This window comes from Thermobia domestica, chromosome 4 (assembly GCF_964235325.1).
Source record: "Thermobia domestica chromosome 4, izTheDome1.hap1.1, whole genome shotgun sequence".
Classification (NCBI taxonomy): domain Eukaryota; kingdom Metazoa; phylum Arthropoda; class Insecta; order Zygentoma; family Lepismatidae; genus Thermobia; species Thermobia domestica.
The window spans coordinates 295,892,023-296,374,477 of NC_137457.1; the positions used below are offsets into that span (position 1 = coordinate 295,892,023).

Consider the following 482,455-nt stretch of genomic DNA (forward strand, 5'->3'; position numbering starts at 1 on the left):
CATTTTATGCTCCTTTTATTAATTCAATTATTTAGCATTAAAAAATAATAGAAAAATGATAATTTTGTCAGACAAAATATTTTTTGTTAGGAAAAACCCTTTTTAAAATATTTAACCAAAACGGCTACATTTACGTAGAAGGTGCTAATAACATAATGTGTAGAACGTACTTAGACCTTTCTTTTGAAAAAAGGAAATTTAAAATTGAATGATTAGGAGCAAAGTTATAAAGGGTTAAGCGAGCCATGACTCATCGTTTTTCCCTACCCCCTCCCAGTCGCGGGTCTGACATGTCCACCATCAATTTTCTCATTCCCTACCTGATAAGGAATAAATTGACATCATCCACAATACTCTACCATTAAAATTTAAACTACGGACGTAAATTCTTTAACCTTTAAACTACGGAGTTAATTTATCTTTAAACTACATTTAAAGCGTTTTCGTAAGGGTTTGCAAAGAAGTCCACTTCTTCACTCCTATTTATCGGACACATGAAACGAAAAGTGTTACAAAAGTTATTGTAGTACCATTTCGAAATCGAAATATCCGTAGTTAAGACAAGAAATAGGGTATTTTGAAAACAAAATATCCCGTAGTTTATAGCTTAAATTGCACACGGGATACTAGAAAACCCACTAAGTGGCCTTCAGGTTGCCCCAGAAAGTACAGTGTGTCCAACATACAATGCAATCCGAAGTTTGGGATAGTAGAACTTTTGAACCTGAAGCGATACACAAATAATGGTTATACCAAAATGAAGCTTTGTTCATGCATATATTTTTAAACTAGGCAGCAACGATTGAAGTGCACCAGGAACCACACAGTGTTGCCAGATGTAACCGAAGGTGTAAAACACAGAATTTTTTTTTGCAAAACATGTAAATTGAGTCATAACTCATAAGTATGGATGTTCTGTCGTTAATTTTCAGTTTGTTTAGTTGGAGTAACTTGTAAACTATAGAGCAGAAAAAAGAATTTTTCATTTCCACCGATAACTAATCGGATGAGGCCTCTGTAAGGGGGAACTAGAGAAATCGTCGTTTTCATACATTAACACTGAATTGACAACACTCCTGATGTTTCAATGCATCAAAAGATGTGTTAAGGATCTGTCTACATTATGCAATTCCTGAAAACAATGAAAAATAAACTTTGAAATTATCATGATAAAACTGTTACTTACATGAACCCGGCAACCCTGCAAAGACATAATGAAGAGCTTAAAATGATGAGTAGCATGCAAGGTAAATATGGATAGAACATTGTCAAAAGCTTTCAATTAGCCATCTCCTTATTATAGTTTTTGAGATATGTTGACGATTTCATTATTTTTTTTCATTGATTTTCCGTTGGCTTTAATGTTCATGTTTCATGATTTTCTTTTTACTATGTTCCATCAATTTTAGGACAATTTGCTTCTAGAATATAGAATCCACATAGTCTCTTCTATGTTTAAGCTGAGTTTTAGCATCATCCTCTTTTGGTTTTTGAGATAAGTGGAGGTGTTATTTGTTTTTCTTTGATTTTCCATTGAAATTAACATTAATGTTTCGTGTTTTTTATTTTTATTTTATTTTTACCATGTTTCATCCATTTTAGGATAATTTGCTTCTGGAATATAGAATCTGCATCTATATCTGAGCTGAATTTCAGTCATCTTCCTCAAAGTCTGTTGCACATCATTGCAACCGGAAAGGCCCTTTTAGGGTCAATCAGATCGAATCATAACATGATCCATTATACAGATGGCATAGGCCTTCGAAGTATGAAATAAGCTTCCCTTTTCAAGCGGTTAGGGGTACGCTACGATTATGATTTTCACGAAACTGATTTTATACTAGAGCCTTTTTATTTCAAATGTGTTCCTGGTAGCGCTGTTGTCATTGTGTGTTTTTTCATAGCTCCCTCGAAAGAGGAGGGATGAGTTGCTGTGACCGAAATCTTTCAATAGCAGGATGCGGACAGGATTGTGACATTGAATTATTTCACGGGCTTCACTATGCACGTCTTGTTACCCATTATAAGTAGCCTACGATCTTCACTCACCAAAGCAAACGACTAAATGATAAATTGGCAGCACAGCTGAAATCATTCGTTTCTTTCCCCAAAGCAAAGGGAAGGTTTGCTCCCAAAGAGGGCGCTGGGGGTGCGGCCGATGGTGATCAGAAAAATGGAAACACCTGTAGTTGGCAACACGTCAGATGTATGGGTTGGCAGTGGTGTCGTGGCGCCCGCAGCGCCGGGCCGCTGGTGGTGGTGTGTTAGGTCGGTCTCCACACTACGTCAGGCGCAGTGGAACAGCAGTGTCCAGTGGCTGCAGCAGACGGAGGTAGTGTAAAATGGGAGACCTCTCAGATTTTCAAAGAGGGCAAATTGTTGGTGCGCGGTTATGTGGAGTGAGTGTGACGGCAGTGGCTACTGTGTTAGGTTGACAGTGTTGAAGGTGATGACGGCCTACACAACACACGGGAAAACCACATCGGGGAAGCGGAACAGTGGGCGGAAGAAAATCATGAGTGACAGGTCACGCCGGGTATTAAAGCGCATTGTCACGCAGAACCGTCGTGCCACTGCGGAGCAAGTGACGTAGGAACTCAATCAGCACCTCCCCCACCCTGTTCCGACAATCACAGTCCGCCGCGAGTTACATCACATGAACTTACGGGGTCGTGTTGCACTGGCCAAACCGCTCATCAGGGACCATAACGCTTTCGCACGCCGCAAATGGTGCCGCGACCATGCAACTTGGACCGTTGAGGACTGGAAACGTGTGATATGGTCGGATGAATCATCCTTCACCCTATTCCCAACCACGGGCCGTGTTTATGTGTGGAGAACGCCCAAAGAAGCTTATGATCTGCAGTGTCTCCGCCCAACTGTGAAACATGGCGGCGGCTCGGTGATGCTGTGGGCCGCCATATCATGGTTTTCATTGTGTCCTGTGGTCACACTTAGCGGACGAATCACTGCCAACGATTATGTCGCAATTTTAGGAGACCACTTGCATCCTATGGTCCGGATGTTGTTCCCGGACAATGACGCCATCTTCCAGGATGATAATGCACCCATTCACACAGTTGGCGTTGTTGCAGCGTGGTTTGAGGAACATCGGGATGAAGTTCAACACCTCCCCTGGCCCGCCCAATCCCCAGATTTCAACATAATTGAACATCTGTGGTCCGTCTTGGAGACACGACTCCGGCGACGATTGCCACCTCCATCCTTTCTCACAGAACTGGCCGATGCCCTGCACTTGCTACCATTCACGACCTCTATGCCTCCATCCCACGTCGCATCAAGGGTGTTCTGAAGGTGAAAGGTGGCCCGACACCATATTAATCTGGTAAGTTGCAATTTCGTTCAGGTGTTTCCATTTTTCTCATCACCATCTGTATGTTTCACATATTTTCCGAGGGCACACTTGAAATAGAAAGGTTCTAAAAATATATATATCATACTACATTCGTGTCAATATGGTGTTTTAAATACAAATTTCTGCATGCTTTAAAAAAAAAAAAAGTTGAGATCATTGAACTGCGGAAAAACTTTTAGTTCAGAGAAACTTAATTGTGTTAAACAGCAAACTCAACGACTTTCCTTTTTTCCAGAAGAAGAGCAATACTTTGTTTAATTGTGTATCCTTTTATTTACAGAATAAAAAAGAACTGTACAATATAGGTCTGACAGCAGTCTCTGAAAGTTTTTGAAAATTTCTCAATATATTTAAATAGCATAAATAAAACGTAACAAAAACACTAAAATTGTAGCAACTCATGTAATACCAATAAAATACAGAATTAAAACACAAACACAGGCCTTAATTCAGCTTTTATTATGGTACAGTACTTTTTTAACAAGCCTTAAGCTTTACCTACTCAGTTATCACAAATATTCATGATAATAGAATGATTTCATTATTGTATACTGTCTTACGTGTACCTCTCATACTTTGCAAATAGACTTTATTCGGTGTTATTTAAAAAAAAACAACACCGAACAATGATGCAAAGAAACGGTACTTATTAATGACATTACTCCATTTGTATATTTGATCACCACCAAGTTACATTTCATCGCAATTGGATGAATATTATGCTTATATGTATACAGTTACCATACGTAAATGTACAGGTCACATGCACACGCACACACAGTATCAATAAAAAATACTGTCTTTTTTATTATTTAACACTTCTTTGATCGAATATTTTCTCGTTAAAAATACAACCTCCAAGCGGCGTCCCAATACACATTACTTGCAAAAACGGCTTATTATTAGTAATATCAATGTTAAAAACGTTCCTTTTTTTTTCTTAATTTACTGGGTACAAATCACCTTGTAACACTGGCAAATCAACCTCGGCATATAACAAGTTTTTTCATTCTTTTTTTTCTTACTTTATGTAACTGTAGACAATCCCATTTTATAAACATATCACGTGTGTAACCAGCAACGGAAAAAAAAAATCGGAAACCAAAATCCATCTATTCTTCGCAAACATACTTTCATTTAACAGGCTGTTTAAAGGCATTTATCACTTCAAAATGAGTGTAAAGATTCGCGATTTGGTTCTCAAAATGCAAGGTTCGTTGCACTGGAGCACCTAGTCGCCGCAGAAGATCAGTAAAAGCTTTCTCTTCTTTCCGTATCCACGGCCGTCGTTCGTCATGCACTTGATATGGAGTCACATGAATGTGAATGCGGATACCTGTAACATAGGAACAGTTTCATATAGTTATCATTTCTCCATTACTACATTACCATGGTCATGACTCTTTACAGGTAAAAAACACAAGACATAGAACATACACGGTTTGTCCGCCAAGTAGTAGAACTGTTTTTTTTCGCCAAAACGTGGTGAAGGAGGGGGATGTTATTGCGCTGGTTGGGTGGCAGGGAATCTTAGCTACCAGCACACCAGTCGCCAGTCGTTCGAAACTTTCACGGAGTGTAGATCGAGTTTAAGATGAACCCCTTTCAAGGTGCCTTGTCATCTCCCCAATGAAGCGTTTGTTAGACCAGCGTTACGCTGTGAAGTGCTGCGTCAAACTGGGTAAAACTGCGAGTGAGGCCTATGACATGATCAAGATTGCTTATGGAAGTGATGCCATGGGCCGATCAAGTGTTTTGGGGTAGCAAAATTTTTTCGGGAGGGAAGAGAGCAAGTTGAAGATGAGCAACGGTCAGGATGGCCTTCAACGCCAAAAAGTAAAAAGAACTTAGTGGAAGTGCGAAATATTTTGATCTCTGACTGCAGATCGAGTGTGACGATGATATCAGAACAATTAAACTTACCAAAATCTATTGTGCAAGAAATTGTGACCGAACACTTTGGGATGAGAAAAGATTGTGCAAAATTGATGCCGAAGGTGTTAACCAAACATGACATCGCACAGCTTCTCCAGCCACCCTACAGCCTAGATGTCGCTCCTGCAGACTTCTTCCTCTTCCCCCGATTTAAAAGGGTAATAAACGGACGGCACCACGGCCAGGGTTTAGGCCATTCAAGAGGCCGTAACGAAGGATCTGAAGAGCATTCCAGTTTCTGCCTTCCACGGAGCCTTCAGTGATTGGCACACTCGCTGGAAACGCTGTGTTGATACAGAAGGGGGCATATTTTAAAAATTATTAAGTCGATGTGTCAATTTTTTTTTTTTTTTTTTTTTTAATTCAGTCCTACTCTTTTCGGACAAACCCAAAACATACAATTCATCCCAGATACGCTGATACGAAATCAAAATAAGTTTTCTCCCCACCACGTTCACGTACGTAGTCGAATAAACATGAAGTTTGGTGTTTCTCTGTGCACTATCAATCTCCACACACAGGGATATACGGGGAGTCTAAATACAGAGTGACTCTCCCATATTTTAAAGGATAATAAAACAAAGTATTGCAGATAGAAACTTGTTTTATTCAAAAATATAAAATGATACTGAGAACAGTTTGTCATTACTTTGTTCTGCAGTGTGTTGAGATGACACAATTGACAATTCAATTATTGTCAATAATATCCAATAAAACCATCAACTTTTTGATTGGGCGTAGCGCTGTCAGTAGAGGAGCGACAGGAGTGGGGGCTCGTTGCTACTGCTCATCACTCTCCTGTTTTCAGTCGTCATTATGGTTTGGGCAAGATGTTATCACGCGTACGCAGTCGAAATGATTTTCAAACGCAGCAATTCTGTGATTATACAGTGCAAAGAGCTTTTCGCTTCAAGTTTACTATTCTACGTAATGAAAATGTTCGTGTTCGGAAGACTATTTTGAAGCGAGTCGAGAATTTTCGAAAACCGGATTCAGCGCTGAAAAAGAAAAAGAAAGAAAAAAAAAGTAATTTGGCCGACCTAAAAGTGCTCGTATGCCTGAGAGTATTGAGGCTGCGTAACAGTCCATTTTGTAGTCCCTAAAAAGTTCTACAAGGAAGCATACTGCAGCTGTTGGGCTTTCTAGGAAGAGTGTACGAACAGAACAAGCTATTTATGAACTGTTTTCAATACCATTATATATGTTTGAATAAACAATTTTCTATCTGCAATACTTCTTTGCTGTACGAGTATTAGCCTTTAAAATGTGGGATGTTTTATTGAGTTACCTTGTATGTATAAAAAAATAATTACAAATTTCAAGATAACACTAAATATTTTAGAATACTTTACTACATTAATCTGTATTCGTGATATAAGTAACATTCTTTTAGTATAATTGAAAATATTGTTGTACATTTGTTATTAATTTGGTAGTCGAGGGTTGATATGTTGGAATGGCAAACTATGACAGAGTTGGGAACTGACAGGGTGCTTTCTGAATTCATGTGATCATTTTGTCTTAATACGCAATCAGGAGCGTCATTTAGGAGGGGCAGGAGGGGACAAGTGCCCCCCGATGAGTTTGGGGAATACATATACTTTAATCGATTGTCTACTAATATACTAGTACAAAACGTGAAAGTCTTATGTCGGTGGTGCTCTTGCCCCCCCCCCCCCCTTCCTCAAGCGAAGTCTAAAATGACGCCCCTGTACGCAATCCAAAAGTAAATTCAATCCGTATGGTTACTATGAACGCATCAGCACGATATGACTGAAATTAAAGTGAAATGAAATCTTTGAGTTTTACGTCCCACGGTTATGCCGGTTAGGCTAAAGGAGACGGTGAAGAGGGAAATGAATGAAATGGTAGAACGAAGAAAGTGGAAGAACCCCGACAAAACCCACGACCACGATGTTTGTCCACCACAAAGTCCACACGGCGCGAGCTTGGATCGAACCAGGGACCCCAAGCACTAGAGGTGAACGCTCTACCACTGAGCCATCGCGCTCCCTGAAATTAAAATGATTTTTTAAAAATAAGTATCGTGCGACCTTCTAATAAAATGATATTTTAAAATTAAACTTTCCTTTGAAGGACTAAATATGAAATATGCTGCAAATAAACACTACAAATAATATAGTATGTATACAATATGTACGACAGTATAAATAATATTTACATATGCTAAATTCATAATAAACTTTGCACGTGTCAAAACTATAGATATTTGTTTATTCTATCGCAGGGCGCAAAATTTCAAAGTCAGACGCCCTCGCCAATCCAAAGAAGATGGTCGCCTGTACCTCCCACGTACAAATTATGAGAGTTTATCTCCCCCCCCCTCCACCACAAACACACACAGCCTTTGGTTTGACAATTAAAGAAAGAGATTACATCAGGCAGGGGTAAAAGAGGATCTGAAAAGTAGGGGAACGCTAGGTAGCGGCATGACGTCACACCGTCCCCCTGCCTATCTTTGCTCATTGTAATTTTTTAGGAACTGGGGGACGCCGTACATATTTTTCGGAGGGAGGGGAAGGTGTCCCCCCGCGTTTCCCTGCACTTTTACCCCTGACATCAGGGCATAAAATTTCAAAACCAGACAATTAGATTCAGGATAATCAATTCTGAATTGGACAGTTCATATACTGTACATGTTAAAAATATCTTACCTTAAAACTTCACGTTTGTGTAACTCTCTCTCTGCACTTAAGTACCAGTTATCGATTACGGTTTTTGGATCGAAGTCTTTAGGTGAAGGGCCTTGATGGAAATTGTCAGCAAATCATCCAATGTGTCAGTCTTCAGTGAATTTCTTTCGGCAATCTTGACTTTGTTGAGACTGCTGAAGCCTCTCTCACATGAAGCAGTACTCACAGGTAAAACTGCTCAAAATGTCACAATTACATGCAAATTTGGGAATCTCGTAATGAAGTTTTCGATTGAGGGTGGGAAAGGAGGGTCAAATTATAACGTTATGAAGACTTCACATTCCGTGGTTTCTTTCACTCAGTGACAATTATTTTCGTGCAAAACAAAAACTGCACAGCCCTGTGAGTTAAGGTAGAAACTATTCCTACTGAACATTGGTCGCCAGCGTCCAATTTCTAGTCGCCAATGACGACTTGGCGACCGGAAATTTTGCACCCTGCTCTATCGTATAGAAGACTCTTGCTTTGAAGTCTGAAAGAACGATATACATAATTGATTTGCTTACAACTTCCCCAACTCTTAACTCGTAAGCAAGCACGTGGGGGTACGGTATACCCCAGCTAGATTTTCTCGTTATTTTCAATACACGTTTATAGTTACACAGTTGTGACAGTCCGTACCTTCCTAAAATAAAATGAATATTTCACTGTCAAGGACGTCATTCTTTGAGAAGCTATTGAACTGTGAAAGCATTCTAAAGTAGCTCGGGGTAAGGTACAGCATACCCCCACGCGCCTATTTACGTTTGTGTGTGTGTGTTTTAAATAGGTTTAACTTCTTTTTCGTTTGAAGTGCAAATTTTACTAGCGATAAGATTAATAGCACCAACCTTTGTGGTGTACTCAGTTGTATACTATTATGCTTTTCGTTAGCACGAGACTTAAAAATATTGTATGAAAAGGGACAAGTCCGCATTCGAAGACGACTTCATAATGCTCTGAGGTCTTATATGAGGAATAGATTTTGGATTAGAAATTAGATTTCTGGGCTTTCGGCAGCTATGGCTATATTAGCCCGTCACGTATGAGGAATGACGTTCTTCGGAAATCACAATATCCGAGGAAAGAGATGAAAGGACTGGAAAAGGAAGAAAAGGAAGGAAGCAGGCTGGGACCTGTGTTTGGTAGCATAACGCCATTTGCCTGGTGCAAATGAGAAGAACCCAGGAAATCCTCACGTCGACTGGATGGCCTGAAAAAAAAAAAAAAAAAAAAAAAAAAACCTTTTACACGACCAAGTGTCCTCACCGGGAATAGATTTTGGTCGAGAAGCCTGACCAAAAATGAAAATAAAAGTTTTATGTTCCACGGTTATGCCCGCTAGGCTAGAGACGATGATGATGAGAAATGAATGAAATGGTGGAATGAAGAAAATGTGAGGAAACGGGAGAACCCCAAGAAAACCCTGGCACACGGTGTTTGTCCAACAAATGCCCGCTAGGCTAGAGACGATGGTGATGAGAAATGAATGAAATGGCGGAATGAAGAAAATGTGAGGAAACGGGAGAACCCCAAGAAAACCCTGGCACACGGTGTTTGTCCAACAAAATGTTCACTTGGCTTGAACGGGGATCGAACCAGGGATCCCATGCACCAGATGTGAACGCTCTACCACTGAGCCACCGCAGCCCTAGCCTGGCCAAGAGAAAGATGAGGTGAACATATGACGAAAGTGAGAACACTTAAACAGTAAATGCCCGAAGAAATATGTTTGTCTCACATGAAAAATGTTTGTGATATTTCCCTAGGTAAGTGAAAGAGAGAATTCCTACGTACATACATGTTTCAAAGACTACTCACGTGCAGCTATTCGTCTTGACTATTTTTTTTATTTATACAATTTCTTATGTTACTAAATGTGAAGCTCTTTCATTAAACTCTGTGCTTTGATTATTGAAATAGTTTCGTAAAAGGTATAATGAAAATACAATATTACACATGAATTTGACTTCTTACAATTCGTATTATCATTAGTACTCCTACTATTAATACTTTTACTATAATAGCAACTAATAATAATAATAATAATAATAATAATAATAATAATAATAATAATAATAATAATAATAATAATAATAATAATAATAATAATGTGTATATCAGAGGAAACATTTCAGGTTTCTAATACAAACGTAGTATGAAACTACCTGTAAGAAAAAAAAGGAAAAAAAAAATCTCATATTCCGAAAATTGAATTTTTTTCTAAAATTAACATTTAAAATCATATCCAAGTATAAAATTAGATCAGTTTTTCCGACTTTGACGACACACCCATAGACGTAAAGATAATAACTTATAAAATATGGCTTTTCTCTAAAGGTAAATTATAGACTTTCAGTCAAGCACCTATAGCATCATCCCTATTTATCCTAGGGTCATGCTTTGTACCTCAATTTCTTCAGAGTAGAACAGCCTTTCAAACGGTATAATTCACATTTCCCTACCACGTATCTGAGGCGTGAAATTTTGAAGACAAATAGGAATTTTTTGTTTAAAATATATCCCCCCTTTTTTATTTACTTTTTCCCCCTCTGAACCCCCTGTGTTAACGCAGAGATCTGAAAAAATCTATAAAAAAATACTAAGATGCGCACTGAATGTGTGTGCAAAATCTCAATCTTCTAGGTGCAAAAGTAAGCGCGCCAAAATATACTCAAAATAGGTCTAACAAAAAATTAGTTCCATTTAAGTTATGACGTCATAACACCCTATGTCTCGGCGCAGAAAGGCATGAAACAATACGTAACATGGTCAACAATGCCCCCACGTTAAAAAAAAAAAAAAAAAAAAAAAAAAAAAAAAAAACGAAGTAAAATGCTTTATTAGTACTTTTTTAATCGAATAATGAAGATACTATCTTACCGTATAAAAATTCAAGAGATAATTTATAAGGGATAATTACCGCATTTTTTTTTTTTTTTACTTCCAAAATAATATTTTTTGAATATTACTTCTATCGTATCTGCATAAACCAAATAGTGAAAACATTCACAAATGCGAGATATTTACATTTTGATTTTTGAAAGTTATACTATTAAAATTTTAACTTTTGTTATTCATTCACTCAACAGAAAATGCTTTAAATATTACCCTTAAAAATATCTAATATTTGATACTCCCACGCCCCTACTTACGTTACAAAATATGGTGCACTTACTCAAGTGTTAAATTAAAGAATCACCGAAGTTAACTTCGTGACGACTGAATTCTTATTTCTGGTAATTCCGTTACAAATACGAGTAATTGCTTGTTTTGCAAGATTGTTATCGATTACGAATTAAATTATTATTATTATTATTATTAATAATAATAATAATAATAATAATAATAACAATAATAATAATAAATAATAATAATAATATCTGGTACTATGTACAGTAGTAGACGCTAAATATTATTGCAAGCTATTGTGGATTTTCGTCGTTCTTGTGATTTCCGCTCAGAATTTCCCTCAACTTTCTAACAAGTTTTCAACTAATTGATGTTATCCTTTAGTTACATTTTGTCTATGTTTAGTCGAAATAAGTTGAAAGAATACAAAGCAATGTATTCACTTGTCCTTTTATTATATTTTTTCTTCTATTTTTACACTTTACTGCAGCAAATATTCCAAACTACATTTCTACATCTTACGGAAGTGAACCTATCAGGGTGTCTACTCAAATTCCAAAATGAAATTTCGTGACCTTCCCAAACCATAAAGTTTTGAAACAGTCTGAAGAGCGAATTTGGGTGCGAATTGAGCTAAATTTTCATGCATGCGATAGAAAAGTGATTTGCTTTCGATTTGGTAGGGTCTAAAGTCGAAAATAGAAATTTTTGGTGGTACATGTTATAGAACAAAATTTTCCAGTCTACACCATATTTCTCCATATATATATATATATATAAATTGTGACCTAAAAGCTAAATTTCGTTATTTTTTCTTGACTTTTATGACCGTTTTCTGATTTCGTGACTTTCACGACCGATAGACACCCTGCTTATTTTTAATTTCGATAAGGTTTTCCCCTATATAAAAAGCTAATTACAAATATATTTTTATTTCAAAATATCTTTTCTAAGTTTGCTGCTGGATAGGCGAAAATGTTACGTAAATTTCCGCATGCCTTAGCTTAATTGATATATATATATATATAATCTGTTGTTTGTATCTGTTAAATTGGAGATTCGTGAAAGTCGTTGTTAACTACTGTAAAGGTTCGAGACCGAAGTGCTATATATATTGTACAAATATTTGATTTATAAATCACTGTAAACAACTAATTAGAGGTTTGCATATACGAAAAAGAAAAAAAGACGCTTGGCGTAACGGCCCGATTTGTGGGCCTGAGCCGCTCCACGCCATCTGTTAGCGATTGGTGAAACTACGTCCTGCTTAGCGACGAATGAGTGGTCAGCGCACTGCTATCGCTAACCAGCGTATCGAGAGCTTTCTAGACCTAGTAGCCGTCACGTGATTTCCCAGTTTGCCTCACGACGCTGAAAATTGAGAAAGCACCGGCCGAGAAGTGAACCCGGGGCGATGTGGACATGATACCAACGTTGCATATACGAGACGTATGCCAAAGAATAAGGGCTAATATTTTTTTTATGCGAGGTTGGCAACACTGATGAAGCTCAGCATGCGCAGAAGCATGCCCTAGTATTCTGTGCTTGCAAATGAGATAGAATTGCGAACATGCGTGTACAAGTAAGGTGAACTGGCTGTCATAATATAAATCCCGCCAAATGTGAAGTGAGATCTGCTAAACGATTTCTGGACGCCACAGGACAGAATGCAGATGACACCAATCGGGAATTGTGTACCATTTACGAAATAACAGTAATGAGTGAAAGGAAGGTCAGGCAATGGTACAGAGAGTTTCGGGAAGGACGTCCAAATGTTTATGAAGATGAGCGCAGCGGAAGGCCTAATGTTCAGAACGATCTGGTGAAACGCGTTAACGAAAGTGCGATCCAATCGCTAGTTCACAATGATTGAACTCGCCAACAGTTTTAGAAAAGCCTCCGAAAACAGTGCATCGAATTGTGACTGACCAGTAGGGTTATCACAAACTGTGTTCGTGGCAAAAATGCTGATTAAGGGGATGAAACATCGATATCGCACGTCGCTGGTTAGTCGAAACAGTAATCAATGCAACTGCGGCACTCTGGTTCTCCTAAAGCGAAGAAATTCAAACAAACATTATCAGTTCACAAACTTTACAAGTAATGAACTCCAACCACACTGTGTCACCGTGTCTCAACGGCAGTTATTAGTTGCATTGCGAGTGCACTGTTCCCTCCCAGGGTGCAATTAACACCAGTCCATAAACAATAGCGTGTGGAGTATTGTCGCAGGTGATGTGTCTCGATTCTGCATTACGACAGACGACCATCATGTGTGTGTGTGGTGGCACCGGAAAAATAGGTCACATCCAGCCAATATTGTGGACCGTCCACTGGCGTTACTCATGGTATAACAAGCCATCGCTATAACTTTCGGTCACCTCTCGTGGTCATTCGCGGAACCTTGCAAGCCCGGTACAATCTTTCACAACAAGACAACGCTCAGCCACACACACGTGTGTCTAGAGACTGCCAACGTCATGTTGAGGTGTTTCCCTGGTCAGTAAGGTCACCTAATCTCTCCCCAACTGAACAAGTTTCGAACGGGCTTGGACGCCAACTCCGCGCCACTGCCGATCTGTAAGGTCTCGAGGTGCAGTTACAGCAACTGTGGACTGACTGACCACAGACAACAATACAACAACTTTACGACCCAGTTCCAAGGCGCATCAACGCATATATCAATGTCTAAGGAGGTGCTACACCTTACTGATATAATGATCCAAACTTCTAGAATTACTTCACTCGATGATTTTCAATGAAGTCAATGTAAACTAGTCAAAGTGTTATTGACAAAGATTCCAGCGAGGATCTAAACAATATAAGCTCAAATTTCCACTAGGACAGGTCGTTAGTACTGCCTATTCATTTATGTAATATGTATCTACATAGCGTCCATTACTGAATAAAGATACTGATCTAGTTCGGATACATAAAAGCGTACGTACGTAATTTTTTTACCCTAATATTTGCTACTTAAACAATTCAAAATAATATTTAAAAACCATCCAGTAACAAAACCAGACTTACCTAGCCGCGTAAGCGTTTCCAACAAGCTCCTAGACGTAATCCATGTATTCTTTCCACCAGCATGACCTCCATCCAACCAGTACATGTCACTTATTCGAGAAACCAGTTTCATCATTGTATCGTCATCAGGAGTCAGTGTTTTGATGTAGTGAAACTCATAAATGAACTGATTTAACACAACACAGCCTTTGCTGAACCCTATCAAAGTAAGCTCAGCCTTATCAAGATTGATATTCTCCTGCCACCACAATGGCGGAAGGTGCTCCTCCTCTCGCTTTTCACACTTTGGTTCTTCGGGACCGTTCTCCTCACAATGAGCATCTTCCCCTAATTCCCCCAACTCCGCCACGCCTTCGTCCACGTGCGACGCCTGTCTCCGAGAATCGTCTTCTTCCTCCTCGGGGCATTTCAGCGAATGCGACGTTTGTGCGAGGGGTTCCAGTTCCGAGGACGGCAGTGAGTGAATTCTCTGGGAAATCCCTTGCAGCAGGCGCTCGAGGTGTTGGAGGGCGTAGTGGGTAGGTGTATGGTCAGGGGCTCCACAGTTATTGCATGGAACAAAATTGTCATAGCAACTAAATGTCTTGTATTCCATCCTGCAATGAAGGAATGTCACATGATAACATAATTATTGAACATGAATTACGCACAAATAACACAGGATTTCTCACTGAACAATTAATTTTTCCTGCAAGTACACACAACTTAAATGTGTCTTCATCTGCCTATTTAACGAACTATTTCCCTGACTTATATGCCAAATGTTTTTTCCTGAAAAACCAAATGATTGAAAAAGTTCTATCAGGATGACCAACTTTGGAAACAGAAAGTGAAACTATCTTTCGGCAAGAACACTAAGATTTCATTTCACTAACCTATGGATGCATATCTAGCATCAATTTGCCCTTGGACATTTTATCTCATATTTTTGCTCAAAATAGTATATATTAAACATTTTACAGCGAACAAATGTTTCTTGATTTCAAATATTATAATTTATTAAAAACCTTGTAGATAAATACTCAGTATTCTCGTCTTTGATAAAGGGGAACTTTACTTCGATTTCCGGAAGTAAATGTGCGGTTTACACTCCACGTCAAATTCTAAGTCCATGTCTCATGTACAAACAGTAGTGAAAAAAGTGCTAAAATCACTGAAAAATTTAAATCACTGGACTGGTGAAGACACAAACCCCAATCATCTGCTTCTCAGAACCTGTTGGCTTAGTTCAGATCATAAGAAACATCGAACACAGACAGCTGATCGTGTTGCTGGTATTTCAAACGGTTGAGCATCCGTACTGTAAGAGGAAGATAGAATTCTCGCTAGTAGTTCGATCCTAGCCCATGTGAATTAGTGGAGGCCATAATCATGTCTGTAGATTTTCTTGGGGTTTTCCCATTTACTTCCATATTCTCTTTCCACAATTATTTCATAATCACTGAATTTAACTAATCACCTAGGATTATCATTTCATTTTTTAAGATGTAGTCACATAACTGTCTTGGTTCTTCTGTTCCAATCCTATTTGAAAACTAATGAAAGATATATATTTTTAATGAAACTTCACATACATGTAATATCATACATTACTAATACTTTTTTTTTTTTTTTTTGTACTTCCAGATAACTAAGTAGAGGACATAAATAGCAAAGAAAAACAGAAAGAGCTGTTATTGAATTCTCGCAAAAACAGAATATCCAAGCTTCGGTGATCCAAGAGGCTGCAGTCGGCATATGGAGAAGGCACAATTTTACATTAGCAATGTTAAAAGAGGGATCAAGCTTCGAAAACTGTAAACCTTGGTAGCGGATAAACATTAACATGGCAGACTAGTAACCACATTAACGGATGAAAATCGAGAAAAAAGAACCATCATGTGACCATACAAAAGTTGTGTAACATCTGAATGCGAATAGAATGTTACAGAAATATTAATATATGAGTTGATGTAAGGTACTAGACGTAAGTTGAGGTAAGGTGAAAGAACTTTCTACTTGGCAGTGCTGTTCTGCATTTGAAACAGGAAATACCGTCCCCACAGTGGCGTAACGTTCAAGTTTGCAAGACGTGCAGTGTAAGCGGGCCCGCATCTCCTTTTTTGACTGAGAAAGGCTAGATTCTGTATTACGATGCTTTTTTTTTTTTTTTTTTTTAACTATAGTTCTAAATGTGCATTATGGGAAGAACAGAGAAATTAATAAAATGTTAAATAATTCCGTATTTTATTTTTGTGCTGATTTCGGTGAAGTTGATAAGTATGCCCAACAGTCTCAAAAACAGACCAAACCGCAGATAGAATATGAGTTCTTTCGCGCGCGCACTGTTTTCCTTTCCCTCAGTGTCGCTATACGTAGCAGATCCAACATGAAAAAGCAGAAGATATAGCTACTATGAAAAGCTGAAGTATAGATGCTGCTTACGATGCACAAAACTATAACAGGCTTAACATTTATCCTCATTCCATCCAGTTCACAAATTTAAAATCAACCCCTCATCAATATTTTTCACTCTCGTGTAATTAACTTTTAATTTACTTTAGAAAATAACTTATAACAGTGAAAGGATGTCACTGGGTTTTTAATAACAATCTTACTGCGTACAGAAGTGATAAAAATGCATGGTCACTGAAAACTGTGAATTTCTGTTCTCTCTCATTAATAATTTACCCGCTAAATAACTGAATAATTTCTACACATAATGTAACTTAATAATGATATAATGAGCATTAATAAGCATTTTTGCCTGCTGCAATAAACTGGTATATGCCATCCATTCAATTCCTAGAAATTTTCATTACAGTTTCAGGAGATTCGAAATGTATTTTTCCAGGAAGACCCGCTTATTAAACGTTACAACACTGAGTAGTCAGTAATACCAAAACCCTCCTACAGCCCTGACTTAGCCCCATTTGATTTCCTACAGCCCTGACTTAGCTCCCCTCCCCACCCACACACACAAACACAATATTTCTGAAGGAACATTTTCATAACGTGAAGACATTAAAATTGTTGTCAATGAATGGATTTAAAAACAATTTCCGAATTTTTCCAAAGAAGATTTCAGCATTAGGTTGAAAGGTGATAGAAACGTGTCAAGCACAGGAGACTAATATGAACAGCCAGCCTAAATAGATATGCTACATATATACTTAAGATATATATTTCGACCTACTGTTAAGATTTTTTTTTTTTTTTTTTGGACAAAAGTGAAACTGTTTCTCATTCCTCCCTTTAGTTTCTCTCAATATTGTTTCTTGTGTTATACAGGGTGATTACAATTAAAGTTCTACTTTCAAAATGGTGTAAAAAAGAACCACTGGTCAAAATGACTTCAAATTTGAACTGAATATACTTAAAGAAGTGGAACACGGTATGGCATAAGAAAAAGTTCTAAAGTGTATCAATAGATGGAGCTGTAAGCGGTATAACGAAAGTGGATACGACTACAAGTGACATTTTGAACCGAGATGCGACGGCTTTGGCATGAGTTGCACATTAAAACAACTGTACTGTTCAATGTGCATGATTGTTTCGGTCTTGTGACGGAAAAAATGATTTTTCCCATCCAATGTGGTACACCTTGCCGTGATGGATGGGTCTTCCACTAACAGTACTACAACTGTTGAATGACTTGGAAGTCATTTTTTCCGTCACAAAACCGAAACAATCAAGCACATTGATCAGCACACTTGGTTTAATGTGCAACTAATGCCAATAACGTCGTATTTTGATTCAAATGTCACTTGTAGTCGAATCCACTTTCATTATGCCGCTTACAACGCCACACATTGATACACTTTAGAACTTTTTTCTTATGCCATACCGTTTCCCCTTTCTTCAAGTATATTCAGTTCAAATTTGAAGTCATTCTGACCACTATTATTATTATTATTATTATTATTATTATTATTGACTATTATTCTAGCAATATTATATTATGAATATTGGATAACGTATTTTAATTTGGAACGAGTGGCTGACAGGAGAAAACTGACTGAATCTGTATTTGTAGAAAAGTTACTTGACAACCAATGTACCTCAGACTATATTTTAAAAAATGTTGATTTTAAAGTTCCAACATATGGTACAAGGGTAAAAATTTTATTGCGACCGCATAATAGAAAACATATTTTAATCTGTAGGATTTTAAAAAGTTATAATGAATACATATCTTGAAATATGACTTTATTTTAGAATTTTAAATATAAGTTAGTAGTTTTTATTTTTTTACTTTTAATTTTTGACACTTCTTTGTTTTAATAATTGACGTACACTACACTGTCAGTGTTTTTATTATAAATAATTTATGTTATAGATGTACTCATAATTTTATCACTTGTACTATATATTCATTGCTAAAATAATGTAGAATAAGACAAAGTGCTGTATTTTAGCTGTTCTCAGCACGTAAAAATAAAGTTTATTATTATTATTATTATTATTATTATTATTATTATTATTATTATTATTATTATTATTATTATTACAGTATTTGGGAAGTTGGACTTTAATTATAATCACCCTGTATTATTCAGTGGGTGCTCATACAGAGAAACTTCCTTTTGTGTATTAGTCCCTTTCTATGGTTTCACTATTTACTTACCTGAACACAAACGAAGTTAGCATGTATCAAACACGTGGGAGAATACAGATCGTTTAAAAAAAACAATGGTGAAGTTTGTTACTGGATAAGATAAACAATTTGTTATGATACATATGTATGTAATTAAATAAAAGGTACGGATCACCGGGTATTGAACTTTCTCGCTCGCATTTCTTAAATTACAATAACTTTACTGTTCAATATTTATTTGTGAAACACGAACAGCCTTATAATAGGTGTTTTCGGAAAACTTCGTTTGAAGAGAACTCACCTTAGATACTAAGACATTCCTCATTTTGAGATTTAAAAGTCACTGGTTCATAAGAACAGATGACAGACATTTTTTTTTTTTTTTTGAGCCGAGGATTAAGACATTCCTCATTTTGAGATTAAAAAAAAAAACTAAAAGTATATAGTAAACAGATCACCTCCAAGCATCAAAGACTATATAGGAGAGTGAAATCATTTTAAAATAGAAGTGACAACATGTTTTGTTTGTAACGCGGATAGTTTTAGAAAAGTGAAAACGAAAATCATTTCATAAACAATCCTAGTTTCAACTTTCAGTTCCGCAAAAAGTAGAAATGAAAGTGCAAGGAAACTACTATCTAAACCTTAGACAATTTAGTTAAATCGTTCAAAGATCTATCAACCACACGCCTCCTAGTGACTACTCGCGCTTACTCGAGACGGGATCAGTGACTTCGGAAAAGTGCTGTGTAGATTCTGGTTGCAATGGACACCATAATATTGTAAGTACGCTCACAAGAACTCTATTGGTAACCTTAGTGAAATTCACATCCGCGTTACAAACAAAACATGTTGTCACTTCTATTTTAAAATGATTTCACTCTCTTATATAGTCTTTGATACTTGGAGGTGATCTGTTTACTATATACTTTTATTTTTTTTATTTTATTTTTTTTTTAAATCTCAAAATGAGGAATGTCTTAATAGGTCCACTTATTTGACGAATACGAATCCCCTGACTTCTCCAGGTTTTCAAAGTGACGGTTTACAAACTTTCAGTTTATATATTGTAAAAAGGCACCTATAAAAAGATTTTTCCCGATCAGGGATTTCCTGACCTACTATGCATGTACATGTATATTTTCGTCGACAATAACGGTCTATGCATGCTCATAGACGACAAATGACGAAATGATGTTCCGAATTGATTCTGGGTCTTAAGTTGCAATACTAGGTCTAATGCTGTATCCTGTAAGTATTTTGGTAAAATTTCCTTCTTTTTGGCTGGTGATCGTGACTGCTTGGTTGCCATGTGATCGAACAACATAAAAAATCTGTCTGGGTCCTCATGCACGTGTCCTGAATATTTCGTAAGATGAGGCATGCTAAAAGACATATTAGATGCACCCTGTCAAATTAAAATTTGTATTGTTCTTTCCTCCTGGCCTATATGTTATTTACCAGATCTCGTTTCCGGCATAAAATCGCACTCAAAGAAGGTGAAAAAGAGGAGGAAGAAGAAGAAAAAATAGAAGTTAGAAAAAATTTGGCACTAACTTAATTGATTCTGTGCCTGTTAAAAAGTCAATAAAAAGAGCGTCCCGTACAAAACTCCCGTGCCTATCACCATGAAATGTTTTGTAGAAGAGAGATATAACGGTCCGAGTGTTTTTTTTTTCTTGGCCAATTTTATTACAAAATTTCTAAATACAAAATGTCTTTGAACTACAAAGATTACTAATGTCTTTTCTTCTAAGTGACCTGGATGAAGGAGGAAGGTGTTCTATATGGTGCCCCTTCACTCAAAACAGTCTCCAAATCACTTGCAGGGTTTTGGTGAATCTTATAGGAAAACCCCCTCAGTCCAAAGCAGCTTCGCGAGGTTGGTTATGGTAAGGATCCCTTAGTCCAAATCGACCTCGGGTTAAGGTAAAGGTTTACCCCTAGTCCAAAGCGACCGCGGAGCATGTGTTGGTTTATTTGATCAACGGTCAGACTGATGCTCGCTTCCTCCGTGGTACCTCTTTTATGTGTCCTCTTCGGGTGGCTCGTCTTCTTTCGGTTTCCTTCGTGTGGCTCGTCTCCTTTCGCTTACCTTCGTGTCTTCCTCTTTAGTGTATCGTCTGCTTATTTGTAAATATTAGCATGTGTCGTCTATGAGCATGTGCTTGTGTTGTGATGTGGGGATCCTTACAATATAGTGTATGCGTAGGTAGAGAAGTTTTGAAAAACAAACTAATTTATTTTACAAAATATTCCTTAACAAACAGTCTCTTGTTGAAATATTTTTTAAAGCAGAAATATTAAATCATTGGCTCCAGTTGCAACAGTTATCTCTTTCAGGTATTTCTGATCACATAACAAATATCTATTGTAGCAAAATAAAGGTTAAAACAGTGGGTTCTGAGAAGTAAAAATTTGCTGACTTTCCTTGGCTCTCCAAGGTTTTTCCAGTTTTTCATGAAATTTCAAAAATTTACGAATAAGTTGAATTCCCTGACTTTTCCAGGTTTTCAAGTTGGCGGGAACCTTGTTAGAGTACATTACTTTTTGTAGCTATTTTCAAGAGAAATGAGTTAAATGAAATGATATCTTTTGAGTTTAACGTTCTATAATTATGTCCTTTAAGCTAAGGGAGACAATGATGAAAGTAAGTGAATGATGATGGAAGAATTGGTGGAATGAGAAAGTGGGAGGGAACGGGAGTACCCCGAGAAAACCCACAAGAACGATGTTGCCCACCACGAACTTTATGGCCGGGGATCAAACCAGGGAACTTAACGCGCCAGAGGTAAGCGCTCTACCACTGAGTCACCGCGTCCCCCAAGAGAAATGAGTTATGCCATATTGTAAGGCTCTTAATTAAACACTGATACCTGATATAGAAACGAAATTTTTAGAACCATCTTCGAGAAAATAGTAACTTTCGACTCAAACCCTACCCCCTTATTTTGGGGTAGGAAGACATTTTAAAAAAACGTCCTGAAAATCTTGAACGTTTAAAATTTGATCCGGAAACCTTGAACGATATGGCCTTTAGGCGAAACACCGAAACGAACGGAAGAGTAAACGTACAAAAATCACTACTTCGACATGCAGAGTCATGTAACGTGTAAATCCGTTGAACTCTTGAATTAGATTTATTTCGCGATCACAACTTGTTTCTGTCCTATCGTCCCTATAAACATGATCTTACATGACTAAACCTGCTGCATTACGGAAAAGTTTGTGAGATATTAATAACAGCTCTTTAATGTTGGCACAGATAATCAAATTCCTGCCATACTGGCAGTGGTGTAACAAATCCCTTCGGGGCAAGAAGATATTGTGGAGTCTCCCCAATAGGTGAGATCTTTTGTATATTTAACAGATGAAGTTTGATGCACAACAGACACCCTCTTATCATTCAATAACAACGGGCTTCCTTAATTTACGTATATCTGGTATCCTACTTCGTTCTGGAGTATCTCCTCGGGTCTCCCTTGCTGCAGCAATAACTGGTCCGCCCCTTGTGTGAGCCATGAATTGGTAACACCATTAAAACAAAATAGATCAGCCCACTTTCGACAAAGACATTTTATATATACACACAAAGTTTTTATAATTATTATAATAATATATTGATGATCAGTTTCAGCATCGTTTCAGTGATCCTCTTGCTATTTTATATTTACGAGGCTAGTCTAAGCTGGTTGTCTACAAGGTATTTTGAAGTCTACAATGCGAGCTGATTTGATGGTTTTATTGTTTAGATGATTTTTGCAATTTGAACAATAGAAGGAAGGAATGTCGAAACAAGTTTGCTACTAATACGAAATTTTATAATGATATCTCACATACACAATGTAATTTAAATATTCAGTAACAAGTAATTAATATAAGATTCAAACAGCCGATATGGGTGCCGGGTTCCTGTATGTTCCACTGCTTGAATCGTCGACTGTTACGGCTCTGCATATCCGACATAGAATGTCCGGTGTTATGACCTGCAATGCATGTGCTATACGGACACAATCCTAGAGCCACTAGCATGGTCAAGAGGCCAAAGGCATTAGATTGGCGATCGAGGATCGAAATCTCACTCAGGGCATATTATGTATTGTTTTTTCGCAGCTTCAAGGGCACAACCGAACTACCCCCCCCCCAAAAAAAAAAAAATAAAATAAATGAACGAAGGTCCTGGAAGGATGTGGATAATGATGATTATGTACATTGTTTTTAATGAACCTCAACAGGAAGAAACTGTATGGCGTCAGATACAACGAAGGATGTAACTGCGGAAGTACGTGATCGTCAATTGTAATACCCCTGAACAGGGATTCCATTTATTTGACGACCATGAATTCCCTGACTTTTTCAGGTCACGATTTGCAAATTTTTAGGACTATTAGAAAAACAACTATATTTCTCGCAATCACAGTTTCTTTACCTGCTATGCATGTACATGTATAGAGTGGGAGTGTAGCTAGAGAACTTTTGCAAAACAAACTAACTTATTTTACAAAATATCCCTTACTAAATAGTCTGGTAAGAAAAAGAAAGTTCTGAAAAGTAGAAATTCGTACCTAAATTCCCCGACTTTTCATTTTTTTTTTTTTTTTTTCCATCAGGATTTCCAGGTTTCCCAGATCAACGCCGAATGGTCTCTATGGAGTTTACATTGGAATTTTGATAGTGATTTGTCTGAATTTCCATGACAAAGATAGTAAATATTTCGTGACCCGCGAACACTATCATTTACGGTGAGATATAGACTTTTTTTTAAATCGGCCTTCACCACCTCCACGGCTGTCCAACCCTCTCTTTTTATTTTTTAAATACAGTATAAGCTTGCTACTCATAAACAAGTACAAGCACACGTATATCATAATTTGTCCTATCTCTTTGATTATTTATAACCACCAAACTTATTTTTTTCTTCTGTAGAATTTGAACTTTTTATTTATTTAATTTGTTTTTTTTTATCACTTGACGTTTTAACACCTTTCAGCACTCTTCAAGCTTCTTTATTTCTCAAGATAATTTTTTTCTAACAATGTTTTTTTTTTTATTTTTTAATCTGTTTAGTGGTCTGAGGTATTCTTCATATTTTCTGTGGCAAGTTGAAAAATAAATAAATAAATAAAAATTTTGTCTCTTCTGTGAAACAAAGCAATTTCTCTGACTTTCGGCGTACCTTGAAGCAATTCTCTAACTTGAAGGTCAATGTGAACCCTGTTCTATGATTTGAAGCTATGTCCTTTCAGGAAGCTATGGCCTAAACACACTATCAATGGATGAGTCAAGTAATTTCTGCACTTTCGGTGAGAACGAAAGTGCTAGGTTTCTAAAAGTGGTATTCTTAGTTTCAAACAGTATGGTAAAGAAAGCATAGGCCGGTTTATGATTCAGATATATCTTAAAGCCATACTTTTCCTAATGTTATTAACCCTACATCTCTTCATTGTTTAAAGTTTCCAGGTTTGGAAATGTAAAAATAAATAAAAAATAAATAACGTTTATACGTCAATATAAAACATAATTGCTGGAAGTTCTTCATATAGCACATTTCTTTGAAACCCACTGGAAACAAATAACGCCGCAAATGCTGAAGGAAGTACCTTACACTCATGGGCATTCGCAGGGAAAGAGTGTGTGGCCCTCAAATGAATCAGTAATTTGAATTAAATTTCCGAGCACGAGCTAGTTTCTGACTCTCGAATAATACGTATTTCTTTGGGTTTCCAACTTTTGTGTTTAAAAGTACCTGATACATGATACTAGATGATTAGGAAAATACAAAAAACATTTCTCATTTTGCTGAAAACTGTGCCAGGAATACTGGAATTATAGCATACAAATCAACCCCTCGGCAATTCCTTTCCACGTCCTTCTATACCAAGCTGAACCTTTTATGCCAAAAGACCATAAATATTTTAAACAAGCAGAAGTATCACGTGTACACCATGTGAAGGAGTTTGGTTTGAATGCCGTGATATATTCTCAATTATAACTGAAACCGGAAGTGCTAGTAATTTCTTTAACACTTTCGGTTTTAGTAAAGAGTAGAGACTGAATATATTCCTAGAATGCTTAATTGATTTCAGAAAACCGCTTCTCGCTATCTATTACAGTTTTTACTCTATAGAGATCAACATTAAAACCGCCACTTCCGGTTTGAAAAGAGAATTAAGAGGGAAAATGGTACCTATTCTTAGAACACTAATACTACTTAAAAAAATATTGCTTCTCGCTATTTCTTATTGTCTATGTGGATCAATATTGAAACTGAAAGTTGTAGGGGAATTCTATCATTTGCAGTTTCATTAGAGTGATAGGAACGGAGATTAAATGTACTCTTGAGACGCGTAATCGATTGTAGAAAACCGTTTCTCGCTATCTATTACTATTTTTGCTCTATAGGCATTACGTTTAATGCCGGAAATAGTTGAAATTCCGGTTTGAAAAATCATCTCCATCAGCGAACTCGATTCCTAATTCAGGGTGTCTACTAACATTCCAAAATGAAATTTCGTGACTTTTTCATGACCTTTTCTTTACTAAACCATAAAATTTCGTATCATTCTCAACAGCAAATTTGGGTGCGAATTAGGCCGAATTTTCATGCATGCGATAGAAGCATGCTTTGCTTGGGCTTTGGTAGCGTCTAAAGCCGATCATAGATATTTTTGGGGGTGAATTTTGATGTTTTATAGAACAAAATTTTCTAGTCTGTACTTATATTTGTATAGATAAAAAAAATATTCCTGACCCAAAAGCTAAATTTCGTGACTTTTTCTTGATTTTCGTGACCGTTTTCTGATTTCGTGACTTTTTCTTGACTTTCGTGACCGTTTTCTGATTTCGTGACTTTTTCTTGACTTTCGTGACCGTTTTCTGATTTCGTGACTTTCGTGACTGACAGACGTCCTGTAACTTTAGACTCTCAACATCCTGTCCAAGATTGATGCTGATCCATCAAAAGTAGTTCTTAAGATTATTTGTCTCCTGAATAAACAGGATACATATATGAGGTGTGTTCAAAAAGTACCGAACCTTTAGTTGGCAAAAATACATTTATTGATTTGGAAATTCGAAACACTAGTCCCCTTCAAAGTAGCCTCCTTAGTAAAGCACACACTTCTCCCAGCGCTCCCGCCATTATTGGAAACACTTCTGGAACATAGTTTTTGGAATGGTGAACAACCATGCCGTCGCATTCCGCGTTATGTCTTCTCTTGCCTCAAATCGGGTCCCTTTTAGTGGCATTTTCAACTTGGGAAATAACCAAAATCCACACGGAGCCATGTCGAGTGAGTAGGGCCTGTTTGCATTGTCCAGCATGTCCTGTGCGATGTCCAGACGCCATTGCTTCTGCTCCATTGTTAGCAGCTTCAGTACAAATTTTGCGGACACTCTCCTCATGTGCAAATTCTCGTTCAAAATTGAATGTACCGATCCGATGCTTACCCCTATATCGATCGCAACTTCTCGGACTGTGGTATATCGTCCTGCAAAACCACAGTCCGCACTTGTCATTCCGGCTTGTTTAGTGCCTATGTGAACGTGGTTCACTGTTCAGTGATGTGCAGCTATTTTTGAGGCTGCTTCACCACTCCTTTATGCGTGAGGTGCTCATGATATCGTTCCCGAAAGCCTGTTGAATCTTGCGAATGATTTCCGGTTGGGTATCGCCAAGCTTTAGGCAAAATTTGATGCAATATAGCTGCTCAAGTTTTTCCTATTATTTTACAAAAAAATTGAAATCCGACGACCGCTCGCTACACATCTTCATTCGTTGGTTAGATACTTTTTAAACTCACTTCGTATATAAAGGAGTATTGATAAATCAAACTCCTTAAAAAATGTCTTTTACTATGAAACAATCTTGCTAACGCCTATGGTCATGTTTAATCCATCCATATGGCCTGGCCTTTATTTTCATGAATCGCGCAAGTCAAGGGCGTAAATAAAGGGGGCAAGCCATCAGGGGTCCTCAAATCATGAAGTGGGACATAGAAAGGGGCTCCACACCACGCTGTCTGCGGGAAGGCCCCCAAACGTTTAGTTTCGCTACTGGCGCAAGTTATACAAATGAAACATTATTACAACGCTTATTTTATTCCCTTATAAAAAACAGCCATCATTTTTCCAAATACTATGTGTTTAAAATGCTCATAAAATGCTTCGTGTGGAGTGTTGTAGTGTATGGGGCAGAAACGTGGACATTACGTAAAGGTGACGAAAATCTACTGGAAGCCTTCGAAATGTGGGTGTGGAGAAGAATGGAAAGAATTAGTTGGGTCGAGCGGAAAACGAATGAGAGAGTGTTAGAAATGGTGGGTGAAAAAAGAACACTTTTAGATATTATTAGGAAGAGGAAGAGAAACTGGTTGGGACATTGCCTAAGAAGAGATTGTATCATGAGGGACGTCCTAGAGGGTATGGTGGAGGGAAAGAGAGGGAGGGGGCGAAGGAGACTACAATTAATGGATGATATTAAAACAGAAAGATCATACGCGAAGACGAAAAGGTTAGCGGAGGACCGTGGAGCATGGAAGCTTCTCAGCTGCTGCAAGTGACGTGCCAATAAAGGCAGAATACCTATGATGATGATGATGTGTTTAAGACTTACAAGAAATACAAGACTGTTTGTAATCTAGTGATAATACTTGATTTTACTATGGAATATATAATTTCATACACTAAATTAACAAAACACACAATAGATGGCGGTTTTCATTTCTTACTGGCGATACATTATTATTTATGCTCCTCGAAAATTAATTTAGAATTTGCACTTTAACTACTGAAACAAAACACTTTAAGCAATCTGGAATAAATTTACAGCTTGACATGAATTTGCACTACTGAAATACAAATTGCATTCAAAAGGTCGATTTTCTTCTTCTCGATGTCTGCTCTTGCAAAATATACTATTATTTGAAAGGCGCCAAACTTTGACAACACTATAAAGATTAAGCACATGTGCACAAAGTTCTTGCAGAATCCTTCAATATCCCGATGTTATTTCTTTGTCAAGCTGCAAATATACCTATTTTATTCTGCAGTAAATTTTTACAAAGTTCATGAACCACATGTTATTTAAAACGTATGATATATTATTACACAATATTTATTTGAACTGAAATACGTTTACTGAGACAAATTCTCATAAATTTCACAAAAATTCTTTTAAAAAAATGAACCCTGTTTACCTTTATAATAGAGCAGTTTAAATATTTACACATACGTCGCACTAAAATATTTCAGAACTGTCATTAAAATATTTTGTACACAAAAAATACATCACTTAATTCACTTGCCTGTTATGGTCCCCTTCGGTAGTAAGAAAGCCCATGAATGACGCTAGCTTAGGAGTAGTTGATCTAGTCGGAAGGAACCATGGTGTATAATCAGTACATTGGCCAAAACGCAGTTTACAAATAATGGGAGCTTTCCCAACACACATACACTAACTTCTTACTTCTAACAAGTTAACACTAAAAAGCAGTGGCGACTCTTCGGAGAAGTGAACTGTAAAAATTGAAATGTTATCGCTGTGGGCGGGGAAGGAAGACTCGCCTCTGTACTAATTCTGTATACAAAACTGGAACATCGGGTGAGCTTTCTTCTCTTCGCTGGTGGCGATAGGATTTTGATTTTTGCCGGTATGACTATCCTCTAGAGCCGCCACTGCTATAAAGTGGCTATAAAGTCTAAAGCCAATGGTTGGATGACATCACCCAGTTGGTAGGTTGGATGGGCACTACGCTCACGATACCTCGATCCCGTGAACCTTACCAATTGGACGAATTTTAAAGTTTGGATTTTTCACGTGTTAAAATGAAATTCTAAAAACAAGATTGAACGTTACACAAGGTGTGCTAAGGAGAATGGCGGCAGACGTGTGAAGCATTTCCCATTAAGACGCTGTGCTCTTCTTTCACTGACTTAAGACTTTATAGCCACCCTATATATATATCATCAAGTGGAATCAAGAACTTAGATGTTAAGATACACTTTCAAAATATGTGTTAAATGAAATCAAATTATTCAATAACACAAGAGAATTAAACAACATTTTTTCGTCAACGACTCTTTTAGAAGAAATTTTCGTCGTGTTTTTTCATTTTTTTCGACGATCGTTTCACTAGTTAGTTCCTAGTATCCTTAGGAGGCACACTTACACATTAGATAACCATCTTATGTGTTAATGAACTCCTAAAGATATTAGTGCAACAAATAGAGAAACGAATTAGCAAATCTACATGTTATGGCAATAGCTAATCCATGACTGTGATAGCTTTACTTCATCGCACCCGGAGTTTAAAAATTGCGAAATTAGTACTTGTGTAGATTTCTATGACAACAAAAGCATAATAAGCTGAGTGGGTACGTAGTCTGCTATATCACTATAACAACATAAGAATAAAAACAAGAGATGTTTGGAACTCGAGCAATATTTAACACGTATGACAGTTATTACCTTGGTCACAGGAATTTTGCCACGAGTATCTAACTAGAATATCTAGTAATTTGTCTTTTTATAACTTATTAGTAACATTTTTTTTTTTTTTTTTTTAGGTTGTTAATTGGGAGCTCCTTATACTGTATGTTCATGAAGTATGATTTGCAAAACCAATGAGCCATACGTTATTCACGTATTAACATACTAATACGCGTAATAACGTATCAACATACTCTACTTAAGCCTACATAAGTACTAATTCAGGTATCTCTCTACCTTAAGTACAATGAAATAAAGGCTATTTGTGTCACTGATTGCCTACTGCCGTAGCACACACACAAAAATACATGGCGTTACATAAATGTGTCATAATATTTTGGGGACAGATTCCTCACACCAAAATAAGAAGAAAAAAAAAGTTCATATGGACATCTGCTCAAAAGTGGATAGTTTCGGAGTTATAGTGTGCCAAAAACGCGGAATAATTAAACATTCATAGCTCTACTACTATGGGACCTATCGTAGTCCAGTCAAGACATTACTGAGGAACTAGTATGTAAACTATCCGAATATCCATGTTTAAGGTTAGTGTAAAGGGACAAGTTTTGCCGATAGATGTCACGACAATCTTCGTATCACTCCCATGTATTTTTTACCTTTCACGAAAATTTACAATTTCTTTTACAAATTTCAACCTAGAGAGTTCAAATTTTTTAGAGATGGATCTTCATAATCTATCAAAGGGAACAATCCGTGCCGATTTTTTATTTAGAATTTTGTTCATTGTTGAAATTGCTTGATTGTTGAAATGGTTATCTAAATCTTTAACAATGGAACTGTTTCAACAATAAAGAAAATTCTAAATAAAAAATCGGCACGGATTGTTCCCTTTGATAGGTTATGAAGATTCTTCTATAAAAAATTTGAACTCTCTAGATTGAAATTTGTAAAAGAAATTGTAAATTTTCGTGAAAGGTAAAAAATACATGGGAGTGATACGAAGATTGTAGTGACATCTATCGGCAAAACTTGTCCCTTCACACTAACCTTAAGAATGCTCCAGTATTTGCACACCAATTTTTGGAGAGGGAGGTGGAGAGTGATCAAGTACTCCAAAACAGCTTCTTTAAAAATGATTGTGAAAGTATCGGAGGTTCTGAAAGATGGATACATGGACAGTTCACATACCAGTTGGTCTGTGATGTCTTGACCCGACTGCGATAGGTCTCATAGTAGTGGAGCTATGAACTTTTAAAGTTCACTTATTTCATGTTTTCGGCATCCTATAACTCCGAAACCATCCACTTTTGACCACAGGTCTACATGAACTTTTTTCTTATTTTGATGTGAAGAATCTGTTCTCAAAATTATGTGACACATTTACGTAACACCCTGTATAATCTATTCCTAGGTGACCTAGCTGAAATTAACTCACTTCGTATCTTTTCTAGTTTTTTTTTTTTTTTTTTTTTTTTTTCAAACACGTTGCAATTACCACAAATTTAATTTCTCTGCAAATTTTAAAAACATCTACATTATCATCTATGGTTTTGATTCCGTTTGATCTAGCGTTATCTTTCTAGCTATAAATTTTATTAAGAAAAAACAAACTAAACTCAGCTCTTGTTCCTTTAAACAACAGTTTATTTATCACAACTCTTTATCAGCAATATAAATCAGTAAATAAACTAACACAACACAATCATCATTTAACTATTTTATATGTGTATCAGCTGAGCGTTACTCTACAATTGTTATGTCTTTAACAACGTTTTTACTAGCCTTTGAAAACTTTTACTCTGAAGTAACAAAAAGATGTCGTACTAAGCTACTAATAACATTAACTATATCGAATCTATTTCGTTGAAAAATACTTTTCTATAATGATGAGGGGAGGAGGAGGGGGAGGAAGATTAACTTTAGTTTACAAATCATATTTATTGCCTGCATCATACTTGCGGAGAACTATCCATTTCAAGTTCTACTGTCTGCAAGTACATTGCTCTATCTTAGTCATATCACCCTGTCTGGATTCTGCATTCTTTAGTGTTCTACCGGGCTCACTGGTAGAAAACTGCTAACTTTAATTTAGGAAGTCACTTCTGAAAAAAAATCTACAACACAGACATAAAGATAATTCTTGATTAAACTTCTATTGTATGAGGTGTGGGACCTTTCGATACGGTGTTCGACACGAGAAACGGAGGGCCAGACATAACCAAAATGTAAGGTATATACTAGAAATCTATCTAGGTATTACAACTTTTACCGCAGGCCAATAAGTCACATTTGCTATTCTAAGGGAAAATAAATTTGCATCACGAGAATAAAGCCTGGACATGATCTTTTATTTAGACAAATACTAGTTCATTGTCACCTTCCCAAAATTTTCTACCCCTCGATCAAAATTCCTGTTCTGATATATCTTTATAATATTCGCTTCGCTGTTATATACTATTAATTCCATCATATTTAATTCTAACAAAGAATTGTGGGAGTTCATACAGACAAACAACAAAAAATTCAATACTTCTCTGTTATGAAATATAATTTAAAATTTCGTAAAATGCAATCATCTGCACATAGTCTTAACGAGACACAAAATTAAGCTTTCCTGTCAGGGAAGGTATTTCTATTATAGAGACAGAAATAAATTTTCACGAACAAACGAACTCCAATAGTCCTTTTCATTTATTCGAATTCCAGATAAAACCACAAGCAATCTACAGGAGAAATGATATATATTTGCACAGAGAAATGCAGAATTCAAGCATCTGATAGAAACAAAGTACATATGGAACCAGTGTGTAAAATAAATAAATAAAACTATACAATATGGCTTATAATACGCCAGCCATTTTGGATATGAACTGAAAAACACCTTCAAACCTTCCTTCCGAGTTAGATCGAGTCGTCGTGTCTCCCTCGTAGTTTGTAACAGTGTATCGTTGGTCATTCATATTGTAACTCAGATTTTTGATGCTGTACATTCTGGTGTAAGAAACTGTTGTGAAAGATTTTGTATTCTGCAATCAACCCAATCTATCTGTTTCTTTAATACTTGCTTTTTTACATTTTTGCCTCTCCTTTTCCTTTTTCTATCTTCAGTTATGCCTTTTTGCGCTTTCTTCCTTTTAATGTTTGAAAACTAGCTTACCTAAACTTACTTTTATACCGAAATTTCCAGATTCAGACGCGTCATATTGCTTTTCTACAAAATAAAAGGTACAGGGTCATTACACTAAACTTTCTCCGAATCAGAAAATTGTTATTACCAACATATTTATAGTACACGAATTTCCGACGGGACAGCACTGAAATTGGAACGCATTATGATAGTTCGGATTCCAGGGAAGCAATATATCAATAAACAACACCAAAATCTATATACGTGGGTCAGTCAAAAAGTTAGTTGCACTCCTTCGTATATGTTTTCGGGCGAAGGCTATTTTGATGAATGTGTGGCAACACTGTAGATATATAGCTGTACGGTGTGACGCAGCGGTTTTCACAAGGCAAGTGGAGGTGTTCTGATAATCAGTCATAAAAATGTCTCGATAGCTGCAAGTACGTCCAAATTGGAAATGCGTGCACTGATTCGTTTTTTTGTGGGCAAAAAGGTGTAACTGCTCTGAAATTTTTTGGCAGTGTGTATGGTATGGTGAAAGTGCAATGCATGAAATGTATGGTGAAAATGTAATGTCACGTCAAGATATTTCGAAGTGGTGCAACGTACGGATGTACAGATATTGACGATGCTGAGGGATGAGTTTAGGTGGGATCACCCTCCTTACAGCCCAGACCTTTCACCGTGTGACTTCCATGTGTTTGGTCCAATGAAAGACGGACTTTCAAAGCGACGATACCATTCGGATGACGAGGTGAAAGCTGCAGCCCAAGAATGGTTATCGGGCTCTGGACAGGATTTCTTTGCAGAAGGCATAGAAAAACTTGTACCACACCTCGACAAATGCTTAAAAAACGGAGGTAATTACGTTGAAAAGTAGACTGTAAATGGAACTTTACGATACAAATAAAGTTATTATAAAACGTCTATCCTGTTTTATTTTCTTAAGCAGTGCAACTAACTTTTTGACTAACCCTCGTATATACCAAAATGAACGTGACTATGTTTGTGACTTAGAACCACTCGACCGATCTCGATCAAATTTTCAACATTGATGAGGTTCGAGCCTGGGACGGTATATATATATCATTTCACCTTGACGGTGCAACTTAGGGGAGGGGGAGGATATATATATATGATCGAAAATGACGGATATCATTGTCGAATTTATAGTTTTCGGGGTCGCTGAGACGAACAATGACGCTTCCGTGTCGTTTAAATAGAAATTCAGCCCCCATTAGTACTCCTAAGGGCGGAATGGTGACGTAAAAATAACTGAAAATGACCAATATCAGTGACGAATTCATAGTTATTGACGCCCCTAAGTTGATTTGTGACAGTTTTGGTGCCCTTTATGTCCAAAATGAAATGAGGCTCTATGGAAAGTGGTGCAGTCGTTCCCACTCTAATTCTTCAATTTTGTGTCTTATTTGCGTGCTGAGTGAGGGGGGGGGGGCATTATTGTCAAGAAGAAGAGACCAGGTAGCTTATCCCTGAAGATGAGATCAGGTTCCTTTATATAAGCGACGTAGTCCCCTACCAAATGGTGATGATGTGAAGAGAGTGCTAAATAGCCAGAGCCCTGATTTTTTGCAAAGGGTTTGGGCAAATTTGGTGCAACGGTGAGACAAATGCCTGAATCTCAATGAGGATTATGTACAGAGATGAGAAAGGCCGCACATACACATGTACGTATAGATTACAAATGTATCTTAAAAAGTAAATATTTTACAGCTTAGCGAAACTTATATATTGAACGAGCCAGTACTTTTAGTCCGTCCGTCCGTTACTTCACACGATGACTCCTCAACGAAAACTAATTTTTGAAATGGAATGAAATCTTTAAGTTTTACGTCCCACGGTTATGCCGGTTAGGCTAAAGGAGACGGTGATGATGAGTGAAATGGTGGAATTAAGAAAGTGGGAGGAAGCGGGAGAACCCCGAGAAAACCCACGAGCACGGTGTTTGTCCACCACTAAGTCCACACGGCGCGAGCTGAGATCGAACCAGGGACCCCAAGTACCGGAGGTAAACGCTTTACCACTGAGCCACCGCGCCCCCCAACTTATTTTTGAATTCTGCTTTATACAATAGGGCGATTATCTTAACTGAGTTCGGTAATGAAGTCAATTCGTTTGCATCTTTACGGGTAACGATGACTTTAACAGTGGTTATCCATAACCCGTTTAAAAACTATAAGTGCTATGCAACTATAGGTTCTATGCAACCTATACATTACCCAAGATATGTGGGTTGCCTGTAATAAAAGGATATACAGCTTTTCTTACTGCAAAATGTCCCTCCGAAAATCCCATACAAGGAATCGCGTGATTCTCTTTACTGTCTTTAGCAGAATTATTTAATAGCAATTCGGAGATACTACTTGGGTCACTTCCTTGTCTTGAAGTTCTTCACTAACACTCAAAACAATTGGGGAGAGCGTAACGAAGATCTTTAACCATGTTGAGAATCCTTTTCCAAATAACACACTGATTAACTGACTGTTTTGCGAACTGTCATTCATGTGCTATCATGCATGAAGAAATCATATTTTGAATATTCAAAATACGGTTTTCTTATGGAATCAAAGGCTACAGCCCAATAGCTTATTTGGTAACTGTCAAATATATTTTACTAATATTCTTCCTAACGAAAATTAAACCAGACAATGTAACTGACGGGTAATAATATTTGAAATTAAAGCTACTAAACATACAAGGTATTTCAAAATGAATATCAGGGTTTTAAGGCTCCGTAGTATTTATTATATTTAACGAACAATTATAAACAATACATTACATGCAAGAGCAATTCAAACAGTTTTTGATTCAAGTGTTCAATGTGAGAACCATTCGTCAAACGGCATACATCGAGTAGATACGTGAGTTCTTCCCAAACCTTGATCAGTGTGTTTGGAGTAATTGTTGCAATAATTGCTTGAATCCTCTTTCTTAAATTTCTCAACCTTCTTAAAATTCTCCACATAGACATCACTGGAATAGCTAATGCACGACTAGCTTTCCGAACTGATTTCTTGGGGCTAGCCGTGAAAGACGCTCTCATTCGTTCAACACGTTCTTCCGTCACTCTTGATAGTCCCGTATTCTTCCCTTTGCACAGACAGCCGTACAATCTACGGATGTTATTATCACTTGGTGGATTGCAATTGAACTTAATACGGAAAGCACGTTACACTGTTAAGTACAGATCCAGGTTTTGCAAAATGTAAAACACAAAAAGCTTTCTGCTCATTAATCGCCATCTTTGCTACTAGTGCTTTCTAACGGCAGACAGAGAAAACAGTGCATGCGCATGCGTGCGTACAAAACTGTTTGAATTGCTCTTTCCTTTTATGCATTATTTATATTACTAAGTTAATTGTAATAAATACTACAAAGTCTTAAAACCACCCCGAAATTCATTTTCAAACACCCTGTGCTATTCTACAGGCACATATTATTAAATTGAGAAAAAAAGACAACTTCGAGTCCATAATACTGTTCCCAATTCCTGTTTTCGATCTTCTCGCAGCAATATAACCATGTCAATACGATATTCTTTCAATAAATAAATAAACAGAAATAAAAACCCTAAAAGCTACTTATCATTATAACATAACATGTTTATAGAAACCATATTACGAGGGGAAGTCAAAAAGTAAAGGGACTTGAGAAAAGGTACATTATTCTAGTGATAGAAAACTGAAACATACATTATTTTTCTACATAATCTCCTTTCACTTCAACGCACTCTTCCCAACGTTTCACAAGTTTTTTTTTTTCCGTCGGGAAAAAAGTGTTTTGGTTGCACCTGTAACCAATTTTGCACCGCATCAATGACTAGCTGATGGTTGACGTTTAAATTTATTAACTTCTGGTGATGATGGGTGTTTCCGAACTATGCTCGCAGCCGTAATTTCCGGTTCGTGACTATGTACCCAAGTTCCATCTACAGTAACAATTTGCTGTAAAAATCCATCTCCCTCGTGACGATAAGGGGCCAAATGTTTAAGAGAGATGTCCAATCTTTGTGCTTTATGCTTCGCAATAAATAGTTGTCACCATACTGCGCTTGCATTTGACGAATAATTTCCGCAGATTTAACACCTTCCGCAAACAAAAAGCGAATCACTACCCTCATTTCCTCCTTGGTGCAGATCGACAATGAAGCTGTCATGTTTAACGGTCTGCTACACTCCAACGACTAACGCGGGAATAAGAGTGACACGTTGCATAGAAAGAAGTGTTGCAGATGACACTAATGCAGCGCTGGATACTAGCAGTGTTACCAAATCATAGTGGGAGAAATTGCAGGTCCCCTTACTTTTTGACTTCTCCTCGTATAGAGTATTTTCTGATGGCAGAATTAACTCTTGATTTGTACTATAATACAGTAATTTGTTTTGATGTTTTACTACAGAATGTTTGTGAAAAATGAAACAAGACTACAGCTAAGGCAATGAAAACACAAGACTGGCCACGTTATAACAAAAGGTTCTTCTGATTGGGAATTTGAACATAACATCTGAATCTTTACCTGAAGTAGTTTAAACAGAAGACTAGTATGAATTTAAACCAAAGCACTGTCCTTTTCAGTTAATTTCAGGGTACATCAACTTATAAACATTAGATGCTTTTCTACTCATTTCTGTCTATTGTTCTGTTAAAAAAATCAACACGTAAGTATTTCGTGTGTTAGTATCCGCATTTACTGCTAGATTTATCCCATGCCGCTATCGTTTATAGCGGCAGCAAATCTGATTTGTATTCATCTGTCATTCTATTCCCAGGCAGGTTATTTTTACTGAAAGTCTTCATATCACTAAACTCGAATGACACATTCTGACAATTAAACATTGAACTCCCTTCTTTATTTACTCTTTATTCAGTCCTAACTAAAACTACGAGGCGCATCCAGAAAGTGATTTTCCCACGTTAGCTGAGAAACCGCATGTTGCGCGAAGCGACTGCGTGCACGCGAGAGAGTAATGTCCTAACATGGCGCATGCGCCAGCGGAACTTCCCTAGTGCTCTCAGTAGCGTCTGGCAGTGGTTGAAGATGGACGTTCCTATTTCAGCTCCTGCCACGTGTTAAGTGCGGGCAGTGATAAAGTTTTTGAATGCACAAGAGATAGCGCTGATTGAAATCTATCGTCAGCTGTGCCAGGTCTACGGGCCTAACGTCATGAGCAAGCAGTTCCCGCAGATTTCCCGCTCCTTATTGCACACCATTGTTACAGAGCGCCTGTTGTTTAAGAAGTTTGTGGCAGGTGGGTGCCGAAGCAACTGACTCCAGAACACACAGCAAGGCGCATGGGGCACTGACATTTTTGTAACGATACAGCTGACGATGGATTTCAATCGGCGCTATGCCCTGTGCATTCAAAAACTTTATCACTGCTCGCACTTCACATGCGGCGGGAGCAGGAATAGAAACGTCCATCTTCAACCACTGTCACGACGCTACTGACAGCACTAGGGAAGTTTCGCTGGCGCATGCGCTATGCTAGGACCTTACTCTCTCACGTGCACGCAGTCGCTTCGCGCAACATATCGTTTCCTAGCTATGGGACGTGTGAGGAAGTTACCTCGTATATAAGATAGTCCTATAGTTTAACGTGTAATTGGAACCAAGCCCTCATGTAAAACATGGAAACTGGAAGAATGTGTACTAGCAATCATATTCCCTCATTTGCTGATGTAGCAAAATGCTCAAAAGATAATCAAAATTACCGGCACCTGAAACCGAAATCAGGACTTCTGTATGAGAGTTTTAGTACACATTGGTCTAAAATTTCTCCGTTTCGGAGATATACAATGGTCCTTCACATTTAATCCAACTTTACATACGTTCCCAACTTAACAGAATATAACAGAACATGGTTATTACCTTTATCTACACAATTCCACATATGTATATACAGTCAGCGACAAAAGTTCTTTCCGTTTGATGAAATTAGTTCCGTAAATAACTTCAGAATGGAAGGATAATTTGAGTACAGTTTTCAGTAAAATAAAAAGAATGTAATTTTCTATACGTTACCACTACCGTTATTCCCAAAATATCAGCCATACCACCGTTATTCTCAAAATAAATTTTACCAAACGGTAAGAGCTTTTGTCGCGGACTGTACAATCAATTAAAAATTGTACCACTTAACAACAGTTTAATGAACTCTGTGACTAATTAACTCGAATAGCCCTAGCATTAAAGATATACAGTACCATATACACCATAGAAAAAAATCAAAAGATGATTAATATGTAATTTGTACCAGTAACCATGAACAATGACAGAATTAATAATAATAAAAAAGATCACTCCTGGAAATTAGAAACCCGATTTTCCTCTTGTCACGTTGTTGCAATATCAACTGACATTTTAGTACTACGACAAGTCTTCTGTATTCAAGTATTTGTATATTCTGCACGTTAAAACTTTTCCAACCAAAATATTCAACCATGCGAATTGCTCCTATAAATTACTAGCAGACAGCTGGTCAGCTAGTTTCAGGAATGAAGTGCTAAAATAATATCAGCTTGTCTAGAAAGTATTGAGCCTTTGGAAGTCAAAATCGAAATTGTATTTATTGTGACTTGAGTATAATATTATGAACCCACATATGTACCATTTTATTCGATGACATTCTACTATTCTTCTGGCAACACCATAGCCCCATCGATATAGAACTAATTTCTGGGGTTTCCTGCCAAAGACTGTGATGCATGGTTTTCACAGGCTTCCTTTGAAACTAACTTAACATCGTTCAAAGAGTGATACAGAGACCGAAGTAGATTAAAGTTTGACGGTGCTAAATCCGAGCTATACGATGGATGCAATAAAACTTTTTAGTAGAAGTTCTCGCATTTTCTGGCGGGTTGTTAAAGATATATATGTGGCCCGGCGTTGTCAGTGTGGTATACGAAACACTTTTTGTCGATCAGTTCCGGCATTTTCTTTTGAATTGCCAGGTGTACTTGCCCTAAGTGTCGACAGTGTTAAGTTTGAGTCCCGGCGGTAGCAGCTCGCGTTGCGTAATGCCGTTCTAATTTCATCAAACGCACAACATAACCTTCCTAAGTGTCATTGTGGGCTTTGCCACAGACTATGAAGCTTTTCCTTGCTTCGACCCGATCTTTTTCGCACATTGTTGCAGGTTATCCACTTTACACCTCGGAAATAGCTCGAATTCGTTATATTTCAGTAGAGATAAACAGTTGACGAAATAAATGTTTTTGCGTCAGATCATGTGACATCCAAACTTCGAGTTTCTTTTTCTAGCTAACTTTTTCCAAGTGGTTTTAACACTGTTTCGTGATAGATGTTTCGGCCATTTCCGATGTCATGACCTTGTAACGGACCATTCTGATTCTGCGACATTGATTCTTACAGTTATCGATCGTGTGTTTTGTTAGTATTCCACGATGTAAAAAAAAAAAGTGTTTGTCTGGATATGTTACCAGAATTTATTATTATTCTATACTGTACAACCGTATTCTAAAGCTGTACCGGGTACTCACCCGTTCGTATATTTCATTGGGTTGTATTCCTCAGTTAAACAATTTGATTTATAAATAAGAGAAATTAAAGATAAATTTAAATTATATATAAATTGGTTATCAAGAACTACACATGACTAGACATCTTTTTAAGTTCCAATATTTATAAAATTTTAATCAGAATTTAGCTACAGTAACAAATGTGCATGTTAAAATTTCCTTATCAGTATGCTGTATTCTGATTATATGTAATTATTTATATTTTAAACTTAAACTATCAATATTGCAAGTGGTGTCGAACAGTGCATGAACGTTGATGGCTATAATTGCTTCTCTTAATCGGTGCTTGCCGTTTATAAGTATGGGCAGCTGAACTTAATAGCATCAAAACAACCGACGAGCGAAATTCGAAAGAGGAAGGAAAGAAATAGTACTGTGTAAAATAAATATTCTATACATTTTGGGATGAAATAATTTAGTATCAATATTTATTTAGGAATTACGGGAGGAAATTTTGAATGTTAAATATGTTTCAAGGGAATAATGCTCTTACAGAGATGAAAATTCTAGTTTGTTGATGGCTCGGCATTAGTTGTTAGGTGTGACGTATGAACATAATATTGAGTAAATAATCTGTTTATGCATCGGGACGAGTCCTGCTATTATTCGATTTAAGCTAAAATTACATTTTGGGCCATTTAACCTATGCAAAATTATTGATTGGAAATTTTGATAATGACAATAGAAGCAATGAAGTAACCTGAGTGGGACTTCGTACATGAATTTAAGTCTAGATTATGGACTTTACAGCAAGATGATAATTAGATTGTAATAGTGTAATGTGGTGTTCTGACACCGACAGATAATTTTTATCAGTCATGGGAATATTCTGCAGACACAACGAGGAAGTTTATTTGGGACTCAAACGGTGCTGGATGGTATAGCTGCATTATAAGGTAATCCCTAACCAATTATTTACTTCACAGGAATTCTGATAGCTGCAGTGGGAAACCCAGGATGACTGATTAATACGATAGATTGTGCAGTTGTTTTTAAATACAAAGGTTTCTGTCTAGTTTCAGTGGTGGCACTAGTGGCAGTGAAAAGTAAAATTAATCCTCGATAAAGAAAATTCCATAAGTTAAAAAAAAAAAAAATCTTGTGCATTTGAATAGTATGATGATGATTAGTAGCTAAATACCGGTAGCGTCATGCACTTCAGGTTCATAGTGGGAACGTCTTATAGCTGTAATCGCGTGACAAATACAAATTCTCGATTTTCATAATAATCTAAATGCTTTGATTGATTATTAAATTTTGTAATTAATGAATACTAACGTACGAAATAAGCTTCGACGGTACCAGCCATTCACAGTTGCCTGCCTCAGAAAACCTCTATTTTGCTATCATACAGCTCATGCAATATTTAGAAATGAACCAAGCTAAGAAATACAGATAATATCGTTGCTATCATATTGTCTGGTTAGTAGTGTTTGTTGTGCCATGCTGAAAATTGGGATCTATCTATAGTCAGCTCTTAGTATAATGCAGTGATGAATGATTTTATTTTTAAGTTCAAGCCAATGCCTCACATTCCATATATGTTTTTGCATGTAAATATATCATCCTTTTTTTGTTATTGAATAATTATAGAATTTTCATGCTACGTAATATTTATTCGGAGAAGTAAATAGAGCTGGAAATACTGGTGTATTGTATCGCCAATGTGATAAGTCCATTGCTCTGCTCCTCCTTAACTCAAGATAATTAAGTTATTATTATTAATAATAATGTATGTGTCATTTAATTTTCGTGTGATGGCATGGCTGATATAAAACTTTGTAATATTCGTTAGAACAAGCAAGGATAGCGTAAGATGACATTTAAGCTAATCATTTTTTTACAGACACTGCAAGAGTACTCTGATGTAGAATATCCCTGTTTCTTAGTAGGCGCTACTTATATTACTAATGAATAAATTTTAATAGAACGATCCAAAATAAAATATGTAAAAGTTATTAAAAGAAGTTGATGAATACCAATGTAACTTTATATGTATTAAGTTTAAGAACGGAAATATGAAGGTACGAGCTGCTTTATTGAGGCTAAACTCACTGTCTAGGCAACTGTCATGTATATGCGATGATGGAGGTTTCTTTGTTATTTCTGAAACAATAAATAGTTTGAACAGGCTATTTTCGTTTAAATTTAAGCATAGTTACAAATTACTAACCTACAATACAAGATTTTTTTTTTAATTTTTTAAGATGAGAAAGAAGTAAAGATTTAATTTCACTGATGGGATCGTTGCTTAGGACAAGATCCTGGTAACTTCTGATCAATAAGTGAGATTTTGTTTAATGTCAGTATATATATATATATTTAAATAATGAATATTATAAAATCATATTAATTTTTCTTTCTGAACATTGGCAAGCATTTTCCTTTCTTTTTCCAGTCATAATTATTTAATATATTTTTTATTATTTATTTCTCCTTTGGAATAATAATATTATTATTACTGTTATTATTATATTCTGTCGACCAGTAAAACAACTAAAAAATTATTGGTCATTACAACCTTACATGCCAGTTCTGCTTGACTTCTGCCAAAATATAATCCACTTTTGGTGCAATTAGTCGCTCACTGCAAGGAACATCTTCTGACCCCCTTCTGGTAAATCATATAACTTGAAATTTGGGAAACTGATCATCCCGTGCGCAAAAGGCTCAATCCTTTTTTGACAACCTGATAATGAAATTACTTAAGTCACTGGTAGTTCAGTTGGTAGAGCAATCGTTCGCAAAGACGAAGATCGGAATTCGAGTCCCTAAGTCCAGGAGTCAGTTTCTCTTTTAAATTATTTTTAAATTTCTTTATTCCATCGAATTCCACCATACTTTACCCAAAATTACAAGTATCACAATTCTTACAAAACTGCATACGAGAACCCACATCTTCACTTTGAATATTTAGAATATAATCTATAAAGGGAACTCCATACGCACATCTCGGAGAAATGTCATACTAGTAATTTCGTATAACTTACTCTAGATATATGAATACGGGTATACTATTATACCATGTTAATAATATTAAGTGTTATTTGGGGCCGAAATTAATTTAATCAATTTCAGACAGTTGTATCCCAAAAATAAAGTTAATTTGGATTTATATTTACTAGCACATTTTTCGTTCATCTACGATATTACTGCTGTCATATCTAAAATCTGGGGTTGCGGTATCTCAGTGCTAGAGCACTCACTTCTGTGCGTGGGGTTCGTGGTTCGATCCTAGTTCCAGCCAAGTGGTCTTTGTGATGGACAAGCACAGTGTGTGTTGGTTTCCTAGGGGTTCTCCCGTTTCCTTCCAAATTGATTATTTCACTATTTCGTTCAGTATGATCATCATCGTCTTCCTTAACATCGGTGCATAATAATGGGACGTTAAACTAAAAATGAACTAAAATTTGTATATTTTTCCCTACCCTGTATGCGTTACAAGCATCCAGGTAATAGGTAAATTTGATTACACGAGATCAGCTATCCGAAAGTAACTGAAAAGGAGTGTAGCTCATTAAAGAAGATTTGAACAAGACACAACTTCAATACATCCTCATTTTTTATTTATTTTTTTAATCCAAAACCATATTCTGAGCTATTTTAAAACTTATGATATAAACATAGAGACATATTTAAGTAAAATATTTTGCTCACCTCGAAGGTCTAACAACGACGATATGGCTATCTGGGAAAAAGGAATGAAGAAGTACGGCTGTGCTTTCTAAATTCCATTTCACATAGTTCTTGTTGTCCCTGTGGGTTTCCATGTTCTCAGGAAAGTCCTTAAGAAAACAAAAATTCATATTAATTACCGGTAAGGTTTCCACCAATTAACACTTAGTTCCATTTATACACTAGAATGGAAAGACTCTCTACCAAAAGTGAAATTTCTCCAGCACGAACACATGTCAGTTTCAATATGTTATACCACGAAAGTTTCTACGAATTGTTGTCTAATTGTTGTCTAATATAGATGCATGAAAATGTTTTCTCCTGTGAGAGAGGTCTTTTCTGGTAGAGTGGTTCATCTTGGAGAGCGGATTTGATGCAAGGGTGCTAATTGTGTTTTGAAGACAGTTTTAGTGAAAACCGTTTTGAAATCAGTGCAGTGGTAACAGTACTGCAAGTAAAAAACAGAAATAACGGTTGGTGTTGTTTATAATTTCGAGATCTTCCAACAATGAGTGCTAGTTCAACGGAAACTTTCCAGTTATTTTTCAAATCCGAATAGATACAAGTTGAATGGTCACCAATTCATTGAAGAAATTTAAAATGGAACCTTGAAATCTGCCAAATTGCAAAAACAGACTACGAGTTCTTTATCCTTTAACTCAATTTCGAAATATATCCATTCAGCAAAGATTTCAACAATGAATTCCATTTAAGTAAACGAATATTACTAGCCAAAATAATATGGACAAGTTTGACAAAAGTGACAACCCACTAATGAGGCTATGCGATGCAGCATTATATAATGAAAATCCGACCAATATTACAAATTTTGACTCTACCAACGCTACACAGCACAAAGCTTTCACGCTAATCCAAAGTACAAATACAGGCGATAGTTCAGATGTTCCAAATAATATATCATGCTCTCACTGCAACAGACATTTTTTCAGCCAGAGAGGTTTAGTGATTCACAAAGGCAGATGCCATCATAAACTTTCTAATAACACACTATCATCCAGTAAAATAGTTCTTGATGGCATAGATTTCAATTCTGAAGACTCTATATCTCACTTTGGTGGTATACTCGCTCATCTCAAAGCCAACATTCCAGTTCTTCGCCGAGTCCCTCGAGGAGCTAGATTGGCCGTAGCAGAATCTCTTCAAGACATAATACAAAAGGTAATGAGAACTAACAATCTTGAGTCTTGGACAGAGCTTTTCCTATACCCATATGCAGTACTCTGTATTCCACCACATTCCGAAAAAGTCACCAATCTCACATCGTGGGTAAAGCAGAGAGTCAGGACTTGGTCAGAATTGCATAGGGATGCTCTATCAGCACCCTTTATGCATACGTACAAACCTCGTCAATCGCCAACATCCAACTCATTTAATATCAAGACCATCGAACAGAAATTGGCAGAGGGAGACGTACGAGGAGCAGTGAGATTATTATCTTCCGAAGATATTTTAACTACTCCGGATAAATCAGTGCTGGAGTCCCTTAGAGAAAAACATCCTGCTCACACTCATTCATTGAACTTTCCTGAACCTCCCGAGACATCCTTTACTCTTACTAAAGTATCAGCATTAGAATTCACCAAAGCTCTTAAATCGTTCCCGGCGGGTTCAGCAGGTGGAATGGATAATCTCCGTCCAGCGATTCTAAAAGATCTTATTATGATTCAAGATTCCGAGACGAAAGAGCGCTTAATCAACTCAATCTGCGAATTATTAAATCTGGTAATTTCAGGAAAATTACCAGCCGTAATAAATCCGATTTTTTTCGGCGCTTCACTCATCGCGCTAAAGAAGAAAAGTGGTGGCATTCGACCAGTAGCAGTGGGAAATGTGTGGAGGCGACTCTCAGCTAAAATTATATGCTCCAGAATGCGAGAATCATTAATTGATATATTATCCCCACACCAGCTAGGAGTCTGCGTGCCCTACGGAGCTGAAACTGCAGTCCATGCTGCACGAATGTATTATTCCTCTCAACATCCCCAACCTAAAGCTCTACTTAAAATAGATTTCAAAAACGCTTTCAATGAAATTAACCGAGATTCAATGCTATCTTCAGTTAAAAGCCACTTCCCTTCTTTCTTTCCATATATATACCAGAGCTACTCACAACCTAGCTACCTTTTTATAGGAGATAATATTATCCTTTCACAACGTGGAGTTCAACAGGGAGATCCACTAGGTCCTGCTCTATTCGCATTAACTCTTCACCCTATAATTAGAGATATTAATACTGAGCTCAACATTTGGTATTTAGATGATGGCACTATAGCCGGAAACACTGAGTCAGTATTACATACTTTAGATCATATACGCACACAAGCAACATCGATTGGATTGTCTCTCAATTACTCGAAATGCGAAATTGGCTTTCTAGGAGTAACAAATGCTGAAACTCAAAATCTATATGACAGATTCAACGAGACGGCGCCTGGAATTAAATTATTAACATCTTCTAACGCCGAACTGCTAGGAGCGGCTCTTACACCAGACACAAGGAGCAAGATATTACTGGAAAAGATTTCATCTTTAGGTCATCTACTTTCACGCCTTTCCAAACTTTCTGCACATTCAGCATTTTATCTCAGAGCATCTTTCTCGATCCCAAGATTGTTGTATTTTCTACGTTGTTCCCCCTCCTGGAGGGACGATAATCTACTTGAGAAATTCGACTATGCTCTTAAAACAGGATTGGAGAATATTCTTAATTGTACCCTCAGTGATGAAGCATGGCTACAAGCATCACTACCAGTCAGAAATGGAGGTCTTGGAATACGTCGCGCCACGGATCTGGCTATCCCGTCTTTTCTGGCCTCTTTCTATAGTTCAAGACAACTGATTGGAATCCTCCTTCAGAGAGAAGATGAAGTCACTAACCCGGATGTGCAGGACTGCATAGCCAGATGGTCAAATTTAGTTGGGTCAGACCCCCGGGCTCCCGAAAGTCGAAATAATCAGTCGGTCTGGGACGAGCCTATCGTGAATTACCGTTTGGATTCATTATTGCAGAATTCTAATAACATCGAAGATAAGGCCAGATTACTTGCTGTCATGTCCCCTGAAAACGGAGCATGGTTTCAAGCGCTACCTTCACCTTCTCTCGGCCTACACCTAGACAACGAAAGCTTCCGTGTGTCCGTCGCCCTTCGACTAGGAGCAAATATATGCGAACAACACCACTGCCCAAGATGCAACGCTTTCGTAGATAAAAGAGGTTTACACGGTCTGTCATGCAAAAGCAGTGCCGGCAGACATTCACGCCATTCGAATGTGAATGACATCATTTTGAGAGCCTTAACATCCGCAGGGGTGCCAGCAGTGAGAGAACCAATTGGGTGCAGCCGTTCAGACGGAAAAAGGCCGGATGGCATGACTTTAGTGTCCTGGAAGCAAGGAAAGTCGTTGATTTGGGATTTCACTTGCTCAGACACTTATGCGCCCTCCGATCTGCAATTTTCATCGACCAAAGCAGGACTTATCGTTGCACGAAGAGCAAAAGAAAAAAGAAATAAATACGTTAATCTCCTAGATAAGTATTGGTTTATTGCAATAGCAATTGAATCTAGTGGTTCCTGGGATCAAGAGGGCGCAAAATTTATTAACGAAATTGGCAAGCGTATATCCATTAAATCGGGAGACACTCAAGCTAGGTCTTTTCTGGTTCAGCGCATAAGCATTGCCGTTCAGCGAGGGAACGTGGCCGCTATTATGGGCACGTTACCCACTGGTAAAGAATTAGAAGAGATTTTTCTTTTATAATTTCTGACGGCGCTTAGTACACTAGGAGCATTGAAATTTGGAAATAAAGTTGGAGGGATCTAGAATGCATTTGAGCCCCGAGTCTTATGGGAGTTAAAGCGTCGGTCAATGCATTATACAGAGCTATGTTAACCAGAAGAAAACTAATTCTGGTTTTCCCTTTCTCAGCAGAGAGCACAGTAGGCCAAATGCATCGACCTCCATTTGAATCAATATTATTATTTTAAATATTTGTAAACAATCATATATTCAGCCGAGGTTTTCATCTAAGAATGTCGGAAAATTAATTGTTGTAAAAACGTTATATTCAAATTTCTGTTTGTTTCTGTAATTTTAAATTTTTAAATAATCATTGATTTTATTAGTATGTAAAAAATAATAAACAGTTTAAATTGTTGAGAAAAAAAAATTAATAAAACAATTAGGTACAGATGAATAATAACCTAACCAGTTAACATAATAAAGTTAGAACTTTAAGAATTATACGAAATTGTATAAATTTTAGTCAAACATCAATCACTTGAAAGTATTGCAATATTCACTGATTACGATGCTCTTAATAAGTTTAGTTTCACTAAATGTCTTTTACGTATTTTAGGCGAACTATATAAAGTGCTTCGTGTGGAGCATTGTGCTGTATGGGTCAGAAACATGGACATTACACAAGTTGCAGCAAGTGACCTGCCAACAATGGCTGAATACCTGATGATGATGATGATATACACCAGGGCGCAAAATTTCAGTCAGACGCACTCGCCAATCCAAAAATGATGGTCGCCAGTATCTCTCCACGTACAAATTATTAGAGGTGTCTCCCCTACGGCCATTGGTTTGACAAAGAAATTGATTACATCAGAGCACAAAATTTCAAAACCAGGCAGATAGATTCAAGGTAATCAGTTTTGAATTGGACAATTCATATATGAAAATATCTTACCTTAAGACTTTACGTTTGTATAACGCTCTCTCTCTGCACTGAAGTACCAGTTGTCAATTGCAGTTTTCAGATCAAAGTCCTTAAGTTTTTAAAGAAAGGAGGGTCGAATTACAACGTTGTGAAGACTTCACTTTCCATGTCCGTTGTGAAGACTTCATATTCAATGTTTTCTCTTACTCAGTGACAATTATTTTCGTGCGAAAAACAAACTGCGCAGCCTTGAGAGTTTAGGCAGAAACCATTCCTACTGAACACTGATCGCCAACTCTAAATTTCTAGTCGTCAATGGCGACTGGAAATTTTGCGCCCTGATATACACTATTCCATTTTCTTTCTAAGAGTGAGAAAAGTAAGTGTTTTATCACTCCTATATATCCCACAAAAGCGAGGATGAAGACTGACCATGTGGTAAATTGTGATTTATTGCATTTTCCCAACTTCTGGAAGATAGATAAGGTGTCAGAAAAAAGTAAAAAAACAATGATAAAAGTCGTGAAACAAAACAAAAAAGAAAAAAGAAAGAAAGAAAAAATATTACATAAGACGTGATTCCTAAGTAGTGTGTCGCGGAGTCCCATAGGGTGTGTAGCGAAATTTTAAACTTTTAAATTATGAAGCATTTAACTTTTAAACGCCCATTGACACAAGTGCTGCGTCGGGGCTTTAAACCTCAATAGCTCAGCCCGTAATTAAGAGTCTTCATCCCGGCGAAATTAAAATACCGCTAATTTTACAGTAATTACGTGATATCTTCAAATAGATAAAAGATAATCGAAATGTGGAACAAGAGCGCCCTAGATAATATTATTTTACATAAGAAACCGTTATCACGACTCACTTATCTGCTTTTTATTTCGAGCCATTTTGAAAATCGGCATTTATTTTCGCGTTTCTAAACAGCTGAAAACGGAAAGCCACTAGATGACTTGTGATAATGGTATCTCACGCAAAATAATATTGTCTACGGCGCTCTTGTTCCATATTTCAATTATCTTTTATCTATTTGAAGATATTACATAATTACTGTAAAATTAGCGGTATTTTAATTTCGCCGGGATGAAGACTCTTAAGGTAGGAAGATGATTTTGGTATCAATGTATTCCTTAAGGATGCAGCTTTCCGTTGGTGTGCACGTGGGGGTACCACGGCGGGGGGAGAAGCGTAAATGTCATGTTTTTTTCAACAGTTTTTTTGGAGGGAGCATTCCCTCTTGGTGGTATACTCATAAAATTGGTATGTGAAACAATGAAGTAAGCCACTACATAATAATATCCTGTATATGTACTTTTTGCTTATACGGGGAGAGTAGGGAGGGGGCAAAGTTGGACAATTTTTTTGGAGTTTCAGTGTTTTGAAGTAAATTACATTTATTTTTACAACAAACATCAATAACTCAACCCCTAATTAAGCTAGAAAGATGATTTGGTATCAATGTATTCCTGAGGGATGAAGCTTTCCGCCAGTACGCATTTTATGTATGTAAGGATACCACAACCGAGGTGGGAGGATGAAGTTTTTTTTTTTATTTTTTTCACCAGGTCTTGGGGGGACCATTCCTCCCCCTTTTTGATAGGCCCATAAAAATTGGTATGTGAAGCAATGAAGTAGTCCCCTACTTGATAATAACCTGTATGTGTACTTGTTGCTTATAGGAGAAGGACGGAGAGCAAATTTGGCTAATTTGGTTGCCTGAGTCCCGCAAAATCATTTTTATCATATTTTTAAAATGAATTTTGCCTCTTCTTCTACGAATAAGACGGAAATTGCACGAATGTTACATTGTTGCAAGCTGTGGTCTATAAGCTTTCCAACGATGTATGAATCACGACTCTCTAATAATTAGGGGGGGTCACCAGAGCACCCAACATGAGAGTCTACGGTTTTGTTAAAATCGCCGGCGGGCTTCTAAAGGTTAATAATTAGTAAAATCGATTTTGAAACAGACTGTACCAGTTAACGCCTCCAGTTGCAGCAAAAATGTTCTATACTATACAGTCACTAATTTAGAGAAACATAGTGCCTTACACTATTATAATTTTTATTATTATTATTATTATTATTATTATTATTATTATTATTATTATTATTAATAATAATAATAATAATATAATATCAATCAAGTGAGTCGCAATGTTGTAAGTATTTAGAAAAGTGTTTTCAGTAAAAAAGAAAAAAAAAAAAAAGAAAAAAAAAAAAACGCTGGAAACCAAAGGTATAAATTAGACTCTAAATAGTAAGTTATTTTATTGTACAACTGAGTGTGTGCGCACTTTTGTTTCATAGAAATTTTGTTATCGATTTCTTCACTACGGAAAAACTGTTCACATAAGATGGTGCTAACCTGTATTCAAGACTCAGGAAGACCTGAATTCTAAAAGTAGAAGAATGATGCCAACGTACTAAGATAATGATATATGCTATGTAATCTGATACATTTTCTTACTTATTTACAAACCGTAGTGTTGTAGTACATAAGAGTTTCCATTATTTTGTTAACTATCTGTGTATGTTTATATTCAAATATAAATTTTAATAAGTAGCAGTGTCACGTGCACATCATGTGAAGGAGTTTGGTATATATGAAGTGATATTTTCTCAATGGGAGTAATATTTTGCCAATATTGAAACCGGAGTAGCAATAGAGTTCTATCATTTCCGGTTTTAGTAGAGATTAGAATGCTGATGGAACATATTCCTGGGACGTTCAATTCATTGCAGAAAACAGCTTTTCGCTATCGAAAGGTGTCCCATAAAAATGTGTTCAGCCTTTATTGATCTATCACTCATATAAGTTTTATTTTGTTACAAAATGTGTAAACGATTTGCAAAAAAGGCTAATTTACTCCATAATGTTATTACCTTTTGTTAATTTATTCTATTAGACAGATCAATATGCTAATAGAAGTTAAATGCATGTGTAACAGCCAGTTAAGTGTGAGAACATTTTTATGGGACATACTGTATTACCGTTTTTATCATATAACGATCAACATTAAAACCGGAACTAATTCTAATCCGACGATCAACATTAAAACCGGAACTAAATCCAACACTAACTAATTCTGGTTGGATTTTGAACTTTTCACCTTCTACGTCTTGGCTAAAATTGATGGAGATCTTCAAACAGCTCTGGAGATTTTTTGTTTCCTGGATGGATAGATGGACACACACACACACGCATGAACAGACAGGGTAAATACAAGGGTTAGATTTTTAGTAATGGCAACAACGGTATATCTTGAGAAGTAGAGTACTTACAAGGTTCGAAGTTTTACCAGAATTGTGAATCACGCGTTCCCAGCCATTTGGAAGCCGCTGGTTGCCGTTGGCAGTGCCTAATCTCTGGATAGTGCGGATGGAGCGATCGGTCGCCCGGAGGAGATCATCAACTGTACGGAAGCGTGTCTCACGAAGTGGTTCCTTCATCTTCGGGAAGAGGTCGTACAGAAATAGTCGCAGGGACTTAAAACTGTAGAATATCTGGAGTGATACAGCACTTCCCAGCCCCAACGATGCAACAAATCAGTGACCGCACCTGCTGAATGTGCTCTTGCATTGTCATGCAGAATGATGGGTGGGTTCGTCAGGAAGTAGCGTCGTTTTCGTATTACAGCTGCTCGCAGACTGTTTTGCAAAAAATTGCAGTAGTACTCTGCACTAATGGTGTGCCCTTGGGGGACGGTATCGTTTATGATTACATCATCCCAGTCGTATGCAATAATGCGCATAGCTTTCACATTGGTTGGGGTATTCCGAACTGTTGTTTTTCTCGGTGACCCAGGATGACGCCACTCGTTTGATTGCCGTTTCAGCTGTGGTTCATATACTCTGGCCCAGGTCTTATCAATAGCAATGATCCGCCGTAAGAAGGCCTCACCTTCACGTTGATACTGCGCCAAGTGTGTTCGAACGGCATCATATCGCAATCACTTGTGTTGTTCAGTCAGATCATGTAGAACCCACCTTGCGATTTTACGCAAACCCAGGTTTTTCTTCAGAATTTTCAGCACAGTAGAATGTGTTAGTCCTCTATCGTTGGCCAATTGACGAATCGTCGTGTTCCGACCCGCTAGCACTAAAGCGTTCACGTTTTGCACATCATCTTTACTTACAGGAGGATGACCGGAGCGAGGCATGTCTGTACAGTATGGTAATGCACTTGCACCCCAAACATCTTGCAATACTTCGTAGCACTGTTTTGCATTCCTACCTCTAGCGTATTCAATTTTCAACCAGCTCCTCTGATCTTGCTTCGTAAACATGACTGTATTCCGCGAGCACTCACGCAACGTGACTCTAGTCCCCGAGCACTCACTCATAACTGCCTTCTAACTGCTGACGCTGCGCGCGCATGGAGGGAAAGGCAGGTGAGTTCATGTGCTCTGAGGGAGGGTCGGCATCTAACCTACCACTGATATGAATTATAATGGATTGCTTTGTTCCCGAGTATATGTATAGCAATGTTGCCATTACTAAAAACCCAACCCTTGTATATAAAGGAGTTTTGGTAGACAAACCCCTTAAAAATTAGAATTAAAACTATTTAAAGGGTACAAGGGAAAAACACGCTAAGTCCAAATTACATGATTTTGAAATATTTGTCCCCTCAGACAGCTAAAGGCGGCATCTTAACAACAGTATAACAACAATGCGACGTAATAGCTTGATCCCATTTTCTAAACGATTAAAGAAACTCCACATAAGGAAGAACTCGCTTTGTCCATGCTATAAAACAGTTCTCCCCAAAAATTTACGAAATGTGACTTAGCGTGTTTTTCCTATGTACCCTTTATTTGTTTTTACATGATTATTTACAAAAAACATGTCCATTCTTTCTAAATACTACTTCTATTTAGCGTTTCAACGACAGTGTGTATGTCACCTAGATGTTCTGAAAAGAGAACAAAATAAGATTATTCTTATACGAGAGTTAAGTCATGTCGTCATAACTTTTTTTTTTTTTTTTTTTTTTTTTTTTTTTTTTTTTTTTTTGAATGGGACATAACACGACAGATCGAAGATACACATTCGAAAGCTTATGGCATGTAATGTCGAGTGGTCCCACCAGATGGTATATGTGATTAGAGCTGCATGTCCGAGCACGCTCCGAAGTTCAGTAGGTGAGCGACAGTGGTCCGGAATGGAAGATATGAAGAGTGAACAATGTGTGGATTCTTCCACAACCACCATACATTCCTGATCTTAGTCCATGCCATTATAATCTGACCCCCAAAGTGGAACAGTTATTGCGTTTGAAGTGATTTGCTAACAAACTAGACATTGCGACAATATTTCGATGCGAGATAGCTCACATTTGGGCTTCACATAAAGCAGATGGTATTCAACGCCTTCCACATTGCTGGCAACGGACCGTCGATGAACTTAAGAGACTACTTCGAAGGTTGCTAAACATCAAGGGTAACTTGCGAGACCTGTACTTTGCAAAGTATGTGTATGCAGTTTTATGTAACCGTTGCTTATACCCAATGTTGTCCAGCTGTGTGGTTTGCTCGTTCCCCACGAGGGCCTCCTTCATCCAACCTTCCTCGGTATATCTTCGATCTGTCCTGTTATGTCATATTCGAAAGAAAAGAAAATAGTTGCCATACTTTGACTTAACCTTCGTATTTGCAACCGGAATAAAGAATGCGTTCTCCACTCAAGGTCAAGGCTGAATTTCACCCAAAAATAACGAAAGCATTAGTAGAAAACAGATAGACGTATAACATTTAATATTGCTAATAATCACTAACTAAAGAGACTTCTGGAAAGTTTGGGGTAGAAAAACAAGAAGGAACGCGGAAAAACACTTGACAAATTATAAAAGTTACTTTACCAATAGTTTTCAAATATATTTATGTTTACAATAACAAATCTTATATTGGAAATACTAAAAGGCACATGGCCATCAGAATTACGGAAGATATTAGCGATATTGAAATGGACTTCCTACTTCAAGGTTTCTACGTACTTGATAAATAGTTTTCATGACACAAATTTCAAGCCTTTGAAAAATCAAACTATAATACTGAAAGTAATGGAGGGCGTTTACATTAAAGAAAAGTACGAATTAGTATGTTTTTAAGTAGGAATTAGAGTGCTCTCAGGCCTAGGATATTTCCTGTTACTTTTGCCTTTTAATTTTCGGTTTTCGTTTATTCCTTTCACATGCTGAAAAAACTGCTTTTTCAGGAAATGCTTGTTAAAATTGAATGTTAAGCTTATTTTTCTTTAAATAAATTCTGAAATGTCCGTTCTTCGCACGAAAAGAATAGACTAATTTAAGCCCCATTCTCCCTTTGGACATGAATTTAAATAAAGGGGTACTGACAAAAACACGTAAGATAATGAATGTATTCTTGGCAAACATTTTTGTATCCTTTATCCACTTAGGATACGACCTTTAATCAATGTGACATGACAGAAATAGTTTGAGGCAGGTACTACCAGATTCATCAAAAAAGTATACGAACACACTTTGAACTGTCATAGAAAATATATTTTCCAATCTACAAGATTAAATTTATGGGAAGAGTAATGTTGTTTCCTCATCAGGTGGCAGCACAATCGTCGATCTAGGTGTTCAGGATAACATGAACATGGCGGACACACATTTAAGCTTTTAAGAGTGGAAGCAGATATTAAGCGGTACTGTAAGTTTGAGAATGTTGCTGTGGCTCACAATGGAGATCCACCTTTAAGACTAACAATTACACGTCTACGAGACAAATTTGAGGTTCATGGAACAGTGTGTGGCGTGCAGAAATGCACATACGGGCGACACACCTGCAAGTCCTGAATCGTAAGTTGTGGTGCTGGAACTCTTTCAGCGCTCGTCTCAAAAATCTTTCAAGGCAAGAGTGACGTGAGAGCGGTGTAAATGCTAGTAGTGTGCTATGCATACTGAAAAAAAGGCAAGTTTCGTGTGTACATTCTAAGGCTGGTATAACAACTAAGTGTCGACGATCCAGATTGCAGGTTAGAATTTTGGGAATTGATTCAGGAGATGGTTGTACGTAAACCAAGATTTACGGGTAGCATTGTTTGGTCGGATGAAGCACAATTCAAACTTAATGGAACTGTTAATAGGTATAATTGTGTCTACTGAGCTGAAGATAATTCCCACATTACTCTTGATACGGTTGTGAATTTGTCTGGTGTGAATGTGTATTGTGGTTTCTCTTAGGGACCCAATTGGGCATTTCCTTTTTGACGGTACTGTAACTAGAGGAAAGTACCTAACAATGCTTGTTGATTCTATTTTCCCGGCCATTCGTCCAATGATGACGTCGTACGGTAATGAGTTTTATTACCAAGATGCGTCCCGCCGCACTATCATAGGAATGTGCGAGCATACCCGGATCAAAATGTATTAGGCCAGTGGATAGAACACAAGGGACCAATCGAGTTTCATCCACGCTCCCCAGATCTTACGCCACTCGATTTTTTTTATGTCGCACACACTGAAAGATTAGGTGTACTGTCGTAAATCACGGAACCTGGACACACTTTGGGATGAGATTCAAACAGCATGCGCAGAAATCCCATTGGGCACTTTGGTGCGAAATACGGAAGCGGTCGTGACTCGTACTCACAAATGTATAGATGCTGAAGGTCGCCATTTTGAACATTTACTTTAAACACCACTTGGAACATTCAGTTTGACCAAAATGTACGCTTATTATTCAAATTAGACTGCAGCATCACTTTTTCCAAAAATTTAACCTTGTAGGATCGTAAATAAATTTTCTACGACAGTTCAAAGTGTGCACACATTTTTTGACGTACCCGTATATTCTAAAATTCATTTCAAACAGGCCAGCCGTTGTCTTGTCATTCGATCACACCACAAGATCAGTTTGATGTGAAATACGGAAGCGCTGGTGACTCGTACTCAGAAATGAATCGATGCCGAAGACCACCATTTTTGAACATTTAGTTTCATCACCATTTGGAACATTCAGTTTGACCAGAATGTATTTATTTATATATTAGATTTGTCCAGATAGTGCAATGAATACCAAATTAATCACATGCAAATGGAATTTTTTTTCATGAATTATACCTAATCAATTTCTTCCCGTGTACTAGTTTCCGGTATAAGAATATCTTACTATTAGAAGTTGTATAAGAATAAATAGGTACTAACTGACTGAATTCGAATTTCCCTGAGTTTTTAGCTACATTGCAAGATTAAAAAGAGCTCGATTGCATTTACCTGAACATCTCCACCGAAATATACAACTGCAGTGCTTCTCTCTGACCGCGTGGATGGATGACAATAAATTACATCGTTTACTCGTCCGTCGTAGCCTGTTACACCACGCAATCGAATCGGACACACTGACGGTGGAGTCCCAAGCATAGTCTGAAATAATAAAAACAACCAATGTATTAATTTTACACTATCAGTGTATGATGGAAAAATAATATCCAAAGATGAGACACATACTAACTGTTAAATCTCATTGAGTTAAACCAAATTATATGAGTGAATGTAGTAATTTCAGGGGATGGCCCGAAGGAAAATTTTCTCCCGGAGCTAAGACATTACCCATGATATTTCTCTGATTGTTCTCAACCTGGGTTACCAGTATTTTAACAGTACTACTTTCACAGTCCATGCACAGTATGAACGTGAAATAAAAGCAAGGATAGGAATGGCGAAAGAAGCCTTTAGGAGGAAGAAAATAACTATTTTGTGGGACCTTGAATAAAGAGTTAAGAAAAAGATTCATAAAATGCTTCGTGTGGAGTATTGTTCTGCATGGGGCTGAAACGTGGACATTACGCAAAAATGAGAAACGTCTGGAAGCTTTCGAAATGTGGGCGTGAAGAAGAATGAAGCGAATCAGCTGGGTCGAGCGGAAAACGAATGAGAGGGTGTTAGAAATGGTGGGGGGAGGGCAAGAACAATTTTAGACATTATTAACAAGAGGAAGAGAAACTGGTTGGGACATTGGCTAAGAAGTTGTTGTTTCATAAGGGACGTGCTAGAAGGTATGGTGGTAGGGAAGAGAGGGAGGGGACGAAGACTACAATTAATGGACGATATGAAAACAAAACAAAAAAAAAAAATGTACGTGAAAATGAAGAGGAAGACCGTGGAGTATGGAAGCTTTTCAATTGCAGCAAGTGACCTACCAATAATGATGATGAAATCAATGGGCTAATAAACAAATATGGAGTAGGTTTTCAAACACCCTTAAGTTAGTAATATTTTACATTATTTTATTATATTATTATTATGATTTTACTAATTTACATATAACTTCAAAATGGCCCAAATACCTCTGATAAATATAGAAAAATCATCAATCTCTCTCAAAAGCTACTTTATAGGAAAGTTCTCTTTTAATGTTACAGTATATATTGATACGAAACAGTAAACAAAGAAGAGCATAAAAATTACAATCAGGTAACAAATTAAGAGTCTAAAAAATAATGGAAACGCATATATTCATGATTAGATAGCAATTGATACAACAAATGTCCTACTCACCCCAAAACACAAACAGAAAAAATATTTATTAATAATTTTACATTCAGCTTTCAAATTAACACGAATTTCAATATCTCGATCTTGTGTTGTTTTTAAACAATGCATTAAATATCAGGTCCTTATACATGAAATGCCGGATATTGGAGGTGACGTAAGTTGGATATTCTCAGAACTTCATCAGGTGGTGCCGATGTATCAGAAACTGATTAGTACGTGTCTCTGCACGTTACTAAAGAATCAAGTGCTAGCATGTTGTGCTGTGTAGTAAAGAGATAACACGTACTAAGTCAAATACACCTCCTTTTTCTTTAAGAGTTTAAACTTACCCACAACCCAGTAGAGGCAGCGAGAAACAACAACAAAGCATTTAGATCTGATACAGTTAATGAACGAACCCGAGAGCGATAGTTCAAAAAAATTCCGATTCGTCGATATGACTATTGAAAATGAACCTCATTGACACGTATGAGTAGCTCCATAGAATGATAAGCACTAATGGAGTCAAACTCTCGTCAAATTGTAAGAAGTATGGCAATGACTTTATTTCGGGCATCTTCAACAATCTGGAAAAATCAAGAAGCTCAATAAGTAGGTTCCCTATGGGCTCAATGAAACAACACATGACGTGCTTCATGCAATTGTGTCTTTCTCAGCTCTTCCCAAACCGATATCTTCCGCTTTTGCACTGGCATGTGACAAAAAGTTATACAATAATTGTCGTTCTACACAATGGCTAAATGGTAATGAAGCCCCAAAATACATGCCGAAACCAGCTCTTCATTCGATTAAGATAATGGTATCTGCTTGGATTTGTGCTGCTGGAATTATTCACTATTCGTTCCTGAGAACTTGTGAAACAATGAATGCTGAGAACTACAACATCCAATTTTGATGGACGAAATTAATCAAAAATTAAAAGTAAAGCGGCAAGGACTGGTCAACACAGAAATTAAGTTTCACTGCTTTACGACAACGCGAAGTGCCACATGGCAAGAACAGTACAAAACCTACATATGAACGAGACTACTATCACATTCGCCATACTCACTAGATCTCGCCAATCAACCGTTTTTGGCGGGAAAAAGTTTCACCTATGAAACAATTGTTATAAACTCTGTCAGTTTAGAATGTACAAAGTGGCCTTAATGCATCAGTATCTTTAGAAATGTTTCGCAAGTGTATATGAGCTAATAGTGTTCATTTTTATTAATAACTACCAAATTACTATTGTCTGATATTTCATTGCTGAATCCGACATTTTGTGTGCAACAACCTACAAAACATCTGACTGCGCTGATCTGTTAAGAAATTTTACTTTTAGAGTATCTTATTCAAAAACAAGAGACCAAACAACAATGCTCTGTTGTCTTGTGATACAGCTGAAACAAATATTCTAATGAAATTTCCTATATGGCACCTTTGTGCTTCCAATACCAGGGTTCGTAACTTCAATTAACCAAAATATATTTTGGGCGATAATACGTTTGCGACAGTTGAACGCATTAGGTTAGTTTATGTACTTTGTATATCAATATTGTCTCTATCATATTTATATCAGACTATCTATATATTAAAATGCTACGTTTATATATTAATCGTCAGGAAAAGTTTATATGTTCGAAGTCAATTCTTTTGATAATGATATGTCGGAAACCACAAGCTCTAGAAAGATGCCATTTTCATTGATTGATTGCAAATTTTGTGTAGATAGTTCAGTTCCAATTGAATATTTCTTAAATGACCGTTACTTCTTTATTACATTTTTAGAGGTACAATGGAAGTACTGAAATTTTAAAAAATAAAGCATTATATCCTACAGGTTACAAATTCCAACACCACACATTTGTTTAGGGGGTTAGTATATCTCTCCGGCGTTTGTTTCATGGCCAAATGATAATGAAAAACGAAAGATAACCCTTTCTCCAGTCTAAGATGAATCTTTATCGTTTGGAGTGTTTTGCCTAATGAACACCATACATCACTGACATTATAATTAATTGTGTGTGTAATATATTTACTTATTACATACTGCAAGCAAGAAGAAAGAAAACACTGATCATACATGAATCAGAAACACCAACCGCAAGTAGGCTCAAATCTTGCAAATGATGCCAGGGCTCATAGTGGTCTGGTCTCTTGTAAATAGTTGAAAAGTGACCAAAAGCACACGAAAAAGTGACCAAAATCCCATCATGCCATTTTTTTCCTTTGTCAATTTCTTCATCACCTCTCTGTTGTTTTGTTTCATCTTTTCCTCTTTACTTCTTCTTTTTGAGCTTCCTCCTTTCTTAGGTTTTCTAAGTATGCGTTGTAGTTACGGTAAGCAGACTTAGCATATTTAAGAAGCTTCTGAGTAAGTGGAAACAGTTCTGGCCTATTTCTGAATTCTTCATCCCAGACATTATATTTAGCTTAGCACTGAGAGTTTTCAAAGCCATGCAATATTCAAATTCATCATATACTCTTAAGAAGAACATACAAGAAGCATAACACAAGACGAACATGATGAACCACACAAACACACACACAATGTTGAGCGGGGCGTTAACTATTACGAAAGAAAACTAGAAAACTAAAAGACTATTATGATAGAAGACAGAATAGACACAGAAGGGTTCTCAATCCCACCTTAAGAGCTTAAACCTCCACCAACCATCCACTGTGCTTTAGAAAGAATAAAAGCTGAAGTGAGAATCAAGCTGACTGTTTCACATGTGGAAGCAAGTACTGAAGCTTTCAAAAGAGTAATGAGTAATAAGTTTCTGCCTTTTTTGATTTATTTTATTTTTCTTAGAAAACTGCCAATGCAAAACATAAATCACACGAAAAAGTCACTTTATCTCCCAAAAAGTAACTCTTAGTGACAAATTTGAAAAAAAGTAACTTTTAGTGACCAAGCTGAAAAAAAGTAACTTCTAGTTAAAAAAGTGACTCGCTATGAGCCCTGCAATTACTTTGAACACTTTAGTACTACAATAAATATTTGTAAATCTATTCCTTTCAATACTTACTAAGGATTCTGAATTTGTCTGCCTCCAGAATAAAAAAGGTACAACAACAGATAAAACTGACCGTTTTATGTTACGAACAATGTTCATTCAGTTGCTGTCCTTTCTCCTTTACAAGAAGAAACAGTTTCTACGATGGAACTCCATCTGAAACGAAAATTTAGAAAAAGAAAATAAGATCAATATTAAAATCTAACTTACTTGGTATCTTATTGGCTATTTACAATTATTATTATTATTTATTTAGTTTTATTTGTACATATTTCTGGTCATTACCGCCATCTACCGCCTTAAGCCCGTCACGTATGAGGGAAGATGTCTCTTGGCGAACACAACATCTGCGGAAGGGAGAGGAAAGAAACTACCTAGAACCTGCGTGCAGGTATCGTGTCTTCCGATAAATTGTGTATTATTATAATTACAAATTTTGGAATACAACACATTGGACTTGATTCAGTGAAAATATAATCAATTTTTATTTGAAATTACGAACTCTAAATTATCATCGTCAAACCAATGTTGAAATTACATTTTAATTTTCATTTCTTTCAGTTCAGTAAGAGTTCAGTTAAATTATAGACACGGAAGTATTACTATTTTCTGCTGTTTTGTTTCTTCATGTATATTTCTTAATTAATAAAACAGCAAATTGTTTCCTTTATCCACATTTCTATCATCACCTTTTTTTATGGTCAATCTATGTAGTTGTTTGCACTTATCATCGACGCTGTAATTTATCGAACTGGAAGGAAATTCAAAAGTTGGAAGTATGAAATTAGGTATGTAAACTCTTAACTAAAAATAACGTGTTAAAGTGTCTTTGAAAAATTCTGCTTCTAAGGGAAGGAAAGGGTGTAATAAGTAACTCAAATTTCCTCTTTTCACTATAAAAAAAAAAAAAAAAAAAAAAAAAAAAAAAAAAAAACTCAATGTAACGATTTATTAATTTGGAGATATGATATTTGGTATGTAAACTTTCAAATTAAAAATAAGAGCATCCATTCTGCTCGTAAAGGGGACAATTTCTATTCTATTCAAGCTATTTCTACAGTATTTAGATTTCCGGTTTTATATTTATGAAACTAATATTTTGCCCGCGCGAAGAATTTGGCACTTTTGCTAGTAATTAAACGTACATACCGTCCCTTGTTTAGTTCTCCAGGTAGTTTTGTACTAAACATACTACATATTTTATTTAGTGTTGCAAACTAAGGATGCTACTACAGTAACATAAATATCAAATTTTCGGAAGGTTCTACAGTAATAAAGCAACTGATATTTTTATAAAAAGGCCTTGTGTCCATCTTAACCACAAATTAAACATAACTTTCTTACAAGGATTTCAGTTGGAATAGTAGTTTGAAGAAGGAAGTGATATACTTCCGAAACTGTAACATTTAAAGAATATAGACAGCCTTGTAAGAAAGTTATGTTTAATTTGTGGTTAAAGCAACTGATATGAACAAGGCGGTACATATCTAAAGTAACTTAGTATTGAATACTATGACTACGATACGACGCATTTCGAAAAATACGAACAAACTAAAAGAAATTGAAAATTTGAATTTTTTATACAAGCTTTGTTTTGAAAAAAAATAATATAAATATTGTAACTAAGAAGTTAGATGGTTTTCCAACAGACAAAACAATCATAATGCCGTTTAGAGCAAATTGATATTTTAAACCGTTGCGAAGACATGATAAACATTGCTAATATTTGCAACTCTGCTTAAAACGACGATTTTGTAGGGAATGTTTAAAATGATCGTTGCTTTCTTTTGCATTTACGTATAACAGGGCTCATAGGGGTCTGGTCTCTTGTAAATAGTTGAAAAGTGACCAAAAGCACACGAAAAAGTGACCACATAGTGATCACTTAGTGTTTAGTTTTAAAGTAGATTTCAAATATGTAATAACCTGATGTAGTGTCATTTGAATAAATAATAAAACTATATTGAGATGGCAAGACTGTTAATCTGGTGATAATATCGAGTATGTCAAATTTTTTTCCTCCTCCTGATATTTGCTTGAAACAAAATTTTAGTACATACATATATATATAAATTGGGTGTCATAAAAGTGTTCTGGAATGCATGGTGTGACTTTTTGAGTCAATGGTTCAATACAATCGGACAGCTTGTGAGATTTGGTATTCTGCCATTTCCGTGGTTCAGACATCTTTTCCCGCCAGTTTTTCCAAGATTATATCACATCACACTCAATGTGTCTTGTGGTCTGCTCGCTTTTAGAGCGTACATAAGTTCAATGGCTTAAAAAACAGTGCAGATGTCATCGAACACGTATAATGACAAAATGACATGGCAGGGCATGTTCCTGCTGGAAGATCTCAGCGTGCCTCACACAGGCCACGACAAAGAACCCACGTAGATCGTTGTGCCAACTGTCAGCCGGAAACACATCCCTTACAACACATGTCAGAGGATCGTTCAACGATATTTCTAGATATTTCGAGAGCACTCTGCATACAATGAATGATAGCACACAGCCTACATGTGAAATATACCATAGGTCTTCCGCGTATTCTGACTGATGTAACTTTTACATTTATTAATTTGGTGCAATATTGCTTTTGCATGATGTTGATAATATTTTGAAGACGAAGTACACCAAATGTCATAATCCTATCGCTATTATCTAATTTACTTATAATTAATTACATTTTTTTAAAATCCAGACAGGAATATTAATAGTTGTCTTAAAGGACATGGGAACGGCATGGCAGCTCTGTTCGATGATAGTATTTACTTACCAGAAAGTGTATATGCCCTTTCTCCTTTCAGAAAGACACTGTGTTACCTATCACTTAGATATGTTGACAAATTTTTCATACCATAAATGGAGCAAGATACTCTATTACCAAGCAGCATCATTACCAAGAATCTATGGATTTGCACAGATCATGCAAGAAATCCTCCACGCTACACACACGGCCTAACTTCCCCACCAAATATGACATTTTCCGAGTCCACCATGGTGGACATATGGAGGACTGACTGACACACACAAACATTCGTGACCTAGGTTTCTGCTCCGCACCAAACGGACCACCGTATATATATGTGTATGTATACAGGGCCGGATTTAGGGGAAAGTACCAGTGCACATGTAACCCCCTTCGTTGTATATATACACTATCTAAAATGAGAAGCTAGCAGTGAAAATAATAACCCTTTTCGAAACTTTCTGCCGTCATGCTTGCATTTGGGGCTTAAAAGAAAGAGAAGTTTTACAAAAGCAATAGCTTAAGTCGATTTTCTGAAGGATGAAGGAAAAAGATTCACCAAGCAAAGCAATATAACATTTGTCAAGTAGGGAAGAAAACAGAAGCCAGAAAGAGAGAACAATTTTTCCTGCACATCACTTGCGACCATCTTTAAAATACCCCTCCCCCCGCTTTGTGTATCAGCGTTGTCAGGTGTAAAGAATATTGTCACAAGTCACTTTGAAGAGTTTCAATGAGATTGGTTATTTCGGTACTTATGGTGCACCCCCCCCCTCAGAAAATCCTGGATCCGACCCTGTATGTATATTTATAAAATTGACTCAACCCGTTCCTAAACGAAACTCAATGTTCCAGTTACTAATAATTTAAAATATTATGTTTACTGTCTCGGCTCAGGTCTTTTCCACGTTTGAGTAAAGGCTATTCAAAGAAAGGTGGGTGTGAACAAGTTTGTTTGTGGAGCATGCCCGTACATCGACCATCTTTTTCTTTCGTTAAACAAAAACTAAAAAATACGGAGGAAACCCAAATGATCATCTTTGCTGATCTCTTCGTTTACACTGGGCAATTCGCCCGCGTACTTGCTTGTTTCCGACGCTCAGCTACAAGAAAGAACCCGACGTAAAGCGTCTCTTGCCAAACGTATGTGAGATGCTTTATGACAAATTGACAGCTTGAAAGAGCCATATGACAGCGCTACAAACGCCAACACACAGCTAACCAGTTACATTACAGAGCACAAACAACATGCCGCACTATCTTTTTATTTTGTTCCACAGAAATGCACTTTAACACAGAAGTACAATCATTATTTGCAAATTTCAGAAAGAATAGTTAATATTTTCATAGATTGTGGTTCCCGGAGCACAGTTCGTCCTATAAGACTAAGAACAAGAGATGGGGTAACATAAATCTGCCAACTCGGTTAATATTCAGAATTAATTAAACTTACAAGATGACGTCCTTTTTGGAAGATCAAGCAAGAAAATCAAGCAAGTTAATTTACAATAATTGTCATATAAACATCAGGACACGAGATTTAGAGAAGGAATAAATTCTCTATATCTAACAGGACTATATTCAGTACTGTCATTCAAATCATTTGAACAATCGGTTCTATGGTTAGTACAGTACGCAGTCATAGTACTAACATTATTACTATGTGATTATATTATGTACTAGCCTTCGGCCAGCTGGAGACCGCCCGCACACCCCTCATTTATTCGGCCTACGACCTCGCACTTCTCATATCCCTACGTATCTCTAATTTTAAGATAGCCTTATCTTGAAATTCCTTATTATAACAATTGCAATCCCTACCATTTTTTCCCCCTTCTAAGGAAAACCCTTGTAAGAGAAATACACATAACGTAATGTGGCATATCTACACTATGTAATCTATTTACGTTAGAGGAACAAATACAACGGAATGTGGCGGAATTAGAAAACGTTGAAATACGTCTTTGATTATTTTAAAAGTTTAAATACCAATTTTCATGCCTCTTATCTTAAGGGAGCTCGAGATATGGCAATTTTATTTCAACAATTGCAATCTCAACATTTTTTTTCTCCCCATCTTCTCTTCCTCTGTAAGGGAAATATTTTAAAAGAAGCTGAAACACGTATTTAATTATATTTTAAAATACACTAAAACACGTACTTAAATTATTTTAAATGAAAAATCTAAATACAAAATTTCATGTCTCTAACCTACGAATTTCGAGATACGGCCCATACAATAACAATTGTAACCCCATCCTTTTTCTTACCTCATTTTCTCCTTCCCTCCTTGGACAAATATTAAAAAAAAAAAAAAAAAGTCTAATTCTTTTAAATGAGAAGTCGAAATACCGAATGTCTCTAATCTTATATCAATTTTCATGTCTCTAACGTTTTTATTACGAGATAAGGACATTTCAAGATAATCACCAGTTCTCTTTCCTCCCGTCCTCGAATTCCTTAAAAAAAAAAAAAAAAAAAAAAAAAAAAAAAAAAAAAAAAAAAAAAAAACTTCCTTAGTGAGACATTACATCACAAATCCCACGCCGTGTCTAAAGTTCCTAAGTTTCTATTTGGTCTAGGAATTAATTCGTGCGGGTGGACAAGAGATGGCGCAACGAACGGAGCGTCCCACAGTTCCGTGTATCCACACATGTGTTGCAAACCCCTGTCATCGCGTATCGTTCGTAGTATAGGGCAGTGGATTAAAGCGTCAACAACACCAGTTTGCAGTTAAGTGAACATGGCGCAATTTGTGCCTGATAAAGTGTTTTTGCGGGGTGTCCTGCTGCATTACTTTAACATGCAGAAAAGTGCGACTGAAAGTCATCGTATTTTGGTGGAAGTGTATGGTGACCAGGGACGGCACTAAGGGTGGGCGGGGGTGGGCGACCGCCCACCCGATGAATGGCCTTGCCCACCCATCCGCCCACCCCAACAGAAATAGAATAATGAAGGTGACATCCTGTACTTCAAAAGCAATAGGTATTACTATTGATTGTAATGTAATAGGTTCAAGGACCCTGTTTAATTCTGCAATGAACAATGCTTTTATTTACAAACATAATTCCAGATACAGCTGAACGCCAATTTACACTGGAATAAGCAGCCTTCACCCTATAAGTGAACATTTCCTCTCATTTGAGAAAATTGAACCACTTGCACGTTATTATGGATGTGATGTCGACAGTGTAGAGGCGGAAATGAAACTTCTCCCGAAAGTTTTGAAACGTTATGAGGAGGGAAAGCAATGCAAAATTACCTCCGTGTCTCAGTTTACTGAAGTGATGGATCGTTTCAAAATTGCTTTTCATAAAATTCACAAATTAGCCGTAATTGCTGTCACCATTCCTGTATCTAGTACACCATGTGAACGTTCTTTCTCGTGTCTTAGGCGGGTTAAAACATATCTAAGAAATCGAATGGCAAACTGTCGCCTAAGCGATCTTTGTTTCCTTTCAGTAGAAAGAAAACTTGTAATAAATATTGTTGTAGAGAATGTGGTAAAATTATTCGATGTTGGACAGGACATACCAATCAACGCAATGCACTCCATTAAAGTGCAGGTATAAAAGTTAATTGTAAGCTTGTTCGTACCATGTGATCAGCCCTTCATAGTTTAAAATATATTGTTGTTTCTGTGGATCATGATGAAGTTTTGTTAATTGCTACTTACTTCTTTATCCAATTTATAATTGTTTTATTTATTTTTTTTTCAACTTGAGTTTCAATTTGAAAGATTTCTGTGTAAGGCATGATCAAACAATTATGCTGTCGAATTTCCCCATTTCTTTTAGTAACATAGATCTTTGATGTTGCATATAGCGATCACGTCAAAAAATCTAATGTGCACAAATTAAGGATATAGAGAGAAAATATAAATGATTTATACTTTTTTGTCTCTTGCTTTTTTGTAATAAATGCTTCAAAGATAAAAATGTTTGCAATAGCCTATTTTATTCCTGTTTTACTTTACTTACTTATTGTGTATTTTATGATATTAACGAAAGGTAGAATATTATCTGTTAGTCTGTGTTGTTTGAACCTTTTTTTATTTTTATGCATTCATGTGCATTGTTGGAGGGAGAGAAGGTAAAGCTGTCTTGAACTTCATCGACTACACAATACGCGCCGTTATTATTGTTAAAAAAAACTGGAAGTAGAGGTATTGTGTCTGCTACGCGGAATTCGGTAGGTCGAGCATATAGCCACGAACTTCCGCAGCCCATCCTAAGTCCTGCATTTCTTCAGTCCCACCAGGCGAATGCCGGAATTGTACCTTCTATAAGGCCAAGACACCTGTTTTCCACATCCTTGTCTAGGGATGCGCACGAGACGAGTCGAGACAGGATTTTCCTGACAAAATTCGAGTCGAGACACGGCTCTTCCAATAGTAAAATATAAATTTTTCGAGTCGATACATCACTTTTACAGCACATTTTCGAGACGAGACAGCCACAAATCTTGTCTCGTGCGCATCCCTATCCTTGTCCCTCCCCTATTTCGGTCTGAGCCTTAGCTAACTAAAGAGTTTAAAGATTAAAGCTTAATTATTGTCCAAAAAAATGTCTACATTGCCCAGTTCTTATTTTCATTGTCCGCCCACCCAGCAACTAGGTCCGCCCGCCCCATCAAACATTTCTGGCGCCGTCCCTGATGGTGACCATGCTCTAGCTGAGCGAACGTGTCAGAAGTGGTTTGCACGGTTTAGAAGTGGTGATTTCGGCTTGGCAGACCAAGAGCGAGCTGGACAGCCAAAAAAATTTCAAGACGAAGAATTGACAGCATTGCTCGAGCAGGATTCGTGTCAAACGCAGGAACAACTTGCAGCAGCATTAGGCGTTGATCAAACAGCAATCTCCAAACGCTTGAAAGCCATGGGAATGATTCAAAAGATGTCACATTGGGTTCCACATGAATTGAAAGACAGAGACGTTGAAAGACGAAAAACCATTCGCGAATTGTTGCTGCTTCAACGACAGCGCAGAAAGGGGTTTCTGCATCGAATTATTACGGGTGATGAGAAGTGGATCCATTACGAGAACCCTAAACGAAAAAAGGCCTAGGTGAACCAGGTCCATCACAACCAAAACGAGATATTCACTGTGCAAAGGTTATGCTGTGCATATGGTGGGATATGAAAGGTGTGGTGTACTATGAGCTGCTGCAACCGGGTGAAAATATGAATGGAGAACGTTATCGACGACAATTAATGCGTTTGAAGCAAGCTCTGACCAGAACACGACCAGAATGGGAGAACAGACATGATAAACTTATTGTTCAACATGATAACGCTCGCCCACATGTCGCAAAACCGGTCAAAACCTATTTAGAAAATGTCGGATGGGAAGTTTTACCCCACCCGCCGTATTCACCAGACGTTGCTCCTTCGGACTACTACTTGTTTGATTGCATGAACAACGATTTGATTGGACAGCGGTTTACTTCTTCAGAAGATATCGAAACATGGGTCTCTGACTGGATCGCTTCCAAGGATGAGGACTTCTTTCGCCACGGAATCCGTACATTGCCTGACAGATGGGCGAAAGTGGTGGCTAGCGATGGACAATATTTTTCTTAAGGTATTTATGTATTTTGTGTTTGTACTACAGCTTCAATGTGTGCGTACCAACCGCACGAATTAATTCCTAGACCAAATAGCTTAAGTAGTTTCGCTTGGGCGTTGAACAGTCAGTCAGTCAATACCTTTTTTATACGAAGAGATTTTGCATATTATTATTTGTAACAGGGACTGCCAAGGGAGGCCATTTTCTACCTACTTGTTAAGATTAAATATATCTTGCAAAAGAAAGAATTAGAACATCTCCCAAAAATCTACAATGACTGAAGTGATCAGTACTCGGTATAAGACTAACAGCTATTTATTATACTGCCATCTAGGAATGACATTTCTAAATGTCAGTCACATCTCCTACCAACGGGGAGGGAAGGGGGTACTTTGTGCCCATCAACTTAAAAATGCTAATTTATGAGATACACTAACGTGAAACTCTCACAAAAAAAGAAACCCGCCAAAATTCAGAAAAGGCGGCGGGATACAGCTATTTATTATACTGCCATCTAGGAATGACACTTCTAACTTACCAACGACGGGCCTACCAAGCAAATTTATGAGACACACTAACGTTCTATTTGCATCACCGTAAGATATACACTTTAGATAAATATGTTGAGCATTTTAAAGAAACGAGTAGAAGAGCAAGTGCAAAAAACATACTGTGGTGGGCATAAATTACACCCCCCCCCCCCGTTGGTAGTGCAAGGGTTAAGTTATGCAGCATGCGTATATTGACACTTCCGTGAAATATGCCTAGGATCAAAGAAGAGATTAGAAAGCAAATAAAAGTTAACTTTTAGAAAACATGGGGGTAGCTGCTTTTTTTTTTTTTTTTTTTTTTTTTTTTACGAGGAGGAAATTCCTTTTACCTGTAGCTACATCGTTCATTAAACCGAATGTCCGTTCTAAATTCGCGGAGCTATAGGAACAACTTTATTAGAAAATTAAAGTGTCATGTCTCAACTATAGCATACCCTTATTTGTTTTTTTAAAAAAAGTTGGAAAGTAAAAACATACATACTACATTTTTTTAAAGTAATACTAGAAAATTATTATTTCGTACGTATTGGTTCTAGAGTAGCGACAACTTTTACAATCGGTTCCGGAACCTCCGTCTGGCAATCTGTTTAAGAAAGAAAAATAAACATAACTCAATGTGTCATATTGACAGTATCTAGTCTATTTAAGTAAAAAGGAATAAACAATACAATGTAACACCCAGCCCAAGCCAAGTTGGCCTTGTGGTGGACAAACACCATGTGCGTCAGTTTTCTCGGTAGTCTCCTGTTTCTTGCTACTTCCTTCTTTCTATAATTATCATTCATCTCATGACCACCGTCTCCCTTAGCATCGGAGCATATCGTTGGATGTTAAACTAAAAATAAACAATATATTGAGGTTTAAGGGGAATAAGCATAATACTGTGTTGCATACCGACAGTCTTGTCTAGCTAGGTAAAAGAAATTAACATAACGTAATGTGGCATATCTACACTGTGTGATCTATTTACGTAAGAGAAACAAATATAACAATGTGGCATATCTACACTATATAATCTATTTACGTAAGAGGTATAAACAACGCAAAGCAGCATACCGATACTATTTAGTCTATTTAGGTAAGATGAATAAACGTAATGCAATGTGGCAAATTGACACTCTATTTAGGAAATATAATGAATATAACGCAATGTAGCATATGGACTATCTAGTCTATTTAGATAAGGGGAATGAACATACCTCAATAAGGCATATCGACGCTATCTAGTCTACCTTACTATACTTCATTGTATACAATCACACATACACACACACACACACACACACACACACACACAAAATCCATATCTAATACACGTAGTTACTTTGTCAATAACTAAGACGTAATTTAATTTCCAGTAATCAATTTTAATTTAATTTCCTTTGACACAGTGAGACTGAGATGTGAGAATGTAATTTACTGTAAACTGCCGAAAGCTCAGTAAGTAAATTTGTTTGGATTTAATTAAGTAGCATACAGGATAATATATCAATTTTGCAAGGTGACTAGAGCGTAAAACAAAATCATCATCGTTTTTATTTTGACGCATTTTTACTGCGATGAACTGCTGTATTGAGAAACTCTATTTCCGCCGAGAAATGTATACTCTCGACGAAAGTTAACAACAACGATCTTGCGTCCCTCTTTTCGGTGTCTCTGAATGTCTACCTCAGAGTATTTGATTGTTTCAATTTCAATAAGCATTCTCGATATTATGTTGTTTGATATCTTCCTCGTTTCTTTATCGTCGAATAGTAGGTTATGTATGACTTTCTCTGGACGCACACTAGCTATACACATTCTAGAGGTCTGCACGGGCTCGGACCGAACCCGCAGGCCTAAGCCCGACTCGGCCCGCGGGCCGGCCTCCGGCCTACAAATCATATATCACTTCGGGACCGGGTTGGGCTCGGGCCCTGAATTTTTGAATATACAACCATATTTTTCGGGCCTAACTTTGTGAATACTGTACAACGACATATATATTACACCGTTCTTTCTGGAGAATTTTTAAAGTACAACTTCAAAAATTAAACTTCTAATTGCTGTAAATTTTGCGTAAATTATTAAGTTTCTGTAATTCGGGCTTATTACGGGCTCAGTTGATTATCACACGAGCTCGGGCCAGACTCGGGCCTAAATGCTAAAACATATTTCGGACTCGGGTCGGGCCCCACATTGTAAATTCACGGACCGGGCCGGGCCCGGGCTAAAAATTCCGATCCGTGCAGACCTCTAACACATTCCCAGATGCGTGTGCGATTCTACACGTAGTTGCGCATTATTAACTCCGCATATGTCTGTTGCTAAAATATCTGTATTTAAAACAAAACAATATTTACAACGTGCAATGAAAGTTTTCTCCCGCACAATCGGAAATGTGTGTTTCTTATACACCGAGAAATACAGAAGTTGGTCCACATTAATTTATGGAAATGATTTTGTGTCTCCTACGCTAGGGCGTAAAGCCATATTTCCACCAGCCGTTGTGCTCCATATGACAACTCTGACTATAAACTACAGCCCGACACCGAAGTTTCCATTGAAGTAGGCTTCTGTTCACAGAAATCTGATCAAGTTTGGACCACTCCTCCTTGCAAACTTTCCACAAGCCAGTCAATGTGCGTGGGCGACGTAAGGAAATCGCTCGCTTTAAACACCTGAAAGCACAAAAGTCCATTAGTGCAGCGTCGGGAGACTTGACAGGGATGTCTGAATATGGGATGGCATGGATTCCAGTTTTACGCGCTTTGCGGGCCATGTATGCCACAGTTGTTCGAGCCATGTGGCTGGCTGCTTTGTCTTGATGACTGAAGACTTTCGACACCTCAACACCATACAGCGACGGAATATGCTGTCGGTATAATGGCTCCAGAACGTGTTGTTGATAGTATGCTTCATTAATTTTCACATTTCGTGCAACTCTATGCAGGGGAAGTTTCCCTTTACGGCAAAAAAAAACCTGCAACCACCATGAAGCCACGGAGAAAACTTTCGCGGCACGTGCGGATCCAATTGGTATAGTCCTTGGTATTCTTGGGATGATAGTAAATGGCTCGAATCCGCTTGGAGTTTAACAAATAGGTCCAGGCCTCGTCTAACGTCACCACATATTTCCATTTGTCACCCGCTAAATACTGTTCATAGATCCGTTTGCAATGAACCCTGCGTTCCCGGATGTGTTTGGCCGTGAGTATGTGAACACGTGGCTTATGCTTCACTTGCAGTCGTAAATCCTGGCTGATTATCCTCTGCACAGTTGATTTGGATCTTCTAACACTCCTGGCAATGTCTCTTTGTGGCGACGGATTCTCCTGGGTCACCAACTTCTGCACTTGTCGAACCGCATCCATTGTACGTTTGGGACGGGGGTGTTGTCTTCGTGCCACTGTGCTCACACCCGTTTCCTCTAGCTGTGTATTTTTGTTGCGTTGAGTACATTGGCAATACCCTTCATGGAAATGGTGAAACCCTTGGACGAACCCTGTTTCACAATTCCACTGTAGCTGTATCTGATGCCGGAAAGAGCGGTGATGTACCCCTCCCAGAATGGTGTCAGTTTTGGAGGCATTTTACACTCGGAGCACTTTACTTCCTGGTACCGAATTCTCCACACAACTGGTTTTTGATTGCTCTGCTGTGCTTACAGTCTGTGCGATTCTAGCGCCCCTGGCGGACGTTCCACTTCGTTTCCATAAATGTGGACCGACCTTTGTATGGTTTAAAGTCATAAAGTAATCCTCGTAGAAATGAATCCTTTTCAATTTATGTTTTTAACCGACTTCAAAAACAGGACGAGTTCCTCAATTCAATCCATTTACATACATGTGAGTATGTTTGCGCATAGCTTCGGCATACAGGGTTTGCCCCCAAAATAAGTACAATGATGTGTTCCCACCGACAAGGACGACTGGAGTGGGGTGATTTGTGATGGGAAAGGTAGGGGGATCTTGTGAAAGCAACACGATCCACGCCGGTTGCCTGCGCGCCTTTATCGTGTCTGGATCGCTCTTAGACTGACTCCTTGCTTGACTTCACGATGGCACGTTCAAAACAAAGATATGTGATCACATTTTGTGTTAGGTTTGGAAAATTGGGTTCGGAAACCATAGTTATGATTAAGACGCTTGCGGGGACGAAGCAATATCCCACGGAATGGTTTTCCGCTGGCATATGATGTTCCGGGAGGGCGGAGAGGAGGTTGCCGATGTGGAATGCCCTGAACGTCCATCAATGACACAATGCAACGAAAATGCGCAAAAAGTGAGAGACAAGACCAATTCCGATAGACGGCTGAGTGTCAGACTGTTAGCAGAAAAGTGTAATATCTGTTTTGCGAAAACGACAGTGCAACGCATTCTTACATAAGATTTAGCCATGTGAAAGGTGTGAGCCAAGAGGGTCTCCAAGATACCGTCAGAACATCAAAAGGCTTTCGTGTGACAACCTCGCGTGAACACTCGCTGTGAAAGTAACTAACGGTTTTTTTTTTTTTTTTAAGATAATGTGGTTACATGGGTCTTTTGAGTACAACCCCGAGTTACACACACAGAATTCTCTGCACACACAAACGCAAACAAGGATGTGATGCTCATCATTTTTTTTTTTTTTTTTTTGACCCAAAAGACGTTATTTACAAGTAGTTTGTGCCGCAATGACAGACAGTTAAGTTTTACGTTTAAGTCCTCGAAAAGCTGCGGAAAAGAGTCAACGCATCAGAAAAGAGATCTTCGCGAACTGGAAGCTTTCCCACGATAACGCGCCGTCCTACACCGCCTTCCTCGTAACCGAGTACCTGGTCAAGCACAAGGTGGCAACCCTACTCCAGCCGCCCTAGAGCTCCGATTGGGCACCACCGGACGTTTTATTTTTCAAGAAAAAAAAAATGAACTTGAAAAGCAACTATACGTCAAAGAGGCCGTAACGAGATACCTGAAAGAGATTCCAGTCGACGCCTTCCACGAAGCGTACGACTACTGGCTGAGGCACTGGCGACGGTGTGTCGATGCACAAGGGAGCTATTCTGAAGAATTTTTACTTATTTGTACTTTGATCTGCATTGAATTCAACTTATCTTTTGGGACACACCCTGTAGATGCAGGATCGATCTTGATTCATTTTTTAGTTTGAAAGAGTACATCTTGCCCGTGGTTCCATATACATTTCTTTAGGATCTGATAGTAATCTTTGGAGGTATATTATGAAATATATCAACGAACGCTGTGATATATATATATTATTATTATTAAAATTCTTATTTTAAAACGTAACTGTGTTCGAGGCTAGCATATTTCTTCCGAACAGTAGTAACTTTCTCCAAGAACATTATTTTCATATCTTACATTCTTAAATCTATTTTCCTCCACAGCTTACAAAATGTATACTGTAGCAAAAAGAATGCACATCTGGCAATTGTTACAACCTGTCAAATGTGTAACCAAATTATCTACACACACTACGCATATATGCATGCACATAGCATGATGCTCTATTCAATAAATGGTGTCATTAATCCGACATATGTTAAGCTACATAGTCTTTTCAACTTGGAACAACTTCTGAAACAACAAGGAGAATAGATATGTTGTTTATAACGTCTGGATGAGCTTCTTATTCAATTAAAAAATAGAGGCCCAGTCTTCTCATCGACAATGTATATATGTGTGTATAAAAGCGTCTTTGTGCTCGTGATTCTGTCCATACCTTCCGCAACACGTGCGTGCTCTGTCAACTACCGAGTGGAAGGAAGGCATCATTAAAACGGCATGTTTGGTTATATTTAGCCCAGAATGCTACGTTGCCTCACTGCAACGGATCAACTCCAGAAAATTCTACCATCGATAAAAATTTTAAAAGTGTGTTCTATCAATCTCACGGATCTTACTAGACTAAAATGAAGTCTTCACGCTCGATGTTTTTGAATCTGTCCCAAAATCATTGTTTCAATCATGTTTTCGCTAGTACTCCCTCTCCCATTGAGACAGTGAACTTACAAGAAGAGTATTGGGATTATTAATAAAACTGTTTTCTAAATTCCCATTATTTCTCTGTTGTAAATGCTCTATGTACACCTGAGTGGCTCTTTGCTTATTCTGTACACAGCAGACTTGGAATACTTCTAGGCAACTGCAAGGAAGAAAATGAAAATGAAATCTTTAAGTTTTACGTCCCACGGTTATGCCGGTTAGGCTAAAGGAGACGGTGATGATGAGTAATGAATGAAATGGTGGAATGAAGAAAGTGGGAGGAAACGGGAGAACCCCGAGAAAACCCACGCACACGGTGTTTGTCCACCACAAAGTTCACTTGGCGGGGGCTGGGATAACTGCAAGGAAGAGACTCTAAGGGATTTCGAAATGTAAAGAGTATCTTGGAAGCTCCTCACGCTAGACAACCCAAACGGTTGTACTGTTTTCTAGACTACATATCGTTTAGCTCGTGCGAAAGATCGACTCACGTATCGACTGTCAACTCTCGTGTGCTCGTGTCAACTCTCTTAGTATATACTGTCCAATTTGTAAGTGAAACACAAGTGGACATATTATATGTATTATAGTTTTTGGATATAGAGCCTTTATTGTATTTTCTACAACTACCGGTACTCTCAATTGTGTAAGTGAATATTTTATTACTTATATGAGACACATGTGACATTCTGGCTTGGCGACGTTATTTCTCCCAGGCATATTTCCCAGAGCTGCCCAAGCCCTTCCCGAAGCTACGATTCCCACAGATTTCTGTAAACTATTTCTCCTGACTTCGCCTGACTTTTTTCCCTTACAAAAGTTTAATTTTTCCACTTTCTCGTAATCCCAGTAGTTTAGTTAGATGTCTTAACTTAAAAAGTGAAGCACTAACTACCTATAAAATGGGTCGGCCTAGAAAACATGCGTAACCATATTATATATATTTAATCGGTCTACGCGATTCGGAATTATACGTGAATATATAGCTATACGGTATTAAGACTATCAGCTGTTAGGAGTTTCGTGGTCTAACCCCAGAGGATGTCATTAGATCCTGATAAAATTCATGTAACACTTGCGAGAAAGCTGTGTCGCAATTAATGCGCGGGGGGTGGGGCAGAGCAAAAGGATGTATTTTTAAGTTTCGAAGATTAACTTTATGTTAGGATGTTAAAATTACGTGATGTTAAAAAAATATGGTGTTGCAACTATATTTTATCTTTTTATGTGAAGATGGCAATATTTGAGCGATTATTCAGTAAACTAAAAGCTAACAAAACATTCACTGATCAGCCAATACCTTATGATCACCCACTACTTTTGGGCAGACGTAAGAACCACGGGGCACAGCAGAACCACTTGTTAAATGGTGACAGGGATCTCACTCAACATGTCGGTGTAATGCTTGTGTGTTGAATGGGGAATGATGGCGATGTATCCGAGTTTAATAGGGTGGTCAGACGGCTGGGAATAACATTTCGAAAGAAGCGCGACTTGTCGGGTGTTCGCGGTCTGCCGTACTTTTCCAAAGTTGGGGAAAGGATAGTGAAATAATCAACAGACCAAACCACAAGAGGTGGGGCGGCCGCGCCTCATTAAAAATGTCGGACGTCGTAGACTTTCGAGGTTGGTACAGTCCGCACCAAAAAACTTTCAATATGAGCCTGTAAGGTTATTGTGAAACTACGCCTAACAGCGCATGGAATCAACATAACGTCTAAGTGGCACGAATCACAGGGCTCATAGTGGTCTGGTCTCTTGTAAATAGTTGAAAAGTGACCAAAAGTACACGAAAAAGTGACCCAAAGCACACGAAAAAGTGACCAAAAAGTTACCAAAATCTCATCATGCCCCTTTCTTCCTTTGTCAATTTCTCCATCACCTCTCTCTTTGTTGTTTTGTTTCATCTTTTCTTCTTTACTTCTTGTTTTAGCTTCCTCCTTTCATAGGTTTTCTAAGTATGCTTTGTAGTTACGGTAAGCAGACTTAGCAGATGTACCGGTAAGAAGCTTCTGAGTAAGTGGAATCACTTCTGGCGTATTTCCGAATTTCTTCATCCCAGATATTATATTTAAGTTAGCATTGAGAGTTCTCAAAGCCATGAAATAATCAAATTCATCACCTACTCTTAAGAAGAACATACAAGAAGCGTAACACAAGACGAACATGATGAACCACACAAACACACACACAACGTTGAGCGGAGCGTTAACTATTACGAGAGAAAACTAAACGACCATTATGATAGAAGAAAGAATAGACACAGAAGGGTTCTCAACCCCACCTTGAGAGCTTAAGCAACCACCAACCATCCATTGTGCTTTAGAGAGAATAAAAGCTGAAGTGAGAATAAAGCGGACTGTTTCACATGTGGCAGCAAGTACTGAAGCTTTCAAAATAGTAATGAGAACATCTTCCTGCCCTTTTCCATTTATTTTTATATTTTTCTTAGAAAACTGCCAATGTAAAACATAAATCACACGAAGAGGTCACTTTACCTCCCCAAAAAGTAACTTTTAGTGATAAATTTGTAAAAAAGTAACTTTTAGTGACCAACTTGATTTTTTTTTTTTTTTTTTTTTTTTTTTTTTTTAAGTGACACGCTACGAGCCCTGGAATTACGCCAGAAGAAACCTCGGCGTTCTCCCCTATACACTTATTTTTGGAGTAAAAGAATTTGTCGTTTCACAATAAACTGACATGCTCATGTTGCAGGTTTTTTGCTGCGGACTGTACAACAGGATAGGGCAAAAACTATGACACAATTAACACTATAGCAGACTTCAATAGACTATAGCAGTGAACAAGACACGAATGTGTCTGAGCATGCAGTTCACCGTACGCTGTTGGGCCTTTTTATCTGACGCCCCACATGTGTAAATGTTAACCGCACGGCATAATCGATAACGACTGAAATGGACACGCGTCAATCATCATCGAACCCAGAGCAATGGCACAACATTGCAAGGTCTGACAAATCAGGATACTGCCTTTATCACATTGATAGCCGGGTCAAAATCCGCAGTCAGCTTGTCGAACGTGTAAAGCAGAGTGACTACAGGCCGGTGGTGGCTCCCGTCTGATTTGAGGAGCCTTCACATGATCACTCATGACTATGAGTTAGTGCGTGTGGAGGGCACCATAGCGGCTCCTAGCTGTCGGCAGGTCATTGGTGATCACGTACATACATTCATGTCGGTTGTATTTCCAGCTGGGAATGGAATCTTTCAGCTGGTCGATATCACAAGATCATCGTTGTGCAATGGTTCGAGGTGCAGTGTGATGAATTTAAATTGCTGCAATGACTCTGAAACTCATTTGATCTTAACCCAATAGAACACCTTTGGGATGTCATTAAACGTAAAAGACTCATCGACCTCTTCTGTGGAATTTATGGTAACTGACTGATATGTCTCTGTAGATATGGTGTACCATGCCCCCAGTCACCTACCAAGGCTTATTTCCACTCCAAAGGACTTATTGCTGTCCTGTGATATACCAGGTGGATATACCAGATATTCAGTAGGTAGTTATATAATAGTTGTGGACATTTCATGCGTTAATTTATTTCAGAAGAATAGCCTATTTCTCTCAAGAAACTTTTTTGTTTCATTTAGTTGCTTCAAATAATAATTATTATCATTACTATCATAATATGTGTGTGCGTAATATGAGCAAGTAGTGACTGACTAGATGGAACATCCAATGCCAATATGCTCTCTAGAAATTTTACGTGCCCTTTTGATATTCTTTGCGGCCAGGCCCATGCATTCTTAGTTACGCTACTGCGAGAAAAACTAAATCATAATAATAATAATATTAATAATCAGTACATTTGTGTTGACGTTATGTGTGAGCATGCACACAATGAAGTCGGTTAATTATGATATTAACACTATCAACCGTTAAGAAGACTTTTACTTACGTTAGGATGCTGATGCTCATACCATACACGTGTCACGGATCCATAAATTTGAATATTTTTTCCGAAAAAAATATTAACATTTTGGAGCTCTTATCAGGGGCCCAGGTTCACACAGCTGCACAAAAAGTACCTCGAAAAGTACTCGTTCCATCCTATATATTTGCCATGTTTGATTGAAATACAGTTAGTAGGCTTGAAGACTTTTAAAAATCGAATTATACACCTCTATAGAGCATGTAGAAAATTCCATTAAAATCCTCGTACGGTAGAGAAACCCTGTTAGACATGGAGTTGTTATGCAGATGGTTGCGTTGGAAAACTCCGAGTCCCCTTAGCACAGTGGTGATGTCAGAAATCGGGCCACGGCCATGAGGCCCCAAAAAGGGATCCAGGTGTTTTGGGCACGGGTTTCTTCTATACGCCTATTAAACATGGAGTTGTTGTACGAGGGTGTGGCGTTACAAAGGTTCGGGTTGTCTGAGCAGAGCAATAATGTCAGAAATTGGGCTCCGGATTCGTAGCCCCGGAAATCAGCTTTAAGATCCGGACCCAATTTCTGACATTACCTTGAGCTCAGACGACCTTTCCAATGCCACCAACATCGTCCAACAATTTTATGTTTAAAAGAGGAATAGAAGGGACCCGAGCCCAAAACTTCAGGACTCCATTCCTGGGGCTTCAAGGCCAGGGCCCGATTTCTAACATCACAACTATGCTCAAGGGACCATAACATTTCCAACGCCATACTCTCGTCCAATAACTCCATGTTTAATAGGCAAATAGAATTGACCCGAATCCAAAATTTCGATACCCATTTCTCGGGCCTCGGATTCTATTTCTGACATCACCGATGGGCTAATGGTACCCCGACCTTTCCATTGGCACCACCCGCATCCAAATATTCAATGCTGAATAGTCGAATAGAAGGGATTTGAGCCCAAAATTTCAGGATCCCATTTTTATGTATTCGGAACCGCGGGCCCGATTTCTGATATTACCACTATGCTCAAGGAAACAAGACCTTTCCAATGCCATCAACTCCGTTCAGCAACTTCATGTTTAATAGACGAATAGCAGGGACCAAAAGCTTCGGAACCCCATTTCTGGGATCTCCGGTTCCGTATTCCATTTCTGACATTATCGATGTGCTAACGGGGACCAAGATATTTCCAACGCCACCACCCGCGTTCAAGACCTCCATAGTCGAATAGAAGAAACCCGAGCCCAAAACTTCGGGACCCTATTTCTGGAACCTCTGGGGCTGGGCCCGATTTCTGACATTACTACTGTGGTCAAGGGACCCGGACGTTTCCAACGCCACTACCTGCGTCCACCAACTCCATGTCTAACACGGTTTTCCTGACGTAGGAGAGTCGGCTCCATGCTTTTTTGCAACAACATGACCTGCAGAAAAAGAAAAAAAGTTGTTCCTATGTAAATGGTAGCATGTGATATAAAGCGCAGGAGGGGAAGTACTTACAATTTACAGTTAAATTATCACATCTGGCCGTGTATTACCAATTATACAAGGATTTTAGAGATCTGAACCATAGAATTAGTTTTGCAACACTCGTTTCCGCCACGTAAACTGGAGGGTCGTCTCACACAGAAATAAAAAGCTACATTTATTAGATGTGCGTGGTTGTTACTAAACTACAATAACGAGCAATTCAACTGGACCCATTCTAAGAAACATATTGGATGTAAACAAACAAGGTAATTTCATCACTTTGCCGCTTGCTTTGATTGAGTATCTAACGCGTTTGGGTTTGATGTATTGAAAAATCGGCGCTACAGGAAGAAACTATGTACATGCAAATCAGTTTCTTTTTCTTTTAAAAATAGTTAATTTCCACAGTCGTGTAACACTTTTCTCTTCGCAGTATTTTTTGCTTTGAACACGAAACTTTTTAAAAATACATTTCTGAGCACAACTATACATTAATAATATAGCATTATTACCAACAAAACACTGAGCACTCTCGTGTTTCAAATCATATGTCATGTTGTAGGTCTATGTCTCATATGGCCTCGTTGCTGAACGAGACACTAAACTCAAATCCAATCCAATCTATAACCAATAAAATCCTAGAACACATGTATTTGTTTACATCACGTACTAAAGATTAGAACGAGGAATTAGATTTCTGGGCTTTCGGCATCTATGATCATGTTAGCCCGACACGCATGAGGGATGACATCCCTCGGTGATCACACTATCCGAGGAAATGGAAGAAAGGATTGGGGGAAGAAGGAAGAGGCCGGGGTGTAGCCTATGTTAGAAACTAGAGATGATGGAACCGGGTTTTTCGGATCCAGGTCTGGAACGGGTTCTGAAAACCAGATCTCAAAGAACCAGTTCCTCGCGGGACCGGTTTCGCCGGAACAGGAACTTTGTGGCCATCCCTACACTAAACCCGAGCTGCTAGCAGGCTGGAAACAGTGTGCTAGATGAAATGGTGGAAGCGACAGGCAGGCACCCAGGCGGCGGCCGCTTGTCTCATTTGGCTAAACAAACGGGTAACTGGCAAACTCATTTGGCTAAACACCTACTTTTTTTTCTGATGGGCACAAGCGAGTCTGGGAGGGGAAGGCACAAGCGCATGGATCTCTTTGCAGTGTTTTAAAGGTGAACTTTGTGCCTCCTGTACGGGTCTTTGGGGGCTTTCGGATCCAGGTCTGGAACTGGTTCCTAAGATCCAGTTCTGGAACCGGTTCCTAAAATTCGGTTCTGGAAATGTGTTTTCGGAACCAGGTCTGGAACTGGCTCTGAAAATCGAATCTCCAAGAATCAAACTTTGTGGACATCCCTATTAGAAACCGTCCCAGCATTTGCTTGGTGTGAATGAGGACAAGAAAATCTTACTCAAGATGGCTGGACTCAAAAAGCTTTTCATTTTTTTGAGCGAAAAGGTTTTCTTTCACGTCCATTGTTGTTGAACGCGCACACATAACTGCTTCTACTATACAGGGCGTCCTGACTCAGTCGTTTGTTGACTTTTTTTTTTCTAATTTAACGTACTTTTTAACCAAATCCCACCAATGATCAAAATTTACAGAATGATCAAAATTTCAACGAACTACGGTAACTCATTGTTGCCCATTCTCCAAACTTAAAACAGCGTGAATCCATTTCCTGACATGAACTTATTGTTTCAAGAATAGGTTCAATCTAGATTTGATTGAAACTGAAAAATATATTAACACACTTCCGGTTTCAATAGGACTGATTTCCATATTGCACATTAGATAGTAGATAGTAAGAAACGGAAATGGTAAGAAATAACGAAAATTAGTTTCATAAACAGTAAAGCCCCGATTATCTACAAGTTCTGCGAAAAAATTTTAAACGTGACCCAGTCACGCTCAATTATTATTTTTCATAAATAGTCGCTAGGAATAACACTTCGCATGCAAATAAGTACTGTATGTGCTAAATTATAAAAATACATTGCACTGTAAAAATCAATATTTACAACAATTGTGCACGCTTCGAAGTGCAAGTCTATTCTAATAAGCAGAAACCTATTGTTGTAAGGTATGAAAAACGGGAATTGGAAAGAGTGATTTGCGTGGTAGTAAATTACATTCATTGTTCACTGCGAAGTAAGATCGGGCGGGCGACCACTGGAGGGTTAATTACGAACCTAAAAAAAATATGCCCACAACCGGGAAAGTACAATTGGCCCTACAATGGAAGATCGAAAATTACTAACAAGTTTATTGTGCATCGTAATCCTATAGGCCTTCTCGGAATTTGTGGATGAGTGGCAGGCTTTTGCTGTTCTCTTTTGGTCATGGCTTTCACTTTCTCTGATCACTGACCTTCACGACCCGGGCAATACAAACAATAAAACAGTTTTTATGTTGAATACTGTATTTTCTTCGCGCTTGCACCTCATTTTTAGTTTTTTTTTGGGGGGGGGTTATCCGTGTTCGCGTTTGTACCTTGTTTTTAGTTTCTTTTCGGGTTATCCGTGATTTTTCGCTATCTGCAGTGCCCTTGCCACCCAATTCTGCGGATAATCGTAGCTTTACTGTATAGCCTATAGATTGAGCATAACTCTATGACTTCTGGTTAGAACCTTTGACCCTTGTAATTTAAAAATTTACCTTAGTTTCATAATGAGAAACGACACACACTTATTTCTTTCTTGCGGTGGCTCAGTGGTAGAGCGTTCACCTCTGGTGCTTGGGGTCCCGGATTCGATCCCAGACCCCGCCAAGTGAACTTTGTGGTGGACAAACACCGCGCTCGTGGGTTTTCTCGGGGTTCTCCCGTTTCCTCCCACTTTCTTCATTCCACCATTTCACTCATCTCTCATCATCACCGTCTCCTTTAGCCTAACCAGCATAAACGTGGAACGTAAAACTTAAAGATTTCATTTCATTTTTTTTATTTCTTTCTTAAAGAAACAAGAAAATGTCATCCATGGAAAGCTGGGTTTTAAGAATGTCAAGTGCAATACAGCATTCCACAGGAACCTAAAATTTCTTTAGTGCAGAAAATCACTTTAAACAAATCTCCTACAAAAAGAAAACATTGAACAATGTTTGCTTACTTGCTGTTATTCCTGGAACTCTGTCTTTATTGTCAATTGCACTTTATAAGAGAATGTGTTGACAAAGTAAATATTATAACAGGCAACCAACCACCCGGCCGAGAAACAATTCTGCTGAAGTACAACAAACGCGAGATCAATCGTAGAGCCCAAAAGATCATTTTCTTTTTATACTAACAGCATCGAATCTCTTGATAGCAAGTGGGCAATACTGAAAGAAGACAACAAAATGTAGGCCATCAAATGAAGTCATTTACATTTGTGGGTGTGGGCAGCTCTCCAAAATTTCTCTTAAAAAGTTTCTCTTTCTTTGTTTTGTGTTTTAGAAACCACATGACAACTGTTTTGCTCACCCGCCGACTAGTATGCAGACGATTTCATTCCTACTTAGAGAGAGAGATTACAAGGTTCGGATTCCACAATTACTCTTTTCTTGCCATTTAGTTTGAATTTACAGATTTAATTAGCTTTTCATCTAATGTCAAATGTAAATGCTTACAAAAAGGGACGAAGGAAACCAAACAGTCTTAGCCTTAATCAAGATATGATCCCAGCATTATGTAAACCAACTAATGAAGCACCAGAACGTGTGGTTGAATATTCTTCTCTGGATAGCGTGGCCAATGCATCAGCTTTCTGTCTTTTTGGTACTTTGTTTCATAATAATAATAATAATAATAATAATAATAATAATAATAATAATAATAATAATAATAATAATAATAATAATAATAATAATAATAAAGGGGGACGGTGGCTCAATGGTAGAGCGCTTACCTCGTGTGTGGAGTCCCTGGTTCGATCTCCGACCAAGTAACTTTGTGGTGGACAACATTGTTAGTGGTAAGTTCCTTGTTTTTCTCGGGGTACTCCCGTTTCCACACACATTCTCATTCCACCAATTCTTCTATAATCATTCATTTGCCTTAAGAGGGCTCATCCCGGCGAAATTAAAATACCGCTAATTTTACAGTAATCATGTGATATCTTCAAATAGATAAAAGATAATTGAAATGTGGAACAAGAGCGCCCTAGACAATATTATTTTACATGAGATAGCGTTATCACAAGTCACCTTCTAGTGGCTTTCCGTTTTCAGCCGTATACAAACGCGAAAATAAATGCCGATTTTCAAAATGGCTCGAAATCAAAAGCAGATAAGTGAATCGTGATAACGGTATCTCATGTAAAATGATATTGTCTAGGGCGCTCTTGTTCCACATTTCTATTATCTTTTATGCATTTGAAGATATCACATGATTACTGAAAATTAGCGGTATTTTAATTTCGCCGGGATGAAGCTTCTTAATCATCATCTCCCTTAGCCTAAAGGACATAATTGTGGAACGTTAACTGGAAGTTTTACTTTCCTTTTCATTTCATAAGAAGAATGAGATTTTTTAGTTTAACGTCCTACGGTTATGCCCTTTAGGCTAATAGGGACGGTGAAAGTGTATGACTGTGAAATCAAATTTTCATGCTCTCCCACCGGGAATCGAACCTAGAACCATGTGTACAAGTGCATGCACTACCCACTAGACCAGCGGGGACAACTAAGAAAAAGAAACAGCAAACGTCTCAGTACGTGCGTCACGCTAATAGATGTTGGTCCCTGCACTATCGCTTGTCTGCCTGACGCTAATATATGTCGATCGCTAATAACCTCTCCCCCTCCCCACCACAGTACCACGTTATATGCACATCGTTTTTGCTACACACATCATATAGAGCAACAATTATGCTTCTGGACCAATCCAGTGAAGATATATCTTGTCTTATATGGAACCGTTCTGAAAATAAATGAAAATTTACGTTAAAAAACTGACTCAAAAAATTGGCCAACTTTGCCCCTTCCCTCCTTCCCCCATATAAGCAATAAGTGCACACACAAGATATTACCATGTAGTGGACTACTTCAATGCTTCATATACTAATTTTTATGAGTGTACCCCAACTGGGGAATGCTTCCCCCCAATAAACCTGATGCAAACCAACAAAAAAACACGATCTTTACTTTCTCACTTCCGCCGTGGTATCCCCCACCCCACATGGATAAATTGCATATAGGCGGAAAGCTTCATCCTTTAGGGACACATTGATACCAAAATCATCTTCCTAGCTTAATTAGAGGTTGAGCTATTGAGGTTTAATGCCTTAACGAAGCAGTTGCTTGAAGGGGTGTTTAAAGAACCTAATTTAAAATGACAAAACTCCGACGCGAACATGCTAATTACTAGAAGTTATGCTATTCCAAACACTGCACTGGAAGTCACTACAACGATTATTATTATTATTATTATTATTATTATTATTATTATTATTATTATTATTATTACGTATTCTGCCTTTTGGCAGGTCCTGGGACTAATGAGGGTTTTTTCCCCTTTTTTCTTGATTTTAATTTGGGGTCTGGAAAAGTTTCTTCCACATTTCTCGATTTTCAGCTGCTTCTTTTAACTCCTAATATTTTCTTCTATCTTTCAAATCATTGATCACTTGGGTTCTTCTTCTTCCTATTCCTCATTTTCCTTTTATCTTTCCTTCTATGGCGGCACGAAGACAAGTTCTTCCAATCCAATTGGCCTTTCTGCGGAGGATGATGGCCAAAAGCGTCCTCTTCTCTCCTATCTGTTTTAAAACATCGTTTATTACGCTCTCTGTCCATTTTATCTTCTGCATCTTTCTCCAACACCACATCTCGAAGCTCTCTAAATATATCTTCTTTAACTTCCGTTAATGCCCAAGTCTCTGAACCATACAGTCCAATGGTCCATATATAGCACTTGACCAACTTCTTCCTTAGTCTAATATTAAGGCTGCTGGTTAAGAGTGGTCTTTCTTTGTTGAATGCTTCTTTGGCTATGGCAATTCTCGACCTGATCTCTTTGGTGCAGTACGCGTCTTTCGTCAAAATACTTCCCAGATATTTAAAATGATCGACCTCTTCAAGTACTCTTTGTTCTACTCTGACCCGTAAGGGCGCATTTCCACGGGGCATTCCATGACTCGATTTTTCGATGTTGAATTCCATTCCATATAGTTTCCCTAGTGTCAACTATTTTGTCAATCATCTCCTGTAGTCTTTCTTTGGTTCTAGCTAATAATAACCGTATTATCTGCATACCTGATCTTGTTCCGTCAAGAACGACGTGTGATATCGGAAGCATTTGAAGAAGGTGAGGTCACTACCACGAAGTAAGTCGCCACTACGGGGTTAATTTAAAACATTTCATTCAAAAGCTTTGTTGCTAAAATTAAATTAGAATTGATTGCATATATGAACTGCAGGATCTGTAGCTTTGTCTTCGTTGGAGGATTGGTTGGCTTCTTCAGAGAAACGATAGCTACTGATACAAGCAGCCAAACGGGCGATAACTCATGGGACGATTATACTAGAATGTCGCATCATCCTCATAATATTTCAGGCCATTGATAAAACAATATTTACTTATTTTTAATTTTTAGTTTTCCCAAATATGCTACGCATAAATATGGCAAGTCTTATGGATTTGTTATGGGCGTCGGTCCATTTGTTGACAGGTACCAGATTAAAAACAGTATGAAAATGAGAGAAGCGTTTATTTGGAATCGATTCACGTTCTCACACTATGTTTCATCTCCCCTTTGATCTTCTATTCAAACCAGAAGTGTACAAATCAACCACTTCCGGTTTTAACGTCCATCACCATTGAGCAATAACGGTCACAGATAGCGAGAAGCGATTTTTTTGGACTTGTTTCAACGTCCCAAGAACAGATTCAGTCTCCACACACATTTCTACTAAAACCGAAAGTGTAGTAAATCCACTATCATTTCCGGTTTCAATAAAGCTCCATAAACCAAAAACGGTAAAAGACAATGAAAAATGGCGTTTTTTTTTTTTTTTTTTTAACGGATTGAGCGTCTCAAGAATAAATTTCTTGACTTCTATCCCTCTATTCAAACTTGGAAGTGGTGAAAATCTACAATTTTCAGTTTCAATAGATCGCTGACGTGAAAAACATTAATAGCAAGGAGTAGTACTTTGATATGGATACTAACTAACTAACTAACTAACTCTATGGCCTATGGAACCCGGAGGTTTAATGCCGCGTTCACAAAAGCTCTCCACTGACTTCTATCTTTAGCTAACTGCATCCAGTTTCTACTTTGTATTCCAATCTCTGCTAGATCCATCTTAATATTATCCTCCCATCTGCGCCTAGGTCTTCCTAATGGTCGTTTTCCGATTGGTCTTCCAGTCAAGACTTTGAAAGCGTTTCTACTTTCTTCCATTCTAGCTACCTGACCCGCCCACCTAACCCTCCTAGACATGACGACCCTAACAATGTTGGGTGAACCATATAAATTATGTACTTCCTCGTTATGAAGTTTCCGCCATTCCCCATTCCCGTTCCTCTTGGGTCCGAATATTCGTCTCAGGATCTTGTTCTCAAATACTTTCAGTCTATGTTCTTCCCTCAGAGTAAGTGATCATGTTTCGCAGCCATACAGAACAACAGGCATGATTATCGTTTTGTATATTTTAAGCTTCAAATTCCTCGACAGAATTCGCAACAACAAGAGATTTTGAACCGAATAGTAACACGAATTCCCTGCTTTTAGTCGACATTTAATTTCTCCGTGAATATGGATACAGTACGTCAAAAATAAATTCCATCCAAGACTTTATTTCTTTATTACTACCACTTCTGATACCAATATTGATTGCCATAGGAGGAGAAAATCGGTGAGGAGATAAATTTTTGTTATGCATTTAGAATCTCAAGAATAGATCTCAGTTATTACTCTACTGAAACTGGAAGTAGTAAACACTAGTACAACTTCAGATTTTATTATTATTTCCAATATATATTATAACTAGAACCGAAAAAGGACTACACGAGATGATTGACAAAATAGTTAACACTCGAAAACTATAAGAAATGGAAATCAACATCGAAAAGTCTAAAGTTATGAGAATATCCCGTGGGAACGCGCTCTTACAGGTCAGAATAGAACAAAGAGAACTTGAAGAGTTCGATAGTTTCAAGTATCTGGGAAGTATTTTGGCGAAAGACACTTATTGCACCAAGGAAGAAGTTGATCGAGTGCTATATAAAGAGTATTGGACTATATGTTTCAGACTTGGACATTAGAAAAGTTAGCAGGGTTGGCAAAAACCATGGTTTTTATTGAAGAAAAAAAAAAAACATTTTTTTGTGGTTTAAACCTGGTTTTTTGGTTTAAACCACTTTTTTTTTTTTTGTTTAAATAATTTACTCTATGTATTTATATTAGATATTGACAGAAATTAGTTTGTTTCACCTTGGTGTTATTATGCAACAACAAGGTTATGCTGGAAGGGGTCACATAAGCTCAAAGCGGAATCCAAACCGTTTCTCGGCTTACATCCGAGAGAAATTGTCCATTTGGACACGGAACCGGGACTAATTGGTCACAAATGCGATTGCCGACTCACTCACGAAGGACTGACTCCTGATAAAAATATGTTGTACTGATCTTTACATAGGACTAGTTTGTAATATAATTGTCAAGATTCATTTCAGAAGGGCAAAAAGATAAAGAGTTACACAAGTAAAAACATTATACAAAATTACATATAAATCGGGAAACTTCCGCTTTAGCCATTGGGAAAATCCTGTTATTACTTTAAATGTATTTGTATGTAAAATTTTAAGGTCAACGTATCATAATCACTACGCTAAAACTGAGATATTAAATTACAAATTTGGTATGTAGATATCATTCCATAAAATTAAAACAAAGTCGAATCCAAGCTGATGTTGGAAGCTACGTAGCCAGTTGATAAATTTTGCTAATTTCTATCAATATATTTAAGCAACCTTGGCTTCTTTATAAAACAACAGGCATTCAGGCAAGTAGAAATATATAATTTGGTTTCGTTTCGTATTTTAGGCTTAACATTCTTGTGAAATACCAAGGTTATCACGGAGAAGACTTTTGCTTAGAGGGACACCTCGAATCGCTACTTGGTTTTACATTTTAAAGATGGGTTGTAGTTCGACGGAGAATTGAACACGGGACCCCTTGATTAAAAAGTGAAAAATAGATAAACGTAATGCAGATGGTTTGTTATGTGGAAACGTCACCATGAACTTTACACGATTTAAAGCATTTTTTGTTCTTTTTTTTTTTTTTGATTAAACCAGTTGGTTTTTTTGAAAAAAAAAAACAGCTGATTTAAACCAAGGTTTAAACCAGCCAACCCTGGAACTTAAAGAAGAAATATTTAGAAAGCTTCGAAATGTGGTGTTGGAGGAAGATAGACACGATAAAATGAACGGATAAAGCAACAAACGAAGGAAGGAGAGGAGAGAAGAGGAGACTTCTAGCCACCATCTTTCGTAAAAAGTCCAATTGGATTGGACACATCTTGCGAAGAAATTGTCTTCTTTACACCACCATAGAAGGAAAGATGGAAGGGAAGCGAGGAATAGGAAGAAGAAGAACACAATCGATGATTTGAAGAATAGAAGAAAATATTGAGAGTTAAAGAAGAAACTGAAGATCGAGAAACGTGAAACATTTTCAGGTTCAAACCTAAATAAATAAATAAAAGCCTCATTAGTCCCAGTACCTGCTAAAAGACGGAATACTTAATAATTGTAAGAAATCACACAATCTTCTTTGTTTTGCGTTCAGCGTCCAAAAAACATGTTAAAACATCTCTAACGTTCTCTCTCTTTATTGCGACCGGAAGCTATAGGTCCACTACTTTCGACTGAATTCGCATTTGTAAGTCTATCGTTGTTATACATTAGTTTTACGAAGCTACTGTCAAATCCTTATTTCATAAACATTAACCAGCTAATCGATAATGAACACTATAAAATTAAGTTACTTACCTAGTTTCACAGTTTTGTACTCAGTAGTTTTCTTGGAAACCTACTAAACAATCACTGAAGCCTTGTCCAGTTTCAAACTTAAGTGTGATACTCATCAAGGATCTACCTTTGTTTGATAACTCATGTATAAATTCACAGACACCCACAACATTATACTTTGTTTCGAGTATCAATTAAAAGTTACACACAAGCCCTGTAACTATATCATAACATAAAATAGAGAAGAAACAACTTATCATCTACGCAAATACTGAGATCATTGACGATTTTTGTCAGTTCACACGGAATTTCTACACAACGGTAGTTCCTAATGTTACTGCTATAATGAAGAATCTCCATGGAATACTATTTATTTAATGTGGGTCACATAAAAGTATGCTTTATTGCAAAACTGCGTGTAAATATTTTTAACCCATTTACACTTAAAATTTGACGTATCTTCAGCACAACTGAAACTCTTTCACGATCAATGAGATGCTTTGAGCACTTACTTCTGACAACACGAACAATGATAGGAGTGGAACAGTTAATATCGACGACCTGGGGGATCGTCCCGTTTATAACAACCCACGGCTCGCAAACGAACTTCCTCCACCCACTTACTCAAGTCTCGCTTGATTTCTCTCATCTTCACTCGAACTTCTTCGCGCATCAAATTGTAACACATGGCAATTAGGCCCATCCCAAGAAGCAGATAGATAAAGTTTATTACTAACTTGGTCTGATTACCATCCCGTGATTCAAGAATGTTAGCGCCAGGCACAAAATCTCCGATTCCAATTTTACACAAACTTGTTACACAGAAGTAAGAACTATCTAGGTAATTCCACTTCTCCCATTCTGCAAACATAATCGTGCCTGTCATAATATAGCCAGCCATCACCCAAAGACACGCTGTGGAAGGAACTATTATTCTAGGTGGCTCCTGTACTTCCAGCTCATCATCGTCGTCATCGTCTTCGCCTTCTTTTGCAATCTTCCGGCTACTCTCCAAGCTACACTGATAGAGTTTTGTATACAGCCACCGAAACGACTGAGCTAGCACTTTTCCCATATTCATAAAATACAACACATATAGCGGTATCCCAAACAATGCATAGAGCATGGTAGCTACTTTTCCCCAGTTAGAACGAGGCACTAAATTGCCATAGCCTATCATTGTGAAAATGGACAAGGAAAACATTAACGCTGCTGGGAAAGACCACATTTCTTTCACAGTTTGTCCACTGTAACCCTTTTTCATGGATCGCACAACGCCGTTTTGAAATTTTTCGAGGACACGATCAGCAGCTTGTCTCCATGTCGTTTCATTAAACACATTCTGCACGGTAGTAATATTCCAAAGATCAGAGGCACAGCTCGTCCTTAATTCCTGCACTACACTGATCTGTTTATATTCTTCTTGGGTTTCAATAGCGATAAACACCCATGCGCCCATGATGGCATAACACACCACTAGTCCACCTACACCAACTTGTGTGCACATAAACGCCACGACCTTTCGACAACAGTCCTTGACCTTTTCCCGCGGGTCACTCGTAGTTGACGATGACCCGCGGCTCCGAACAGAGCTTCTCATCCCGCGTACCGGTGCCCGTCCTCGCTCCGGTGCCATACCGACCGAATCGCCCGCGATCAACCTCACTGATTGAACACCTTCCCGTCGACTGTTTCAAGAGAACAAAATCAAAAATAGACGACGAGACGCACTATTTTGAGGAGCGGAGGAGTTCACTCGATGAAACTGAGTCATGAAACGGCAGGTGTTGCCATATCCTCTTCCTCTGGCATTACTGGCAGTGTGCTAAGTGTCACGACAAGTATTCCAAATTCGCTTTGCTTTTCACGTGGGAATTCGCAACACAGAATGCCGATGGCACCAGATAAATGAGAATGGAAGAGAGAGAGAAAAAAGTTACATTAATAAGAAAAAAAAGTATAAATTAGTAATAAAAGTCGAAGTTGTGATTTTGCCCTTTTTATCTCAGCTAAATTCGATTTTCTTTTTTCAGTAACTTAACGAAATGGTATTTGCCCTTTTTATCACAGCTAAATTCGATTTTCTTTTTTCAGTAACTTAACGAAATGGTATATTACCTCAGCAGTTTTTTGTAACTTTATGGGAAAAAGATTTCAATAATCCATTTTCTTTTAATAATTATTTTTCTTTATCTACAATTTGTGATGTAAGAAGTTGCGCTTCTGGAAATAACTGAAGCAACCTATTCGTGATAACCATTTACGTTCCCTTTCGACGCAGAACTGCGTGGTCCTTTCTAATCTTTCTAACACATTACTAAAAAAGGTTTATCGGGACGAAAACAAAACCTTACAATCTACCCTGCATCCCTATAGCGTTATATTTTTCTGGCTCATTTTTTTTTGGGGGGGGGGGCGGGGGGGATTACAAGGATATCTTTCCTATTCATGCAGTTCTGTCTTTGGACGTTGTACTCTTAGGTTAATATCATTCTTAACTCAAAGCTCTTAACCGTTTACATTTAACACTTTTAGTTCTCCACCAACCACCTCAAAATCCATACCGTATCTTTACACAATTGTTAAAAGACTTCGTTATACAAAAGATAACTGCTAAGGCACGTACGAACAGCTATTAGCCTCTTTATTATTAGTTACCGAGACGCACTAAGACGACTGCTGTTTATTGTAAGGAAAAGAAATATCAGTTTAACGTCCAACGATTATGCCCCTTAGGCTAAGGGGGACGGAAGTTTTCAGGCAAACGAATGATAATGGAAAAATTGGTGGAATGATACTGTGGGAGGAAACAGGAGTGCCATGAAAAAACCCACGGACACGTTGTCGTTCACCACAAACTTACTTGGACGGGGATGGAACCAGGGACCTTATGCACCAGAGATAAGTGCTCTGCCACTGACCCACTGTGCTCCCCGTTTATTGTAAGGAAATGAAATGTTTCAGTTTCACGTTCCACGATTATGCCTTTTAGGCTACGGGGGATGGATAATTAAGGCAAATGAATGGTTATGGAATAACTGGTGGAATGAGAACGTAGGTGGAAGCGGGAGTATCCCAGAAAAATCCACAAACACGACGTTGTCCACCACAAACTTACTTGGCCAGAAATCGAACCACGGACCCCACACACCTCACGTAAGCGCTCTACCACTGAGTCACCGTGTCCCCCCCCCCCACAACGTTTATTGTAAGTAATTCTCGTTGTGCTCTTGTCTTTCACAAAAAAGAAAACAAAAGCATTACAAATCTCTTCAGCAAAGACGTATACGCTGGCGCATGTTTCCTTTTTATAACTAGAATATAAGAATATCAAACTCTTCGAATATCACGATATAGGAAAACTCCATAGTATTGTTGGATATCAAAAACGTTATCCTGAGTAGATATTAAAGAAGGGCGGAAAATGTCAGTGATGTGATAAGCTCTCAATAAGTAAAGTAACTACGTCGGCTGTTATTTAATGTCAGTTTAAGATACTATGTTCCTAAATTGTGGCTTAAACTCTATTATACACTAGCAAATGCTCCCACGTATTATTGTGGAAGCATTTTGCGTTTCTCGTTCTGCACATTTCATATAGAATTCACCATGAACATCTTAGTAAACCACTGCCTTTTTTTTTCTTCCATTCTATGTCAAATATCTAAAAACGCTGAAGTACGGGTTTAACTATTTTAAATGCCTCCACTCTTTAAAAACATCTAAATAGCAAATGAAACATCTAAATAGCAAATTTCATGTCTCTAATGGGAGTTGGAACCTAAAAACGCTAAAGTACGTGCTTCATAATTTTAAACTAGCGCTGATAACCCGATTCGCTGGGTTGAAATAAAAACTTTAAACGCAAACCTCCTATGTCATGTGTTTAGTAAAAATTTCAGTAAAAATTAATTACTATTGTGTGCTGAATTTGGATTTAAACGGCATTGAAAATGGTACTATTCATCTCAGCGACCTCGAAAACTATGGATTCGACACTAATATCAGTCAATTTCGGACATATATTCCCCTCATCTTCCCCGCAGTTGCACCGTAATTGAGTGAAACAATCCCAGGCCCGAGCTTCATCTGTGTTGAGGGGCCGCGTGGCTCAGTGGTAGAATGTTCACCTCTGGTGCGTGGAGTCCCTGGTTCGAGCACAGCTCGCGCCAAGTGAGCTTTGTGGTGGACAAATAGTGTGTGCATGAATTTCCTCGGGATTCTTCTGTTTCCTCCCACTCTCTACACTCCATTTAATTCATTTCTCATCATCACCTTCTCCTTTAGCCTAGCTGGCATAACCGTGGGACGTAAAACTCAAAGATTTCATTTCACTTTTCACATCTATGTTGAAAATTTGATCGAGATCGGTCGGGTGGTTCAAGAGCTATTAAGCCACAAAGGTAGTCACCTTCATTTTTATATATTTTTCTGTATCCCTCCCCCCTTCCTAAGTTGGTCGTCAAAGTGAAATGATAAAAAAAAACATCCCAGGCCCGAACCTTATATATGTTGAAAATTTGATCACGGTCTTGTGATTCAAGAGTTATTAAGATATATATATATATATATATATATATATATATATATATATATATATATATATATATATATATATACCCCACCCTAAGTTGTACCGTTAAAGTGAAATTATAAAAACAATCTGAGACCCGAACCTCATTTATGTTGAAAATTTGAGCGAGATCGTCTTCCTTTAAGAAGTGCGAAATCACAAATATAGTAACTTTCATTTCTATATATATATAGATAAAATGTTTAAGACAAATTTCATGTCCCGTAATTTCGAGAGATTCCCAGATACGGACATCTTATCATAAGAACTGTAGTCCTCTCCCTTTCCTCAATACCATTGTCTTCCCTTCTTGGTCAAATAAATAAAAGGAAAAAAAAACTTAAACAAGCGTTTAATTAACTTATATGATAAGCCCAAATACCAAATTTCATGTCTCTAACTTTAAGAGATTCCGAGATATGGGATATTGTAATAATTGAAATCATCTTCCCCTTTTGTTGTCTTCTCTTTTCTTCATTTCTAGGCAAAATATATACAGTAGGACGTCGATAATCCGAACGCGGTCCCTAGAAGTTTTTTACATTTTGTCTTAGCGCTAGCGATAAACAAATAATAGGGTTGTCCATTTTCCTTAGCCTATACAAGTTAAGTTTTAAGTGTGAGTTACAAGAACTGTGTAATTTAGTGTACATGCAGGTTCCTCAAGCCTATACAAGTTAAGTTTTAAGTGTGAGTTACAAGAGCAGGTAATTTAGTGTACGAGCAGGTTCTTCACAAACATTAAATTTAAGTAGCCTTACGTATGGTATTATAATTACTGTATGTACTGTATAACAACTGTATTGATAAAACAGCATACCGTACAGTATATTTAAGCCTAAATGACATTTTCTTGGTCATTTTCGAAAATCCAAACAATCTGAAAATCCAAACTACCTGTGGTCCCAATTAATTTGGATTTTCGACTTCCTACTGTATATTTAAAAAAAAATGCTGAAACATTTGTTTAATTGTTTTAAATGATAACTCCATATAGCAAAATTCATGTCCGTAACCTTCATAGATTCCACGATATGGACATTTTAATACAGGGAAGTCACAATGATGGACTCGATTTCAGAAAGTTATTCTGTGAAGTCCAATACATATGTTATTGGAGATATGTGCTAAGAAAAGTAAACTGTCATAGTTTTCTTCACACACGTCACATGCGTTCTAACCAGGGGAAGATCCAGGGGGGGAAGCGATTTCCCCCCAGAAGAGGAAACTCTCTTATTTTATACATATATAAATAAAACCCATCCCAAAGTTTGGAACCCTTAAAAGTAGCAGTATAACAACCCACCGCCCCCTCAGAAGTCGGCCCTGGATCCGCCCCTGGTTCTAACTAACCTCGCGTAACACGGCACATACCAAGCCGATCATCTATCTCCTGCTAAATCTTTTGTAGTATGTTCCAGTCAATATCAGCAATTCATTTCATGGTCGCTCCTGACTCTTAACGGTAGAAACCGGAAACACTGCGTACTAACTGATCTTTGAAAGTTAATCTTTCGAACCACATACAGATGGTGATCAGAAAAATGGAAACACCTGTAGTTGCCAACACGTCAGATGTATGGGTTGGCAGTGGTGTCGTGGTGCCCGCAGCGCCGGACCGCTGGTTGTGGTGTGTTAGGTCGGTCTCCATACTACGTCAGGCGCAGTGGAACAGCAGTGTCCAGTGGCTGCAGCAGACGGAGGTAGTGTAAAGTGGGAGACCTTTCAGATTTTCAAAGAGGGCAAATTGTTGGTGCGCGGTTATGTGGAGTGAGTGTGACGGCAGTGGCTACTGTGTTAGGTGTGCCGCGTGGGACAGTGTCGAAGGTGATGACGGCCTACACAACACACGGGAAAACCACATCGGGGAAGCGGAACAGTGGGCGGAAGAAAATCATGAGTAACAGGTCACGCCGTGCCACTGCGGAGCAAGTGACGGAGGAACTCAATCAGCACCTCCCCCACCCTGTTTCGACAATCACAGTCCGCCGCGAATTACATGACATGAACTTACGGGGTCGTGTTGCACGGGCCAAACTGCTCATGAGGGACCATAACGCTTTCGCACGCCGCAAATAGTGCCGCGACCATGCAACTTGGACCGTTGAGGACTGGAAACGTGTGATATGGTCGGATGAGTCATCCTTCACCCTATTCCCAACCACGGGCCGTGTTTATGTGTGGAGAACGCCCAAAGAAGCTTATGATCTGCAGTGTCTCCACCCAACTGTGAAACATGGCGGCGGCTCGGTGATGCTGTGGGCCGCCATATCATGGTTTTCATTGAGTCCTGTGGTCACACTTAGCGGACGAATCACTGCCAACGATTATGTTGCAATTTTAGGAGACCACTTGCATCCTATGGTCCGGAAATTGTTCCCAGTTAATGACGCCATCTTCCAGGATGATAATGCACTCATTCACACAGCTGGCGTTGTTGCAGCGTGGTTTGAGGAACATCGGGATGAAGTTCAACACCTCCCCTGGCCCGCCCAATCCCCAGATCTCAACATAATTGAACATCTGTGGTCCGTCTTGGAAACACGACTCCGGCGACGATTTCCACCTCCATCCTCTCTCACAGAACTGGCCAATGCCCTGCACGAGGAATGGTGTAAAATTCCACTTGCTACCATTCACGACCTCTATGCCTCCATCCCCCGTCGCATCAAGACTGTTCTGAAGGCGAAAGGTGGCCCGACACCATATTAATCTGGTAAGTTGCAATTACGTTCAGGTGTTTCCATTTTTCTGATCACCATCTGTATCTCACAATAGTTTATTAGATTTCACACAATAAACTTCTGAAATCGGGTCCATCATTTTGATTTGCAATTTCCACATCTATTTCTTCCTCCCTTCCCGGTCGAATTTCCAAAAATTCTTCCTCAGTCGTACCTTCGCCACAAATCTCATGACTGTCCAAAACTTTAAGTTTCTACTTCACGTAGTTTGGCCTGGGCATTGGTCAGTCAGTCACTCATTCACTCAAGACTTACACTTATAGAGATGTCCACATCTGAGATTTCCTTAAAGATGAAAGAGGTGAAATATAATATTTGGACTTCTCATTTAAAATAATTACAGCGGTTTTTTCTTTTTTTTTTCGCTACAGCGTTTTTTTGATCACCTACAAGCAAAGAAAAAGATGAGGTGTTCGAATTTCGTGAGAGATTTCTACTTCAGAGGAATTTTATATGAAAGACGCAGAAGAAGCAACACAAAATATTGCCCGCGCATTAGTACATTTATGCACGAAACCGTATATTGCCTTTGTAGATTGTTGTATAGGCATTAAGTTTCTTTCTGAAAACTACTGAACACTTTTAGTTGCAATAAGGACTTTTTTTTTTTTTGAAATATGTACCTTTTACCCTCCTCTATCTTCTAAATTATTGATCCTATGAAAAAATGTATAGAACTATGTTCATAGGAAATTTAATGTAGTTTAATTTTGTTAATTAAACGTTCTTTAGCTAAAGTCCATTGTTTTGGAGATCTTTAAGGAAAACTATCTTTTAACCTTCTATCCATCAGTCGCCGACCCCCAACCCTAAAGGATTTTTACTATATCGTTTTGGGAATTTCTCTCCATAACTGTGCCAAATTTCAAAACTAAACGATTTATGTTTTCTATTTTCCCTTCGTTGAACTAAAATGGGCCATGATCTGACCGATCTGCTTTTCGTTGGCAACAAAGTATAACTGGTAACTATACAACCCACACTACTGTGCCCTATAATTGGTTGCATACCCTATACGGCGTAAAAAATGCCCTGCATCTCGAAATCCCTGGGGAGCAAAAATATCTAACTGTAAGACACAGGCAATCTGGAATAGGCAACGTTTGAAGTTTTGACGTAGCTTCCACAGCTAAAACGCCGTAGCTTTTCTTTCCGCTTCCTGTCTAAGTTTTACTGGTATTTTCAAGGTACGACGTGACCTATCTTCCTAATCAAAGGATCCCCACAATCCTTATGGAAATTGGATTTCGGTGTAATTGCTTGAAACCGTGATGTATTGTAGATATTGTATTCCTGAGAAAAAGTCTCAATGGGCACAGCCATCAATCACTGACCGTTTGGGCACTCAGGGCTACTTTTTGAAAAACAGACGAAGACACCGATATTTTGGATTTTGGTTAAAAAGACTGAAACCGTGATATGTTGTGTATTGTGATTCTGAGAAAAAGTCACAATGGACACAACCACCGATCACTGACCTGACCGTTTGGCCACTATAGGACCACTTTTTTAAAAAATAGCTGAAGATACCGATATTCTGGATTTCGGTGAAAATCACTGAAACCAAGCTATGGTGTAGATATTGTTATCCTAAGAAAAAATCTCAATGGGTCACAAACAGAAAGATTGTCAACCCTGTTTCTAACAAACAGAAAGATTGTCAACGTTGTTTCTAAGAAACAGAAAGATTGTCAACATTACTTCTGAGAAACTAAAAGATTGTCAACGCAGTTTCTAAGAAACAGAAAAAAATGTCAATGTTGTTTCTGAGAAACAAAAAGAATGTCAACGCAGATTCTAACAAACAGAAAGATTGTCAATGCTGTTTCTGAAAAACAAAGATTGCGAACACATGATCGATATTATGAAAGACTGTAATTCTCTTTAACACTTTCGCTCCTGGGTTTATGCATTTATTACAATTTCAGTTTCCTGGCACTTTACTGCTTTCTTATATTTAAAAAAAAAAAAAAAAAAGTATCAGATAAGGAAAAAAAATAGACAAATAGAATGCATAGCAAAAAAATCTTTTAAACATTAAATTTGAAGATGAATACAACATGTATTGATATTGCTACAATACTGTTTCAAACAAACCCTTTTTCACTTGCATTTGTTTGAAAGATAATGAGGGGGAAAAAAATACAAAAACTGTTTTTTGTTTATAACATTGGTCAAACTGTTAAAAAGTTCATCTAATAAATTGTTTTCATTTATATATATAAAAAATGTAAGATCAGATCTAGACTCGGGCTCCGTCCTGTTATGAGGTACTACAAACCATACTCGGGCTTAGGATTGAAAAGTGTTAATGTGTAATTTCCGTCAAAATATTTGCGATGCGGAAGATTTGAACTCAAATACTCTCAGTGTCGGTCGAGTTTATATTTCAGCTCCAGTGTTAGTTTGTGATACTGCTAAAAGTAATTTTAGTTACTCAGAATCCGAACTGAAAATCTACGATACAAAGTTTAAAAAAAAAACTAAAACATCTGCCTGTTCTATATTAATGTCACATTTTTTTCTTTCGCTCTGTTGCTAAATAAAAACCAAAACCTCGGGAAAATAAAAAAAAAAATGACGTAACAATGAAACCAAAGAGCAACACAATTTTTCTGTCATGAAAACAGCCAGAGCCATACACAAAAGCTGCTTTTTTCTTCGCTTACAACTCTTTTGTCATTTCGCGCACGCAGTAAACAATATCGCACACACTTAACAGACATAACCTGGCAAGACACAGCCTTCAAGATGTCAACATAAAACGTAGTTGTTTTCAGAAGGCAAAGAGGAGTTAATGGTGACCACAGGGTCATATCTCTAGAAATAAAGAGGGGAAAGATAAAAAGCTAGACGCTCAGGGTCAAGCACAATTTCTTCGCCTCTGCTGTGTTGGACACCTCAAATATTCATTAGTGTTGCTATACTCTGGAACCAAGATTATACTAAAATCTGTCGTCAAATTCGATTTTTGATTTAAACACTGCTCATTCTAGCTATGAAACAACGTTTAACTTACACAAAATACGACCAAAGCAAATACTCATCGAATTTGTGTTACTGTTTCGGCAATATACGAGGGATGATCGAACAACATGTATGTCTTGGTGCAAGTTGAGGACTTCGGATTTTGATCACGTATACCCGAGAAACAAACATTAAAAATGGCGATTCCTCTTATTTGGTCAAGAGTAGAAGTGATGTCAGTGTCGTGGTCCCTGTAGGCCAAAAATACTACTACACTGTTAACATTTATTGGCAGATTGTAGAAGTGTATGGGGAGGGGAGGGCTAATTTCAAATGAACGTGTAGGGAAGTGGTGTCGGCTTTAAAGAAAGACGGATCAATATTGTTAATGACAACCCTGGACACAGCTAGACTCAGTACTTAAACCACTGACGTTACGCTTGAAACGACTAGAGCACCCCTTCTACAGCCCTGACCTAGTTCCAGTAACTTTCACCTTTTACCTGTTCTAAAGCAAAAAATTTCTGGCCACCATTATCTGGCATGTGATTATGCCAAAACCGCTGCCTCACAGTAGCCACGAAAACTTCATGTAGATTTCTATGCAAATGGTACAGAAAACTTTATCTGTCGTTGCGATAAGAGGTTGAACAAAAACTGTGATTACATCGGGGACTACTAATGAGTGACCTCTATCATCAGGTGTGTTGATCTTCCAGTTATGTCTCACACATAAAGCCATAATAGACTTTGTAACCTTTTTTCGATCATTCCTCGTATCTTTGCCTTAATCAGATCCATTATCTGCAGTTCAAATTTTACTGCATCCGGTTATTACTAGTTAATTTACTTCGAAAGATCGACAACTGTCAAAAAGAAAATGAGTATCATCGATATAAAAAAAATGGCGAACAGATTTCGACCAGGTCAATTCCAAACTTCTGATAATTCATAAATAAACGGGGGTCAACTGGAGGAATCGTGGTCTAACTCTCTATACACAGAAAGAGAATGAAGTTGCGCCTAAACCAAAGAGAAACTAACCGTGTGGAGATTCGAAGAGGAATCACACAATAATGTTGTATGGGATCCCAATTATTCAACGTTTATGATGAATGCAATATGAAGGAAGCATAACTGGAAGTTGGAGATTTCAAGATAGGGGGGGGGGGAAGATCATTAAAACATCAGATATGCAGATGATGCGGCTATTACAACAAGAATTGAAGAAAGACTACAGGAGATGATTGATAAAAAGAGTTGACACTAGGAAACAATATGGAATAAAAAACAACATCGAAAAGTCGAAAGTCAGTAGAACATCGTGGAAACACCCCCTTATGGATCAGAAAAATAGAGAGCTTAAAGATGTCGATCATTTTAAATATCTAGGAAGTATTGTCACGAGAGACGCTAACCAGATCAACAACTGCCGTAGCAAAAGAGGTATTCAACAAGAAAGGATCACTCCTAATTAGCACGCTTAACATTCGACTAACAATAAGAAAGAATCTGGTGGAGTGCTAATATACGGAATATGAGATTGATTGGTTCGGAGACTTGGACATTACGAAAGTTAGAGAGCTTCGAAATGTGGTGTTAGAGGAAGATGGAGAAGATAAACTTGGCGGAGAGAGTAACAAAGATGCTTTAAAACTAGTAGGAGAGGGAAGAACGCTCTTTTAACCAGCATCCTTCGACAGGCTAACTGAATTAGACACATCTCACGAAGAAATTGCCTCTTTTTATACCGAGAGAGAGAGAAGGAAAACGAGTAGGAACACGACTTATCAATGATTTGAAAAATAGAATAAAATATTGGGAGTTAAAGGGGAAGTTGAAGATCGCGAAACACGAAAGAAACTTTTTCTAGACCCTAACACAAGGGAAAAATTTATTAGTCCCAGGACCTGCTGACAGACAGAATACGAGGTGGTATCAAAAAGTTTCGACTATTACTTTAACACACCAACAGATGGCAGCGCAAGGTTGCACGCACCGGCACAGGGAGCACCGACTTTCGTAAGTCAGTGTGCCAAGAGACATCGTCCTATGTACATCGGGAAGTGTGTGGTTGGTGCTATTGTGACCATATGTATTACTACGTCTGCGATTTCATCATAGACAGCAAGTTACAACAACGAGCGAACGTGAAATTCTGTATGAAACTGGGCAAATCCACCACAGACATGCTTGATATAATTCTGCAAGTATACGGCGAGTCGTTCGGGGTATTCTGATTGGTACGCGAGCTTTAAGAGCAGAACATCACTGGAAGTCGACCAGAGACCAGGATGACCTTCAACGAGCACAACACCCGAAAATGTTAAACTATTTGGCAAGTTATGCATGAGGATCGTCGAGAAAAATCCACAACATGGCTGCCATTGTCGATATGTCATACGAGACAGTGCATGCAATCTTCACGTGTGATTTGAACATGTGTTGTGTTGCCGCTGTCCTCTGGCTGCTAGCACATGAGCAGAAGGAACACTGTGTCAGAGTTTGCCAAGAACTCCCGTCAGCGTGACGTGGATGACCCGTCCTTCGTTTCAAGGATCACTACCGGTGACGAAACGTAGGTGTACGGCTAAGACTCTGAGAGAAGACAACCATCTCCACGACCGAAAAAGGCAAGGCAGGTTCACAATTCGACCAAGTGCATGCTCATAGTCTTTTTCGAAATTCGCGGCATTGTGCATCACGAATTCGTCTCCAGGGCTAGACTGTCAATAGCGAGTTTTATTGGCAAGTTTTACAGCGTCTGAGAGAGAGGACATTCGGCCAAAGCGACTGGATCTGTGGCGCGCAAAAAATTGGCTGATCCATGACTAAATACACCCTGTTCTTCTCACACGTGAATTTCTTACCAGAAACGAGATGATCGCACTTCCGCACCACCCTACTCACCAAATTAGATCCTGCGAGCTTGATAATCTTTCCGAGGCTGAAGATCCAGCTCGAAGGTCGCCGTTTGGACACCATTGCAGAGATCCAGAGCGAATCGCATATTATTCACACGCTTCGAAAAGAAGACTTTTAGGGCATTCTAGAAATGGAAAAAAAGCTGGAAGCGCTATATTGCCGTACAATGTGACTATTTTGAAGGTGATAGTGTGTAAACGTAGATAAAATACTTTCTTGTAAATAGAATTAGTCTCCAAACATTTTGATACACTTTTTCTTAATAATAACTAACTTTATAGCCTATGGAACCCGACGATTCAGTGTCGCATTCACCTCCTAAAACCAGAAGTCAAAAGAGCTACATGCGACAATGAGTAAACAAACTATTAAAATGATACTTATGACGTTTGCTTTCTCGTTTGATTTTACTGTACTTCTGGTATCAAATCAATTTATGAATAAAAATTAAATTTTTGAAAAGAAAAAAGTATTATTTTGATAAAATTTAACAATTAATATGGAGCGCGGCAATTCAGTGGTGCAGAGCTCACCTCTGTAACAGAGTGCGATTAGTGGTTCGATACCAGATTTGAGAGTTTGTGAACATAATATATATGTGACTTGTAAGAGTTACGTAAGTTTTCCATGAGGACACACGAAATTAATTTCTTATGTCTACGTCCCACGAGTATGCCCTTTAGGCTAGAGGGGACGCTAGAGACCTGCACGGGCCGGGCTTGGGCGGGCCGACACTGATTTCTCTTCAGGTCGGGCCGGGCTGGGGCCGATTAATTGCAATTCTTTAATAATTACTGACATTCGTTAAACGATAATTAGAATAAAGGCAAACGTTGATGAAGTGTGCCCGTGAAAAATATTACAAAATGAAACTTCGAAAATTTATCGCGCCCGGGCCGGGCTTGGGCCAAGAATTAAAAAAAAACTTATCGGGCCGGGCCTGGCTTGAGCCAAGAATTTAAAAAAAAATATCGGGCCGGGCCGGGTTCGGGCCGAAAATCTCCAAAACTTTTAGGGCCCAGGCTGGATTGGGCTCGGGCCGAAAAATTCGGCCCGTGCAGATCTCTAGGGGACGCATGCTTAATCAATCATTATGAAAAAAATGGTGGAATGATAATGTCAAAGAAAACGGGAGAACCCCGAGAAAAGTCACAGATACGATGCTGCCCACTGCAAACTCACATGAAAGGGGTCGACTCCTCGCAACAGAAATGAGCGCTTTTTTCCACCGAGTCACCGTACCCTCACGAGGGTATATGGCAGTAGCCGCTTGCCGGCTATAGCTACAATGGAAAACCTCCCATCTGAAGAGTAATACGTAATACTAAAATAATAATAATAATAATAATAAAATAAAAAAAATGAGTTCACTACAACATTTTAGAGCATTTATTCCATCCCCCTATATCTATAGCTCAGTGAGATCCAAACCACTACTTGAGTTTGCATAAGAAGCAAGTACTCGCATGAGAAAGAATCCAGGACCACGAGAGCAATTGCTGAGTTGATTTTGAGTTTAACGTCCCGTTCAGCAGCGAGGCTACATAAGACGTGGACCTACTGATTAACGTGGAATCCGAATTACATGAGCTCCCGCCGGGAATCGAACCCGGGTCAAGAGCAATTGCGTTAGCTAGTCGGCTACGAAGTGCCACTGAGGCAAAGTGTATCAGTTCATTCATTACATGAACGGTCATTGGATAATGTGCACATTCTGGATATTTGCGTTTACTCCAATAATCAAAATATTACTTTTAAAAAAAACTAATGAATAAGCTGAATAATGCTCGATTTGGCCACACTGATGCTGACGCGGGAGGATCGAAAATTCCTTTGGCAACATTGGTAGCGACTACTGCCAAGTTCGTTAAATGGTGCATGTATTAACCTGGACAGGTTGACCCATAATGTATTCTGCTCCGACGAGGATGGTAACATTTCCAGGCTGAACGAAAAACTCGCATCGCAGACGTATTTTCAGCTTTGAATAGCATATTAATCATCCGCGACTAACGAAGAGAACACAGAAATAGTAACAATAATGGATGGTAGTGCAACAATACAGAAGAGAAACTAAGTACTTAGGCATTTCTTACGTACTTACAGGAGCTTCCCTTCGACATAAAGACAGATTTCGTCCTTTTATTTCAATTACACCGAAATGCTTGTCTTGTAACCCGTTAAGAATAACAGTTAAACCGAAGAGAAAATAAAATACTCTCCTTCTCTGCTGTAACGCCTAACCATATGATGCAGAGTAAATACTTCCTAGTAAAGAGCGTGATTCATATGTTGCACATACACATACCTAGAATAATTTAGTTTACTGTTCGTTAATGATCAATGGGAACTATTCCGTACTAAGCAATTTGTTATCGAAAATAACACTAAATAGCTATGAACTTCTGAATCTACAAAGCAAAAACTTCCCTCCTGTCTGTTGCGTTTTAGTACAGGGGGTTGTACGGTTTATATCGCACCGATATTCCCAGTATACTTATCCTAGAGAAGCTGTGCCGTGTCCTATCGGGCCACTAGTATTACGGACTATCGCCCGACACCGCAATATCACTCACAACAAACCAAGTTGAAGGATAGGTTTAGGAATTCCATCCTATTTTTTCCCCTGAAGTTACTCTTAAGCCAGTGAAATTGCGGGGCAACAATTTTATCATGCTGTTCTACTAGTCCAAATGCGTAAAAGTCAGCTGGCTGGTGTCAAAGCTGTTTACAGGAATGTCATGAAAGCGAATAAGTAGATCCCCGTTTCTTAGGCCATATCATGATAAAACCAGAGGGTATATAGCTGAACGCCTTGGCCATGCAAATCCGCACTACAAACGGGGATAGACTGGGGTAATGGCGAACTCCTGGAACCCAGATATCATTTACGTTTCCGATTTGGTCCACCGTATGTACATTCATGTCAAAAATTATTGTCGCATGTCTATAAATATGTTGTTATAGGAATATAATTTGGTAACGAATTCGTCCGGTATTTCTTATAATGTTAGTATATGTATAATCGACAAAAACATGTATGTGGAAAATTTCATGTCAAAAGAGCAGTAAATAAGAACAATAAAACGATAAAAAACTTTCTTGACTGTTTGGCAAAATTTTGGTTTACTCATTCTAATTTTCGTATTTATAATTCTTTTCCTATGAAATTTACCACAAATATACATTTCCCGATTATATACATAGTATCGGTATTAAAAGCACCCTGGAAAATCATTATCAAATTATAATCTTACAAGAAGATAGTTATAGATATGCGACAATCATTTTGGACATGAGTGAACCTGCAACCATCCCTCGTAACCATATCCGGCGACAATCATGATTTTCCACAGGAAACGTTTTTGATACTGACGGTAAAATTCGGTGTGCGGCGAACCACACAAAGCATCTCAAGTAATACTTTCGCTGATACCCACAAACTGGTCCTTCTGTTGGTGAATAATTCTGTATAGGCCCCATTTGTGCTTGACTGGATAAGATATCTTTAGCTATAATCACTCCACTGCCTAAGGCATCTTCATGACAATTTCCCTAACTGCTTGTACGAAAAATGTACGTGAAAAAGAGCACAATTAAATATCTTTCCAATGACGGTTGGATTTCGGCGGCATTGTACTAACACTAGTACCAATACGACACTTCCACTACTAGAGTTGAGACACTACACTGATAACGACGCCAGTTCCATGGTTCTGGCGCAACTATTAGGCTGATGCGAAGGAAACAGGCATAGGCTACAGTTGCGTCATTTTGATATATACAAAACGAAAACTATACTACTTGATTAATCAAAACAGTCGCCGTTTGCAAGAACACATTGTTGGCATCGTTCCGCAAAGATTTGATTCCGTGGCGAAAAAGCCTGGAGTTTGCGATGCGACCCTGCACCGCTCGATCATGACAGAAGGTTTTCCTTCTCGAAAAGTGATCGAGATACTCGAAGAAGTGGTAGTCACTGATATATATATATATATATATATATATATATATATATATATATATATATATATATAAGGGAAATGTGGTGAGTGAGAAAGGGTTTCATGTGAGTATGTATTTACCGACAAGTAAAATTCCATGTACACTGCGAGTCAAGTCGAGCCGACCCTGTACCAGCCCGGCCATCAAATATAACACTTTATATTCCTTTGCCCAAATTTGGTTGATCGGCCAGTAGTTACCGAGAAATAAAGTACTATACACACACACCTGGAATGAAATTATAAGCTCCCGTATGCTACGCCGGGAGCTAAAAATAATCTGAGAATGAAGAATTTAATTGTACCCCCAAGATAGCGACTGTGCGTAATGTAAAAGGGTGATTTTTTTTTCAACTTCCGTTACGCTACCGGAAAAGAACCATGTGAAATGAAACGGGGCAAAAGATAAAGTTGTTCACTGGATTCGTTCCCCACCCGATAGACAGACTGTCACGTTTAATCATTGTGGTATAGTGAGATTACAACATATCAGACGCAATCGGAACGCCCAACAAATATGACCACATGACATAATTCGATTGCTCCAGGCAGAAGGGCATAATACAAAATACACTGAGAATTCGTCGTCGAATGAGTGAAGACTACGAGTAGGGATGGCCAGACGGATCCCGACCTCGGATATCCGGTTCCTGGATCCGGCCCCAAGTGAATTCGGATCCAAAAAGATCCGGATCTGACCATCCCTAATTACGACTACCAGAAGTTTCACACAGAATGTCATGTGTATGGAATTTCATATACATGGCTCTCCTGTCCAGCGCCGCGTGCATGATTTTCCATACACAAACAATATATTTCACTTCTGTTTATTTCATAAGTGTGTATACAATTACATACATATAGCGTGGACGTTTCATTTCATTTGGTTCTCCGCTAGTGGCTTAGTGTAGGTTGAGAAAAAAATACCCCTCGCATTTTTTGATTAGCGATTGAAACGATAGCGGATATTTATTGGAAAGAAGAACAACCCAAACTAAATGGGATTGGAACACGACAAAATCGAATGGCGAAGTTATTTCTGCAACAATGAACCTTCTGGTTTATTACGTCGTAGTCAGATATTTTCTGAGAGTGAACAAGAAACCATGTTACACAGAATGTAACCTCTCCCAAAGATATCTCCTTTCAAGTTTATCGTGAAAGCTGTATATATTCTACAGACACTGCGTAAAAATAGCTTTTCAGGGCACTCTTTTCAGAAGTTTTATGTAGGTAGATACTAAACACCTCAACAGAAGCACTATAAACTCTATATCGCGAAGCTTTGATACTGACACGTACTCCTAACATCTGGCTGCCTTGTATCTTCCTTCGGGGAATCTATCTTCGAAAGTCTTACAATATACAAATACATAAACCAGATGCTACAAAGATACAAGGAACCTATAACCCATTCATACTCATTTTAGACTTGTCTGTTGCATATCCAAGTTAAACTATGAACGGTAAGTTGGATTCGTCAAGAATAAGATTTCTGACAAGATAGCATGTAGAAAAAGATAGACACCAGAGAAGGTGTGGGGTCAATGAAAACTTGACCCACGATCCACCACCCAGCATGACCAACTCTGATCAATTACCCACCAAAACACGTCATCATCAACTCTGACCCCATGATGCACGCCCTCCTCTCCACTGACTAAAGAGTTTACACTTATAAAAGAACAAGCCTGTGAAATGATCACTAAACGGAGTTTCAATTTCTACAGTCAATCGCTCAAGCACCGCTCTGTTACAATACCAGTGGATCTGACCTTTATGATATAAAATAGTAAAGTGTTTGTTATGGGCCATATTACGATGAATTTCAATTTGATTGCCATATATAATTATTTTCTTCTTGAATTACAGGTACTTTACAGTGAAAAATAGGATGAAATTTGAAAGTCTCAAATCAAAATAAAGTAGGCCAACGTAAAGAAAGGAAAAAACCTGTAAAATTCGATTTTGATTTGATTTTAACGTCCATTCAGCAACGAGGTTATACAAGACGGGACCTACTGATTTACGTCGAATCCGAATCACATGAGCTCCCGCCGGAAATTGAACCCGGGTCTCCCATGCTAAAGGCGCGTACGCTAACCGCTTAACCACGAAGGAGTTCCTGTAAAATTCGACTTTCTCTCGAAAGTCAAGTATTAAGTTCTACTGCTATTATTACAATTATACATATCAATATCCAAATGTGCCTGGAGTTCCTTTTTCACTTAGATCAGTGCCAGACTGGCCACGTTCGTTACTTGGCGATTGCCAAGGGCCCGAGACCCACGGGGGCCCCGCAGGGATCACGAGGCGCAGGACCTGTAGGCCTTGGTCCAATTTCTGCGATCGCAAATGCATTTTGAGTCTTCCTAACAAAAAGGTTGCGGAAGTCTAAGTTCGTCTCACCAAAAGAAGTTTTCTCGCCCCCCCCCCTCCCTTGCTCATATCAGGACGGACCCGCGAGCCAGTGAAACTTCCCTCTACCTCAATGGCCTATGAAACCTGGAGGTTCAATGCCGCGTTGACAAAAACTCTCCACTGACTTCTATCCTTAGCCAACTGGATCTAGTTTTTACTCTGTATTCCTATTTCTGCGAGATCCATCTTAATATCGACCTCTCATCTGAGCCTAGGTCTTCCTAATGGTTGTTTCCCGATTGATCTTCCAGTTAAGACTTTGAAAGCATTCCTACTCTCTTCCATCCCGGCCACATAACCTGCCAACCTGAGCCTCCTAGACTTGATGACTAACAATCTCTGGTAAACCGTATAAATTATGTAGTTCCTCGTTATGAAGTTTCCGCAATTCCAATTCCCGTTCCTCTTGGGTTCGAATATTCGTTTCAGGATCTTGTTCTCAAATACTTTGTCTACGTTCATCCCTCAGAGTAAGCAACCATGTTTCGCAACCATATAGAACAACTTCCATGTATTTAGTTTTCTCTGCATTTACTTCTAAACCCATGTAACTGCAAGCGTTTAATAAGACCTCTTCATTTCTTTCTATTGTTCCCCTATCATCCCCTAATAAATTTACATCATCAGCATACGCCATAACCTGGTGATTTGGTGATTTCATTGGTTGATTTCACATGGAATGTCCCTAATCAAACTTCTTTCCACACTTGACGGAGTATGTTGGTTGTTATGGCTTGCAGTGTACGTATTAGCCGGCCACGAACATTCAGTAGATGGCAACGTAAACTGTTTTTAATCAACTCCTGAATGAATGAAAAAAAAAAAAAAACTCATGTCTGCGGGTCCAGGAAACAAGATGGCCATAAGAGATTGTGGTGAATGGGAATCCTTATCACCAACTGCAGCATGATGACGTACACTCATGTCCAAAATGATTGTCGCATATATATAACTGTCTTCTTGTACGAATAGAATTTGATAATGATTTTGCAGGGTATTTTTAATATTGAAACTATGTGTATAATCGGAAAATGTATATTTGTGGTACATTTCATAGGAAAAGAATTTAAAATACGAAAATTAGAGTGAGTAAAACAATGTTGCTAAATGGACAAGAAAGTTTTATTTTCGTTTTATTGTTCTTATTTACTGCTCTTTTGCAATGAAATTTGCCACATACATGTCTTTGCCGATTATACACATACTGTACTAACATTATAAGAAATACCGGGCGAATTCGTTATCAAATTATATTCCTACAACAACATATTTATAAACATGCGACAATAATTTTGGACATGAGTGTACTTTAGGAAACCATTATTTTGAGAACACCTTTTCCTGAAGAAGTCATATGTTCCTTCCTAGCAGTGATAACCGAATACAAGCACAAGCAGTGGTCTGAATTCCACATCAAGCAGTAGGATCCGTCATGTATATCAGCTTCAGTACTGAAAAAGTACGATAAACTTCAATCGCCCAATCAATTACCAGAGAAAGCCGTAGCTGTCCAGCTTATAGGGGTTTTAGTGTAATAAAATAGCCCATTTCTATGTAGTTTATAAAACGTAAGATGGAGCAAGGAGCCTACTCTAAAATCGAATCTTAAATTGAACGTGCAACTTCTATTGCCCGTAGGCTAAAGGGGATGTTACAGTACGAGGTGAATTTAAGTTATAATCAGGATGGAAAAAAATAATTAAAAAAAAAATCATTTCTTATTGATTTTTGGATTTAAATCGATTTTTTATTTAAATCAAATCTTTCTCCTCGTATAATACAGGTCGCGAACTGAGGAAAAAACATTAGGAATTAGTATTAAACATTAATTATGCCATTTACGTGAAAGTATTCGGGTTGAATTTTGAATTAATCCCCAATCGTGAACTTATTTCTATCCCAAACAATGTTTCTTAAGCATTAGGGAAAAAGTATGGCCAACGTTTATCAACATGCACTTTTTTTCACAGAAGTTACTGATATTTGGCAGGGTATTTTTAAAAAATCGGAACAAGCTTGCGGCACGAAATACATATAAAATACAAAAATTTCGCCTGAAGTTATAAAATTCAAATTTTTTTTTAAGTTTCGGAGAGGGGATCGGACCACTCTAAATACGCCCCTATTATCTGGGAACAAACAGAAGCGCACACAAAAGAATTTTCGTCTTATATGTCGATGGTGATTTCCCCGTTGGAATAGTTAACGATTTACAAACCCTATGTTACGAAGAGAAGAAAGCAGGATTCCCCGTTACCCGTTCAAAACGGGATCATCCTCTGCATGTAACACGCATTTTCATACTGTGCTGTACACACATTTGAGTCTCACTGTACTATAATTATTATCTTCCATAATCGAAATAACAGAACGGAAACGGAGTTTCACTTATTTTCACTTGAAATTAATTTATTTCGGAATTTGAATTAAATCAATCGACCCTGGTTATAACACCTCAATTTTTTTTTTTTTTTTTTTAATGGTAACATAGAAACGTGTGCTTGTTTTAAAATACTCGAGCACTCGTTGTCAATGCGTGACAGACATGGCAACACTGTACGGCACACAGAATTCTAGGAGTAGCAGTGAGAGTGATGACTGTATTTGATACTTATGATACTCGTAAAATGGTGACGTTTTCATTACAAGAACAGCGTATAATCCAGGGTTGGCAAAAACAATGATTTTTATTGAAAAAACAAAAAAAAAAAAAACGGTTTTTATGGTTTAAATAATTTGCTCTATATATTCATATCATATATGGACAGAAATAAGTTTGTTTCGCCTTGATGTTATTATACAACAACCGGGTTATGCTGGAAGGGGTCACACATAAGCTTAAAGCGGAATAAAAACCGCTTCTCTATTATCGAGTTCCTGAAAGGTGTCCTCTGACAGATAGCTACACATGTTGTAAACAAAACGAGAGGGAGGATTGTTCGCCAATCAGAGCAGTATTCTTTCAGGCTGTTGCTAGGCAACGAAGGTCACTGACCGCGCTGTTGCCAGTAGTTGAGACGACTTGTTAAAAGTCTTAAGTTTGTCGCCAGAGCTGCTGGTTTTGTTGTGGAGCCTCTGGCAACAGCGCCTACAATACTCCACGTGCTCTAACCAACTGTGAGAAGCGACCTTTCCTTGCACACACTGTAGTTACATCCGAGAGAAATTGTCCTCGATTTGAACTCGGAACCAGGACTAATTGGCCACAAATGCGATACGTCTGCCGACTCACTCACGAAGGAATCCTGATAAAAAATACGTTGTACTGATCTTTACATGCTTCTTAATGTAACTGTCAAGAGTCATTTCAGAAGGACGAAAAGATAAACAGTTGCACAAGTGAAACCATTATAGAGAATTACATATGAACAATTTCGAAGTACTACGGAGTACAGAAGAACTAATTTAGTTCAAGTTAGTTAACAACGACTTTTATTGGTCCAAATTAAAGAAATACACCGACTTAATTTGCATATCAATAAGAAAAGTGAATAAAGATACGAATTATTTGAGTCCATTTTGGCTCAGACTCATTTATACATAAATAGATACCAAAGATACTTCTTATTTCACTAAATGCCTCTCGTGGGGTCTGTATGAACCCCCCCCCCCAACAAACACACACACACACAAAAAGTACGGCATTTTCGATTTATTTTATCAATAGTAAACATTGAAACGAAACAATATTTAGAATTTTTTTTCTATTGCAATTACATAACAATAACAACTACAAAAAAATCACAAAATAAACATTTATAAACTTATAAAAAAAAAAAGTAGCTTTTGTAGTATAATCTTTTTGAGTAATGAATGAGGAACTTAGGTCTGAATATAATACGAATAATATACGGGAGTGAAACGGGATAACCCACAAATGTGCGTTCATCAAGATTTTACAAACACACTTTTACGAACATTTTTTTTTTTTTTGGTTTAAACCATTTTTTTGTTAACAGCTGGTTTAAACCTTGGTTTAAACCAGCCAACCCTGGTATAATCATTCATTTTCTCCAATTGTGTTGTATGACACCGCTTGAAATTTATCGCCAGTTGAGTGAGACATATGATGATGGTGTCATCGATGTATCTAATGTGCGTTCGTGGGTGTGATAGTTCAAAGAAAGCAGAACGTCTCGTAACAACAAACCAAGACAATATCGGCCTCACACAAGCCTGTCTGACGACAGTGTGCACAGATCCCACGGAAATGATAACTTTCGAGACGATGTGTTCCACACTCATTTGGCGTTTCTCCAAAACAACTTTCTCCATTCGTTCGATCATGTCGTCCGACTGGCTTGTGCGAGACCGAGATTATATTGGTTTGTTGTCACACGATGTTCTGCCTTCTTTGAACTGTCGGACCCATGAACGCACATTATACACATCCTTGACACCATCATCACGTCTCATTCAACCGGCGATGAATTTCAAGCTGCGTCACACTACGCAAATGGAGAAAATGACGAGTATCATAAATATCAAAAACAGTCGCTGTGTCACACTACGCAAATGAAGAAAATGACGAGTATCATAAATATCAAAAACAGTCGCTGCGTCACACTACGCAAATGGAGAAAATGACGAGTATCATAAATATCAGAAACAGTCGCTGCGTCACACTAAGCATATGGAGAAAATGACGAGTATCATAAATATCAGAAACAGTCGCTGTGTCACACTACGCAAATGGAGAAAATGACGAGTATCATAAATATCAGAAACAGTCGCTGTCACACTACGCAAATGGAGAAAATGACGAGTATCATAAATATCAGAAACAGTCGCTGCGTCACACTAAGCATATGGAGAAAATGACGAGTATCATAAATATCAGAAACAGTCGCTGTGTCACACTACGCAAATGGAGAAAATGACAAGTATCATAAATATCAGAAACAGTGCTGTGTCACACTACGCAAATGGAGAAAATGACGAGTATCATAAATATCAAAAACAGTCGCTGCGTCACAATACGCAAATGGAGAACAGCCCACCGCTGCTCCTAGAATTCCGTGTGCCGTACGGTGTTGCAATCTTTGACACTCATTGACGAGTGCTCGCGTATTTTAAAACAGCAAGTTTCTATCTGTTACCAGTCTGAGAAAAAAATTGGAGGTGTTACAAGTTGAATACACCTCGTAATTCCTGTAGAGAGAGGATGGTAGAATGAAAAAGGAAGACAAATACGAAGTTACATTTATTTTAGTTTAACGTCTAAAATTATGCTCCGAAGCTAAGGGAGACGGTGGGGATGATGAACGAAATGATGGAGTGTAGAAAGTGAGAGAACCTCGAGAAAAACGATGCACACGGAGTCTGTCCACCACAAAATCCAGTTGGTGGTAAATTAATTGACATAGTCCACCATAAGCTCAAATGGTCTGATACCGAACTCGAAACCCCCAGCACTAGAGCTTAACGTTATATCACAGAACCACATACCACTGGATCCTACTTTAAGAATCCTATAAATAAATTTCAGCTGACAATCTGCAACGACATACTTACAGTCTAGAGCGAAAGTATTTGTTTTCAATTTCTTTGTACGCCTGATGATAACGGTGAAGACAATCAAATGTCTAAACATACAATGAACAACCTGACGATTACCTGTTAGAATCGCAGTCTAAATACTATTTTAGACACTCAACCGGAAAGTCAATTCATCACAACCCAGATACGTCGTCAGTGTTACTATTTATTCACAGAGTTTACATATAATTGTCAACATGTTTGTTAATTTCTTCTTAGCCGGTGGCTCGAATTTCTCTCTTGAAGAGAGAAACGAATGTTTGTTTTGACTGTCTAGTCGAATGAACTGTGATCTCGATTCGAAGACGATGGAGAAAAAAAAAAGCAAAGAAAAAAAAGTCGTAAGCTATAGAGTGTCAACATATGCGTATTGCAATTTGGTTTCACCAGCTGTACAAACGTAAACTGTATGGCAGGTGTGCCTTTTTATTTTTATTTTAAACGCAAGAATTATAAATAGAATTATTTTCTCTAGTTAATACATTACTATCTTACAGAAACAAAGTAATCCCATTAATAACAATACAGTGGAACCTCGCTCAACGGATATCCCCTTATAACGACCACCTCCATCCAGTGGTGGATTTAGACGCTAAAATCTGGGAGGGTGCAGCAAGAACCCAGACTATGATAGGTATATCATGAGTTTAATATGAACTTCAAAAATATATAATAGTTTAAATTATTTTTGTTACTGAAAAAACTGAGAGGCCCGGCTAAATCCGCCACTGCCTCCATCATACGGATAGCTATTTTCTGTCCCAATAAAATAGATGTATTGTCATGTATGATTCCATGTTAAATCAAAATAATTTTCAAATTCCACCTTGCCTGCTAGTTTCAGATTAAATTTGGTACATTTCTTGGTATCACGGGAAAATGACAAACCCTGATATTTCAGATTGATACGTGAACTGGTTTCGAAAATTACAGGTTAGCAAAGTTATTAAAAACTGCGTCACATTTGTTCGATTGGCATTTGCTGTTAACCTAAAGGACCTCAGACATTGACTAAGGTGTCAATTTAAAGCTTATGAAAAGAGCTTTAAGATAATGTACCAGTTTATAGATTTAATTTTTTCTTTTTCGAAACATAAAAATTTTGAATCTGATTTTCTCAAAAAAAAAAAAAAAAATCAACAAAAAATATATAAAAACATTCCAACTGCTATGAATGTATCTCCAAAATTTTATTTGGGATCAACATGGGATTACCTGTTACAAGTTTCTACTTTCAAACTGGAGTTAAAAATCCCGTTAATACGTTTATCACAAATATAATCGAAAACATAATTTGGTAGTTTACATGGAATAATACAAGATAAGATGTGATTCAGGTTTATTGTCCCAAATTTTGAGTTGGCACCACTGCGAACAGGAGCAAGGAGTGAAGGCGCCATGCGGTACGTGACGTTTGGGCGCCGCCGTTTGGGCGTGGACGTTTGGGCCCCGCCGTTTGGGCACTGGACGTTTGGGCGCGAAGCCATTTGGGCGCCAGACGTTTGGGCGCAAGTTAAATTAAAAAGTCATTATGTTAGGCGCTGAGTACTAAGTTCGAATCAAGATATCACAAGGTGTCTACTGCAGGGATTTATTTGTAGCCAGGGAATTCCCCCCCTTCTAAATTTTGATTCCCTGTCTCTAGGTTTAATTCAGCCTTCCCAGCCTGGGAAGATATTTTCCCCGTTTCTTAAGCTATAAACTCTTTTGAAGTGCAATGATTCAACTTCATGTTTTAGTAGCGATTCTTTATTTTTTTCAGTATGTTTATTGTTGCGAGTTATGTTGGTCTTGTTTATAAAATTGCTTTCAGTTTCTTCTGCAGAGTGTAAGAGAGGCTTTTCCAACTTAAACTTACAGCATACTGACGCTAGAAACCATTTATCTGTAAAAACCCTGAAATCTCTTCTTTCCATAAACGTTAATGGGCCAGGCATTACATCTTTCAATGCAGAAAAGTATGCCTTCAGCTGGATAAAAAATGGACATCATATTGCTACCGACAAACCAACTAAAAAAAGACGGTATCCGATGTAAACTAACCTCCTATTGCTTCACTATTCTAAAGTGGGATACGCTGAGAAAATATTGTTAATTTCTAAAGACAGAGTTAGGTAACACGCCGTAAGTCATGCTTCAGCTTAACTCAAGGTGAAATCGGCAGTCAATCCTTTCTCGTTATTTTGTTGTAAAAACTAAATATGGTAGGCTACAATGGCTGTTTCAATTTCGAGAGTAAAAGTGAAAGAAAAGTTAAAGTATTTTTTTCCTAGATAGCATCATATTGGTAATTGTTTAATAGATGCTCATGATTCTTCGGAGACTAGATTACAGTCTTTGTTCAATTCTGGATTCGTTTTAATACCAGTATGTTTTGTTGACCAGAAGTTTATTTTCAGCAGAACAATGCTAGGGTCACACACCCCTGAATCTAATTTTATTAAGTAGAAGGAGCAAGTGCAAAAACTCATTTATGATATGACGAATGACATTTAATACCGTCTTTCCCCTTCTATTTAATAAAATCAGGTTCAAGTGTATGTGCACCTATCACTGTTCTGCCCAAAGTAAACTATTACCTTTTATCATATTTATTGTTAGGGTGAGGAATTTGGTTTTCAAAGACCAAATTAGAACGGACTAAAGAATTATTTGTCATAACAAAACTGTTTTACGTAGGAACGTGACACTTGTTACGACAAGTTGTGCAGATTGCAATGTAACTATAGGGCTTTTACTGGATGCTGCACACTTGTCTTCAGCAGTAGGATGAAAAGTAGCAAGGTAACACATGTAAACTAATTTACCTAACCAAATCTTATCTAACGTAACTATCCATATTTATCATAAAATTGTTTTTAAAAAGGTAAGAAAGGTAAAGAATTTGGGGACCACCTATCAAACTAGTACCATAATTTTAAAGTAGATAGGTTTAAAAATAACGTTGTCCCAACCCGACTGTAAAGTTGTTCTTTTATACGGTATACAATCTTGCATAAACATTCCCCCCTTCTACAATCCACAAATAAATCACTGGTCTACTGTAGTGGAAGTCCTTGAATTATACTGGATTTTGTTTTACATACTAGAAATACTGAAATTTGAAAATCCTAAAAACTGAATTAACAATTAAATTTTGTGAATTTAAGTTTCAACCAAAGTTAAGTATGCTTTTTATTTGACAATTTTTCAAGCCAAAGGTAAGTAGACCAGACTAGACATGATTGACTGCATTACGTACATAGTGAACCTATTCCATTAGAAAAATTAAAGCAGGACTGCAACTGTAGTTATGCAATAAGTGTGAATGTCAAACACATTTCTAGTGGCTAAATGACCAATATATGTACACTTAACTATTATGTTTCACTTTGAAATCGTTCTTTTTTTCCTTTCGCCACTTTCTTTAGTGCACATTAAATGCTTACAATGGGACGAAAAAAAAGTGTGTTAAGTTTCGATTTTTATATTGGAATGTTAATAAAAAAAGTGATACCAGAAATACAGCATACTACAGTTCCTAAACTCAATGTCTTAGACACCCTGTATTAAAAGCTTTCCCTCAACTCGATTAGGATTTAGGATTCTTAGATTTCTGGACTCTCGGCATGTAAGGCCATTTAGCCCGTCACGTTTGAGGGGGCACACTATCGGGGAAAGGAAAGGAAGAAAGGATTGGGGAAGGAAGGAAGCGGCCTGGACCTATAAATTAGGTACCACCCCGGCATTTGCCTGGTGTGAATGAGGAAAACCTCATTCAGGGTGGCCGGCCTGAAACAGCGTGTTACACTTTTTAACCTAGTGCCCCTACCGAGAATCGAACCCGGGACCGCTCGCACCGAAGGCGAGAGCGTTAGCGACTACGCTACGCGGGGCCACTTCTCTCAACTCGAGTGCGCGGAAATCTTTTATTGGTAGTTCTTTATTGGACTTACGGAAGAGAAGAGTTTGGCAAACGCAATACGAAAGAAAGCAAATTTTAATATTCATAAGTATGTAATTATTAACTTTTATAAAAAATACAAAAATTAAATCAATATATTTTGATTAACATTAAGAAAATTATTAACAGTTCGTCTGATTCCGTCATTTCCTACTTTCTTATACAAAAATTAGATCAACATTAGATCAGAAGTACAAGAATCGTGAACAAGCGTAAAATCAATCCATGACGAGGTTAGGCAACAAATGCCACAAACGCATTAAACTATTTAATTTAGATGAATAAATAAGATAGAAAATAGATAAATTAGGTGAGATAAAGATAGAAGTGTAGGAAATGTATATATCTTGATTCGCGCTTAGTTTTCAGTGCCTAGCTTACTATATATTACGTAAATTGTGATTTTTACTATGTATCTCGCGCCCAAACGTCTGGCGCCTAAACGGCTTCGCGCCCAAACGTCCGGCGCCCAAACGGCAGCGCCGAAACGTCCGCGCCCAAATGGTGGCGCCCAAACGTCCGCGCCCAAATGGTGGCGCCCAAACGTCCTGTCCCGGCGCCATGCACCCAAATTGTGCAGTGACCTTGAGTGTTTGATAGGCAGTACGGTTCACATGGGCAGTATGCCTAAATCAAAAGAGACGGAAAAGCAAAATATTGCGATTGCCAGGTTTTTCCAGGAGCAGAATTGTGATCGTCAGGTGACAGTGTCTTACTTCAAAGAACAAGGTGTGTGTGTGTGAGAAGGATCAACAGAGTTATTAAACGATTTCTTGACACTGGTGAAGTTCGATACAACACAAATTCAGGGTGAAGTTCGATATAACACAAATACAGCATGTAACCAGAAGATGGTGGAAAAAACAAAGAAGGTGTTCGTGAAACAACCAAATCTGTCAACGCGACAAGCTGCTCTAAAACTAAACATTTCGCAAGCATCAGTGATGAGAAATCGGAAAACAGCTGGAATTCACTCACGAAAAAGACAAGACAGTGGCAAGAATACGAAAAGATGAATTGGAGAAAGCAAAGAAAAATTGTGCAAAACTGTATAAGAAAGCCATACCTTCGGGAGGTAACTTTTTCTTTATTATCGATGATGAAACAAAAGTCGAATGGGATGCTTCAGAGATGAATGCTAATGAATATGTCTCTATTGTACCAGGGTGCCAACCCCCTCTGGAAGCCATGATAAAACCGAAATCCAAATTTCCAAAGAAAATGATGGTGTGGCAAGCACTGACACAGGATGGGAAGCTTTCTCCAGCGTTTGTGACCGACAAAACATTAAACAGTGAAATGTATGTATCCAATTGTCTACGAAACATTTTGTTGCCATGGATACATAGTCTGAACATTACCCAGTCCATTTGATTTTGGCCGGACAAGGCATCATCGCATTATGCTCAGATCACCGTGCAGTGTTTGGAGAACAATCACACCTCATGTGTGTCACGAGTTGACAACCTAACGTCTGTGCCACAGTATAGACCAATTGAGCGGTTCCGGGCTATGGTGGAGAGAAATGGTTGCTAAAAAGCCTCTTTGCGAGAACATAACTCAATTTAAGCGAAATTGGACCTGTATTTCGAAGCAGGTGGCTGCAAAACACGGAAAATGCCTTTATGCCAACTTCAAGAAGAAGCTGTGCGTGGAACGAACATGATATTGCCGTGTTGCATATTGACCATAAATCTACCCATCACGCATTTTACGAGCTAAATAATTTTTGAGAAGTCCCTCATAATGATAGGCTATCGGTGGTTCATTTCCTTCTGCATAAAGGCAAGGAACAGGGCTAATGGGAAAAGCACCAGTAGCTAGCCGAATGCCCACGTGATAGCTTCAAATTACTTCAGCAAGCAGAAACGAGAAGATGAATTAGCAATACAACCGTGATCTAACTTGGACCAAAGTAAACTACGATATAATCGAAACAATATGATCAGCATCTCAGTATGTAGACCGAATGGCATTCGTAACACTTGTGGTGTCAGTGGATGATTTACTTATAAACGAACTATCAGTCCTGAAAAACAACTATGAATGCAAAGCATAGTCAGCTTTTCAAAAAAAAAAATTGAAACAAAATATACCTGTTGCCTATATTGTAAGTCTTTTCTTTTTTCTATTAGTTTAACGTCCCACGAATATACACCGATGTTAGGGGAGACGGTGATTATAACGGAGAATGAAGTGGTGTAATCAAGAAAGTGGAAAGAAATAGGCATGGCGTTTGTCCACAACGAAGCCAACTTGAGTAACCTGGGATTGAATCAGGGATTCCACGCATCTGTAGTGAGCGTACTAACACTGGTCCTTTCGTAGACTTTTTTAAAACTATTCCTTCATAATACAGAACGCTGCACAAAGCTTTCATTGGGATTCTTAGCAAGCCACAATGCATCCTTTGTCGTGTACTTTAACCCCTTCTGTAATTCAGATTTACATTAGTTCATCGTCACAGAAATAAAGTCTGAAGAGTTGCCTCAAGGAAGGATGGTCAATTATTACAGTGACGGAGCAGTTTCACGTTATACAGGGTGACAATAAACTATAAGAAACTAAAGCGTCATAACCTCTGAACGGTTCGTGTGATGACGTCCATACTGCGTGGCTGACCACAGGGCACAATGGGAATTCGTATGCGCATGCGATGAAGACCACTGTCATTTGTATGGGTTCATCAATAAGCAAAATTGGCGCATTTGGGGACTGAGAATCCGCATTTCGCAATGGAGAAGTCTCTCCACCCTGAACGGGTGACGGTGTGGTGTGCAATATCCAGCCATGGAATAATCGGTACGATATTCCTTGACGGCACGGTGACTACTGCACGATACCTGACTGTTCTGGAAAATGATTTCATGCCCATTATCCAAAGGGACCCTGATTTCGACAAGATGTGGTTCATACAAGACGGAGCTCGACCCCATCGGACCATGGGCGTGTTTGACGTCCTGGAGGAGTATTTTGGGGATCGCGTTCTAGCTCTGGGGTACCCAAAGGTCACTGGAAGGGAACTCGCTTGGCCGCCATATTCCCCGGGTCTGAACCCATGTGATTCATTTTTGTGGGGCTATGTTAAGAACAAGGTGTACAGAAATAACTCCAAAACCATTGCTGAGCTGAAAATGGCTATTTAGGAGGTCATAGACAGCATTGATGTTCCAGCCCTTCAGCGGGTTATGCAGAATTTTGCTCTTCGTCTGCGCCATATTATCGCCAGAGATGGCAGACATATTGAACATGTCACAATCTCAATCTGAATGTCTGTAGTGCCGTTTACATGTGCAATACAGTTTGTGTACTACGTAGTTTGTCACTAATTTCCGTTTATTTCATACAGTTCAAGTGGCACTTTTTCTCTTCCAATCACAAACAAACAAACAAAAAACTCATGTGATAGGACACGCATAGCAGTGAAATCAATAGCAACAAAGATCAGCATATACGCTGATGTTATTTTGACAGCGCATCAAACATATCACTGGGTTACGTAGAACATAAGACGTATCACGTTTTGTTATATATCATATGAAGGTGGAACAACAGTACTGAAGACTGTCCAGCAACAAAGATATACGAGGGCCAGTCAAAAAGTTCCCAGAATGTTGTTATTAGTTCTGGCACTCGTGATGCAATCACGGTAAATCTTGGGTAATACAGTCCCTAGGTTGCCTAATTCTGAATTTATCCATATGACGACGTCTTAACAGGCTGTGTACGAGCAGTGTAGCTTCACGGAGGAGTCTGTGATTAGTTGGGTAATTTCACAGATCGAGCAACACGTAAACATCAAGTTCGTGTGCAAATTGGGGTTCAGAGAGTTGAAAATGAAATGATCCCACGATTATGCCACCTAGGCTAAAGGAGACGGTGATGAGAAATGAATGAAGGAAGTGGAAGAACCCCGAGAAAACCCACGCACACGGTGTTTATCCACCAAAAAACTCACTTGTCGCGAACTGGGATCGAACCAAGGACCCCATGCACCAGAGAACGCTCTACCACTGACCCACCGCGCCCTCTTCAGAGAGTTTGATAGCCTAAAACAGTTTAGAACCATCGGATGTTTGGCTCTTTCCAAAGCTAAAAATAGCAGTTTTCCGCTTCGCCAACGTAAAAGAAATTAAAATTAACACGATGGCTGAACTTCGGAAGATATCAAGAGGTCTTTCATCATTTCCACCAATCGCAGCTGGTGTTGAAGAACAGACTTTTTTTTTTTTTTTGACAGAGTATTAGGTACTTAATAACAACATCAGATGATCAAAAATGTACTAAGTCTATTGCACACGAGATGGCGTTAGTGTCCTAAATTTCAGAGTATAAGTCGCAACGAGTTAGGCACAACCTTATTCTAAAGCTGACAGTTCAAACTAGTAGATATGCAAAAAGTGGCTGGAATTCGTATAATTAAAACGAAAGGTATTGCGTCGTGAAAATAAGTAAGCTTTCGCAAAACCGCTACATCTTACAATTTTATCTCCATAAAAACGCAAATGCTGCGCAGACCTGGGTGGAAGATTTTTTGCTATTTATGGGCATGGATCCTAGACATGATCCAAATCAAGCTTGAAATAAACAAATTGACATCCGTGACTCTTATGCAGCCTTTCTGTGCATGTGCTATAGACAAAAGCAGATGTATTATATCAAATAATGGCAACTTTACTTTTACAGCTACATTATATATTTAAAAAGAGGATATTACTTTTGGCTGTCTCATTTTATTGGAACTATTTTTAACATACTTCTTAGGAGTCCAACTTCGTAATAACTTAAAGAATCAATAGTAAAGAGACCAGCAACAAGAATTTATGTATCTGGACTCGGTTACCTTTACAATATACGTTCCAGCTGCACATCGATACGTAAGCCGCTTTTAAAAGAATGTAACAGGGTAGGATAGGGTCGCGTTAGCTTAGAGTTAGGGAAGTTTCGACTCAATTTGTTAACATTAATCGAGTGTAATGTCTTGTGTTTGCGTAAGTATACAAGCTGGAGAGGCCATTGTAAAGTTTACTTGTGGGCTCTAGTCTTTTGCTCGACAAGTTTAGTACAAGTTGATGAGTTGTTTTGGCACATGTTTCGGCAAGTACTTCATTACTGATTCAGTTATTCGATTCTTTGATTCGGTTCGTTTGATTCCGTTTTGAGAATGAATCTGTTCCACAAGAAACATCACTATGTTCAATTCGCACAGAATTATGGGTTTCGTTTATGACACAGGGTTGTCCGTCGTGGTGTTTGGCGGGAATTTCAGAGTTGAGATGTGCGTTTTGTGTGTGATGATGTTAGGTTTACGTTAATGTTGGATTAAACGTGCTATTTGATGACACAACTAAGAGTTATAGTTCTTCTTTAAAGGTGGAATGTTACTGTGTCTGGCTGGATAAATTATTGTAGCGAAGTTTGCTTGGGAGCTGTTCTTTAGACATTCAGTGGGCCTCATTGCTGCCGAAGATACAACCTTTGAAATAGACAAGGCACTGTTTGGCCGCAGGAAATAATACGTGGGAGGAGTGACAAGAAAAGTAGTTTGGATTATTGATGACGTTTGTCACAAAAAAAAAAAAAAATGTCACCGGTATGGTTTATTTTGACTTTCTTTTTATCTCCCTTAGTTTTGATATAAATAATAATTGTTGGGGGAAGAAGGGTAAATGGCGCTTGACTGCCTCAAGGGTTCAACATGCGGTTTCTAGTCTACATTAAGTATCCCTTTTGTGTTTTTGTAGTCTGGGTTCCGTGCATTACTTCACTTCCTTCAGTTACAAAAACTGATATAACAGTTAGTTCTAGGTTTTTATAAATTTTGTAAACTTTACAGGAGTCGGACAATATGATGATAACTGGTATATTTTTTCTCTTATTATTTTGAACATTGCATATTTCAAGTTTTGATTAATTTACTAAGAGATGTAGCATTGTACTCAATATTCATTAAGACATAACGCAATGCTGTAAATAATTACAGAAAGAATTACACCAAGAACCACCACAATATTTAACTGATTTGATTCCTGAGGAACCACTTCTTCGGAAGATTATGAAACTTCCGAGACTCAGTTTCTTAGAAATCGATTTACTGGATCAATTGTCTAAAAGTATAGACTTGCTCAATTTTCAGCATATGCCTGCGGTTAATAGTCTACCAACTACCGCTGGAATACGTTGTCTTCCTCACTAGCTTTGCCCTGCCCTAAACTAGATACACACACACACACACACACAGAAAGCTTATCTTTCTTGATCACTGGGACTGGCACAGGTGCGTCTTTTTCGAAGATCCATTTACTTTTAGTTTCAAGTCTCTCGACTATGCTTCGATGCTAACAGAGACGGTTATTTTGATAAAGGGCAAAATGGTGGAAGGAAACAAGAGAACTAGACAAAACCAATGTACATTCTGTCCACCACAAAGCCTTTTTGGCGGGAGGTGGGAACGAACCAGAGACCTCATCAGAAGTAAGCGCTATATCATCATATCACCGCAGCTCCACACTTTATTCTCATTAATAAAAATCTAATACCTTGGCGAGTTCCACATGTCTGCACAAGCTAATTTATGTGCAGTCTTTCCAAACCCACCGGGTCTGAGCGAGGAAAGGCAGGTGAGTAACACAAATTGTTAGGGCACCGAAGACATAAGATGAGCTATTTACGATCGATGTAAGTAAGATAGAAGTTTGCTGAGCGTAAGTTATATTCCTTTAGGTCAGGTAAATAATATGATCACCCACTGCCTTCATGCAACTGTAAATTAACTTACAACGAAGGTTTAAGAAAGAAATATTAGGTCGTACGTAAGACAACTTTAAATGGCATTGGTATTTGATGTGTAACGAATATTATCACACACTGATAATTATCTTCATGTACGCATATAATTTTCGGCATATATTCCGAAGTTGGGCGTCCGGTTTCGTCAAGTTTTTTCACTGTTATCTCCTTTCCACACTTTCTGCAATTTGTTATTAGGTTCATTAATCCGTGCTCTTCACAAACTTTTAAAAGATTTTGCTCGTTATCAATGTATTCCTTCACAAATGTTAAAACTGCTAGTTCATTGCCCTTGTACATTCGCCATGTTGGTAACATAAATGCTAGTTTCTTTCCCACAATGCAACTGTTCGGTTACCTTGCGCCAAGTAGTTCCCTCCGCTCGTCATATAGTCCCATGTTTATAACCGCTTATGTGTAACAAATAAACAAATTTTTCGAGACTCTTATATATTATCAATCACACAAACGATCAAATTATCCATATATTTCCTGTAAATTTTAAAAATTTCGCTGGAAACGGACGCCCAACTTTGGAATTTAACCCTAATTTTCGTGTGGAAAAGCAATTTCTTAAAGTAGATTAACCCTTAGGCCTGCATTATGTACGTTCCAATTCCAGTAACAAAACCATAATTATGAGTCTTGTGCCCACAGATTCTCAATCTCCGTCTTAACACCTCGGTACTCAAGTTTCTAATTTTGATGAGAGGTGACAAAAGAACTGACACTGCACTTGTCATACTTCCGAATTTCCCTATCGTAGTGTTTACATTATACTGTACGTGTAGTGTCAGTAATGTATGCACATAAAAATATTGTTTGATCCCACGAATTTGAAAGAAATGTCCTAGATCATGGATCATTGTTCACAATATTAAGATTTTTACTTGTAGCATAATCTATGCTAGTAAACGATACATACAGATAGGATCATTGTAAACATACACAATGCAAATAATTCTTCGCAAAACACTTCGGTACTCACCGTACAGAGAGCCAGTATTTTATTGTCCTTTCAAAAGTACTTAAAACAATTAACAAGAAATTATAAAGTCATCCTTGACCATACTCAATATGTATTACATTTCTCCTATCGGCCACCATTACATACACACAGATTACTGACAACGTCACAGACAAAATAGAATTTCTACGAACGTGAGACCACAAAAGTATTAACTTCATTCCGTTCAGTTCACTATCTTCACCCACAAGTTTGACTACAAACTAGAGAAAAACATAAAGTGCCTCTCAATGTGAATATCCTTTCTGATTCATATAAATGTGAAAGAAAATGAGGACTCAATTTATGCTATACTAAACTGGATGCCAGATTGACATTTCTTTTAAAGTGTTCTTCAAATAATGATAATGTTTACTTTCCTGTCCTTTCTTGAGGATTACATAATACTGACGTTCCGTATCTATTTACGTAAACTGATAAGTTTAAATGTGCAGGTATCATTCCTACTTCTTGACACAAATGCTTGCCTCGGAGAGGATTAAGAATGTCATTCTTAAAGGAGGAGTTCCATTACTTGGTACAGATTAATTTAAAGGTTGCTTACCTATTATGATTATGAGTACAGCGATGTAACTTATGACAGGGGCGGATCCAAGGGGAGGCAATCGGGACGATCGTCCCCCCAGAAGAGGAAACTTTCTTATTTTATATATATATATATATATATATATATATATATATATATATATATATATATATATATATATATATATATATAAAACCCATTACAAAGTTTGAAGCCCTTAAAAGTAGCAGTATGACTACTCACTGCCCCAGAAGTCGGGCCCGGATCCGCCACTGACTTATGCCATAGAAACTACAACACAAAAAACACTAACTAACTTTTGGTAGGTGGACACTCAAAAGCGAGAATAATATCTAACCATACAAAGTAGAAGTACAGCAGAGAAAACCTTGCGGGTTGCGTCCGTAGGAAGAAGATGCGTCAGCAATGGTGGGCATACGCATAAACGAGGCTAGTGGAGAAGCGCTTTATATGGCATAAAATCAACATATCTTTCATGTGGCACAGTTTAGCGACAATTCAATAATCACTTTGTACACTTCTTTCATATAACATTTCATGAAGTATGGGTTCCTTATGAAGTATGTGTGGTAAAGAGCACTATTTGCATTTAATATTTCTATCTTATTATATAAGTGAGAGGTGAGATCCCGGTACATTTCGAGTATTTATATTTTGATCTTCCAAAATAATATAACACATTTCTTCCGTAAATTTTACAGATCCGTGTTAACCTAAACTCGGACAGCACCAACAAATACCTACAAGTAAACTGGAACAACACCAATAAATTATTGATTTCTAGAAACGATATTGATTAATAATATTTCTGTCAGAGAAGTTGATACTTTTGCACTGAATGTTTTCAAATTCCAGTTTTCTCCTATGTATTATCACAATATCCCTTCTAAAGTTTCTAAATGAACAACAAGCAATCATTCATACAATTTCACGATTTTATGAACAGTAAAAAAATCCAAATATTGATTTATCATTTTACTGTAAGATATCTACTTAGTTACCTTTTTAAAAATCGATACAGCAGTGCAATTTATTCTTTTAAAGAAGATTTTTTTAACTGTAGGCAAAAACACACACACAAATAAGGGAATTTGAGTATATTTCCCTTATGACCGTCAACGGGTCAACAATAAGAATGATATCGAGGCGGGACTGTATATAGTCTGTCTCTTCTAGGTTCACAAATAACGAGCTGCGTCTCGGTCTAGATAATTTCAAACTAAATTGAAATTCAAAATATAAAAGTAATATCATCAATGCTATCCTATTCTATGGAGAACTTCTCTTAGCAAGAAATGTTGTCTTACTGCTTTGGAAAGAGTTTCATAAGGAAGGAGTCTCATTAGTTAGCCTAGATTGAAATCAGGACGGGCATATGCCTTAAATACAGCGTGTGGACATATGCCTTAAAATCGAGTCCTAAAAGCACGAACCTACCTAAAAACAATACAAACCAACTTTTGCTAAGTGGTCATTGAAAACGAGAACGCCACCTAACCCGAGTAAGTGAAGGAGCACAGAAGGGAGGGCGCGTGGTAGCAGGATGGTGGGTTTATACATAAACGACAGCGTTGCAGATGGGGTGATCTACCACACCACTCTTTTCACGTGTCATAATGTTATGGTGCAGCTGTTCGACTTACTTCATACATTGGTACCGGTAATTATCCAGTCTGTTCGCTCTATTCTTCGACTATCTTTATCCTTATGTACATGATACACCTTCAAGGTATGTCCCTTAACCTTGGTATGCTTAAGCGTGTGACCCCAAGCTTACACCTAGGGAGTGAGAACATCCACTGCGCGACCATACTGAAGTCATGAATACCTACCAGTTTATTACTTGTGCAGTTGGTTCTATTAGCAAGTCAGAACATTCTATGTTCTGCACACATGGCGTCCGAGCATCATAGCCAAATTCACACCTTGTCAGTGTGAGTGCTAGCTACTACATCCCAAGGTTTAACCACAACTCGGCAGAGTTCAAACCAGCCCGAGAGCCCTAGGCGCGCCCGAGGGCCTTGATCGTTCCGGTCCTGTCTACTTCTATTGTTCAATGGCTACCGCCTTACGTAAAGGTACTGCGATACTCCCGTATCTCATCCTTGATCCAATGGTACGTGTTAGATCATGAGTTTGATGCCAGCCCTTCTCTTTGGAGAGATTCCTCCCTTCCTCCGCCAGAAAACTAGCATCAGCATCTTTCTCCAGTCGCCGTTCAGTCTCCCTTCAAGCAGTAGATTGATATCCCCCTCCCCCGGTAACATCGCCCAAGCAATACCGGACTTCCTCTATTTACGGTAGAAGTACACCGTACATTACCAGAGCCAATGACTGTTGTACGCAAGTGTCCAAAACTTAAGCATAATGACCGTGAGAGTACATAGGGCAAGAAGAACGTAAATAAGTCATACGAAATGGAACCACCATACTAACATAACACAGGTAAAGGCTACAATAATATGGAACAGGCCCAATTTGAATGGGGTCACAAAACACAAGCTCAAAACTTGCTACCGAAATACACATACCACAAAAGCACTGTGAGACGCACTTGCGCCATCGAAAACAGGTTAGAATGGGATATGATCACCGCAAACAGCCATACATGTCTGGCAACGAGGTTTCATAAACAAGATCAGGTTGTTGAAAAACTCTTGGGGTAGCTGGTTCCACTCCTCACGAAGAGCAGTAAACTGCTCAGGGTGTGTCCTGGAGGCGGCTGGCGGGTTCCAACATGTCTTTCTAATGCGTCATAAGCATGTTCAATCGAATTTAGGTCAGGAGATCGCGCTGACCCCTCGATATGCTGGATGTCCTCCGTCTCTAGGCATTCTTCCACTAGTTTGGCTTGATGGGGACAGGCATTGTCATCCATGAGTAGATGCTGTGGGCCAACTACGCAACTGAAAAACCGTTCATGGGCATGCAGAACCTTGTTTCTATACCTTTGGCCATTGATGGACGGAGCATCGAAGATATGCAGGTCAGTATGACCATTCATCATAATGCCTGCCCAGACCAGTACGTCACTACCACCATACCGATTCCTTTCCACATGGTTCTAGGGATGTAAGCGAATGTCCTGTTCGCGCCAGATCTGTTGCGATAGGAATGAGAATTGTATCGGGATTCATCCGTGAACAATACGCGACCCTATTCGCTTGAGGTCCACTGCTGATGTTCTCGACACCATTGTAAACGGGCCATTTTGTGTGCCTCAAATCAGTGGAATGCATGTTGCTGGTCGTCGGACGTACAGACCACTGGTTCTCAGTCTCCGGTACACAGTCTGGCGTGACACTCTCACCCTGAGGCGGCTGCAAGCTCCGCTGCAAGACCGGAGTCTTGCAGGCAAGGTCCGGTTCCAATGCGCTGTTACGGATAAATATCGGTCATGTTGTGGAGTTGTCACTCGTGGACGTCTTCCACCGGCCTACAGTTGATGTCTCCGGTGTCGATAAACTGTTTCCACAACCTAGTCACGACACTTTGTGGCACATTGATGGCTCGTGCTACTGTTATCTGTGTCTTTTTCCAAGCGCCCGATGATCCGGTACAAATGACGTCTTTATGCCATATTCCATTAATCTATTGACACACTCAACTCAGCAGCAACCTCTGCTTACTACAACACTCCACTCACTGCACACATCGAGTGTGCCTATATCGAATGCAAAAAAAAAAAAAAAAGAAAAAAAGAAAAAGAAAAAAGAAATGAAATGAAATTTTTGAGTTTTACGTCCCACGGTTATGCCGGTTAGGCTAAAGGAGACGGTGATGATGAGTAATGAATGAAATGGTGGAATGAAGAAAGTGGGAGAAAACTGGAGAACCCCGAGAAAACCCACGCACACGGTGTTTGTCCACCACAAAGTTCACTTGGCGGGGGCTGGGATCGAACCCGGAACCCCAAGCACCAGAGGTGAACGCTCTACCACTGAGCCACCGCAGCCCCTATATCGAATGCAAGCACTATTGTTCGATTTCCTTCCGTAGGGGACCAGTCGGGCGTTTGTTATAGCTGGTTCAAACCTCCTCACAAGCAATGCATCCCTTCCACCACAATTCCTATGCTCGAGATGCTCTTCCGGACTTTACACGCAACTTCTTGCAATGTGCTTAAGTTTCGGACACTTGTGTAGACCATCTGCGAACAGACATGTTCATTTAGGAGTACGAGAACCTCCCTGCCAGTCTTCTACAAGTAATACGGGACTACCTGTCTTCTACATGTTTAGGTACTATGTATACATTGTAGCTAAGTTATTTTCCGAACTCAATGGTATATATGGGCCACCATTTGAGAAGGGACCATCTCACCCTTCCTCGGTAGCGTCGTCCAAGCAATACAATACTTCTACTTACGAAAGACGTATACCATACATTATCAGACCCAATGGCTCATATTGACTGTCTCACTTCGAAGATAATGGCCATTTGGGAGTGACGAATTCCCTGGTAGGGTCGTGGGTCTTGTACCCAGTAAAGGAATGAAGGATTGTTCCCACTACTTCTCTTACTCTTGCTCTTGATACTTATATCCCATTCCGGACATAAGAGCACGCACTTAACGCTTATTGAGTGCTGAACCACATTATCCTCCCCGTTGGCTGTGGATCTGCTTCACTGGCTACACCACTATTACTCTTACATACGCGTTGGGTACCACGTAATCTTATCTTCTGGAATCAAAGGCTTAACCCAATTGCCTATTTCGGAGAGTGTGAGCCGTCACTTCCACCGGTAGGGAGGGCAGTTTACACTACCAACTTCGATAAGGCCGTGACGAGGTCGTACCTATCCTCCCAAATAAAATGGCATGGATTAGCTACCATTTGGAGATCCAGCCGCAGCCTTGATTCCCCAGTACATACACACGTACTCAAGAACATGTGACCTTCCCAATCCCCCTCAAGTTGAAAATAGAAAATGGTTTCGAATGCGATTAGATCTGGTGAAGATCTATCTGTGTGCCAAAGTTAGTGGATCTACGTGATCCTTTCTATGAGCAAATCTGATAACAGACACAGACGAAACACTTGAAGATGCACCACATGCCAGAAGACCAATATATGTACACAATGAAAATCTTCAGGCAACAATTGAGGCGAACAGTGATCAGACATGTGAGGAACTGAACCACAATTCAGTGTGAGTGGAGAAACCATTCGGCAGCACCTCCATCAGCTTGGGAAGCCCTACAAGTTGGGTCGATGGGTCCAACATGATTTGACTCCGGACCAGAAGGCTACGCGAGCAGACACTTATGTTTCTTCACTGTCTCGTCTGAGGAAGAAGCCAAATTTGGACACAATGTTATCATGTGATGAGAAGTGGGTCCTGTTCGAAGCTCCACGGCGCCGTCATCATTGGTTAGTATCCCACCAACCGGTTCCAAAACAACCGAAACCAGCACTGCACCAGAAGAAGATCCTCTGTGTGTTTCGTGGACTGCTCACGCCATAGTGCATCGGGACCTGCTACCAGCTGGTCAGAAGATCAATGCAACTGTGTACTGTCAGCGGTTAAGCTGTGTTTAAGAAAAACTCAAACTCTGGAGCCAGCACTTCTGAATCGCAAAGGGAGCCCCCTGTTACAGTACAACGCTAAACCCTACGTGGCTAGGATGACCCGGGACACCATTCTACGCCTTCGTAGGGAAACACAATTGCATCCGCCATATTCCCCGGACATTGTACAGTCCTACTATGACCTGTTAAATTCCTTGGATCATCACCTAAGACAATACCAGTTAAGTAAGGGTGTGAAGAACTTTATCCGTATTTGCCTGGATGTCTTCAATTGCGTCAAATCTCTTCCCTTTCAGAAACAATTTTAATTTACGAAACAGGTAGACGTCGGCTGAGACCAAATCAGGGAAAGTGGGGCAGATTGTGGAAGCACAGGAATGTTGAATTTGGCCAGAAATACCTGGATTGATAACGTATAATGCACCTGCACGTTGTTGTGATGGAGGACGCAATTCTGGTCTTTCTAGAGGGCAGGCCTTTTCCTCCGGAAATTTTTGTGCATACGCTGAGACACTTTTGTAGCCTTGTTTTGTTTGTTGGGGTGTTCTTCAATGTTGAAAATTTTCTCTTCAGAAAAGAGAATTGATCTGTCTTCTATCCGCGTACCTCTGAAGCAGGGCCTTGCACCTCACCTTCTTGTTTGCTTTCAATGAAGGAGTTAGGAAATGTCCCATTGATCGGCAGAAAGCACCTACCTTAAGTTCACGTCTGAGTATCCTTGACATTGTCCTTTGCGGAATGTTCATTTCCCGGAACATAATTTTTTGCTTCCAAAGGAATTCGACAAATTCTCCGCCTGACAGCCTGAATGGCTTCTATTGCTCCGCGGTCGGCCTGTCTTTAGCGGTCACGTACCAAGGAAGTCTCATAGTACCTTGCTATGGTCCGATACACAAATCTCAGTATGATTTTCAGATGTTGGAGCAGTTTGAAAAATCTTCGATGCTTTATGACCACACTTGTGTAATGCAATTACAGCTACACGGTTCTGTTCCTGGCCCTACTCCATTAATACAATATCACGAACCTGCAAATAAACATGTATTAACAATGAACAATACACAGACTACTGAGAGGAGTGAATTCACTAAAGTCTATGCGGTATAAACGCTCGGTTCCGATCTGCAACTTTTGACAGTATTTATGGCCAGTATATATATATATATATATATATATATATATATATATATATATATATATATATATATATATATATATATGAGGTAATTAGGTAATTTATATTTTAGTAAATGCTGGCCCAATAGCTCATGGCTAAATAATTTTTTTAATGCTAATTTGATGTCTGGTGTTGGCCAGGGAAAGGCTCGGCTTGACTCGTTTTGCACGTGGCACTTTATTTCTGGGATATGAATGACATTCGGTGAGCAAATAGCCTATCGCCTAAGAAATAAAGATCACTATTTGTTGGCTGGGCTCGGCTCGCATGTATATAGTACTTTACTTCTCGGTAACTACTAATTGTATCTCAACGAAATCCGATGAGCAAGTACGCCATTGCTTAAGGAACAAAGATCGCTATATGCTATAGCTGACTCGGCCAGCCTTGTATGTGGTTCTTTATTTCTCGGTAACTACTGACCGGATCTAAATCAAAAAGTTCGACCAAGTTTAGCCCCAATTTCATCTCCGCATGAATATACCCGAATATGATTGCAATCCATAGCTTCCGACGCGTAGAACACGCCTGTAGAGGAACCAGAGTGGTCAGATGCACCGTTCCTGACAAGTAAACCTTACGTTTGGGTGAATCGAGTTGCTGACTGAGACACATATGAGAAAGTAGTACTAAATGTGGTCAGTATTTCAGTGAAGTTGTAGGTGCGAAGCTCCAGGGCCTTAGGAGATACAGCTACCAGAACATCACATGGAAGTACAGAATAGTCTTCATACAGTTGGAGGTAAAAGCTCTGTAAGACCTCTTGTAACGACAAAAGGTGAATAACAAATATATGGGTACATATTAGGACTAGGGGGAAGACATATAGTAAGGGTATACCTGACGGCGGCCATATTGAAATCCGCCATTTTGAATTAAGGTTAAGTTTTTAAAATAGGAATAGGGTCATGTGATACATGATTTAAGGCGCAAATTTAATCAGAAGAACAATGGTGACGTTAATTTTGATTTATGCGCAATTGGTAAAAAGTTACAGGGAAATTAAATATTATTGCAGCATATGTATTAGTCCTTTAGCCCACCTTGTAAATTTTATGTTAATGATAATAATTAAATAAAAAGCAGGTGAATAAATATTAGGTCTATAATAAGAGTTGCCTTGATGGCGGCCATGTTCAAATCCGCCATTTTGAATCAGACAAAAGTTTTAAACAAAACACATAACAGTGACACCTTATTAATAGCAAATTTTACCATAAATCCAACGGTATAACAATTTTTGCTTTATCATTAACCAGCATTTGTTATCGCATAAACAAGTTGCTAATTTAAGGAAAAATGACCAAAGTGGAATTGAGTCATAATTGAACTTGGGTCTTTCTTCCAGAAAAGTCCTCAATTAGTACAATCAATATGTAGTTCAGAAAAGAGTGCATGACTTGCACAAATGCTCTGCTCACAGTGAGCACACCTAACAAAGGCAATCGAGTTACACTTGACACATTTGTCGTTAACAATTCCGTCAAAGCAGTAGTCGTAAGGAACGATCCAACGTCCAGGTTCTTCATTCAAATATCCAGCCTGATTGAAAGCGAATCGAATCATATTGCGAAAACGAGGAGCACTGAACTGATAATTGTAAACGACTGAAGTTGTATGAACCTATCACGATGCCATATGTTCACGTCACTTTCTGTCTTTAATGATAAAGGAAAAATGGTTATACCGTTGGATTTATGGTAAAATTTGCTATTAATAAGGTGTCACTGTTATGCGTTTAGTTTAAAACTTCTGTCTGATTCAAAATGGCGGATTTGAACATGGCCGCCATCAAGGCAACTCTTATTATAGACCTAATATTTATTCACCTGCTTTTTATTTAATTATTATCATTAACATAAAATTTACAAGGTGGGCTAAAGGACTAATACATATGCTGCAATAATATTTAATTTCCCTGTAACTTTTTACCAATTGCGCATAAATCAAAATTAACGTCACCATTGTTCTTCTGATTAAATTTGCGCCTTAAACCATGTATCACATGACCCTATTCCTATTTTAAAAACTTAACCTTAATTCAAAATGGCGGATTTCAAGATGGCCGCCGTCAGGTATACCCTTACTATATGACTTCCCCCTAGTCCTAATATGTACCCATATATTTGTTATTCACCTTTTGTCGTTACAAGAGGTCTTACAGAGCTTTTACCTCCAACTGTATGAAGACTATTCTGTACTTCCATGTGATGTTCTGGTAGCTGTATCTCCTAAGCCCCTGGAGCTTCGCACCTACAACTTCACTGAAATACTGACCACATTTAGTACTACTTTCTCATATGTGTCTCAGTCAGCAACTCGATTCACCCAAACGTAAGGTTTACTTGTGAGATATCGCGTTCCAAAGGTGTGGGATGCCACGAGATGGCGCCAGCATCGAGGTTAAGATCGACGTGGCACTTTAGTTTATGAAACCCAATCAGATCCTCACAGACGCGGACTGGGCCGCCCGGAAATTTCCGGATGGGCCCTGCCCTCTGGAAAATCACTTAAGATGTTGCTCGATTATTTACGACTAATTCAAAACTTTGTTCTCGTTCATAGTAACCAGTGACGTAACTGAAGGGCCAACAGTGCTAGCGAAGGGGTGCACTAGGGAGAGGGGGCCCCTGCCAATCCCTAAGCCTTGTTTGTTGAAAAATCAATAAAACAATTTTAAAAAAAGTCTCAAAAATACATGTGTTACTAACTCGAAAATGTAATCTCGTCCATAATTTATGTATTCAATAATGTGATTGTAACAGATAACATATAAAAAGTGTGGAGCTGATTCTCCTACGGTAAGGAAATTGTGTTAGACATGGAGTTGTTGGATGCGAGTGGTAGCGATAAATAATGGTCCCCTGAGCACAGCGGTGATGTCAGAAAACTGGACCGAATCCCCAGAAATCGGGTCTCGAAGTTTCGAGCTTGGGTCCCTTCTATTCACCAATGAAATGTGTAGTTCGTGCACGTGTGAGGTGGTAATGAAAAGGTCGTGGACCCCTGAGCACAATAGTGATATCACAAATCGAGTTTGGGGCCTGATGTCCCCAGATATGAGGCCCCGAAATTATATGGTCGGGTCCCTTCTATTCACCGATGAAGCGTGGAGTTTTTTGGACGTGGGTGGTTGCATTGGAAAGGATCGGTTTCCCCCTGAGCACATCGGTGATGATGTAAATCTGGCCCGGGGCTCAAAGCCAATAAATCGGGTCCCAAAGGATGTTTATGCTATATTCTCCATGCGTTTTGCTCACAAAAGTAAGTATCCTTATTATTCTGCCTCAATGTTATTCAACCGAATATTACAAGACAATACTGCATGCCAGTACACAACAGCGCGATATGTTTGATATCGAACAGAAGGGACCTGAGCCCAGACATGTGGGATCCGAATTCTTGGGTTTCGGGCCACTGAACCGATTTCTAACATCACCGTTGTGCTAAGACGACCCGGTTCTTTCGAACGCCACAACTCGCGTTTCCTAACTCCACTCTTTCCTTCAGTAAGAGAATCTTCATGGAATATTCTCCATGTTCTTATCCAAGAGTAGCAAAGATATAACAAAGTTGTGGAAATTAACAGGGCATTAGACTGGAACAATTTCTCTTTTAAAGTTTGAGTCGATAGAGGAAGAGAAATAGCAAGATGGGGTTTCTAATTCGGTATATCTAACAATAGTGCACGAATATTGATGGGGCCCACTTGCGAAATATTGCGGGGTGTTGGAGGTATGCGATCTAGTTACGCTACTAACAGTAATATTAAAAATATAATGTGAATTGTATTTATGCGTGTTATGTGGAATAATTCATCCTAGGGTATGGACTATATAGGTCATATGGGTCTTTAATACGAAGGGTCCCCCGAAGCAAACAGGTCGCGGAAAGATATTACAATTATTAATGATTGTCGTAACTTGGAACCCGATTAACGATGAGCTTTCTAATATTTTCTTAACACTTCATTCCACAGCGATTAGCAGTAAAACATAATCTCACACTTTCCAATCCCTAGAAAATAGTCTCGAGGTTTTGACTACCATCTAAAACCTCGAGAAGTTAAAAAGAACAGCACTCATTGTTGTAAACGAACTTGTTCGTTTTTTTAAGATAGAATTGAAAAGGGTTAAAAAAATAAACTCCACTATAGCTAAGTAAACACTATTTCGGAGTATTCTACAGGGTGCGGCAGAAACGACTAAGCAGTTTCTATCGATTACTGCGAGAGCTGTGGTGGGGGTAGGCAGTTGCACGTGGTCTGCCTTTGTTCAGTCGTTGACCCCATTTCAGTAGCTAATATGGTCTGGACCGGTGCATATCGTGGTTTAAACGTTCGCGCTTATTATGAAAACAACAGATCTGTGATCGCTATACAACGAGCTTTTCGGCGACAGTTCAACATTCCACGCAACAATGCCGTTTTCATCTTAGTGGGTGCGTGAATAAGCAAAACTTTCGCTACTGGGCTGAAAGTAACCACCGAATTATTCATGAAACACCGCAACATTCTCCTAAAGTGACAGTGTGGTGTGCCATATCAGAATTTGGCGTGGTAGGTCCTTACTTTTTTGAGGAGGAAGGGGTGTCCACACGTCATGTTTCAATGTTCAAAAATTTTCTGCAACCCAGAATGGACGAGATTGTTAAAGAACATGGACTGGGGGACTTGTGGTTCCAACAGGATGGGGCTACAGTTCGAATTTCACTTGATGTTTTGAGAGAAATGTTTCCGGGACGCCTCGTCTCTTTGAGGGGTGATGTCGAGTGGCCTGCGTGGTCACCTGATTTGAGCATTTGTGACTACTTTCTTTGGGGATATCTGAAGGAAAAGGTTTTCAAAAGCCGCCCTCACACCTTTCCAGAGTTAAAACAGCGGATTATTGACGAAGTGAATGCCATACCCCGCGATGTGTGCAAGAGCTACTTGAAACTTCAGGGATCGTCTACAACAATGTATTGATGCTAACGGCCGCCATCTTGAGGACATTATTTTCAAAACTAAATGAATGTAAAATGGTATATTGTACTAAATTAGAAAATAAAAACATTTTTTCTCTATATAACCAGATTTACTTTTTATTGCTCCTTAAAACTGCTTAGTTGGTTCTTCCGCACCCTGTAGTTGTTTGAGTACAATTCCGTTAGGTTTGCGAACCAGTTAACTGTTAGAACGTACTGTACGTAAATAGCGGCATATTTGTGACGCCAAAATTATGTTCTGTATGCGGTACTCTAAGCGTAGAACTTTTGCATTTGGCGAATTTGGTTTTCTTTAAAATCTGAAAGCGATGGAATCGAAAAAGGGTACCCGATTAACACAAAATTGAAAGAAAGAAAAAACCAGATATCAGAAACGTAAAGAAGCAGAGAATAATGCACTTATCGCAGCTTGAAGTGATCCAAGGCAGTGAAGACTTCTTTTTCTATCAACTTCTGAAGCTGTAAAGATAAGTTTTATATCATTCATTTATTTGAATTTGTGGGATGTCAGTGACAAAGCAATTTACCTCAACAGAAATAACAAGGGCCAGTGCCCACGTTATCCACGGCCAGTGCCTAATTAATCCGCGTGGAGGCCTCCTACTCGAAAAATCCCCCCAGAAAAAATAAGGCCCTTGAACATCATTCTCCGGAGTATGTCCTTGCACTCCCAGTCCGCCTTTGGATCCTCATCATCAGAAGCATTTTCAATGCGAAGAGAAACGTTGGACAATCCATGACCGGGCACAACAAACTCATGGTTGGAGCCGTAAGAGAAGTACCAAATGATGGTGGCCACGTGTGAACAACATCCTACTATACGTACTCCAGACTCACACGTTCAGTAGGCAATGAGTCGCTCTACCTGCCTCCGCCTTATCCGTCAGCACAAATGTGTAGTGCTCGGTTCGATTGCGACATCTCTACTTCATTTTTGCCTTAACCAGTATGGGCTCCGCAATGTCAAAGTCGCTGACATCAATCTGAACGCCAAGATAGAAACAACAAGTTTGATACGATACGGTGTTATGTCTGTGACCACTATAACGTGTTAGCTTCACACTTCATACCCTCGGGGTGTGAAGAGGAAATCTCGCACCTGTACCTCGATAGTGACGCCATTTCGTGGCATCCCACATCTCTGGTACGCTGTATCACAGAAACGGTGCATCTGACCACTCTGGTTCCTTCACAGGCGTGTTCTACGCATCGGAAGCTATAGCTTGCACTCAAGTTTGGGCAAATTCATGGGGAGATGAAATTGAGGCTCCAGGCTAATATTTCGTTGGCCGCACTCTTTGGAGGGAAAATAGCCCATGGTCAAATGAATAACAAATTAACTATATTTGCTGGCCTGGCTCGGCCAGGAGACAGGCTTTGCTTGACCCGTCTTGCATGTGGTACTTTTTTCAATAACTACTGCCTTAGGAACCAAAGATTGCTATTTGATAGGCAGGGACAGGCTCAGGTCGACAACGGACGCTGTGTTTCACAACATTTCATGTCGGAAGCTTTTGAGTTCAGTTTCCCTCGGCTTGTTGTTAAAGATAGTTTTCTACATCATCAACGTTCTCCTGATGACACTGGAAGTAACCATATTATTTGAGTCCGTCGTAGAAACGGTTGAGATAGCAAGTCATAACGAAGTAAGGTAATGGAACATAAAAAGCAGTATTTTAAACAGAAAGACATTATATTTGGTACAAAATTTTAAATTTATTCCTAATTTCCTTTATATAACTTTAGTTTCTTAAAATGCTTCTGTACCTCCTCTTTAGCATATGGTTTTACAACTAGACAAGTAGGAATGTTTTCCGGCTGTTCAATCCACAGTTTATGTTTCACTCCAGCTTCTTTAAGCTTCGCTTCTAGATCATGTAGGGTCTGTTCATTTGGAGCCTGAAAGAATAAAACAGGAAACAGTTGTATATTTACAATACATACTAGACACTTAAATGATATGTCAGACATTTCGAATATTTTATTTAAAGTACTGGCCGACTCAAATACATTTCTATAGATATATACATAACAAGTAGCAGTCTCATTGTGTATTTCACTGATGGAATTTAGTGATGGAAATTTCCATTATAAGCACATAAAAATTAAAGTTTGGCTTTTTAACTGCTCAACAATGGAAGTTCCCTTGCCGCTGTCTGTCCATTTTCCGCATTTCTCCCTGCTCATCACTTCCCAGCAAAATCTATGAAGTACTTGAGTAGAGAATGGAGGCGGATCTAGCCCTCCTCCAGTTTTTGAGTGACAAAAACAGGCATCGGAGCGTCTAATCGCATTGAAAATAGCTATTTTGTAGACCGAATGAAGCACAAAAGGAGACTCCGTAGACTAAGTAAAGCAAAAAAAGGAGACTTTGTAGACAAACTTGCCTCTGATAAGGAACTTCACACATCAACTTTCAGTCATAAGTTAGAAAGTGTAACATTTTTTAATAGTGATTTACCCCTACCAAGATGCCGGTTAAGATTAAAAATAATATATATATACAAATGATTAAAGATATTTTTAATTTTCGAACATATATAAAGAAAGCTGAGGGACAACTCAGCTGTAGTCTTCAACAGAACAAAGCTTTTATTTTTGGTCCTGGATGTGCATTGGCTTTTTTCAAAGATATAATAACATCATTATGATTTGACATCTCAGGAACATTACGTATAATATGTGTAATATCGTACATAACAAAACCATTGCTCTTCGATAAATTTTACTATATCTCTGACTGTGCATTAGTGATTTACTACCAAGACGCCGGTTAAGTTCAGAAATAAAAAATATATTTATCTACCTTCCAATCTTCACAAATGATCCAAGGTATTAATTTTTGAACATACATAAAGACAACTCAGCAGTAAAGACTTACAACAGAACAAAGTTTTTATTTCTGGTTCTGGATGGAGATTGGCTTTCTTTTTTCAAAGATACAATAACATCATTATGATTTGACATCTCAGGAACATTACGTATAATATGTGTAATATCGTACATAACAAAACCATTGCTCTTCGATTAATTTTACTATATCTCTGACTGTGCATTAGTGATTTACTACCAAGACGCCGGTTAAGTTCAGAAATAAAAAATATATTTATCTACCTTCCAATCTTCACAAATGATCCAAGGTATTAATTTTTGAACATACATAAAGACAACTCAGCAGTAAAGACTTACAACAGAACAAAGTTTTTATTTCTGGTTCTGGATGGAGATTGGCTTTCTTTTTTCAAAGATACAATAACATCATTATGATTTGACATCTCAGGAACATTACGTATAATATGTGTAATATCGTACATAACAAAACCATTGCTCTTCGATTAATTTTACTATATCTCTGACTGTGCATTAGTGATTTACTACCAAGACGCCGGTTAAGTTCAGAAATAAAAAATATATTTATCTACCTTCCAATCTTCACAAATGATCCAAGGTATTAATTTTTGAACATACATAAAGACAACTCAGCTGTAAAGACTTCCAACATCACAAAGGTTTTATTTCTGGTTCTGGATGGAGATTGGCTTTCTTTTTTTCAAAGATACAATAACATCATTATGATTTGACATCTCAGAAGCATTATATATAATATACCTAGGTACTTAAAAAAAAAAAAAAAAAAAAAAAAAAAACTTTGCACTTGGGTAAATTTAAGTTCTTTGACTGTCCATTAAAAATCGATGTAATTAGAGCATTTCTATTCTTTTCAACACTTTTCTGAAGAGCTTGAACGTTCTTGCGCTCTTTGCGTTCCTCTTCTTTCTATGACATGACACCTTCCAACATCCCTTGCCTCCTTCAAGTTCCCTTTTTTAAGAGCCTTCCGAAGTCTATTTGTGGCTTCACCAAGCAGAGAATTTGCAGATTCTTTGGTCTTACTATACTTCCGCTTCCTTTCACTAAGGTGGCTTTAAATTTATTCTTTGTTCTTCTTAACATTTCTTGCATTTTCCAGCTTTTGTTCTGCTTTTTTCAACTTCTCTTTCTCTTTTCTAAGCGCGGCACTTCTTTCCTGGGCTAGTTGCTGTTCTTCCAGAAACTGTTATGAGCACTTTGACCCTCTTTTTAGAAATTGGAACGAGATGAGGCTTGTCATAAAACTTTAAGGCATCTTTTATAATCAAAATATTGTTTAAGGCTCTAGAAGACATCTGAGTCTCTTCCTCTGTCAGAGCATTTTTTGATACTGAAAATCTCCTTTCAATATCTGCATTACCATGGAACAGGCAGAGTGCAGCTTTTATTACTTTACTTACTAGAGGAAATTTTGGTGAACCATCCGCCTTCTTAAGTCCCATAAAAAGAGCCCAATGACTGTCAATACGTGAAGAAGTAACTTCACTTCCAGCAGGTTCATGCTCAAGCTGCACGCATTTCCATTCGTCAACAAGTTGACCATCTGGCACTGCTACAGATAGTGCTCTTGCTACAGTTCTGATGTATCTGCAGTTACTTTATGATTTTCTAGCCTCAGGATTGAGAAATGCTAGTGCTCCTTTAATGTAAACAGAATTAATAATTGTATTTTGCACCAAATGTTTACCATCTGAAATATAATGTGCTTGTACATTTTTTAAGAAATGATGAGCATCCACTTCTGGTAGTTTAGTTAGTTCTTTTCTTGTTTCCTCTGAAATGACAATTTATTTTAAAGACAGTAAATTATCGGATTCAAACAACCTACAATTGGTCCAATCATATGATGCTGACTTCACTTCATTAACAGCAGCACATTTAGACACTCTGCTTGCGATAATTTCAATGACGTCTAATAACTCTGCATGTAAAGTACAAACCAGCGGAATTTCACTCTGAAAACGATGTGTAAATTTCTCATATAACTTGGCAGAAGACAATGTAAACTGCAACTGAGCTAACACCCCAGGCTTCTTGAGTAGATCTACAATTTTCCTCACAGACTGCTTGTCCAAAACAACACTTTTCTCTTTGTAGATGGAATATACTTCAAGAAGTAATGTTATACACCAGTCCTCTGTTCAAGTAATCTTTTACATATTTATTACCTTGTATTTATGCCATTTTCTACTCATGATCATTGTTATTTTCTTTTATTTAATTACTGACATTTTCTAGTACATTGACCACAATCCAAGCAAATGACTAAGTAAGGATAAAAAAAAAGATATTGTTTTTTCAAAAATAGAGACATAGACTTTGGCAAAAAAAAAAAAAAAAAAAAGGATATTTTTAGATGAAAAAGAGACTCCTGCCTGCAAAAATAATTTAAGCCATTATTTGTATATTTTGAAAGTTTGTAGTAAACTTATGATATACCTATCATAGCTGGTTCTGGCTGCCTCCCCCCCCCATAAGATTTTACCTTTTAGAGCCGCCACTGCGGAAGTACAAATTTAAAATGCACACCGCCTCGTCTCTTTTCAACGATGCATTTCCCCCTTACCTTTTATTCCTCATTCGGAAACTTTAATATTGCAACGGCAACCGACTTTTATTATATTTAAGATTTACTAATGGCCTGATATTTTGCCAGTTAATATTGAAACCGGAAGTACTAGTAATATATGACTTCTGGTTTTAGTAGACATATTAGAATGGAGATAGAATATATTTTTAGGACGCTTAATTGATGGCAGAAAACAGCTTCTTTCTATCCATTACCGTTTTTACTCTACAGGGATCAACATTAAAACCGGAACCAGGTGATTTCGGTCAGTTCCTATTCAAATAGAGGGTTAAATTTATTCTTAGAACGCTAAATCGATTCCAAAGAAACCGCTCCTCGCTATTTCTGATCGCTTTTGTTCTATGCAGAACAATATTGAAACCGGAAGTTGTACTGGATTTCTATCACTTCCGGTTTAACTAGAGTTGAGAATGGAGATGAAATGCATTCTTGGAATGCTTAATCGATTGCAGGAAAATGCTTCTCACTGTCTATTACTGTTTTTTGCTCCACGGTGATCCACGTTAAACCTGGAAATCCTTGATCCGCTTTGAATACAGCTTTCATTTAAAAAAAAAAAAAAAAGTTTCGACTCTTTACATCTTGGCTACAACTGCTAGTGATCCACACAGAGACTAAATGTACTATATAAAGTAATTTTTGATAAACCAAATTCCTTAAAAATAAAGTACGGAAACTAGCACATCCTAACCCTCGCACTACCAACGGAAGGAGGGGGGGGGGGGGCATTATTTTGGCCCACCAGTGTTTTTTAAATTACTCTTCTAATCGTTCCTTTAAAATTGTAAATATATATATATATATTGCTCAACATGTTTAGCGAAAGCGTGTACCTTACGGTGGTGCATATTGAGCATTAGTGTGTCTCATAAATTTGCTATTTTAAGTTGATGAGCGCAAACTAACCCCCCTCCCATTGGTAGGAGATGTGACTGACATTTAGAAATGTCACTCCTAGATGGCAGTATAATAAATAGCTGTTAGTCTTATCCCGTGTACTGTTCACTTCAGTCCTGTAGATTTTTGTGAGAGTTCCTAATTTGTTTCTTATGCGGGATATACGAGGGTAAGTCAACTGAAAACCATAAAAGTAGAAATAAAAATCCGCATATGGTGCCAGTGAGCTGTAAGTTGGCATGCCTCTTTACGATAGTATGCCGGATGTCTCCTAGGTGGCAGCAGCCGGCAGATGCACAAACACCGGCGCAACAGCAGTTCCAAAATGGCAGCCGCACTAGCCACATCCACCAGCGAGGAGCAGCGTTCTGTGATTCGGTTTTTGCGAAGTGGAGGTGTGAAACCGATTGACATTTTTAGGCGAATGAAGGTTCAGTATGGAGATGCGTGTTTGTCACAGCCACAAATCTATGAATGGTGCCGCAAATTTGCAAATGGTGTTACGTCTGTGGCCGATGCTCCACGCCCCGGCCCCGACCATTGCAGCCGTTGATTTCCGACCGATTTCCATCTGTTTGGTCCGCTCAAAGAAGCAATGGGCGGCAGGAAGTTCCACTCCGATGAAGAGGTACGCAACGCGGTGCACGAATGGTTGCGCCGTCGCCCAAAAGACTTTTTTTTTCCGCAGGTATTCAGGCTCTTCCGAAGCGCTGGCGGACTTGCATTGAACGAGGAGGGGACTATGTTGAAAACTGATTTACTTCTATACCCTGTGTGACCAATAAATAATATTTAAAACAATAATTATGGTTTTTATTTGACTCCCCCTCGTATTTCAAATCTTAAGAGGTGGGTACAAAATGACTTCCCCCTTAGTAGTCCGTGTTACAAAAAGTACCTAGGTAGCGCGAGGGTTAATGTTATGAACTTGCTTCTGACAAAATGCATGCTAATTAGTCGGAAATATACTCATGGGACCAACGTAAATATTGTACTTATTATTACTAATATAGAGACAGTAAATAAATTTATATATACACCCTCCATTCCAAAAGAAACCGAACTTTTGAAAACAAATACCACTAGTGCCATCTATTGTAATATTTTACTGGTAGATGGCGTAGTCCCTCATTGACAACTGGTATAAATGTCATGACATTTGGATGCGCGGCAACAAAGTTATTGCGTTTCAACTGTCAGTGTGTTGTGTACATCGGTCGGAAAATGAGTTTCAAACAACGAGCGCAATTGAGTTTTGTGTTAAACTGGGTAAAACTTTTAGTGAAACGCACCAAATGCTACAAAATGCATATGGTGATGAGTGTCTATCCCGTACGCAAGTTTACGAGTGGTTCAGGCGATTCAAATCGGGTAGAGAGACGCTGGATGATGACGAAAGATCAGGCCGTTCCAGAACCGGATTATCGGAAGAAAACATCGAAAAAGTGCGTGAATTCATCAAATAATAACAAAAAATCGTCACAGACAGTCACTGGAGAGTTTTACTTGGGCGTCATGAAGCGTTTGCTGGCAAGAATTCGTCGTATTCGGCCCGAATATCACGAAATCGGCAGTTGGACTCTTTTGGACGATAATGCACCATCACATCGTTCGCGACTTGTAACTGAATTTTTGGTCAAAAATCACATTATTCGGTTGCATCATCCGCCCTATTCACCAGATCTCGCTCCGTGCGATTTCTATCTGTTCCCGAAACTGCATTTGGCGATGAAAGGAAAGTGGCACGCATCGATTGATGCCATTGAGAAGGCGACGACCGCCGTCCTAAAGACCATTCCAATAAAGGACATGGAGAAGTCGTTTGACAACTTGTTGGAGCGTGCAAATATGTGTATCGATGCAGAAGGGGAATACATTGATTAATAAAAATGATTTGTTCCAAAATGTACATTGCTTTTTTGTTTTTTTAAAAAGTTCGGTTTCTTTTGGAATGGAGGGTGTATATGGGCTGTAAATAAGGTAATGAGAACGTAGTATACACATGTTATTCTTAATGGGCATTGACTATTACACTGCAGCCTCTCGATATACTCTTCCACCGTATGAGTGAAGGTTACTATAATTAAGTAAATAAAAAAAGTACTATTGTTTTTTTAGAAGTCTAATATGTTGCTTTAGTAGTCTAATATTGATCGATTTCTTGATGCCATATTTTATATTATAAGCTAGTATACTGTAAGCAGAAAATGTCACGGAAGAATACACATGCTGTGTAGACTAAGGTTGATTAGTATGTGGTTGTCAAGTTAAACAAGTTGTTGTCAAGATAAACAAGATATAATGAAGATTAAAATATACAGGGTGTCTCAAAAGTACCCTGACATAAAATAACTCTGTTATTATCTGTTACAACAAAATGTAAGAGGAGAAACCGTCTCCAAATACAATATTTTAAATCTAAACTGAAGGATTTTTTTTTTTAATCGGATGAGCCGTTTGGGTTGTACACTCTTTATGTGCCCAATGTTAAATGAAAATGCAACGTTACAATTTACCTGGACCCGCAAGATATAAACGAATGAAGTTACTGTTTGAAATAGGGGCTGGCAATCGCCACGTTAGCGTAAAGGACAGTAACTTCATTCACTTTTGTTGTGGGTCTAGGTAAATGGCAACGTTGCATTTTCATTTAACATTGGGCGCATAAAAAGTGTACAGCCCAAACGGCTCATCTGATTTTAAAAATTCCTTCACTTTAGGTTGAATACATCATATTTGGAGACAGTTTCTTCTCTTACATTTTGTTGTAACTCTGATAACAGTTACCCTATGACGGGGGACTTTTGAGACACCCTGTATGTCGTAAGGTCAAAGAATAAAAGGAATAATTAAGTATATGAATTGAAAAGATTCAAAATGTGTATATTTCAAAAGATTAAAAAACGCGGGTACGATTTAAAGGGTAGAACAGTGCTTAAAGTGAGCCGGTATGAGCCGGTTATGCATCCGAAAGTTAGAAAATCGGCGGGTATGGCATACCGGTAAAAATAACTGATTTAAATTGTAATTTGCATGTAGAAGAAAAAACGGATTTTACACATAGAAATAAGTAGGACGTAGCATTGTCATCAAATGTATTTGTACTATCTAAGATTTCGTTGTTGATGTTTCGAAAGTAAATAACAGTTCCTTATCACCCTATTCAATGGCAGAATTTGTGTTTTTGATTTTTTTAACATTTGTGCGAGCAATTCCCCCTCCCTCCCTCAAAAAATTTTGCCGTACCGCCCACCTAAAATGTTTAACTTGGATCTTCCCCTGTCATTGACAAGATTCTTTTCTAAATTCAAAATTATTCTTTTCACATTGTCTGGACATCTGTGTTTTCAATTATAAGAAAATCAATGTTGACCACGAGACAAGCCGAGACCAGAAGCTTTTGAAAATGGAAATGAGATTAAAATGAGATTAGAAAGAATCATTAAATACTACATACTAGAGACGAGACGAGAGTGCCTACGAAGCCTTCAAAACGAGACGAAAAGAAAACACAAGTACAACGGAAAACAATATTCACTGAATAGTTTTTTAAAAATATTTATTTCTGTTAGGCTGATGATAATGGGGAGTAAAATATTTACATATTTGTTCTCACTCTCTCTCTGTGTGTGTGTGTTTCTATAGATTTTTCACGTCAAAAATGATACAAAAATGTCACAAGTAGAGATGCTCTTTAGGGTTCTGTCAAAATTACTGCTCTAATTGGTCATATTTGTTCCATACCGTCACCTCATCTGATGTCACTTTAAGCACTGGGGTAGAATAAAGAGTTTTTATAAAAGTGAACACGTAAGTATGATTACTGGTGCTATACGATTACGGGTAGTTTAAGATAAGTATAATTGAAAGCTAACAATAGTCAAAAACTCCCTTTTAGAAAAAGTAACAACCTTATACACATTACATATTTTATTAAAAGTTAACACATACAAAATAGCTTTTTAAATGTATTATTCTTATTACCAGATTTATTCTTAAAAATATGGTAAATAAATGAATAATCACACGACTGCAGATGTTGCACTAGTATTTGAATTTGTAGCATATTTAAATAATTCTTGTTTATAGTATCACTTTATTTTTCTCTCGTAGGCTTTACCCATCTTTATTTACTTAAGTAAAATAACCAATAACTATGCACATAAACTTTTCGTTTTAAGAATAACAACCAATAATAGCAGAAAGCAAAATAAATGTTACAAATACATCTTCAAGCATTGAAGTTTTTTTTTCCCCTACTTTTGAAGTAAGAAATCACGCGAGTAAGGGCGATCGGGGCGATCTGTCAAAATAACACCGAATTTCACCTACTACACGAATAAAATCGCGAAATATTATTATTCTGTTATAAATCAAAGTGTCTCAAGAGCTGAAAAATATAACGGAGATGAAGAGAATCTCGTCTTAAGAGAAACTGAAAGCCTACATTTCACTAAAAGACATTCTGAAGGGATCTTTCGAGGAAAGAAAAAAGAAAGAAAGAAACAAGTTAACCTTGTGGAAATTGTACAGAAAGAGTTTGCTGCTTACGCTATTCAAGCAATATTATTAGCTGCCTCGAATGTAGACTCTGAAAGATTTTGATCGGACTACAATAGTGTGATAACAGTAAGGAGACCAAAACTCTTAAAACACTGTCCTTCGAGAAGTAAGGACAGGAGAATAAAAACTGAATGAGGTATATAAAAATATATATCCACCTGAACAAATAATTTATTTATTCATTCATTTTTGTAAAAGTGCAACTCTTGCTTGTAAATGTTTCTTTGTGGAGTTGTGAATGGGGAGGGAATATATTTTGTTTATTTGTAAGCAGATTGCACAAAATATTAAATTATATCCTGTGTAACTGAAAGGTTTAAAATGATTTGTAAGAAGTATTTATCCACATTTTCCTCAGAATTCATGTAAGAATCGTGATGAATTCGTACTCACTGATTGGCTAGTTGCTTGGTTAAAGTGAGCTTTTTAATAATAATAATAATAATAATAATAATAATAATAATAATAATAATAATAATAATAATAATAATAATAATAATTGTAAGATCCACGGATGATTATTTCTTCGCGAAAAATAAAACCGAATTCAGGTACATAATAAAATTGAATTTAAGAGGAAAATAAAACGAAAAGTTCAGATCAGTACTAATAACTAATGCAAACTGGCAGCTACAGCAGTAGTCATTTGTTTATATAGAGGAAGGATAATATAAAAATGGACATTAGGAAAGTAACTGATAGTCTGGTTTCGTTTGGGACGCGATAGGTCTACTGACGGGCTTTGTCTTTGAGAAAATGAACCTGGGCTTCCTCAACCCATAGAATTGGTATGTAACTTAATGTTATAATAGGATGAATATCAGTTAATAATAATAATAAATCTACTCACCAAACCACCTTTAACAATTAGATTCCTACGTTTCAACGGCCAAGTGTCGTCATCCTCAATGCGCGTTTATATATATAGGACATCACAGTATTTGTAGAACTAAGCATTCTGATCAGTTTCCCCAATTGTAGAAGTAGTGTTAATGGATATTGAGAAAACAAATCAAAATATGTACTTATCCAAGCTGCGTGATATCCTAAGGAATGCAGACTAAAGATGACGAAAATTGGCTATTGAAACATATGAGTTGAACTGTTTTTTTATTATTTATTTATTTATTTATTTTATTTTATTTTATAAGTGTGTATTTTCCGATTAGTTAGTATGTGTTCCAACATGCTTTAGTTGTTTTGAACTAGAACAAATTTGCAATCGGGAGCCGCGGTAGCTAAGCGATAGAGCGCTCACTACTACTAGGATTTCCTGGTTCGATCCCAGCTGCCTCCATATGAGCTATGTGGTGGACAAATACCGTGTATGTAGGTATCTCGGAGTTCTCCCTTTTCATCGCACTTTTTTCATTCCGCCATCATGTACTGTCTCTTTTAGTCTCGGTGCATAAATGTTGGACGTTAAACTCAACTTAAAAAAATAACAACTAATACAGACTAAAAACTTCGGTTTCTCTGAAAGATCTTTTAAACAAGTTGTACACGTAATAAGCACCTTCTAGCAATACAATTTGGTCGACTCTGGAAAGAGGAGTATTTAAACACATCAGTAAAAGCACACGGAGCCCTCATTGTTAACAAGTAATAACATGAAAATGGTGGAGCTATGAAATGAAATTTCTCTTTCTACATTTCATGGTTATGCTCTTAGGTTAAGGGAGACGGACGATTAATGACGGTGAATTATAATAATACAATTGGTGGAAGGTGAGTAGGGAGGAAACGGGATAAAACCCAGAGTCCCGATGTTATCTACTCGAACTCACTTGGCCTGAGGTCGACCAGAGACACCTACCACCTGAGGTGAGCGTTTTACTTCCGAGCTACCGTGCCCTCATGGAGCTATGAAGATACGACGAAACTGTTTTAGGTAAGCTACTCTTACAACTCCACTCTAACACATTTTCAAAAATCCTTATATTCATACCCTTTAAGATTATTAAGATAGCCGTAAGTACCTCTAAAACAACTTTATGCATATTGTCCAAGTCCTTCAGATATTCTTGTGTAACAGGATCATCATGATACAAATGTACAACAGCAGAGCATGCGTGACAGGCTTGGGCAATCACCGCTCCAAGAGGCCACTTCAACGCTGATATTAAATCGCCACGTACCACCACATACTGAACCAAAGAGTTTGCTGCCATTCCTGAAAATAAATGTAAGAATTAATCACCTTCTTGAACTATATTGCCAATGCTAAACCACAAGAATTTGTGAAATCTTTAGTTCAAGGTACAGCAACATCTGTTGATAAATATATATTTTATATCGATTCTGAATCTACGCGCGTACTAAAAAAACGGTTTTTGGACCATTTTCTCGGAAACTCAAGTGATTACGTTCATATTTCATAAATAAAAGTTTCAGTACTAACTTTGCAATATAGCATAACTGATTTGTCCTGAAAGCATGAACAACGAATAGTTTATCCTTGAAGTGATTTTCTTAAAACGACTTTCTCAAAAATGACTCAGATGGTTTTGTTCATACTTCACTAATAACCTTATAATGTTGCGTAAATCATTTTTCACGAAAATATCCACTAGAGATAATGGGCCTTATTCAGAGTTGTTTTGACGCGTGATTAGTGTCATACTAAAGGGTTCCACTAACATATGTTTCCTGCAGTAGTCAGGCCTTTAGTATGTCGCTAATATTACATCAAAACGACTGTGCATAAGGCGGAATTTGTTTAATTATTTACAATTTCCTCAAGTGTGACTCATACGATTTAGGTTAATATATTATAACACACAATTCATTAATAACTCTAATATAATATGGCGCAAAACTTTTTTTTTTTTTTTTTTTTTTTAATTTTAATGAAAAAGTCCACAAAGCATAGTTTACTTTTGAGACTGAGTTTTCTTTGAACAAGGTTTTCCGAAAACGTACTTTTGTTGTTGTTGTTGTTGTTCTTGTTATCATCATCATCATCATCATCATCATCATCACCACCACCACCACCACCACCACCATCATCATCATCATCATCATCATCATCATCATCATCATCACCACCACCATTACCACCACCATCATCATCATCATCACCACCACCACCACCACCACCATCATCATCATCATCATCATCATCATCATCACCACCACCACCACCATCATCATCATCATCATCATCATCATCATCATCACCGTCATTATTATTATTATTATTATTATTATTATTATTATTATTATTATTATTATTATTATTATTATTATTATTATTATTATCTGTTGATGAAGGTTGTTATTGAACATTCTTACTACAAGCTCTTGCTTAGTTCAATGATTAACGCTCGTGCCTTCAGTACTGAAGTCTCACGTCCAATTCGCGGTGCGACTTTACAGATTTGCGTCTCACGATCCGGCATTGTGACGCAATTGGAGAGGTGCCTTAGTTGAGAGGGGTAGAGGTCGAATCAGTCAGAAATAATTATAATGCGCCACGAAGAGTCAGGTCGCGGACCGAAGACAAAACAAACAGAGGCAATTGTTTTGACCGCCGAAGGTGCTGGGGCCGGACATACATACAGCTAACAAAAATTTCCGTTTTTTGCACGGGAAGAATATTTAAGGAACATAAAACCAGAAATTTGAATACTGTAGAAATTCCCTCCCCCCTTTTAGAAAACACTGAAATAGTGTTCACTCGTTTTTAAAAGGAATGCGCCTAGGTACTAAATATCATACCTGCAACTTCAGCAAAAGCTAAAATTTGGCACTGTATGAATATAAAATCGGAAATTAGAATATTACATAAATTTGCCTCCCTCCCCTTCAGAGGTGGATTAACAAACGTTTTCCCTTATTTTTAATGAACTGCACACATGTTGATTTTCACAGACAGCAAATTCTCATATTGTGCAATTTCCGAATAAGAAATCGGAAATTTGAGTGTTATAGAAGTTATTCCCTTTATCTCCTTTCGACGCGGGATTTTCAGAAATACTGAAACACGCATTCTCTAATCTTTAATCAAGATTTTATACTCAGAATTTCAACACTCAAACTTAAGCTAATTCTCAAAAGAGCACTTTCTGAATAATAAAATGTAAATTTGAATGTTGTAGAAAGCTTCCTCTCGGAACAAAAATTTAGAAAACCCTGAAACACAAGTACGCGTTACTTTTTAGTTAAAGAGTTTATATACCGAATTTCATGCCTCTAAATTAAGTGAATCTGAGTAGTTTTTGAACAAGCAATCGGAAATTTAAAAACTGTCTCACTTTTAGTTTAGTTTTTTATTTAATTTTAAAGGGGAGTTTGAATATCGAATTTCACCTCCCTAACTTCAGGAACTGGTGAGATACTCTAGAACTTTAACGTGTCTTTACTTCCCTGATTTCTTGTCCCTGTAAAAATAAATAAATAAATAAAAAAGTTTGTAGCTTTCTCTTTATTTCTCCCTCCTCCCTATGGGTTAACAAAGGATGGTATTCAAGACTGGAAAGTTGCAAGTTGGAAGCGAATCGTCAAAAATGTCGACCCTGCGTAACTCGGAAAAGACAAGAGCAAAATCATAATTATATGTATGTATGTGTATGATGGCCCCCAGCTTGGAGCATCTATCTTCGTCTATGTCTGTTCCTCAAGGAACTGAACGGAACAAATGTCCTGGTTTCTCTTCCAAACATAAATTATCATGTATTTCACATTCCAAGAGAGGATTCTTGTCTCAATTCTGTGCCCAAAAGTAAGGGATTCAATTGCTTTGGCAACATAAGATGTAACGCAGTGTTCAGGAAACCTTTTTCTGCTTGCGGCATAGCAAGAATATTTTATGACTCAACGCGGCACACCAAAACATATTAGGTCTACATGACATTATTAATATAAATGTGAACTGTAATTAATTTATTACTGTTATCATTAGTATTAAACAGAAATCAAACCTTGCATTTATTAACGATTTATTAACTAAATTAAAGTGTATTATGACAAATAAAGGCATTAGATTTAAACTCCATATATGAAGTAATTCTACTGAAGAAAATACACTTTTCTATTACTATTAAAGTAAATAATGGTACTCATACCTTCAATGTGGTACTTATGCCTGCTTAACTGCAAAAAGGCCGTCTGATCCATGGAGAAATCACTGACAATGAAAGTTTCATTTGCTCATGGACGGATCTGAGCCTTTTCCTCTTCGCTGTTTTAATTTCAGTCAAGGTCGAAAAGCCCACTTCACACAAATATGTAGTTGAAAATGGCAATAACACATTAACTACCATATCGGACGTAGCCGGGTTTCACTCCTTACTATCAATCAAAATGTATCTAAAGGCATTTCGGGAGGCTTAAATTTTAATGTTCTATCGGCTTTTAAATCTGAGTGTTCTTGTACATTGACTGGAAGATGTTCTGAATTCACAGCAGATAGATCACGAACCCAGTCGAATTCTTGAACACTCCCCCCCCCCCCCCCGAAATATGTTTCTGAATTTCTGCTGCAAGATTTGTAAACGTTTTGTTTTTTTTTTTTTTTAAATTAAGTCGATCATTACTTTATTATCGTCAGCAATTGGCCAGACGTTTGGAAACATCTCGAACGATCCATTTGTAATCCTCTGTACCCACTCATAAATCCTTCAATCTTATCCATACCAGTCAGCACATTTTCGTTTTTACCGTGCATTTTTATGTTGAACTGATTCAAGTGCACGAAAATATCGGAAAGATAAGCCAGCTTAGGTACCCAATCACTATTTGCAAATAAATCTACCAGGGTTGGCTGGTTTAAACCAGCTGGTAAAAAAAAAAAAAAAGAAAAAAAAAAAAAAAAGAAAAAAAAGAAAAAAGAAAGAAAAAAAACTGGTTTAAATGAAAAAAAGAACGAAAAATGCTTTAAATCGTGTGAAATTCATGGTGACGTTTCCACATATCAAATCATCCGCATTACGTTTATCTACTTTTCACCTTTTAATCAAGGGGTCTCGTGTTCAATTCTCGGTCGAACCACAACCCATCTTTCAAGTGTAAACCAAGTAGCGATTCGAGGTGTCCCTCTAAGCGAATCTTCTTCGTGATAACCTTGGTATTTCACAAGAATGTTAAGCCTAAACATACGAAATGAAACCAAATTATATATTTCTATTTGAATGAATGCCTGTTGATTTATAAAGAAGCCAATGTTGCTTAAATATATTGATAGAAATTGGCAAAATTTATCAACTGCCTACGTAGCTTCCAATATCAGCTTGGATTTGACTTGGTTTTAATTTTATTGAACGATATCTACATACTAAATTTGTAATTTAATACCTCAGTTTCAGCGTAGTGATTATGATACGTTGACCGTGAAATTTTACATACAAATACATTTAAAGTAATAACAGGATTTTCCCAATGGCTAAGGCGGGAGCTTCCCGATTTATATATAATTCTGTATAATGTTTTTACAGCTCACAGATGACGAGAAGAATCCTAAAACAGGGGAAAGGTCAACGACACGGTCAGATCCATTTTCGGTTTTTGAGGTGTGGTCTATACTTAGATGTCGTCTGCTACTCCGGGTAGTAGTCTGTGTGCTATTCCGTGGTGTCATTTGAAACCCCTGTGCGAAAAGTGGGCGAGCCCATACCTACGTCACATTACTTCTGCTAGGGTTCCCCTCGTCATCTGTGAGCTGCACTTGTGTAGCTGTTTACCTTTTTGTCCTTCTGAAATGACTCTTGACAATTATATTAACAAGTAAGCCTCTGTAAAGATCATACAACGTATTTTTATCAGGAGTTCTTCGTGAGTGATTCGGCAATTGCATTTGTGACCAATTAGTCCCGGTTTCGTGTCCAAATGGACAATTCTCTTGGATGTAAGCCGAAAAGCAGTTTGGATTCCGCTTTAAGCTTATGTGACCCTTTCCAGCATAACCTTGTTGTTGCATAATAATACCAAGGCGAAACAAACTAATTTCTGTCCATATCTAATATAAATACATAGAGTAAATTATTTAAACCAAAAAAAAACTGTTTTTTTTTTGTTTTTTTTAAAATAAAAACCATGGTTTTTGCCAACCCTGAAATCTACATACTCTTGCCCTTCAACATTCAAAAATGCACGGCCCTCCTCTTCAAGTTCAAATATTTGCGTTAACACTTTTCCTCGTGATAACCACAGTACTTCTGTATGCAGAAGGAGTGTAGTATGCTCTGAGCCCATTTCCTGACACAAAATGGAAAATAGCAGCGAATATAGGGGTCCTGATTTGATTATTTTCACCATTTTTATTACTTCGTCCGGCACAACTTTTAGAGAAGATGGCAAGGACTTAGCAATAATGGTTTCGCGACGAATGAGGCAATAATCACATCGTATATCAGAATTTGCTTTGTACACTTTAGCCACAAATCCTTTCACTCGGCCTGTCATAGAAACGGCCCCCTCTGTACAAACACTAAAGTAGTCTGTCCATTTTAACTCGTTACACGAAATTATTTCCTTACCAGTGGCTCGTTTAGGAACTTCTTTGGAGGAAAAAAAAGGAAGTTACGATTACATCTTCATCGACACAGTGAATGTAGGCAAGAAGTTGTGCGTAGCGGCTAATATTAGAAGACTCGTCGATCTGAAGTGAGAACTCCTGACTGCTGTTGACTTTTTCCTTTATAATGTCTTCATGTCAATAATTTGGCGACTAATATTGTCAGTAGAGAGAGGAATTTTTCAGATTTCCCTCCTAACAGTTTCTGACCAGGACTATTTTTACCATTTCTTTACAAGTAGGTATTAACAACATTTCAGCAATTTTGTGTGATTTCTTTGCTTTTACAATAAGTTAGGCTACCTTATAACTAGCTTCCTGCATTTTTTTCTGAGACATGTACTGTAGCTGTCATTTTTTTTTCAACAACTGAAGAAAACAATCAGCCTTTACTTGTTAGAGAAGAATGTTTTGTTCGTAAATGTTTCAATTTACTAGGAACCATAGCAGCATTACTGAACTTTTCACCACAAACGATACACTTTGGATTTACACTCGTCTTATTACTACACCAAAAAAACCGTACGATAAATAATTATCACTACACTGACCGTACCCCAGTGGTGCCCCCCCCCCCTTATGTCCATGACGCACCCCCCCCTCAATTGTCTACCCGTAGGTGTTCTTCCATGAAAAAAATCTCCTTTTCGATTAATTTTTACACTCCTCAAACGTATTTATACAGATTTTTAACCGCCCCCAAAATATTTCAATGACGCACTATGCGTCATAGCCCCCCTTGTGGGCACCCCTGCGTACCCTAATTTCTTCTTTTCTTTTCTATTTTTTTTTCCTGGATCAATACTGCACTCATGGGCGAAACATTCCGTACAAGGAATTTGTCCATCTTGAAAAAATAAACAAGTTCACTAATAGTAACAGAAAATAGGGCTTTTTTTCCGAAGTAGGACATCCGCTTTCGCCAGTTTTTTCGCTGTCATCTCCTTTCCACATTTTCTGCAATTTATTATTAGGTTCATTAATCCGTGTTCCTCACAAACTTTAAAAAGATTTTGCTCGTTATCAACGTATTGCTTCACAAGTGTTAAAACTGTTAGTTCAAAGCCCTTGTACATCCGCCATGTTGATAACACAGATGCTCGTTACTTTCCCACAATGCAACTGTTCGGTTACCTTGCACCAATTAGTTCCCTCCGCTCGCCGTACAGTCCCATGTTTCTAACCGCTTATATATAACAAATAAAAAGATTTCTCGAGACCCTTATATAATAACAAGCACACAAACGATCAAATTATTTATATCTTCCCTGTAAATTTTCAAAAGAATACTACTTACTAGCAATCAGGACTACTTCAGATCAAGCACAGATAGAACTGAGATAATTGTAAGAAGCGGAACCTATGCTCTTCGAAAGAAGTGACACACATATGGTACCGATTTCCTTTAACTCATGTCTAACAATGGGTGGGTGCATCGATACAGGAAGAACGTAATGAAGTTGAAGTTGACAAAAAGAGACAAATACCAAAACATAATAATAAACTAATAAAAGACAGAGAAAGTTTTGCTAGTTCTAGTAGTTTTAGCGAGTGTATAGAACATGCGCTATCTAAAGAATCACAAATCGCAGTAATGTACAAGTATGTAATTCAAGACGTAAGGCAATGTTATACCATATGTAGTCAGTGCTTTTGCTATCCTTGTCTATGTGTACACTCACCCTCGCTGAACTGGCTGCTCCCTACGGACGCACCTCTCGTTACTGCTTGAGCTCCTATGCTGAGCTCCTAGGGAAGGTTCTAAAATACAGGTCCCCCCATATAGGTAAGTAGCTAGGTTCGTTCCTTTCTATACCAAAGTTTAATATTCAGTTCACCTAATGTTGCGGAGCGAGCGTTAGCGAGTGGAGGCGCGTTAGAGCCCCGAAATGCACGTTGTTTTCTGTCTTTATTACAGCTCAATGGGAAGGGGGACCTGTGTTCTAGAACCTTGCCGAGCCCCTACCCTGACTCGACTAGATGGCATTCGAGCTTTTTTGTGCCCACCTAGCACAGGTTGGTTGGCGTCTTTTACGCATTAGTTCTTAAAGTAAATCCTCGTAAGTACATTTGGGATCAATTATACAATACACACTCTAGCTGCGCATCGGTAAATAGGACCGCTTTAAAAGATTAGAGTAGAGTAGACTAGGGTAAGGTTGGGTTAGCATAGGATTAGTAATATTTGAACACATTGTTAAAATTAATAGTGCAATTAGTCGTCCCTACGTAAAAAAAAAAAAAAAAAAAAGAGCGGATATTGTGAAGTTAACCCAAAAGAAGTATATACGCAGTGAATTTATGTATGGATCCCTACATTAAATCAGCACCTAATTTCCTCAGATATTACGTTTTTCCTTCCTCTGACGTACATTTTACACGTTAAAATTTTAAATATTGGCTCCAATGTTGTTCAACTGCACCTAACAGCACAGAAAGGACTAGTTTTATCTTCGCAAAAATGTATGAACTTGCGATGGGTAAAAATTACAAGACACGCTCCAGCTGCGCACCGATAAGTAGGGCCCTTTTAAAAAGTATAGTATAGTAGAAGACCGTAGGGTACAGTAGAGTAGAGTAAGATATAAATAAGTAGCGTAGGGGTTAGGAACGAGTTAGCTTAAGGTTAAGTAAGTTTTGATCCATTTTCATAAAATTATTAGTGTGTAATTTCTCGTTTCTGAGAGAGTATACCTGCTGGAGCGGGCGTTGTAAAGTTAACCCCTTGCGATAAAGAAAATCCTTTCAATTTAAGTCATTACACATTAGCATTGGTGGGTAAAATTACTATATAAAATAGCCCTATATTCCAATACAATATACACACCATCTATTTCAGCCTGCCGGGTTCTTGATTCTTCTTCTTCTAATAAGTGACGAGTAAAAAACATCACTATTTCACTGTCCTAAAAAACACGTTTAAATTTTCTTCTTCTTCTTTCATACTATTAGACTAACTTTACACTATAAGGCAAGTCCTAGGAAATATCTTACGATTTATCTTCAGAAAAAATGATATGGCATATATCGTAAGAAATCTTAACACTTTGTGCCATACACATGAATAATTTTCCTATCTGACCGAATGACATTTTTCAATATTATGAAATAGTTCTATTTAATAAAAGTAAAAAATTGATGAATTCCTATGCTAACTATATTATACTGATATTAATACCGGGCGCTATTTTGTTTTATTAGATACCTCTAACAAAAAAAAGTATAAATATCAGAAGGGTGCTGGTGTATTTTTGACTCACCTTCTCCCTCCTTTGTATGTACACTCCGCATCAAAAAAATTGCGACAGCTAAGGCCGTGCAGTTAGGCCACCCAATATACAACTTCTTATCCCATAATCGTGTCAGGTAAAGAGACCCCCCTCTCTCTCCTCCTTTCTTCTCTCCGATACTAAAATCAGTTAACAACATGAGAGCAATTCTGATTTCAAACTACACATGTATTAGCTTCGATAAAATGAAATAACAAAACTGAGACGAAACAAGATTCATAAGTTAATGTAGCAAGAAACTGAAACACACACAATAAAAAGTTGAAACCAATGGATGTCTATTACACAGATATTCAATAATGAAGCAGAGAGAGAGAGAGAAAGAAGAAAAAGAAAAGAGATAACAGATAAACTGTAGAATTCAAACGTAGTAAGAAAAGAACCTAACATTATAAAGTTCCGTTTCCAGAAATCCAACAGTAATAGAGAAATAACGTTTTTCACATATTTTTTCAGAACTATTCGAATAGGCCTATATAGAGTATGCTTTAAACATTCATTATGTCACATTCATAATGGATAGCATACTCAATTTCCAGTAGAACTGTAGATCTCCAAGACACATCTAGGATAATGTCAAAAGTTTAACACACATGCTTTGTTTCCGCATGGTTCGATTGCAAATTCGGTAGTGTTCATTGGACGTATTGATTCAAAAACACATTCTAAAATACCCAGTCGATAGCGTTGGTAATATCCTACATTTCAGACTACTAATGCAAACTGAACAAACAAAAAAAAACGAAAAGAAAAAGAAAGAAAGAGAAAATTGAAGAATGCTATTTTACTGCTAAATTTCTCAGAAATACCCTATATTAAAAGTCCAAACTGTACCATAATAAAAAATTGCAAATGTTCGAAAGGAAAAGTTTATGTTCCTCATAGATGTAGCATGTTTCAAATTTCAACGTAAATAAAACACATTGAATTATAGGGTGGAAAAAATTTTGTGTCGAACTAGTATAAATAAAATTCTCTTTTTAAATAACCAAAGAGATTACCATTTTCTAGTCTTTTCCGAAGATTTATCTGTTACGAACATTCAGCATTGATTTCATCTCTTCCGAATATAACGTAATTTGCGCAGATAGAATGAACACGTTAAGAACTCAAACGGATCATCGTGTCAGTCGGATGATGTAGACCACCATTGGGTCGAAGATTCAAATCCGTAGTGACCCGGTAATTCGACTGAGACTCGGCAATCCAGAGGATAAAAAAGAGATTTTACTTATTCCTTTGCGTTTAAACAGTATTTCTGTCAGAGGTGACCAGGACGGGAGATGTTATTTCCAGAGCACGAAAAACCTGATGCCGAAGTTCCCAATTAATTAGATTCTCCAGACCAGGTATATCGAGCTTGTGCTCCGTTTTAACTTTGGAACGTGTGTGCGTAAGAGAAAGAGGGGGAGAAGTGAAAGAAGCAAAGGCAGGATGGGAAAACTTCAAGAAAGAGAGAGAGGGAGGGGGACGAATATAAATATGAAACATACTTATTATTGCAGTGTATGATGTAGAACGCACACACTGTTTATTCGAATTCTCGCCAGTGATGCTTTGTAAGTTCTCCATCAGAAGATGAATCTCTGTTTATAGCCCTTATTTTATGCGAAAAAATCATACTACCTGATGGGGAATTGAACCAAGATTTTCCATTTGGAAGTTTAGCACGCTACCAATACCCCACCGATTGCTTTAGTCAAACTTTGTTTAACAAATGGTGTAGTGTTTTTATCTGAGAACGATAACACGAAAAGTGTATACTGCAGATCAATGATGTCTTTGGAATATCCTGGTAATTCTCTTGCTCTATCCCAACCAACATTCGTAAATCGATTCTATCATGATAGAGGTGTTTGCTTCCACATTCTTATGTATTGCTTGTCCAGTATGATAAGGCGATTCTTCACAATCACTTTGTAAAAAAACTTACTTTGGCGTGAACAGGATTTTAACCTATGTTAAATAGCTGTATTATTCATAAGGCCATTACGTTACCCCTACACTATTGGGCCAGCTGAAGTTACAAGCCAAATATTACTTAGTTTAGCCTTGATCTTTGGAACGAACCAAAGTGCACAACAAAATTCATTTATTCGACGGTCTAGAGAGAAATAAAAGAAAAACATACAATCCAGGAAAAAATAGAGAAATAAAACATATATTGCAGTAATATCGCCGTGCAAATTAAAAAATACGTGAATAATAATAATAATAATAATAATAATAATAATAATAATAATAATAATAATAATAATAATAATAATAATAACCTGGCATCACAGCCCCAAACTATGGTCTGCCAATTGACTTTCTGCTGAGTGATGTGGGGTGAGCACATTGATACCGACGCGAGTGTTACTGAGTTTCTAGGCCTACCAGAATGATTTGAGTGATGTATATGATCAGCAAATTGACCCCAATGCGGTTATTACTGGATTTCTAAGGCTAACACATAGTTTTCACTTGAGTAATGTGTGGTCAACCCATCTACTCTAACGTAATTGTTACTGGGGTTTCTAGCAGGAGCGTCATTTAGGGGGGCACAGAGGGGCATTTGCCCATTGAGTTTGAGATTTATATAGATTTTATCAATAGAATAGTAGTAAGTCAGTGAAAAACCCGAAATTTTACTTATACCAAGGGGTCTTGCCCTCCCCAAGCCAAATCTGAAATGACGCTACTGGTTTCTAGGTGAGTGATGTTATCAGCACATTGTTACTGGAATCTGATTCTATCAGATGCTTATATTTAAGTGATATGTGGTCAGCACATGAACCCGAACGCGATTCCTACTAGGGCTTCCAAGTATAACAGATGGCTTTTAGTTGAGTAATATATGGTCACCACATCGATCCGCAACGCAGTTTTACTGGATCACTTACAAGAATGGTTATAGTTAAGTGATGTGTGGTCTGCACATTGATCCAATTCCTGTACTCTCTCTTACTTTTCGCCTGGTTTGGCTGCAGTGAAAATTACATGGTAGTTACGCTTTGTCTCCTCACTGAACCTAGATAACATATTGTTTATGGGTTGCATCCACCGATTGTACTTGTTCCCATGGGTTGACATTACTATTGGAACGGTAGGGGGCGAAATTCTAGGTTGCAGGGGGCGTAAATAAGGGCTCCGCAGACCTCGCAATGTGGGTACCCCCAAATCGTGAAGTTGGATGTAGAGAAGGGGCCCCACTCCACACTGTATGCGGGAAGGTTCCCAAGGCTATCCTAGTTTTTACTTGCCGTTCTCTGATTGCAGTGGTGCCCACCCCTCCTCGTGTCCATGACGCACCCCCCCTCAATTGCCTATCCGTAGGTGTTCTTCCATGAAATAAAAACTTTTCGATTTATTTTTACACCCTCTCAAACATATTTATATATATTTTTAACCCCCCCCCCAATATTTCAATGACGCAGTTTGCGTCATAGCCCCCCCTTGTGGGCACCCCTGCTGATTGTCTGCTATTGTTTCTCAAAACTTCTCCTCCATTCATTATATAGGTAAAATCGTATTCGCGCGTTCACATCAGTGATGCCAATCTCAAATATTATAAAATCCCATCTCGAGAGGCAGAAATCCCCACATTGATCTTAAATTACAAAATTAAAATTTACAAAATAATGAAAAATGAGACTATTGTATGTCACACATTTTCTTCAATATATGAGAAAGCTATCCGTTAATCCGTTTTGATCTTCTATGTTTATCAAGTAGTTGATGAAAGAGACAATTGAAAATGTTGGTGAAAACAAACACATTTTGTCCTCAGGATTTCGAATTTACGTAATTCTTTTGTATCATTATATTAAAATGAACGTAAGGATACTAGAATAACATTAGTATATTCTCCTGCGTTTTCTGTAGAACGTTTTTTGGTTGTTTCTCATTTTGCATTTTACTTTTTCCCCGTTAATTACATTATTTGTATTAAAAAAAAAATACCAAAACACAGTTTACACTTCTTGAGCTTGGTTTTTGAGAATTACAAGTTACTTCGACACTTGCATGCATTTTCCGGTAACCAAATTTAACAATTAACACTTATTTTACGATTATTTAGGAGTCATTGGTCTATTTTCCGCACATAGAGAATTTTGTTGCTGTTGATGAAATATCCCACATTTCCTTGAATTGCAACGTGAATTCCCTTTATCCCCTCTCTAGAAATTAATGTAAAAAAAATCCCATAAAACGAAATTTTTCTCATGAGTTAGTATGACTGGTTCACATATGAGTTTCATTTCGTATTTAAAATAATACAAATCTTTATACGCTTTATGAGATATTCTAGTAATAAAAATAATATTTATTTCATTATTCAGAGTTACAAAGTAGATTAATTTTCTTTCACTTTTTTTTTTTTTTTTAATATATAGATTGATTTGTATTTCGATGTGAGTACGGATAAATGTTTACAATAGAATGATGTATTGACAGATTGACAGTAAGTTTTATCTTCAGAAACATGTTATTCAGCAATGAAGCAGTAGCGTAGCGTGGTATTCCGAAATGGGGATGCCAAAGTTAGTCACTTGTGCGATACAATACTACTAAAATCAGCAATACATAGCTATACCGATAGGAAATATAGGGTTGTAAAAAAGATTAGGGGGAGACCCCCTAATTGGTGGCCTAGTGGGGCATACAGAAGCAAATGCGTGGATTACGTTGGAAGCCAATAAGCAATTGTCTCAGCTTCTTCTTACCACTACCGTGTGACAAGAAAACTCGGCCCCGCTGTTGTATGAACATTGTTTCCAGTATAGTTCCCTTTATTTCTTTCTCGTGGGCAGCTTCTTTCTCCGCATACCATACTTCAATCTCGTTCTTTAAAAAGTCACCCGTAGAAATGAAGGGAAGGGGCAGATTTGAGGAGGGCAGATTTGAGGGAGGAGGGCATATTTGAGGCTTACTCTGGGGGGAGGGGTGATGAAACTCATATTACGGTAGATGAATCTGATTTCTGAGGTGAACCTATTGTATATTATATACCAGGCGATGTAGATAAAATTGTGATACGTATCAAGTGTCGTGAACACATTCTGAAATCTGAATACATGCATATTTATAATTGATATGTTTCTATTTACGCATCCACAATGATCCACATTAAAATTTTAGAACACTTGTTTTGTAATAATATAAATAATGACTTCCCCAAAACTATGAAAGAAAATCAACTATGTGTGGCGCAACAATACTCTTATTTGAGTGCGCTCGTACGTTCTGTACAGAAACTATAGCTTAATTCAAAATAGATAAAGTTGGAAATACTTGAAGATATGCCAGCGTATATCTAAAGCAAAATGTAGAGTTGCATGGGGTGAAGGGAGTTAAGAAAGCAAATAGTTGCGCATGCCTACTCCACAGAAAGCAGACGAAAACCCCGCTTCTTGCAGTAGGTCTGGATGCCCAAGGAACATAGCATACGACAAGAGGAAAGATAGAAAATGTGCATCTGAGTGACGCGTATGCGTAGGTTCCGCTTATCAAAGTAAGGCGAGAGAGCATATCCAGAAGATTGCAGTGGAAATAATTGTGATAATTACAAGCAAACAATTTATATACAATGAAATACGTATTTTTTCTTATTAATAGGGGATGCCGGGCATACCGGCGTTCCCTTACGCTACGCCACTGCAATGAAGCAGGGTCGGATTGAGAAGCTGTCGGGGGCTCAGTCATTAGGATGGCGCACTGCCTCTAACATAGAGACATTTATTACATTTATGCATATTCTATGTAGATCAACTGGCCGATCAACAGTAATAGTATATAAAGTCCTAATACAAAAATATAAGCAGAGGCCATTTAAACGCTCAAAATGTAAGTTTCAAAATCACATAGTTTTATTCCATTATACTCAATAAAATATCTACAGCAAACATAAAGTGATGACCTTAGAGGTCAAAGTTCTAACTGACTTTTGAAATAAAGTTTATTTATGCCCAAGAAATGGACTCTTCACAGTGAAAGTGGACTGCAATGAGGTTCACCTTCTAGTTTGCATATTGTGCTGCGGAGAGTCCTTTTCTGAACACAAATAAACCTTATTGGAAAAGTCATGCACAACTTAGATCCCTTGTATTTTTGGGCCCTCAATTGAACTGTCTGAAATCAGAGAACTAAATGCATTTTCAAGCTATCAGCAACCACGAGTGAACTATGTATATATATGTAGATACAAGATATAAGCAGTGGCATAACTTATGTAGGGGCGATGAAGGAGTCAATTTACTCCCATTTAGCACTCTCGCCATTGGAAGGGCCGTACTTCAGGATGAAACTTACTCCATATGATTCAATACAAACATGAATGTATAAATGAAGCACGGAACAAGTATTTAAAAAATACCAAAAATATGATCTCAGCTCTTTTCAGTAGAATGTCTAGTGTTAAGGTCCCCAGAAATAATATATACACACAGGCTTTAAGTTGTGACGAACATTGTTCCCTTTGAGAGCCAAAGGGACTTAACTGTCGAATTTTGAAATTCTTGTTTCTGAGCTATAAGGACATGTATCATGAATTGAGTTTCGTTGTGACAGAACTAAACTTGAATTGTAACTTAAACATCGTTTTAAGAGGACAACACATTAGAAAATATTGTGAAAATACAACCCACCACATTTTTAAAATTTATTTTCTCAAAAGTACTAAAGAAAAGCTTTTACGCCCCTTTGGCTCTCAACCATCAATTTGTGAAGTATGTAATGGGCCCCTTATACAATTTTCCACAGAACTCAAAATAATAATATGGTGCTGCTACTGTACCACCAACTGAACAAAATAAATTTCTTAAGATAAAGCATAAATTAAATCTGGGCCCTTAGAAGTATTATAAATACTAATTAAAGTTTTAAATTCTATTATACAATCACAAATTACATATTTTTAAAGGAAGGCAGCTCTATATTATTCTAGAGGACCGAAATATTAATGCTTGGCCCCGCCCTCGACAAGAAGTTACAAGTTACGGAGCGGTATGTGAGGCGTTCCGGGTAGTAAGATCGAACTCAACATCGGATCATTTTCTTTACTTCCGAGCAACGACAGAAGACAAAATTTTATAATTTTAAGATTTTCTTTCCCGAGGGAAGATTTTTGAATATTCTTCTTACTTCCAAAAATTAGGACAAGTTACTGAAGGATCAATTAAAAGAAATAAATAATTGCTATTTTCCTAAAATTAGCCCTAACGATTTCATATATAGGTCTATCAATATTTCATTGAAAAAATCCTTTACTGTGGTACAAGTAATTTCTCTTGGAAATATACAGAAAGGGAAGTTTACTTGTAAAGGTGAATTTTTCTGGACAATTTTCTCAAACATGAGTTACTCGATTTTGTTCACACTTTATAAATAAACGTTTTATTAACAACCAGAGAATATGGTGCAAATCATTTACCCTGAAAAAAAATATACAAGAGGTAGTTTACTCCTGTGGTGAGTTGTTTTCTGGACAATTTCTCAAAGAAAATAATTTTGTTGATATTCGTATTTTTTAAAATTTAAATCGATTTTTCTGTTTAAATCACTTGTACTTGATTGTTTAAAAACGAAATACAATTTAAATAACATTCTTTTCTCAACGGGTAAACTAGGGGGATGTCAAGTTTCCTGTATTATGTGATCTTAGCATAAAAACGAAATCGGTGGTTCCCTGATCTTTATAATATGTTTTATCTACGGTGTTTCTCACACGAGACAGTTACTCAGTAACAGTGCATTATTGCTCTCCCAACATATAAAATTAGACAGTGACATTGATCTTTAGAATTCACTTCACAGTAATTAGACGAAAGAAATATAATTGAATCAGTAGCTTTGAAAAGCCACGAGTCAGAAAATTTAGATTTTGCTTTAATGCAACGTTTTATTTATTTATTTTGGAATACTAATTGCTCACATGTTATTTATTTCGTAAAATGACAAGAAAACTTACTTTTTCAAACAGAGGTCGATCATTTCATGTCTATCATGATTTTCAAAAATTAAACAGTTTTTTTGATTTTCTCATAACTTTACTATCTGACTCATGACCTTTCCAAAATTACTGATTCAATTATGGTAATCTTAGTACGTGTACTTCTTTTTAGAGCATCTTAATCAATAAAGAACCGAAGTAATGTGCACACATGTAGAATATGCTACTATTTTTAAAACTACAAAAAAATTTACATTGTATTGAACAGAGAGTAGGTCAATGTAAAGTAGTTCTGAACACAATGTAAAAAGAGTAGTTTTTAAAAGATATTTTAATTTTTTTTTATAACTTTTTGTACTCCTTTCATCGTAAGTTTTCTAAAATGAGTATCAATATTTCTTGCTTTAAAACTTTAAAATTATTCGAGGTGAACGTTTATATCACCATGTATTGTGTGTGAATATAAATAATTGATTTAATGTTATCTGCACAAAGTACGACGAAAATAATACCGTAATATGTAAGATCTTTTAATAATGAAATCTTTTAATAAAGAATGACTTTTTGTTTTCAAATATATTTTTCTCATTTTTCTAATTATTTACGGTGTTAACATCTAACTGAAATGCCCGTTCTTAGCACGGGAAGAATTGGTTTATGACAAATACAGGGTGTCTCAAAAGTCCCCTGACATAGGGTAACTCTGTTATTATCAGAGTTACAACAAAATGTAAGGGGAAAAACATCTCCAAATATGATATTTTTAGTCTAAAGTGACTGATTTTTTTTTTTTTTTTTAAGTTGGACGAGCCGTTTGGGCTGTGTACTCTTTATGCGCCCTATGTTAAACGAAAATGCAACGTTGCCATTTACCTCGACCCACAACATAAGTGAATGAAGTTACTGTCTTTTACGCAAACATGTCGAGGGCCAGTCCCCATTTCATTCAGTTATATTGTGGGTCCAGGTAAATGGCACCGATGCATTTTCATTTAACATTGGGCACATAAAGAGTGTACAACCCAAACGGCTCATCCGATTTAAAAAAAATATTTCACTTTAGATAGAAAACATCATATTTGGAGACGATTTTCCCTCTTACATTTTGTTGTAACTCTGATACGTTAGGGGAGTTTTGAGACACCCTGTGTATGAATTTTATATTTCAATCCTCTCTTCTACCCATTTTTCGATTCAAAGTTCTAAGAATTAACTTGAGGGGAATGCTCTTAAACTGAAGTTAGTTAATATATTTAGATTACTATTTATCTGATTCACTTTGATTCTAATGAGTCCGATCATCATGAAATAAATATATATTTATTTTAAAGAGTTACGAGTCCTCAATGCAATTTTTTATTATGGCTCAGGATTGAAATAAGGACAGCGTCATAAATAAAATGATTTTCTTTCTACAAGATTCTTTTATTTCATATATCATTTTTACATTTATATATATATTTGCACATTTTAAAGACTTATATACTCGTAAGGATTTTCAGCACAAAATTCTGAATTGATTTACAACTTACGTCACAATTCATAGAGTACAACTCTTTGAGTAATCTTCACTATAGTTGCCATATGCAACTCACAACACAATAATATATTTCTTTTGTACACCATGGAAAAATGAATGTTGCCAAGTCATAGCAAAACTAATCTCTTCTAACAGTTTTTTAGGCTATATATACAGTATGTAGCAAATGTAAAATTTCTTTTCGTGATTCCAATTCCAGATGTGGAAATATTCTTTAAAATTATCAAGGAAATAACATGGAAACTGAAGCTGCTTGGAGACTTGAGGATTTTAGAGAAATAATTTATTTATAATTTTTCCTGCGTTTATTGTTATTAATTATTATTATTATTATTATCTTATACATAAACGAACATAAAAGTTACTTATAAAGTATGATTTTTGGACTTGCATTAATCTTAAATTCCAAAAACATAAATTCAAGACAATGTCATAACTTATGCAAGCACGTATAATAAGTCTGTGGTTAATTTGACCATGTAATTTTGTACTGGTAACTTTTCAAAAATTATATCATAACGACTTCCTTATCATTTTTTTTATTTTCTCGAAGTTTTTGTATATTTTCAACATAGTTTTATTTTCTTATGTAAAAACTAAAGCTTTTGGTTTCCGATACAAGACTTGCTTTTAATTCTTAATATTTTAAAAGCAATTTGTTGTTTTGATCTTCGGAGTACAACTAAGCTGCTTTGAAGCGCCAAAACTTAAAATAAATCAAGGATTGTAAACTAAAATGGTTATATCTTGCATCAGACACGATTTTAGTTTACTGTCAATTCAGGTATTAACATTCTTTGTTTATAGTAACTGAATTTAGCCTATGTTCTTGAAGGCTTCGTGGCAATTCAACCGTACTTGAAAATTATTTACCAAGCTTTCGTTGACTATCTTGTCTTTATTCCCAAGATTTCTACTGTCAGATAAGGTGAGTCGTTTTTTGTTTCAGATTACAGGAGTTGAGAGCGTCGTCAACTTACTTTTTTTTCTCGTGGTGCTCGTGAAAGTAGTAGGTCATCGTAAATGCATTGGAGATCAGCGCTATTTGGGATCACCTACTTGTCTTTCATGAGCCCTTCAAGAAGGAGGGAATCAGCTACGCTCAACTGTCATTAAACCATGCAACAAATCATGATCATTTTACAGCTAAAAACTTTAAAACAGATGCAATAACCTAGTTAGCACGCAATAACCTAGTTAGATGCAATAAGTTTCAAGTATAAGTGAATGCCCGCGAAGACTTCTATATTTAAATCGCCGTATAAACGTATATTCCTTCATTATCTTAATTTATACTTTGTATTAGCTTTAAAAATGTAATTCTTAAAAGGATATTTCAAAGAAAATGGCTAGGAAAGAAGGTTAACAGAACTTAGTTATTTTTCTAGACATTTTTTCTTCAAAATATTGCAGCAGAGAAATTTTTTCAATATGACATAATTAATCCGTAGATTCGTACTATTTATTTCAACGTTTCCGTAAACTTTTACTGAATTCTAACAAAATTACTAGAAAAAATGAAGACACCAACATGAAAAGTAATGGATTGATTAGATTATTATCTGAAGACATGTTGAGTATATATATGTCCATATCTCTAACATAAACTTTTAGAAAATATTTTATTGTTATTAGTGTTATAAAAATTGTACAGTTCTAACGTTAATATTGACTCCTTTTTCCTAAATTCTCTCCAAAGTATAGCTTAATCGTAAACATAGTATTCTTTTTGAATTAAAACGTGAGCTTAAAGGAAACTTTTAAGTTACCCAAACAGTAATGAGATAAAAATGATTGTGGTTCTTCCGATTAAATTGACAATAATTTAAACAATCAGCATGATGTTGTTTCAGGGAAGTTATCAAAGTTGGACGAAAATATGCAACTAAAGAACATAAAAAAAGTATAAGTATATTAAAAACAAAGTCATGGCCTGTTGTAACCTCCCTGATTATTTTCTACATATATTACATTTTCGTATGTGACTGCTTATTATATGGATTGTGACTCTAGTTTATCAAATTCCGAAGTTTGCAAATTTTCAAATCAATTTGGATTAATTGCAAGAACATAAGTTATTAAATTAAAGAAAACTACAATTAAGGTGGATCACTAGATGTTCTTGGTGCTATGCTAAACGCTGCTTGAATAGTGTGGCATTGCCAGATAGTGTCGAGTGTTTACTGATGCAGTATCATAGAATTCTGCTTAGATACTTACTGGAAACATTAGTTTCCGATCCTTACCGCAATTCCGCTTCTCGAACTGCAACGCTAGAATCCAGGAATTTTCTTATTGTGACTACTACAGTAAACGTACAAATTTGGCAAGAACGCAATATGGCATTCTCCGCAAGTTTCGTCTCAAAATCTATTTTCTTAAATGTAAATTAATATTTAAAAAAAATATGAAACATAACACGAAAAACGGTCAAACAGTATATCTATTTCGTGATAAGATTATTATTTTAAAATACTTTACACACACAAATAAACATTTCATAAAACAGAGCACTTCTAACAGCAAGTGCCATCTTGTGTGCTCATTGTAAAACAAATCAAATATTTTCTTTTATTTGTTACATTTTTTCGATATCAGGAGACACAACTAAATGAATCAGTGCCTTGTGCTGTAGCTGAAACAATACTCTACCTTATAGTACAATATTTATAATATGTAACGTTTCATTGCGCCGTAGTTAAGGGAATGAGCTAAAATATGTACTGACTTCCGGGTGGTGATCCACCTCAATGAAAAACTGGATTGACATGAATTTTGTTATGATCATATTTTCAACAAGTAAAAATAACAGTTCAAAAGATTTTTTTTCTGGAAATACTTTTTAGATTGTTATATATGTTTTATTCAGCTTTTGAAAAAATAATGGACGTTGCAATCTTAAAACTAAAGTATTACCTATCCTGCAAATACATTTACAATTTTAAAATGGAAAAATCAGTCTTTTTTCTGCTTCGCATAGATATATTTAAAAACGTGTACAGAGGATGATTTTGGATTTTAAAGTATAACAATAAAAATATGTATAAAATACAAAGCAGCTAGATATAATAATATGTTTGTATTATTGCTCTATTTGCCACTCAGCTGGAATTGGATATCACGAAAAGAATAGATAAAGTCATAAATATATATATATATATCATAATATACTTACATATACACAGTATAAACTCACAGTGTTCAACGACAGTTTATAGTGTTTTTAACACTATATATGGTTTCGAAAACCAGAAATGTAATAGAGTATCCCAACGGCATATTAACAATATATATATTTTTATCGTTAAAATTGAAGTTGAGCAAAGGCACAAATGTACCATGTTCTTGGAAGATATGTATCGAGAGAGATGCAAAGCATCGTGAGATTAAAATACATATTATATATATTTTTTGTTAATAGAATTTTCCTTAGAAACTATTCAATTCATAACTTGGCAACAATGATGGAAAAATAACTTGACTATAGTACAACGTATTTGCTAAATTCACTTTACTTTCTTGGATAAAGACGGAATAGACAAGTACACAAAATGATCAGACATAATTCTATATTGCTTCCATAAAATATAAAACAGTAATATCATAATCCACTATATTCATATGATAACCATCATTAATGTATACGGATCCAAAGTTATTTTAACTATTGGTAAATGTTTTGATTAATAATTACAACCATTTATAGGACAAAGCGCACTAGATATGTTTACCTGCTTATTTATGTCACATGAACTATTAAATTACTTTGTCAACTTAGTCTTAATGTGTTTTTCTCTTAACAATATTGTTAAATGTCAAATATGTAATTAAACTAATCATGAGATCATCATCTCCTTTAAGAAATCGTATAGTTTATATTTCCTTTATCACACCAAGCTTGTTTCAGGCTCTTCCCATTTTAGTTAACAAAAACCTGTAAGTTTGCAGCAAAACATGAAACAAGTTGACATATTTGTACTAACTAAAAACACGTGAGTACACGAGGATGAAACATTGAGAAAATATATGAAACATTTATACATTTATAAATTTCATTGGAACAACATAACACTTTTATGGCGTGTTCTACGGTTTATGTAACATTGAAATGTCATCTTTAATAAAATAGGGAGTGTATATATATATATATATATATATATATATATATATATATATATATATATATATATATATATATATATATATGTAGTGAGTGTGTCTATTTGAATATTTTCAATACAGTTCGTAGTAACTTGGACAAAACCATGTTTTCTTTACGTAACAATACACTCAAGCAGTAGTCTCAATTTCGAATTTATTTACGAAAGGAATTGTATAGATAGACAGCCACTTTGGTTAATCACTATACGATGTCATGTGTAAGCTAACTTGCCACGACACTTTTTTTTTCTTTACTTATTAAGTAAATCACAATATCGCAAAGAATAAAGTTTTAAACTCATATATTCTTTGTATTATTGTGATTGACATAATAAGTAATAAAAGTAAAAAGCGACGTGGTAAGTTCGCTTACAGATGACATTGTACAATGATAAACCAAAATGGTTGTCTATCTATACAATTCCTTTCGCAAATAAATTTGAAACTGACACTGTTGTTTGCAAGTCCCAAGTTGCTACGAACTCTACTCAATAGACACACATTCACTCCAAAGTTTTCAGAAAGGGAACTGTATAGGAGGATACTTACGTTTGTCAATCCTTGTAGATGTTAAAATAAGTGCAACTTATTTTCTGGCTTGACAATAATAATAGACATTACTTGTAACTCAATGTGAAACAGCTCTGTAACAGTTGAAATCAAATTTTCTCGTTTCACGGAAGAACGTATTATCAGGAATTTGGTTTCAAGATTTTTTACTTGTCCCGACAATTTCTATCTTTTCAACATATTTGAATTAAACTAACTACCTACTACTTTGATTGGTTGCATTAATATTTACAAATAATACCTAAAGTTAGCAATTCTAAAAATAAATAAATAAAAATAACGTGTAAACGAATATCAAGCATTCTTCTGAAAGAAATGTTGCTGTCTTTACATTGTAAGAAGTGCAGGATTATATCTAATTACTAAAACATAAAGTATAAGCAGCAAACATTATCAGATTCTTTATGATTTTAATTTATATAACAATATATATTAATCAAAAACCGATTTTGTACATACATGGGAAATAAATTTAAGAGAATATGTATGAAGTTATATACAAGAAATAACAGAAAGAATATATTGGAGAAGTCACACTCTAATTAATATAGAGAAGTACAAAACCATTTCGTATCTATTCTAAAGAAACATGTATTGACATTTATGGAACTTCAGGTGCTTATTTTAGAGGACAAAATGTTATTCCCTTGAACAACACTCATTATATAAAACCCCTTTCCTATGAATTGATCAATTTAAATATATTACCCTTCGTCTAAACTTAAATCCATTGTTTTGTAAAAATAATATAGGAAATACTTATCTACTCCAAAATTATTGAAAATAGAATTTTAATTTGAGACAGATAATCGACTTGGTATTAAACTTATAAGATATAAACTGAGGGATTCGGGTGTAAAACAGGTAACCCACCAACCGAGTGAAGTCTATAAAAATCACCTTGGTTTGAGTGAGCGCCGTAAATCTTTCATTTCAAGTGGTTAAAAATTTCGTCAATTGATGGTATAGGTGACTACATAACGCATGGGAAACCACAACGTGTTTGAAGTAAAACATGGAGAGCCACAATCAATATGGAAGAAATAGTGGACAACGTGCGCACATCCACAAGCAATTTATCGAATACGGAAGTAGATTCGGCGATGTATACTGTTGTTGATGACAACGATGAAGATCCTGACTACGCTCCCGAAAGTACTACAAATTGTAGCAAGTAAAACATGGAATATCGTGATCATATTGTATGAAAACGCTACCCTGTGTGCAAGAAATTACACATGGATCTGTTACAAAAGCCTACAATTATCACAGACAACTAAAGCTTGTTACGTTGATACCTCGGAGTGATTTTGCACCTTAACAGACTTCCTCAACTCTAAGTAGTAATATAATTCAAGTAGTATACCAATGTGGCACACTTTTGCTCATTTGTGTAAAACATGATAAGCCACATTTTACACTCACGTTAAATGCAAGAAGCGGTTTAAAATTGTGTTCATTGCAAATAACAATAACTTTAAATGTCGTAACTTGAAAGGAGAAATACCTGATGTTATTTCATGTTTATATTATTTTATTTGTATGCTTACTTGTTTACTTTTCAATACAGATTTCCACAAAAATTAAAATTCGATGTTTTAGAAATCTCACTTTTGTGAATTGTTCAGTTTTACACCCAAACATCTCAATTATTTGTTTATTGTTTATCTAAAAGAAATAATTAGTTTTGAAATTTATACACTATAAATGATATACAAATTTAAAAAATCGTAAACAATAAATACAGACTAGGCAAACAAATCCTGACAAAAATAACCTATATTCAGTGCTGCCCACTCATGTTGGGGCCTTAAAAAAATATTATCCTTTAGACGTTCTTGTCAGTCAGCAAAGTTTCTTGCCTTAACTTTTCAAGATTTCAACTTACAAATATCAATCTTTTACCCTTCTTTATTCCATATTGTAGGCAACCCTGAATTATCAACAAATAAACAAATCTATCCATCACGACTCTGGAACTCACTAAAGAAATAATAAACACTTCTGACCAGAGTATATACACTTGTTTATTAAAAACTAAATTACAGTGTAACGGTTTCGACAACTTGACGTTGTCTTCATCAGACACTGTCGAAACCGTTACACTGTAATTTAGTTTTTAATAAACAAGTGTATATACTCTAGTCAGAAGTGTTTATTATTTCTTTAAATAAACAAACTTTGCAGTCACAGTTTGTCAAACTTCTTCAAGGGTCATATACTAATGATCCAATTTCTTGAAAAGAAATGATGGAAATTAAGTCGTCTCGTGTTGATATTGATCCCCGATAATTGTTTAACCAGTGATGTTAGATATATTTTAGTTTAAATTGCTTTAGAATACAGACTATATTCTTTGCAAATTTGTCAAAGCCATCATATTGTTCACCCAATGATGATTTTGGATTTGGCAACTTGCCTATTTCTCGATTACTACTATTGAATTTATCTCTTCTTGCAAGTAATGGCGTCATCAAACTCTTTATAAAAGACATGAGCCTTCGCAATTGGGAGCAATGAAGATGAAATTGTTATTATTATTAAACTAAACACTGAAATGAATTAGTTTTTTCAACACATTGCTAAAGTCTAACACAAAGAATGAAAAGTAACTGAATGGACTGCGAATCAAACCCGGGACCTCCGGTATACCAAACCGATGCGTTAACCACTACATCACTTAGTCCGCTTCCCAGAACGGCCACTCACTCTCTCACTCTCGAGGTCGGTGCTGGGAGTGGCCGTTCTGGGAAGCGGACTGGGTGGTGTAGTGGTTAACGCATCGGCTTGGTATATCGGAGGTCCCGGGTTTGAGTCCTGGTCCAGTCAGTCACTTTTTCACTCTTTGTGTTACAATTTACGCCTATAGAGCATTAAGTCTGTAAAATAAAAAAGTTAGTTTTTTTTCCACCTTTCATTAGTATACATTGCTAAAGTATTTGTTTTGAATTTTGATTTATAGAACAAAACGTTTAAATTGAGAGTTGTAAAATAAATTTGTAACTTTCCATCATTTATTCCGAAATAAGCATGATATAACAGATTCTTTACAACCTGGATAAAAAAAAAAAACGAAAATAAGGTAGGGAAAATTATTTTTCATGCAAATTAAGGATCATATTTTCCAAGTGAAACTTCATGTAAAAGCATCAGATGTGTGGAACGCCACCAACAAAGGTACCTAGGATATGTCATGTATACACCGTCAGTGGGAATACTGCGTATCACAATGCTTAATCTTGAGGGAAGAAAATATCGAGTATAACTTATCCATTTTTGTATGGACACTTTTACCTCACCTAATATTCATTTCAAATATTTATCAATAATGTTGAACAATAATACTATTAAATTCATTATTATTATTATTATTTTGAAATGAACTCAATAATTACATATATAAATCTCTTTATAACCAACAACCACATCTACTCGAAGTTACCACACTTGTAATAAATTATTGATGACGTCATTGCTTGCAGAACCGAATGATTAATAAAATGTATGTATTTGGATACATTCATCGTATTATAGTTCTGAAGAAGTAACAACACTGGTGAAATAATCATCAAGTATCAAGTTTCTTTCTCTAAAATAAACAAAACACAAATCTTCCTCTTCTGTAGAAGAACTTGGATTCTCATCGTATATTTCTTTTATGACAGATACTTCGGATATCTTTCTTCTTTTGTTTTATCAGATGGTATGAAATCGAATTTCCTAGTCCATCCTTCATAATGTTCTTGTGGTTCTTGAAAACAGACTTCATACAAGGATATGAACAAGTGGATTATTTTGAATATGAACAAATACGATGTACATACAGCATGTATTTTGTAAGTTTCTATTTATATATACTGCACGATCTGATAGTATTGTTAATATCATTATTATTACTTACACATTGGGACTAGAGTGCAATTATTACGTCTTCTGTTTCTTTTCTTTCCTATCACTATATCACCTTAAATATGTATATTTCATCTTCAAAAAAGTTTTTCTAGGTGTAATCACAGAAAAAAATAATTAGATACTGAAACTAACTGCTAGAAATAACTCTCAGCAACATTTGTAGGTCACCTCACTCTCCCGGATGGAGATCTCAAGTGAGAACGAATATAACCCGTTCTATAATCCACGACGTCCCTGCGGTGTCCATTTTGATTTGCATTATGGCGTCGACTCCACCTGCAAGAAAGTCTCTGTTGCAAAACAAACTAGCTGATTTAAACAAACACACACACAAGACAAAGTGTCGCTGTGAAACAGTCGCAATAAATAGGGTAAAACATAACTTGGATTTGAATGTAAGTTTTTAATTTTATACGAAGGACGTTCCTAACACTTATTGCTCCGAAACTACCTATCATCGAACTTTGCTGCGATTATTGTAGAATCAATTGTGTATACGTCAATATATATATATATATATATATATATATATATATATATATATATATATATATATATATATATATATATATATATATATATATATATATATATATATATAAACAACTTGACAGATGATGATATCTGTGGATTTTTCTTTCAAAATTGGATCGAATGATGCTTGCAATGTGTTCCTTTCAACAAATGTCTTCTTACTTATGTGGTTGTAAATGAACACGTGAAATAAGATGGTAAATCAAAATGACCAGCACAGAAAAATGTATACACGTTCTAAGAAATAAAATCTCTATTCAGAGACTGTACGATGTCTCTCTCAACTTCTCAAATAAAAACGTTGCAAACTCGTGCCTCCATTTTTACGTTGAGCATCAGCAACATTTGGAGCTTCCAATATCACTTTAAAATACTCCTATGTTCCTGGAACAACAATCTTGCCTACGCCGCCCATTTTGATTCATTATATTATGTCACATGTTGCTTTTACAGTTATGTGAGTAACGATATCTGTTGAGGGGAAACCATACTACACGATGGTAACATAATTTAATCCAAATTCGAGAAAATTTCACGGATTATATCTGTTTAAACGTGTCAACATATTTTTGATGAACTGTGTATAATTCTGTTAAATATATACTCATCTAATTTTAAAGTACTGGTGAAAGAAAATATTGTATTATCTTATTTAATATGTTTCCAGTTGGAATAGTTGTTTCCTATAGTTTCTTCTCGGTTCTCGTAATTTAAGTCAATAACTTTTGCAGTTCTGAAATCTCTGATGAAGATAGTAGTAGTTGGTGAAATAACTAGTAAGGTAATCCAATCATTCTTTCACTTGAAATTAGATGGGTTTATATATATATATATATATATATATATATTATTCTTCGTAATAAACCTGTAAAATTGCTCTACACCTGTGTAACTTGGACGATATTTTCCAAGAATGAGCAAAATGTACCCGAATTACATATAAACCCAATGTTAAGTCAGTTTACCAAGTTATAATTTTACCTTACTTATTAATTCACATAAACAAAGCAAGCACATATTCACTTTTCGTCAGCTTGAACAGTACTCACTACATAGAAAGAAACGAGCGGGAAACTTCTACTACAAGGGAATCACTTGCTAAATAAAGGAACTGGGTCAATTACAACACATAAACATACGGTACGTCATAATACCACAGCTCCTAATCACAGTTTGAACAAAATAATAACAAAAGGCACAACATTGACCATAACAATAAATAGCAGTGAGTATCAACATGCAATTACAGACTAATAGTGCATTGCTGCTCACGATGCTACCTTTGTTGGAATCTGTGTGTAGGTGAGTAGGTGGACTGACTTTACACTTATATTGCTTTGTGTATTTACATACTTTTTGTTTTCTTTCGCGTTTCTATTTATGGTGTTTTCTCCCGCTTTCAACCGTGAACTTTGCGTTACAATAATTATTAACGTACTTTTACTTACATGGGTGGTAGTATACACTGCTATAATGGCTCCCATGACATATGTATTTACTGTTGATAGCAGATTGTACAAAGTCGGATGTTAAGCAAAATGTATATTTCTTAATGTTAGAGGTATTATAAAAATGAACGTGCTGAAGTTCATTTGGGAGAGGGTATACGCTTTAATTTAAGCAAAGGGTAAAAAATGCTCTTACACGGATTACTATCATATTTATACCAAAGGTACCTCATATTCAATGATAACTTTGATCAGAAAATCAACTCCAAATTCCTTCGAATTTCGAACTTATTGTTGCAAATTCGAAAATCAAATATTGTTCATATTTCGGAAACAATTTGAGTTACGAGGGTGAAATAAAACATGATTACACTTTGTTGAGAATTCGTTTCCAAGATATAAACCATTTTTAATTTTTCGAATTTTCAACAATAACTTCGAAATTCGAAGGAATTTGAACTTGATTTTCTGGCCAAAGTTATCCTTAAATATGAGGTACCTTTGGTATAAATATGATAGCAATCAGTGCAAGGGCACTTTTCATCCCTTTATCCAGCTACAACCTTTATTTTACCTATTTTGCTCTATATTACCTATATTATCGCTTAAGTGTCGAACATTAGTTTTCTTTAAATTTTCTTCAAGAACAACAGAATATCATTTAGATAACCTTATAGTAGGTGAGTAACTACGGGTGGCTGGACTGGAAAATCTCCAGGGGCTCACAAGATGAACATGGCCACCTGTGATGTGGTGAAATTTGTATTTATTTATTTATTTTCATGAAAGTATTCTTAACATTAAACAAATTAAACTCATAGTTTCATTTCCTTAATTACATCAATGCATGCTATTATGAAATCATAAATTATTAGCGCTAATAACAAATGCATAAATATCTGTCTTATGTGTGGGCACGGTCATGTAATAAATAATGGAATAATGCGTAGTATGCCTATGATAATTATGTCATGATAATTACAAACTTTAAAAATAATCTATCTGAGGAGTACAATATGTCCACATAGACTGAAAGAATTAACACTTTTTTTTTTCATCTAACAGTCCTTGGCTACGTAGCTGGACTTCAAAGAACTAATAGGAAACTTTACCAAAGTTAGAGTAAGAGGAGGGAATTTTAAGTTATGAAAAATGTTATAGATTTTTACATTTATAAAAACATTAGCATAAAAGTAAGTTGTATATATTTTGCATATACAGCGCATTATGTATAAAACTAGCGTCAATTACTCACTTTGCTGAGTTAAAATAAGGAAGTTTAGTAATATGTTCCATTAGTCACTTTATACTATTGTTGAAGCGCTCTCTGATATCGGTCAGTTTCGATCATATATATATATATATATATATATATATATATATATATATATATATATACTCCCTGTACCCTAAGTTGTACCGTCAAAGTGAAATGATAAAAAAAAAATCATCCGAGGGCCGATCCTCATCTATGTTGAAAATTTGACCGAGATCGGTCGAGTGGTTCAAGGGTTATTAAGTCACAAACACAGTCACATTCATTTTTATTTATATTGATAGATTGCGTATTTCTAATATGCAGGATACAAGGGCGCCCATGTTGTAGTTTCCAAGGGGTGCAAGTATAAGTTTCAAATATAGTTTCAAATTTTGCTGTCACTAATGTAAAAATTCTATTGGGTTTTCGATATCCTGAAGTACAATTTCTTCTAGGGGGGCAAGCACCCCACCTTGCCCCCCTTGATGGAAGCCCTTGGCAGGATATAAAAATAATTAAGTTATTATAAAATTTGTAAGGATAATAATTGTCTGTTATAGCAACCAGAAGAGAAAAGGGACTCTTAAATATTTGTCATGGGCTGGCAAGCCGCTACTAACACCCCCTGCTACTTAGATCTCTTTTTCAATAAATTTGTCTGTCGCTACCAAAAAATTTCAAAATATCAGAAACAAACACTGTCAAAACCAAGATTAATTTCCATCGAAATGCATGGAAAGAACGTTGCCGCAAGAAATATAAGCGAGTTGTTTCCGATAGTAAGGACTTAAAGAGAGATTAAAGAGAATTGGGCAAGTGCTCAAAGATGAAAATGTACCAATCCACATGCTTCAAATATGCTTGGGTTGCATCCGTGAAAATATAGATTGTTTTAGATCTTATAAAAGTGTTGCACAAAGTATTATAATAATTTATTTATAAGATATATGCATGGAAAAATTTCTTTAGAGGAAAAATGTTTTCTATAAAGAACGATCAGGCATGTTTCTAGATTTGAATAATTTCAGTTTTTGTATATCATTAGAACTTCATTGTTTCGAGTTACACTCTAGTGCCTATTTTGCTCCCTAGTCTTTGAATTGAAAGTGCCTATTCTCTATGCTTTTACTGCCTGAACACTTGATCTCTAATTATAACTTTCGGATGTCAAAATTCAGCCAGAATAAAACCATATAAAAACATTATTATTCAGTGAGAAAAGAAATTTATAATGATATATAACATTAGTTGCCCAATCCGTATGAACTCTGTGTGAAGAGTGAGATCAAAGGTACAAGATGGTGTTTGCCATTTGTCGATTCTTCAGGTACGAAATAAATAAGTATCGTGTCTAGAGTAGTCTACAACATAAATAACTTGAGTTTTGAGGGTAAAGTACATTTGATTATAGATAGTGCTGAATATTGTCTCGATTTGCCATAACAATAAATTGCTCATGAAAGCGCTATCATAAGTCTAATTAAATCAGTGCATCTCTACCGAGTGGCACATCTCTACATCTGTTCTACATCTTTGCCTAACAAGAAATATAATCCAAGAAAAACTCGGTAAATGTCTTTAGCGATTTGATTTCACTCAAATAACGGCCATAGAAGAGATATGGAATAACACAGGCAACACGACCGTACACCAGCCAACAATCTTTTCTCTAATTTTACATGTATAGTAATGATCAGCGATCTTTTAATTCCACTCTTACTTGAACCAATCAATACAAATAAAACATATTTTCTGGCCTTTCGGTAACGTGAATCCATCTTATAATAACTAATGTGAACTATGTGCAAAGAGTTCTATAGCTTGCAACAGCACGTACTGTATATTTAATCTCAAAATATAATTCAGTTACTTAGTAAACTATTTTCAACACGATATTTAGTTAGTTTACAGCAGAAAGTATCGAAAAATATCAAGAAGTGTCAAGTTAAGCAAGTGTAGACTAGTGGTTAGCTTTCTCACAACGGAGCTGGAAGATTTAACGTTCAAATACAGCAGCTAGCCATCCGCACTGAAGTTTTTTCAGCTTTTTGTCTCTCAGTCTCACTATGCGAATGCGTAATCTCGAAGTTAACTGTTTTTCTAAGTCTTTACAAATTTATACAGTTGTCTCAAAAGATATATATACCATATTCACTAACCTTTCCTTTCAATAATTCAATAATAACTCAATAAAATAGTATTATTCTTGACAATTATAAGAATTGACAATAACTGATAAAAACAAGTTAGAATAAAATAAATTCACCGAAGATTTTGATTGATTAAATATTTTTCCTTTGTGATTAAGAATATTAATATTTCAAGTGTTCTCTTGAATGTGTTAGGAAAACAGAAAACTTAAAGTAATATATATATATGACATGAGAAGGGTATCAGATAACAGAAATAAACATAAGAAATGTTGAATATTTTTTTACGTTCCCTTCCAGAAAAACTTTCTACTAAATCAGTGTTATTGAATCTTCAAGTAACTTTAGTAAATTGTATTGGTTACATTTACGTTGAACAATTTGAAATATTCAGAACTAGGATACTTAGAATAAGTTAAGATAGAAGATCGCCCATTATTTAGTCGAAATCTCAACAACCAGTTTATTAAATAAATCAACAACATTTTGTATATTACTGAAAATATTCTCTAATTGGAAAGAATTACAAATTAATGTTTCAATATTTCGGCAATATCAAATGTCCTAAATATTGAGATATTAATGAGTAATTCATTAAGTTTGAAAGAAATCATGGAAAAGTTACAAAATTTGGAGAAAATTATTCAGATTTCCTAAATATGATGTGAATAATGACAAATTCCCTACATTCGGAGGAAATAAATTCTCAATGTTTGAAGAAGAAAAGATTAAATCTATAAATCTGGTGGAAATAATGAAAATTTTCCCAATTTTGTAGGAGGATATAAACATTTACATACTATAGATTAATTCATCATTGTCTGGTAATCATCTAGATTCCCCCTCATGATGCTATAAATAATAAATAGTTAGATTTTATGTTTGAACAATTTTCATCTCTGTCAAGATATCCTAGATGTACAATAGTAACAAAGTAAAGAATATTCAAATCTTTGAATAGGAAAGTAACGGTGTATTCAAGTAAAAATGATGATTGTATCTTCTAACTTATCTTAAAATTGACATTTGGGGATACAACGTTGTATTTATTGAAACTTTCGACAACGATATTTTCGACAATCATGGTGTTGGCTTCATCAGGAGGTGATCATCATCTTCATTTTTAACACATTCTTACTTAGCAAATTGTCATATATGTATATATTTCTCCTTTGCTCTAGTTGGTTTTAACTAGTTTCAACTTGAGAAGTCTTGATTTGTCGAAAGTTCTCATATTTAAAGTAAGATTAAATAAGTCAAATTCCCAAAATTCGAAGAACAAATTTAAAAGACTTAAATGTCGACAGAACAATACTAAATTCTCTACAACTGGAGGGAAAATATTTGAAAATCTTTAATTTTGATAAAAAATAAAGAAAATAGTTAAATTTTGTCGGAAACAATACAATATTTTAGAAATTTGGAGAAATAATGTTGAACTCATCTCTTCAATATCATTGGACATCTTTATCAGGTTGCATAGCTCTAAAACAAGTGCCCAAATTTCTTAAATGTTAAGTAGTACGTATACCAACCTTTTTTGTAAAAGCTCTTGTCTTAAATTTTAATTTTAACGACTACTTAAGGTTATATAGAAAAGAAGCAGTATAACTTATTCTGATGAAGTCAGTAATAAGGAGAGAAAAGATTATTGGGAAAACGTTTCAATGAACACGACAATACACCCAAATTTATTAACCTCTAAGACAAATTTAATAATAATTTCGAATTTTAAACCATACTACATTAACGTTTCGTCAGCTAGGAGGAGTCTGGTAATCCTAAGACAAAATGTGGTTATGTAATGGAATTCTTTCCTTACCGTTTCTTTACAGTAATGGGATTCTTTCCTTTAAAGTTTCAAATATCTTAGTTCTTTAAATTTGCATTACAGTTTTCTGATGTTTGTTCTTTTGAATTTACTGGGGAAAAATTCACAAAATCTATAAGGCTTCTAATGACATGTGATACTGAATATACAATGTACATATTATTATTATCATTAGGCGTTGTTTCAATATTGATTAGCAGATATAAAATTGAATAGATAACTCATATCTCTTGCTTCAATGGTCAATATCTATGGACGACACAAACATGAAGCGTCAGAGACACATGCATACAGACAGACAGACATATAGGGACATGCTACAAGAGGGACGTTTTCAGATGGTTTTTCTAAATCAGGCTTTTCTAAATTCTCTAGCAAATCAACGTGCAACTACTCGTTAGTCATTCACAAAGAACCGTAAAGATACCAACCATGAAAATGGGTATCTGTGATGGAAGGCGCGAAATATATATATATATATATGGGTTTATTTTTTTATTCTATTGAAATCAATTGTGGTATATGTGATTGTGTAAAGGATATTCGTTTCGATGATGATTACATTTACTACACGTAGCAGATCATTCACATGTCTTTAGTCTAATTTAATAACGATTTTTTTTTAAATACTTGGTGAAACGATTAATAATATGAAATTAAATCAGAAATTTTCCATACTAACTCCAACTTTTCTTTGAACAGCACTGTTTTGCTATCAGCTCAATTTATGCACACGAAGAGGTATATCATTTTCGATATTCTTTGCCGGTCAGGGTTGTCAAATTGTTATTTTATTTCATTTAAGATAATAATTATATAAAGGTAACTTCTTTACTGCAAAACTGCATTTCATTATATTTTATTATTAAGCAGATCTAAAGTTAAACTGCCGGCGGAGGGATACGAATTACATATATCCTGTAAGCCTACTTTCTTATTCAAACACAAACTATGTGTTCTCTTTCTAGTTTATCGGAAAATCAGAGCAGCTCTTCTTAAAAGTTCAAGAAATAATACCGTCTTAATCACACGCGCAATATACTACATTATACATGTTCTTCATTCCATTTATATGATTTAAAACACAACAAGACAACCGGAAACGTCGACTATAGTTCATTTTGCTCTGTAATGCTTGTTAAAGTGTCTCCACTAATTTATATCTACATAAAATATAGCAAAAATCAATCCTTAATAGAACTTGTTGTGACGGTTTGCAGTTTGTCTTCCTTTCTTAAGTTGGTACTCTTCTATTGAAGTATCTTGTAAATTTACCTGATTGCACTAAAACGTTTCTCTGTCATATGGAAGTTTGTGACTGTACCATTGACAGATGGATAAATGCATTACTTCAGCTGCTTTTGCTTTGAAACTTGAAGAGAAAAATGTTACCAATCGAAAACGGTAGCTAGAGTATCTTTAATTTTGTATTTATGACACATGGTAATATGAACTAGACGTCAAACTTTGCTCTTTTTCTTTCTTTCTGATCATTTTTCTTTTATTTTAATTATTTATGATACATGTTGATATAAACTAGACGGCGAACTTGGCTCTTTCTTCTTTCTTTCTGATCATTTTTCTTTTATTTTAATTATTTATGATACATGTTGATATAAACTAGACGGCGAACTTTGCTCTTTTTTCTTTCTTTCTGATCATTTTTCTTTTATTTTAATTATTTATGACACATGTTGATATAAACTAGACGGCGAACTTTGCTCTTTTTTCTTTTTTTCTGATCATTTTTCTTTATTTTAATTATTTATGACACATGTTGATATAAACTAGACGGCGAACTTTGCTCTTTTCTCTTTCTTTCTGATCATTTTTCTTTTATTTTAATTATTTATGACACATGTTAATATAAACTAGACGGCGAACTTTGCTCTTTTTCTGTCTTTCTGGTCATTTTTCTTTTATTTTAATTATTTATGACACATGTTGATATAAACTAGACGGCGAACTTTTCTCTTTTTCTGTCTTTCTGATCATTTTTCTTTTATTTTAATTATTTATGATACATGTTGATATAAACTAAACGGCGAACTTTGCTTTTTTTTCTTTCTTTCTGCTCATTCTTCTTTTATTTTTTTAAATATGATCTGGATGATTGATCAAGATGATCCATAAATTCAAATTCCTTTCAATTTATATTTATTTATGTTGTGTTTTGCAAAACCACGTAAATACTTATGATTTTGAAAAGTATTAATAAAATTAAGCGGAGATTATACTGTTAGACTTTCTAAAGATATAATTTTCCCTTCACCATCAAAACATCTGTGAAACATATAATATTAATAGCTTCACTATACTTTTGGATGATTGCAAATACATGAACTGTGCATGTATAATCATTAACTTGAAAGTATATTTGTGTTGATTTTAATTTAAGTACACGGGAGAAAGCGGGGAAACGACAGAAATTGCTATACATGTAGTCATGAAGGTACAGGGGAATATATATACGGAGAAGTCCATTGCGAGGGTTTTACACTGATCAAACACTCAACTGGGAACACATTGAGGATACAAGTAACTGGTTTTCGTACGTTCTTGGCTTACCTGGTGCTGTGACTCAACAAGATCAGGGTTCTGGAAGAACAGAGAGTCTCGTGACCTGGGACTGCCCATGGGGACTTAAACACATAAAAACAGGCAGAAGGAGGAGGAGGAGGGGGCGGTGGCTTCAACCAATCAATTAGTTGAGTTGTAAATCTGACTCCCGAATAGAAACACGAGTGCAGCTCTGAAAAATGACCAATATCATTTGCTATCGTAGCCATATCCCAGCCAAAAGTGCCTATCATGTCACTACGTTTCGGTAAAAAGTAAAAAAAATTAAATGTTTCGACATTGGAAATTACTCCCTAAACTTCAATATAGAAATACATTTAGATAATTTATAATAATTGTTTAAAATGTTTAGTAAAAAATTAACGCTAATATATTACAATATTCTTTCTAAATAAAAGAGAAATTGTAATACTTATTTAGAAATTGGTGTACAATATTTATTTTTGTCATAGAATAATACATTGTTCCCAAAACAGATAAATGCGTACTTATAGCTGACAACGAAAACAACGAAAACTTGTTGTGGATTTAAGTATTTTTAAGAAAAAAAAAATGAATTATGACGGTGAAATGTAATTTTAAAATACCCGTTTATAAGCTTACTTTTATATGTTCGTATATTTTAGAACAAGTTTTAAATATGTAGTTTCAAGTATATTTAGATATGAGGTTTAGTACATTCAACAATTAGAAAGTTAAAAAAGGTGTAATTACTTAAAATTTCAGAACTTCATGAAAACAAAGTCTGAATTAATTGAAATATTCCAGTAGTTTATGAAGAATTAAACAAACAGTAAAAGTTTATTTTTAAACATTATTAAAATAAAGCAAATCTTTAAAAGATATTACATTAGAAAGATTGCCTACAGAAGCTACATTGAATTTAGAATATGTTTTGAAATACACAGATAAAGTAAATTGTTAGAAGAGAACATCTACACGCATATTAAAGAATCTAGTTTCGATTTTATGAAAATATGGAAGATTTTCTTTTTATTCACACCTATGAATTTTTATAGACTCTTCTAAGTAATAGATTGGCTTAAGATCCATTTGTCTCAGTCGTTATAGGTATAGTTTTATTATTTGAATTTTATAAGTTAATTGGATTACATATTAAACCAGATTCTTTTGTGTTTTCTGCTCAATACAAAACTTTTTACTGTAGAAAAGAGGGTAGTACTAAAGACTTTTTTTTGGTATGACGTTGATTCGTGCCTGTAAGTTATCCCATTAGTACTTTGAATATTTATTTAGTAGAAGATCCTTAGCAAATTATGTAAATATTATGCTGTACACTCAAAATTTGAAAACATTTTAAACATTTAAAATAATACTGTATCATGTAATTTTGATCTTTGATGAGAAAAAAGAAAATGATCACAAGGAAAGCAATTATAAATAATTTAAGTTTAAATATCGGGTTTAGATATCAATGAAAACTTAAATTGAACTTATCAATGTATATGAACTGCAAGGGAAATGAAGTAAAATAGCCTCTTTTCGATAAGAAAGCATAAGAAGTTATTCCTCCGATCGCAACAAAAACGTTACCCAGGAATAAGTCTGGATTCAAGGCTTGCTTTTTTATAATTTTCGAAGCTAAAGAAAGAACAATAGAAAATCATATAGTATAAAATCACTTATATATTTTAATAGAGGTAAATATAATGGTAATTTCACTTGGTGTATCTTAGTTCCTTTTGGCTGTCGATATGGATACCAAAGAATGGATTTTTTTTTACAATTGCTCATAACTTGAAGACTTTTTTTTTTTAAAAAAAAAAGCAAATAATGGCAGTGATAATATTTGACTATTTGTTTTACTGCCTGCCTTTATGTGTTAAGTTTAAAATAGAGTAGCCATAATGTTATAGTTAATAATGTGATGTTTTTTTTAAATATAATCTATTAGTTAATATATTAGCTTCATTACAATTCTTTTTAAAAACTAATTTAAGGTGTATACAGATGATAAAATACTATTTGCTAGTACTAATTTCTAGAAACGCAGTGCAAAGTTAGAAAGTAAGATGCAACATGTCAAAAGAGTATAATACTTCAATATAATCAATAATTAGATAAATATAATAGTAATTTCCTTTTAAGTTGTATACTGAATATACAGGGTGTTACATAAGTGTGTCACAGTATTTTGGGAACAGATTCCTCATATTAAAATAAGAAAAAAAATCATATAGACCTGTGCTCAAAAGTGGATAGTAACATCCTGTAACACCCTGTATAAAAGGAAATTATATAATTTCGAGAATCTGTATTCGATATGTATTAATACATGAGGACCAATTATACAATTATTATAATTAGAAACATTAAAGTATTTCATGGTCAATTATAAAAAGTGGATATTAAGGAAGATAATATTTTCGTTTAACTTGTGCTGAATTTTCCTCGTAATTAAATCATGAAATTAATTTGCTTTTAATTGCAAATTTATAAGAATATTATAGTAGTTCTGGTGGAAAGTCTTAATATAGTTTTACAATAATCGAAAAAAAAATATATGTAAGATCTAACGACCGGCTTGCGCATTTTAAGCTACAAAAAATTACAAAGTTGTTTGAATTGGCAAAATATGATTCAGAAAATTACAGATTCACTAAAATTAATTAATTATGACCTTCGCAGCTACGTTGACCGAAATAAAAGATCGTTCCCCTTTTTTAAAAATATATAAATTATCAACACAGGAAGAAAATTGATTTTTTATACTCATTAACTCTTATCCGGGCAAGCTATTTTTGTAACGTAGACTGCAACTGGGGCCTTACCAACTCTATTAGCCTTACCAACTCGATATGTTCATAACTTTAACTTCGACTAAAGATAGAAGAATTCAGAATTTTATGTCATCGAAATATTTATGGTTTTTAAGAAATTCGAAGAAAAATATGAAGCTACTGGGCCTGGGAGGCCCCGGTTGCCCGGATAAGGGTTAAATATGGAGGTAAATGACAATATTTTAGAACCCTTGTATGACATGTTGCATGCATCTTTGTTAATTATCTACTATCCATTTCTTTCTGCAAGTTGTTGTTGAATAATATGAAGTGAACAATCTGCTATATCTTGTGAGATTTAAAGTGCAGGCAAATTAAAAGTGAAAAAAATATGCATTTTCTTTTCTGTACATAAATCTCATATATTTATTTCTTTGTGCTCAGTTTAAAAGCAGCTGTGAATTTAATCTTGTGGAAAACAGAAATATGAGTAATCAAAGCTTTCCTTTACGTTATTAGAATCTTAGTACTATATATATACCTTACTATGTTATACTCAAGTCATTGATTGATAACGTGGGAAAAAAAAGTATCTACATAAATGTTAAAAATACAAATTAAAAGTCTGTAGTAGTATTACGTGATTCATGACAACAAGAATTATAACTTATTTCTATAATTTTACCTCAGTATAATATTAACAAATGTTAAGAATAAATCATAACATATGTAAGTACAAAGTTGAAAGTATAATTTCTAATTCTGTATGGTGTTTTATTAGTGTTCATTGTATAGAGTATGTGCAAATAGTGCTCCTATTGCTTTTAAGGCATCTCTAACGTAATGATAACAGTAAAAATGTTTGTATGCTGAAGTTGAACGATATCAATTATTATTATTTTTGCTTTTTTGTGATAACCATTTATGTTTAAAATGTCAGATACTATGAATAAATCGAGTGTTTAACAAATATAGTATATGTAAAACTTTTAGATACTATGAAAAAATAGAATCTTCAACGTCTGGATTTTTTTTGAAAATAAAAAAAATATAATAAAAATTGCTTCTTTAATTATACGCGTTGAATGATCTTAGTGGAATCCCAATAAACGTCTCTCATTTTTGTTTGACCACACTTTATGTACCCTTTTATCGGTCCTGGTAATTCCTGACATACTAAAAAAATACAATTTTCTTTTGCTTGTTTTTCATAAGTGAAAGGAAATAATGAAATGCAATTTACCACAATCATAGATAATGTCATTCTATAACAGAAAATGCGAACCTGAAGAATCTCTAGTGTTGCCATCCATAGAAATTACAGTGTTGCCAGAATAACATTTCCTCCAAAATCTAAGTTAAGGCAGAGACTAGAGGAACGAACTCAACTGCGTTTGATTAAGTAGCATGTGCTCTTTGAATCCTGTGAAATACTTTTTAAATAATAGTTGTATTTAGTTTGTAATAAACAAAATAGTTTTAACATACAATTAAATAATAATGTTATTTAAAAAAGTAGTTCACAGGATCCCAAAATAACATGATACGTAATCAAATGTAGTTGAGTTCGTTCCTCTAGTCACTGCCTTAACTTGGATTTTTAGGGGAAATGTTATTCTGGCAACACCGTAATTTCAATGGATGGCAACACTGAAAATTCTTCAGGTTCATATTTTATATTGTAGAATAACATTATCTATGATTGTGATAAGTTGCATTTCCTCCTTTCACTTATGAAACACAAGCAAAAGAAAAATGGTAAATTTTGTTATGTTTCAATTTAGAATTACAGTCTTTGGGGCTGTACCTAAGAAACATATCACGATTGCTCGTCCATGTAAGTATAGCAAGAAATTTCCTACAATTAATATTTCTTTTCTTTTAATCGCTACCCTTTAAAGCATCCCTTGTAATAGTTTGAGAAGCGATATAGTTTACTTTTTAGAGAATAAACTATTTCAGCACACCACACACACTATTTGAACACGTTTAGATTTCAGTTTTATGGTGTATAGAAAGTACCACCCGCGAGTTTTTAACATCTATATATTGTCTTGATATTGCTAGTACTTGAAGTGTTACCACTACCCCAATCCTAGTTTTGCCACAATTTAATGCTCAAATTTGCTTATTTCACAGTAAACGTTAAATCGGACTTTATAAATATTGGGCAACAATTTAAACATTCCATGATTAGTAATGTTTTGACAAAATTTTTCGCGAAAATGTTTAGGCATAAGATTGAATCCATAGAAAAATAATGAAAGCCATATCTTTATATATTTGTTGTTGAAAAATCGCCTGAAGAATCGGCTGTTATTGTTGGAAATGTGTCTATAAGGCTACGGACACACAACGTTACGGAATACTGGCACATGCCTCTATATAGAATATTGGTTGCTAGGATAGGTACTGTGAAAACAAATCATGTTGGATTGCAATCAGATCAAGATAGATTAGGACACATGGAATCTTGCATGTTCTCTCATGTAAGGGAATCTTTTTCTCTCGTTATGTTAATATGATTATATGAGAATTAATTGGAGCACGATTAGAATCAGAAACTCATATATGGAATAGAGTAATAAATATCTCTTGAGTAAAGTGTGTTGATGTTTAGTTTTGTACAGATGCTTAAGCCTGACTTAGAGCTTAGGAAGGTACTCTTATGAATGCTGAGGTACTCGGTTGTGAATATAAGTTAAGAGTAATTTGTGGCACAGTCGCAGATTAAACGTTCCCTGTCCAAAACTAAGATTGGCTTAGACTTAATCTAAAATTGACGGTTTACAAAGTGTTTGTTTTTTTTCTGGATAATGGTTATTATATATTTAAAATTGGTAATTTTGATTAAACTACTCACCGAGGAAAATCACATATTTTACTTTAAAACTAATAACGTGTTACTGTATCGCCAAATATTTACTTTGGCTCCATCATCCAGATAAAGCCAAAGTGGAGAGTTGGCGAAACGGTTGCACCTTATTAGTTTTAAAGTAAAATGTACTGTTTTTCTCAGCGAGTAGTTTAATCAAATTTAAGTCGATAAATAAGGAAAATACTAAAATTCTTATAATTTGCCACGAAAATCAAATTTAAAGTTTCTGTATTTTTAAGTCTTACAGGTAAGCACTGCTTTTACTTATTCTTACATGAGAAATGAAAAATCCCAATGTAATGTAAAAATCTTGTGAGTAAAGAGCACGTTAGATATATTACATCCAATCCTCTTTAAGTGAAGACTCTATTCAAAAATTAGTTTGTAAGATTAAATTCTATTCTGTAAAATCAGTGCATACAAATTTTAACATATGTTCTTTATGACATTAAATAGCACTCACTCTAAGTATCCAATGAATATTAAAAAGAAATAATTGATATCAAGCATACTAACATGTTTACTGTTTGCGATACTATAATGATGCCGATTGAATTTGTGATACAGTGGTTTTTGTGTTCAAATTTTCTATACTAAATATGCATAATAGACATATTAACTTACCTAAACCTATTTAATACTTACTGTAGCACTTACACTTCTCTCACATGAAATCTAGCTAGAATATCTACTTTAATAATACTATGAAATTTTGGAGATAGATTATAAACTTTAAATTAGAAAAAAAAATGTGTGTATTTATATACTCACTATTTCCAATTTTTGTTAAGTTTAAAAATCCACTTAACTAAGTATAAAGTATTAAGAAAAATTAAACAAGAAATTGAGAATAAGATTGCATTAAAGAGAAATATATATATAGATATATATAATTCGGAAGACTGTCATTAGCTTTTCTAAATGATTTTAAATGTTTATGAATGATAAATATGGATTTTTAATTGAAATTCCGAATAGATCTATGGTTCCTTTTTGAAGATAAAATCAGTTGTTGTGATCAGTTTACTAATGAAACCTTTGTATTCTTTAATTATTACGTAGAATCACAAAGATTGGCTTAGTTTATTTTTCTGTTTACTCGAGTATATTATATTTTTAGATATGTGAATCTATAGCTACCTTCAACACCCAGTGTCGCATTCAGGCTTTTATTTATGAAGTTCAAAGCACACTTACTACAGGAGTATTTCAAGAACTTCTGATAATGTTCTGAACATAATTGTACATTAATTTTTCTTCACAGTTGTTGGCAAAAATCTGTTTTCAATTCCTGTTTGCAAAGTGCATCTAGTGGTCAATCTTGCTTCACGGAAGGTCAACGGTCAGATTCAATTCGACGTTCACAGGTGGTTATATACTCAGAAAACGGACTTCTGTGAATAAGGTGTACTGAAACTTAATGCATAATGAGAGAAAATGTATCAAGTATCTTGGTTGATTCCTTGAAAAATAGACAAGACACAATTTCATTTAACTTCACTGTGCTTTTGTTGAAGAACCAGTGTGGGCTGTATTTCTTCTGCGAAAGAGTACAATTATATACCTTAATTTTACAGGAGGTAGTATTCGAAAATAGTTTAAAATTATACGAAGCTGAAATTGGTGTGAATTACGTATTCATGGCTCTTTGTATCTAATACTGTGTGAATGCTTCAATTTCGAATTACTAGAAACTATTTGGAACCATAGAATCTATCCGGAGTGGGTTGCTACAGAATTGTAATATCATTTGAGCATATTGTGATTACAATATTACTAGGATTCAACTATCCTTTTATTGATAAGAATAAAACGTTAAAATATTTTTATGAAATATTACATTAGCAGTAATTATTCTATTGATGTAGAACCACTGACAATAAAACAGTATATTTTATATAGAGATTGCATATAAAGTTTGTTATTTACTGAAAAGACCAGTGGTAAATTTAGGTATCTTGCGGTCCTAAGTAATGTGTGGCCAGAGGGCCCTGATCCGCCACTGCGCCCACCTGTGAAAGCTGTCCATTAATGAACGCGTTCCAGCATATCTTTGGCAGTTCTTTTTATTTATTTATTTATTTGTTTGACACAGACTGTTTTATAGTACACTTACTTTTTAGTATATACTTAAAGTATCTTTGAGTCAGAGTTTTGACGGTATACACCTACTTCTAACCAGTGTTGAATGTGAACTACGAACTCGTTTTGAAATAAAATTTAGGTTTGCTATTTTAGAGTAATAATGAAATGTATCAAACCAAACAAAACATAAAACACTACAATAGTAATTTTACGATAATTGTTTCAAATGTTGATAGTTTCTTTTTTTCTTTTGCGGCCCTAGTCAGTTTGCTTAGTCGGAAAACCGACGTTGGAAAAGACTTCCAAAATTTGATGAAAACTATGTATTCCAATGTCCCTGACTTCTTCCGCCAACCCTAAGTCAACACGCCAACTCCGGTCCGTGTTCAAGGTATAGAAAGAGTTCGACTATCAACTTGATCTATACCATGCTACCGATCAGATTCAACATTTGTTAACTAAAGCCAATGCAACTTTGAAATCGGATAATGTATATATGAACCTAATACGAGGCTAATCCCAAAATGTCTTTTTTTTTTTTTTAAGAAATACAAAGAAATGTTTATTTTCAACTATGCTTTCATCATTTTAAAGCTTATACATTTATCTATTTTAGAACATTTATCTATTTGTCATTTCGGTCGATGCATTTTTACAAGTACTGTGGCAGTTTTAATATGTCCATATCATGTCATATATACCAGTTCGCTTTTACATGTTTGAGGAAGCATTGAACTTCATCTTCCACCTGCTCGTCGTTGCTAAAGCGCGTTTCGTTCAAACTTTTAATTTAAGAAACAGGTGCTGGTCACTTGCTTGCTCAATCTTTACGAAAGTCTTGTCGGAAATTGACGGCTCTTCCTGGCCTTTCTTCGTCGCGAATTTCAGTACTACTGGCTGCAGCCTCTCTACACCACTTGCGAACATTTTCGTCATCCATACACGACTCGCCATACACTTCCTTCAATTGGCAATGAATTTGAATCTGATTAACACGTTTTGCGTTTAGAAACCGAATAACTACGCGAAATTCACACTTGGTGGTAGCGCCAACCGAAAGCTCTATTACAAACGGTTACCAAGTCAAGATTGAGCGTCCCAGCGAGGTGCGCGCAGGCTTATTGAAAGTGGGAGAAACAACGAACACAACAGTACTGGCAACAGCCGCACGAAAGGTTTACCTGCGTCTCCAGCGCTTTGGATACATTACTTTCGAGATTATTTTTGTATTTGTATGAACTTAGACACTCTCCCTTTTGAACTTTCATTCAAATACAATTAGTCGTTTTCAAGCTAACACTTTGAAATTCGCTTTAAAAAACTTTAGAAAAACGCTGTATATTAATTGTATCATCATATGATGATTATGAATATTATGTTTCTGTTCAGGCCCGTATTTACATACAGGCTACATAAGGTGTAAATTGGGTGGCCTAACTGCACGGCGTTTGCTGTCAATTTTTTTGATGCGAAGTGTACCTCAGCACGACCGATTTTTCTTGTTACAATGCTATGTGGAGCAGAGCGTTATTGCATATTGGCTGCCAGCGTAATCCGTATATTTGGTTCTGTACGCCCCACCCCGTTTCTGATGTTTCAATGTAAGCGGACGCGGCCATATTATTTAGGCCTATACTGAATACAAACAAATAAAGAAGCATGGACACAAAATTTTCTTGGGTCCAAGGGTGTAAAATACCTAAAATACGGACCTGTCTCTATTGCAACAGTTCATAATTTTTTTTCGTTTTGTTTCTTTTCAATAAACTACAGTTGGAATCCTGCTAAAAATAAACTCTTACAATCATCTTCAACATATTTCAAATCCTTTAGCAGCAAAAGTTTATACATTTTTTTGTTGTTGTTGACACTTCATTAAGAAAAAAAAACTTATATTACTGCTAGCACACACAACTGAATGTGAAATATTTATTTTAATCACTATTGTATAACATGCAGCTACAAACCTGAGTAATCGTGTGATATAATCTGGCCAGTTATCAGGAAAGAGCACTAGAAAAAATCCAATGGCGATTAGAATTATTCCAGCTAATTTCATTCCTTCAAATGTGGCATGATATATCACCACATCTAAGCCTGAAACAAAAACAAAGAAAACAAATTGTTTTTTCCATAGTTCAATGTTTCAATATATAATTAAATCTTTGTCACTGTCGGCAGTAGATGTGTCACTGTTACGACTATGACAAAGGAAAAAAAAAGATGAAATCTGCTATAGTAACCGTGACGACTCGTGAAGTCAGTGCTCTACACAAATCATAGAAGTGCTTTACTTCGTGTGTGATGCATCGGAAGAATTCGGTATGATTCATGGAGCTGCCTTCCGAGCGCACACTTGAGCAGAAGCACACCAATAATGTTACTAAACTTAGAAAACATGGCGAACAAGTGACAAAAAATAGCTCTTAAAGAACTATAACACGAACACGAGCAATTATTGGAATTAATCAGTAACAATAATAAAAGAATAACAAAAATTTTAAAAAATAAACAAAACGAAACTTTGCGGCAATCTAACAACACTGTACCCTGAGGCACGTGATACCTCCCAACATAGAGTTATCATGTTGAAAATTTTCGAACGCCCTGTATAATAATGTAAAATAATATATAATATAGGATATGTAAGGATGTAATGTTGTCATTTAATTTCTTGTAATATTAAAAGGTAGGATTAAGTTAGGACGTGCATTAAAATAGGTTTAGGATATTATTTCGTATTTAATGTCTATGTTTTGTTTATTTCTATCTTAATTTCCTATATTTTTTAATAATATTCTGCTTATTTCTTTTATTTTCATCTGTAGAACGCTTTTCCTATCTCCAATTATTCTGAAAACTCTGTCAAAATTTTCTTTAAAATTTTATCCAAAAATTATTCTTCATAAATTTCTTTAGACTTTCAGCCATTTTGATAGAAAATCGTCAAGATTCACTCGGTTTTGGTGCATCATCTTCAATCTTGTCTTGTGTGACGTCAGTAGCACAGATTTACAGAATTATTTATAATTGGTCGCTTTCCTTTGAACTCTATGATAATTAGCTCATCTTCAATCTTCAGACTGTTACGTCACATTGTTGTCGTACTGTAATGGCGTCAGCCTAAGAAAGCAATCCTCTGTTATCGCCCGTCAGATATTATCGACATAAAGTGATAAAGAAAGCCGCTCCCGAACGGATTTTTACTACTAAAAGATCTAAAAAGGTTCGATTGCAAAATTTGCGATAATTTTTGCGCTATTTATTGAACGGAACGGAGCGAATAGCGAGGGGAATTAGTGAAGCGAAGCAGCCCAATGTTGTAAGTTGTCTGTATGTATTATGGACGAGGTCTGATTTCTGCAGAATAGGATCCTGATTTTTTTTGGAAGAACCGTGATAGTTAATGGCCTTTTAACTGGTTCAAAATGGACTGTATGTTGTGGAAGATGTGAGTGATAGTTGTTTATTCTGGAACTGTGAAATCCATCACAAAAATAAATAAGAATGGTTAACCGGAACGGGTACCTGTAAGGACAACATTGGATTCTGCTTGCATACAAACTCATCCGAACTGTAAGTAAGTTTTCTTTATTTCTAAAGTGGTTTCAAGCGAAGTAACTTGGTAGCCTGGATTTATGGATATTTTCTTTTAACCTCGAAATTCACCAAGTTATACCGTTGGAATATGGTGTTTAGTGAAACATAATATAACTATGTCTTCGTAAATTCCTTTCCCGTAGGATCTACACAATTACTGAGACAATATGTGACGGCTTAGGCTTATCTATAAAGGGGGGGGGGGAAATAAAAGGTAGAGCAAATACTGACGGAATATACATGCAAGTGTAAAATTTTCATTTAGAGTGACTATCGAAATTCCTGTTATTCAAAGAAAGCAAAAATCTTGTGAAAGGCTATATGCAGTATTCTTTATTATTGTTGTGATTTTTTTTTTAATTTGGCTATGCATCATTTGGCTGTACATTAGAACCACGCTAAACAAATAGGATAGGAATGACGTTCTCCGGTATAGAACATATATTCAACATATTTTATTCTTTTAAAGTTTTTTTTTTAACCTTAACGTATCCGTGAAGTATGAGAAAGAAACCGAAGCTGTACTTTGATAAAAGAAGCACGATGGGTCGTTTTGTCATAAATTTCCGATAGGGGCAATTGGTTTTCTACACCGTGCGAACATTCATATAACTTTTTTTTTTTTTAGTAACAGAATCTCATTAAAAGAAATGTGGCCTGGACTGCCAACCAAAGCGTTTTTACGTTATAAAATAAATTTGTTGGTGTGAGTGTGTAGTGTGAATGTGTTTTAGGTTAGTGTAGGTTAAGGATTTAGTGATTTCATATGTATTTGTAATAAAATGTGTAGGCAAGAAATGAATAAACATAAGAAAAGGGGTGCCTAGTAATTGTAGCTGCTGTGAACAGCTAAAACGTAAGATTTTTTTTTAAATGAAAGATATGAATGCCAATGAGAGGCACTTTCCTTAAGATAGTCGAGAATGAGTAACTATTTAATAAAAGTAATAAATATTGGGAATATGTGAAATAAAATTTGAAAGTCATGAGAGTATGTGTGCATGTGGTATTGTAAAATGGTTGGTCACGAATTGTGACACGCACGGTAAAATGATTCTGTAAAGTGTAATGCGATGTATGGTTGTGCCCCTAAACTCAATGTAAACAGTCTGTATAAAGCTTCGGTGAAACAAGTAAAGCCTCAGGTTAACAATTATGTTTTATTCCATATAACAGAGATACAGTAGAGTAGAAATTTGTATAGTAAAACATGATTTAGTCGAGATCAATAGTGCGTCTTCCTATCAATCCGATAATGAATCATCGAGGGGAAAATGATATGAGTGAAACGTTACGGGGAACCCATCAGTGAATGTCACGAATCCTGAGATTTATTTTTTTTATTTACTTTCCCAAATTTTTCGAGTTTATTTATATTTTTTTTCCGTTGCGCAAACTTCATTTAGATAATACACTTGTAGGGCAGGTCTTCTGAGTTCGATCCTTTCTCCCATGACTATGGAGCGAGTGAGTGCATCCCCGGTTGCGAGCTATTCTTCTGTGATGGCCACATAGACTTGTAGCTGGTTAAACTGGTGATATACTCAAACACACCTTGGTCCCGAGAAAGCGAACATCTGAGAACAACAGTAGACACGAATACATACATAAACAAAACAAATATAGAAATAATTATTTTACTAACACACGGGCGCCGATTTCTCTGTAAATGTGGGGGGACCCATTCAGATGCAGAAGGTATATATATGATAATTTTAAGGCAAATTGCATTCAAATTATGCCAAATATTGTATATTCATAAATACAATAGGGGGGCCCACATGAGCTTTGGAGGGGTCCGGGCCTCCTCGCCCCCCTTCTCCCAGGATCGGCGCCCTTGTCCTGAGGAGATGTTTTTCGTACAGCGCGAGAGACAACACTGACAAAATTTCATGGATGGGTTTCTTTGACGACCCGGCCACACTCTCGCGTTCTATTGGGTGGTGAAATTGGTAATCTATGTACAAGCTTCGACTTCTTACGATCACTTATAGCTAAGTATTTCTTTACATATACAATACACAAATTAATAAACAATCTGTTTTCAGAAGAATAAAAACTATTGATTTATTATTGGCAACTAACGAAAGACTTTTTAGCGCCACAAAAAGTATTTTTTTCTCGATTTTCTCAAAGTCTGCGCATGAGAATTTTCCTCAAGCATGTTATTTTTTTCAGCAAAATGCCAACTATTGACAGATCTATCTATCGTCTCACTTTGGACGATATTAGAGTTAAATAAATGTTAAAATTTTAGAGTTAGTGATAATTTCGAGTTATATCTTATTGATCATACTGCGTGCTAATGTCATAATATGTTAAGTAAGTCAAATACTTGATAATTATATATGAATTTATATTTGTTAGTGATTGTACTAAGTAAGAGTAGCTTTAAGAGGCTCCATCACGCCGAAATTAAAATATCACTAATTTTAAAATAATTATGTGATATCTTCAAATACTGTAGATAAAAGATAATCGAAATGTGGAACAAGAGCGCCCCTAGATAACCCTTATCACGACACACTTTTCTGCTTTCGATTTCCAGTCATTTAGAAAATCGGCGTTTATTTTCGAGTTTCTAAATGGCTGCAAACGGAAAGCTACTATAAGTGAAAAAGTTTGTAAACAGAACGCTGCAGCCTAGTTGTTGCGCACCTAATCCTACATTTCCCCACTCCCTTCTCCGCGACGATGATGTTTTGCAGTGTTGCAATCTGGAGGGAGCGGAATGGTCTGAGGATTTTCTACGACATTTGAGTGTAAATGCTGTATATTGACTGCACTAAATTTTTAATGCATTTTAATATTTTCTCTTTGAATATTAAATGAATTAAGTATGATTAGGGGTATTCCTTACCAACGTAATATATGAATTAAAAGGTGGAAAAGTTCGCAATGAATCTTAATGAAAAATAAATAAATAAATGATAACAGAAATCACCTTCTAAATGTTTTCCATTTCTCCTTCAGTTTCACTCTCCCACTCATTTGAGTCTGTATCGGCCGATGAATCTGAGTCTGTATCGGTTTCACCAAATCTAATTATCAATTCATCTACACGCTCACCCATAAGCCCGTCTCTTTCAAAGTAAGAATCTTCAATTTTTTTCACGTGTTCACAACATTTTACCCATTTCTGTGGTGAATATTCATTAAATAACTTTCTTTTCATCCAGTGAATCGGAAATGCATTGCCTTGCTTTGCTCTTGATCCCCCCCCCACAAGTTCAATAGGATTTAAGTCTGCGTGGTAAGGTGGAAGTCTTATTATAGTGTGCCTCGTGTTTATAAATTTCTTGTCAATCGCGTATTGTTTCACATAAGGTACATTTTGAATTCTTAAGAAAAATTGTCTTTTGTTCATTCTCCACAATGTATTTACTCTATTCTCCGCTTCAATTTCGGTTTCGTTTATAGGTTTGTCTGTCGCTGATAGCCACTGTATCATGTCGCTTTTAAGTGAAGACATAGATAGTCTTTTATTGATTTGAACATTGTGATAACTGGCATTATCAACGACAACAACGCTGTTTTCGGGAAGATTAGGAAGTAGTTTTTCATCGATCCATTTTGAAAAATTTCTACTGTTCATGTCATCATGATAATCTCCACTTTTTTGCTTAGATTTGAAGAATAATAGAGCATTATCAACAAACCCAATTCCCCTCCTGCATGGACAATAATAAGACTTGGCCCTTTTCCAACAGTTTCTGTTGCACCTGTTTCACTCTTACTTTGCCAACACGCCGGTACTGAATGTGATGCGTGAATGTAGGTTTCATCTCAGGCCGGGCCCGTGAATTAATAATGTGAGGCCCGACTCGAGTTAGAAATATGTGAGACCCGACTCGAGTTAGCATTTAGGCCAGACCCAAGGGCGCCGATTTCTCTGTAAAGTTGGGGGGGTGGCATTCAGATGCAGAAGGTATATACATGAGGATTTTAAGACAAATTGCATTCAAATTATGCCAAATAATGTATATTCATAAATACAATAGGGGGCCCACATGACCTTTGGGACCTCGAACGTATAACTAGGGTGATAATTAAATCAAATATTTTAATTGCAACTATGCCAAATATTTTGATCCGCACTTCTGGAAGAGGAACTAGCTGAAATAAAAGAAATCGTTGAACAAAGTTTTCTCTACTAGTTATCAGTTGTTATAGTTTTTTTTTTTTTTTTTTTTTTTTTTTTTAACACAAGTTGTATGTTCGGTCTTGGAAGTTGAATAATTATTCATTCTTACTCAGAAGGATGGGGGGCGCAAAATGTTAAACATTATAACACTTGAGACATAGTTTGTAATAACAATAGACTGAAAGCAGCTTATTTGTTGTCTTATATTGACAAAAATACTTTTGTCAACTCGTCTCATTGAAGTAAGACAGAAATATTTCCCTTTCAGAAAGATGCGCCCCCCGTTCTGTATTTGCCCCTGGTTCAGTATCGTAATGTTCTAGTAGGCTCGGCTGTCAGTTCAGTCTTTAATGTGGAATCCAGAAAATTAAGTCATTTGCCTTTTGGTTTCTCTTCGTTATAAAGCTTAATAACGAACATACGCAGAATATACTACCGTAGAATACGAAGAGCTACCACCGCAACGCATTTTCAAAAGCGGGATTAAATGAAATGGACCACTGATATGAAAATTACGAGTCGATACTGTAGGTATAAGGCTACACGGTAATATTTGTCATTTATTTTAGCAGGTGATATTTGTTGAAGCATAAGTTTGCTGAGTTAGTATCACTGGTACTTTCAAGGCCAGATCAGTGGATGGAAGAGTAGTGGGGAGGGTGGTGGAATACGAAGTGCTTCGCAGCGATCTGCGCATCTTGGTTTGAAACTTGTCGAGTTATAGGTGACTCATGATAACGGTATCTCATGCAAAATAATATTGTCTAGGGCGCTCTTGTTTCACATTTCGATTATCTTTTTTATCTATTTGAAGATATCATATAATTATTGTAAAATTAGAGGTATTTTAATTTCGCAGTGATTAGGCCTCTTAATGTAAGGTATTGGGTACAATAATAATAATAATAATAATAATAATAATAATAATAATAATAATAATAATAATAATAATAATAATAATAATAATAATAATAATAATAATAATAAAGTTAATGAACTAACTCACCTGCTGACACTGGTACAGCTGTGATAAGGCCCAACGTGATAAATAAATCGTATGTGACTGCAACTCCAAAATTGCCCAATAAATTTGCGGCTGAAAAGAAAAGAAAACTCAATATTCTTTAGTAAATATAGGCAAATTTTAACAATTTGTTTAGAATAAAATGATAAAATACAGTGTTTAAAAAGACGAAGAGTTTGGCTGGTAAACAACTGTTCACCTACGCTGAAGTGAATATATTTTTAAATTTCAAATGAAAAGTTCTGAAATACAGTACACAGTTAAAAATTGTGTCCTACCTAATATTGGTTCTACGCATCAGGACTTTCATTCGCTCATATCATTTTGTTCAGCTAACTACGATCCATCAATTGGTCTTTGGATTTTTTTTTTTTTTTTTTTTTTTTTAGTAAACGCTAACAACATGGTAGAATTGAGCTAAAGATTAATTCACACAGAGTGCGCCGTGCCCCATGCCATCCCCTGCCATGCTCTCCGTGCCACGGCCGCGACCAATCACACATACCAATGCCGTGTCGCTACTGATTTCTATACCATTCCCCTTGGTTCTGGTCAACTTCGTGTCGCTTCGTATGCTGCAAAGAAAGCCGAAGGATCGCAGCCGAAAAGCCACGACTGGGTTTCTCTTCAAGGCGGCTTATCGGGGCACGGCACGTCATGTGTGAAATAAAAGAGACAACACAATGATTATTCAATGTCAAAATCTGAAAAGAAACTTCGGTCGACACGGACGGGGAACTACACACTAAGTGTGAATCAGCCTTAATACATTTAAAAAGTTTAAGATTATCAGTAGGGCAACTCAAAAGCATAACATCAGAAGCATAGTTAGTACCTTGAACATGGTTGTGGTTGTCTAAGGGTCCAGAAGAAACTAATTTTATAAGCATAATTTTAGAAAATAAGGCATAAAGCATAAATTAAAATACAGGGTGTTCATTTATTATGTAGCCAAAATCCACTGGTGAAATTCTCACACCTAAACAATAAAAAAGTCCATATGAACATAGGGCGAAAAACGCGTTGTTTCAAAGTTACGAGATGTCGAAATCGAGAAAATTGTAACTTTGACGTTGCCTAGCTGGAAAACTATGAGAGATATCAAGGGAGGTTAAAGGACTGTTAGAGGAACTAGTACCCTGTTAATCTAATTAACCATGTTTCAGAGTTAGGACGTGTCGGCGCAACGGAGTTTATAGAGGGAGCTGCAGTATAGGTTCCGCTCTTCCACCTCTCTCTCTAAAATCATGCACGCCAGTATAATCCAACTCTGTAACTTGGCTATTTAGATAGACAGTGTACTAGTTCCTCTAATAGTTCTTTAACTGCCTTTGATATCTCATAGTTTTCGAGCTAGGCAGCCTCAAAATGACGATTTTCTCGATTTCGGCATCTCGTAACCTTGAAACAACGTTTTTCGCCCTATACTCATATGGACTTTTTTATTGTGTAGATGTGAGGATTTCAGCAATAGATTTTGGCTACATAATAAATGAACACCCTGTATATAGCACAATTCTTTGCAATTAACCAAGGAGGTGGTAGTGGAAACGAATAGACTGAGAATGATATAGATAAAGCTGACTAACTTTTCATTCGTAACCTATTTTAGTGTGGTGTATATGTATGTTACTTTAACAAACTTCAAACAAGTTTTGCAGCATTTGGCTTCAGATATGCTGAATAGCGAAGGTGATATTATGTGAGTGAAATTAGTGGTATTGTACATAGTTTGTAAACATCTTAAGTCAGTTACTTTCTCCGGTACAAAAATCATGTGTACAAGAATTGTATATATGATGATTCGAAATGTACAAAAAGCGCACAAGAACTTCACACTATATTGTTATGTATACCTCTTGAACGTGAGCACTTTCTGCACTTTTTGGTGGCGTCTTTTACTTTCCCTTTTTGTATATATGCACCGCTAAGGCGCACCCAAGTGATAGAAAAAACTGACTCGAGTAAAGCATATCTCTTTACAGGGCATTAAATAGAAAGTTCATTAAATATGAAAGAAACTGGTTGCATAAAATATTAATAAATAGATCAAGATATTTAGAATATTTAATGTATAGTAAATATTATACACTAGCACTTCATTGATTGACTTTTAAAATCATTTTAATCATGTAGATAAGTATGAGTATTAATTGTTCACATTAGCGAAACACATCTGCCGCCATTTTGATGAACTCCTATTCTATTTTCACCATGATTTTGTTGTTGATAATTCTAGAACATTCTGGAATATTCGATCAATAATGATTTGTGTAGAAAGAAAAGCAACATTGAAATTGAAAATAAAGAGATGCACTCATTGTCGTTAAAATTTAACCCACTTTTTTAAAAACACCGTTGCTAGGGCGTTTTCTCCTTCTAGGTCTCCTGCTGGTCCAAACCGAAACCTTCTTCATGGATGGGAAATACAGGGCTACAATACCATATAACTCCCATCAGACTCCGGGTCTTGGTTTCGGAGCCTTTGTGGCACGCACGGACAAACCACACTTACTTTTATTATATATATTGATTGATTATACACGATTAATGTAAAACAATGATTGAAACTAACAATAAAACATAATAGAGCATAATTTGGAAAATGAAGCATAATTAAATAAAAAATAAAGCATAATGTCGATTGCTCTAGTTATCAGCATAAAAAGTTTTCAACGTTGAACTATTGTTATTACTAGATTTCTTTTATAAGTAGATTAACATATGCTTTTGTATTTTAAAAAAATAAAAAAAATAAATAAAAATATTCCAAAAATATAAGATGGAATATTTCTTACCAAGCGACAGTCCACTAGCTCCGAGCAACACTTGCCATGGCAATCTCTCCCACGAAAATGTTTCCACCCCTGTGAAGTACAAAGTCAGACACAGAGGCCACAGACAGGCAGCGTTGAATAAACCAATCAGAGAGAAGAACAAAGACACCTGGCCGTAAGTAGCTTCACCAATCACTTTCTTAAACAGCACCTGTACAGCAGAAGAGAAAAAGAGAACACTGTAGATTATACCAGAGAAAAAAGTTACAAATAATACCTTGTGTTTTTAAAATAGTGAACTGAGATGTGGATTAAAGGCAGTGGAAACTAGGTATGATACTCTAGTTTTTATTAAAGAGTTTGTTTTACTAAAATTCCTTCAGATTTGCTCTGTCTGTCCCCGTGTCCGTCCGGGGGACAAAAATGTTGTAGGACTTCCTGACGGATCACCATCAATTTTGGCTAAAGTGTAGCTGATGCAGATGGTATACGAGGTGTATGTCAAAAAAGAGTCGATGATTTTTACGCTAGGTTGGCAACACTGATGAAGTTGAACATGCGCAGAAGCATGCTTTAGTATTCTGTGCTTACAACAGAGATAGAATCGTCCGAGTTAAGTTGTGTACATGCGAGTAGCAGTAATGTGAAATGGTTTCCGTGATTAAAAAAAAAAAATCCCGTCAAATGTGAAGTGAGATCTGTCACACGATTTATGAACACCGAAAGACAGAATGCAGCTGACATCCCTCAGGAATTGTGTATCATTTACGGGCTAACAGTAATGAGTAAAGGGAAAATTAGACAATGATACAGAAAGTTTCGGGAAGAGCATTCAAATGTTCATCTCGATGAGCGCAGGGGAAGGCCTAGTGTTCAGACGGACGATTTAGTGGAACGCATTAAAGAAAAAGTGCGATCCAATCGCCGGTTTACAAATAACTGCATTCACCAAAGAGTTTTTAGGAGTGTCCAGGAACATAAAATTGTGACTGATAAGCTGGGTTATCAAAAACTGTGGGAGAGGTGGATGTCACAAATGTTGACAGACACTCACAAGGAGCAAAGAATGACAGCTGCACGTAATTTTTTGGTCTGCTGGGGGGTGGATGGATATGGCCTCTTTTCTCCCATAGTGAGGGATGAAATCTGATATCATATGCCATTGAAGAGTCGAAGCAGTAGTCAATACAATAGTGGCACTTTTGGTTGTCCTAAAGCTAAGAAATTCAAACAAGCATCAACAGTTCACAAAAACATGGGAACCGTGCTTTGGAGTGTGATCTTGTGGAATCCTTGAAACCAGAACGAAGAATTAAAGCAGATCAGCAGATATCTATTGCCAAGCCTCAATAATCTGCGAAGTGCCATCCAAAATCGACGAGAGGAATGGTACGCTCTGGAATTCTTCTGATCCATGACAACGCCTGCCCACACACAGCTGCTCGTATGGTTGAGACAATTCAAAAATTTTGATGGGAGCTGTTCAATGATCTCCCTTATAGCCTGGCCTTACTCCACGTGATTTCTTTCTTTTTCTTTATCTGAAAAAGTTTTTTTTTTTCATCAAATCGTTTTCAACGATAATGAAGTACTCAAGATCAGTTCTAGACTGGCTACACATTCAGGTGGCAGATTTTTACGCAGGTAGTATATGGAAGCTTGTGCCACGTTATTAGAAATGTCTGAAGCTTCATGGCGACTACGTCAAAAAAATAGTCAAGGTATGTACTTGTAAATCAGTTGCAATAAATTTCTTCTCCTATCATTGTCTTGTTTCTTAAAACAATATCGGCCTTTTTCTTTCACATACGCATCGTACTAACAGAACAACCTTACAAATCTCACTGCGAGATCCTATGAAATGAAATGAAATCTTTAAGTTTTACGTCCCACGGTTATGCCGGTGAGGCTAAAGGAGACGGTGATAATGAGAGATGAATGAAAATGGTGGAATGAAGAAAGTGGGAGGAAACGGGAGAACCACGAGAAACCCACGAGCACGGTGTTTGTCCACCACAAAGTTCACTTGGCGGGGGCTGGGATCGAACCCGGGACCCCAAGCACCAGAGGTGAACGCTCTACCACTGAGCCACCGCGCCCCCCGTGCGAGATCCTAATAACCAGGGGCGTCATTTGAGAAGGGTAGGGGCAATTGTTTCCCTTTAACTTGAGAAACATATGCTTATTTTTATATAAAAAAATCTATACTAGTAAAAGACGTGAAAGTCCTATGTTAGTGGACAATCCTTGCCCCTCCCCCTTCCTATGACAAAACGTGAAATGACGCCAATAATTCTTGAATAAGATTGCATGTTCTTAGTAGAGACAACAATCTTATCAACATTTCGTAAAACTCGCCTATTATAGCTGATTTCTCATGTTACGCAATAGCACTCCACTCAGGCTTAACGTCAATTCGGCTGCCACACTGCATAATATCACCAAAGTAGTATTAGTATCAATTTATTTTTACTGATCATGATTGTTGTAATTGACAGTACTTGTTGAATATTAAGTAACTTGACAGCTTAGGATTATGTTTCGGTCTTTGTTTTTGTTTGATGCTGGTAGGTATAGGTCTATACCAGCGTCTCCCAACCGGTGTGCCGTAGGAATCGAAACAAAATTATTAATTTTATAGCAATCAAATTGCAAAACGTAGGGAAATATATATATTTGTATTTCACATTACTATGAACCTCTACTATGAATCTACAATTTCAAGTTTCATACCAGGTTACTGTTCTGTACATTTCTAATGTTGAAAAAAAGTATTTGTTATCATTGTTATGACTATTATTGCTTCTTTACTGTTGCAGACTATTTCGTAACTTGAAAATTTAAAATATCATTCAATCCTTTTGATACTTTATCTACATTTGTGTTTTAAAAATACAACAGATTTGTTTGTTCGTTCGTTATTTAATAATCTTCCTTCTTAATAAAAGGCTGGATACAATTTTTAAAAAGAAAGCGTATTTTTAAAACCTGAGTCAAATATTTCATAGCAATTGTTTTCTATTTTTAAATTAGAATGAAAAATAAGCATAATGATTTACCACGGGGATAAGCCAGTGATAGAGCTTTCTTCTCTGTGAGGAGGAGATCAATAATCACAGAAAAAATATCTCTGTGTTTATATTTACAAATAATAGTATCTATAAGTGTGCCGCGAGAATTCAAGTAACACCCGTAGTGTGCCACAAGTTGAAAAAGGTTAGGGAACGCTGGTCTATAGAGAGGTGGATCCTGATGGTTCAAACCTCCTCCGCGATCCCGACTTTTCTGGTAATGTCTAATTTTAGGGGTGATTTTACAAATTTTAATATAATTTATCTTCATATTGAATTTGAATCTCCCGAAAAGCATTGGACCTCCTCTCTCGAAATAAATTCTTGCGTACGTGACTGACGATAGGTAATATTGTATTTTTTAATTAAAGAGTTATTGTATCACGAGACAGGCTCGTAGCCAGCCCAAAAATTTAGGGGAGGCCCGGTAGAAGTTAGGGGAGCCCGACCCAATCATATTAGACTTCATCACCATATTATAGTTAATTTTCAAGCCTACCGTGAAATTTTATGGGGGCCAAAGTTTAGGGAGGCTCGGCCCCCTTGCCCCCTGTGGATACGGGCCTGTCACGAGAAACAATTTTCTAAAACGATATCAAAAAGTGTTCTTACCTTATACACAGCGGAACCTGCAGCAGCTGCCGCTGCGAGCAATACGCCACCAAGCGTTGGGCTTCCTGTTATTCCATCCATGTAGGCGAGAAGCGCTATACCAGTATCACACATAATAACCGCCATTATCTACAAAAGAAATTACGAAGATAATAAAAAAATAAATAACAGTAAATGAAACAAAATGAGATTTATCCTTACTTTTGCAATAGAACACACTCGAAAATCAAGTAAGATAAAAAAAATTGTCAGTGAACAAGCAGAGAATTGTACATCAATCTCACGCTTGTAAGGTTTCTCTCGATATAGGTTCCAGCAACCGGATATCGAACATGGGACCATTCGTAAAAAACAAAATTCCAACGTAAAATCGAATTTCTTTTTTTCTTGGCATATGAATACAAATGCTCGAAAAGAAGTGCTACTGAAAATTTAAAGATCTAACTACAAGCTACAATTAGCTGTAATATCTTCTGATTTACTGGTACAGTGCCGGCAAAAAAATCTTTATATTATGTGACAAAAAAAACTTTACATGCAAAATGTAAGAGGAGCCTGATGACGTCAGTCATTAGCGCACCACTTGCAATCTTCTCCCCACCAGGATCCTGCCGCCTACAGTCGGACAATTTGCCCATGCCGACCAGATGCAGCGGTCGGATTGCCAGCGCCGGAAACAGGCGTCTTTCCGCGCGATTTTCGACCGCGACTAATGGTTACCTTGCCGAGCAGTCGGTAAACAGCCGGAAATGAGCATTAAATGCGCCGGCGCCGCCGTCGGAAAGAGGCCGGCATAAGAAGTCGGCAAAGGGTCGGAAAGAGGTCTTTCCGACTGTTTTGCCGACTCTGACGGTTGGCAACAGTGAGCAAAGAGTCAGCAAAGGGCATTGTATATTACGATTTTCGCCTGCTTGCCGCCTCGGCAAAAGATCGGAAACTTTGAACAAGTAGATCGTCGTACCACCATGGACGGGTGACGGCTGCCTCCAGCGGCCCGCCACCGTCGACGGCGGCAATCCCTCTTTCCCACCGCGACTTCCTGATGGGGCCCTTACCCAGCAGAAGCTCAGTGTGTCTCGTGGCATTGTACGGCGAAATAGTTCTTTTCTTTGCTCTGTGCAGCTAGATTTTTGTATAAGTTCTTAAAAGTTGGTGGTCTTATAACTTTGTTCTGATTACTCACAAAGGGTCGTAAAAAACAGACAATGGCAGAGAAATCCCGGGCCTTAACTCCTCTGGAGAAAGGTGATTCGGTAATTGAAAACATTGGGGCAAAAACCCGTTAAGTCCAAAAAGTGAAAGTGTAAAGGAGATAGCTGCACAAGGATTTCTCGTCGTCCGATTTTCTTCAAACTTAACACATATATACTAGACCGAAAATAAATCGACACGTATTTTTTTGTTTCTTTCGAAAAATAATAAGTTAAGGGTGGCAAAGGACCACTTTTCAAAAAACGATCTCCTTGACTAAGAGGGCCACATTAAAGAAACAAAACTCTGCCGGTGCAAAGATGACTTTAAAGTAGGAAATACGGATTTTGTCGTTTTTGTGAGAAAAGAGTTTCAGGGGGCAATGGCTCCCTTTGAAATGACAAAGGACCCTGCACAATCCTTACGGAAATTAGATTTCCGTGGAATTGCTTGAAATCGTGATATGTTGTAAATATTGTGTACCTGAGAAAAAGTCTCAATGAGCACAATCAAAAATCACTGGCCATTTAGCCACTACAGGGCCACTTTTTTTAAAACAGCCGAAGATAACGATATTCTCGATTTCTGTAAAAATGACTGAAACGTAATATGTTGTAGATATTTTGATCCTGAGAAAAAAGTCTTAAGGGATATAACCACAAGTCACTGACCGTTTAGTCACAAGAGGGCCACTTTTTTGAAAACAAAGATAACGATATTCTAGATTTCGGTAAAACTGAAACCGTGATATGTTGTAGATATTTTGATCCTGAGAAAAAGTCTTAACGGACATAACCACCAATCACTGACCGTTTGGCCACTACAAGGCCACTTTTTTGAAATCAGCGGAAGATAGTGATATTCTGAATTTCGATGAAAATGACTGAAACTGTGATATATTGTAGATATTGTGACGCTGAGAAAAAGTCTCAATATGCAGAACCACCAATCACTGACCGTATGGCCGCTACAGGGCAATATTTTTGGAAAGAGCAGAAAGTAACGTTATTCTGGATTTTGGTAAAAATGAATGAAACCGTGATATGTTATAGATATTATGACATAACCATCCATCACTGACTGTTTGACCCTATAGGGCCACTTTTTACAGGACGGATAGGGATTTCAAGAAAACTGTGGCGGCCCTAGTACCCATTCTAATTGCCACAGGGACAAGAACTATACCTAGTTGTAAAGGTTATGGAACGCAGATTACAGCGAGCTAACTTTTGTGTCCATCGTGCTATCGTAGAAGAAGAAGAAGAAGAAGAAGAAGAAGAAGAAGAAGAAGAAATTTTTTAAAATGAGATTTTTTGTTTTTGAAATTTGCCAGAAGCTGGCAACACTGTTACTTGTGATACGCAGGAAAAATATTTTCACGTGTACGCTCAGGTGAATCACGTACATTGGGTACAATCATGTAAAAGAATAAAGGGCGAAAGTTCAATACCAAGTGAGAAAAACATTCCAAACGTGTGTCCTACGAGAAACACCCTCTACATATATTTTTCGAAATATTTTCGTCTACCCTGACGCCCCTAATCGTCACAGAGATACAAGCAATACCTCGTTGGAAAAATTATGGAACAAATTCCAACGAGGTAACTTTTGTGCCCCTCGTGCCCAACCCGTAAAGGAAGAAGAAGAAGAAGAATTTTTTAAAAATTGAAATAAAAAATACATTTTCTCGAAGTTGGCAACACTGTTATTTGTCGTGCGCAAGAATGGTCATACACAGGGTATCATTAGTTAGGATGTTTATTTATCTTTATTGATATCACTTTTTATGCTTGTATTTCCTTTAGGGGTAGAGTCTGTCTTCCCCAAATGCTAAGGGGGAGGGGGAACTAAAACATCCAACTTTCCCCCCTTCCCTTCCTCTGGTGGACCCCCGATATGCACTAAATGCACACCTTTGAAAAGTGTGATTCTTTCTAAAGAGATAAACACCCAAATCGTCTATTTAGGTTAATTAGGAGCGAAGTGATGGAGGTTTAAACTGCTGCCTCAACCCTTGAGCCGCTCGTCCTGTAAAAGTTAAATGAAACGGTAACGGTATTCTGGATTTCGGTGTAATTGCTTGAAACTGTGATATATTGTCGACCGTTTGGCCACTAAAAGGCCACTTTTTTGAAATCAGTAGAAGGTAACCGTATTCTGAATTTCGGTTTAATTGCTTGAAGCTATATGTTGTTAATATTGGATCCTGAGAAAAAGTCTCAATGGGCACAACAACCTATCACTGACAACTTGGTAACTACGGGACCACTTTACTTAAAACAGCAGAAGGTAAGGATATTCTGAAGTTTTAGTGGAATTGTATGAAGCCATGAAAAGTCCTATCCCACAACCCGGAAAAGGGATGGGGAGAGTAGCGGCTAACAATTTAAGCATAGACAACATTCTGATGTTCATTTTGTGGAACAAAGGTAAACCTTGGAAAGCCCTAGACATTTTTCTCAGGATTATGACATCTACAACGTATCACAGTTTCATTCATTTACACCGTAATCACAAATATCGTTATATCCGGCTGTTTTCAAAAATCTGAACCTGTAGTGGCCATACGGTCAACAACTGATGGTTGTGTCTATTAAGACCTTTTTCTCACGATGAGAAGATCCACAACCCATCACAAATTTACTCATTCTTGCAGAAATCCAGAACATCGTTATACTTGGCTATTTTTAAGAAGGTAACCCAGTGGTGATCAAACGATTAGTGACTTGTGGTTGTGTCCATTAAAGCTTTTTCTCAGGATGACAATATCTACAACATATCACGGTTTCTGTCATTCTGACCGAATCCAGCACATCACTATCTTCGGCTCGGCTGCTTTCAAAAAAGTGGCTCCGTAGTGGCCAAACGGTCAGTGATTGGTGGTTTTGCCCATTAAGACTTTTCTCAGGATCACAATATCTGCAACATATCGCAGTTTCAAGCAATTACACCGAAATCCAGGATATCGTTATCCTCTGCTCTTTTTTAAAAAGTGGCTCTGCAGCGGCCAAATAGTTAATGATTAGTGGTTGTGCCCATTGAGACTTTTTCTTAGGTTCACAATATCTACAACATATCACGGTTTCATTCATTTTCACCGAAATCCAGAATAACGTTACCTTCTGCTGTTTTCAAAAATGTGGCCCTGTAGTGGCCAAACGGTCAGTGATTGGTGGTTATGTCCATTAAGACTTTTCTCATGATCAAAATATCTACACATATCACGGTTTCAGTCATTTTTACAGAAATTTAGAATATCGTAATATTCGGCTGTTTTCAAAAACGTGCCCTGTAGTGGCCAAACGGTCAATGATTTTTGCTTGTGCCCATTGAGACTTTTTTCAGGTACACAATATTTACATTATATCACGATTTCAAGCAATTCCACGGAAATCTAATTTGCATAAGGATTGTGCAGTGTCTTTTGTCATTTCAAAGGGAGCCATTGCCCCCTGAAACTCTTTTCTCGGAAAAACGACAAAACCCGTATTTCCTAGTTTGAAGTCATCTTTGCACCGGCAGAGTTTCGTTTCTTTAATGTGACCCTCTTAGTGAAGGAGATCGTTTTTTGAAAAGTGGTCCTTTGCCACCCTTAACTTATTATTTTTCGAAAGAAACAAAAAAATACGTGTCGATTTATTTTCGGTCTAGTATATATGTGTTAAGTTTGAAGAAAATCGGACGACGAGAAACCCTTGTGCAGCTATCTCCTTTACACTTTCACTTTTTGGACTTAACAGGGTTTTTGCCCCAAAGTCTTCAATTGCTGTATCCAGAGATCTTGGAATGTCAAGGGAGAGAATTTATCACCTAAACTTCTAAAGCGTGAAGAAATGTTAAATTCTTCCATAACCACTGTAGAATTGAAAAACAAGTATCCTGAGCTATTCCAGAAAGTCCCAACTAGGACAATTCGTCACCGTCTGCAAAAGGATCTGGACTTGCTAAGAAGCCTCTGCTCACAGCAGCAATGAAGAGAAAAAGGCTTGACTTCTGTAAGAAATATCAAGATTAGACATCTGAAGAGTGGAAGAAAGTTATGTTTAGTGATGAGAGCATTTTTAGGTTGATCCGGGTTGGATCCAAGATGGTGCACTGTCCGAGTACTGCTTCACAGTATGACCCAAAATTTACAGTTAAGAGCATTAAATACCCTGATTGTGTGATGGTGTGAGGTGCATTCAGTGATAACAAGGGCAGAGGAGGTTTGTACTTCCTTCCCAAGAATGAAACCATAAAGCAAGCAATTATATTAATGTTTTGGAAGAACATTTATTTTCTTTTTGGGACATTCATGAGTGTGATTATTTTATGCATGATGGGGCCCTGGCCCACTTGTCCAAGGCAGTGCAAAAGTTTCTCAGTGATCATAATATTACTCTGTTAGAGTGGCCAGGTAATTGTCCTGACCTTAATCCAATCGAAAACGGCTGGAACGTCATGAAAAGCAAGGTTCAAAAAACAAACCAAACAACATCAATGATCTAAAGGAAACGATCAAAACACTGTGGATAACAATGGACTTTACACACTTCGCCAGCCTGGCTGAATCAGTGCCTAAACGACTGCAGATGGTGATACAATGTAAAGGTGATATGACAAATTACTAATTGTAAAGTATTAGCCACAATAAAACACTTTAATATTATGAATTTGTAATGATTTTTAATTTGTTCCACAATGATTTCTGATTTGTTTCAAGATTTTTTCCGGCACTGTAATTTCTATTTCATTTCATTGACTTCGTGTGCTATCACATTTGGCACGTTTACTTATATATACACATGATTGTGTATGGTGTGTTTGTGTGTGTGATAGTTCTAGGTGCATGTTTTTTTTGCCTTAAAACAACCCCGTTCTTCTTTATATCTGAGGACCGTGGTAACTCAGTGGTAGAGCGTTCACTTCTGGTATGTAGGGTCTCTGGTTGGATCCAAACTCGTACCAAGTCAACTTTCTGGTGGACAAACACCGTGTCAGTGCGTTTTCTCTAGGTTCTCCCGTTTTCTCATCCCACCACTTCATTCATTCTCATCATCAACGTCTCCATAAGCCGTATCCGTGGGACGTAAAACTCAAAGTTTTTCAAATTTTGTTCAAATTCTAAGCTAGTTTGCTATGAAGAAAATAGCGGGTAAAAGAAGCACAAGTAGGGAAACTGAAAACAAGCATTGCTTCCACTTGTGGATATACTAATTATTAGTAATAGTGTTTCAAAGCTAAACGCCCTTTTTAAGTTCCCTCCCCACTTGTGTAGTAGCTAACGTAAGTGCCTTTGCTGCACGCGATCCTGAGTTCGATTTCCAATAAGAGAGGACAAAAAATTTAATTTCACAATCATTCGCTTTCATTAATCATCTGTCTCGTTTAGTCTAGAAGGGATAATCGTGGGAAGTTAGACTTTAAAAAAAAATAAAAAATGCCCTTTCAATTTCCGGCAGTGTGCGAGTGGAAGTGAGCTCTCAGTTTGGTTATTTTCCCGTCTCCCCTGACAGAATTCGTATGCTACAATACCTTATGTATATGCAACCAGCATTTCGTAATGTTATTTTGGTCACATAACATTTCAGGCGTTTATCGATTGCAAGTTTCTCGGGTAGGTATTCTTCCAGAAGGCAGGTTCTTTCTTACGCATTTGTCTAGGGCAACTAGGCAGAGTCACAAAATTAATAGGGTAGAGATATTGTCTAGTTCTTTACCTTATAGCTTTAAAAGATATATAAAAAATAGAAATTTGAGAGCTAGAGTGAAAAATTGGATTGTAGGGATTCCATGAAGGCTGAATATTATGGCTTCCTCTTGCAATCGCCAATTAACATATTATAGACGCGCGGTGGGCTCTGTCCCTCATTGAATTAACGTCCAGAAGAAGGACAATGAGTATAGCATTCTCTCTTTTTTTTAAAAATTTCTATAGCAAGTTTTGTAGTTTTCAGAAATGGTTTTTAAAATGAAAGTTTTTCTTTTCCTACACATTTTGGGAAAGCTCCGAGAAACCTCCGTTTGCTGGAAAAAGCAGTTCGTCTGCAAAGTGTTAAGAACTCTACGATAAAGGCACTTTGATTGAGTGTCAAGAAACACGACTTTTGACAGAGGTCATAAACAATAGTAATCTAGTGCGTAGGGTCCGTGGTTCGATACCCGGCGAAGTAAGTTAGTGGTGGACAACATCGTATATGTAGGTTTTCTAGGGGTACTCCCGTTTCCTCCCACTTTCTCATTCTACCAATTCTTCCATTATCATTCATCCGTCTCCCTTAGCCTAAAGGATATAATCGTGGGAGGTTAAACTGAAAGATTTTTGACCTGCATAATAGAATAACATTCCAAAACCATAAATGAAGACGATACCCGCTTTTGATGGCGGCTGCTACGATTTATTCTATATTGAACTTAAAATTGTAAACTTACTAAGTAGGTTCGCTGTTTCTTTTTCTTTTAAATGACAATAAATAACAAAACTTGATGAAAACATTTAACCAACTTCTTTTTAAATTCCGTCAATTTAATATTGCGTTCATGTGATACATTACGAAAGTACATTCTTTACATACATAATGCACTTTCATAAAGACGATGAATTTCTAAATTGTAGTATAAAGCCATCAAATTTACGACATAGAATACTGCATCCTACTCAACTTTCATTTCTAACATAGATCATTCATTCAATTTTATTTAATTTATTGAACAAATTCCCAGATACAGCGTAACTTTACCATTTTACCACAGGGAAATGTTAACAAGCAGGAAAAACAAAACAACACTGTCAACAAATAGTGCAAAAGTAATATTATTTCGCCAAAATCGATTAATTCAAACATCGAAAAGCTCGAAAATAAAGTCAACATCAGTCGATAAATGATTATAACAGTTCTATGATTGTCAACCTAGAACGGGTATTGTGGAATAGGTGGATATTCCGGGTTATGCGGGGAGGGACACATAAGAATAGTTCCTGAAGTAATGTTTCCGATCTTAAATTTCCATTAACTATTTTATGAAGAAATTTCAGGTCAGAGTTAATTTCTACGTACTCCTGGAGTCTGGATATTAAGATATAGCAAGAGTTCTTCTTTAGGTAATATTCGACGTGCGGGAACACGAAAATGTACTACAACAATAAAGACATTGAGAATAGAATCAAGTTTAGAGAGAAGTGTAGGTGCTGCCATGGCCCATGTGGGAGAGCAATATTCGATCTTGGGCAGTATTAGAGTTTTTTTTAAATAAAAAGTTGCTAATGATGAAACAGTGTATAGTTAAGTAAATCGATAAAGAAACCCCAACATGCTCATTGATTTCTTATGGGGCGTTTACACTTGGTCGATTTAGTCGCACGGCTAAATCGACTCGCTGCATTTGCGACTAAATCGAAGCAACTAGACCGAATGAGATCGATGGATGTGTTCAATTGTTTCAACCGAAATTGAATGCTGCTTGTCGACTCGCTCTCCTCTGGTTGATTAGAAATCGACTGGCAATTTTAAAGACGTCCAAGCAAAAAGTAATTGGTACACTTTGCGGTGTTATAGCAGAAGAAAATAGAATCGACCACAGGAAATAGATCGTTCAGTTGTTAGTCGATTAGTCGCTTTCGATCAACAAGCGATTAAGTTGAAGTCCTGTTTACACGGTCGATTAAGTTGAAAGTGACGTCAATTCAACTGAATCGAACGCAAATCGACTAAGTGTAAACGCCCCATTAAGTACTGAGGAGATGTGGTCAGAGAATATAGTTTCGAATCAAAGATGACACCAAGATCGACTAACAGAATGTGTAATAGGTGAATCGTTGATGTAGTATGTGTAGGGAACAGGATACTTTTTCAGAGTAATGGTAATACTGTCACATTTCTTGCTGTTAAGTTTCAAGTGTCACATTTTACACCAGCCTATAAGATAATTTTGTCTTCATGTAGGGCAATCGTTTCATGGGGACACCATATTCTCTGTATAACTTACAATCGTCAGCAAAAATCAGGCCACTAGGATGAGCTGATAAGTGTGAGTAGAAGTCATCCATATATAGGACAAATAGCAGGGCCCCAAGTACACTCCCTTGAGGCACTCCTGAGATCACGGGCTGGGGGTTAGAATTCGCATCTGAAAGAACAACTCTCTGTTCACGGTCCTTCAGGTAGCTGGTGATTAAAGTGAGAATTTTGCCATGTACAGGGTGTCCAATATACAATGCAACCCGGAGTTTGGAATAGTAGAACTTTTGAACCTGAGGAGATATACAAATAATGGTTATATCAAAATGAAGCTTTGTTCATGCATATATTTTTAAACTAGGAAGCAACGATTGAAGTACATTAGCAACCACACAGTGTTGCCAGATAAACCGAAAGTGTAAATCATTTTTTACAAGTAACGTAAATTGACTCATAACTCATACGTATGGATGTTCTGCCGTTAATTTTCAGTTTGTTTAGTTGGAGTAGTTTGAAAACTGTAAAGCAGAAACAATAATTTTTCATTTACACCTATAACTAATTAGATGAGGTCTCTGTAAAGGGTAACTAAGGAAATCGTAGTTTTCATAAATTAACACTCTGAATTGGCAACATTACTGATGTTTCAGTGCATCAAAAGGTGCGTTAAGAATCTGTCTACATTGTGCAATTCTTGAAATCAACGAAAAAGAAACTTTGAAATTATTATGTTAAAACGTTTACTTACATGCTCCCGGCAACACTGCTACTATCATGAAACGAGTTTTCAGCTCAATAGCGATGCTGGAAGTGCCCGCTGTTTTGATTTAAACACTGGTTCACACGTTTCACGATGTTGGAAACAACTTTATGAAGAGTAGAAGTGTTAATGTTCTCAATGGCACTGCAAATGTTCAGTTTCCAGGTATAGTTCTAGAATTGTTCTTATATACTTCTTGCTTTAAGCAGCCCCATATAAATTAATAGCAGCGTTGCCGGGTGCATGTAAGTACTTCGTTTATACTTATTAAAATATAATCCCTATCTTGAATCATATAGTATGGACGCTACTTTAATTTTCAGTTGGGGGCACGGTGGTTCAGTGGTAGAGCGCTTATCTCTGGTGCATCAGGTCCCTAGTTCGATCCCCGGTGAAGTAAGTTTTTGGTAGACAACATCGTCTCCGTGGGTTTTCTCAGGATGCTCTCGTTTCCTCCCACAGTTACATTCCACCAATTCTTTGATAGTCATTTACTTGCCTTAATCATTGTCTCCCTTAGCCTAAAGGGCATAATCGTGGAAGGTTAAAGTGGACTATTTAATTCCATTTCATTTTCAATTTTCAGTTATAATTTCTAAAGTTTCTTTTGAGCGCGCCATACATAAATATCAAGAACAGCACAACAGATGTCCCTTCTCATCTATTAACGTACTCAAGAACTCTCGTACAGGCGCGCACCCAGAATTTTTTGTTGGGGGAGGTCCATGCTTTGGGGGTCCAATAAGCCAGGATTTCGTAATAGGGGGGTCCATGACGAAATACTGTGGTTATCATACCAAGGGCTCGATCCATTTAAACTGTTTTGCTGGCAACATATATTGGTTTGTTTAGCCAGGATTTTGTAATGGGGGGCGTGACATGATATACTGTCGTTACACACCAGGGACTCGATCCATCTAAACTATTTTACTGGCAACATACCCATATTGGTTAGGACAATAAAATGAGGATACGTATATTAATAAGTATTTTAATAACCAACTATGAAGAAATCTCGAATAAAAGAATATTTTTTTAAAAGTATTGAAAAAGATAGTCTTCCGAGGTCATTCAAACTCGGTTTTTCTTGTCTTCTTTCTTGTTCTTTTTCTTATATTCGTTTAATGCCATCAAAGATAGCAACGAGATCTCTTTCGGTAGTAAAGACATCCTATAAAACAGATTAGTGTTGCCGCGAAATTGAAAATTTCTTGTGACAAGTGTAACTGGAATCTGTGTTGCCATGCTTATATTATTGGTGATTGGGGGCATTTCTTAAGTTCTACCTGGGAGTCTATTTGATAGTACCGGTTTATCGATCGTCATTTGTAGTCCATAGGATTAGTATGGAGCCAGATGGAATTCGGAATGCTCCGTTACAATAATATCTGTTTTTAACTTGACCTCCCCTCCCGTTTTCCCCACACAAAGCTCCCCACAAGAAAGAGTATCCAAACGCTTGCTTTAGCTTTTTATTTTTAACGCTGATTCTTCTTTGTATCATTTCTTTTTGTTCCATCCTTCCTTAATTTATTTTCATCTCTGGTTTCGAAGGGGCGGGGGCTCCGTACCCTCCGGACCCACCCCATGGCTACGTGCCTGTACTACGTCTATGTAGTATTAAACGGGTATTATTCTGCACCTGAAAAGGCGATAAATAATTGTAAAATACTTCTATTATGTTCAGAAAAATGATAGAACTAGAGTGTTTTTTAAATAACAGAAAGACTACACATGAAGTGTAAGATCAAATTTTCATACTATATCAATCATTTCCTTGTTAAACAATGATAGTTTTAATGAGAAAGTGTACAGCGGGGGACACTTCTAAATGGTACAGCCATATGGAGATTTACGGCAAGAGTGCTCCACCAGTTGAGTCCAAAGTATTTGCTGGAAGTATTGCAACCAAATTAACTTTACAAGAAGGCGGGTGGCATAATCGCCAGGCAATGAAAATTCCCGTACACTTGGGTGAAATTCCCACTACCGTCTACAGCATCATTTCTCCAAAATAAAATGAATCTTATACGTGTAGTTCTTATGCCAAATATACTATTTGTTATTCGTCCTATTCGTGAAGATAAAGTGCAACAACAAATAAAAGCCCAGTCCTGTTGCTGTTGAAATGAACTCTCTTTAAGTCGTTTGATCTGAAATGACTTTACAGAACCTAAATAAATATTCTGTAACTTCAGGGGGGGGGGTAGGAAGAGCAAAAGCTCCCCTCCTACAGTATGAAAACATATGCTTTTAATCAAATGCTTAGCGAGAGTGAACCCATTGGTATAGCGTTTTTATGATTTGAAATCTTGCTCCCAAACCATATTTTGTCATAACTGACAACATAGGAGAACGTGAGATGCAAATATGATGAAGGAGAAATACACTCACATGTGCAAATTCAGAATTGGAGACAAAATGATCGGATAGCATCCATATTTTGTCGAAAATTTTGATTTTGTAAGTAGACATGTAAAAGCTCACCCGAACTTGAGAGCATCCCATAACCAATTGCTGAATTCAAGTGGAGAACTCAGTTGAGAGCATCAGATGATTACGGAGGGAGAGAAACATCTTAAGATATGGGGAACGAACAATGGAAAAAAATACCAACTTGCCTCGACCGGACTCGAACCCTAAACCCCATGATTACGAAGCCACGCCTTTGCTCACTCATCCACGGAGCCACACAGAGTACCACGGTCATACGTCAGGAAAAGCGTTCGTTACGACCAGTGATTTGTTTGTAGGGGGAAGCTAGGGAAATTCCCCGTCTCTAGTTTTTCTTTCCTTGGCACTAACTTAATTACTGTTGTCCCAGCCTGAGAAGAATATTTTCCACCACTCTAGAAAATTTCCTAACAATTTGCATACATTTTAAGCAACATAAAACATTTATTCATCGCTGTTCTGCATAATTATAATTACACAAAGGAATTATTTCCAATTCTATGAATTCCCGTACCAGGTAAACAGAAGTACTGAGTATGAAATTCTATATCTCGCGAATAGTTTTGCAGAAAATACCTAAGCTAAATTTTCTATTGGGAACAGGGAGAAGCACACACGCGGGGCTTAGGAAGCAGATTGCGCCCATAAGATTTGTTTTGGTCAGTAAGGGACATAAATTTACATTCAAATGGCAAAATCACACGTTTAATTATGCTATAATTTTACTTTTAAGAACTCCAAATGCGTAGAACGAAGGCATTCTTTTTTGCTTGGAAGAATAAAATTATGGTTGAAGGTACTACACATTCCTTGCTACCGTATCGCGATTTAATTAAATGTTTTAAAAGTTTTTAAAGCTCAATCCCTAACCAAATTGATAACTACATGATCTATCTCTTTGCAGTTCACTTAAAACACTATAGAAATATCGTAAAACCTAATAAAAGGAAAAAAAGTTATTTCACAGCGTGAAGCTTACGATTAGTACCATATACTTATAGCGTAGATTGTTCGTATATCTTCTTTCGTAGCTCATTGGATCCGTATAGAATTCCCATTCCTGCGACCCGTGTTCGAATCTCCGCGTCGCTGTTTTTTATTTTTATTTTATTATTGATCAGGTAGGACTCCAGTAGAAAGAAACATATGGTTACAGTTCAAGGTGTGATTCGATATTCTGCAAGTATTTATTTATTTTTTTCTTGTCAAGCGAAAAATTGAAGTAGAATTTTACATGCGTAAAACTTCTAAATTTGACTGTTAATAAGAACTATGAATAAGATTACAGCTCAAAATAAATTGCATTCACTTCAATTGTAGTCCATAATTAGCTATGGTCAAGGAAATGGATTTAAACTGTTTTGTGTGTGATCAGCACATTGACTTCGATCATCCCTATTTCTGGAACTAAATATCACTAATTTTTTTTTTCGTTTATATATATAAAATTCTCATCCTTTAGTCCTTAACAAAACAGAGATTATTGTTCAAACTGTCACTATGGGATTACATTTCATTATATAAAGAAATTAAACTAATTATATATATATATATACTTTAAAATATCGAAAATAATATGCCAAATATTATGAACAATTTTATAATAGAACTAAGCAATGTTTTATAATACACTAAACTGAATGAAATACAGGGTATTTGAAGTTAGCGATAATATTGCCAGTAGATTCTGAAATACAAGTTTCTTGAACAGATAGGGACACTTCACCTTGAAATATACACCTTGAATTTGATTCTCGATAGAATCTGAAATATGTTAAAAACTTTAAACCTTGAATAACGCAACACAAGTTTGAATCCCATGCTTGTAATTGTGTCGTTACAAACTCACTCTTTTTATATAAATCAACCAATCTAAAGCCGGATCTTTATTCAAAAAGTATTTTCTCCTTTACGTATATTTCAGGGAGAACATTTAACGTCAACTTTTTATTAGCAAATGTAGCAACTGATCCAATTGAATAATGCTAAAAATAGCCTACTTCGCTTGCTTGAACTTATCTTTCGTAGAAGTTCATACATCAAATCTTTTTTTTTGTGTGTGTGTTTCTTGTTATTTTTTTTGGGGGGGGGGTTCTTAGGTTTCTGAATACTTCGGAAGATTTTAACAGAATCCTTGTAATTATACATTTATGTTTGCTCTGTTTGATATGAAAAATAAATATTTCTTATGAAGAAAATGGTCTGCAGAGCTCTTTGTAGAATGTCTGTTATTAGCTGTAGTAGTTGGTTTTACTTTAGCGTCCCATTCAGCAGGGAGGCTATATAAGACATGGATTTACAGCTTAACGTGGGATCCGAAACCATAGGCTTCTACTGAGAACCGAGCTCCGTTTTTAGGGAAAATATCTAACCACAGTCAGTTCCTACCCGTTGGGGTTAGAACATACCCTATTATTATACTGGTATTTGGAAGCAGTGATAATTGGTTACGGATTTCGTGACCTGGAACAGACCTGGATACGACGACACGTCGTGATACGCACGATGAAATTGTATGATGCTGTTAAATATTAAAGTTAATGCATCATTTTTATATCAATAAATAACTTAAATAAAAAAGACAGTAACAATACTATTAACGTATATCTACATAGTATATACATTAAAAATATGTTGTCTATTATAGCGAAAAATGGCTGAACCGTTTGAAATGAATTTTATTGACATAGTTAACCTCTAGCTTGGACTAGGTTGTTGAGATCTTGCTCGGGAGAGTACTCCCGGTAGTAGTAACTAAATACACGATTCTGATTGGTTGGCGTTATCCGTAATCTTGCTAAATAGCCTATACCTATGTATATAACAGAAATCATACGCTTGTTGCTATCGGTCCTCGTGGCCGTGTACGCTAGCGTTGTAGGCTGGTACCAAGAATTGCTTTTGGCGTGAGTTCAAACCCGGCCGAAGGAAATTTATATTTTTTTTAAATCGTTCATAACACTTTTTTCAATAAAATATGATGAAAAAGTACTCAAAAAGGAGATCTGCTTACTTTTGGGGAGATAAGTAGTAGTGATAGTAGTAGTACAGCAGAAGCGAAGATATATATATAACTTTCCATGAAATCATGAAAATAAATAAAATGACTTCCAACTCTATTCAGAAAGTAGGTATATTGGCACGTGTCGAGCCGAGTTGTTTGCTACGCGACGTTATGCCTTCAGGCAAACTTCTGGCTATCGACTAGGTAAGTCTTAAGGGCCACTATGAAGAAAGAAAGAAAGAAAGAAAGAAAGAAAAAGGTATGCTTATTTCATGGGGAGAACAAAATATAATAGTCTATCTGCTCCTTGACATTAAGTGTTTGAAACCAATGCTGTTATGAATATCCATTTTTCTAATTTCCTTAGGAGACTAAAGAGAAACGTTAATTCTCCTATATATGAAAGAAAAATATATATCTCATATATCACACAGATAACGAAATAAAATAGCATATTTATCTACGCCTTGGTGTTAAGTGCTTTAAAATTGTTCAGAATATTTTCCTTATTCCCATAATAAAAAGAAAAAATGAGAATTGTTAATTCCCATAGAAGAAGAAAGAAAAATATAATTATATTTATTAAACAAAAAGAATAAAATAAAATATATTTAAAATATATTAAAATAAAATATAACTAAACTACGTAAAACATTTACTCCGAATAGTCTCTAAGTAATTTGTAGAAAATTGTCAGAAATAATGAGCATAAACTATCAGGTCTAGTTCTAAAAGTGTAGCAAGTGATTGTTCTAAACTCAAGTAGAATATTCATTCTGCTTCATTTAAATAATAGTCATTTTACAAAAATAATGATCTTTTGGCTGTATCGTAAATATTTTAGTGAATAAATAAATAAAATACATATGTATAATTTAATAATCGCAACTGGATAGTTGATTCTGTGGGTGAAGATAATGAATATTACTACAAACTGTTACAAAGGTGGGGGCCGCAGTGGCCCAGTGGAAGCCGGTGGGTGTAGCTAAGCAGCTTGTAGTGTTGTCAACGGCTCGGCTCACGACTCAGTCACCTCAACATACCGAGCCGGTTCGAGATCCATAAAAGTGATTAGATGCTAGTACAATACGAAGTATATGTTCTATAAGCCTTTCCCACAATTCTACTGCTTGGGGCTGAAATCAGTCAATACTGAGGAAGTTAATTATTCGTCCCTGATTGAAAACTGTTCCGCGAAGACATCTTTAAACAAATCCCATTTTTATGGAACATAGTGAAATTGATCAAAGACAAGCGCTACAATTCGACTCAACTGACATTTGTGTGTATGTGCGGCCGTTTGCCTGTTTCACAACTATCTTTTATTGTTTTGGTTTCATTTTAATGAAAATTGGCTTATGGTTTCAACTAATAATCCTATTGTTTTGGATTTAACTCTATCAAGAATAAGGGGTGAAAGCTAAAACACTCACCCTTTGCACATTCACATATATAACAATTTTGTGTTATAGGCAAAACAACTGAAGATCATTTGATTAGACAAAACATAGGCTATTTTTACTTTAGGCCATCCGCATCATTCGAATTTGTTGCGGGTGAAATTGGCAATGGATAAGCGCGTAAAAGGGACCAAGTTCCTCTGAACTTCGAAACTTGGTTATTTAAATATTATAATAAAATATGTTTAAAAATAACTTCCACCATATTGAGTCAATTTGATTCAAGATGGCGTATGTTTTCTTTGGGACTTCTCGATCATCCCTATTAAACGAAGTCAATTGGGGTCAAGAGAAAATGAAATTAACTTTTTTCAGTTTTACGTCCAAAGATTATGCCCTGTAGACTAAGGGGGACGATGATTGAGCGATGTGAATTATGATGGTAGACTTGATGGAATGATAATGTGGTTGGAGACGTAAGTACGCCGGCTATCAAGAATTAGAGGTTGAATTACTTTACCCTACCGTTTAAAAATGATCCAGTATAACTTCTGTAAAAAGTGTTTAATTTTTAAAGAATATGGTGCAAATGTAATTTGGAGTTTATGAACAAGCCACACTTTTAGGGGTAAAATCAGTCAAGAATGACCAATCGCCCCCTCCCAATCATGTTCCTTTACAAAATTCCAAATATTGTTTTGTAGGTTCCCAATTAACTTCGCTGTTTGGAATTATATTTGCCCAATAATAAAGGAGTAAATTTCATTCCTCTTGTCATGTAACACGAAATATTTCGTGTAAATTAGTTTTGTGAAACATAATGTGTTTTGTTTGAAATTAGAGGCATAAAGTTATTGTTTTGAGTTGAAGTTGGAGGGAAAAAAAGGTGAATTAATTTCATTTCGAGAAACTGTTAGCATTTTCTCTCCAAAGTTCCCATTTTTCATGAAATAGTAGGTATGTTTTCTTTCAGGCTGTAGTTAGGTCTATTGTTTATGCTGTTATGCATGAAAGTTGGGAAAATTAAGCCAATTTCAAGATTACATTTTACGATAACTTCTGTGCTTTTGTTAAACCTGATTTCATGAAGCAACTTTTTTTTTTTTTTTTGAAAGTGTAAGAACTACTATTGTTGGTAGGGACTGAAACTGATGAAGAGAAAGATAATGTAAATGTAAAAGTTGAAACGAAATCCGCTCGCTTCTTTAACACACAGCACAAGTAGTGTGAAAAAACGTTATTTTGTAAAGAAGAAATAAAATATATAATTCTAGCCCCAAATGTCTTTTGGGCATTAACCCATTGCTGCCCCTTGGCAACTTAAGTTGCCACGGCAGTTTTTCGTCATAGCGCAATAACTCATTTATTGGCATTGCTGGTTTTAACCGTAAAATAATTTTGGAGTCTGTTTCGTTATAGCATTCTTGCATTTTCTTTGTATAATATATTAATGCGAGGTTAGCACTGTTTTTTGGGTACAATGTGTTTTGAAGAGAAAGACTCAACTGGATTGATTTGAAATACTACAGAAGGAAGGATTGAAGGTCTGTAAAGGAAGGATTGATTTGATTTTAATAGGTATGATTTTCCAGTGTATTTTCTCCTTAAAAATTGTAACTTTTGAAAATTTTCCCTTTTTTAATATGTATATGTCTGTTGGCAAGTTAAGTTGCCGGGCTAAAAAAACAAGAAAAAATAAATATTTTTCAAAAATATTCTAATATCTATTTTAGAGTACTATTAAGACCAAAATGCGAAAAAAACGTTTCAAAATACCAGTGGGAAATTCTGGGCACTAATGGGTTAATTAGGAAAAAAATAAAATTAAAGCTAATTTTTCTAAAAACGAAATAAAATATTTAACTTTAGCTCCAAAGGTCTCTTGAACATTAATTGGGATGAAAATAAAATCAAAGTTGAATTTGATGAAGAAAACCTAAGACATTTAATCCAGCTTCAAATGTCTTTTAGGTTAATTGAGAACAAAAATGAAATGTATAAGTTCTTTACCATTGAACAAAAGAAGAAAAGATCAATAAAAGGCAAATATTTGGAAATGAAAGAATTCTAGTATTTTGTCTAGTCACCTTCTGCTTCTATAACGTCACCCAAACGATTAGGTATACTAGCTACAAGATTCGAGAATATAGTTGGATGTTGTTGGATATTATTCCAGAGTTCTATTACATGTGCCTCAAGAATTCCTTTGTTACGGTCTTGTTGACGTTCTTTCCATTCTTGAACCATTAAGGCCCAAAGATGTTCTATGGGGTTAAGGTCTGGCGATCGAGGAAGCCATTCTATACATATTAGCTCTGGATGATCTTCCAACCATGCTTGAGTTTGCGTCGAGGTATGAACACCGCTGTTGTCTTCCATAAACACGAATTCCTCTTGTTCTGGAAATTTTTCGTGTAGAGACGGAAGCAGTGTATCCTCCAGTACTTGGATATAAGTCGCACTAGTCATTCGTCCAGGAACAGGAATAATCTCGCGCGGACCTTCAGCTGTCATATAGCCCCAAAAATGAGCTGAAACTCGTCTTGAATGTTCGGTGCGAATGACATGTTGTGGAAGTATCGTGTCCCGCGTGGCCTGTATAATATCATTCTCGGTTGCAGATCAGAGAGGAACACCTTCTCATCAGACCAGATGACGAGATCCCAATAGGCTTGTGAAAGACTCACGTTCTTCTTAGCCCATTCTGAACGCCTTTCCTTGTGGTAATCTGTCAAAATAGTTCTCATAGCTGGTTGTGCGTGATGGAGTCCAGCCGCAGTAAACCGTTGCCTTACTGTCTTATGTGAACATCCTAGTTCAACAGCTTTGTCTCTCAACACAGACACTACTTTAGTTCTAGGCACTTTTCCTGATACTGGAATCACAAACGAAATAATCCACAGGATGTATGAATGTGAAGGCATGTAATAAGGATCAGAGTAATATTATGGGTTGATTTATTTATTGATGCATGTTCATTGTGGGTATTATTAATTTTATTTTTGTAAACAAGCAAGTTACTACCCGCAAATATAAATATAACTCTAACTAAACTCTTTTTCTATTTTTGAGAAAATAATATGACGAGTGTGGATCTTTTTATTTGTTTTTGGGTGTGAGACTGTTGACCAGGGTGAAAAAAATCATGATTTTTTAAAAAATATATCATTTTTGATTTTTTAAAATTTATATCGATTTTTTTTATTTATATCAAAACTTTCTCCTCGTATAATACAAGTCGCGAACTGCAGAAAAGACATTAGAAATTAGGATTAAATGTTAATTATGTCATTTAGGTGGAAGTATTGGGATTTAATTTTGAATTAATCCCCAATCGTTTACCTATTTCAATCCCAAACAATTTGTCTCAAGCATTAAAGTAAAAAGCTTACAGCAACGTTTATCAATATGACACTTTTCTTTTCGCGAAAGTTACTGATGTTTGGCAGGGCCATATTTAAAAAAAAATCGAAACTAGCTAGCCGCACGAAATACATATAAAGTCCATAAATTTCGCCTAAAATTAACTAACTCTATGGCATATGGAACCCATAGGATCAATTCCACGTTCACAAAAGCTTTCCCTGACTTCTATCCTTAGCCAACTGGATCCATTTTCTACTTTGTATTCCTATATCTGCGAAATCCATCTAAAAGTTGTCCTTCCATCTGCGCCTAGGTCTTCCTAATGGTCGTTTTCCGATTGGTCTTCCAGTTAAGACTTTGAAAGCGTTCCTACTTTTTTCCATCCTGGTTACATGACCTGCCCACCTGAGTCTCCTAGACTTGATGACCCTAACAATGTTTGATAAACCGTACAAAATAAGTCCCTGCCGAGATTCGAACGCCATTTTTAGAAAAAATCCATCTGATCACAGTCAGTTCTTACCCGTTGAGGTTAGAACAGACCCTATTATTATACTAGTGATACTGGTGGTGGAAGCAGCGATGAAACTTTTTACGAATTTCGTGACCTCGAAGCAATCACACTCGTGTCCCGGTATGACCGGAACATACCTGGAGAGGACGAAACGTCGTCATACACACGGCGAATTAAGAGAACTTACATGTTTTCTGCTGGTCTAGTGACTAGCGCGTGCATTTTTTGCTCTAGTAGTCTTGTGTTCGATTCCCGTTAAGAGTCTATTAAAATCTTACCTTAACTAGAATTTACTTTCATTAATCATCCGTCTCCTTTAGCCTAAAGAACTTAAACGTTGAGAAAAGTATATGGGAAAAATGTTAGAAAGATTATACATGCAAAATCGAGGTTCAGTGTTTTGTAAGCTATTGACAAAATAATAGAAAGACAGGAAAGAAAATCTCTTGAGAACTGAACCTGAACAGCATTTTAGCATTCATGTTTAATTTGCTACTAACGTGACACATTAAATTCAATGTAATATAAATATTATACACAAAATTTGCTACTTGACTGTTGATAACATAGAAAATGCTAGGATTGTTAAACATTAAACATAACATCTCATTGGGGCGCGGTGGCTCAGTGGTAGAGCGTTCACCTCCGGTGCTTGGGGTTCCTAGTTCGAGCCCAGCTCGCGCCGTGTGGACTTTGTGGTGGACTAACACCGTGATCGTGGGTTTTCTTGGGGTTCTCACACTTTCTTCATTCTACCATTTCACTCATTTCTCATTATCCCCGTCTCCTATAGCCTAACCGGCATAACCGTGGGACGTTAAACTTAAAGATTTCATTTTCATAACATCTCATTTTTTATATCAAGAAGTAACTTAAATACAGTAACAATACTATTAATCTTCATCTACATAGTATATAAATGAAAAAAATACGTTGTCTACCATAAAGAAAAATGGCCGAACCGTTCGATATTAAATTTATTAACATAGTTAACACCTCGGACTGGATTGTTGAGGACTAGCTTGGGGAAGTAATATTCCCAGAAGTAGTAACTAAATACACGGTTCTGATTGGATGGCGTTATCCATGTCTTGCCATGTAGTATACATCTAACATAAATCAGACAATTACTGTTGTCGACCCTCGTGGCCGAGTGTGCTAGCGCTATAGGTTAATAATGGGAAACGTTTATGTCTTGGGTTCGAACCCGGCCCAAAGGTAGTTGCTTAATTTTTTTGTTATCTTCATAACACTTCTTTCATTAAAAATAGATGAAAATAATACTCAAATAGTGATTTATTTACTTTTGTGCAGAAACGTAATAATAATAGTGGTAGTAGTAGGAGTAGAAATAGTAGGAGTAGGAAGGGTTAGAAGCTTAAAATTTATGATATAAATTTTTTGACCAACTTAAACAGCTAGCTAGCGTAACGCGCGAATAGCAGGCTAGGGTAGCGCGTGAAAAACGTACTTCGAGAGGGTGTTAAAACTTATGCCAAAAATAGAATATCTAATACCTGTCAGATGAAACTTTATACATAAAAACCTTATTTAAAACGAGTGGTATCAATAAACAACGCGGAATACGTTAATATTGAATATCTTAATATTGCTAGTTAATATTGAATATTCAAAGTATTTACAACTGATTGGCACATTTCTTTTGTTTTATGTATAGTAAATATATGATGAATTAATATTTCACTTATAGTAACAAATGGCTACATTATTGGTTGAAGCAAAACACAAAAACTGGCTCCAGCAGGAATCAAACCCAGGATCTTTTCCACGAAAGAAATTGATCCTCGTATCTCTGCAACGCCGTTACTTGATAACTTCACGCGTCGTGTTATACATAAGGCGAGTTGGAATCTTTAAAACGCTTTTTCCCACTATATCTGGCTATTGCGCTCCTCCAGTTTGTAATATTAACACCTTAAATTGTATATATAGTGGCCCCGAAGTTAATTTACCTTTCCCCAAGCTAGTTAACTCTAGTTGGGCGTTTCTCATGTTTTTTTTTTTTTCATACAATACATGTTGTAAGCGAGGAAAGGCGTATTAAAAATATACTTCAAAGATAGAGTTTCTGACGAATCACTCATCATAGGAAGATGAAACTCGGCATTTAAACTCTTTCTTGCAAATCTGTGACCACATGGTCCATCGTTTTCGGAAATCCCAACTCTAGCAAAGAAAACAAGGCAACTGCTGCAATCAAAGGCGCCTATCATGGGGGATCCGGGGGGCCCGGGTCTCTGCAAAGCTCATGTGGGGCCCCTGCATTGTATTTATGAATATACAATATTTGGCATAATTTGAATGCAATTTGTCTTAAAATACTCATATATGCCTTTTTATCTGAATGACCCCCAAATTTACAGAGAAATCGGCGTGCTTGGCTACAGTATCTTCATTTCCAATTTTGTGTTCATAAACTGGCCATGTGAGTAAGCATTTTAGCTATTTCAAATAAATCTAGATGATATTTAGCAGCTGGATTCACTTGGATCTTTTTCATTCCTCTCCGATTGATATGCTATTTTATTGGGAGAGTGGTTTCAATATTTCGCAAATAATATTTCCATAAACTTATTCTTCTCGTTCGAAGAATGAGCATTTCAACTAGTTCGTCTGACCTTTAAAGATTGCTCCAGCCTATATTTTTAAACGAATTGTGTATTCCATTTTTTGATGTTTTAGATAATATTTACGGGTCTTTTGAACCTGTATTAGCGACCTAGAAGCACAGTTTTGGGAAACTAAAAATCAAGTTTAATTATAGGTCACAATAGTTGAGCGAGTGATCACGCGGATTTGTGACTTTAATCTATTTTGGGTTACATGGAAATTGCTCCATGCATAGCATGTAGATTAATAGAGACATTTCACAATTCACAAACCAATCATCTATCCTCAAATTGACAGTTCTAAAACTGATCAGTTGGTTTATTGGTAGTGGAACATCTCTTTCAGCACCGAGACTATATGATACATGGTTCTACAACTTAACTTGGGATCCTAACCTAAATTAACTCCTATCAGGAAATGATCTCTTGATAGGGTTGATTTTATAAATGTTACATTATTTTCATTCTCACGTGAGTATTCCCAAATAGAATATGACCATCCAGAATACATAATGTCTCTGCACTCGGCATGAATACTAGTTTATTAATCATATTCTTATTAAATAGTGAACGTGATTTCTTCTTTCAACATACTGAAACATCTAATAATAAAAACAAAATATACTAATATTGTTTCATTCCTTTTCTCTTTCTGTTTTCACACAGACCAATATTTCTTTGATAAGATTGTGTGTTTTTTTTAAAGTATGCTCAGTTCCTAGTTAAGACAGAGATAAGACAGATACCTGAAAGCGATTCACGTTGTACTGCTTCGGATGCCACCTTGCATATTCAATTACTTACATATTTAGTTTCGGATGTAAGCTTATTTTTATATTTTATTAATACAAAAAACTAGAACACCGTTATTTTTAATCTACCTACTTATAGGTAGAACCATACTTTCAGCCTTATATTATTATCTTAGACAAGAATAAGAAAAAATCTAACAGAATGAAACCATATATAAAACTCTAACACTACAAGTAATGGCTGTTCCTTCGGCGGAAAAAAAAGAAATAAATACTACAAGTAATGGCTGTTCCTTTGACGAAAACCAAAAGAAAATACTACAAGTAATGGCTGTTATTTCGGCGAAAAGAAAAAAATGTGCGCTTGACGAAGATATTCGTACACGGCTCAGCTGATTGGTAGGTTAGAACGTTACCTACTACTCCATATACTCAGGACCTTGTTTTCTTGCTATATACTTTAAACATTCAGCTTGTTATTTCCGTTTCTGTCGTGTTACCATATAACGGTTTCTCTGCTTTCCCTACTTGTCAAATTATTCGTGTTATTTGTTGTGTAAATTGCATTTTCAAAGGTAATGTATTTTGTTGTTTTACCAGGATCCACAGCTTTAAAAGTTTTAAAGGTCAATTACATTAAGCGAACTGATTTTCTCATATCTTCCATCCCTTCAAGGGGCAAGAGATACTATCCCAAAAAACATGCATTTTCTTATGAGACACAGAATCTCTCCTATCTATGTAGCATGCAAATCAGTGTGGAATTCATTAGAGGAGGGGAGAAATCTCGCTAACAATTTAGGCACCCTTTTTCTGATAGGTAGGGGAGAATGATAAATGTGGGAGAAATTTCGCCCAAGCACTTGGAGGGATGGTCACCCTGGGCCCAGAAATGGGGCTGCAATTCTTAAGTTGGCAAGAGCTGGCCAAGATCCTCAGTTCTCCCTCCTCTAGAAAATCAGTAAAGAAAACATTGGTTACTACTGTGTTAGTTAAGTTTTATTTGGAAGAACTAATTGTCTGCTGAAAACTAGACAAAAAGCATAGTTAATATTCAAAAATGGACGAAACATGTGATATTTGTGAAACGTAAGAGAGAGAGAGAGAATTAGCCTGCACATAATAGTGTCCCTCCGTTACAAATTTAAACAAAGGAGCCTTCTTCGTTAGGTTTCTTAGATGAATGGTTAGCGTAATGAACTTGTGCGCATAGAGTCGCGGGTTCGAATCCACATAAAGCACATTGTTTCTTTTTTTTTTTAGCTACATTTATTTTGAGCATTCCACAAGTTCTGTTGAGACTTATATATAGTCTCAGGCAATTTGAGCCGAATTTATTTTCAAATATGAGACTCAATGTTTTTCTCTTACTTGCAATATTTCAAATTTGATATCAAATCTTACAACGTTAATTCCACTCATTGTCCCAAGTCAGATTATGATGAAATTTTGCACAGCGATGACTGTGGGGTGTTAATACAATACTCCATTCTTACTGTAATATGTTTAAATATAGTGCGGTGGCTCAGTGGTAGAACGTTCACCTCTGGTGCTTGGAGTCCCGGGTTCGACCCCAGCCCCGCCAAGTGAACTTTATGGGGGTACGAATACCGTGTGCGTGGGTTTTCTCGGGGCTCTCCCCTTTCTTCCTACTTTCTTCATTCCACCATTTCATTCATTACTCATCATCACCGTCTCCTTAAGCATAGCCGTGGGACGTAAAACTCAAAGATTTTTCATCATCACCGTCTCCTTTAGCCTGCTTGCATTTTTGCCGATCAAAAAAGTTTCGGCATTCTTGCCAATTTTGATTTCGAGTACAGAACCGAACCAACCCCTGCAGGGTTCTAACCCGTTCCTACTACTACTAGTACTAGTACTACTATTACTACTACTACTACTACTTTCTTCGTGGCTAAGCGGTTAGCGTACGCGTCTTTGGCGTGGGAGACCCGGGTTCGATTCCCGGCGGGAGCTCTTGTGGTTCGGATTCCACGTTAATCAGTAGGTCCACGTCTCATATAGCCTCGCTGCTAAACGGGATGTTAAACTCAAAATCAACTCAACTCAACTACTATTACTACTACTTTTGCTGTGGATATATACAGTACAAGGGCAAACTTATTTCAATGAAAGAAGTTTAATGAAAATTTTTAAAAAAATAATCGTTAAATCACTTTTTGAATATTATTTTTAACCTTACTTTAACGAAAGAAGTGTTATAAAAAATTTTAAAAATAATAAACTTTCCACATGCAGGAATTGAACCCACGCCGAAAACGATTTTTATAACTTGCATGTTGCGCTAGTCCACTTTTTTTTTTTTTTTAAATGAAAATTTATTGTAACTCAAGAATCAATTACATTGAAGCGGTTAGGCTTTTGGCACAAAGAAAGGAAGTTACTAGAACAATGAGTTGGCTATAAAATTTGCAAATAGCTTATTACGTACATCCTTTGCTAATTTGGAGTATTCTTTTTGTAAATACTGTACATAGAAGGCTCCCCCTGCTTCTAAGTTGGAATTAAAAATATATTTGACGGTCGTTCCTATATACCAATTGACACTATGTTGTTTACTAACAGGATAAAAACGATAATCAGGTCTTAAAACTATGCTAATATTTATATTGCGTTCCGAACTACGAGTAAGAATGGCTAAAAAGTGACGTAACTGAGACCAGATTTTTGTGGATTCCAGACATGTCGTGATTCTATGAATCAACGTATCTATATTGTTACATCTATTGCAAAGAGCATCAGGACTAAAACCATATTTGTTTCTCTTTTCTTTAGTATCAATAACATTATGGACAATCATAAACCAGATAGATTTGCTGGCAACACACAAGGTCAAGTCATTGATATTGGCCCAAATATTGGACCAATTACACAAGTACTCATCTAACACAATTTTAGGTGGGACATATAATCTAGTCATTTTAAAAACATACAGCTGTTTACTACTTAAAGTTTTAAAATCAAAAAGCTGCGACAGATATATATAATCACACAAAACAGTTTCCAAGTACTTACAGCTTTGAGGGAGATGAGCCATACACAGGGGTAGACTCCTCTCTGTTCGTGCTAATACGTAAGTGAGCAGTTGTTGTGTTACACTATTCGCTTCGTCTGTGTACAAGGTCATTGAGCGAGTAACATACAAACTTGCAGCTTTTTCTTGCACATTGAACAGACCGATGCCACCTTGTGAATGTAAACAACACATTACATCATATTTAACACGAAAGACCTGATGTTTCCATAGAAACCAACCACATAAACTTTGAATTTGTTTTCCTATGAGTTGAGGCATAGGTAATACATTTGCCAAATACCAGATTTTGCTTAAGAGATAAACATTTATAAATTTAGCTCTAGAATATAAACATAGATTTCTGGATTGATTTACATAACCTGAATGACGCAGTGTGTTTACAATATTCGTATAGTTATGATCAATAGTGTGCATTATGTTTGAATAAAAGGTAATTCCTAAAATTTTGATACTGTCGGCCTGAGGGACGGTATCTATATCATTAAAATCAATACTATTGTTTATGTTTAACATATGCGATTTACAAACATTTAATCTAGCCCCAGATGCTACCTCATATTCACGAACACATTCCATCATGAGAGAATAATCTAGTTTTGAAGAGACAAAAACTGTTACATCATCTGCATAACTAGCCACTTTTATAGCAGGGGTAATAATATTTAGACCAGTTAGGCGGTCATTCATAGCATATAACAGGGGAGCAAGGCTAATAGCAAAACTCAACATTGAAAGGGGATCACCTTGTCTTATTGAACGTTTGATGGGAATGTTGTTGGATAGGTGACCGTTAACATTTAACTTCGTATGAGCATCTTTATAAAAATATTTCATCCATGTAACAAATTGTTCATTAAAACCGAATTTTCTGAAAACAGACCATAAGTACGAGTGTTCAATATTATCAAAGGCGTTTTTAAAATCTAAATTTATCAGAGCCGCTTTAAGAGCGCAATCATTACAAATAGTAATACTATCTCGAATAGTTAATAAAAGGTGATAGATGGTTTTCTGTTTAACAGCCACATATTGCAAATTTTGTAATAACTTATCCATGTAGTCCTGTAGTCTGTTTTTAATACATCTACTAAAAATTTTGATATCTGTATTAAGAAGGGATATAGGTCTATAATGGCTAACATTAGATGGTTGAACAGTTTTAGGGATAAAGACCGTGACGGCTGGATTAGGGCGCTTGATAGTCTCTGAAGCAAAGAACCATTCATTTACAATCAATGTTAGTGTATCGCCCATTATATCCCAAAATTTAACATATAAACGGCCAGAGATAGAGTCGGGCCCAGGAGATTTTCCTTTTTTTGCAGCATTTACAGCTCTTTGTACTTCATTTTTAGTAAACGGAGCACATAAAATTTGATTGTCTTCATCATTTAGCACTGCAGGCACACTGTCAAGTAATTTATTTTCGCAGCCGGTAGCAGCAGCGACTCCAAATAACTGGTAGTAATAATCATACAGGGTGTTACGAATATTGTCCTGAGTAGTTTGAATGGAGCCTTGAGCATCTGTGAGTGACGTGATGAGTTTCCTCCGTCCACGTTTGGCTTCTGTTAACACATGTGTAAGAGAGCATTGTTCTTCTTCCGGAAACCCTGGAACTTTACTACGTAACCTAATCCCTTCCATTTTCTGTTTATGGAATTGTAATAATTTGGCTTTGTATTTACGTACAGAGATAAGGGCCGAGCGATTTGTCATCGCTTCAGTTTGTGCCTCTAATAGACATTTATAATAGAAATTATAAAGTTTTCGCTTATCAGCATAAATTTCAGAGGAATACCACCTACAAAAGCTTCGGATTTTGTCCTTACAGTATTGATTCCACCACTCAATATATGTTTTAAACCACTTCTTTTGTTTAAGCCAATAAGCCCACTTTTTAGAAAAGAGCTGACAAAATGACTCATCATTGAGCAGACTTTCATTCATGTGATAATATCCCCGTCCCCGAGCAATCTTCTGGTCATTAATTTTAATTTCCATTATTAAACAGAGATGATCAGTGAAACACGTGGGATATCGGTATACTGAAACAACCTGGGATTTGAAGTTATCATTTACATAAATCCTGTCTATCCTTGAGCTCGAAGTTTTTGTAATAAATGTGTCCCCCCTTAAATCTGGGTGTTTGAAGTCCCACACATCTACCAAAGACAAATTCTTTACCAATTCATTTAAGGTAGGGCAATAATGGTAAGTTGGTTCTGTTGTGTGAGTTATACTTGAATTATGATCTCCGCCAAAGATAACATTATTTGGGCCACTAAAAAACGGCGCTACCTCATTTGCATAAAAATTATTCCGTTCTTTTCTATTATGGCTTCCACTGGGCGCATAAACATTGATTAGAGTGATATCATTAACCTGACCTTTGATAATTCGACCATTAGGATGTAATTCTACATTTGTAAGCGGGATGCCTTCTTTAACCAAAATTGCAGTACCAAGGCTATTATATGTACAATTATTATATACATTATATGATGGATGTACGTTTACAATCTTTGGACCAACTTCTTGGAGAAAAGCTACATCTATTTCAGATTTAAGTAGAAAGTCATTGAGAGCTTCAAGTTTGACTGGCGATTGTATTCCGTTGATATTTATAGTTGCTAGTTTTAAGATAGTACACATAAATATTGTTATAGGAAGTTGTCTAATGTTAGCAACACACTTCATAATACCACACCACTATTTGGCTGCAAGCACTGTGTTTCTGAATGTTTAGGTAGGAGTAGAAACTGTGGGTGACTCACCTGAAGAAGGAACTGCGGTATCAGGTAGATATTCCGTACTCACTAATTTAGCTACAGACGACCGGGTGATCCTAGGTGATACTTCTAAGGGTCCTTGATCCGTCTTCTTAGGTTGTTTTACTTGAGCTATAGCCGTTCCTGCTTTCTTCCGTTTCTTGTCTTGGGAGGCTTCCTGGGAATTCCGGGCATCAGATCCTTTTTTCCCACTAGGACAACTCACAGGGGGGAAAGGATGATCTTTTTCCTTGGACTGAACTGGACAAATGGGACTTACAGAGGAAACTTCCGATACACTATAGATGCACTCGAGCTTCTGATCACCATCAACAACACTACTGGAGGAGGAATCACTGTCTATCAAAAGCGTCTTTCTATCTTGTTCAGTGACAACTTGATGTTCCCGTGGAAAATCAGACTCAGCCAGTGAAGAAGCACCATGTAAAGCTGGAGGGGCTGCAGATGAGGTCCTGTCCTGACTATCACTAATATCCTTGGGAGAGACGTTTTCCTTAATTGCTCCGGAACATGGTCGGCTAGGAACACTGTCTTTTGGCACTATCGGAGTAGTGTTTAGAGAACGGCCCTGTATCACAGGGGTAGTAAGCTCAGTCATTAACTTTGGAAAGTCAACATCTGACTTTAAAGTAGGCAAATTAGCAGGTTTAACCACATTAATTTCTTGGGTTGGCGAAACCCGAGAGCGTTCCTTATCACTTTCAGTATGTTCCATGGTTGTTGTTGAAACAAAGGCCCGTTTTTGACGCTGAAAACATTGATCTTGTAAATGATCTCTAGATTGGCAGTAATAACAAGTACGGTCCTGACCGAAATAAGTTACTAGGAACTTCTGGTTACGAATATCCAGGAAGGACGGTATAGGTTTAAACAAATACATAGTCACGATCTTTCGTCCAGATCTAACTTTATAAATATGAGTATCGTCATAAATTTCGTCTTTTATACTTTTACATTCTCCATAGATAGACAAGGCACGCGTGACATCAGTATCACTATATTCCGTGGGAATAGCATGTATTCGCACATAGGTTAAAGGTCGATCAGCTAATTCTAAAGTCACGGGGTATGTTCCACTATCATCTTGAAATTTAACACTATCACCATGATCTCTTAATAATTTGTCACACAACAAGTCAGACAATAACTTAATATACACACATTTACGATAAATATCCAACTCAATACTCAGTATTTGTTCTTCCTTTAACTTAAACGTAGTTTGAATAAACTCATGGATTTTTATTGTGGACGGACGGTTAGGAATCGCACGAAATCCTAATTTTAATGTATTGACACGTTTGATAGACATTTTATAATTCTAAATAAACTCACTAGTCACCACTAAACTGAAATATATTGTAATCAAGTCAGCGTAAATTCCAAGCAAACACAAAGTACACTGGGCGCATTCAATGCCTCTCGCACGATACGACACTGGACGGACGACCAGCGAAAGACGTGTTACCTCTTGGGCAGCTAACACGCGAGTCTAGTCCACTCGGCTATGAAGGCCGACAGCAGTTACCGTTTACTTTGTTATACGTACGGCGTGACTCGTGATGTCGTATCTGTATCGGCCAATCAGATCAGAGGAATACTGAAACGTTTTTGATCCGTAAATGTGCAGCCTACTTGGCATAATCGTAGGACATAAACCTGCAAGATTTCATTTTACATTATGTATTATGTGATTCAAGGTATGTGTATTCGCGACGTAGCTTATGTGTCGATCTTTTATCCCACCTTTGGTAATCGCGACTTAACTTGTATTATCTTTCGACTCCCCTTGGAGACACTCCTGCGATCGCTCCTGAATGGGACTAGTGGAAAATGATTATGTCTCACAATGTAGAATAAGTTTTCATCCGAATAATATTCATCCATATTTCTTTTGTTATTCCTACAAGTCTTCTACTATCAGTCTTAGATATAAAAGCACGTAAACTCCTTCCTAGATTGTACGCCTAAATATCTGCTTTATAACCTTGATTTGCGCTGTTCCTCTCGAGCACCATCCCATTTTATTGCGTTATCCGCACGAATTAAAACTTCAGTGATCATTAATTGACATTATTGCTTTTATACAATATTCATATACATGATTACGGATCGCTTGTTTAGATATCTTCGTCAACAGGGGACAGTCAAATTTAGTATTGTAGAAGCTCTATCTGCTACGTTCCGCGAAAGTTTATTATTATTATTATTATTATTATTATTATTATTATTATTATTATTATTATTATTATTATTATTATTATTATTATTATTATTATTTGTGGTTTCTTGCTCTGTACGAAAGTATTTCAACGAAACTGCTGCTAATTACTGAGAGTATTCTTATGATAGTTGACCATAATAGGGCAATGGTGCTCAGTAGCTACACATAAGACTTGTTTTATGGCAATGTTGCTTTGAAATAAACAACCTGTATTTTGTAACCAAAGTAGAAAAATACTTTAAAAATTACGAAATTATGATCAGGAAAACATGGTTCAACCATAAAAGCAAACTAAATATTTTAATGGTAATGCTATCAATGCTTGCCAATTAAAGGGTTAATTAGTCGAATAATAACAAGACTGGAATAAATTTTATACAATTATTGTTTTTAAAATCAATTCCACTCAACTATCTTTTCATTTCGCTTCCGCCCAGAGATGCTTACAAGGGAGTTTCCAATTCACATTACGAAACTCCGCGACACATTTGATTTATATTCGTCACAAGTTGACAAACTTAACGCACTATATGCCCACAAACATAATCACAGCACTTGTTGCCTCCAAATTGCAATTCACGCGGAATCGTGTAATGTTTTTCTCTCTTATAAACATGAACAATGTCATAAGCCTCTAACTAAAAATAAAATAAAAGAAATAAAAAAAAAGTCCAGGCCGAGAATAGAACCAAGTACTATCGTAACCTGAAACCAGCGTTCTAACTACCTGAACACGAAACAACTATTTCAAAATGTCCTTGTTTAATTATTTACATTGAGCTGAACATTTTGTTTGACCAGCATATTCACTATTTATAAACTTCTTCTCGAACTTTTTTTTTTTTTTTTTTTTTTTTTTTTTTACATTCTGCGAATTTCCACAATATTATATTTCATGTAAGAAGAAAAAGAGGGGGAATCATTTGATGTATATTGGACACTATTATTCATAACGTGTTATGCGTTGACCTTGTTAGGCACGTTTTGGAAACAGAGTTGACTATCATAGCACAAACGCGTTGTGGTAAAACACTTTAAGTTCTGCGTCTAGAAATGAAACGAAAACACCAAGCACAAGAAAACAAATACTATGATGAAAAAGCTTCATGATTTCATAAAATAGCAACGACCTTCTCGCACTGCATCTCTTGAGTCTCCGTGTTTTTGTCAAGGTGAGGTGTAGCGTAGTGGTTAAACCACGTGGATTCTATTCAGTAGATCGAGGTTCAAATCCTCAGTGGGGTGTTCATACTTTTTTCCAAAGTAGGAAGTAACCACATTTGAAAATATTTGCTTCCCAATGTAGACATCCCAAGAAGAGTTCATAGCTGCCCAATTCCACAATGTAGAATATAATGCAATTGCCCTCGCCTCTCACATACACCTTACTTTGTGGAATTTGCATTGTGGATATTAGAAGCCAGTCATGTGGCATACGCAAAGTAGCCCCTAGAATGCTGAAACTAAGAATTAAGCTTTCACCATAAAGCACTGCAAAATGGCCGGAGTAAGTTTGATTACTCGTGGCCGCATCGTGGGGCAGTGGGAAGGAGGAAATTCAACCAGACAAATTGCAAGTCAACTTGGTCTCAATTTGAAGACAGTAGTGTTGTGGATTCGGAGATTTCAAGAAGAAGGAGAGGATGGATTGAAATCGCGACGAAAAAGGCCGACAAAAGCTACAAACCAAGAACAAGACAGACAAATACTTGAAGAAAACAGGAGGAATCCTTTTCGACCGGCCACTGGAATCCAAAGAGACCTGGGTTTGGGTTGTAGTGCTAAGACGGTTAGAAGAAGATTACAGGCCGCTGGCATACGCCATTGTCGAGCTGCTCGAAAGGTAAGTTATATCAGGAAAAAGTTGTATTTTTTATGTTGATTGACAAAATACATACTGGGTATAACAGTATACATATTTATTTATTTATATGTGAGCATTACCGGTAGCTATGGATAACGTCCCTCGGCGAGGGATAATGTTTCTCAGGATTGAGGGATAACGTCCCTCGGCGAGCACACAATTCGGAGAAAGGAAACGAAGAAAAGAATGGGGAGGGAAGGAAGCGGCCTGGGACCTATATATTAAGTACCATCCCAGCATTCGTCTTTTAGGAGTGAAAGAAATCTCACTGAGGATGGCTGGCGTGAAAAGCTGTTACAACTTTTCGATCGAGTGACCCCACCGGGAATCGAACGCGGGATCGCTCGCACCAAAAGCAAGAGCTTATACCTCACGGGACCACCTGAATACATTTTAAAATGCTTGGGAAAAGATTCTACACAGGGAACATGCATAATACTTACCTTTCATTTTTACTACTGAAGCTCAGCTGCGGAGCTGCACATCTTTGGAAACGTGGGAAAGTTAACTTTGTTTCCTTAAAATGTGTGAGTCGCAAAACTGATGCAAGATTCGATCGTAAAGGAAAGCATTCAGTGGCGTAGCACACTCCCCCCCCCCCCCCCCGCAGAATAAAGAGAAGGGGTCCTAGTGGAAGTAAGGTTGAAATTTTACTTCTTGACATCTTTACTCGTCGCAAGACTTCACCCTCCACGCATTTCGGGGATTGTGGAGGGTTGCTCCTATGCCACTGAAACAATAATGCTCTATCCAACTACCGGTACGTAAGACAAAATCATGTGATACGACGGCAAATGGGATTCCCGAAAAGCAGCAATCGAATCACGACAATTCAGAAAATGAAATCTTTAAGTTTTACGTCCCAGGGTTATACCGGTTAGGCCAAAGGAGACGGTGATGATGAGAGATGAGTAAAATGGTGGAATGAAGAAAGTGGGAGAATCCCGAGAAAACCCACGAGCACGTTGTTTGTCCACCACAAAGTCGACATGGCGCGAGCTGGATCGAACCAGGGACCCAGGGTGAACACTCTACCACTGAGCCACCGCGCTCCCTACACGACAATTCAGAGTAGCATACTTAATCTCCTGCTTAGCCAATTTGCCGACATTACAAATGATGTCGCTTTACATCATTAGGTAGAGAATTTTGACTTTCCGATCAGCTCTGTGACTCTTATGCTTGGAAATATGGAACTCCAAAGATCACTCTTTTCACGGCGGCGGCGTGGAGTTCCGAAACCTAACCTTAGTCGCAAATATATATATATATATATATATATATATATATATATATATATATATATATATATATATATATATATATATATATATATATCAATAGGGTTGTTAACGGTAACGGAACCCAGAGGTGTAAATGGGTTCTACTGGGTTTCGGTTCTGATACCGTAACCGAAATTCACAGAACCTATATTCTCCGATAAATTGTTATCTTCTCCTTTGCTATTTGGATAGCGTACGCGCCTTTGGCATGGTGTCCCAGGTTCGATTCCCGGCAGGAGCTCATGAGGTTCGGATCCCACGGTAAGCTTTAAGTCCACTTCTGATATAACTTCGTTGCTGATTGGAACGCTAAACTAAACCAACCTAAGATAGTTTCGTTTCTAGAACCGAAAGTAATACCTAGGTATTTCTGAGAGTGTCGGTTGTGTTTCTGGAATTGAAACGTATTTTGTAACATAAATGGATTTGGGTTTCAGACCCAAAAAACATTTTTCGACGAATTTCGGTTCTGATTCTGGATCCGTAACCTTATTTCTTAGATAAATGGGTTTCAGTTCTGACAGCGAAAGCCATTTATCTGTGAACATAGGTTTCGGATTCCATAACCAGAACCAAACTTCTGAGAAAATTTAGTTTCGGTTCCAGAATCAGGATCGATATTTGTAAATAATAGGTCTAATTATAATAATAATATGATCGTTCTAGAACCAAAACTGATTGCCAAGAAAATTCCATTTCGGTTCAACAACACAATCAGATCTTAACAGACAAACGGATATGAAACCGTTTTTATGAAACAACACTTTCCAAGTGTAACACACTGATTTTGATAAAATGTGGCATGTAGATACTTCACATGAAATAAATGAATAGTTTTTTTGTTATTGCGAAAAACGGTTAGGGGGGCCCCAACCAAACTTTTAACGCACAAAGTTAACGCACAAAAGGCAAGACGACGTTGACCGAATTCAACGAAATTGTGCAAAGATATTGTAGATGTAAAATAATGGAATATGTTTCGTAATTTCCTGGAAAAGCGGTTGGTTGGGGCACAGGCCCCTCCTAACATTTGATCACGAAATATAAAAAGTGCTACTAATTGTATGTCATAAATGGTTAAGGGGCATGGAGAATTGCAACGAAACAGTGTAAGAACAATGCGGAAACTATAAAAGAATAAACCTACGTGATTTTTTCCGCGGATAAACGGCGTTAGAGGACAAAAGCCCCCACCCAAACGTCTTAAATTTGACGTCCAAAGGCAAGAAAATGTTGACCGAAGTGAATACAATGGTGCACGGACGTTGTAGACGTAAATGAGGGAATAAGTGTTTCGTATTATTCTGGACAAATGGTTGGGGGGGGATGCAGACCCCTCCAAACAGTTGTGCATGAAATATTGACAGTAATAATACGTATACGTCAAAAATGCCTATGGGACAAAGAGAATTGAACCGAAACAATGTGTAAGGACAATACGCAACAAATAAACGAATACGTATTATGTAGTTTGTGCAGAAAACAGTATGGGGATTAAGGCGCCCTACAAAAAAGTAAATATTACCGCAGAACTGCACGAAAGAGTGAGGCGAAGCGAATGAAATATTGCACAGATATTGTAGTCATAAAAGGAGAGAATAATTGTTTCGTATGTTTTGGAACAAAACAGTTCGGTGGGGCACAGACCCCTCCAAAAATTTGATCACGGAATATCAACAGTGCTATTCAAAAGTGCTTAAAGGACACGGGGAATTGCTACGAAACTTTGTTGAACAGATGAATTAGAAAGGTAAGCAACTACAAGTAGTATTCTTATAAAATGGCGTTACATTTTCCTACTTGACACAAATGTCATTGATAAGAACCACTGTCGTCATTCAAGACAAAACCTTATTTTACATCTACAGAATCTATGCACAATTTCATTCGCTTCAGTCGAACGTTTCTTGTGTTCCTGCGGTAATATCTCCTTTTCTCAGAGAGATCTTGGCCCCTACACGGTTATTCTGTACAAACTAACAAAATACGTATTCTTTTATTTGTTGCATATTGTCCTTACACTGTTTTGTTGCAGTTGTCTATGTCCTATAAGCACTTTTGACGTATACATCTTACTACAGTCGATATTTCGTGCTCAACTGTTTGAAGGGGTCTATGCCCCACCCAATCGTTTTTCCAGGAGAACGAAACAGGTATTCCTTTATTTTACGTCTGTAATGTCTGTGCACAATTTTATTCCCTTCGGTCCACTTCTTGCCTTGCGGACGTCAAATTTAAGAACTTTGGGTGGGGACTTTTGCCCCCTATAACAGTTTCCCCGCAGAATATAAAAAAAACCGTCTTCGTTTAGTTTTTGCGTATTGTAGGTACACATAGTTTTGTTGTAATTCTTCATGTCCTGTAGGTACTTCTGACGTACTGTTATTAGCACTTTTAATATTTCATGATCAAAAGTTTGGAGAGCTCTCTGCTTCACCTAACGTTTTTTTTTTTTCAGGAATATACGGAACCCGTATTCCTCATTTTACGTCTATAATATCTCTGCACACTTTTATTTACTTCGTTCCACTTCGTCTTGCCTTTAGGGCGTCAACTTTCAATTCTCAAGACAGTGGCTATTGAAGAAAGCAGTGCCATTCAATAGTAATAGACTGTGTTCTCTATTAGAAAATTAGAAGACTGAAATTGTAAAGATACAAAACGACTACCATGGGGGGAGTGTACACTTGTTTCACAGTAACAATTATAAATGTCCATGTTCTCATACACTTTCGGGTCCTATAATACAGTATCTCAATATTCAATGCAAATGTGATCAGCTTCACTAATAGCAGTGAATTTTCTCTTTCGTTGCAGGTGTCAATGGATGATCGTCACCGGGCAAGAAGATTAGAATTCGCCCAGCAACACGTAGGAAACAACCAGGATTACTGGAACAGTGTTGTTTGGAGTGACGAAAAAGTATTCTACACAGACGAAAGAGGTTCGCTTTTCGTCTGGCGACCAGGCAATGCAAGATTATCCCCTGAATATGTTTTGCAACAACAAAGACAAGGAAGAATATCCGTGTCTGTTTGGGGTTGGATGAATGCAAATGGAGTCGGAGACTTGACCGTGACAACTCCAAGGATGAATGCCGAGGAATACACATCAATCCTGGAAACACATTTACTGGACAGTTTTAGAGCAATATATCCCCAAGAAGAAGTACCCACATTTCGTTTTGTTCATGACAACTCCAGTGTGCATACTGCTCATCAGACTAGAAACTGGTTATTACAACATCCAGAAATCGACGTTTTGCAGTGGCCACCAAAATCACCTGACCTGAATCCCATTGAAAACCTTTGGGCCATAATGGTTAGAGAATGGGATCCAGGTCAAAGGAATACAAGGGCAGCATTGGTGGAACATGTTTTCGACGTGTGGGAATCGCTGCGACGTCGCCCCGGAATATGCAGCAGGCTAGTTGGCAGCATGCGTCAGCGACTGCAAGACGTTTTGGATAACGATGGGTGGTGGACACATTACTAAGTTACAACGATAATGTATATTTTGTATGTCGTTCTAAGTATTGTTTCTATTTACGGGCAAAAGTGCTATTTAAAAGGCACAAGCTGTTAAGAAGAAGAAGAAGAAAAGATATAATTTTAAATATTTTGTATTATATCGATATATTTCTTGTTTTTCGTTGCTATGACAACCTGTTTATTAAGTTGATATGGTAACTAAGAAAGATAGAACGAAGAACCATCTTGTAGGAATGTGATTGTTCATTATTTCAGTGTGACAAATTTGATATATAGTACGAAATATATTCTGAAGTGGATACTCGTGGTGTAATTTTATCATAATCTTCCGTAGTATATAAATATTCAATACACATTTGGAATCAGAGAATGTAGATTGTGGCGCTTCTGATTATGAGAAATGAATGAAATGGTGGAATGAAGAAAGTGGGAGGAAACGGGAGAACCCCGAGAAAACCCACGAGCACGGTGTTTGTTCACCACAAAGTCCACACGGCGCGAGCTGGGATTGAACCAGGGACCCCAAGCACCGGAGTTGAACGCTCTACCACTGAGCCACAGCGCCCCCCGCATAATTTCCAATCTATATACAAACCTATGATGTCAATCATGCCTGAAAGACCTCACGCTTTCATTTCTATTGACTTGTATGGACATCTTCCTCGAGCATCTAGTGGTAATACTTTTCTTTTTACTGTTATGGATGTTTTCACGAGATATTTAGTGGCGTATCCTTTACGAAAAGCAACTTCGTCTGCGTTTTGCATGTGTACATACCACATTGTGGGCCAATTGAACATACTTTGTGTGATAATGGTGGACAATTTCGTAGTAATTTACTTATTCGTGCGATGAATAATGCCAACATTAAAGTACATTTCGTTACTCTATACCATCCAAGTAGCTCTATTGTTGAAAATGTTCATCGAAATCTTGGTATGTTATCTCGACACTGTTGTAAAAACAAACACACAGATTGGATTAAGTATGTGACGGAAATTACCTACTTTTTAAATTATTCAGTTTCCGATACCTTGGGAGTTGCTCCGGCGAATATTCATAATGAAACTAATTCAATAAAAACTCTAAAACAGCATTTTAATGTTAAACTTAATGAGAATGGTGAATTGGGTTATTCACACCTTGTCAGTATGGTAAGTCTTCGTAGAACACAATTTCTTTTGAGAAAGCAAAAGATCGAACGTCAAAAGACAGGTAGATCCAAAATTCAGTCAATGATCTGGTTTTTTTGAGGTTACATCCACAAAGTGATGCGTCATTGAAGAGAATTTATAAGTTCTGCGATTTATATGCTGGACCTTATTTATATATTACATAAGGTAACCCTAAGGTTTTTGAATTAAAGGATGTAAAGACTGGTAAACTTTTGGGTTTACGAAATATTGACGAACTAAAGTTATGGCGTCCGTCAAAGAATACCAAAAGTAAATGGATGCATTTAGTTGAAAAATTAGTTCCTACAGAAGTTTTATCTAAAATCAATATAGATAATATCGAAATTTCAGATAAATCCTTAGTGTAATCATTTCTTTATTGTGTGATCATTTTTTGTGATATCAATTAGTTTTTGTTTTGTTTCACTTTGAATATTGTTATGATTTCATTGTAATATTTATTTCGTTCACATTCTATGCAATCACATCTATACATTAATACAAATATTGTTTATCAAAGTTATGTGCTAACTATGCTCGAATGAGTGAAATAGGTTATGTTATATTTTAGTTTACATCAACTTTATTGTTAACAAGTATAAATCGTATTGAATTAAAGAATCTATTTAGGACCTAAATAATTAAAAAACTTACCACATTTGAATGTCTTACTCATCGATAATTTTATAAAATTAAAATAAAATTGATTAATGGACAAATATAAAAATGTTATTGAGATAAAAATGAAAATAATATATTATTTTATGAATTGTAATTTTTATATGTAAAGACTATTCAAAAAGTAAGGTAACTATGTATATGAAATGTTTAACGGTCCAGGATTTTTTCTTCAACTGTAATCAATTTAAGGTCCTATAGTTCGGGAGCCATACATACAACGATAATGTATATTTGGTATGTTCTTCTAAGTATTGTTTCTATTTACGGGCAAAAGTGCTAATTAAAACGCACAAGCTGCTAAGAAGAAGAAGAAGAAAAAGATATAAAGAAATAATTTTAAATATTTTGTATTACATCGATATATTTCTTGTTTTTCGTCGCTATGACAACCTGTTTATTTAGTTGATATGGTAACTAAGAAAGATAGAACGAAGAACCATCTTGTAGGAATGTGATTGTTCATTATTTAAATGTGACTAATTCGATATATAGTACGAAATATATATTCTGAAGTGGATACTCGTGGTGTGATTTTATCCTAATCTTACGTAGTATATAAATATTCAATATATATTTGGAATAAGGGATTGTAACGGAAGAAATAACGTTACAAAGTAGGGTACGTGTGAAATATCTTTGTTAGTTTTTTAATCTATAGAAAGTTGTTGTGACCTGCTTTTCAGCAAGTCACAGCATTGTTTTTACTAAGGTATTGATATAAAAGTGTTGTTGAATTTAACCATTTTGGTGCGCTACAAGCTACAGTACGGTATATGGATACCAGAGTACACAGTGAAAGTGCAGTTTGATTTCGTTTCAGTTTGTAAATTAATTCAATTTAGTTTCATTACATTTACTACGTTTACGTTTATTAGTGCGTAATTAGTCTGAATTTATTTGATTAACTAGTCAAGTATAGTATAGTTATGCAGTGATCAGGAACAGTAGAGTTCCATATGTATGCAATTTCTTGGCATATTGGATATAACACTAAAAAGTGTGAACGGCGTTATGATTAAAACGGAATGTAGTATGCTATTCTATATAAAAATGGAAGCAGAAAGACATAGAACAATAGATAAGGGAACTTACAGGGTCCTCAGATCGATTCATTCTGAAGATATATTTTTTATTTTCTATACAACAATTCAAGTTTTTTTTTTTTTTTTTAATTATCCAGTCATCCGAGAAAAGAAAATTGTGTAGAAGCACATTTCACTTTTGTATTCACATTATGAATAAGAAATATGATCATTTCTTGCAGTTCAAACCGTAGACAATAAGTTACTAAATAGTGTTTTTTCGGTCTTTTTATAAACAATGTCCACTGTGTTGTCGTCGGCAGAGCTCTACACTGTAGACCTTAAAGTCGCAAGATTTTGAGGAAAACAGCGTCCATATTATTATTATTATTATTATTATTATTATTATTATTATTATTATTATTATTATTATTATTATTATTACTAGAATGGCAAAAGAAGAAGACATATAGTCGAAGCTATTGATAGGAACAGAAGAGATATACTTTATGCTAGATTCTTTTTTAAGTTTACAAATGAACGTAATAATGCTACATTTATGGATTGACAGCTAAAATTATTAATTTATGAGAACAAGAAATGGAGTATAAATATTTGCTAGCTGAATTTTGTTTCTCTTTTCCTAGATAGGATGTGTTGATTTTGAGTTTAACGTCCCATTCAGCAGCAAGGCTATATGAGACGGGAACTACTGATTCACGTGGAATTCGAACCACATCAGCTCTTGCCGGGAGTGAACCCGGGTCTTTTCGTAGATAGGAAGGTGAGGTGACACCTTGAAAAGAAATGTTCTTGTGACTAGAGTTGTATGTTCGATCACTATTTGTAATTTGTGTTATCCCTTTAATGCTTTATAAACGTTGCATTTAGCGTTGAAGATAATAATAAATTACTGGCGAAATCACGTGTAAAATTCGAAGACCGAGTTAATTGCGTAATTTCGCACACAGATCGAGGTAACGAATCCACAGTAATGTGCGTATGTCTCTTGAACAAACAAATCAGTTTCTCTACTCTGGCCATCCTGCCTCGTAGAGTATGCGATAGCAAGGTGGTCTGAAGATCTTGTAGTCCACGAATCGACGCAGAACCATTTTCATTTCTTAAGCACAAGTAGAAAAAAAAAAAAAACGGGAATTAGGATGCATGAAGTTTACAGCCAACAAGTAAGACCGAACCAAAGGTATGGGCCATTTCGTGATTTGTTTAAAGAAACAATTAAAATGGAAGAAAGTTATTTTGTCTCTGTCTAGGAACAGAGTATAAATAGAAAACAAACTACACTTCTGTCCCGAATTTCTGTCGCATGTCTTTCAAAATTACATAAATAGAAATAACTCTCTTTCTTATGATAGAAAATGTTAAATGTCTTCTTAGAAATATGCAAAAAAAAAAAAAAAAAAAAAAGGACACCAATATTTTCCAACAACAAATTATGGAAAAAAATTAAGAAATAAAGACATTATAATTAATAAAATAATTCTCCGAAACTCATCTACAAATTTTAAGTTTCGTTTTCGTAAGCGTCGCAAACGCGCGGCGAAATTTGCAGAGAAAGAAAGAGGAAATTTTATGCTTTATTAGAAATACAACGTATATCTTTTATAACGTTAGTTACTATATATACTGCACTGCTCTAATAATAATAGATATTATACATTTTATACGTAAACAAACAAATAAAAGAAAATAAGCCATAAAAGATGGGAAGCGATCAGGCAGTTTGTAGCAGTGATTTTCTAATATGCGTTTTCTAAGAGACAGAACCTTAACATACCTTCCTCGAGTGGACGGTTAGCGCACGCTCCCCGAGTATTTCGTTTTTATTCATGATCATCAGTTCGAATCCCCTACGCTCCCTTTTTACTTTTTAGAAGAGATTGGTTCTGTCAATTTCTTAAACAGCGATCTTTTGTTCTAATAAGGTTGCTTAGTATTATCGTCTTCATTCTAGTTTCTTTGAATATTTCCAAATAGTCCAGAATTACGTCCTTTAAATAAAGTATTACAATTATAAAGAATTTTATAAAAAGGAAACTTCGTTTTTAATCATTATCCTAACCGGAAATAAATATTTGAAATGGTTTTTAACATATGACTAAACTTTAATGAAACAATACCTAAGTAAAATATTTACTCCGAATAGTCTCTGCAAGTAATTTGTAGATAATGGACGGAAATAATGAACAATTAAAAGTGTAGTAAGCGATAGTTCTAAACCCAAGTAGAATATTCACTATGCTTCATGAAAATAATAAACATTTTACAAAACTAATGATCTTTTGGCTGTATCGTAAATATTTTAGTGAATAAATAAATAAAATACATATGTATAATTTAATAATCGCAACTGGATAGCTGATTCTGTGGGTGAAGATAATGAATATTACTACCAACTGTTACAAAGGTGGGGGCCGCAGTGGCCCAGTGGAAGCTGGTGGGTGTAGCTAAGCAGCCTGTAGTGTTGTCAACGGCTCGGCTCACGACTCAGTCACCTCAACATACCGAGCCGGTTCGAGATCCATAAAAGTGATTAGATGCTAATACAATACGAAGTATATGTTCTATAAGCCTTTCCCACAATTCTACTGCTTGGGGCTGAAATCAGTCAATACTGAGGAAGTTAATTATTCGTCCCTGATTGAAAACTGTTCCGCGAAGACACCTTTAAACAAATCCCATTTTTATGGAACATAGTGAAATTGATCAAAGACAAGCTCTACAATTCGACTCAACTGACATTTGTGTGTATGTGCGGCCGTTTGCCTGTTTCACAACTATCTTTTATTGTTTTGGTTTCATTTTAATGAAAATTGGCTTATGGTTTCAACTAATAATCCTATTGTTTTGGATTTAACTCTATCAAGAATAAGGGATGAAAGCTAAAACACTCACCCTTTGCACATTCACATATATAACAATTTTGTGTTATAGGCAAAACAACTGAAGATCATTTGATTAGACAAAACATAGGCTATTTTTACTTTAGGCCATCCGCATCATTCGAATTTGTTGCGGGTGAAATTGGCAATGGATAAGCGCGTAAAAGGGACCAAGTTCCTCTGAACTTCGAAACTTGGTTATTTAAATATTATAATAAAATATGTTTAAAAATAACTTCCACCATATTAAGTCAATTTGATTCAAGATGGCATATATTTTCTTTGGGGCTTCTCGATCATCCCTATTAAACGAAGTCAATTGGGGTCAAGAGAAAAATGAAATTAATTTGTTATTGGGAAACAGTAATGAAACTAGATAAGAATTTCATTACCTGGATCCGGTATGACCTAACAAACCTGAAGACGATGGAAATGAAAGTGTCTAGGACACAGTTAAAGAAGCCCTAACCGTTCCTATTGATCTAGTGGGTAGCGTGTGCGCCTGTGGTTCGTGTAGTCTGGGATTTGATTTTCGTTAGGGGATCATTAAAACTTTACTTCAAGAAACATTAGTTTCGTTGATGATCCGTCTCCTTTAGCCTAAAGGACTTTATCGTGGAACGTGAAACTAATTTTTCATTAATGTTCATTTTTAAGTTTTAAATGGAATTATAACAACACGATTCTGCTTTCTCTTCTTACTAAATTTATATTTGCCTTTCTTGTTTGATGAGTGTGTCTGTGTGTGTCAAAACATTGCACTGAAAGATAACTGCAAGGTCTGTAAGAGTATAAGCGCTTGAGAATAACAGAAAAGATAAGTTATTTGATTTTAAGGGATTGTCAAAATTCAATCAAGCGAGCCAGTAAAATTTGTCTTGTATAATGTACGGGGTGGGGAACGGGGGTTATTGCTACACGATCCTAATTAAATGGTCAAAGCAAGGAAGTAATTTAACTGTTTACAATGAATTTTGAACATGCGTAGTTAACACGTGGATTGACTGGAATAGCTTTTATCATTCGCTGTTTTTCTGGGAGAGGAAAGGGGTTTAAATATTTCCCAAATAACATTTTCGTACACTTATTCTTCTCGTATGGAGAATGGAAATTGTAATTAGTTGGTTGATAATTTTTAAACTGATGTGAACAGTGAAAACGTGCTTTGAATATCCAGACGAATGCAACTATGTGTCTAATCATTTTTACATATTTATTTTTAAACTCTGGGTTTACAGTTATACTCAGTCAATAATTTTAAATTAATTGTTGATTCTATTTCATGAGTTTTAGAATATATTTAACTATTAGAGATGCGCACGAGACAAGATTTGAAGCTGTCTCGTCTCGAAAATGTGCTGTAAAAGTGATGTCTCGACTCGAAAAACGTATATTTTTCTATTGGAAGAGCTGTGTCTCGACTCTAATTTTCTCAGGAAAATTCTGTCTCGACTCGACTCGTGCGCATCACTATTAACTACTTAGCCAAGCTTATATTAGGGACCCATAGGCCCAATTTTTAGAAGCTAAAAATCTGAAATTTAATTTTAAGTCACGATGCTTCAGTGAGAAATCAACTTTTATATCCAGCATTGTGATTCTCATTGTGGCTTTTTTAATTGCAACGCATCACGGATCACACCAATCACTTTCTCATAATACTATGAGCTCTAAGACTGATGGGTTGAATGGTTAGAATTTTAACTTAATTTGCAGCACCGAGACTATATGATACATGGGCTTACAGCCTAACGTGTTGTCCCAAACCAGATAAACTCACACTGGAAATCGAACCCAGGTCTTCCGCAGCGAACACTAAGACAGAGCGTACTTCCATTTTTTCATTTATCGTTGCATAATCATAAAATGTTACATTTCCTCTGGATCTGACACGAACTTTTCCAGGTATAATACAAGGTTCCAGGACACATACGGCCTTTAATGATAATAACGCTAGTTTATTAACCATATTTTGGTTAAATACAGGACATGGTTTATTTTTCCAACATGCTTAAAGATCTAATAGACTGACGCGGATAGCTCATATTTTTTTCTTCCTCTCTTTGTTCTCACAAACAGACCAATATTTCATTGACATAATGTGTCAGAACTTAGTAGAAGAAGCAAAATGCTTCACTTCACAGGTAAACCAAAGACAAGACACGCATTTCAAACGACCTTCAGGCGATATTGCTTTGACTTTCTTTGCCTCTAGCGTTTAGTGATGATTCATTGAATAAGTAGTTGCTTACTACTGAAGGAAATTTCAATGGGTGAACAGGAGGGTGGATTGATTTAAATCAGTCTGATTTAAATCACGAACTTAATCAAGATTTAAATCACTTGATTTTTTAAATAAAAGTCGTTGGTTTAAATCAAAATCCGAAATAAATTAAAGTGAAAATAAGTAAAATCCCGTTTCTGTTCTGTTATTTCGATTATGAAAGATAATAAGAAAATACAATGAGACTCAAATTATGTAAGCACAATATGAAAACGAGTATCATGCAGAGGATGATTAGAGAAAATCCCGTTTTGAACGGGTAACGGGTAAATCCTGCTTTCTTCTCTTTGTAACATAGGGTTTTTAAATCGTTAAAACTATTCCAACGGAGAAATCATCATGAAAATTTAAGACGAAAGTTCTTTTGTGCCCACGTCTATTTGTTTGTTTTCAGGTAATAGGGTCGTATTTAGGAAAGCTCGATCCCCTCTGCGAAAAAAAAATAAAAAATAATAGAGTTTAAAACTTCAGGGGAAATTTATGTACTAAATACATAGAAGTTATTCGGGATCGTAATACGGCAAATTTTGGATGCGTTAAAAAAATAATAATTCTTTTGATAAAGTGAATACTTTCAAATATCTAAGATCAATATTAACAGACGAAAACGATATTCACGAAGAAATTAAATGTCGACTAAAAGCAAGGAATTCGTGTTATTATTTAGTTCAAAATCTCTTGTCGTCGCAAATTCTGTCGAGAAATTTGAAGCTTAAAATATATAAAACGATAATCATGCCTGTTGCTCTGTATGGTTGCGAATCATGGTCGCTTGCTATGAGGGAAGAGCATAGACTGAAAGTATTGGAGAACAAGATCCTCAGACGAATATTCGGACCTAAAAGGAACGGGAATGGGGAATGGTGGAAACTTCATAACGAGGAACTACATAATTTGTACGGTTTACCAAACATTGTTAGGGTCATCAAGTCTAGGAGACTCAGGTGGGCAGGTCATGTAACCAGGATGGAAAAAAGTAGGAACGCTTTCAAAGTCTTAACTGGAAGACCAATCAGAAAACGACCATTAGGAAGACCTAGGCGCAGATGGAAGGACAACTTTTAGATGGATTTCGCAGATATAGGAATACAAAGTAGAAAATGGATCCAGTTGGCTAAGGATAGAAGTCAGGGAAAGCTTTTGTGAACGTGGAATTGATCCTGTGGGTTCCATATGCCATAGAGTTAGTTAATTTTAGGCGAAATTTATGGACTTTATATGTATTTCGTGCGGCTAGCTAGTTTCGATTTTTTTTAATATGGCCCTGCCAAACATCAGTAACTTTCGCGAAAAGAAAAGTGTCATATTGATAAACGTTGCTGTAAGCTTTTTTCCTTAATGCTTGAGACACATTGTTTGGGATTGAAATAGGTAAACGATTGGGGATTAATTCAAAATTAAATCCCAATACTTCCACCTAAATGACATAATTAACATTTAATCCTAATTTCTAATGTCTTTTCTGCAGTTCGCGACTTGTATTATACGAGGAGAAAGTTTTGATATAAATAAAAAAATCGATTTAAATTTTAAAAAATCAAAAATGATATATTTTTTAAAAATCATGATTTTTTTTCACCCTGGTCAACAGTCTCACACCCAAAAACAAATAAAAAGATCCACACTCGTCATATTATTTTCTCAAAAATAGAAAAAGAGTTTAGTTAGAGTTATATTTATATTTGCGGGTAGTAACTTGCTTGTTTACAAAAATAAAATTAATAATACCCACAATGAACATGCATCAATAAATAAATCAACCCATAATATTACTCTGATCCTTATTACATGCCTTCACATTCATACATCCTGTGGATTATTTCGTTTGTGATTCCAGTATCAGGAAAAGTGCCTAGAACTAAAGTAGTGTCTGTGTTGAGAGACAAAGCTGTTGAACTAGGATGTTCACATAAGACAGTAAGGCAACGGTTTACTGCGGCTGGACTTCATCACGCACAACCAGCTATGAGAACTATTTTGACAGATTACCACAAGGAAAGGCGTTCAGAATGGGCTAAGAAGAACGTGAGTCTTTCACAAGCCTATTGGGATCTCGTCATCTGGTCTGATGAGAAGGTGTTCCTCTCTGATCTGCAACCGAGAATGATATTATACAGGCCACGCGGGACACGATACTTCCACAACATGTCATTCGCACCGAACATTCAAGACGAGTTTCAGCTCATTTTTGGGGCTATATGACAGCTGAAGGTCCGCGCGAGATTATTCCTGTTCCTGGACGAATGACTAGTGCGACTTATATCCAAGTACTGGAGGATACACTGCTTCCGTCTCTACACGAAAAATTTCCAGAACAAGAGGAATTCGTGTTTATGGAAGACAACAGCGGTGTTCATACCTCGACGCAAACTCAAGCATGGTTGGAAGATCATCCAGAGCTAATATGTATAGAATGGCTTCCTCGATCGCCAGACCTTAACCCCATAGAACATCTTTGGGCCTTAATGGTTCAAGAATGGAAAGAACGTCAACAAGACCGTAACAAAGGAATTCTTGAGGCACATGTAATAGAACTCTGGAATAATATCCAACAACATCCAACTATATTCTCGAATCTTGTAGCTAGTATACCTAATCGTTTGGGTGACGTTATAGAAGCAGAAGGTGACTAGACAAAATACTAGAATTCTTTCATTTCCAAATATTTGCCTTTTATTGATCTTTTCTTCTTTTGTTCAATGGTAAAGAACTTATACATTTCATTTTTGTTCTCAATTAACCTAAAAGACATTTGAAGCTGGATTAAATGTCTTAGGTTTTCTTCATCAAATTCAACTTTGATTTTATTTTCATCCCAATTAATGTTCAAGAGACCTTTGGAGCTAAAGTTAAATATTTTATTTCGTTTTTAGAAAAATTAGCTTTAATTTTATTTTTTTCCTAATTAACCCATTAGTGCCCAGAATTTCCCACTGGTATTTTGAAACGTTTTTTTCGCATTTTGGTCTTAATAGTACTCTAAAATAGATATTAGAATATTTTTGAAAAATATTTATTTTTTCTTGTTTTTTTAGCCCGGCAACTTAACTTGCCAACAGACATATACATATTAAAAAAGGGAAAATTTTCAAAAGTTACAATTTTTAAGGAGAAAATACACTGGAAAATCATACCTATTAAAATCAAATCAATCCTTCCTTTACAGACCTTCAATCCTTCCTTCTGTAGTATTTCAAATCAATCCAGTTGAGTCTTTCTCTTCAAAACACATTGTACCCAAAAAACAGTGCTAACCTCGCATTAATATATTATACAAAGAAAATGCAAGAATGCTATAACGAAACAGACTCCAAAATTATTTTACGGTTAAAACCAGCAATGCCAATAAATGAGTTTTTTCGCTATGACGAAAAGTTGCCGTGGCAACTTAAGTTGCCAAGGGGCAGCAATGGGTTAATGCCCAAAAGACATTTGGGGCTAGAATTATATATTTTATTTCTTCTTTACAAAATAACGTTTTTTCACACTACTTGTGCTGTGTGTTAAAGAAGCGAGCGGATTTCGTTTCAACTTTTACATTTACATTATCTTTCTCTTCATCAGTTTCAGTCCCTACCAACAATAGTAGTTCTTACACTTTCAAAAAAAAAAAAAAAAAAAAAGTTGCTTCATGAAATCAGGTTTAACAAAAGCACAGAAGTTATCGTAAAATGTAATCTTGAAATTGGCTTAATTTTCCCAACTCTCATGCATAACAGCATAAACAATAGACCTAACTACAGCCTGAAAGAAAACATACCTACTATTTCATGAAAAATGGGAACTTTGGAGAAAAAATGCTAACAGTTTCTCGAAATGAAATTAATTCACCTTTTTTTCCCTCCAACTTCAACTCAAAACAATAACTTTATGCCTCTAATTTCAAACAAAACACATTATGTTTCACAAAACTAATTTACACGAAATATTTCGTGTTACATGACAAGAGGAATGAAATTTACTCCTTTATTATTGGGCAAATATAATTCCAAACAGCGGAGTTAATTGGGAACCTACAAAACAATATTTGGAATTTTGTAAAGGAACATGATTGGGAGGGGGCGATTGGTCATTCTTGACTGATTTTACCCCTAAAAGTGTGGCTTGTTCATAAACTCCAAATTACATTTGCACCATATTCTTTAAAAATTAAACACTTTTTACAGAAGTTATACTGGATCATTTTTAAACGGTAGGGTAAAGTAATTCAACCTCTAATTCTCGATAGTCGGCGTAGTTACGTCTCCTCCCACATTATCATTCCATCAAGTCTACCATCATAATTCACATCCCTCAATCATCGTCCCCCTTAGTCTACAGGGCATAATCTTTGGACGTAAAACTGAAAAAAGTTAATTTCATTTTTCTCTTGACCCCAATTGACTTCGTTTAATAGGGATGATCGAGAAGTCCCAAAGAAAATATACGCCATCTTGAATCAAATTGACTCAATATGGTGGAAGTTATTTTTAAACATATTTTATTATAATATTTAAATAACCAAGTTTCGAAGTTCAGAGGAACTTGGTCCCTTTTACGCGCTTATCCATTGCCAATTTCACCCGCAACAAATTCGAATGATGCGGATGGCCTAAAGTAAAAATAGCCTATGTTTTGTCTAATCAAATGATCTTCAGTTGTTTTGCCTATAACACAAAATTGTTATATATGTGAATGTGCAAAGGGTGAGTGTTTTAGCTTTCACCCCTTATTCTTGATAGAGTTAAATCCAAAACAATAGGATTATTAGTTGAAACCATAAGCCAATTTTCATTAAAATGAAACCAAAACAATAAAAGATAGTTGTGAAACAGGCAAACGGCCGCACATACACACAAATGTCAGTTGAGTCGAATTGTAGCGCTTGTCTTTGATCAATTTCACTATGTTCCATAAAAATGGGATTTGTTTAAAGATGTCTTCGCGGAACAGTTTTCAATTAGGGACGAATAATTAACTTCCTCAGTATTGACTGATTTCAGCCCCAAGCAGTAGAATTGTGGGAAAGGCTTATAGAACATATACTTCGTATTGTATTAGCATCTAATCACTTTTATGGACATCGAACCGGCTCGGTATGTTGAGTTGACTGAGTCGTGAGCCGAGCCGTTGACAACACTACAGGCTGCTTAGCTACACCCACCGGCTTCCACTGGGCCACTGCGGCCCCCACCTTTGTAACAGTTTGTAGTAATATTCATTATCTTCACCCACAGAATCAGCTATCCAGTTGCGATTATTAAATTATACATATGTATTTTATTTATTTATTCACTAAAATATTTACGATACAGCCAAAAGATCATTATTTTTGTAAAATGACTATTATTTAAATGAAGCAGAATGAATATTCTACTTGAGTTTAGAACAATCACTTGCTACACTTTTAGAACTAGACCTGATAGTTTATGCTCATTATTTCTGACAATTTTCTACAAATTACTTAGAGACTATTCGGAGTAAATGTTTTACGTAGTTTAGTTATATTTTATTTTAATATATTTTAAATATATTTTATTTTATTCTTTTTGCTTAATAAATATAATTATATTTTTCTTTCTTCTTCTATGGGAATTAACAATTCTCATTTTTTTCTTTTTATTATGGGAATAAGGAAAATATTCTGAACAATTTTAAAGCACTTAACACCAAGGCGTAGATAAATATGCTATTTTATTTCGTTATCTGTGTGATATATGAGATATATATTTTTCTTTCATATATAGGAGAATTAACGTTTCTCTTTAGTCTCCTAAGGAAATTAGAAAAATGGATATTCATAACAGCATTGGTTTCAAACACTTAATGTCAAGGAGCAGATAGACTATTATATTTTGTTCTCCCCATGAAATAAGCATACCTTTTCCTTTCTTTCTTTCTTTCTTTCTTTCTTTCTTTCTTTCTTCATAGTGGCCCTTAAGACTTACCTAGTCGATAGCCAGAAGTTTGCCTGAAGGCATAACGTCGCGTAGCAAACAACTCGGCTCGACACGTGCCAATATACCTACTTTCTGAATAGAGTTGGAAGTCATTTTATTTATTTTCATGATTTCATGGAAAGTTATATATATATATCTTCGCTTCTGCTGTACTACTACTACCACTACTACTTATCTCCCCAAAAGTAAGCAAATCTCCTTTTTGAGTACTTTTTCATCATATTTTATTGAAAAAAGTGTTATGAACGATTTAAGAAAATATATAAATTTCCTTCGGCCGGGTTTGAACTCACGCCAAAAGCAATTCTTGTTACCAGCCTACAACGCTAGCGCACACGACCACGAGGACCGATAGCAACAAGGGTATGATTTCTGTTATATACATAGGTATAGGCTATTTAGCAAGATACGGATAACGCCAACTAATCAGAATCGTGTTTTTAGTTACTACTACCGGGAGTACTCTCCGGAGGAAGATCTCAACAACCTAGTCCAAGCTAGAGGTTAACTATGTCAATAAAATTCATTTCAAACGGTTCAGCCATTTTTCGCTATAATAGACAACGTATTTTTAATGTATATACTATGTAGATATACGTTAATAGTATTGTTACTGTCTTTTTTATTTAAGTTATTTATTGATATAAAAATGATGCATTAACTTTAATATTTAACAGTATCATACAATTTCATCGTGCGTATCACGACGTGTCGTCGTATCCAGGTCTCTTCCAGGTCACGAAATCCGTAACCAATTATCACTGCTTCCAAATACCAGTATAATAATAGGGTATGTTCTAACCCCAACGGGTAGGAACTGACTGTGGTTAGATATTTTCCCTAAAAACGGAGCTCGATTCTCAGTAGAAGCCTATGGTTTCGGATCCCACGTTAAGCTGTAAGTCCATGTCTCATATAGCCTCGCTGCTGAATGGGACGCTAAAGTAAAACACACTACTACAACTAATAACAGACATTCTACAAAGAGCTCTGCAGACCATTTTCTTATATGTTTCTTTCTACTGGAGTCCTACCTGATCAATAAGAAAATAAAAATAAAAAACAGCGACGCGGAGATTCGAACACGGGTCGCAGGAATGGGAATTCTATACAGATCCAATGAGCTACGAAAGAAGTTATACGAACAATCTACGCTATAAGTATATGGTACTAATCGTAAGCTTCACGCTGTGAAATAACTTTTTTTCCTTTTATTAAGTTTTACGATATTTCTATAGTGTTTTAAGCGAACTGCAAAGAGATAGATCATCTAGTTATCTATTTGGTTAGGGATTGAGCTTTAAAAACTTTTAAAACATTTAATTAAATCGCGATACGGTAGCAAGGAATGTGTAGTACCTTCAGCCATAATTTTATTCTTCCAAGCAAAAAAGAATGCCTTCGTTCTACGCATTTGGAGTTCTTAAAAGTAAAATTATAGCATAATTAAACGTGTGATTTTGCCATTTGAATGTAAATTTATGTCCCTTACTGACCAAAACAAATCTTATGGGCGCAATCTGCTTCCTAAGCCCCGCGTGTGTGCTTCTCCCTGTTCCCAATAGAAAATTTAGCTTAGGTATTTTCTGCAAAACTATTCGCGAGATATAGAATTTCATACTCAGTACTTCTGTTTACCTGGTACGGGAATTCATAGAATTGGAAATAATTCCTTTGTGTAATTATAATTATGCAGAACAGCGATGAATAAATGTTTTATGTTGCTTAAAATGTATGCAAATTGTTAGGAAATTTTCTAGAGTGGTGGAAAATATTCTTCTCAGGCTGGGACAACAGTAATTAAGTTAGTGCCAAGGAAAGAAAAACTAGAGACGGGGAATTTCCCTAGCTTCCCCCTACAAACAAATCACTGGTCGTAACGAACGCTTTTCCTGACGTATGACCGTGGTACTCTGTGTGGCTCCGTGGATGAGTGAGCAAAGGCGTGGCTTCGTAATCATGGGGTTTAGGGTTCGAGTCCGGTCGAGGCAAGTTGGTATTTTTTTCCATTGTTCGTTCCCCATATCTTAAGATGTTTCTCTCCCTCCGTAATCATCTGATGCTCTCAACTGAGTTCTCCACTTGAATTCAGCAATTGGTTATGGGATGCTCTCAAGTTCGGGTGAGCTTTTACATGTCTACTTACAAAATCAAAATTTTCGACAAAATATGGATGCTATCCGATCATTTTGTCTCCAATTCTGAATTTGCACATGTGAGTGTATTTCTCCTTCATCATATTTGCATCTCACGTTCTCCTATGTTGTCAGTTATGACAAAATATGGTTTGGGAGCAAGATTTCAAATCATAAAAACGCTATACCAATGGGTTCACTCTCGCTAAGCATTTGATTAAAAGCATATGTTTTCATACTGTAGGAGGGGAGCTTTTGCTCTTCCAATTCCCCCCCCTGAAGTTACAGAATATTTATTTAGGTTCTGTAAAGTCATTTCAGATCAAACGACTTAAAGAGAGTTCATTTCAACAGCAACAGGACTGGGCTTTTATTTGTTGTTGCACTTTATCTTCACGAATAGGACGAATAACAAATAGTATATTTGGCATAAGAACTACACGTATAAGATTCATTTTATTTTGGAGAAATGATGCTGTAGACGGTAGTGGGAATTTCACCCAAGTGTACGGGAATTTTCATTGCCTGGCGATTATGCCACCCGCCTTCTTTTAAAGTTAATTCGGTTGCAATACTTCCAGCAAATACTTTGGACTCAACTGGTGGAGCACTCTTGCCGTAAATTTCCATATGGCTGTACCATTTAGAAGTGTCCCCCGCTGTACAAATGTATGTTGAGTTGGGAGGATTTTTAGAGTCCGGACCCAGTGGATTTAACGTGAATGCGCCCCTACTCTCGTACCAACAATCATAGGGTACTAACAATCACGCTTAGGCTTTACTTGAAGAAAAATTGAATGGAAAAAAGATTACGATTTTTTAGTTTAGAAAAGTTGGATCAAATCTTCCATGTCACATGAAAATGACATGTCATTTGTAAATATACACGAACAAACTAGAGTTGGGTGAAACATTTTAATGTACTGGATGGAAAAATGGACGATCTCTAGTGGCCTTCAATTGTTACTTAAAGATGGGGCCGCGGTGCCTCAGTGGTAGAGCGTTCACCTCTGGTGCTCGGGGTCCCGGGTTCGATCCCAGCCCCCGCCAAGTGAACTTTGTGGTGGACAAACACCGTGTGCGTGAGTTTTCTCGGGGTTCTCCCGTTTCCTCCCACTTTCTTCATTCCACCATTTCATTCATCACTCATCATCACCGTCTCCTTTAGCCTAACCGGCATAACCGTGGGACGTAAAACTCAAATATTTCATTTTTTGTTACTTAAAGAATATGTATTTAGTGCTTTGGTCAAGGAACTCAATAGTAAATTGTATTTTATGGATTTCTCAGAGAGGAGTAAATTATGCCACAGATCGAGTCTTTATGTTTTACATTCTTATGCAGCTGAAGTCATCAAGAACGGGAACTTACTATTAAAATGTGCTCCGAATCACGACCGGGACTTGAATCCAGTACACTTGATGGCTGCACAGACCAATCAACCCTCACATTCAAGGCCATTTCCCACCACACTATATTGCCTTCAATACAACTGGATTATAGGACCACGCCATCTGCTTTCTATAAATATGTCACAGATGTTGTTAGTTATTCTCAACTAGCAGAATACCCGTTCTTTGCACGGGGAGAATACGTTTAATTTTGACATAAAGCAGGAGCGTCATTTCAGATTTTGCTTGGGGGGCAAGACCCCTTGATATAAGTAAAATTTCGCGTTTCACTGATTTACTACTATTCTATTGATAAAATTGATATACATCTCAAACTCAGGGGGGGGCAAATGCCCCTCCCTGCCCCCCAAATGACGCCCCTGAAAGGGGTGAATTTGGATTTAAACGACATCATAAATGTCATTGTTTATCTCAGCGACCCCTAAAACTATGGATTAGACACTAATACGGTCATTTTTAATCATTTTTACGCATCTCCCCTTTCTCTACCCCAAGTTGCGGGGCTGAATTTGGATTTAAACGGCATCGGAAGTGTCACTGTTCATCTCAATGACCCCAAAAACTATGGAATAGACACTAATATCAGTAATTTCCGATCATTATATATATATATATATATATATATATATATATATATATATATATATATATATATATATATATATATATATTCCCCCCCTCTCCTAAGTTGCACCGTCAAAGTGAATGATAAAAACCATCCTAATCCCAAACCTCATCTATGTGGAAAATTTGATCGAGATCGATCAGATGGTTCCAGAGTTATTAAGCAACAAACCTAATCACTTTCATTTTTCTATATTTTTATATATATCTCCCGTCTCGTCTCCTAAGTTGCACGGTTAAAGTGAAATGATAAAAACCATCCCAGGTTTGAATAATATGTGACAAATTTGTTTAAGATATGTCTCGTAGTTCAAGAGTTATTAAGTTTTATTTATTTTTATATATCTTCCCCTCCCCCTACGTTGAAATTATCAAAACCATCCCATACCCGAATCTCATCTATGTTGAAAATTTGATCGAGATCGGTCGAGTGGTTCAAGAGTTATTAAGTCATATAGTCACTTTCATGTTTATTTATATAGAAGATTGATTAATAAACAAAATTTAATTTCTGGAGAAAAATGCATCTGGGTTATTCAAGATTTAAGGTATCGAATGTCTCAGATATGAAAAGTTATAGTAATGAATAGTCTATCTATGTTCTTTGTTCTAATGATTTTATATATCAAAATCTCAGGCTAATTAGTATTTAATCTGTTTAACTGTATTTTAAAATACTAATAATTCATACTAATAAAAGTGAAGGAAGCAGTAGCAACATTAGAACGCAGAAACATTAATAGGGATAGTAGTCTTCAACTCAGCCAAACATAGTTACCCTTCATTGGAAGAAAACGTAAACAAAACAAACAATCAGTGCTTGCCAACCAACCTAGTCAATCAGCCAATCACAATTGAGGCCATAGACTGATGCTGATTGGACGTCAGCATTGACCAATCAAATTACACCCTCTTCCTGCCAGAATCTACATAATAAAGGCTTCTGTTTTTGGTCTCTGGAAACGAGAACAATGTTGTCGGTTCTCGAAACATTGGACAACGTAGAATTCATCTGGCTGATTGCCAAAAGCAACTATATTCAGCAATTAATTTGAGTGTGAAGAAAGAATAATAATAATTTACTTACTCTAACCCCTACAAATTGCTCGTGGAGTATCACCCATGAGAGGAGATAAACGAAGGATACGTTTGTAGCGAACAAAGCCATTACGTCCGTCGCCTGCAGAATTCTCAGCGAATGGATATACATATAGTTGGTCGCCACCCATAGCAAGCAGAAGAATGTACATCGTGTCATAAAGCGAGCTGAAAACAAATAAACACATATAAATTAATATTGAAAGTAGATTGAGAGTCGTTCTCAATCAGCTTTTAATTCAGAAATGTACAATATTTATTATTTTATGTTTACTAAGTACATATAAATCCCAACCATAATGTCTTTGGTCATTGGCTGACTTCTAACTATATGATAAGACGGTTACAAATTCAAATGACGAAGGCGATAGCTAGAAATGATTCATTCTCAATCAACTGTTGTAAGTAGTTGCCAATACAGTGCTGCTTTAGATAATAATTTCTTGCAAGTTTACTGTCCTAGACATCAAAACATTGCTGTCGGGCTACATCACCAAATATATTACCACATGTTGTTACAAATAACAATACAACAGTATTTACAACTGTCAGATATCGTTGGTACGTATCGAAACAAAAAGATAAAACAAAGAAATATAATAAAATACATTGTTTCAACTGCAACTCTGTGATTTCAAACGACTCTAAAAATATTTAGTATATTTATCGTATATTAAAAATTTGTATATTTTTTTTATTGACAAAGTCTAAAATTTAATTTGGATCTATGTTTTTCAGCTGAAGAATCAGTTGATCACTTAATTTATTAAGTCACGCTGTCTTGTTTCTGTTCAAAGATGGTTCCCGCTGGAGAATAAATGTGCATGCGCACCGTCCACTAAGTCGTAAATATTGTCCAATTTGTTGGCAATGGTTGTAGCAAGACGGAGCTAGGCCGCATACAATTAAAACTCTCCTGGCCTTATTCTACACAAAATGTCATCAATTGTGTAATTTCAAGTCACTAAACACATTTCTTTAAAATGGGTGAGAGTAGTCTCCAACTAGCTCATATTTAAACACATGTGGCTATTGGAATATCCACTCATATTAATAAACAAAATCACGGCATAGCACCAGTAAACAAACGACAGATTCCATCAACACCCATGGAACACGAAGAAGATACAAAGAGATACAAAAAAAAAAGACCCATTCGATCCCTCCAAAAGCTCCGATTCCGAAGACTAACTATAAAAACGGACACCTCAAGGCAGAAGACATAAATTGTTAACTGGTCATCCCCCTATCTATCTCTGAGTTGCCACGGGCAAGAGATAATCCCTTTTCTCCGGACAAGAAGTATCCTCACCCCAGGACGGTAGCCAGCCCAAAAATGTAGGAGGGACTGAAGTTAGGGGGGCCGATCCAACCATATTATAGTTCATCACCACATTATAGTTCATTTGCAAGCCTACCGTGAAAATTTTAGGGGGGACCAGCGAAAATTTAGGGGGGGGCCTAGACCCCCCTGGATACGGGTCTGCCTCACCCATCTCCGAGCTGCAACAGGCAAGAGATCTTACCCTACCTCTGAGCTGCAATGGGCAAGAGATTTCTTTAGACTCAGCTGCAACGAACAGGATCATTCTTAACCAGCAAACCTCAAAATATCAGAGTCGCAACGGGCAAGAGGTTCAATTGTAGAGAGAACTTTTAGAGACTTGATTATTTGTAATCGTGTATACAAACTGTATAATCATCTTTTATAATAAAAAGGTGAGAGAAAGGCCTGTGTACCGTTACGGTACCGAATATTAGACTCTTTCTTGTGTGATTTCCTAAAGTATAGTTTTAAAATGAGAACCACAACCACTAGATGATTTGAAAGTAAATATCGAACAATGTACTGCAAAATGTAGTTGCACAATCCTTGATCAGGTATTTGATAACATGTGCCACCTAATGAGAGAAGTGAAATATCGTCAAGGTAGTCATTTCGAACATGTTTTCCATTAAACTATGGATTTTTCTCTAACAGATTATGCAGTTGTTTGTGTGTAGTTATAATAAATATTTTAAACTGAAACTTGAAATCATATATTTTAGTTGAAATACCCTGAACATTACTGAAATAAATGAAATTACTTTTCCATAACAAGTTTCCCAACACTATCTTGTTTATCATAAATGTTACAAATAACTATTTCAAAAAGCTGGTTGCATTTCTTTTACAAGGGAATCACGTTTCTTCGATATGCCATTCTCATCGTAGTTTAAGCCGAGTTTCTCTATTAAACACAAGATAGGATTTTAGTTAGCTTTAGATATTTTATGTCATTTTGCGTATTTACATTGTTCTTAATTTTCATATACTGTATTTGCCAGCTGATAAAATGCACCTTATTTTCTGTGTTAAGTTCAGAAACAATTTCACTACATATGATAAAGATTTTTTTTTTGTTTTTAAATAATTATGAAATAATATTTTAGCAAGCAATACGTGTGGAGTTACTAATGTTTAACTAAATGTAGAATCACATACGAGTCTGGAGATGGCTAGAGTGCAAGCAAGGGCGCCGGTCCCGGGGAGCCGGGCTCCCAAACCTCATGTGCCTCGCTCCGCATTGTATTTATGAATATACAACATTTGGCATAATTTGAATGCAATTTGTCTTAAAATATTCATATATATCATCTGCATCTGGATGGGCCCCTCCAAATTTACAGAGAAATTAGCGCCCTTTAGTGCAAGTACGTCTAGAGTAACACACTGTAACGATAAATAGAGTGATAATTCAAACTATGGTTACTGTGTCACTGACTTGTGAATACCTAAGTTGATGCTGTACACTGGAACGAAGCAAGGAAACATCAAACGATACAAAATAATCGGGAGAACTTGTTGAAATTGAAATTAATTAAAATATGTATATCGACATACAAGACATATCCCAGTTTTCGGAGTTATTCTTAAAAGAAAAACGCGTATCTTGCCCTATGCCAGCAAATACGGTAGATATTCTGTTTGGTATATCCGATATAGGTGACAAGCTCGCTTCTTATTACATTCTTGAGAAGATCATTGTTTCAGAACAAAACCTTTCAAAAACTAAGAAGATAGTAAGGGCGACAATAGTCAGACCTACGAACAAGTCCGTATTTAGGTATTGAGGAAATACATGGACTCAAATTTTGCATCCCTCCTTCCTTTATCCATTCAGTATGTGGCTAAACAATATGGACGCTTCCGCTGACATTGAGTCACCAACAGCAGGTTGGGCTTACAGAACCTAATGCATGAATTACACTGACAGCCAATAAGCAATAGCCTCAGCTCTCTCTAGCGCCAATAGCGACGTAACGAGAAAACTCGCCGGTCACGTTGTGGTTCAAACATTGTTTACAAGAGTATAGATCTCCTTTAAATTCACCTGTGTCGTCCTATCCCCCCCCCTTCCACATCCACCAGAAGCAACGAAAATACGTTACTTCGTTTGTGTTACATTTGTTCTAATTTGTTCCATAGTAACAGAATTTGTTCTGTTATCCTCTTCAAGTAAATTGACAATCAATTGTAGGGGAGGGGGCTAGAACGACGTTGTCCTGCCCCCTTCCCCCTACAACATTGAAATCATTGGTTACTGTAAGAAAGTAGGTTAAACCGTTTGTGCTTGATTTGTTCTAATTTATTCTACAGTATCAAAGTTTGTTCGTTCTTTAACCGTTTTAGAAAAATAAAGAAAAATAGTTATGGGGGAGAGGACGACATCGTTCTAGCCGCACCACAATTGATTGTCAATTTACTTGGAGAGAATAACAGAACAAACTCTGTTACTGTGGAACAAATTAGAACAAATGTAACACAAACGAAGTATCTTAATGTGTTTTTGTTGCTTCTGGTGGATGTGGAGGAACCAGGACGACAAAGATTTTAAATTTACTTGTCGATAGCCTCTTTCTCCGCATACCATACTTTAATCTTTTTTTTTTTTTTTTTTTTTAGTATGCCACCCTTTGCTTGTGCGTATATAAGGGCCTCCCTACAAAGTTTACAAGATTATTATTTTTCTTTTTCTAACCTCAACTAAAGATTGTTAAGGAATATGAGCAACCAACAAAAATACTGAAATGAATATGAGGAATTAATTACCTGCTGTGAATCCTTTTTCTCGAAAGTTTCTCACGCTGTCACTCAAGATGGCGCAGGCAGTGGTTTTCTCGGAGCGTGATGCAAATCGGCAAATAAAATAAAGAGGGAAGAACAAGCAGGTCCAGTTGGTGCAGAACCACGTCGTAAAGAAAGGGGCATCGTATTTAATTTCCTAGAATGAAAATCAATCTTACACCCTCTATTCCAAAAGAAACCGAACTTTTGAAAACAAATATTACCACTAGTGCCATCTGTTGTAATATTTTACAGGTAGATGGCGTAGTCCCTCATTGACAACTGGTATAAATGTCATGACATTTGGATGCACGGCAACAAAGTTATTGCGTTTCAACTGTCAGTGTGTTGTGTACATCGGTCGGAAAATGAGTTTCAAACAACGAGCTGCAATTGAGTTTTGTGTTAAACTGGGTAAAACTTTTAGTGAAACGCACCAAATGCTACAAAATGCATATGGTGATGAGTGTCTATCCCGTACGCAAGTTTACGAGTGGTTCAGGCGATTCAAATCGGGTAGAGAGACGCTGGATGATGACGAAAGATCAGGCCGTCCCAGAACCGGATTATCGGAAGAAAACATCGAAAAAGTGCGTGAATTCATCAAACATAACAAAAAATCGTCGGTGAAAGTTATTGAAATGGAATTAGGCATTCCTCAAACAACCGCATACCGCATTTTGACCGAAGTTTTGGGCCTTAAGAAGGTTAATTCACGGTTTGTACCACACAAACTCACCGAAGACCAAAAAGTTGATCGAATTGCGCATTGCAAAGACATCGTTAAAAGTGCTCGGCAGGATCGAAACTTCTTGAAATCGATTGTAACTGGTGACGAGACGTGGTGTTTTGAATATGAGCCCGAAACAAAGCGGTAAAGTGCTGAATGGAGAGCGCCGGATGAAGGAACACCCTAAAAAAGTCGCTTGGTGAAGTCAAAAGTTAAGGCGATGCTGATTTGTTTTTACGATTCAAAAGGAATTATCCACAAAGAATTTGTTCAGCCCGGCCAGACAGTCACTGCAGAGTTTTACTTGGGCGTCATGAAGTGTTTGCTGGCAAGAATTCGTCGTATTCGACCCGAATATCGCGAAATCGGCAGTTGGACTCTTTTGGACGATAATGCACCATCACATCGTTCGCGACTTGTAACTGAATTTTTGGTCAAAAATCACATTATTCGGTTGCATCATCCGCCCTATTCACCAGATCTCGCTCCGTGCGATTTCTATCTGTTCCCGAAACTGCATTTGGCGATGAAAGGAAAGTGGCACGCATCGATTGATGCCATTGAGAAGGCGACGACCGCCGTCCTAAAGACCATTCCAATAAAGGACATGGAGAAGTCGCTTGACAAATTGTTGGAGCGTGCAAATATGTGTATCGATGCAGAAGGGAAATACATTGATTAATAAAAATGATTTGTTCCAAAATGTACATTGCTTTTTTGTTTTTTTAAAACGTTCGATTTCTTTTGGAATGGAGGGTGTAAAACGTTTTACTACTACGAAATATTTACAGAGACAAAAGTGCATTATAATTAGCGTGGCTACTATCATACATGTTAATCTTCATTTCATTTTATTTAGGTATGTACGAGGTAAACACATGTTTTAACTATACAGGTGACCAAGCACAATTCTAATCTTCTAATAATTAAATAGAAGATTAACTAAGCCAATTAAGTTAGCTTCGGGATAGCAAACTGAAGTAACTTCACTGTAACAGGGTGAACCATTTACCTTGAAATACTCACGTAATTTTTAAACTAACAAAGAAAAAAACGTTGAATTTTTTTATACGATATAACATGCAGTAGGAAATCGGCATACTTTACAATGCCAAAAGATTAACACTGTTGCAAATCCAACTTAAAGTTGTATCTTAAAATAGCACTGACTTCAGAAATATTATACATACATACGAGGTGTGTTCAAAGAGAAATCGAACTTCTGAAATAGTGCGCCAATCGGCAGAGAGAGAGAGCGCTGCGGCAACTTGGCGCACCTAGTAGCAGGTTTAGACAACAAGCAGTCATTTGCCTCGTTTCGCTGTGAACTTTGATTGGCGAGCTACTACCGCGGAAATGAGCACGTGCATAAGCTGTTCGTCGGTTTAATGATACAATGACAATGAAAGAGCTTGAAGAACAGCGTGTGTGTGTGAGAGTGAAATTTTTCTACAAACTTGGCAAAACGTTTACAGAGACATTTCAATTGCTTTTCAATTCATTCATTGTCTCCTCGTCCAAAAACAGGACGCATGAATTGGTTAAAGATCAAGATGGTGATGGTTGTGTTTTTTGATTCGAAAGGCATTGTCTATCATTAATTTGCATCACGTGGTCAGAGCGTAGGCAAACAATTGTACCAGGACATTTTAGCGCGGCTGAGAAATGTTGTGCAGAGGAAGAGGCCTGAATTGTGAGAAAAACAGACTTAAATGGTGCATCGTTACAATGCGCCTACTCAGCTTCTCTCCTCATCTGCAATTACCTGGCAAAACATCAGACTCCTGATGTGCTCCACCCACTCTATTCTCCGGACCTAGCCCCAGCAGACTTTTTCCTGTTTACAAAACTTAAAATCATTTAGGACGGACGTCGTTTACAAACCATAGAGGACATTCGGAACAATGAGACAAGAGATCTGCGCACCATCTCAAAAGGTGTGTGCCAGGATGGTTTCCAAAAAGTGACAGAAACGTGGAGAACGGTGTATTTCCAGTAGAGGGGACTACTTTGAGGGGCACAGTGCTTAAAATGTTGTACAATGAGAAATAAAAAATGTTATAGCAAAAGTTCGGTTTCTTTTTGATCACACCTCGTATATACAGGGTGAGCCACTGCATGCCGTCTAGATCACAAGGGTCTGTCATGTAGTTTACCATGAGTCATTGGTCAGTTCACGTTCGTATTCAAGCGGTGGACGCCTTTGTTCGCGAGAAGAGTATTGTTGGTGCTCAACGGAAGCTGCGACGGTGAGATACGAAATCCAAAAATAATCTTACATGCCCAAAACATCTCAGTCTACTTTCTTGCAGTTTTTATACTACTGGTCTTACCTTTACTGCTCCCCGGGTCACTTCATTCTTAATCCTATCCTTCCGCGTCACTCCATACATCTACTGCGACATCTTCATCTCTGCAACGTGCAACTTCTATTTCTCTCTCTTCTTTATCCAACATTTCGTTCCATGTAATATAGCAACTCTCACTACTGTTTTGTAAACTTTTCCTTTTAAGGCACATTGGTACCCTACGGTTACACAATATTCCTATCACTTCTCTCTACGGCTCCCAGCTCTGTTGTTTGCATAATCTAATTCTGGATTTTCTCCCTGTATTGATTCCAAGCACTTCAATTTCTTAGTCATTGCCTCCTTTTCTTCATCAGGCATTTTCTTGTATTTTCGATTACATTTTTTCTGAAAGGACAATGTAAATATTCTGTTTTGAGTTTACTAATTCTAAGCCCTTTTGCTCTCCAATGCTCTTTCAGGCATCTAATTTCTCTTGCAGTGCTGCCTTGGTCTCTCTCATCAAAAAGATGTCATTCGCAAATAGTATATTCCAAGGTGCTAACTCTTGAATATCCTTTTAAGCTCATTCATCACAATTAAAAAAAAAGTATGGGCTAAGACTAGATCTGTGATGCAGTTCCACTTTAAATGTGAACTCCCCTGTTATTCCACACGCACTATTCACTTCTGTGCTATATCCATCATACGTACCTTGAATTATACCCTTCTGACGCCTGGAGGAAATCGCAATATGAAGCACGAGGAATCTTAACTGCTGTCTAATTGCACAACATAAGGCGCTTCTGCTATTGTTTGTCTGACGGAAGCACAATTTGAACTGTAGAAATTACCCTACAAAAGATTTCAACTCAGCAAAGCTCGAGATAACCGCAGGAACGAACGGGCAAATGTTGTCATTTTTTGTAGATCTGGCTCTACACGGGGTATCAGGAGGATACAGACGTATGTGTTCGGAGTACACTTCTTCAGTGCCCACCAAATAACATTCCGTGGCACTCTATCATACGCTTCCTCTACAGCGATGAAAACCGCATGAAAGTCTTTCTGATATTCTCTATACTTTTCCATTAGCATCCTAAATGCAAATATTGCATTCGTTGTCGACCGTTCTGTCATGAAATCAAATTGTTCGGTCTCTTCCCTCAATCTTGCTTCTATCATATTTTCCCAGAGCTTCATTGCATGGCTCATGAGTTTGATTCCCCTGTAGTTGCCACATTCTTGCACATCTCCTTTGTTTTCAAAAACCAGCACAACGTAGCTGCTTCTCGATTCTTTTAGCGTATTTCTTGTTTTCAATATCGTATTACAAAATCGAGTAAACTAGTCTACTCCTTTTTATTTAAACTTTCCTTGCTTCGATAGGGATATTTATTCAGTCCTGAGGCTTACCTCTACCATACTAACAGGCCAAACCAGCTCCTGATTTGTGAGTAGATTTTCGTAAGTTTCACTCGAGTTTTCTTCAGTTTAAAAAGTTTCTGGAAATAGTCCGTCCACTGCTTCTGTCTCTTCTCCTCACTCGTCAGAGCCTTGGTTTCATTCTTGATGCAGCCACGTGAGAATTATCTTTCTTTTGCCTCTCTCTTACCTTCGAAAACTTTTATATCATTTTTTCTTTCTCTTTTGTTTTCAGATTGTTGAACAACTCATCGTATATCTATACTAACTGCCTTCTTAGCGTTCTCCTTCGCTTCCTTGTAATTCTTCAAGTCTTGTTGACTGCCAAAGTTCTGCCATTTCTGCCCTTCCTTTTTTCCTTCATAGCTCATTGAACTTTTTATTTCATCACACTTCCTTACCAATGACGTCTCTTCCTTTTACATCTTCCAAAACTTTTCTTACTGTTCCCCAGAGTAGACTTTGGTCCACTCCTCTTCCATGTGCATCTCCTTTATTTTCATTTGCAGTACATGCTAGGCGGTAATTTCCTTTCTAGTCTTTTCAGCACTTGTCCCATCTAGTTTCCATCATCTTGTTCGAACATCATTATGTTTATTTTGTCATTTTCCTACCTTTTCCTTGAATTAGATATCGGCTACTACGAGGCAGTGTTCCTCCGTTAGACTCTCATCTGGTATTACTTTGCAGTCCTTTGCATCACGCACGTTTTGTCTCCTCCATAAGATGAAGTCGATCTAAAACCCTGAGGTGGCACTCTTGTATGTAACAAGGTGTTCTTCTTTCTTCTTATAGAAGGTATTCAGGATAGCAAGATCATATGCTTCCGCCACTTGTAGTATGTTCTTATTTTCCTTGTATTTATGTTTCAATCCATGTCCTCCATATATTCTTTTATATGTCCTACGTGTCCATTTAGATTCCTGGATAGGACAAACCTTTCATGTAACGAACAATTCTGCAGAGTAATATTTAGCTTCATCTAAAATTATTGTTTTGTCTCTTCCTCAAGCCCAACTTGTGAGGCACATGCGCTGACTATATTCAAGATTTCTCTCTCTCCTAACATGAGATTGACTATAATAATTCTGTCAATTACTCTCTTTACGTCCACTAATTTCTCTTTCGTATTCTTATCCAAGATAAATTCAACGTAAATCTTTCTGTTGTCGTTCCCCATATATATAAGCTTATTTCCTACTTCGTTTGGTTTTGGTCCTTCGTATTCTTATCCAAGATAATACCAACGTACATCTTTCTGTTGCCGTTCCCGTGTATATAAGCTTATTTCCTACTTCGTTTGGTTTTGTTCCTTCGTATTCTTATCCAAGATAATTCCAACGTAAATCTTTCTGTTGCGGTTCCCCGTGTATATAAGCTTATTTTCTACTTCGTTTGGTTTTGAACTTTTCCATTCAGTCTCTTGGATGCATGTTACGCTTATTCTTCTTCTTGTCAACAATCTAATAACTCAGCTCCTACCTGTCAAGGTCCCGACGTTTCACATTCCTATTTCTATCTTCTAATATTTTTGAATCCACTTCTTTAGCTCCTCCTTTCTATTGTTAAGAGGTAGCCGTCCCTCACTTTTCACGGTTTTAAGATGATTGGCTCGCTCGTCGCGATTGCAAATAATTACCAACTTTACTTAACCTTTTCGCCCTTAACTTAAAAGCATTTTATGACCCACAATTTTTCAACCACTCTCGAAAAATATCAGGTATTAACTATGAGAATAATTAAGGTTTGGATCAAGCTTTAGTGCTGCGAAGTTTACGAGGCTGCCAAGTTTCAAATTTATTTGGAATTTAACGTTCATTTTAGTGTCAGAAACGTCGACCTAGTTTGGCGTGGGATCTATTATATAGGATCAATTTTGTTAAGTGTTAAAACAAACAAAATTTATATTTTAAAAAATTTAGTCTACTTACATATACGGTATGAACTGAATTTAAAAATTTTCTTTAAATAATTATAAAGGAATGTAATGTTTCAATGCATACAGGAATAAAAATGACGGAAAATATGACAATTACTTATATAATTCCCTATAAATAGTAGATAAAGTTATTTATAAGTCATAGAGAACTACAATAGTTTCCAAGGTAAGAAGTAGACGGAACATCTGAACAATTAGTAGTGCTAACCAAATTTTCTCAAACAAATGTTCGCCATGCAGTCTAGAACAATTTTCTTTTAGTTTCGCAATAAATGTATTACATGCAAAGCATGGTATCACGAAGAGTGTCACACAAAATATTTCACTGCTACTTTACCTTATCCGCGTCGTGTGGAAGGAAAGGTTTCGTGGTGTTTACGTCGACATCCGAGATGTGCTCTTGCAGAGCATCGGAACCGAGACCAGAGCCCAAGTCCTGATCCGTGGGGTCGGGGTCCGGGGGAGTGATTCTCACCAGGTACAGGTACTTGATGAAGTGAGTGGCGCCCACCCATGACGCCGTCACACACACAGTCACACATACACCACAGTAAATCTAAAAGAGAAAAAAACGTGTTATTAAGAGAAGTCACTCTTGTTATATTATATTTAATTATGGTAATAGTATTTTCTAGCTATATCAATAAGAAATGAAATGAAATGAAATCTGTGAGTTTTACGTCCCACGCTTATGCCGGTTAGGCTAAAGGAGATGGTGATGATGAGTAATGAATGAAATGGTGGAATGAAGAAAGTGGGAGGAAACGGGAGAACCCCGAGAAAACCCACGCACACGGTGTTTGTCCACCACAAAGTTCACTTGGCGGGGGCTGGGATCGAACCCGGGACCCCAAGCACCAGAGGTGAACGCTCTACCACTGAGCCACCGCGGCCCCCTATATCAATAAGAAATTTGTCGAGTAATATAGAACTTTTTGAGAAATCTAAAAAGTCCTCTTTTTAAAAGTATGTTATATGTTAACGCTACTGGTAATGAAAGTGGAGGCCGCAGTGGCTCAATGATAGATCGTTCACCTCTGGTGCATGGGGGCCTAGGTTCGATTCCAGCTCGCACCAAGTTAGCTTTGTGGTGGACAAACACCGTGTGCGTGGGTTTTCTCGTAGTTCTCCCGTTTCCTCCCACATTCTTCATTCCACCATTTCATTCATTTCTTATCATCATCGTCTCCTTTAGCTTAACCGGCATAACCGTAGGACGTAAAACTTAAAGATTTCATTTTTTCTGTAATCGAAGCAGTGAATCAGGACACTGAAATCAATTATTCCATTACTTGTTCGTACGAAGTTACTACGGCATCAGCACAGTATATAAACCTTATTTTGGTCAACATTCATTTTCTTCCTTAACTTCCACGTGTTAAAAACCATGATAGCGTTTCAAGGATACTAGTATGTTAGAAGAGAATGGAGGTTAATCTATATAGTATTTGCTTTATGTATTGATAAAGGAGTATATAAGACAGATGTAGAGACAATTTGTCTATCGTATGTTTGCTGTATAACTAAAGTGATAAACTTATTATTCTGTCTTGTAATGCCTAGATCAAAGAAATACCAGGGTAGATTGTTTCATTATTGATTCCTTCTTTTAAGGTTACCTGAGTGTTTAAATATATCTTGTATTATGGATTATTGATTGTTTCTAATTAATTTACGTGTTATCAAATGACTACTGTATCATCAATGACATGCAACGACATGTTTTCGCTACGATGTAATAATAATTTGTTGTTGTTTGTCGAAGTTAGATTCTTTTGTCAGTCCCAAGTGTATAGGAGACTTGGATTTACAGTCAAAGGTAGAATCCGAATCACAGTAATACTTCAAATTTCAATGCTCTCTCACCAAGGATCGAACCCGGAACTCTGTGCACCAAGGTTGTATGCACTAGCCATTAGGGGCCGGTGGGCCTAAGAGTGACAAAAATATTTGAAACTATTATTTATATATTTTTGAAAGTGTATAGTCAACGTTGCCTTTTATTCTTTATTGGAAAATTTTTGAAACACTAGATATAGTTTCAGTGCAGTTTTGTGTTGTGCGATGTGTGAAATAATACTTGAGGTCTACCTGTCAATGTCCAATCTAGCCATAATATCCATCGGGAGAGAGTTAGGTTGGAAACTTCTGAAGGACCCATTAAAAATCGTAAACTCATGATCAGTAGCGTAAGCAGAAACTTATTTCGGGGTGAGTTCAAACTCAAAATGAGAGTATTTTATATTAAAATTCCTAAACTTGCCCCTAAAATTAGGCTAAACTTACATAAAAGTCGAAATTTCGGGGGGGGGGATCCGGAACCCCCAGGACCCTCCCCCTGCGTACGTCCCTGCTCATAATATACCTATCGTAGTGTGAGTTCTGGCTACCCTCCTCCCCAGTTTTTACCTTCTAGATCCGCCATTACAAAATCATTAATTAAATGAAATCTTTAAGTTTTACGTCCCATAGTGGTGCCGGCTGGGCTAAAAGAGACGGTAACGTTGAGAAATGAATGATATGGTGGAATGAAGAAAGTGGGAGGAAACGAGAGAATCCCGAGAAAACCCACGCACACGATGTTTGTCCACAACAAAGCTCATTTAGCGCGAGCTGGAATCGAACCAAGGACGCCATGCACTCACTAACACGGATGAATGCAATAAAGTTTTAGTAAAATATGTAGTGCTATTATGAAAGTAATAATTAAGTCTTTACCCTTATTTAGATAATTCTATACTTCCATGTGCGGGAGTTAATGGTATAAAGAACACCAAATTCATTATTATCACACGGAGAAAAATGCATAATCCAGTCTCCATGTAAATGCTGTTTTTACCAGGTTACGCGCATCACCACATTAAGTAATGTTGTCTCATCAGTACTACGATCTACACCACCGTCCAATGAAAAATTTGTATTGCGGGACCACCATTTCAAATCTAGAATTAACGCCATACTCATTCCGATGGTGGTAACTTGGGTATATAATGTTGTTACTACCTTCCTACGAGTGTCCCCTCTTGGTTCTTTCTAAATCTGTGACTCCCTACCTTACGAGAGTAATAGTTTTTAACACGAAATCAATCATGTGAATAAAATTAGCCAATCACAGCGAGTCTAGTTCGACGCGAACTCCAGACTTGGCATGGTGTTCCCACCTGCTGTACTTTTATACATGAAATTACATTACTTAAGGAGCGCACCCGCGTAAATACGATGTATCCACACGGAAATCCTAGTTCTTTTTTTCTCAGTGCACACAACGTGCATGAGGAAAACTTGTTTTGATCTACCACCTAATTCGTAATGAATTCTAGTTGCTACCTTATGGGTAGCCAGCCAACTATGATTGTTAAATTCTTTTGGGACAAATGTAGCCTAGGATGCGAAAAAGATTAAGTGAAACTGAGTACAAAATCTTTCGAATTAACGTTCCACGATTCGAGTTGAGTTGAGTTGAATTTCAGTTTAGCGTCCCTTTCAGCAGCGAGGCTATGTGAGACGTGGACCTACTGATTAACGTGGAATCCGAACCACATGAGCTCCCGCCGGGAATCGAACCCGGGTCTCCCGCGCCAAGGGCGCGTACGCTAACCGCTTAGCCACGGAGAAGCTCGTTCCACGATTCGATTATGCCCTTCAGGCTAAGGGAGAACTTGATTAAAGCAAGTGAATGATGATGGAAGAATTGATAGAATGATAAAATGGAAGGAAACAGGAGTACCCCGAGAAAATCCACGGACACGATGTTGTCCACCACAAACTTATTGGGCCGGAGATCGAACCAGGGACCCCACGCACCAGAGGTAAGCACTGTACCACTGAGCCACCGTGCCCCCCGAAGCTGAGTAGAGAAAACAGTCTGAACTTAACCCGTCAACGCCCAATGCCATCTACAGGTGACACTACTTTAAAGATGTCTTCTTGTTCACCAATCGTCCACCAGATTGTCCTAGTGAAAAACAGTAGCACTAGCTACTTATTGTATATATGTTGCATCACCACACAAAAAAAGTTTCGAAGTTGACATACTGTACCAAGAAGAAGACGCCTTTCAAGTAGTGTCACCTGTAGGTGGCACTGGGTGTTGACGGGTTAAATCAGCAAGAGCGAAGAAATTGCTTAGTAAGACATACAAAATACGATACTTTTCCAAGTTGCTAAAAATGATAGAAGTGGTGTTTTCGAAACCAGTGCAAATACATCTTCAGTGCTGTGTGACGTGACTCCTACTACTAGCTTTTGCGATAGTATGCAGAAGTGTAACATGTAGTCAAAGTAACGACAGTGATGCGTATGGAACTGAAATAAATAAAATTAGTAATAATCCGGTATTCTGGGAAACAAAGAAAGTAACGAGAAACTACTTAAATATTCATTCTGTGAAACAGAATTTGGATTAAGATTTCAGATACAGTACTCTGAGAAAAATCCGTTATCCGGACTACGAAAATCTGTACGGAGCATATGTTATCCATCTATATATATAAAAGAGAACGTACAAAATCCTTTGTCCGCTCATCACGCTAATACGGCTGAACCAATTTCTTTCATTTTTGGGGGGTTATTAGGATTTGGACCCTAGATGGTTTCTATCATATCACTTTAATTTTTAATTACCAGTGTCTTGAGATAATTGACCATTCAGGTGTCCATTACGTACAAATCCTTTGTTAGTTCATCATAGGTATAAAAATAAACGTATTTATATGCAACCCGCATGACCGTGTGACTCGGCGGGTTAACATAAATGACAGGCGCTATAATGTTAAAATTTACTGCAATTTGAAAGCGAAAAAGTAAAAATTATCTAAGTAACAAAGTTTATTGCGTTCGGGGGTGACCGCAGCGAAGCGGGGTGAACGCTGCTAGTATGCTATATACGAACTGCAGTTTTCCAGCTTAGATATTACATCATTCCGCTGCAGGATATCTGACATCTAACAGTCTTCCATACATTACATACGTGTATGTATGTTACGTACGTCAACTGTATGTTATATACGTCCATCTGTATGTGAGAGCCTTACCGCCTATATCCAGTTCTTTCTTTCATATGGAAAATATATGTCCATCTGTATGTGAGAGCTTTACCGCCTATATCCAGTTCTTTCTTTCATACGGAAAATATATGTCCATCTGTATGTGAGAGCCTTACCGCCTATATCCAGTTCTTTCTTTCATATGGAAAATATATGTCCATCTGTATGTGAGAGCCTTACCGCCTATATCCAGTTCTTTCTTTCATACGGAAAATATATGTCCATCTGTATGTGAGAGCCTTACCGCCTATATCCAGTTCTTTCTTTCATACGGAAAATATATGTCCATCTGTATGTGAGAGCCTTACTGCCTATATCCAGTTCTTTCTTTCATACGGAAAATATATGTCCATCTGTATGTGAGAGCCTTACCGCCTATATCCAGTTCTTTCTTTCATACGGAAAATACATGTCCATCTGTATGTGAGAGCCTTACCGCCTATATCCAGTTCTTTCTTTCATACGGAAAATTTATGTCCATCTGTATGTGAGAGCCTTACCACCTATATCCAGTTCTTTCTTTCATACGGAAAATATATGTCCATCTGTATGTGAGAGCCTTACCGCCTATATCCAGTTCTTTCTTTCATACGGAAAATTTATGTCCATCTGTATGTGAGAGCCTTACCACCTATATCCAGTTCTTTCTTTCATACGGAAAATATATGTCCATCTGTATGTGAGAGCCTTACCGCCTATATCCAGTTATTTCTTTCATACGGAAAATATATGTCCATCTGTATGTGAGAGCCTTACCGCCTATATCCACTTCTTTCTTTCATACGGAAAGTACGTATAGATGGAACACTTATACGGAAAGCATTATAAATCATACGTTTTTAGTCATACGTTTACTGCAGGATGTTACGTATAGTCATATGTTCAGTCCAAAACTACAGAATTTACGCATGTAACCTACGTTTTTACGTATACCACATACGTCTTTTTTTCTTTGTGTAAAAGGCAGGACGGTGACCGCTGGAGTAAAACTGGCAAAGGGATGAGAGGGGCCGTTGCCACAGCCAACCCCCGTTGCCATAACAACGAATCCTGTCGCTGCGCGTCAATCTAAAACTGATTGAAAAAAAAGAAAAAAAAAATCTGCAACAAAAGTGATGCACAGAAATAAGTCGTGAGTGGGAACCCTTCACCCCTGGTGGGGATGTTCATGAAGCTATCAGCTTATGCCTAATTACATTGGAATATAATTTCCATTTCTTAATTTCGAACATACTAGGTTCGATCGAAATGAGAAGATTTTTTATCGGACTTCTAAAGAAAATAAAATAAAATAAATAAATACATGACCGTGTTTATTACATATAGAATTCCCAGTCACGACCCCCTCTTTCAGTTTTATTAAAAATAGAAGAAGAAGATGAAGAAAAGGAAAAGAAGATAGAAGAGGAAAGATGTAAAGTAAGAAGGTGATAAAGGGGAAGCTGTTACTAGATATTTTAAGGAATATGGTAAAGGAAAGTGAATAATTATCTAATTGTGATCATTTCCAATAGCTATTGGGTGAATGTCTGGTATTAAGGTGATCAACGGTAGACACATGTTAACCCATACATCCCCGATCTAGATCCATTTGACCCTAACTACCAAATTATCCCAATCTAGCTCGGAGATAGATGAGAAAGTTTAATTTTACCGTTTTTTCAATATTTCCAGAAGTTCTAGACTAATATTCAATATTTGAAAAATGAACGACGAAGTTGATGGCATGTTAGAAACGACCACAGGAAAAAAAAAATCAGAGTATCACATATGTGTCGAAGATTTTGACTTTCACAGTTCTCTCATGATGATCATTCGTTCAGGCTACTTCAGTCCTTTTTACTTCCTTCATAGAGCCAACTTAAGTTAGTATTAACATTCAATGAGTTCAATTGATAACTACCAATAATTATAATAAGTCACATATGTATGACAAGATAATTGGTGCACTTAATACTAAACCTACATTTCACTCACACACGCATTCATACAGGACAATGTATACTTCGGGTTGTATTTGGTTGAATTAAACTAACCTAACTACAATGCTATAGACATTTATTACATTTCAATAGAAGAAGATGTAGTTTGACATAACAGAGAAAAAAATTTAATACATGAAAAGAATGTTTCATAAACATGCACAGAAATTCGCTACTTTCAACAAGATCAAATAACACATTTCTCTTTATATATATATATTAAAAGTTGGATTACATGAAAAAGAATTAAACCAAAGACGAGACAAGAAAAAGTTCAAGGGTCAATATATATTTAAAACTCAGTGCAATGAATACATATCATTGCAGGAAAAGAAAAAAAAATAATTGGTTAATCATTTAAAAAAAAAACTTTAGTAATATTTTATTGAGTCTTTGTCTCAATAGGAGACATATCGACAGTTTTATGAGTCTTTGTTCTCACGTCGATAATAGCTCCCTTTTTTTTTTTCAACTCTCTTTACGCACTGTGGTTTGTGTCCATGAGAGTATTCAATTGTTTTTGTTTTAACTATAGACAACTAATTGCTTCATATCACATATATGTATATCTATATTTCTCATTTCGTCACTCGACGCACTTTATCTAAAATTTCAAAGTTTGTCAATATTAAGGAAAACTTATCAAATCCAGTCACAGATATTGGGAACATATTTCCATATTCCGGTATTCACATTAACTTATTAAACAGATTTCAGTTCGTTGAATTTAAGATCACTAATTTTTTCCTAGTATAGATCTTGTAGTCAAAAAATTCTAGATACTGAATAGTTTGGTTTCCGATCGTAGGGGAAGGATTTGTTTCATGGTTTACTGATGGAAAAAGTCGTTGGAGGGGCGCACTGTTTCGTAGGTTGCTAATTTCACTCGCAAAGTAAATTTGGGTAAGGATTAGGGTTATTCTTATTTATCTTACGACCCGCTACTTGTTTTATTCACATGCAGTATTTAACATTATATTCCACTTTAATAGTTACAGAAATTAATAACAACTCAACAAAAAGTAATTTATGACAATTTACGCGGTAATACTATATATCACAAATAGTTGGTTAATACCGGGTGTCAAAAATCTATGGCAACCTAACAAGACCAGGGTAAATATCGAGCCCATTACATACATACTCGCATATATATATATATATATATATATATATATATATTCATATTAATCAATACAATAAATTTCACTTTAATATCTATCTTAATATTTCGTCGACGTTTAAATTCTACATAACCGTTCATATTCGACAAGTATTCATATTTTATAAATATTTATATTTATTTGGCTCAAAGACAAAACAAAAACCCTGACTATCAAAATTCACCTTTTTCCTTCATAAGGTTGCAACATTGTATTTTATATGTATAAACCCGATAATCAATAATCATTTTCAATTTACTAAAGATCCGCGTATACAAAAAAAAGTTGGTGTTATTTAATAAGTTGACATAAGAAGTGGAAAATGCAACAAATAGAGCAGGCACGTAACTTTTAAAACTATGTAAGTACATATATAGATGTATATACAGGAAAAAAAATCAATGTTATTCGAAACTAGTGGGCCCAAACTATTAATACATACACACTATATGACCAATCAATAGAAATAAAAACCAGAAATCAGTAATCAATTGATATAAGTTGTATGATCAATGAATAACAAAGGTTTCTAGGAATCTAAAAGCATAGTGTACCTTCCCGTCAATTTCTCCCGTGGTGGATTGAATATCGCGGAAATGGTCCTGAGTTGTGCTGCAATACCTCCACGAATTGCATCCCTCGATGTCTCAGTTAGTACATACGATCGAAATAAGTTATATGAATATTGTACGTTTTCATGAGTTTCAGAAACCGGGGGGGGGGGGAGGTTAAAAATTTAAAAAAAAAACTCGAAGTAATAATGACACAGAGAGAGAGATAGAAAAGAAGGAAGACGAAGAATAGGGGCGCCAAAGACTTAAGTGGGAAATAACTAACGCTACAAAGTTAGAAGTCGAATTTCGCTCTCAACAAAATCCATAGCCAAAATATTCTTAACATGCCAAAAGGGTGGTCTACTCAAATACGTAGACTCAAGGAGCGCCCTGCTGCCAAGGATGCAAGTTCTGTGTCCATCAGATCCCAATCCCACAAGAGTTTGGTTGTAAGATTGAAATCCGATCCCCGTATCCGGCCCAAACCAGCAGGGTCCCGAAAATCCTCCGGAAGGTTGGAGTAGGCGTTAATTTAGGATTTCAAAAGAAAAAAAAAATCATCCGACCACTTGGAAACTAGAAGATTCCAGAATAGTAATGAAATTAGAGTAATAGCTAAGATATCCCTAATTAGTGATTTGCCAAAATTAAAAAAAAAATTAAATAAACTGAATTTTGGATCGGTGATTTCAATAACCCAAACATCACCGATGGCTACCCCGCGCAGACACGCCACAGTCTGGGATGTCGTTAATTTCCCTCATCTAATTAAACTAAGAAAAGAAACGAAAATACTTAAGGGGACTAGGGGTCGACATCCGGGTACGCTAAATTTAGTAGCAGTTAATTTAATCGGATAGTCCGAACTGAGTTATATGAACACTGCACAATAAATAAATAAGGTAAGCAACAAAAAAAATCTCGGAGAGGCTATGAATGTTAAAGGTACAAATGACCAAAACCTGTACTTTTCGATGATCACAGAATATAGCAGTTGGTTTTCTTAATCATCATTTCTGTCATCCTTTAGAAGTAATTCCCACATGATGCTACCCTATCTATTGAAAGTTTTAAGATTCCGGGGCTATTATCATGAGGTACATAAATGCAAAGTAACACACAATTCCCAACTATAATTTACTATCCAAGTAGCAAACTCGGTTGGATGAATGCACCGGTGTGGAAGTCAAAACGCGAGAGATTTTTTTTTTCTTCGTAAACATATTCATATTTTCACTATATAAAATTCACTAGGCCTATCCATTTAAATATAGGGGTCATCATCTCGTTCATATTATATATCATATTATTAACATATCATTACATTCATTCATTATCTACTAATTTTCGCACGAAATAATATTTTATAAACACCCTATTTCGTACATTTTACACGCAGGCCATACACATATTTACATTACGCAGTAATAAATATATATATACAACTATCACAATCTATCACGCTCAAACCACCACACGATCACATTCATCGAACCACGTACTCTTTATTTCGAAGCACCCAAATTGTATTTACTTTGCAGGTTTAAAAAAAAATCATACATGTATTTACGGAAAGTTAAATTGTCAACGATTAATCTATTTCTGATTTGTTGATAAAACTGAAGCAACAATGGAATTTTCTACAGCCACGGGAAAAAAAAAAGAATTTAATACTACATTTTTAAACAAACAGTAACAGCATATGGGCTTTACTTCTATTAAGAAAATAGGTGTTCTTTATTTCAGCGGATTATTCATTTACTATTGGACCTAGCAAGCTGAAATTTTCAGTACAGTAAGATCTCATGCTATTTTATATGAAGGTATACTCATCCGAACCGAAAACCATGTCCACGGGAAGTAATTTGAGAATAAATGTCCAAAATCAAACAATCTAAATCACTAAGTCATGCGATGTCGTAATGTCAACAAACAATTGACTACCGAAAACTGACGCTATGGCGCTGTAGTGGAGGCATAATTTACCGTGTACTGAAATATATACTTGTACTCATTAATCAGAAATTTAATATCTACTCTGGTTTATTTATGTTAGAAAAATGGTACTAAATTAAAGCATATTTATACACTGTCCAAATCGAAAATTCACACACTCACACAAACCTACTAACTACATACACCACTGTTAGTATTATACATAAAGACAACTAACTAAACTAAACATGCACCATTTAGTTACATGCACGTTGACGAAAATAACCTAACACATTAGATTTAAAATACATTACTCCCTCGTCGATATATACAGTCGGCTCTATTTAATTTAAAGGGGGTCAAAAATGAGAAAGGTAACACTAGATCTAATTGACCTGACCAATTGTTTACATAATGATTGCCAAAAATTGATGCCCTGGGGGCACCTTAACGAGGTTTATGGAGGGACCCTTCCCCTGAAAGGGGAAAAGGCCCTAAAACGAACAATAACTAACCCATTCCCCCGCTAGAACTGGTTCAATGTAGAAAAGGGGATAGGAGCCCTTTTAAGCTAACTTAAGCTGCCATTATGATTATTCACTTTACAACCATCAAACCTACGTACATGCGATTACTGAATAAATAATAAAAAGTCACTTCTACTTAACACACGAACAACATGCACTAACAGGTCGTAATTTCCCTAATCCCTACTTGAGTTTGAAATAAAAAAAAAAAAGTAAAGTCACTCTTTCACTGTTGTCTATTCTCGATAGGCAGCAAACATGGCTTCCTAGTAAACAGAACTGGAATTTGTTATTTCACTGAATTGCAGCTTCTTTACCAAAATTTGTGGATTTTCCGGGCTCCTATTCCGTTGTAAATCTTTAACTATTGAATTACATTATCTGTTACCTTAGTTGTCCTTGGAAATTGGAATTCTTCCCGAAAAAATATGTAGCACAAAATTCACAAGCTGCTCCTTGGAAGGTGTCTTCGATTGTTCTCATAACATTGCGCCGAAAAAGCCAGAGGTAAGAGAATTCCTCCAATCAGAACGAAAACTTTAGCCGCGGAAATTACAAAGCAAATAGAAATTTGGCAAATCCAGATATAACCGGATCTGAAAGCGACTATGGACTAGTGAGAGGGGGTGAGGGAAAGATTAGGTACCTGGCCAAAATCTACATTGGTCTGAAATTAAGGAAATTTATATCCAATAACGGAACTATGTTTCGGTATGACGTCAGAATGGTAAACCTTGTAACTATTCAAGTTATATATCCGTAAATGGGATTTACACTTAATCAAAATATAAATAAATATATTATACAGTGGGAATATGGTTACTAACAAAACCTTTGGGTTTATTATATTTAATTCGAAGTAAAGAGAGTAAATAAATTGTGTAACTAAACCGAAATTGAATTTAAAAAAAATTACTAGGTACAGGGTGCGTAAAAAAAAATTGCCATTACTTTCAACTGTAATGGTACATTACAGTTTTCCCCGGCCCATTAACAAAATTTTGTTAGAATAACAAAATTTTGCTAATTGGGAATACTAACTAATGATGCTTGTTAAGTTAACACACTCATTCATCCCATTCAAACGTTACCAGTCACTCTAGGACAGTATATTATATCTACTTGGGGTATTGCGCAAGTAATTCACTACGTTTATTTTCTGTACAATTGAAAATCTTTAAATTTCGAAAATTATGAGTTCCGATACTTTTTTTTTTTCAGTAGTGTTCATATAGCAATAGAACGGACAGAAGTTCTAACTGAGAAATCGACAGATACAACTCGTAAGGCTTCAGCCGTCGACTAGTATATCTGATGACATTAGGCCGCAGTTTCCCGTCTATCACTGCCATTTAATATTGTTCTAGGCTCACCGTTACCATGCACTTGCGAAGGGACTGAATTCTGGGGTCGATTTACATTATTGTTATTATTATTCTGACTATTACCGTTCTCCCTTCTTCCGTACGCCCTGTTAAAATTCCTCCTGGTGTTATCGCCCCTACCCGGGTTCGATTCCATGTTGGTACGGTCATAGGGACGATAACTCCGGCGATTGTTGAACATGGGCCGATTCCTAAATAGTCGCCGGCCATTATTGTTGTTTTCTGAGCCATACCCACTAGGATAACGAGATCCAGCTTGGGTATAACTCAGGAAATCTGTCTGGCAACTTGCCGTTACCTTCGTCTTCGTCGGTTTTAGAATTTTTGCCTGTCGGGCGAAGTATCGTTTTGGTGGACCACCAACTTCCTTGCCGCACAAGGCAGCTAAACGTGAGGTGACTTCTCGCACCGTTTGGCACAAGTGGGACGCTATGGCCCGGGACTCATCGGGTGGAAGAGCGTTAACTATAATATCTACAAGTTCAGCCTGAGAGGGATGTTCAGCTATCTGATAATATAGTTCGATAATTTTCCAAGCATAGTCCAAGAGGGACCCATACTTGGAGCGATCATACCGGAGTGATTGTAAGTTTCTCTTTTGGAGCCGTTCGATGTGCTCATTACAATATTCTTCTTTGAAAAGAATCAAAAAATCACTAAACGTCCGGATTTGGTATTTAACCGAAGCAAACCATGCGCCCGAAGCAGCGATCAAACATTTTTCAACTATCTGCAGGCGTTCCCCATCAGTAAGTTTATACATGTCTAAATATTGCTGCAGTCTCCGCAGGAAAACTCGAGGTAACCCGTTAGTAATGTTCCCATCGAAAGTGGGAAAACGTTCAATATCCCGGAGGGAAACTTTAGAGCTCATACTATACGGGGCAGGAAAATAATCCAGTGGAATCAACGCGTTATCCTGAGCAGTTGGGGTTGTCACCGGATTTGCCACCGACGGAGTGGTCACGGAACTGAACGCTCCCATATGACCAAGAGAGGTTTTGTAATTTGTGTTGACCATGTAAGGTTCAAACTTAGGACCCACCACGGTAGTAACCGACGGTCCGGCACATCTCCTTTCCCCTCCTGGCAGCACGCTATACGATTGTACCATTCCAAAGGTAGAGTGAGCATTTACGCTAGTGACTGTTGTAGTCACAACACTCGACTGCATCGGTACATCGAAATTACTCAACCATGATTTCGAGGTTGGCTGATGCGGGGAGCAATACATTGCTGTGTCCCGTGCATCAGGCAACACTTGACTCTTACCCGGGAGGACATTACTTGTTTCTGGGAAAATTTTCCCTGGAGAATCGCCATCAGGAAAAGGATAGGAGATATCAGACTTGGCGATTTGCAATTTAGTAATATTCCCCTTAATACTGTCTACTTCGGTTTGAATTCGACTAATTCTTTGATCAACCGACTCTAGTTTAGTTTCTATTGATAGGTCGGATGTTACAACATTCAATCTACTTATTTCAGCCTGCTGCTGTTCAACTTTTTGTTCGATGTCACCAAATCTTTTGTTTGTACTCTCAAACCTTATATCTATTTCGTTGAATTTCTCATTTGTTTCGTCTCTGAGCTGCTCGGTGGACTGTTGGGCCCGGTATCTAACCTGCTCCAGTTCAGTAGATGTTTGCTCTTTCAATTTGCTCATCGAAGAAGCAAAGTCTAAATAGATCTGGTCAATTTTATTGTTTAATACCTCGAATCGAGCGTCGGTCTCTCGTTTCGAGGTATCAAACTTCTCATTTATTTCACGTCTCATTTCTGCATTCTCACGCCTCATTTCTGTATTATTTTGTTCCATGTTAGTGAATCTTTCGTTCATCATCTCCATCATCTGGCGAATTAATGCAGACGTGTCAGACCCTCCAGATGACATTCCTTCCTTCGGGTTTGCCGTCTGATCCCGAGAATCACTTTGATTTCCACTCTTTTCCTCATCGTCGAGGTCAGATATCTCCGCTGGAGATATTTGGCCTCGGTCCCTTTCACACTCCTCACAATATTTCATTATTTCGCCGGTTTGGACTTTTTCTGCATTTTCAGCAGTATCGTCCAAATTGGAGCAAGCAAAGTGGATCCATTTTAGTCCACAACCGGTACATCTTATAAGTCTCCGCGGGGCGCGAGATCTTTTCTCTTTTTCGTTTAATGTGCATTGAGTGCACGTGACATCACACTCGTCCTGTGACACAACAACCTTTTTTGTTGCCATAGTTTTGAGACACTTTACACTTTACAAAAGACAAGATATATATATCAGAAATACACATATACTATAAAATACTTATTCGCTATCCAGACAAGTATTATTCATAAATTAAAGGACTCCCATTCTCTTTCCTTCCTTGAAACCCTTCTAGCGTTTAGTTCTATTTTAGAAAAATTTTGACACTCCTTCTCTTTTTCCCCCTTAGAAAAGGAAACAAAAATGACAAAGTAGCCAACGACTCTACTTGTTTCACTTGACTATAAAATTTCTCGTATTAATTTCAATGTTGTAATCAATTCAACATGCCTTCAACCTCACTCTTTAACATTCTTAAAAAATTTCAAATCTATCGGTCGCCATTTAAACGGAGATCCGTTGCCATGGGAACAAGCGTTGCCATGACAACCATTCTTGTCGCGGTTCACCAATTCAAACTGATTGGCATGATAACTGGTATTATTCAATAAGCATTTTCAGATCCGTTACCACAGTAAACATGCGTTACCATGGCAACAGTCTTGTCACGTGTCGCCATTCTAAAACTGGCAAAGGGATGAGAGGGGCCGTTGCCACAGCCAACCCCCGTTGCCATAACAACGAATCCTGTCGCTGCGCGTCAATCTAAAACTGATTGAAAAAAAAGAAAAAAAAATCTGCAACAAAAGTGATGCACAGAAATAAGTCGTGAGTGGGAACCCTTCACCCCTGGTGGGGATGTTCATGAAGCTATCAGCTTATGCCTAATTACATTGGAATATAATTTCCATTTCTTAATTTCGAACATACTAGGTTCGATCGAAATGAGAAGATTTTTTATCGGACTTCTAAAGAAAATAAAATAAAATAAATAAATACATGACCGTTTTTATTACATATAGAATTCCCAGTCACGACCCCCTCTTTCAGTTTTATTAAAAATAGAAGAAGAAGATGAAGAAAAGGAAAAGAAGATAGAAGAGGAAAGATGTAAAGTAAGAAGGTGATAAAGGGGAAGCTGTTACTAGATATTTTAAGGAATATGGTAAAGGAAAGTGAATAATTATCTAATTGTGATCATTTCCAATAGCTATTGGGTGAATGTCTGGTATTAAGGTGATCAACGGTAGACACATGTTAACCCATACATCCCCGATCTAGATCCATTTGACCCTAACTACCAAATTATCCCAATCTAGCTCGGAGATAGATGAGAAAGTTTAATTTTACCGTTTTTTCAATATTTCCAGAAGTTCTAGACTAATATTCAATATTTGAAAAATGAACGACGAAGTTGATGGCATGTTAGAAACGACCACAGGAAAAAAAAAATCAGAGTATCACATATGTGTCGAAGATTTTGACTTTCACAGTTCTCTCATGATGATCATTCGTTCAGGCTACTTCAGTCCTTTTTACTTCCTTCATAGAGCCAACTTAAGTTAGTATTAACATTCAATGAGTTCAATTGATAACTACCAATAATTATAATAAGTCACATATGTATGACAAGATAATTGGTGCACTTAATACTAAACCTACATTTCACTCACACACGCATTCATACAGGACAATGTATACTTCGGGTTGTATTTGGTTGAATTAAACTAACCTAACTACAATGCTATAGACATTTATTACATTTCAATAGAAGAAGATGTAGTTTGACATAACAGAGAAAAAAATTTAATACATGAAAAGAATGTTTCATAAACATGCACAGAAATTCGCTACTTTCAACAAGATCAAATAACACATTTCTCTTTATATATATATATTAAAAGTTGGATTACATGAAAAAGAATTAAACCAAAGACGAGACAAGAAAAAGTTCAAGGGTCAATATATATTTAAAACTCAGTGCAATGAATACATATCATTGCAGGAAAAGAAAAAAAAATAATTGGTTAATCATTTAAAAAAAAAAACTTTAGTAATATTTTATTGAGTCTTTGTCTCAATAGGAGACATATCGACAGTTTTATGAGTCTTTGTTCTCACGTCGATAATAGCTCCCTTTTTTTTTTTCAACTCTCTTTACGCACTGTGGTTTGTGTCCATGAGAGTATTCAATTGTTTTTGTTTTAACTATAGACAACTAATTGCTTCATATCACATATATGTATATCTATATTTCTCATTTCGTCACTCGACGCACTTTATCTAAAATTTCAAAGTTTGTCAATATTAAGGAAAACTTATCAAATCCAGTCACAGATATTGGGAACATATTTCCATATTCCGGTATTCACATTAACTTATTAAACAGATTTCAGTTCGTTGAATTTAAGATCACTAATTTTTTCCTAGTATAGATCTTGTAGTCAAAAAATTCTAGATACTGAATAGTTTGGTTTCCGATCGTAGGGGAAGGATTTGTTTCATGGTTTACTGATGGAAAAAGTCGTTGGAGGGGCGCACTGTTTCGTAGGTTGCTAATTTCACTCGCAAAGTAAATTTGGGTAAGGATTAGGGTTATTCTTATTTATCTTACGACCCGCTACTTGTTTTATTCACATGCAGTATTTAACATTATATTCCACTTTAATAGTTACAGAAATTAATAACAACTCAACAAAAAGTAATTTATGACAATTTACGCGGTAATACTATATATCACAAATAGTTGGTTAATACCGGGTGTCAAAAATCTATGGCAACCTAACAAGACCAGGGTAAATATCGAGCCCATTACATACATACTCGCATATATATATATATATATATATATATATATTCATATTAATCAATACAATAAATTTCACTTTAATATCTATCTTAATATTTCGTCGACGTTTAAATTCTACATAACCGTTCATATTCGACAAGTATTCATATTTTATAAATATTTATATTTATTTGGCTCAAAGACAAAACAAAAACCCTGACTATCAAAATTCACCTTTTTCCTTCATAAGGTTGCAACATTGTATTTTATATGTATAAACCCGATAATCAATAATCATTTTCAATTTACTAAAGATCCGCGTATACAAAAAAAAGTTGGTGTTATTTAATAAGTTGACATAAGAAGTGGAAAATGCAACAAATAGAGCAGGCACGTAACTTTTAAAACTATGTAAGTACATATATAGATGTATATACAGGAAAAAAAATCAATGTTATTCGAAACTAGTGGGCCCAAACTATTAATACATACACACTATATGACCAATCAATAGAAATAAAAACCAGAAATCAGTAATCAATTGATATAAGTTGTATGATCAATGAATAACAAAGGTTTCTAGGAATCTAAAAGCATAGTGTACCTTCCCGTCAATTTCTCCCGTGGTGGATTGAATATCGCGGAAATGGTCCTGAGTTGTGCTGCAATACCTCCACGAATTGCATCCCTCGATGTCTCAGTTAGTACATACGATCGAAATAAGTTATATGAATATTGTACGTTTTCATGAGTTTCAGAAACCGGGGGGGGGGGAGGTTAAAAATTTAAAAAAAAAACTCGAAGTAATAATGACACAGAGAGAGAGATAGAAAAGAAGGAAGACGAAGAATAGGGGCGCCAAAGACTTAAGTGGGAAATAACTAACGCTACAAAGTTAGAAGTCGAATTTCGCTCTCAACAAAATCCATAGCCAAAATATTCTTAACATGCCAAAAGGGTGGTCTACTCAAATACGTAGACTCAAGGAGCGCCCTGCTGCCAAGGATGCAAGTTCTGTGTCCATCAGATCCCAATCCCACAAGAGTTTGGTTGTAAGATTGAAATCCGATCCCCGTATCCGGCCCAAACCAGCAGGGTCCCGAAAATCCTCCGGAAGGTTGGAGTAGGCGTTAATTTAGGATTTCAAAAGAAAAAAAAAATCATCCGACCACTTGGAAACTAGAAGATTCCAGAATAGTAATGAAATTAGAGTAATAGCTAAGATATCCCTAATTAGTGATTTGCCAAAATTAAAAAAAAAATTAAATAAACTGAATTTTGGATCGGTGATTTCAATAACCCAAACATCACCGATGGCTACCCCGCGCAGACACGCCACAGTCTGGGATGTCGTTAATTTCCCTCATCTAATTAAACTAAGAAAAGAAACGAAAATACTTAAGGGGACTAGGGGTCGACATCCGGGTACGCTAAATTTAGTAGCAGTTAATTTAATCGGATAGTCCGAACTGAGTTATATGAACACTGCACAATAAATAAATAAGGTAAGCAACAAAAAAAATCTCGGAGAGGCTATGAATGTTAAAGGTACAAATGACCAAAACCTGTACTTTTCGATGATCACAGAATATAGCAGTTGGTTTTCTTAATCATCATTTCTGTCATCCTTTAGAAGTAATTCCCACATGATGCTACCCTATCTATTGAAAGTTTTAAGATTCCGGGGCTATTATCATGAGGTACATAAATGCAAAGTAACACACAATTCCCAACTATAATTTACTATCCAAGTAGCAAACTCGGTTGGATGAATGCACCGGTGTGGAAGTCAAAACGCGAGAGATTTTTTTTTTCTTCGTAAACATATTCATATTTTCACTATATAAAATTCACTAGGCCTATCCATTTAAATATAGGGGTCATCATCTCGTTCATATTATATATCATATTATTAACATATCATTACATTCATTCATTATCTACTAATTTTCGCACGAAATAATATTTTATAAACACCCTATTTCGTACATTTTACACGCAGGCCATACACATATTTACATTACGCAGTAATAAATATATATATACAACTATCACAATCTATCACGCTCAAACCACCACACGATCACATTCATCGAACCACGTACTCTTTATTTCGAAGCACCCAAATTGTATTTACTTTGCAGGTTTAAAAAAAAAATCATACATGTATTTACGGAAAGTTAAATTGTCAACGATTAATCTATTTCTGATTTGTTGATAAAACTGAAGCAACAATGGAATTTTCTACAGCCACGGGAAAAAAAAAAGAATTTAATACTACATTTTTAAACAAACAGTAACAGCATATGGGCTTTACTTCTATTAAGAAAATAGGTGTTCTTTATTTCAGCGGATTATTCATTTACTATTGGACCTAGCAAGCTGAAATTTTCAGTACAGTAAGATCTCATGCTATTTTATATGAAGGTATACTCATCCGAACCGAAAACCATGTCCACGGGAAGTAATTTGAGAATAAATGTCCAAAATCAAACAATCTAAATCACTAAGTCATGCGATGTCGTAATGTCAACAAACAATTGACTACCGAAAACTGACGCTATGGCGCTGTAGTGGAGGCATAATTTACCGTGTACTGAAATATATACTTGTACTCATTAATCAGAAATTTAATATCTACTCTGGTTTATTTATGTTAGAAAAATGGTACTAAATTAAAGCATATTTATACACTGTCCAAATCGAAAATTCACACACTCACACAAACCTACTAACTACATACACCACTGTTAGTATTATACATAAAGACAACTAACTAAACTAAACATGCACCATTTAGTTACATGCACGTTGACGAAAATAACCTAACACATTAGATTTAAAATACATTACTCCCTCGTCGATATATACAGTCGGCTCTATTTAATTTAAAGGGGGTCAAAAATGAGAAAGGTAACACTAGATCTAATTGACCTGACCAATTGTTTACATAATGATTGCCAAAAATTGATGCCCTGGGGGCACCTTAACGAGGTTTATGGAGGGACCCTTCCCCTGAAAGGGGAAAAGGCCCTAAAACGAACAATAACTAACCCATTCCCCCGCTAGAACTGGTTCAATTTAGAAAAGGGGATAGGAGCCCTTTTAAGCTAACTTAAGCTGCCATTATGATTATTCACTTTACAACCATCAAACCTACGTACATGCGATTACTGAATAAATAATAAAAAGTCACTTCTACTTAACACACGAACAACATGCACTAACAGGTCGTAATTTCCCTAATCCCTACTTGAGTTTGAAATAAAAAAAAAAAAAAAGTAAAGTCACTCTTTCACTGTTGTCTATTCTCGATAGGCAGCAAACATGGCTTCCTAGTAAACAGAACTGGAATTTGTTATTTCACTGAATTGCAGCTTCTTTACCAAAATTTGTGGATTTTCCGGGCTCCTATTCCGTTGTAAATCTTTAACTATTGAATTACATTATCTGTTACCTTAGTTGTCCTTGGAAATTGGAATTCTTCCCGAAAAAATATGTAGCACAAAATTCACAAGCTGCTCCTTGGAAGGTGTCTTCGATTGTTCTCATAACATTGCGCCGAAAAAGCCAGAGGTAAGAGAATTCCTCCAATCAGAACGAAAACTTTAGCCGCGGAAATTACAAAGCAAATAGAAATTTGGCAAATCCAGATATAACCGGATCTGAAAGCGACTATGGACTAGTGAGAGGGGGTGAGGGAAAGATTAGGTACCTGGCCAAAATCTACATTGGTCTGAAATTAAGGAAATTTATATCCAATAACGGAACTATGTTTCGGTATGACGTCAGAATGGTAAACCTTGTAACTATTCAAGTTATATATCCGTAAATGGGATTTACACTTAATCAAAATATAAATAAATATATTATACAGTGGGAATATGGTTACTAACAAAACCTTTGGGTTTATTATATTTAATTCGAAGTAAAGAGAGTAAATAAATTGTGTAACTAAACCGAAATTGAATTAAAAAAAAAATTACTAGGTACAGGGTGCGTAAAAAAAAAATTGCCATTACTTTCAACTGTAATGGTACATTACAGGAGGTAGTATAGTAAATCATTATTTCAGAACCAGCTCGTAAATGGGGAATCAGTGCTCAAGCCCTGTCTCATATATTCTCCCAGCACCGGTTTAGCTTTTTGTGCTCTGTGTCACATATATAGAGATTCATATACTGTACTTTTACAACACCAAGATCTTCTTCTTGGAGACACGGAAATCAAGTTGTAACAGAGCATGAAAATTCCATCATAAGTCATACATTATATTAATGAAACAAAGGGATAAGGATTTGGGAAGAATTGATCAGAATCTTATTTTTCTGTGTACGGGGAAAAAGTTAAGGTAAGTACTGAAGAAATTTACTGAAAAGGGTGGTAAGTGTAGTAAAAGCTTTAGCCTCACACGGTTGACGTGAGGTTTTCGAGTCAGAGCTACAAAGGGAAATCCAGTTACAAGTTTTACTTCATATTTATCTCCCATTACTTGTGAAAAACTATCAAATTAATGTCTGATAAATTACTGAGAACAAGAATTAAAGAAACTAAAGAGGTAAAATATTTTTCAATAGCTGTTGATTCTACACTAGACACATTTCTCACATAAATTTAATTTCTTTGATAAAGGTATGTCTTGGAAAGTAGCCAACCTGTAGAACGTTTTCTAGGATTTATACAGAATCCAGGACATAAATCAGTTGAGCTAGCCGATGTAATTCTCAACTACCTTAAAAATGTTAGGCTTGATATTTTGAGTTGCAGAGAACAGTGTTATTATAATGCTGCTAATATGGGTGGTGCGTATATAGCGGTTTGCAGGTATGCATACAGATTAAAATGTATGTTCAAACGCACTTCAAGACTCTTTGCTCAGCATATTAATTCAATTTGGTGGAGGAAGGGTGTAACTGAATTTTGTAGAGAATCATGCGATTTTTTTACTAGTTCTAGCACTGTCTTAATTTTTCACCATAACATAGATGAGAGGTACTGTAAATACATTTATCTATCATGAGAAACGTTTCGATGAAGGGGCTTTCACAAATAAAGTGGTCAGCTAGTAATAACGTGTGCTACAGTTTAATAAAAACGGGTCAAACTAGAAATACTATTTAGTATTGAAAATCAGTTTAACGTCCCACAATAATTATGCCTGTTAGGCTAAGGGAAACAAATGATTAAGGCAAGTAAATAATGATGGAAGAATCGGTGAAAGGAAACGGGAGTACATTGAGAAAACATATGGACACGATGTTCTCTACCACAAACTTACTTGGCCAGGGATAGAACCAAGGACCTCATCCACCAATGATAAACGGTCTAGCACTGAGTCACCGTGACCCCCCGCTATTTAGTATTGAAGAATGTACTATTGAAAAGCCTGTGACCAGGAGTAAGGTTAGGAGTTTGCTAAATAACTAGAGAAGCTGGAAACCGGTATTTTGACTGTTGTTTAGGGTGCGAAGCTATAAACAAAAAGTTACAGGCAAATAATTCTGATTTAGGATTATTTGTTGACCTGTATGACTCTCTACATACATATCTATCTGAAGTGCGTATGATGCAGTGTTTATTCCAGACATGTTTTCTGGGGGGCATTGCTCCCCAGAGCTCTGAGAGTGCCCCCTGGAGGAGACCAAAATAATACGCCTATAATATAATAATAAGTAGAATAGTGCCAGCAGTGCCTCCCAGAATACTAAATGTGCCCCCCCCCCACCCGGAACATTGTTTCTGAAAGAAACACTGGTAATATGTATAATCATTTTGAAGCCATGGAAAAATCAAAACTCACTGCATGTAAGTCTGCTAAAAACCGAGAATGAGGAAGAAGAACAAACTTAATGGCTGGTCATGATATCAACTTCCATAACGAGGCAACACTTAATCCGAGGGAGGAATTTCGAGAGTGCACTTACTTAGTGATGTTTGATAACTTGTTTACGGAATTCAAAAAACGTAGAAAAGCATTAAAAAAAGATATGAAAGATTGTTTTTCATTCCTTAATGATTAAATACGTAAAACAGACCTTCTGAAGGGGTAACATCATCTACTGCTCTTTTACATTCACGCTATAACACTATTCTTGACAAGGCGTTAATTAATTACATATGTCGTTACAAAAGAAGTTCTGCCAAGTATTTGTAGAAATAATATTTTGAAGGGGATGTACTGGCAGAAAAGTACTTTTACTCTTTCATTTCAGAACTAGTCGAGGAAAATATATAATTTTAAAATTACAACTAAAACTTCAAATTAAATAGCAAGGTAAGTATTAAAGACATCACTAGAAAAAAAATAAATTTCTCACACTAATTATCTCTGAAACCTTTTGCAAATGATTAGCTACGGTCAACATTACATTACACTCTTTTGGCACGGGTAAAGGAAGGAAGCACGGTGGCTTAGTGGTAGAGTGCTTACCTTAGGTGCCTGGGGTCCCTGGTTCGATCCCCGACCAAGTACATTTGTGGTGGAAAACATCGTGTGCGTGAGTTTTTCTCTGGGTACTCTTGTTTCTCATTCCACCAATTATCCTATCCCCATTCAATTGCCTTAATAGTCCGTCTCCCTCATCCTTCAGAGCATAATCATAGGATGTTAAACTAAAGAATTCATTTAATTTGTTCACAGGTAAAGATTACAAGATTCACCACAAACATGCCTATAAAAAGTGGGTTTTTTCTTAAGGTGGATCACCACCCGGAAGTCAGTACATATTTTAGCTCATTCCCTTAACTACTGCGCAATGGAACGTTACATATTATAAATATTGTACTATAAGATAGAGTATTGTTTCAGCTCCAGCACAAGACACTGATTTATTTGGTTGTGTCTCCTGATACCGAAAAATGTAACAAATAAAAGAAATATTTCATTCGGTTTACAATGAGCACACAAGATGACTCTTGCTGCTTACTAGAAGTGCTCCGTTTTATGAAATGTTTATTTGTGTGTGTAAAGTATTTTATAATAATCTTATCACGAAATAGATATATTGTTTGACCGTTTTTCGTGTTATGTTTCATATTTTATTTAAATATTAATTTACATTTAAGGAAATAGATTTTGAGATGAAACTTGCGCAGAACGCTACAATGCGTTGTTGCCTAATTGTTCGTTTAATGTAGTAGTCACAATAAGAAAATTCCTGGATTCTAGCGTTGCAGTTCGAGAAGTGGAATCGCGGTAAGGGTCGAAAACTAAGTTCTCAGGTAAGTATCTAAGCAGAATCCCATGATTATTCCCTTTATTATCTGGCATCAGTAAACACTCGATAGTATCTGACAATGGCTCACTATTCAAGCAGCGTTTAGGATAACATAGAGAACACCTAGTGATCAACCTTAATCTTCCACTAACGCCTTACAAACTCGTATAGCGACTTTCCATTTATACTAGGTATAGATGTAGCTAAGAGGAGCCACTAGTATCACAACTATAGTGTTTTTCTTTTAATCGTCGCCTTATGCTTTAAAAGATTGTACTGTAGGAATTGTTTTTATGACCTACTTGTGGAACTGATTCATAAGTTTTCAAACGAGGTATAACGTATTAAGATACTACAATTAGAACCTGCAAACGAAATTCTTTCAAAAATTTCCCATACATCAGAAATTTCTGCTAAAAATTCAGGAGGGTACTTTTTCTCCAAATATTTGAATGCGTATTTTTATATATATTTTTCTCCATTATTGCGTATAATTTCATGCTAAATCCATTTATTATGGCATTAGTCGAAGAACTTTGGATAGGACCGGATGCTGTTAATATTCACATCGCACACAGAAAAAAAACTAATAATAAAATAAATCACGAGACCTTTCCAGACTAATTATTTAGCATTAGACACTTTATTTATATATTTGAGAGAAGTGTATGCCAAATGACAGTTAATTGGCTTAAAACCGTTGTAGTTAAAATGGCAGTATTGCCACAGAAAAATTATTCACAAATTTATTTTAAATTTATTTTTTTAAAATTATCGTCGTTTTCTTCTAGCTTTGAGAAATTAGATGCATTATTATTTATAAGCTTTCAAAAAGGGATACAACGAATTAGGATACGATAGTTAGAAGCAACAAATAAGAATGTTTTTAAAAATCCCTATGCGAACTAACGTTCCCACCCAAAAAAACAAATCAAGGAGGGGCCGTGGTTGCTCAGTGGTAGAGCGTTCACCTCTGGTGCTTGGGGTCCCGGGTTCGATCCCAGCCCCGCCAAGTGAACTTTGTGGTGGGCAAACACCGTGTGCGTGGGTTCCCTCTGGGTTCTCCCGTTTCCTCCCACTTTCTTCATTCCACCATTTCATTCATTACTCATCATCAACGTCTCCTTTAGCCTACCAGCCCCGCCAAGTGAACTTTGTGGTGGGCAAACACCGTGTGCGTGGGTTTCCTCTGGGTTCTCCCGTTTCCTCCCACTTTCTTCATTCCACCATTTCATTCATTACTCATCATCAACGTCTCCTTTAGCCTAATCGGCATACGTAAAACTCAAAGATTTCATTTCATTTTTCAAAAAAATCAAGATGGTGACTTTTCCCAAAATGTGGACGGCAGCTTTTGGACATGTTAGTCTCTACACTATAGTGGATAATTTGATACTAAAATCAATTATGTTACAATTAACTCCTCATTAGCTCAAAATTTTGCTCTTCGTTGACCCTATTAACGAACAGCACGAAAGGTTAGGTGACCGAATTCGCTGGAACAGGCGTTCCCGAGGATCTTGAAGCTCGTTCTTGACTATACGGTCAGTGTATGTACACTCACGTCCAAAATGATTGTCGCATATCTATAATTGTCTTCTTGTAAGAATATAATTTGATAATGATTTTGCATGGTACTTTTAATACTGATATTATGTGTATAATCGGGAAATGTATATTTGTGGTAAATTTCATAGGGAAAGAATTATAAATACGAAAATTAGAATGAGTAAAACAAAATGTTGCTAAAATGGGCAAGAAAGTTCTATTTTCGTTTTATTGTTCTTATTTACTGCTCTTTTGACATTAAATTTGCCACATACATGTTTTTGCTGATTATACACATACTAACATTATAAGAAATACCGGGAGATTTCGTTATCAAGTTATATTCCTATAACAACATATTTATAGACATGCGACAATAATTTTGGACATGAGTGTACATTAGTTTAGGATATCTGGGTTCGATTCTCGGCGGGAGACCATCGAAGCCAAATTTCAAATTCATTTTCATCAAGTTTAGAAATAACGCCACGAAGGGATAAACTAAGTGGTAATTTAACTACAATATTCTCTTTGCGTTTCTCCTAAGCCGTCAGATGGAAATGAACGATATTCTATATGTGACTGCTCCTTCGTGGCCATTAAGCCAGATGAAATATTATACAAAGCGTAGTTGTATTCATAAAGAGAAAGACGAACTGAAAACGCGTTTATGTTTCATCTCAAGAGTGCTGTAAAACGATCTCTTTCCTTGTTCTCGTTGCCCATTTTCCTCAAATAACAACAAGGAAAGAACTAAACAAATTCAAAGGATTGGGTAGGGAATAAAATTTGGTTATCTAATTTACCGTTCTCAGTGTTAAACAACTGCACGTTTCCCTCTACTACCTGACTAGTAAAACATCTTTCACTCTTAGGGCAAATCCCAAGCCACTCAGACCACGTGAACTGTATCACATTTCTTTTTTTAAAAAATAATGTTTTACTTTAGTTGCAATTTCCTGTGTAAAAGTGTCACCACTTACGTACCATTTCACGGATCTTGGTACACGAAGGTTACATCGTAGTATGTTCAATCTCCTATTCCTAATCTGTTATCCAATCGATTTTCTTATGAAGTTTTCGGTTAATAATATAATGAATAGCTGAAATGCACGTTTTTTACACGGGAGAATAGATTTACGGGAAATATTTGACTCTCCTTACTTGCCTTTAGGATACGTACAAGGTTTTTTCGTAAAGAAATGAGACTGGCCACCGCGCGGCATTCCAGTCGCTTAGCAGCTCGCTCCGGCGGGCAGATTTGTGGGGAGTCTAAGCTAAACAACGAATCGGGCAGCATTCGCTTCCGAGCTCTGAAGTAGTAGGGATCACGTGTGGCGCAAAAGCTGTTTTTGAGCTTTTGTCATGGCAGAAAGAATTTATACCTCCGGGACGAATCTTCAACGCCTTTTTAGGCTTCTCTTGAGCTTTGGGAACAGAAAGAAGTCTGGTGGGCTCACATCATGACTGTACGATGGTTGCGTCAAGGTTGCAACACCTATCCGGGCCAGGTAGGCGGTCACAAGGACGGCAGTGTTGGTTGGAGTGTTATCGTGGAGGAGCTTCCAGCGATCGGCAGTCTCCGGCCGTTTCCGTTTGACGGCTTGTGCAGGCGCACAAGAACTTCTTTGTAGAAAACGGAGTTGACGGTTGGTCTCGGAGGAACAAACTCTTTCTGCCGTGACAAAAACTCAAAAAACAGCTTTTGCACTACGCGTGATCCTCACTGCGTCAGAGTTCGGACACGACTGTCGCCCGGTGTGTTGCTTACAAGGGAACCTTCCGGAAATGATAGTTGCAGTGAAAGATGTGACCTATGCCAATTAAAAGAGCTGTAACAGAGATGAGCATTCCCAAAAAATTAGCTGCCCATAGCAATAGGTTCAAGAAATATAAGGGGTGGAAGTTCGGGAAACAGCATGGTTAGACAAGGGGGGAGTGCAAATTCCGCAAAAAAAAAAAAAAAAAAAAAAAAAAAAGAGCACGGCAAAATACAATGCTGACAAGTGATGTATAGAAACAGACTTGCCACAATAGAGAACAAATGAAGGACACCAGTGGGGTTAACAGTGTTGCGAACTGCAATGAAAAGTACATGTTTTGTAAAGAGCACTATATGAAGTGAGTGCAATATTCAGTGTCAACCTGTCATGTAGAACATAAGATATGACGTGTGTAATCAGTGGTACAATCTAACAAAAGAAAATAGAAAGAACAGAAGTATGAAAAATACGGAAAAGACGGAGTTAGCCATAATGCGCCACATTTGATCACGAGCTGTGCATATTAGAATGAACAAAACAAGAAAGCACCAACTATGCAGGAAACTGACGTACCTAGAGTAAAAAAGAAAATCGAGTTACAAAGTTGGCAACACTAATCATGAAAATCCAGACAAGTCTAATATAGTTAGGCCACTTGCTTCACAAACAGAAAATTCCGGCAACAGGCATTAGCCTTCGCATCATTTGTGCATGCTCGTCAACATTGTACGTGCAATTGTTCGATGAGACAATGGTCCAAACAGAAGATACATTTGCAGTGAGCACAGCGGAATACTGCCAATCCGTCACACATGGTACAATGATCGCTGTGAATGTCTCGAAACAGTATTCTATAGGTGTCGGAACCTTTGGTGGTCTTTCTATCACATATTCACACCTGTAAAAAGCAAACATAATCAAAGGCTTGAATAAACATGCCGTAAACCGGTAATGGGTTAAGGCTTGAAGTTTCAGAAAATTCTCGCGGGACCAAATGTTAAAGTGAGTATCTGATAACACAAGCTCTGTAACGTAGTGCACGAAGTTCTTGTATGGTCTAAAAAAATAAACATCAAGTGGTTGTATCAGACCCGTGCAACCAGGAGGGATCAGCTCAACTTTGAAATTCACTCCGGATGGTACATGCTCGTAGATAGCAAATGTTTCCTATAGGTGTTGTTGCACATTCCATGATCTATCGAAACAGGTACCACTCGGTCCTTGTTGCCATTTGAAAGTTTGAAGTTGGCTCCTGGGGCCCTATGATGGGCATCCTGGGGGCACTTGCTTCTCACAGATTTTATCGCCCCCTGACATTGGTACATTTTTTGTTCGTTTCGCAAATCTTTCAGGCCACAAAGTTTGGTGGGACACCCTGTATATTTTTCGTACTTCTGTTCTTTCTATTTTCTTTTGTTAGATTGTACCACTGATTATAGACGTCATATCTTATGTTCTACATGACAGGTTGACACTGAATATTGCACTCACTTCATATAGTGTTCTTTGCAAAACATGTACTTTTCATTGCAGTTGGCAACACTGTTAACCCCACTGGTGTCCTTCATTTGTTCTCTATTGTGGCAAGTCTCTTTCTATACATCACTTGTCAGCATTGTATTTTGCCGTGCTCTTTTTTTTTTTTTTTTTTTTTTTTTTTTTTTTTTGCGGAATTTGCACTCCCCCTTGTCCAACCATGCTGTTTCCCGAACTTCCACCCCTTATATTTCTTGAACCTATTGCTATGGGCAGCTAATTTTTTGGGAATGCTCATCTCTGTTACAGCTCTTTTAATTGGCATAGGTCACATCTTTCACTGCAACTATCATTTTCGGAAGGTTCCCTTGTTAGCTTAGAACCCTCACCACAAATTCCTCCGCCGGGGAGTGCACTGCTGGCGACTGGAATATTCCTCTGCTGGTGTTTGAAAAAAATAGTCCTTGTATAATGAAAAGTATTCATGACTCATGTTAAACCAAAGCTCTTAATTCATGTCAATTGTCAACAAATCATTTCACAACTACACCCAAAACACCTACTAGTGTCCAGGAAAATGTTGTGCAACTAAGTTATCTATGGACAGGCCTTATGATTAAACATATCCTCAATAATGATATTTCAAGTCCCTGTTCCCTGACTCCTCCCGTGACTTAAGATGGAGATAACTAATCAGAGGTTGCAGTGTAAGATTGCCAACAGTACAGTATTTTTCTGTTATTGCATTACTGTTTCGCTCTTAAAAAATAGTGTGTTATATGTACAGATACTTATTTATGGAACATCTGAAGTTGGAAAGACGTCAGGTGTCTGTCCGGATTTGTTACGGTGAAGTGGAACTACACCGACTAGCTATTGGTGGTAGTTTGTTGGGGACAAATTATGTACTACTTGAGGATCGGTAGAACGACAATGTACAGTGTACTGAATAGACGGTGATAGTGTAAAATGGACGACTTCTGATTTCCAAAGAGAACAAATTGTTGGTGCTTGATCATGTGGTGCAAGCATGACGAAAGTGGCAAGTGTGTTGGGTGTCACGAGTCAAAATTCCCAAAAATCTCACAGCAAAACCATATCGGCGAAGAGGAATAGTTCTCGGAAGAAAACTCTCACTGATAGGTTACATCGTGCATTAAAGCGAATTGTCACTGAGAATCATCACGCGACTGCGGTGGAAGTAGCGGAGGAACTCAAGCAGCATCTTCTACGAATTGTGCCAACAATCAACATTAGTCGTGAGTTATGTGACATTGACTTATGGAGTCGTGTTGCATGGGCGAAACCGCTAATAAGAAACCATAACGCTTTAGCACGACGTAAATGGCAGCGCAAACATACAACACAAACCGCTGATGGCTGTGATATGGTAGAATGAGTCTTCGCTCTCCTTATTTGAAGCCACGGTTTGCGTTTATATATGGCTGTGATGCTAAAGGCAGCAATATACTGAATTTCAGTGGATTCTGTTCTGATGCTTACTGATCGTGTCACTGCGCGTAATTATATCGCCATTCTAGGGAACCACTGCATCGTATGGTTCAGAAGTTGTTTCTGAGCAATGACGCTATATTCCAGATGATAATGTGCCCAATCACACAGTCGGAACTGTTCCGGCGTGGTCGAGATGAAGTTGAATACCTTCCATGGCCTATGTGGGATACTATTCTTGGCCTCTGTGACTCATTCCACGTAGCATCAGAGTTGTTCTGAGGGCTAAAGTTGGCTCAACGCCAAATTAATCTGATAGCTGAACTTTTTTAAAAAGAATTTTCCATTTATTGATCAATAACTATGTTACAAACGCTGAATTTTAAAACGATAAGAAAAGCACAATTCACTCACCTTTCTCGCAGACTTGGAGCAACATGATTTTCGAAATTTTCTAAATCTCTGAAGAACTCCAGAATTGGCCGAATCCGGGGCACCTGTAAAAAGTAGAAATAAATAAAAGGTTAATTAATCGTGAAGAATTGAGAGAAGAAGGGAAATTAACTGTTTGCAAAAGTTGTACTTATAAATTACAGATGTTACTATCAATTTATACCGTATCCCTATCCCAACATTTCAACACGCATCTGTGTTCCTAACATCTTGATCCGTGTCCGCAGATAATAATAAAATAATACTGTATACAGCTTATTTGTTCAGTTACACTTGAGTTATCAAAAGTAGTTCCTACCATAATTGCTATAAATACACATTTTGTAGTTTTGTAATCCATCCAGACACAAATGATCAAATTAATGGAAAAAAAATATGTAGTTACGTAAGTTCCTCTTAAATACTGATTTCTGACCAAATATATATATATATATTTTCGCATATGAAAAGGATGGTTTAATATTATTTGACTTATATTACAATACATCCGTCTGGTGGACCAGTTGGGAAAGCAGACGTAGCCAATAGCGTGTGTCATCCCCTTTTATTTTTTATTTTTAGTCTTATTTTACTGGCGAAGTTAAGGCTAATCATGCCTTGTCTCCCACTTGGCCATGCAATGATCATGATTTGTAATACAATAATAATAATAAAATATGTATAAAATATATAAAACACTCCCAATCACACACATGCATCACATCACCTGCACACATGGATTATAACAAATAACCACATAATATAGTCACATTCATTTAGTGAACAAAAATAACAAATAAAAGGTAGGAACAATAAAAATCAGCATTTTTTCAGATGTTAGTAAACCTTGATAGACTTATGGAGGATCTGCTCAACCGACTTCTTAAATAGATTGATTGTCTGAGATTGCCTTGTGTTGGATGCGAGGTCATTCCATGCACGGATCGTGGATGCAAAGAACGCAATTGCCCGCCCTCTGACGTCATCGCTACTATAGTCTTAAAAATGTCTTACAAAACGGTAGTTCATCATGTCTAAATATTACGAATTCGAAGAATTATAAACTTGTTACTTTTCTAGAAGGGCATAATTGTTCTTTCCTATGGCGTGAGATCTGCAGTAATCGCCCTACTTCCTCCACTCACGGATGACCCAGTCCGGTGCGACTTTATAAATACGTTGTCCGTGTTGTTCTGACACACCCTGTATACGCTCTATATTATTTTTACGATGAATGGTTTAAACTTACGTTACCACTCAGCTTAACAAGTATCTTGCTTTGAAATGAAATGAAACTTCTAAATTTACGTTCCACTCTAAATCATCATCAACGTTATTCTGCCATTATTGACAGACCATTTGCTGCAACTGAGAAGCGTCCATGCTCCACGGCCTTCCGCTAACCTCTTCATCTTCACGCACGACTTTTCTGTTTTGAAATCGTCCCTCAATTGTAGCCTCCTTCGTCCCCTCCCTCTCTTTCCTGCCACCATACCCACTATAAAGGAGACGGTTAATTAATGAAGGTGAATAATTATGAAACAGTTGGTGGAATGAAAATGTGAGAGAATGCGGGAGAACGTTGAGTAAGTCTGCTGACAGGATTTTGTACATCACGAATTCGTGTGACCAGGGATCGAACCAGGGAACACTCTACCACTGATCAACTGTGCCCTTATGTGTCTTATTTTGTCTGCTTTGCTTTTTATCTTAGTGTATGGCTATCCAAGGATGCGTTCCCAACGCGTTACCCCCGGCAAGCGAACGCGACCTACGTGGCTACTCGGTAATATTACTTTCACCAGAGTTACAAGTCATACTGTGAACCAATCAAGGTTTCCAGGTCTTTTTTCTATGTAGCCCTATTGTATTATATAGATTTTTCTGTGATAAGCTAATTTTTCGGAATTTCCTTGTACTTTTTGTGAATTTTCTTTCGTTATACACGCACATACTTTATAGTAGCAGAATCCCAACACTCTGCACAAATTATCTTCCAAGTAGCTGTTCCTTGCTAACGTTTCCTTGCCTGACAACACGTCTTTTGTTTTTTACTTCCTTTAGATAGCTTTTACTGATTCCAAAACAGCAGGCGGTGTATTGTTTCGAATCGCATCAAATACGCTCGAGCCAACGTATTCTGCGCGTTTCTATTGGTTTCGCGTTTGCAGGGTATTTTGATGACCCATTCACATTTAAATACATGATCAGCGTATTCCAAGCGTACGCATTAGCCGTAAAAAACGCGTTGCGAACGCATTGACTAGCTGTGCACTTAAACTGAAAGATTTCACTTATTTTTTCTCTCTACTCTTAAATTTATCAAACGCCCTCATTGATCCCATTCTTGTGCAAGCAATTAATTTCGAGTCCGTTCTTTATTGACCAAAAAAATATTCTATTTCTGTCTACAAAGAAGGCCCTTGAACTATTCCACACTCCATCTCCCGCGTCGGGTATAGGCTAAAGGGGGAGAAGTAAGTTATCACCCCTTTCTCTTCTCCGCCTACTTCTATTTCTTGTTTTGCTCGCTCCACGACCAACAAAGCGCTCTCTCGTCTTCTTATCTGGTCTCATGCTATTCATTATTCGCGCCCGTCAAAAGTGACTCACGCAACGATCATAACAAAGCACGTGATTAATCACTAACCATGCCTTACCTATTCTTTCGTCTTTCATTCTATTTTTTTTCTGTTCATAATGAACAATGCAATAACATTCAAGGCAATTTGTATTATTAGTGCATAGCGTGTGAAACTTTCACATTTGTTCATTATATAAAGTACAATTCAGATTTCGAATTCACGAAAAATTACGACCTGAAAGAGATAGTCGTTGTTACAAGAACACAGTGCTTCACGCCAAATGTAGATTTAAAAGGAAGATTGGGTGAAATGATATATCTCTTCTAACATTAAAACGGGATAATACTGTGAAGTGTAGTTGAGTAGTTAACCTTCTCATTGGCACGAAGCGCTTTCCAAACCTACTGAGCACTGAGCAGTCAAACCTTTTATAAATATACTACATTGACTTGACACCTAGTCTTCCTTGTCCGGCGCTGCAATCGGCTGAAGAATTCCACTCTCTTTCGCTAAGGCTCTCTCCCTTAGCAGCTGCTGATCCCTTATTGGCTCAACGAGTGGGTGTGTCGGGGTGTGAGCTTTAGTTCGCATTTTTGCCACGGCTCAAGACATATTGGCAGCATAATAGTACATACAATAAACATACGAGGGCTGTTCAGAAAGTACCAGTCGTGTTGGCCTATCGCGGCAGTGGGCGGGACTGGAGTCGCCATCTTGGTGTCAGAACGTTGTCACACTCAGTACGCATCCAGCTGTAGTAGCGTGAGGACTGTGACACTCTTACTGTGCTATCTGCGACGTGTTACAATGTGCGCTGCAATAAACAATCTCACCTCTTGTGAATTATGTTTTGCGATTAGATTTTTGTTGGCAAAAAAAAAAAAAAAAGCCAATTGAAATCCATTGCCAACTGTGAGTATGGACATGAAATAATAAGTGAAGGTCGAACGATTTTTTCACGACAACGCACGCCCACACACGGCCAAGCGCACCTGAGAGCTCTTGGATGGTTTTGGATGGGAGGTGTTCGATCACACACCATAGAGCCCGAATTTGGCGTCGAGCGACTACTACTTCTTCCCAGCGATGAAGACATGGCTCGCTACACAACGCTTTGATACTGACGCCGGACTGCTTGCCTCTGTAAGCCAGTGGTTGAAATCGCAGGCAGCAGATTTCTACCGCAACAGTATTGAAAAAAATTGTGCCGCGGTATTATGAGTGGCTAAATTTGCATGGCGATTATGTGGAAAAATAGCTTAAGGATCTATTATATAATATCAATATATATATATATATATATATATATATATATATATATATATATATATATATATATATATATATATATATATATATATATAAGTATCCGGACACCTGGCTGAAAATGACTTACAAGTTCGTGGCGCCCTCCATCAGTACTGCTGAAATTCAATATGGTGTTGGTCCATCCTTAGCCTTGATGACAGCTTCCACTCTCGCAGGCATACTTTCAATCAGGTGCTGGAAGATTTCTCGGGGAACAGCAGCCCATTCTTCACGGAGTGTTGAACTGAGGAGAGGTATCGATGTAGGTCGGTGAGGCCTGGCACGAAGTTGGCGTTCTAAAACATCCCAAAGATGTCCTATAGGATTCAAGTCAGGACTCTGTGCAGGCCAGTCCATTACAAGGATGTTATGGTCGTGTAACCACTCCGCCACAGGCCATGCAGTATGAACAGGTGCTCGATCGTGTTGAAAGATGCAATTGTCATCCCCCAATTGCTCTTCAACAGTGAACAATGCAGGCCTGCGCTGTGAGAGTGCCGCACAAAATAACAAGGGGTGCAAGCCTCCTCCAAGAAAAAACACGACCACACCACAACACCACCACCTCCGAATTTTACTGTTGGCACTACACATGCTGACAGATGATGTTCACCGGGCATTCACCATACCGACACCCTGCCATCGGATCGCCACACTGTATACCGTGATTCGTCACTCCACACAACGTTTTTCCACTGTTCAATCGTCCAATGTTGACGCCCCTTACACCAAGCGAGGCGTCGTTTGACATTTACCTGCGTAATGTGTGGCTTATGAGCAGCCGCTCGACCATGAAATCCATGTTTTCTCACCTCACGCCTAACTGGCATAGTACTTGGAGTGGATCCTGATGCAGTTTGGAATTCCTGTGTGATGGTCTGGATAGATGTCTGCCTATTACACTTTACGACCCTCTTCAACTATCGGCGGGCTCTGTCAGTTAACAGACGAGGTCGGCCTGTACGTTTTTGTGCTGTATGTGTCCCTTCACGTTTCCACTTCACTATCACATCAGACACAGTGGGCCTAGGGATGTTTAGGAGTGTGGAAATTTCGCGTACAGCCTTCTGACACAAGTGACACTCAATCACCTGACCACGTTCGAAGTCCGTGAGTTCCGCGGAACGCCCCATTCTGCTTTCTCACGTTATCTAATGACTACTGAGGTTGCTGATAATGAGTACCTGGCAGTAGGTGGCAGCACAATGCACCTAATATGAAAAACGTATGTTTCGGGGATGTCCGGATACTTTCGATCACATAGTGTATATATACGAGGTGCTATCCAGAATTTTCGGGACTGGTGCTGCTATCTGAAAAATAGTAGTAGTAGTAGAGTTTTGCACCGATAGGTGGCAAGACTAGCATATCTGATGAGTGAGAGTGCACAGTTCCATGCAGCTGGGTTGATGTGTTGAGTTTCCACAGTGCTTTTCATGGTACTCTGTGTGTGGCGATTTTACGATGGATCCGAGAATAGAACAGCGCGTCTGTATCAAATTCTGTGCGAATGTCGGGAAAAGTGCTACGGAGACCTTTGCAATGATTCAGCAAGTGTTTGGAGAACACAGCATGAGCCGTACGCGTTGCTTGGGTGGCCTGCTTGGTTCAGGGCCGGCCGTACAGACATCAAAGACGATGCCCACACTGGAAGGGCCGTTAGCCGCACAACGCCGAACATTGTTGCCAAACTTCAACGATTGGTTCGTGAGGATCGACGTCGAACCATTCACGACCTTGCTGATGAAGTGGGAATTGATCACGGGACATGCCAACGAATTTTGACTGTTGAATTGGGCATGCATCGTGTCGCACCTCCTAGCTCACCAGGAACTTTTTGGCAAAAAAAAAAAAAAACATGGCAGTTGTACCCCACCCACCGTACTCGCCGGATTTGGCACCGTGTGACTTCGCGCTATTCCCAAAACTGAAAAACAGGTTGAAAGTTTATAGTTTATATCGTTTACCAAACATTTTAAGGTCAACAAATCTAGGAGACTTAGATAGGCAGATCATGTAGCCAGAATGGAAGAAAGTATAAACGCTTTTAAAGTTTTAACTGGAGACCTAGGCGCAGATGGGAGGACAATATTAAGATCGATCTGACAGAAATAGGAATACAAAGTAGAAACTGGGTCCAGTTGGCTAAGGACAGAAATCAATAGAGAGCTTTTGTGAACGCTGCATTGAACCTCTGGGTTTCATAGGCTATAGAGTTAGTTAGTTAGTCATACTTAATCATATTCATCCATTCCATTGCACTCCAAGACAGAAATAATTGAAGTGAAGCGTGATTCACTTCATGATAGAGTTGCCACATCCAAACTTGCGATTATGCCAAACACGGATCTAAATTGTGCTTTTTTTTTTTTTTAATGTCAGATTGTCAAATAATATTTACATAGTAATCACCTCATCTTTGTTATTATAATGAAGTGTTCTAGCTATATTCATATGCAAAAGAAGCAACACAATCCTGTTGCGGGCGATAATAATAAAGCATTTCATACATAGTATAATACTGTATATACGTAGCACATTATACGTAATACCACATATACAAATAAAATATACATAGTTTCATATTGTCATAGAAACTGCACCTCATGAATCACCAGATTTAAAATATTCCAGCCCAAGGAAATTCATGTCACAAATATTACTTTAAAAAAATCTTGTTTCATCTGAAAGTTTTCGAGAAAAAGAAATTGGAACACACAAATAAATGGGATCTGACAAAACAAAATGCTTACACTTATTTCGATTGAAAGCGTGCCACTGAAACTTCTTACGTTATAATCTAAAGTCTTATTTTATGATCATCCTGTTCTAACGTGAGTGTGAACAGAAGAGAGTAAGGATCGTATCAGCAAAATTACTCAAAGATTGACTACAGTCACAAAAGAATTGACTACTTTGCACTATATCCTATAATTTCTGCTTTGTGCCATCCAGTCTTTCCCCGTAGATCTTCCAAAATGGAGAGGAGGTGCTGAATAAACTGTGAGTGGTATATTTATTCTAATATCCTTCTTAACAGAAGATAATTTCATAAAAAATAAGTTTCTTCGCGATATTCTCTACAATATGTTGAGGCATGACAGTATTAATACATGATTTACTAAACAACACATAAGAAAAACTTGAGATGGAATTTCATGTCAATACTGCCATATCATGTATAAGTTTACGTGTATAAAAAACTAGCAAGAAAAAAGAAAATAAAGAATGTGTGTCTCCAAGTTGGAAATTGGACAAAAGAAGAAAAAAACATGGATCGTTGTGGTTTTATTACGTCTAAGTATTAGTTTTTAAACTTTCTTTATAACAGTATCGATTTTAACCAAGCAACGAAGTCTCGGCGTAAGCATAAACTTTTTATTCGTTCTCTTTTCCTTATGGCTGACTGCGCTCAGAAACTATAATGGGATCAGGAGGTTGTAAAACATTCTTATCTGCGAACTGGGAATTGTATTCCGTCCATGGCACACACAATAGAGGGAAATAAAATGTTTAAGGGTACAGCATCTGACATGTGACATTGCTAGTAGCGCCAAGGACATTATTAATTTCCTCAAGTGGTATGAAACCTGATCTTTTTTCTAACTAGAAATGCACACATAACATGCACAAACTACTAAAATGTAACATGGTAGTTGAATATAGTTATTTCAGTCTACTATGGCCTGTAGAATAAAATTTAAATTACAGCTAAAATATCCTGGAAATACTATAAAGGTAACCAAGAAAGTTGTGTCGCTTTTTGTGGAAGTCTGTGTTCTATTGGCCCTCACACCGTAAGTTGAATGTGAATGAAGATAAGGCGAAGGTCAGTTGTTAGTGTGGGTATATCCAACATACTAACTGGTTGTGGCAGTTCAGTTACACCATCAACTTGTGTAAGTACAGAGTGAACACGGAACTTCCGCAGAGCGTCATCAGGGCGTGAATACTGTATGATTTCAACTGGGGTCAAACGCCGCTGCAGCGGGGCGGAAGATATGACAGGCCTTTGGTGAGGATGTCGTGACTACGCGGACAGTGCAGTGGTGGTTTAACAAGTTTAAGGACGGTGACGAAACACTCAAAGACGCAACACGTGCCAGAAGACCAACACATATACAAAATGAAGATCTTCAGGCAGCAATTGAGGCGAACAGTGGCCAGATATGTTAGAAACTGGGACTACAACTCAGTGTGAGTGGAGAAACCATTCGGCAGCACCTCAATCATCTTGGGAATTATTACAAGTTGGATCGATGGGTCCCACATGATTTGACTTCGGGCCAGAAGGCAACGCGAGCAGACACCTGTATTTCTTTGTTGTCTCGTCTAAGGAAGGAGCCATTTCTGGACAGGGTGTTGACAAATGATGAGAAGTGGATCCTGTACGAAGCTCCACGGCGCCGTCATCATTGGTTAGCGTCCTATGAACCGGTTCCAAAATGGCCGAAACCAGCACTGAACCTCAAGAAGGTCCTCCTGTGTGTTTGGTGGACTGCTCGCGGCATCGTGCATCAGGAACTGCTACCAGCTGGTCAAAGCATGAATGCAACTGTGTACTGTCAGCAGTTGAGCCGTGTTCAAGAAAAACTAAAAACTCTGGAGCCACCGGCACTTCTGAATCGCAAAGAGGTCCTCCTGTTACAGGACAACGCTAAGCCTCACGTGGCTAAGACGACCCGGGACACTATTCTACGCCTTGGATAGGAAACACTATTGCACCCGCCATACTCCCCGGACCACCACAATTCGATTATTACCTGTTCCATTCCTTGACCAGTCACCTTAGACAACGCCAGTTCAAATCCTAGTAGAGGTGCAAAATGCACTTGATACCCTCTTCGCTCCACGGCTCAACAAGTTCTACCGCGATGGAATCTATGCCCTTCCAGAACGTTGGAAGAAGGTCGTCGATGCTCATGGAAACTATTTTTGATCTTCCAGGTACGTCTTAGGTGACATATCGATGTTGTAAAGTGGTGGGTGAAAAAGCGACAGAACTTTCTTGGTTATCTTATGGAATAGGTATTTTCAAAAGGTTTGCCACAACGGATCACTGGTGTGATGGAAAAAAGTTAGGGCATTGACACTAATTATACAAGGTATTCGTGAACCTCATGGCATAAATTTAGATGATTACATAAAATGAAAGAAAAAGTTATACAGAGGTCGGAAAACACATCTTTTCATAGTTATAAACCGCCAGAACTGCGAAACATCACATGTTAAAATGCCCTGTCATGAAAATTATAGGACCTTTCTGAAACGGTTCAATGAATTACACAAAAAACTAATATTTGCTCTATCAAAATATTCATGTTTCACAGTCCTGTGGTACTCACGCAAGGAGTACTCAATTAATACTTAAAAGTATATCCCTGTATCTCAACTTCTTACGCCAGTAGGTATTGCAACTTTTTGCAGTTTTATTCCATTTAAATTATGCATTAATGCTAATAATAATATTAAATTTAATGAAATTGTAGATTCATACAGAAATTTTGGAAATATAGAGACATGTATTTCTCTTGGTTGGTCTTGGGCATGAATTTATTTTTCTGCATACAGTACTCTTACAATAACCGGATGGCAAATATCTATATAGAAGTGCGTTCAAGCACAAACTACTTAAAATTTCCTTAAAGAAAACCTTACTTCATTGTGGTGAGCCACAAGAGTTTTGTCATAATCGATGAAACCAAAAATTGAAAACAAGCAAAAAAGAAAATAAGAAAAAAATGAAAGAATAAAAACTCTAACGGGATCTGGGAAAGAGAATTAACTTCTTTAAGCCATCCCACCTAGATCTAAAATTATCAATCATCAATCACGATTAAACAAGTCGAAAAAAAATTACTATACTCCAGTTTTTTACGTACAGTTTGACTCACTTTGTTGCTATTAAGTCAATTCTGACATTGTTCGGATGCAACTTCTGGCCAACGCCTTGTTTCTTTAATATAAAAACTTGGGAAGAAGAGTTATTTCCATCATTTTTGGGATAAGAAGCTTGTCGTTGCTTCAGGCAAATTTGACATTTTTTCATTACCGTTGCTACGAGGCCTTATTTAATTTGTCTATCTCCTAGACAATATTAACTAAGTCAGTAAGTTACAGAAAATCAACATCAGTTGCAGAATTTCGCGTTACAAACTAGAACAGAGTCGCTCTAGATTGTCTCATAACCATTTATGGAAACAAATGTGTATTGTTATTAAGATACTTAGTATAAGATGCATTGTAGTAACAATTTGCCCTATTCCATGTTATCAAGTACAGGTAAATGTAAAACTAAAAGAAAATTTGTTCAGGATTTGTTAGCTATCATCATTTTCTATTTTTCTCCTTTTCTGTAATAAAGATATTAGTCATACTCAAAAATGTGGTTCAAGGGTGTGGTGTGATTTCTGATAGCGTTGATAAAGCGTGGTATAAACAGTCCGCCTTATGCAGGGTCGTTTTGACGTATGATTAACATCATACCGGTACTAAAAGGTTGACTAGCGCAGGAAACATATGTTAGTCGGACACTTTAGTATGACTCTAATCACGCGTCAGAACGACTCTGCATAAGACCCAATATCTTTTTTGAAACACTTCCGAACTGGAGTCCTCTGGCTGAGGTCCTGCGTACGAGGCCCTTTTTTTTGGTAATATATTAAATAGGATATTCTTGTCTAGGATCACCCTACAAGCCAGAAAATTCGTTTCAGTGCTCTGATGATGTCAAAATTATTTGTGTTGCACAACTTGGATACACTTACGCAGCTGATAACTAATGTTGCTAAACATATAAAAACAACTTTTCCCTGTTCTAGTGTCTGACATTATTCCTATTCTTTCTACCAAGGTAAATAGGCAATCAAAACAAATTCCTGTGCTCACTCCTCTTTATCATTGCGAAAGGGAAAAGTCAGTCGTTGTTCTTGTCAGAGAGGGACCATTTTATATGATACATCATCATCTAAAATATAAATTTCCTCTGACTAATGGCGCACTTGATGCCATTCATAAACTAAAACTGAAACTGAAATTACTTAAAATTTACACTTGGAAACGTTATACACAGAGATATACAATAAGGCTAACTCGCAGGTGTTTTTGCTCAGCCTTCATTCCCGCATGTGGTCTTAGCATATACAGGTTTATACGTCAAAGCTATCTGAACTCGAAACATGACTAAAAATTTACATTTGGCAAACGTATAACAGTTTTTAAGGTTAGACCCATCAATGGAAATTAAGAGCAAACTTACTGTAGACATGCTTGCTTACTGGGATCTGTACTGTTAAGGAAGCGCTGAATATAACATTGTTAGCACTAAAAGGGCTACTCTGCTGCGAAGGATCCTTGATTTGATCCTATGCCATGAGATTTTGTGGGTTTTCTCGGAGTTCTTCCGTTTCCTTCCACAATCTCATTCCAACAAAATTTCATAATCATTCACTTTCATTAATCACCCGTCTTCTTAGCTTATAAGGCATAATCGTGGAATGTAAAACTATATGGAAACCTTATGTTTACTACGAAAATCTGTACGGAGCATGTATTATCCATATGCTAGATACGTACTTTCCTTTTCCGCTTAGATGTTACACCAGTCCGCTGCAGGATGTCTCACATCTAACAGTCTTCCGTATATTCCGTATATTACATGTTATATACGTCCATCTGTATGTAAGATCCTGACCGCCTGTATACAGTCCTTTCTTTTTTACGGAAAGTAATTTATTCGGAACATTTATACGGAAAGCACGTATAAAACATACGTTTCAGTTGTACGTTCGCTTCAGAATGTTACCTATAGTTGTACGTAAAGTCCAAAAACTACAGGATTTACGTATGTAACCTACGTTTTCACGTGCGCTACATACGTTTTTTCTCAGTGTAAGTCTTTCATTTCTTTTCAAAAGGAGAAAACCATGCCTAGCTCTATTACAATAAGGCTACAGTTATCCTGCTAATCGGCAAAATGTCGATCTAATTGGAAAAATCAGAAGGTGGCAAAATAATTTCCTGTAATTATTTCCACGCTATGCACATATTGAGGAAGGAATTTGATGAGCTTCTGCTTGAAAACTAAGTATGACAAGAGCAAAATATTTCTGTTATTGAGAAGTTACTATGACAAAGATATTCAGTCTGAGCTGACAAAGATACATATATATACATATATATATATATATATATATATATATATATATATATATATATATATATATATATATATATATATATATATATATATATAACAGATAATACTCATTTCTATTTATATTTTTTAGTGATTTATACTTCAGAAAGTGTTACAATAGCAGTTTAATTCGTACACGATGTTTAGAAAAGAAAACTGTAATAATTAATATTATCTTGCATTAGAAAGTGTGTCTATATAATTCACTCATAATCGACTTTGTTACTTTTGAGGTAGGCCAGTTTTTGTGGGAGGAAAAGGTAGAATGCCTTCTTTCTTTGGGGACAAAATCTTTCTTTCAGTTTAACGTCTCACGATTATGCCCTTTAGGCTAAGGGAGACGGATGATTAAGGCAAGTGAATGATGTCGGCGGAATAATTGGTGGAATGAAAATGCCGGAGGAAACGGGAGTGCCCCGAGAAAACCCACGGACACGATGTTGTCCACCACAAACTTATTTGAGGAGGGATCGAACCAGTGACCCCACACATATGAGGTACGTACTCTACCAATAAGCCACCATGCTCCCCTTTCTTGGGGACAAAACTATGGTATTCAGGATTGGATTAACAATATATGATGAAAAGTCAAATATATTTTCGTTTTTTTTCTTCCTTTTTTCGTTACATCAAGAATCTATTTTCGCACGAAATGCTAAGCCTAAGATACACTTTCACATTTGCAGATGTAATTTTGTATTCTTTTTTTTTTTTTTTTTAAGTAACAGTGAGCTAGTCACATTAAAACCGTTACAATTAAAAATATGAAAAGAAATTTTTAAAAAATCTATTACCAAATACACTAAAGAAGATGTTTTATTTTATTTTATTTATAGTTTGGGTGGGGTCAAATGAAGAAATGGAACTAAAAACTTAAATCATAAAGTTAAGGGCTAAAAAATGTAACTTAAACATTAATCGCGTCTAATTGCTTTAGTCTTAATCTTATTTCTTCATTTTATCATACAAAAAGAGATCCTTTTCGTGCATTTTATAAAAGCGGTATTTTAAAAACATTTTAAAGGATTATTATTTTTACTTTTTTACTCTTTATTCAATATCTTGTAAACAACTGTTAACTACGAACTTCTTTAGAAAGCTTCATATCCTGTGAGTTATACGTCCCAACAAACCTTTGCTGTATAGCGGGTTAGTATGTCTCTCGGGCGTTTGTGTTATTTAGAACTAAAAGCGTGAGACAAATTTGATAGCGTTTGAAGGCGGCGCTCCGAGTTCCGTTTCAATACTGTTAGCAAATCAGAAGAATGAGGTGTTGCCATCACTTTGTATACATGTACGTCAGTCTGTCTGCTATCTGTTCATCTATTGACACTGTGATGTGTTTGTATAACCACATAGCAACGTCGTGTCACAGCCTTCGTTTGATTGGCTTAGACCACACGCCATCAAGTTTGTCCCACCTCTTAGTATGTGCGTCATGGCTAGAAGTAAGTGCGTCACTGTTAGGAGAAACCGAACACCAATAGATACGATCTCCTAGTTACTTAGAAGACGAATGTTATCCTTTCTTTTGATATCTGCAAGTCTTGTTTTTCAGACTTACGAAAACTAATCCCTGAGAAGGAGAGTTCGTGAAACATATTTTTTTCTGCCCGATACCGTAAAAGTCTAAATTTAGCTCCCGTCCGCAACCTGTTTTCTATCGACATTTAATTTCCTCATAAGGACTTAGCATTGAAAATAATGTTGAACACTAAAGCACTGATAAAAATCAACACATTCTTCATTTTTACTACCGAGAATTGAACCTAGGTAAACCGCAACGAGCTGAGTTTCCTTTTTACGGTACCATAAAACAAGTAAAATCACATGCGTGTATATAGGTTGTACTGAAATGTTAATAATGTTCCAAAACGCAATCCAAAGTGTATTCGAGGCAATACCGGAAGAGGCAGAAATAAGTCATTTCCCCCGGAATTCTGATTTTAATAACGTTATTTCTGGACGTTGTGCATCAGCGAAAACTCCATATCAGTATCTAATATAGGAACCGAGATCAATACATCTTTTTCATCTGATTCGTGCTGGATTTTAACAAATGAATTTTACGCAAACGCTGTGAATAAACTCAACTTTTAATACTCATTAATTCAATTAAATGCAGTCTTTGTTAAGTCCTGACTTAATTGTTTACATTTTTGTTGTTCGAATGTTTTCCGCTTCGGGTTGGGATTTGCGTCCTCAATACAAACGTCCAATCGAATTTGAAAATATGAAATTGGGTACCCAAGTTTTACACGCTTTTTTCGTTTAATCTCAATCAAGTTACGTTAATAAATATGGCTAATTTGTTTATATTTTATAAATAAAAAATTCATTAAACACAATATACCATGTTGTGCATAACACCACGCAAACATTTTTTTTAAAATTAAACAAATATTTGAAGTCATATTATGACATGTTTCAAATCTAAAGTTTGTAGATTCGCCATACAAACCTGATGAAACTTGGTTTACATACAGAAACTTCCTTCCGAGATGTAACTTTTGGGAACTATATAGACTCCACTGGTGAAAATCAGTTACAGATGTGGTTTTTGAGACGACTTTTCTAATTATAAAAATATCATTTAATGGTTATTACCATCATAACATCTTTTCATCACCATATAGGGTCTAATAGTGTATCCAAACTGATAAGATACCTTTACCTCACGTTGTATACAGTAAATGTATTCAAAACTTGAGGTCGCTTGGGGGAACCATTTAATAATATTCAATTAAGCTATTTTTTTTCTCATGGGTTACTTTGGTCTGATATGGAACCGTTTTAGAGAAGTGAGACTCAAACAAAGCTCGGAAGTCGAAAAACAAGCTCAACCCTAATATATAATACGGCACAAGTAATTTCTCAAAGGGGACTTTCTTATGTGAACAGACTGACATGCGGAAAATGGATGTAGAAAGGAACTCCTTGTGCCGCGTCCCTACTGCCTTGCTTCTGACACCATTATGTTATTCAGACATTACTTTCTCTAAACTGTGTAGACCCGCTTGCTGTTACACCTTTCCTTTGTCCGCAATGAGGTGTCACACGTCGTTTTGCCGCCATTTGCGACAGCTTGTAACTCGGAAATGACGTCGAATTTAAGAAAATGAAACAAACTTTTTGCTTATTTTCGTGTGAGGAATTACCTCCCAAGCGTTGTAAACGACCTTTAGTTACACCCTGCATATATATACCGTGTTTTACGGACTATAAGACGCACCTTAATTTTTTAGAAAATATCGTAACATTTTTACTATTTTTATTATTCGATTGCACGTTTGGTGGGAAACGATGTTTCGTCGTAAGTGGGTTGGCGCTGCTATCGGTTTTCGAACGTGACGTCATTAGTTGTCGACCCCAGATCGACTGGTTAATTTCGTCGTCGCATATTAGAAGCGCTATGGTTCAACTTGTTTCCAGTTTTTCGCAGAGTTTACGGTCTGTATATTCTAGTCTGTGGTTCTGGGTTTGTGAATCCCTGCAACTCATGTTCGTCGCATCGGTGCACTGCTGCTGCCTGTTGAATCCAATGTTGCCAGGTAAAGATAGGTTTCCCACGGCATCGAATATATGGACACTTTTAAAACTGGTGGGAATTTTAAATCAGACACTGGACATTTTTATATTAAATTTCGAATATAATGCGCATCTGAATTTTGGAAGCAATTTTTCGAAGAAAAATATACGACTTATAGTCCGTAAAATATGGTATGATAGTCGCCAGTATCTCTCACCTACAAATTATGAGAGCCCTCCTGTCACCTCCCCCCCCCCCTCCACGGGCTTTGGTTTGACAAAGAAAGATCAGGGCATAAAACTTCAAAACCAGACAATTAGATTCAAGATAATCAATTTTGAATAGGGCAATTCATATAAATGTTATAAAAAAATCTTACCTCAAACCCATGGCTATTCATAAGCGTTCGCCACGCGTTTTTATTATTCATGCGTACGCTTGGAATACGCTGACCATGTATTTAACTGTGGATGGCTAATCACAAACGCGAAAGCAATATAAACGCGAAAAAAAACATCAGCTCGAGCGATTTGGTGCGTTTCGGAACAATAGACCGCCTGCTGTTTAAAAGATGTCTAAAGGAAGAACCAAAAGGAAAGACGTATTTCCAGGCAAGGGGATTTTAGAAAGAAACAGCTGCTTGGAAGATGCTTTGTGCACAGTATTGGAACTCTGCTATTATAGACCTGGACTTGGCAAAAAGACCCGGAAACCCTGATTGGCTCACAGTATGATTTACAACTCTGGCGAAAGTAAAATTACTGAGTAGCCACCTTGGCCGCGTTCGCTACAGGGGGTAACGCATCAAAAACGCGTTCTCAAATAGCCATACCTAAGACTTCGATTGAGGGTGGGAAAGGAGGGGAGGGGCTACAACGTTGTGAAGACTTCACTTTCCATGTCCGTTGTGAAGACTTCACATTTCGTATTTCTCTCACTCACTGACAATTATCTTCGTGCGAAACAGAAATTGGGCAGCCCTGTGAGTTTAGACAGAAACCATTACTACTGAGAACTGGTCGCCAGTTCTATATATATATATATATCGGGTGTTCCAAAAATGGCGCCCACAGACAACAGAACGCTATTTTACAGATCAAAATAAAGTGAAAATACTACAGATATGTTCAATTATTAGACTCAACATTGTTTCTGAATATTTTATTGTTCTTACAATATTACGTGAGAAAATACGTTCGAACTTAGTTCAAATTACTACTTTGTAACTCTGTCCTAATTTCTAGTAGGTGTATTCAATATCAATAAAAACAAATGGGTATGTAACATTCAAATATAATTACTATAAAGTGTGTATATCCAAATTGGAAACAAAAAATGAAATGGTATACTTACAAGAAAATTATCTCTCACACAAAGATTGATATTTCTTATGAAATTCCTTATTCTTTATTAAATCTTTTATCCTTTGTGGCATTCTATGTACGAGTTTAGCACATTTTCCCTTCAATTCAGTATCGTGATACCACAAATTGTTGATCTCCTTGATCTATTGAAGTTTGGTGGTAATGTGCTTCTTCTCGAGCTTTTCTTTCATGAAGCTCCAAATGTTTTCAATCGGGTTCATATCAGGACTAGTACCTGGCCACGGAAGAACACTAATTTCGTAGTCCTCGAATAATTTTGTCACAGCTTTGGCCTTGTGCCATGGGGCTCCATCATGCATAAAGATGCTGTACGTCACCAAACCAGAGTATAGTCTGGGAAAGCAGTTCTTCTTGAAGAACTTGTAGGTATTAGTCGTGCTGCATTGTCCTCTCTACTATATACAGTCTTCCAGGCCCGAAGATAGAGATCACACCCCAGACCATGACTGAAGTAGGATGCTTCACGGTTTATTAAAGACATTCCAACTTGAATTCCCCCCACATCAACGTCGCACATATTGTGAACATTCATCAGACACAAAGATACACGAATCATCAGTAAAACACACTATTCTCCAATCGTCAGCAGTCCAATATTCTAGGCTTCGTACCCATTCGAGGCTCTTCTTTGCCATGATTGGAGTAGACTCTAATTTTTGTTTCCTTTCTTGACCGTATGCGTTTATTCCCTCGGCACAAAGAATCCTTCGAACTTTCAGGCCAAATGTCTGCGCCATGCTCAGTCATTTTTATGCTTAAGTCTATTAGAAGTTGCACTTCTGTTTCCCAAAGCCAATCTTTTTACTTTTCTGATACCTCTTAGCGATAGCGTTGGTTTTCGCCCACACTTCTCAACCCTATTTTGGCTCTTGTTCATTTCAAGAGATTTTACTCACATATTTTTGTTCTATCCCAACTCTACTAGCAATGCATTGCCGTATATATCTTATTTCCACTAGAAGTATTTTGTTAATTTCTATTTTATGCGGAGAAAGGTCTTTTGCTTTTCCCACTATGCTGCAATTACAGGACTACACAGAATAAAAGATTGATACACGAAACACGTCGCGATCATTTTAAACTGGCCCATTCGAACTGTTGAACGCTTTGAATGTCGTTAACTTCTTACGACAGCAACCACAACACTTCAGACTGTAACTTGTTGATAGAAACCACAATAGCTATCTACAACTGAAACACCACTCTCAGAATTCCTTCCCCCGCCCCCTCAATACCATCTGCTGTTCAGTCTAATAATTTGAACACGTCTGTATATAATCGTATACCCTCCGGGACCTCTTCCAGAAGCTATGGGAATTAAAAATTTTCACTATGTAACAAAGCCGTAGATTAACTTGGAACAAATAGCATTGCTCTACGAATCCACCAAGCAGTTGCATCGACTGTTGCCAATAGATGGTGCTAGTGTCAACGTCTATCGACTGTAACTGGCATCTAAAGAGAACCGATTTAACTATTTATGGGATTGATAGTTTTATTGTATTTGCTCTGTATCTGTGACGTTACCACATAGTGCAAATTAGATCTCGAAAGATATACAATTATATATATATCCTTCGCTTCATTTTAACTTGTTATAGATCCATATATAGATAGATAGATAATCTTTGCATAATATGTTATTTTAACAAAAATTAAAATTTAAGAGTTAATTATAATTTTGGGCTTTATCTCATTAACCATACTGCATACTGTCATCTTGCTAGTGACACAATGAAAAGCCTGTTGAGGGTACACCTCGGGGTCAGTTTCACTTTAATAGACGGTGTTATTATCGTTAGTTTTAGGTTTACAAGAAAGGAAAAACGTTTCCTAAAATTTTGTCGGAAACTACTCATGGGAATTTACTTTGTTTAGCTCATGAGATCTATTGACAGATGTTTCGCTTTCCGACACTTTTTCTTCCATTAAAAGTTAATAATACGAGGTGTGATAAAAAAATAGGGTGAATAATATTATTACAAAGAAAGTAATAAGCATACATGGAATTTGATTTAATCTCCTTCAAAGTACTTTCCTTGGCTAGTAATGCACTTATCCTAACGTTGAATCTATGACTGAAAGCATTTCTGGAAGGTTTCTTTTAGATGAGCGTTCAGCTGCTTTGTCGTGGCCCTCTCAGTGTTAGGAATGGTATCAAAACGTTTACCTTTAAGCACAGTTTTAATTTTTGGGAAGGGTCAAAAGTCCATGCTGCTATATATATGGAGAACACAGAGAATGTGAACAGACGGGAATATTTTTCTGCTCAAAACTGGCGAATCAAAAGCAAGGTGTGGCATGATGCGTTTTCGTTGTGAAGAAGGAAGCCATTTGTCCATTTATTTGTCGATTAAAATTATTTTCACGGACCCATACGAGATGTTTAGTTCTTCGGAAAGCTCTCGAATAGACATTCACCTGTTTAATCAAATGATTTATGCTACTTTTAACATGTTTTCATCTGTTTTTGACGTCGAAGGACGTCTCGATCGTTGCTCATTTTCAACCGATTCCTTGCCGCTTTTGAATCGCCCATACAACTGGTAAATAGTCTTCAATGTCACCGCTTCTTCGCCATACACTGATTTTGACATTTCGTGAGCTTCTTTGGCACTTGTTTGCAGCTTAAAACAAAACTTAATGTTAGTGTGCGACAGACACTCTTAACACGTCCTCACTTTTCTGCCTCTGGAAGCCAACTAACATGTCACAACTCGTTCAAACTCGACACTGATTGTACCAAAGGCTTAGGCTACCGGGCTTAATAGTTGAAATAGATACGTCATCGATAGATGGCACTGTGCAACGACATTCACCGTACTTTTTGATCACACCTTGTATTGTAGAATTTCTTTTCTTTTTAAAAAAGTACAAATGCCTAATTAATTCTACAGTGAAACGATATGTTATACAGAAAATATTATGTGAATATACAGAGGTCTAGTTTGTATGGAAGAACGTGAAATTTTACGTTGCAAAAACCTGTCGCCAATGAACAAACATAAAAGTGATCTATTTAAAGCATTATAATACAAGTGCTGATTATAGAAATGAGAATTACATAAATGACTTTTTCACTTACGGAAAAAGTATGTAGAACGGTGAATTCTTGATCTGGGTCGACTTCTCAATGCAAATAATTCCATTCTGCAAAAAAAAGCTAGACCAATTCCATTGATTTCAATGAATGAGAAGAGGGAACCAAGACACTTTTCGTGATTTCTTTGAGAGTTTCTCACAAACAAAGTTGATTTATCGACAAAGTGACCTCGAAGGATTCTGCTGTCGTGACGCTATTTTAAAAAATATATAAGCTTTTTCTTTTCTTCGTGGAAAGGATTTTAAAATATCAATAGTATCCACACAAAGAATCAATTAAATTGTGAAATAAGTAGAACGTTAAGTGTGCTCCCAAGAGATTCTCGTGTGCATCTTTGGTGCTCGTGGTCTCTGGTTCGGTTTCATCTATGAGCACTAATTTTTTGGCATCATAAGATAATTGGGGGCTAACCAACTAACTCTATGGCCTATGGAACCTGGAGGTTCGATACCACGTTCACAAAAGCCCTTCCTTGACTTCTGTCCTTAGCCAACGGGATCCAATTTTTATTTTGTTTTCCTATTTCTGCGAGATCTATCTTACTATTGTCTTCCCATCTGTGTCTACGTCTTCGTAACGGTCCTTTTCCTATTGGATTTCCAGTTAAAATTTTGAAAGCGTTCCCACTTTCTTTCATTCTGGCTACACTTGCCCACTTGAAAAATACGTCCCACGGTTATGCCGGTTAGGCTAAAGGAGACGGTGATGATGATTAATGAATGAAATAGTGGAATGAAGACAGTGGGAGGAAACGGGAGAACCCCGAGAAAACCCACGCACACCATGTTTGTCCACCACAAAGTTCACTTGGCGGGGACTTGCCCACTTGAATCTTCTAGGCTTGATGGCTCTAACAACGTTTGGTAAGAGGTATAAATTATGCAATTTCTTATTATGAAGTTTCAATTGTGAAGCACAACAGGCACAATTATCGTTTTATATATTTTAAGCTTCAAATATAGAATTCGCGAAGATAAAAGTGTTCGGACTGAATAAAAACACTAATTCTTTGTTTTCAGTCGATATTTAATTTCTTCGTGGATATGGTTTCGGTCTGTCAATGTTGATTTAAAATATTTGAAAGTGTCCGCTTTGTTGAAAGTATTACTTGATATTTTAAGGCATTTATGTATGATTTGCAGTATTACAACACGGCAAATTTTCCATGTATTTAGTTTTTTTTCTGTATTTACTTCTAAGCCAATGTCCCTGCAGGTGTTTGATGAAACCTCTGCATTTCTTTTTATTGTTGTTATATAATCTCATGCGGAGCTCAGGTGGCTCAGTGGTAGAGCGCTTTCCTTTGTTACGTGGGGTTCCTGGTTCGATCTCTGGCCAATTTAGTTTGTGATGGATAACATCGTGTCCGTTGGTTTTTTCGGGATACACCCGTTTCCTCCCACTTTCACATTTCACCAATTCTTCCATCATCATTCACTTGGTTTAATCATCGTCTCCCTTAGCCTAAAGGGCACATTCGTCGGAAATTAAACTAAAAAAAATCATTTTTAATATAATCTCCTATCAGATTGACATCATCAGTATAAGCTACAACCTGGTGAATGCCAATCTGCTCTACCCTCTGAGTGTTCTATAAGTTTCCTTATAGTATATTCCAGAACAAAATTTGATAATAATGGTAAAAAGGCAACTTATAGTTTCATACCATTCTAACCTGAAAGACAAGGGACTTTACTTTGGGTTTCGTTTAAACCAGGGATGTAAATAACCGCTCGCCCGGGGCGAGTGGTTCATCGGTGCGGGCGAGTTATGAAAGAGTAAAGACTATAAAAGTCACGATTGGGATGTAAGCTAGTAGCTTTTTTCTTGGGCTACTAAAATTTTGTTACTTATTTGCACCCCTGATTTAAACATATCCACTCTTATTCAGAGAGGTTTTCACTAGTGATTAGCGTCGTATTAAGAGTGATGCTAATTTCCGCATTCAGAAGAACATGTTATCCGCGATTTATATCGAAAAAATCGCCTGTCACGACTTTTTCGCAGAGTTGTTCAAACACATTACGAGAAATCACGGTAAGAGAATATTTCCGGGATTTCTCCTAATGTGTTTGGACAACCCTGCGGAAAAGTCGTGACTGGCTTTATTTTTTATGTAAATTGTGGGTAATATAAGCAATGTGTTTCAAATATGAACATAAGCATAATAGGTTAGTCAAACTCTTAATACTATGCAAATCACACGTAAAAACGTCTTTGAATAAGGCTGATCGTTATTAAGATAAATATTCCCGTACTCAGACTTTGCTTTGGGTTTCTTTTAAACATATCTTTATTAACATATCTAGCTTCTTTAGTATACCAAATTCTGTAAGAAGAATGCAATAGAATCTTCCAATCTTTAAGTTTTACATCCCATGGTTTTGCCGGCTAGGCTAAAGGAGACAGTGGTGATTAGAAACGAAGGAAATGGTGGAATGAAGACAGCGGGAGGAAACGAGAGAACCTAAGAAAACCTCACGCAAAAGATATTTGTCCACCACAAAGCTCACTTGGTGCAAACTGGGATCGAACCAAGAACCCCTGCACTAGAGGTGAACGCTCTGCAACTGAGCTAACGCGGCCCTAAAACCTTCCAGTTTTATGTCCCACGTTTATGCAGTGTAGTTTACAGGAGATGGTAATGGTGACAATGAAGATTTGATTTGATTTTTAGTTTAGCGTCCCTTTCAGCAGCGATGCTTTATGGTACGTGGACCCACAGCTTAATGTGGAATCCGAATCTCATGAGCTCCCACTGGGAATCGAATCCAGATCTTCCAGTGAAAATGAATTCAATGATAAAATGTAGAAAGCGAGGGGAAACGGGAGAGCTCTGAGAAAAAACACGCACACGGTGTTTGTCCACCACAAAGCCCGCTTGGTATGAACTGGGAGAGAACCAGAAACCCCATGCATCAAAGACAAACATTCTACCACTGAGTCACACAAATTCCGTAACAATGTTGTACAATATAACAAATGATATTATTTGGTACAAAGTTATATCACTTTAATTTTTTTTTTTAATAAAAGTATACTTTTAGTCGTTAAGGGACTCAAGTTGTGTTCAAGACACAGAGAGAAAAAAATTCTAAATAACAATTTGACTATCCCAACAGGCAGTCACTGATAGTGAAGTGAACGTTCTCTGAAAAACTGTCAATACTCAACGTGTAGCACACGAATTCTACATGAGAGCTACAGTGGCTGGTTATTTGATGGAAACCCATGTGTTGGCATTCATGCAACGAGTGACAGCGGAGTGATGGCCTGGCCTCTGGTGTTTAGCTAATGGCGTCACTCTACGCCACGCCACGCTACGACTCGATAAGCCTTTATTACCCGTAGATCCACAGGTCGTCGGTTTCCGTCTCTTCTTCTTTCCTGCTGGCCTTTCAGTGCAGGACCATCGATCTTCCTACCAACGGCGAAGAGAAGGGGGAGAGGGTGGTTCTCGCAATGCAGGACGAACACAGAATAACACGCAATAAGAGACGAAAAAAAAAAGAAACAAATGGCTCTCTACATGTGATGGAACAAAACACTGCAACGGACTGCTATTTAAACTGCATCACGTAAAATTCTAACAAAGGTTGTGCAACATATGTATACCGTATATATTAAAAAAATATATCATACTAATGGTCTCAAACTGAAGCGATATGAGTGTGTGCGGCTATGTTTCCTACACAAACTATCTCTATCAACAGAATACATAATGGAGAATTTTGTCAATTCCCTAATTTTTCTATAGAGCTCCCTGGTCACTATATCATTAGCATACACATTTTCAATGCGGGAGATTCGGGTTGGATTCCCGGGGAAAGGTCATATGGTTCGGATTCCACGTTAAGCTGTATAGTGCGTTTACTCAATAGGAGTGCGGTTGGGCAAATTTCCTTCAAGTTTCCATGCTGATTTTACAACATCCCTTCCTCACTCCATCTCTCTTTCGACACACACTTACGGAGTTGCAACGCCTTAACGCTCACTGTGTCTACACCTTTCTTCCTAATACAATGGCTAATATGAAACAGATGTCAGGCACTGTAAGAACAAGAAAGCTGGTCTCGAGAACAGGAAATCGAGCACTAACTAAAAGGACAGTAATTGGAACTGTGGCAACTAAGACTCCACGTGGAGTTGACAAGCGACTGTCATTTGTTTGAAATGAGGGTTCTGATTGGCTATTTAGTTGTCATGGGTGTTTTCCAGAAGTTTCCTTTCCGTATGATCGGATGATGACTTATTTATGGAACGGGCCACCATATGTAGAAAACGGCATTCTTTATATGCAAATTGTACTTCGGTTGAAGAAACGAACTATACGTTCACGTCTCGCATAGCCTCGCTACTAAATGCTCAATTAAAAACCCGTCTTAATTTTCCTATACTGTATCAGTGTGGATTAAACGAACAGTCCATTTCATTAAAACTAAAGCGTGGCTCACATTCTTCTGGGAGCAAGACATGTATGATGTTTGTTCTTATGCTGGCATGCGTATAAGAGATTCCAGGTAAGGTGAGGTACGATTGAAATTAAGAAAAAAATTAGCCATATTCAGCAGCAAATGGATCGATGTACCGTGACGTTTAATGTCGAGTTATAGATCTAGTTATACAACTAGCAAAAATGATTTCTATAGAAATACGGTAGCATTAATTTTTGTTCTTTTCAAATACCCGGAATAACTGGAAAGAAATTAAAATGTCCAGAAAATATACCATGATAATATTTGGATGGAAATATTATGCCATATTCAGCAGCAAATGGATCGATGTACCGTGACGTTTAATGTCGAGTTATAGATCTACCTATACAACAAGCAAAAATGATTTCTATAGAAATACGGTAGCATTAATTTTTGTTCTTTTCAAACACCCGGAATAACTGGAAAGAAATTAAAATGTCCAGAAAATATACCATGATAATATTTGGATAATAGCCGTATTGATAACGTTGCTAATCGGAGGTTTTGAAAATAGAATTTCAAGAAATAGACAAGTAGCACTTAGCGCTATGGTCACTATTGTAAATACAAAAAAAGAAAGAAAAACCGTAGCAATGTCACGAGTACACCACGTGAAAAAAATTTATTTGTATGGCGTGATATTTTCTCGATATTGAAACCGGAACTGGTATTAGATTTCTACCAGTTACGGTTTTAGTAGAGACATTAGAGTTTAGATAGAATATATTCTTGGGACGCTTGATTCCAGAGAACTATTTCTCGCCATCTCTTACCGTTTTAGTCTATAGTGATGAATGTTGAAACCGGAAGTGGTTACCTCTGCCATTTTCGGTTTGAATAGCGGATTAAGAGAGAAGAGGATACCCGTTCTTAGAAGCAAAATCAATTCTAAAAAAAAATATCGATATCTGTTATAGTTCTTCTTGTATGTTGATCGAATTTGAAATGGAAAGTTATAGAGAATTTATGCCATTTCTGGCTTTCGTATAGAGTTAAGGATGGAGATGAAATGGACTCTTGAGACGCTTAATCTACTGCGAAAATCCGCCTCTCGCCTCTGTTACCGGATTTAATTTATAGTAGTCAACACTTCCGGTTTTAATACCACCACCATCAACGAATTCAATTCCGAAATTTTGACCCTCTATATTATTGCCAAAATTGAGGATGATTCATCAAGTAGTTCTTGAGGATTTATTGTCTTCGGGACGGACAATACATGGACAGACAGTATATAAACGAGTTTTGGTTATATACCACTACTTTAAAGAGATTCAACATTTATGGCCTGATAAGTCTTTCGAAGGAACAATTATTTTTAAGAGTGAGTAAGAAGAATGCAGTTGAAAATTCAATAATTCAGTGCTTCATTTATCTCAAAATACTCCTTAATTTTTCACTAAAAACCCTGAATTTCAATATGGAACTTCAGTTTTTAAGTTCCGTCTTAAAACGTGAACTATAATAGATAACACACTAAATTTGGGCATATATATGAACTAGAGCTGTGTTAGATGAATGCACTAAACACAAGACTTTGGGAAGCAAAAAACCTACTGCCGTGATTGACAATTTCCATGGATTTCACAAGGGGTATCTTCCAAGCTGGATGCGATATGCAGTCTTTGAACTAGGGAAAGAATGTAAATAAAGGCGTTTATGAAGCTATGAGAACATTTTGTGAATGTTTTTTCTTCAGGCTCTAAAAAGGAACGTGGCCTTGGCATTTGGTTATGGCCCTTGTCCTATTTTAAAATAATTTCATAGAAGTAATGCAGTTTATAAGCTGGAATTAAGTCGTCACAATAATTTTAAATCTGTAAATTACCTGCATACTAGTGGCATCTATTGGCATCAGGCAGGACGTAACGCAATTAGTGACATTATTAGCTTGACTGTGTACTGTTAGAAATTACCGTTATTCACAGGCTAGCATGTTTTGGTATTATGGATAGGATATATATATATATACCGAAAACTCGTAAAAATTCTACACAAACATATACATACTTCACATACATATAGTTTCATACCGGCATCATTATCACATAAAAAGACAAAAGTTTGGAAATTATTGAGTTGTTATAAAGAAAGTAATTGATTTTTTGGATTAAGGATACCACGTACTGTATATGTATTAGCCAGAAAATAAGCTGCACCCTGAAATAAGCTACACATTTAAAATTCAATGGGGAAAAGAAAGTAAGACAATACCCGCTGTTGAAGGGTAAATGATTGGGTTAGAAGTGGGCTATAGCCTTGTTTAGCTGTTGTTCTAAATTTTATATTCTGTGATTAGAAAGTAAAATGTATTGACATCTTAGCGAAGCGAAGCGAACTCAGTCATCGAAGATCCTTTAATATCTTATGACTTTCCTTGGATTGAGATCTTTCATCATAAATTAACGCAATGTACTGTAAATTATGATCGCGCACTCATGGGATCTTATTTATTCAGTAATCTTAATATAGAATTGGATAAGGACATTACGATGATAGAATTGGAAATTGTACTTAAAAATATTCATAAAAATACATCCCCAGGCATGGATGGCATTGGATATTCACATTACAAGTATCTTTCAAGTTCTGGTCTTCATATTCTACTTAATTATTTCAACCACATTTGGAACTCTGAAAAAATAACTCTGCAATGGAAAAAATACTAATAATGCCAATACCTAAATCCAAACAATCAACTACCACGACTAACAACTTTCGGCAGATTGCTTTACTCTCCTGTGCTATGATTTGTTTTTTGAAAATCTGCTACTAAATCGTATTATGTAATTTCTGGAACATTCCCAAATGTTTTCATTCAACGTCAAAGGATTCAAGAAAAACTTCTCGACTTATGATGCATTAGCGCTCCTTCACTCGGACATATACAAAACTTTCTTCAGAAGAAGTGCTGTCTTGGTTGACATCCCTAGACATCCAAGGCGCTTATAATAACGTTGTTCTTGATATTCTGATAGAAAAATGCATAACTTAAAAATTCCAGGCAAAGTCATACGAATAATACACAACTCCTTAATTAATAGGAAAATTTACATTAAATTGAAGAACTCTTATTCTTCTCCTAGGGAAACTACATTGGGCCTTCTTCAAGAGAGCAAGTTAAGTCCGATCCATTCAATATTTACATTTCTGATTTACTAAATACTAAATGGACTTCTAGTACTCCTATTGGGTTCGCCGATGATGTTTCAATAGTTACTCAAACTTTTAATATCAAAGTCTTGCAATTTTAGAACATAATCTGTACAAAATTAATAGATGGATGCTCCAACATGGACTAGACTTAAATTGAACCAAAACCAAATTTATCATCTTGACCAGGAAGAGAAATATACCACAATATAGCATTCATTTTCAAAACGTCAAGATTACATCACGCATTACAAGCATCATATTCACAATTAAATATTTAGTTAATACAAATGATTCAGTTAATACAATTTAGTTAATACAATTAAATATTTAGGCATGTTCTTGGACCGGAAATTAAATTGGAACAATTATATGCAGCATTTATTGCAGAAATCTACCAAATATTTGAATCTACTAAAATGTCTCTCATCCAAAAAAATGTTGAATAAATCCTTTTACTTTAGCTACAATCCTCAAACAAGGTTGTGTCTCTAAAATATCTTATGACAACATTTTCCACAATAGTATCAATTCCCATTATCTCAAATTGGAATAAACTTTATATAAGTAGCAAAAGCAATCTTTTCTCAGCCTTCACCCTGTCCAAGTGGACCTTATTAAGAGAAGCTGTTTGTGATCCTCTATGGTAACTTTTTCTAAACTTGCTCACCAGTTTAATATGAACGCTTTTGGAAAAACAAATTCTCCCATTATCAGCAAACTTTAGCAGCTAGAATTACTTTTACAAAACAGGAGAACTCCATACACTAAGAACAGACCATGGTGCATCCAAGCTTATATTAATCTCAAAGGAGAAAGCTGTTATATACAGAAAGTACCTTCCTTATTATGTTTTGTCTGAGACTACTATACCAACCTGATGCAAATAAAATCAATTATACCAAACTACATCAATATCTCCCATGAAGAATTGAGACAAACAGTTTATCGAAATATGGAGAGCTACCATTAAACAATTTGAAATGGACACTACCTTTATTTACACCGATGCCTCAAAATACCCTAATGTCACGGTTGGTGCAGTGAAATATATTCCTGAAAGATTGTTAACTTTGAAATACCTTCCGAAATTCATGTCCAGATATGGGGGCCGCGGTGGCTCAGTGGTAGAGCGTTCACCTCTGGTGCTTGGGGTTCCGGGTTCGATCCCAGCTCCCGCCAAGTGAACTTTGTGGTGGACAAACACCGTGTGCGTGGGTTTTCTCGGGATTCTCCCGTTTCCTCCCACTTTCTTCATTCTACCATTTCATTCATCACTCATCATCACCGTCTCCTTTAGCCTAACCGGTGGGACGTAAAACTTCAAGATTTCATTTCATGTCCAGATATGATCGTGAAGCGTTTGCCAAACGGCAAGCTTTATTGTTTATTAAACGAAACAAAATGTTCAAGACGATCTGTTCAGATTCTTTGAGTGTACTTTCTTCTCTGAATTCAACGTATTGGAATAAAAATACCTCTTGGGTTATTCTTAATATTAAACATCTCTTCGTCACCTTGACGAAAATTAAATATCAAATCTCTTTCGCATTCAGCAAAGCGCATATTAACCTTGATCCAAATAGCGCTATCATTGATGCTGCAGCTAAAAATACATGTCATGAAAAACGATCTATCGCTATTAAATTAGCTCCACATAACTTCAAGCACGTGATTTCAGGAAGAAAACAGATTTAATCACCTGGCGAACAAGAAATTCATTCTTCCAGGAAAATTTTATTGGAATATTTCTGACACTTCTCGAGATTCTCTACGCAAGCACATAGTAACCTGGCCCAATAGTGAAATCATTCTCTATTACCGACTACGTTTGATACTGAATTAACTCCAACAAAACTATTTCAAATTAAAGAGAGAGAAACGTACCATTGCTGGTGTGACAAACTAGTAGGAACATTGAATCATCTCATTTTTGAATGCGATCTTTTATATCAAAACAGAGGCAATTTTCTTCAGCAATGACATAATCTTCTAGGATATTCACCACTCTGATACAAAAATACTCTGGCTACAAGAAATTGGAAATCTATTAAATTGCTAATACAATTTTTATTGTACTCAAGACTTATAATATTTAATAATAATAATAATAATAATAATAATAATAATAATAATAATAATAATAATAATAATAATAATAATAATAATAATAATAATAATAATCCACATGTATCAACATTATTACTGAATTATTCGTCGAAGGAGCCAAGGAAAAAACAAGCATAAAATTCACCTTTCTGTATTTATATTCTAAAGAAGTAATATTTTTGACTGATAAAACGTTCTTACTAACATCTTTAAACATTACCAAGACAAGGATCAATTGATTTTACCGATATAATTCCGTAAATAGTAAACCATCATACCCAATACTTAACTCAAAGAAAAAAATGTAAAATACGATACCTACCCACTAATTTTTATTTCTTTTCTGCATTTTTAGCACATGAACCAAATGGTGGGTGCGAGTAAAGGATAAACACCATTTCCGGTGAAGAAGACAAGACAAGGAGACATCTTGTTTTTTTAAGATTTACTAATAAGGGTTTGGTAGTGGCAGCAAAAAAGATAACATCGTTTTAATGTGGCGCTACGAAGAAGAAAGGGGATATGTGGAAATTTTACCTTTACACTGCATATACACCTACACAACTCTCAACAAATACATATAATAATATTCTTCTTTTCACCAATTTTTCTTCCCCGACCATCTGGGCAACTAGCCCTCTTTTACTCTTTCCGATTATGACACTTACCCATCCCTAATTTTGACAATTTCTTTCTTTCTCGATTTTTACATTATTTATACCTGATTCTGGCTTAACTGCATTATACTATCAATTACATAAATTCATAATTCAGACAATTCGACATTATGGTCGCCCAATTAATGCAAATGGCAGCGACCGCCATTTGTAATTTTTCTTACAATTTTTCAAATATACAGTTCAATTTTCAAATACATTATTAAACTTTCATAGATTCGTAGCACACAGGCACATCATGTCTGGTACACCTAATTAATACCGATAATGGTAATGAAGACAAGACAAAACAAAATCCTGCTAAAATGGGGGGTTTCAAGATGGCGCTGGGTTTCTTCACAACTGGAGTGTAATGCTCTTACAATTTTCCAATTGTGATTTAGAACATTATTTTACTTTTTGACATACTTTAGTCTTTTACAATCTTTATACTTTACTACATCTTTTTTATAAGTCCTATGCATCTAACTCCCATGTATTTTTACATATAGTATTAAAACAAATCTACTTAGAACAGGCGAATTCATACATAACGGAACGCGCCATTTTCAACAAATCTACTTTTTCAACAAACCTAGTATTTTCGTATTACTATTTTTCAGCCCAGATATTGAAATTCCCCTGGATAAAATCTGAAATCATTACTAAATACACCTCATGATGTAACAAATGGAAATGACAAAAGCGCACATCTTGTTGCAGTGAAGATATCAATGTTGGTGTTTAGTACAAATTGTATTTTATGGTTGAATCTTGTTATAAACATTGCCATTCTGGAAATACTATGCATGTAAGCTATGAGGCAAGATGTGTGTGAAATTAATTTCCAAGTATAGATAAATGTTGTACATAATAGTATGTTTTCCGTAGTTGTCATCTGTTATTGTGCACAGCTACGGTTAGGTAAGCTGTGTACCAATAAGCAAACAATTACACTGTTGGATTCGTTATATATTCTTAATTGAAGGCTATTTCTTCCTAGTAAATTAATGGGAACAGTTATTGATTAAAGGCAACAATACCTACACAGAAGCCTCTACCTTAAAATTCGCGGGCGAAAACGAAAGAAAAATATAAGTTTCAGGAAAAAATAGTGCTCTCTTTTAAAACTATACATGTAGTATTTAGATAACCTGGTGCAATCCGTTAGATCACAGAAGTAAAAGTATGCGTTGATGGTATATGAAATATACCACGAGCGCATAATATCCGATGTTGCGTTGCCACCTTTTCGATTTTTGACAAATATAGATAAGAGGTTGTTTCTATTGGTTGGTTGCAATTAAGCATCCCCTTTCACCATTGATGCTCTATTAGACATGTAATTTAAGCTTGAATCCTAACCACCATAATTCGATCATATTTCAAGGCACTTTCACCGAACATCGAAATTCGGACTTGGCCAAACAAAGGTGAGCGCGCTAGCCACTATATCAGCAAGGAGGGCTAAAAGGCTGTTTCTGTTGCATAAAAGGCGAATATCAAGAGGTGCTGTATAACCCGCATTTAGTTTCAAGCAAATATGTCTTCATTAGCTTGCTAGTTTGAAATCGTCCTGAGAACAGAAGTTTACAATAGCAAAATTAATGCTTTTGTATGTAACCGATATCCAATAACTTTCAGGAGAGCTCCGGGGCTATATGGATACCATATGCGTCTCTGGTGCGGGTCACCAAAGTACAATTTCCGGCGGGAGCTCAGTGGTTCGGATTCCACGTTAAGTGGTAGGTCTACATCTCATATAGCCTCGCTCGTAAAAGGGCTGCTAAACTTACTTATATCAAATCCAATAACGTTAAAGAATCTTGAGATAATATAATATTATTTTGTCTTAAGAATGATGGATAGTGTTTTCTAGGGAAAAAAGTCAGTTTACCAGTACCAAAATCCGTTGGACACAACGTGTGGCACAATTCCAGTGCATTCATGGTATATTTCTTTTCCACGATCCCACACAGCATTTTATTCGTGCGCTCCCCGTCTATGGTATAGAAAACAATTTACGTTCCATAATACCTCATTCTGATGTGGGAAGGTGGGGTGCGTATATATAAGTGTGACAAGTGAGAGTTTAAAACAAGAGATCATCATCATTTTAAACAGTATACAATATGGCAAAATGTAAAAACAAGAAAGTATCATCACTTTATATTGGAACAATATGATGATACATAAAAACAAATATTTGGAAGGTCACGAATGTATACCGCACTCTAACATTAACTTTTCTCAGTTGAAATTTGAATAAAAGATACAACTGTTTTCGGGCCAAAGAAATCAATAATTGTTAAAATAAAAAAAATAAAAAAATAGTAGTATCTTCCACTAGTCAGTCACTTTCTATTATTACTGAAGCGCTCTCTGATATAGGTCATTTTCGATCACTTTTATATCCCTACCCCTAAGTTGCGGGGCTGAATTTGGATTTAAACGGCATCGGAAGTGTCACAGTTCATCTCAGCAACCCTGAAAACTATGGATTCGGCACTAATATCTTTTATTTTCGATCATTTTATATACCTCTTCCTCCTCTTCCCCCAGTTTGCGGGGCTGAATTTGGATTTAAACGGCATCAGAAGTGTCACTGTTCATCTCAGCGACCCCGAAAACTATGGATTCGACACTAATATTGATAATTTTTATATATCTCCTCCACCTCCCCCTCCCCTAAGTGTCACCGTCAAAGTGAAATGATAAAAACCATCCCAGGCACGAACCTCATCTACGCTGAAAATCTGATTTATATCGGTCGCGTGATTCAAGAGTTATGAAATCACAAACATAGTCACCTTACTTTTTATATATAGATTAATTTGCTCATGACAATGAATATTCCAACGATATGATTCTCTGGCATTTTATAATATCAAGAAACCAAATTTTTGCCAGTAGATGATACGTAAAAACATTTTTGTAATGTTAGAGTAATGAACTAAACCAAGAATGTAAGTACTATTTCTGGTGCAGATTGAGAATATGGAGGCCACATAACTTTTCTACGTATAAATAATATCCTAATACATTGTAGACTCGTATTTCCTTGGTACATGCCCACTAATTGCATATAGATTGATATGTTTGCAAACTGGTATGTTATATAAAAAGAAAGAAATCCATGCACCAACCTGTGGTAAGTGTTCGCTACAAGTTAAATTTGCATCTATACTAGTTTAGTGTAGCGCGAAATTATAGGGAGCTGGTGCGTTAAGGATAGTGAGTATACAAGCAACCAAAAATTTGGTGCTACAATCTGTACTAGGTGGTCACGCCATCTTCGTTACATCATTAAATATATGCATTCAATGGGTTGTTTACACACAGTACGTTCAATTGCATGGTAATGAAGCGAACTTTTTAAAGTTGTATCTATGTTGATACATGAGTGATATTGTTACCTCTATATAAATATATTGCCTAAACATCACTCTTCTTTTCTGACTTAACAATTTTTATCTGTAAATTTTCTAAAAAGCGACCCCATGTTCTTAATCTGTAGCTTATTTCTGTTTAAGAAATACCTACATTGAGCCTCGTAGCTGGGACTGCTGGTATAAATGGCTGGCACAGACAATGAAATCCATATATCATCCAGATCCATCATCTTGTCATCCATGATTGTCACACCTGATGGCTATTTAACACAAATTAACACTTTTTAATCCAACTCGCTTGTGAATCTGTTACTTTTGATTATACCTAATGAGCAAGAGGACGAAAGAAAAAAACTATGGTTGGGAGCAACTCGGTTTGTACGATACCTCTCTCACTTTTAAGACAGTAATTCCGTTACACGTAATAGATTGCAAACTTGATACTGGAATGTTTACTACCGATGGTATTCTAGATTTTTTTTTCCTTTTTAACTGACAATATGCGCAATACATATGCGCCTTTCAACTGTTTCTTAACCCAGATGTCTGATGCTTTTGTCAATTTTCAAGAAGCGGTTCGCCGGTTTCTTGCATTATTGACAACATAAAGTTGTTAGAACAAGCTTCTCCACTTTGATATGCGCTATGTAACAGCGTGCGTGCTTTTTCTGTGTGTTTAGAGAAAGGAAAACACAAAAAGAGAATAGTAAATGACCCCAGGAGCTTCAGGTCAATACTTCAGGCTCCAACTGCTGCAGGTGATATACCACAAGTTTATTGCATAATTAACTGCTTTTCTTTGTTACAAACTTTGTGGAGAACGGGTAAAATTCGAAGCGTGCAAATATGTTAATCGAGGTTTCTTTTCCGTTTCTTCAGAGTAGTAATTTTCTCGCAATCAATAACAACTTGTGGAAGACGGGTGAATGTTGATTTTCCACCTGTTTGACTAAAGGGAACACGAACGTTTTAAGGTATGAAAAATTACAGGAATAAATTTAAAACGTTACACTTTGATACAAAACAGAGAAAGCTGGGCACTTTTATTTTTCAGTTGAATGCAACAGGCCTTTTGCTTAATTACAGCGTTATTTTAAGCCTAAACATTACGGTATACGACGAATCATCGAAAACTTCTGAGATTAGTTCTCTTTACAAAAAGATCTTTACAAGCCGGTCACTGGGTTTCCTAAATATATGGTAATAGCGTAAATTTTTGTTTGCAATTTAGCTCTTATGAAGTAAATAATGTCTGATACGTCCTCTTACACTTTCGAACAACATCCACACTATATAATAACGCAACTTTTGATTTGCATTTCAGGTCCTATGAAATAAATGGCTGATACATCCTCTTACACTGTTGAAAAATGTCTTTACTGCATAACAACGCATATTTCTGTTTGCATTTCAAGCCTTATGAAGTAAATAATGGCAGATACGTCCTCATACACTATTAAACAATATCTGCACTGTATAATAACGCATCTTCTTGTTTGTATTTCAGGTGTTATGAAGTAAATAATGGCTGATACGTCTTCTTACAGTTTTGGACAACGTCCGCACAATATAATAACGCATCTTTTTGTTTGCGTTTCAGGTCTTATGAAGTACACAATGGCTGATAATCCTCTTACACTGTAGAACAACGTCCACACTATGTAATAATGCATCTTTTTGTTTGCATTTTAGGTCTTATGAAGTAAACAATGGCTGATATATCCTCTTACACTGTAGAACAACTTCCACACAATATAATAATGCATCTTTTTGTTTGCATTTCAGGTCTTATAAAGTAAACAATGGCTGATACGTCCTTTTACAGAATTAAACATCGCCTGTACTGTATAATAACGCATCTTTTTGTTTTCATTTTAGGTTTTATGAAGTAAGCAATGGCTAATACAGTCTTTTACACTATTGAACATCACCTGTATTGTACAATAACCTATTTTATTGTTTGCTTTCCAGGTTCTATGAAGTAAATAATGGCTGATACGTTTACTTATATTACTGAACAACTCGTTATTGAAAGTTTTTGGTTGAACAACTTACACTGTAGAAGAACGTCTGCCTGTATAATAACACGTCTTTTTGTTTGTAATTCAGAACCTATGAAGTAAATAATGGCTGATATTCCTCTTACACTGTAGAATAACGTCCGCACTGTATAATAACGTATCTTTTTGTTTACATTTCAGGTCCTATGAAATAAATAATGACTGATACGTCCTCTTACACTATTGAACAATGTCCGTACTGTATAATAACGCATATTTTTGTTTGTATTTCAGGTTTTATGAAGTAAACAATGGCTGATACGTCCTTTTACACTATTGATCATTGCCTGTACAGTATAATAACTCATCTTTTTGTTTGTATTTCAGGTCTTATGAAGTAAATAATGGCTGATACGTCCTTTTACACTATTGATCATTGCTTGTACTGTACAGTATAATAACTCATCTTTTGGTTTGTCTTTCAGGTCTTATGAAGTAAATAATGACTGATACATCCTCTTATACTATTGAACAAGGTTTGCACTGTATAATAAAGCATCTTTTTATTTGTATTTCAGGTCCTATGAAGTAAATAATGGCTAATACGTCCTTTAACCCTTTCCGGATCCTGGCTTTTTGGGCTATTTTTTAGACTTTCAGTCAAGCAGCTACTGTATCGTCACTATTTATCCTAGGATCGTGGTTCATACCTCATTCTCTTCAGAATAGAGCTGGTTTTCGAATGGTACTACTTGCATGCTCATACCATATACCAGAAGCGGGAAAAAATGTCAAAGTGAAAATTTCGGAGGGAAAAATTTTTTTCTCGAACTTTGCCCCCCCCCCCCCTGGACCCTTCCTATGCGATCGTAGCCGTAAAAAAAAAATCTGATAAATAGTACTTGGTATCCTGAATGTGTGTGCCAAATTTCAAGTTTCTATCTTGAATAGTAAGGGCGGGATAATTTTTATCAAAAATTCCCACAATGCCCCAAAGTACCATAAAACACTATGATCTCAGGGAAAAAATTCCTGAAACATCCCTAATTACCCTAGGACTATAATCCGCCAATCATTCTCTTCAGAATAGAACTGTCTTTCAGGCGGTACCATTCACATGTCTCCATCATGTATCTAAGGCGGAAAATTCCTGAAAAAAGGGATTTTTTGGGCCAAATTTTCCCTTTTTTCAACTTTTGCCCCTCTGGACCCCCCTGTTTTTACGCAGAAATCGAAAAAAAACTTCTGGTAAATACTACTCGTCGGACTGAATGTTTGTGCAAAATTTCAATCTTCTACGTGAAAAAATAGGCCCGCCAGAAAAATTTCCCTACCATGCCCCACTTTTACCCTATACAGAAGTATATTTGGATAAAAATTCACTGAGACGGCCCTAATTACCCTAGAATAATAATTCGACCGTCGTTCTCTTCAGAATGGAACTGCCTTTCAGACGGTATGACTCACGTGGTCCTATCATGTATGTAAGGCGGGAAAATGACGAAAAACGGGATTTTTGGGGTAAAAAATCCCTATTTTTACCCCTTTTCCCCTCTGGTTCCCCCCCTGTTTTAGCACTGACATCGGAACAAAAAATCTGGTACATACTACTCCGTGGACTGAATGTTTGTGCCAAATTTCAATCTTCTACGTAGAAAAATAAGCCCGCCAAAAAATATTGAACATACGCTTAGAAAATGAGAAAAGAATTTTTTTACTTATGACGTCATCACCTCCTATGTCTGGACGCAGGACGGTCTGAAACCATACGTAGTGTCTTCTGCAAGGCCTCTGGACTTGGAAAACAAAAAACCCGGACGAAAAAGCTCAAATAGAAGAGAAATAACGCAATGTACCATGAAAAGTGCATATGGTACAAATTGTACCATAGGATCCCGAAGGGGTTAACACTATTGAACATCGCCTGCACTGTAAGGGAAAATTTTGTGTTCGTCAAGGGACATTTTCTTAAGGATAACTATGAACACTGAGTGTGCCACGAACACCCATACGGGAGGATATAAATTTGCTATTCATTAAACATTCTTCCCGAGTGAAGAACAGAAACTTGTGCTAGTACATTACAAACCTTTTTGCTTCTTCAATTGTGACGCCAGCTATCTGTACGCGTATGAGAAACAAAATGTTGAATACTTCACGAAACATTTTGTATTTTACAAGGTAATTCCACGTTTTGTTTTTATCAGGAAATGGAGCATGGTATTTGCTTTTTATCCTTGCTCAATAACTTCTTTAGCAGTAAAATTCATTAATGAACGTATTGTAATCGGTTATTGGCGTGTAATGAAATGAAATACCAGCAGCTGCAATATTCAATTATTTCTATTTGTTCTGTTGATCGAAACAAGGAGAAACTTTTGCAATTGATTATATGTTTCCAATTGTTGCTACTCGTGGATAAAGCCACGCAACATTCGTTTACATGTATGACATGCGATTTTTCCTTAAACGAAATTCATACAAGAAAAATAATATTGCAACAACTTCCTGAAAACAAAAATGTCATTGACTCTCGATTCTCAACTTCCTCCGAATATTTTGGTAACCATATACAGGTGCAGCAGGTATTTGAGAACAATCACAATGGACGACATCATTCAATGAAACCGCTGCCAACCACAATAACAGCCCCTACACGTTATCGATGCCACCTGTAGGCAGTAATGAGATAGATCTTGGATGTTCGTCATTGTACCCATAACAGCTGCTCTGAAAGTCACAGCTGTGTTGTGTGCATGCTGACTGAAAACAGTGACTTCGTGTTACTATTCAGTCTAAACTCTTCTGTCTTCGAGAATTCTGTCGAAGAATTTGAAGCAATAATTATCCCTGTTATGCTGTATGGATGCGAAATATGTTCCTTACCTTGAGGGAAGGATGCAGACTGATCGTATTTAAGAATAGAATCCTAAGCGAATATTTGAAAGAAAGAAGGACGAAAATGAGAAATGGTTAAAACTTAATAATTTATACCGTTTACCTAATATTGTTAGGGTCATTAAGTCTAGAAAGTTCAGGTGGGCAGGTCATGAAGCCAGAATAGGAGAATTAAGATCAGTTTCAAAATTTTAACTGGAAATTCGAACGGGAAAAAATCATTAGGAATATTTAGGAACATACGGGAGACAATATTAATCCCAACAAACCTGCAGTTATTTTAGGTAACAGGTCATCTTAAGAGGGCTCCTTGAAGCCACTTAGCAATATGTTTATGTAATGAAGGTATTTTAAATTTCCTTAGCTCATGTGTGTGTATTTTCGTACAAAATCATATAAGACTTATTTCGTTTCCTCTATAGGAAGCTACAGAATTCTTTGTTAATTACTATGACTCATAAAATAGACACAGCTGCCGTCAATAGTACAAAACTATTGCCTGGTTAGTCAGTGTTGCCAGATACAGACAAGTAGTTTATTTAATTCGGAGACACGGGAGATAAAATTACTTTTGATATTCTGGACAGATAATAGTCTAGTACTTAAATTAAATAGAGTAACTTGCGAAAATCTACCCACAAATCAGAGACTGGTTAGACCTGTGACTATAGTAGGGGCAAAAAATGTCATGAAAAATGGTAAAGCCCTAGGACCGCATAATATCCCTGTCGAAGCATGGAAAAGTTTAGGTAAAGAAATAGTGTAGTGGTTTACTCGACTTTTAAATAGGATATTGCAAATAAGAAATATGGCAGAAGAATAGCTAATTTGAAAAAGTTCTTAAAAACAACGGAGATGTGCAAGAATGTGGCAACTGTAGGGAAATAAAACTTATACGCCATGCAATGAAGTTTTGGGGGAGAGACGGAGGAGACTGAAATAGCATAGAGACAATTTGATTTCATATCAGGATGGTCGACAAGAATGTAATATTTGCTCTTAAAATGCTAATGGAAAAGTACAGAGAATACCAGAATGACTTCCATATGGTTTTCATGCCGTAGAGAAGGCGTGTGATAAAATACCATAGAATCTTCTTTGGTGGACGGTCTTCCGAACACATGACGAATGTAGGTTAGGAGTGGGGAGCATGTGTGGAATAACAGAAGAAAAAAAATGAAATGAAATCTTTAAGTTTAACGTCCCACGGTTATGCCGGTTAGGCTAAAGGAGACGGTGATAATGAGAAATGAGTGAAATGGTGGAATGAAGAAAGTGGAAGGAAACGAGAGAACCCCAAGAAACCCCACGAGCACGGTGTTTGTCCACCAGAAAGTCCATACGGCGCGAGCTGGGATCGAACCAGGGACCCCAAGCATCGGAAGTGAACGCTCTACCACTGAGCCACCGCGCCCTCCTGAAATAACAGAAGACTTCACAGTTAAAGTCTGAAATTGTAGTGTATTTAAAACTGGTTCAGTGGTAGAGACTATGTCCACATTGCTTCACAGATTTTTTTAAATGTCCCAGGTGGGAGTGAATTGAACAATTTTTAAAATTCGAACATTTTCAAAATTTGAATACAAAATTGTTGAATCCAAAGCAAAGTAAAATTGTATTTTTAGATATTACTAATTATTTTCTTTCTTAAAGGAACCTTTTGTGAAGGAAAAAACGAGAAAGAATCGTAAAAATATGATTATAAGTTATACAGGGTGTTTCAAAATGAATATCGGTATTTTAAGCTTTGTAATATTTATTACATTAACATAAATTATAAATAATACATAAATGAAAGAGCAACTCAAAAAACCTTTTGCTACAAGTGTTCAATGTTAGCATCATTCATCACCCAGCACACATCAAGTATAGGCGAAAAAGACCCATAAACTTTCCGCCGGGATACGACACATAAAACATTCAAGTTAGAGGAGTCCTGTTGCAACCAGTGTTGCCACACTTGGTACAATTGTACCAAATTCAGCCCTTTTTGTCATTCATTCATTTGTTCGTACCACGCTGGCATTTTCAGCCCCTTTTGTAAAAAAAAAAAAAAAAAAAAATGGTACAATTCTACCCAATTCAGCACCATTTAACAAATACTTGTCACTCTGCATTGGACTCTTAAAAATGCTCTTGAACGTTCATTCTGTGACGTTGCACCGCATAACGCTACCAATTTTGTGTGGAAAATTCGTAATTCGTAATATTTTATTATAATGCACTGGTTACACACGAACTCGGAGATTATTCATTTGTTCCTCGTTTCATATATGGCCTCGTTATATATTTTTTCGTACATGGCCATAATACCATGGTTTTGGTTTATTGGTCACTTTGAAATAGAGGCGCGTTTGGTTTCCTTACAACACGTAAAGAAGATAACTGTTTTCCCTTTTAATATGCGGCCTCTGTTATACTTCCTACGTGCGAGAAAAGTTTCATCTACTTCCACGGTTGTTCGGGGTCCTCCTGTTTAGATATATTTTTAAAAAGAGCACTTTCTTGATTTTGACTCTTGGAAGAGGGAGTAGACGAGTGTTCTAGAACTTTATTTCTTTTGGTTTCATCTTCGTGTTATAGAGCCTTGTATTACATTGGTATAAAATAATGAATTCAGCCCTTTTTGTTTCAATTTGGTACTATTTTTCAGCCCACTCCAGAGCTAGGACTGTGGCAACACTGGTTGCAACTGTAGCATCTCGAGGGGAGTAGCTGACCCCATGTGCGAACATTATGAGTGTTCACATCGCCACTTAGATGAAATGTTGATTTATCACTAAAGACAACACGATCAAAAAAAATTTCATCATCATGCAGCTATATTTCATTTGCAAAGTTAGCATGTAAAGCACTGTCTGTAGGCTTTAGAGCTCCTAACAACTGCAAACGATAAGGACGTAGCTGTAAGCGTCTCCTTAAAATTCTACACACAAACAATTGCACTGTAACTACAGACTTGGACTTTGCAAAATGTAAAACACAGAACGTTTTCTGCTCACTAGTCGCCATCTTTGCTACTAGCGCTCTCTAACGGCAGACAGAGGAAACAGTGCATGCGCATGCGTACGTACAAAACTGTTTGAGTTGCTCTTTCATTTGATGTAGTCTATTATTTATAATTGTAAGTTAATTGTAATAAATACTACGAAGCCTTAAAACCCCAATATTCATTTTGAAACACCCTATATAATTAAGCAATGATATAAAACAAAATAGCCCTCCGGCTAATCTACTGGCTAGCGCACGAGCACTTTTTCTGTTACACATGGTCCCGAATTCGCTCCCCAGATAGAGAACATTAAAATTCGAACGTTATGATGGTTCGGATTCTACCTTAAACTGTAAGTTCACGTTTCATATAGCCTCGGTGCTAAGGAAAGGGACGCTAAACTTCAATGAACAATAATAATGTAAAATAACAGGTTGAAAATACTACTGAAAAAGTTCGTTCAATTATGAGAAGTTAAAATTTCTTCAATAATAGCATTGAGTCTATCGAAAGTTTCACGCATTTCGCTTTTCTGCACAAATTTCCATTGAGATGTGCTTGTCTCAAAATAGCAAATATACCTATAGAAGTATGAGTGTCATACTTTTAGAGCCAGTGCTCTGGACTATTATAATATCTAGATTTATTTTTTTCCGTAACGAGTTCTGTTGAGGGATAGAAGCTTAAAATATATAAAACGATAATCATGCCTGTTATTCTGTATGGTTGCGAAACATGGTCGCTTACTCTGAAGGAGGAAGCCAGACTAAAAGTATTTGAGAATAAAATTCTGAGACGAATATTCGATTCCAGGAGGAGCGGGAATGGGGAATGGCGGAAACTTCATAATGAGAAACTACATAATTTATACGGTTTACCTAACATTGTTAAGGTAATCAAGTCTAGAAGGCTCAGGTGGGGAGGTCATGTAGCCAGGACGCAAGAAAGTAGGAATGCTTTCAAAGTTTTAACTGGAAGACCAATCGGAAAACGACCATTAGGAAGACCTAGGCGCAGATGAGAGGACAATATTAAGATGGATCTCGCAGAAATACGAATACAAAGTAGAAACAGCGTCCAGTTGGCTAAGGACACAAGTCAATGGAGAGTTTTTGTGAAGGCAGCATTGAACCTCCGAGTTCCATAGGCCTTAGAGTTAAAGTTACTTAGATTTACATTTATTTCTTTACATCTTTTTCGTTATTTTTAAACTTTAAAGACTAAATGCAATGATAATAAAAATAAGCACGTTCGCTTAACTTAATTCTCAACGTAAATTAGATTTCAAAATTGTCGTGCCTTATGGCAATTAAGGTTTAAGTTTGTCCTCACTCTCATCTCATCTACGTCTTACATTTTCCTTGTTCCTGTTCGATGCATAAAAGGTCACTCGTGTTTCTACACAGTTATACGAGTAAAAATAAATTAGTGCATGCACGTACGGAATGAGGGATATGGGAATAACACGAGTGCCCATGTTCACCAGTAAACATTGTCACAGAAGTGGACAGGGGAAAGAATAAGAGGTGGGGGAAGGGGCTAAACTATGCACGAGATAGAATCCAACAAAGCCGTTTTCTTCTTCTGCAATCCAACAATGTCCTTGGTCTGGATTTTTTCACTTCCTCCTGTTGCCCTTAGCAACGTAATAATGCGGTAGCAACACGTCTTTTGCTGTTGTAAGAGACAAGGGGCGACGAGGCGATTCCCCATTCCAGCAATTACGTAGTCCTTGGAGACTCTTAATGGAAGAAAGAAACTTAATGATCTGGCAAAAAGAGGATGAATTTAACCTCTCGACAGGATATGACGTCAATTCATGGTACACCATTTCCGTTACTATAGTAACGAGCTAATGGCCCCCTTCTTGTCTTTTTTTCTTTTTCTTATCTAAAGGTTTCAAAACATTTATTCTTTATTTAGTATAAAACGTTAAAAGCTCACATTGAAAGGCACAGTGGTAACAAAGTCTCTTGGGTGAGTAAGTAGAGCAATGGCGAAGGAAAACACGAAATATTTTTTTTTCTTAAAAGTCAGTGTGGAGTGGTCGAGTAGCTTGACAACTAAAGGTCCGTATGGTTTTCACGCAAATCCCGTGCAAAGGTTAAGTTATGGCATCTGATCGAGCATGAAAGAAATGGAGATCATCAAAATTTAAGCTGCTCTGGACCATAGGGAGCGGAGATAGGGAAGATCTCGTGCGGCTGACGCCAAGGTCAAGAGTCATGACAAATATGCACTCCTGTGGGCACAAGATCGGTGGTCCATATTGCCTAGATACTTTTATTTGCGATTTTTTTTCATGTGTTTCAGCTTTACTTTCTTTTCTACATTTGCCTTTCATTCACCATTCAAAACTTGAAGTCGCTTGGTGCACCATTGAATATTATTCAATTGAGGCAATTTTCCTCTGGGGTTAGTTTAGACTAGTACGGGACCATTTATGGAGGATGAAACTTTAAAAAAAAATCGGAAGACGAAAATTAAGGATTTCGGTTTAGGAAAAATTCCTTTATAGATTTACTCTGACTGTCCGTGTGTCCGTCCGAGAGAGACAAAATCTGAAGAACTACTCAATGGTTCACTCTCAATTTTGGCTAAGATATAGAGTCAAAGTAAGCAATCGAGTTTGTTTATAGTGATGATGATAGTGATGATCCAGTTGATCCTAAGATATGAACAATGAAAAATTAGTTTCCCTTTCACTCCTACGGGTGTAATTATTGGATATCATCCTTGCTGGATAGATTACCCGCAGTGCTATTGCGATTAGCTTGTTGGTATAACACTCAGGATGCAAAATAGTTCTGCTAATCAGTTCGTAAAATACAACGCTAAAAGAAACTTAATTACTTTCTACTCGGCAAACCTTAAGACCTTAGTATTATTTATTTTGAAATATTCACTCATCTTTAGGTATAACTAATTAACTAACTCTGTGGCCTGTGGAACCCAGAGGTTCAATGCCACGTTCACAAAAGCTCCCCAATAACTTCTGTCTTTAGCCAACTGGATCCAGTTTCTACTTTGTATTCCTATTTCGGCGAGATCCGACTTAATATTGCCCTCACATGTGTATCTAGATCTTCCTAATGGACGTTTTCCAATTGGATCTCTGGTAAAAGTTTTGAAAGCTTTTCTACTTTCTTTCATTCTGGAAATATGACCTCCAAGACTTAATGGATCTAACAATGTTTGATAAACAGTATAAATTATGTAGTTCCTCGTTATGAAATTTCCGCCATTCCCTATTCCCTATTGGGTCCAAATATTAAAGTATATATATTTTAGGTTTGAAATTCCTCTACAAAATTCGCGACGACAAAAGATTTTGAACTAAATAATAACAGGAATTTTCAGCTTTTAGTCGATATTTATTTTTTTTTTCTTGAATATCGTTTTAGTCTGTTAATATTGATGCTAGATATTTGAAATTATCTACTTTGTCGAAAGTATTATTCGATATTTTGACGCATTCATAATTTGTAGTTTTACGATCCGACGAATTTCCATTTTAAAGTATAGTATATTTAATTTTAGGTAAAATGCTATATTTAGGCCTAAGCCTGGTAGAATTCAAGTAGTTAACGAGCTTCGTTTACCAACAACCAAACTAAAATCCTTCACGTAGTGTACACTATAATACTACTACTTATCTGAATATTTAACAGTCAAACTAAACTAAGTAATATTACATTTGTACATAATGCAAATTCATTTTGAGATAGCAAAGGCTTTTTAACTGAACTTGAAAAAGAAATCAGTTTTTGATTTGATTTGATTTTAAGTTTAGCATCCCTTTCAGCAGCAAGGCCACATGAGACGTGGACTTAGAGCTTAACGTGGGATCCGAACCACGTGAGCTCCCGTCGGAAACCAAACCCGGGTATCTCACGCCAAAGGCGTGTGTGCTAACCGTTTACTTAGCCATGATGGCGCTGAAAATAAATCATTAAAATCACATCATCAATGAAAACAGAAAAATGATTCCCCATTTTCATTATACCCTTTTTGGATCTATATAGTAAACTATATCGTGTTTGAGTTTAAAGATAGAGGTAATCTAAAGGTCACAATATGAACATGAACACTGCAGCGTCTTCTTCGTTGCTTGTTCAGACAATGAAACCGTTTCCCCTTCCCCAAAATTCCGAGAGAACCACAAAAAGAAAAGGTAGAGCACGAAACTAAGTCAGGGACTGAATTCCATGAGTGAACAAACGCAATCACCCAACAGTCCGATAATTTATTAAGGGAAATATGCCCAGATAAACAGATATTTATCTATCACGGCCTTAACACGCGCGTGAAATTCTAAAGCGACTTGTCCACGAATGTATAACTTTTCTATTGTTTAGATAGAATAACTTCTATATTTTTCATAGCTCAGGCTTATTTGTGTCAATCAAATATACAGTAAGAGCTTCGTGTAAAATTGTCGATACTTTGTAATTCCCCGGGATGAGTATACAAAAACTGTTGTCACAATACTGGACATAACATGTTACTTGTGACGAAATACATGTGTGTCTTATTTCAACGCCATAAATAATATATTAATTTATGCACTGTCTGCCTAGTTATAATCATATTATATTATCGACATAGCGTATTATAGAGTTTCCTTGTATCTATATGGTTAGTGTACGAAGTGGTGTATGCAGAATTTCATCAAGGGGCTTCAGGCTTCCAAGTTCATATCGTTGAGATTTTTGTATACATATCTTAACATTTTATGTTTCTTTTTTCATAATACTTTGTTCAAGGAGGGGTAAAACATGAAACTCCCTGGGGTACACCACTGAGTAGCACCTTTTATGACGCCACCCGGGTTTTCTTCCCGGTGGGAGATCTTATGGTTCAGATGTCACCATAATCCGTAGGTCCATCTCATATGTCACTCATGTCCAAAATGAATGTCGCATGATTTTGCAAGGTACTTTTAATACAGATACTATGTGTATAATCAGGAAATGTATATTTGTGGTAAATTTCATAGGAAAAGAATTATAAATACAAAAATTAGAACGAGTAAAACAAAATGTTGCTAAATGTGCAAGAAAGTTTTATTTTCGTTTTATTGTTCTTATTCACTGCTCTTTTGACATGAAATTTGCCACATAGACCCTACATGTCTTTGCCGATTATACACATACTACCATTATAAGAAATACCGGGCGAATTCGTTATCAAATTATAGTCCTACAACAACATATTTATAGATATGTGACAATGATTTTGGACATGATTGTACCTTCGGTTCTGGAATGCACGTTGAACTCCTAAAAAACTAACTGTTAAACGAACTTTAAAATATATTTGTTTTTAACATAGGTTTCCAGTCTTCCTCTTATAGGAACATGATTCTATCTTAAAAAAAAAAAAAAAAAAAAAAAAATCCTTCAACTATATGCACACATCTTTGTCTGGTAGGGCAATAGTATTCTTGATGAATGCTATCCCAAATTCGATTTCAAATGGCGATATATTGAATAATTATATATCATTATCTGCTACAGCGTACGTGGCACGTTATTACAGTCGCCTGCACTTTTCTTCCTGTCGGGGCCGCGGTGGCTCAGTGGTAGAGCATTCACCTCTGGTGCTTGGGGTCCCGGGTTTGATCCCAGTCCCGCCAAGTGAACTTTGTGGTGGACAAACACCGTGTGCGTGGTTTCCTCGGGGTTCTCCCCTTTCCTCCCACTTTCTTCATTCCACCATTTCATTCATTACTCATCATCACCGGCACCTTTAGCCTAACCGGCATAACTGTGGGACGTAACACTGAAAGATTTTCTTCTTCCAGTCGTTTCACCTTCCTCATACTGGAAAAAAAATCTGTATTTAAATTGCCAAATATCAATGTAAAATCATTTACCTTTCAGTTTATAAGTTGATATATATTTCCTTTATTAAATTATAAAATTTGCTGTATTTTTACAAATGTACAGTAAATTTATAAGAAAAGTGATATTTTTATTGATAAAAATGTAATTATACACCATTTCATAGTAGTAATTTTACTTTGTAGGAGTAAATTGATTTACATAGAGGCTTGGCAAACAGATGGCCACCGTTTTTTGTAAATTTACCTATGATTTTTTTTTTACAGTGAGATCAAGAACCACTGACTTAGCAGATATGCCAATCAAATTATATGAGATTGCTTGCTACAGATAACAAACAAAATTTAGCTCATTGTTTATGATGGAAGCACAATCATTAATTCTACAATAGAACTATATATGTCTACAATAGAACATGAATATACAACACAACAAATTATGCAGTATGCTGTGCGCCACATAACAATCTCCGCAATATTACTAGCAACATTACCAGCAACCTAATAAGACCTGGGGAAACAGGAAAGTACAGATATACCGGTATAGCAAAAATGCAAAACAAATCCCAAATTCAATACAAATAGTCTCTGTGTTCGCTCGAAAAATATATACGATTTTAGACAGATAGATCTGCAATATGTCTCTCAATAAAATTGATTTTTATCTCTCTCTTTTGTAATCCTTGTTGCAAAACCTACAACACTGGATATTTGCCTCGTGTTACATATTGTTTTATAAACAACGTACGCGCAAATTGAAACATGATTATTAGTAATTAGTTGTATATGTAAAAACATGTTGTAGTGTCCGCTGTATGTGAACGGTGTCAGCTAAAATTCCAAAATGAAATTTCGTGACTTATTCATGACCTTTTCTTTACTAAACCATAAAATTTCGTATCATTCTCAACAGCAAATTTGGGTGCGAATTGCATGTGATAGAAACATGCTTTGCTTGCGATTTGGTAGCGTCTAAAGCCGATTATAGATATTTTTGGTTGTTAATTTTGACGTTTTATAGAACAGAATTTTCCAGTTTGTACTTATACTTGAAAAGATAAAAAAAAATTCGTGACGCAAAAGCTAAAATTCGTGACTTTTTCTTGACTTTCATGACCGTTTTCTGATTTCTTGACTTTTTCATGACTTTCGTGGCTTTTGTGACCGATAGACACCCTGTTATATTGCAGAAATGAAGTTAGGCGAAAGAAAAGCTCAGCGAAGCCCGATAATTGAATGGAGGCAATAGGATTCTAACTCATCTGGCAACAGTGTCTGTGGTAGGCGGGGCTACACACGAACTCTACGCAAGCAGATTTTAGTTCAGTACAAGAACGTAAAGATCAAGTTAAACTTTTATTTTCAAATAAATTAGGTAATTGTTAAAATAAGCATATACAAGCATGCAACTACTTACTGGCAGGATTCACTCCCGAGGAATCATCCTGGGTTGGTGACGTCACAGTTAGACTGGGGCTGCCACGTAGCGTGGTGGAGCTTCCGTGACGACTCAGTGGTCCATTGGGAACACTGTTGCCGCGTTTGTCCGATGGAGTTGTACCCTCGTCTGTGACAACAACGCTGGGCGTCTTAGAACGGCGGGGGTTGAAGATGGCGGGGATCCGGCCTCCCTCTTCCCCGTCCCTCATCGCGTGATCGCCGTGTTCATGTTGCACTAAGAGTCACCCTGTAAATAAAAATAGTACAGGAACATGATTTGTATCACTTTTGCAATTCTGAAAAGCAGTCTTGTAGCCCTTAACTTTTTCATTCAAAAGAAACTCATATTTTATAAACTAAACTACATAGCCTACAGTGGTGGAATTAAGGGAGTATCTGCGTTTAAACCCCCTATTAAACTATATATAGACTATTTAATTTACTATGTATAGCCTGAAAGAATATCAGATTAAGTACTTGAACCCCCCTTGATGAAATTCTGCATGCACCACTGACTATGAGATTGGTTTGATGAGTAACTTCTTTTGGTATTAAAGAAAACAATTTGAATTTATTGACTTGCTTTATCTTTTACATAGTCCCTTGACCCAATGTTTCTACAGCTTCGCGATTCCCCCTCGTAAATGAGTTTCTTCGAGGGTTTCGTAATACTCGTTTATTTCCTGTATGACCACTACATTTGACAAATCTGTGGCACTGCTAGGGAAGTTTTGAATTTCGGGAGTAGATGATAGTCCAAGGAAATTAGATCTGGTGAATAAGAAGGAAGTTGAGGCAGTTTGAAACACATCTCCGCCAATTTTTGCTCATTGACACGGCTTTTTATGTTCTGGAATGAGTAAACACAGCATCCATCTTGCACAAAATACTTTCCATTTGGAATTTATTATGTAAAACGAAATGAACCCGCTCAGTTGAAATGCGTGTGGCTTCTGTTCATTTGCACACTTTCACTGGTCTATTGACTGAAACCAAATCATGGACTTAATCCATGATTTCAGGTGTCAGAACTGATTTCGGCGCTACAGGACAATCCTCAATGCTCAATTGTTGGCAATACCACGATTGTGTCCGTGCTTTATACTGTACTCTAAAAGATCCAGCGCCTAGTTTGAGTAGGCAGAAGCCTGGGGCGGTATATTTAATTGGAAGATTTGCCTAACAGAAAGCGAGAAAGAAGCCTCTGCTATAAACATTATCCGATTTCGTTCTATCTCTTAATACTTTTCATTGCTTCTTTTCTGTTTATTCCCATCATTCCTGTAGTCTCTTTATCCATTTGGGAGGGCCGCGATGGATCCGTGATACAGCGCTCACCTCTGGTGCTTGGGGTCCCTGGTTCGATCTCAGCTCGGGCTAAATGAACTTTGTGGTGGACAAACACTCACCGTGTGCGTGGGTTTTCTCAGGATTCTCATGTTTCTTCCCACTTTCTTCATTCCACCATTTCATTAATTATTTCATTATCACCGTCTCCTTTAACCTAACCGGCATAACCGTCGGACTAAAAACTCAAAGATTTCATTTCATTTCAATTTTATCCATTTTATTTTTAAATTTCTATTATCCTGAAACAAAAGACATAATAAACATTCTATTTATTAAAATAGAATGAACAACAGCACCTTCAAATTCGATGAGAAGAAATATATTTTAAATTACATTACTTGTTTTTACGGAGGAGGTAGTTCGGGAAGTAGATTAGCCTAAGGTGTCAGACTGGTTTAATCTGGCCTCACCCAGTAATAGGGAAATGCTTTTAGGAAATGATAAAAGAAAGAGGAAAATCCTTAGGCGGGCTAATACAATTTATTAACCGTTACGATACCAAGGTGTTTTCTATAACGTAGCATACCAGGGGGGGGGGGGGGCTCGTTCAACCCATAGGGGAAAATTCATTTTCAAATTAAATTCTCAGATGTTTCATTAAATAATTAATTATAAATGAAATAGTGTCCCCGGTGGATGAGTGATTAAGGTCGTCGCCTTGCAATCAAGGGGTCCCGGGTTCGACTTCACAAGTGGGAACACAAGTGGTTTGGATCCCACGTTAAACTTTAGACCCCGTCCTCTGGACGTCATAATCATCCATGGAAGGAAATGGCAAACCTCCATGGGTTCGTCTCGCCCAGGGACATTCGGGTAGAACACCACATCATCACAATCATCATCATCATTCTAAATGAAATTATACATGTAGGTTATACAAATAGGTTATATTATTTTAGGCTACAAATAGGTTATTTTAGGGTACAATATTCGACCTAAGAATATTAGCACTGAAGCTACGAAAACACTGCAATGCTATAAATAAAAACATCTAACTCGCAGGATGTTTAAAATATTAGTTCTATTTCCAGTACTGCAAAATCTCCGACCACGTTCAATAATAACAGTGACAATCATCAGTGTTGCCAAGACCTTCAGCGTTACAAAACATTAGTACAGTAGAGCGTCGATTATCCGAAGTAATTGGGGGACATGGGTGTTCGGAAAACTGGTTTGTTCGGATAATCGAACTGTACATGTTTATTTGCCATGCGCGGAGCGGCACGCCTCAACTCTAAGCTGGAGCAGCTGTTGCTGTGAACAGCTTTGATACTGCCGCTACTTCTACAGCCAGTGCCAAACCGACAGAAGTATGCTGATTGTTGAAACACAGCGACTGGCGGCTTGGCCGGTCAGCAGCGCCTTATGAAGGCCCCATTAGAAGCAATGTTCCGCCAGCGGTGGCTCAGTGCGGCGACTACTGTGGGAAACTTGGTTTGGGAGTGAGGGGATGATGGACGGTAGGGTGGGAGAGTAACAGGTGCGAGCGAGTACACAGTTCGGTTAAGCGGTCGTTCGGTTGACCGACGTTCGGATAATCGACGCTCTACTGTATTGTCAGGCTAAGACATGGCAGTATTTATTTGTAACAGAAAACAAAAACACCAAGCCGCAACGATATCTGTAGTCATAACGAGAAAAAGGTAACATGCACCACCAAAGGGAGGGGGGGACTTGTTGAACCCAGTTCGCATTATTGCCCTATACAAAATAAACGAGAGCCCATTTAGAGCAAAATCATGCAGGATTCTTTTATTAACATACCATTACACAATGTTTTTTTTTTTTTTTTTTTTTTTTTTTGTGCACGCAGATAAGCACATTTCACAATATAATTTCGAATCGGGATGCATTCATTCTAAGTGAAGTTAAATGCTCGTCTGTCAACGCGTTTTTAAAACAACTCTTTCGAAGTAATCCTAGTCTTCCTTTTATTTGTCAGATTAGACAAGCCGCGGGGCGGATAATATTTCACTGGGCCGCACCTAACCCACAGGTCATAGTTTGCCCATCACTGCTATAACTAAAAATAAAATATAATAATAATAATAATAATAATAATAATAATAATAATAATAATAATAATAATAATAATAATAATAATAATAATAATAATAATAGTGTTCTACCATTATTGATAAATCACTTAATGCAACTAAAAAACTTTCATGTACCATGCAGATCCGTATCCGTGGGGGGCTAGGGGGCCCCTAAATTTTCACTGACCCCCCTAAAATTTTCACGGTATGTTTGCAAATGAACTATAATATGGTGATGAACAATAATATGGTTGGGTCTGGCCCCTCTAACTTCTACCAGACCCCCCTACATTTTTGGGCTTGCTACGGGCCTGGTACCATACTTTTCAGCTAGCCTCTTCGCCTTCATGTATGATTTTTCTGTTTCAATACCGTCCGTCACCTGTTGCGCCCTTCACTCGCTCCTTTTTTTCCTGTCACTCCACTTCCTAGCACATTTCTCATGATAATTTCCAAACCAGTTTCTCATTCTCTCCAATTGCATTTAAAATTGTTCTTCCCCCACTACTTCTAACACCTCATTCGTTTTCCGTTCGACCAGCAAATTCTCTCCGTTCTTCTCCACGCCCACATTCCGATGACTTCCAGTATTTTTTTCATCGCTTTTTATTATGTCCATGTTTCTTCCCCGTATAGTACAATACTCAATACACAAAGCACTTCATGAATTCTTTTCTAAACTCTTTTTCGAATATCTATAAAATATTTTTTTCTTTCTGCTAAATGCTTTCTTTGCCATTTGTAACCTTGCTCTTATTTTATGTTCACACTTCATGTCATTATTAAATAATACTACCTCGTCTAATTTCTACATTTGACATCGACACGTTCCAATTACATTGAGAAAAAAACGTATGTAGCATACGTAAAAACGTAGGTTACATGCGTAAATCCCGTACTTTTTGAACTTAACGTACAACCCTAGGTAACATATTGCAATTGAAAACGTATGTTTTATATGTATTTTCCGAATAAACATTCTTTCCATACGAAAGAAAGACCTATATATAGGCAATCAAGATCTCACATATAAATGGACGTATATAATAGATATATAGCTAACGTATGTAGCATATGTATATGTATGGATAATACGGAATATTATTTTATGTCAGACATTCCTGCAGCGGCATAATGTAACATCTAGGTGGGGAACGGGCAGTATGTATGTATGTTGTATATGGATAATGTGTGCTGCTAACAGATTTCAGTAGTAAACATAATGATTCCGTATATTTGTACAATATACCTCTGTTCGGATAACGAATTTTTCTCAGTGCGTCATGGCTTTAGTCTTTGACCGGTGAAATACTTCGTAAATAAGTAAATAACTATACCGTTTTTACGAGTTATTTGTGCAAACAGTTGAGCAGTTTGAAACAATAAAATAAAATATGGCAGGAAATGGCGTTTGCTTTGAACATTCGTCTTTCAGATATCACGAATCCGTTCCCGGCAAATTGAATAATGCGTGTAACCACATTTCTGATCTTCTCTGTGTAAAAGGCCATATGATCTGCATTATTGAATGAAGGGGTTTGGGAGTGAATATAAGGTAATAGAGAACCCATACATTATCTGAAATGGGAGGACATCGCGTGATAGTTCACAATGAAAGATCTATAAAGATCAAGAGTTCATCACGAAACGAGTGAGAAAGATTTTTTTTTTAAACTTTATTTTAAAAAAAAGAGAAGATATTCGTACGTGCCACATTGAATATTTTTAATTCTCTTCTTGCTGTTTAGGTTGAAATTGCTTTCAATATTTCATCTAGGGGAGGCATGGTAGCCCAGTGGTTCAACGCTTACCTCTGATGCGAGGAGTCCGTGATTCTGTATACTTTCGTTTCCGTGTTTTTTTTTCTGTATACTCTCATTTTCTTCCACATTCTCATTCCACCAATTCTTTCATCATCATTAACTTTCTTTATCATTCTAAAGTGCATAATCGTGGGACGTTGAACTGAAAGATTTCATTTCTGTCGTTTACCGCTCCGGAGTATCAAAAGGTTGAAAACCACTGGTTTTCATAATCAATCGCTTTTACCAGTATATACATCAATCCAATGTATTTATTCTTTATTCGAACAATTTCCTGGCTTGGGAGACCCGGGTTCGATTCCCAGCGGGAGCTCATGTGGTTCGGATTCCACGTTAATCAGTAGGACCACGTCTCCCATAGCCTCGCTGCTGAAAGGGACGCTAAATTGAAATTCAACTCAACTCGAACAATTTCCTTTATAATATTTTCAGACTTAGAATATTCGAATAAGACATTTCCCGAGTTTTAATAACACCGTTGAGGAGAGCAAGTATAATTTTTTGAAGTTTGAATTTGGCTAAAGTAGAGCCCGTTAAGAAACTAGATTTATTCAAATTCCTGCTTCTGTATTTCTGAAAATAATAATTTTGTGGAAAGACTACCGTAACACTACCTATGCATATGAGTTTGCTGCATGTACTGTATAATAAAAGTATTTGATAACTAGAGCATTCAAAGCTGTCTGCGTGTTTGAGGTTATATTGTTATCTCAGGAGTGAAGCAACGTTTTGCGTGTATGAAAACGGCCAATGATAGTTCTGGAAACAGCAGGTACATATACTGAAGAATGATATGCGTCAAAACTCGAATGCAAACGGAATCAGGACAGTTGAGTCAAACAAAGTACTCTAATGTTATGCTTACACGTGGAAAGCGGAGAAAATCTGAAGCTTACATTTTTTTTTCAAGATTTGCTGAAATTTGGAAACTCATCATCTCATAAAAGTTGCAAAAGATAACTTTTGCTATAAATATTCACATCATGAAGGTGCTACGTTTCATTTTTTTAAAAAATCCAGGAACTTATTGCTACTGTATAATCATATAGTTATCGAAGACAGTGCTATGATCACACATTCATTTCAAACATTTCAGCCTTTTTCCTGTGATAGCGAGACATACAACATCGATTTGAATGTGGACGAAAAAAGTTAGAAATTGCCCCCTACCCAGGAACATAGGGCAAGGGCGCCGATCCTGGGGGTCCCGGGTTCCGTTATGTTGATGTAAGTCCCCATGTATTTTTATGAATATATATTTTATATGTATTTTATTGTTATATACCTATGTATTTTTTATGAATATACAATATTTGGCACAATTTGAATTCAATTTGTCTTAAAACCCTTACATATGCCTTCTTAAACCCTTGTCTGCAACCAAACACATAGCTGAATGCCCCCCAGAGTTACAGAGAAATCGGGGCCCTTGACGTAGGGTACATTAAAGCTGGATCTATCCGAATATATATACACATCTAACTCAAAATGTTTCTAATCATCAATCCACTGTGTTTTATTAATAGACGATTTATTTTATAATGCGCCACATACACATAGGGAAGCAACACTAGCTTTTCAAGTTTGTCCAGTCAACAATAACGCAAAGGCTAATTTATCTCAGCCTTAACTTTCGCACATGAGAATGGGAGAAGAAATGATCACTACGTCACCCATCCTATAGCAGAAGAAACTGTTGAGAACAATACACAATTTGAAACCAAGAGACGAAAGGAGATGAGACTGAGTTATGCCAGGTTTCGTAAAAGTTCGACAGGAGAGAATGACAGTGAAGCATAACGTTTAGAAGAAGTGTGGGATTTCGCACTATTTCTGTGGTTCGCTATCAAGAAGCACTTTGGGGCCGCGGTGCCTCTGTGGTAGAGAGTTCATCTCTGGTGCTTGGGGTCCCGGGTTCGATCCGAGCCCCCGCCAAGTGAACTTTGTGGTGGACGAACACCGTATACGTGGGTTTTCTCGGAGTTCTCCAGTTTTCTCCCACTTTCTTCATTCCACCATTTCATTCATTACTCATCATCATCGTCTCCTTTAGCCTAACCAGCATAAGCGTGGGACGTAAAACTCAAAGATTTCATTTTCATTTTTTCAAGAAGCACTTGCTTCACGGAGTGAATGAAGTTTACATTGGGAAATACAATAGTGTCATAATATAGCGGTTATTTGTCAAAGTACAAACGTTCCTCAGAAAAACAAAGCAGAACATATAAAAAAATCTTTCAGTTTAAAGTCCCATGATTATGCAAGTAAGCCTAAGAGAGACGGATCATTAAGGCAAGTGAATGATGATGGAATAATTAGTGGAATGAGAATGTGGGAGGAAATGGGAGTACCTCAAGAAAACCCACGGGGACGATGTGGTCCACCACAAACTTACTTGACCGGGGATCGAACCGGGCACCCCATACAGCAGAAGTAAGCACTCTACCAAAGAGCCACCCAGAACATCAATAATTTATCATTCGCGTTCAGTAACTTTCAAATGCTGACGGAAAAGAAACAAGTTGAGTTGAATTGATTTTGAATTTAACGTCCCTTTCGGCAGCTAGGCTATATGAGACGGGACCTAGTGACTAACATGGAATCCGAACCACATGAGCTCCTGCCGGGAATCGAACGCGGGTCTCCCATGCCAAAGGCGCCTACGCTAACCACTTAGCCACGAAGGAGCTCAGGAAAAGAAACAGGGTAATAATAATAATAATAATAATAATAATAATAATAATAATAATAATAATAATAATAATAATAATAATAATAATAATAATAATATATTAGGGGACCCGAATATGGCCCACCCTAACTTCGTTCATTTTTTTCCATAAAAGAATCTATTTCTTCGTGCGAATTGACTGAACAATCAAGTTGACTGAATATTTGGACAAATTAAAATTAATAGCCTGATTCCGAGAAATGACGTATAAAACTTTAATAATTAAAAAAATGTTGCAAGTGGGCCATATTGTGAACAGGGTGTTCCCAATATGGCCCACAAGATATTCCCAACATAGCCCGCTATAGAAAACAAGAATAATTATGTTAATACATAAGTTTAATGCCAAAATTTGTGAAATGCAAGAAAAATGCTATTAAAAATGCAAAAGAAGTACAAGGTGTAAGAAATATTAACTATTGAAATAAAAGGGTACAGGGGAGAAATGACAAAATCCAAAAGATGTAAAATTGCTCCCACAAATATTGGTAATACTCCATGCCTTTCTGATGTTAGTATTAGAATATCAATATTTATGAAAAACTAGCAGCGTTCACCCCGCTTCGCTGCGGTCACCCCGGAACGCAATAAACTTTGTTACTTAGATAATTTTTACTTTTTCGCTTTCAAGTGATATGATAAAAACCATAGAAGATTGCAGTAAATGTTAATATTATATCGCCTGTCATTTATGTTAACCCGCCCCGCTTCGCTGCGGTCACCCCCGAACGCAATAAACTTTGTTACTTAGATAATTTTTACTTTTTCGCTTTCAAGTGATATGATAAAAACCATTATAACGCCTGTCATTTATGTTAACCCGCCGAGTGACACGGTCATGCGGGTTGCATATACATACGTTTATTTTTATACCTATGATGAACTAACAAAGGATTTGTACGTAATGGACACCTGAATGGTCAATTATCTCAAGACACTGGTAATTGAAAATTAAAGTGATATGATAAAAACCATCTAGGGTCCAAATCCTAATAACCCCCCAAAAATAAAAGAAATTGGTTCAGCCGTATTAGCGTGATGAGCGGACAAAGGATTTGTACGTTCTCTTTTATATATATAGATGTTAGTACCGTAACATAGGATGTCTTAAACTGTGGGGGTAACATGAACTCAAAATGGGGGAAAACTTCAAGTCCTGTCCAAAATAGCCCATCGGGGCCATATTACACGGTACTTGACCTCTTCACCTCTGTGGTCATTTGCTACTTACACAATGCAATGCATTGAGTCACACACATTTAATGTTCACGTTTGAGCACATAGCTACATTATCCAAGCATAACACTGATTAGGCTATTAACAATAGACACTAAAACAAAACATTATTTACTTTGCCAAAATAACAAGAGAATAATTTCTTCTTCCAGTTGACACTATATCAGGAGCTACTGCCGGTCACGCCACTCGAAAACAACTGAGCCGCGTAAATATGTTTTCACTTGTCGGAAATCTGCAGACATATTGGGGACCATATGTGGCCATGTTGTGTGGCCATATTGGGGACCCGGGCCATACACATATCTTAATAATAATAATGTTATTATGGTATTATTATTATTAATACACAAAGTATCATTTCTTTGTTTCATAGCCAAAATTGCTATTTTCGTCGGAAGATCTGTACTGGTATACAAATGAATAAATATGATTCACTCATTAACGTTCAGGACGTATTACTCTAGACAGAAACGTGAAATTTTAGCAGAAAAATCCTTCTACCACGAAAAGCAAGGGATATATAACTTGGTAGCAAAAAAAACTTGGTACATAAACTTCTAAGTGGAAAAGAGCTTAATACGTATTTCAGCGTTTTCGAAAACCATACAATGATGGGCAATTTCTATATTTAAATTTCTGACTCTTTGTTCAAAAAATGACCAACGTAAGGCTTCACTTGAGGCGTGAAATTCTGTATATAAACTCTTAATTCAAAATAGGAGAACACGTGTTTCGTAAGGGAGAAAATGGAGCAATTTCTATAATATTAAAATTTGTATCTTTATTCAGAAAATGCCCAATGTAATGATTTATTTAATATGTATATATTAGAAATTATAATTAAAGAAATAACGTGGTTTCAGCGTCTAAAAGAGGAGAGGAGCAAGTTTATATAATATTAAAACTTCAGTTTCGTTTCGTTCACTAAATTTTAATTTTCGTCAAAAAAAAAGTGCATAAACGTATTCGTAAATTCTACTTTTAAAGAGACAAAAGGTCAAATTGTACTCAAAATTCCGGTTTCGAATTCATAAAACCCTTTCCTTCTGGTGTAATGAACAAGCGCTACTGTAAGTATAGCATAATTGAACCTCTGATTGGAAAAAGGGAATAAGTACATTTTTTTGCGATTTTAACCTAAGATAGCAGATGTGTTCCTTTAAGATAGTTACATCGTTGAGTAGAAAATAGGAATGTTTGGGCCACTCTATATGACCAATGTAGAAGACAAAATCTCTCGCTGATTAGAAAAAGGGAATAACTACGTTTCTTATTTCCTTCTTCCAGTCACTATAGGATACCACCACAACTGTGAGACTGTGTGTAAGTAGACAACCACTAGAGCCCTCTGCTGACGTTTCGATACTTCGCCTTGTCTTCGCATTGCACAATCTTTAGAGAAGTTTTTGCCCCAATCAGTTACAGATTTACGTGTTTTCAGTGATACAAGTGGTGATCATACAATGCCAAAACTGCAATCATACAATGACATGAATGCTTTTCAGCCTGACCGTGTCATAACGGTTCACAACTATGCAGCAATATTTGCCTGTCAGTGGTCACAGTTTTTAACATGTGGCCGAAATATTGCTATAATCAAACTAGAACTCAAACGACACAATCGCATGTATTTACCAGCACAGTATAACCACATGATTACGAATGCAAGAAATACTGATACTCCATTTCAGGTTTACTAAGTTGTCAATGAAGAAATCTTAGATTTTGAACATTGGTGGTAACCGTTTTACAAGAAATCTTCAGATAGCGTTGTTGATAAAACAGTGAAATTCCAAGTAAGTAAATAGAGACACGGTTTATAAAACAGAATCTCTAGGTTATGTGTAAGCTCATGAGTTTATCAATGGACTAAGAACTGATATTTTTCGATTACTCAAAAGTAATGTCACAAACGTTCCACTGCCAACGTCAAAGGCATACGATTGGCAGGTCTCGATCAATCAGAAAAAGATCAACGATTCTTCACAAATCATCAAATGCCTACCTGACCAATACAAACAGTTTTATAGGATGATCTGTTCATGGAAAACCACTGACCAACAAATTGTAGAAGACGAAGATGCACACGGATAGGACCCTATGTAAAGCCATTCTATTGTGACAACGTATTTTGTTCAGCTGTCTATTATATTACTTTTCTTGCTGTACGAATAACATATGTTGTACAAAAAAACGAACGGTGACAATAAAAGTGTCAGAAGCCTAACATTCGTGATAGTTCGGATACATATATCCAAGATTAACATACAACATTGTATTCAGCATGTACATTTTCATAGCTTTCTATCATAAACTGCACATTACATACCCTACACACACACTGAGAAAAATCCATTATCCGGACAGCGGTATATTGTACAAATACAAGGATTCGTTATGTTTACTAAGGAAATCTGTACGGAGCGTACTTTATCCATATGCTACACAGCTACTGCCTTTAACGCGCTTGGATGTTATATCATGTCGCTGCAGAATGTCTGACATCTAACAATCTTCCGTATTTTATATACGTATACGTATATTAAATACTTCAGCTATATGTTATATACGTCCATCTGTGTGTGAGGTCCTGACCGCCTATAGACACCTCTTTCTTGCACCATAGATGACGTCATGAAACAACTGTCGTATGCTTGCGAGCTGGTTTATAAACGAGGTTGTTTACAAACGGAAAAGAAGAGCGGAAGGAAACAAAAGCCTGGGTAAGTGCAATAGTAAATTATCACTTTAGTTAAATATTCCATTAATTATATATTCCTTTAGTATAACTTGCTTTAATATAGTACTAAACAAGTAATGTTATTTATGACTACAATTCTTACTATTGTAACTCGTTAATGGTTGAGGAGAAAGAAATGGGTTAATCTGAATTTTGAGAAATCTTTGAATATTAATGTTTTGTAACTTTTTACATTTCAAGGTACGCAAAATGAATGTTATGTGTTTATTCTTTCCTTTTTATATGTGACGGTTTATTACTTGATGGAGATTTACTACAGGACTGCTTAACATAATTGCTAAGAAACCGTTTTCAGCGCGAACATTTTCTTGTGTAGTGAAGATTTAGGCTTTAGATTTCTGGGCTTTCGGCATCAATGACCTTGTTAGCCCGTCACATGTGAGTTATGACGTCCCTCGGTGAGCACACTATCCGGGGAAAAGGAAGGAAGCAAACGGCCTGGGACCTATATGTTGGGTACCACCCGGCATTTGCCTGGTGTGAAATGAGGAAAACCCAAGAAAGCCTCATTCAGGATGTCTGGACTTAAAAGCTTTTGATACTTTTTCGACCGAGTGCCCCTACCGGAATCGAACCTGGGTCCGCTCGTACCGAAGGCGAGAGCGTTAGCAACTACGCTACGCGGAGCCACTTGTGTCTAGGAAACCTATTTTTACTAGGATATTTGCAACAAAATTTATTTCCTTTCTTTCTTTATTTTTCTTTTTCTTTTTGTTTTTTAACAATAAAACAAAACATATTTTACAGCCTCACTGAAATTTAAAAACAGCAGTCAGGGAGAGCTCACGATTAAGGTTCTTTTTGTTTTGTTTTGTTTTGTTTTGCTTGTTATGTTCTCTAGTTAACTAATGTTTGAGTTCTGAGAATTACATTATTATTATTATTGTTTCATAATTTTCGAACCAAAAATTAGATGTTTTTCTTTTTTTCCTTGTGTTGACGTCATTGTGGCAAGTTGGGTGTTTGTATCGTACCTTGGCATTAATTTGGTTACTAGCACATAGTTTCAAGGTCATAAGTTGTAGGCCGCTTGAAACAGCTATTACACAGTTTGAAGAGTTAGGAGTGTCAGGCGTTTGACTTGCAGCTTTCGTTACAGCGTCTAAATTGCAGTATTGGATTGCGTCCAGCTTCTATGGCTGGTAAAAAAGTTATATCGCTTTCGTAATATGGTAAGAAATACAATGTAACAGTTAGGTATAGTATATATGACTAGTTTAATTAGTCGGAAATTACTCTGTTTCCTTGTCTTATTCTTTCGATTATGTTTAAGTACTGTGTCTTCATAGTATTGTTTCACTATTTCTAGAAGGAATTAAGTATAAACGAAGTAAAGAATAAGCAGAAGCCCACTTTGATTGACGTTTACTATTTCTCATACTTCATTGAGAATGTTTTGATCCCCAATTGCGCAAACTTCTAGTATGTGTGTGTGTTTCTTTTTGTTGTTGTTGCTTACACTGCTTTAGATATGAGCTCCTTCATGGCTAAGCGGTTAGCGTACGCGCCTTTGGTGTGGGAGACCCGCGTTCGATTCCCGGCGGGAGTGGTTCGGAGTCCATGTTAATCAGTAAGTTCACGTCTCATACAGCCTCGTTGCAGAAAAGGATATTAAAATCAACTCAGCACTGCTTTACAGATGGAGTTGTTTGATTCAGGGTTCGAATGAAGCTTTTTACGGGAAGCAGGCACGTAGCCAAGGGGTGGGTCCAGACCCCCCCCCTTCGGATCCAGAAATGAAAAATATTAAGGAAAGATGAAACAGAAAGAAACAGATGAATCAGCCTCAAAAATATAAAGCTACAATAAGCGTTTTGGTTACTCTTTCTTACGAGGAGCTTTGTGTGGAGGAAACGGGAGGGGGGAGCGGATCAAGTTGAAATTGGATATTATTGTAACGGAACATTCCGAATTCCATCTAGCTCCATGTTAACCGTATGCAGCGGCGCAAATCTGTCTTCAACATTGGGAGGGACGGGTAAGACAGTTCTCATAATTTTTTTTTAAGGATGTTCAAAATATTTATGAAGTTGAAAAACAATGCTGCGGAGGATCGGGGGAGCAGAGTTGTCTGCAAAATTGTGAGGCGGGCAGATTTAAGGCTTATTCTGAGGTGGGGACATCAATTTCATCTTACTTTCCTTTGTGGCAATCGGACACAAATCATCACATTTCTCTCCAAAAAACGCATTTCAAATCGGATTATTGAGGGGAAATTCCCCCCCAGTTCTAAGAGTGGAGGGGACATGTCCTCATCCCCCCGGGATTTGCGCTAGTAACCCTATGGACTACAAATGACGATCGATAAACCGGTTCTTTCAGATAGCCTGTCAGAACTTAAGCAATGCCCAGAATTACCAATAATATGAACCATTTTGAATTTCGCGGCAACACTAATCCATTTTATAGGATGTCTTTACTCCCGAAAGAGATCTCGTTGCTATCCTTGACGGCATTGAACTAAGATAAGAGAAATAGAAAGAAGACGAGAAGAACCGAGTTCGAATGACCTCGGAAGACTATGTCTTTGTCAATACTTTTTTCTATTCTTTTACGCAAGATTTCTTCATAATTCTTTAATTAAAATACTTACTAACATATCCTCATTTTATTGTCCTAACAAATCAATATGGATATGTTGTCAGTAAAATAGTTTAGATTGATCGAACCCCTGGTGTGATAACCACAGTATTTCGTCACGGACCTCCCGTATTGCGAAATCGTGGCTACGTGCCTGCGGGGAGGGGGCGACTTTTCAGATATACAATCCAAGCATTTTATTTCTCAGTGATGCAAGATATAATATATAGTATATAATATGTAAAATATGAAATGAGGGAAAATATTTTCCCGGCAAGGGAGAAATTCTTTGGCGAGTTGGGGAAATTACTTGACGAGAGGGAAAATCTTCATCCTCCCGTTGATTCAAATCTTGATCGAAGATCATGCGAGTAGGATTCCATATTATGCTGTAGGTGTAGGTAGTACACAGTCTTGGCGCTGAATAGGACGCTAAGCTTCAAGCCAACCACACGTCTGTAATAACCTATTGCGATTGAATGGTAATGTAACGTAATGTACGATATTATGTGCATTTTCTAGATGCCATAAAATTATAATTTTAATTAAACATTCCACGATTATGTACTTCAGGTTAAAGGAGTTTGATGATTAATTGAAGGGAATAATCGAGGCAGTGATTCTCAATCTTCTTGACTTACGATACACTTTACTAAACCCCAATGACATCGATATATTTGTTTAGATTTTGGATTGCTTTCCAACAAGTCGAGCCGCGCCAAAGCTGTGTAGGCTTACTAAGTTAAGTGAACTAATCCTAATCTAAATCCATTGTTTTTGGGGGCGCAGAAATGGACAGTGACACTTCCGATACTATTTAAATCAAAATTCAGCCAAGCAACTTGGGGAGGGAAAGCGGGGAGACGGATCTTACAAATGATCGAAAATAACCGATATGAGAGAGCGTTTCGTAATAGCAAAAAAAGTGACTGACTAACGTAACATATTACTGGTTTTCTTATTTTCACCCAACGAAGCAGGTAATTAACGCTAGTACTAGGTATGTGTAGACTAAATGAGGTGATTTGTTTCGTGACCATTCGAACAATGTACGAAGCGGATGCAAGCAGTTAATACATGGAGTTAGCTTACCTAAATTTAGATTTCGCCTTCCGAAATCTTAATGGATGTATTAAGTGATTTCGTTACTTACACTCTCAATCTAAATACAAGGATTCGAAACTCACATTTTCGATTCCAAACTATGACTCTGCTAGACAAAGAAAGCATAGGCCAGTGTATGTTTTACTTCATTTTCATATACGTGCTCGTAGGTTTTCTCGGGGACTTGGTTTTCTCCCACTTTCTCATTTCACCAAATATTCCATAATCATTAACTTGCTTTAATCACCGACTCCCTTAGCCTAACAGCATAATAGTGGGACATTAAACTCAAAGACTTTATTTTTATTTTCAAGTAATTACTTTTCTCTCCCTTATTTATTTTTAATTTAATTTCTCTTTCAATTTCCCTCTTTTAGGAACATGAACATAATTTGCAATTCTTTCTCATTATAATAACACTATTAAAAGTCCCATATGCAGCTCACCACGTTGGAACCCAGCGGAAACAGATGAACAACGAATATTGTCGAAAATATGTATTGCTTACAGCGGCGTAGCGAGCATTACAAGATTGGGAGGGGGATGAAACTTGAAATTGCCAAGTATTGATTTTTTTCTTAAAAAAATGTCAAGTCTTGATAAAAAAAAATTGCCATGTGTTTCGAAAATCTTACAAACCCTATGAAAAACTATTACAGCAACCTTATTTTCATATTCGTTCCATTCCATGCCCCTTCTGAGACACGAATAAGATCAGCCCTTGTTCCGCTCTCGAGTCCAATTTAACATCTAACCTCAGGATCATTATCATCACCCACGAAGCACAACTGTTAATTTGATAACTCATGGCTATGTTAGGTAACCTCCGCCAGCTAATCTTCACGAGAACCTTTAAAGTTACAATCAGTTGTAGAAATGCATTTAAAAACGTAGAATAAGGTAGGTTATATTTACTGTTTGTGATGTAGAAGTGCCTAATTTACATATTAAACATTCAATTGAGGGGTTCAGTGAGAGACCAGACTAACTTACATCCAGGTCAAGATTGAGATTTTGACGGAACAGCATACTAATGTCATTAATTGACCTTTGCCTCAACCACTTGTCTGTGTAGCTTGTCCTGAGACAGGGGCGGATCCAGGGAGAGTGTATCTCCCCCAAGAAGAGGAAACTTTGTGTATTTTAATATAAAATAAAACCCACCCAGAGTTGAATCTCTTAAAAGTAGCTCTATCTTGTAAGTAGTGGCATTACAACCCACCGCCCCCCAGTAGTCCATCCTGGATCCACCCCTGTTGTATACTAAGCCAAACTATGAATATCAGTCGTATCCTTTGTAACGTGCTGTTTTCATTTGTTTCCTTTTCTTTCAGAAAGTTAAAATTGTCAGTTAGCCTAGTCTCTCGCTAAACTGTCAATTGTGACAAAACACACCAATAATTGTTGATGCCAACTAAAACATACATATCCAAAGCCTACAAAATATATCACATTATTTGTTTTTTTCTTTCTTTCTTTTTCTTTTTTTTTTCAAAATTGCTTGCAATGTTTTTCTTTGTGCCAAGCATCCGAATGTCATCTTGAATTCTGACCTTCTCATTTCACTACAATTCTTTGAAGTGTAAGACTGCGCAGCTTTTTTTTCCCCTCTCTCTCGCTCTCTTCAGTCCTTCAGTCTCCCCCACTTTGATTTCATGATTTCGCACTCTGATGAAAAGTATTAAACACCAAAATGGAAAAGTACTAATATATAACCTCTCTTTTAGTAGCCCCTCCAACCACACGCCCGGGGCACGTGCCTTGCTTGCTCGCCCATAGCTCTGTGAGCTATATAAGTAAAATACAATGCGCGCGCATATGTAAACTTGGTGCCAGCTTTGATTCTCGCTGAGAGAGTATACATATAATGTTGGTTCGAATTCCATCAAAACCATAGGCTCATTTTTGTGTAACCTTGGTAGTGAAGAAGACAGTAGACTTCAACAAATATTCCTGTCGGGCCTCGATGGCTCAGTGGTAGAGCGTTCACCTCTGGTGTTTGGGGTCTTTGGTTTGATCCCAGCTCGCGCCAAGTAAACTTTGTGGTGGACAAACACCGTGTGAGTGGGTTTTCTCGGGGTTCTCCCGTTTCCTCCCACTTTCTTCATTCCACCATTTCATTCATTATATCATCAGCGTCTCCTTTAGCCTAGCCGGTATACCCGTCATTATTGATACAACTATTATATACAGGATGCATCAGAAATCCCTTGTCATCCTTTCTGAAAACTACAGGGATGTAGTTTCATTGATTGCGAGATAAGAGATACACATTAGGCCCAGAGGGATACTTTCGGATTACATCACGCGGACGGTCGCCATCTTAGATTCGAAATTGTAATACGGACGATAAGTGGGTAGTGTGATACATGGCCATGCACTAAAATGTTCTGAGGATGTCAAATATGCAATCAGATATCATGTAACTTATTCTGGTGAAATGTTATTGGCAGTGAACCAAGTGAGACTATATGTAGTGGTATGTCATACCCTTCTGTTTTTTTCCAGTGATAGAGACATACCGTTTCTGGTTTTTTAGTGATCAAGATATACCTTCACGGAAGAATAAATGCTAAATACCATTAATAAATCCATTTTTTATACGTATTGACGAATAGCTTTGCACATAAAAAGATTTTATTTCTTATGTAGATTCTAAGTTGACAATACTGACATTTTTACCTTTTTCTACCTTTTGTTTGTAAAATGAGGTGTTTTCAAAGAAGTTCATCTAGTTTATATTTTGATGTGCCGTATTGAATTGTTTCTTTCGTATGTATGTATGTGTCGTCTTGTCTGAATTCTTATAAGCGTCGTGTTTTGAGCATGGGCGGATTTAGGGGATTGCTGTGGGGGCAGATCTTACGGGAGTTTGAAATACCCCTCATTCGAGTGTGTGGTCCAGGAGTTTTCCCGCTGGAAATTGTTAATATTAAAAGTCGGTTTTTGAGCACTTTCGTGTATAATTCTCTGATACAAGGTAAGGGCTATTTTCATTTATTTTTTTCCAGAAAGTTCACGATGGATGGATCAGCCTCTCCGTTTTTTCTCCGTAACTAAAAGAAGCTTTCCAGTGGTTTTCAGACATTATGTAAATAGAAATGCAATCTTGTAGGCTTCACGCCTCACTGCATTTGAACATTTAGATAGCCGATATATCGAGTCAAAATCGTAATAAAACACACCGCCTCTGATTTTTCCCACTTCGAACACATTTCCCTGTTATAGTCAGGGGTAAAAGCGAGGGGGAACGCGAGGGACGCAGTTCCCCACCTCGAATAATATGTAGGGCGTCCCCCAGATCCTAATTGGTACAATGGGCAGAGATAGGCAGGAGGAACGGCGTGGAGTGATGCCGCTACCTACCGTCCCCCCACCTTTTCAGGTCCACTTTTACCCCTGGTTATAGTATATGTTCCACATGTTCCTACTGAGCAATAAACATTTGCAGAAGCTTCTTCCAATTGCTGTGGACACAAAGTAGGATATAGGGTCAAATTTGTGCACAGACGATGGCGATACTTTGTTCTAGATGATAAAAATTATGAATATTTACTGCACAAACCATAGCCTTAACTTTTCCACTTAGCTAGAAATTGAACAGCGTTAGGTCCGGTGATCGAGCAGCCATTCAACTGCCTCTCGTCGATCAACCCATGTTCTAGAGAATTGTTCAAGTAGTGACGCAATACGAATCCATAATGAAGAAAGCGCCATGGTGTTGAAAAAACTGCGAGAATGTACCATCCTCGGGCATCGCAGCTCGCAATATCTATCCCTGTACGAGCGTGAGGTATTATTCCGCAGTTAATTTTATGGAATGAAAAAGTGACTGATTAGACGTATTCCTCATTTGTCTGCCAACACCATAATTAATTTTCTTTGCGCTGGTCATGTTGGAGGGGTCTTGCACGCGGGTTGTCAGGTGACCAATTGTGCATGTTCTGCCTATTAACCTCCCCATTTACGTAGAGGTCAGCTTCATCTGAAAAGAGTATTTGCATAAAAATGTTAACCATAATTACTCACTGCACTTGGCGATCAACATCGTTCTCGTGGAGATGTTGCTTCATTTGCACCTTGTACGGATGCACTTATAGACGCGCAGACCCTATGACTCAACCCACATTGCATTAATAAATGACGTGTGCTCCTCTGGGGTCACATCGAGAAAGAAGTCAGCACTGCCGTAGGCGTTGCTTCATCTGTAGCTGTCTACGATCGTCCGCTACGACGTATGTCCACGAATGTGCCCGTCTCCTCAAATTTAGTTAATTACTGTGACAGTGCAACATGTAACACAGTCACATTGTGAATGATTCTGTTTGCAATCGGTAACCACTGTACAGGCACTCCTCCCGCTCCACAGTTTGAATATTTCGATGCATTCCTCACGTGCTAACGGTATGAAAATGAAATCTTTAAGTTTTACGTCCCACGGTTATGCCGGTTAGGCTAAAGGAGACGGTGATAATGAGAGATGAGTGAAATGGTGGAATGAAGAAAGTGGGAGGAAACGGGAGAACCCCGAGAAAACCCACGAGCACGGTGTTTGTCCACCACAAAGTTCACTTGGCGGAGTGCTAACGGTATGGTTCTACATCTAGAAGAAAGAGGTAAATACAACGTTCAATTGGCAATAACTTTTCACCAAATTAAGCTCCATGGAATCTGATTGCATATTTGACATACTGAGAAAATTCTAGCCCGTGGCCATATATATATCACATTACCCACCAGTTTATAACAAACAAATTTAATCCAAAATGGCGGCCGTCTGTGAGAGTATTCCCAAACGGCCTAATGTGTATCACCCATCTCTCATTCAATTAAACTACACCCGTGTAGAATTTAGAAAGGAACTTCGTATGATGTATACAGGGTGTTTCGAAAGTCTTCTGACAGAGTTACAACAAAACGTAAGAGGAAAAACCATTTCTAAATATGTTGTTTTCAATCTAAAGTGAACACTTTTTAAATCGGAGGAGCCGTTTGGGCTGTACTCTTTATGCGCCCAATGTGGAATGAAAATGCAATGTTACCATTTACCTGGACCCACAACATATGTGAATGAAGTTACTGTTTGAAATGGGGGCTAGCCATCGACATGTTAGCGTAAAAATCAGTAACTTCATTCACCTATGTTGTGGGTCCAGGTAAATGGCAACGTTGCATTTTCATTTAACATTGGACGCATAAAGAGTGTACAGCCAAACGGCTCATCCGATTTTGAAAATTCCTTCAACTTACATTGGAAACATCATATTTGGAGACGGTTTCCCAATTACATTTTGTTGTAACTCTGATAATAATCGAGTTACTTTATGTCAGGGGACTTTTGAGACACCCTATATATCTTATGGAATATATGTTTGATGTCCCTATAACTGTAGTATAATTTAGTTTGTTTAAATTTACAAGTTATTACAAGTAGATTCTGACTTACATGCGTAAGAGTTTGTATGTAACTAACTAATGAATTCTATTTCATGAAATTTACATTGAAATGTTTAACACAAAATCTTTTATATTCATGCTTAACTTAGTGACTTTGCTTTGGACTGCAACTGATTATTGTACCCCATTATTGCTTGAGAAGAAAACCGATGTCCGAATCTTCATTTGGAGAAACCAAAGAACTATTGGAGTGCTGAGGATTGCAATCATTAATTTCTACACTTCAAGGTGCGTAAATTATATCTAGGTATATTCTGTGTTTATTGTTATAATTACTATTACTATTATTGGGTTTAGAATCAATCAAGTACTTCATGATATTTTAGAGGGATCAACATGGCTGCCAGATAGATAAATATTTGAGCGTCAGGCCCTTATTTCTTTTCAATTTTATATTTAATCAATGTCTATTCCCCCTCCCTCATTATTCCACCAAATCGTATTCCAAGATCATCAATTTTCAATACTCATTTGTGACTGTCAGCATACATAGCATAACCGTAGGACGTAAAACAAAGATTTCTTTTTCATGTTTATTTTTCGTTTTCATGTCTTTTCTCCATAGCTGTGAAAAATAACGCCTTCAACATCATAAATTTGTATGCTACTTGCCTGCTTTCGAGCACAGTAATCAACTATTTGGACATTACGAAGCAAAGCAGGTCTACGTTGCAGTTAGCATAGTTTTTGAAAGGATGTGACATAATGATATTGGTGTTGCGATGTTCAGCCTAAACAGTGCAAGTAAATAAATCTGTAACAATTGTATTGGTGTTTAGCTTACATGTCCTCCAGACGGGCCATTTTTTTTTTTTTTTTTTTACATCTTGTTACTTCTACTCTATATGAGGGGTCGCGGTGGCTCAGTGGTGGAGCGTTCACCTCTGGTGCTTGGGGTCCTGGGTTCGATCCCAGTCCCCGCCAAGTGAACTTTGTGGTGGACAAACACCGTGTGCGTGGGTTTTCTCGGGGTTGTCCCGTTTCCTCCCACTTTCTTCATTCCACCATTTCATTCATTACTCATCATCACCATCTCCTTTAGCCTAACCGGCATAAACGTGGGACGTAAAACTCAAAGATTTCATTTCATTTCTACTCTATATGAAGTATATTCTGAGGTTGTGTTTTTGGGGACGTGGTAGCTCAGTGATGGAGCGTTCACCTCTCCTGCGTGGAGTTCCTGGATCGATCCCAGCACGTGCCAAATGGGCTTTGTGTTGGACAAACACTGTGTGTGGTTTTCTCGGGGTTTTCCCGTTTTCTCTCACAGTTTTCATTCTACTATTTCATTCATTCTCATGATTATAGTCTCCTTTAGCATACCCGGCAAAATCGTGGAACGTAAAACTCAAAGATTTCATTTCATATAAACTTTGGTGCAAAGTAACCCATAGATGAAGATATTTTGCACCACATACAAAAAAGTATGTTCAACATACTAACATAATGTTTGTTTGCAATGTTTTCTCTCCTGTATTTATACATTTCACTTTTTACACAAAACTGCATGTGTAACGAATTTTTGTTACGAAATTCGAGACGAGACATAGCTCTTCCAATAGAAACAGATACAGTTTTCGAGACGAGACAACTTTCGCGACACCTTTGCGAGAGGTGACAGTCTCAAATCATTTCTCGTGCGTACCACTAGCCCATATCGTGCGTTATCAAAAAGCATGTTAATGAGAAATAACAACATGTAAATACAATATAGGTAGTTAAAAACATTTTTGTTTTCATTCTTCAGTAATGCATTATTATTAACCTCAGTATTTTATAGTCCATTCTTAATCTTAAGGTGATATATAATTAAGTTTTGAATTCGGTTAACTTATTTTGTTTCTCAAATTGTATTAAAAATGTATGTACAAACATGTTTATTTTCATTCTTGAGTGCTTAAAGTCACTATAGTTATTAAACATAGTAATTAATATTGTACTCTTAACGTTAAAATAATATACAGTTAACTTTTGAATTCAGTTAACATTTTTCTTACTGAAATTGCTTTAAAAAGTATGTAAAAACTTTTTTATTTTCTTTCTTAAGTGCCAAAAGTGATGCACAGTTATTAAGATTAGTACTTTATACTCTATTCTTAATTTTAAACTGATAAACAGTGCGTTTCTGAATAAATTATGTCAAGTTATTTGAGTGACGAACACTGGTACAAAACCCTAACTACCACTGGAACATTTCGATTTTGAGATGACTACTACCGGTGCAATACAAGGGATTTTAAAATATTGTTTTTCCTTCAACGGCTATTCGATTTTGAATTCTGACTACATGGTCATATATAGGAAGGATCAGTTTCTCTTTCCAACTATGGTACAGCTCCGACCGATTCACGGTGCTCAGAGAAGAGACAAAAGAGTATGTTTTCAACCTTAAAGTAACGACCACTGGTGTTTTTGCCCTGGTATGCAAAAGTAAGTGGGTACCCTAATGGGGTAGAGGGGTACTATGCGGTACCTAATTTCTGCATTTTAGATATATGGAAATACATGTGTCTAAAATGTAAAGAACTGATATTTGTTTACCGAAAACTGCAACTCGGTAAGCCTTACGGATACCGAGATATGGGAAAATAAAGAGCGACACGATATGTATGTGGGGCTTGCATACTTGAAGGTACAATTTGGAAAATGAATTCAAATATGACTAACGGCTATCAAGATATTGTCAAATAAATAGAGGACCAATACAGGTATGGGATTTTCGTATTAGATGATAAAATTTCCGACACCGGTCATGGAAAGTTAATAAACACCAGTAGCAATTCCATCTTCAAGTAATTAGATATTTCCATGGGGTGTTAGAACATCTTACAGTCTACCAAGATTAAATTTTAAAAGCTTTTGAAAATATAACTTGACATTTGTAAAGAGTATTAGAAATATGTATTTACCTAAAACTTGCAGCTAGTACATCTAACATATAGAGAAACACCGTGAAATAAAAGAGTATGAGATGTTGAAACTTCGGAAAAATTATTGGTCCCAACAAAATTAAATAAGATGGTATTTCTATGGGTTAAGTGAGTACCTCAGTACAATTTCGATGGAAAGATTAGTTCTAGGTTTTCTTCAGGCAGTTCCGAAGGTTCATCGAGCTGTGTAAAAGAGTGAAAATTCCCTGTGAATATCTAATAAAGTAACCAAAATATAACGAGTCATTTATTTTATGACGTAAAAATAGAGATCTTTAAGGATTTGTACTTCTGGGTCTTTGCTATAAGAAAGAAATTCAAAAACCTACTGTATATACCTTAATATACAACTAAATCAGTGAGGACACAGTAACTTAGTGGTGGGGTGTGTACCTAGTATGTTTTGCAGAAACTACACTGGAGTATTCTCTTAATCCACAGAGATACGATCACACTTAACTGCCGATTTAATCTTAAAATGAAATTAAGGCAAGTGAATGTTGATGATAGAATTGATGGAGTGTAAAGGTGGGAGGAAACGGGAGTACCCCGAGAATACCCACGAATACAATGTCGACTACAAACTGACTTGAACACGGATCAAACCAGGGACCCAATACACCAAAGGTACGCACTCTACCACTAAGCCACCGTGCCTCCACCCATTTAATTGTCTATTAAGGTATATACGGTAGTTTTCTGAAATTTCTTCTTCTTACAGCAAAGACTCAACAGTACAAATCCATGTGGGTCTCCATTTTTACGACGTCGTAAAATACATAATTATTTATATCTCGGTTGCTATATTAGATATTGACAAAGAATTTTCATTCTTTTTGTACGCTAGGAATTATCACGCTTGGATTTACCCGAAGAAAACTTCGAGCTGAATTAATCTTTCGATCGGAATTGCCCTGACGAGTGTGAGGTACTCACTTAACCCATATAAGTACCATCTTATTTAACTTTTATTAAGACCAAAAGTTGTTTTATGAAATTTCAAGATCTAATACTCTTTTATTTCACGGTGTCTCTCTAGCTGTAAGATGTACTGGCTGGAAGTTTTGGGTAACTCTATTCTCTTTTCTAATACTCTTTACAAATGTCAAATTATATTTTCCAAAGCTTTTAAAACTTAATCTTTTTAGACCCATGATGTTCTAAAACCCCATGGAAATACCCAGTTACTTTAGGATGAAATTGCTACTGGTGCTTATTCAGATTTCATGATCGGTTTCGGAAATTTTACCACCTAACACGAAAACCCCATAACTGTGTAGGTCCTCCCTTTATTTGACAATATCTTGATAGCCATTAGTCATATTTTCATTAATTTTCTAAACTAGTGTCAAGTATGGAAGCCCCACATACCTATGGTGTTCCTATTTATTTCACCATATTTCAGTAACTGTTAAACGTACCGACTTGCGGTTTCGGTAAACACACACCTGTAACGTTCTTTATAAGTTTATTAAGATATATTTTAGAATGTTTAGAAATGGGAGGTCTGCGAATGCCATAGTACCCGAAAACCCCCATAAGGACGTGTGTGTAGTGTATTGAATTGAAACTACTTTTGAGGTTGTTGTTAGCCCTCAGTAATTACGTTTTCGAAACTGCACAATCTAGTACGCAAAACTCACACTTCTATGGTGTTGTCCTTTATTTTCCCATACCTCGGTATCCATAAGGCTTACCGAGTTGCGGTTTTCTGTACTAAACAGATATCAGTTCTTTACATTTTAGAGACATATATTTCCACATATCTAAAAATGCAGAAATATTAGGTACCCCATGGTACCTCGAACGCCAGTGGGTACCCACTTACTTTTGCATAGTAATACATTTCGAGTTGTTCAGCATCAACAAACACTTTTTCTTTTAATTCATCATTTTTCTACATGAAACCCAAAAGTCCATACCTGACCGAACAGATTTTGTCCATTTAATCTAAAAAATGTTAAATATTTTAAAATGTAACATTTTAAATATTTTTGGAGTTTTGTTTCAGGTATTTCATGCATCAAAACAAAACCAGGATTCTGCATGAAAGACAGCGAAAAGAAGCAGTGTAATTTGTGGCTAAAAGCACGTCCTTTCTGAAGACAGACCCGATTGTATTTACATTCTTTTGTACAAATATGTAACCTTAATAAATACTGCTCCGCAAATTATTTCTTTCTTCCATAAATTAGAATAAATGTATGTCTGTTTAAAGAAAATGTTTGTTAGCGTTAAGTCCTTTCAACTCTTTTTCTCTGTAAATAAGAACATTATACCTTGCAACTTTTTTTTATCATTGTGCAATTCCGATTGGATAAAGTAAATCTGCACGAAGCACTATTATTTCAGTCATACATTAATAACTAATGTATTGTTCTGTGAATAAGGCAATGGTATAGTGAATATGTTTTAACATAAAATCTGTAACTCAGCTTTTCAGTAGTCAACTTTATTGAGAATCCGAAGAAAGAAAGAAAAAATGTTGGACTTAGCGAATTTCAAAATTATTTTTGTTCGAATTCTGGACTAATCCAAATTATCCAGAGATATCATTTATGTTGCTCTCTACAGATGTATCCTTTCTCCAAATCGTATGAAAAGGAGACTTCATACATCGCTATATTTTGTATGTACTATGTTTCGTATTTATTTAATCACTTTGTACCTTTCTCTAGTGTTGACAAGGCCACAAGTGTCAATCGAATAATTTAGTGTTTCACTCATGTAACCTTGTGACTAACGTACGTCCTGTCGGTATATATATGTTACTGGGTTCGATTAGCGACAAACAATTTTTAGTGTTAAACAAATACCAAAATCTACACGCAATGAGATACGATGATCTTTGCCTCATAGACAATACCAAGCAACTAACGGTACTGAGTGTGGTTGAGTTTACTAGTGGTATTATCTGGCTAAAATCAATGTTCCGAGAGATATACTTCTTTTTGTGCTCTGAATGCAAACTTTGATATAACCGTTTTAAATTATTGTACATCTATCTATCTATATAGCTATATCTATATCTATCTATCTATCTATATATGTATATAATTGTAAACTAGAAACTTCCGAGTAATTCTGAGAATCATCGCTCTTTCTTTAAATAATGTATGAGACTATTACACTGCTCGTTACTTAAAATGTTGAACTAAGAAGGATACATCCAGGAAAGTCCAAATTTGCAGAATGTATAGAGCAGGGAAGGATAAATATGTTTGGTCGATGGCTGCACAGCTTCTCATACCTGTGAACTCCGCCAGCTACAGTTGATGAGCTGTGGCATTGGATCGTAAGACGCATGGCTTACCATACCAGAAGAGAATATCCTCTCGATGTCTCGCTGTGTTACAGTCGTTCTGGTTGTCAATGTTGGGTCAGTTCTGCTCTGCTATCACCACGTTGTCACACAGCGAATACAGCGGTAAGTTTAACCCTTAACGTACCAAGCCTAAGTCGTCAAAGTTGTTTACCAAGCTGGAGTCTTCTGGGGACCCCAAGTATTATTTTAATTTCTCAACATAGTATTGCAGAGGGTTACTCCAACTATTATTTTTTGGATGTCTAGAAGCATACTTAAGTTAAATGAACATTGTTGACGTCAAATATTATGTATATTTGAACACTATTCAGTTCTTCATACAATTTCATACTTTTGTGTTCGTAAATCTGAAACACAGGTTTAACAATGGAGTTTTTACATTTTGAAGTGTTTTTTTTTTATTTTTTAAAGAAACGCATCGTTGATCTAATCATGTAATTGATATCTCAAAGGGTTGCAGGATACATATAAAAATCGAGAATAAATTGATTCTTATAATTGCGGCAGTATCACCAAATATCACTCTCTGGGGTCCCTACAGTACCCCGCTTGGTATGTTAAGGGCTAAGCATATTCGACACTTACTATTAGATATCGGCTTGGGAACTTTGGCGTAGCTACCCTGTCTCCTTGAAGTTTCATTTTTAATGGCGAGTACTGTTTAGGAATCATCTTGTGAGGGAAAACGTTTTCAGCTGACACCATGTTTTTAATTATAGCGTCATTTAAAAAATAACTTATCTGTTAATTAAAATGTGCAGAGAAGTTATTTCTGGAAAATCCTATTCACGCCTCTTGTGGTAACAACTTCTGCATTTTGGAAGAGGATATTATTAAGGAAAAGAATGAGGTAAAGTCGTCTTTATATAGTACACACGGAAAAGAAAGTATTTGACAGTTGACAAATTTTCTTTTGCCAATAGCTCGGCAACAAATTAATTAATTTGGATCTTTTTGTTGTTATTCTTTGAATAGTTATAACTTGACAACCTGCCAAAGTCGGTACTCTGATAGGTGAATTTATTGTTGAGTTTTTAGGAAAACAAATTTTGTCAACTGAAGAATATTTTCTTTCGTGACTGTACAAGCAATGGATGATAACGGCTTAATAAATGACTGTACGTAAGTCTCTTTTGAGTTTGAACATAGGATTGTACATGGCTGTGCATTTTGCATTATTATTGAAGTGCTGCAACTAAGTTATTGCAAAAGGTATGATAAATTCTTACAGTAATGTTGTTACATATTGATTTACTCTGTATGAAAACTAAAATAGTTTAACATATGGTTACCCTCCTTTGTGCCAATAATTTTAAAATTAACTCTTGTGCCACTTTTCAACACTTGGCTTTGCAGTAGCTTTCCAAAGAATTAGCAGGAAGTCCAAACTTACACCCTGCAGATAAATACATTTCTCTGGACAGTTTCACTGCTCCAAACTAAGATTGAAAAATGTAGTATTTTTAATTTTATTATTATTGGCACAAAGGAGATCAACCATATTTTAAGCTATTTTTGTTTCCATACAGAGAAAAACAATATGTGGCAACATTACAGTAAGAATGTATCATGCATTTCTCAGTATGTTGCAGCACTTCAATAATGGTGCACTATACGTACAATCTAGATCCTGAATATGTCCAATTCATATATTACAACAAGGCAATACGTATGCGATACAGGTAAAATCCGTATATTTCATATGGACAATCTATAAGCTACATACATCCAATCCATACATTACATATGGCCAGCCTGTACGCGACATACGTGTAATCTATATGCCGCATGCAGACAGTCTGTAAGCTGCATATGTGCACTCTGTATGGTGCATACGGATATTCTGTATGCTGTATCGGGACAAGCTGTGTGCGACATAAGGAAAATCTGTATAATACATAGGTACAATACGTACACTGTATCTAGTCGTACGTACGGGGCACAAGTACAATATAGATGCTGTCTCGGGGTTGAACGCAAGAAACACACGTACAGAACGTATATTGCATACTTCTTGAAATTACGATCCGTCCTGATAGTCAGTGAGTGTCGTCATTATTAACCCACATGCTACATACGATCCTGACGTCACAAAGCTAGATATTACCTCCGTATATACTTGTTACTGTAGATGACGTCACACGAATGACGTCATTGCACTTATGTAGACAGTACGTATAATACATACTTTTTCAGCTATACGTTTGCTGCAGGATGCTATATACGGTTGTACGTTAAGTCCAGAAACTACAGGAATTACGAATGTAACCTACGTTTTTAAGTATGCCACCTACATTTTTTTTTCTCAGTGCAATTACAATTGCGTCCAACTCCAATTGATTGGAAAAAGGGAATATTTTTTCCGTTTTTAAGCTTATCTAACCAATTGTAGTGGTGCAATACAAGATTATTCTTATTGTCTTAGTGTTTGTTAGTTCTTTTGCTACAAGTAATCAATTATACACTTTTTGCAAGAAATAGAAACAACGCTTCGGGAAGGTTTTTTTAGCGTTTTTGAAAACTTAGGTCTGATGCACTTATTCCCTTTTTCCAATCAGTGATTCAATTTATGTGAGCTATTCTGCATTATTATTATTATTATTATTATTATTATTATTATTATTATTATTATTATTATTATTATTATTATTATTATTATTATTAGTAGTAGTAGTAGTAGTAGTAGTAGTAGTAGTAGTAGTAGTAGTAGTAGTAGTAGTAGTAGTAGTAGTAGTATTAGGACGTTGACATTTGTTATAACTGAAGTGGAAAATTTGATTTTGTGTCTAATTGGTAAACAGTTAATACAAGCTAGTTTTTACTTGTTTATTCGAAGTGGTAATACTCCATATGGGAAAGAAAAATTATTTTTTTTCTTGCTTTCAACAGTCAAATGTAAAATAATATATTGCATAAACAATCACTTTCCAACAAATATTTCAACCTATCCACTTCAAAACTTCAAGCTACGTTATTGCCCCTACTGCCCTTAAAAGTGGAATTTTTTGAAAACATTATGATATGTGTCTGTTTATCTTTATTGAAGAGTATATAATACCAAGTTTCAACTTCTAACCTGAGAGACTCGAGAGATATTCAATTTTTGGGATACAGTTTGAACACCCTCTTACTCCCTTCTCTTTCTTCGAAGACGCATTTTAAAGTGACATTATAAAAAATAAAAACAGTTAGAGGTATAGGAGCACAATGTCTATGTTTAAAAAAAAATCGTATCAAACGGTTCAGTGCTTTTCCGTTGTGTACCAGACAACGATTTCATTTTTATAGGATTGCCATAATTTTTTGATCCAAAATACGGACAAGCCTTAAAATGACGACCCATCAAAGATATGGTGCCCAAACACAGAATAAATATTTTGAAATTCCTTATCTAAAAATCACCTTTTCAGGCTATCAGACAATATTTTACTGAAATACTTAAAACACTATTGGAAACTAACATGTTTTATAATTTTTTCATTAACTCAAATATAATAAATCGTGCAATTAAATTACGTATATTCAATCTAACCAAAAGAACCCTGGAATAGAAAAATGAGACATTTTTTAAAGACATAATAAGTTACATGATGAAAACACAATTCTCTTCGCCAGAGATTTTAGCGATTCCCTACTCAGAAATTTTCGGCCAGCTCCAAAACTGTCAAATACGGACATTTTCCTATTTCAGCTTTGCACGATACGGACACGGACACGGACCCCAAAATACAAATAGTCCGTACAAACTACGGACATATGGCAACCCTACATTTTTATAATGTATATCGATTAATGTTGTATTTGAGTATTTCTGCAATGCAATGTCTACTAGTAAAGTGTATTATTTACAGGATAGAATCAGGGGCATCATTTAGGGGGGCAGGAGGGGGCAATTGCCCCCGCCCCCAAGAGTTTGAGGAATACATATACTTTAATTGGTTGTCTACTAATATACTAGTACAAAACATGAAAGTCTTATATCGGTGGTGCTCTTGCCTCCTTTCAAGCGAAGTCTCAAGTGACACTCCTGGATAAAATAGTATTAATCGTTTACAATACATCTTTACAATTGGTTTCTTTGATATTGTATCTAAAATCTGTCGCTTGTTAAGTGACAATGTCTGGTTGAACAAAAGAAAAATCCTTCCAACATCTTTATTGAACACTTTGACCTTTTCTTTCTGCCTAGAAAAGAGACATTTTCATTTGTTATGTAAGCTGAATAGTCTTTCACCTTAGTTGAAAGTTGAAGAAAGGTTGGGTAAAACCAGTGGTTGCAAGTCCAGACACGCGAAACCACTAAATGCATTTTCTTTCGCTTTAAGGCAGTTTTGCCTTTTCACCTTTAACAAATTAGACAAGTGAACAACACGTGATAAATTTCAATGCTTGTATGTATCAAAGTTAATGAATCTTAATTGAATCCTTTTAAGAACGTTTTGAATTCATTGAATAGTGTATATAATTCACGATTTACATGTAGTTACTCTATTATATTTCATTATTTTAAATATTCTTCACCTGGAAGCATCAGTGGCGAAGCGTGCTTTAAAATACACATCAAGTATACATTTCGAGAGGTTCTGCAATGTTGTTTGTAAAACACTTCTTTCACTGATGGCCGTCAATAGACAAACACATCCGTAATATAAACAATATTTTTCTTACAACACTTGTTAATATCACATACTTTTTAATGCGGTAAAAGTGCATAATACACCGTATATTGTCATTCTGTGAGGAGCACTTAATACTGGGGCGTAAACTGAAAATAGAACCCTTGATTGTAGGTTCTCAGTCTATCTAAATCTTAAGTTGATTTCTCGCAGAATGTTGAGAGAGATTAGAGATGAACGTGAATTGAAGAGAATAGGAAATCGATAATTGAATGATAAAGAGGTTTTCATTTCATTTCTCGTTCTCGTAACGTGTATAAAGGCTGTGCCTGAGATACGAAGCAAGGAATCTTGAAACTATCAGAAAAGGTTAATATGAAAAAGGAACTTACAGCGTGTTCATTGTGGTAGTCAGGGGCGGATCCAGGACGGACTTCTGGGGGAGCGGTGGGTTGTAATACTGCTACTTAGAACTACTTTTAAGAGCTCCAAACTCTAGGATGGGTTTTATTTATATATATATATAATAAGAAAGTTTCCTCTTCTGGGAGGCGATCGGTCCGATCGCCCCCCTCCCTCGATCCGCCCCTGCTGGTAATTGAAGGAGACTTACTTCAATTACGCGAACTAGATCCTGGAAACCCTGACTTAATTCATTCAATTCAGACAGTTAATATTTTGTATTCAAGCCAACCTCGAATTGTTTACATAGATTTTTTTTTTACAAAAGTTTAAATATTTACAATAATTTCAGGGTTTTAAAATTAGGTATACTACAATATATTAAATATAAATAATATATTTAAGAAAATACAAATACAAATAGAATAAAAGATACGAGCCACCACATTAGACAATTTTTAAAATTAAATCATGCATGAAATACGAACAAAATTGTTCTGCAAAAACTTCGTTCGAAGAAAACTTAGCTCGAAAATTGAATTACCCTTCGTTGACTTTTTCATGACTTATGCCATATATTAGGGTTATTAAGCAAATGTTTGTTTAGAGCAGTGGTTCTCAACTCAATTCCTAACCACGATCCCCATTTTATCACATCCTCTGGCCAGCGACCCCCTTATAATTTCTCGTTTGTAACCAGCTTGTGTGCGGTTTTTAATATATCTATTGCGAAGATCTCACGATATCCATCTATTTCTATAATAGTAGAAGCCATTTCTTGAAAATAGTGGATACAATAACTTCCCTAAAAGCGAATGGATTGAAAGCAAATTTGGTCTGCTCATTCGTGTTACAAATATCGAATTCGATCCGTCATACTGTTTCAAAATGGAGACGTTTGAAAATTTTAAAATTTCTCAACTCCCTTAATTTTGGGTCATATGATAAAAAAATAAAGTGATTTCTAATTTTTGTTAAAGAAATTTGGACAGTTGTTAAAAAAGTTATTATTTTAATTTTCGAGAGGCCGTCACTTAGAACTCATATTGTTCGGAACTTGGTACATTGTTGTGTGCGTGTTCAGTAACGCCAAAAAATGTTAGAAGCGACTTGTTTACACTTAAAATTTAGGAAAGAAATGAAACCTCACACCAAAAATATAAATTCATTGTGGTCAGCTTGCTGGAAAAAAGATATTCGCTCACACACACACACATACGTGTACAATTCTGTAAAGTACAACAAAGGATCCTACACAAAAGCAATCCTTTTATTGCCGACAGAACAATTTGTCCATTGTTGATTTATCAAAAATGCAACGTGGATTTATCACACTATTGCGGATTAGTGTTTTCAATTTTAATTGTATTTCAATATGCAGGTTTGTTGCATTTGTATTTTTCTGGTATTTCAGCATGCAGTAATCATTAGTTTTATATCGTACCCCTTTCATTTAAATTGATTTTTAAACAACTCTGTACCTTTTGAAAATGTTTAGTAGATCTAATTTTTGTTGTTCTTAACAGTATGAATAAAAATAAAAATATGCCTATCAGAACAAAATTCAAAATAATATTTTCCTGTATTACATTTTAATTATATTTACCTTCTCCGCTTATCTTCACGACCTCTATGAAACCCTCTCGCGAGCCCGTTAGGGATCGCTACCGCCAGGTTGAGAAATCCTGGTTTAGAGATAACAAAATCACATGAATTGTACTTGAGGAAAGTGTTTAAAAGGGGAAAGAAGTAAACTAGTCTTTTGGATGTTTTCGCGAGAAGTGATTTGTTTAACATTATAGGGTTGTGAACAAAATCACCTGAGTCATTTTGAAGAAAATCATCCAAAAGTAAACTCACCTACAACTATAAACTGCCTTTTACGGATTTATTCATGAGAAATGACAACCCGTATTGTAGCGTTATTAATGAAACATTTATGTATGAAATATGAACAAAATTGGTCTGTTATTCAAAGCACAGGCTTTGAGTTCTGGAGCCACCTGAATTTTATAAGTCACATTTTACAACTACCAGCGCCAATCCTAGGAAGAGGGGGGCAATTTACCTCATAAAATTTGCCTTCATCTCCCAGGATTTTGATATCTGACAACGAAACATACTTGAAAAACCCACCCCCTCTCCGAAGTTATACAAAAATTAGGCGTCTCTGCTTAAAATAATAGACTCTTTCCGAAGTGCTAAAACCGTGGGTATTCGTCGTGGTTAGGATTCTCTGAGACATGTATACGACATTCACTTTTATCTTTCTCTCTCTCCTCTACATAGTTTACTTTTATCTCTCTTTCTTTTGTTTTGCCCAGCTACGTCACGACGAATCACCAATATTACATCCTCGTCAGATCCGGAGCTGGGAAGCGGTAGACGAGAATATAAGCACTGAAAAGTAAAATGTAACTAAGCTAGCATAAACAACAAGTTAGAAATCAATTATGTGCATAAATAACAAAACCTGATTTAAAATGTATAACATATATAATGGCCCTCAGCATGAATTATACTACATTTAAAATACATCAAGATTACAAACAAACAACTTTCTATTTCATGAAATTTATATAATTTCATGAAATATATTATATTGAATATATAATTTCTCGAATTATATTTTGAGGTGGGTAGGTGGCGTGACTAATGGTTTAAACTGCGTTATACTCACTATAATCTTCGACCGGTCAACTCCTTCGGGATTGTCGTGATCCAGACGTCGATTCTAGACTAATCACAGGATTTCAACAATGAGCTTCACAGATGATAATCAAGTTACGTTCGTTCGTTCCAACATATTCATGGGTGCACGATTTCCACTCCGACTTCTTGCTTATAAAATCGCAAACGATGTACCGCTGCTGAATGCGCGTAGACGTAGGAAAGTATCAGAATATGACAAAACAATGTGCAACGCACAATATATAAAACTTCACTGATTAAAACAGTACTGATAGTTATAAAATTCACTGCGGGACAAGGGAGCCGATTTCTTTGTATATTTGGGGGAGGGGGCATTCAGATGCAGAAGGTATATGTATATGAGAATTTTAAGACAAATTTCATTCAAATTATGCCAAATATTGTATATTCATAAATACAATAGGGAGGACCATATGAGCTTTGGGGAAGCGGGTCCCCGGCCCCCCAGGATCGGCGCCCTTGCTGCGGGATTCAAATCCGCACTTTTAATTCTCAAATTGATGTCTTGTCTGTGCTGTTAACACAAACATATAAAGCTTGAAACAGCACGCTGGGCGCGACGGGCCCGGCGCCTTCGGCTGGAGAGGCGCGAAAGAATTTGCTTGTCCAATTAACTTCTACCTATAGCAATGTGTGGGGCGAAGGGTAACGTTCCCGAAATCCAGACACAAAGAGACAGTCACCAAGCATGCAGCTATCACGTGATCAGGATTCCTATTTTTTATTACCATATATGGTCGTAAGATTGGAGCTAGACGCACTAACACAGACACATAAACATACGAAACTGATGAGAGAAGACTTCCAGATGTTTCTCTCATGTACGAGGCTTGCTCAATTAAGTTCAAAATTAACATTGTCTTTCCCATTTTGATTTAAATGCGATAAATGGGCTTGGGGTCGGTGATAGTGCACAGTGACAAACCAATGTTGCCGTGCAGAATTCTGTGGACCAAGTAAGAAACAAGTGTGAGAACGTTGACACTCCCTGCTCTTCGGATAGTCTTCCTTCGTCCTGGATCTTTCTTCCTTAGTGCTGAATCTTTTACGTTTGACTTTATTCCTTGAAATGTCAATTCGAAATGGAAAAATGACGTCGGAACTTTCGTCTTGTAGTTTCTAAGTAGTCACTGTGTTTATAAAATTAATGTACTACGAATTAACGTTGTTTATCTGACTGGCAAATAGCCAAGGTAGGGGTCCAGGGAGTTGGGACCCCCCTCCCCTTCGAGACCAGAAATGAAAAAAAAATAAGGAAGGATGAAACAAAAAGAAACGAGAAAAAGAAGAATCAGCGTTAAAAATAAAAAGTTACATCAAGCTTTTGGTTACTCTTTCTTATGAGGAGATTTGTATTATTTGCAATACATGGTGGTGAACGAGCAGGATATCTTGGAAAAGTCAGAGAATTTCAAATTTCTAGAAAAGTTACGGAATTCTCACAATTTCTGCTACTAGCCAGGGAAATTTCAAGGTTTCGAAAACATAGTAATGTTCTGTAATAGTATTGACATATTTAATATTTTTTTAATTGGTAATCGCTTCTCTGCAGTATCAAACATGTTATTTCAGAAACAGTTTTCTACTGCTTCTTTAACCTCTCATTTGGAACAGACAGTAGTTGACGGAATAATGATAACAAAAAAAGGTAGTGTGGAAAGAAAATTCTATTAACATTTAATTCAATTGAGAAAGGAACACAGATATTATAAAATATTTTACAAGACAATATTGGATATGTACTTTTTATAATGATGGATATGTACTTTTGAGGTCATAATGAAAGGGAAATTGTTATATTTAAATGAATAGAGGAAGGAATGTAGATATTGTAAAATCTTTTCAATACTTTTTTATATCTAGTATTGTTTTACTCGAGATTTTTTCATAGTTTGTTATTAAAATACCTACTAACGTATCCTAATTTTATGGTCCTAACCAGGCACGTAGCCAAGGGGGGGTCCGGGGGGTCCGGACTCCCCTTCGAGACCAGAAATGAAAAAATTAAGGAAGGATGAAACAAAATGAAATGAGGAAAAGAAGGATCAGCGTTAAAAATAAAAAGTTACATCAAGCTTTTGGTTACTCTTTCTTATGAGGAAATTTGTATTACTTGCAATACATGGTTGCGAGGTGAGCGATATATCCTGGAAAAGTCACGGAATTTGAATTTCTAGAAAAGTTGCGGAATTCTCAGAATTTCTGCTACTAGTCAGGGAGATTTCAAGCTTCCGAAACCGTAGTGCCGTTGTGTAACATCGTGGACATTTTTTATCATAATTTTTCGTCATCACATCCTTGCAATATGAAACATATTTCAAAAACAATTTTCAACTGCTCCTTTAACCTGTCATTTGAAACAGACAGTAGTCGACGGAATAATAAAAACAAAAATATATGTGGAAAGAAAATTCTGTTAACATTTGATTCAACAGAAAAAGGAACACAGATATTGTAACACAAATTAAACATAACTTTCTTACAAGGCTGTCTAATTCTTTATTATAAACTAGCAGCGTTCACCCCGCTTCGCTGCGGTCACCCCGGAACGCAATAAACTTTGTTACTTAGATAATTTTTACTTTTTCGCTTTCAAATTGCAGTAAATGTTAACATTATAGCGCCTGTCATTTATGTTAACCCGCCGAGTGACACGGTCATGCGGGTTGCATATAAATACGTTTATTTTTACCTATGATGAACTAATAACAAAGGATTTGTACGTATGGACACTTGAATGGTCAATTATCTCAAGACACTGGTAATTAAAAATTAAAGTGATATGATAAAAACCATCTAGGGTCCAAATCATAATAACCCCCCAAAAATGAAAGAAATTGGTTCAGCCGTATTAGCGTGATGAGTTCACAAAGGATTTGTGCGTTCTCTTTTATATATATAGATTAACGAGAAATGTTACAGTTTCGGAAGTATATCACTTCCTTCTTCAGACTACTATTCCAACTGAAATCATAGATAACATAACATAATTTGTTATCTCTACCAATCAAGAATCATTTCTTTTTTCAATTTTTCATTAAAATTTAAGATGGACACAAGGCCTTTTTATAAAGATATTGTAAAAATACTTTACAAGACATTATTGAGTTTGTACTTTTTATAATAGTGAATATGTACTTTTTATAATAGTTGAGGTCATAATGAAAGGAAAATTGTTATATTTGAATAAACAGAGGAAGGATGTAAATATTATAAAATCTTTTTTAATAAGTTTTTTTTTTAAATTTTACTCGAGACTTCTTCGTAGTTTATTAAAATAGTTACTAACATATCCTCACAAACCAAAAAATGTTGATAGTAAAGTAGTTTAGATTGATCGAGCTCCTGGGCCTTCAGAATTTCATGTCACGCCCCGCCCCTCCCGCCCCTCGTTTACGAAATCGTGGCTAAACGAACAAACACATGTTCCAGTAAAATAGTTTAGAATGATCGAGCCCCTGATGTGATGACCACAGTATTTCATGTCACGGACCCCCCCCCCCCCTTCACGAAATCCTGGCTACGTGCCTGGGCCTAACAAATTAATATATGTTGCCAGTAAAATAATTTAGATTGATCGAGCTCCTCCTGGTGTGACGACCACAGTATTTCATGTGATGCATTTCACACACACACACCCCACTTTACGAAATCCTGGCTACGTATCTGTATCTGACCATTTATCCATAAGTGTTAAATGGTATTATTGTGAGAACAAAACAGCATCAATACAATCAGGTAAATGTAAAAAAGATAAACCTGAAATACATAAATCAAAATCTCCTGTTACTTGAACAAAAAATACCAGAGATAATACTTTCAAATACTATAGAGTAAAAATGTCTGTATTAATTCAACACAATGGCTCTCTGTGACACCCGAATTGTGTTAAAATGTGACTTTTGCCTTGTGTTACTTGAAGCCCATCAAACTTTGGAATAAAGTGTTAAAATAGTAGTTAAATTAAACAACTGACACGTTCTACCGTTTTCTCCCATTTTCATCATTCCACTATTATCATATTTTTCATAGCCACCATCATCATGGGCGCCCGATGGGGGCAGGGTGGGGTCCGAGCCCCCCCCCCCCCCGACTCACGAAGATGTATTAAATTTTGTAAGATTTTCTTAATACAAATAAAAAAATATACCAACCGTAATATAGCAACCAGGGATTTGAACCCCCCTCAGAAAATTTTCTTCGGGCGCCCATGACCATCATAACCGTTTTACTTATAGTCTGGGTGCATAATCGTGGGACATTAATCAGAAAATGCACTTTAATCATTATTTTTATATACAACAGTTTAGTTCACTTGATTTTAGATACTTAATTTTTTTTTAGTTTAACATCTCATGATTATGTCCTTTAAGCTAAGGGAGACGATGATTAAGGCAAGTGAATGATGGTGGGGGAATTGGTAGAATAAGAATGAGGGAGGACACGGTAGTACCTCGAGAAAACCCAGAGGTACAATTTGTTCACCACGAAACTTACTTGACCCGGGATCGAACCGATCTCACGCACCAGAGGTAAGCACTACCACTGAGCCACCGCGACTCCCTCTTCGGTATTTTAAAACTATATATTTTAGATAATTCGAATATTCTTCGTGTCCCCTCTTGAATTTCGAATTAAGAGAAAAAGTCCGCGGTATATATTAGCATTTCCCGCTATCTTTTACTAGTTACGCTCTATGATGATCGAACATCGAAACCGGAAGTGGTTGAATTTGCCATTTCAGATTTCAATATAGGAATAAGGCGAAATGGTTCTATTCAGTGCCGTGCCGTGGAAAATTAGCGCCCGGAACGACAGTATACGACGGCGCCCCATTAAATATGAGTGAGGTAATTTTCCCCCCTCTCTCTTTCCTCTACTTCTTTTCTTTTTCCCTCCTGAATTTTGTGCCATCCTTACTTCGGCGCCCGGGGCCGTCGCCCCGCTCGCACCCCCCACGGCACGGCACTGGTTCTATTGTACATCCATAATTTTAAAAAAATGCTTATCATGTTTGTTTCGATACATATTAAGAGACGAACAATGGACAGAAAATTTTCCAATATTTATGCATTGCGCAATTCGAATTAAACTGTAAAAACTATTATATATAGCGTGGAATTGTTTCTGTTAATTGCTCACGATCATAAACCTTTATTGTTGAGAAAATAATCGTTTAACCAGAAGTCATGTGTTATTCAATATTGTGTCCTTGATGGTCCATCGCCTGTGGTTAATTCCCTGCTGAAAGATAAATGACAAAGTACTGAATATTCAAAGAATTGCGCAATGTATAAATATTACTGTAGGCAAATGGTTTTCAATTAGAAACAATAACACTCACAGTTTATTGACAGTTCATTTATTGTGTTGGTTATTTTCTATATCAACTCAACACGCTACTCGTAGACTGTAGGTGTACCGTATTTGTTTATTTAATGATTTTTTTTTTATTTGTCTCTTCCGTTTGTCTCTGTGGGAAATAAATTCTACAATACAAGGTTTGATCAAAAAGTATAATGAATGCAGTTGCACAGTGCTATATATCAATGCTGTATGATCCATTTCAACTAGTAATCCTGGTAGCCTAAACCTTTGATACATTCAATGTCGAGTTTGAATGAGTTGTGACATGTTAACAGTGTTGCCACACTTGGTACAATTGTACCAAATTCAGCCCTTTTTGTCATTTATCGGCCCGTTGGTACCACGCAGACATTTACAGCCCCTTTCGTGAAAAAGTTGGTACAATTCTACCTAATTCAGCACCATTTAACAAATACTTGTCACATTTTCAAAAGTATCAGTAAGACTTTCCTACATCTCATGTTACTCATACTGTGTGTTGGACTTAAATAATGCTGTTGAGCATTCATTTCTGTGACGTTGCACCGCATAACGCTACGAACTTTGTGTAGAAAATTCGTAATTCGAACTATACTGGAAAACAAATGACGCTAGATGAGCGCATCCGCGCCGCGCATGAAGGAGACGAGAAAGAAGCAGTGTGGTAGAAATTTTAGTCGTCCTATTTGGATGTTTTTAAAAATTATTTAAAAAAAAAACACTTTCTTGATTTAAACTCTTGGAAAAGTGGGGGAAGTGTTATAGAACTTTACCTCTGTTACTTCCATGTTATAAAGCCATGTATTACACTCAGGGGTAAAAGTAGATCTGAAAAAGTAGGGGGATGCATGACATCACGCCGTCCCCCGTGCCTATCTTTGTACATAGTAATTTTTTAGAAGTGGGGACGCCACATATATTTTCTGAAAGTGGGGAGACGGCGTCCCCCGCGTTCCCCAACACTAACCTCTGATGGTATAAAATAATGAATTAAGCCCTTTTTGTTTCAATTTGGTACTATTTTTCAGCCCACTCCAGAGCTAGGACTGTGGCAACACTGCATGTTAGTTGGCTTTCAGAGGCAGAAGAGTGAGGACGTGTTACGTGTAAGAGTGTTTGTCGCGCGCCAATATCATGTTTTGTTCTAAGGCGCTAAAAATATGTGAAAGAAGCTCACGAAATGTCAAAATCAGTGTATGGCGATGAAGCGGTAGCATTGAAAACTTTTTACAAGAAGCTCACGAAATGTCAAAATCAGTGTATGGCGATGAAGCGGTAGCATTGAAAACTTTTTACAAGAAGCTCACGAAATGTCAAAATCAGTGTATGGCGATGAAGCGGTAGCATTGAAAACTTTTTACAAGAAGCTCACGAAATGTCAAAATCAGTGTATGGTGATGAAGCGGTAGCATTGAAAACTTTTTACAAGAAGCTCACGAAATGTCAAAATCAGTGTATGGTGATGAAGCGGTAGCATTGAAAACTTTTTACAAGAAGCTCACGAAATGTCAAAATCAGTGTATGGCGATGAAGCGGTAGCATTGAAAACTTTTTACAAGAAGTTCACGAAATGTCAAAATCAGTGTATGGTGATGAAGCGGTAGCATTGAAAACTTTTTACAAGTGGTATGAGCGATTCGAAAGCAGCAAGTAGTCAGTTGAAAACGGACAACGAATCGAGACGTCCTTCAACATCAAAAACAGATGAAAACGTGCAAAAAGTGGCACAAACGATTTGTTCAAATAGGCGAATAACCATTCGAGAGGTTTCCAAAGAAATAAACATCTCGTTGGGTCCGTGAAAAAGCATTTTAACTGCCAATTAAATAGGGAAGTGGCTTCCTTCTTCACCAAAAAACGCGTCGAGCCGCACTTTGCTTTTGATCCGCGAGTTTTTGGCCGAAAATATATTCCTGTCTGTCCACATCCACCGTACTTTCCAGATATAACATGGCACGACTTCTGATTATTCCCAAAAATTAAAACCGTGCTTAAAGAAAAACGTTTTGACACCATTCCTAACATTGAGAGGGCCACAACAGAGCAGCTGAACACCCTTCCAAAAGAAGCCTTCCAGAAATGCTTCCAGTCATGATTCATTACTATCGTTGGTATAAGTCTATTACTAGTAGTGCTCTCAAACGGATCGGGTTACGGGTCGGGTCGGGTCAGTTGGATCAGCTCGGGTCGGGTCAATCGGGTCAGCTCGGGTCGGGTTGAGTCAATCGGGTCAGCTCGGGTCGGGTTGTCGGGTCGAGTCAATCGGGTCGGGTCGGGTCAGTCAATTCGGGTCACGGGTCGAGTCGGGTCGGTCTTCAACCCGACCCGACCCGACCCGTTGAGAGCACTAATTACTAGCCACGGACAGTATTTTGAAGGAGAGTAAATCAAATTCCATGTAATCTTGTTACTTTGTTTCTAATAAAATTATTCACCGTATTTTTTTTATCACACCTCAAAACTAGCTGAAATGTACGCTCTTCGCACGGGGAGAATATGTTTATAGAAAATACTGTATATGAATTCTCATCCTTCTTACGATACACATTTCAGTGAAAGTGTAGTGATAAAAATCCATGATATATTCTATTTTGGCTCAAAATTTTTAATCGCTTTACCTTCTAGAATACATCCTTTAATCAAAAATTAACATGATAAAAACCCAGCTTGAGATGAGTACTAAGTTTCAAAAGTCATTTCAAACCGCTCAACCGGTTTCCCGACTCCGAACGCTATGGATTCAACACTAATCTCGATTATTTTGGAGAGCTCCTCCGTGGCTAAGCGGTTAACGTATGCGCCAAAGCGTGAGAGACCCGGGTTCGATTCCCGGCGGGAGCTCATGTGGTTCGGATTCCACGTTAATCAGTAGGGCTACGTCTCATATAGCCTCGCTGCTGAACGGGACGTCAAACTCAATATCATCAACTCAACTCGATTATTTTGGACATTTTTTTTTATCTCTTCCCAGGCCCGTATTTATATATTGTGCGCCCCTGTGCTGTAAATAATTTGCCGCCCCTTCACCGCACAAACTTATGTCTCAAACAAGGGAACAAGCTGTAATTTTGCAAACATACCAGCTCTTGTTGAGTATCAGTTCAGGTATGACAAGTTACAAAATTTACCATAAGGATAACATGGGGGCATTCTAAAAATAATCGAAAACGATCAATAATAGAGTTGAATTCATAGTATTTGGGGTCACTGAGATGAATAGTGACAGTTTTAATCCCTTCAAGGTCGTACTCCACTTTCCAGGGAGGGGGCATGATTTTAAAAATAATCAAAAACGACAAATAGTATCGAATTCATAATTTCCGAGGTCGCTGAGTTTAATGGTATCAGTTTTCATGATGTTCAAGTTCATCCTCATCCCTTGGGGTGAGGGTGGGAGAGGATGACTTTTTAAAATAATCAGATAAGCTAGCTAATTAGTAACTACTGTCATTAGAGCGAATTAAACATATTAACATATTTTCTCGCGCTTGCGCGTGACTCTACAGGTTGCTAGTTTTAAATATTACTTTATTGTGAATCTTTTTTTTTTTTTTTAAATACAAAATTCTGCCGCCCTGTGCTCGAGCACAGAATAGCACTTACCTAAATACGGACCTGTCTTTTTTCCCTTCATGAAAATAGGTTTGAATTCGGAGTTAAACTACATTGGGAGCATCACTTTTATCCTAGCTATCCTGCAAACTATGAATCGACAATAATGTTTGTTTCGATTATTTTTACATGTTACCCCATTTGCACCCCCACCTCTAGCAGTCCTAGAGATGTCTTACCCCCGTTTGGGAATAAACTTGTTCTTAACCAACTTCGAGAGTGTTACTATTCATCTCATCGACCTCGAAAACTATGAATTTGATACTAATATCGGTCGTTTTTGATTATTTCAACCAGGGGCGTCATTTGGGGAGGACAGGAGAGTGCAATTGCCCCCCTAAGTTTCAGAAACACGTCATTTTTAATAACTTGTATAGTAATACACTAAAAAATAACATAAAACTCTTATGTAGATGAGCTTTCTTGCCCCCTCCTAGCAAAATCTGAAATGACGCTACAAATTTTAACATGTAATCGCCTTCTAACTCCCTAAGAAAGCTAGTGATAGATCAACTTCGGCTTAAACGGCATCTGGTTGTTACTATTCATCTCATCGATCCCGAAAATTTATGAATTTGACACTAATATTGGTCTTTCTCCAAATATTTTTTTTCATATAATCGCCTTCCCACCTCCTAAGAATGCTAGTAGGGATAAACGCGGACTTAATTAGTATGGGGTGTGTCACTATTCATTTTGACTTTCTGCTACTTCTTCAAGTACACAGTAGGCCTATTTAATGGATAACGCTGAAACAGAGCAAAAAGAGTTAATTTCTTTTCCCAGCATTCAAAAGCATTTCACAGATCTCAATAACATACCTAATAGTAATTGGCATTTTTATGAATCATATAGTTTGGCCCTTTTCGTTGATCCTTTTGTCGAATGGAACTCGACATTTAATCTTATTCATTCCAATTCGACGTCGACTCACGCTCGACATGTTTTTTTTTTTTTTTCAGTTGATTTTGTCCAAAGTCGAGAGTTAATTCCTTCATTTCCTTAATACTTCTTTTTCAGTAGAGAATAATTAAACCACTATTTTCTTCTTTTTATTAATAAAAGATGGCGTTAATGTAATAGTTTTTAACTTTTAAAAATAAATTGTTTTAGGCCTATACCAAACGATGTAATTTGGCAAGAGACCTGTTTAGACAAACTCGGGAAATGTAAATGGATTACAAATTGTTAAGTTCATATCACGTTAGCTGTCAAGGGTAAATTTTGTTGTTCACCGGTAGAGTGCTAAATGTACTTAACATTAATGTTGAAACATAATCTAAGGCACGATATTGAATTCACGCGCATGAAAGTTAGGGGTCTGATCGGACCCAATGTGACCATTCAGCAAAAATATTTCGTACTAAATTATGCAGAAAAAAGTACCAATGATCTGGAGGGAAAAATACTAAAATTTTACCTGCTCCCGTTTCACCCTATTTATGGCATTTTACGAAATTAATATCTTATTAAAAGGTTTCCGGTAGCTCCCTCTCTCCACTGGGTGGGGAAGTGACAAGTCGCATTCTTGAAAGAATCTCCAACTTTAATGTTTTTTACAGTCAAAATTCGATACAAACCGCGCAAACCACTTACACCCTCCCAATTTTGATTTTTCACTCCCAAACTAAAAAAACCTGGTGGAATCTCTGCTTAATTGTCGTAACTCACTCACTGTAAAACCACTAAAGTAACACAAGTATGACAAATATAGAGGATGTCGGGAGAAAACAAGAAATATAAAATGGGCTTATTGAGAAAATCAAGTTTTAATTCCTTAATAGCCTACTGTTTAAACAGATCACCTAATATGTAATATTGTTTACTGTGGTCATTTATTAGTTGGTGGAGGCGACCGGACGGTACCTACTGTATGTCCCACTTCCGCTCTTGTAAATAATAAAAAAAGAAAAGAAAGAAAGAAAGAGGGAGAGAAAAGTTACTCAGGAACAGTGAAATTTTCGTATATTGCCACGTTTCATGAGATCATTTTTCCCTCCCAAATGTATTTATGAGAAAAGAAGAGGAGGAGAAAGTACTACATTTGTTGGTGAACGTAATAGAACACTATTATAAAAGGTACTAGATCTAGTACGAAAGTACGAGCGGTGGTCACACTGATCGGACCTACGTGTGTGTGTTTTTGTTTATGGGCAAGGGGATAAATTAAATTTAAACTGGCAACTCTGTTTGATAGTCGTTTGTTCATTATTAAATGTGCAAGCTATAGAGGAGCCAGCAAGAGAGGGTCTCTGACAGCTCGCAGTGACGTTGCCACTACTCACGTGTCAAGGGCTTTTTCGGTGCATCTATAGTGGCAATTTAATTAATGGTGTAAGACAGAGTGATCGTGGTTGGTAACACTAGCACTAAAGTAAGGGCCGCATTGTCCCTCCGCATGTGGTAAGCAGTGTTTCTTTCAGAAACTATGTTCCGGAGGGGCACACTTCGTATTCCAGGGGCCATTGCTGGTACTATTCTATTTATTATTATATCATAGACGTATTATTTTGGTCTCCTCCGGGGAGGGGGGAAGTGCCCCCCCTAAAAACATATCTGGAAGAAACACTGGTGGTAAGAAACATCTGAGACCATCCATCTCTTCTTGGCCCTGTTATAGCTTTGTGTGAGAAGTTTGGATGAATTCCTCTTGCTTTTCATGCTAAGTTTTTTTTTTCTTTGTGCAACAAGAAAACGAAGAAATATGCGCAGAACTTGATCTCATTAGTAACGACAACATAGTGATCTAGACCTTTCTGAAAATTCAGCAAATGACGGGAACATAACAACATTGGCATCTTGTTAAGATAAATTACAATAAATAATGAATTGTTAAACTTTCAACATATTCAAAAAGCAACACGTAGGTCCTATCGACCCTACAGAACCAGCATATTTATGCTTGTTACTTGATATTCAGCGCCCCTAGCGGCGTTAATCAGCAACATCTAACTACAAAATCTACAGTGAAAATCTCTGCTACTGTATATTGAGTGTGAAAGAAACGCTACAGTTCATTAACACTAGAGGCAACACTTGACAATACAAGTACTCTAACGACAACTCGAAGAATTAGAAATAATGGGTCCGATCGGACGTATAAGGACATTTTCTTACACCGCTTCAGTGGGTCTAATCGGACCCACATGGCAGCTAATGTGATGTAGTTGTTATATATATATAAAGGTGACCAGACGTCCCGTTTTAGCCGGGACAGTCTCTTTTTTCCAACCGTTGTCCCGTTTTTTCTGATTCTCGAACGAGACGCCTAAATGTCCCGTTTTTAAGTAAAAATGTCCTAAGTGTCCCGTAATTACTATTCAAAATATAAATCGTCAATGGAAATTCTACTCTCTTTCGTACCAACACTCGTTGCCAAGGTTCAGCCGTGTCTAGAACTTCTGAATTTTCAAATGGGAACTGAGTATTCGTGGATCAAGTGGGAATTCTGAGTGTTCAACTAGTTAAAAGAGTTATTGGGTAGAACTTGCAATCGGGAACCATTATTTGTTGTGTGGTACACGTAAAGTTAGAAACGGTGTGTTATAACTCTTACTTGTGTATTTTGTAAAATCAGAACACTGCTGTGTCCCAAAATGCAATCTGGAAGTCAGATACTCCCCGCCCCCGTAGCCGATTCGTATGGGTCCCGTTTTTGTAAGTGAAAATTCTGGTCACCTTGATATATATATATATATAATGTAAAACTTGAAAATAATGAAAAAAGACAATGTAATGCACATTTGTTTTGTACATTCCTTCGAAAAATTTGTAGATCTACAGATTAACACGTACAAATGGCACTGCAAAATGTTATTCTCAACATGAACCATCACAACATAAATAGAATGTCTTTGTATACATTTACAGGAAGCATTTCGGTGCCTTGAACAATATAAACCATATTATTTCAACAGAATAAAAAGGAATTTCTTAAAACAGGAAAGACAAATGGCAGCTGCACCACGAAATAGTATATTCAATGACTGTGCAAAGCTTAACACAGAACACAATGTAAACGTTAGGCGGCCATTTGCAGATACTTTGTACTGTATGTAAGCTTCTGTTGTTAAATTTTATTGTAGCTACTTGGATACCAGCCAATTCTTATCCTATATACCAGACTTCGAATTCCATTTCACAACCCTTTATATAGCTGCATATTGGTTTCTTTTCTTATTACTAAGCAACAGCGAGAATGAGAATAACTAATGGTGCTGGAGTATGATTCAAAATGAATAGGCAATTTATTTTCCCACGCTTTTCTAGTTTCGTTATGATAAGAATTCCAATAACATTATATGCCACCATCTGCTTTAAAAATGCATTACCTATAATTCATAGCAAAAACTCCATACAATAAAAGGGAGGTCATACAATGTGTAGCTTAGATTATAAGAGTGGATATTTTACTGTTATCAGAGATACACATTCATATAAAATTTAAAGAATATTGGATCGGCAGAAGTAGGTGAAAGAATAACTGTATGTTGTAGTTTCCCATCCCGTAAACGTCGCCAGCACCTACTGGCCCACTTGTCGATAAATGTCGATCGTCGATATAGCGACATGTCGAAGGATTGCCACTAATGTGCAACTGGCGGCAGGATTTCGTCGAGTCGAAAAAGATACCTATAGTCAGGGTGTTGAAGTCACCACCGCGTAGCAACGAGGACTTCATTTTGGTTCGCGCTCCTTCGATTCGACGCGGAGAATCGAGAAGGGACCAACACGAACTATCGCCAATCATGTGCATGCGGTTACTATTATATATTATCTTTTCCTGACGAATTGTTCATAAAATGAGCTCCAAGAGTCAAGAGTAAACCCTGCCTCTACATCATGAAGTGAAAAATCTTGAAATGAGTGCGCATACTTGTATGAATTTAGATGGGAACTGTAGCCGATCATTAGAAAGTGAATATGAAAAAAGTATGAAATGAAGTAAATAGAAGCGCGCCTTTTTATTGTAAAATTACGTGGCGAACTCATTTTACCTGATCTCAAACGGTTATCGCCGAATATACACGGTTAAAGGAGCATTCTGAATAGCAAAATTAAAACGACTTAAATGATTTATCCCTCTACAAACAAAAAATTCTTCATCGCCTCCGTGGCGAAGTCGGAAGAGCCCGTGTCTAGTAATCCACCCCGGGGTACTCTTTTTTGGTGTTTTTAAAGATACCTTAATGCAAACAAATCACGCATATAGCGATTTAACATATTTTGGTGTAATAATTTTGTGGTTCATTGGCATTTCGTCGCGTCTCTTCCGGAAGTGGTATAATTATCAAAACAGAAGTGCGGCCACCACGGATCGTCGTCGCTGCAGGACTGCCAATATTTAGCGAGATATCACTAGTTGCCCATCGGTGGTCACCGACGCTTACGGCATGGGGTTCTTAACCGTTAATGTTACAAAATTGGCACTGAGCCATTTTTGTAGCTTAATTCAAGGTGTTTCAAATGAAGTATTAAAACATCACAATATCATGACTAGTAATGAAGATATGATCATTTAAACAGACCTATGTCTCTAAGGACGACGGCCATTTTGATTATGTCATCACAGGAGTTTATGACCTCTGATCAAGTGTCTCCCTGCAGATTTTATTCTTTGATACGTACATAAGCACTGTGCAAAATATCATAATGGCGTTCTGAAGTGAAATATTTTTACGTTAGCTCCACTGACTATGCCTTTTAGAACTTCTAAGAATCTAAGGGCCTTATGCAGAGTCGTTCTGGAGGGTGATTAGTGCAATACTAAAGCGTTCGTCTAACATAAGTTGCCTGCAGTAGTCTGGCCTTTAGTATGACGCTAATCACTTTTCAAAACGACTCTGCATAAGTCCTTAAATGTTTGGAGACCGTAGCTCAATTGATTTAGTCTTGTGCCTTCGTTGCCAGTGTACTCTCACACCAGTGACTCTCAGACGCCCTAAGCACTTACATTATTTTGGTGCCCCATATACATAATTCGAAATATAAACAATAATAAACCAAAGGCAAAATTTTAATTATCGAAATTAAAGAAAACTCAGAGTACGATGGAAAATAATGTTTGTTTCGGAATACTTCCACTTTATTTATGAGGGCTGTCCATAAAGAAACAGACATAAGTAGGTTTTGAGGTAAGAAGAAGTAAGAAAATAACATAATGAACAAACCAAATTGTATTATATACATTTGAAAGGTACATGCTTAAGCCATTTTTCCACATAATCGCCATGCAAATTAAGGCACTTATCATACCTTGGCACAAGCTTTTCAATACCGTCGCGGTAGAAATCTGGCGCCTGCAATTTTAACCACTGATTTACACTGGCACACAGTTCAGCGTCAGTATCAAAGTGTGTAGCGAGCCATATCTTCATCGCTGGGAAGAAGTGGTAGTCGCTCGGCGCAAAATCCGGGCTGTGTTCTGGGTGATCCCACACCTCACATCCAAAACCATCCAAGAGCTCTCGGGTACTCTTGACCGTGTGTGGATGTGCGTTGTGAAAAAAACAACACCTTCGCGCTAAGCTTTACCCGGCGCTTGTTTTGAATCGCGCACTTTAATTTTCCAACAAAAACCTAATCACAGAACGCACCTCACAAGAGGCGTGATTTTCTATTGCAGCGCACATTGTAACACGTCACAGAAAACACAGTAAGAGTATCACGGTGCTCACGCTACCACAGCTGGATGCGTACTGAGTGGCAACGTTCTGGCACCAAGATGGTGACTCTTGTCCCGCCCACTGCCGCGATAGGCCAAAACGTCTGGTACTTTCTGGACAGTTCTCGTATAACAGGATGTCTAAAAAGTATCGAGTCTATTATTTTTCTGGTAATTCCATTGCTATACAACTTCTTATGGTTTCTAGTCAAAAAATTATACTTCGTTTTCTCAGGCCTCTTTTGAAACTAACTTAACATTGTTGAGAGAGTTGTGTAGAGACCGAAACAAATGATGTGCCAGGTTGTAGTTACTTGGTGGATGCATTACAATCTCCCTGCCAAGTTCTCTGAATTTCTGACAAGTCGTTAAAGATGTATGCGGTCTGACGTTGTCAGCGTGGTATAGGATACCTTTTCTGTTTACCAATTCCGGTCGTTTCTTTTGACTTGCTCGGTGAACTCGCTCCTAATTGTCGACAGTATATACCTTACCCGGAATATACTTGAACCTGAACCCACAAAGTAGGGGTGATGTATATATTTCCTAAAAGCTTGGGTCAAGGTAAGATTAAAACCAGTTACCAAAATTGGGGAGATCTCATGCATTCCCAAATTTGTCGAGACTTGTTTCATCTTCTTTGACTTAACTTCAGCTTTCATACAATACTCAACTTGAACACCTTTCCCATTTTAACATTTTGAGTTGGATCCCGTCTAGAACCCTGTGAGGGACCCTGAAACATTTTTTTTACTTTGAATCATTATACTTTTGAAATAAATGACATATCCGTATTTTTGTTTTTACACCTATCCCACCGTTTCAGATTCACACGAGTGGACATAGACTTTCTAATGAAGATTGTGTTGATATTTTGACCCAGCGCTATTTTGCACAGGCTTATCGTAGATAATCGAGACTTGATTTATCTTCTTTCATTTAACACCAACTTTCATATGATATGAAATTTGAACCCCCTTTCCATTTAAAAAAATGAGTTGGACCCCGTCTGGGACCCTGCGGGGGCCCTGGAACAATTTCTTACTTTTATACGTTGTACTTTTGAAATGATGAAAGACATGTTTTTCTGTTTTCATATCTATCTCACTGTTTCAGATTTTTCGAGGTTGCAACGGACTTTATGGACACCCTTAAAGATTTTAATAAAAATGAGTAAAGTGCTGCCCCCAAGAGGATTGCATGAGATTTCTCTAATTTTGGTAACCGGTTTTGGTCTTACCTTGATCAAATCTTTCAGAAAATATATACATCACCCCCCACTTTGTGGGTTCAGATTCAAGTACATCCCGGGTTAGTCTATCTTTCTGCTCGGCAGCAGCAGCTCGAATGCGTGATAACCTTCCAATCCCAGCAAAAGCATAGCATAACGTTCCTGGGCGTCAGTGTGGGCTTTGTCATAGACTATGGAGAGTCTCCTCCCTTCGACTACGATCTTTTACACACATCGTTATCGTAGGTTATCCACTTTTCATAATTTGTAATTATAGTGATCGCAAGGAATCGTGAAACTTTACCTAGATTTACCAATTTCACTGTCCAATAGAACACGAGAGTGTGTCTTGGTTGCCAACCCCCTTCCCATGAAATTCTGCACAGTGTCGTCTCTCGCGATATACGGAGAACATCTGAGAGTACAGTGTTGTCGGATTTCTGCTAAGTTTCGTGTTCTTGGTGTTGTTGTCGTTATTTGGTATTTTTACTATTATTATTGTTACCGTCTAATTCGAACAATTGTTAATGTTCTTGTTATAGTTTTGCAAGTGCTAATTTCTTCTAAGTTTGGCAACAGTTGTTGGTGCACTTCTGCTGTTTCACTTTCAGTGTTGCCAAAAAGTTGACACAAAAAAGTCACTAAATGGGAGGTGAAATTACTCCAATCTGGTTGAAAAGTCGCTAAAAAATTATTCGTAATATTCATTCTTCTTATATATATATCTATATATCTATATCTATATCTATATCTATATATCTATATATATATATATATATATATATATATATATATATATATATATATATATATATATATATATATATATATATATATATATACCGTTTACTTGAACTTTTAAAGATAATTGGTAATGTTGTATTAATTGTGAACCTCAACGAAAGTTTTGCAAACTAAATGACATTGAAGTTTAAAATTATTCTCGGTTAGAGGCAAGACGTACCCTATCAGAAAACAAAGCGGGGTTTTGGAGATTTCACACGCAACATAGGATGTATATTTACTGAACATATTGACGCTTGGGTTGATTCAAGTAAGAAAAAGAAAAACGACCATATAAAAAGCGCTTTCAACTTTAAGTGAACTTGATTTGTTCACATTACAAAAGTCACTAGATTTGTAAAGAAGTCGCCAAATCGTCATTTAAAAAAAAACAAAACAAAAAAGTCGCTAATCGGGAGTATTATTTTTTGTCGCTATTCTGAAAGTGAAATCTCCTAGATTTAGTGACTTTTACCCAAAATTGGCAACACTGTTCACTTTTTTTTTTTTTTTTTTGAAGTGTGAGTTCGGAAGACAGCTCCACGACTCGTACCGAATTCTTTCGATGTATCACACGTGAGGGGAAAATAGTTCTGTGATTTGTGTAGATCTCAGGCTTCACGAGACGTCACGGTCACTATAATCGCTTCAAAAATGTATCGAGTTCGCAGTAGAAATTTGCAGACAGAAATGTTTGTGTGGCACTTAAAGTGGTATCCAAACGTCGAGCTTCTTCTTTTTGTAACCACTTTCTCCAAATTGTTTAACACTACTTGGTGATGGATGATTAGGTCGTTAGTGCTGTCGTAACTGCTTACATGCTAATCTTGGATGACTTCTTCCACAATGCCATCCACTTCTGCTGCGATGGGTAACCCAATGCGAGGGCCATCTTGGACATCAACATTTCTAGAACGAAAGCGAATGCATTATCTTTTGGTTGTTGCTTTTGATAACGTATCTTAGCCATAAACAGCATATGTTTTTCAAGGGTCTACACTGGATTCAAACCTTTATTGAAATAAAACTGTAAAATGTAGCTCAGTTTCGCGAGTTCATTCATCTTTACAGCGCAATAGCTTACGCCAGATGATAAGGATTCCAACATTTTTTTTTTTGCACATCTATCTTCAGATATCAGCTGTCAAATGATGTTGGGCTTAACCCGCTGCGATTAATATATATATATATATATATATATATATATATATATATATATATATATATATATATATATATATATATACAAGGGCGGATCCAAGGGGGGCTAAGGAGTTATAGCCCCCCTTGACGCTCAGTTTTACACTGGATAAAATGGGCTTCAATTCAACTTTACACTGGATAAAACGGCAAATAATGGTTTAGCCCCTCCCTTGATCATATTCTGGATCCGCCACTGTATATATATATATATATATATATATATATATATATATATATATATATATATATATGAGATTTGGGGCACTAATGCCATCTTGTGTTCAAAAGGCTCAATAACTTTTAGACTACCCGATTTTTGAAAAGCGTTTTCCCTACTTTTTTAGTTGCATAATTTTGATCAGATTTTCAATCATTACTATTATACCAGGTGTGATAAAAAATACGGTGAATAATGTTATTAGAAACAAAGTAATAAGCTTACATGGAATTTGATTCAATCTCCTTCAAAATACTACTCTCCTTGGCTAGCAATGCGTTTGTCCCAATGGTGAATCGATGGCTGGAAGCATTTCTGGAAGGCTACTTTTGGACGGGCGTTCAGGTGCTCTGTTGTGGCCATCTCAATGTCAGGAATGGTGTCAAAACGTTTTCCTTTAAGCACGGTTTTAATTTTTGGAACGAGCTAGAAGTCGCATGGTACTAAATCTGGTTAGTAAGGCGGATGTGGACAAACAGGAACTTTTTTTGGCCAAAAACTCGCGACTCAAAAGAAGGTATGGGAACAAATGTTACACTCACACATCTCATTTGCAAAGTACCGGTTAAAACGCTTTGCACGGACCTGTACAAGATGCTAACTTCTTCGGTAAGATCGTGAATAGTTATTTGCCTGTTTGAATGAACAATTTATGCCATTTTTTGCACGCTTTCTTTTGTTTTCGAGGTTAATGGATGCCCCGAACGTTACTCGTATTCTACCGACTCATTTCAGCTTTTAAATACTTCTAGTACAACTTATAAACAGTCTTCAGAGTTACAGCATTATCGCCATACACCAATATCAACATTTCATGAGTTTCTTTGGCAATTTTGTGCAACTTGAAACAGAACTTAATGTTCACGCATTGTTTAAAAACCATGATTCGCGACAGACACGGAAAGCAACCTCACCCTAGCGGCTTTGGACGCTACCTGACAAGTTAGAACGTGTTCCAACTTGAAGCTGCCTGTCTCAACTATCAGGCTATCGAACAAATTACATCAAGTGAGTGTAGCGTCAGCTGTTGCTGCTTAAAAAAATCATTCACTGTAGTTTTTGGTCACATCTTGTGTATCATTACTATTATTATTATTAATACTTCCATCAAGATTACGTTTTTGACAAACTATGCCTGCTTTTTTTTTTAAACTTACGTTGTACGGACAGTATGCAAATTTCACAGACTGCATATAAAGCTTCCCTTGCTTTTATTTAGGTTGTGTGAGAGGGGAAGGATTTTTCCTTTTCGATTTCATGACCCGTGGCGGAGGCTGCACTCTTGTTATTATTGTATATACTTATCTCTTTGTATTTTCTTCATTTAATGCTGGGGAGTCTCTTTTGCGGATCCTGGTCCAGGTTTGCAGTATTACACCATATTGGCCCATGGATCACGGTAAATTTGGCTATGGAAAACTTTAGTGGTGCTCTTTTTTATCGATGCCCTAATCACGTTCTTATTTTGCTTAACGGTCAGTTCATCCCTGTACATTCAGTGTGCGATATTTTGTATCAACCCGGTATATACAGAACAAAACAAATATGGTTCTCTGTGTGTGTGTGTATATGCAGTGTATGTATGTATATATATATATGTATAGATGTATTGTGCTTGAGTGTAATTGAATTATTTCCTCTTCTCTGCAGACAGATGACTTAATCTGTTGGCTGGGATTAAAAGCTGTATAAGTGCAGAGAAAGAGGGTGGAAAAGAGAGGGACATTTTCTGCAACTGTGCAGCAAAATAGGCAAGAAAGGGTCAAAGAGAAAGAAGGAGAGGAGGAGGAAGAAGAAGAATCCATTTACTTTCGTGGTCAGTGAGTAACGGGATTTGTGTAATAGTGTGTGTATATATGTGTGTATTTTTCTCATTTTTTGTTGCGATTTTTCTCTTTTTTGTACTCTGCATGGGAATCGATCTGGAGCAAGGAAACTGGCCTCGTTACCAAGGAAACGATGCTCCAGCTGAGTGACTCTGAGCACATCCATCCCATAAAGAGAAGATGGACATGTATATTTCCAGCCAAAAGATGAAATACTGCACTTCCCAGCAGCACATTTCTTTTTAAGTGTTTCAGTACGAAGGCCACCCTGCCTCTGAAAAGTAATATGTTGTGCGTAGCGTAATATAATAGTAATCACTAGCTTTCGTTATATGGTTTTTCTTTTTTAAAAAAATGAAAACGGTAAGTGGGGTTACAGTGGAGACTATTATTTACAAAAGTTCCAAAAGTTTCGAAAAGTTCCCATCACAAGGAACATTTTTACAAAGTAGTCAAACAGCTATATACTTCATACTGTAGAAAACGCATGTAAAACATTTGGTTTAAAATGCCTTCATCATAGAGACAATTTCTACAAAGCGTAGAAAAACATGTAGAACATATGTTTTAAAATATCTTCATCACAGAAACAATTTCTTACAAAATGATCAAAATACAGGTATACGCCTCACAGTTGTAGAAATGACATGTACCGTAGAATATCTGGTTTAAAATGCCTTTATCACAGAGACAGTTTCCATAAAGTGTGGATCATCTAGTTTAAAATGCCTTTATCACAGAGCAGTGGCGGCTGGTATTATATGTTGCATGGTTGTGCAACCGGATATTTTTTTAAATACTAAAAATACTTTTAAGTGTTAAAGTAGTGTATCAGTAAAAAATAAACCTTTGCTCTTGAGCGCAAAACAGTATTGATGCATTTCTGAAAAAAGTCAATTAAAAAACGGAAAGAAAGAGAGAAATTTACATTTCCAGTGGCAGCGAACGTTGCCACTGGAAGTAGTAACATTGAGCATATGGCAGCGAGCTCCTATCTCTTAACATGGGGAAGTGGATTTATTCTTGCAACGCTCCTATCTTCCCGTATTGGTCCCTTGCGGTTGCATTTTCTTCCGCAACTGGTCAGCTTCTGTAATAGTTACGAATTCCTCCGCTTAGCAGCGTTTGACTCAATTGATAGGGTGAGGAAGATACAGACGCGTGGAATTTATTCACAAAACATAAACTCGCAAAGGACAAATATAAGTCTGGTGGTAGCAGGGACGGATCCAGGCTGAAAGTTTGGGAGGCGGTCGTTCGAAGTCAATAGGTTTTATTTAACATTTATAATACAAAGGTGAAAATTCTTGGGATAAGATTTATTTTTAAAAAAATCCTATTCTGGGGGGGGGGGTCAATCGAGTCTCCAAGAAGAAAATGTCTCACTACTGTTCTAATTCCTAGCTCTGCGTCTTTCGTGCACATGATTCCGTGTTCGATTTCCGGCGGAGAGCATAAATTAATATCAAATCATTCGCTTCCAATACTCATCTGTCTTCTTTAGCCTAATTTGCTGGAATGTTAAACTATTTTTTTTTATTGTCAAAGGAAAACATCTTAGATTCCATTCTTCTTTACAGACAAAAAAAATACGTGGTTCCTGAAAATGGACTTTTTGTTCCGTATATTTATACAAAGAAATGCTAACAAAATGCATATTGTCGGAGGAGAGAGGTGTTTCTGGACCCTAAAGAAAATAAAGCGGAAAATATTTGCGGTAGCGATGCTTTCTATTCAGAGAAACTTGGCGAGCAGCATTTCAGATTTTAATAAAGTCATAGAAAAATTTGAAGCCCGAAAGATCGAAGAAAGACCTTCGATTCTAAAATAATGCATAGTTTATATAATTATAATTTTGTTTAACTGCGTGTATGCAATTTTCTTGCTTTTTTCTTCTTTTCGGATTAACGCCATCATTCATGGCTTACAGCACATACTATATATTCGATTTATCTCGTGTTCAATAACATGAGTGTAGAGGTTTTGTATATAAATAGTGTATAAACGTACATTGATAGTGGTTGTTTGAAAAAAAGGAAATAGCTTATATATTAAGTTAATATTAGAGAAATAATTTAATCAATAATATGCAAATAGAGCTTTCCTCTTCATATTTCCTGAATATTTCTTGGATAAGACTCAAGAATGCTGGGGGAGGGGAACACTTGCGCGTACCTACATACCTTTGATATTGCAACCGGTTCTTGTACAGACTACGATCCGCTACTGTCACAGAGACAGTTTTCATAAAATGTTGAAAAGGCATGTAGAATATCTGGTTTAAAATGCCTTTATCACAGAGACAGTTTCCATAAAGTGTAAGTAAGGCATGTAGAGCATCTGGTTTAAAATGTTTTTATCACAGAGACAGTTTCCATAAAGTGTAGAAAAGGCATGTAGAATATCTGGTTTAAAATGCCTTTATCACAGAGACAGTTTCCATAAAGTGTAGAAAAGGCATGTAGGATATCTGGTTTAAAATGCCTTTATCACAGACAGTTTCCATAAAGTGTAAGTAAGGCATGTAAAGCATCTGGTTTAAAATGCCTTTATCACAGAGACAGTTTCCATAAAGTGTAGAAGAGGCATGTAGGATATCTGGTTTAAAATGCCTTTATCACAGACAGTTTCCATAAAGTGTAAGTAAGGCATGTAGAGCATCTGGTTTAAAATGCTTTATCACAGATACAGTTTCCATAAAGTGTAGAAAAGGCATGTAGGATATCTGGTTTAAAATGCCTTTATCACAGACAGTTTCCATAAAGTGTAGAAAAGGAATGTAGAGCATCTATTTTAAAATGCCTTTATCTCAGAGGCAGTTTCCTTAAAGTGTAGGTAAGGCATGTAGAGCATCTGGTTTAAAATGTCTTCATTAGACAGACAAGTTGTACAAAGTAAAGAAAAGACTCGTAGAACACCCAGTTTAAAATATTTTCATCATACAGACGATTTCTAAAAAGTAGTCAAAATAGAGGTGTATGTCTTATACTTTAGAAAAGAAATGTAGAACAGCTGGTTTAAGAAATATGAACACTGTTCGACACTGACAATATCACTGACAATATTTACAAAATGGTAAAAATACAGCTATGTTTTATACTGTAGAAAAACACGTAAAACTTCTGGTTTAAAAAGTTCTCATCACAGAGATAACTTTTATAAAGTAGTCAAAAGACAATTATTTCAACACAGACGCCTTTCTATAATTTGATCAAAATACAGTTATATGCATTATGCTGTAGAATAGGCATGTAAAGAAAGAATTATTTCGCTCAAATCCCATGAGAGGAGCGGGAAATCCTTACGTGATTTAACTTGATAGAAGTTCCTGCACCGTGCACATGTTGCCTGCAGGCAGATGACTGCAACCCACTGCTTGCTGAAAAAGAATCTTGTTTTCGAGATTAAGCTTAGTACTTTCAGATAGAGATTAATTTCTTTCTCTTTTTTTCTTTTTTTTTAGGAAAACAGGGAAAACAAGCAAAAGAATTCGTATATAGCAATTTAGAAGTTTCTTATTACTCGTTATAATGAATTTAACTATGAAAATATTTATGTTTCATTCACAGCTAAGTTCTATCAGTTCCCAAGATGTGGCCAGTGAAAAGCGATTTTAGAAATGCAATAGACTGCATTATTGATTTATTGCAGTGAAATGAAACTGAATCTTTAACGTCTTATAAATATACCGTGAAGGCTAAAGGGAACAGATGATGAGTGAATAAAGTGAATCTCTGGGATGATGAGCTGGAAAGAAAGAGAAGGACTCTTAGAAAACCCACGAATACGAGATTGTTCACCACAAATTTACGAGGCATGGCATGCAGTAGCCTCCTTATTATTGAGCCTCCATATTTTCGTTATGGTAGTCAGGGCGAAAATTTCGTGATTTTTCCCTGCTGTTGTCCACGAGATGAAATTTCAGGCTATCTGGTCTTCTCGAAAAATATCGTGGAAATCCAGTTTCGTCTCTAAAAGAACGTATGTTCTTATTGCGCAAGATCTGTATTGTATTATCTCGTTTCGCCCGCAACACTAATTTTTGCACGTAATAACATACATTTACTATACAAAATACCAATGATCGATAATCGTGGTGTGTTAACACGCTAGTAGGTCTAAAAACAAAAAAATAAATAAATAAAAATTAAAAAATAAGACATGTTGAAGATACGAAGTGTTCATCCGTAGAACTGAAATGCATTTAAGTTCTAAACATTACCACTGTTAAGTTGGAATGAAACATTTTGTTCCTTTTGTGAAATACAGTAAGTATCATACAATTCTCTTTATTCTTTTATGGGAATTAAAGAAACGGATATTCTAAAATATTGTTTGGATTTTCAAACTCTCAACATCAGAAAACATATGAGTATTGTTATTTTAGTTTGTTCTCTCATGAAATTAGTGTGATATACTTGTTATTTCTTTATTCAAGGTGGAGTTAGGTACAAGCCTCGACGCAATCTACTCGATCACGTGTGGTTTCACCTGAAGACAAAACAATAAACTAGAGCTTCGACACACGCCTACTAGAGGTCTACATGGGCTGGAATTTTTAACCCGGGTCCGGCCCGGGCAGTGAATTTATAATGTGAGGCCGACCCGAGTCCGAAATATGTTTTAGCATTCAGGTCCGAGTTCGTGTGATAATAAAGTGAGCCTGAATTAAGCCCAAATTGCAGAAACTTAATGATTAACGCAAAATTGTATTTTTATTTACAACAATTGAAGACCTGAATTGCATAACATCCCAAGTCCACTCTTTTTCTTCGTATTTTGAATTTTTGGTTTTTTATGTTAGCCTCTATGTTTTAAGGGCTATTCACTTGAATAATATGTAAATCAAAATCAAAACATTTTTTAAAAAATACAAAATAAATTCAGCTAAACAGAATAGCATGCCAAGTACGAGTATAATCTTCTTGTCTTTCTTCTAAAATCACAAAAGTACTCCGGTGGACTTGGGATGTTCAGCAATTCATGTCTTCAATTAGAGGTTTAATTTTGTAGTTGCGCTTTAAAGGTTCTCCAGAAAGAACGGTACAATATATATATATATATATATATATATATATATATATATATATATATATATATATATATATATATATATATATATATATATATATATATATATATATATATATATATATATATATATATATATATATATATATATATATATATATATATACAAAGTTAGACCTGAAAAGACCCGAGAAATATGGTTGTATATTTAAAAATTTACAGCCCGAGCCCGGCCCGAGTCCGAAGTGATATACGCTTTGTAGGTCCGAGCTCTGTCCGCGGGCCGGGTCAGGCTTGAGCCCATGCAGATCTCTAACGCCTACAAAGCCTTCTGAATAGGTTGGAGATGTTTTTCTCTTTCGTATGAGTTTGATGAAATAATACTTTCTTTCGCTACTGTATGACAGTTGGCTCAGTATGGCTTATCAAAAAAGAATGCAACGATTTTCATTAGTTTTATGCCATACGATTATGCTCTATAGGCTAAAGGAAATCAATGAAAGAGAATGATTATAGAAGGATTTATACAATGAAAATGTGGAGACGTGGTTTTCAATCATTTTTAGTTTTTGGCACACTAAGGCCTAAAAATAACCTTTTCTCATAGCTAATACCAAGTTACTTTATATTACAAAGATCCGTATACTTACACGTACTATAAGCCATATGTTTCCACTATAAATACACGTTTTTACGATTAATAAACAAACAGTTTCAGATGGCAGAAGGAAACTGTAATTTCAGGAAGAAATGAAGAGGACACGGAGAATCACGAAGAAATCCGACAACCCTTCCACAGGTTCTTCCTCTAAGAGGACGGCTATAAAAGCGAACGGCGGGACCAGGAAATTATCAGTGCCAGTGCTCATTTTTCACCTACATTACCTTCTCCCGAGGCCGCCATGGGCTACGGAGACTTGTCCTTCAATATCTTCTCCCGAGGCCGCCATGGGCTACGGAGACTTGTCCTTCAATACCTACTCCCGAGGCCGCCATGGGCTACGGAGACTTGTCCTTCAATACCTTCTTCCGAGGCCGCCATGGGCTACGGAGACTTGTCCTTCAATACCTACTCCCGAGGCCGCTATGGGCTACGGAGACTTGTCCTTCAATACCTTCTCCCGAGGCCGCCATGGGCTACGGAGACTTGTCCTTCAATACCTACTCCCGAGGCTGCTATGGGCTACGGAGACTTGTCCTTCAATACCTACTCCCGAGGCCGCCATGGGCTACGGATACTTGTCCTTCAATACCTTCTCCCAAGGCCGCCATGGGCTACGGAGACTTGTCCTTCAATACCTACTCTCGAGGCCGCTATGGGCTACGGAGACTTGTCCTTCAATACCTACTCCCGAGGCCGTCATGGGCTACGGAGACTTGTCCTTCAATACCTTCTCCCGAGGCCGCCATGGGCTACGGAGACTTGTCCTTCAATACCTACTCCCAAGGCCGCCATGGGCTACGGAGACTTGTCCTTCAATACCTACTCCCGAGGTCGCTTTGGGCTACGGACTATAACCTATCCCGTCTGAGGTTGCTGTGAGCTAAGACAAACTTCCTTTCTACCTGAGGCAACATCATGTGCCGAAGGAGACTATTCATAACCTACACTGAAAACATTTATTTCAAGTATTTAAAGACCTTGTACAAACATTATATAAGACTTTTTTTATAATAAAGGTGAAGAGTTAAAAAGATTCCTGTGTACGTCATTTGACTCTACCTACAGAACATAAATTGCCTGATTTGCCAACTAAATAACAAAAAAACAGTTATTGTTACCTTTTTGAATGATATAAATAATGTCTAAAAATGGCTTAAGTAGGAGGTAACGGGAAAATCTCGAGATAAACCAATGGACATGTTCTTATCCTTCATGAATTCATATAGCTTTGGACTCAACTCGGGGCTCTTGACACAACAGGTAAGTGCTCTCCACGTTTTGAAGAAAAACAACTGAAATACTGAACTACAATTCTTTCGTTTTTCTGTTTTCCTTGTTGCTTGTTTACTCGAAAAATTAGACAAGCTGATCGGTTTGTATTTACGACATTTGGCAGCAGCGAGACTATTAAAAATATGAACTATTGTAGTTGGTTCGATGCTCTCGTACCGAGAAACAAACCCGGGAACTAGCGCACTGAAGGCACGCACTCTATCCACCAGAAAATGAATAGGTACGTCGAGGACATTTGAAAGCATCCACACTCGAACTGGCATCAGACACGAGAATTCATAAATCACTAACGAATTGTGGCCCTGTTAAACCTTGACTGCCAACCATATATTATCATATGTCCGCAACAGATAGTCAATAATACTTTGTTTTCACCTTTGTTTTAGTTGCATAAATGTATGATTTCCTTTGTGTATGGTGTTGCATATACGTGGCGTGGACATTAAATTTTGACTTCTACGCCATATGTGTCTAATTGTATATACATCTATAAAACAAACCCGACAAAAGTGCAATATGTTGTTTGTGTATGAAAAATCATACACACGGCGCTGCATGGAAGAGACATGTGCATGAAATTCCATACACATGGCAGTCAACGTGTTAACCGAGATCTGTCATCCGCCCTGGCCAGAATCGATTATTGTATCTTTGTTTTAGATTGTTTTTCTGTGCACCTATAACAACAATGTTTACCGGATTTTGGTTACGACAGCAAAGATAAGTGACGTTCGTCTTAAAAACAGCCCCCGCGCTGGTACATTAAAAGGTAGTACCCAATATTGAGTAACTTGGGAAACATTAAGGGCCTAATTTATTATTAAATTCATTAAGTAAATACTTTAGTCATAATAAAGGGATGTGAAGAACATTTTTAATTCCACTTTATATTAAATTTGTAAATTCGCCAGTAAATGGAAAACAACAAAAGTTTGTCCAATTCCTAAATCTAATAAAGGTAAAGATATTCAAAAAATATAGGCCTTTATCGATATTGAGCACTTTTGCTAGTGTCTGAATCTACTCTGTATGAAAGGGTTGAAAATCGCATAAAGCTATCAATTTCAGAATAATAGCATGTCTTCGCCTAGGTTAGGCGACAATGTCAAATCTTAGTATTGTTAGCAATTTCATAGCAAGCACATTAGGTGAAGGTGTCCATATCGATGTTGTGCGAAAGCATTTAATATGGTAAATTCCAAAGTCTTAATAGAGAAACTTCGTCAATTTAAGTTTTTCGCACAGTTACTTACTGTTTGAGTCGTATTTGAAGGACCGAAGGCAGTTTGTTGTATATAAAGGATACAAGTTAGCTGAATAGTTGTAACTATTTAGTGTTCCACAAGGGTCAAATCTGGGACCTCCACTATTTTTAATATTTATAAACGGACTTACTGATTGCATAACGTATTCCCATAAATTGTTATAGGCCGATGACTTTAAGCTTTTCAGATGTATCAAATCAATAGATGACTGTAACGAACTTCAACAAGACATGAAAGAAGCGGCCAACTGATGCCAAAGTAACTTACTAGATGTAAATATTAGTAAATACAAAATCATGAGTTTTGCAAAACATAAGAAACAACAACAAAAGTTTGTCCAGTTTCGATGTGCAATAAATGAAACTGAACTACCTATTATAAGTGCTATAAATGATTTAGGTGTAATGTACGATATGAAATTTACATTTGAAAACTCACATTGACAGCATAATAAATCAAGCGAACAAAAATATTGGGATCATTATAAGAATCAGTAAGGAGTTTAGTAAGCCCGCCACTCTTCAAAAATTCTATCAAACTCATGTTCACTCCAAGTTTGAATATGTGATACTTGTATGAAAACCAGAAACAAAAACTAATTTACTAAAAGTAGGGAAAAAATTCAATTCAAATTTTTGAGAACCTTGATTAAAAATAAAGATTTTTTTTTCAAGAGCTGAAAACTGTTATTCACTAAATGGGAATTTCAAATTTACAACCGTTAAGCAAAGAACATTACATGATACCGGTATTGTATTCTTATGCAAAATAGTCAATAATAAAATAGACTGCAACGAATTGCTTTCAAGCTTCTAAATAGAACAACACGCATAGAAAACTATAATTTATTTTGTTGTACAGAAACAAGGACCAATATACTTCCAAGAATAAGTCACCAACATGAAGAATGAGTGCAACCTACAATAGAATTATAAAAATGACAAGTACAGTGATGGACCTAGCCTATCCCTCCAATATTTTGAGTGACAAAAATAATTTAAGCTATCAATTAAATATTTTTGAAAGTTCAAAGTAAACTCATGGTATGCCTATCTAGTCTGGGTTCTGGCTGGGCCCTTCAGTTTTTATGTTCTAGATTGGCCACTGGACAAGCAATATTTATGTTGAGTGTCTTACAAGATTTTAAAATGAAATTATAAATAAATTATATCATGAAATATGAGCACTGTGATTAGGTGTATCAACTATTGTATTCTGTTTCAGTAAATAAATATTAATCACTACATTATTTTATTTATTTATTTATTTCATAAGAACAACACAACACGCTTAATGTCCAGTTATAGTGTCGTACGGCATACATAATTATTCAACATATGCTATTATACATACATTATTATACATACACAAATAAACGTCTTCTAATTATACAGAAGTCATTGCCTAACAATTCTTTTGAACTTGTTTTCTGACATCCTGCCAAGTGAAATTTGTGGTGGACAAACATTGTGTGCGTGGGTTTTCTCGGGGTTCTCCCGTTTCCTCCCACTTTCTTCATTCCACCATTTCATTCATTTCTCATAATCACCGTCTCCTTTAGCCTAACCGGCATAACCGTGGGACATAAAACTTAAGATTTCTTTTCATTTTTTAAACACATCTACTACATGAAATTTAACCATTTCGTTATATGAAACAAACATTCTCCACAGAGGAGACTTATGTAATATGTTAGTTCTTGCTTTTCTACAATAGAATGTCCCAGTGTTTGCTGTTCTACTCTTACCTGTTGGGATGTAATAATGCTTCTCAAACTAATTCTGGACAATCAATTTTACCGTTTATGTTAGAACAATCAATTTTACTGCTTATGTCAATTTATATAAGAACAACAAATCAAAAACCCACCTTCTTTTTTCTAATGTTTGAAAACTAAAATTCGTTAATAAGTCTTTGTAGGGGACATACCGTACTTTGGGTAGAAACCGGTTTTCTTGTATGCAAGCATTTTTAAGATTTTAAACTGTATATTTTCTATTGCATCCGAGTATTTAGTGACTGTTGGTGTCCGAACAGTACAACAGTATTCTAGTTTTGACCTCACATACGAAAAATATAACCTTATAAATGTTGATTTTTTGTAGAAATCCTGTCCTATTCTATAAATTAATTCAGGTTTCTATATGCACTACTCGTTATCGCGTCAATGTGTTGAGCAAAGGTTAATTTCCTATCAAATATAACTCCTAGATCTTTGATACGTAGTATTTGCGGTAGAGAAGGAAAATGCTACTTATTGTATAGGTAAAGTTAATTGCATTTTCTTTCCTCGTGAAAGATGGATTTACATTTGGATATATTCAGGACTAATTTATTCTTATCACACCATATTTGAACTCTCTCCAGATCCTGTTGAAGTTTCACACAGTCATCAATTGAACTTACTTTGGAGTATAATTTGAGATCGTCGGCAAAAAGAAGAAATTGAGAAGTTTTAATACACAGAGGAATATCATTAATAACAAGAAGAAACAACAGGGGACCTAGATTAGATCCTTGTGGGACTCCCAATAGAGGATTAAACTTTTCAGTAACAAATCCTTTGTATGAAACATATTGTTTTCGGTTATACAAGTGTGATACAAGATACTTCATTGCTTGTTTCATGTTGTTAACTCATTTTAGCTTCGAAGTTCCGAACTTTTCGAATGGAGTGCACGGTGACTCAGTGGTAAAGCGCTTAGTTCTGATACTTAGAGTCCCTGGTTCGATTCCCACACAAGTAAGTTTGTGGTGGACAACATCGAATTCATGGGTTTCCTCGGGGTATTTCCGTTTCCTCTCACATTATCATTCCACAAATTCTTCCATCATTAGTCATTTGGCCAAATCATTCGTCTCCTTTAGCCTAGAACGCCATTTTCATTTCTAACTCTTCGGAGGGGGGGATTGTATATAGTGTAACGAGCGATCCGCGTCCTCAGGTTCTTCCATGATATTATCATCCAAGAAAAATGGAGAAAGAAATGCAAGGTAAGTTGTAATATCTAAAATGAATGTAGTGTCTATACTGTATACAGCTTGACACGTAAGTCATGTAGCAATGCATCATTAATAACTGTGTTTCATGACTATATAATTCCACTATTACCTAGTGAAAGTGACAAGTAGACAGTGGAAAAATCGTTTTTTATGACATATAAGCATCAAATGTACATTAGGACACCCAATCGATATGTTTATGCAGACACTAACCTTACAAACAGATCTTAGTTTATGCACATACCTACGGACGCAATCACTGCCCTAAACCGGGATAGAGGCAATGGTAAACTTGCTTGTGGTGACCACCTCGTACAGGTTGGTGTGTGTTTTTGCACGAATACTAGTTTAAACAGCATAGCAGTTTGCGCGTATGCTATAAATCTATATGCGATTAATGGCTATTTGCCAATATAAAGACTCTTGAATGCATTCTGATATTATTTACATCACGAAAACTGATGTGAAAGCATTTCATAAAATGGTCCACATATTCTTAATCTGCGTAGGTTTTGCTTTTACTGGAGATGACATCATTCTCATAGTTTAGTCGATTAGTTTATAGACTCTCTTCAAGGTATTAGTAATCCCATCCCAATGTATCTGCATACTCTTTTTCTATTTTTTTTCTCACGTGCTTTACCTTTCTGTTAATTTCCATGCTAATCTAACAATCGCCATTTCCGTGCGTAACCTTCCAAATTACGTGATCCAAAATCATCAGCAGAAGCCCTTTCGCGTGCTGGTGGAGAGCAAAGTTAATACTTGTCACGCCCAATTTTACGGAAATACAATAAGCATTTTTCCTTCCACCTCAAAATATCAATATAAGTACCATTGCTGCATGCAACGACCGTTCAATCGCCACTCCCATCATCAAATATACCTTCATGCAGCTATTGGTGTATGTTAGAGATACGTAATTGTTGGGATAAACAAACTTTGCACGAAATTGATCGGCAAACCGAAAAGGAGATACTTAATTTAACCTTTTTCCCTATAAATGTAATAACAAAAAGAGCACCAAACGTAGAGTTTGACGCAGTAATATACATCAATTTATACACCTTGCCGTATAACACAGCAAACTCGGCTTTTTTTCAGTCCAGTATGGTAATTCTGAGACAATCTGCCCGTTTCAAGAATATTATTCCTTAAACTCAACGAATACACTTATCTTGGTCACCTTTACAACATTGGAAAGAGAACTTGTAAAGTGAAAATTGGAATATTTCCAAATTCCCTTTGTCAATATCACTATATTATATAAAAATGAAGAGGATCTTGTTTGTGACTTCATCACGAAAGAAACCGTTGAAACGATTGAAATTAATTTTTAAAAGTAGTTTTCATCTACCCCGAACTAGTTTTTTTTTTTTATCATGTTACACTGATTGAAATGAAACTCCTAAGGAGGGGAGAGTAGGGGTAAAATTTTATGCGAAATATTGAGTTTCTCGCAATCCTCTCAAGCTACGAAGATGAAACTTGGTATGTTAACTCTTCACAAAATCTGTCTACTGAATCTCTACTGAAACGTAACGAACTCGAGCCATTTATGAAGCGGTTGATCACGACACAACTGCGATTTTAATGTGTCCACCGTATGTTCCGGACCTGGGACCGTCAAACTATTATTTGTTTCGAACTCTGTAGAATTCCTTGAAGTTGTATTAGGTATGTTACTTTCAAATAAAAACAAACGTATTCTCAATCTTAAATTAACCCCCAAACGCCCAATGCTTTTTATATGACCTGACATAATATTATAACAATATAATATTTTCTTATATTATATTATTCTTAATTTTCGAATGTATTATGAGTTACAATTAGTGATAAGCACAAAAACCGGTTTTTTCGTTTTCTGTTTTTAAGGAAAACAGAAACCGGGTTTTGAAAATTTTCGAAAAAACGATTTTTCGCCGAAACCGGTTTCAGTTTTCTCCAATACCTGTTCGTTTTTTCACCGAATCCGGTATGGGTTTTCTTCAAAACCGGTTCCGTTTTTCTCCAGAACCGGTTCTGTTTTTCATCGAAATCGATTTCAGTTTTTTTCTAAAACTGGTTCTATTTCTGACCAGAATAGTGTTTCGTTGGAAATTCTCATAAAAAGGAAGTGCAAACATAAAACCGATATGCTTAACATTAAAAACCAATATGTTTAAAAACAAAACTGCTTTTGTTGTAAACGGATCCGGTTATAGGAGAACAAAGAAACTCTACTCTGGTGAGAAACCGAACCGGGTTTTGGAGAAAGCCGAAAACAGTTTTGGTGAAAACCGAAGCGGTTTAGGAGAAAACTTGTTTATGTGAACAACCGAACCGGTTTTTTGAAGAAAACCAAAACCGGTTTTGGAGAAAACTGAAATGTCGGTTTTTCGGATATCAGTTTTTACAAAAATCGGTTTCCGGTTTTTATAAAAAACCGGTTTTGCCCATTCCTAGTTACAATATACCTAGTAATCCAAACAAAAAAGTTAATAAAGGATAAGTTTTCAAAGGATATCATATTACGAATGTCTTTGAAAAAACGAAATCTTTCAGTTTAACGTCCCACGTTTATGCCCGTTAGTGTAAGGGAGACGGATGACTAAGGAAAGCGAATGATAATGGAAGAATTGGTGAATGAGAATGCGGGAGGAAACGGGAATACTCTGAGAAAACGCATGGACACGATGTTGCCTACCACAAGCTTATTTGGCGGGGGATTGAACAAGGGAACCCACGCACTAAAGGTGAGCACTCTACCACTGAGCCTCCGTGCCCCACCACCAACCAATGTATTTGCAAAGGAAATAAATTACATTTGAGTAAAAATAAAGTATACTTAGTTATTTATAAACTAAATAAAAGATAAAATACCTTCACTCACTTGTACAGCTGATCTGGCTTTAAAACTGATATCGAATGAACAATGACATTAAATTGTACCAATCAGGTTTCCACTAGAGTTTATGTATACCTACCTACTCTATAAAAACCTCAATTACATTCTGTTGGTAATACGAGAAATCAATCACATTCACTACTTACTAGTCGTAAGTAGTATGTTTCTGTGCTTACTAGTCGTAAGACGCTTGAACATTCTTTCATTAAGAACAGATATAGAGGTTTTCTTCCCCTTCTCATTCCAAACGATAAAAGGAAAACTTGTGTACACGTAAATGAAAATCAAAGGAAAATTTGACAGTAATATGAGCCAACTGATACATATTGTTGTATAAAACAACAGGGTATCTATCATTCCTTCAATGCAACAAACACATCCCTCTGGTAGAGGTCTGCACGGACCGGAATTTTTGACCCGGGCCCGGCTTGGCCCGTGAATTTATAATGTTAGGCCCGACCCGAATCCGAATGATGTTTTAGCCTTTAGGCCTGAGCCGGAGTGATAATCAAATAAGCCCGAAATAAGTCCGAATTATAGAAACTTAGTAATTAACACAAAATTGTATTTTTATTAGCAGCAATTAGAGGCTTAATTTTGCAGTTTAAAATTTTACATGATCCAAAGAGGACAACGAAAGAAAAGTTATCATTAATACTTACTAACTACTCCACGCGTATATGAATCCTCTAAAAGAAACTACTGATGCATATAAATTCCGTCTCCGTTAGCCTCGGTCCATAATCATGGGACTTTAAACTAAGTATTTCATTTCATTTCATTTATATAAATTCTCGTGAAATGGACACATGAACACACTAAATATTGAAAACAGAAATTCAATGTACCTAAATTCTTATGTAAATGGATATGAACTGAACTCACTCAGACGGTCCTCAAAGCAGTTCTCCTTTCATCCCATGCTCAGCAAATCATCAATTTTCCTTTTTCTTGAACTATTAAAGTTGGGAATAGGTGCAATTGTTGCAATTCAGTTTCGGCAACGTTTCGATTCCTCTTTTTACAAGTGATTCCTCTTTTTATAAATGATTCTACTTTTTACAAGTGATTCCTCTTTTTTTTTACAAGTGATTCCTCTTTTTATAAATGATTCCTCTTTTTACAAGTGATTCCTCTTTTTACAAGTGAAAATGGGAGTGTTATATTTTATGTGAAGAATTTGTGAAAGATGCTTCCAATACCAGCAAAACAAAGAAATAATAAAAGAACTAAAATTAAAATATAAACTGACATCATTTTGAAGGAAAAAAGCAAGACAACTTGTTCTGAATGCTTTTGTTCCTTTAATTCAGTGACTTTCACTCACAAACAAGATAGGCATGTTTATTTCTGTTACCCTTAGTTTTTCTCTCTACTATACAATGATAGGTTTTTAGAGCGGGCGTCTCAAGTTACAAATTTAGGTGTGCTTTAAAAGTTCTCCAGATAGAATGATCTAATAAATATCGCTGTACAGCATGCATTTACAAAGTTAGGCCCGAAAAGGCCCGAGAAATGTGGTTGTATATTTAAAAATTTACGGCCCGAGCCCGAAGTAATCTATGCTTTGAGGGCCCGCGCCCAAGCAGACTTCTACCCTCTGGTCACTTTTCTCTTACTGGATATTGTACTAGCAAAAAATTAAAATATTTTTGAATTCCCATTACATTTAATATAAGTAAAAGCCCCATGTTTCATATTTACGTATTTCTCTTGTGTTGCCAGCGTACCAGGTCGAAAGCAAGTTCTAGTTCACTTAATCTTACGTAGCTGGGTGGGACTACTAAGGCAAAGAATAGAGCCACCCTCTTATCTCTCTAACTCAAAACGATATCAAGAAAATTTTTATTGTGTTCATACTGGAATTAAATGTAGCTATAATACTAAATCCTTCTTTAGCCTTACTAATATTTAATAATAATAATAATAATAATAATAATAATAATAATAATAATAATAATAATAATAATAATAATAATAATAATAATAATAATAATAATAATAATGATATTAATAATAATAATAATAATAATAATAATAATAAGTGAGTTTTGTTTCACAGTGTGAAAATACGATAGACTTCCCAACTATGAGAATCCAATACTCAAACTTCAAGTAATACATCTATAACTACTTGAATAGAGCAATGAAATAAAAAAATAATAATAATAATAATAAAAAATCTGTTCTTCGTACGCTGAATCCATATCATAAAAGCCATTACTCGCTATTTTTTACCGTTTCTGCTTTATAACATTCAAATCAGAAGTGGTAATTCGTGCTTACCACTTCCCTAGTAGCAAGCAAGCTTTCTTCCAGTTGGCGCATGGTTGGCTTTTTGGCTTTCTACGCTTGAACTTGAAACATATGCTTTCATACAACCTGCCTTTTGTTGTACTTGCAAACGAAGCTTTAGACCCTTCGCAGAGTATCATAGCATCACTGGTCGTTCATTGGATATTGGCTTGATTTGACTTGCTAAACACTTGCGTCAAGCTTGAATGGAACTCTGAATGCAAGATTGGCCCCATGTATACTGGAATCTAGCTTACGGCATGCTTGTAAGTTTTCTAATCAAGCTAGATGCAAGCTTGGCCGACTTGCAATTCAAGCTTACAGCAAGCGATTTGCAAGTTGTATCTGCTACTAGGGTTCTGGTTGCAATAGAAAGCATAAAATCAGAGTTAAAGAATATTCCTGGTACTGAATCTCTATATAAAAAAATCTGTTTGTCGCTAATTATTTCCATTTTATTCATTACGTGAACAGTGTTGTAATCGAATAAACGTAGATTTCCGTCACTTCCAGTTCCAACAGATAGAAAAAAGTCAAAACAAAATACATCCTTGGGGCGTTGACTCTGCATCAAAAACAGTTTTTTGACATCCATTACCGGTTTTGATCTATGGTATAATATCGTAACCGGAAGTACTAGTAAACTCCAACCATTTCCGGCTTGAATAAAGTGTTGTGTATGATGATGATATGTTCCCTTGAGATGCTAAACCAATTGCTTATATCCGCTTCTCGCTATCTATTATCGTTTTTGTTCTCTGATGAACAACGTTAAAACCGGAAGTGGATAATTTCTATTACTTTTGATTTGAATAGAGGGTAAACGGAAGATCTGGAATATATTCTTGGGACGCTGAATCGATTACAAGAAACCCCTTCTCAATATCGATTACCATTTTTGCTCTATGGAAATCAATACTAAAATCAAAAAATACTTGCAAATTTCAACCACTTCCGGTTTCAGTAGAGTGTTGTAGGTGGTGATGATGTGTTCTTTTGAAACGTTGAACCGATTGCAAAAAAATAACGCTTGTTGCTATTAAGTATCGTTTCTGTTCTATAGTGGTAAATCTTGAAACCGGAAATGATTGATTTACACCACTTTCGGTTTAAATAGAGAGTCAACAGAGAAGATAAAACTTATTCATGGGTCCCTTAATTGATTGCATGAAACCGCTTCTCGATACCAATTACCGTTTTTGCTCTAGAAAAATCAGTATTGAAGTCGGAAGTGCTAGTAACTTTCAACCAATTCCGGTTTCGGTAGAGTGTTCTAGGTGATGATGATATGGTCTCTTCAGACGCTGAACCGATAGCAGAAAAACAAATGTCGTTATCTACTTCCGCTTTTGATCTATGGCGATAAGCTTTGAAACTGGAAATGATGGATTTCTACCACTTCCGGTTTGAATTGAATTTGGGACGCTGAATTGGTTGCAATAACTGGTTTTCGATATCTTTTGCCGCTTTTGCTCTATAGAAATCAGTGTTGAAACCGGAAGTACTAGTACATTTCAACTACTTCCGGTTTTGGTAGAATATTACAGATGGTGATAATATGTTCCTTTGAAGTACTGAATCGATTGCAAAAAAAAAAAAAAAAGTTTGTGATTATTTATTACCGTTTTAGTTATACAGTAAAGAAAACGTTTGAAACCGGAAATGGCTAATTTCAACAACTTTAGGTTTGAATAAGAGGTTAACGAAGAAGATGGAATCTAGAAGTGAATAGAACCTCAGAGGTGGATCTAGAAAGTAAAAACTGGGGGGAAATCAGAACACGCACTATGATAGATATATCATGAGTTTACTATAAACTTTCAAATATATACCTAGGTATAAATAATAGCTAAAATTGTTTTTCTCACTCAAAAACTGGGGAGGTTAGTCTCACCGGCCCCGGGATAGATCCGCTATTGATCTGAGTGTGCAAATCTAATATATATATATATATATATATATATATATATATATATATATATATATATATATATATATATTACTCGATAATCATGCCTGTTGTTCTGTATGGTTGCTACTCTGTTGCCTGCCTGTTGTTACTCTGAGGGAAGAACATAGACTGAAAGTATTTGAGAACAAGATCCTGAGACGAATATTTGGACCCAAGAGGAACGGGAATGGGGAATGACGAAAACTTCATAACGAGGAACTACATAAGTTATATGGTTTATCCAACATTGTTAGGATCATCAAGTCTAGGAGGCTTAGGTGGGCGGGTCATGTAACTAGAATGGAAGAAAGTAGAAACGCTTTCAAAGTCTTGACTGGAAGACCAATCGGAAAACGACCATTAGGAAGACCTAGGCGCAGATGGGAGGACAATATTAAGATGGATCTCTCAGAGATTGGAATACAAAGTTGAAACTGGATGCAGTTAGCTAAGGATAGAAGTCAATGGAGAGCTTTTGTGAACGCGGCATTGAACCTCCGGGTTCCATAGGCCATAGAGTTAGTTATATAGTTATATATTTTACCCCAGCTCATTTCAAAATTAGGGAAAAGAGCACCCTACCTTGTTGGGGCGACCATGAACATAGCCATTCTGACATACTTGTACAGCATAGTTTGGATAAAACTTATGCTTAACTTTTAACACAAAATAAATAACTTCTAACTTTCAAGACAACGTGTCTCTCTATTCCCACTACATGTTATCACTTCCACGCATTTTCCTTTGTTTATTACTTACATTAAGATGAGCGTGAAAGCTTTGCTAGCCATAAAGTCTTTTGTTTACATAAAGGATGTAGAAAAGAACCCAAAGTTTCTGAAACTCAATTACCGCTGTTTTGTATACACTGGCAGCTTTCCCATTGGACAAGTGTTTGCAGATACGTTTCCAGGATCTCCCTTTTTTCTCTCCCCAAGTGATCGATGAAATAATGCAGTTATAAGAGAGAGCTCTTGCACGACACGTAAGCGAGTATCGCTAACACTTGAATAACCTTATATGCAGTTTTTTTTATTGTTCATGGACGCATTAGCACGCATATGGATTATAAAGTGCATTATCGTTTTGCAATATGACGTGAAAACATTTACGCCAATGAAAAAAACTCTTTTTTTATTAAGCAACATAAGCTCCCCTTGTGAAACAGGAATCGTGTCGCCTCTTAGCAATTATTTAAAACGAAAACTCAAATTACAAATAGAATAAACATCACTGCCAGGAATATGTCTGTTATCCAGTGGCGTAGTTAGAAATTTATGAGGGGCTCATATACACACACACACACACACACACACACACACATACACACACATACACACACACACACACACACACACACACACACACACACACATGTATATCGATATATATAACTTCTTGAGAGAGAAGATTTTTCAGGCCTCTTTCACGGGGGTGCACCAATTACTGCCAATACATTTGAATTAAATTTGAATGTTTAAAATGCTTTTTAGACATCTGTGGTGTGAATGAGGAAGGAATACTGTTTTGTTTGGTGAATCTTTTTCCTTCAACCTTCAGAAAATCGACTTAAACTAGTGTTTTTGCAAAACTAGTCTTCCTTTTAAGCCCCAAACGGAAACATAACGGCAGAAAGTTTTGGAAAAGGTTGTTATTTTCACTGCTAGCTTCTCATTTTAGATAGTGCATATTTACAACGAAGGGAGATGCGTGTGCACCGGTGCACTCCCCGTAAATATATATAAACAAACCCATGCCCCACGGAGACATGAACTGGAAACATGTATCTGTCATCTAGCCAGAACATATAGGCCTATATATCGAATTGGACTTGTACCGTATTATTATTGCGCGCCTGATTTCCATAACTGGCGCCTAGATCAGAAGAAAATTTTCGAGCAGTAAATATATATATATATACTGTAATTTTTATCAGTATTTCATTCAATATACAGTTTTTATTGGCCAATATACAGTCTCTATGTAACAAGTGTCATAACGTTTGATATTTTCACAGGCCAATATGTAATTAATGCCACATAACGTATATTGGCCTGCAAAGGTCAGAAATATGCTGTTAGAAGTCGATACAATAATCACGCGTCAATTATTTTCAATTCTCTTTGATTGCACATATCGAATGAAATACTGGTAAAAAGTACCCCATAGGTAGAAGAAAGTATTAAACTAAACTTACTTTCATTGTAGTCCATAAAGAGCTGCGGCCGCCCAGATAGCAATCTTTGAGTTACGTAGTAGGTGGTCACCCAAGCTCTGTCACAGTATTTCTAGCTTTCTGGACTGGAGTTCGGTGCGTATTAACTCAGGCTGCTCCCCAAGTGTCTCACGATGCTGAATCAACGCCGGAAAATATTACTGCTCTCATCGTTAATAATGAACCACATATACCGAAATCTCGCGTGTTTATAATTAGGCTATGCAGAAGGTATGTATGTTTTACTTTGTATTTTTTAAAACTTGTATATACTTTATTTTTTTAATCTTTTCTATTTGCACTTGCAGACGGTGAATTTGTAAGCATATGCTAGCGACAAAGAGATCAAAAAAATTTAAGAATAGCATGCAATTAATTTGCTTATATATTGCTAAATATAGAGCTTCTGTAAAGTAAGTTCCTGAACACGACTGTACAACATTAGTTTTTATTGTGATAAATTATTTTCAAAAAACGTCGTAACACCCTGTTTAAAAAAAAAAAAAAAAAAAAAATGCTGAATATAAGCGGAATGATTTTCGGTATCACGATAGTATATAGAGAAGGGGTGAGGGCTTGAGCCAGATCAACCTCCTTGGCTACATCCCTGGTATCAATGGTCCACGGTAATCCGCTAACCCCTTCGTCTTCACGAACGAATTTTCTCTTTGTATATCGTCCATTAATTATAGGCTTCCTCTCTTTCCTGTCACTATACCCTCTAGCAGGCCCTCATGACACTGTTCCATCTTAGCTAATGTACTATCCAGCTTCTCTTCATCTTCTAAATAATTTCTAAAATTGTTCTTTCTTCCCCCACCAATAATAACACTCTCTCATTCGTTTTTCGCATCGACCCAGCTAATTCTCTCCATTCTTCTCCCCACCCACATTTCGAAAGTTTTTAATCTTTTTAAATCATTTTTGCGTAGTGTCCGTGTGTCTGCCCCCTATAGAACAATACGCCACACGAAACATTTTATGAGTCTTTTTCTTACCTCTTCACTCAAAGTCCCACAAAATACAAGTATAGTGTTTCCTTTCTCCTAAAGGCTGTTTTCACCATTTCTGTCCTTGCTTTTATTTCATGTTCACACTTGATATCATAACTAATAATACTATTAAAAATTAGGAAAACAGGGTCTTCAGTAGTGTACTTTGAGAAACTACTGTGGAGGTATAGTAAACATGTCAATTTGGTTCGGCCTGATAGGTGAGTACTAAGATTGAAGAGCACCATCACCTAGTCCCTACTTCATATTCTTAAAAATAAAAAATAAAAACATGTAAATTTACAAAAACTCCTCTTTGCACGGGAAAAATAGGTTTATGGAAAAAAATTTAAACTTATATTTGAACCCCTCTCCGCCACCTTAGAATGCATATTTGAATCGAAATGAAATTATGGAACTTTATCTTCGACCCAAGTGCCAACTATGTTCAAGAATTCATTTCAAACGATGTACCCGTTAACTAACTAACTAACTCTATGGCCTATGGAACTCGGAGGTTCAATGCCGCATTCGCAAAAGGTTTCCACTGACTTCTATCCTTAGCCAACTGGATCCAGTTTCTACTTTGTATTCCTATTTCTGCGAGATCCATCTTAACATTGTCCTTGCATCTGCACCTAGGTCTTCCTAATGGTCGTTTTCTAATTGGTCTTCCTAATGGTCGTTTTCCAATTGGTCTTCCAGTTAAGATTTTGAAAGCGTTCCTACTTTCGTCCACTCTGGCTACAAGACCTACCCACCTGAGCCTCCTAGACTTGACGACCCTAACAATGTTTGGTAAACCTTATAAATTATGTAGTTCCTCGTTATGAAGTTTCCGCCATTCCCCATTTCCGTTCCTCTTGAATCCAAATATTCGTCTCAGAATCTTGTTCTCAATACTTTCAGTCTATGTTCTTCCCTCAGAGTAAAAGACCATGTTTCGCCAACCATACAGAACAACAGGCATGATTATCGTTTTATATATCTTAAGCTTCCCGGTGTATCCGTTATTCTTTGTAAAATAAATAAAAATAAATCTCCTTTCTCCCTTAGATATGCATTTTAGTCAATGTGTAATGATAAAAGCCGTGATCAATCCGAGTGCTGTGTTCAGAAGTTCATTTTAAACGATTGAACCGTGTCCTCACTTTTGTCATAGGAAATTAAAATATTACGATAAATATTTTAATCAAAGTAATATGATTTTAAAAAAAACAAAACAGTTCGAAATAGATACTAAATATATTGAAAAATTAATTTTAAACCATTCAGCTGATTTTCGTTGATGTGATAACTTTTGTTGGGAATGAGACTACATGGCTACAGACACGAAATGTTACGAAATAATGGTACATGCCTATATGTTGAATATGTGTTACTAGGTTAGATTCTGTGCAAACAAATCATGTTGGATTGCAATCAGATCAGATGGTTTAGGTCTCAAGAAATCTCTTGTAGTGGAATCGTTTACTCTCTTAGTTAGAGCACAATTAGTAACAGAAACACTAGTGTGAAATGTGGAAGTAGAGAGTAATAAATATCTCTTGAGTAAATAGTGTGTTTCTGTTTTGTAAGATGCTTAAATATAACTCAGAGCAAAAGAACGTACTCTTACGAATGTTGAGGTACTCTGTGTGAATATAAGTTACGAATAATTGTCTCAGTCGCAGTTTCCGCTGAGAAACTTGATGTTGACATTAGCTTAGTGCAACATTTAGAAAAAAGTTTCAACAATTTTAATTTTTACCTATATAATAGATAGTATATTTAAAACTCCCTCGTCGTATTCTGTCTGAAACCCTTTCAAAGTCACGAGGTTTTTTTAAAGAAATTTTTCACTTAAGAAGCTGATGCGCATATCCTAGTGTTAACTTAGATTCATTCTTCGTGTATCGTATAGTCTTTAGAATGAATGAAGCTTAGAAAAGATGTCAATTGCATATGTCACATTTCAACTCTAATTATTTTAGTTCGTACGTCATGCCTTTAGAACAGAACCATCTTTTGAATGATATTATACTAGAAAGAGGAGTCAGACAAGGATGTAGTTCTGTATGTCACCACAATTACTCAACATTTACAGTGAATTTAATGAAGGAAGCATCATTAATGGAAATTGGGGATTTCAAGATTGAAGGGCAGATCATTAACAAGATCAGGTATGCAGATGATACGGTTATTATAGCTAGAACCAAGGAAGGACTACAGGAGATGATTAACAAAATATTTCACACTGGGAAACTATATGGAATGGAAATCAACGTCGAAAAGTTGAAATTCATGAGAATATCCCGTGGAAACACGCCCTTACGGATCAGAGTAGAACAAAAAGAACTTAAAGAGGTCGATAATTTCAAGTATCTGGGAAGTATTTTGACAAGAGACGCTTACTGCACCAAGGAGATCAGGTCAAGAATTGCCATAGCCAAAGAAGCATTCAATAAGAAAAGATGACTCTTAACTGGCAGGCTCAATATTGGATTAAGGATGAAGTTGGTCAAGTGCTATATAACAAATATTGAACTGTATGGTTTAGAGACTTGGGCGTTACGGAAGTTAGAGAAGAATATTTAGAGAGCTTCGAAATGTGGTGTTGGAGCAATGGAGAAGATAAAATGAACAGAGAGAGTAACAAAAGATGTGTTAAAACAGATAGGAGAGAAGAGGAACTTCTAGCCAAGGTCCTTCGTAGAAAGGGCAATTGGATTGGACACATCTTGCGAAGAAATTGTCTTCTTAACACCGCCATAGAAGGAAAGATGGAAAGAAAGCGAGGAATAGGAAGAAGAACACAACTCATCGATGATTTGGAAAATAAAAGAAAATATTGGGAGTTAAAAGAGGAAGCTAAAGATTGAAAAACGTGGAAGAAACATTTCCAGATCTAAATCTAAAATTAAAAAAAAAAAACTTTTGTCACACGACCTGCTGAAAGACAGAATAAATAAATAAATAAATAAATAAATAAATAAATAAATAAATAAATAATAATAATAATAATAATAATGCACCACAATCCGTAAATTCGAAAGAAATTCGGAACCTTATCCACAAATTATCCTGAAAAAGATAATTTATGATTTGAGTGCCCCTATTAGGATTCCATTTTTAGATACCTTCACGAAAAGCACCGAAAAGTGTACTACCAACCTTAGGCTATATCAGTGCTAGGTTTTGAGAGAAGTTCTATACATTTTTTGTCTGTTCAAAATAAGGAAATAAAGCTTATTTCATGTTTTAAAGTCTTCGAAAACAAGAATCAGTGAATAAGGTAAGTTCTCTTTCGCTAGGTTGAAGCGATAAAAGTGAAATTCTTACCATGCCAAGTTTCATTGACGTACGTTTAGTAAACATGAGAATAAAAAGAAAGTATTTGAACTAGAAAAAACAATTATTGTAGCTGTTATGACTTAAAGAATAAGAGGTGAAAGTACGTGTATTTTGTTTCTCGTATGTAAACCGTAGTAGGCATACTCGTGGAGCAAAAATAGATTATAGAAAAAGCAACGTAATTAAAGTAATTAACCAATAATCTCCTTAATAATTTTGACCATCATATGACTCATCGATTTTGAAAAGAAATTGGAAATATGATTGTTTCTAATCGTCTTTACAGTAATGGTTATAATACATTAAAAACGTCATATTCACATTTTTCTTAATTAAAGTAAGCGCTTAACTTAAAACCACGAATTATTACGTTTTTTCCCTAAAATTATGATCACAAGTATATTCGTGCTAAGAAAAAAGATCTGAATATAAATTTAAACGGCGATTCCTTACGTTTGCCATACGCAGCTGAGTATATGGGCGTCCGATAGATGTGAGTAAGATCAAGGGCGCCGATTTCTCTGTAAACTTGGGGGGGGCACCCAGACTCAGAAGGTGTATATATGAAGTTGTTAAGACAAATTGCACTCAAATTATGCCAAATATTGTATATTCATAAATACACTAGAGGCCCCAGATGAGCTTTTGGGGATCGGCGCCCTTGGGTAAGATTCATTTAAATATTCTCGGCTAATATTTTGCATTGGAGGCCAATACTTGTTGACGAAATGACGGAACTGAAATAGCGTATCTACATTGTACCGAGAAATCATTTATCTGTTATTTCGCTTTGAAATAATGGTATTTTTTGCAAAAATAATACAAGAATTCGCAGTAAATTGAATGGAATATCTACTTATACTGTACTCATTTTCCCCACTGTTTCGTTTTCTCAAGATGCTAGTGTAATTTGGTAATGTTTATTGTGGAACGCACATATTCGGGATTTTAATATTTCTTGCGAGAAAATTTAAATCTCAATTTTGATCCGCTTGTAGTTCAAATAAATTGAACGAACTGAATAAAACATTGTAAAAGATTCGTTGTCGCTTCATGTACACAAAGAGTGCTCAAAAAAGTAAAACTAACAATAAGATACATCTGCTTTTATTACGAACGAATATAGACCCCCTACTCGTGGTTTCAAAATCGGTGATTTTTCAAGTGCCTAATTCTGGCCTAAATTTGACAGTTTTAGTAATGTTTGCTTCCACGTACCTCTACCTTCAACGTACAAAAAATAACCAATAAAAAAAATATAAAATTTGGAACGACTTTTGCGAAGAAAATTATAAGTTAAGCGGTTAATTATTTTCTACGCTTCTAAATTAATTAAGAAGCGCAGAAATATGCACATGTGGTGTGTTGTGTTAAAAAAAAATTGCTTAAGATTACCCTACGTATTTACAGTATATAAGGAGATCAAATTCAGGAAGGAACTGAACAACTGTGCTACGCCTTATAAAAATAAGCTAAATATAAACAGCAGTTTACATTTTCTTTATCATTCTTCTCTCACTATTCTGTTAAATCCTAGAATCAATGGCCTTTTACATTCTTTTTAACAGTGGCGGATCTAGGGCGTAAACACAGAGGGAGCCACCCAGAGCCAGACTATGATAGGTATATCATGAGTTTATTATAAGCTTTCAAAAATACATAAATAACAGCTTAAATTATTTTTTGTAACTCAAAAACTAAGAGCCTGTGCCCCCCGGCTCCAGGCTAGATCCTCACATTTTGTACCAAATAGTAACCGGTGGCTACTGGCCAGCTGGTGACCGTCCCCCTAGATATTCCCAACGCCTTAAGTTGCACCAAGATGAACTTATCTCAACTTGATTTTGGCCCTTGTGCCGTGTGCATATTAATCAACTTTCTTTTCAGGATTGTAACAACTATTTCGTTGCTTCGCAGGAAATTTTTTGTTACCACGCAAGCCCAACCTTTAACCTTAAGAGCCTGGTGCATCTTTTGTGCTCGTTAGGTTTTCCACCGGTCATCTAGATTTGTTTCGAGGGCAAAAATCTCCGAGCCCTTTACAAACAGCTGTTTTGGGCTCTACCGACACTTTGCGCCCAAGGAGTCACTCTTGGATGTCGTGCACATGGTGGAAGTATGCAATTGCCTTGGCACGACTGACCCAATTGGACATTCTTTCTGCTCTTGTATCCCTCAAGGTCGTACTATCTAGACGGAGTCCGCAATATCTTAGGACCCAGAGCTCCGAGCTAGATTCTTGGTAAATCCTTGCCGTCACTCTGCCCGACTTCCTAGCGAAGTCATCCTATTTTATCCTCTTGGGTAACTTGACACTCTTGTTTAATACCAATTATTGATTCAATAATTATGCGTTATGAATTATTGACTCAATGATTATTGCGTCATTAGTTATTGATTAATAATTATTGAGTCAGTAATTAATGACGTAATAATTATTGAATCAATATTGAAAAAAATAATTCTTTATAACTTCGTTCTGGCAATGCTTTTCGAGCATTCTCAACTGGTTTTTTCTGTGCACTGAACTGGTACAAATACTGTAGAGTATGCAACCAACAATCCATTGGAGTGTGCGTGTACAGTATAACATCCAGGTGATTGTGAATTACGCTTCACGTAGTGAAACTAGGATAAACTTGAAGAACTAATAACAATTGGAATATCGAGTAATGATTCGAATAATTTTCATCAAACTTAAAAAGTTCGTTACTAAATTCTCTATGTTTGTTTGTTCGTTTGTTTGTTTGTGTGTGTGTGTGTGTCTGTGTTATCTGCGATTTTATTCAATTTTGAGCCCTCCATTCGATAGAGTATCAAAAACTATCTGAAAGAAGTGATGGAATTTTCCGCGTCACTCTTACAGTTCCCGAGATATTGGCCAAATAAGTTCCGATTTCGGGAGATTTAAGAAGCCATATCTCGAGAACAGGAAGTCATAGAGAGATGATATTCGTGTTGATCAATACCTGTATTCATTCAATACCAATACCAGTTATTGAGTCAATAATTTTTGTGCCATTAGCTTAATTTAATCAAATAAATGTAATATGCAATTTCATATTTAAAAAAAAAAAAAAACAATTCTTTTTAAGTTCGTTCTGGCAATGCTCTTAGAACACTCTCAACTGTCTTTTTTTTTCGTACACTGGTTACATGTACTGTCAAGTATGCAACCAACAATACTCTGCAGTTTGCGTGTACAGTATAATGTCCAGGGGATCTTCGTGAAAACGCTTCACATTGTGAGAACTACTGGAATATCGCATAATGATTAGAATAATTTTCTGATATTCAAACAATTGATCTCCTTCATGACAAGGAGGTGTGTCTCAAAAACTACCAAAAGTGAGATGACCATCGCTACTATAATCTACTCGTTGAGCTCTACAAGATGGTATAAGTTTTAATGTGTCTCAGTAAAGTTTATTAGCTAAGACACAGCTCGCTTCTTGTATGATAGGCATGTCTCAGAAATAACAAAACTGTCTCGCGAAAAAGGGGTTATCTTGTCATAATTTTTTGTCGTTTCATGACTGAGATACTTCCATTTGTCACGAGAGGAATTGTTCAAAATAATTATTCGTTACCCGGATAAATATTCGAATAACATTGTCAATGTTCGAACAATGAATCATTCGAATTATAACAGCGCTAAAATGATGTTTTATTAGGTTAGATTGTCTGGATTTTAAAATCCCTTTTTAGTACAAGGCTTCAGCACGGGACGTACTGATAAAAGCAGGATTTAATCACTATGGGTTCCTCGAGGCAAGTGCACCTACCAAAAATCAAACCAGGGTCCACGTATACAAAAACATAAGGGTTAGCCACTCAGCCACAAAATAAAACAAAATGAAATGAAATCTTTCCGTTTAGCGTCCCAGATTGAAATGAAAATTAAATCTTTGAGTTTTACGTCCCACGGTTATGCCGGTTAGGCTAAAGGAGACGGTGATAATGAGAGATGAGTGAAATGGTGGAATGAAGAAAGTGGGAGGAAACAGGAGAATCCGAGAAAACCCACGAGCACGGTGTTTGTCCACCACAAAGTCCACACGGCGCGAGTTGGGATCGAATCAAGGACCCCAAGCACCGGAGGTGAACGCTCTACCACTGAGCCACCGCGCCCCCTAGCGTCCCAGATTATCTCTGCTAGGCCAACGGAGATGAATGATTAAGGCAAGTGAATGATGATGGAAAAATTGGTGGAATGAGAGAGTGGGAGGAAACAAGAGTGCTCCGAGAAAACTCACAGACACGATGTTGTCCACCACAAGCTTATTTGGCCGGGGATCGAACCAGGGGCCACACGCCCCAGAGATAAGCACTCTACCACTGAGCTACCATGCCCCCTATACTCAGTCATAAGAATTGTTTGTTTTGCATTTATGTCCTTCGTTAACAGTCAGTTTATATAGGAAAAATCCCACACTTTACATGGGACCCATACCATTGTCCACAGTTTACATGTGATTGATGCTCTCCTATCGGGAGTAGAACCTGAGATCCCGTTCACCAAAGTGAGACGCGCTGGTCACAGGATATCATCAATGTATTATTTTACTACGTTATCTTCAATTTTTACTTTAAAAATTAAAATTTTAAATTGTACAATCAGCGACAAAAGTTCTTTTCGTTTGATGAAATTAGTTCCGTAACTAACTTTAGAATGGAAGGACAATTTGAGTACAGTTTTCATTAAATTAAAAAGAATGTGATTTTCTGTACGTTCCAGCTATAACACCGTTATTTCCAAAAATAAATTTTACCAAACGGAAAGAACGTTTGTCGCTGACTGTACAATGTTATTAACGTTTAACAGGGAAAAAAATGTATCCAAAGATGACACATATACCAATCGATAATCTTATTATGCTGAACAAAATGATATATTTGCTGGAATGTAAATGCTCATGAGAAGTTTTTGATTTTTGGAGAAAATTGAGAAAAACTAATTATGTAATTTGTAAACCTAAAAATATGATGCTGAACGAGAACCAAGCCACTTTTCTTCATATGAAACTTGTATTAAAATATATCCTTATTAAGCTCTTTATTAGACAGTACCAAGACGATATGGCTAATGAGATATAGCCTAAATTGCTAATTAGATATAGCCTAAATGGCTAATGAGATATAACCTAAATGGCTAATGAGATATAGCCTAAATAGCTAATGAGATATAGCCTAAATAGCTAATGAGATATAGCCTAAATGGCTAATAAGATATAGCTTAAATAGCTAATGAGATATAGCCTAAATAGCTAATGAGATATAGCCTAAATGGCTAATGAAATATAGCCTAAATAGCTAATGAGATATAGCCTAAATAGCTAATGAGATATAGCCTAAATGGCTAATGAGATATAGCCTAAAATTGTCATTAACTCTTATATTTTAAATTGTGATTAACTAAAATATTGTCCAGATATAAGAGATATACAGGGTGTTTCAAAACAACACCGACAACGTTTGGGAAATGATTTCTAACACCAAGTTAAAAAGTATAGACCAACCTGGGTGCACAAATGCTTCCTTTCAGAGTTATAGGCTGCCGACGACAAGAAAAAATGAAATTTAAATGTCTCTAGCTCCAATACCATGCGCGCTACCGTAGTCGGGTCAAGACTTCACTTAGGAACTAGTATGTGCCCTATCTAAATATTAATGTTTCAGAATTCTGCGTTACTTCCACAACAATTTGTATAGAGGTAGTTGGTGAGTACTTCAAATTATATGCCCGTAGCCAAACTCCCTCTATAAAAATTGTTTCGTGAATACCGTAGGATTTGAGCTATGGACCTTTAAGTTATTTTTCATGTTTTTCGCAGCCTATTACTACATGTTGGTCTATATTTTTTGGTCTTATCTTGGTGTCATGAATCACCTCCCAAATGTTGTCGGCGTTGTTTTGAAACACCCTGTATATGAGTCAAAATGCCACTTTAAGATGAACAAAATAGCACGCTTGAAGGTAAATTATCATGCAGAGTTTTCGAAAAATTTAAAATAAACGGACTTATATGGCGCTAAAGAGTAGCTGATCCGTTGCCATTAATAATAATCTATAGTTTTTAGTTTGCTGGAAGAAATTATTTATAACTTCTATATGTAGGGAAATACACTGTCAACTAGCGGATTGTTGATGGTCTTTTTCTAACAGTGACACACAAACTATTTACTCACGTAGTACCTGTAAATAAGGTGCGGCTTTAGATTAATCACGTAAGCGTAAGATAGACACTTTGTGATGTTTTATAGAAAGTTATTTTATTGTTATGATTAAAATACATCAGCTCCATGTCGTAAAAAGTTGTTCTCTGCAAAACATTGCTGGTTTACAGTTCCGTAATCATGGAGGCAGGGCCGGCCTTAAGCAGAGCGGACTGATTGTTCCCAATTGGGCTCCGTGCGCAAAGGGGCCCCGCCAGGCGCGCACCCAAAAATTTTTATTGGGTGGGATCCAACACTACAAGCCACTGCGTCTATGAAGTATTGCATGGATATTATCTGCACCTGCACCTGAAAAGTCTGCAAGTAATTTTAAAATACTTCCACCTATTTTTTTTAAAGAAAAAAGGATAGAACTATATTGTTTTTATACGTGAGATGAAGTATAAGATCAAATTTTAATGATACATCAATAATTTCCCCGTTAGACAAGTATAGTGTTATTGAGAAAGTGTATAGACGTATATTGAATTAGGAATTTTGGGATGTTTGGACCGGGTTCGTCCCCATGGTGCGCCCCTGGGCCCAGCGCAAGACTGTAATATGATCTTACCGTGTCAAGTACAAAGAACAATGAACTGTAAGTTGACTGGAAACCTGGGGCCAAAAGTAATTGTTACCAATTGTCCCCTACCTCTCCTAAGGCCGAGAAAGCATGGGGAATATTGGGGACAGAATCTCCGCCCCTAAATTTATACACTGAATAAAATTGAATGTTACTTTTTCTAGTAGGTGTTTATGTCTCTTTTTCATTCGAAGGCAACAATCTCATCCCGTTTATATATATATATATATATATATATATATATATATATATATATATATATATATATAATATGGTCTTGAGATTTTGAGTCTAAATTATTTTCATGTTTCCAGGTACTTTAATAAAATATTATCAGTTTAAAATATATACTTAATGTTTCCGAACTGTTAATTCCAGGTATATTTTTGGAGGGAGGGGGAGGAGTTGGCCAACATCCCCTAGGAGAGCTAAGATTAATTAAGTTACGATTACATGACACTTGTGTCGGGTACTTCTTTAGTAAATAGTGACCCAAATGAAAATTAAATATTTCAGTTTTACGTCGCGCGATTATGCCGGCCCTAGGCTAAAAGAGACGGTGATGAGAAATGAATGCAATCGTGGGATGAATAAAGTGGGACGAGACGGAAGAATCCCGAGAAAACTTACGCACGCGGTGTCTGTCCACCATAAAGTCCACTTGGTGAGATCGAACCAGAGACCTCACACACTAGAGGTGAACAGTTTACCACTGAGCCATCGCGGCCCAAAAATAGTGACCTAATGCAGCACCCTTATATTTTGATTTCCCCACTCCCCCTTCCTCAGACAAAATTTCCAGGGAGAAAATCTGTTTCCAAATTATCCTTAAAACCTCTTTAATCTCAAAAGTAAATTTAGTAAAATAAAAATTAATATAACGTTCATGCAAATTAATGCATAGGTTGCATAAATTTTGTTTCATATTCGTTATGTTGTCTTTACGTACAATATTTTGTATTAACATAAACAGAAAATAAATCATACACAGACTATTTACTAGAAAGAATAAATTTATAATATTTACCTCAATTTTCAACGGTCCATCGTTTGTGTTGATTTAACACTAAAGGTGCGGCACCAACTATTTTTCACTATAATAGTAAGTCTTTGTAAGAACCACAATATAAACTATTAAATGATTGTTTTGTTAATAATATTCCAAATAAAAACAATGTCAGTAGATGATTTTTTCTATGTAGCTTGTATTATGAATTGTTTATCAACATACACCATCTTTTCTCTGTCACTGAAAACCAGACTCGTATCAGTAACGCACACACACAAGATAAAATTATACAGAAACAGGTTTCAACTGAAGCCAAACAAAAACCTCTCTCTTTACATTACAGTTCAGCCAGTCCATCCACGCCTCATGCTTGGTACGACTGCTTGCATTGCACAGGTCACTCAATTCATCGGTCAGTTGAATTTCGTCTGCATCGATTACTCGGAATCGAGAACAACATACAACTGCGCATGCGCACTGTTTGACGTCACCAGTCTCTTGCTCTGCCCCAGTGATGCCAACCTGTGGGGAAAATCCCATATCGTAGGATTTTTTGACCTTATTTTCTCGGAAACGAATAATAAGCAGCATATATGGGATTTTTCAAGAAGATCGAAATTTACGGCTTATTCATTTAGATATTGCAAAAACTGACTAGCACAGAGAAATTTAATTTTAATATTATAGCATAGTTTTAATTAGTATAACGTGGGAAATCCACACGTAAAATGGGATTTTTTGCCTCTCGACATGGATTTCATATTGTTTCAGGTTGGCATCACTGCTCTGCCCTTGTCCTTCTTGCCTAGATTTAAAAACTCTTTGATTTTGGCCCTGAAACAGAATTTTATTTTATCCGCTTTTATTATTATTATTATTATTATTATTATTATTATCATTATTATTATTACTTCGTGTCGAAGTTTCTTTTAATTCTTGCGCGTATGGATATAGAACCAAATTATTGTAGACAATTCGGCATATAATTCGGATTAACGTTTAACGAGTTTGGTTTACCAAAATCTTATATGTATAGTATATTTACTCTGTCTGTCCGTATATACGTTCGGGAGACACAAAATCTTAAGAACTACTAGATGGATCACAATCAATGTGGCCAAGAGGGTTTCTTTGAGAAACAATGTTCTGGGGGGCACTGCTGGTACTATTCTATTTATTATTATATGAAGGACGTATTATTTCGGTCTCCTCCGGGGGGCACTCTCAGAGCTCCGGGAAGGGGGGGCATTGTCCCCCCAAAAACCGGTCTGGAAGAAACACTGATGGCCAGGATGTAGAGTAGGGATGGCCAACTCCGGAATTTTTACTTTCCGGAATCCAGAAACTAAAATCAGAAAAATTCCGGAATTCGGAAAAAATCCGATTTCGGAAAAATTCGGAAAGTCAAATTTCCGATTCCGGAAAATTTTGGCCATCCCTAATGTAGAGGGTCTAAAGTTAAGAATCGGGTTTGTTACTGGACGTGATCCTTCCAGTTGATCCATCCTAAGTTATAGACAATCAAACATTGGCCACCATCTATTCTTATGGGAGTAATTATGGCAGGGGCGTCATTTGGGAAGGGCAGAGGAAGCAATTGCCCCCCTTGACTTCGAGAAACGCACGCTTTTGAATAAGTTGTATACTAATATACTAACAATAAGCACTGTGAAACTTTCCCGTCGGTGAGACAGTCTTGCTTTCTTTTCCCCCTGGTAAAATCTGAAATCACATTACTGAATTAGGGATACCATTCTTGCTAAATAGATTACCTGCAGTGCTGTTGAGATTAACGAGTTAGTATTGTGTGTTCAAAAAGTATCTCTGAAATGATTATGGCAAAGAGATACATGGAAACACTGACTACAATTTGACACGCGCTGTGTTTATTGCGCACTCACTATGTCTCTGTTGAGTTTGAAGAAGCCTCATTCAATCGCATAACATGACATACACACGGACAAAAGAAGGTGTTTCAACATTAACCAGGGGTAGAAGTGTGGTAGAATGCGGCAAGACGCCGTTCCTCCACTTCTAAAATAAATATCTGGCGTTCCTCCACTTCCTAAAAAATTAGTATGAAAATTACTTGCGAAAATGGAAATACATATTATATAAGTATATAGGTATTTTCTCTCTCGCGCCAAAACGAGTGATTCTTAACTTTCTAGTTTTCTTTTTTATTAATTTTTGTAGTTTTGCTGCAACATGAAGGATTGAATAGTCAAAAATATTTTTTTTTCGTGGTACGACTTTCGTTAAATTTCGAATCCATTTTTACCCTACCTTACCTAGTAAAAGTTAATCTCTCTCTCTCTCTCTCTCTCTCTCTCTATATATATATATATATATATATATATATATATATATATATATATATATATATATATATATATATATATATATATATATATATATATATATATAAGCATCCTACTATTTTGTAACTACTTACTAGGTAGTATAGTTTGAAAAACAGTACTATAGGTCTTACTTAAGGAATCGGTTTTCGCTTCTCATGTAAAATTACGAAATTATGACTTGGCTTAGTTTACCTCTGAGGTCCAGATATAATAACATGATCACCATCATCATAATCAACCATTATCAATCCACTGCTGGATGAAGGTCTTTCCAAGTCTTCTCCACAACTATCTATCTTGGGCAATTCTTTTCCAGGTTACTCATCAGCGATTCTTGGTTTCGTCACACCTTCTTGCATGCGAACGTTTCCTAGGCTGTTTCTGCCTTGTGGTATCCAGTCTAGAATTGTTTCCGTGCATCGACCATAATTTCTTCCTGCAATATGTCCAGCACATTTTCCAGCTCATGTTAAAATTATTTCATTAATACCAGTCATTAGTTGCCAAATAATTCATTTCTATATATTTGGGCTACAAATAGTACAAATCCGCTACTTTTGGAGCACAGACACGCTCCTTTTTGAGCTTTGGATCTTGCAACACTGACTCAATGATTTAAATTAACACAATGTGAGGACCCCCTTTTGATCTAGCGGCTAGCATGCTTGACTTCGGTTCGCGTGGTCCCGAGTTCGATTTGTGGTGGGGTAAAGTTGAACGACCGAAGTGGTTCGGATTCCACTATAATCAGTAGCTCCACGTCTCCTTTAGCCGCCCTTGCATAAACGCGGGACGTTAAACTAAAACAAACCAATCTAAAAATCGATACAAAGTAAATTACTAACTGTAAGTCCTTGAATAATTGCATATAGCTATATGGTATGGATCGAGTTTGAGGTTGTCGGTGATCAAACTAAAGCAAGTGAAATGAAATTAAGGTGTAATTATAACTTTCTAAAGGCTTAGGGGGAACAACTAGTGCTACTGAAAAGTTATCAGTTACATTTAATTTCAATTTACATTTACATGACTTGCTGAAACGAAAACTTTGACATTAACATTATAAGTAGCCCAAAGACTATAAAAAATTTCGTCCTTTGAAAACATTCTTGCACCAATTACGAAAACAAATTACGAGTAATTTTAAAATATTTGCAGTTTAGCTACGTTATTTGCACTATATTTAGAATTATATTTAGCAATTTATTTAAATGGGCCACACTGCTTAAAATAATGTAACTGCGACTTCTTGTAATTAAAACCACCAAAAACTATTGTTGTAATGTTATAGAAGCAAAGGAAAGCAAAAATCATTTAAAAAAATTAACACAAATACGTCATTTTAAGCAGTACAACAATCACTACCCATGTGTTTAGTATCTCTGAAACGGTTTGAAATAACAATTGTTATAAATGGCATTATGATCATTTAAATCTTATGGAACAATCTACGTGATGAGAGGTGATATGTCAGCACGTTTTCAAAGTAAAGTCTTTAGAAAAAATTAAGTTTTCCATTTCTTGTATCTTTGTTCCCTCATTCATTCGAAATACATTATCCCATGATCAGAGTATTTGACGCTAAGATACAACTGATGTGCATTGCACCGTCCATGCCATTGAGTTATTAGAGATCTCAAAAAAATTGGTGTCAGTGATACTGTATTGTCCTTTGTTATACTGAATAATGTATGTGGGATTGTGGTTTTATTTAATATCTAAATTAGAAATATGTAATACCTTACGTAGTGCAATTTAAGAAAATACAACTTTATGTTGAATTATCAACACTGCTTGTTTATCTAGTGGTATTGCAGAGTATCTAGAAGAATTTTGTTCTTTAATATTTCACACAACTTGATACAAGATTTCAGCATTTTTAACACACACAAAGAATTATCATAAATTTATTTCGGGAGTGTCTTGAGCCCGATAGCCACCCCCTAAATACCACACTGTACATCAGTCAATCGCTCCCATATTATCGAACATAGCAAAGAAACAAATGTTGAGTAAATTCAATTTTAATAGTTATCAATATTCGAGACGAGACCGAGACTTTCGAGACTGACCTAAGTCTCGTCTCAATTTATAGAGGTCTGTCTCGGTCTCAGTCTCGTCTCGGCATACAAAAGTCTGTCTCGGTCTCAGTACCATCCCTACCAAACATTTCTCTTGAGTTTCATCAGACTCGCTGCTGTTTCAGACAAAAAGGAAAAAAAGAAAAGAAAAAATTCGTTGGAATATAGTTTTAAGAAGAGTGTTTATATTTTACTAATTTAGGTTTCATATAATAAACTCTGCTTTTTACGGAATAGGAAATGTATATATTACACTGAAAAACAATATATACATATATATATATATAATGAAAGAAGATTCATTCATTCTAAAGATTCATAAAAGTAACGTATAAAATTCGAGTATAGTTCAACATTAAGATATCGCCAATATGTCACTTTCACGCTTTTTTTTTTTTTTTTTTCAAAATGTGATTTCCCTACGATTAATGCACATTTCTGAGTAAAACAATATCAAATATGAAGAGTTGAACTAAGTATGATACATGAGAGATTTACGCTTGCAATACACCAAGCTTCAGAAAAGAGTTTGGTGCTGGTATGTCCAAACACTTTGGTAGCGTTCTTCATTTTTACTCCGATCCCTAATCAATTGCTGGAAAATATTGCTCCAGCCAAGTTTGCTCCTGATCGATCGGTACACCTTCAGTACGCGTTGTCTGCTCGCACTTGCTCTTAGGGGTAAAAATGAGAGATGAGTAACTGGTGTGAAATAATCCATATGTGATCGACAGAAAGCCAGTGGGTCACTATCATGATGCATAAAAGTATAATTGGAAATGTTATCCCACTTTTAGTAGTTCATCAGGATTCGCAGTAGATAAAGTCGTGTCACTTCCTGAAAATTCATATAAAAACATCATCACACCATACATGTTTCCTCCTGTATTTTCATATATTTAAACATTTTGGCTGGTTCATGAAATCTGTCTTCTTTATGAAAGAGTTTTTAAAAAATCAGAAAAATACGCTTGAAAGAAACAGATACAAGGTTAAGCGACACAAGTCTACTCTATCAATAGACACAACCCTACGATAACAATCGAGACGGGACGACTAATCGAGCGATAGCATGGCATAATAAATAAGAAAGCAGGGAATCCACACTGAAATATATATAGATTTATAGATCTTTTGAAAAGAAGCAAGCAGAAAATGAAATGACGATGTATCAACTCCAGATGAGACGCGTCGCTAAATCAAGGAAAGCAAAGTGGTCGTCTTAATCGGCGTATTGTGAAACTGAAAAGAAGGCTTGTATCACACGAAATAGACATAATACAATAAGCTGATGCAGTGTCTTACTTCATTTCATTTACGTGTGACTAGTGATTCTTGATGCTTTGTTGGGGGCCGCGATGGCTCAATGGTAGAACGGTCACCTCTGGCGCATGGCGTCCCTGGTTCGATCCCAGCTTGCACCAAGTGAACTTTGTGGTGAACAAACACCGTGTGCGTGGGTTTCCTCGGGGTTTTCCCGTTTCCTCCCACTTTCTTCATTCCACCATTTGATTCATTTCTCATCATCACCGTCTCCTTTAGCCCAGCCGGCATAATCGTGGGACGTAAAACTCAAAGATTTCAAAGATTCTATTTTTTTGATGTTTTGTTTATTTTATGATTTATGCAAAATCTCGTAGGATTTGTGTCACTTATTTTATGTTTTCCGCAATACATTTTGTAACTTCATGTAACATTTTCATAACCCGATGTCAAACGTAAAATATCTAGTCATATAGTGTAATTGTGCTTATACTATTTTCATATGTACTTTTTAAAAATACTGTATATTTTTTTCTAATTTAGAAACTACAATTTTTTGTCATTTCTTGTCAGTACTACCAATATAATTTCGCATTAGGCAAATCTTGAAAGGCAAATCTTGAATTCAAGATTCGCCTACGCTTTCTCTTGAGTTAACATGTGTAAATTCCATTGCCTGAGGTTATTAGGCGAATCTTGAATAGGCGAAAGTTGAAGTCACCGTGCAGGCTAGAGCACATACACGCAATGGTAAACCTGAAGATTCTAACTCAGTCAAGAGATGGCAAGCAAACAAGAAGACGACGACCAACTCTCCCTATTCAAGGAACTATCCACAACTCCTCGCCTAAACACTGCACAGGTGTACCGGAGTGACTCACACACACGCTCAGGTCTACACGCCTGCGCAGGTATTAAGAATTGCATTTCGATTCTACTCCGGTCGTCTGCACAGGTCGCAATGCCTGTGCTGTTTGGCCTGCAGCGGCTGGCACACACGCTCCGGTTTACCTGTACAGGTAAACCTCACCGATATACCAGAACGTGTGTGCCCGGCCTTGAATTTCGATTCTTCTCCGGTCGCCTGTACAGGTCGCTACGCCTGTGCTCTTTGGCCTGCAGCACTTGGCACACACGCTCTGGTTTACCTGTACAGGTAAACGTCACCGGTATAACGGAACGTGTGTGCCCGGCCTAATAGTGGAATAGAAGAATTAGTACGGTGACAAGCTTTACAGCGCAGAATTAAATCCACATCCTGAATACCTTATTGCGGCAATTACAGTCCGACACGGATTGTATAACTTGAACATCCCCGTCGGGTTTCAATTTCCAAACCCCTGACCAAACCAGCAGTAGAAAATACTAAGAATATGAGAAGTGTACCAGTGATGATTGAAAACTCGTAATATGATCTAATGAGTTCTCTTTCACCTTATTTCAAACAACAGGGTTATGTTTATATATGACTAACGTCCAAAGAAGTTTATGCTCCGGTCTACCTCCTACCAAGACTGTGATGCTACGGGGCACAACTACTTGGTCTTGTTACTACAATCAGAGGATACATTACTGCTAATGACGATATGTATTTTATAGTCCAAATGCTGTTATAGACCAATGACTAAATCTTCGAGAATGACAATGCAGCTGCTAAGGTACAGTTTCATAAACATCGGGATGAACTACACGTACCGTGGCCAGCTCAATCTCCAGACCTCAAACTTTGTTGAACATCCATGGTCAAATCAAGAGCTCACTCTCCGGAGCAAATATTCACTTCAATTTTTGTTGATGGAATTGAGTGTTACAATGATAGCGAATGACACGATATTCCTCTGAAAACCAACCTTAACTAGTAAGATCCATTTCACGACAAATTAGAACTGTTCTGTACGATTACGATTATCTCTTGCTGTATTAATCAGATTAAATGTTTTTTTTTTTTTTTTTTTTTTTTTTTTTTAGATGTTTTCATCTTGTTGATAACTATATCGATACCGATGTATATTTTCTGGTTTCATGATACTCGTTCTGCAAGTTCAAATTTCATTGGAATTGTGTAAACATTTGCCTTAAAATAAATATTCAAGACGCTAAAACCGAGTCAATGGTTTTATTGCTCTCTAAACAGTGGATTCATACCAACTTATGAAAATGGTTAGGCAAAATGTTTAATGTATTCACATCTCACCCGAAACACTTTTTTTTTTATTCCGGAGGAAACCTACTTTATTTATTTATTTATTTATTGTTATTATTGAAGTTGAAACTTAGTTAAATACTTTCTTGTCTCGAAATCAGATTTTCTCTATTTCGTGGAAATTGTAATCAAAATTCTTATTCTATTAAAATGAATTTTCCAAAAGTTCACTAAACATTATTTCTCAAACCGATCAGTAGGGAAAAAAAATTTTAAAAATTCATTCAGCAAAAATACGTGAAGAAAAATATATCCGCTTCACTGCGATTTACCATATCCACCATTCCTATCGCATTTTGCTCCATCAGACTATCGATATTTCTTTAGATCTATGAAACATTTTCTGGAAAATATTCTTTAGGAATGTTTCGAAACATTAATGACTAGCAGCGTTCACCCCGCTTCGCTGCGGTCACCCCGGAACGCAATAAACTTTGTTACTTAGATAATTTTTACTTTTTCGCTTTCAAGTGATATGATAAAAACCATAGAAGATTGCAGTAAATGTTAACATTATATCGCCTGTCATTTATGTTAACCCGCCCCGCTTCGCTGCGGTCACCCCCGAACGCAATAAACTTTGTTACTTAGATAATTTTTACTTTTTCGCTTTCAAGTGATATGATAAAAACCATTATAACGCCTGTCATTTATGTTAACCCGCCGAGTGACACGGTCATGCGGGTTGCATATAAATACGTTTATTTTTATACCTATGATGAACTAACAAAGGATTTGTACGTAATGGACACCTGAATGGTCAATTATCTCAAGACACTGGTAATTGAAAATTAAAGTGATATGATAAAAACCATCTAGGGTCCAAATCCTAATAACCCCCCAAAAATAAAAGAAATTGGTTCAGCCGTATTAGCGTGATGAGCGGACAAAGGATTTGTACGTTCTCTTTTATATATATAGATTACCTTTAGTTTGAAGCATATTTTTAACTCAGACCGTCTGATTGGTAAGCTGACACTTTACTGACTACACACTTCCATCATAAATCTATATTTAACCCCTTCAGTGTGGGTGGCGAGTTAACTCGTATCTTCAAAACGCACCTGCTGTGCGGATGGCGTATATATACGCTTTCATTTTGCTTTGGCTATTTTGTATTGCGTATGGCGAATATACTTGCCCATAGTATGAGTAATGTTATTCCGACAATATTTAGCGAGTTTGCGCTCAGCTGGTTTTAATTGTTGCTTAATTAAAACAACAAAAGGAAAAAAGAAAGAAATTAAAATAGAGTTTGTGCTTCGTCAAATACAGTTTTCATTCTTTGTTTTGTTTGAGAGCAGACAGCACAGTAATGGTTTCAAAACGATATTTCAACGATGCTGACACCGAGGAAGAGTTATTAATTAATGATTCTGATGTAAGTGATTTTGAAACAGATTTAGAATCGTCAAGTTTGGAGTCGGAGGAAAGTGATGATGGCGCTTTTAGTGATAATGACAAAAAACCTACACTTTTTACAGCGGTTCGCATCTGAAAATTACGCACTGAAGGGGTTAAAACAAATAGCAGTATCAAGTGTACACAACGTGAAGAAATTTACCATCTGTGATATGATATTTTCTCAATTCATATTGAAACCGGAAGTAATAGTCCGTCTGTTCCATGATAATTCTCATAAAACTTATCCTATTTTGATAAAACTTGGTATGCGTCTTGCTTTCATTTGCAGAAATAATCCTGTTGTTTGAAGTTGCAATCTATTAAGTAGATATAAAGTGTATAAAAGGGGTAATATATTCCACGATAATTTTCATTTAAAAAATATTCAATTTTGACGTTAAATTATACATTTTCTTTGAGGCTTCCAAATGATTCCCTTTTTTCGTAACCTCCAGTACTTGGAATTAAAATCAGTCAAGAACAGTGGCGGATCTAGAAAGTAAAAAACTTGGGGGCAGCCGGAATTTAGGCTATGATAGATATATATAATGAATTTACTATAAACTTTCAAAATATATATAAATAATAGCTTAAATTATTTTTGTCACTCAAAAAACTGGGGGGGCCTAGGCCCCCAGCCCCCAGGATTAGGGATGCGCACGAGACAAGATTTGTGGCTGTCTCGTCTCGAAAATGTTCTATAAAAGTGATATCTCGACTCGAAAAACGTATATTTTTCTATTGGAAGAGCCGTGTCTCGACTCGAATTTTGTCAGGAAATTCCTATCTCGATTCGTCTCGTGCGCATCCCTACTCGGGATAGAAACTAAAACTGAATTCTCTAAGTTTTACGTCCCACGGTTATGTAGTTAGACTAAAGGAGACGGTGATGATGAGAGATGAGTGAAATGGTGGAATAAAGAAAGTAGGATGAAACGGGAGAACCAGGAGAAAACACACGAGCACGGTGTTTGTCCAAACGGCGCGAGCTGGGATCGAACCAAGGACCTCAAGCACCGGAGGTGAACGCTGTGCCACTGAGCCACTGCGGCCCCCGGCCCCGGGATGGATGCGCCACTCCTTAAGAATGAGCGGTGAATTCAGTTTCCTCATGTAGGATGGATTACCTCTCATAATTTAAATCCACGATAATTTCCGTTAAAACTGTTCGATTTTGGTGTAATATATCGTACATTTTCTTTCAGGTTTACAATCATTCACTCTGCATGGTTGTGAAGTCAGTAAAGAATAAGGTAGTAGTATTAGCCTTCTCCCCCCTGATTTTTTAGAGTTCAACGATAACTTGTGAAAAACTCATTTGGTTTTGATACAATATTATGTTTATTTTCTATGACTGTTTTCCGTAATACATAGTGATTGGAATTACAATCAATGAAGATTAAGCAATTTCGTAGTTTAAGGGAAATTTCCCTAATCTAGGGAAATTTCGTAGGTAAATTTAGCAAAAAAGTGGAAAAGATAATTTTGCGATAAAACGTTGTGAATCCAGGGGAAACTCTCGCGCGGATTGATTGACCAAAATAAATGCTTAAAATTTTCTCTTTGTTTTTCAGAATAAATCAATACAATAGCAATAGTTTGTGTATGTTTGTGTTCAATAGCATAATTTGCACCCTTTGTTGGTTGGGTGTATTTTTTTTTTTTTTTTTAGAAAAAAGTGAAGGACAAAGTAAAGACAGAAGCAAAAAGCAATGAACAAAACGGATGTGGTTGGCACTTCCTTTGATATAACTAAATTAATCTTATGACATAACTTCTGTCGTTGGAATTAGACACTCAACAAACTAGGGAAAAATTTGATAATAAAAAGAGCTCCTTCGTGGCTAAGCGGTTAGTGTACGCGCCTTTGGCGCGGGAGACCCGGGTTCGATTCCCGGCGGGAGCTCATGTGGTTCGGATTCCACGTTAATCAGTAGGTCCACATCTCATATAGCCTCGCTGCTAAACGGGACGTAAAACTCAAAATCAATCAATCAATTTGATAAGAAAAGGGAAAATATTGAGGGAAATTTTCTTACGCAAACCTACAAACACTGAGAATGAGTAGTGAATTTAATCCCCTAATGTGGTATGGATTACTTTCTACCCCCCCCCCATTTCGATTAAAAATATATGATCCAAGACATCTTTCGTAAAAATATTACATTTCCATGAAACATTACGTACATAGATATAGATATATAGGTTTTACAATCATTTCCTTAATTTCAATTTAAAATCAATCGAGAACGACAGAATGAACCACTCCCAATACCCTAGGTTTAAAAAGGAAACTTCTATGAGAACTTTCGTAAATATTGTACTATTTCAATACAACATGATGCAGAGGCGAATCCACGGGGGATCCATCGGGCCCAGACCCCTGAAACTTTCTAACTCAACTATATTTGTACACTTTCTTAATAAAACTACCTAGGTATACTTAAGGAAATGATTGATGTATCATGAACATTTAATTTTACACTTCATTAAGTACTTTTTCTCTTATAAAAACAATCTAGTTCTATTTTTTTCCTGAAAATATAGGTGAAAGTATTTTACAATTACTTATCGTCTTTTCTGATGCAGAATAATACACGTCCAATAATATATATAGACGTAGTAGCTTGTGGTATTGGAATTCCCAAAGCTTGGACATCCCAACAAAAACTTCTGGGTGCGTATCTGATATAATATATGTGTTTATTGAGCTTTTTACATAAAATCATACTCGTGCAGTTGAAGATAATCAAATATAAGAACTCACTTAAGCTTCCCTCGATGATTTAAATAACAAAAAAATATCACCGACCCCAAATCCATTTATCACATTTAAGCAAAATGAAAAAGACAACGTTAACTTTGAATTAAATTAACCAAGCCTCGTACATAACAAAAAATTTTTAAGCCTTCTCTCACAAGCTTATCTATGTGTTGGTGCTCTTGGCTTCAACCAAATCGCTCAGGACTGCCTTATATGGTCGAAAAAAATCGCCCAGCGTTCAGTCCACGAGGAAGACTCATTGATATTTTTAGTCATAATTCTAGTCCCGATGTTACAAGTGAAAATCGGGCTTTCCGCGGCTCGCTATATACAAGCTATAGTTAACTAAAAGAATCATCAGTTCTGTGCACGATCTCTTGGGAGCGAGACTCGCTGCGGTCGTCGCTCGGAAAAGCACCCACGAAGGCGCGCGGGATGCATTATTCTAAAGTGAACATATGTTATTTCTCCATACGTGCTCCCCTGATATAAGTTTTGCCAATAATACTATTTCGTTGAATGTGATCTAATGTTTTCCAAGAATTTCTGAACACTCAAATTTTTATAGAACATTTGTAGGACTTCTATAGTTTGGGGTTGAAATTAGTGAGAGGGAGGATCACTCGCTTCAACAATATATAACATCCCTAGTTAATTTTAAAATACAAGGTAATCAAAGAAGTTCTTCACGTTTTTGACGTCCCATTAATCTAGGTTTTCATATTTAAAAAATAAAAATCCGCCACTAAGTTACGAGAATCTTTAAAATGCTTAAAATGGCAAGAAATGTTATATACTAATTAACGTTCTTCCATTAGATAGAGTTGTTCAAGTATTACGTAATCATAGTTTTAGTCATTTCAGTAGATCTTCTCCTCCCTAGTTAAGCAAACGCAATCAGATGATTTATCCTTCACCCTGGTAAGCAGTTTCTTTTTAATTTCTCAGGATCTTTTATATTTTGTGCTTTCAATCTGTTTTAGCTCATTCAAGATATGATGTTTCCTTTCGCACGTTTTATCTGTTCGTGTTGTATTAAAAAAAAAAAAAAAGAACGGATTAAAATATTTTAGAAGCACGGTACAGATTGAAACAGAGTACTAAAGATAGCAATAAGATTGAACAGTAAAACCCTTTTGTCCCTTGCCCAATGAAACAAATGCTTCGTTCGATGTCAAAGTAGTTAAATCGTGAACTTAATTAAATCCATGTTTTATGTATTCAAGCTTTTTTTCAACTTTCGAATTGCCATACTCAGTAGTTGAAGTAATAATTGTATACCTAATCCTATGAAAAAAGCAAATTTTCTTTTACTTTCTTCTTTGCTGAAATCCGGGACATTTCAGTGTCCTGAGAAATGTTTTCGGGACGCAGATCTCGATTCCGTGACGGTCCCGGATTTTCTGGGACGAATGGCAACCCTACATTAATCATGCGCTCACAAAGAGAAGATGAAATGACGCACGTGTTTGGCAAGTGATCAGGTGTTAGTCTGACTATCGATCTTCAGTAATACATGCACGTTGCACATATACAGCAGTCATAGCTCTTCCAGAGTTGAAAAAAGTAGAGGTATCGAAGCAGCTTGTTCGTGTGTGTTTGTTATATGACTTTAAAGTGAGATTGTCAATTGCCAGATCAAGTCGCCGAATATCCCAGGTATTGGGAGAGAATGCCGTGAACGAACGCACCACCAAGCATTGGTTCCAGAAATTCTGTTCAGGAGATGTGAGTCTTTCGCATGAACGTCGCAGTGGACGACCACGTGTTGGATGACGAGGCCCTGAAAGGAGTCATCGAGAAGGACGGTAATCTAACGTGTGATGAAATTGCAGGAAGGTTCCATGTTTCCGCCGAAACAGTCATATTCCACCTGCACCGGATAGGGAAGTCATACAAGATAAGCAAGAGTGGCATACATTGTCGATAGCCAATAAGGAACAACGAGTGATAGCCTGTCCTTGCTCATTCAGCACTGAACACACCCATTTTTGATCAATTGCTCACTTGTGACGAAAAGTGGATCTTCTATGACAATCTCAAGCGTACCAGACATTGGTTGTCTCCACGTGACCCTGTTTCTTACACCTTAAGACCACCTCTGCACCCACGAAAGTTGTGCTCTCTGTATGGTGTAATTGTCGCAAGTGGTGCATTACGAGCTCTTTCCACCTGGTCAGACAATTACTGATCACCTCTACCCTCAGCAGTTCCAAGGACGCACCATGCATTGCTGCAAAAGGAACCGGCATTGGTGAATTGCAAGGATGTGCTGGTCTTCCACGACAATGCCCAGCCACATGTGGAAAAAAGGACCCGGGAGACGCTTCAGCAACTTGGATGGGAGATACTGTACCATGTACCACATTCACTGGACCTTGCGCCAACAGATTACCACCTGCTTCATTCCTTCGACAACCATTTTCATGGGAGATCCTTCGCAAATGAGGAGATCTGCGGAACGCACTCACGGACTTCTTTGCATCTACAACCGCCGAAATTTATCACCAGGGTATGGTGCAGCAGCTGGAACGTTGGCAAAAAGTATTGGATGCTGATGAGATTACTTTGAAACCTAAGAGTATGTCCATTGTATTTCTCTTTGTATTTCACTGTTTTAGAACGACAAGAACTCATTTTGGTTACCTTGTAGTCGGTCACGCACATGATACATGGACTTGCTTCTGATATTTTTAAATTAGAAAACTTTACAAGAAGTTTTGTATTACCTTGTGCTAAGTCAGAAAGTGTAAAAATAGGTAAACTTTAAACGAGATATAGGGAGGGAAGGGGAAAGAAAGAAAGAAAGAAAGAAAGAAAGAGAGAATTATTGATTTTCAATCTCTCCCCCCGTGTATCGACTGAATTCCTACTCTCCGTAGCTTTGAATAATGATTAGGCTTATGTAAGCATCATTAGTTTTCTTAAAAAGAAAGAAAAAGTAGCATCGAAAGACCTAACAATTTGCAGATGACATGAAAATAATCATCGATGTTATGGAAATTTGACAGTGATGGATGTGGCAATGAAGCGATAACAGGTTTAGATACAATATTCCTTAATAGAAAATGGAAACAACGCAATCAGTGTTATCACTTACATTTTATCCAGCTGATTGTCGCACAGTGAGGTATTTCGGTCGAAAAGTTGACCAGCGCAGCGCTCGAAATGGAAAATTCTAACTGGCAATAAATTAAACCTTGTTATGAAAAATATCCAATAGCTCTATATTACGTGAGAGTCAATTCTTTTCACTCACCAGCCAGGAAGCAATGATTATTTAGTCCTTGTGCACATAGGCGCCGACTTTGGGGGGAAGGGGGGGCAGGACACTTTCCCCCCATATTTAACGGCGGGGTCCTCACCCCCCCAATATAATCAAGTCGAGGAACAAAGAGGAGCAATAGTTTCTGTCGTAAACTTCGTGGTGCCTTTATTTCAATATAAGAAACAGCCTTCTTATTCGATATAAGATGCCGTTTTCAAAATGGTGTTTTTAATAGAGGACTGAAGCTTCAACCAACACTCTCGCAGCACTAATATGAAAAGTAAAGATCAATGTGGTGCGCAAAGTTGCAGTGAAGTCATAGGCGTCTTTGACATGTTAAAATTGTGGAGGACGGGGGCGACTAGAATGCTAATAGACTCTAACTAAAGTTACGTACAAATTATGAGTAAACTGGAATCTACTTTACTAATGGCGGACCCGCTCTTTCTACCTTTAGCAACACGATTCATCATAATTTTGATTCATCACTAATAGATTACTTGCCGAAAAGAAATTAAGTTTATGTATAATATGGTTCTTAGGTAATTTCTTCACCTTGATATTCCTACCGATGAATTCCTCTGCTCAGTGTTCTTAAACGCATTTGCAGCAGTGTACCTTTATAGTAACCATATATTTCGATTTTTGACTTAACAAAATCTTAACTCTCTGAAAGAAGTCTTACGATGATACTTGATTTTATGGCGAATTTCGAATTTTTGATTTTCATTCTTCTTCTGTATTATTAATAAACTCAAAAGGTATATTATCTACCTTTTTGTTCTTCATTTCGCTGTATATTTTTGAATTTGTTCAACGAACCATCTTCGATTACTTCGTTTTCCGTTTTAATGTCTAAAATGTATAGTTTATTCTTGCTGTCATCCGGCTCCTCAATGTATTCTTTCCACCTTCCTCGAACTCAGTTCTCTCATTAAACACTAATTTCTATCTTTAGTTTCTATATTGTCATAATAGTTGTCCCTTGCTGTTCTTCTACAGTATTCGCATGAAATTTACTCTCATATATAGTATTCAAATTTCTCTATCTTTTAAAATTCTTCTTGTCATCTTCGCTTCTATTGTATATTTCCCTATCTTCGTAGATTTCCCTTGTTAATTCGCAGATAAACTTTCTATACATCCTTTCTAAAAGAGGATACTGTGATTACCAGGGCCCGGATCTTGTTGACAAGTCAACTTTTTTCTATTACGCATAGGACAAGGCAAGTTCAAATAAAAATGTTATCAATCGACTCTAGGGTCTAAAAATAATTCTTTTTAGGTTCAACTTTTGGTCACTTTTTGCCATTTTGAAGTTTTAGGTCACTTTTTAATATTTTAAGGTAACTTTTAGGTCACTTATGGTCTTTTTATTCTTTTTCTTCTACATAAGGAAATTTTAAAATGAACACTGTTTACGGATTTGAAAAACACGAAGGTAAATAATCTCTTTTCCTATTTCCTGATTATTGGGGTGGAAAAACTGCATTGGTTGACGAGGGATGGGGGTTGGTAGGTGGCCAAAGCAGATGGTTTCGGGTTGTTGACCACAAAGGATGTAATCACGTAAATGACTAAAAATAGAAGACGTACAGATTTCAAACACGGCTTTTATTTATTGTTCTCATGTATACAGTCTACACTTGCGAACTTTTATTCTTTTAAGTGTGCTTCCTCGTTTCAACTCAGAAGTGAATTGACTTTTTCAGTACGTACAATGCCGAGGCCTAAACCATCTACAGCTTCTCATTTAAGACAGATTGTTTCTAAATTTGGTGAGGATGTTTTTAGTACTGACGGTTCAATATTGTTTTGCAAGGTATGTGAAGTAAAAGTGACAGCAGAGATGCACTTTGCAAAAGCATATCAGCCGCAAGAAACATTTACGCCCAGTAGAAAACAAATATACAAAGAAGTGCTGACAGTTGTTACTTGTGGAGAATGCTTCGAATAGTAAAGGCAAATCCTCAGAATTTTCAAAAGAGTTGTGTGAAATTTTCGTGTCTTCAAACATTCCTCTTTGGAACTCAACAATGTGAAATAGTGGGATTTCCTGAAACGTCATACAGGTCGTTCCATTCCAGACGAATCGACTCTTAGGAAAAATTACATGCCAAAATGTTACGAGGACACAATAAGAAAAATAAGAGAGGAACTTCGGAATCAGAAATTTTTTGTCTCTATAGATGATACTAGTGATGTGGAGGGACGGTATATAGCCAATGCTATTGTTGGATCAATGAAAGTCGCCGAACCTAGCAAAATATTTTTGCTAAGTAGTCAAGTGTTGGAATCTGTCAACTATTTTACAATATGTAGATTTTTCGATGTCCCTACTTTGGCCCGAAGGTAAATACCATGATCATGTTCTTCTTTTTGTAACAGATGCTCCTCCGTATATAATTAAGGCTGGTAATTCAATAAAATCGTCTTATCCAAAAATGATCCATGTAACGTGCTTAGCTCACGGTTTACACCGAGTGGCAGAAGAAGTACGGGCATATTTTCCTAAAATCGATTCCTTGGTTTCGAATGTCAAAAAGATTTCTCCATCTCACAGAAGGCCCCATCCCGCAGAAGCGCATTCAAATCTGCCGCACCAAACATTCCTTTGTCATCACGAGATTGGGAACGTGGACCGACGCTTTGTTTATTACTGCGATAATTTTGACGTAGTAAAACGTGTCCTTAACTCATTTGAATTACAAGATGCAAAGGCAATCCAGTATGCCCAGGATTTGTTTGCCGACAGTGAAGTACAGTGTCAATTGGTATATATAAAATCGTATTTCGCTTTTCTGCTTACATCTATTATGCGTCTTGAGGAAAAAAGGTGCTTCTCTTGCGGAATCCTTACTTGTAGTTCAAGAAACAACAGCTGCGTTTGAAAAAGTGTCAGGAGATGTTGGCAACAGTGTTCTGTGTAAATTGAAACATGTGCTGGAAAGAAACAATGGATACAATACTTTGTGTGCAATTTCAAGTATACTGCAAGGTGAAGCGTTATCCTCCAAAGTTGAAGATTTAAGCCCCAATGACATAGTTCATTCTAAGTATGCGCCCATAGCTTCTGTTGACGTTGAAAGGAGCTTTTCCAAATTTAAGAGTGTACTAGCGCGCAACAGGCGCTCATTCACTCAAGAGAACTTGCGCATAGTTAACAGTTATCATCTGTAATGCTGAATAAGGTATGAGCTAAATTTTGTGACGATTACAAAGTAAGTTCCTGAGTTAGTTTGTTGTCACAGCTTACAAAATGTTTATATGTTGCTTAACTGGATATACCCCTATATATCTGTAATGCAAAGAAATGCTTAAGTATGTACTAAATTGTGCAAAGTTTAATTTTAATATTATTGCTTTTTTTAAATACCAAAGAGACACATGATCAATGGACTGCAACTAACTGAAACAAAATTTTTGAAAATGAGTGAAAAATGGTAATTAAAATCCAATAGATATTCAAAAAATGCCAATGTTTAACTAAATAAACGTTTCAAAAAACTCAAGTTTTAAGGTCAATTTTTGTGAATTTTAGGGTCATTTTACAGGTATTTTAGTGTCATTTTATAGGTCACTTTTTAGAAAATTTTAGGTCAACAAGATCCGGGCCCTGGTGATTACATCTTGGGCTAGAATGAGCTTTTGTATAAGTTCTATGTATTCGTTTATTTGTATACGGTTTTAACTTTTAAAATACGAGAAATGTATTGTGACAAGTATACGTAATGTTTTATATATATTATATACTGCTTCAACATTATATATTAGATAAATTTACATAGTTAATTAAGTAGTGCTTGTTATGCCTAACACATTATAAATCTTCATAGGCACAATTCTATTGTTTGACAACCTAACACTTTCCTCTCTCTATCTTTTAAAATTCATCTTGCCATCTTCGCTTCTATTGTATATTTCCCTGTCTTCGTAGATTTCCCTTGTTAATTCGCAGATAAACTTTCTATACATCCTTTCCTTTCTCTATCTTTTAAAATTCTTCTTGTCATCTTCGCTTCTATTGTATATTTCCCTGTCTTCGTAGATTTCCCTTGTTAATTCGCAGATAAACTTTCTATACATCCTTTCCTTCCCTTCTCTAGTCTCCCTTCGTCATGGAAACCAAGTGCCTGCAGCCGAGACTATTTTGACTAACCAAGAAGCGTAACTTTATTAAAAAAAATTCTTTGAAAGTGACACACGTTAGGCGGACATTCTAATCACATTAACCTAGTATTTAAGAACAGTTCTGCCTATGTTTTTACTTCTTCCACACAAATCGAAATAGTTTCAACATTGATCCATTTATCTCGTACTCAAAATATTTGGGGGGACGCGTCCCCCTGTCCACCAGCCAGAGACTCCCGTGAGTGAAGTTCTCAAATTTTGAACTTGAATTTGTTTTAATGCCTTTAAACGAATTTAACTTAAACGAATTTAACTCGCGAATTTCGCAGCGAAGCGGTGCAATGGAGCAGTGGACCGAGATATGGGGATGGGAATTGGGCCTTCATCAAGCAGTTGATAAAAAACAGCTGAATATGATGATATATTTATTCATTGTCACCCCCCCCCCCCGATATTTTCTTCAAGTCGGCGCCTTTGCTTGTGCACACTTTACGTCTTTTTGCTAGGCGCTTGCCAAACAACGACAGTTTGTGATTCTAATTTTAAGTACTTTCTGTGTTGTGAAGTTCTTCTCTTTTAAATCGAACTAAAAGATCAGGGTATGTACTACATTTTAAAATTAGAATCCTGTATTTCGAGTTAATAATTATATAGCCTTTGTACTAAATTGGACATACCTAAAATGTAGAATTTTAATACGTTTCCAAACAATAGTGGTTCAGTCAAACAAAATTATTGCTTCAAAATATAATATAGCCCCCTTAAGTGAAGTATTAGAGAAGAAATATTTTCCACAGTCAATGCCTTACTTTTTTTAAAATGGCTGCTTTACTTAGACCATGTAATTATTAGGTAAATATAGAATCTTCAAGAAAGAATGGTAGGGTTTCGTTGGGCTGCTATGCAGAAGTGATGGCATTCAGATGGTTGAATGTTACACCGTTTACTTTAGCGACTCAAATAAAGGGTGGCCTAAAAGTCTTGAAGGGATTATAACTAAGAAACTTTTTTATTTATCATTAGTTTCCATTGATATTTCACAGACTTAAAGACCAAAGATGGGAGTTGATTCACATTTATGTTTGGATTATAATCTCAGGCAGGTGTCCGCCATTATGGGCCTCACAGATACGGGCCCTGTGTAGCACATGGTTCATGACAGAGATCAATATTTCTGGTCCGAGTGCCCGTATTTCTGCACACTATTGTCTTTGGGGGTTATCTGAAGAACAAAGTGTATGTGAACAAACCACAAACAATACATCAGCTCAAGATCTTGGAACGAGCGAATATTCAGAAAATTGACTGGCCTGCCTTGTTCTCCCGACTTAAATCCCATCTATCACCTTTTTGGATATTATGAACTGACGTCATGCAGCACGTCCAAACGTACCAAGGACCATCTAGCAGTTATCAAGAGCGCTGATGGAGTAGTGGAACTCCATAACATAACATAACACATTTTCAACTTTGTGGAGATGCACATGAGAATACGTTTCAGATCATGCATCGCTGTCTGTGATCACACACACTTTTAAGGATCAGTTCATTCATCCTGTAACGTCAGCGGGGGCAACATGAGTCGCAATGTTTTCAGAATACTTATTTCTTCTATATAAAAATGTCATTTTTGTTCTCCTAATCAAGTGTTCTTTCGTTGTTTTCTGTATCATACTGAAGCACTATTTTCTATGTATGGTTCAAGTTTCACCATTCTGTACCACTTGCGAAACTTATTTTCGTCCTTAAGTTTTGCATATCAGCATATACACAAGAGAAACAATTTCTCGTTATCCCTGACCGTTTTTGCTCTATGAAAACCCGATATTGAAACTGAAAGCAACATTTTTGTTCAAATATAGACTGCACTCCTTCTGTTGTGAAGCTGAAAACAGCAGACAATGGCGATTCATTTCCATATTGTTTCTAGAATATATCGTGGTCTTTACCCCTTTGAACCAATGAAAGTTCATAGCAAAAATAAAGGTGGAATATGTGCACACCAAAACAATGTAAAAAGATGATCTCGCAGTCCTCATGAGGAACATAGCTATCAATATGGGAGGTCACCAGGCCATATCTGGGCTCCAGCAAGAGGAGATCTTGCAAAGTACAAGATAACGTGTCTGAGCAGTGGCGTAGCACACTCTTGCGCCCCCCCCCCCCGCAAAGTATAGAGAAGGGGCCCTAGTTGTAAAGCCGACAGAAGTAAGGTCGAAGTTCTAATTCTTTAAACCTTTATTCATCGCAAGATTTCGGGGCCCCCTATACCTCGGGGCCTCCCCGCACCGCGGGGGTTGCGGGGGCAGCTGCTACGCCACTGTGTCTGAGTCTTGTGTATCAGAATTCAAGTCCTCGGAACAAAAGCCTCCACCCACGAATCAGATCAATTTATCCAACCAATAACAACAGGAATAACAAAGAATGTCAAATTCAAGGATGTTAAAAATAAAAGATGCGCCTATACAACAAAATCTTGATGCCGTATGTCACAGTTTCGCCACCCCTACTCTGCCCAATAAAATCGCAATGTTTTGAACTAACATTCATGGCGGAAACGAAAGTAGCCAATCAGATGAGGGCGGAAACGAGAGTAGCCAATCAGACATACCGATTCTCGGTTATCTTTTGGCTTCATTGAGTTAATAGGATGAAGATACCTTATGGGCAGATCCTCCATTTTATAGCATCCTTCGTCGAATTTCTATAGGCTCACATATTGTATAGCACTACATAGCCCTGTATTCAATACACAGCTGAAAAGAACAATCGTCACTGACGGATAAGTATATATGTATATATTAGTTTAGCTTACAGTGAGTCTACAGTGAGATATTTGATTGTTTTATTTTTAGTTAAAATCTTTTATGAACACTGTCATAAAGAGCTGTGCTGTGATAAAGTAAAATATACCGGTAATATAAGGATAAGTTGGGACTGCCCTAGCTCAGTCGGTAACACGACTGACTTAAACGCAAGAGAAACGGGTTCAAACTCGGGTCCAAACTAAAATTCCTGTGGGTGCGCCGCACCCACAGGATTATTTGTGTGGATGCCGGAGCCTCGGAGCACCCACGTAGTCGGCGCGGATGTGCGGAAGTGGTGTCAATCCTTTAAGGAAAGACGGACCAATATCGTTAATGACAACCCTGGACACAGGAGTAGACCCAGTACTTCAACCACTAACGTTACGCTTGGAATGACTAGACCACTTCTTCTACAGCCCTGACCTAGCCCCAGTGACTTTCACCTTTTTCCTGTTCTAAAGAAAGAAAAAAAAATATGGCTGGCCACCATTCTCTGGCAAGTGATAATGTCAAAACCGCTGCCTCACGGTGGCTACAGGAACTTAACGCGGATGTCTAAGCAAATGGTATAGAAAACTTTATCTGCCATTGCGATAAGCGGTTGAACAAAACTGTGATTACTAGAGACCGGATGTTAGGCAAAATGCCTATTCTTTAATGTTAAATATATGATCAAAAATAACGTTTTAAAGTTTAAATGGGGAGTTATAGTTTCAATTTAATTCAATTTTATTTTGCCTATTTTCCAAAAATGTATTTACCAAATATACATGGAATATATGTGAAGCATCGTTTTTAAATATACAATAAAAGACGATTATTAACAAACAGGTATGTTATATATCAATATTATGATTTGAATTGTTTTTTATTGTATTAATTATTTCTCTTCATTATTTCGAGTTACATTTTAGTATCTATTCTTTAAATTTTAAGTGCCTATTTGCCTGCCTATTTTCCAGGTTTTTAATGCCTAAACATCCGGTCTCTAGTGATTATGTTGAGGACTATTGTTGAGTGCCTCTATCAGGTGTGTTGATCTGCGATGTCTCCCACATAAGCCATAATAGGCTTTGTAAACTTTTTTCCCGATCATCCTTCGTAAGAGCGACAAGAGTGGACGAGAAAATTTACAGGGTGGGCTCACAGCCGACCCACGAAAGCAAAGGATTGAAAAAGAGGTCAGAATTATTATTTAAAAATAAACAAATAAATAAGTAAAGGCTATACATACTTCACGGTGTCCAATATACAATGCAACCCGGAGTTTGGGATCACTTTTGAACTTGAAGTGATACACAAATAATGGTTATATCAAAATGAAGCCTTGTTCATGTATATATTTTTAAACTAGGAAGCAACGATTGAAGTACACTCGGAACCACACAGTGTTGCCAGATGTAACCGAAGTTTTTTTTTTTTTGGCAAAACATGTAAATTGACTCATAACTTATAACTCATACATACGGATGTTCTGTCGTTAATTTTCAGTTTGCTTAGTTGGAGTAGCTTGGAAACTATGGAGCAAAAAAAAGATTTTTTTCATATCCACCGACCACTAATCGGATGAGGCCTCTGTTAAGGGGGAACTAGGGAAACCGTAGTTTTCATAAATTAACACTCTGAATTGGCAACAGTGCATCAAAAGGTATGTTAAGGATCTGTCTACATTATGCAATTCCTGAAAACAATGAAAAACAAACTTTGGAATTATCATGATAAAACGTTTACTTACATGCACCCGGCAACGCTGCTACCATGAGAAATGAGTTACCAGCTCTACAGCGAATGCTGGGAGTGTCCCCTGTTTTGATTCAAACATTGGTTCACACGTTTCACCAGGTTCGCAGCAACTTTAGGAAGATTACACGTGTTAATGTTCTCAATGGCACTGCGAATATTCGTTTCCAGGTCTTGAATAGTTCAAGAATTGTTCTTGTATACCTCTTGCTTTAAATAGCCAAATAGAAATGAATAGCAGTGTTGCCGAGTGCATGTAAGTAAAAATTTTATCATGATAATTTCAAAGTTTGTTTTTTAATTGTTTTCAGGAATTGCATAATATAGACAGATCCTTAACACAGCTTTTCATGCACTGAAAGATCAGCAGGGTTGCCAATTCAGAGTGTTAATTTATGAAAACTACGATTTCCGTAGTTCTCCCTTATAGAGGCCTCATCCAGTAGTTTCCAAGCTACTCCAACTAAACAAACCAGAAATTAACGACAGAACATCCATACGTATGAGTTATGAGTCAATTTACATGTTTTGCAAAAAGAAAAATAGATTTACACCTTCGGTTACATCTGGCAACACTGTGTGGTTCCTAGTGTACTTCAATCATTGCTTCCTAGTTTAAAAATATATGCATGAACAAGGCTTCATTTTGGTATAACCATTATTTGTGTATCACTTCAGGTTCAAAAGTTCTACTATCCTAAACTCCGGTTGCATTGTATATTGGACACCTTGTAGTATAAAACTTCAAAATGATTGGATCAGAAATTAGAAATATGAGAGTGATATGCGGGTAAATTTGTAATGTAATGTTTTTTGAAACCATTATAGTCTGATATTCGAATCGGATTTCGAGTACACAGGAATATTCCCCTGATTTCATTTTTCACGATTTTAAAAATTTCGTAATTTTCTAAGAACGATGATATAAGTTGTCTGAAAGAATTTTACAGACCTTCAAAATGAGATATCATTGCACTGTGGTAATGCGTATTATTTTTTTAAGTGGTTCCATGAGGGTTTACGGTTTCAAGTTAACATTTTCCTGTATTTGCCATCTTAGTGTGCTTTACAAGGTGTTACTAAGAGAATGGAAATTAAATCTATTGTTGTACTTCCCACGATTGTCCTTTAGGCTAAAGGAGACAGATCATTAACAAAAGTGAAAGAATTGGTGGAATGATCATGTATGAAGAAATGAAGAGAGCCGCGAGAAAACCCACGGACACGGTGTGTCCGCAATATACTCATATGGGCTGGGATCGAACCAGGATCCCTTGCAGCAAATAATCGCTCTGCCACAATATTTGACCTATTAATACGTGTGATAAAAAAAAAAATACGACGAATTATAAGCTTACATTGAATTTGATTTAATCTCTTTCAAATTACTGTCCTTGGGTAGCAATGTATTTATCCCAAAGTTGAATCCATGACTGGAAACATTTCTGGAAGGCTTCTTTCGGAAGGGCGTTCAGCTGTTCTGTCGTGACCCTCTCAATGTTAGGAATGGTGTCAAAGTTTTTCCTTTAAGCCTTGGAAGAACCAGAAGCTGCATGATGTTATATTCAGAGGATATTGTGGATGTGGACAAACACCAATATTTTTATCGACCAAGAACTCCAGTTCGTCAGTCAACACACTGCTCATTTGCAAATAGGCGGTTACAACGCTTTGCACGGACCTGTATAAGACGCTAAGATCTTTGGTAAGCTCTCCAATAGTTATTCGCCTGTTTGAACGAACATTTTTTGCCACTTTTTGTACGTTTTCTTCTGTTTTTAAGGTTAATAGACATCCCAAACTTTGCTCGTCTTCTACCGATTTGTTTCCGTTTTTAAATCGCTCATATCACTTGTAAACAGTCTTCAGAGTTACAGAATTTTCTCCACACACTCATTTCAACATTTCATGAATTTCTTTGCCACTTGTTTGCAACGTGAAGCAGAACTTAAATGTTCACACGTTGTCTGAAATCCATGATGCGCGACAGACACGGTAAACACAACCTAACTCTAACGGATCTGGACGCTGCCTGACAAGTCAGAACGTGTTCCAACTTGACGCTGCCTGTCTCAACGGATCAGGCTATGGGATAAACTACATCAAATGGATGTAGCGTCAGCAGTTGCTGCTTAAAAATTTCATTCACCGTCTTTTTTGATTATACCTCGTATATATAGGTTTTTGTTTTGCGCTTCTCTCCCAATAATAATACTTTGCCAGGTAGCATAGAAGCGCTATCTTTGATAGCTTGTATTCTGGTTAGATATTCCTTGTTCCTAGTGCTGGTAAGATTTCTAGTCGGCGATGCGGCACGTATTGTATTCTGTGGTTTATCGAACGACTATAGCAACTGTATACTCCAACTATGATTCGCCGATCACTAATCTTCACAATTTTCTTCTTGCTATGTAAGTACAAGCACTAATGAGTTGTTTCTGTTTATTGATCTGCTTCTGTTTAACGTATTCGAAGTCTGTTGTTACGTACCGGTATTATTTAGAAATCTTAAGTTATATTAAAATTAACCTCAAGCACAATACACTCTGCGCAAAGGCGGATTAAGGTTTTTGGGGCCCTGGAGCCGATTATTTCCAGGGGGCCCTATGTTACGAATGATTCCAGCGCATAAATTTTCTTTGCTGCCTTCCACAGCCTCATAGGCTTATCGAAACACCGAGAATTATGCTGTAATATTTTAATGTGCTCCAGTTTATAATAATTAGTTTAATTACATTCATTATTAAACTAACTTGTACGAGTTAAATGCTCATATACTGCAGTGTAACACATAAATGTCAAATACAAGCCAAATGGTCATCAGTCCCTGTAAAAACACTAATAGAGTAAAGGAGATTTGGAAAACATCCTAGATTTGCTCTAAGTAATCACAGATGTTTCAAAGAAATTGCCACAAGCTAATAATTTGGTTCGTAATAGAGACCCACAGTAGCTCACTCCCTCGCAAAATAGTATCGTGAAGACTCTAGTGGTAGAAGATTTAACTCTAGGGATACCGCGAGCGTAACGAGCGGGAAAAAATAGCATGGGTCTGAAGCCCATAATATAGGACTACCTCAGGAGAGTAATGCTCCTGGAAGTAAGGACGAAAAACAGTTCTGATTGGTTGGAGTTATCCATTTCTTGCCACGTTGCTTTCAAATAGCAGAAATCAAACAATTGTTGCTGTCGGTCGTCGTGGCCGAGTGGGTTAACGCTATATGCTAGTAAAGAAAATCTCTTTTGGCGTGAGTTCAAACCCGGCCCGAGGATTTTTTTTTTACATTTTATAACACTTTTTACATTAAAATAATATGAAAATAATACTCAAAAAAGTGATTTACTTACTTTTGTGCAGATAAGTAGTAGTAGTAGTAGGAAAGGGTTAGAAGCCCCGCAGGGCTCGTTTTGTTCCCCTTGTACTCTATGATATAAATTTTGTGACCAACTTAAAACAACTGGCTAGGCTAGCGCGTAAAACAGCTGGCTAGAGTAGCGCGCGAAAAACGTACTTCCGGGAGCATTATTCTCCCGAGCGGGTCGTCATAATATGATAAGTTGATTGCTATATTTTAGTATTAGAGAGAGGGATTTTTGGGGCCCCCTGAGCCTTGGGGCCCTGGAGCCTGGGCTTCATTGGCTCCGCCCTTAATCCACTCCTGACTCTGCGACACTATATTTAACGTGTAATTGATCTTCTTCCAGATACAGGATGTCTTTAAAAAGACTATCAAAAGGTACAACTTTATAGTTTCCTTTTCTTTGCAAGTAAAGCTACCAAACTTCAAGGGCAGCTGTACAAAGTGTCAGAATTTAAGCCCTGCATGCCAACAGAATAATCTAACATTCTGAACGTCAACCTCTACGCTACGTTCTTGAAGCTACGGGGGCTCAATAGTAGAGCGCTTACTTCTGGCGCGTGGGGTCCGTGGTTCGATTCCTAGACAAGTAAGTTTTGTGGTGGACAACATCGTGTCCGTGGATTTTCTCGGGGTACTCCCGCTTTTTCATTCCACCAATTCTTCCATAATCATTCACTTGCTGTAATTATAATCTCCCTTAGTGTAAAGGGCATAAGCGTCGGACGTTAAACTGAAAAAAAAAATATTCATTGGAGCAACGATTTTCATAATACAACAGTACCACTAATGCAACAATAGCTTGGTCATAGTATCGACCGTGTGCCGCGTTGATTCTTTGGTTCATCCCTCCACAGTTTCCAGAGTACTCAGCGAACTGTTTCCGAGCTGCTGTTATTTTTGTAGTATTGTAATGTTCAAAATCCGTTACTTTAAAGTGGCTCCATGTATTGGTCGACCTGGAGAATATCGAATTATTCTCGTGACATGGAAGGCTGAAGGTCTTGTAATAAAACTGTACGGGAGCCCGTGAAGTTTGATGCATTTACCTGCAAAGAAAAGGGAAATATAATGCTTTTATTTTTGGATAGTTTCCTTTTTTAACATCCTGTAGTTATCATAATAGAAACACCTGAAGAAAATTCAACTCACCTTACGGCATGCAGTGGAAGTATATAACTTACGGGAGAAATATTGCACCATTACTCATGCGATCCAACATCCAGTTCGGTCAGTGAGGATAGAGGAAGATTATATATATAGATTATACAGGGTGTTAATGAATTATACCGACAAACTGTGAGAGGTGATTCCTCACATCAAAGAAAGAGAAAAAGCTCATATGGACCTATGGCGAAAAGTGCATAGCTTCAGAGTTAGGCCTGTCCAAATTCGCGAAAAAGCTAAATTTCAACAGGCCCTATTTCGGATTCCGGAAATTGTGGATGGTGGTCCTTATTAGCGTAAAGGAAGCCACGCATACACAATCCAAAACTACATATTTCATCAATTTTCAATAAGTGTACAGGGTATTCTCTACAGGGTGTAATTCTCAGATATGTTCTCAATAAAATTTTCAGATATATTTCGAGGAGGGTCCAAAATAGGCAGGAGGTAAGCTTAGACAACAATGGACATCCAATGCTTCGGAGGGGAGTCGGAAGTGTTAAGAATCGGAAGCTCCATGTTTTTTTGTGTTCGGAATAACGTGTGATACGATGTATTTCGCCGTGGTATAATTCACGTTTTCTCGACTTATAAGCGTGAAAGAAAACATCCCAGCATGCGTTTTCCCGAGTACGAGAGACCGTGCTGCTGACGGTCCTTAACACTTCCGACATCGCGTCAAAGGATTCCGTGTTCACTGCTATCAAGGGTTATCATTTGCCTACTTTGGACCAATCATAAAGTCAGAGCATATCTCAAAATTCGTTGATGGTATGTCCAGGAATTTCACCCTGCAGAGAATACTCTGTACACCCATTGAACATTAATGAAATGTGCATTTTTGGATTGCATATGCGTGAGTTCCTTTACGCCGATAAGGACCACCATCCACAGTCTCTCGAATTCGAAAAGGGGCCTCTTGAAATTTGGCTTTTACGCGATTTTGGACAGCCCTACCTCTGAAACTATGCACATTTCGCCATAGGTCCATATGAACTTTTTCTCTTATTTTGATGTAAGGAATCACCTCTTACAGTTTGTCGGTATAGTTCATTAACACTCTGTATATATATATATATATATATATATATATATATATATATATATATATATATATATATATATATATATATATATATATATATATATATATATATATGTGTGTGTGTGTGTGTGTGTGTGTGTGTATGCTCCGGAGTCTGAAATCTAGAGCTCAGTACAAACATTCAACAATGTTGAAGTATGAGGATTGGATGGGCGAGAGAAAGTGTTGTAGTTCATCCCGATGTTCATGCAACTATCCCTCAACAGCTCCAGCAGTGTGAATTGACGTACCATCATACTGAAAAATTGCGACATTCGCCCGAACATCTGTACCATAGGATGTACATGCTCACCAGAAATGTTCACATAACTACAGACAGTAATATATACAGTAATATGTTTTTGTAAGTGTAATCGCAGCACCCATGGAATACTAGGAAATCGTGGCCTATAGTATCTCACAGCCGCAGTTACGTTTCACAGTAGGGAGAAGATGATTCGAAGCATAAACTTCTTTGGGTCTTTGCCATTAAAAAGCACTCCGTGTCGTTGAAAACAAGATGATCATGAGTTTTCAATTATCGAAGGTCCTCTTTGCATATTCTCGGCATTTTCTTCGCGCTAAAGCGGTCTGGAAATTGCAGCTTGATCGCGGATATTCAGATTGTGTAACTCGTGTCGGACCCAATAGATTGTTCCAGTCATTCTACCGTATTCGCTCTACAACTCGTGGTGATAATTCTCTTCAATGTTCTGCGATCCCTGTCTCTGAGGCTTCTCTTCCGTCTATTACGCCTCTCTGCAGATGTTTTACCACGAGACCTGTTGGCCATCGCCACCTTGGACATTGGTCCTCGCAACATACGTAACAAATTGCCCTCTTTGAAACTCATAAAAGTCTTACATTTTGCATCTTCAATGTCTGCTCGTTTCAAGACGCAACCTTTCTATCCCTGCCTGACGCACTACAGACTATCGCCCAAGACATCATTAACAATGACTCAGAGCTGCACATGCATTTTTCTGTTACCACCTCACACATTTTACGTGTTATAAACTACAAGGCAGACACGTAGCCAGTATTTCGCAATAAGGGGGGGGGGGTCCGTGACGAACCACCCAGGGGATCAATCAATCTAAACTATTTTACTGACAACATATCCATATTGGTTTGTTAGGACAATAAAATGAGGATATGTTAGTATTTTAATTTAAAAAAAACTATGAAGAAATCTTGAGTAAAAGAATATTAAAAAAGTATTGAAAAAGATATAGTTTTCCGAGGTCATTCGAACTCGGTTCTACTTGTCTTCTTTTTCTTAACCTTCGTTTAATGCCGTCAAGGATAGCAACGAGATCTCATTTGGCAGTAAAGACATCCTATAAAATGGACTAGTCTTGCCGCCAAATTCAAAATGGCTCATATTATTGGTGATTCTGGGCATTTCTTAAGTTCTACCTGAAAGTCTATCTGATCGAACCGGTTTATCGGTCGTCATTTGTAGTCCATAGAATTAGCATGAAGCTAGATGGAATTTGGAATGCTTCGTTACAATAATATCCATTTTCAACTTAACCACTTCCCCTCCCCGTTTCCTCCACACAAAGCTCCTCATAAGAAGGAGTATCCAAACGCTTGCTATAGCTTTATATTTTTGACGTTGAGATTCATCTTTTTCTCGTTTCTTTTTGTTTCATCCTTCCTTAATATTTTTAATTTCTGGATCCGAACCCCTCGGATCCACCCTTAGCTACGTGCCTGCTACAAGGTCATCAATTATTCTGATAAGCATCTGTACATTTATGGTAAAGAGACGACTACTACTAAAACATCGAACTTGTGAATTTATTTCAACCATTGTTTATTTTTTTAAACTCCTTTTTTAAGTGTACATTTGTTAAATGAACATATTTGTTTAAACTAAAAATTTACTGATATACAGATGGGATAACCTCCTTGCAACTCACTAACTCCCTGACTATGGCCTATGGAATCAATGCCGCATTCACAAAAGCTCTTCATTGAGTGTTCTTAGCCTACTGAATCTATTTTCTAGTTTGTATTCCTATTTCTGCGAGATCCTTCTTGACATTCTCTTCCCATCTGCACCCAGGTCTTTCTAATGATATTTTTTTTTCCGATTGGGTTTCCATTGAAAATTTTTTAACGCTTTTCTACTTTCTTCCATATTGGTTGACCGAGCCTCTTAGACTATGATCCTGACTGCATAAATTATGCAGTTCTTAGTTAGAAAGTTTTCGTCATTGCTTATTACAGTCTCTTTTAGATTCCAATATTTGTCTCAGGATTTCGAAATATTTTGAGTCTGCGTTCTTCCCTCAAAGTAAGCGATCATTTTTCGCAACCATATCGCACAACGGGCAACCAGCTTCAAAGTACTGATATTAAATGTGATGTTAATTAACGCTCCTTTCCCATCCGATGAATTGACAAATCAAACACCGTGTCGATTATGATTAAGGACATCTTTAAGTCACACAAATTATCTTCTTAACTTTGTGTGCGTGGGTTTTCTCGGGATTCTTCCGTTTTCTCCCACTTTCTTCATTTCACTATT

At 36.8% G+C, this 482,455-nt stretch overlaps 5 protein-coding genes across 12 annotated transcripts; 1 reads left to right on the top strand and 4 right to left on the bottom strand.

Annotated features, from left to right (window-relative positions):
- Positions 1–3,625: 3,625 nt before the first annotated feature.
- LOC145684208 (mitochondrial protein C2orf69 homolog) lies at positions 3,626–127,993 on the bottom strand. Of its 3 annotated transcripts, none has more exons than XM_081756270.1 (7): positions 127,836–127,993; positions 60,785–60,928; positions 56,490–56,639; positions 43,537–43,664; positions 28,048–28,110; positions 14,167–14,762; positions 3,626–4,712 (listed from the first exon to the last, which is right to left on the bottom strand). In XM_081756270.1, exons 2-7 carry the CDS (start codon positions 60,869–60,871, stop codon positions 4,510–4,512), a joined length of 1,227 nt encoding a protein of 408 aa, XP_081612396.1. In that variant the 5' UTR covers positions 60,872–60,928; positions 127,836–127,993; the 3' UTR covers positions 3,626–4,509. The 3 variants fall into 3 exon arrangements, with proteins under 3 accessions (XP_081612396.1, XP_081612397.1, XP_081612398.1); XM_081756271.1 differs by lacking the exon at positions 127,836–127,993 and adding an exon at positions 90,965–91,099; XM_081756272.1 differs by lacking the exon at positions 28,048–28,110.
- LOC145684209 (two pore potassium channel protein sup-9) lies at positions 91,486–92,700 on the bottom strand. Its single transcript, XM_081756274.1, has one exon. The coding sequence runs from the start codon at positions 92,577–92,579 to the stop codon at positions 91,491–91,493; it is 1,089 nt and encodes a 362-aa protein (XP_081612400.1). The 5' UTR covers positions 92,580–92,700; the 3' UTR covers positions 91,486–91,490.
- LOC145683177 (uncharacterized) lies at positions 122,794–123,204 on the top strand. Its single transcript, XM_081754541.1, has one exon. The coding sequence runs from the start codon at positions 122,794–122,796 to the stop codon at positions 123,202–123,204; it is 411 nt and encodes a 136-aa protein (XP_081610667.1).
- A 13,799-nt stretch (positions 127,994–141,792) lies between the features above and the next one.
- Positions 141,793–161,996, bottom strand: LOC145684210 (putative peptidyl-tRNA hydrolase PTRHD1). Of its 3 annotated transcripts, none has more exons than XM_081756275.1 (3): positions 161,813–161,996; positions 153,019–153,212; positions 141,793–142,017 (listed from the first exon to the last, which is right to left on the bottom strand). In XM_081756275.1, the coding sequence occupies exons 1-3, from the start codon at positions 161,979–161,981 to the stop codon at positions 141,841–141,843; spliced, it is 540 nt and encodes a 179-aa protein (XP_081612401.1). In that variant the 5' UTR covers positions 161,982–161,996; the 3' UTR covers positions 141,793–141,840. The 3 variants fall into 3 exon arrangements, with proteins under 3 accessions (XP_081612401.1, XP_081612402.1, XP_081612403.1); XM_081756276.1 differs by lacking the exon at positions 161,813–161,996 and adding an exon at positions 161,380–161,533; XM_081756277.1 differs by lacking the exon at positions 161,813–161,996 and adding an exon at positions 156,106–156,439.
- A 9,194-nt stretch (positions 161,997–171,190) lies between these two features.
- Positions 171,191–450,687, bottom strand: LOC145684211 (solute carrier family 35 member F3). Of its 4 annotated transcripts, none has more exons than XM_081756278.1 (12): positions 450,301–450,687; positions 361,569–361,838; positions 312,507–312,589; positions 281,512–281,730; positions 274,778–274,949; positions 270,674–270,852; positions 212,692–212,820; positions 209,030–209,219; positions 206,214–206,303; positions 199,431–199,560; positions 189,748–189,777; positions 171,191–180,234 (listed from the first exon to the last, which is right to left on the bottom strand). In XM_081756278.1, the coding sequence occupies exons 2-12, from the start codon at positions 361,798–361,800 to the stop codon at positions 180,123–180,125; spliced, it is 1,566 nt and encodes a 521-aa protein (XP_081612404.1). In that variant the 5' UTR covers positions 361,801–361,838; positions 450,301–450,687; the 3' UTR covers positions 171,191–180,122. The 4 variants fall into 4 exon arrangements, 2 of the variants coding, with proteins under 2 accessions (XP_081612404.1, XP_081612405.1); XR_014131254.1 differs by having other exon boundaries at positions 180,118–180,234; positions 189,748–189,931; XM_081756279.1 differs by lacking the exon at positions 189,748–189,777.
- Positions 450,688–482,455: the final 31,768 nt, after the last annotated feature.

Coding starts and splice junctions, on each gene's coding strand:
- LOC145684208 (XM_081756270.1), bottom strand. CDS start 60,871: ATGAACATTGTTCGTAACATAAAACGGTCAGTTTTATCTGTTGTTGTA. Junction 56,640..60,784: donor AGACAAATTCAGAATCCTTA/GTAAGTATTGAA, acceptor TTATTATTTCAG/ACTATGCTTGGGACTCCACC. Junction 4,713..14,166: donor GGAAACGCTTACGCGGCTAG/GTAAGTCTGGTT, acceptor CCTATGTTACAG/GTATCCGCATTCACATTCAT.
- LOC145684209 (XM_081756274.1), bottom strand. CDS start 92,579: ATGGCACCGGAGCGAGGACGGGCACCGGTACGCGGGATGAGAAGCTCT.
- LOC145683177 (XM_081754541.1), top strand. CDS start 122,794: ATGGAGAAGTCTCTCCACCCTGAACGGGTGACGGTGTGGTGTGCAATA.
- LOC145684210 (XM_081756275.1), bottom strand. CDS start 161,981: ATGTTGTTAACTGATTTTAGTATCGGAGAGAAGAAAGGAGGAGAGAGA. Junction 153,213..161,812: donor ACATACAAAGGAGGGAGAAG/GTGAGTCAAAAA, acceptor ATTTATTTTCAG/GAATGGCAGCAAACTCTTTG. Junction 142,018..153,018: donor TGCATAAAGTTGTTTTAGAG/GTACTTACGGCT, acceptor TTATTCTTTCAG/GCTCCAAATGAACAGACCCT.
- LOC145684211 (XM_081756278.1), bottom strand. CDS start 361,800: ATGAGGGACGGGGAAGAGGGAGGCCGGATCCCCGCCATCTTCAACCCC. Junction 212,821..270,673: donor AGCAATTTGTAGGGGTTAGA/GTAAGTAAATTA, acceptor TTTCTTTTGTAG/ATAATGGCGGTTATTATGTG. Junction 209,220..212,691: donor CAGGTTCCGCTGTGTATAAG/GTAAGAACACTT, acceptor TCTGCTGTACAG/GTGCTGTTTAAGAAAGTGAT.